This window comes from Pseudophryne corroboree, chromosome 7 (genome assembly GCF_028390025.1).
Source record: "Pseudophryne corroboree isolate aPseCor3 chromosome 7, aPseCor3.hap2, whole genome shotgun sequence".
NCBI classification, from domain to species: domain Eukaryota; kingdom Metazoa; phylum Chordata; class Amphibia; order Anura; family Myobatrachidae; genus Pseudophryne; species Pseudophryne corroboree.
This window is the reverse complement of record NC_086450.1, coordinates 449,822,548-450,265,047: the sequence shown is the minus strand read 5'-3', so window position 1 is coordinate 450,265,047 and position 442,500 is coordinate 449,822,548. Positions and strand designations below refer to the sequence as shown.

At 48.7% G+C, this 442,500-nt stretch overlaps 1 protein-coding gene across 5 annotated transcripts; it reads right to left on the bottom strand.

The window, feature by feature from the left end:
* Window positions 1–47,429: 47,429 nt before the first annotated feature.
* Window positions 47,430–378,532, bottom strand: SEPTIN12 (septin 12). 5 transcript variants are annotated; one of them, XR_010182135.1, is made up of 12 exons: window positions 342,952–343,402; window positions 237,728–239,362; window positions 110,881–111,081; window positions 90,242–90,358; window positions 89,795–89,876; window positions 89,247–89,384; window positions 87,895–88,012; window positions 86,678–86,773; window positions 83,954–84,050; window positions 72,835–72,886; window positions 52,728–53,184; window positions 47,430–52,577 (listed from the first exon to the last, which is right to left on the bottom strand). XR_010182135.1 is itself a non-coding variant. In XM_063935047.1 (12 exons), exons 3-12 carry the CDS (start codon window positions 239,340–239,342, stop codon window positions 53,061–53,063), a joined length of 2,640 nt encoding a protein of 879 aa, XP_063791117.1. In that variant the 5' UTR covers window positions 239,343–239,362; window positions 343,796–343,904; window positions 378,456–378,532; the 3' UTR covers window positions 47,430–53,060. The 5 variants fall into 5 exon arrangements, 4 of the variants coding, with proteins under 4 accessions (XP_063791117.1, XP_063791116.1, XP_063791118.1 ...); XM_063935047.1 differs by lacking the exon at window positions 342,952–343,402 and adding exons at window positions 343,796–343,904; window positions 378,456–378,532 and having other exon boundaries at window positions 47,430–53,184; XM_063935046.1 differs by having other exon boundaries at window positions 47,430–53,184.
* Between the last annotated feature and the right edge of the window lie 63,968 nt (window positions 378,533–442,500).

The window sequence follows — 442,500 nt, the reverse complement described above, 5'->3', positions numbered from 1 at the left end:
GTAAGTCGGCGCTAGGCCGCAGGTTGCTTAAGTCGGCGCTAGGCCACGGTTCGCATAAGTTGGCGCTACGCCGCATGTGTGATGAGTTCTCAGTTTTCCCCACAGCCAGGCCCCCATGAAAGGCAGGCTGTCGGAAGTACGCGTTGGTGAGTACCACAAGGTTGAAACAGTATTACGGTGTTGTGCTATAACCTCTGTATAAGTGTCTCTCCATCATAAAGCGTAAGCAGCGCCACGTCCCGTGGGCTGTGTTGTGTGTTCTCTTACAGGAGCAAAGAAGAAGGGCCAGTCGTCTGGCGGAACCCGAGTATATAGCTGGTGAGCGGAAACGTGTTTCGTGTGTGTTCGTGGTGTATGTTACCACTTCCCCCACCTCCCCTTTGGACGTTTTCGTTCAGGGTCGCGCCTGGTGCTCCGCACCACTACGGGGGCACCCAGTCTGAGGCCACAAGTGCCAATGATGACCCTTCACTGAGCCCAGTGTAGGCCACCCCTGCGTAGTGTGTCCCCCATTCTTTTCAGGTCACCCCAGGAACTTCTTCTCCGTGTCTGGACGTGTGCCAGTATCGTCTGAGCTACCTCGACGGACTGAAGGTGGAGGACGGGAGGCGTGAGGTACGTAGGCCTGGTAAGTGAGCGCTCCGTATTCTTTCCCCAGGGCCCTACCCCCGTGCCTCTTACATAAGGATAGAGAGAGGTGCAGGGACTGAGTGATGGAAGCAGGGAGTGAGAGGTAAGCAGGGCCTAAGAGGGTAGCAGGTGTGAGAGGACCAGGTGTTGAGCAAGGGATGTAGAGCATGAGAGGTGCAGAGGCTATGTGATGGAGGCAGGCAGTGAGAAATGCAGGGAGTGAGAGGTAAGCAGGCCATGAGAGGGTAGCAGGGAGTGAGAGGACCAGGGGTTGAGCAAGAGACAGAGAGTGTGAGAGATGCAGAGGCTTAGTGAGGGAAGCAGGGAATGAGAAAATCTTGGGGTGAGAGGTATGCAGGTCATGAAAGGGTAGCAGGGAATGAGGGGACTTGGGGTTGAGCAAAGGACAGAGGGGGTATTTCAGAGCTGATCGCAGCAGCAAATTTGTTAGCAGTTGGGCAAAACCATGTGCACTGCAGGGGGGGCAGATATAACATGTGCAGAGAGAGTTAGATGTGGGTGGGTTATTTTGTTTCTGTGCAGGGTAAATACTGGCTGCTTTATTTTTACACTGCAATTAAGATTGCAGATTGAACACACCACACCCAAATCTAACTCTCTCTGCACATGTTATATCTGCCCCCCTGCAGTGCACATGGGCCCTCATTCCGAGTTGATCGGTCGCAAGGCGAATTTAGCAGAGTTACACACGCTAAGCCGCCGCCTACTGGGAGTGAATCTTAGCTTCTTAAAATTGCGACCGATGTATTCGCAATATTGCGATTACTAACTACTTAGCAGTTTCAGAGTAGCTCCAGACTTACTCTGCCTGTGCGATCATTTCAGTGCTTGTCGTTCCTGGTTGACGTCACAAACACACCCAGCGTTCGCCCAGGCACTCCCACCGTTTCCCCGGCCACTCCTGCGTTTTTTCCGGAAACGGTAGCGTTTTCAGCCACACGCCTTTGAAACGCCGTGTTTCCGCCCAGTAACACCCATTTCCTGTCAATCACATTACGATCGCCGGAGCGAAGAAAAAGCCGTGAGTAAAAATACTTTCTTCATAGTAAAGTTACTTGGCGCAGTCGCAGTGCGAACATTGCGCATGCGTACTAAGCGGATTTTCACTGCGATGCGATGAAAAATACCGAGCGAACAACTCGGAATGAGGGCCATGGTTTTGTCCAACTGCTAAAAAAATTCCTGCTGCAATCAACTTGGAATTACCCCCTGAATTAGGCCCAGTGTGGGAACATTTGAGACATTTTGGAAAGAGGAAAACAGCAAAAAGCCTTACATCATAAAATAAATATATCACATACTGCTAAAAATCATCTAAAATGAATATCATATTTTTAAAACACCTACCCCCCCCCCCACCGTTTTATTAAAATTTCCATATCTATCTATCTATCTATCTATCTATCTATCTATCTATCTATCTATCTATCTATCTATCTATCTATCTATCTGTCTATCTAAAAACACTAAAATCTGTGTTATCCAAAAGCTAATTGGCCACAGTTGAGGCTGAGAATAATGAATATCAATTCTTGGGTACTACAAAATGATTTTTTAGCTGTGGCAACTGCAGAGTTTGTAACTGAGCAGAGAAGGGTGCTAAAACTTTTCAAGGGAGTAATATTAAGAAAGGGCCGTTACATATAAAATCATTTATTAATTGTAATACGACCTTTTGTATTTATGTTTTGTCTTGTCCCTGCGGATTAAGATATGTGGGGAAGACAAAGAGGGTCCTAAGAATCAGGATCCTAGAACATACCAGGAATATTTAGAACAGGGTGCTAAACCACAGTATTCCTCGCCACTTTGCCGAGTTCCATAATGCTGATGCAAGTGTATTAAAATTTGTAGGGATTGAGCATATTGCCTATAATAAGAATGGAGGAAATAGGGAGGAACAACTATTAAGAAGAGAAACCTTTTGGATTCTATCCATGGACACACTGATTCCTAGGGGATTGAATGAAAATTACGAGATCACTCCTTTCATTAGAGAAAGGTAATATATTTAGCTTGAGAGCCAGTATATTATTGATTTACAATCCATCTGCGTTTCTCTGTTCTATGTATACTTGTCCTGCTCTCCTCTCTAATCCTCCCATTCTTCTATTTATTCTTCTATTTGCCCAGTGTTGGATAGACTCTCTGATGTACTTATATGAGTTTTTTATTCTAAGTGGTGTAAACATTCTAAATATTGGATTTATGCCCTTTGACTTATACTGTTTGGGCCATGTGAATATAGCTTTCTATTAGTAGTTTCCCTCCGGTGCTGGCGTTTTTATTGGTAGAGACTGTATTATACCAGCCAGAGCCGGCCCTAACCAATATGATGCCCTAGGCAAGATTTTTGCTGGTGCCCCCTAGCACCGCCGCTAGTTCTGCAGGAGATGCCTGGCATAAGTCAGCTGTCAGCTCTGCTAACGTCGGGCGCCTTTTGTTTATGAAAATGCATCTTATTTGCATTACTATGTGTCTAGGAAGCACAAGCAGCTTCTGCTGATTAAAATAATATGCAGCATGCCTATATTCTGTGTGCGATTGCATCTGCATATGAAATGCTACATTACAGTGATTTCCAGAAATACACTGCAACGTAGCATTTTGTATGCAGATACAGCTGCAGTCACACACAGAATATAGGCATGCCGCATATCATTTTAATCAGCAGAAGCTGCTGGTGCCCCTAAGCATACCAAATACCCTAGGCATTTGCCGCGTTTGCCTATGTCTAAGGCCGGCTTTGATACCAGCGTCTAAAATTCCTGAGTTTTTGTATAGCTCTGATATATTTTAGGGAGCTGATCATCTGCCATGTGCCTAACGTTCATATGGAAAGAACGGACTGAACATTTAGAAATGATGAACTTGTTACAAGACTGATTGGCTCTGCTGAAAGAAGAAACATAGTGACGGCCGGAAAATAACTATGTAACATTTTCACTCCAAAAATCCTGACTAGTGTCTATGGGGTACATTTACTAAGCAGTGATAATAGCAGAGAAGTGAGCCAGTGGAGAAGTTGCCCATGGCAACCAATCAGCACTGAAGTAACATCTATAATTTGCATACTATAAAATGATACAGAGCTGCTGATTGGTTGATGGGGAAATTTCTCCACTGGCTCACTTCTCCGCTCTTATCACTGCTTAGTAAATGTACCCCTATATCGTTTGGGAGCTGACACAGCTTATATAAATATATGTGCGTTAATGATGTATCTGAATTGAGTTTTAAGTGATGTGTATCTATTTCTTTTATAATACCTGAGGTGCCGTTTTTACAGTATTATTACCTGTATTATCATGGTTGTTTTTATATGTGTTGTATGTGTATTACTATTATATTTTTTTTTATTCATTGTTAATACTACATGAAATTGTTGAGAGTCATGTGTCTGTTTATAATTTGTAAAACTGTGCTGTATTTGTTGTACACCAGAGAATGGTGTTTAATTATGTAAAGCTACTACAGCCGCGGCAGGCTGAACGACCGGCGGCTCTGATCATTGAAGTATGACGCTCTGATGGGAGAGGTCTTTCCCTATAAAATCCTCCTTTTCGTCTGACAGGCTAGCCTCCTGATGAAGTGATACACGAAACGCGTTGGGTCATGGCTTGTCAGACGATCTTTCCCTGCGAGTGCGCTGCTTGTTCTGCTCGATCCCCCTGCACGGTGGCTTTGACGGGTCTTGGTCAGTTCAACGGCCGGATACGGTGCTTTGTCCCGGACAGCGGTAGGCGATCACAGCTGTAGCCTTGTGGAATACTCACTCACCATGTGGTAACCAGCCCACAGTGTGGGTGCTAAGGGTAAGAGTTTTAACCATTTGTGCTTGATTGTTCATGCCAGTGTTTTATCTATTAAAGTACTGATTGTGCACTATGAGCGCACTATCTCCTTATTTTTATTTGTAGAATAAATATATATATATATATATATATATATAATATATTTATACTGTATATATGCTCTGTGAGGCAGAGGGTAGGCAGATTGAGTTGGTTGAAGGTAGATGGGTGGCTATGCAATCCATGGTGCTAGCCGTCCCTCGCGGCACATAACAAACACCACAGCACTGGTCACTCCCCCATATGAGTAATTACACCCCCGCCATGCTGGTCATGCCCCTTGCGGCGGCGCATGATACTGTAGGCCCATCATAAATTTCAGCTCCAGGCCCATGAGGACCTTAATCTGGCACTGTCCCCAGCACTCAGTGGAGTGGTACAATACACTCAGAGAGTGGGGTCAAAAGGAGCAGTGGGGATTTCACTTACCATACATAAAACATTTAATCAATAAACACTACAGTATGTCAACAGTGAACATGTTTGTAAGAGAATGTTGGTGGCATTATAGCTTTACACATGATGGTAAAGCAAAATAAGGGGTATGGCATCATGTGTATAGGAGGATTAATGAAACTCTGGACCTGTCTCAATGGTGGACGCGTCTGCAGCCGTGACTGTGTCTTTATGCTCATTTTATTTATTATTATTTTTTCCGATGAAGCCTGAGGTGTGTGGATTCAAAACTTGCAGTGCAAAAACCGTGCCGAGGGCATGGGACTTTGGCCCCTCTCCAAAAGGAGAAGGCCTCAGTTACTCCCCATCCCCTCAGAGCCAGAAGGGCCAATGAGGGGAAAATAGAATCTTCAGGTCCCCCCTTGCCAAAGCTTGGAGGGTCCCCTTCAATCCCTGACCCCCGAAGCCATAAGCTCCCTTAGGAGGGGAAGGGTCTACAGGCTTCCCTCTGCCTCATGGCTCAGGGTTGTCCCTTTCTCCCAAGGGTTGGCCAAAGCTTCCCCCTGGGGAATGGATTCTTTCGGCTTTCCCCAAAAGGAGAGAGCCTCAGGAGAATAGGGGAGAGGACAGCGCATAAGGCTCTTGCCCAAACCCCCACAACATGACACACTCACAAAAGACACAAAAAAAAAGTGAAGTAAAAAGTGGAAATAATGCAAACATACATGAATAAAGTGAAATAAATAAATAAATAAATAGGCCCCAGGGAAATAAAAACGTGATCCTTGTCACAGCCAGAAGACCAAGGCAATGGAAAAATGGTGCAGCCTGAAAAATAAAGTGCAGAGCAAAGTGCTGTACTAGTGCAAAGGTGGCTCCCAACCAGTGGTGGCACCTACTTACTATTAGTACGTGGGCTGCCGCTACCCCTGTGCCCGGCCAGTAGAGGACAGTCAGCCCCGGGTCCCAGCACTTGCACAATGGATCTGGCAGGTGCAGGGAGTGGCATATGCGCAGACACCACAGTGTGACTGCACATGTGCAAACCCCCGGCATCTATGGACTGCACCGCCTGCAGCCCATAGAAGCCGGATTCGGCTGCACTACAGGCAGGGAGTGGCTTCCTACAGAAAGCCAGCTCTCTGCTTATTGCAGCCCGGTCTGGCAGTCCTGGACGGAAGAAAATCCTCCCAATGGGACTGCCTGTAGTGTCTAGTATTCCAATAAGAAGTCGCTACCAGTCATAACGAAGCCAGCGCAGTCACAGACTACATCTGGCTCACTGACACAGAGTGGGGTGGTGGATTTTACCTGGGACGGCTGCAGTCCATAGGTAAAATCTGCCACTGCTCCCAACACCAGTGTATCTTCAGGCACATCTTGCTCGGGAGGCTCCAGGGAGCATATAGCACCTTGGTCTTCAAGCTGCAACTGACTTTAAGCCCATCAGTGTACATGGATATCTACACTTGATCTTAGCCAAAAAGCCAAGCTATCACTGACCTGGGTTGAGAGTGTTGTGAACTCGGGGGTTCTTCCGGTGACCGGGAAGGAGAACCACAGCTGGGCCGAAGTAGAGATGGCCGAATATAGGTTTTCTTCATGCAGGACTTTAGCGGCAGGCAGAGCTCGTGACGGATACTGGAATCCACCTGAAAGACAGGACTTGAGAACGGTGCTGGTGGTTACTGTGAGATATGCTAAAGAATCCCTGTAGCGATGCTGAAGCACACTGAGTGGTGAGAAATTTGTGAGCGATGCTGAAGCACACGGAGTGGTGAGAAACTTGTGAGCGATGCTGAAGCACACTAAGTGGGGAGAAACTTGTGAGCGATGCTGAAAGCACCAGCGACTGTGTGACAGAGGAACACGCTGAATGCTGGAAACACTGGAGACTGTGAGACGGAGAACACGCTGAATGCTGGGAACACTGGAGACTGTGAGACGGAGGACACGCTGAATGCTGGGAACACTGGAGACTGTGAGACGGAGGACACGCTGAATGCTGGAAACACTGGAGACTGTGAGACGGAGGACACGCTGAATGCTGGGAACACTGGAGACTGTGAGACGGAGGACACGCTGAATGCTGGAAACACTGGAGACTGTGAGACGGAGGACACGCTGAATGCTGGGAACACTGGAGACTGTGAGACGGAGGACACGCTGAATGCTGGAAACACTGGAGACTGTGAGACGGAGAACACGCTGAATGCTGGGAACACTGGAGACTGTGAGACGGAGAACACGCTGAATGCTGGGAACACTGGAGACTGTGAGACGGAGGACACGCTGAATGCTGGGAACACAGGAGACTGTGAGACGGAGAACACGCTGAATGCTGGGAACACTGGAGACTGAGACGGTGAACACGCTGAATGCTGGGAACACTGGAGACTGTGAGACGGAGAACACGCTGAATGCTGGGAACACTGGAGACTGTGAGACGGAGAACACGCTGAATGCTGGGAACACTGGAGACTGTGAGACGGTGAACACGCTGAATGCTGGGAACACTGGAGACTGTGAGACGGAGAACATGCTGAATGCTGGGAACACTGGAGACTGTGAGACGGAGGACACGCTGAATGCTGGGAACACTGGAGACTGTGAGCCGGAGGACACGCTGAAGGCTGGGAACACTGGAGACTGTGAGACGGAGAACACGCTGAATGCTGGGAACACTGGAGACTGTGAGACGGAGGACACGCTGAATGCTGGGTTCACTGGAGACTGTGAGACGGAGAACACACTGAAGGCTGGGAACACTGGAGACTGTGAAACAGGGAACACGCTGAAGGCTGGTAACACTGGAGACTGTGAGACGGAGAACACGCTGAATGCTGGGAACACTGGAGACTGTGAGACGGAGAACACGCTGAATGCTGGGAACACTGGAGACTGTGAGACGGAGAACACGCTGAATGCTGGGAACACTGGAGACTGTGAGACGGAGAACACGCTGAATGCTGGGAACACTGGAGACTGTGAGACGGTGAACACGCTGAATGCTGGGAACACTGGAGACTGTGAGACGGAGAACACGCTAAATGCTGGGAACACTGGAGACTGTGAGACGGAGGACACGCTGAATGCTGGGAACACAGGAGACTGTGAGACGGAGAACACGCTGAATGCTGGGAACACTGGAGACTGTGAGACGGAGAACACGCTGAATGCTGGGAACACTGGAGACTGTGAGACGGAGAACACACTGAATGCTGGGAACACTGGAGACTGTGAGACGGAGAACACGCTGAATGCTGGGAACACAGGAGACTGTGAGACGGAGAACACGCTGAATGCTGGGAACACTGGAGACTGTGAGACGGAGAACACACTGAATGCTGGGAACACTGGAGACTGTGAGACGGAGAACACGCTGAATGCTAGGAACACTGGAGACTGTGAGACGGAGAACACGCTGAATGCTGGGAACACAGGAGATTGTGAGACGGAGAACACGCTGAATGCTGGGAACACTGGAGACTGTGAGACGGAGAACACGCTGAATGCTGGGAACACTGGAGACTGTGAGACGGAGAACACGCTGAATGCTGGGAACACTGGAGACTGTGAGCCGGAGGACACGCTGAAGGCTGGGAACACTGGAGACTGTGAGACGGAGAACACGCTGAATGCTGGGAACACTGGAGACTGTGAGACGGAGAACACGCTGAATGCTGGGAACACTGGAGACTGTGAGACGGAGAACACGCTGAATGCTGGGAACACTGGAGACTGTGAGACGGTGAACACGCTGAATGCTGGGAACACTGGAGACTGTGAGACGGAGAACACACTGAATGCTGGGAACACTGGAGACTGTGAGCCGGAGGACACGCTGAAGGCTGGGAACACTGGAGACTGTGAGACGGAGAACACGCTGAATGCTGGGAACACTGGAGACTGTGAGACGGAGAACACGCTGAATGCTGGGAACACTGGAGACTGTGAGACGGAGAACACGCTGAATGCTGGGAACACTGGAGACTGTGAGACGGAGAACACGCTGAATGCTGGGAACACTGGAGACTGTGAGACGGAGAACACACTGAATGCTGGGAACACTGGAGACTGTGAGACGGAGAACACGCTGAATGCTGGGAACACTGGAGACTGTGAGACGGAGAACACGCTGAATGCTGGGAACACAGGAGATTGTGAGACGGAGAACACGCTGAATGCTGGGAACACTGGAGACTGTGAGACGGAGAACACGCTGAATGCTGGGAACACTGGAGACTGTGAGACGGAGAACACGCTGAATGCTGGGAACACTGGAGACTGTGAGCCGGAGGACACGCTGAAGGCTGGGAACACTGGAGACTGTGAGACGGAGAACACGCTGAATGCTGGGAACACTGGAGACTGTGAGACGGAGAACACGCTGAATGCTGGGAACACTGGAGACTGTGAGACGGAGAACACGCTGAATGCTGGGAACACTGGAGACTGTGAGACGGTGAACACGCTGAATGCTGGGAACACTGGAGACTGTGAGACGGAGAACACGCTGAATGCTGGGAACACTGGAGACTGTGAACCGGAGGACACGCTGAAGGCTGGGAACACTGGAGACTGTGAGACGGAGAACACGCTGAATGCTGGGAACACTGGAGACTGTGAGACGGAGGACACGCTGAATGCTGGGTTCACTGGAGACTGTGAGACGGAGAACACACTGAAGGCTGGGAACACTGGAGACTGTGAAACAGGGAACACGCTGAAGGCTGGTAACACTGGAGACTGTGAGACGGAGAACACGCTGAATGCTGGGAACACTGGAGACTGTGAGACGGAGAACACGCTGAATGCTGGGAACACTGGAGACTGTGAGACGGAGAACACGCTGAATGCTGGGAACACTGGAGACTGTGAGACGGAGAACACGCTGAATGCTGGGAACACTGGAGACTGTGAGACGGTGAACACGCTGAATGCTGGGAACACTGGAGACTGTGAGACGGAGAACACGCTGAATGCTGGGAACACTGGAGACTGTGAGACGGAGGACACGCTGAATGCTGGGAACACAGGAGACTGTGAGATGGAGAACACGCTGAATGCTGGGAACACTGGAGACTGTGAGACGGAGAACACGCTGAATGCTGGGAACACTGGAGACTGTGAGACGGAGGACACGCTGAATGCTGGGAACACAGGAGACTGTGAGACGGAGAACACGCTGAATGCTGGGAACACTGGAGACTGTGAGACGGAGAACACACTGAATGCTGGGAACACTGGAGACTGTGAGACGGAGAACACGCTGAATGCTGGGAACACTGGAGACTGTGAGACGGAGAACACACTGAATGCTGGGAACACTGGAGACTGTGAGACGGAGAACACGCTGAATGCTGGGAACACTGGAGACTGTGAGACGGAGAACACGCTGAATGCTGGGAACACTGGAGACTGTGAGACGGAGAACACACTGAATGCTGGGAACACTGGAGACTGTGAGACGGAGAACACGCTGAATGCTGGGAACACTGGAGACTGTGAGACGGAGAACACGCTGAATGCTGGGAACACTGGAGACTGTGAGACGGAGAACACGCTGAATGCTGGGAACACAGGAGACTGTGAGACGGAGAACACGCTGAATGCTGGGAACACTGGAGACTGTGAGACGGAGAACACGCTGAATGCTGGGAACACTGGAGACTGTGAGACGGAGAACACGCTGAATGCTGGGAACACTGGAGACTGTGAGCCGGAGGACACGCTGAAGGCTGGGAACACTGGAGACTGTGAGACGGAGAACACACTGAATGCTGGGAACACTGGAGACTGTGAGACGGTGAACACGCTGAATGCTGGGAACACTGGAGACTGTGAGACGGAGAACACGCTGAATGCTGGGAACACTGGAGACTGTGAGACGGAGAACACGCTGAATGCTGGGAACACTGGAGACTGTGAGACGGTGAACACGCTGAATGCTGGGAACACTGGAGACTGTGAGACGGAGAACACGCTGAATGCTGGGAACACTGGAGACTGTGAGCCGGAGGACACGCTGAAGGCTGGGAACACTGGAGACTGTGAGACGGAGAACACGCTGAATGCTGGGAACACTGGAGACTGTGAGACGGAGGACACGCTGAATGCTGGGTTCAATGGAGACTGTGAGACGGAGAACACACTGAAGGCTGGGAACACTGGAGACTGTGAAACAGGGAACACGCTGAAGGCTGGTAACACTGGAGACTGTGAGACGGTGAACACGCTGAATGCTGGGAACACTGGAGACTGTGAGACGGAGAACACGCTGAATGCTGGGAACACTGGAGACTGTGAGACGGAGAACACGCTGAATGCTGGGAACACTGGAGACTGTGAGACGGAGAACACGCTGAATGCTGGGAACACTGGAGACTGTGAGACGGTGAACACGCTGAATGCTGGGAACACTGGAGACTGTGAGACGGAGAACACGCTGAATGCTGGGAACACTGGAGACTGTGAACCGGAGGACACGCTGAAGGCTGGGAACACTGGAGACTGTGAGACGGAGAACACGCTGAATGCTGGGAACACTGGAGACTGTGAGACGGAGGACACGCTGAATGCTGGGTTCACTGGAGACTGTGAGACGGAGAACACACTGAAGGCTGGGAACACTGGAGACTGTGAAACAGGGAACACGCTGAAGGCTGGTAACACTGGAGACTGTGAGACGGAGAACACGCTGAATGCTGGGAACACTGGAGACTGTGAGACGGAGAACACGCTGAATGCTGGGAACACTGGAGACTGTGAGACGGAGAACACGCTGAATGCTGGGAACACTGGAGACTGTGAGACGGAGAACACGCTGAATGCTGGGAACACTGGAGACTGTGAGACGGTGAACACGCTGAATGCTGGGAACACTGGAGACTGTGAGACGGAGAACACGCTGAATGCTGGGAACACTGGAGACTGTGAGACGGAGGACACGCTGAATGCTGGGAACACAGGAGACTGTGAGACGGAGAACACGCTGAATGCTGGGAACACTGGAGACTGTGAGACGGAGAACACGCTGAATGCTGGGAACACTGGAGACTGTGAGACGGAGGACACGCTGAATGCTGGGAACACAGGAGACTGTGAGACGGAGAACACGCTGAATGCTGGGAACACTGGAGACTGTGAGACGGAGAACACACTGAATGCTGGGAACACTGGAGACTGTGAGACGGAGAACACGCTGAATGCTGGGAACACTGGAGACTGTGAGACGGAGAACACACTGAATGCTGGGAACACTGGAGACTGTGAGACGGAGAACACGCTGAATGCTGGGAACACTGGAGACTGTGAGACGGAGAACACGCTGAATGCTGGGAACACTGGAGACTGTGAGACGGAGAACACACTGAATGCTGGGAACACTGGAGACTGTGAGACGGAGAACACGCTGAATGCTGGGAACACTGGAGACTGTGAGACGGAGAACACGCTGAATGCTGGGAACACTGGAGACTGTGAGACGGAGAACACGCTGAATGCTGGGAACACAGGAGACTGTGAGACGGAGAACACGCTGAATGCTGGGAACACTGGAGACTGTGAGACGGAGAACACGCTGAATGCTGGGAACACTGGAGACTGTGAGACGGAGAACACGCTGAATGCTGGGAACACTGGAGACTGTGAGCCGGAGGACACGCTGAAGGCTGGGAACACTGGAGACTGTGAGACGGAGAACACACTGAATGCTGGGAACACTGGAGACTGTGAGACGGTGAACACGCTGAATGCTGGGAACACTGGAGACTGTGAGACGGAGAACACGCTGAATGCTGGGAACACTGGAGACTGTGAGACGGAGAACACACTGAATGCTGGGAACACTGGAGACTGTGAGACGGTGAACACGCTGAATGCTGGGAACACTGGAGACTGTGAGACGGAGAACACGCTGAATGCTGGGAACACTGGAGACTGTGAGCCGGAGGACACGCTGAAGGCTGGGAACACTGGAGACTGTGAGACGGAGAACACGCTGAATGCTGGGAACACTGGAGACTGTGAGACGGAGGACACGCTGAATGCTGGGTTCAATGGAGACTGTGAGACGGAGAACACACTGAAGGCTGGGAACACTGGAGACTGTGAAACAGGGAACACGCTGAAGGCTGGTAACACTGGAGACTGTGAGACGGAGAACACGCTGAATGCTGGGAACACTGGAGACTGTGAGACGGAGAACACGCTGAATGCTGGGAACACTGGAGACTGTGAGACGGAGAACACGCTGAATGCTGGGAACACTGGAGACTGTGAGACGGAGAACACGCTGAATGCTGGGAACACTGGAGACTGTGAGACGGTGAACACGCTGAATGCTGGGAACACTGGAGACTGTGAGACGGAGAACACGCTGAATGCTGGGAACACTGGAGACTGTGAGACGGAGGACACGCTGAATGCTGGGAACACAGGAGACTGTGAGACGGAGAACACGCTGAATGCTGGGAACACTGGAGACTGTGAGACGGAGAACACGCTGAATGCTGGGAACACTGGAGACTGTGAGACGGAGGACACGCTGAATGCTGGGAACACAGGAGACTGTGAGACGGAGAACACGCTGAATGCTGGGAACACTGGAGACTGTGAGACGGAGAACACGCTGAATGCTGGGAACACTGGAGACTGTGAGACGGAGGACACGCTGAATGCTGGGAACACTGGAGACTGTGAGACGGAGAACACGCTGAATGCTGGGAACACTGGAGACTGTGAGACGGAGAACACGCTGAATGCTGGGAACACTGGAGACTGTGAGACGGAGAACACGCTGAATGCTGGGAACACTGGAGACTGTGAGCCGGAGGACACGCTGAAGGCTGGGAACACTGGAGACTGTGAGACGGAGAACACGCTGAATGCTGGGAACACTGGAGACTGTGAGACGGAGGACACGCTGAAGGCTGGGAACACTGGAGACTGTGAGACGGAGAACACGCTGAATGCTGGGAACACAGGAGACTGTGAGACGGTGAACACGCTGAATGCTGGGAACACTGGAGACTGTGAGACGGAGAACACGCTGAATGCTGGGAACACTGGAGACTGTGAGACGGAGAACACGCTGAATGCTGGGAACACTGGAGACTGTGAGACGGAGAACACGCTGAATGCTGGGAACACTGGAGACTGTGAGACGGAGAACACGCTGAATGCTGGGAACACTGGAGACTGTGAGACGGAGAACACGCTGAATGCTGGGAACACTGGAGACTGTGAGACGGAGAACACGCTGAATGCTGGGAACACTGGAGACTGTGAGACGGAGGACACGCTGAATGCTGGGAACACTGGAGACTGTGAGACGGAGAACACGCTGAATGCTGGGAACACTGGAGACTGTGAGACGGAGGACACGCTGAATGCTGGGAACACTGGAGACTGTGAGACGGTGAACACGCTGAATGCTGGGAACACTGGAGACTGTGAGACGGAGAACACGCTGAATGCTGGGAACACTGGAGACTGTGAGACGGAGAACACGCTGAATGCTGGGAACACTGGAGACTGTGAGACGGAGAACACGCTGAATGCTGGGAACACTGGAGACTGTGAGACGGAGAACACGCTGAATGCTGGGAACACTGGAGACTGTGAGACGGAGAACACGCTGAATGCTGGGAACACTGGAGACTGTGAGACGGAGAACACGCTGAATGCTGGGAACACTGGAGACTGTGAGCCGGAGGACACGCTGAAGGCTGGGAACACTGGAGACTGTGAGATGGAGAACACGCTGAATGCTGGGAACACTGGAGACTGTGAGACGGAGAACACACTGAATGCTGGGAACACTGGAGACTGAGACGGAGAACACACTGAATGCTGGGAACACTGGAGACTGTGAGACGGAGAACACGCTGAATGCTGGGAACACTGGAGACTGTGAGACGGAGAACACGCTGAAGGCTGGGAACACTGGAGACTGTGAAACAGGGAACACGCTGAATGCTGGGAACACTGGAGACTGTGAGACGGAGAACACGCTGAATGCTGGGAACACTGGAGACTGTGAGACGGAGAACACACTGAAGGCTGGTAATACTGGAGACTGTGAGACGGAGAACACGCTTGCACACAGGGAGCTAACAAAGCTAAATATTTATCTTATTAAAAACACGTTAAAGGTTAAAGAACACAGTACGCAATTGGCGCAAAAAGTACCGCAAGGGTACTCCCTTAACTATACCTTAAGGAATGTACTTATACTGTAAACCTCTGTGTAGTGGTAGAGTGTAAATGCAACACAGTATAACCTTATTACCTCAAAAGCTGTTCGAGCGTCACCGACGCTCTGAGATTACTTAATACTATAAGAAATACACAGATACCGTGCTCAGGGTCCAACGCCTAAATATATATTATGAATGATATACTTGCAAAAGAATTTAACACAATACAAGCCATACACTACAATATAACATAGACTACCTAACCAGATAACTACACGGGAAATACAATACAATACAATTACGTGTAAGGGAAAATAAGAGGGGGGGAGGAGAAGAGAGAGAGAGAAAGAAATGGCTCACAATAACAAGAAGACAAATATGATTGCAGAGAAAGCTTACACATGTGAGGAACAATCGCTGCGCAGTCAGTCAATGCTGAGAATCTTTGTTTAGAAAGTACTTGAGCTTACCCATGCTGCCTGTCCCTATATACACGACACCCAGCAACACAATTGTCCCTACAATGCCGCATGGGGCAGAAGCTAGACTCCATTTTGGGAAAACTCCACTTGATTCCAAAGACTACACCACATGGCTGAAAGGGGGAGGGGAAAATACCCGGCAGCAGCCATTTTAGATTTGCCGGTCCAAACACATGGCACTCTCTACTACACCACAATCACATAGCAGAAAACACAAGACTCCATTTTATTCCAAAATGTCCAAGCCTCAAAACCATGCATATGTTCTGATTTTACAATTCCAAACAATCTAAATCACCTTTCACAATGTAATCCAACTTCCTAGAACCATCTTATAATTTCACATTCCAAACAACTTCAGTATCTCAATAACCAGAGCATATTCATCACAAGACCAGATCACAATGTAATTAACACAAACGTAACTGCATGGTGGTATTTATGATTAACAAGATATATAGTATAACTAACCAGCACAATCTATTTTAAATCTCCATTAGGCAAACAAATACCACAAATACTATGCTACAGATTGTATACTGTTCCAATTCATCACAGACTTCACAGAGTATCCACAAACACCCAACAATCACACAACTGCCCAAACCTCGTTAACCTTAAGCCATTTGTATTTCCAAACTAACTAATCTATGCCAACCATTCTACAACTACATTGCTACAAACACATATTTAAAACTATTCATACCAATCAGCCATGAGATATTGAGATGATACTTAGTCTTTTCTAAGGAGCCCGGTGATGATCCAGCCATGCTTGCTGTGTGCTTTGTTCTGAGTGTAGCTACATTACATCTGTTCTCTGAGGCCACACCTGACCACTACCTTCCTGTTTGACCAGTACCTGGGGGAGGGGTCTTTCTTTCTTTGTATATGCTGATCAGGTTCAGCCCTGAAAACTTAGTAAAAGGTTGTCTTGAGCATCCATTGTTCTAACAATGTGATCTTAGCTTTTATACATATAATCATATCTATCTGCTGCAATGTCCCACAACTTCACAACCAGCATCAAACTAACCCACACATCATTCTGCTTGCTTCAATACCAAACATGATGGGCACATCTGGTTCTGTTCAAATGATACGTATTCATGACATCAATTCATCAGCCAATTCTAAATCTCCATGATGTCTGGTGCTTGACATTATTATAACCATGTACTGTATGAAACAAGCGCCGAATCCATCTCCGTGCCATGTCCGAGCAAATGCGTGTGTTTCCATATATTGCTGTGCTCGCTGCGCATATTTGCAAGTATAGCGACTTAAATGTGTGTGTGGTTTGTATGTTCTCTCTATGTAATATTTTTGACTTTGACAGAGCACTGGAATCTTTCTCTAAGGAGAGACGATACTCAGGCGCCAGGCTCTGTCCGGCGTCCACCTTTGAATTCCCCGCCTTCCTCCGATTGGTGGAGGGGAGCCAGCGACGTCACCCGCCCACCACCCACGTGACAGCCGGGCGCAATGGCGGCACCCACGCTCCGGGGAACCGCCGGGAGCAGCGCCGCCAGACGCCGGGACCCAGCGACCACCGGAGGCGGGGACCGCCAGGAGGACCAGCGGACATGCAGGGGTAAGCGCAGCGGCCGCTGCCCCTGGCGTGTGACACAAGCATGTATGCTAATGCCCTAGCCATTGGTGTTCCTACTGAGACGCCCGATTACAACACTATTCACACAGCTGTGCGTGTAAAGACACCCCATCGGTTCACCATCGGAGATTGCACCTTCAATATTGAGGTGCAGAATCTCTGCCTGAATATAAATATTTGCATTCCTGTTAGTGCTGACAGAATCCCGGACAACTTGATTTAACACTAATTTCAGCAAAAGAAACTTTATACTGCAGTCATTATACAGTATGTGAACAATGTAAACGCAAACTACATCTTATTGTTAACATAATTCCATAAGCTCTTTAAAATGTGCTTAATTGGTTTCACTTTTCACAGTTGTCATGTAGTGCTAGAGGGACTCCTCCGAAGCCATTTAAAAGTGACATATAAAATGGCGGCCACCGTGATGTTTCCCTGTCATTAACACCCACACACCTATTTTCCTGTGTTCCCGTCAAGGAAAACAATAGCGGGATGGGGTGGATGAGATAACTGCACTCAAGGTTGATGGAGGAGAGAGCACTTTGTGTCTTGTGTACAGCCTGCCTATAATCACTAGCTGCAGTCACAGATAGCCAGCAGCGCCCTGGGCTGAGGAAATATTCATTATAAGCTGCAGGAAGTACATCATTTTTGTCAAACTATGCCTGTCAATCAGGGGTAAAACTTTGCATTAGACCAGCGATTGCTCTGTAGCCTATGGGCTCAAAATGGAGCCCTCTTCCGAGGCAGCGCATATGCTGACAAATATAAGGCGTCTATTCATTTATTGTGCTTGACATTAACTATACACTTTAAGCTAGCTTATCAACTAAAAATAACGACACGGACACAACTGCGTTGGATTAAATGGTCATTGAATTTATTAATTGGAATGACCTCACTCGTAGTGGGTGGCCAGGAAGACGCTACCACTAACCAGCTCTAGTCACGATCTTAAAAAATGGCGGCGACTAAACGCCCCAACTGTCATGGGTGCGACTGAAACGCCCCATCTATATATATCAGCATAACCTGTGTTGCGAAGGTCTCACCACCCCTTCCTATAGCAGAGTGAGGACGCTCCCCAAGGAAGCGCCCCTCGCCCCCCCACAAGGGCAGGACACACTCGCCGTCCTTCAAAAGGGGTAAGTGCCCCACAACACCACTTATGCTACAAGTGACCGCTGGCCAGTAGCGCCTTCCCGCCCACTAAGTCTGAAAGAAAGATAATAATAAGCCAAATTGAAGAGGGCCAAATTAGAGAGCCAAGAGGGTGGGTGGGTGGGTGGGCTTCCAGCCGACAAGAGGAAGCAACTCTGGAAGTTTCTACCCTTAATGCACTAAACACCTCCCCTACACTCACCGATAGGCTGGCCCTAACCAATTACCACTCACTCAAAACTCTGATCTGCCTAGCAACAATTGACCTCTTCAACCAATCACAAAATTGCAAGACTCTTATATAGATATCGTGCCCAGCCAGGCACTCTCCTTATCTAGTGACTGATGAATATTATAGCTGCATTCCCAGTGATGTCGCTGGTCCCTAGTGACTGGATAGGCTGCATCACAGTGATGTCACTGGCTCCTAGTGACTGAATAGGCTGCATTCTCTGATGTCACTGGCTCCTAGTGATTGGATAGGCTGCATTCTCTGATGTCACTGGCTCCTAGTGACTGGATAGGCTACATTCTCAGTGATGTCACTGGTCCCTAGTGACTGGATAGGCTGCATACCCAGTGATGTCACTGGCTCCTAGTGAATGTATAGGCGTCATCACAGTGATGTCACTGTCTCCTAGTGATTGGATAGGAATCGGATGCATTCTCAGTGATATCACTGGTTACTAGTGACTGGATAGGCTGCATACCCAGTGATGTCACTGGCTCCTAGTGAATGTATAGGAGTCATCACAGTGATGTCACTGTCTCCTAGTGATTGGATAGGAATCGGATGCATTCTCAGTGATATCACTGGTTACTAGTGAATGGATAGGCTGCATTCTCAGTGATGTCACTGGTTCCTAGTGACAGGATAGGCTGCATTCTTAGGGATGTCACTGGCCCTAGTGACTGGATAGGCTGCATTCTCAGTGATGTCACTGGTTCCTAGTGACAGGATAGGCTGCATTCTTAGGGATGTCACTGGCCCTAGTGACTGGATAGGCTGCATTCTCAGTGATGTCACTGGTTCCTAGTGACAGGATAGGCTGCATTCTCTGTGACATCACTGGTTCTTACTGAAGTCATAGGATTCCCTCTCATGAATATGGGTTCAGCGCATAAATTGTCTGGCCCCGCTATGTGCAGGAGGCATGAACACTTTCATTGTTGGTTGTCCAGATTTCGGAACTGGGACATGAAATTAACTATATGAAATTTATATGGCAAGGGATGTTTTATTCTTTTACATAACTGTCGACCAATGTAGACAAGTGTTTGGACCACCTGCTATAAATGAAAATACTGAACAGACAGATTAGAATAACAACAAATGCTGCACTAATAGGCCCTACACACTGGGCGATATCACTCAAAGATATGAATGATCTCGTTCATTAATGAACGAGATACCGTTCATATCTTTGAGCGTGGAGGCACCAGCGATGAACGATGTGCGGCCCCGTGCTCGTTCATCGCTGGTGCCCCGTCGGCTGTGCATGCAGGCCAATATGGACGATCTCGTCCATATTTGCCTGCACTTCTATGGAGCCGTGTGATGGGGGTGTGAAGTAACTTCACTCCCCCCGTCACTGCCCCCCCGCCGCCGGGTCGCCCGTCGGCCATATCTGCCGTCGGGCAGCTCGGAGGCAGATCTTTAAATGTGTAGGGCCCTTAAGACTTCAAGGAAACGTTATGTAGATGATGAATATACGGAGACAGCTGACATTGTGGTGACAAGTAAGAGGCGACCGGCTGTGACAGGGGCATCTGGTTGTAGAAGGGAACTTTACCTCAGGTAAGTAGGTTCATTAGTGTTTGCATGTTAAATGGGATCATTCCTACATCTTAGTAAGCTGTACATGATGTTGCTCTCTGACATAGGGCCTAATTCAGCATGAGTTGTAGTTGTGCGAAAAATCACACAACTACAAATCACACAACTACAACACTAGCATGCGGGGGGAAGCCCAGCACAGGGCAAGTCCGCTGCACATGCCGAGTCCTACCCCCACCCCCTCCCCGCGCTAACATGCAAACACGCCACTGATTAGGGAAGCCTCCCACATACACAGTCCAGCTACGAAGGGAGTCGGCTACCCGCCATGTTTAGGCTCGCATCGGCGGCGTGTGGCGTCACGCAGCTGCCCTGCGGCCAGCCCCTCAAACAGTCTGGACACGCCTCCATTATACGGACCATGCCCCCTAAACAGTGCAGACGCCCACAAAAGAGAACGCAGTTTAAAATTTTGCACATGCGTCCACCGCCATACGCTCATGCGCACATGTGCTGAAATTGCCAACTAGCGATTTCAGCACAATATGGGCCCGATCCGTGCTGTATCAGGCCCATATACAGGTGCTTGTGCCGTGTTACATTGTGCCTTGCGTACAATCTGTCTCACTGAGCATGTGTGGAGAGGCACTACCATATAAGCTCAGTACAGTAAGGACATGTGTGCCAGGGCCCACAGAGGTGCATCAAACTTTGGTTTAACCGTTTTCTTAAATCATACTTGCCGGTCGACACTGCGGGGGTCCTGGTGCGGCAAAAGTGGGAGCGGTGCTGGAGTTGTGGTGATGCAATTGCATCATCTTGGCAGTTTACATAGGCGTGGCGTAATTTTCCATCTTTATGGCGACATTTTAATGTTGAATCTGCGCACTAGATATAAAGTTACATGAGATATGTGTTACACAAAATACAGCCCACACAACTGTACAGACACATTTTTGCACCTGGACCCATGGGGTGTGGTATGGAAGGTAGATAGTAACTAGGTGTCTCGGTCGACCACTATTGGTCGACAGTAACTAGGTCGACAGGGTCTCTAGGTCGACAGGGTCTTTAGGTCGGAACAACTGCAACTTTTTGCGCAGTGCAGCTGTGAAATTATGCTGATACGAGTACAGAGATCTCCACCAGCTGCATCACTAATCCTCCGCTTTGTGCAAAAAATCACACCATCGGTCGCAAATCCGTTGCACCATCGGACTTTAGAGCAGCCCTATGGGTCGAAATCAATGCAACTGCGAAAAATGTCACTGACCGCCTGCACCTGTGTAGCCACACCCCTGTTACCACCCAGAAACACCCAATCAAATACCACTTCTCTGCGTCCAAAATATCACTGTGTCTCCTGATGTAATCATCAGGACACATGTGAAGTGAACTCAGACGCGTGCGTCGTACAAAAAACATCGGACAACTGCACAAACATCGGCTTGGCGTCCACTTCAGGCCCTTTATCAGCTCTGGAATAACACCCCAGTGCCTGCGCTGATACCGCTCCTTTATCCATTGTAAACGGTAAATACAGAATAGACTGGTGATTATACAAGGCATGGTAATGATAACCCGGGGCTGGAGGATTTGCACACATGGAAATAAATACATTGCTTAGTACATTATTTCCATATATCTGACTGGACGGCTGCCAATCAGCTCTGTTGGCTCCTTAGTACTATTCTCCGCAATCATCTATATTTCGATAGGGAAATCTCCGGAACTGCAGATGTGCGGAACATGAAGAAACGCAGGGAGAGTTATCAAAGCAGAGAGAGAGATAAAGTACCAATTAATCAGCTCCTAACTGTCATTTCTCAAACACAGCCTGTAACATGGCAGTTAGGAGATGATTGGCTGGTACTGTATCTCTCTCTCCCTACTTTACTTCTCTCCAAGTTTTGATAAACCTCCCCCTCAGTTCAATCACTTGGGTGTGATAACTGATTCCATTTCTGTAATTCCTTGCTTTGCCAGGGTGACACAAAGCATCCATTGTTGCTGACAGTCATAGAACAGCGCCACCTAGTAGGAAAATAATACATGGGGCTCTTGCTTTACTCATTGTGCACCACGGCTCCCCCGTCCAAAGCAGGTTTCTCCCGCCGCAGATTGTGCTGATGTCACCCTGTTACACACCTGTCACACACGGTGCTTTCACTCTTACAGCCAATGGTCAAGGTCTCTTTATCTTAGCAACCAAATGAGTGTAGAATGGGGATCTGACCTTTGCCCAAGGACTGCGGTGTTTCGGCTTTTATCACCAGCTCTCGCCAATGTCACATGACACAAGACAAGGATCATATGGAAAGTGTTACATTTTATATTGCGCTAAAGTAGAGGGAGGAACGTTGAGGCTCATTCAGGTGCAGGTGTTCTTGCTGCGGCTGTTGCTACCTTTTGCCGTATGCAATTACGATTATATGCTAATATGGGCAGAAGCTACCTGGCATAGGAACGCCCACTGCTATCTCCTAATTCCCATCCGACAGCGTATAATTGCTGATATATAGGTACCGTCGTGGCATAGCGGGTCATGACAGGTGCCCCTGAAGACGCACAGGCTGAGCTGTTCTCCCGGGACGATGAGGGCTCTCGAGTAGCAAGTAAGATCGCAACTGCTAATTTATGCACACCTAGAAAACGCCGTCCGAACGGCCACGACACTCCTGCGGTTACCCGGCCACTCCCCGTTACCACCCCCAAACTCTGTCTTCCTGTCACTCATTTTACGCCTAATTCCACTGTGCGACCACAATCGCAATTCACTCGCTGCGCGTGCGCACTGCGGCTCTGATGCGTGCACCGCGAAAAAGCAACAACATATGTACGTACAATAGCCGCTTTGCAGCCGCACCTGAATGAACCTCGTTGTGACGCTAGGGAAGAACTACAGGTCCCAGCCTGATTTGGTAGAAGAGGGACCCTTGTGATTGCGTTATATATAAATAAAGGGACACACCTCAGTAGAAGGTCAGATATATAATATAAATACATAGTGTACAGATGTGTAGACTTTCTATTCCCAGTCGCTGTGGTATATTGCACTGATAAAGTGATGACCCAGCCAGCGCAGACGGCCAGGGCCAAGCAGTGAAAGGCGCACAGTGCAGGTGGATGGGGCCACCGCCAGGCAGGAAGGGGAGTGGGCGGCTGGGAGTAATGTGATTATGTGAACAGTCTAGTTAATGATTATTGTGCTGAGTACACTCCTAAGCTATGAAGGTGTGTCCTGGACTGAGCGCTTTCACAATAGCTCTGTGTGGTGTAAATGTGCTCTTATAATCCTGTTAACTATTGCCCTGCCTGAGAGTCAGCTCCGCAGCCTGCACTCATAACATCCGCATCACTATTATTACTATTATTATTTATTAACAGTTTCTTATATCGCGCAGCAAATTCTGTTGCACTTTACAGCTGGACACAATGAGAAGACAAAACTGGGTAATAACAAACAGTCATAGAGGTAGGAGGGCCCTGCTCGCAGGCTTACAATCCGCATTCTTAGGGTCTGGCAGCTGGGCGGAGGCTACTGCGCACACCACCATGGGATGTGAACGCCAACAATGTACATATTCCGTCACCGTCCCTCTCCTTCCAACTAGTGGAAAGGTGGGTGCACGATGCCAGGGACCCCCCTCCCCAGCCGTTCAGGAGTAGTTGTCCCCCTGCTGGTGCTGACCTCCATTCTCTGCGTCGACAACCATCTGAAGAGTGAATATCACTGTTCATTTCCTACACAGGCGGTGTTCCCATTAGTAAATATCAAAGGACTGTTTGCACAATGCCTGTCACTGTTGTGAATGTAGGCGAGGGGATCTGGCACTGGGCAGGCTGGGGGCGAGTTCTCTAGAAGTGCAGGGTACCTGGCGTAAAGCCTCGGAGAGTGATAAACTGCACAGTGATAAAGCACCAACCAATCAGCTCCTAACTGTCATGTCACAGACTGTGTTTGAAAGATGACAGTTAGGAGCTGATTGGTTGGTACTTTATCACCGTGCTATTTATCACTCTCCAAGTCTTGATAAATCTGGGCTCCTCTCTCTTACTGGCAGTCGGGAGGAGGTGAGGTGGTGACCAGAAGTTTACATTTTGGGTGTACAGGTTTAAGTGGGTGCAGTGCGTGGCACACGGGCCCAAGAGAGGCCAACTCAATCGATCACCACTGTAGCTGCCCATGCGGCTCCACCCCTCCTTATACTTGTGTGGCAATGCCATTTTCTGGTGATATATATATGTATATATATATATATATATATATATATATGAGTGTATGTATATATATATATATATATATATATATATATATAGTCTGTAGAAGGCGGCACTCAGAGACTTTCACAAATTCTGAAACGTGCTTTTAATGTGCGTCAACGTTTCGGGAGACGTACTCCCTTCCTCAGGACACAGCAAACAAGTGTGGAGTCAGAGGGAGAGGGGGCATGCCAGCAGCTCACAGAGCGCTGGGCCTGCCCCCTCAGTGACGAAAACGGGGGTGTGGCTTTCAATTGTGGTCCTCCTGTGAAGCCACGCCCCTTTTCTTAGGCCACGCCCATTTTCGCCCCTAGGTTTGAACCCCTATAGTGTTAGGTACTGCAGCAGAGTCCCTTGCCGTGGTGCTGCGGCTAAATACCGTGATCAATACATTACTAAACTCCGCTATTTATTATATGCTAATGTATGATATCAGTAATGCTACAACACCCCCTTTTTTCCATAGAACTACAAGTCTCAGTGAGTAGCACCTCACATTACTGGCAGCTATAGGTGTGCAGTCTAATACCCAGTAGCGGATCTTGCCACGGGCAAGCAGGACTTTTGCCCGGGGCGCCGCCTTCCGGAGGGCGCCGGCGCCATCCGGAGGGCGCCGCACCAGGGCAAGATCCGCTGCTGCTGTGCCCCCCGCTGCCGCTGGCCGCTGTGAAGGGAAACTAGCGTTTCCCTTCGTAAAGAGGTCCTTTACTGTGCGGTGCGCGATGACGTCATTGCTTCACAGCGGCCAGCGGCAGCGGGGGGCACATTTCAGAGCGCTACAGTAGTCTGTACAGGGGGCGTAAATGACCACGCCCCCTGTATGAAGCCATGCCCCCCATTGCCGCCCGGGGCGCGCAAAGCCCCAGAACCGGCCCTGCTAATATAATACCCCTCCCCAGAAGGTGAGAAAACACAGAGTACAACACAAGCCAGTGTAATGGGGCACATTCCCTTCTGAAACGCCACATCATTTATACAAACAGTATGGAACACTGCTGCCAGGGCACTCCCTGTGGGATCCGGTCTGAAGATCGACAGTGTCTAGGTCGACAATGTTTAGGTCGACCACTATAGGTCGACAGTCACTAGGTCGACATGGATGGAAGGTCAACAGGGTTTCTAGGTCGACATGTGCTAGGTCGACAGGTCTAAAGGTCGACATGAGTTTTTCACATTTTTTATTTTTTTGGATTTTTTCATACTTAACGATCCACGTGGACTACGATTGGAACGGTAAAGTGTGCCGAGCGAAGCGAAGGCACCATGCCCGAAGCATGGCGAGCGAAGCGAGCCATGCGAGGGGACGCGGTGCACTAATTTGGGATCCCGGTCACTCTACGAAGAAAACAACACAAAAATAAATAAATCCTCATGTCGACCTTTAGACCTGTCGACCTAGCACATGTCGACCTAGAAACCCTGTCGACCTTCCATCCATGTCGACCTAGTGACTGTCGACCTATAGTGGTCGACCTAAACATTGTCGACCTAGACACTGTTGATTTGATGAACCACACCCCCTGTGGGATCCGTGGCAGCAGCTCAGGCAGATCTGCAGTCATATGGTGCACGGCAGAGACAATGCAAGTAGCATTACTTACTATTACTATAAGTTACTTGGATCTGTGCATATATATTGTTAGGGGGATCCGGTCTCCAGGTCGACAGTAACTAGTTTGACCACTATTGGTCGACAGTAACTAAGTCAACAGGGTTTCTAGGTTGACAGGGTCTCTAGGTCGACATGTTCTACGTCGACAGGTCAAAAGGTCGACATGAGTTTTTTATGTTTTTTTGGTGTCGTTTTCTTCATAGAGTGACCGTGAACCCCAATTAGTGCACCGTGTCCCCTCGCATAGCTCGCTTCTCTCGCCATGCTTCGGGCAAGGTGCCTCGCTCCACTACCACTTCGCTCAGCACAGATTACCGTTCCAATCGTAGTCCATGTGGAACGTTAAATATGAAAAAGTAAAAAAAAAAATGTGAAAAAACTCATGTCGACCTTTTGACCTGTCGACCTAGAACATGTCGACCTTCTGACCCTGTCGACCTAAACATTGTCGACCTAGACACTGTCGATCTTCAGACCGAATCCCAAGTGTCACAATGAAATCCTGAGGCAACGCTCTGTGGAGTTTGTAGAGTGGTGTGTGCTGCCATCTGGTGGCCAAAATGTGCAGTGATTTTCACTCTGAACAGGTTGGCCAAGAATTTTTGTTTGGTGGGAAACAATGCAGGATATTAATATAGTGGAAGTGTTGGTGTGTCAGGAATGCCAGGCCTGGACTCGTCCGGCTGAATAGACTGCCCTTTAGAAAGGACAGTCAATGAATGTATAGTTGAGCAGGGGGTAAACTTGCTAAAGGCTGGGTTTGATTCTAAGGCTGTGTACAGTACACATCAGAACGATGTACGCTCGATGCAACATCGTCTGTGATGGCATACCCTCTAACATTTTACACATAAAAATCTGTACAAATTAGAAAAGGGCGTGGCCACGGGTATTTTCCTATACTTTCAATGGAAGTTTGGAGAGCCAAAAATTGGTACAGACCATAAAAAAAAGGTACTGTACCTGCTAAAAAGGTACAGTTGGAGGGTATATGATTGGGCCCCCGACATCGGCAAGTGCATACACACTTGCGGATGTCGGCTGCAACGGGTGGGGCCCTCGTAAACAATATCGTGCGTTGGACCTGCATGCAGGTCCGACGCACGATGCAGGATACAAACTGAGGGAGCGTGCATCGTATCCTGTATCGAGCGTACACACTATACAATATCACAATTAACCAGACGAAATAAGCCGGATCGTATGCGATATTGCATAGTGTGTACGCAACATAAACCTAAACTGTCTAACATCACTGCTTTCAGGCTGCAAGGTGATCCTAGGAGGAGCATATAGCCCTGCGCCTGAACCACATCACATAACCATAATAAGCAGTTAGGCGCTTTTACGTGTAAAGCGCAAGTCACAAAATAAAAGCATGTTTCTGATTGGCTGTATCTCAGATACAATTGAACACATAACAGCAAGTAATTTATTTTCCTTATGACTTGCCAGTCCCACTCCCTGACTGCTGCACCCGAGTGTGGACATTACACCCGTGACAAGTGGTGGATCCAGATCAAAATGATGGGGAGCACCATGACAGGAGTGGGGGGCAGGGGGGGTTTGTATGCACCGAAGGCGCACGCTCCTGGGAAAGTGTGTGTTGGCCTTAAAACAAGGGGCGTGGCTTCAAAGGGAATGACCCAGCCAGTGGGTGACAGAAAAGGGTGATGGGGAGATGCAGTGAGTGACGTGGAGAGGATGACAGGAGAGGTGACGGAGAGAGATAGTGGGAGATTGGAAATGGTGACAGCAAGATGGTGACGAGGATGAGCTAGTGGGTGATGGGGAGAGGCAGTGGGTGATGGGGAGAGGCAGTGGGTGATGGGAAGAGGCAGTGGTTGACAGCGTGAAGGTGGCAGGTGGAGTCAATGGGTGATTGTCAGGTAAGGCTGGAATGTGGTATCTGACGAATGGGCCACTGACGGAAGAAGACATGGAGGCTAGATATAATTCCTCCTCATAGACTCCCAGGATAGAAGGATAGGAACACTGTGACAACTGGATAAGAAATAACTGTTGCTGTGAAGTTAGGGAGCGCGGTTACTGTAATAGAAAATAATAACTGCAAAGACTGGTACTTGATTACATCGGCTTGGGGATAACAGCTGTAAAGACTGAGAGTTAAGGGGGGTACACACGGAGCGATGTTCAGCTAATATCTAAGAAATCTCACTAGATTGCTTAGAGCATCGCTCCGTGTGTAGGGGTGCCGGCGGCAGCGATGCGCGGTCCCGCGCGTCGCTATCGCCGGTGCTAGATTGGCCTGCATGCAGACACAAATTAGTAGGTCGCTCATTTCAACGCCGGTTGATATGAGTACCCCCCCTCCCCGTGTCCGTCCCCCCTCGCTGTGCTGAGCGGGGGGAGAGATGTGTGCTGAGCGGTCTGTGCTAGACCACTCAGCACACATCTCTGGGGAAATCTCCCCGTCAGTACGGCCCTTTAGCAAATCGTGGCTTGGAGAGAACATCTGTGAAGACTGAGAGTTGGATAAGTGTGACTTGAGGACTATAACTGTAAAGACAGGTTACTTGATGACTGGGACTTGGAGAGAATAACTGTGAAGACTGGAGGCTGAGTTGCTATGGATCAAAGACAAGAATGAAGAGAACTGGATACTTGGAAAACATGACTGAAGAACTCAGACTTTGGAAACTGGGGAGAGATCCTGAGGAACCACCAACAGCTCCAGATTACCCACAGATTCCCCCTACCCTCTGATATACCACCCCTGTACCCCCATAATACAGTGGTGACTGTCCTCCCACATGCACTAAGGCTGCCCTGCCATGGGAACTGCTGTCTGGTACCGGTCCTGAGCTAGGTGGGCGGAAGTACCAGTGCCTGTCTACCATGTAAAAGCGCCTGTTTCAAGTTTCTCACAAACTGTATTGCATTACAACCACTAGGGGGAGCCATGCACCAATTAGCATGGGCTCTTTTACTAAAATCACACAGTAGTTGCAAAGTGTTCATGCAGCTATGGGGGTAATTCAGACATGGGGAGTAATTCTGAGTTGATCGCAGCAGGAACTTGGGCCCTCATTCCGAGTTGTTCGCTCGCAAGCTGTTTTTAGCAGCTTTGCACACGCTAAGCCGCCGCCTACTGGCAGTGAATCTTAGCTTATCAAAATTGCGAACGAAAGATTAGCAGAATTGCGAATAGACACTTCTTAGCAGTTTCTGAGTAGCTCCACACTTACTCGGCATCTGCGATCAGTTCAGTCAGTTTCGTTCCTGGTTTGACGTCACAAACACACCCAGCGTTCGCCCAGACACTCCTCCGTTTCTCCAGCCACTCCCGCGTTTTTCCCAGAAACGGTAGCGTTTTTTCGCACACACCCATAAAACGTCCAGTTTCCGCCCAGAAACACCCACTTCCTGTCAATCACATTACGATCACCAGAACGAAGAAAAAACCTCGTAATGCCGTGAGTAAAATACCTAACTGCATAGCAAATTTACTTGGCGCAGTCGCACTGCGGGCATTGCGCATGCGCATTAGCGACTAATCGCTCCGTTGCAAGAAAAAAATAACGAGCGAACAACTCGGAATGACCCCCTTTGTTAGCAGTTGGGCAAAACCATGTGCACTGCAGGGGGGGCAGATATAACATGTGCAGAGAGAGTTAGATTTGGGTGTGGTGTGTTCAATCTGCAATCTAAATTGCAGTGTAAAAATAAAGCAGCCAATATTTACCCTGCACAGAAACAAAAAATATCCCACCCAAATCAAACTCTTTCTGCACATGTTATATCTGCCCCCCCTGCAGTGCACATTGTTTTGCCCAACTGCTAAAAAATTTCCTGCTGCGATCAACTTGGAATTACCCCCATGATCGCTAGCAAGTGATTTTTGCACTGCTGCGATCAGATAGTGGCCGCCCACAGGGGGAGTGTATTTTCACTGTGCAAGTGTGCGAATGCATGTGTAGCAGAGCTGTACACAGATTTTGTGCAGGTTCTGAGTAGCTCAGGACTAACTCAGCCGCTACAAGCACTTCAGCCTGTCCGGAATTGATGTCAGACACCCGCCCTGCAAACGCTTGGACACGCCTGCGATTTTCCAACCACTCCCAGAAGTTGCCACCCATAAACGCCCTCTTCCTGTCAATCTCTTGTGATAGCCCGTGCGAATGGATCCTTTGCACAAACCCATAGCTGAGCGGCGATCCGCTTTGTACCTGTGCAATGCGCCTGCGCATTGCGGTGCATACGCATGCGCAGTTTAGACCTGATCACATGCTGTACGAAAACACAGCCTAGCGATCAGGTCTGAATTACCCCGTGTGCACTGCAGGGTGGGCAGATGTAACATGTGCAGAGAGAGTAAAGGGGGGTACATACGGAGCGATAATCTAAGCGATCTGACTAGATTGCTTAGATTTTCAGCAAGATCGCTCCGTGTGTAGCGCTAACAGCTATAGCCCCCCCCCCCCCCCCCCGCACGCTCAGCACACATCTCTCCTGTATCGGCCCGACCATATGGGCCTTTAGATTTGCATGGGGTGTTCAAACTGAAATCTAAATTGCAGTGTAAAAATAAAGCAGCCAGTATTTACCCTGCACAGAAACAATATAACCCACCCAAGTCTAACTCTCTCTGCACATATTACATCTGCCCCACCTGCAGTGCACATGGTTTTGTCCAACTGCTAACAGATTTGCTGCTACGATCAGGTCTGAATTACCCCTTCTGACTGGTTAAAATAGTTTTGTGTACATTTTGCAACTTTATTGTAGTAAATGAGCCTTCAGAGCTGGAAAGTTATAGGATATTAATGACTAGGTGATTCATCGCGCCCTACGGGCGCTCTTCACACCGTCGCGAGGGGCTACGCACCCTTAACCCTTGCACACCCTTGGGGCGTGCAACATTTTTATTACCTCCAATCATAATTTTGTGAGTGGTTAAATATTGCACGGACAAAATATTGCACGATGGTTAAGGGGCCGTAGCCCCCTGCAACGGCGTGAACAGCACACGCAGGGCACAATTAATCACCTAGTAGGTGCTGTGGTTGGGGGAGTGGCGGGTGCAGGGGAGATGTGGCTGGGGGAGGGGGTCCGGGGGTGCTGTGGATTGGGAAGGGCTGTTGTGGGTTTGCCGCGGGTGGGGGAGGGGCAAGTGCGGGGGTACCGCGGGTGGGGGAGGGGCTGGTGCGGGGGTGCCGCCGGATGGGGGAGGGTGTCCAAAGGTGCTATGGTTGGGGGAGGGGTGGATGGGGGAGGGGGCCCGGGAGGTGCTGCGGGTGGGATAGTGGCAGGGTGTGGGGGCCGAGAATGGGGGAGGGGGTCCGGAGGCGTCGCGGGTGGGGGAGGGGGAGAGGCAGGTGCGGGGGTGCCATGGATGAGGGAGGGGGTCTGGAGTCGCTGTGGGGGAGGGGTGGGTGTGCCGTGGGTGGGGTAGGGGGTCCGGAGGCACTGCGGGTGGGGGAGGGGGTCCGGGGGCGCTGCGGGTGGTGGAGGGGAGGGTGCGCGGGTGCCACAGGTGAGGGAGGGGCACTGTATATACAACATACCATTCACTCATGATACACTGTACACACACATACCCCATGCACACAATACACCACACACACAATCTGTTGGAGCAGCAGCGCTGTAGTGACCTGGATGCGCGCTCCCTCACACCTGCTGCTGCCGCTGCTCCTGCCGTCCGGGTAACGGCGGTGGCGGCTTGGAGTCGGGGTCGTGCCTGGGCAGCAGCAGGTGACAGGTGGGAGCGCGCCGGGTAGTGACACGCGCAGGGTGCACCCCCGGCGGCTAACAGAGACTCAGGAGAGGGGATTCGGGGAATCACCTGTTAAAAACTCAGAAACACAAGGAGACTACCTTTTGACAGGAAGGTTATTAAGGACCAGCCCCCTGCAGCTAGGCTTACCTTAATATCCCTTTAAACCAGAACATGAATTATACAGGTTCTGTGGCTGGCTGACTTTAAGCCTGCATTTCTCTTGGTTTTAATCAGCCACAGAACCTGTGTAATCCATGAGAGTTCCGGTGTAAAGGGATAATAAGAATTTACTTACCGATAATTCTATTTCTCGGAGTCCGTAGTGGATGCTGGGGTTCCTGAAAGGACCATGGGGAATAGCGGCTCCGCAGGAGACAGGGCACAAAAGTAAAGCTTTTACAGGTCAGGTGGTGTGTACTGGCTCCTCCCCCTATGACCCTCCTCCAGACTCCAGTTAGGTACTGTGCCCGGACGAGCGTACACAATAAGGGAGGATTTTGAATCCCGGGTAAGACTCATACCAACCACACCAATCACACCGTACAACTTGTGATCTAAACCCAGTTAACAGTATGATAACAGAGGAGCCTCTGAAAGATGGCTTCCTAAACAATAACCCGAATTAGTTAACAATAACTATGTACAAGTATTGCAGATAATCCGCACTTGGGATGGGCGCCCAGCATCCACTACGGACTCCGAGAAATAGAATTATCGGTAAGTAAATTCTTATTTTCTCTATCGTCCTAAGTGGATGCTGGGGTTCCTGAAAGGACCATGGGGATTATACCAAAGCTCCCAAACGGGCGGGAGAGTGCGGATGACTCTGCAGCACCGAATGAGAGAACTCCAGGTCCTCCTTTGCCAGGGTATCAAATTTGTAAAAATTTACAAACGTGTTCTCCCCTGACCACGTAGCTGCTCGGCAGAGTTGTAATGCCGAGACCCCTCGGGCAGCCGCCCAAGATGAGCCCACCTTCCTTGCGGAATGGGCCTTAACAGATTTAGGCTGTGGCAGGCCTGCCACAGAATGTACAAGTTGAATTTTGTTACAAAACCAACGAGCAATCGACTGCTTAGAAGCAGGTGCACCCAACTTGTTGGGTGCATACAGTATAAACAGCGAGTCAGATTTTCTGACTCCAGCCGTCCTTTAAATGTATATTTTTAAGGCTCTGACAACGTCCAACAACTTGGAGTCCTTCAAGTCGTCTGTAGCCGCAGGCACTACAATAGGCTGGTTCAGGTGAAACGCTGATACCACCTTAGGGAGAAAATGCGGACGCGTCCGCAGCTCTGCCCTATGTCGAATGGAAAATTAAATAAGGGCTTTTATAAGACAAAGCCGCCAGTTCAGATACTCTCCCGGCCGAAGCCAGGGCCAGTAACATAGTCACTTTCCATGTGAGATATTTCAAATCCACATTCTTTAGTGGTTCAAACCAATTGGATTTGAGGAAATCTAAAACTACATTTAGATCCCACGGTGCCACCTTAGGCACCACAGGAGGCTGTATATGCAGTACTCCTTTGATAAAAATCTGGACCTCAGGGACTGAGGCCAATTCTTTGTGGAAGAATATTGATAGGGCCGAAATTTGAACCTTAATAGATCCCAATTTGAGACCCATAGACAATCCTGATTGCAGGAAATGTAGGAAAACGACCCAGTTGAAATTCCTCCATCGGAGCACTCCGCTGCTCGCACCACGCAACATATTTTCGCCAAATACGGCGATAATGCTTCGCGGTGACTTCCTTCCTTGCCTTTATCAAGGTAGGAATGACTTCTTCTGGAATGCCTTTTCCTTTTAGGATCTGGCATTCAACGCCATGCCGTCAAACGCAGCCGCGGTAAGTCTTGAAAAAGACAAGGACCCTGCTGAAGCAGGTCCCTTCTCAGAAGTAGAGGCCACGGATCGTCCGTGACCATCTCTTGAAGTTCCGGGTACCAAGTCCTTCTTGGCCAATCCGGAGCCACTAGTCTTACTCCTCTTTGCCGTATAATCCTCAATACCTTTGGTATGAGAGGCAGAGGAGGAAACACATATACCGACTGGTACACCCAAGGTGTTACCAGCGCGTCCACAGCTATTGCCTGCGGATCTCTTGACCTGGCGCAATACCTGTCCAGTGTTTTGTTGAGGCGAGACGCCATCATGTCCACCATTGGTTTTACCCAACGGTTTAATAGCATGTGGAAAACTTCTGGATGAAGTCCCCACTCTCCCGGGTGAAGGTCGTGTCTGCTGAGGAAGTCTGCTTCCCAGTTGTCCACGCCCGGGATGAATACTGCTGACAGTGCTATCACGTGATTCTCCGCCCAGCGAAGGATCCTGGCAGCTTCTGCCATTGCCCTCCTGCTTCTTGTGCCGCCCTGTCTGTTTACATGGGCGACTGCCGTGATGTTGTCCGACTGGATCAACACCGGTCTTCCTTGAAGCAGAGGTTCCGCCTGGCTTAGAGCATTGTAGATTGCTCTTAGTTCCAGAATGCTTATGTGAAGAGACTTTTTCAGGCTCGACCACACTCCCTGGAAATTTCTTCCCTGTGTGACTGCTCCCCAGCCTCTCAGGCTGGCATCCGTGGTCACCAGGATCCAATCCTGTATGCCGAATCTGCGGCCCTCCAATAGATGAGCCTCCTGCAACCACCACAGAAGGGATACCCTTGTCCTCGGCGACAGGGTTATCCGCAGGTGCATCTGAAGATGCGACCCTGACCATTTGTCCAACAGATCCCTTTGCATGGAATCTGCCGAAAGGGATTGCTTCGTAAGAAGCTACCATTTTTTCCCAGGACTCTTGTGCATTGATGTACAGACACCTTTCCTGGTTTTAGGAGGTTCCTGACCAGGTCAGATAACTCCTTGGCTTTTTCTTCGGGAAGAAAAACCTTTTTCTGAACTGTGTCCAGAATCATCCCCAGGAACAGCAGACGAGTTGTCGGCATTAATTGGGATTTTGGAATATTCAGAATCCATCCGTGCTGCTTTAGCACCTCTTGAGATAGTGCTAAACCCATCTCTAGCTGTTCTCTGGACCTTGCCCTTATTAGGAGATCGTCCAAGTATGGGATAATTAATACGCCTTTTCTTCGAAGAAGAAATATTATCTCGGCCATTACCTTTGTAAAGACCCGAGGTGCCGTGGACAAACCAAACGGCAGCGTCTGAAACTGATAGTGACAGTTTTGTACAACGAACCTGAGGTACCCCTGGTGTGAGGGGTAATTGGAACGTGGAGATACGCATCCTTGATGTCCAAGGATACCATAAAGTCCCCTTCTTCCAGGTTCGCTATCACTGCTCTGAGTGACTCCATCTTGAACTTGAACTTCTTTATGTATAGGTTCAAGGATTTCAGATTTAGAATAGGCCTTACCGAGCCATCCGGCTTCGGTACCACAAATAGAGTGGAATAATACCCCTTCCCTTGTTGTAGAAGAGGTACCTTGACTATCACCTGCTGAGAATACAGCTTGTGAATGGCTTCCAAAACCGTCTCCCTTTCTGAGGGGGACGTTGGTAAAGCAGACTTCAGGAAACGGCGAGGTGGCTCTGTCTCTAATTTCAACCTGTACCCCTGAGATACTATCTGCAGGATCCAGGGATTTACCTGCGAGTGAGCCCACTGCGCGCTGTAATTTTTGAGACGACCGCCTACCGCCCCCGTGTCCGCTTGCGAAGCCCCAGCGTCATGCTGAGGCTTTTGTAGAAGCCGGGGAGGGCTTCTGTTCCTGGGAAGGAGCTGCCTGTTGCTGTCTCTTCCCTCGTCCTCTGCCTCGTGGCAGATATGAATAGCCCTTTGCTCTCTTATTTTTAAAGGAACGAAAGGGCTGCGGTTGAAAGGTCGGTGCCTTTTTCTGTTGGGGAGTGACTTGAGGTAGAAAGGTGGATTTCCCGGCCGTAGCCGTGGCCACCAAATCCGATAGACCGACCTCAAATAACTCCTCTACGCATCGCCTGTCCACTGTCGTGTCCATAAAGCTCTTCTGGCCGAAATGGACATAGCACTTACCCGTGATGCCAGTGTGCAGATATCTCTCTGTGCATCACGCATATAAAGAAATGCATCCTTTATTTGTTCTAACGACAGTAAAATATTGTCCCTGTCCAGGGTATCAATATTTTTGATCAGGGACTCTGACCAAACTACCCCAGCACTGCACATCCAGGCAGTCGCAATAGCTGGTCGTAGTATAACACCTGCATGTGTGTATATACCTTTTTGGATATTTTCCATCCTCCTATCTGATGGATCTTTAAGTGCGTCCGTCTCAGGAGAGGGTAACGCCACTTGTTTTGATAAACGTGTTAGCGCTTTGTCCACCCTAGGAGGTGTTTCCCAGCGCTCCCTAACCTCTGGCGGGAAAGGGTATAAAGCCAATAACTTCTTTGAAATTAGCAGTTTTTTATCGGGGCACCCCACGCTTCATCACACACGTCATTTAATTCTTCTGATTCGGTAAAAACTACTGGTAGTTTTTTCACACCCCACATAATACCCTGTTTAGTGGTACCTGTAGTATCAGCTAAATGTAACATCTCCTTTATTGCCAAAATCATATAACGTGTGGCCCTACTGGAAAATACGGTTGATTCGTCACCTTCACCACCGGAATCAGTGCCTGTGTCTGGGTCTGTGTCGACCGACTGAGGCAAGGGACGTTTTACAGCCCCTGACGGTGTTTGAGGCGCCTGGACAGACACTAATTGAGTGTCCGGCCGCCTCATGTCGGCAAACGACTGCTTAAGCGAGTTGACGCTATCCCGTAATTCCACAAATAAAGGCATCCATTCTGGTGTCGACCCCCTAGGAGGTGACATCCTCATATTTGGCAATTGCTCCGCCTCCACACCAATAACGTCCTCATACATGTCGACACACACGTACCGACACACAGCAGACACACAGGGAATGCTCTATACGAAGACAGGACCCACCAGCCCTTTGGGGAGACAGAGGGAGAGTCTGCCAGCACACACCAAAAAGCGCTATATATGACAGGGATAGCCTTATGATTAAGTGCTCCCTTATAGCTGCTTTTATATTAATATATTGCCATTTATTCTGCCCCCCCTCTCTGTTATACCCTGTTTCTGTAGTGCAGTGCAGGGGAGAGACCTGGGAGCCTTCCTGACCAGCGGAGCTGTGACAGAAAATGGCGCCGTGTGCTGAGGAGATAGGCCCCGCCCCTTTTTCGGCGGGCTCGTCTCCCGCTATTTAGTACATTTAGGCAGGGGTAAATATCTCCATATAGCCTCTGGGGCTATATGTGAGGTATTTTTAGCCTTTTTAAAGGTTTTCATTTGCCTCCCAGGGCGCCCCCCCCCAGCGCCCTGCACCCTCAGTGACTGCCGTGTGAAGTGTGCTGAGAGGAAAATGGCGCACAGCTGCAGTGCTGTGCGCTACCTTAAGAAGACTGCAGGAGTCTTCAGCCGCCGATTCTGGACCTCTTCTTGCTTCAGCATCTGTGAGGGGGCCGGCGGCGTGGCTCCGGTGACCATCCAGGCTGTACCTGTGATCGTCCCTCTGGAGCTTCATGTCCAGTAGCCAAGAAGCCAATCCATCCTGCACGCAGGTGAGTTCACTTCTTCTCCCCTCTGTCCCTCGTTGCAGTGATCCTGTTGCCAGCAGGAATCACTGTAAAATAAAAAACCTAAGCTAAACTCTCTAAGCAGCTCTTTATGAGAGCCACCTAGAATTGCACCCTTCTCGGCCGGGCACAAAAATCTAACTGGAGTCTGGAGGAGGGTCATAGGGGGAGGAGCCAGTACACACCACCTGACCTGTAAAAGCTTTACTTTTGTGCCCTGTCTCCTGCGGAGCCGCTATTCCCCATGGTCCTTTCAGGAACCCCAGCATCCACTTAGGACGATAGAGAAAGTATGGTAAGTCTACCTTTAGCAACTTCTGCAACCACGGAAACAGTCAGCACTATTCATGGGTTTGTGCCCGTGGTTACTTGGGATTGCTAAACCCCTGGCCAGTGCTTAACCCAGAGGTTCCTAAACGCAGTTCAAAAAGCACAGTTACAGTCCAGATTTTAAGTATATACATGCTTGGCCACAGGTGATTTAATTATCTGATATCTAAAAAACCTGGACCATTAGGGTGTCTTGACTCTAAGGACCATGTTGGGAACCTCTGGTTTAACCGCTTCTCAAAACACATCAACTGTATTAATGTGTTTTCAGAAGATTATTTCAGCCAGAAATCCTATTTTGTGTTTCAGGAATATTACCTGCAAGCTACAGTTCCTAGCCTAATGATTTTACAGGAGTTCTTGATTAAGTAATATTTTTAAACAGGTCTGGCCAGCCTGTGGCTCTCCAGCTGTTGTGAAACTACACACCCCTGCATGCCTTGCCACAGTGTTAACATTCCCTTATAGCAGGCATTCCCAACCACGGTCCTCAAGGCACACCAACAGTGCAGGTTTTAGTGATATCCAGGCTGCAGCACAGATGGTTAAATCAAAGTAATGCTGCTTTCACATCGCAAAACCTGCTTGTGAATCGGTTTTTTAAACGGTTCTTAAAACGGGTCTGAGCAGTTAAACCCCCTTCACATCGCATGTTGTAACCAGTGTATTACCATTTCATTACCGTTTTGGTACCTTTCACACTGAACCCGTTTCACCCATACAAAACAGTGGTTGTCATTTTAAATGTTTATTTCCTGCTTCTGCCTGGTGACATCACACATGGAGACAGCCTATCACCTTCTGGGGCTTGCAAATGCCGTTTCAGACCCTTTCACACTGCACAATTAAACGGGTCTGAAACGGGTAGGACCCTGCTTTTTTACCGTTTCAAAATACCGGTATTTTGTAAACGGTAAATTGAAGGTGACCCTTTCACATCGCAGCTCGAACCGTTTAGGAAGCCAGTAAAAACGGCAAATTACCGGGTACAAGCTGCGGTGTGAAAGGGGTATAACTGAGCTACTAATTAATACCCCTTTCACATCGCACAAATAACCCGGTACCGACACGGCATATTGCCGTGTCGAACCGGGTCAGTGTGCGATGTGAAAGCACACTGGGCGATTTAGCGGGTCGCCTGACCCGGTAAATCAACCCGGTAAAAAAGAAGGGTTTTACCCGGGTTGATTACCGGGTCAGGTGCGGTGTGAATGGGAGCCGTGTCGATGCGACACGGTTCCCATTCACAAGATAGGGAGAGGCGGCGCTGGAGATGAGCTCATCTCCCGACGCCGCCTCCACCCCCGCCCCTGCTGCTGCTGCGGCCTCCGTTGTCATGGCAACCGACCCGGTATATTGCCGGGTCGGGAAGCCTGCAACGGAGCGCAAATGCCGGATCCCACCCGGTAAGTACACGTTTGTCTTACCGGGTAGGACCCGGCATTTGCGGTGTGAATGCAGCATAAGTGACCTGTGCTGCAGCCTGGATATCACTAAAATGATCTGCACAGTTGTGCTGCTTTCACATCGCAAAACCTGCTTTTGAAATGGTATTTGAAACGGTTCTTAAAACGGGTCTGAGCAGTTAAACTCCTTTCACATCTCATGTTGTAACCAGTAAATTACCATTTCATTCCCGTTTTGGTACCTTTCACACTGAACCCGTTTCACCCATAGAAAACAGTGGTTGTCATTATAAATGGACTTTTCTGGCCCACACATTATTATTAATCACTAATTAATTCATTATTAATAATTTGGATAGTCGTACGATGGAACCCAGCAGCTTGAAGCATATCTATTTTTATTAGATGGGATTAGGTACTTGGTTTGTCTTTTTTGGAGGCACAAGTATTATTTATATATTTTTTTAAATTATTATTATTTTTTTTAGATGGAATGGTTAAATACAGGAAAAAAATGGCGTGGGGTCCCCCCTCCAAAGCATAACCAGCCTCGGGCTCTTCGAGCTGGTCCTGGTTCTAAAAATGCGGGGGGGAAATTGACAGGGGATCCCCCGTATTTTTAAAACCAGCACCGGGCTCTGCGCCTGGTGCAAAAAATACGGGGGACAAAACGAGTAGGGCCGTGGCATTAAATATCCAACTAGTCACCCCTGGCCGGGGTACCCTGGGGGAGTGGGGACCCCTTCAATCAAGGGGTCCCCCTGTTGAAATATGGACAACAGACTATGGTTTTGTTTACATGCATGTAGTTACCGTACAGGGGCAGCAGATGGCGCTGTATAGTTACAGAGATGTAGTGTTTGTCTGTTGCATATGTTATGTACTTGTTTGTTTTACCTCACATGTGTTCATTCTAGAAGAGTCTCTGAGGGAGAAGGAGATAAGCTGATGATACTGAAACCTGTTGTATTGATCCTGCTATTTCAGTACTATATAAAGGAGATATACATCTCAAGTCTCGTTCTGTCTGTATACAAGGTAACTCCTGAGGTAATACTTTATCTAAGGCTCCCCACTGCACACCTATGGTATCGATCCATCGCACTATACCAACAGGTTATGGGCCCAGACTGGAGTCTGTACAAGATAAAGTTTTCAGGAGTGCATCCTAAGCAGCATCCAGATCACGAGTCGCACTGCAAGTCCCAGCAGGCGCAGACAGCAGACTGTGTAACGCACAAGAAACAACCCAGGAGAACCTTGGAAAGAAAACTGTGAGTAAAACAAGTTTAATACCACAGAAGAATAGAGAGATCTATACAAGGAAGGGTTATGGCAAATTACACAGATCTCAGACTAGCTGCAAGCAAGCTTTCTAATGAGAACTATCAAACATGGAAGTTTAAAGTAGAAATGCTATTAACCAGAGATGATTTATGGGATGTTATAAATGCAGACAGACCTGAAGGAGAGGATCAGCAGTGGATTAAGAAGGACAGACAGGCAAGAGCCACTATAAGTTTACTAGTGGAAGATGAACAGCTTATACACATAAGACAAGAGAGTACAGCTAAAGGCATGTGGTGTGCTTTGCAGAGAGTGCATGAAGGAGCAAGTTTGAACAGCAAACTATTCCTATTAAGAAAATTATATCAAATGAGATTTAATAAAGGCAAGACAATGCAAGAACACATCAGTGCACTACTAGAGATAACCATACAGCTCAGGTCAATGGGAGAAGAAATCAAAAGCAACCACATAGCAGCCATCCTCCTTTGCAGTTTACCAGATACATACAGTGCACTAATAAACGCACTAGAAATGAGACCTGAAGCAGAAATCACACTAGACTTTGTGAAGAACAGGCTCATAGAGGAGTATCAACGCAGAAAGGAGCTTACAGAGTGCAATACTGAAAGTGACACAGAGAAAGCACTTAAAATGGCGGACACTAAGCCACACACCAGGGAAACAAGAGCATGTTTCAGATGCAAGAAAGTGGGTCACCTGAAAAGAAATTGCACCATATGGAAGACAGAGCAGCATAAACCACCAGAAAGACTACACAAACAAAGAGCCAAAGCCACACTTACAGATACAGGAGCACACAAGTGGAATGGAACATTTAAAGCGACAGTAAACCAATTATCAGAAAAGTGGTATGTAGACTCAGGAGCGACTAGTCACATGACAAATAACAAGGACTTCTTTACTGAACTTGATTTGAACCATAAAGAAACAATCTACCTAGCAGATGGAACAAATATCATTGCAGAAGGGAAAGGGAATGGTCAATTCCTATGCTCCAAGGGTAATGGCAGCTATGCAGAAATACCCGTAACAGATGTGCTATATGTTCCCAAGCTTGAGGGAGCACTGCTATCAGTAAAGAATCTAGTAGAAAAAGGACTTACTGTAAAGTTTCAGAATAATAAGTGTTTTATCCAAAACGGAAGAGAAACACTAGCTACAGCCAGAATAAAAGAACATTTATACTGTCTGGACATCGCAGCACAGCAGGCAAAGCTGAGTACACAGAAACACGCTGACTGTATTCATAAGTGGCATAGAAGATTAGGACACAGACACCCAGATTGCATAAAGGAAATGCAGAAGAGAGACCTAGCCAGGGATCTCAAAGTGTCAGACTGTTCAGAAATGATGAAGTGTCAATGTTGCATAAAAGCGAAAGCGACAAGAACAACAATTCCTAAGAAAAGTGAAAACAGAGCTTCCAGACCACTAGACCTGGTACATAGTGATGTATGCGGACCTATGAAAACGCGAACCGTAGGAGACAAAAGGTATATACTGACATTCATTGACGACTACTCCAGGTTCACAGTCACTTATCTAATAAAAAGTAAAGATGAAGTCTTTGAAAAGCTGCAAGACTATGTGAACATGACCAGAAACAGGTTCAAGAGGAATATGCTAACTCTACGCAGCGACAATGGAGGCGAGTTCACTGGACAGAAAATAGAACGGTACTTAAGAGGACTCGGTATTGAGCATCAGAAGACAGTACCATATACACCAGAGCAAAACAGTGTATCTGAGAGGAAAAACAGATCACTAACAGAAATGATAAGGTGCATGCTTACAGATTCAGGACTACCTGATAAATATTGGGGTGAAGCAGCAGCAACAGCCACCTATCTTCAAAACAGACTACTTTCCAAAGCAGTAAGGAAGACACCATATGAGCTGTGGCACGGTAAGAAACCCAGCTTAAAGCACATTAGAGTTTTTGGATGCAGAGCCTTCGTTTACATTCCTGCTGAAAAACGAAGCAAGTTGCAGAACCGAGCAGAAGAGGGAGTTCTAGTCGGTTATAGTGAACATTCAAAAGGCTACAGAATCTTAAATCCAAGAACTGGAAAAGTAGTTATAAGCAACAGTGTGACATTCATAGAAGAAACACGAGATGATGTCATAATTCCAGTAGACTCTACTGAAGAAGAAGAAAGCACCGAATTCAAAGAAACAGATGAAGTAGAGATCATTCAAGAAGTTGAAGTACAACACAAGACAAATACCAGCGACACTCATGAGAGTGCATCCGAGGGTGTGAGACGCTCTTCAAGAGAAAATAAGGGAAAAGCACCTACACGTTTATCTTACAAAGCAAAAGCCGTTAACATGCAAGAACCTGCATCACGAGAAGAAGTTGCTAAAGGATATTCACAGAAATTTGGAGAAGATTATGATGAAACGTTTGCTCCAGTTGTGAAGCACACTACCATTAGAACCTTACTCCTAACAGCAGCCATAAAGGGTATGCAAGTGAAACATTTCGATGTAAAGACGGCTTTCCTACATGGCGAACTAAAGGAAGATATATACATGGAACAACCACCAGGCTTCGTGAATTCTCAGAACCCAGATCACGTATGTAAACTGAACAAGAGTATATATGGTCTTAAACAAGCAGCAAGAGCATGGAATACAAAGATAAATGGAGTTCTGACAGAAAAGGGATTCATCAGAAGCAAAGCAGACCCATGTCTCTATACAAAGTTGATAGAGGAAAGATGGTTTTATGTATTAATTTACGTGGACGATTTGCTAGTTTGTTTCGAACAAGAAGGGGACGAAGTTGAATTGTTACAAGAACTAAACCGTCAGTTTGAAACAAAAGACCTCGGCCACATAACGCATTACTTGGGAATGCAAATCTCAAGAGAAGGTGATGGAACATTCACACTAAGTCAAGAAGTGGTATGGTTAATGCAACTACTATCAGACCTAGGAATGCCTCAAGAAGAACCTATCAAGATATATGAGGATAATCAAGGATGCATTGCATTAGCGCAAACAGAAAGAGTGAACCCAAGAACCAAGCACATTGATGTCAAGCATCACTTCCTGAGGGATCTACAGGAACAAGGTCTTATAGAGTTGAACTATTGCCCAACAGAAGATATGACAGCTGATATCATGACTAAGCCTCTTACCAGAGAGAGACATTGGAGACTTACGTCAAAGATGGGTCTAACTGAAGAAACCCAGTCTGTTGAGAAGGGGTGTTGAAATATGGACAACAGACTATGGTTTTGTTTACATGCATGTAGTTACCGTACAGGGGCAGCAGATGGCGCTGTATAGTTACAGAGATGTAGTGTTTGTCTGTTGCATATGTTATGTACTTGTTTGTTTTACCTCACATGTGTTCATTCTAGAAGAGTCTCTGAGGGAGAAGGAGATAAGCTGATGATACTGAAACCTGTTGTATTGATCCTGCTATTTCAGTACTATATAAAGGAGATATACATCTCAAGTCTCGTTCTGTCTGTATACAAGGTAACTCCTGAGGTAATACTTTATCTAAGGCTCCCCACTGCACACCTATGGTATCGATCCATCGCACTATACCAACACCCCCCCCCCCAGCCACCCAAGGGCCAGGGGTGAAGCCCGAGGCTGTCCCCCCCCATCCAATGGGCTGCGGATGGGGGGGCTGATAGCCTTTGTTGTAAATGAAAAGATATTGTTTTTTCCAGTAGTACTACAAGTCCCAGCAAGCCTCCCCCGCAAGCTGGTACTTGGAGAACCACAAGTACCAGCATGCGGGAGAAAAACGGGCCCGCTGGTACCTGTAGTTCTACTGGGAAAAAAATACCCAAATAAAAACAGTACACACACCTTGATAGTAAAACTTTATTTCATACGTCGACACACACATACTTACCTATGTTCACACGCCGACATCGGTCCTCTTCTCCATGTAGAATCCAGGGGTACCTGAAAATAAAAGATCAATATACTCACCTCAACCAGGCTCCAGAGATAAATCCACGTACTTGGAGAAAAAAACAAACCGGACAACCGACCACACGGACTGAAAGGGGTCCCATGCTGACACATCAGACCCCTTTCCACGAATGAGACCTGTCAGTGACAGCTGTCACAGAAAGGTCTCTTAAGCCAATCAGGAAGCGCTACTTCCGTGGCGCTCACCTGATTGGCTGTGCGCTGTCTGTGCTGTGACAGCGCATCGCACAGCTTCGTCCATTATATTCAATGGTGGGAACTTAGCGGCTAGCGGTGAGGTCACCCGCCGGTCAGCGGCTGACCGCGGGTGACCCCACCGCTAGCCGCAAAGTTCCCACCATTGAAAGTAATGGAGCGGCTTTGCGATGCGCTGTCTGACAGCTCAGACAGTGCACAGCCAATCAGGTGAGCGCCACGGAAGTAGCGCTTCCTGATTGGCTGAAGGGACTTCAGTGACAGGAGTCACGTGATGTCCCGGCATTCGGGGAGAGGGGTCTCATGTGTCAGCATGGGACCCCTTTCGGTCCGCAGGTCCGGGTGTTCGTTTTCTTTTTTTGCCAAGTCCGTGGATTTATCTCTGGACCATGGCTGAGGTGAGTATATTGAACTTTTATTTTCAGGTACCCCTGGATTCTACATGGAGAAGAGGACCGATGTCGGCGTGTGAACATAGGTAAGTATGTGTGTGTCGGCAGTGTGTAATAAAGTTTTACTGTCGACGGTGTCTGTGTCCTGTTTTTATTTGGGTATTTTTTTCCATTAGAACTACAGGTACCAGCGGGCCCGTTTTTCTCCCTCATGCTGGTACTTGTGGTTCTCCAAGTACCAGCTTGCGGGGGAGGCTTGCAGTACTACTGGAAAAAACAATATCTTTTCATTTACAACAAAGGCTATCAGCCCCCCCATCCGCAGCCCATTGGATGGGGGGGGACAGCCTCGGGCTTCACCCCTGGCCCTTGGGTGGCTGGGGGGGGGGACCCCTTGATTGAAGGGGTCCCCACTCCCCCAGGGTACCCCGGCCAGGGGTGACTAGTTGGATATTTAATGCCACGGCCGCAGGGCACGGCATAAAAGTGACCCCCGGCTGTGGCATTATCTGTCCAGCTAGTGGAGCCTGATGCTGGTGTGAAAAATACGGGGGACCCCTACTCGTTTTGTCCCCCGTATTTTTTGCACCAGCACCAGGCGCAGAGCCTGGTGCTGGTTTTAAAAATACGGGGGATCCCCTGTCAATTTTTCCCCCGCATTTTTAGAACCAGGACCAGCTCGAAGAGCCCGAGGCTGGTTATGCTTTGGAGGGGGGACCCCACGCCATTTTTTCCCGTGTTTTTCACATTTAAACGTGTATAAAGCCACTCTCTCATGTGTCTCCTATGTTTTCCAAGCTGTTTCCTGGTTGTGGCTGGTGACATCACACATGGAGACAGCCTATCATCTTCTGGGGCTTGCAAATACCGTTTCAGACCCTTTCACACTGCACAGTGAAATGGGACTGAAACGGGTAGGACCCTGCTTTTTTACCGTTTCAAAATACCGGTATTTTGAAAACGGTAAATTGAAGGGGACCCTTTCACATCGCAGCTTGACCCGTTTAGGAAGCCAGTTAAAACGGCAAAATACCGGGTATAAGCTGCGGTGTGAAAGGGGTATTGGTGTGCCTTGAGGACCGTGGTTGGGAATGCTTGCCTTATAGTAGTTATACCCCTTTCAGACATCCTACAAAATCCCGGGTTTTTGCTCATGAACGCGCATCAACCCGGGATTTTTGTATGTCTGCAAGGCAGCAACCCGGGAACACGTTCCCAGGTTGCCGACCATGCATTTAATCAGAGTTTTTCCCGGGACGTAGACAACCCGGCTTAGGTCTGAATGGTGCGACCCGGGAATTTACTCCCGGGTTGCATCTAGATGCCTCTGATTGGCATTTGCACTGCCTGGAAGGGGCGGGGCTGCCTGGAGGGTGCAGGGTGCGTGTAGCTGACATGTTACATGAGAGTACCCTGGTCTGGCCCGGCTTGCAGAATGCCAGGGCTGACCAGGCTTATGTCTGAATGGGGTCGACCCGGAAATACTGTGAAAGAGGGTTTCAAGCAAAAACCTGGGATTTTTCAGAGGTGAAAAACCCGGGTCTGAGCAGAAAAATTCCCGGGTCGTATGTCTGAAACAGCTGGAGAGCCGCAGGTTGCCAGCAGTGAAATCAGAAGCTGTTAGATGGCAGAATGCATTTAGGAGGCCATTACGGGTGGAGTCTTGTGGGGAAACCTGCTGTGTGGTCTCTGGTGTGACCAATTAAACCCACGCTACAAAATGAGAGACACAACGGTGCCAGGTCTGAATTTTAGTTTTATTCATGGAGCATCTCAGACTCTGGGACACAAAGAATAGTTATATAAAAAAAAAGCAGATAAAATATGGACCCAATACAGCTATACACAGAAAACAGACAGGATGGAAGGGTATCTTACTTTGTAAATACATTGTTAAAAAATATCTGGAAAAAAAAATCTGACATAACATTATATATAAATGCATTTCTCTCTCATTCATTTTAAACTCTTATATATCGATAAAAGAAACTCTCTGCACCACCCAAGCAGGTCTAGACATCTTCCCGCAGTCACACGTCAGCCACGGTCATTGTGGGCTATAGTTACATTCTTGGTCCATTGTGTAGAAACGTATAGAAAACGTCTTAGGAAAATATAGATGCCGTTATGTGACGCACCAGACACGCCGCTCTGACCAGGCAGAGAAAGGTTTTTGGTTACAGCCTCTTATTGCTGCTCAGCTAGATGGATGGACGGCTGATATATGTCTGTAGACCAAACAATGGGCACAGAATGATGTAATAACCTGGGTGGTTGGGAATAGTTTGTGATGTCCTACGGGCACATCAGATAGTGTTTCTGTGATATAAGGGCAGATGTGTTAAGCCTGGAGAAGGCATAAGTAAGTGATAAAGCGTTGATAAGTGCAAGGTGATAAATGCACCAGCCAATCAGCTCCTGTTAATTTACATATTGGAGCTGATTGGCTGGTGTATTTATCACCTTGCACTTATTACTGGTTTATCACTTCCTTATGCCTTCAGGTTAATACATCTGCCCCATAGTCCAGCAGGGAACCTGTGTCTGTCATACAGATCACGAACTGTCAGTGTGTATATCATACAGGGGGAGGTGGATCAAACCTTGGAGAGAGGTAAAGTGGAGAAGATTCCCAAAGCTTCCAGCTGTCATTTACAGTATTTGAAATGACAGAAGCTGATGCTTTGTGTAACTGCACCACTTTATCTCTCTCCATGGCTTGATACATCTGTCCTATAGACCACAGAAAGTCGGAGTGTCTGTCTTTTACAGATGTGTCCTGGTTTTGCCTTGTAAATGATTGCAGACTCGCCGGAATTCCCGAACAGCCTGCACCCCGCAGGCTATTACATATTGCTTCTGGTGCCTATACACCACACAGGGCGAGACGGCTGGTGCAAATGAACCGTTTTGAGAGGTGTAGTGTACTGTCTTATTCTTTCAATTTTGCCTCTTGGTCGCATTTCAGTCACAGTGTCCTGGAGATGACGGGATTCAACTGTAACCGCACAGGAATTGCTATAACACAGGTACAAAGTCACAGATGAAGAACAACGGAAGGGTCGCTGCACCGTAGCACTTCGTACACAGATACAGACTCGCTCCCACACAAGATCAGCGCAGGCTCGCAATGTAGTTTTGTTGCTTCCAGTTGTTTTATTTATGCGAATCAGACGCACATTTTGTGTGAGAAAGATATCCGGTGCAGCCGATTCGCCCAGCACCTGGTGCGCTGAGAGGGGCCGTTTGCCACAACTTCAGCAACAGTGTATAAGGACACATCTGTGATGTGAGACGTGGACACAACCTAGATGCGGAGCCACGGATATCCAATTTCATACTTTCACATGTTTTTCATTCTGCAGCCACGTACCAACATACTTATAGTGTACTGGGGATGTAGGACTTGCACTCTTCTTGCACTTGTGGCAGTGTAAATCCACACAGTGCTGCATGGCAGGATGCAAGGTGCACCTCAGTCATACCGGTCCCTGGCTTGTTCTCAGATTACCGTCTTTCTCGCACTGCTATTACAGACAGATCCACTATTGGTGTACAGGGTCCGCAGAACTTGTGCTCCTATCACATTAGCAGTGCAAAACAGACGCAAATTGATTCAAATATCGAAGGCCGTGAAACGGGCTATTTGGCGCATTTGAAGATACAGTAGGTGTACATTGCCACATGTGTAGACCACGAAGAGTCATATTGCCGGTTTATAGTCAGTGTCTTATCAGAGAGTCGGTGTGTCTGGTGTATAGATCGGCAGATAGTCGATGTGTCTGGTGTATAGATCAGCAGAGAGTCAGTGTGTCTGGTGTACAGATCAGCAGAGAGTCAGTGTGTCTGGTGTACAGATCAGCAGAGAGTCAGTGTGTCTGGTATATAGATCAGCAGAGAGTCGGTGTATCTGGTATATAGATCAGCAGAGAGTCGGTGTGTCTGGTAAACAGATCAGCAGAGAGTCGGCATGTCTGGTGTATAGATCAGCAGAGAGTCTGTGTGTCTGGTGTATAGATCAGCAGAGTCTGTGTGTCTGGTATATAGATCAGCAGAGAGTTGGTGTGTCTGGTACATAGATCAGCAGAGAGTCGGTATGTCTAGTGTATAGATCAGCAGAGAGTCGGTGTGTCTGGTGTATAGATAGGCAGAGAGTCGGTATGTCTGGTGTATAGATCAGCAGAGAGTCGGTGTGTCTGGTGTATAGATCGGTAGAGAGTCGGTGTGTCTACTGTATAGATCAGCAGAGAGTCTGTGTTTCTGGTGTATAGAAAGGCAGAGAGTCGTGTGTCTGGTGTATAGATCAGCAGAGAGTCGGTGTGTCTGGTGTACAGATCAGCAGAGAGTCTGTGTGTCTGGTGTATAGATCAGCAGAGAGTCGGTGTGTCTGGTATATAGATCAGCAGAGAGTCGGTATGTCTAGTGTGTAGATCGGCAGAGAGTCGGTATGTCTAGTGTATAGATCAGAAGAGAGTCGGTGTGTCTGGTACATAGATCAGCAGAGAGTTGGTATGTATAGTGTATAGATCAGGAGAGAGTCAGTGTTTCTGGTGTATAGATCAGCAGAGAGTCGGTGTGTCTAGTGCAGTGGTTCTCAAACTCGGTCCTCAGGACCCCACACAGTGCATGTTTTGCAGGTCACCCAGCAGGTGCACAGGTGTATTAATTACTCACTGACACATTTTAAAAGGCCCACAGGTGGAGCTAATTATTCACGTGTGATTCTGTGAAGAGACCTGTAAAACATGCACCGTGTGGGGTCCTGAGGACCGAGTTTGAGAACCTGTGGTCTAGTGTATAGATCAGCAGAGAGTCTGTGTTTCTGGTGTATAGATAGGCAGAGAGTCGGTGTGTCTGGTGTATAGATCAGCAGAGAGTCGGTGTGTCTGGTGTATAGATCAGCAGAGAGTCGGTGTGTCTGGTGTATAGATTGGCAGAGAGTCGGTGTGTCTGGTGTATGGATAGCTGAGAGTCTGTGTGTCTAGTGCAGTGTTTCCCAACCTCGGTCCTCAAGGCACACTAACAGTCCTGGTTTTAGTGATATCCAGGCTTGAACACAGGTGACTTAATTAGTACCACAGTTATTTTGATTTAACCATCTGTGCTGAAGCCTGGATATCACTAAAACCTGCACTGTTGGTGTGCCTTGAGGACCGCGGTTGGGAATGCCTGGTCTAGTGAATAGATCGGCAGAGAGTTGGTATGTCTGGTGTACAGATCAGCACAGAGTTGGTGTGTCTGGTGTATAGATCAGCAGAGAGGTATGTCTAGTGTATAGATCAGCAGAGAGTCGGTGTGTCTGGTGTATAGATCGGCAGAGAGTCGGTATGTCTAGTGCAGGCCTGGCCAACCTATGGCTCTCCAGATGTTGTGAAACTACACATCCCAACATGCCCTGCAACAGTTTTAGCATTCCCTAATAGCATAATTGTGGCAAGGCATGATGGGACTTGTAGTTTTACAACAGCTGGAGAGCCACAGGTGGCCAGGCCTGGTCTAGTGTATAGATCAGCAGAGAGTCGGTGTGTCTGGTGTATAGATCAGCAGAGTCTGTGTGTCTGGTATATAGATCAGCAGAGAGTTGGTGTGTCTGGTACATAGATCAGCAGAGAGTCGGTATGTCTAGTGTATAGATCAGCAGAGAGTCGGTGTGTCTGGTGTATAGATAGGCAGAGAGTCGGTATGTCTGGTGTATAGATCGGTAGAGAGTCGGTGTGTCTACTGTATAGATCAGCAGAGAGTCTGTGTTTCTGGTGTATAGAAAGGCAGAGAGTCGTGTGTCTGGTGTATAGATCAGCAGAGAGTCGGTGTGTCTGGTGTACAGATCAGCAGAGAGTCTGTGTGTCTGGTGTATAGATCAGCAGAGAGTCGGTGTGTCTGGTACATAGATCAGCAGAGAGTCGGTATGTATAGTGTATAGATCAGCAGAGAGTCAGTGTTTCTGGTGTATAGATCAGCAGAGAGTCGGTGTGTCTAGTATATAGATCAGCAGAGAGTCTGTGTTTCTGGTGTATAGATAGGCAGAGAGTCGGTGTATCTGGTGTATAGATCAGCAGAGAGTCGGTGTGTCTGGTGTATAGATTAGCAGAGAGTCTGTGTGTCTGGTGTATAGATCGGCAGAGAGTCGGTGTGTCTGGTGTTTGGACAGCAGAGAGTCTGTGTGTCTAGTGTATAGATCGGCAGAGAGTCGGTATGTCTGGTGTACAGATCAGCACAGAGTTGGTGTGTCTGGTGTATAGATCGACAGAGAGTCGGTGTGTCTGATGTATAGAACGGCAGAGAGTTGGTGAGTCTGGTGTATAGATCGTCAGAAAGTCGGTGTGTCTGGTGTATGGATAGCAGAGAGTCTGTGTGTCTGGGGTATAGATCGACAGAGAGTTGGTATGTCTGGTGTACAGATCAGCAGAGAGTCAGTGTGTCTGGTGTATAGATCGACAGAGAGTCGGTGTGTCTGGTGTATAGATCGTCAGAGAGTCGGTGTGTCTGATGTATAGATCAGCAGAGAGTCGGTGTGTCTGGTGTACAGATCGGCAGAGAGTCAGTGAGTCTGGTGTATAGATCGGCAGAGAGTCGGTGTGTCTGCTGTATAGATCGGCAGAGAGCCGTGGATCTGGTGTATAGATCAGCAGAGTCGGTGTGTCTGGCGTATGGATAGCAGAGAGTCGGTGTGTCTGGTGTATTGATAGCAGAGAGTCGGTGTGTCTGGTACATAGATCAGCAGAGAGTCGGTGTGTCTGGTACACAGATCAGCAGAGAGTCGGTATGTCTGGTGTATAGATCAGCAGAGAGTCTGTGTTTGGCGTATGGATAGCAGAGAGTCGGTGTGTCTGGTGTATAGATAGCAGAGAGTCGGTGTGTCTGGTACATAGATCAGCAGAGAGTCGGTGTGTCTGGTGCATAGATCGGCAGAGAGTCGGTGTGTCTGGTGTATAGATAGCAGAGAGTCGGTGTGTCTGGTGCATAGATCGGCAGAGAGTCGGTGTGTCTGGTGTATAGATAGCAGAGAGTCGGTGTGTCTGGCGTATGGATAGCAGAGAGTCGGTGTGTCTGGTGCATAGATCAGCAGAGAGTCGGTGTGTCTGGTGTATATATAGCAGAGAGTCGGTGTGTCTGGTACATAGATCAGCAGAGAGTCGGTGTGTCTGGTACACAGATCAGCAGAGAGTCGGTGTGTCTGGTGCATAGATCGGCAGAGAGTCGGTGTGTCTGGTATAGAGATCAGCAGTGAGTTGATGTCTGTGACATATATAGTGCCAGTGAGTTGGTAGAGGCAGTGAGTTGGTGTCTGACACGTACAGATGGAGCTTCGCTCATCTAGCCTTCTCTGCTGCACCTAGGTGCACCAAGGCTTATTAGCATAAACCTTTCATCTATTGTTCTCAGCTGCAATACAATACAGAGAGAACAATACAGCAGGGGATTAAGTCATTACAGCAGGGGATTAAATCCGACTGCCCTGGCTCAATTAATCCTATTAAAGGGATAGATGAGCAGGGCTCCATCTGTATAGTGGCAGTGAGTTGGTGTCGGTGACACATAGCGGCAGTGAGTTGGTGTCGGTGACACATAGCGGCAGTGAGTTGGTGTCGTGGCATATAGCGGCAGTGAGTTGGTGAGTGGGACCTATAGCGGCAGTGAGTTGGTGAGTGGGACCTATAGCGGCAGTGAGTTGGTGAGTGGGACCTATAGCAGCAGTGAGTTGCTGAGTGGGACCTATAGCGGCAGTGAGTTGGTGAGTGGGACCTATAGCGGCAGTGAGTTGGTAAGTGGGACCTATAGCGGCAGTGAGTTGGTATAAGTAGTGATTTGGTGTTTAATATAACAGCAGTGAGTTGGTATGACATATAGCGGCAGTGAGTTGGTGAGTGTGACCTATAACAGCAGTGAGTTGGTGTCGGTGGCATATAGCGGCAGTGAGTTGGTATGACATATAGCGGCAGTGAGTTGGTGAGTGTGACATATAGCGGCAGTGAGTTGGTGTGTCATATAGCAGCGGTGAGTTGGTGAGTGTGACATAACGGCAGTGAGTTGGTGTCGGTGACACATAGCGGCAGTGAGTTGCTTTGTCCATTAGACAGGCACGCCATTGGAAATATTGCAGACGACTCATACATTGGACTGATCTTTCATCTGTGGTGCAGTGCCATTCATTTTCTCATTCAGTCGGCTGACTCGATACGTCTCATAGTGGATGTTGTGGGTTATGTCTTTCAGATCCTGCAGGTTGGACCTATAGGGAGGAATAAATGAAACAAAAATGGATCAGAATTTAAATGAAGACAACCGATTCCCTAAATCATGACGTATTGATGATTTGCACCTGCTGATTACAGACTGGACTGTATAAATGCCCGCTTACCAGTATATTCTGATTTGTGTACAAGAAGCAGAGGTATGAAGATGATAATCAACACAAATGATGGGCACTAGGAATACCGAATCATGCTGTTGGACGTGTGTAATTCCCCAGCTGTTCCAAACATATTTGTATTCCCTCTTTAGAAATATCAGTCCTCCTCTGTTTGGATGATATTCTCATTTTCTCCAGCACACTTGAGGATCAGCAGGACCTGGATAATTAATTATGGAGACGTGTTCCTCCAACCAGTCCACAGGTAGCTTCCTGGGATACTTCATTTCAGTATTGGCCTTAAAAATGGAAATAGAAAACCTCTCTGGAGATCTCAATTGTCCGCTTCCCAGATGGACAAGGCAATGGAGAGGGACATATGGACTTTCTAGGCACAATCAGGTTTCAACAGCTTGTAATGTCTTTTCATCTCTGTATCCCAACCCAAGTCGAGCCTATATGCTCAAAGGTGATGCATCCAACAATAGAGTAGGAACCATGTTCTTCAACATAGAAGACATCCTTTACCTTTTATCCTTTCTTAACTATCTTAACTTATCAAACATTTTCCCTCTGTCAACATCAACTATGGATACTAGGAGTTGCTAGCCTTCATTGAGTGGAGGCACCTTCTGGATGCCAGATGACTTCTCTCTATACTCACTGAACACAAGAACCTGCAGGCTTTTCTGGAGCAAAGAGGTAGAACTCTTGACGGGCACTGTTCCTAGTCAGGTTTGACTTGATTATAACAGGTCGGCATGGATTCAGCAAAATCAAGATTGGTGTACTCTCCCGGCAATTATATCTTGAACATGATCCATCACTATATGAGCCACTAACCCACACAGCTAGATTCTGGGAGGTGATATCTCTTCGAAGTTACAGTATAGGTTCTAGGTAAAAAGGGCTACACTCATCAAGGTGTCCAATAAGATATAAGCAAAGAGACTTGTTCCTCCTGACTGATGGGGACACCTTTCACAGTTGGCAGGGCATCCTGACATTATGTAAGCAATTGATTTGGTCCTCCGTTAATTCTGGTTGAAGACTGTAAGAAAGGATGTCACCTCCTTCATTCTACCACCTGTAAACACATATGGGCCTGGGTCGGGCAACCATTGTCAAGTGACAGCGGCTGCCTGACCCAGGCCCACAGATAGATCCAGGCAGTGATCAGCAGGCAGTGGTTATATCTGTGCCCCCCTGACAGCTGGCACCCGGAGGCAAATGCTTCCATTGCCTCCGGGAGTCCCGGCACTGAGTTAAATCCAATTCACAGCCTTGAAAAAAATCTATTGTCAGCACTCAGATTGGTATGTGGTGCTACCCACTCATGCAGATCACTGCAGTGATGCAGGCACTGGCAGCGTTAAAAATAGGATTTTAATACCTACCGGTAAATCCTTTTCTCTTAGTCCGTAGAGGATGCTGGGGTCACATTAGAACCATGGGATATAGACGGGATCCGCAGGAGACATGGGCACTTTAAGACTTTCAAAGGGTGTGAACTGGCTCCTCCCTCTATGCCCCTCCTCCAGACTCCAGTTATAGGAACTGTGCCCAGGGAGACGGACATTTCGAGGAAAGGATTTATTGTTAAACCAAGGTGAGCACCTTACCAGCTCACACCTCCAGTATGCCGCAGACCGTGGCATTCAACAGAATACAAGCCAACGGCATGAACAATTGCAGCAACATGCTGATCAGAACCGTCACACAACAAGTGTGTAACCACAATTAATAACTGCAGATACCGTACGCACTAGGACGGGCGCCCAGCATCCTCTACGGACTAAGAGAAAAGGATTTACCTGTAGGTATCAAAATCCTATTTTCTCATACGTCCTAGAGGATGCTGGGGTCACATTAGAAACATGGGGTTATACCAAAACTCTAGAACGGGCGGGAAAGTGCGGGCGACTCTGCAGCACCGAATGACCAAACTTGATGTCACCATCGGCCAAGGTATCAACGTGCAAACTTAGCAAAAGTGTTTGCTAAATAGCTGCTCGGCAAAGTAGCAATGCCGAGATCCCCCTGGGCAGCCGCCCAGGATGAGCCCACCTTTCTAGTATAATGGGCCTTCATCTATTTCGGTAACGGCAATCCTGCCATGGAATGAGCGTGCTGAAACGTATCACAGATCCAGCGCACAATGATCTGCTTGGAAGCAGGACACCCAATCTTGTTGGGAGCATACAGGACAAACAGAGCCTCTGTTTTCCTAATCTGAGCCGTTCTGGCGACATAAATCCTCAAAGCTCTGACCACATCCAGAGACTTTGACTCAACGAAGGCGTCAGTGGCCACAAGCACCACAATAGGTTGGTTCATGTGGAAAGATGAAACCACCTGCGGCAGAAATTGTTGACGTGTCCTCAATTCTGCTCTACCTTCATGGAAGATCAAAAAGGGCTCTTGTGAAACAAGGCCGCTAACTCCGAAACCCGCCTTGCAGAGGCCAAGGCCAACAGGACGACCACTTTCCAAGTGAGGAATTTCAACTCCACCTTCTGTAAAGGTTAAACCAATGTGATTGAAGAAACTGAAACCCACATTAAGACCCTATGGTGCCACTGGAGGCACAAAAGGAGGTTGGATGTGCAACACACCTTTCACGAAAGACTGAACTTCCGGAAGGGATGCCAATTGTTTCTGGGGGAAAAAACGATAAGGCTGAAATATGTACCTTAATTGAGCCCAATTTTAGGCCCGCATTCACACCCGCTTGTAGAAAATGGAGAAATTGTCTTAGCTGAAACTCTTACGTAGGAGCCTTCTTGGATTCACACCAAGAAACATATTTTCTCCAAATATGGTGGTAATGTTACCCCTTTTCAAGCCTGAATAAGTGCGGTAATGACTTCACTGGGAATACCCTTATGGGCTAGGAGTTGGCGTCCAAACGCCATGCCGACAAACGCAGCCGCGGTAAGATATGATACACACACGGCCCCTGCTGTAACAGATCCTCGCGCAGAGGAAGAGGCCAGGGATCTCCTATGAGTAATCCCTGAAGATCTGGACACCAAGCCCTCCTTGGCCAGTCTGGAACAAGGAGGATTGCTCGAATCTTTGTTCTTCTTATGATCTTCAGAACTTTTGGAATGAGAGGAAGCGGATGAAATACATATACCGACTGAAACACCCACGGTGTCATCAGTGCATCCACTGCTATTGCTTGAGGGTCCCTCGACCTGGAATAATATCTCTGAAACTTCTTGTTGAGACAAGATGCCATCATCTCCACTTGAGGAACTCCCCAACGACCTGTCACCTCTGCGAAGACTTCTTAGTGGAGGTCCCACTCTCCTGGACGGAGATCGTGTCTGCTGAGGAAGTCTGCTTCCCAGTTGTCCACTCCTGGAATGCATATCACTGATAGAGCGCTTGTATGTTTTTCCGCCCAACGGAAAATCTTAGTGGCTTCTGCCATTGCCGCTCTGCTTTTCGGTCTGTCCTGACGGTTTATGTAAGCTACTGCTGATACATTTTCCGACTGGATCAGTACGGGTAGAACTCGAAGAAGATGTTCCGTGTAGAAATAGAAAGCCGTTGTAAATGGCCATTAACTGCCGAACGTTAATGTGGAGACAAGTTTCCTGACTTGACCATCTTCCTTGGAAGTTTTTCCCCCTGTGTGACTGCTCCCCAGCCTCGGAGGTTAGCATCCGTGGTCACTAGGATCCAGTCCTGGATCCTGAACCTGCGCCCCTCTAGGAGGTGAGAGCTGTATAGCTACCACAGGGGTGAGATTCTGGTCTTAGAAGACAGGATTATCCTCCGGTGCATGTGTAGGTGGGATCCGGACTACTTGTCCAACAGGTCCCACTGGAACACTCTGGCATGGAACCTGCCAAACTAAATGGCCACATAGGCCGCAATTATCTTCCCCAGCAACCGAATGCATTGATGGATTGACACTCTTGCTGGTCTCAGAATTTGTTCGACCAGACTCCGGATCTCCAGAGCCCTTTCCACTGTAAGAAAAACTCTCTGTAGTTCTGTGTCCAGTTACATTCCCAAAAATGACAACTGCGTTGTTGGGACCAACTGTGATTTTGGCAAGTTTAGGAGCTAACCATGCTATTGAAGAACTGACAGGGTGAGTGCAATGTTTTGCACCAACCGGTCCCTGGATCTCGCCTTAATCAGGAGATCGTCCAAGTACGGGATAACTGTGACTCCTTGCTTGCGAAGGAGAATCATAATTTCAGCCATCACCCTGGTGAAAATCCTCGGAGCCGTGGACAGACCAAACGGCAACATCTGAAATTGTTAATGACAATTCTGAATTGCAAAACTCAGGTAGGCCTGATGCGGAGGAACATGGAAAATTTAAGTAGGCATCCATTATGCCTACCAAACCCATGAAATCTCCTTTCTCCAGACTGGAGACCACTGCCCTGAGAGATTCCATCTTGAATTTGAATTTCTCTAGGTAGAAATTGAGGGATAGCAGAGCTAGGAATGGTCTGACCGAGCCGTCCGGCTTCGGGACCACAAAGAGGCTCGAATAAAAGGCTTCTCCCTGTTGTGACGGGGGAACCCGGACAATGATATGATTCTGACACAACGTTTGTATTGCGTCGCATACTACCTCCCTGTCCGGAGGAGAACTGGCAAGGCCGATTTGAAAAATCGGTGAGGGGAAACGTCTTGAAATTCCAGTTTGTACCCTTGGGTCACTATTTGTAAAACCCACGGGTCCAGTTCCGAATGAATCAAGAACTGACTGAAGAGTTTTTTTTAGACGTGCCCCCACCGGGGCGGGCTCCTGCAAGAGAGCCCCAGCGTCATGTGGAGAATTTGGCAGAAGCAGAGGATGATTTCTGCTCCTGGGATCTTGAAGTGGCTGCAGACCTCTTCCCTCTTCTCCTTCCTCTACCTGCAAAGAAAAGGGAATCTAATTGTGTATCTATTGGGCCGAAATGACTGCATCCGATAATGATGCGCCTTCATCCGTTGTGAGGGAACATAGGGCAAGATGGTTGACTTACCTGCGGCAGCTGGCGAGATTAAATTAACTAGGCCGTCACCAAACAAGGCTTCACCTTCATATGGAAGAGACTCCATTTCTTCTTGGAGTCAGCATCAGCATTCCATTGGTGAATTCACAACGCCCTCCTAGCCGAAACCGCCATGGAATTGGTCCGTGAACCCAAAAGCCCAATATCCCTTGCAGTCTTACATAAGTATGCTGCAGCGTCCCTGATATGACCCAACATAAGGAGTATCCCATCTCTCTCCAGGGTATCTATATCGGATGACAAGGCATCTTACCATTTGGTTTTTTTTTTGTTTGTTTTTTAACACTACTACTCACCCCTGCGCCTGTAATGGCAGGTCTAAGTAACGTACCCGTGGTTACATAACTAGAATACAACGTAGCCTCCTGCATACGATCCACTGGTTTTGTGACAGGGCCCCATGCAGAGCAGAGGGTGACTCCCACTTTATTCTGTCTGCGGCGGGAAATTAATAAACAACCGGAATCCTCTTATGGATTTGAAACCATCTTGTCAGGACTGACCCAGACTTTCTCAAACAGAGCGTTCAGCACATGAGGTGGAGGAACGTTATCTCATATATATATATATATATATATATATATATATATATATATGTTCTAGTAGTAAATCAGTCGCGCCTTCAGTGTTAAACAAATAAATATGGTGATGTTATCCTTGGATAATCAATCAAATGTGCGTACCGGAAAAAGGGGGGGGTCAATCGCTTTGTACAGGATATCTTTGTATCAGGAAACCTTGTACTCCTCCTCCTCTTTAGACTCGTCTCGGTATAGATGTAGAGTTTATATGTGCAAAATATGCAAAAAAAGTGTTTCAATTATTACTCTTTGAAAGTGAAATAGTGTTGGATACATGCAATGTCACAAAGTGACTATGTGCAACAAAAAAGTGCTAGAGTGCTTAAATAATTGATAAAAATTCTTAGGCTATTAAATAATGTGCTGACCCGGTTTAGGTAATGTGCTTATTTACCAATTCATAGGGGGTGCAACACCGACTTTAAGTGAGAAGTGAGTAAAATTAATATACTCATTATATATTGCACTCACATTTGCATTGCACAGGGTGCCCTTGTTCACTCAGCAATAGTAAAGTACCTTAAAGATCAAAACAGGGCTCCCAAATGGGAAGAAAAAATCTCTGATAGTGTAGTATCATTAATAACAAAGTTTTAATAACACAATGACAAGAAAAAACATATAGATGGACTCGTACAATTACTTAAAAAACATGATGCTTATCTGTAGTCTCTCATGGATAGAGGGGGGAGCCAGTAAGTGCCCAGTATGACCAACGCGTTTCGTCCCTTTGCTCAGTAGTGGGACTTCCTCAGGGGTCATTCATGGATTACCCTGCACCCAAACACCTTAAATACTGCCCCCGTATTGTGCCCACCACATGGGGAGTCGCGTCCACGGCGTGACGCGAAAACAGGGATGTGCGCATGCGCAAGATAGCAGTAAGGTACACTGAACTACAGCCCTGAATGCGGCTGCACGAAGGAACGTGTCAGTTCATGACGCGAGACAGAACAAGCCGCGCATGCCCGGGATTTTCGAAGTACCGCGAGATCTATTACGAAGGTCCACTGAACTACACGGCCGTGCTTACGGCTGCGCATGCGTGTCCTTCGTAAAATGAGTGCTAAGTTAGAACACACTCATCATTTACAGTATCAGGTGTCTTCAAGTGCAGGGATGCCACATAATAGGGATATACAGATAGGTAACAGAAACATTACAATATTGATAAATATGTCATTGGATTTGTGCTCCATCCAATGCATAATAATATAAAAATAAGAGTATAGAATTAAAAATCAGGACAATAGGTGGAGATTAATATATATTAATAAAAACAATAAGTAATATACTGTAATTAATAAATACATAATTAATGAATGGCAAATAAGGGTGTATCCATGTCCCAATATTTTATTCACACATGGCAGCTACATAATGCGGTATTGAGACACCGAACACACCCAGGGGAAGGGGGGAGCAGCACGCTCGAGGTTCATTATACAAGTATTAAAATATTAGTGAGTGCTTTGGAACCTGGGAAAGCTATATAGATACCCTGCCGTTTGACATACATGAATCCCTAAAACTCACACATTGGTACGCTAGTCGGGAACTATTTGGAGACCCGCCGATAAATGTGTTACCGTGAGCGCCCTAGCGAACCCACTATATCTTCGGGGTAAAGAGACGGATTGCGTCAAGAAATGTCGTAGGGAATTGTTTCCTAAACGCAGTCTTATGGGAAAGGACATTGAACTTTATTTTTGTATAATAGATATATCTCCTTCTTATTGAGCTATGCTGCTGATGCAAGATATCAGTTTGGTATGTTTAGATAACCTCATGAAGGATGTTATATAAGACACGCTGCACGGAATTTTTTTTTGTCTTTTTATATGTTTTTATTATCAAGAAAACTGTACACATTATGGTATTGTACGTGTTTCAATAAAAAATACAAAATATTAGTGAGTGGTCAAAGGCAATCAAAGGAAAGGGGCAAGCTTATAGTGTTCGTTAAGACCTTCAGGCATTAAAGTCCCCAAAGTTTGGATCCAGAAGTTTGGATCCTCTTTGTGCTAATTTTTTATCTCTATCTCCTCCTCTTATTCCCAAGACCACATGTTCAATGGCTTTAAACGTCATTTGGTCCGGATTTGAACTATGGACTTTGTTAAGTGTTTGGGAACCGAGTGGTTATCCATCTTATTCCTGATGGCTCTTACATGTTCCTGGATCCTGAGGCGGAGAATTCTCTTGGTCTTGCCTATATATTTCAATCCGCACGTGCATTCCAGACAGTAGATGACATAATTTGTGGAACAATTAATCAGGTCTTTGATGGTGAATGATTCTGACACATTGGAATTTGTGAACTTCTTTCCATCCTTGTGCGCAAATTTACAGATACAACAATGATTGCACTTATAGAAACCTTTTGACTTGATCCATGAGTCGGTAGGTTCCGATGGTATAGATACTAGGAGGCTAGGTGCTAAAATGTCCTTCAGGTTCCTTGCTTTTCTGTAAATAGTTCTGGGTCGTTCCGGTAGGATGGGGTTTAGAATCCTATCTATTTTCAGAATATGCCAATGCTTTTTTATTGCTCCCTCAATTCTTTTCTCTCCGGCGTTGAAAGTTGTAATGAAATTTAATTGATGATCCTCCTTCTCTCTACCTTTATATCTGAGCAGATCTTCTCTTTGTGTATGATTGTTTTTTTCTCTCGCACAATTGTTTGTGGATATCCTCTTTCTATAAATCTCTCGGAGTATGTGCTAAGTTGTATTTGGAAATCCTCATCCTTAGTGCAGTTTCTCTTTAATCTGCAGAACTGTGAAAACGGGATGTTTGTTTTCCACTTTTCCAAATGTCCACTGTTAAAATGAAGGTAACTGTTTTTGTCCACAGACTTGATAAAATTCTTGGTTATTACCCTTTTGTCTTCCGTCGTGAGAACCAAATCCAGATATTCTATTTCGACCTTGTGTATTTTAAACGTAAAGGTTAAATTGAAATCATTTGTAGAGATACATTTAAAAAAGTCCATAAAAGAGTCCTCACTCCCTTTCCAAATCAGTAAAATATCATCTATGTATCTCCGGTATGTGATGATATTTTGACGGTACATCTCACTTGTATAAATCTGCTCTTTCTCCCAGTTTCCCATATGTAGATTAGCGAAACTGGGAGCAAAAATCGTACCCATTGCGGTCCCCTGGACCTGAAGGTAAAACTCACTGAGGAATTTAAAATAATTATGAGTGAGGATAATATTCATTAAAAGACAAATAAAATCTTTATGTCCTTCTTCCAAGTTCGGGTCACATTTTCAAAACTCTCTACATGATTCGATTCCTTTAGCATGTTCTATAGATGTGTACAGGGACTGAACATCTATGGTCACCCATAGGAAATCGTCCTCCCAGATGATGTTCTTCAAATCATTCAATATTGCTGTTGTGTCTTTGACATATGATTGAAGTTCCACAACATATTTGTGAAGAAAGACCTCTATGTATTCAGAAATATTGGCTGTGACTGAATCAATGCCAGCAACAATTGGGCGGCCAGGTGGTTTAGAGAGGCTTTTATGTATTTTCGGAAGAAAATAAAATATGGGAATGATTGGGTTGTTTGTGATCATATATTGGAATTTATCTTTATTTATATGACCTGCCCTTAATCCTTCCACTAAGATGGTCCTGAGGTCAGACACAAAAGGTTCTGTAGGATCCTTATCTAGTTTCCTATAAGAATTCACATCACTCAGGAGCCTGTACGCCTCTTCCTCATAGTCCTTTCTTTTCATTATCACTAGGCCGCCCCCTTTGTCAGCAGGTTTTAATACAATTATTGAGTCATTCTTCAATTTCTTGAGTGCATTTTTTTCGAAACTAGTGAGATTCTCTTTCGTTTTCAGTAAGTAATTATCCTCGCATATATCCTTTTTGACGAGCTCATAAAAGAGATCTATTTGGCTACTCGCGACACCTAATTTTGGGAGTGTTTTTTATATATACTTAATTCACCTGTTGTATGCACTTTATATTGGGAAATTACTAAGTTTTCATATTAAGCAATTGGTTTATGGTGGTTAGCGCTGTTTGCACCCTTTATACAAACTACCTCATATATATATATATATATATATATATATAGTTCCAAATTAGGGGAGCACTCACCAGTCTTCAAGTAGAAACAAGTTTATTCAAGCCATCAGTAGCAAACAATTTATGTCGACGTTTCGGTCATAGTTCTGACCTTTGTCAAGATACCAGTGTAATGAACCAGTGTTACCTATATACCCATATAGATCCCTCCCTCCAATTAATCTCAGCAACTCCCCCACACCCCATAACATAAACAGTTACATATAATAAACATTTCAACAAACACATATTAAAATCAAGAGATCATCATATTGTATCATATCACCCTGTCAATGATATCTCACTCACCCCCTTATGCAGCCAAAATCTTGTTATTGCACAATGTGAACACTAAACACGGCGTGCGTTCCACCGCCGGCCGCACTTCCGGTCCGTGGAACGCACTCATACTACATCCTCAAGACGCATATCACATGTGGTACGTCAAAAGGTTACCTAGCAACAGTTTTATTAGAACCAGTTGCGTGCCGCCAGACCGGGTATCAGGGCCGTGGAGCGCAAGAAGGTCACATGGTAGAAGCTACAAAGCGCTACCTAGCAACAAGTTCCACAAAAACAAATGTGCTTCACTGCAAGCCGATCCACGGACCACAGGAAGCACAACATCACCACACAGTCAATATGTCACTCAATGACTGGCCCCGCACGATCCAACGCACAAATCAAACATCCCACTCCTGGGATGTAAAGCTTATACCACATATATAGGTGTATCTTAAGGTCGCATTCCATTTATAATATACAATTAGCGATATAATACCTATGGTAACTTAAATAGAACACATGTGTTTATGGATGATATCTAATTCTGGCTGCAGAGGGAGCAAGTTTCCATCAGAGGAAGATAGGAAATTCAGAGTATCATTATAACGATCATCACATAATAATTCAAATTCTGTTACTTGGTTCCATTTATACACATTTATAGATGATGTTTTCCTTGTATGGGTGGGTACCCAGGAAGCTTTAACGAACATGGTGGAGTATCTGAATGGCCTTGAATCAACAATTAGGTTCACTATGCATTCGAGTACTGAAACAGTAGACTTTTTAGATGTCAGTATTTACACCACCAATGAGGGCTATGGTTTCAGATTGTATAGAAAGCCGACTGACAGGAACACCTTACTGTCATTTGACAGTCACCACCCTGGGTCATTGAAGCAAAATCTACCTATATCTCAATTTCTAAGGGTTCTCAGAAACAATTCGGATGAAGGAGTGGCCGCCAAACAATTAGAGGAGATGAAAATGAGATTTGAGACAAGGGGGTATGATAAGAAGACCATCAGTAGATGCCTATATAAGGCCAAAAACATCCATAGGGGAGCCTCACATAGAAAACCCAAGGAGGACAACCCGTTTGTTATCTCCACTACATTCAATACAGCTGGTCCGGCCATTCGAAAAGCAGTTAGAAAATTATGGCCAGTGGTAAAAACTGATGCGGCACTCATGAAAAAACTACCTGATAAACCACTACTAAGCTTCAGACGTGCTCATAATCTGAAAGACATACTGATGCAGCCTGACAGAATAATGCCACATGCCTCGAACATGTGGCTGATACCTAAGAAATTAGGATGCTTCAGGTGTATAAATTGCACCACATGTAGAAGCATGACCACGGGTCAATTTTTCCATCACCCACACACGGGAGCGAAGATATCTATTCGCCATAGATTGACATGCACCTCTGATTATGTGGTATATACCCTGACATGTCCATGCTCCCTAGTATATGTGGGAAAGACTATTCGTCCATTCCGTGAAAGAATGGCTAACCATCGACTTTCCATCAGAAATGCCATAACAAATGGCACCTCGGATAAACCTGTGGCCAGACACTTTTGTGAAGCACGACATCCTCTGGCATCTCTGAGGAGTATGGTAATTGACAGAGTGGAGTCACCAAAAAGAGGTGGAGATCGAGCGAAACTCCTATTGAAACGGGAAGCTGCATGGATACATAGGTTGGACACAATACGACCTCGCGGCCTCAATGATGGAATACACTACAGTATTTTCCTATAAAGAATGTCCCATGATGGCTCCATCTTTATTATATTATTTTTTCTCTTTTTTCTACTAAATATTTTTTATTTGTTTGTATTTTTTCTATTTTTCTAATTTTTTGTTCCTGTCGTCGGTTTTTTAATTTTTAATTTGTTCTATACAATCTTTGAAACCAAATACTAATATGAGATATAGGGACCTATTATACACGTGTGGGGTCTCTGAGGAATCATATATTAATGATTATGACGGGATCTACCCTATGTGTATAAATGGAACCAAGTAACAGAATTTGAATTATTATGTGATGATCGTTATAATGATACTCTGAATTTCCTATCTTCCTCTGATGGAAACTTGCTCCCTCTGCAGCCAGAATTAGATATCATCCATATACACATGTGTTCTATTTAAATTACCATAGGTATTATATCGCTAATTGTATATTATAAATGGAATGCGACCTTAAGATACACCTATATATGTGGTATAAGCTTTACATCCCAAGAGTGGGATGTTTGATTTGTGCGTTGGATCGTGCGGAGCCAGTCATTGAGTGACATATTGACTGTGTGGTGATGTTGTGCTTCCTGTGGTCCGTGGATCGGCTTGCAGTGAAGCACATTTGTTTTTGTGGAACTTGTTGCTAGGTAGCGCTTTGTAGCTTCTACCATGTGACCTTCTTGCACTCCACGGCCCTGATACCCGGTCTGGCGGCACGCAACTGGTTCTAATAAAACTGTTGCTAGGTAACTTTTTGACGTACCACATGTGATTTGCGTCTTGAGGATGTAGTATGAGTGCGTTCCACGGACCGGAAGTGCGGCCGGCGGTGGAACGCACGCCGTGTTTAGTGTTCACATTGTGCAATAACAAGATTTTGGCTGCATGAGGGGGTGAGTGAGATATCATTGACAGGGTGATATGATACAATATGATGATCTCTTGATTTTAATATGTGTTTGTTGAAATGTTTATTATATGTAACTGTTTATGTTATGGGGTGTGGGGGAGTTGCTGAGATTAATTGGAGGGAGGGATCTATATGGGTATATAGGTAGCACTGGTTCATTACACTGGTATCTTGACAAAGGTCAGAACTATGACCGAAACGTCGACATAAATTGTTTGCTACTGATGGCTTGAATAAACTTGTTTCTACTTGAAGACTGGTGAGTGCTCCCCTAATTTGGAACTGTATTGGAGTGGAATTTTTCCTTCATTGGATGTCACCCCAGCATTGTGTATACCCAAACGTGAGTGTGGACCCTCTGCTTGTATATATATATATATATATATATATATAGACCCCTTTGTCAGGAACAGCAGGGTCCTCAGGGACGTTAATACGTCCTTAATATCCACAATCATGTACTGAATGCTCTTTGACAATATTGGATGTAATCAGGAAACATTATGGTCGACATAGGAATCCGTATCCGTGTCGGTATCAGAAGTAACTGGGCAAAATAACATTTGTGCGACCCCGAGGGGCCTGAGGGAAAAGAAGCATAGACTTTCTCCACATCTGTGTCCGGGACACATATTTATTCTGATATGAATCACATTATCAATCAAACTTACACCCATTCAGTTAACGGTGGTGCCGACAGGGTCACCACCACATGTCTGCGTCCCCAATATAGTTTCCTCTTGGGAAAACCATTCAGCCACCGACATGTTGACCCACATGTACCAATTACCCACAGACACACCGGCTTATGGAGGACAGACCGCTTTCATTATATATCTATACATATATATAGAAGTAATTCCAGTTTCCTGGGGGGCACTCTCCTTTAAACATCATCACATGAAGCTTCTTTAATCCATAAAGGCTTTATTTGGTCACATAATTGGCTTTATTCAGTCGACGTTTCGGCTCTACAAGTGGAGCCTTTCTCAAGACAAGCCTTATAAATAATTTTATGTTGAAAATAGTCACAACCTATACAAATAACAAATACATAGAAATGAATAAATACAATCAAATCTCACGGGCCCAATCAGATAATCACCATAGCTGTGCAATCCGTGTAATCAGTAAAATCAGTAAAAGGAGCAGAGAGTGTTGGATAGTGACAAGCCAAAGATATTTCAACAAGGATATCTATCTCTCTAATAGACATATCCAGTAAAGTACATAGCCAATCACCACACCACAGTGTGACGCCTACAAAGATAATAATAATGGCGTACTTACTAGAGTAAATATGACTCAAAAAAATAGCAACAATATAGCACTGAGGATGGATCCGTGGTTACTCCAATATAGTTAACCTGTGGAAAGAACAACAGGAGCTCTATAGCCATTTCAAAAACTAGTGGTTCAATCTCAAATGCCACCCATTTCATAGGGTAATTTCACTTACTTCACACAATAGACATATCCTGGATGACTATCCAAATAGTGGCACTTTGCACAGTGGAGCCTCTGCACAAGAGATATTAGAGATGCACCATAACCAATAAGTCCCTTCATATTTAAAGGATTGGTCTCAATCAATATACACAAGATGTAATGTAAGCCATATCGTTTCTTACCCCTAAGGATCACGAATCAACATCCAGTCAGTGTGGCTGCCTGATGTCTAATGTGCACAGCGTGCCTTATAAACTCATTAAACCGGAAGTGCCATCTCACCCACAATAATGTGTAAATCACCGTTTATCATAAACACATACTGCTCTTTGGATCTCTGGGCTTCCCCACTGTAGTCCTTATCGCCCTATTAACTAAACAAAGTCATACAGACTTATCCCGAATTCGAGTACTACACACTTCATGGCCCGTCACGGCCGCGTGCGTGTCATCCCCCGGAAGTCGCATACCCGATGCGTTCCAACTCCCGGAAGTGGTAAGTAAGAAAATTCTCACGATCTCCGGCGTGTATCGTAACCTTATTTTTGCATAAGGTTTCTAAAAACCGTAAGAATGTCGGTAGAATGATCTATACTACCAGATATGATAGCCATGCCACAGAAACTAATAAGATCCTACGCAAACATTGGCCAATTCTAGCGACAGACCCCCTATTGCCATTTACACACATGGGGCCACCTTTGATGGCCTATGGGCGTGGGGCTAATCTGAAGCAGTTGCTTATGCGGCCTACCTTGGTCCCTGATGAGCGAATGAACCCTACCCAAATGATGAGTATAAAGCCGGGTTGTTTCTCTTGCGGCAACTGTACCACCTGTAGGGCCATGAGGACTGGAAACAGCTTTACACACCCACACACAGGGAAAAATATCAAGATAAAATACCATTTGCATTGCAAATTAGATCATGTGATATATTTCTTAATTTGTCCGTGCGGTCTCTATTATGTGGGGCTTACATCTAGATGTTTTAGAGACCGGATGGCGAACCATAGGACCACAATACGAGCCGCCATCCAAACTGGGTTCTCTGACAAACCTGTAGCGAGACATTTCTTGGAAAATAAACACCAGGTGACGAACCTTAGATGTATGCTGATTGACTGGATCCCCCCTCCTTCTAATGGGGGAGACAGGACATTAGCACTAAAAAAGAAAGAGAGCTTTTGGATCAACAGACTTGATACCGTTGCTCTGAGGGGACTTAATGAATATAACACCATGAATATTTTTTTGTAACATGTCTATTAGTGTTTTCCTTCTTTTGATATATTTTGTGTGATGTTGAGACATGGATACATTATATTATTAGGATTGGTGTATCTCGATACTGAATATTTTTAATTAATTTTTTATAGTATATGTTTAGTATATCATTTATAACTGTTTCTCTGTAAGTCTATTCCCACTGGCCTGATTAGATACACCTTATATATATATATATATATATTGATCTAGGTATATGTTCTTTAAATTAATTAGATTGTAACTATGGGTTTTTTGACCCTGAATTATACAGGATTCTTTTGAGATCTATGGTTATGAATATTCTTAATTGAATATTACACCTTTAGTCTATTATGAGTGAGCTTATAATGAGAGTTGTTGGTGACAGAGCTGTTTTATAACGAGGATGACATAGTGGATTTTGGAGGATTAAAAATCACCCATGCTTGTTCCGGGAAGGCTTTAAATATATCACGTCTGAGTGGTGGTGTGCGCTGTGGTCTCACTTACCACACTGTTATATGTCTTGTCGTCAGGTTGCCAGGTTACGATACACGCCGGAGATCGTGAGAATTTTCTTACTTACCACTTCCGGGAGTTGGAACGCATCGGGTATGCGACTTCCGGGGGATGACACGCACGCGGCCGTGACGGGCCATGAAGTGTGTAGTACTCGAATTCGGGATAAGTCTGTATGACTTTGTTTAGTTAATAGGGCGATAAGGACTACAGTGGGGAAGCCCAGAGATCCAAAGAGCAGTATGTGTTTATGATAAACGGTGATTTACACATTATTGTGGGTGAGATGGCACTTCCGGTTTAATGAGTTTATAAGGCACGCTGTGCACATTAGACATCAGGCAGCCACACTGACTGGATGTTGATTCGTGATCCTTAGGGGTAAGAAACGATATGGCTTACATTACATCTTGTGTATATTGATTGAGACCAATCCTTTAAATATGAAGGGACTTATTGGTTATGGTGCATCTCTAATATCTCTTGTGCAGAGGCTCCACTGTGCAAAGTGCCACTATTTGGATAGTCATCCAGGATATGTCTATTGTGTGAAGTAAGTGAAATTACCCTATGAAATGGGTGGCATTTGAGATTGAACCACTAGTTTTTGAAATGGCTATAGAGCTCCTGTTGTTCTTTCCACAGGTTAACTATATTGGAGTAACCACGGATCCATCCTCAGTGCTATATTGTTGCTATTTTTTTGAGTCATATTTACTCTAGTAAGTACGCCATTATTATTATCTTTGTAGGCGTCACACTGTGGTGTGGTGATTGGCTATGTACTTTACTGGATATGTCTATTAGAGAGATAGATATCCTTGTTGAAATATCTTTGGCTTGTCACTATCCAACACTCTCTGCTCCTTTTACTGATTTTACTGATTACACGGATTGCACAGCTATGGTGATTATCTGATTGGGCCCGTGAGATTTGATTGTATTTATTCATTTCTATGTATTTGTTATTTGTATAGGTTGTGACTATTTTCAACATAAAATTATTTATAAGGCTTGTCTTGAGAAAGGCTCCACTTGTAGAGCCGAAACGTCGACTGAATAAAGCCAATTATGTGACCAAATAAAGCCTTTATGGATTAAAGAAGCTTCATGTGATGATGTTTAAAGGAGAGTGCCCCCCAGGAAACTGGAATTACTTCTATATACGTTGATCTACCAAGATTGTGTGGATTCTACTGGGTGCACCCCACAGCTGAGTATTTACGGACGCGAGTGCAGGACTTCCATGGATATACATATATATATATATATATATATATATATAGTAAATCTGTTAGAGGGACACAGAGGATTTTTCAGCTCACAACCCAGCGCCAAAAGTACACAGTCTGGGAAATAATAAATTCTATAGTGACAGACTTATAGCGCTTTTAGATTAATATCAAGCACCCAAATTGCTGCGCCCCCCCCCCCCCCCACCTGTTTTGCACCCTGATCTTGTCAGCAGTGAAGGAAGGACCAGCGTCTCTCTGAGGAGAAAATATGGCGCCGAGCAGTGTGCTGGTGAGGTGAGGAAGAAGCCCCGCCGCCGTAATGGCGCGCTTCTGTCCCACTCAGAAACAAATAATTAATCACGCTGGCGGGGTAAGGACAGTGCCTTGCCAGTAATGTCCGCTGTTGCCAGCCTTATTGTGAGGAATTTATGTTGCCTAGGGCGCCCCCCCCCCCGCGCCCTGCAGTGCCTTGTTTGTGTGGGAGCATGGCGCGCAGCGTTCCGCTCGCTGCGCGGTACCTCATAATGCCATCACCGGAGAAGAAGTCTTCTTTTCTTCTGCTACTCACCTGTCTTCTGACTTCTGGCTCTGTAAGGGGGTGACGGCAGGCTGCTGGAGTGAGCATCTAGGCGTACCCAGCGATCATCACCCTCAGGAGCAAATGGTGTCCTGTCAGCCAGAAGCAGCGCCATTGAACTCACTAGAAGTTGGTCATACTTCTCTCCCTTAAGTCCCACGAAGCAAGGAGACCGTTGCCAGCAGGTCTCCCTGAAAATAAAAAACCTAACATAAGTCTTTTCAGAGAAACTCAGTAGAGCTCCCCTGTAGTGCATCCAGTCTGCCTGGGCACAATTCTAAAACTGGAGTCTGGAGGAGGGGCATAGAGGGAGGAGCCAGTTCACACCTTTTGAAAGTCTTAAAGTGCCCATGTCTCCTGTGGATCCCGTCTATACCCCATGTTTCTAATGTGACCCCAGCATCCTCTAGGACGTATGAGAAACATGGGTAGGTACCTCATGTGCCTAATGGGAAATCGGCCACTGCTTCTAGGAGTGCATTGTCTCACATGCCCAGAACACTTGTGTGGCTAGAGTTCTCAGGAGACAGCCTCGTGCAAGACTCCATGGCAGCATAACCCTTTTATCTTAAACACCCCATCTTAGCATCCACCCACTGGTGTTCCTTCCACAATCAAGTATATACAAGATCTCCAGGGACTGTGGAACAGGCTGCAGATGACTGAAACTTAACAAAAGAGGTTCATGGGCCATGGTAGGTGGTGGGCGATAAAGTAAGGCTTTCCACGCACAAAATCGTCTTGAAGAGGCCACTTACTGAAACTGAGGCCTTAACATACAGGCCACGGCAACCACCTTTCTTCCGGATCAACCTGGTGATTCACATATCTTCACGAAGCTGATGGTGAAGGACCTGTTTTCAAGATGAAGATGGTTCCCCTTACCGTATGGGGTAATGGACCACCAGGAACACATCCACCAGTCATTCATTGACTCCCACAGACCAAGGAGAGGCATGGAGCACCTGGTGCCATGGAAGGGCTTCGTTCCTTGGATTAAGTTGACTGATGTCCACGCATCTGCTCTGCTCAACAAATTTCTTCAGGCTGAATATTAAAAGGCCCAGAGAGTTGCATCCGGAGTCTGAGAAGGCAGGTATTCCTAGCCCAGGATGCTTTAGGAAATGACTTTTAAAACATAACTAGACAATATGAGTAAAAGTCCACAAACATGCCTCATAATGCTGGTATGCACACAATGTGATATTGCATATAATCTCGGGCAAATTGGCTTGATATCACTGGCGGGTGTGTTCCCAACATTACCATGTTGTCTAATAATAATCTTATAAGAATGTTAGTAATGGTGACAGGAAGATGGCTGGTAAATTCTTATACTGTATGTACAATTGTTGTCATTTTCTGTTGACACTGGTAGTCATCTTACTGCTTGGCACCAAATGCTGCACTGTCAAATACCAACTAATTTAGCCACCCAGATATTGCAATGTGGGTGGGCAGATTAGGTCCATGACAAAACAAACAGACGGTTTATTTCCTCTGTGCTTAAAGGAGTCTTAATGAGGTTTACCCAGTAACGGCACACCAGTGAAATGCTCCAGAAATGTGTAGAATAGTCCAGAATATGCTGAGAGCATAGACAGTTCTAGGAGAAATGCTCAGGTCTGACTGCATTCTTTTTTTTCTGAATCATGACCTATCGAAGTCAGTGGGTGAGGGAAATCTGGCACTGTGCAGCAAGTAACTTCGGAATGATTCTCTGTTAAACCTCAATGTTGTCACATTTACAACAGGCAGGTTCACCCTCCCCAACCACACATACAAATATTTTTTCCACCATGGTTTCCAATTTAAGATTGCTAACTTTAAAACCAGTCTCACCTTATTAGTAAGTCTCTCAAATTGGAAAATTCACAATGTGATGTGTTCTCAACTGCAAAACATATAAGAAAGGGAGAAACATGAGACATCGTGCGTGTGAGGCTACCGACCATAGTCGTTTGCAAAGTATAATACAATACAGTAAGAAAACCTCACCACATTCTATAGAACACAGGTTCCCAAACTCGGTCCTCAGGACCCCACACAGTGCATGTTTTGCAGGTACCCCAGCAGGTGCACAGGTGTATTAGTTACTCACTGACCCATTTTACAAGGTCCACAGGTGGAGGTAATTATTTCACTAGTGATTCTGTGAGGACACCTGGAAAACATGCACTGTGTGGGGTCCTGAGAACCTGTGCTATAGAAGCATACCTCCCAACATGACCCTCTCCAGGAGGGACTCAATGCTCTGCTCCTGGAATTCCCTCTTAATGTATGATTGCCATCAGCTGTGCTGAAACACCTTTCTTATCCATTAACCTGTTCAACACAGGTGCTGGCAATCATACATTAAGAGAAAAGTCCAGAAGCAGAGCATTGTGTCCCTCCTGGAGAGGGTCATGTTGGGAGGTATGCAGAAGTATAGAGCTCCAGCTTAAAATGTGGTTCCAGCTTCATATAGCCTCTATTTATTGGATTATATATTTCCCTGTTACAGATCTTGTTGTATCCACAGCAGTAGCGGATCTTGCCACGGGCAAGCAGGACTTTTGCCCGGGGCGCCGCCTTACGGAGGGCGCCGGCGCCATCCGGAGGGCGCCGCAAAATGGCAAGATCCGCTGCTGCTGTGGTGCCCCCCGCTGCCGCGGCCCGCTGTCCGTTGTGAAGAGAAACTAGACGCTACGCGTCTAGTTTCCTTTCCTGGGCTGCCCGCTGTGAAGGGAAACTAGACGCTACGCGTCTAATTTCCCTTCCTGGAGAGGACCTTCACTGTAATGATGTGCGGTGCGCGTTGACGTCATCGCGCACCGCACAGTAAAGGTCCTCTCCACGAAGGGAACTAGACGCTTAGCGTCTAGTTTACCTTCGTGGAGGGGACCTTTGCTGTGCGGTGCGCGATGACGTCATCGCGCACCGCACATCCTACAACAGTACAGGGGGCGTAACTGACCACGCCCCCTGTATGAAGCCACGCCCCCTAATGCCGCCCGGGGCGCCAGAAGCCCCGGAACCGGCCCTGATCCACAGGGGCATATTCAATTGAAGGTGTTTTCGCCCATTTTGGAGTCACTTTTCGCTCATGCCTTTTCTGGGGTTTTTTGGGATGAAAACACCCGCAACTTCACCAAAACACGTGGATCGGTGGCAAATTCGCCAATCCACATGGTTTTTGTCCGTGACATTTTTTTCTCCAGTCGAAAAAACGTCACGGGCATTGAATAGGTCGAATGTAAATTCGACCTATAAACAGCCGAAAAGTGCTTTTTTTCGCCTGGACAAAAGAACCGGCACTAAATGAATACACCCTAAAAACAGCTAATATAAATAGCTGTGAGGCAGTAAATTTACCGGCTGTCGGGATCCTGGCTGTCAGGATACCGACGCCGGAATCTCGACACCCGGTGAAATACCGGCAGTCGGAATCCTGACCGTCGGCTGGAATCCCCATTGGCGAGGGGGAATATAACTCTATGGTGACCGCTGGTCGCCACCGGGCCCGAAGCGTGACAAGTGCAGCGAGTCCGCGAGTCTCCTGACCGCTGGGATCCCGACAGCCGGGATATCATACTGATCCCAAATAGCCTTTGCGGATTATATACATACATGACTGAAAAACACAGAGTGGAGCTAGAGAGAGAAAAACATCTCAAACAGGACATATACATGCAAATAAACTGGCATGATCTTTAAGTGGAATCCTCTTTAATGCAAGTGGAGTAAGAGGCAGTGCAACAGATGTACTCTGCATGTTACATCTGCCCCACCTGCCGTGCACATGGGCCCTCATTCCGAGTTGTTCGCTCATTGCTGAGTTTCAATATATTGCGATTAGTCGCTTACTGCGCATGCGCAAGGTTCGCAGATCGCATGCGCTTAGTTATTTTACACAAAAGTTTGGTATTTTACTCACGGCATAACGAGGATTTTTCATCGTTCTGGTGATCGTATTGTGATTGACAGGAAGTGGGTGTTTCTGGGCGGAAACTGGCCGTTTTATGGGTGTGTGCGGAAAAACGCTGCCGTTTCTGGGAAAAACGCGGGAGTGGCTGGAGAAACGGGGGAGTGTCTGGGCGAACGCTGGGTGTGTTTGTGACGTCAAACCAGGAACGAAACTGACTGAACTGATCGCAGTGGCAGAGTAAGTCTCGAGCTACTCAGAAACTGCAAAGAAATTTCTATTCGCAATTATGCGAATCTTTCGTTCGCAATTCTGCAAAGCTAAGATTCACTCCCAGTAGGCGGCGGCTTAGCGTGAGCAATGCTGCTAAAAGCAGCTAGCGAGCGAACAACTCGGAATGAGGGCCCTGGTTTCGCCCAACTGCTAACTTTTTTGGTTTGCTAATAACTCTGAATTACCCTCAAAATCTAAGCAGCCTAGAGTGCAAATAATAAGAATTTACTCACCGGTAATTCTATTTCTCGTAGTCCGTAGTGGATGCTGGGGACTCCATAAGGACCATGGGGAATAGACGGCTCCGCAGGAGACTGGGCACATCTAAGAAAGATTTAGGACTATCTGGTGTGCACTGGCTCCTCCCCCTATGACCCTCCTCCAAGCCTCAGATAGGAACTGTGCCCGGAAGAGCTGACACAATAAGGAAGGATTTTTGAATCCCGGGTAAGACTCATACCAGGCACACCAATCACACCATATAACACGTGATAGGAACCCCGGTTAACAGTATGATAACAAATGGAGCCTCTGAAGAGATGGCTCACAACAAAACCCGATTTTTGTAACAATAACTATGTACAGGTATTGCAGACAATCCGCACTTGGGATGGGCGCCCAGCATCCACTACGGACTACGAGAAATAGAATTACCGGTGAGTAAATTCTTATTTTCTCTGACGTCCTAGTGGATGCTGGGGACTCCGTAAGGACCATGGGGATTATACCAAAGCTCCCAAACGGGCGGGAGAGTGCGGATGACTCTGCAGCACCGAATGAGAGAATTCCAGGTCCTCCTCAGCCAGGGTATCAAATTTGTAGAATTTTGCAAACGTGTTTGCCCCCGACCAAGTAGCTGCTCGGCAAAGTTGTAAAGCCGAGACCCCTCGGGCAGCCGCCCAAGATGAGCCCACCTTCCGTGTGGAATGGGCTTTTACAGATTTAGGCTGCGGTAAGCCTACCGCAGAATGCGCCAGCTGAATAGTGCTACAAATCCAGCGCGCAATAGACTGCTTAGAAGCAGGAGCACCCAGCTTAGCGGGTGCATACAGGATAAACAGCGAGTCAGTCTTTCTGACTCCAGCCGTCCTGGAAATATAAATTTTTAGGGCCCTGACTACGTCCAGCAACTTGGAATCCTCCAAGTCCCTAGTAGCCGCAGGCACCACAATAGGTTGGTTCAAGTGAAAAGCTGAGACCACCTTTGGGAGAAACTGAGGACGAGTCCTCAATTCTGCCCTATCCATATGGAAAATCAGATAAGGGCTTTTACAAGACAAAGCCGCCAATTCTGAAACCCGCCTGGCCGACTCCAAGGCCAACAGCATGACCACTTTCCACGTGAGATATTTTAAATCCACAGTCTTAAGTGGTTCGAACCAATGTGATTTCAGGAATGCCAAAACCACATTGAGATCCCAAGGTGCCACTGGGGGCACAAAAGGAGGCTGAATATGCAGTACACCTTTGACAAAAGTCTGAACTTCGGGTAGTGAAGCCAGTTCTTTTTGGAAGAAAATCGACAGAGCCGAAATCTGGACCTTTATGGACCCCAATTTGAGGCCCAACGTCACCCCTGCTTGCAGGAAGTGCAGGAATCGACCCAATTGAAATTCCTCCGTCGGGGCCTTCATGGCCTCACACCAAGCAACATATTTTCGCCAAACGCGGTGATAATGTCTTGCGGTGACATCCTTCCTGGCTTTGATCAGGGTAGGGATGACTTCCTCCGGAATACCCTTTTCCTTCAGGATCCGGTGTTCAACCGCCATGCCGTCAAACGCAGCCGCGGTAAGTCTTGGAACAGACAGGGTCCCTGCTGCAGCAGGTCTTGTCTGAGCGGCAGAGGCCAAGGGTCCTCTGTAAGCATCTCTTGAAGTTCCGGGTACCAAGCTCTTCTTGGCCAATCCGGAACCACGAGTATGGTTTTCACTCCTCGCCTTCTTATTATTCTCAGTACCTTGGGTATGAGAGGTAGAGGAGGAAACACATAAACCGACTGGTACACCCATGGTGTCACTAGAGCGTCCACCGCTATCGCCTGAGGGTCTCTTGACCGGGCGCAATATCTTTTCAACTTCTTGTTGAGGCGGGACGCCATCATGTCTACCTGTGGTTTTTCCCACCGGTTGACCAGCATTTGGAAGACTTCTGGATGAAGTCCCCATTCTCCCGGGTGGAGGTCGTGCCTGCTGAGGAAGTCTGCTTCCCAGTTGTCCACTCCCGGAATGAACACTGCCGTCAGTGCTAACACATGATTCTCTGCCCATCTGAGAATCCTTGTGGCTTCTGCCATCGCCATCCTGCTTCTCGTGCCGCCCTGTCTGTTTACATGGGCGACCGCCGTGATGTTGTCTGACTGGATCAGTACCGGCTGGTTTTAAAGCAGGGGTCTTGCCTGGCTTAGGGCATTGTAAATGGCCCTTAGCTCCAGGATATTTATGTGAAGAGAAATCTCCTGATTTGACCACAGTCCTTGGAAATTTCTTCCCTTTGTGACTGCCCCCCAGCCCCGAAGGCTGGCATCCGTGGTCACCAGGACCCAGTCCTGTATTCCGAATCTGCGGCCCTCTAGTAGATGAGCCCTCTGCAGCCACCACAGCAGCGACACCCTGGTTCTGGCCGATAGGGTTATCCGCTGTTGCATCTGGAGATGGGACCCGGACCATTTGTCCAACAGGTCCCACTGGAACGTCCTTGCGTGGAACCTTCCGAATGGAATTGCTTCGTACGAAGCTACCATTTTTCCCAGGACTCGTGTGCATTGATGTACCGACACTTTTCCTGGTTTTAGGATGTCTCTGACCAGAGATGACAATTCCTCGGCTTTTTCCAGTGGAAGAAACACTCTTTTCTGGTCTGTGTCCAGAATCATTCCCAGGAACAGAAGACGTGTCGTCGGGACCAGCTGTGACTTTGGAATGTTTAGAATCCAGCCGTGCTGTTGTAGCACTTCCTGAGAAAGTGCCACCCCCACTATCAACTGTTCTTTGGACCTCGCCTTTATCAGGAGATCGTCCAAGTACGGGATAATCAAAACTCCCTTCTTGCGAAGGAGTATCATCATTTCGGCCATTAGCTTGGTAAAGACCCTCGGTGCCGTGGATAACCCGAACGGCAGCGTCTGGAACTGATAGTGACAGTCCTGTACCACAAATCTGAGGTACTCCTGGTGCGGAGGGTAAATGGGGACATGCAGGTACGCATCCTTGATGTCCAGGGATACCATGTAATCCCCCTCCTCCAGGCTCGCAATAACCGCCCTGAGCGATTCCATCTTGAACTTGAACCTTTTGATATAAGTGTTCAAGGTTTTTAAATTTAAGATGGGTCTCACCGAACCGTCCGGTTTCGGTACCACAAACATTGTGGAGTAGTAACCCTTTCCTTGCTGAAGGAGGGGTACTTTGACGATCACTTTCTGTGAATACAGTTTTTGAATAGCCACCAACACTGCCTCCCTGGCAGAGGGAGTTGCCGGCAAGGCAGATTTTAGGAAACGGCGGGGGGGAGACGTCTCGAATTCCAGCCTGTACCCCTGAGATACTACTTGAAGGACCCAGGGATCCACTTGTGAGAGAGCCCACTGTGCGCTGAAAAACCTGAGACGTGCCCCCACCGTTCCCGATTCCGCCTGAACAGCCCCAGCGTCATGCTGTGGACTTACCGGACGCAGGGGAGGACTTCTGCTCCTGGGAACTAGCTGTGTGCTGCAGCTTTTTCCCCCTTCCTCTGTCCCTCGGCAGAAAGGATGAGCCTCTAGCCCGCTTATTTTTCTGGGGCCGAAAGGACTGTACCTGATAATACGGTGCTTTCTTTTGCTGTGGGGTAGCCTGTGGCAAAAAAGTCGATTTCCCAGCAGTAGCTGTGGAAACGAGGTCTGAAAGACCTTCCCCAAAAAGTTCCACCCCTTTATAGGGTAAAACTTCCATGTGCCGCTTGGAGTCGGCATCACCTGATCATTGCCTAGTCCATAACCCCCGTCTGGCGGCAATGGACATAGCGCTTATTTTTGATGCCAGCCGGCAAATATCCCTCTGTGCATCACGCATGTATAAGACCGCGTCTTTTATATGGTCAATCGTAAGCAAAATATTGTCCCTATCCATGGTATCAATGTTTTCCGACAGGGAGTCTGACCACGCAGCAGCAGCACTGCACATCCAAGCTGATGCAATAGCGGGTCTCAATATAATGCCAGTGTGTGTGTATATAGCTTTTAGGGTACTTTCCAGCTTTCTATCAGCAGGTTCTTTTAGGGCGGCCGTATCCGGAGACGGTAGTGCCACCTTCTTTGATAAGCCTGTCAATGCTTTATCTACCCTAGGGGGTGTTTCCCAGCATGACCTATCCTCTGGCGGGAAAGGGTATGCAGCCATTAACCGTTTAGAAATGATCAATTTCTTATCTGGGGAAGTCCACGCTTCCTCACACACCTCATTTAATTCGTCAGATGCAGGAAAAACTACTGGTAGTTTTTTCTCACCAAACATAATACCCTTTTTTGTGGTACCTGGGGTATCATCAGAAATGTGTAAAACATTTTTCATAGCCTCAATCATATAACGGGTGGATCTATTGGAGGGTACACTCGTCTCATCATCGTCGACACTGGAGTCGGTATCCGTGTCGACATCTGTATCTGTCATCTGAGGTAGCGGGCGTTTTATAGCCCCTGATGACATTTGAGACGCTTGGACAGGCACAAGCTGAGTAGCCGGCTGTCCTATGTCGTCAAACCTTTTATGTAAGGAGCTGACACTGTCACGTAATTCCTTCCATAAGTCCATCCACACTGGTGTCGACCCCGCAGGGGGTGACATCACATTCACAGGCATTTGCTCCGCCTCCACATCATTATCCTCATCATACATGTCGACACAGCAGTACCGACACACAGCAGACACACAGGGAATGCTCTTACAGAAGACAGGACCCCACAAAGCCCTTTGGGGAGACAGAGGGAGAGTATGCCAGCACACACCAGGGCGCTATATAACACAGGGATACAGATATAACACAGAGTGTTTTCCCCTATAGCTGCCTATAATATATATATATATATATATACTGCGCCTAAATTGTGCCCCCCCTCTCTTTTTTACCCTTTCTGTAGTGCAGGACTGCAGGGGAGAGCCAGGGAGCTTCCTTCCAGCGAAGCTGTGAGGGAATAATGGCGCCAGTGTGCTGAGGGAGTTGGCTCCGCCCCTTTTTCGGCGGGCTTTCTCCCGCTATTTTATCGTTTCTGGCAGGGGTTAATATACACCTATATAGCCTCTGGGGCTATATATGGTGTTAGTTTTGCCAGCCAAGGTGTTATTATTGCTGCTCAGGGCGCCCCCCCCCCAGCGCCCTGCACCCATCAGTGACCGCAGTGTGTGGTGTGCATGAGGAGCAATGGCGCACAGCTGCAGTGCTGTGCGCTACCTTGGAGAAGACAGAAGTCTTCAGCCACCGATTTTCCGGACCACCTTCTTGTTTCTGGCTCTGTAAGGGGGACGGCGGCGCGGCTCCGGGAACGGACGACGAGGTCGGGTCCTGTGTGCGATCCCTCTGGAGCTAATGGTGTCCAGTAGCCTAAGAAGCCCAAGCTACCACCACTTAGGTAGGTTCGCTTCTTCTCCCCTTAGTCCCTCGCTGCAGTGAGCCTGTTGCCAGCAGGTCTCACTGAAAATAAAAAACCTAAACTATACTTTCTTCTAGGAGCTCAGGAGAGCCCCTAGTGTGCATCCAGCTCAGCCGGGCACAGAAATCTAACTGAGGCTTGGAGGAGGGTCATAGGGGGAGGAGCCAGTGCACACCAGATAGTCCTAAATCTTTCTTAGATGTGCCCAGTCTCCTGCGGAGCCGTCTATTCCCCATGGTCCTTACGGAGTCCCCAGCATCCACTAGGACGTCAGAGAAATAAAATATTGTTTTGCTTGTACTAAAGACTGACGTGACTTTGAACTACAGCAATCTCAGACAGCAGTAACGTGTGACTGTCATACTGTACAACAGCAATGTTTTCTCGGAAGCCAAGTACAGATGGAATCAGGGACATAACCATATGGTACAACAGTACGTGATGTCCCAGTGCAAGATAGTGATGTCACAATGTAAGGAAGTGATGTTATATGATATGAGCATTATGTCACAGGGTAAAGCAGTGATGATATATCACATGAGCATGATGTCACAGTGCGATGCAGATTTGTAATATGACACAAGCAAGATGTCACCATGCAAGGCAGTGATGATATCTGACATGACCATGATGTCACAGTGTGAAGCAGTGATGTTATATGACATGAGTGTGATGTCACAGGGTGAAGCAGTGATTATATATGACATGAGTATGATGTCACAGGATAAAGCAGTGATGTTATATGACATGAGTGTGATGTCACAGGGTGAAGCAGTGATGTTATATAACATGAGTATAATGTCACAGGGTGAAACAGTGATGTTATGTGACATGATCGTGATGTCACAGGGTAAAGCAGTGATGTTATATGGCATGAGTGTGATGTCACAGGATAAAGGAGTGATGTTATATGACATGAGTGTGATGTCACAGGGTGAATCAGTGATGCTATATGACATGAGCGTGATGTCACAGGGTGAAGCAGTGATGTTATGTGACATGAGCGTGATGTCATATGATAAAGCAGTGATGTTATGTGGCATGAGTATGATGTCACAGGGTAAAGCAGTGATATTACAGTATATGACATAAGTATGATGTCACAGGGTAAACAAGTGATGTTATATGACATAAGTATGATGTCGCAGGGTAAAGCAGTGATGTTATATGACATGAGTATGATGTCACAGGGTAAAGTAGTGATGTTATATGACATGAGTATGATGTCACAGGGTAAAGCAGTGATGTTATATGACATGAGTATGATGTCACAGGGTAAAGCAGTGACGTTATATGACATGAGTATGATGTCACAGGGTGAAGGAGTGATGTTATATGACATGAATATGATGTCGCAGGGTAAAGCAGTGATGTTATATGACATGAGTATGATGTAACAGGGTAAAGCAGTGATGTTATATGACATGAGTGTGATGTCACAGGGTAAAGCAGTGACGTTACATGACATGAGTGTGATGTCACAGGGTAAAGCAGTGACGTTATATTACATGAGTATGATGTCGCAGGGTAAAGCAGTGACGTTATATGACATGAGTATGATGTCGCAGGGTAAAGCAGTGATGTTATAGGACATGAGTATGATGTCACAGGGTAAAGCAGTGATGTCATGTGGCATGAGTGTGATGTCACAGGATAAAGGAGTGATGCTATGTGACATGAGCTTGATGTCACAGGGTGAATCAGTGACTCTGGGGCAGATGTACTAAGCCTTGGACAATCAGTTCCTAACTCATTTTTCAAACACAGGGCCTAATTCAGATCTGATTGTAAATTTAGCACATCTATGTTCATTTACTCTGACAAGTGGGGGGACGCGCAGCACAGGGCTAGTCCGCCTCACATGTCAGGCCCTACTTCCCCGCACGGGTGCAAAAGCATCGCACAGCCGCAATGCTTTTGCACCCGCTGAGTAGCGCCCTGCCAGCGCAGCTCCTGCACGCTGGTAGGAGGCTAACCACCGTGTCCCGGGGCACAGCGGCAGCGTGTGACATCACAAAGCCGCCGCGTCCCACCCATGCAACGGTCCGGACACGTCTGCGTTGTCCGGACCACGCCCCGCCAACGGTGTTCTAACGCCGTTGGCACGCCCCCTCCCGCCCGGCGACTGCCTCTGGCTGTCAATCAGGCAGAGGCGATCGCTGCCCAGAGATGCTTTTAGCATCTCACTGGGCCTCCCGGGGTGCGCGAGCGCACTTCACAAAGGAATTCAGACTGCGATCGCTGCCGCTGCACCGATCCAGTCTGAATTACCCCCACAGTCTGTAACATGGTAGGAGCTGGTTGGCTGGTACTTTATCTTCCTCCACTTTATCACTCTCCAAGGCTAAGTACATCTGACCCTAGGTGTGTCAAGAGCGGCTTCCACTGAAGTCAATATAAAGTTTCCATTGCATAAGAGTTTTAGGGGGACATGTACTAACCAGTGATAAAAGTGGAGAAGTGAGCCAGTGGAGAAGTTGCCCATGGCAACCAATCAGCTGCTCTGTATACTTTTAAAGTATGCAAATTAGAAATGTTACATCAATGCTGATTGGTTGCCTTGGGCAACTTCTCCACTGGCTCACTTCTCCACTTTTATCACTGCTTAGCACATGTACCCCTTAGTGTCAGGCAAAGTTGTGTCTTCCCCCTAGAAAGCTGTGACCCAGAATGCTCCAGCCTGTGCTGTAAGCGGCTGTTGTCCTGCTGGCACATTGCAGAGCAGGAGACATCTCTCTCCAGCACAGTACGATCCTGTCAGGAAGCAGCTGGAAGGCCTCTGTCATCACCCGCTCTCCCTGAGATCTGCATACAGGGATCTCTCAGTGATGGAGAACAGATGACAGGCTCCTCCCTACCTCAGTGTAAGCAGGAACCAGGGCTGGAGACTGGGATCCAGCTAATGGATGGCCTATACGAGGAGACATGTGGTATCCTCAACCATTAATCCACAGGTGTTAGGAGAAAAAGCAGCTTCCATACTGAATGCATGTGTCTACAGGGGTTCTGTTATACTAGCGGCCTAAGCCTGAATTCCAGGATAAAGCGGACTTCCAAATCCTGCAGATATCATTTAATGGATGGATTAACTGTGGAATTGCTGGGGAGCTGTAAACACTACAGAACACTTAGATGCATGCGAAGGGGAAACGTCTCACCTTCAATGATCCCCCACTTGGTTTTCCGGCCCAGAATCCTCCTGCCGTTGACATGATGCTCTTCGTCAGTCCCAACCACGGCAAAGGGAATCTTCTCCTGCAAGAGTGGAACACAGACTGTAACAAGGGCAAAGGTTGTTCTATTAAGTCTACATATTGGGCTGTGCCTCTCAGGCTAATGACGCGGCCTATGTATATTATATACCGCCTCACGTTTCTCCCATGAACTTCTAGCCATTTTGAAACATCGATCACATGGCATCCATATGCCGCTCTTCAGAAAATAAGAACATGTGACTTGTGAGTGCATGAATGGAAGTGCGGTGATTTGGTAACCAAGGACTGGTTGCTCCTTGGGGGTTATTCATAGATGGACGCAGATCTTGCTTCCCGCAACAAGATCTACGCCCATCTACTCATAGGGCAAGACCACCCAGAATGTGTGTGGCATCACCCTACGATGTGTCAGCAGTTTAATTGCAGACGCATAGATTTTAGGTCTACCTGAAAAATGCTCCCGATGCGACCCCCGTTTTACCCACAATGCTGTCAATCATGTGGCTGCAAGGAGAAGGGTCACACACGCGCACTGCGGCTGGTGCACATGCGCAGACCACCTGAATGCAGGCTACGTTCGGGCCCGAGTAGACCCCCTTATACCAGGGATATGAGCATAACCAAAAAAATATAAAAACAAAACAAAAACACACATTAAATACAAGTATGTGTCCTGTAAGAAGTCATTTTCCATAATATGAACTGGGGCTGTGTGTGGCATAATGTGAACTGGTGGGGCCTTGTTGCTTAATATGAACTGGGGGCACCTTGTGCCATAATGTGAACTGGAAGCAACGTGTGTTATCATGTGAACTGGAGGCACCGTGTGGTATAATGTGAACTGGGGGAACTGTGTGGCATAATATGAACTGGGGGCACCTTGTGTTATCATGTGAACTGGGGGCACCTTGTGTTATCATGTGAACTGGGGGCACTGTGTGGTATAATGTGAACTGGGGGAACTGTGTGGCATAATATGAACTGGGGGCACCTTGTGTTATCATGTGAACTGGGGGCACCTTGTGTCCTGTAAGAAGTAATTTTCCATAATATGAACTGGGGCTGTGTGTAGCATAATGTGAACTGGAGGCACCGTGTGGTATAATTTGAACTGGATGCACTTTGTGGCATAATGTGAACTGGAGGCACTGTGTTGTATAAGGTGAACTGGAGTCACTGTGTGGCATAATGTGAACTGGGGTAACTGTGTGGTATAAGGTGAACTGGAGGCACTGTGTGGCATAATGTGAACTGGGGGAACTGTGTGGTATATGAACTGGGGGCACGGTGTGGTATAATGTGAACTGGGGGCACCGTGTGGTATAATGTGAACTGGAGGCACCATGTGGTATAATGTGAACTGGAGGCACAGTGTGGCATAATGTGAACTGGGGGTACCATGTAGCATAATGTGATGCTCTGTATTGTATCATTTGAATTGGCGGTACTATATGGCATTATGTGAACTGGGGCACCGTGTGGTATAATGTGAACTGGGGGTACCTGGTGGCATAATGTGAACTGGGGGCACTGCAGAGTGTTCAACATATTTGTGGTGCTGGATGTATATTATTTTGGTAGTGGCCTACCACCATTTTGCTAGTTGCCCTGGGGCCCCCACAAACTGTAATCCAGACCTGCTGTGAAATGTTCAATTCCTAAACTTGTTTGCAATGATTTCTTTTGCTTTAGGATCCTTTATGTTGTCTAAATAAGTTACCCAGCTGAAATGCCAGATAGATGCAATGGAGGCTTTTTATGACACACAAAACTATTAAGGTATGGTGTGCAAATTTCCCTGGTGGGGGTTACGGTCGTTAGGTCGACACAACTTAGGTCGACACTCATTAGGTCGACCACTGAAGGTCGACAATGCCATTAGGTCGACATGCATTAGGCCGACATGGCCGTAGGGCGACATGAGTTTTTCACATTTTTTTTCATTTTTTTGATTATTTCATACTTAACGATCCACGTGGACTATGACTGAAATGGTAATCTGTGCTGAGCGAAGCGGTAGCGGAGCAAGGCACCTTGCCCGAAGTATGGCGAGCACTAATTGGGGTTCCCCGTCACTTAACGGAGAAAACAACATCAAAAACAGTCAAAAACCTCATGTTGACCTTTTGACCTGTCGACCTAGTACATGTCGACCTATTGTCCCTGTCGACCTTCCATTGTTGACCTAATGACTTTCGACCTAAATTGTGTCTATCCAACGACCCATACCCCTTGGTGGTATGACACACTGATTTTGTGCACACCTTTGTTTGTACTGAAGTACAAGGGATGCAGATTAACAAAGTAAAGTCCACCCATAACCCACACACAGCAGAGGCAGACATTTTGTGGACTGAGAAACCCCCCCCAAGAGGCTGAAAATGCAGTCAAACAATTCACTACGGACATTACTGAGGCACGAGGCACAACGTTCTGTGTGAACTGATGAGCTGATCATCGGCTCAGTGACTGACCTCTGGGTTCTTTTCTCCTGCTAGACAGTGTTTATAGTGTAGCTGTTGCAGGCACATAGTGGAGGCCGCCATATTGTGCCTCATGCTGGGTGATGTACTGTAGCAATGTCCTAGCGAACTGAATATGGGCGATCCCCATAAATGTCTGCCTCCAGCTGTGCACAATAGCAGCTAATGATTGACAGCTGCTTACCCGTATTTTGTCGTTGAGTAATGCCTCTGTGGGGTCTTCATCCAGCTCCGGCTGAGGGTACACGCTGATTCCGTGGGTCTGCAGGTCCTTCCTTATCTACAGAAGACAGGAGAAAGCATCATGGTTTATGTGGCAACTTTCACTTCATAGTTGGTTTTCAGGCGAGGCGGATGAGTAGGTGACAGGTAAAAACATGTTGAGAAAAAATCTTTCTAGTTTGACGATATGGGGGAAAATTTACTAAGGTGGGAGATTTTTAGAACTGGTGATGTTGCCCATAGCAACCAATCAGATTATATCTATTATCTGCTAGAAGCAGCTAATTAAATGTTAAGTAGAATCTGATTGGTTGCCATGGGCAACATCACCAGTTCTAAAAATCTCCCACCTTAGTAAATTTACCCCATGGAATCACTCCAATGAGATCTACAGTATCTATATATCCATAGGTCCCTAGCTGGAGACTACTAAGATCCGAGTTCCACTAGGCCTAGACTGTTTGAATGGATGGAGTGCAGCTCACTAGAGAGTTTCCCCTGATTGCATGGACCTAACACTTGATCACACTTGACCTTAGAAGGACGTTAGATGAGTAAATATACAGTATTTCTTAGTAGGACTTGACACCAGAAAGACTTAGGGCTTAAATATATAGACATTGATGGAAACTTATTGCACCAGAAACATTTCCATCTCTTCTCTCAGCAGGGGACTAATATGCTAATGAGATTGCATTATATGCTAATTGACTTCTGGGCAGAACTCTGTCTTCCCACTGCATACCTCCCAACATGACCCTCTCCAGGAGGGACACAATGCTCTACTCCTGGACTTTCCTCTTACTGTATGATTGCTTGCACCTGTGCTGAAACACTTTTCTTATCCATGAACCGGTTCAAAACAGGTACCGGCAATCATAAATTAAGAGAAAAGTCCAGAAGCAAAGCATTGTGTCCCTCCTGGAGAGGGTCATGTTGGGAGGTATGCACCAGCATGTGGGGCGCGCTGGTTGCCAGAAACTTTCCTAGGTAAACAGACAGGGGAGACCAATGTTTTGCATTAAGCAACCATCGGTGTATAGATAGCTGAAAGCCCACTATTTCCCTGATAACAGCTACTCCTGTAAGAGTACTTGTCAGGAAACATTGGAACTTATTAAAAAACAGTGATATGACAACGGCACATCCTCTTTATCACAGCCGGAGCGCTCCACTTACCCTCTTTTTGAACTCTTCTCTCTCTTCCAATGTGAGCGTGTCGGCTTTTGCGATGACGGGCACCACATTGACGATGCGGCCTAGGCGTTTCATGAACTCCAGGTCCAGCGGTCTCAGCCTGAGAGTGCAGATGATAAATAGGAGCAAGAGAGGTCACTGACAACTGTTGTCTGAGAGCTACTGATACAGATACAGTGGGGAGGGTCTGGCTGAGCCTGTAATCACCTCTATGTGACAGAGTACAGAGGACAGCCTGGTATTAGCTGGGATTAGTAGTTGCAGGGGCTGTCATAATGGAGAGTGTCCACTAGGGGGATATCACTACGTGTTGTCATTATAAATATAGGCCAGTGTTTCGCAAACCCGGTCCTCGTGGCCCGCTCCCACTTCAGATACTAGGGATATCCATGTATGAGCACAGGTGGCTTAATTAATACCTCAGTCAGTTTGATTTATCCACCTGTGCTGAAGTAGGGCTATCCCTGATGCCTGGACTGCAAGTTTGGGAAACACTGGTGTAGACTTTATCACACTGCTGTCGTCACTAGTAATTGTGGTGTCTGATAGACCAGAGATTCCCAAACTTGGCCCTCAGGGCATCCTAACGGTCCAGGTTTTAAGGATAATCAAATTTGAGCGCAGGTGACTTAATTAGTATCTTAATTGATTTGATTTAATCATCTGTGCTCAGCCATGGATATCCTTAAAACCTGGACTGTAAGGGTGCCTTGTGGACTGAGTTTGGGAACCTCTATGATAGACTATTTATTGTTTTTAAGTTGTATATATACTGAATAAATGCTCACCCCTTTCTTGCTGAGGCTCAAACTGTCAGTACAGTTGTGTCCTCATACACACATGCTCAAGTAGGAATAAGTAGCCCCTCTCTGTGCACCTATAATGTACTCACCAGTGGGCAGTAGGTGGTGCACCTATAATGTGCTCACCAGTGGCCAGTAGGTGGTGCACCTATAATGTACTCACCAGTGGCCAGTAGGTGGTGCACCTATAATGTACTCACCAGTGGCCAATAAGTCATGCTCATATAAAGTACTCACCAGTGGCCATTAGGTGGCACACAATTATAATGTACTCACCAGTGGCCAGTAGGTGGTGCACCTATAATGTACTCACTAGTGGTCAGAAGGTGGTGCCCCGCTAAAGTGCTCACAGTTGGCCAATAGGTGGTGCACTTATAACTCACCAGTGGCCAGTAGGTGGTGCACCTATAATGTACTCACCAGTGGCCAGTAGGTGGTGCACCTATAATGTACTCACCAGTGGCCAGTAGGTGGTGCACCTATAATGTGCTTACCAGTAGATAGTAGGTGGCATGTCTATAATATACTCACCAGTGACCAGTAGGTGGGATGAAGTAGATGCAGCTGTGTATGCGCGAGTCTGGGATCCTACGCTTCCGATTGACGAGAATCTCCTCTCTCAGGTACTTCTCGTATTGCTCATGAATGTACTTGATGATTGGTTCCCAGCTGCAGAAACAGAATGAAGCAGAATACAGAAGGGGGTTCGTTACCTTAACTTCGCTTTATAATCTCTTAGGCTGATCTAGAACCCGGGTTACAATGACGTCACTATGCACTGCTCTCTTGCATCACCTAGAATCCAGATCTATCAGGGATTCTCCTGGTGGCTGCGGAACAGGCTGCAGTGACATCTCTCTTGCTAGCTCTAGAACCCTGGATACATTTTATCTTCCATCTATCTAGGGCTGGTCACTTTGAAATCAATGTCTGTTTTCTGCTGTTGCATCTAGAACTTGGATATTCTATTTTTCTCTGGATCGGGCAACACATTATTATCCCTCCCACAGTAGGACCCATAAGGACATAAAAATACATTACTATAAAATTCAGGGTAACAACAGTTTTGTTTTTTTTACCAGTTTTGATTATTGATCTGGTCTCCGAATCCCGGTGTGTCGATGACAGTGAGCCTCATCTCCATTCCCTTCTCCTCGACCACTGCAGGAGGAGATAGTAAGGGCGGTAAGTATCCTATGTGGTCTCGACCTAAGATGTCCATGCATTGTGAGGTCCAGACGGAACAGATGTGACCAGGACAAATCAGATTGGACCACGACTGTACATATGCATGGTCAACATTTGTCCTGTACTATGGTTATCATCCGAGCAGATTTACCAGCTGTCCCAGTCAACATCTGTACGGCCCTGAACGGACGCTGATTGGGATAGGCAATCTATTTGGGCACATATGGCCTGTGATTTGTGGCCAAATAGGTCTGAAACAACGCAATTGTCAGCATGTATAGACACCAAAGTTACTCCACCTAGATGGGGGCTGTTAATGGATACAGCGGAACTCTCACCCTGGCTGACAGCTTTCAGTTCCAATGTTTTGGGGATCCCGGCATCAGGAGATTTGCGAATCACCTTTGACTTGAACAGAGTGTTCACAAGGGTGGACTTGCCCAAACCGCTCTGGCCTGTGTATAGACAGAAGAATAGACAGAAGTTAGGAAACACAATATACTTCATTTAATATTTTTTCGGAATTTCTCAGTAAGAAGCTTTTGGCCTAGGGGTAACATGAACAAAAATACTGATAATTTAGGGCGTTGTGATTCAAGAAAGTTTTGGAACCAATGGTTTCATTACACTGCTGAGAGTGAGCCTACATACAGTGGGGCAAAAAAAGTATTTGGACAGCCACCGATTGTGCAAGTTGACCCACTTAAAAAGATGAGAGAGGTCTGTAATTACCATCATAGGTACACTTCAATTGTGAGAGACAGAATCTGAAAAAAAAAACCTGAAAATCACATTGTATGATTTTTAAACAATTTATTTGTATATTCTTGCAGAAAATAAAATATTTGGACAATCAAAAAGTTTAACTTGATACTTTGTAATATAACCTCGGTTGGCAATTACAGAGGTCAAATGTTTCCTGTAGTTCTTGACCAGGTTTGCACACACTGTAGCAGGTATTTTGGCCCACTCTTCCATGCAGATCTTCTCTAGATCTGTCATGTTTTGGGGCTGTCGCCGGGCAACATGGACTTTCAACTCCCTCCACAGATTTTCTATTGGGTTGAGGTCTGAAGACTGACTAGGCCACTCCAGGACCTTGAAATGCTTCTTACAGAGCCACTCCTAAGTTGCCCGGGCGGTGTGTTTGAGGTCATTGTCATGCTGGAAGACCCAGCCACATTCCATCTTCAATGCTCTTACTGAGGGAAGGAGGTTTTTGCCCAAAATCTCACGATACATGGCCCCATTCATCCTCTCTTTAATACGGATCAGTCATCCTGTCCCCTTTGCAGAAAAGCAGCCCCAAAGCAAGAGGTTTCCACCCCCATGCTTCACAGTGGGTATGGTGTTCTTGGGATGCCATTTATCATTCTTCTCCCTCCAAACACGGCGAGTGGAGTTTATACCAAAAAGTTCGATTTTGCTCTCATCTGACCACATTACATTCTCCCAATCCTCCTCTGGATCATCCAGATGCTCACTGGTGGGCCTGGACATGTGCTGGCTTAAGCAGGGTGACCTTTCGGGCGCTGCAGGATTCCAATCCATGACGGCGTAGTGCGTTTCTAATGGTAACCTTTGTGACTGTGGTCCCAGCTCTCTTGAGGTCATTGACCAGGTCCCCCCCGTGTAGTTCTGGGCCGATTCCTCACCATTCTCAAGATCATTGATACCCCACGAGGTGAGATCTTGCATGGAGCCCTAGGTCAAGGGAGATTGTCAGTGATCTTGTATTTATTCCAATTTTTTATAATTGCGCCAACAGTTGATCTCTTCTCACCAAGCTGCTTGCCTATTGTCGAGTAGCTCATCCCAGCCTTGTGCAGCTCTACAATTTTGTCCCTGGTGTCCTTAGACAGCTCTCTGGTCTTGGCCATGGTGGAGAGGTAGCAGTCTGACAGTTTGAGGGTGTGGACAGGTGTCTTTTATACAGATAACCAGTTCAAACAGGTGCCATTAATACAGGTAACAAGTGGGGGATAGAAGAGCTTCTTAAAGAAGAAGTAACAGGTCTGTGAGAGCCAGAAATCTTGCTGCTTGGTAGGTGTCCAAATATTTATTTTCCACAAGAATATACAAGTAAATTATTTAAAAAATCATACAATGCGATTTCCTGGTTTTTTCTTTCTTTCAGATTCTGTCTCTCACAGTTGAAGTGTACCTATGATGGAAATCACAGACCTCTCTCATCTTTTTAAGTGGGTCAACTCGCACAATTGGTGGCTGTCCAAATACTTTTTTGCCTCACTGCATGAGACGGGGGGATGTATTAAGCCTTGAGAATGGATGAAGAAGTGATAAAGCAGTGATAAGTGGAAGGTGATAACGCACCAGCCAATCAGCTCCTGTCATTTTTCAAAACCGTGGTGCGTTATCACCTTGCGCTTGTCACTGCTTTATCCTTTCTCCAGGCTTAATACATCTGCCCCAGGGTCTCAGCCCTGTACATTTACTGGGACCTGCTCAGCAGAGAAGCACGTGTGCAGCTGTCCTCTAAGTAACGTATTACACTTCACACACAACGCATTACACTTCACACACACACACACACACACACACGTGCCCACTGGCTTGTAAAAGCCAGGATCATTTCCAAGGCTGGGACAAAGGCCGGCACGCGCCCTGCGGCCAAAAATGATTACAGCCGGGAGTGTGCAGGGTTCCCCTCCACTGCAGCCAATGACACGTGTGCTCTCACACTGGCTGATTGTGATTGTGTCGGGGACTCCCAGCTGTAACCAGTTTGCGTTGGCTGCCTGTCATATGTGGGCGGGCTGTTTGTTTACTGTATTTGGAACTTTCCCACCCCTGGGATACAACTTATCAAGATAATAAATAATATATATATTGTACTGTACTTTTATGTAGTGAAGCAGGGGACGAGGGGTTGAGGGAGTTTTCTATTCAGTTAAAGTTTATTTTAAAATGGTGTGTGTCTTTGTTTTCCTCTTTTGGTGTGATGAGCAGAGCAGGGCCGTCTTAATGTATGGGCTTAATGAGCAGCTGCCCAAGGGACCCACAATTCTGGGTGCCTTTGCGCAGGGGCAGGTTGGGCTGTGGGCCGCTCTGATTGTGAATTATACCCAACCAGAACGGCCAGCATTCTCTACCTGCCACACAGTGAATGGTTGTCAGCATGTTGATTGATGGATGCCTGAAGCTATGCACCAATCAGAGTGCAGCATTCTCTATATGTCTCCCAGCCTGCAGCCAGAGAGTGAATGGCTGTCAGCTTGCCGACTGGTGGATGGTTGGAGCTATGCACCAATCAGAGCGCTGATAGCCATTCACTGTATGAAAGCATGTGAAGAGATGATGCGGGACGGCATTTTTCCCCCTTTGAATGGGTGGGTAGGGGCCTCAGTACATTGCTTTTCCCAGGGCCTACAGTGCTATTAAGACGGCCCTGGAGCAGAGACCACAATTTCAACTTCACATGTCACACTTTTATTATTCACTGCAACCCTTAGAGCCCAGGAAGCCTCAGGGAAGGGGGCATACTAGTTTTGCACCACCCGTCCAAAAAGAGGCACCAGCTGACCTTCCTGGGGCTGTTTTCACTGTGGTTTCCTTGTTATACTGTATTAGAAAAAGGCCCCGGATGTCTAGCACTGGAGCTGGCTCAAAATTTGGGGAGGGGTACACAACCCCCTTGTGCAAATATTGATTTAGTTTAAACAATGCACTGTGCATGGGAACCGTTTTATTTTATTAAAAGTATCAGCCCGCTGCACACTTGGAGAAGGACCCTTAGTACCATGTGATAAGGATCAGCCTGCTGCACACTTGGGGAAGGACCCTTAGTACCATATGATAAGGATCAGCCCGCTGCACACTTGGGGAAGGACCCTTAGTACCATATGATAAGTATCAGCCCGCTGCACACTTGGGGAAGGACCCTTAGTACCATATGATAAGTATCAGCCCACTGCACACTTGGGGAAGGACCCTTAGTACCATGTGATAAGCATCAGCCCGCTGCACACTTGGGGAAGGACCCATAGTACCATATGATAAGTATCAGCCCACTGCACACTTGGGGAAGGACCCTTAGTACCATATGATAAGTATCAGCCCGCTGCACACTTGGGGAAGGACCCTTAGTACCATATGATAAGTATCAGCCCACTGCACACTTGGGGATGGACCCTTAGTACCATGTGATAAGCATCAACCTGCTGCACACTTGGGGAAGGACCCTTAGTACCATGTGATAAGTATCAGCCCACTGCACACTTGGGGAAGGACTCTTAGTATCATATGATAAGTATCAGCCCGCTGCACACTTGGGGAAGGACCCTTAGTACCATATGATAAGGATCAGCCCGCTGCACACTTGGGGAAGGACCCTTAGTACCATATGATAAGGATCAGCCCGCTGCACACTTGGGGAAGGACCCATAGTACCATATGATAAGCATCAGCCCGCTGCACACTTGGGGAAGGACCCATAGTACCATATGATAAGCATCAGCCCGCTGCACACTTGGGGAAGAACCCTTAGTACCATGTGATAAGCATCAGCCCGCTGCACACTTGGGGAAGGACCCTTAGTACCATATGATAAGGATCAGCCCGCTGCACACTTGGGGAAGGACCCTTAGTACCATATGATAAGGATCAGCCCGCTGCACACTAGGGGAAGGACCCTTAGTACCATATGATAAGGATCAGCCCGCTGCACACTTGGGGAAGGACCCTTAGTACCATATGATAAGGATCAGCCCGCTGCACACTTGGGGAAGGACCCTTAGTACCATATGATAAGGATCAGCCCGCTGCACACTTGGGGAAGGACCCATAGTACCATATGATAAGGATCAGCCCGCTGCACACTTGGGGAAGGACCCTTAGTACCATATGATAAGCATCAGCCCGCTGCACACTTGGGGAAGGACCCTTAGTACCATATGATAAGTATCAGCCCGCTGCACACTTGGGGAAGGACCCATAGTACTATATGATAGATGTTTAAAAGCGTGCACATAACTTTCAAGTGGAGCATCTTCCAGCAGCACAACAACATATCATTATAAATAATGTAATAATAGTTCCCTAGTAAGGGGCAGGAGGAAGAGACACAGCTGTATCCGAAGGAGAAGCACATTTAAATCTGATCAGAGGAACAGAAAAATAAGAATTTACTTACCGATAATTCTATTTCTCGGAGTCCGTAGTGGATGCTGGGGTTCCTGAAAGGACCATGGGGAATAGCGGCTCCGCAGGAGACAGGGCACAAAAAGTAAAGCTTTAGGATCAGGTGGTGTGCACTGGCTCCTCCCCCTATGACCCTCCTCCAAGCCTCAGTTAGATACTGTGCCCGGACGAGCGTACACAATAAGGAAGGATTTATGAATCCCGGGTAAGACTCATACCAGCCACACCAATCACACTGTACAACCTGTGATCTGAACCCAGTTAACAGTATGATAACAGCGGAGCCTCTGAAAAGATGGCTCACAACAATAATAACCCGATTTTTGTAACTATGTACAAGTAATGCAGATAATCCGCACTTGGGATGGGCGCCCAGCATCCACTACGGACTCCGAGAAATAGAATTATCGGTAAGTAAATTCTTATTTTCTCTATCGTCCTAGTGGATGCTGGGGTTCCTGAAAGGACCATGGGGATTATACCAAAGCTCCCAAACGGGCGGGAGAGTGCGGATGACTCTGCAGCACCGAATGAGAGAACTCCAGGTCCTCCTTAGCCAGGGTATCAAATTTGTAGGATTTTACAAACGTGTTTGCCCCTGACTAAATAGCCGCTCGGCAAAGTTGTAAAGCCGAGACCCCTCGGGCAGCCGCCCAAGATGAGCCCACCTTCCTTGTGGAATGGGCATTTACATATTTTGGCTGTGGCAGGCCAGCCACAGAATGTGCAAGCTGAATTGTATTACACATCCAACTAGCAAAAGTCTGCTTAAAAGCAAGAGCACCCAGTTTGTTGGGTGCATACAGGATAACAGCAAGTCAGTTTTCCTGACTCCAGCCGTCCTGGAACCTATATTTTCAGGGCCCTGACCACATCTAGCAACTTGGAGTCCTCCAAGTCCCTAGTAGGCGCAAGACACCACAATAAGCTGGTTCAGGTGAAACACTGACACCACCTTAGGGAGAGAACTGGGGACGAGTCCGCAGCTCTGCCCTGTCCGAATGGACAAACAGATATGGGCTTTTTTGAGAAAAAAACCACCAATTTGATACTCGCCTGGTCCAGGCCAGGTCCAAGAGCATGTTCACTTTTCATGTGAGATGCTTCAAATCCACAGATTTGACTGGTTTTAAACCAATGTGTTTTGAGGAATCCCAGAACTACGTTGAGATCCCACAGTGCCACTGGAGGCACAAAAGGGGGTTGTATATGCAATACTCCCTTGACAAACTTCTGGACTTCAGGAACTGAAGCCAATTCTTTCTGGAAGAAAAATCGACAGGGCCGAAATTTGAACCTTAATGGACCCCAATTTGAGGCCCATAGACACTCCTGTTTGCAAGAAATGCAGGAATCGACCGAGTTGAAATTTCTTCGTGGGGCCTTCCTGGCCTCACACCACGCAACATATTTTCGCCACATGTGGTGATAATGTTGTGCGGTCACCTCCTTTCTGGCTTTGACCAGGGTAGGAATGACCTCTTCCTGAATGCCTTTTCCCTTAGGATCCGGCGTTCCACCGCCATGCCGTCAAACGCAGCTGCGGTAAGTCTTGGAACAGACATGGTACTTGCTGAAACAAGTCCCTTCTTAGCGGCAGAGGCCATAAGTCCTCTGTGAGCATCTCTTGAAGTTCCGGGTACCAAGTCCTTCTTGGCCAATCCGGAGCCATGAGTATAGTTCTTACTCCTCTACGTCTTATAATTCTCAGTACCTTAGGTATGAAAAGCAGAGGATGGAACACATACACCGACTGGTACACCCACGGTGTTACCAGAACGTCCACAGCTATTGCCTGAGGGTCTCTTAACCTGGCGCAATACCTGTCCCGTTTTTTGTTCAGACGGGACGCCATCATGTCCACCTTTGGTAATTCCCAACGGTTTACAATTATGTGGAAAACTTCCCCATGAAGTTCCCACTCTGCCGGGTGGAGGTCGTGCCTACTGAGGAAGTCTGCTTCCCAGTTTCCATTCCCGGAATGAAACACTGCTGACAGTGCTATCACATGATTTTCCGCCCAGCGAAAAGTCCTTGCAGTGCCACTGCCCTCCTGCTTCTTGTGCCGCCCTGTCTATTTACGTGGGCGACTGCCGTGATGTTTTATCCCACTGGATCAATACCGGCTGACCTTGAAGCAGAGGTCTTGCTAAGCTTAGAGCATTATAAATTTACCCTTAGCTATATTTATGTGGAGAAAAATCTCCAGACTTGATCACACTCCCTGGAAATTTTTTTCTTGTGTGACTGCTCCCCAGCCTCTCGGGCTGGCCTCCGTGGTCACCAACATCCAAAACTGAATGCCGAATCTGCGGCCCTCTAGAAGATGAGCACTCTGTAACCACCACAGGAGGGACACCCTTGTCCTTGGATATAGGGTTATCCGCTGATGCATCTGAAGATGCGATCCGGACCATTTGTCCAGCAGATCCCACTGAAAAGTTCTTGCATGAAATCTGCCGACTGGAATTGCTTCGAAGGAAGTCACCATTTTTTTACCATGGCCCTTGTGCAATGATGCACTGATTTTAGGAGGTTCCTGACTAGCTCGGATAACTCCCTGGCTTTCTCTTCCGGGAGAAACACCTTTTTTTTTTGGACTGTGTCCAGAATCATCCCTAAGCACAGGAGACTTGTTGTCGGGATCAGCTGCGATTTTGGAATCTTTAGAATCCACCCCTGCTGTTGTAACAGTATCCGAGATAGTGCTACTCCGACCTCCAACTGTTCCCTGGACTTTGCCCTTATCAGGAGATCGTCCAAGTAAGGGATAATTAAGACGCCTTTTCTTCGAAGAAGAACCATCATTTCGGCCATTACCTTGGTAAAGACCCGGGGTGCCGTAGACAATCCAAACGGCAGCGTCTGAAACTGATAGTGACAGTTCTGTACCACGAACCTGAGGTACCCTTAGTGATAAGGGCAAATTTGGGACATGGAGGTAAGCATCCCTGATGTCTCGGGACACCAGATAGTCCCCTTCTTCCCGGTTCGTTATCACTGCTCTGAGTGACTCCATCTTGATTTGAACCTTTGTAAGTGTTCAAATTTTTTTAGATTTAGAATAGGTCTCACCTAGCCTTCTGGCTTCAGTACCACAATATAGTGTGGAATAATACCCCTTTTCTTGTTGTAGGAGGGGTAATTTAATTATCACCTGCTGGGAATACAGCTCGTGAATTTTTTCCCATACTGCCTCCTTGTCGGAGGGAGACCTTGGTAAAGCAGCCTTCAGGAGCCTGCGCAGGGGAACGTCTCGACATTCCAAACTGTACCCCTGGGATACTACTTGTAGGATCCAGGGGTCCTGTACGGTCTCAGCGTCATGCTGAGAGCTTGTCAGAAGCGGTGGAACGCTTCTGTTCCTGGGAATGGGCTGCCTGCTGCAGTCTTCTTCCCTTTCCTCTATCCCTGGGCAGATATGACTCTTATAGGGACGAAAGGACTGAAGCTGAAAAGACGGTGTCTTTTTCTGCAGAGATGTGACTTAGGGTAAAAACGGTGGATTTTCCAGCAGTTGCCGTGGCCACCAGGTCCGATGGACCGACCCCAAATAACTCCTCTTCCTTTATACGGCAATACACCTTTGTGCCGTTTGGAATCTGCATCACCTGACCACTGTCGTGTCCATAAACATCTTCTGGCAGATATGGACATCGCACTTACTCTTGATGCCAGAGTGCAAATATCCCTCTGTGCATCTCGCATATATAGAAATACATCCTTTAAATGCTCTATAGTCAATAAAATACTGTCCCTGTCAAGGGTATCAATATTTTTAGTCAGGGAATCCGACCAAGCCACCCCAGCTCTGCACATCCAGGCTGAGGCGATCGCTGGTCGCAGTATAACACCAGTATGTGTGTATATACTTTTTATGATATTTTTCCAGCCTCCTGTCAGCTGGCTCCTTGAGGACGGCCCTATCTATAGACGGTACCGCCACTTGTTCTGATAAGCGTGTGAGCGCCTTATCCACCCTAAGGGGTGTTTCCCAACGCGCCCTAACTTCTGGCGGGAAAGGGTATACCGCCCATATTTTCTATCGGGGGGAACCCACGCATCATCACACACTTCATTTAATTTATCTGATTCAGGAAAAACTACGGTAGTTTTTTCACATCCCACATAATACCCTCTTTTGTGGTACTTGTAGTATCAGAAATATGTAACACCTCCTTCATTGCCCTTAACGTGTGGCCCTAATAAGGAATACGTTTGTTTATTCACCGTCGACACTGGATTCAGTGTCCCTGTCTGTGTCGACCGACTAAAGTAAACGGGCGTTTTAAAACCCTTGACGGTGTTTTTGAGACGTCTGGACCGGTACTAATTGTTTGTCGGCCGTCTCATGTCGTCAACCGACCTTGGCGCGTGTTGACATTATCACGTAATTCCCTAAATAAGCCATCCATTCCGGTGTCGACTCCCTAGAGAGTGACATCACCATTACAGGCAATTGCTCCGCCTCCTCACCAACATCGTCCTCATACATGTCGACACACACGTACCGACACACAGCACACACACAGGGAATGCTCTGATAGAGGACAGGACCCACTAGCCCTTTGGAGAGACAGAGGGAGAGTTTGCCAGCACACACCAAAAACGCTATAATTATATAGGGACAACCTTATATAAGTGTTTTCCCTTATAGCATCTTTTTTATATATTTCTAACGCCAAATTAGTGCCCCCCCTCTCTGTTTTAACCCTGTTTCTGTAGTGCAGTGCAGGGGAGAGCCTGGGAGCCTTCCCTCCAGCCTTTCTGTGAGGGAAAATGGCGCTGTGTGCTGAGGAGATAGGCCCCGCCCCTTTTTCGGCGGCCTCGTCTCCCGCTCTTAACGGATTCTGGCAGGGGTTAAATATCTCCATATAGCCCCCGGAGGCTATATGTGAGGTATTTTTAGCCAAAAAAGGTTTTCATTTGCCTCCCAGGGCGCCCCCCTCCCAGCGCCCTGCACCCTCAGTGACTGCCGTGTGAAGTGTGCTGAGAGGAAAATGGCGCACAGCTGCAGTGCTGTGCGCTACCTTAAGAAGACTGAGGAGTCTTCTGCCGCCGATTCTGGACCTCTTCTCGTTTCAGCATCTGCAAGGGGGCCGGCGGCGAGGCTCCGGTGACCATCCAGGCTGTACCTGTGATCGTCCCTCTGGAGCTAATGTCCAGTAGCCAAGAAGCCAATCCATCCTGCACGCAGGTGAGTTCACTTCTTCTCCCCTAAGTCCCTCGTTGCAGTGATCCTGTTGCCAGCAGGACTCACTGTAAAATAAAAAACCTAAGCTAAACTTTTCTAAGCAGCTCTTTAGGAGAGCCACCTAGATTGCACCCTTCTCGGCCGGGCACAAAAATCTAACTGAGGCTTGGAGGAGGGTCATAGGGGGAGGAGCCAGTGCACACCACCTGATCCTAAAGCTTTACTTTTTGTGCCCTGTCTCCTGCGGAGCCGCTATTCCCCATGGTCCTTTCAGGAACCCCAGCATCCACTAGGACGATAGAGAAATAAGAATTTACTCACCGGTAATTCTATTTCTCGTAGTCCGTAGTGGATGCTGGGGACTCCGTAAGGATCATGGGGAATAGACGGGCTCCGCAGGAGACTGGGCACTCTAAAAGAAAGATTAGGTACTATCTGGTGTGCACTGGCTCCTCCCTCTATGCCCCTCCTCCAGACCTCAGTTAGGGAAACTGTGCCCGGAAGAGCTGACACTACAAGGAAAGGATTTGGAATCCAGGGTAAGACTCATACCAGCCACACCAATCACACCGTATAACTTGTGATAACCATACCCAGTTAACAGTATGAACAACAACTGAGCCTCAATCAACGGATGGCTCATAACAATAACCCTTTAGTAAGCAATAACTATATACACGTATTGCAGAAGAAGTCCGCACTTGGGACGGGCGCCCAGCATCCACTACGGACTACGAGAAATAGAATTACCGGTGAGTAAATTCTTATTTTCTCTGACGTCCTAGTGGATGCTGGGGACTCCGTAAGGACCATGGGGATTATACCAAAGCTCCCAACCGGGCGGGAGAGTGCGGACGACTCTGCAGCACCGAATGAGCAAACTCAAGGTCCTCCTCAGCCAGGGTATCAAACTTGTAGAACTTAGCAAATGTGTTTGAACCGGACCAAGTAGCAGCTCGGCAAAGCTGTAAAGCCGAGACCCCTCGGGCAGCCGCCCAAGAAGAGCCCACCTTCCTTGTGGAATGGGCTTTTACTGATTTTGGATGCGGCAATCCAGCCGCAGAGTGAGCCAGCTGAATCGTGCTACAGATCCAGCGAGCAATAGTCTGCTTCGAAGCAGGAGCGCCAATCTTGTTGGGTGCATACAGAATAAACAGCGAGTCAGACCTTCTGACACCCGCCGTTCTGGAAACATAAATTTTCAACGCCCGGACTACGTCCAGCAACTTGGAATCCTCCAAGTCCCTAGTAGCCGCAGGCACCACAATAGGTTGGTTCAAATGAAACGATGATACCACCTTAGGGAGAAATTGGGGACGAGTCCTCAATTCTGCCCTGTCCATATGGAAGATCAGATAGGGGCTTTTACATGACAAAGCCGCCAATTCTGACACACGCCTAGCCGAAGCTAAGGCCAATAGCATGACCACTTTCCACGTGAGATATTTTAGCTCCACGGTCTTAAGTGGCTCAAACCAGTGGGATTTCAGGAAATCCAACACAACGTTAAGATCCCAAGGTGCCACTGGTGGCACAAAAGGAGGCTGAATATGCAGCACTCCCTTTACAAACGTCTGAACCTCAGGCAGTGAAGCCAGTTCTTTTTGAAAGAAAATGGATAGGGCCGAGATCTGAACCTTTATGGACCCTAATTTGAGGCCCATAGTCACACCTGACTGTAGGAAATGCAGAAAACGACCCAACTGGAGGTCCTCTGTAGGGGCCTTCCTGGCCTCACACCAAGCAACATATTTCCGCCATATGCGGTGATAATGCTTTGCTGTCACATCCTTCCTAGCTCTTATCAGCGTAGGAATTACTTCATCCGGTATACTCTTTTCCGCTAGGATCCGGCGTTCAACCGCCATGCCGTAAAACGCAGCCGCGGTAAGTCTTGGAACAGACAGGGCCCCTGCTGCAACAGGTCCTGTCTGAGAGGCAGAGGCCATGGGTCCTCTGTGACCATCTCTTGAAGTTCTGGGTACCAAGTCCTTCTTGGCCAATCCGGAACAATGAGTATTGTTCTCACTCCTCTTTTTCTTACTATTCTCAGTACCTTGTGTATGAGAGGAAGAGGAGGAAACACATATACCGACTGGAACACCCACGGAGTTACCAGTGCGTCCACAGCTATCGCCTGAGGGTCCCTTGACCTGGCGCAATACTTTTTAACTTTTTGTTTAGGCGGGACGCCATCATGTCCACCTGTGGCCGTTCCCACCGATTTGCAATCTGCTCGAAGACTTCTTGATGAAGTCCCCACTCTCCCGGGTGGAGGTTGTGCCTGCTGAGGAAGTCTGCTTCCCGGTTGTCCACTCCCGGAATGAACACTGCTGACAGTGCTTGTACGTGATTCTCCGCCCAACGAAGAATCCTTGTGGCTTCCGCCATCGCCACCCTGCTTCTTGTGCCGCCCTGTCGGTTTACATGGGCGACTGCCGTGATGTTGTCTGACTGAATCAGCACTGGTTGGTCTCGAAGCAGGGGCTCCGCTTGACTCAGGGCGTTGTATATGGCCCTTAATTCCAGTATGTTTATGTGCAGACGAGTCTCCTGACTTGAGCACAGCCCCTGGAAGTTTCTTCCCTGAGTGACTGCCCCCCATCCGCGGAGGCTTGCATCCGTGGTCACCAGGACCCAGTCCTGTATGCCGAACCTGCGGCCCTCGAGAAGATGAGCACTCTGCAGCCACCACAGAAGAGACACCCTGGCCCTCGGGGACAGGGTGATCAGCCGATGCATCTGAAGATGCGATCCGGACCACTTGTCCAACAGATCCCACTGAAAGATCCTGGCATGGAACCTGCCGAAAAGGAATGGCTTCGTATGACGCTACCATCTTTCCCAGGACTCGCGTGCAGTGACGCGCCGACACCTGCTTTGGTTTCAGGAGATCCCTGACCATGGTCACTAACTCCTGAGCCTTCTCCTCCGGGAGAAATACCTTCTTCTGTTCTGTGTCCAGAATCATGCCCAGGAAGGGCAGACGCGTCGTAGGAATCAGCTGCGACTTTGGAATATTCAGAATCCAGCCGTGCCGTAGCAACACTTCCTGAGAGTGCGCTACGCTGACCAACAACTGCTCTCTGGACCTCGCCTTTATGAGGAGATCGTCCAAGTACGGGATAACTGTAACTCCTTGCTTCCGGAGAAGTACCATCATCTCCGCCATTACCTTGGTAAAGACTCTCGGTGCCGTGGATAGACCAAACGGCAACGTCTGGAATTGGTAATGACAGTCCTGTACCACAAACCTGAGGTACTCCTGGTGAGGCGGATAAATGGGGACATGCAAGTACGCAACCTTGATGTCCAGAGATACCATAAAATCCCCCTCTTCCAGGCTGGCAATGACCGCTCTGAGCGATTCCATTTTGAACCTGAACTTTTTCATGTAAATGTTCAAGGATTTTAAATTTAGAATGGGACTTACCGAACCGTCCGGTTTCGGTACCACAAACAGTGTGGAATAGTAACCCCTTCCCTGCTGAAGGGGGGGTACCATTATTATCACTTGCTGGAGGTACAGCTTGTGAATAGCCGTCAGGACTATCTCCCTCCCCGTGGGAGAAGCTGGCAAGGCGGATTTTAGGTAACGGTGAGGGGGCGTCAATTCGAATTCCAGCTTGTATCCCTGAGATACAATTTGTATAGCCCAAGGATCCACTTGTGAGCGAACCCACTGGTTGCAGAAATTTCGGAGACGTGCCCCCACCGCTCCTAGCTCCGCCTGTGGAGCCCCAGTGTCATGCGGTGGACTTAGTGGAAGCAGGGGAGGACTTTTGTTCCTGAGAACTGGCTGCATGGTGCAGCTTCTTTCCTCTTGCCTCTGGCAAGAAAGGATGCACCTCTGACTCTCTTGCTTTTTTGAGAACGAAAGGACTGCATTTGGTAATACGGTGCTTTCTTAGGCTGTGAGGAAACCTGTCGCAAGAAAGTCGACTTTCCAGCTGTCGCTGTGGATACGAGGTCCGAGAGACCGTCCCCAAACAATTCCTCACCCTTATAAGGCAAAACCTCCATGTGTTTTTTAGAGTCGGCATCCCCTGTCCATTGCCGAGTCCATAAGACGCTCCTGGCAGAAATGGACATTGCATTTATTCGAGAGCCCAGCAGGCAAATGTCCCTCTGGGCATCCCGCATATATAAGACGACGTCTTTAATATGGCTAAGTGTTAGCAATACGGTATCCCTGTCCAGGGTATCCAACCCCTCTGACAGAGTATCTTTCCATGCTGCAACAGCACTGCACATCCAAGCTGAAGCAATAGCCGGTCTCAGTAGAGTACCAGAGTGTGTATACACTGACTTCAAGATACCTTCCTGCTTCCTATCCGCAGGTTCCTTTAGGGCGGCCGTATCCTGAGACGGCAGGGCCACTCTTTTAGATAAGCGCGTCAGGGCCTTGTCAACCCTAGGGGAGGATTCCCAGCGTAACCTATCCGTTGGCGGGAAAGGGTACGCCATTAGTATTCTCTTGGGAATCACCACTTTCTTATCAGGGGAAGACCACGCTTCTTCACATAACTCATTTAATTCATGTGACGGGGGAAAAGTCACTGGCTGCTTTTTCTCCCCAAACATATTTACCCTCTTGTCAGGGACAGGGTCAGCCTCTGAAATGTGTAATACATTTTTCATTGCAATAATCATGTATCGGATGGCCTTAGTCATTTTGGGCTGTAATAGTGCCTCATCCTCGTCGACGCTGGAGTCGGACTCCGTGTCGACATCTGTGTCAACCAACTGAGATTAGTGGGCGTTTTTGAGACGCTGACGGCCTCTGAGGCGCCTGGGCAGGCCCGGGTTGAGAGCCCGGCTGTCCCCCGGCAGCAACATAATCAAATCTACATATCCATCCAATCAGGTGTCGGCACCGACGGGGGCGACACCACATTTATCTGCACTTGCTCCGCCTCCACGTAACCCTCCTCATCAAACATGTCGACACATCCGTACCGACACACAGCACACACACAGGGAATGCTCTGACTGAGGACAGGACCCCACAAGGTCTTTGGGGAGACAGAGAAAGAGTATGCCAGCACACACCACAGCGCTATATACACAGGGATACACACTACCAGAAGTGAATTTTTCCCAATAGCTGCTGTATCAATACACCTTTTGCCTAAATTTATGTGCCCCCCCTCTCTTTTTACCCTCTTAGTGCCAGGAGACTGCAGGGGAGAGCCTGGGGAGCGTCCTTCCAGCCGAGCTGTGAAGAGAAATGGCGCTGGTGTGCTGAGGAAGAAGGCCCCGCCCCCTCAGCGGCGGACTTCTGTCCCGCTGTTTCTGACTAAAAAATGGTGGGGGTTTCACACATATACAGTCACAGACTGTATTATGTGTCATTTTTATGCCAAAGGTATTCTTATTGCTGCCCAGGGCGCCCCCCCCCCCCCCCAGCGCCCTGCACCCTACTGTGACCGGAGTGTGTGGTGTGCAGTGGGAGCAATGGCGCACAGCTGCGGTGCTGTGCGCTACCTTAATGAAGACAGGAGTCTTCAGCCGCCGATTTCATCACCAACTTCTGATCTTCTGGCTCTGCGAGGGGGACGGCGGCGCGGCTCCGGGAACGGACGACCGAGGACCTTTGCCTGTGTTCGAACCCTCTGGAGCTAATGGTGTCCAGTAGCCTAAGAAGCACAACCTAGCTGTGAACAGGTACGTTTGCTTCTCTCCCCTCGGTCCCACGTAGCAGTGAGTCTGTTGCCAGCAGATCTCACTGAAAATAAAAAACCTAACATTACTTTCTTTACTAGCCGGCTCAGGAGAGCCCACTAGGTGCATCCAGCTCTGGCCGGGCACAGATTCTAACTGAGGTCTGGAGGAGGGGCATAGAGGGAGGAGCCAGTGCACACCAGATAGTACCTAATCTTTCTTTTAGAGTGCCCAGTCTCCTGCGGAGCCCGTCTATTCCCCATGGTCCTTACGGAGTCCCCAGCATCCACTAGGACGTCAGAGAAAGACAATGATTAACACAAGCGTGGGAGAGGTCTGTCACGCAGTGTAACAGCGTCTGGACTGTATATGCAGCAGACATCAAGGGCTTAAGGGCCCCATACACTACAACGATATGTCTGAGGCTGAAGTCGGAGGCGATTTCCCTTGAACTCTCCCGGGAGTGGTTCCATACGATTCCGTACAATTTGGTAAATTTTTCATGCAATATATCTTATGCAATCCCAGCCATGCCTGCGAGAACCGACATATCACGAGTGCAGCACTAACGATCTAGGGGAGCCGATCCGACCCTCACGGGAACGCGCATCGGATCAGATCAGAAACACATCCAAAATGCCCGATTTCACCCGATATATCGGCCCGAATGCCCGGAATTGGATGAAATCGGGCATTATCGTTCTAGTGTATGGGGCCCTTTAGACACAGAGAATGCAATAAATCTGTAATCTGACAGTGTAATATCGAATACAAAAAACACGTGGATCCAACAATCAATCGGTGGGGAGGGGGCAGATAGAGTGGGATGGGGCAGCAGGCAGTAAATTAGTAATACTGCAGATAGTAATACTGGGGATAGGATAGGTGAAAGCTGGAAGGGCATGCTGAGACTTGTGGTTCCACAAGGACTGCAGCAGCACCACAGGTTGCCATGCTCTGCTCTCAGAAGTGCTAAGACACGTTACCTCAGCTGAAGTCTGAAGTTTAAGGCCATGTCTGAGAATCCTGTGACGCGCAGTGCGGCCCCCTGGAGAGGTGTAATACTTCCACAGGTAATACATGTGACCATGCTGTGTGCCTGCACCTCACTCCCGAAAGACTCAGCACGTCGGTACCGAGTGTTATGTGCCAGTGCCGTATATAAATAGAACGCTCCGCACAGAACAGCTGACACTGTCAGAGCCAGAAATAACAATGAAAAACAGGAACGCAGCTCACACTGCCAGTTCTGGGATTAGGGTGTGCAAATATCACCGGATCTAGAAAGATTACGCTGACATAACTAAAATCATTCAGTGCACTCTCGGCCTGATTCGGATTTGTATGCAAATCCGGTGGTTTACGTACAAATCCGATGTTTGGGGAACTGCACCTGTGCAGAATGGGGCTTGTTATATCGCAGCCCACCCATAGACGCAGCATGATTGATATGTGTGTGGCCCTGGTTTTGTAAGCCCAGGGCCTGCATTGTCAGATGCAGAATTCCTGGACACGGTTGTCCGGATCCAACGGCCAGTCTAAGTTTCGGCTTACATAGACCGGCCGAGGTCTGATGCAGCAACCTTAGGCGCAGCACTCGGATCTCACAGATGCATGCAGGAGCCGTCCACATCCTACAGACGCCACCTGCTGCACTTGCAGTTTATTTGTACGGAATTGCACATCCGCTACCCAGCACCTGAGCAATACATTACAAATCAGAATCAGGCCAATGTCTTACTGCCATTACATTATGGTGAGCAATGGGTGGCCCTCAAAAGGCTCATTTGTGGCCCTCCTGACAGAAAGATTGCTGTGCAGTAAAACAGCTTGTATAGCCAGTTAGTGTGTGATTGGGTGGTGATGTCACAGTGGGCGCAGCGCAGTCACACAGTCTATGTAGCAGGTTAGTGTGTCACTGGATGGTGATGTCACAGAGTGAGTGCAGCGCCGTCACAGAGTCTATGTAGCAGGTTAGGGTGTAATTGGATGGTGCTGTCACAGTGAGCGTACTGCAGTCACACAATCGATGTAGCAGGTTAGTGTGTGATTGGATGGTGATGTCACAGTGCAATCACACCGTCTATGTAGCAGGATAGTGTGTGATTGGATGGTGGTGTCACAGTGAACGCAGTGTAGTCACACAGTCTAAGTAGCAGGTTAGTGTGTGATTGGATGGTGATGTCAAAGAGTGAGCGCGGTGCAGTCACACAGTATATGTAGCAAGTTAGTGTGTGACTGGATGGTGATGTCACAGTGGGCACAGGGCAGTCACACAGTCTAAGTAGCAGGTTAGTGTGTCACTGGATGGTGATATCAAAAGGTGAGTGCAGTGCAGTCACAGAATCTATGTAGCAGGTTAGTGTGTGATTGGATGGTGATGTCACAGTGCGCACAGTGTAGTCACACAGTCTATGTAGCAGGTTAGTGTGTGATTGGAGGGTGATGTCACAGAGTGAGCCCAGCGCAACCACACAGTCTAAGTAGCAGGTTATAGTGTGTGATTGGATGGTGATGTCACAGACTGAGCGCAGAGCAGTCACACAGTCTCTGTAGCAGGTTAGTGTGTCACTGGATGGTGATGTCACAAGGTGAGTGCAGCGCAGTCAGACAGTCTATGTAGCAGGTTATGGTGTGACTGGATGATGTCACGGTGAGTCCAGCGCAGTTACACAGTCTGTGTAGCAGGTTAGGGTGTGATTGGATGGTGGTGTCACAGTGAGCGTAGTGCAGTCACAGAATCTATGTAGCAGGTTAGTGTGTGATTGGATGGTGATGTCACAGTGGCACAGTGCAATCACACAGTCTATGTAGCAGGTTAGTGTGTGATTGGATGGTGATGTCTCAGTGAGCGCAGGGCAATCACACAGTCTAAGTAGCAGGTTAGTGTGTGATTGGATGGTGATGTCACGGTGAGTGCAGAGTGGTCACACAGTCTGTGTAGCAGGTTAGTGTGTGATTGGATGGTGATGTCACAGAGTGAGCGCAGCGCAATCACACAGTCTGTGTAGCAGGTTAGTGTGTGACTGGATGGTGATGTCACAGAGTGAGCGCAGTGCAGTCGGACAGTATATGTAGCAGGTTAGTGTGTGATTGGATGGTGGTGTCACAGTGAGCACAGCACTTTCACACAGTCTATGTAGCAGGTTAGTGTGTGACTGTATGGTGATGTCACAGTGGGCACAGCGCAGTCAGACAGTCTATGTAGCAGGTTAGTGTGTGATTGGATGGTGATGTCTCAGTGAGCGCAGCGCAATCACACAGTCTAAGTAGCAGGTTAGTGTGTGATTGGATGGTGATGTAACAGTGAGCCTAGAGGGGTCACACAGTCTGTGTAGTAGGTTAGTGTGTGATTGGATGATGTCACAGAGTGAGTGCAGTGCAGTCACACAGTCTATGTAGCAGGTTATTGTGTGATTGGATGGTGATGTCACAGAATGAGGGCAGCGCAGTCATACAGTCTATGTAGCAGGTTAGTGTGTGATTACATGGTGGTGTCATAGTGAGCGCTGTGTAGTCACACAGTTTAAGGGGCAGGTAAGAGTGTGATTGGATGGTGATGTCACAGAGTGAGTGCAGTGCAGTCACAGAGTCTATGTAGCCGGATAGTGTGTGATTGGGTGGTGGTGTCACAGACTGAGCGCAGAGCAGTCACACAGTCTGTGTAGCAGGTTAGTGTGTCACTGGATGGTGATGTCACAAGGTGAGTTCAGCGCACTCAGACAGTCTATATGTAGCAGGCTATGGTGTGGTTGGATGATGTCACAGAGTGAGTGCAGTGCAGTCACAGAGTCTATGTAGCTGGTTAGGGTGTGATTGGATTATGTCACGGTGAGTCCAGCGCAGTTACACAGTCTGTGTAGCATGTTAGTGTGTGATTGGATGGTGGTGTCACAGTGAGCGCAGTGTAGTCACACAGTCTAAGTGGCAGGTAAGAGTGTGATTGGATGGTGATGTCACAGAGTGAGTGCAGTGCAGTCACAGAGTCTATGTAGCTGGTTAGTGTGTGATTGGATGATGTCACGGTGATTCCAGTGCAGTTACACAGTCTGTGTAGCATGTTAGTGTGTGATTGGATGGTGGTGTCACAGTGAGCGCAGTGTAGTCACACAGTCTAAGTGGCAGGTAAGAGTGTGATTGGATGGTGATGTCACAGAGTGAGTGCAGTGCAGTCACAGAGTCTATGTAGCAGGTTAGTGTGTGATTGGATGGTGGTGTCACAGAGTGAGCGCAGAGCAGTCACACAGTCTGTGTTGCAGGTTAGTGTGTCACTTGATGGTGATGTCACAAGGTGAGTGCAGCGCAGTCAGACAGTCTATATGTAGCAGGCTATGGTGTGATTGGATGATGTCACAGAGTGAGTGCAGTGCAGTCACAGAGTCTATGCAGCCGGTTAGGGTGTGATTGGATGATGTCACGGTGAGTCCAGCGCAGTTACACAGTCTGTGTAGTAGGTTAGTGTGTGATTGGATGGTGGTGTCACTCTGTTGCCCATTATTTGCACCATTGTATAGACATGTACAGTATTAGTATGTAGCCCTGGGATTCAGGATACTAGCCAAAACCCAAGTGTGTACTCAGCTTAGCTGGTACCTGCACCGTGGCCTCAGCCTGTGCCTGATTACATTGCATTACATTCCTGACTGTGATCCCTACTTATGAGCCTCTAATCCCTACTTTCCAGCTTCTGACAGGCAGTTTATAACGAGAAGACATCAGAATAGACGCATGGTAATAGAGGCCCGTGTTATTAGCCGATGTTTAATTATACCAGTATAGCCAGTTAGAAATTGGTTTCATTATTCTAGGGCAAAATGTACAGATATCAGCAAATCTTGTATTGAGGGTTGCTAAATACGGTGAAGACGGGTATGTCCTCATACAACTAACCTCAATACGTCACTCAACGTGACTTTTACTTTCATTTTTACGTCTTGAGAGTCACTCAGTGATACGTACCCACTACCATGATGTTAAACTCAAATCCATATTTCATGGCCTTGCGCTTCATCTGGTCCAGCACGGAGTCAATCCCCACATAACCAAAGGGCTCCCGGCCTAGTTCCTCAAACATCTTTGTGTCCATGGACTCTTCTGCCGACCTGGCCAGGCTTAGCTCGTCCATCCTGCCTCCAGCGTTGGCTGGAGTGTGATCTGAGTCTGGAGGAAAGAGGAAGGCAGCGTGAGATTTAGAAGAATGAAACCCATCGGCAGAAACAGAAAAAGGAGAAATGTCAAAAACGTCTCTGTGATTTAACCCTTCTGCTCTGTAATGGTTCATAGTGACAACCACAATAAACTATGGTATAAAGCCTGTAACAAACCAGGCACTGAAGGGGTAAAAGGTCCTGTCCTATGGTGGAAGTAACCCATTCACTGCTATGGGAAAGCAGTTCACATTTGGAGATTACACCTTAAGACTGTGGATATGGGTCATAGTGACCTCTATGGGGTATATTTACTAAAATTTGTAATTTTCAGAATGAGGTTAAAGTTCAAACACGAATGACATCGAATGTGTGAAATTGCAACTTTTTGAATTTATTATGACTAATTTAATATGCTGTCGTATTCTGCATTTTCGTGTTTTCCGATGTCGATGTCATTCGAATAGTAAAACACTGCCAACATTAACACAATGAATCTCAGCCGGATCTGTGAGATCCGTGCAGGGCTTCATTGTGCACCTTTCGTAAAAAAAAATAAAGTGTTAAAAATAAAATAAAAAAATGCGTGGGGTCCCCCCTCCTAAGCAAAACCAGCCTCGGGCTCTTTGAGCCGGTCCTGGTTGTCAAAATATGGGTAAAAAAATGACAGGGGTTCCCCCTGTCAAAGTCAGAAAAATATCTCTATGCACACTGCCATATTTGCACCTCACACTGGTCTGCGCTGCGCATGCGTGCGCTCTCCCGTGAGTGCGCATACTCGCTGTTGCGGGCACCCGCGGGCGCGCGGTATGTGCATTTACGGTAGAGTTCATGTGTTCGTAGCGTGCGACTCAATCGTTACCTATTTCCACTATATAATGTATTTTGTAGATCATGGTCCCTTTGATAGATTCTGAAAGTTTGGTTAATATAGAATGTTCATGAACAGAGAAATCCCCCTTTGTTTGATACGAAGGGTCAGACAGGAGTAATACAGTGGTGTTTAGTACCCATCGGAAGAGTATTTAATTAGCAATATTCCGGTGTTGGTTTGAAGCGGATTAATCGCTTGTGCGAATAGTTATGGACATAAGAAGTTTATGTCCATTTACTATTATTTGCACTTACTTATCCATGCGGTGGGAAACCTAGTTGCCCACCCACCTGAGCAGTTGGAAATCGTCACAGCCCACCTGTATGAATCAACCTATGACCTTTTGTTATAATGCGAGGAGGAATTCCTGTGTCCAATGAACAATGAGATTGTAGGGACCATTGAATTGTATTGTGTGTGGGGCATAAATAGACAAGCCGATCACATCCAGCTCACTCTTCAACGGTTATCATTGCTGAAAATCGGGAGCTGGATGTCCAGAGGCGCATGCGATCGTTTCCTTTGTGCGTAAGTTTTCTCCGCAATCATATTGTCTTTCTTGTTGTTATGGGCCATATCTCTCTCTCTCTCTCTTCTCTTCTTTCTCTCGTACTCTCCTAAACGTAATAGTATTGTATTGTATTTCCTGTGTAGTTATCTGGTTAGGTAGTCTATGTTATATTGTAGTGTATGACTTGTATTGTATTAATTCTTTTGCAAGTATAACATTCATAATATATATTAGGCGTTGGACCCTAAGCACGGTATCTGTGTATTTCTTATAGTGTTAAGTATTCACAGAGCGTCGGTGACGCTCAAACAGCTTTTAAGTTAATAAGGTTACACTGTGTTGCATCTACACCCTATCTCTACACTAAGGTTTTACAGCATATTACATTGTTTATGGTTTAGATTTAAAGGTTTAACATTGTGAGCGTCAGCGCAGCTGGTGATCTCCTCGTGGTCCCGAGCGTCCGCTACGCTATAGCGAATCATTACGTTAGTCGGCAGCCAATAGCGTGCCTGCCTGTGATCTCTCGGCCGTGAGCGAACGTGACGCTTGAGCGTCTCGACCACGGCTAAGCGATCGTTACGCAACGAGCGTACCCTTACGGTACTCCATACGTAAATAGCGTACAGTGTTCTTAGACCTCATAAAGGGTTTTATATAAGATAAATATTTAGCTTTATCAATTGGCGGCTCGTCCTGTCCTTCACATATCTCTGCTAGGTAAATTCAGCAGACATTATCCAGCAGCAAAGGGCGGGAGGTCATATTCCTCGTAGTGCTGTTTGGATAAGCGTCTGCTTCGCTTAGTAAAGGGTGCTGAAGGAATCCGGAACCGGAGGTAAGAACAACACGCTAGTGTCTTTTAAAACTGTTTATTTCTGTCTCGCGTACACACGCACATATCTGCATTTCTTTTTCATTCGTGTATTTTCATATATCACTCTCCTGTTTGCCATTTTATAATTGATAAAACGTGCTAAGAGAGATTTGTCGCTATTTCATAGTTAAAGTGTAAAACCCACATGCAACTCTACCTAAGGTAAAAGGAGAGATTGGTGTGTTGCGCGGTAGACGATCGAGGATCATCTACATTGATAAAAGTGTTAGTTGTGTTGCGGTGGACATTGGTTTTGTGTACACGTGTCTCTAACAAAGGGCTGAGACTCGCGTACGCCAAGGCCGACGCACGCAGCGTAAATTACGCAACGGAGCGTCTGGGTACGCCCACGTAACTCAAGTCACACGACAGTGTTGATTTTTAAGTAGCGCAACAGGCGATAAGTAGCGCAACAGGCGATAAATAGCGCAACAGGCGATAAGTAGCGCATTAGGCGATAAATAGCGCAAATCTATTTTAAATCCGAAATTTAGATTAACAGATCCTTCTCCAAATTCACAACACACCTGGTCTAAAGAAAATTTCTGCGCAGAAATAGAAATAGAAGCAAAAGTGTACGTGTGGTGAGTGAGTGTTTTGTATATATAAGTTTATACAATTTTACAGGTTGAACCACAAGAAGTCGAGTTCTCGCAGAGGTACATACATGTAAGTGACATGCATGGTGGCTATGGAGGCATCTCTGGTTAAACATAAAATTTGAGCAGTAGAGAATAGTAGACCAGGAGGTCATACTACAGACCGGGAGGTCCAGGTACAGCAGACTAAGAAGTCTGCCATAAAAGAGAAAAGGGCACAACCCAGGGGGTTGGTGCAAAACCCATATAGGCCAATAAAGCTCTGGCTGAAGGAATTCGCAGCCGAAATTTTCGATTCCACTGGTCGCTCAGTACATAAGATTAGTTGCTTATGTGTTGAACGATTGTACCGCACGTAATTGTGTACATGAGTTAATCTGACCAGTACCATTTGTGTACGAACCCGGTCATAAAACTATTTGTACACTCTGATGTGATTTGTGTAATTTTTTATTTTCTGAAGGGAAGTTCGCTGGTCACTCAGGAATTGTCCAACAACCAATAGTTACTGGAAAGAGTAAGTGTTCTGCGGATATCCCTCGCATGTTCCAGTAAATAGAGGTTCATAGGGGCCCTGGGTCGAGTACGCCAGCACTAAGGCAGTGTGTGGGTCGTATTGGTCGGCGTGGGCGAGTGAGTGGGGTACTCGGTAAACCGCCACCGTCAGCCTATCGTGAACATTTTGATTTTTGTAAGGGTTCGCTGAAGACCCTGAAATAAGGTCAGAGGTGGTGAAAGCAACGCCTGCAAGTTATGGGGGCCAATTGTTCAGGAAGGGGGCGATCAACCTCGGTTCGGGTTGATTCAGTAAACCGACCAGTCGGGTCGGCAAGGTACGTAATGTGTGAAAAATATGGCTCACATACAGAGGTTTTATGTGATGAATGGGAGAGAATGACAGTGCATGACGGGGAGAAATTCCCAAGAGTAGGTAGCTTTAGATCAGAAGTGTTGCAAAATTTAAGGAGGAGGATATGTCTCATTAAATCAACAAAGAGACGAATCCAACATTATGATTATTTGCAGTTATGGCAACAGGAGGGTGAAATACAGAGAGGATTGGCTCTGGCGGCAGGATCTAATCCTATCAAGAAATTGATAGCGACAGCCCCGCCGCCACCATACATATCAGGAGAGAAATTGGTTGCGGAGAATGACGCACTAGGGTGTAACAAACAAACACTTAGCAACTGTGTAAATGTTAATAAGTTAACTAATGCAAGTATTAACCCGTGCAAGTTGTACCCTGTTTTGAACTTTCCCCAGGAGTGTGATCAAGAAGACGAATCGGCAACAATATCGGCGCTCTCTCTAGCAGCCACCATAGCAGAGACAACAGTAGGCACGGCTCCACCCACGAGATTAGTAACAAAAGCCCCTAGCGGAGGGATAGGTGAGGTCGTATCTACAGGTAAGTACGGCACCATACACTATGCTGAAACCATTTCACCACAGGCTGTAGAACCTACACAGAGTGATGTTAGTAAACTTAATCCTGTTAGGGTAATAGCAGTGCCAAATGGGAAAACTGACACGACAGGAATCACACCTGTTAGGAACATTGCCATGTACAGCCCATTTTCCCGAATGGAATTAAGAACCATAGTGTCTGAGTTCCCTGACCCTAGGAAAGACTTAGTTGCCAGCCAGAAATACATCAGAGACCTAGGGAACACTTTAGAGCCCAATAACAAAGACTGGCAGGTATTGCTGAAGGCATGTTTACCCTCAAATGTCGACGCAACTCAATTTTTGGCTGACTGTGGATTAGATCAGGATGTACCTCTTACAGATGTGTACAACAAAGATAACGTAAAAAGAATAAGTTTACAGTTAAAGGAGTATTTCCCAGCAGTAGTTAAGTGGAACAAGATTTTCTCCATTAGACAGAAAGAGTCAGAAACTGCTGCAGAATATTTTCACAGGGCATTACTAGAAATGGCAAAGTACACAGGTATAGAGGACATTAAAACAAACATAAACCATCGAGAAGTAGCAGTATCTGTACTAATGGATGGGTTAAAAGAGACATTAAAGACAAGAGTACAGACCACGCAACCATGTTGGCGAGGTCTGTCGGTGGCTACTTTGAGAGAGGCTGCTATTGATCACGACCGGAATATCACCCGACACAGGGAGTCACAAGGTGATAAGTTAATGGCCGTAAGTATACAGGCCCTGACCACAAGGCAGCCTTCGTATAAATCACCAAACCCTGTGGGTAAGTCAAATGTGGTAACTTGTTTTTCATGTCATAGACAGGGACACATGGCACGAGACTGTAGAGTGAAAAATTCACAAAACTCATATCAACCCCCTAGACAACGACACGACACACGACATTGGGAGCAAGGTCCGCAGAGACGGAGTTATGAGCCACATACAGGGGAAACAAAGAGATACCCCCAGAACAGAGACTGGCAAGCCACTGGTAGTTCCCATTTAACCCCTTCACAAGCAGTTGCTGCCAGCGGGATTCAGGGAGGTCACCATACCCAATAGGGGTGTGGCCATACCTGTAATCTGCAGCCAGTAAAATTGATTGCAAATCTTGGAAGTGAACCCGAAATTGCAATCAATGTAGCTGGTAAATCATTAAACTTTCTTGTAGACACAGGGGCGGCCAAATCAGTGATAAATTCGACAGTGGGCATGAGAACCACTGGTAAGACAATTCCAGCCATAGGAGTAACAGGAGTAGTCCAGCACTACCCTGTTAGCAAACCAGCCGAGATTACAGTAGGGCCGTTACATACCAAGCATTCCTTTTTGCTGGCTGCATCGGCACCGACTAATCTCCTGGGAAGAGACTTATTGTGCAAAATGGGGTGCGTCATTTATTGTACTCCTGAAGGTGTATTCTTGGACATACCTGAGAATCACGCTCAGGAAGTGCGAGACATGTTAGACTCCCCGTCAAAATTAATGTCACATACCATTATGACAAATAGGACTCCATCCCAAGTAGAGGAAATGACATCCCAGATACCAGAGTCACTTTGGACTAAAGATGGACAGGACACTGGATTAATGGCAAACGTAGCTCCGGTAGTTGTACAAGTAAAAGATTGTAGGATAGCTCCAAAAATCCCACAGTACCCTCTGAAGCCAGAGGTGGAGTTAGGAGTTTATCCCGTAATAGAGCGCTTGCTACAACAGGGCATTCTGGTAAGAACGTCCAGCACTGCCAATAGTCCCATCTTCCCTGTTAAAAAGAGTGGGGGGAGGGGTTACCGGCTAGTGCAGGATCTAAGGGGGATTAACAAAATAGTTGAGAGTCAGTTCCCCGTAGTGCCAAATCCAGCTGTCATCCTTATGCAAATCCCTCCCACTGCGAAATTTTTCACTGTTATTGACCTCTGCTCCGCTTTCTTTTCGGTACCTCTGCACCCTGACAGTCAATATTTGTTTGCATTCACATACAGAGGAGTCCAATACACATGGACTCGATTACCACAAGGTTTCATAGACAGTCCAAGTATCTTTTCCCAGGCTTTGCATGATTGTTTACAGTCTTTCCAACCAGAGAGTGGATCAGTATTAATACAGTACGCGGATGATCTACTACTGTGTTCTGATTCATTGGAAGCATCCCTGAAGGATACGAAACAGCTCCTGTTTCATCTTTCAGACACAGGACACAAGGTTTCCAAAGACAAGTTGCAATTATGCCAAACTAAGGTAAAATATTTGGGACACTGTCTAACACAAGGACTGAGACACCTGACCGCTGATAGAATTCAAGCAATTAGAGACATGACTCTGCCACAAACCCAGCAACAGATCAGAACATTTTTAGGAATGTGTGGGTATTGCCGTAACTGGATCCCAGGGTTTTCCATTCTAGCGTTACCTTTGCAGGAGATGGTCTCCTCAAACAATCCTGAGCGGATTTCGCATACAGACGAGTCCGAGATGGCATTTGAGAGACTTAAACAGTGCCTAACGCAGGCACCAGCATTAGGTATGCCAGACTATGGGAAACCCTTTGAGCTGTACGGAACAGAAAGTGCTGGTTGCGCGGCAGGCGTCTTAACCCAAAAGCACGGTGATGCCAGCAGGCCGGTAGCATACTACAGCGCTCAGCTAGACACGGTAGCGCGATCCCTCCCCACATGCTTGCGAAGCGTTGCTGCGATAGCATTGCTAGTAACGAAAAGCGAAGATGTAGTGCTAGGTCACAACCTCACAATTCATACACCACATGCAGTGTCAGCCTTGCTAAATTCTGCCCAAACCAGGCACGTCTCATCAGCGCGGTTTACAAGATGGGAATTGGCACTAATGGCCCCCGTAAACATCACCATAAGGAGATGCAGTGCATTAAATCCTGCAACATATCTCCCAGGTGTGCCTGGACAGGCACAAAGGGTGGAGGATGAGAGTGGTGGGGAAGGAGAATTTAACACAAAGGAAGACACACATGATTGTATGGAATATTTGACCCAAAATTTTACCGCAAGGCCTGACATCAGTGACAATCCACTGGAAGATGTAGATCTAACTTTCTACATGGACGGTAGTTGTCACAGACAGTCAGACTCGGGAGACTTGTGTACTGGATACGCAGTCGTAGATGACCAATGCACCATAGAAGCGGAACCGCTAGGCCCACCTCACTCAGCCCAGGTTGCTGAACTGGTCGCCCTAACCAGAGCATGTGAATTGGCTAAGGGCAAATCAGCCAATATCTACACCGACTCTAGATACGCATTCGGGGTAGTCCATGATTTCGGAGCCCTATGGCGCCTCAGAAATTTCATGACGGCAGCTGGTACACCGATAGCGCATGCAGCTCACATCAAAAGGCTTCTAACAGCGATACAGGAACCCGACAGAGTGGCTGTTATCAAGTGTAAAGCACACACATATAGCCAGGACCCAGTATCACTTGGTAACAGCCGAGCAGATGAAGCAGCTAAGTTAGCAGCTGGTACCCCCAGACAGACAGACACCACACAACTGATGGTATTTAATACCATCAACACACAGAAGTTGTGTGAAATGCAAAATTTGTGTTCCACACAGGAAAAGGCAGTCTGGAAGGCAAAAGGATATGGCCAGGAGTCCTCAGGACTCTGGACGGATGGACAAGCTAAACCGGTGGCCCCCAGAGCATATCTCCCATGTTTAGCTGAGGCAGCTCACGGGCTGACTCATCTGGGCAAGGAGGGAATGTGCAAGTTGGTAAGAGCATATTGGTGCGCCCCAGGATTTTCATCTCATGCAGGTAAGAGAGCAATGTCATGCCATACCTGTTTGAGAAAGAACATCGGAAAGGCAATACCAACAGAACCATCTCATATCCCACCTACAGGCGGTCCTTTCCAAGTAATACAGATTGACTTCATTCAATTACCCCCTTGTCGAAATTTGAAATATGTACTTGTTTGTATAGATGTTTTCTCAAATTGGGTCGAAGCATTTCCTGCGGCCACAAATACCGCTATGTTTACTGCTAAGAAAATTGTGCAGGAATTTGTATGTAGATATGGTATCCCTAGAATAATTGAAAGTGATAGGGGTACCCATTTTACAGGTGATGTCTTTCAAGGAATGTGTAAGTTGATGGGAATTGATAGCAAGCTGCACACTCCATACCGTCCACAGGCGAGTGCGAAGGTAGAAAGAGTGAACAGCACTATTAAAAATAAACTGAGCAAAGTTATGGCAGAGACAGGATTGACATGGCCAGAAGCTCTACCCATTGTACTATACAGCATCAGAACCACTCCCAGGTCCCCTCTTAATCTGTCTCCCTTTGAAATCTTGTTTGGTCGACAACCGCATGTTATGATTAACCCTCAGGATGATTTGAAGTGTAACAATGAAGTGACTGTAAAGTACTTGGTTAATATGAGTAAACAGCTAAGGAATCAAAATGATAATTTGAAGTTAGTGATTCCTGATTTACCAGATAGTAATTGTCATGACATTGAACCTGGGGATTATGTAATGATACGGAATTTTCTACGCTCAGGTTGCCTTATTGACAGATGGGAAGGACCATACCAAGTCTTATTGACTAGCACTACAGCATTGAAAGTTGCCGAGAGAGAGACTTGGGTTCATTCGTCCCATTGTAAGAAGGTTGCTGATCCAGAGAGGTTCCGTGATAAGGAACAGACGGTAGAGGACGTTGTATCACTGGAGTGTCTGTTCCAGGAGGACTGAGGCGGCACCTGAGCATCGAGAATCACAAGATCAAAAGCAGTTGTCGATCCCCCGTTTCCCTTTTATTGTTTTTCTCCACTTCCCATCCCCTCTCCCTCAAATTATTTTTCCCCCTCCTCATTCTTCTTCGTTTCCTCCTATAAGATGGACTTGCCCCAAGAGACTGTGATCTGGATTTTCCTGTTGACCATGATGTTGACCAGAGCAGTCTGTTCCGGCGAGAGTACCATGGAGTTCGAGAGAGGTTCTGGAATGGGTTCTGATGACAGAGATGGAGGCGTAGTTTTCCGAGAACAACATAATCAACAAGCAAAGGCGAGTATCAGAAAACGATCCGATAGCATTGACCATAGAAGGAATTGTGAAGGATTGTTAGCTGAAGAAAACTGTATCTGTAGGCTTTGTGACAATGTAGTTGAGGATGGGTGCATCAAGAAATGCCAATCCAGTTTTAATATCCACATGGACCGGCATCCCTTGAGTGACTATCACTCCTTAGTGGGTAGTGTGCTAAATCAAACAGATTGTTGGGTATGCTCTCAAGTACCTCAAGGTCATAGCAAATCAGGACTAGTACCATTTCCTTTAACGATAGGGGAGGTACTTGAGCTAAGTGGTGGGAGGCCGGTGGACAGGAGGTTTAATATCTCCAGTCCTCCTAGTTTGAAGCTCCACCAATATCATGTGGATAGATCCCTCATATGTTTTAACATTTCCAATCCCCGAAAGCCGGGAAATTGGGAAGTGTCATGGAGTAACCAAACCATGACCTTTTCATATAGAGCAGATAGAATGCCGACAGATACAGAGCTTGTACGCCACATAGCCAGTAGAGGAAAATCTTTCCGATATAGGTATACCCTAGGAAATAGGATTACGAGAGTTGGAGAGGTATCACCAGGATACTGTGCACATATCGTACAAGCTGATACGTGTACTAGACAAATGGGAGAATTAGGGTTAGGAGATTTCACATGGAAGATGTGTAATATGGTTATGTCCTACTCCGTCCCATATGTTCTCCCCGATGATGCATATTTCATATGCGGGAGGAAGGCGTATAAGTGGCTTGCCCCAAACTCTGAAGGATTGTGTTATATTGGAAAAGTACTGCCTGAAGTAATGACTGTATCACATGCCAAAATGAAGGATATACACCGTGTTGCCCAAGCTCCTTATACTCACACCCATTACGAGCACGTAGTTAAACGGCACCTGATAGAAAGAACAGAGCATCCGGCCTCTGACATGATCCATGAATCCACCGGGATTCAGGTTCTAATCGCGTTAGATTTCACTCGCACCGCCAGAGGAGTGTTGAATTATAAATACATATCTGCGCTCGCAAATTTGTTAGACAATATCACAGAAATGTATGATGACACGTTTAGGTATACTGGAAGAGAACTTCAAGCTTATAAAACAGAACTGGTTCAGCATAGAATGATTCTCAATTATCTCACGGCAGTAACAGGTGGATATTGTGTCACACTGGCAACGCAGTACGGCGTGAAATGTTGCACATATATTACAAATAGTACCGAGGACCCGGTCGAGGTCATAGACCAAAAGATGGACGATATTCTCCAACTGAAGTGGGAATTTCGCAGGAGACACAATCTCACCCTTGCTGCTGTGAGTAATGAGCTGACTGGTTGGGTGTCATGGTTGAACCCGCGAAATTGGTTCTCCGGTTTAGGAGAATGGGCTCAAGGAGTCATAATGGATGTAGGGAAGTTTCTCCTATGTATCTTAGGTGTTATCATAACGATTGGCTTGATATTTAGATGCGGTCAGGCTTTAACGAAGTGCAAACAAAGTACCAGGGTGATGAGTTTAAGGAGTGAGGAAATTGTAATTCCAATGGATTTGATTTATGACCCAAATGTAGAAACAATGATGTGATGAAAATGCGATTTCTACGGTCCGTTTCTTTCACCTGTTTTTCCGTTTTCTCCAAGGTAAAAAGACCCACTTGGACGAGGAATTTGATGAGCCGATATACAGACAACAGATGGATTAAAGAAGAAGTTTTGACAACCTGATACACAGATTTTTGATGAACTTTGCCATAGATCCCCAGTTTCCCTAGAAATTTTAAAATTACGCTAGCCCAACACTTTTGTAAATCTATGGACATTGACAAAGCTTTTGCTCGCACCTTATGGGCAAAAGCACAAAGAAGACTGCATTCAACAGACACCGAACAAGACTTCAACCGACAAATGTTCATTTACCTGACATAGAATACCACTGCATTTACCGTAATTATGTCTTATCTTCATCTCTACAACCTTCAGGTAATTACACACATAGTATAGGGAATACAGGCACAGATATCAGCAATCACATATTCCCCCATTCATGTATCATCAACTAAAATGTGCTCCCCATTTTGTTACAACCACAGCCGAAAAGAGCTCGGTAAAGTTTGAGAGCCCATCCACAGACCCGTACCGCGGGATAAGGAATTCAAATGTATACTTCGCAATGCCTCGAAGCTTGATTTAAAACACGTACGGCACGATGATACATCACCCCCAAGCACGGATTCATACACACATGCTTCTGCTATCACACTAGGTCATACCCTTTTCCTACCTTCTCCTCTCCTCCCCTACCCAACCATGTAAATGTATTAACCCCTGACATATATTTTTCTCTTTTTGAAATGTTTTAGGAAGTGGCAGTTATTGTTGACTGCCAAAGGGTGGACTGTCAAAGTCAGAAAAATATCTCTATGCACACTGCCATATTTGCACCTCACACTGGTCTGCGCTGCGCATGCGTGCGCTCTCCCGTGAGTGCGCATACTCGCTGTTGTGGGCACCCGCGGGCGCGCGGTATGTGCATTTACGGTAGAGTTCATGTGTTCGTAGCGTGCGACTCAATCGTTACATATTTCCACTATATAATGTATTTTGTAGATCATGGTCCCTTTGATAGATTCTGAAAGTTTGGTTAATATAGAATGTTCATGAACAGAGAAATCCCCCTTTGTTTGATACGAAGGGTCAGACAGGAGTAATACAGTGGTGTTTAGTACCCATCGGAAGAGTATTTAATTAGCAATATTCCGGTGTTGGTTTGAAGCGGATTAATCGCTCGTGCGAATAGTTATGGACATAAGAAGTTTATGTCCATTTACTATTATTTGCACTTACTTATCCATGCGGCGGGAAACCTAGTTGCCCACCCACCTGAGCAGTTGGAAATCGTCACAGCCCACCTGTATGAATCAACCTATGACCTTTTGTTATAATGCGAGGAGGAATTCCTGTGTCCAATGAACAATGAGATTGTAGGGACCATTGAATTGTATTGTGTGTGGGGCATAAATAGACAAGCCGATCACATCCAGCTCACTCTTCAACGGTTATCATTGCTGAAAATCGGGAGCTGGATGTCCAGAGGCGCATGCGATCGTTTCCTTTGTGCGTAAGTTTTCTCCGCAATCATATTGTCTTTCTTGTTGTTATGGGCCATATCTCTCTCTCTCTCTCTTCTCTTCCTTCTCTCGTACTCTCCTAAACGTAATAGTATTGTATTGTATTTCCTGTGTAGTTATCTGGTTAGGTAGTCTATGTTATATTGTAGTGTATGACTTGTATTGTATTAATTCTTTTGCAAGTATAACATTCATAATATATATTAGGCGTTGGACCCTAAGCACGGTATCTGTGTATTTCTTATAGTGTTAAGTATTCACAGAGCGTCGGTGACGCTCAAACAGCTTTTAAGTTAATAAGGTTACACTGTGTTGCATCTACACCCTATCTCTACACTAAGGTTTTACAGCATATTACATTGTTTATGGTTTAGATTTAAAGGTTTAACATTGTGAGCGTCAGCGCCGCTGGTGATCTCCTCGTGGTCCCGAGCGTCCGCTACGCTATAGCGAATCATTACGTTAGTCGGCAGCCAATAGCGTGCCTGCCTGTGATCTCTCAGCCGTGAGCGAACGTGACGCTTGAGCGTCTCGACCACGGCTAAGCGATCGTTACGCAACGAGCGTACCCTTACGGTACTCCATACGTAAATAGCGTACAGTGTTCTTAGACCTCATAAAGGGTTTTATATAAGATAAATATTTAGCTTTATCACCCCATATTTCATCAACCAGCACCGGGCTCTGCGCCTGGTCCTGGTGCAAAAAATACGGGGGACAAAATGCGTAGGGGTCCCCCGTATTTTTTGAACCAGCACCGGGCTCCACTAGCCAGGTACATAATGCCAGAGCCGGGGGACACTTTTATTGTGGTCCTGGCGGCCCTGGCATTACATCCCCAACTAGTCACCCCTGGCCGGGGTACCCTGGAGGAGTGGGAACCCCTTAAATCAAGGCCCCCCCCCCCCTCCAGCCACCCAAGGGCCAGGGGTGAAGCCCGAGGCTGTCCCCCCCATCCAAGGGCGGCGGATGGGGGGCTGATAGCCAAGTGTAAAAAATCAGAATATTGTTTTTAGTAGCACTCCCTGATTGGCTAAAAGGACTCTCAGTGGCGCTCCCTGATTGGCTAAAAGGACCCTCTTTGACAGGAGTCAGGGGGGGTCCTGGCAGTCGGGGAAAAGGGTCCCATGTGTAAACATGGGACCCCTTTCAGTGCGTGGTCGGGTTTCCGGTTTGTTTTTTTGCCAAGTACGTGGATTATACAAAGAACAGAATATACACTGGATTATGTGAGTATAATTTTTTCAACAGGTACCCCGAGGATTCTACATGGAGAAGAGGACCGAGCCTCGTGTGAACATAGGTAAGTATGTATGTATGTAGGTGTGCATGTATGTAATAAACTTTTACTGTCACGGTGTGTGTGTCCTGTTTTTTGTTGGGTATTTTTTTAGTAGTAGTACTACAGGTACCAGCGGGCCCGGTTTTCCACCGCATGCTGGTACTTGTGGTTCTCCAAGTACCATCTTGCGGGGGAGGCTTGCTAGGACTTGTAGTACTGCTACTAAAAACAATATTCAGATTTTTTACACTTGGCTATCAGCCCCCCATCCGCCGCCCTTGGATGGGGGGGACAGCCTCGGGCTTCACCCCTGGCCCTTGGGTGGCTGGAGGGGGGGGACCCCTTGATTTAAGGGGTTCCCACTCCTCCAGGGTTCCCCGGCCAGTGGTGACTAGTTGGGGATGTAATGCCAGGGCCGCCAGGACCACATTAAAAGTGTCCCCCGGCTCTGGCATTATGTACCTGGCTAGTGGAGCCCGGTGCTGGTTCAAAAAATACGGGGGACCCCTACGCTTTTTCTCCCCCGTATTTTTTGCACCAGGACCAGGCGCAGAGCCCGGTGCTGGTTGATGAAATATGGGGGAACCCCTGTCATTCCCCCCCCCATATTTTGACAACCAGGACCGGCTCAAAGAGCCCGAGGCTGGTTTTGCTTAGGAGGGGGGACCCCACGCATTTTTTTTTCTTACATTTAATATTTTCCCACCCCTTCCCACTGATAAACATGCATGGATCTCACGGATCCGTGCATGCCTATCAGAACACGGTAAAAAAAAGCAGGTCTATTTGAAAACTGTTTTTTTTTTACGATTTGTATTTATTCACGGCAGTGTTTGGCTATTGCCGGCAGTGTTTGTGAAATACAAATTTTAGTAAATTACCGAGTTCTACCAAATAACAGGCGTATTTGACCGATGGTGTAGTCATTCGTAATTTTTTTCTTTGACTTCAACAAAAATACGAATGCCCTCATCACTGCCGTGATTTGAGTTTAGTAAATTCCCGAGATGACACTTTGAAGAAAAAACACCATCTCGGTCAAAATAGGGAGCTTAGTAAATATATCCCTATGTCTCATCCAGGTATGGCACAGCCAAAATAAGATAACATATTTTACCGCAAGTTCTCACCAGCGACCAGGTCTGCACTCTGCAGTCGGGATGTGCAACTATATATATATATATATATATTAGATGTCTACTTTCCAGCATTCTGCAGGAGACTCCCTGAAATAGTAGCAATCTCCCGCACTCCCTGAATAGTCCAGCAATCTCCCTGATTGCACCTTATCCCCATTATTATTTATTTATTTATTACCAGTCATTTATATAGCGCACACATATTCCGCAGCGCTTTACAGAGAATATTCGGTCATTCACATCAGTCCCTGCCCCAGTGGAGCTTACAATCTATATTCCCTATCACATGTACACGCACACACATTCATGCTAGGGTTAATTTTGTTGGGAGCCAATTAACCTACCAGTATATTTTTGGATTGTGGGAGGAAACCGGAGTACCCGGAGGAAACCCACGCAAGTACGGGGAGAATATACAAACTCCCCACAGTTAGGGCCATGGTGGGAATTGAACCCATGACCTCAGTGCTGTGAGGCAGTAATGCTAACCATTACACCATCCGTTATGCAGCTGTTACATTCTTGGGGGAAAAAATAAATCAGAGACACATACATTTCCCTGCATTGGTTATAAGGCACAATGATCCCTATGGCTACATGCATTTTAAATAAGGTTTCTCATGGCCACTTACAGTATATTGAACCTCTTGTAAAACACAATACACAAACAAATCCTGCAAAATATCAGTGTATTTTCTTCAACAAGTAGATCTTACTAACTTTGGGGCTCATTTACATTTGGATGTAAGTATGGACAGTACGGATGGTATAATGGTTAGCATTACTGCCTCACAGCACTGAAGTCATAAGTTCGGTTCCCACCATGGCTCTACCTGTGCAGAGTTTGTATATTTTCCCCGTACTTGCGTGGGTTTACTCCGGGTGCTCCGGTTTCCTCCCACAATCCAAAAATATATTGGTAAGTTAATTGGATCCCAACACAAATTAACCCTAGTATAAATGTGTGTGTGTACATGTGGTAGGGAATATAGATTGTAAGCTCCACTGGGGCAGGGACCGATGTGAATGGGCAAATACTCTCTGTAAAGCGCTGCGGAATATGTGTGCGCTATATAAATAACTGGTAATAATAATAAGTAATTTTTATGATCAGCCTCTCAGATGTACTGTAAAAGTTCATGTTCAGTTTATGGTCATCAGCCAAAACACATTGACAGACGACATTTCAATAGTACATAGCACCAAGTAGCAGGCGACATAGTCATAGCATACAGAAACATACAAATAATACAATCATAAATTAACATCCGTACTGCAAATAGAATAAAACTGTTCCTAAAACGACTAGTCCGTGCCAGCAGAGTACGAAACCTCTTTGTGTACGGAAGTTCGACAAAGAACTCATTAAAAGTATGTCCACTTTCTGATAAAATACTTCTGACTTTACTTAAGGCTCTACGCCTATACAACTCATCAAAGATAGGCAGCGGCATACTAATGATTTTACTAGCGGTTCTTCTAAATCTCTCTAATGCACCCCGATCTTTTAAGGTGCAGCCACCATACCATGTCACTCATCCAAAACTAAGGATGCTCTCAGTCGAGCGCCTATAAAAGTTTAAGATGGTCTGCGCACCAACACCTGTTGCTCCTAAACGTCGCAGGAAAAAAAGTAGTTGCTGAGCTTTTTTTACTATCAACTGCAAGTGCGCCGACCATGTCAAACAAGACGAAATCTGAATGCCCAAAGAGCGAAACGAAGCAATCATTTCCACTGCTTGATCACCAACAGGCGATTTCTGCAACTGTCCCTTCCTAAAGTCCACGATCAGTTCTTTAGTCTTCCCACTATTTAAAAATAAGTGATTTTCATTACTCCAACCAACTTGTTTCACAACTTCCGTCCTATAAGCTGACTCATCATCACCGTTAATTAACCCTACTACAGCAATGTCATCTGCAAATTTAATCACTTTAACAAATGCATCTGCTGACACACAGTCGTGGGTAAACATCGAGTATGAAAAAGGGCTAAGGACACAGGACACCTGTATTGAGCAGCACCTCCCCGGACCTAACACTACCCATTTTAACCATCTGTGGGCGATTAGTCAAAAATTCTTAAATCCGATTACAAGTAAAACTATCAAAGCCCAACACAGATAATTTATTTGTCAAAGACGCAGGAATCACTGTGTAAAAGGTCGAACTAAAATCAATAAATAAAATCCTAACATAAGCATTCCTCTTTTCCAAATGGGACAGAGTAAAGTGCAACAGTGTAATAATCGTGTCGTCACTGTAACGGTTCCGTCTATAAGCAAATTGAAACGGGTCAAACTCAGCTGAAAAAAAAGATTTAATATGATGCAATACTAGTCTCTTAAAGCATTTCATTATGAGGGACGTTAATGCTATAGGCTGATAGTCATTAAAACACTTTCTTAGGGACTGGGACAATACTTGTCAACTTCAAACTCCTTGGCACTACACAGTGCATTAAGTTAAACAAGATCGTTAATATCCCCCTCAGTTGCTCCGCACATCCATGAAGGACCCTCCCCTGAATGCCATCAGGTCCCGTTGACTTGCCCGGATTTACCCGACGCCGACAATTTAGCACAGCGCCTTCTTCAAGCAACAAGGGAGATTCCCCCTCGCGAGGGTTCTGCGGCAACTGGGGTAATCTGTTATTTTCTTCAAATCTAGAATAAAACAGATTTAAATCATCCTCCAATGAGTTAGTAACCTCCACATGGTTGGCCTTTTTAACTTTGCACCCAGTCACTTCATATATCAGCTGCCACAAGCCCCTAGGATTCTTATTCAGACTACTAAGAACATCAATCTTTTTAGAGTAACGAATTTTTGCTCTTTTTATGCCCAAACGAAGTTGGGCCCTGGCTGTTCTCAAAGCGGCCTCATCGCCAGCCTTGAAAGCTCTATCCCTGGCTTTAAGTTGAGCTCGAACCTCCCCATTTAACCATGGTTTGTCATTAGAATAGGTTTTAATTTTTTTCCTCACCGTGACACTCTCCGTGCATGAACTTATATAGCAGGAGATCAAAGATGCAAGTACATCAATATCAATTGAATCATTGATCACACACTCTTCGATGAACAAATCCCAATTTGTAAATTCCAACATATATCCTGCACCTCATCATTGCTCCTTCTGGCCAAATTGTAACCGTTTTAATCACAGGCTTCACTCTTTTAACCTGGGGTTTATATAGAAGTATACGCTCGTGCTGATAGGTGCTACTTTCACAATCTCCCTGAAATGCTTTTTCAAAAGTAGGCAAGTATGATATATATCACCACCAGTATACACCACCAATGCCTTGGAAATCAGATGGATCTGCGTGCACACTGACCGCTGAATAGTATGCAATTCCTCCTGAATAGTCATGATACACACTCGGGAAACTCATCATGTGCGGGAAAACCCTGCACAGCCGCAGGTGGAGTAGCGGCTTAGACATGTGCAGCACTGAACCAACCATAGTTCCTAAAAGTTGTGCATGCTCTGCTGTGGATCATGTGCTCCACTAACAATTGCTATACTGACCACAAAACAGACTTGAATTGGCCATTATGGAGGCACAATGGCGGTATATTCCGCCGGTTAACTGAAGAAACTAGCGGTAGTATTTAAAGGCTTACTACATAAGGTTTATATATTACGACTCACAGACTACGTGTGTTACGTTTCTATTACTGCTCTCCATATGTTGGAGAGGTCAGCACCAGATTTGGCTGCAGTATTGGGTGTTGCTTAAGTTACCAATACAGTGAACTGCAACCACTGGGCCAGGGGTATTCAGCATCCAGCTGCTGTGTAACTACACATCACCAGTAGGTCCTGCCATAGTATTGCCATTAGGACATCCCAAAACTGCAGCAGGGCATGCTGGGATGTGTAGTCCCACAGCTGACGGTCTTTGTGTTGAATACCCCTGCTCTAGGCCTATGGTTTGACACCTCTATGGCTGCGGGCCTACATTAGGCAGCAGTCATGTCCTGGTATGGGACCTGCTCACCTGTTGCTGACAACCAAGATGAGACTGACTAAATGGTAACTATCATTGCTGTGTACAAGACTAGCAGCCGACATAGAGGCAGCTGGTGCGGACACATGGTCATTTGGGGCACAAGCCCATCACTAGATCTCCTGCTGCTGTGGGGCAGAGGAAACAGTGTCCTCAGGGTAACCCCTGTACCGTGATTGTGTCTCCCCATACAATGATCCAATGTGCTGTATACACCGTACAATAATATTATATATCTGGGGGCTTCTTAGTGCTTACGTTAGTAAATGAAGAGCTATGGAATGTAAAACATGCACTGTGATATGAATGCTCACAATAATTAATCGCAAGAACCATTTTTAAGCCCGGGCAAAGTCCATATATCGAGATGAAATGAGACCGGTTTCTTGAAAGGTAAGTGCTACAGAATGACCAGCGAGGAGATTCCGGCGCCGCTACTGGGCACCTTCCTCCACAGATGCGATACAGTGATGGAAAGTCATGAAACTGGATTGCGGCTTCAGGTAAGGCAGAATAGAAATCAATAGAAATATGCAGCAATCACCTAGCAAAAGATGCAATTTCCGCAATTTACCTTGACACATTTTCTTCCAACGGACAATCTGCCAGTTCTACCTGCTCTTCCTCAAAATCCCGAATCCAGTTCTTACTTTTCACCAGACACAAAGACACATATAACCTTCTGAGACAAGCTACCTCACCCCCCGGAACGTGCTCTCCATAACCTGGCAGGGATGGAATATCTAATCCTGGATGTGGTGCTACTGAATATTACACACCACACCTTGCCTAACCTCTACTACTAGGTGTCCACGCCGATAACCATTTATGCTGTGATGCAAGCACCTGATGGACAAATAATAGGTGATGAGTGTTGATGGAAGGATTTTTAGGTGACCTGGAGTTAAAATGACGATTACTGAGCTGGATCTGTTCGTCATGACTTAAATATTGTACCTGTCTTGTGTGTTTGGTACACAGAGCCTCCGGCACCGCTACCAAGGATAAAACACATTGCACGGATGTAGCAAATGACATCACACTGATGGAACACTGTAATAACTGGATATTCACTGTTACCAATTAACTCTTTCACTCCGAGAAAGGACGCTGATCAGAATGACAGATTGTGGAGAGAGCACTGCGTTACTGTAGGACCAGTCAGCGTGGCGGTAAAAACAATTTGTCTTTTCCCAGCCTGCCGCGCCAATGTGCTTTCTATACACAGACACACACAGACACACACGTACCTACTTCCTGATCACACTGATAGATGGGGGTGGGGGGGCAACGAATCTCCGCTCCAACTGCATAAAGCCCCCCGGAATCTTCCTCTGTTGTCTCCCAGGAATTGTGGAGGTCCTGGAAAGATCCAGCTTCTTTTTTTTTTCTCCCCCCCACCCCCCCTTCCCCTGCGGCGTACAGAAGGGGACACACAAAGTGTCTGCACCTTATGGCAGGCAAACTGGTCTCTCTCAACCCCTTTCTATAGAAACCCCCCCACTGGGATGAGACAACAAAGAAAGTCCCTGCGTTATAGGCACACGTGACCTGAATTGGAAATAATAACCCTTTAACAGCCAATGGGGTTTCTAGTGCCTGGCAGAAGATGCCCACCCCTCCAAGAAGTCCTGCTATCACAACTTTACAATGAAGTGATAGAAAAAGCCTCTGTAATGATATGAATTTCAGTCCTAGGAATGGGAACGCCACCGCGTTTAACTAGTCTTCCTCCCGTCTACTGCATTTACTAATTTTGCTGGTGGGACATGTGTCAGATTACAATAGAGAACACTCAGGCTCAATGAGGCTTATTACAAAGCTGATCCAAGTGGGCTACTCTCATTGCTGGAGAGATATGTACAAAGAACCGAAGCTTTGTTGGTCACCCGTTTGATTTCGGCGCGGTTTTATTTCGCAGGGAGGCAACAATCCTCCAGCAAGGAACCCTCCTGCCACGCGCACTTACCTACTAACCCTTCCACAGCAGAACTCGTGCTGTTAGATCACAGGAATAAGAGGCAAGTTTTGCAAACGTTGTACTTTCTCCGTGCAGGTCACGTGACAGCTGAGATATAAGCAACGCGCGTGTCATCGACGTATCTGTGCTGTAGTATAGCCAGCCTGCTCAGTTTATTATGACAATATCATTTAACCCTTAAAAATAAACCAGTGCTACTTGTGTCTCTGTCAGCGCTGGGGTGAGATAGGTCAGCCTGGCTGTGCATGTGTGAGCCCCACCAGCTGTGATTAAAGACGCATTTAAACACACACTAACGTCCTATCCCCGGCAACCTCCGCTCATTCAGAATACAGACTATTCAGGAGATGGAAGAACTTCTCTTGTCAAGACAAAGGAGTGAACGGGGTCTGGAGGCCGGGGGCCAGGCTTTGTATAAACTTCCAGTACAATGGTATAATCCTAACAGGAGGCGAATGGGAGAGAACACAGGAAACGGGGGGTGGGAATGGAAGCTGGTGATGAAAGTGTATAGCAAAGACCTGTGTCTTCCATATAGATGCTATATAAGTATTAATTCATTTTTATGATATTTAGTCCAAAGGTGGCAGTGTTCCACAACACCGCTCAGCAACCTATGAAACCCCAGCGGCTGTGGAACTAGATTACCAGACTAGGGCGTGTAGTGTCAGCCCGTCTGCAGGTGCATAACCACGCGTTAGATTATTATAAAACTACCGATGTAAAGAAAAGTACATATTCCAGATAACAGGTTCAGATTGTGTGCTAAGGAACATTTCTAGAGAATACAGGAATAAGGGACCTAATCATTATTACAAACTGACGGCCCCACTACGGCAACTTGCGGTGGCAGGCACCGGCGTATCGGAGCAATTCAGTACTGTTTCAGTGGCGGGTCCGCTGTGAAAAGCCGCTGTCCCACAATCCCTAGCACGTCTACTGTCAGCGCCAACAGTCGCAGGGATCCCTTCTACAGGCTCCGGAACTCCTGCCAATAGGAAGGTGCGGGGCTCCACTGGTCAACGCCATCTGAAGATGGCATCAGTTCCCACAGTCACGCCCCCCAAATTTTTAATCTGCAGAGCTTGATGAAATTAAGGCTGGGAAATAGGGGCGGTAATGGTGAATGGGTCCATTACAAGTAACATAAACTTACTTTCTGGCTGTATAACGGACCCGTCCACCCAGGCCCCTAAGAGTGGGGTCTGTGATGTATTTCTCTGCAGAGATCGGTTCTGCAGTGAGATGTCGGCACAATGTAGTGAGGACATATTCACATGTAAACCAAGAGGGGCCATTCACATGCAGATCCGCCGGCCCCTGCACCGCGCTCAGCACAGCAGTGACTTCTGTCTGCATTAGCATTTAGAGAGTGAATGGTTACCAGTCACTGTCATGTACTGTACCTGCTTCCCCTTCATAGGGTGCGCTCACAGAATCGCCAAAAGTTTTGGGGGAAGGAAACTTCTATCTGTTTCCATGCTACATTCCCACGGCTGACAGCAACACCTAGGACACCGCAGCCCAATCCCATTCTATATATGGTATAATGCACCCCCTACTGTAAGTCAGTGCTTTTTAATATCCGCTGGGACTCAGGGGTGCGCAGTACCGGCACCTATTTTTTTAACCTTATTTGCAAATCGTGCACGGTTGACTGACATTATTATGACCACCAGCTAATAGCCAGAGTAACCGCTTCAGAGCCACATACGCAGCAGGGTTCGTAGAACTGTCATTTTAGACCCACGTCTGGTAGTCCCCAGGTTCATGTTGACGGTGAGATGCTTCGCTGTAGCAAGTCGGTCGGTCCTCAAGCACCTTCGTAGCCGACGTTCACCTCTCACATCAGTGGCACGGGCCGCTCCGCAGTTTCCACGTCGGTTATTAGCAATGGTGCCATGTGTCCAGTCACGATACACCTTCACCGCAGCAGCACGCGTACAGTACACAGCTACACGCTGCCGACGTCAGATGCAGGAGGTGGTCATAATAGTGTGACTCGACCGCGTATAACTAGTTCCAGAAACAAAGTGAAATCAGTGACATAATTTCAGTCATGAATATAATAAGCATCGCCTCACTTACTGTAGCTCTAGCTTGGAAGCTGCTATAAATCTTGTATTAGCTTGTAACCTTAGGCAAGTTCCGCAAGTCTATAGAACGCTGGGTCGTGCAGGCTGCAGCGGGTTCTGTATCACGCTCAGGGTTACTGCGCTCTGCACGCCCCATCCCTGAGTTTATCATCTGCTTTATTCTCCCCTCTCAGGAAAGGTGTCAGGATTCAGGATGACATGGTATAGATGTGAATGTCGGCGTCGCTGATCTGTGCCAGTTGCTCCAGGGAACAGGAACAGCTTCTATTTTGGTTCGTCTCCGCTGCAGAGTATTCTGTGGTGTCCTGCAATCACCCACCCAATAGTTTATCTATAATGGGTGTAGAGAGTGCAGTGCACACAGGCCTTAGGTCACGGGCAGCCCTGCACCGCACACCCAGAACAGACCCCCATGGTGTGCCTGCAGCGGGTCCTCCTCTAGTCAATCTGTCTGTGCCGCCATTTCCTTTTGCTATATTTGGTGGCGGGGCAGGAGATAGTATTCGCCATTACTAGCTTCTGCGTTCAAACCATGTCCGACAAAATATCACACAGAAGATGGCGGCGCTGATGCACAGTGGCTGTATATGCGGACTCTGCGGCCTCCAGATATACCACCCAGCAAGTATCTTCTGTCTTCCTGCACAAGGCCGCAACACCCATTGTTTTCCCATCCGCAGCCGGCATTACTCCATCCATGTGTGTATACGCAGTCTGCAAATATCCGCAAGATGTGACCTGTTTTACACTTTCGTGCAGCTCAGAAACAGTCCCTTTATCATTATTACTATTGCTGTGTGGGGTTTATATGTGCTCTCTGTGGGTTTTCTCCAGGTGCTCCGGTTTCTTCCCACACTCTAAAAATATACTGGTTGGCTCACTGGCTCCTGATAAAAATGATCCCTAGTGGGTGGGTGTGTGTGTGTGTGCGTGCGTGCGTGCGTGTGTGTGTGTGTGTTAGGGAATATGGGGGGTCATTCCGAGTTGATCGCTCTCTAGCAACTTTTTGCAGCGCTGCGATCAGGTTAAATCTCTGCAAAACTGCGCATGCGTATGCACCGCAATGTGCAGGCGCGTCGTACGGGTACAAAGAGAATCAGTGCTCGGCGATGGATTCAACAAAGAATCCATTCGCACAGCCGATCGCAAGGTGATCGACAGAAAGGGGGCATTTGTGGGTGTCAAACTGACCATTTTCTGGGAGTGGTTGGAAAAACGCAGGCGTGTCCAAGCGTTTGCAGGGCGGGTGTCTGACGTTAATTCCAGAGCTACTCAGAAACTGCAAAAAACTTTTTTGTGCCTTCGGCTGCACATGCGATCGCACACTTGCAAAGCTAAAATACACTCCCCCATAGGCGGCGAATATCTGATCGCAGTGCTGCAAAAAGTTGCTAGCGAGCGATCAACTCGGAATGACCCCCATGGTGTGTAAACTATACTGGGGCAGGGGCGGATGTGAATGGGTTAATATTCACTGTAATGCGCTTTGTAATAAGGATGGCCATTAAAGGTTTAACCATCAATGGTCTCCTTTGACGGTGCCATCAGTGTTTAACATCGATGGCATGAAATCATCGGTTGTGAACCATTGATGGACCCAGTAGGACACAGCAGGCGTCGGGAGTGGTATGGTTGGTGGGCGGGGCTATCAGAGAAGGAGACAGGACTGAACAGGGTGGGTGGGTGTGTGTGTGTGTATGTGTGTGTGTCCCTGCATCAGGAGAAAACAAAATAGGAAAATCTCTGCCATCGATGGAAGAAAACCATCAGATCTCTGAAAGCGACAACAAAACCATTGCTCATTGGTAGTGGAACAATGGGGGTCATTCCGAGTTGATCGCACCAAGCTACTTTTTGCTGCTGGTACGATCAACTAATCTCCGCCTATAGGGGAGTGTATTTTAGCATAGCAGGGCTGCGATCGCTTGTTCAGCCCTGCAATGCTAAAAAAGTTTCACGTAAAACAAGACCAGCCCTGGACATACTTACCCTGTGCGACGATCTCAGCGATGCTGGAGCCGACTTTGACGTCAGACATCCGCCCTCTGTTCTCCTGGACACGCCTGTGTTTTCCTTACCACTCCCCGAAAACGTCCGCCAACGGACAGGTGACGCCCCGGAACGCCTTCCTTCTGTCAATCTTCTTGCGGTCGCCGCTGCGACTGCTTTCTTCGTAACCAGCATCGTTGCACGGCGACCCCTGTTGCCGGGCAACGACGCGCATGCGCATTCCAGACCTGTTCGCATCGCAGCGAAGAACCGCTGCGTGCGAACGGGTCGGAATGACCCCCATTGATCGTTGCTAACCAACGATGGCCATCCCTGCTTCGTAATATGTGTGCACTATATAAAATAAGAATTTACTTACCGATAATTCTATTTCTCATAGTCCGTAGTGGATGCTGGGGACTCCGTAAGGACCATGGGGAATAGCGGCTCCGCAGGAGACTGGGCACATCTAAAGAAAGCTTTAGGACTATCTGGTGTGCACTGGCTCCTCCCCCTATGACCCTCCTCCAAGCCTCAGTTAGGATACTGTGCCCGGACGAGCGTACACAATAAGGAAGGATTTTGAATCCCGGGTAAGACTCATACCAGCCACACCAATCACACCGTACAACTTGTGATCTGAACCCAGTTAACAGCATGATAACAGAGGAGCCTCTAGAAAAGATGGCTCACTACAGCAATAACCCGATTTTTTGGTAACAATAACTATGTACCAGTATTGCAGACAATCCGCACTTGGGATGGGCGCCCAGCATCCACTACGGACTATGAGAAATAGAATTATCGGTAAGTAAATTCTTATTTTCTCTAACGTCCTAAGTGGATGCTGGGGACTCCGTAAGGACCATGGGGATTATACCAAAGCTCCCAAACGGGCGGGAGAGTGCGGATGACTCTGCAGCACCGAATGAGAGAACTCCAGGTCCTCCTCAGCCAGGATATCAATTTTGTAGAATTTTACAAACGTATTTGCTCCTGACCAAGTAGCTGCTCGGCAAAGTTGTAAAGCCGAGACCCCTCGGGCAGCCGCCCAAGATGAGCCCACCTTCCTTGTGGAGTGGGCATTTACAGATTTTTGGCTGTGGCAGGCCTGCCACAGAATGTGCAAGCTGAATTGTACTACAAATCCAACGAGCAATAGTCTGCTTAGAAGCAGGAGCACCCAGCTTGTTGGGTGCATACAGGATAAACAGCGAGTCAGATTTCCTGACTCCAGCCGTCCTGGAAACATATATTTTCAGGGCCCTGACAACGTCTAGCAACTTGGAGTCCTCCAAGTCCCTAGTAGCCGCAGGCACCACAAATAGGTTGGTTCAGGTGAAACGCTGAAAACACCTTAGGGAGAAAATGAGGACGAGTCCTCAATTCCGCCCTGTCCGAATGGAAAATCAGATAAGGGCTTTTTCAGGATAAAGCCGCCAATACTGACACGTGCCTGGCCCAGGCCAGGGCCAACAGCATGACCACTTTCCATGTGAGATATTTTAACTCCACAGATTTAAGTGGTTCAAACCAATGTGACTTTTGGAACCCAAAACTACAGTGAGATCCCAAAGTGCCACTGGAGGCACAAAAGGAGGCTGTATATGCAGTACCCCTTTTACAAACGTCTGAACTTCAGGGACTGAAGCTAGTTCTTTTTGGAAGAAAATTGACAGGGCCGAAATTTGAACCTTAATGGACCCCAATTTCAGGCCCATAGACACTCCTGTTTGCAGGAAATGTAGGAATCGACCCAGTTGAATTTCCTCCGTCGGGCCTACTGGCCTCGCACCACGCAACATATTTTCGCCAAATGCGGTGATAATGTTTTTCGGTTACATCCTTCCTGGCTTTGATCAGGATAGGGATGACTTCATCCGGAATGCCGTTTTTCCTTCAGGATCCGGCGTTCAACCGCCATGCCGTCAAACGCAGCCGCGGTAAGTCTTGGAACAGACAGGGTCCTTGCTGGAGTAGGTCCCTTCTTAGAGGTAGAGGCCACGGATCCTCCGTGAGCATCTCTTGAAGTTCCGGTTACCAAGTCCTTCTTGGCCAATCCGGAGCCACGAATATAGTGCTTACTCCTCTCCATCTTATCAATCTCAGTACCTTGGGTATGAGAGGCAGAGGAGGGAACACATACACTGACTGGTACACCCACGGTGTTACCAGAGCGTCTACAGCTATTGCCTGAGGGTCCCTTGACCTGGCGCAATACCTGTCGAGTTTTTCCCAACGGTTTATAAACAAGTGGAAGACTTCTGGGTGAAGTCCCCACTCTCCCGGGTGGAGGTCGTGCTAAGGAAGTCTGCTTCCCAGTTGTCCACTCCCGGAATGAATACTGCTGACAGTGCTATCACATGATTTTCCGCCCAGCGAAGAATCCTTGCAGCTTCTGCCATTGCCACCCTGTCTGTTTACGTGGGTGACTGCCGTGATGTTGTCCGACTGGATCAACACCAGCTGACCTTGAAGCAGAGGTCTTGCTAAGCTTAGAGCATTGTAAATGTCCCTTAGCTTCAGGATATTTTTGTGAAGTGATGTCTCCAGGCTTGACCATAAGCACTGGATATTCCTTCCCTGTGTGACTGCTCCCCAGCCTCGCAGGCTGGCATCCGTGGACACCAGGACCCAGTCCTGAATGCCGAATCTGTGGCCCTCTAGAAGATGAGAACTCTGCAACCACCACAGGAGGGACACCCTTGTCCTTGGTGACAGGGTTATCCGCTGATGCATCTGAAGATGCGACCCGGACCATTTGTCCAGCAGGTCCCACTGGAAAGTTCTTGCGTGGAATCTGCCGAATGGGATTGCTTCGTAGGAAGCCACCATTTTACCCAGAACCCTTGTGCATTGATGCACTGAGACTTGGCTCGGTTTTAGGAGGTTCCTGACTAGCTCGGATAACTCCCTGGCTTTCTCCTCCGGGAGAAACACCTTTTTCTGGACTTTGTCCAGGATCATCCCTAGGAACAGAAGATAAGTCGTCGGAACCAGCTGCGATTTTGGAATATTGAGAATCCAATCGTGCTGCCGCAACACTACCTGAGATAGTGCTACACCGACCTCCAACTGTTCCCTGGATCTTACCCTTATCAGGGAATTGTCCAAGTAAGGGATAACTAAAATTCCCTTCCTTCGAAGGAATATCATTATTTCGGCCATTACCTTGGTAAAGACCCGGGGTGCCGTGGACCATCCATACGGCAGCGTCTGAACTGATAGTGACAGTTCTGTACCATAAACCTGAGGTACCCTTGGTGAGAAGGGTAAATTTTGACATGAAGGTAAGCATCCCTGATGTCCCGAGACATCATGTAGTCCCCTTCTTCCAGGTTCGCAATCACTGCTCTGAGTGACTCAATCTTGAATTTGAACCTCTGTATGTAAGTGTTCAAAGATTTTAGATTTAGAATCGGTCTCACCGAGCCGTCCGGCTTCGGTACCACAACAGTGTGGAATAATACCCCGTTCCCTGTTGCAGGAGGGGTATCTTGATTATCACCTGCTGGGAATACAGCTTGTGAATGGCTTCCAAAACTGTCTCCCTGTCAGAAGGAGACATCGGTAAAGCCGACTTTAGGAAACGGCAAGGGGGAGACGTCTCGAATTCTAATTTGTACCCCTGAGATATCACCTGAAGGATCCAGGGGTCTACTTGCGAGTGAGCCCACTGCGCGCTGAAATTCATTGAGACGGGCCCCCCACCGTGCCTGATTCTGCTTGTAAAGCCCCAGCGTATACTGAGGGCTTGGCAGAGGCGGGAGAGGGTTTCTGTTCCTGGGAACTGGCTGATTTCTGCAGCCTTTTTCCTCTCCCTCTGTCACGGGGCAGAAATGAGGAACCTTTTGCCCGCTTGTCCATGAAAAGACTGCGCCTGATAATACGGCGTCTTCTCATGTTGAGAGGCGACCTGGGGTACAAACGTGGATTACCCAGCTGTTGCCGTGGCCACCAGGTCTGAAAGAGCGACCCCAAATAACTCCTCCCCTTAATAAGGCAATACTTCCAAATGCCGTTTGGAATACGCATCACCTGACCACTGACGTGTCCATAACCCTCTACTGGTAGAAATGGACAACGCACTTAGACTTGATGCCAGTCGGCAAATATTCCGCTGTGCATCACGCATGTATAGAAATGCATCTTTTAAATGCTCTATAGGCAAAAATATACTGTCCCTATCTAGGGTATCAATATTTTCAGTCAGGGAATCCGACCACGCCAACCCAGCACTGCACATCCAGGCTGAGGCGATTGCTGGTCGCAGTATAACACCAGTATGTGTGTAAATACATTTTAGGATACCCTCCTGCTTTCTATCAGCAGGATCCTTAAGGGCGGCCATCTCAGGAGAGGGTAGAGCCCTTACAAGCGTGTGAGCGCTTTATCCACCCTAGGGGGTGTTTCCCAACGCACCCTAACCTCTGGCGGGAAAGGATATAATGCCAATAACATTATAGAAATTATCAGTTGTTATCGGGGGAAACCCACGCATCATCACACACCTCATTTAATTTCTCAGATTCAGGAAAACTACAGGTAGTTTTTCCTCACCAAACATAATACCCCTTTTTGGTGGTACTCGTATTATTAGAAATGTGTAAAACATTTTTCATTGCCTCAATCATGTAACGTGTGGCCCTACTGGAAGTCACATTTGTCTCTTCACCGTCGACACTGGAGTCAGTATCTGTGTCGGCGTCTATATCTGCCATCTGAGGTAACGGGCGCTTTAGAGCCCCTGACGGCCTATGAGACGTCTGGACAGGCACAAGCTGAGTAGCCGGCTGTCTCATGTCAACCACTGTCTTTTATACAGAGCTGACACTGTCACGTAATTCCTTCCAACAGTTCATCCACTCAGGTGTCGACCCCCTAGGGGGTGACATCACTATTACAGGCAATCTGCTCCGTCTCCACATCATTTTTCTCCTCATACATGTCGACACAAAAGTACCGACATACAGCACACACACAGGGAATGCTCTGATAGAGGACAGGACCCCACTAGCCCTTTGGGGAGACAGAGGGAGAGTTTGCCAGCACACACCAGAGCGCTATATATATACAGGGATAACCTTATATAAGTGTTTTTCCCCTTATAGCTGCTGTATAGTTAATACTGCGCCTAATTAGTGCCCCCTCTCTTTTTTAACCCTTTCTGTAGTGTAGTGACTGCAGGGGAGAGCCAGGGAGCTTCCCTCCAACGGAGCTGTGAGGGAAAATGGCGCCAGTGTGCTGTGGAGATAGGCTCCGCCCCTTTTTTGCGGACTTTTCTCCTGCTTTTTTATGGATTCTGGCAGGGGTTAAATGCATCCATATAGCCCAGGAGCTATATGTGATGCATTTTTTGCCATCCAAGGTGTTTTTATTGCGTCTCAGGGCGCCCCCCCCAGCGCCCTGCACCCTCAGTGACCGGAGTGTGAAGTGTGCTGAGAGCAATGGCGCACAGCTGCAGTGCTGTGCGCTACCTTGTTGAAGACAGGACGTCTTCTGCCGCCGATTTTCCGGACCTCTTCTGCCTTCTGGCTCTGTAAGGGGGCCGGCGGCGCGGCTCTGGGACCCATCCAAGCTGGGCCTGTGATCGTCCCTCTGGAGCTAATGTCCAGTAGCCTAAGAAGCCCAATCCACTATGCACGGAGGTGAGTTCGCTTCTTCTCCCCTTAGTCCCTCGATGCAGTGAGCCTGTTGCCAGCAGGTCTCACTGAAAATAAAAAACCTAAACTAAAACTTTCACTAAGAAGCTCAGGAGAGCCCCTAGTGTGCACCCTTCTCGTTCGGGCACAGAGATCTAACTGAGGCTTGGAGGAGGGTCATAGGGGGAGGAGCCAGTGCACACCAGATAGTCCTAAAGCTTTCTTTAGATGTGCCCAGTCTCCTGCGGAGCCGCTATTCCCCATGGTCCTTACGGAGTCCCCAGCATCCACTTAGGACGTTAGAGAAATAACTGCTAATAAATACTATCAAAAAAGGTATAAGCATTTGAAGATAGCGAATTATAATAGACAAGCCTATCGATTATTTTTTTATAAATAATCTCTGTAAAGCGCTGTGGAATATGTGAGCCATACTTGCCTACATTGAATTTCTCCTCTCAGGGAGAAGCCCGTAGAGGAGACGCTGCAGAAAACTTCGCGGGACGGGGCCGGGCTGTGACATCAACAAGCCCCACCCCCCATCCAGAAAACGCTGCGATTCGCGGGTCCGCGGGAAGGGGGCTGGGCTAAAATGACGCGATTCACATAATTTTAACCCCTTGCCCACTCCAGGGACCTGCGGACACGGGAGAGTATCTCTCCATCCTACCCGCATCGCTAGGATACGAGCAGGATGTGGGAGACCTGCCTACTCTTCCGGGGGTGCGGGGAGGGGATACCCCAAAAAACAGGAGCTTCCTGCAGTTTCCGGGAGAGTAGGCAAGTATGATGTGGGCGCTATATAAATAACTGGTAATAAATATAAATAAATAATAAATAAATAAATAAATAAATAAATATGCATTAAACATAGCACATTCCAATGCCTTAAAGGGGGTGTTCCGATAATCTAACTTTGATGTTAGGTTCCCCACTTGGCATTGTGGTGGTCATTCCGAGTTGTTCACTCGCTAGCTACTTTTAGCAGAAATGCAAACGCAAAGCCGCCGCCCTCTGGGAGTATATCTTAGTTTAGCAGAATTGCTAACGAAAGATTAGCAATTCTGCTATTAAGTATTTCCTTGCAGTTTCTGAGTAGCTCCAGACCTACTCCTAGATTGCGATCACCTCAGTCCGTTTAGTTCCTGGTTTGACGTCACAAACACGCCCTGCGTCCGGCTAGCCACTCCCCCGTTTCTCCAGCCACTCCTGCGTTTTCTGCTGGCACGCCTGCGTTTTTTAGCACACTCCCTGAAAACGCTCAGTTACCACCCAGAAACATCCACTTCCTGTCAATCATTCTCCGATCAGCAGAGCGACTGAAAAGCTTCGTTCGCCCGTGAGTAAAATAGCATAGTTTTGTGTAAAATTGCTTAGCGCGTGCGCCCTGCTGTGCATACACATGCGCAGAACTGCCGGATTTTAGCCTATTAGCAATCCTGCTAAAAATAGCAGCGCGCGAACAACTCGGAATGACCACCTGTATTGCTTCTTTCCCCTGGACCTTCACTGTGGCCACAGTGGAAGAGGGTTGAAGTACTTACTATCAGTGGGGACCTCTACTGGCCAGCTTCTGTAATTACCTATGCAATGTGCACAGGGAAGAATATGCTTCCAGTAAGAGCAGACTCCTGATTGGATGCCATGACCTCTTATATCATTACAGACACTGCCCTATAGAATGACCCACTATCAGTAGTGGTGACAGGAAATGGTGGGAAACCCCTTTACATCTGTTATTTTACACAGTGATGTGCTTTACTCTCCATTAGCAAAATCCTTACTACATCCTGTCTGCTGCCATTCAGTAATGAGGTTGTGGTTCTGAACCCTTTATCGCCATTGGGAGGGTTATCTAGTAAATTCTGTAGAATCTGATTGGTTGCTATGGCTCCACTTGACCTCTTTAGAAGGTTTGATAAATCTCCCCCATATTTGAGCATGATTCTGAGAAAACTAGACACGTTGCATCTCCTGTGTTGTGTTGCGTTGTATGCAGGGGGTATAACTCGGCCATAAAGTTATTCCAGGCTTCTTTATAGGAATATGACTTCTATATAACCTGCCTGCTTCCCTCCCTGACAGTGACACCAGGTGGTGTAATTGTCTGCCAGGGAGCAGTGGGTATCATGATTCTGTAGATCTAAAGCTGTAAGGGGTTGTGCATAAAGGTAGTGTAGCTTCAGCAGTCTATATAGGTGGCACAAGAAACAGCGCCATCTAGATGGTCATAACCATGAAAAATAAGAATTTACTTACCGATAATTCTATTTCTCGTAGTCCGTAGTGGATGCTGGGGACTCCGTAAGGACCATGGGGAATAGCGGCTCCGCAGGAGACTGGGCACAAAAGTAAAGCTTTAGGACTACCTGGTGTGCACTGGCTCCTCCCCCTATGACCCTCCTCCAAGCCTCAGTTAGGATACTGTGCCCGGACGAGCGTACACAATAAGGAAGGATTTTGAATCCCGGGTAAGACTCATACCAGCCACACCAATCACACCGTATAACTTGTGATCTAAACCCAGTTAACAGCATGATAACAGAGGAGCCTCTAGAAAAGATGGCTCACTACAGCAATAACCCGATTTTTGGTAACAATAACTATGTACAAGTATTGCAGACAATCCGCACTTGGGATGGGCGCCCAGCTGTTATGATTCCTGTACTCCAGACCGGAGGCGATCTTATGGCAGGGATCTGAGTACAGGAAAATAAGCTGGTTGTGGGAGCTGGAGAGCCTAGTAACCCCTGGCGCCCTAACTCCGTTGTCTCGCCCGTGTTATCAGAAATCCCCTGCGAGACTATGGTTGCTTGAGCCCATGGCAGCCGCGTTCGAAGGGCGGATTATGTCTGCCCAACCCCGATGCCCCCGCAGGTCTTAATGGGAGACAAGGGGAAGTCCGAGACAGGGTGATAACAAGGGGCCCTCTGACTAAGCAACCAGGCCAGGGGTTACAAGCTAACTAACTAAATCAAAAGGTATGTGCGGACTAGCCGCCAGGGAAAAGGACAACCAAAGATCCACTGATCCGACACTCCTATCCGGCACCGCTGGACACCAGAGTGGATCTGTGGAAGCGGAATCCTCCGCAAAGCTCCAGAACACAATTAAACAAAATAATAAACAGAAGCGGACAAGCCGCAACACACGGCTGCGCCGCGACTCACGAACACCACCAGATGTTAAAGGTGCTCGGTCAGACTCCAGGAACAGATGGTAACTTCCGAGTACAGGAACAACCGAATAGACCGGGACTGGGAACTCTCTGCAGCAGACACAGGCAAACAGGAAGCTATCACCGGCGTCTGTAAGAAGTCCTGAGGGTGCCTTTATTCAGGAACCCTCCAATCCAGATCCAGACAGGGCAATCAAATAGAAATGCCGTGCAGCTTGCATGCTGCACGGCCAGCACATAGTCAGGGTAATGAGAATAGACCCAGCAACGGGGAACGCGGCTGAACGTGGCATCCCCGTTGCTAAGGTCAGAGCGGCTCCGTGCGCCCGGCGTCTTAGCGTTGCCAGGGAGCCGGCGGCTGAACGCGCACGGCGTCCCTGGTTGCTAGGCGCCGGGCCGCACGGCCGAGCGGACCCCGGCGCCTAACAGTACCCCCCCCTTGAGGAGGGGTCAAGGAACCCCTAAAGCCAGGTTTCCGAGGAAATTCACGAAAAAATGCCCTTTTGAGCTTTGGGGCATGAAGGTCCTCATCCAGGACCCACGACCTTTCCTCTGGCCCATAACCTCTCCAATGCACCAAAAAATAAAGCCGACCCCGGGACAACTTGGAATCGAGAACCTTCTCAACCAAGAACTCCTGCTGACCCTGTACATTAACTGGTGATCTCCCCTGAGACTCTTTACGAGGAAATCTGCTGGACGAAACATATGGTTTAAGCAATGAGCAATGGAAGGTATTTCCGATCCGTAAAGTTTTTGGTAAACGTAACCGGAAAGCAACTGGATTGACTTTTTTGATAATGAGAAATGGTCCAATAAATCTAGGACCCAATCTGGCTGAGGTTTGTCGAAGTTTGATGTTGCGAGTCGACAACCACACCCTGTCTCCTACTTTAAAAGTGCACGGCCGCCGGAGCCTGTCAGAAATTTTTTTTTCCCGGAAAGCTGCTTTTCTGAGAGCCAGGTGCACTTTTTTCCAAATAAGTTTAAGATGAGAGGTCAGGGCCAGAGAGGAGACAGAGGAATGTTGAAAAAATGAATTAGCTCTGGGGTGGAAACCAAAAACTGCAAAAAATGGAGACACATTGGTGGAAGAATGACAGGCATTATTATAAGCAAACTCCGCCAATGGAAGAAACTCAGACCAGTCATTTTGGAGTTTGGCCGAGTACAAACGCAAATATTGTTTTAGAGATTGGTTAACTCGCTCAGTCTGTCCATTGGATTGTGGATGATAGCTGGAGGTTAATGATAATTTCATCTTTAACGAAGCACAAAAAGACTTCCAAAATTGTGCAATGAATTGTGGACCCCTGTCAGAAACAATATCAGTGGGTAACCCATGGAGTCTGAAAACATGACGGAGGAACAAGACTGCCAATCCCTGGGCAGATGGCAATCGGGGAAGAGCAATAAAATGGGCCATCTTGCTAAAACGGTCCACTACCACCCATATGACTCGGCATCCGGCTGACAGAGGGAGATCCACCACAAAATCCATGGAGATATGCGACCATGGCCTAAGAGGAACCTTCAAGGGCATAAGTTGACCAATAGGCAAAGAACGGGGAACTTTATGCTGTGCACAGACTTGACACGAAAAAACAAACTCTTTAATGTCTTTGGAAAGACCAGGCCACCATACTGAGCGGGATACTAATTCCAAAGTCTTAGCGATTCCCGGATGCCCTGCAACTTTGCTATCATGAAATTCCGCCAAAACAGTTGCTCTCAAAAACTCAGGAACAAAAAGACGACCAGCAGGAGTATTTTCAGGAGCTTGATGTTGAAGCAGCTTTAATTGGGAAAATACATCCTGTGTGAGACCTGCCTGAATGACTGAAGGCGGAAGTATGGGAGTAACAGGACTGTTGTCTTGAACCGGAAGGAAACTGCGTGACAGGGCATCTGCCTTGGTATTCTTGGAACCTGGTCTGAAGGTGATAATGAATTTGAAACGAGTAAAAAATAAAGCCCAACGAGCCTGTCGGGCATTCAGTCGTTTAGCCGATTCAATGTATTGAAGATTTTTGTGATCAGTCAAAACTGAAATGGTATGGGTCGCTCCTTCAAGCCAATGTCTCCACTCCTCGAAAGCCCATTTAATAGCCAGCAATTCCCGGTTACCAACATCGTAGTTGGATTCTGCAGATGAGAATTTTCTGGACATAAAGGCACAAGGATGTAACTCAAGGGAATCTGGATCCTTCTGAGAAAGGATAGCCCCTACTCCAACCTCCGAGGCATCCACCTCAACAATGAAAGGTAATTCTGGGTTGGGATGTCTAAGGACAGGGGCTGAGACAAAGGCTTGTTTTAAGGCCTGAAAAGATAACTCAGCTTCACATGACCAATTGGTAGGATCTGCTCCCTTCTTAGTAAGTGCCACAATGGGAGCAACTAGGTCAGAGAAAGAGTGAATAAATCTTCTATAGTAGTTTGCAAACCCTAAAAAGCGCTGAATTGCTTTTAAATTGGTGGGTTGCGCCCAACTAAGGATGGCTTGGAGCTTTTTTGGTTCCATTCGGAATCCCCGAGGGGAAATAATGTACCCTAAAAAGGATACCTCCGTGACATGAAATTCACACTTCTCCAGTTTGGCATATAGGTGATTTTGACGTAATTTCTTTAGCACCTGACGCACCTGGGTAACATGTTGTTCTACGGAGTCAGAATATATCAAAATATCGTCTAAATAGACCACGACGAATCTTCCCAGAAACTCACGGAGCACATCATTAATGAGATCCTGGAAAACTGCCGGAGCGTTAGATAGGCCGAATGGCATGACCAGATACTCATAGTGGCCTGACTGAGTACTAAATGCCGTTTTCCACTCATCCCCTGACCTGATTCTGATGAGGTTATATGCTCCTCTCAGATCAATCTTAGAAAAAATAACAGCCGAACGTAGCTGATCAAAGAGGACAGAGATCAGCGGCAGAGGGTAAGTATTCTTTACTGAGATTTTATTCAAAGCTCTAAAGTCAATGCAGGGTCTGAGTGAACCATCCTTCTTCTCTACGAAGAAAAAACCTGCACTTAAAGGGGATTTAGATGGCCTGATAAACCCTTTTCCAAGGCTTTCTTTCACATACTCATTCATGGCCACAGTTTCAGGACCAGACAATGCATATAACCTTCCTTTAGGCAACGTGGCACCAGGAATTAACTCAATGGCACAATCATAAGGCCTATGGGGAGGCAAAATATCCGCATTGCCCTTGGAAAACACATCAACAAAATCCTGGTATTCCCCAGGAATATGTGCGGAACTGGCGGCAGCTACTCGGATAGGAAGCGTAATACATTCTTTATCACAGATGGTACCCCATTGTAGGATCTCCCCAGACTGCCAATCTATGATGGGATTATGAAAGGCCAGCCAAGGGTGACCCAGAACCACAGGAACTGCTGGACAATGGGCAAGGAAAAACTCAATCTTTTCAGAATGCAGAGCTCCCACCGAGAGCAAAACAGGAGGTGTACAAAGAGAAATAACCCCATTGGATAAAGGACTCCCATCTAAACCATGCATGGTGATACACCTACCCAAGGTTAGCTGAGGAATACCTAAGGCCTTGGCCCATGTTAAATCCATAAAGTTTCCTGCAGCTCCACTGTCCACAAAAGCAGAGACCGAGGAACAGAGGCTGCCATAGGAAACTTTAGCAGGAACCAACAGTGAATTATTTGAGGAGATGAGCTGCAGACCAAAGTGAACCCCCTCACAACTCACTTGGTCAGGAAGTTTCCCGACTTGTTTGGACAACTACGGGCAAAATGTCCCTTACCTCCGCAGTATAAACATAGACCAGAATTTTGCCTCCTGGTTCTTTCTTCCGGAGACAATTTGGAGAGACCAATCTGCATAGGCTCCTCTATGTCTACCGGAATGGAAGGAACCCAGGGAGAAGACCCGACAGATGCCCCTTTTTCAGCCCTCCGCTCTCTGAGCCGACGATCTATTTTAATAGAGAGTTCCATGAGGTTATCGAGGGTCTCAGGAGCGGGATACTGGAGGAGACTGTCTTTTATAGATTCAGATAAGCCGAGGCGAAACTGACTGCGCAGGGCTGGGTCATTCCAGCCACAGTCGTTCGACCAACGGCGAAACTCCGTACAATAATTCTCTGCGGGATTCCTACCCTGTCTAAGAGCACGCAACTGACTTTCTGCGGACGCCTCTCTATCAGGGTCGTCATACAATAGCCCTAAAGATTTTAAAAAGGCGTCTACAGACGATAAGGCCGGATCGTCTGTCTTTAAACCAAAAGCCCAGGTCTGAGGATCCCCCTGAAGCAGAGAAATAATAATCCCAACCCGCTGAGCCTCTGTACCTGAGGTAACTGGTCTTAAACGAAAATACAGTTTGCAAGATTCTTTAAAATTAAAAAACTGTTTTCTATCCCCAGAAAAACGGTCAGGCAGATGCATTTTTGGTTCAGGGATGACCCTCGGGGAAGTCCGTAACAGATCTTCCTGTGACCTCACCCGGAGGGACAGATCCTGAACCATCTGAGTAAGTTCCTGAATCTGACTAACAAGAAGCTGGCCATGATTTGGCCCAACACCGACGGGATTCATAAGGCCGACAAATTCTCCCAACTAAAAAGTGAAAAAATTTACTGTAAGTTAAATCTTTTCTTTTGTGGCCGGTGATAATGTTATGATTCCTGTACTCCAGACCGGAGGCGATCTTATGGCAGGGATCTGAGTACAGGAAAATAAGCTGGTTGTGGGAGCTGGAGAGCCTAGTAACCCCTGGCGCCCTAACTCCGTTGTCTCGCCCGTGTTATCAGAAATCCCCTGCGAGACTATGGTTGCTTGAGCCCATGGCAGCCGCGTTCGAAGGGCGGATTATGTCTGCCCAACCCCGATGCCCCCGCAGGTCTTAATGGGAGACAAGGGGAAGTCCGAGACAGGGTGATAACAAGGGGCCCTCTGACTAAGCAACCAGGCCAGGGGTTACAAGCTAACTAACTAAATCAAAAGGTATGTGCGGACTAGCCGCCAGGGAAAAGGACAACCAAAGATCCACTGATCCGACACTCCTATCCGGCACCGCTGGACACCAGAGTGGATCTGTGGAAGCGGAATCCTCCGCAAAGCTCCAGAACACAATTAAACAAAATAATAAACAGAAGCGGACAAGCCGCAACACACGGCTGCGCCGCGACTCACGAACACCACCAGATGTTAAAGGTGCTCGGTCAGACTCCAGGAACAGATGGTAACTTCCGAGTACAGGATCTCTGAGGACAGGAACAACCGAATAGACCGGGACTGGGAACTCTCTGCAGCAGACACAGGCAAACAGGAAGCTATCACCGGCGTCTGTAAGAAGTCCTGAGGGTGCCTTTATTCAGGAACCCTCCAATCCAGATCCAGACAGGGCAATCAAATAGAAATGCCGTGCAGCTTGCATGCTGCACGGCCAGCACATAGTCAGGGTAATGAGAATAGACCCAGCAACGGGGAACGCGGCTGAACGTGGCGTCCCCGTTGCTAAGGTCAGAGCGGCTCCGTGCGCCCGGCGTCTTAGCGTTGCCAGGGAGCCGGCGGCTGAACGCGCACGGCGTCCCTGGTTGCTAGGCGCCGGGCCGCACGGCCGAGCGGACCCCGGCGCCTAACACCAGCATCCACTACGGACTACGAGAAATAGAATTATCGGTAAGTAAATTCTTATTTTCTCTGACGTCCTAGTGGATGCTGGGGACTCCGTAAGGACCATGGGGATTATACCAAAGCTCCCAAACGGGCGGGAGAGTGCGGATGACTCTGCAGCACCAAATGAGAGAACTCCAGGTCCTCCTCAGCCAGGGTATCAAATTTGTAGAATTTTACAAACGTATTTGCTCCTGACCAAGTAGCTGCTCGGCAAAGTTGTAAAGCCGAGACCCCTCGGGCAGCCGCCCAAGATGAGCCCACCTTCCTTGTGGAGTGGGCATTTACAGATTTTTGGCTGTGGCAGGCCTGCCACAGAATGTGCAAGCTGAATTGTACTACAAATCCAACGAGCAATAGTCTGCTTAGTAGCAGGAGCACCCAACTTGTTGGGTGCATACAGGATAAACAGCGAGTCAGATTTTCTGACTCCAGCCGTCCTGGAAACATATATTTTCAGGGCCCTGACAACGTCTAGCAACTTGGAGTCCTCCAAGTCCCTAGTAGCCGCAGGCACCACAATAGGTTGGTTCAGGTGAAACGCTGAAACCACCTTAGGGAGAAACTGAGGACGAGTCCTCAATTCCGCCCTGTCCGAATGGAAAATCAGATAAGGGCTTTTACAGGATAAAGCCGCCAATTCTGACACGCGCCTGGCCCAGGCCAGGGCCAACAGCATGACCACTTTCCATGTGAGATATTTTAACTCCACAGATTTAAGTGGTTCAAACCAATGTGACATTTGGAACCCAAAAACTACATTGAGATCCCAAGGTGCCACTGGAGGCACAAAAGGAGGCTGTATATGCAGTACCCCTTTTACAAACGTCTGAACTTCAGGGACTGAAGCTAGTTCTTTTTGGAAGAAAATTGACAGGGCCGAAATTTGAACCTTAATGGACCCCAATTTCAGGCCCATAGACACTCCTGTTTGCAGGAAATGTAGGAATCGACCCAGTTGAATTTCCTCCGTCGGGCCTTACTGGCCTCGCACCACGCAACATATTTTCGCCAAATGCGGTGATAATGTTTTGCGGTTACATCCTTCCTGGCTTTGATCAGGATAGGGATGACTTCATCCGGAATGCCTTTTTCCTTCAGGATCCGGCGTTCAACCGCCATGCCGTCAAACGCAGCCGCGGTAAGTCTTGGAACAGACAGGGTCCTTGCTGGAGCAGGTCCCTTCTTAGAGGTAGAGGCCACGGATCCTCCGTGAGCATCTCTTGAAGTTCCGGTTACCAAGTCCTTCTTGGCCAATCCGGAGCCACGAATATAGTGCTTACTCCTCTCCATCTTATAATTCTCAGTACCTTGGGTATGAGAGGCAGAGGAGGGAACACATACACTGACTGGTACACCCACGGTGTTACCAGAGCGTCTACAGCTATTGCCTGAGGGTCCCTTGACCTGGCGCAATACCTGTTGAGTTTTTCCCAACGGTTTATAATCATGTGGAAGACTTCTGGGTGAAGTCCCCACTCTCCCGGGTGGAGGTCGTGTCTGCTGAGGAAGTCTGCTTCCCAGTTGTCCACTCCCGGAATGAATACTGCTGACAGTGCTATCACATGATTTTCTGCCCAGCGAAGAATCCTTGCAGCTTCTGCCATTGCCCTCCTGCTTCTTGTGCCACCCTGTCTGTTTACGTGGGTGACTGCCGTGATGTTGTCCGACTGGATCAATACCGGCTGACCTTGAAGCAGAGGTCTTGCTAAGCTTAGAGCATTGTAAATGGCCCTAAGCTTCAGGATATTTATGTGAAGTGATGTCTCCAGGCTTGACCATAAGCCCTGGAAATTCCTTCCCTGTGTGACTGCTCCCCAGCCTCGCAGGCTGGCATCCGTGGTCACCAGGACCCAGTCCTGAATGCCGAATCTGCGGCCCTCTAGAAGATGAGCACTCTGCAACCACCACAGGAGGGACACCCTTGTCCTTGGTGACAGGGTTATCCGCTGATGCATCTGAAGATGCGACCCGGACCATTTGTCCAGCAGGTCCCACTGGAAAGTTCTTGCGTGGAATCTGCCGAATGGGATTGCTTCGTAGGAAGCCACCATTTTTCCCAGAACCCTTGTGCATTGATGCACTGAGACTTGGCTCGGTTTTAGGAGGTTCCTGACTAGCTCGGATAACTCCCTGGCTTTCTCCTCCGGGAGAAACACCTTTTTCTGGATTGTGTCCAGGATCATCCCTAGGAACAGAAGACGAGTCGTTGGAACCAGCTGCGATTTTGGAATATTGAGAATCCAACCGTGCTGCCGCAACACTACCTGAGATAGTGCTACACCGACCTCCAACTGTTCTCTGGATCTTACCCTTATCAGGAGATCGTCCAAGTAAGGGATAACTAAAACTCCCTTCCTTCGAAGGAGTATCATCATTTCGGCCATTACCTTGGTAAAGACCCGGGGTGCCGTGGACCATCCAAACGGCAGCGTCTGAAACGGATAGTGACAGTTCTGTACCACAAACCTGAGGTACCCTTGGTGAGAAGGGTAAATTGGGACATGAAGGTAAGCATCCTTGATGTCCAGAGACACCATGTAGTCCCCTTCTTCCAGGTTCGCAATCACTGCTCTGAGTGACTCCATCTTGAATTTGAACTTCTGTATGTAAGTGTTCAAAGATTTTAGATTTAAAATCGGTCTCACCGAGCCGTCCGGCTTCGGTACCACAACAGTGTGGAATAATACCCCTTTCCCTGTTGCAGGAGGGGTACCTTGATTATCACCTGCTGGGAATACAGCTTGTGAATGGCTACCAAAACTGCCTCCCTGTCGGAGGGAGACGTCGGTAAAGCCGACTTTAGGAAACGGCGAGGGGGAGACGTCTCGAATTCCAATTTGTACCCCTGAGATACCACCTGAAGGATCCAGGGGTCTACTTGCGAGTGAGCCCACTGCGCGCTGAAATTCTTGAGACGGGCCCCCACCGTGCCTGAGTCCGCTTGTAAAGCCCCAGCGTCATGCTGAGGGCTTGGCAGAGGCGGGAGAGGGCTTCTGTTCCTGGGAACTGGCTGATTTCTGCAGCCTTTTTCCTCTCCCTCTGTCACGGGGCAGAAATGAGGAACCTTTTGCCCGCTTGTCCTTATGGGAACGAAAGGACTGCGCCTGATAATACGGCGTCTTCTTATGTTGAGAGGCGACCTGGGGTAAAAACGTGGATTTCCCAGCTGTTGCCGTGGCCACCAGGTCTGAAAGACCGACCCCAAATAACTCCTCCCCTTTATAAGGCAATACTTCCATATGCCGTTTGGAATCCGCATCACCTGACCACTGTCGTGTCCATAACCCTCTTCTGGCAGAAATGGACAACGCACTTACTCTTGATGCCAGTCGGCAAATATTCCGCTGTGCATCACGCATATATAGAAATGCATCTTTTAAATGCTCTATAGGCAATAATATACTGTCCCTATCTAGGGTATCAATATTTTCAGTCAGGGAATCCGACCACGCCAACCCAGCACTGCACATCCAGGCTGAGGCGATTGCTGGTCGCAGTATAACACCAGTATGTGTGTAAATACATTTTAGGATACCCTCCTGCTTTCTATCAGCAGGATCCTTAAGGGCGGCCATCTCAGGAGAGGGTAGAGCCCTTGTTTTGACAAGCGTGTGAGCGCTTTATCCACCCTAGGGGGTGTTTCCCAATGCACCCTAACCTCTGGCGGGAAAGGATATAATGCCAATTCATCACACACCTCATTTAATTTCTCAGATTCAGGAAAACTACAGGTAGTTTTTCCTCACCGAACATAATACCCCTTTTGGTGGTACTCGTATTATCAGAAATGTGTAAAACATTTTTCATTGCCTCAATCATGTAACGTGTGGCCCTACTGGAAGTCACATTTGTCTCTTCACCGTCGACACTGGAGTCAGTATCCGTGTCGGCGTCTGTATCTGCCATCTGAGGTAACGGGCGCTTTAGAGCCCCTGACGGCCTATGAGACGTCTGGACAGGCACAAGCTGAGTAGCCGGCTGTCTCATGTCAACCACTGTCTTTTGTAAAGAGCTGACACTGTTAATTCCTTCCAACAGTTCACCCACTCAGGTGTCGACCCCCTAGGGGGTGACATCCCTATTACAGGCAATTTGCTCCGCCTCCACATCATTTTCCTCCTCATACATGTCGACACAAACGTACCGACACACAGCACACACACAGGGAATGCTCTGATAGAGGACAGGACCCCACTAGCCCTTTGGGGAGACAGAGGGAGAGTTTGCCAGCACACACCAGAGCGCTATATATATACAGGGATAACCTTATATAAGTGTTTTTCCCCTTATAGCTGCTGTATTGTTAATACTGCGCTTAATTAGTGCCCCCCTCTCTTTTTTAACCCTTTCTGTAGTGTAGTGACTGCAGGGGAGAGCCAGGGGAGCTTCCCTCCAACGGAGCTGTGAGGGAAAATGGCGCCAGTGTGCTGAGGAGATAGGCTCCGCCCCTTTTTCGCGGACTTTTCTCCTGCTTTTTTATGGATTCTGGCAGGGGTTAAAATTCATCCATATAGCCCTGGGGGCTATATGTGATGTATTTTCGCCAGCCAAGGTGTTTTTATTGCTGCTCAGGGCGCCCCCCCCAGCGCCCTGCACCCTCAGTGACCGAAGTGTGAAGTGTGCTGAGGAGCAATGGCGCACAGCTGCAGTGCTGTGCGCTACCTTGGTGAAGACAGGATGTCTTCTGCCGCCGATTTTCCGGACCTCTTCTTGCTTCTGGCTCTGTAAGGGGGCCGGCGGCGCGGCTCTGGGACCGGACTCCATGGCTGGGCCTGTGTTCGATCCCTCTGGAGCTAATGGTGTCCAGTAGCCTAAGAAGCCCAATCCACTCTGCACGCAGGTGAGTTCGCTTCTTCTCCCCTTAGTCCCTCGATGCAGTGAGCCTGTTGCCAGCAGGTCTCACTGAAAATAAAAAACCTAAAACTAAACTTTTTACTAAGCAGCTCAGGAGAGCCACCTAGTGTGCACCCTTCTCGTTCTGGCACAAAAATCTAACTGAGGCTTGGAGGAGGGTCATAGGGGGAGGAGCCAGTGCACACCAGGTAGTCCTAAAGCTTTACTTTTGTGCCCAGTCTCCTGCGGAGCCGCTATTCCCCATGGTCCTTACAGAGTCCCCAGCATCCACTAGGACGTCAGAGAAACAATGTTTATTTGCACCATGCATGGGCACTTATTGGTGAGGACAAGGGGCAGCATGTATGGTTTGTCCCTTGTTTGTCATATGAGGCGGCTCCTGGAGCCTCTCCAAGCTGCGCAGCCCACTATGGCCCTATTCAGAGTCCGTTTCCAGGAGTTGCGCCTGCGACTTTATACTAATGGGTGATTTTTAAGCAAGAGAAACGCCCCCCTTGTAGCGTCTTAAAACAGTGCATGTCTGTCACTGCGTATTTAGGGGGTGATTCAGACCTGATTGTAGATACGTTCAGCTTCCCTGACATGCGCGGGGACACCCAGCACAGGGCTAGTCCGCCCCGCATGTCAGGCCCTACTCCGCCGCACAAGTACAAAAGCATCGCACAGCGGCGAAGAGTACTTGAAGAGTACTAGTCAGCGCAGCTTCTGTGCGCTGGCAGGGAGCTACTCATCGCTACCCGGGTCGCAGCAGCCCGCCCAGCGACCGCTTCTGCCTGTCAGTCAGGCAGAGGCGATCGCACGGCTAAGACAGCCGTCGGCTGTCTGGCATGCGCCGGCGCACTGCGGCTCCGGCACATGTGCAGTTCAGACCTGATCGCTGCTGTGCGAAAATGCACAGCAGCGATCAGGTCTGAATTAGCCCCTTAGAAGCTTCATTGGCGCACCATCGAAACTTCAACCAGCCCTACGGCAGATGCAGCTTCCATCGTCCGAGTATGGCCTCCGATGTGAGCAACTGTGCGCCTTGGAACGCTGCCGCTTTCGGCAACACTCCTGCAACACACCCGACTCGACTGCGCTACCCCCATTACTTCATTAAGGAACGCCCTCATAGCCTACGTCCGCTTCTGTGCTGTGTCTCTGCGCGTAGATTGCATGCGCTGTGCAACGCGTGTGTAGGCTTAGAACTGTGGCCGTTTGCGTGCGTCACCGACACTGCGTCCCCGGCTGAATCCGGCCCTCTGTAGTGGTAATACTAGTGACCATACACTACTCTTCCAGTCTGCAACACAGAGAAAAATGACAGTACGCTGACACAGAGAGAACATACTCACGTAACAATTCCCGCTTCACCGCAGACTACAATGAGGAGTTATGTGTAAAGGTGAAGTGCAGAAAACATAATGACAGGCAATGCTGCACAGTGCTGACAGACCTCCTGCCTCCCACAGTCCTGCATAACTTATATGTCATGCCTGCTCTGCCTTCTCCTCACATCTCATTCATTCTCTTCCCAGTTGTTATCAACTCTGTTCCCAATAAAGGTTCCTTTCATGTCTCCCCGGTGCTGACATGAGTCACACCGCTCAGTCATGATGTGATGCCATGCATCATACCGTAACACCTCCCCCACCATTACTAGATAACTGAGAGAAGAGACACAAGTGGACTTTTGCACGCTCATTAAGGCAGCTGAACAATCCTTAGCGGTGACAAACACCACAAAGGACTAAATCGCACAATACTGCTGGTATACAGACTGGCATACTTGCCGACTCTCTCTGAATGTCAGGGAGACTTCATTGAGATGGTGGTTACCTCACTGGGCAATCTCCCTGTGGCCAGGGATGATGTCATGGGTGGACCTCACTAGTAATCTTCCTGTGGCCAGGGATCATGTCATGTGTGGTCCTCACTAGCAATCTTCCTGTGGCCAGGGATGATGTCATGGGTGGTCTTTATCGATGGTGATATCGGTGCTTAGCACATACTTGCCTACCTAACCCTCTCCATGAAGGAGAAAGCGCTCTGTTCCTGGACTTTCCTGGTAATGTATGATTGCCATCACCTGTGGTGAGCTAGTTAATTGATAAGAAAGGTGTTTCACCACAGGTGATGACAATCATACATTACCAGGAAAGTCCAGGAACAGAGCATTTTCTCCCTCATGGAGAGGGTCAGGTAGGCAAGTATGGCTTAGCATTGATGGTATGAAAAAAAATTATGGTTTCACCCATCAATGGACATCCATGCTCTGTGACAAGCCAGGTGGTAGGCCAATCATGTGAGGGAGCATGGCTTCCCCCATTGCGATGGGTGCAGAGCTATGTTCTGTGTCCACAACGCTGGGTGAGAAGGAAATGAACCATTTCTGGGCTCCCTGCCATTGATGGTAAAACTAAGGAGGAACATCAGTGGGCTGACCATTGGTGGTGCCACCAGGAATCACCAGGAATTAACATAGATGGCATGACACCACGATAAACCATCAATGGTTTGGATCCATCAATGGACATCCCTGCTGGGGAGCACAGTGGGCCAATCAGGTTTGGGGTGGGGCTTAATGGCATGGTGCAGGGTTGGGAATTACTGACATTGGCAGTAGGCTCCATGCCCTGGCTGGCAGGAAACCATGTATGCTGGAGAACTATAGGCTCTCCACCATCGGTGGAAAAGCCATTGACCATTGGTGGGAATCCATTGACGGTTATAAACCATCCCTATGATGTCATCACCCTGCCCACTCCGGAGGAAACATTGGGGATAGGAGAATAAACAGCATGCATACCTCCCAACATTGGTGTGTGATGAATTGCATGGACCTGTTTGAAGGGAGAAAGTTAGAGGTGATCATATATAATGCACTGCCATACCTATGGTAAAGCATCTCCGGTCAGTGGTGTCGTGGGCTACAGAGCGGACGTATTGGCCATCTGTGCTGGCTGCTTCTGTGATCATTGCAGGGTTTTCTTTACTGTAACAGCTGCACATGTGGGTTAATTCCAAGTTGATCGCAGCAGGAAATTTTTTAGCAAAACCATGTGCACTGCAGGGGGTGGGGGGGCAGATATAACATTTGCAGAGAGAGTTAGATTTGGGTGGGTTATTTTGTTTCTGTGCAGGGTAAATACTGGCTGCTTTATTTTTACACTGCAATTTAGATTGCAGATTGAACTCACCACACCCAAATCTAACTCTCTCTGCACATGTTATATCTGCCCCCCCTGCAGTGCACATGGGGGGTAATTCCAAGTTGATCGCAGCAGGATTTTTGATAGCAATTGGGCAAAACCATGTGCACTGCAGGGGGGACAGATATAACATGTGCAGAGAGAGATAGATTTGGGTGGGCTATTTTATTTCTGTGCAGGGTAAATACTGGCTGCTTTATTTTTACACTGCAAATTAGATTGCAGATTGAACACACCACACCCAAATCTAACTTTCTCTGCACATGTTATATCTGCCTCCCCTGCAGTGCACATGGTTTTGCCCAATTGCTATCAAAAATCCTGCTGCGATCAACTTGGAATTACCCCCATGGTTTTGCCCAACTGCTAAAAAATTTCCTGCTGCGATCAACTTGGAATTACCCCCATGGTCTGCAAATCCAAGCACAGGTTCCTATGAGATTTGCACCTTACCCGCATTATCTACTGCAGCTATTCTATACCCTGGGATACAAGGAAACATCTCAGCTGTCTTTATAGATATGCAGAACTATGACACTGCTTTGGGGCTCATTTACAGTAGGATGCAATTTTATGACACACCTCTCAGACACAGCAGTACACGCAGGGCCGCCTTAACAGCTGCAGGCCCTGGGCAAAACAATGCACTGGAAACCCTACTCACCTACTCAAGGGAATAAATTAAAAAAATAAAGAAACATAACTTCCCCCTCCTGCGGACCCGCACCATCTTTACACAGGCTTCCATCCAGTGAATGGCTGTCAGCACTCCGATTGGTGGACAGCTCCAGCCATCCACCCTGACAGCCATTCACTGGATGGTTGCAGGCTGGGATGCGGGTAGAGAATGCTGACTGATCCCCTGCCCAGCCCGCCCCTGCTCGAAGGCCCCTAGAATCGTGGGGCCCTGGGCAGCTGCCTGGTGTGCACATATGTTAAGATGACCCCAAGTACACACTATACTATATACTGAGGTGAATGTCTGGACAGTGCAGGTAATAAAGCCCCAAGTGGTTTGGAGCATCGGAATTGCTCCGCAGAAGCAGAAGCAAATACTATTATTATTATTATTATTTTTCATTTTTCAAAGGTGCAGACTTACTGTACCCTTCCCTAATTGGGCATGAATTATTCTTTAGTCTTTGCTCATGCTGTTTTCAAGTATTTGTATAAATGTGTGTGTTTTCCACATATGCGACCAATTGGATCAACTTTATACCTATACCAGGGTCAGATCTGATGCACTTGAGACTACTTGGCGGCCATGTTTGTCTTAGCTTGAGACTACATGCCCAGAACACTGCTCCTTACTGTACTTCGGTTGCGACTGCACGCCCTCTGCATTAGCAAACACGCCCGCTCCGGCCAAGGTCTCTGCCCCCTAGTCACAGATAGTCGAAAGTCAGGCTTGAGACTAAAAAGACGCGGAAGACGCACATGCGCACTTTAATAAACATACCCTTGTGACGGACCCTGTATAAGGCCCTATATGCCTGCAATATACATATTCCAAAATCTAATCTGCAAACATTTCCAATTGCAAAATCAGAATAATTTGGATACACAGTCTGAGACGCCCGATAAGTTGCTCCTTTGCCGGTATGTAACGCCCATTGGGGCTAGTGACGGGACCGTCCCCACAAAAACTGTGACTTCTGTCAGGTATTTGAAGGCATGAGACTGATATGAGACGGAATAGACGGAAACGTGAAGAGTGATTGATCTAGCAGACAAACCCACTTAAGGAGCCAGACTTTGTATACATAAAGTAAATGGACGGGAAGGGTCCGATTACAGAGGAAAGACAGATTTGTATCTGTGTCTCTGTATTCCTGTGACAGCTTCTTACTGTTACTGTCATGCCGTAATGTATTGTTCCGTACTGTGTTGCAGAACGCAGATATCACGACGGATACAATTAGTTATGAGGTTCGGTCAGATAGCGATGTGCACAATAAATATACAAGGTTTTCCCATTATACTGACTGGAAATGAGTGCGGCCCCACATCGCTGTTAGAACCCTGCGGAAAATGGAATCTGCACTGTTGTATGTTGTGGTACCCCCATTAATTACAGCAACAACCAGAGAGGGATGAGGCACAGTGTGCCTCATGCCACAGCGATGCCTCCAGTTTACTAAGTGTTCCTAGTGAATTCATGGGTTGAATATTTTATCCAGCTTAAGAAATGGCTGTTTACAGCGATAGTTACGTAAAATCCAGTGGCGTAACTACATGGTGGCTAGACTGGCAAATGTCCAGGTGCCCAAAAGGTGAAGAGGACCCACCGAGCTCCAGCGTCCAAGCTCCAGCAAAGCCGCGACCCGGATTTCCGGACTCCCAGATCATCATCTTGCCTGCTAGGCCCATCTGTCTGCCGCTTACCTGAGGAGGCTCCTCTGTCGTTGGGGTCCGTCTGTGGAGGTTGGTGTCCCGTGGCTTCCCGTTGGTGTGTCTGTCTCCTGGGAGTGCCTCTGACCAGCATTCTGTACAGCTCCCTCCTCGTCTGCCGGTTCCGTTCGGCTCCGTTGGTACCTACACAGCTGCAGCTGCACATGCAGCCCTAAGGGTTTAAGGAAATCAAATAGGAAGCCCACCTTGGAAGTTTGCCAGGGGACTCCAAGCCTCTAGTTACGCCACTGGTGACAACACTATTTTGTCACTGGAGAAAAGTTTTAAATAACTGTTTTTATTTATCTGCCGATGTTTCGCTCCCGTATAGATACAACCAGTCATGCCACCATCTCTTGTGATAATTCCTGTCCTTGGCGGTTTACCGGCTGAAATGCCGCTGGCTCTTATTTCTATGAAACATATTACACCGTATACTGTGTATGTGGAGTGAGAAGTGTAACACATTCCAAAAGAATGAGAATGATGCGGTAATTTGTGTTCCCGCTAATCCCTCTCACTTAGCAATATCAGTGCAGAGGAGAGATAAGGATGAGACATATTTGTGATAACACTCTCTATGTAAGGACGAGAGCTCGGGGGAGTAGAGACCAGGATGTAGGCTACACTGCATGCTTCCATTACTCCAGCGCAGACTCTTCCTACTGTTTCTATGGGTAAGTAGAATATGCCGACATTGAGAATGTCAAGAATCAATCCTAGGATGTCAACATGTTTTGAATGTCTACATTTAAAATGCCGACATAGACGGGAGGTCGACATGCAAAAAATTAATATCCACAATGTCAATACTGACATAATGACATTGTGAACGTCAACAGTCAGCATGTCACCCATGCAGATTTCTGTTGCTTAAACGTAATCCTACTCGCAGCCTAACCCTAACACTATAATCGCAAGAAAATGGCGTGGTGCCTGTTCCTGTGGTGACGAGTTATACGGCTCCTCATACAACTGTAGAACCAGACTTTCAAAGGGCCTATTTCAGACCGGATCGCTGTTCTGCGAAATCGCAAGGCGGACGATAATCGAATGACTGCGCATGTGTATGGATCGTAATGCGCAGGCGCGAGGCCAAACTGCAAAAAATAAGACTTTAAACCTACCGGTAAATCTTTTTCTCCTAGTCCGTAGAGGATGCTGGGGACTCTGTAAGGACCATGGGGTATAGACGGGCTCCGCAGGAGACATGGGCACTATAAAGAACTTTTAGTATGGGTGTGCACTGGCTCCTCCCTCTATGCCCCTCCTCCAGACCTCAGTTAAAGAACTGTGCCCAGAGGAGATGGACAATATGAGGAAAGGATTTTGTTAATCTAAGGGCAAGATTCATACCAGCCCACACCATCCACACCGTATAACCTGGAATATACGCAACCAGTCAACAGTATGAACAAAAACAGCATCAGTCAACGACCGATTCCTACTGTAACATAACCCTTATGTAAGCAACAACTATATACAAGCCTTGCAGATTTAGTCCGTACTGGGACGGGCGCCCAGCATCCTCTGCGGACTAGGAGAAAAAGATTTACCGGTAGGTTTAAAATCTTATTTTCTCTTACGTCCTAGAGGATGCTGGGGACTCCGTAAGGACCATGGGGTTTATACCAAAGCTCCAAACCGGGCGGGAGAGTGCGGATGACTCTGCAGCACCGATTGAGCAAACGCGAGGTCCTCCTCAGCCAGGGTATCAAACTTGTAGAATTTTGCAAAAGTGTTTGAACCCGACCAAGTAGCTGCTCGGCACAGCTGTACTGCCGAGACGCCTCGGGCAGCCGCCCAAGAAGAGCCCACCTTCCTAGTGGAATGGGCCTTTACCGAATTTGGTAACGGCAATCCAGCCGCGGAATGAGCCTGCTGAATCGTGTGACAGATCCAGCGAGCAATAGTCTGCTTAGAAGCAGGCGCGCCAACCTTGTTGGCTGCATACAGGACAAACAGAGCCTCTGTCTTCCTAACCCTAGCCGTCCTGGCTACATAGATTTTTAAGGCCCTGACTACATCCAGGGACTTGGAGTCCTCCAAGTCACTCGTAGCCACAGGTACCACAATAGGTTGGTTCATATGAAATGAAGAAACCACCTTAGGCACAAATTGAGGACGAGTCCTCAATTCCGATCTATCCACATGAAAAATCAAGTAGGGGCTCTTGCGAGACAAGGCCGCCAACTCTGACACCCGCCTTGCAGATGCCAAGGCTAATAACATGACCACCTTCCAGGTGAGAAATTTTAATTCAACCGTTTGAAGGGGTTCAAACCAGTGGGATTTAAGGAACTGTAACACCACGTTAAGGTCCCATGGTGCCACTGGTGGCACAAAAGGAGGCTGGATGTGCAGCACTCCCTTTACAAAAGTCTGGACTTCTGGGAGAGAAGCCAATTCCTTCTGAAAGAATATAGATAGGGCCGAAATCTGTACCTTAATGGAGCCTAACTTTAGGCCCATATCCACACCTGTCTGCAGGAAGTGGAGAAAACGGCCCAGATGGAAATCTTCCGTAGGAGCATTCTTGGTTTCACACCAAGATACATACTTCCTCCAGATACGGTGATAATGCTTCGCCGTTACCTCCTTCCTAGCCTTTATCAGAGTAGGGATAACTTCCTCTGGAATACCTTTCTCAGCTAGGATTCGGTGTTCAACCGCCATGCCGTCAAACGCAACCGCGGTAAGTCTTGGAACATGCAAGGCCCCTGCTGCAACAGGTCTTCCCTGAGAGGAAGAGGCCACGGATCTTCTGTGAGCATCTCCTGAAGATCCGAATACCAGGCCCTTCGAGGCCAATCTGGAACAATGAGTATTGTCTGTACTCTTTTTCGTCTTATGATTCTCAGCACTTTTGAGATGAGAGGCAGAGGAGGGAACACATAGACCGACTGAAACACCCATGGTGTCACTAGGGCGTCTACCGCTACTGCCTGAGGGTACCTTGACCTGGCACAATACCTCCGAAGCTTTTTGTTGAGGCGTGACGCCATCATGTCTATTTGAGAAAGTGCCCAAAGACTTGTTATCTCTGCAAAGACCTCTTGATGAAGTCCCCACTCTCCTTGATGGAGATCATGTCTGTTGAGGAAGTCTGCTTCCCAGTTGTCCACTCCCGGTATGAAGACTGCTGACAGAACGCTTACGTGATTTTCCGCCCAGCGCAGAATCCTGGTGGCTTCCGCCATTGCCACTCTGCTCATTGTCCTGCCTTGGCAGTTTACATGAGCCACGGCTGTGACGTTGTCTGATTGAATCAGAACTGGTAGGTCGCGAAGAAGATACTCCGCTTGTCGTAGGCCGTTGTATATGGCCCTCAATTCCAGCATGTTGATGTGTAGACAAGCCTCCTGGCTTGACCATAGACCCTGAAAATTTCTTCCTTTTGTGACTGCTCCCCATCCTCGGAGGCTCGCGTCCGTGGTCACCAGAACCCAGTCTTGAATGCTGAACCTGCGACCTTCTAGAAGGTGAGCACTCTGCAGCCACCACAGGAGAGACACCCTGGCCCTGGGGGACAGGCTTATCTTTTGATGTAGCTGCAGATGGGACCCTGACCACTTGTCCAGAAGGTCCCACTGAAACGTCCTCGCATGGAACCTGCCGAAGGGTATGGCCTCGTAGGCTGCCACCATTTTTCCCAGAACTCGAGTGCATTGATGAACAGACACTCTTTTTGGTTTTAGCAGGTCCCTGACCATGTTCTGGAGATCCTGGGCTTTTTCCATTGGTAGAAAAACCCTCTTCTGTTCCGTGTCCAGAATCATGCCTAGGAATGATAGTCGAGTCGTTGGAATCAACTGTGACTTTGGCAGATTGAGAATCCAACCGTGTTGTTGTAACACTCTCAGGGAGAGAGACACGCTTTTCAGCAATTGATCTCTCGATCTCGCCTTTATCAGGAGATCGTCCAAGTACAGGATAATTGTGACTCCCTGCCTGCGCAGGAGCACCCTCATTTCCGCCATCACTTTGGTGAAAATCCTCGGGGCCGTGGAAAGCCCAAACGGCAACGTCTGAAACTGGTAATGACAGTCCTGTACCGCGAACCTCAGGTACTCCTGATGAGGAAATATGGGGACATGAAGATAGGCATCCTTCACATCCAGCGACACCATAAAATCCCCTCCTTCCAGACTGGATATCACAGCCCGGAGTGATTCCATCTTGAATTTGAACTTTTTCAAGTACAGGTTTAGGGATTTTAGATTTAAAATGGGTCTGACCGAACCATCCGGCGTCGGGACCACGAACAGGGTTGAATAGTACCCTTTTCCCTGTTGGACCAGGGGAACCTTGACAATCACTTGCTGTTGACACAGCTTTTGAATTGCATCTAATACTACTTCCCTCTCCGGGGAAGAGGCTGGCAAGGCCGACTTGAAAAATCGGCGAGGGGGCGCCTCTTCGAACTCCAGTTTGTAACCTTGGGATACGATTTCCAACGCCCAAGGATCCACGTCTGACAGAACCCAGACCTGGCTGAAGAGTCGAAGACGTGCCCCCACCGGCGCGGACTCCCTCACTGGAGCCCCAGCGTCATGCGGTGGATTTAGCAGAAGCCGGGGAGGACTTCTGCTCCTGGGAACTAGCCAAAGCAGGTGCTCTCTTACAAGGAAAGAGGAGCCCCGACCTCTTCTGGACTTATGCGACCGAAAGGACTGCATCTGATATTGGGGGTAATTCCAAGTTGATCGCAGCAGGAAATTTTTTAGCAGTTGGGCAAAACCATGTGCACTGCAGGTGTGGCAGATATAACATTTGCAGAGAGAGTTAGATTTGGGTGGGTTATTTTGTTTCTGTGCAGGGTAAATACTGGCTGCTTTACTTTTACACTGCAATTTAGATTGCAGATTTAACTCACCACACCCAAATCTAACTCTCTCTGCACATGTTATATCTGCCTCCCCTGCAGTGCACATGGTTTTGCCCAACTGCTAAAAAATTTCCTGCTGCGATCAACTTGGAATTACCCCCATTGTGGAGTTTTCTTTTGCTGTGGGGGAACAAAAGGTAAAAATGTAGCTGTGGAAACCAGGTCCGCGAGACCATCCCCAAACAAAACTTCACCCTTATAAGGTAAAACCTCCATATGCTGCTTCCAGTCGGCATCACCTGACCATTGGCGGGTCCACAGAGCTCGTCTCGCCGAAACTGCCATGGCGTTGGCTCTGGAACCAAGCAGCCCCACGTCTCTTTGAGCGTCTCTCATATATAAGACTACGTCTTTAATGTGACCTAAAGTCAGCAAAATGGTATCCTTGTCCAGGGTATCAATGTCAGCTAATAAGGTATCTGTCCACGCTGCCACTGCGCTACAAACCCATGCCGATGCAATTGCCGGCCTGAGCAAAGCACCCATATGTGTATAAATATATTTTAATGTAGTTTCCTGTCTACGATCCTCAGGATCCTTGAGGGCTGCCGTGTCTGGAGACGGTAGCACCACCTTCTTGGACAGACGCGTTAAAGCCTTGTCCACCCTGGGCGAGGATTCCCACCGTACCCTGTCCTTTGCAGGGAAAGGATACGCCATAAGGATCCTCTTGGGAATGTGCAGTGTTTTGTCTGGAGTTTCCCAAGCTTTTTCAAATAATTCGTACAGTTCATGAGATGGAGAAAAGTTACCTCAGGTTTCTTTTCCTTATACATGCGCACCCTCGTGTCAGGGACAGAGGGTTCATCTGTGATATGCAAAACATCTTTTATTGCCATAATCATATAATGAATACTTTTGGCCACCTTTGGGTGTAACCTTGCCTCATCATAGTCGACACTGGAGTCAGAATCCGTGTCGGTATCAGTGTCTGCTATTTGGGATAGGGGACGCTTTTGAGACCCTGACGGGACCTGTGACCCAGTCAAATCCGTGGATTGACTCCCTGCTGTTTCCCTGGACTCAGCTTTGTCCATTCTCTTATGTAATAAGGTCACATTTGCATTTAAAATATTCCACATATCATACCAATCATGAGTCGGCGTTGCCGACGGAGACACCACAATCATCTGCTCCACCTCCTCCTTGGATGAGCCTTCCGCTTCAGACATGCTGACACACGCATACCGACACCCCCACACACACACAGGGATATATCTATAAGGGGACAGTTCCCTAACAAGGCCCTTTGGAGAGACAGAGAGAGAGTATGCCAGCACACACCCAGCGCCAACTGACACTGGAACCAATTCACAGTTAAAGCGCTTTTATATATATTAACTGTGATATACACTCACTGCGCCTACATGTGCCCCCCCCCCCCCCCCCCCCCCTTTTTCAGCCCTGTATCACCGTTCAGCAGGGGAGAGTCCGGGGAGCCAGCTTCTCTGCAGATCACTGTGGAGAAAATGGCGCTTGTTAGTGCTGTGAGACCAAGCTCCGCCCCTCAGTGGCGGGCTTCGGTCCCGCTCAAATGTACAAATAATGGCGGGGAATGTATATATCTACTGCCTCCGCAGCCCATATATTAAAAATGCCAGTCCATTGATGCCCGGACTCTGCTAACATTGCTAACACTGCTATCACTACTATTACCTCCAGCACTTCAACTGTCCCTCCCTCTGTTATCAATACAGAGGACTGTTCCCAACCTCTTACTTCCCTATAGGTAACTTTCTCTACGTTCCTCCTTTATTAACATTTGTTTTCTTGCTTCTTCTCTCCTTTCCTCCTCTTTCTCTCTCTTGCTTCCACTCTCCACAGGATTATACTCTGTTTTGATATATAGACTCGATCCGATAAATGAAAAAATAAAATGAGACTGATCAAGTACACATTCGGACTTACACAGGGCACATATTGCTAATACCAGTTAGCCTATATCACCATAGAACTGTCTTTATTGGTTTGGTATAGCATGTACACTGCATGTCTTCATGTTCAAAACCTTAACCTGTACAACTTTGTTATTGTTACTGTTTTGGCTATCGATCATTCTCAATAAAAAATTCTAACTTTAAAAATGCCAGTCCAGAGGTTTATATTGCTGCCCAGGGCGCCCCCCCTGCGCTTTGCACCCATCAGTGCCTGTCAGTGTGTGTAATGTGTGGGAGCAATGGCGCGCAGCGTTACCGCTGCGTGCTTACCTCAGGGAAGATTTGAAGTCTTCTGCCGCCTTTGAAGTCTTCTTTCTTCTTATACTCACCCGGCTTCTATCTTCCGGCTCCGCGACGAACGGCGCGGCTCTGGGACGAACGGCGGGGGGAGACCTGCTTTCCGATCCCTCTGGAGCTAATGGTGTCCAATAGCCTAAGAAGCAGAGCCTATCACTTAAGTAGGTCTGCTTCTCTCTCCTCAGTCCCACGATGCAGGGAGCCTGTTGCCAGCAGTGCTCCCTGAAAATAAAAAACCTAACAAAATTCTTTTATCAGAGAAACTCAGTAGAGCTCCTCTGTAGTGCACCCATTCTCCTCTGGGCACAGAATCTAACTGAGGTCTGGAGGAGGGGCATAGAGGGAGGAGCCAGTGCACACCCATACTAAAAGTTCTTTATAGTGCCCATGTCTCCTGCGGAGCCCGTCTATACCCCATGGTCCTTACGGAGTCCCCAACATCCTCTAGGACGTAAGAGAAATATCCTGCGGCTTTTTTTATCGCTAGGCGTGCGCAAGGTGATTGACAGGACGAGGACGTTTGGGGGTGGTAACTGGCCGTTTTGGGTGTGGTTCGTTTTATCAACAGTGTCTAGGTCGACAATGTTTAGGTCGACCACTATAGGTCGACAGTCACTAGGTCGACATGGATGGAAGGTCGACAGGGTTTCTAGGTCGACATGTGCTAGGTCGACAGGTCTAAAGGTCGACATGAGGATTTTTATTTTTTTTGGTGTCGTTTTCTTCGTAAAGTGACCGGGATCCCAAATTAGTGCACCGCGTCCCCTCGCATGGCTCGCCATGCTTCGGGCATGGTGCCTTCGCTCCGCTACCGCTTCGCTCGGCACACTTTACCGTGCCAATCGTAGTCCACATGGTTCGTTAAGTATGAAAAAATCCCCCCCCCAAAAAATGTGAAAAACTCATGTCGACCTTTAGACCTGTCGACCTAGCACATGTCGACCTAGAAACCCTGTCGACCTTCCAATAATGTCGACCTAGTGACTGTCGACCTATTTTGGTCGACCTAAACATTGTCGACCTAGACACTGTCGATCTTCAGACCGTATCCCGGCCGTTTTCTGGGAGTGTCAGGAAAAACGCAGGCCTTCCCATGCATCTTCAGGGCGGGTGTGTCAGCTCCAGAGATGAAAAGAAACACCCACCGGACTCATCACAAATTCTTTTGCAATCACGTACACAGTAGCGGACTATACGCAAATACAGGCAACATCGGACCTAAGGGTTGGTCTATTACTATGCAGACTGGACACAGCAGTGGAGATGCAGGCGCCATGTTTTTGCACATATGACCTCGCAGCCGCCAGCGGATAATCTCACTGAAATCAGCCATGCCTGCATTTCCCAATCACTCCCTAAAAACTCCGTGTTACCAACTCTAAACGGGCCCATTCCTGTCAATTTTCCATGAAATCCTCATTGCAAGTGAGATTGGAGCGGCCCCTTGGCGCATGCGCATTGCCATCGCAGCAAAAGTCTGCCAATAATCGCTCCGTTGCGTGATAATCGGCCATTGCGTACAAATCTGAATTAGGCCCGCTGTATACAAGTACATGCTAAACAATGCCAGCTAGCAATCGGTCACGTGGGTCAGCTTTTTAACTTGAGATGCATCTGCGATGAGCAATAGAATTATTTTATTCCATGGTAAAAGATGACTCATAGGCCGGCCATGTGGGCAGCCATCTTGCGCTTTGCTTTCTGTGCAGGGCCAGACTACAAGCCCCATTGTGGATGTATGTATATTTCTGCAGGTTGTAAGAGCTGTGATGAGACGCAGGGCTCTATATATTAAACACTACACTTACATAGCTTTATTGTTATTCCACTATCGGCTATGGTATTCCCAGGAAAAGCCAGATGACGGCCATGTTTAAAAGTGTCTGACAGGAAAATACACACATGCTGGCTGGGCAGGAGCGGTAACGAGACAAGGCTTCTTTATGTTAGACACTTCTCAGCCTCTGTTCCCACAGACGTGAGCTAACACAGCCTCCGTATAACAAAAGCACAGTCCTGTCTGCCTGTCTATTTATTTTGTCCAGACACGCCGAGCTGCCATCGCTGTATAACGCCACCTCCAATATGGTGCCGTTTGGTTCTGCCGCCGTTTCTAAACACTAGTGAGTGATGCACAAGAGTCATCTAGCTAAATAGCCATGCCCAAAGAGGAAACTACATTGGTTAAAGTCTACTAGGTCACAAAATAATCCATGTGGGTGGGTTATAAAGTCAAGTAAATGTCACTGGTCCACGTGGATAAATACTTATTACAATATAATTTCAAAGAGAAGACAACAAAAATGTAAATGATTTCTCCCTAATAGTTAGGGGTCGGACAAAATGAGCCTGTTATACACAAAGTTCCATAGAGCGGGAAAATGAAAAATGCTACCAATTGCTGCTGCTTCGTATTGTCATACAGGGTGTGGTATGAAATGTCGGCACTCCTATTTTAGCCTAACCCTAACTGCCGCCGTACCCTAACTTCATGTGTCAACATGATGACTACATGTGTCATACATACAGACATGATCATGTAGAGTTTTCTTTTACATGTACCCTGAAGAGCGCTACTATACAAGTTAATGAGAAGGGATGTCATACATGGGTGGTATTCATGTGACCGCCGGTCAGCTGACCGACAGTCACATGACCTCCTCCACCAGCCCGACGGGTCACTGTCCCGATGGTCGCCATGCCGACCAACAGGGACTATTTCCACTCGTGGGTGTCCACGACACCCATAGAGTGGGAATAGAACCCGTTGCCACCGAGCCCGCAAGGGGCTTGCTGCACTCGCCCCTCCCCGCTGGGATCCCGGCGTCGGTAAGCTGACCGGCGGTCAGGAGACCGCCGGTCAGCCGTACTACACCCGTCATACACACAGGGGGTGATTCAGAGCTGATCATAGATGTGCTACGATCAGTTTCTCTGACCTGCAGGGGGATGGCCCGCATGTCAAGCGCTGCCCCCCCCCCCCCCCGCACGGGAGCGAAAGCATCGCGCTGCGGCGATGCTTTCGCACCCGCCAAGTAGCTCCCTATGTGCGCAGGCTAGCAGTGCTGGCAGCATGGCTACCCACCACGTCCTGGGTTGCAGCAGCTGCGTGTGAGGTCATGCAGTTACCGCGGCCCACACCAATGGCGTTCTAACTCTGTTGGCATGCTCCCTCACGCCCCTCCTCTGCCTGGCGATCGCAGCCCTTAGATGCTTTCGCAGCTCACTGGGCCTCACGCGGTGAGCACGCGCAGTGTGCTCGCTGCGCATACGCACTCCCCAAAGGGCTTTAGACTGCGATCGCTGCCGTTGCAGTGATCGGGTGTGAATTAGGCCCATTGTCCTTTATTGGATTCACATACATCACTGTGAGGAGCGCTGCTACATGAGGTAACCAGGATGGGGTGCCCTACACAAAGATGGGATCATTGATGGTCTTCTACAGTTACTGTGAGGAGCGCTACCACATGAGGTAACCAGGATGGGGGGGCCCTACACAAAGATGGGATCATTGATGGTCTTCTACAGTTACTGTGAGGAGCGCTGCTACATGAGGTAACCAGGATGGGGTGCCCTACACAAAGATGGGATCATTGATGGTCTTCTACAGTTACTGTGAGGAGCGCTGCTACATGAGGTAACCAGGATGGGGTGCCCTACACAAAGATGGGATCATTGATGGTCTTCTACAGTTACTGTGAGGAGCGCTGCTACATGAGGTAACCAGGATGGGGTGCCCTACACAAAGATGGGATCATTGATGGTCTTCTACAAGCACTGTGAGGAGCACTGCTACATGAGGTAACCAGGATGGGGTGCCCTACACAAAGATGGGATCATTGATGGTCTTCTACAGTTACTGTGAGGAGCGCTGCTACATGAGGTAACCAGGATGGGGGTGTCCTACACAAAGATGGGATCATTGATGGTCTTCTACAGTCACTGTGAGGAGCGCTACCACATGAGGTAACCAGGATGGGGGGGCCATACACAAAGATGGGATCATTGATGGTCTTCTATAGTCACTGTGATGGGTGCTGCTACTTAATGTAATGTGGTAGGGGATGTCATACATACAGTGTCCTCCAGTGTCTTCTTTTACTATCACTATGAGGAGCACTGCTACACAAGGTAATGAGGTGAGGGGTGTCACACACACTGACATGGTTCTCTAGACTGGTGCCGTGTCTGTGAGGAGGTCATGTCACACACACAGATATGATTATCAAGTGACTTCAACAATCACTCTGGGGAGCACTGCTGCAGAGGTAATGAGGAGGGGGGTGTTATATACACTCTAGTGTCTTCTCCTACAGTCACTGGTAGCAATACTGCTATATAAGGTAATGGAGAGGAGTATGGGGAAGTTATGCACACAGATATGGTCATTAGTGTTTTATTTTACATCACTGTGAGGAGCACTGCTACACAATGTGATGAGGAGAGGGATGTCATTCATATAGACATGGTCATCTAATGTCTTCTCTTACAGTCACTGTGAGGAACACTGCTACACAATGTGATGAGGAGAGGGATGTCATTCATATAGACATGGTCATCTAATGTCTTCTCTTACAGTCACTGTGAGGAACACTGCTACACAATGTGATGAGGAGAGGGATGTCATTCATATAGACATGGTCATCTAATGTCTTCTCTTACAGACAATGTGATGATCGCTGCTACACAAGAAGGGGAATATTATACATGGCCATCGAGTGTCTTCTCCTTGAGCGGCCCAATTATCAAAATATATTTGCGGCTTATTCCCCGAAAACACCTCCACAAATATTTAGTATCACCTAAATGTATGAAGACGATATCACAGCACATATTGGAGATATATCTGCTGCGATCTCTCCATTCCAGACTGCAGCCGCAACCCACATAAGTTTCTCTGGAGAAATGTGAAGCTGGCAGATTTACCAAGCTCCAAAAATGCTAAGTATTATGGAGACTGGCCCCCGCAGCTATGGGCTACACTTCACAAGACTCATCGGGAGAGAGTTACTCCGGAACCCTCCCCAGCAATGGCCGCTGAGCGGTCAGAAGGCAGATGAGCAGGAGTCCCGACACTGAAACGATCTCATTGTAGGGACGGGTTCCTTTCGGAGCCCCTGTCCCTTTTGTTTGCGCTTCATACATCTGGCCGATGTAATCGCATCCTGCAATGCAACCTTGGGCTCAATGTGCAGAGCGGTGATACCGCCTGGTCAGTATTTATGTGCCTTGGGTCCTGTTGGAGAAAGAGCGCTATATAAATAAAATGATTATTATTATTATTATTATCCTGGCTGGTAAGCAGCCGCGACTTGCGCCTGAAAGGTAGTGCGCTACGCACAATGCGATTATAGCAGATGCTGGAAAAGACGTGGAAATACTTCTGCTCTAAGTTTCCAGCCCATGTGAAACAATTCTGATAATGCATTGCACAAACTCTGTACCTTCCACGGGGAACGGCTCCTCAGCAGCCAGGACACTTGGGCTATTTCCCTGATGTTACCCAGAACCGCACAGCTTACACTTCAAACACTTTACTCTTCTTGTGTGCTGAGTGAGCCCAAGACAGGGTCAAAGTTTTACAAACTTTTCGGTTAACCCCTTAGCTCCTGCACAGCGCAACCACTCAAAAGGACTGCGTCTCAGTCAGGAACTGTGTATAGTTTACAGTACACTTGCCTGATATATATACTGTATACTGTACATGTATATTGTATGTGTGCCTGCTGCTCCCTCCTCCCCCAGATCTCACCCTTCTGTCCAGATCTCCCCCAGTCCTGGTCTGTTTACTTCTCCACAGTTTGTCCTCATTATCCCCTTCACACCCCTTTTCTTGTTCCAGGAAGCGGATCCTCACACCCTGCTTAACCTCCGACCCCGTCCATTCATTCACACAGCACACCCTTTGATGTCTCACAGCCCTTGCTTCATACTGTACAAATGACAGGGACCAGATAAACACATCTGTCAGCATTTCCTGGGTCTGGAAATATTTAGAGCAAGATCCCCAATTCTATATATACTGGAAGAGTTTGCTGTCGATTCAATTAGCCGCAAGTGGGGTGATGGGCCAACAATGGTGCGGTAACATCAACCCGTCCCCACCTCACCTCAGCCTGACAGATTGTTGGGTGCAGCCCTGTGTAAGGGCCACATATGCACACTCTTATTCCAGAACCAACTGAACTGATTCACCTAGAGAGTGTTGCCATGGCGGCTTGAAGGACAGATCCTAAAGTCCAGATTTTGGGGTCTATTCATGAAGCAGTGAAAAGAGTGGAGAAGTGAGCCTGTGGAGAAGTTGCCCATGGTAACCAATCAGCAGTTCCGTACAATTGTATAGTATGCAAATTTTAAATGTTACTTTAATGCTGATTGGTTACCATGGGCAACTTCTCCACTGGCTCACTTTTCCACACTTTTCACTGCTTCATAAATAGGGATGTAGTATGTTATGCCGGCTGTCGGGATCCCAGCGCCGGGATCCCGACCGCCAGCATGCCGGCAGCGGGGGAGCGCAAAAGAGCCCCTTGCGGGCTCGCCACATTGCGGGCATGGTGGCGGGCTATGCACACCACGCTATTTATTCTCCCTCCAGGGGGGTCGTGGACCCCCAAGAGGGAGAATAGTTGTCTGTATGCCGGCTGTCGGTATTCCTGCGCCGGTATACTGAGCGCCGGGATCCCAACAGCCGGCATATCAAATGCCATCCCATGAATAGATCTCTTGGTCTTTCAGTTAAAAATATAAAGGGGGAAAGTGGTAAAAACTTGGAGGGGTCTATTCATGAAGCTGTGAAAAGAGTGGAGAAATGAGTCAGTGGAGAAGTTGTCAATGGCAACCAATCAGGTTTGAGGTAATATTTATAAGTGCATTCTATAAAATTATACATAGCAGCTGATTGGTTGTCAAAGGCATCTTCTCCACTTGCTCACTTCTGCACACTTTTCACTACTTCATGAATGCATCCCTTGGAGAGAGATAAAGTATCAGCCAACCAGCTCCTAACTGCCATGTTACAGGCTGTGTTTGAAAAATGTCAGGAGCTGGCTGGCCGGTACTTTACCTCTCTCTCATCTTTGATAAAGCATGGTGTTGGTGCGTACCTGGACTCTAGTGGCATGTGCAGTGTACCCCCTCAGTAAACCAGATTGTGCCTCCTTGATATACCAGCTTGCACCCATAAGTATACCGCCATTGTGCTCCCCATATACCAGCTTTTGACTGCTCAGCTGTTTACCACCTCTATAGGCAAGCCATGGGCCCTTCCTATACCAGATATAGAGCCCCATTCTCCCCTCCTCTCTTTGCCCATGTCCCTATGCTATTACCCGGGCATCACTCAGCCCTCAGCTCTTGCAGGCCCAGATAATGGTTCATGCCTCCCCTAAGCTTTTCTCCCCCTGTACCCCAAAAAGATAAGAGATTGTTGGGGTTCTAGATAATACAGTTCCTGGAGCTACAGCGACAATGATAGGTGGAGGGGGCAAGCAGAGCTGAACCCCAGTGACCGGACTCAGCGGAACCCTGCTCAGCCAATGGCAGACTGACATAATGTGGGGACACTTAGACAATTACTACAGACACTGACATAATAGGATGATGTAGAAGGGATCCGGTCTGAAGATCGACAGTGTCTAGGTCGACAATGTTTAGGTCGACCACTATAGGTCGACAGTCACTAGGTCGACATGGATGGAAGGTCGACAGGGTTTCTAGGTCGACATGTGCTAGGTCGACAGGTCTAAAGGTCGACATGAGTTTTTCACATTTTTTTTTCTTTTTTTGGATTTTTTCATACTTAACGATCCACGTGGACTACGATTGGAACGGTAAAGTGTGCCGAGCGAAGCGGTAGCGGAGCGAAGGCACCATGCCCGAAGCATGGCGAGCGAAGCGAGCCAGGCGAGGGGACGCGGTGCACTAATTTGGGATCCCGGTCACTTTACGAAGAAAACGACGCCATTTTTTTTAAAAATCCTCATGTCGACCTTTAGACCTGTCGACCTAGCACATGTCGACCTAGAAACCCTGTCGACCTTCCATCCATGTCGACCTAGTGACTGTCGACCTATAGTGGTCGACCTAAACATTGTCGACCTAGATACTGTCGATAAAACGAACCACACCCATGTAGAACAGGTCAGGTCCCCCGGATGCACATTTACCTGTCATTTCCCCGCTCCCACCTGATTACACAATTACCTGTGTCTGACAATCAGGGAAATAACTGGCTATTTGGCCACAGCAGCTTCCCATGCGCAATTATCAGACTCCAGCCATCTGTTTTACCTCTGACTGCTGTTTGTTTCCCTTGTGCGTTTCACCTGTATGACCCTGATCCTAATTCCCTAATATTCAGGTGGGCAACTCTGAAGTTTAAGGCCATGTTCACATCAAGTTCAGTACACACACAACACTGTATTTATAGACAGGCCCAATAAACTGTGGACATCTGTCATTGCCTCAGACGCTGTTGCATCACCTGTAATTCCTTGGACAATGCAAAAGGCACGTCTTTCTTCCAGTGTGATATCCTCTGTGTTGTTTATATACGGAGACTAACAGCATGTACATTGATGCCCAGTGACCTGGGGTAGAGGGTGACACAGAGGGGTGTGGCTCTTTGGGTCAACTGTGTCTGAAGGTCGTCGGTAAGTAGGTCAACACTGACTGAAGGTTGACACATCACTAGGACAACAGGTATGGAAGGTCGACATGGTACCTACTTACAGGCTTTGCTAAGTACCACTCACTGCTGGCAAAAACTGGATCCCCAACTGACGGGGATCACTCTTCCAGTGCAAAGGGGCGTTTCAGGGCAGTCGCAGACACTGATCCATCTCATGGGAGCGCCATGGGGATGCCGTGGGCGCTGATTTGGCACATGCGGTCAGCAATGGACCCCTCTAACTGATGGATCTTTTTCACCCACGTGGGTGTAAGTCCCAATAAATGGAATACACAATAACCCATGTATGAAAAAAATATCTCGCTCAACAGGAGGCACCCATCCTTAGGGGAAGATTTATCAAAGCTTGGAGATAGATAAAGTGGATGGAAATAAAGTACCAGCCAGTCAGCTCCTAACTGCCACGCAGGCCCGCCACCAGGCGGGTGCTGTGGGCCCAGCTGTCTCAGGCCTGGCCTCTCTAACAGAGAGGGGAGGGCCCGGGGCGCTCATGCCGGAGCTCGCCTGCCACCGTCGTCGGTCCTCATGCCGCCGCCACTGCCGTTGTTTGCCCGGCGCCCGCAGGCTATTGCAAATATCCCTCTCAAGATGCCGCCGCCTCATAGAAGACCGTTATTAAAGATACAGAGGAGTATCTTTAATAACTGTCTCCTCCAAGGCGGTGGCCAATTTGGAGGGACATTTTCAATCATTTTATTTGAAGCATGCTGCCGAACAGTCTGCAGCGGCGGCAGGGCAGGAGAGGACGAGCAGAACCCTGGGACCTGACAACAAGCAATACCCCTGACAATGAGCAGGTACTGGGGCATTACTGTGTTGGGAAGCATAATATGGTGCTTGGGGCAAAACTGTAGGGACATATGGTAGGAATGTTCTTTTTTTTAAATATATATATATATATAGTTGGGGGGGCGGGGGGGGGGGGGGGGGGCTGCCTATTTTTCCAGTCCTGGGCCCCATAATTTCTGATGGCAGCCCACCTGCCATGTTACAGGCTGTGTTTGAAAAATGACAGGAGATGATTGGCTGGTACTTTACCTCTCTTCACTTTATCTCTCTCCAAGCTTTGATGCATCCAGTAGCGGATCTTGCTACGGGCACGCAGGATTTTTGCCCAGGGCGCCGCATTGTGGTAGTGGCACATAGACACTAGGGGTCATAATTGACCTCTAGTGTCTATGCGTTGCTATGGGAGAGACGTCATGACGTCTCCCACATAGATCAGAGGAGCCGCGCCGGCGGCCGGAGACTAGCAGCGGTCGGGAATCAGCAGCGGTCGGGAATCAGGAGCGGGGATTGTAAGTATTAATTTTTTTTTTTTAAGCGGTGCAACTAGAGGGCACAACTCTACAGGGGGCACAGTACTGGGGGCACGGCGCAACTAGGGGGCACAACTCTAGAGGGGGCACAGTACTGGGGGCACAACTCTAGAGGGGGCACAGTACTGGGGGCACGGCGCAACTAGGGGGCACAACTCTTCTGGGGGCACAACTCTACGGGGGGCATAACTGACCACGCCCCTTCTCCGTGAAGCCACGCCCCTATTTTTTGCCCGGGGCGCCACAAAGTCTAGATCTGGCCCTGGATGCATCTCCCCCTTGGATTCTGAAATCCTCCAGTAAATCTCAAACCTCACCGCTTCTTAAACTGGGCATACACTATACAATTATCTGACAGATCTGGCTGGTTGGAATGAAAATCTGGTAATGGATGGTAATGTATGAGAGCACATGACAATCGACCATTTGCTCCCAAGCACTGGAAGACTGACAAAAATCTCTCGTTCAGACAAATTGGTTAAAAATAAGAATTTACTTACCGATAATTCTATTTCTCATAGTCCGTAGTGGATGCTGGGGACTCCGTAAGGACCATGGGGAATAGCGGCTCCGCAGGAGACTGGGCACATCTAAAGAAAGCTTCAGGACTATCTGGTGTGCACTGGCTCCTCCCCCCATGACCCCCCTCCAAGCCTCAGTTAGGATACTGTGCCCGGACGAGCGTACACAATAAGGAAGGATTTTGAATCCCGGGTAAGACTCATACCAGCCACACCAATCACACCGTATAACCTGTGATCTGAACCCAGTTAACAGCATGATAACAGAGGAGCCTCTGAAAGATAGCTCACAACAATAATAACCCGATTTTTGTAACAATAACTATGTACAAGTATTGCAGACAATCCGCACTTGGGATGGGCGCCCAGCATCCACTACGGACTATGAGAAATAGAATTATCGGTAAGTAAATTCTTATTTTCTCTAACGTCCTAAGTGGATGCTGGGGACTCCGCTAGGACCATGGGGATTATACCAAAGCTCCCAAACGGGCGGGAGAGTGCGGATGACTCTGCAGCACCAAATGAGAGAACTCCAGGTCCTCCTCAGCCAGGATATCAATTTTGTAGAATTTTACAAACGTATTTGCTCCTGACCAAGTAGCTGCTCGGCAAAGTTGTAAAGCCGAGACCCCTCGGGCAGCCGCCCAAGATGAGCCCACCTTCCTTGTGGAGTGGGCATTTACAGATTTTTGGCTGTGGCAGGCCTGCCACAGAATGTGCAAGCTGAATTGTACTACAAATCCAACGAGCAATAGTCTGCTTAGAAGCAGGAGCACCCAGCTTGTTGGGTGCATACAGGATAAACAGCGAGTCAGATTTCCTGACTCCAGCCGTCCTGGAAACATATATTTTCAGGGCACTGACAACGTCTAGCAACTTGGAGGCCTCCAAGTCCCTAGTAGCCGCAGGCACCACCAATAGGTTGGTTCAGGTGAAACGCTGAAACCACCTTGGGGAGAAACTGAGGACGAGTCCTCAATTCCGCCCTATCCGAATGGAAAATCAGATAAGGGCTTTTTCAGGATAAAGCCGCCAATTCTGACACGCGCCTGGCCCAGGCCAGGGCCAACAGCATGACCACTTTTCATGTGAGATATTTTAACTCCACAGATTTAAGTGGTTCAAACCAATGTGACTTTTGGAACCCAAAACTACATTGAGATCCCAAAGTGCCACTGGAGGCACAAAAGGAGGCTGTATATGCAGTACCCCTTTTACAAACGTCTGAACTTCAGGGACTGAAGCTAGTTCTTTTTGGAAGAAAATTGACAGGGCCGAAATTTGAACCTTAATGGACCCCAATTTCAGGCCCATAGACACTCCTGTTTGCAGGAAATGTAGGAATCGACCCAGTTGAATTTCCTCCGTCGGGCCTTACTGGCCTCGCACCACACAACATATTTTCACCAATTGCGGTGATAATGTTTTTGCGGTTACATCCTTCCTGGCTTTGATCAGGATAGGGATGACTTCATCCGGAATGCCTTTTTTCCTTCAGGATCCGGCGTTCAACCGCCATGCCGTCAAACGCAGCCGCGGTAAGTCTTGGAACAGACAGGGTCCTTGCTGGAGCAGGTCCCTTCTTAGAGGTAGAGGCCACGGATCCTCCGTGAGCATCTCTTGAAGTTCCGGTTACCAAGTCCTTCTTGGCCAATCCGGAACCACGAATATAGAGCTTACTCCTCTCCATCTTATCAATCTCAGTACCTTGGGTATGAGAGGCAGAGGAGGGAACACATACCCTGACTGGTACACCCACGGTGTTACCAGAGCGTCTACAGCTTATTGCCTGAGGGTCCCTGGACCTGGCGCAATACCTGTCGAGTTTTTAATCATGTGGAAGACTTCTGGGTGAAGTCCCCACTCTCCCGGGTGGAGGTCGTGCTGAGGAAGTCTGCTTCCCAGTTGTCCACTCCCGGAATGAATACTGCTGACAGTGCTATCACATGATTTTCCGCCCAGCGAAGAATCCTTGCAGCTTCTGCCATTGCCCTCCTGCTTCTTGTGCCACCCTGTCTGTTTACGTGGGTGACTGCCGTGATGTTGTCCGACTGGATCAACACCGGCTGACCTTGAAGCAGAGGTCTTGCTAAGCTTAGAGCATTGTAAATGTCCCTTAGCTTCAGGATATTTATGTGAAGTGATGTCTCCAGGCTTGACCATAAGCCCTGGATATTCCTTCCCTGTGTGACTGCTCCGCAGCCTCGCAGGCTGGCATCCGTGGTCACCAGGACCCAGTCCTGAATGCCTAATCTGCGGCCCTCTAGAAGATGAGCACTCTGCAACCACCACAGGAGGGACACCCTTGTCCTTGGTGACAGGGTTATCCGCTGATGCATCTGAAGATGCGACCCGGACCATTTGTCCAGCAGGTCCCACTGGAAAGTTCTTGCATGGAATCTGTCGAATGGGATTGCTTCGTAGGAAGCCACCATTTTACCCAGAACCCTTGTGCATTGATGCACTGAGACTTGGCTCGGTTTTAGGAGGTTCCTGACTAGCTCGGATAACTCCCTGGCTTTCTCCTCCGGGAGAAACACCTTTTTCTGGACTGTGTCCAGGATCATCCCTAGGAACAGAAGACACGTCGTCGGAACCAGGTGCGATTTTGGAATATTAAGAATCCAATCGTGCTGCCGCAACACTACCTGAGATAGTGCTACACCGACCTCCAACTGTTCCCTGGATCTTACCCTTATCAGGGAATTGTCCAAGTAAGGGATAACTAAAATTCACTTCCTTCGAAGGAATATCATAATTTCGGCCATTACCTTGGTAAAGACCCGGGGTGCCGTGGACCATCCATACGGCAGCGTCTGAACTGATAGTGACAGTTCTGTACCATAAACCTGAGGTACCCTTGGTGAGAAGGGTAAATTTTGACATGAAGGTAAGCATCCTTGATGTCCCGAGACATCATGTAATCCCCTTCTTCCAGGTTCGCAATCACTGCTCTGAGTGACTCAATCTTGAATTTGAACCTCTGTATGTAAGTGTTCAAAGATTTTAGATTTAGAATCGGTCTCACCGAGCCGTCCGGCTTCGGTACCACAACAGTGTGGAATAATACCCCGTTCCCTGTTGCAGGAGGGGTATCTTGATTATCACCTGCTGGGAATACAGCTTGTGAATGGCTTCCAAAACTGTCTCCCTGTCAGAAGGAGACATCGGTAAAGCCGACTTTAGGAAACGGCGAGGGGGAGACGTCTCGAATTCTAATTTGTACCCCTGAGATATCACCTGAAGGATCCAGGGGTCTACTTGCGAGTGAGCCCACTGCGCGCTGAAATTTATTGAGACGGCCCCCCCACCGTGCCTGATTCTGCTTGTAAAGCCCCAGCGTATACTGAGGGCTTGGCAGAGGCGGGAGAGGGTTTCTGTTCCTGGGAACTGGCTGATTTCTGCAGCCTTTTTCCTCTCCCTCTTTCATGGGGCAGAAATGAGGAACCTTTTGCCCGCTTGTCCACGAAAAGACTGCGCCTGATAATACGGCGTCTTCTCATGTTGAGAGGCGACCTGGGGTACAAACGTGGAATTCCCAGCTGTTGCCGTGGCCACCAGGTCTGAAAGACCGACCCCAAATAACTCCTCCCCTTAATAAAGCAATACTTCCAAATGCCGTTTGGAATACGCATCACCTGACCACTGACGTGTCCATAACCCTCTACTGGTAGAAATGGACAACGCGCTTAGACTTGATGCCAGTCGGCAAATATTCCGCTGTGCATCACGCATATATAGAAATGCATCTTTTAAATGCTCTATAGGCAAAAATATACTGTCCCTATCTAGGGTATCAATATTTTCAGTCAGGGAATCCGACCACGCCAACCCAGCACTGCACATCCAGGCTGAGGCGATTGCTGGTCGCAGTATAACACCAGTATGTGTGTAAATACCTTTTAGGATACCCTCCTGCTTTCTATCAGCAGGATCCTTAAGGGCGGCCATCTCAGGCGAAGGTAGAGCCCTTACAAGCGTGTGATCGCTTTATCCACCCTAGGGGGTGTTTCCCAACGCACCCTAACCTCTGGCGGGAAAGGATATAATGCCAATAACATTTTAGAAATTATCAGTTGTTATCGGGGGAAACCTACGCATCATCACACACCTCATTTAATTTCTCAGATTCAGGAAAACTACAGGTAGTTTTTCCTCACCGAACATAATACCCCTTTTTTGGTGGTACTCGTATTATCAGAAATGTGTAAAACATTTTTCATTGCCTCAATCATGTAACGTGTGGCCCTACTGGAAGTCACATTCGTCTCTTCACCGTCGACACTGGAGTCAGTATCCGTGTCGGCGTCTATATCTGCCATCTGAGGTAACGGGCGCTTTAGAGCCCCCGACGGCCTATGAGACGTCTGGACAGGCACAAGCTGAGTAGCCGGCTGTCTCATGTCAACCACTGTCTTTTATACAGAGCTGACACTGTCACGTAATTCCTTCCAACAGTTCATCCACTCAGGTGTCGACCCCCTAGGGGGTGACATCACTATTACAGGCAATCTGCTCTGTCTCCACATCATTTTTCTCCTCATACATGTCGACACAAAAGTACCGACATACAGCACACACACAGGGAATGCTCTGATAGAGGACAGGACCCCACTAGCCCTTTGGGGAGACAGAGGGAGAGTTTGCCAGCACACACCAGAGCGCTATATATATACAGGGATAACCTTATATAAGTGTTTTTCCCCTTATAGCTGCTGTATAGTTAATACTGCACCTAATTAGTGCCCCCCTCTCTTTTTTAACCCTTTCTGTAGTGTAGTGACTGCAGGGGAGAGCCAGGGAGCTTCCCTCCAACGGAGCTGTGAGGGAAAATGGCGCCAGTGTGCTGAGGAGATAGGCTCCGCCCCTTTATCGGCGGCCTTATCACCCGTTTTTCTATGTATTCTGGCAGGGGTTAAATGCATCCATATAGCCCAGGAGCTATATGTGATGCATTTTTTGCCATCCAAGGTGTTTTTATTGCGTCTCAGGGCGCCCCCCCCCCCCCAGCGCCCTGCACCCTCAGTGACCGAAGTGTGCTGAGAGCAATGGCGCACAACTGCAGTGCTGTGCGCTACCTTGTTGAAGACAGGACGTCTTCTGCCGCCGATTTTCTGGACCTCTTCTGCCTTCTGGCTCTGTAAGGGGGCCGGCGGCGCGGCTCTGGGACCCATCCAAGCTGGGCCTGTGATCGTCCCTCTGGAGCTAATGTCCAGTAGCCTAAGAAGCCCAATCCACTCTGCACGCATGTGAGTTCGCTTCTTCTCCCCTTAGTCCCTCGATGCAGTGAGCCTGTTGCCAGCAGGTCTCACTGAAAATAAAAAACCTAAACTAAAACTTTCACTAAGAAGCTCAGGAGAGCCCCTAGTGTGCACCCTTCTCGTTCGGGCACAGAGATCTAACTGAGGCTTGGAGGGGGGTCATGGGGGGAGGAGCCAGTGCACACCAGATAGTCCTGAAGCTTTCTTTAGATGTGCCCAGTCTCCTGCGGAGCCGCTATTCCCCATGGTCCTTACGGAGTCCCCAGCATCCACTTAGGACGTTAGAGAAAAAAGGCTTTAACCAATTTGCCAGTTTTTGTCAGTTTTTCAGTATTTGATAGCAAATGGGTGATTGTCATGTGCTCTCATCCATTACCAGATTTTCATTCCAACCAGCCAGATCTGCCAGATAATTCTATAGTGTACGCCCAGCTTTAGTGATGACCCTAACAACAAGGCTCTGCGACATCTTGGTGCGGATACTTTTTGGTGTATAAAACATACTGTATATTGGCAGAAGCTTTCGATAGGATTCAGAAGAGCCAGGAATCAGAATTGGATTGAGGTTGGAAAGGGTTAATGATTTGTGAGCGAGGATGTTCCATTCTCCAAAACAGGGGGAAGGGGGGAGGCTGATGTCATTGGAGCATTCCATGCGATGTCTATCATCTGATTTTTGATAGTTCTTGCGCCGAGTTCCAGATGTTCTCCAGCAGCTGTCTGACTCACTCTTGGCCTTCTTCCCGAAGAGGAGTTAAATCGCTGGTTTTTCTACTCAAGCTTCCAGCTAATCCCAAAATCAAGACCACGGAGTCCACGTAAATCCACAGAAGAAGATATCATCTGGAGCTAGACAGTTGCTTTGATAGATAAAAATCCGGCCTTCCTATGTTGGGGCGACAGACGGGACTTTTCTCACGCAACACAAGATGGCAGCATTTCATCTGGATGCGGTCTCACGGTCTAGTGCGATCGCCTCTGGGAGAGACGAAGAGATAACTTGGCACAACAGCTGGCAGATGGACAAACGGTGATGTAAGATCAGCCGCTCACTTTAGTCTACAGCTCCGATAGAATACAACCGACAGAGTTATAGTAAAGGTAGAAGTACGACAGCTTCTCATACGTGCAGTCCTTACAGGGGACAGAGATAAGCCACCATCTAACAATTCATGCAGCTATGCCTGACTGTAGCCAGCTGTATCTCTCATCAAACGCCCCAAGTGTATCGGATACACAGTTCCTCTAACAAACCCAAATGTCTTTGGTCTTTCTTTCCATCCTTCGTTGTCGTTCTCTTAGGTCTGAGGGGGTCATTCCGAGTTGTTCGCTCGGTAAAAATCTTCGCATCGCAGCGATTTTCCGCTTAATGCGCATGCGCAATGTCCGCACTGCGACTGTGCCAAGTAAATTTGCTATGCACTTAGGAATTTTACTCACGGCATTTTCATCGTTCTGGCGATCGTAATGTGATTGACAGGAAATGGGTGTTAGTGGGCGGAAACAGGCCGTTTTATGGGCGTGTGGGAAAAAACGCTACCGTTTCCGGAAAAAACGCAGGAGTGGCTGGAGAAACGGGGGAGTGTCTGGGCGAACGCAGGGTGTGTTTGTGACGTCAAACCAGGAACGACAAGCAGTGAAATGATCGCAGATGCCGAGTAAGTCTGGAGCTACTCAGAAACTGCTACGAGGTGTGTAATCGCAATATTGCGAATACATCGTTCGCAATTTTAAGATGCTAAGATTCACTCCCAGTAGGCGGCGGCTTAGCATGAGCAAATCTGCTAAAATCCACTTGCGAGCGAACAACTCGGAATGACCCCCAGAGTGTCAATCTAAATGGGCAAGCTTCTAGTTCCATTTCTTTCAGCTAATTAACAGCTGGTAACCAGGGGCGTAGCCAGAACGCTGAGGGCCCTATAGCAACATTTTGAAAGGGTCCCTATCCCAATGCTTCTAAAGAGACACGTCTCTGGAGCGTTTGTTAATTATATGCCCCATAAAAGTGTCCTAGTTCATTTTCTGAACCATAGTAGCGCCTTAGATAATGTTATGCCCCATAGTAGTGCCCTATTTTATGAACTATAGTAGTGCCCTAATTCATGTCATGTTGCACTGCAGTGCTGCCAGTACACATTATGCAACACGGTACCCCCAATTCACATCATGTCACACTGTAGTGCTGCCAGTACACATTATGCAACACGGTACCCCCAATTCACATCATGTCACACTGTAGTGCTGACAGTACACATTATGCAACACGGTACCCCCACTTCACATCATGTCACACTGTAGGGCTGCCAGTACACATTATGCAACACGGTACCCCCAATTCACATCATGTCACACTGTAGTGCTGCCAGTACACATTATGCAACACGGTACCCCCAATTCACATCATGTCACACTGTAGTGCTGACAGTACACATTATGCAACACGGTACCCCCAATTCACATCATGTCACACTGTAGGGCTGCCAGTACACATTATGCAACACAGTACCCCCAGTTCACATCATGTCACACTGTAGGGCTGCCAGTACACATTATGCAACACAGTACCCCCAATTCACATCATGTCACACTGTAGTGCTGACAGTACACATTATGCAACACGGTACCCCCAATTCACATCATGTCACACTGTAGGGCTGCCAGTACACATTATGCAACACGGTACCCCCAATTCACATCATGTCACACTGTAGGGCTGCCAGTACACATTATGCAACACGGTACCCCCAATTCACATCATGTCACACTGTAGTGCTGACAGTACACATTATGCAACACGGTACCCCCAATTCACATCATGTCACACTGTAGGGCTGCCAGTACACATTATGCAACACAGTACCCCCAGTTCACATCATGTCACACTGTAGGGCTGCCAGTACACATTATGCAACACAGTACCCCCAATTCACATCATGTCACACTGTAGGGCTGCCAGTACACATTATGAAACACGGTACCCCCAATTCACATTATGACAGAGTGCCCCCAGTTCATATTATACCATTCTATAGTGTCTCCATTTTATATTATACCATATTACAGAGCCCCCAGTTCATATTATGCAACATTATAATGCCCTCCAGTTCATTTTATACCACTTTACAATGAGCAGTTCCAGGGGTATATAGATTTATTCTAGACCCTAAGGCATAAGTTTGTAAGGTCTCCTAAGTATCACCCAATGGTAAATATGTATATAACACATGTAATTGTGACAGGGAAGGTGGCTCTTCTCAGCTTTGGGCCCCATAGCAGCTGCACTCCCTGCACCTATGGTAGCTACGCCCTTGCTGGTAACTCTCATCCGCTTACTCTAGGAGTAAAGATGGGTACGCGCTATAAGATATATTGGGTCAGATGTATTAAGCCTGGAGAAGTGATAAAGCAGTGATAAGTGGAAGGTGATAACGCACCAGCCAATCAGCTCCAAAATGTAAATTGAAAGTTAGGAGCTGATTGGCTGGGGCATTATCACCTTCCACTTATCACTGCTTTATCACTTCTCCAGGCTTAATACAACTGTCCCATTGGGGGGAATTTAGCATGTATCTCAATTGAGACTAAAATTGAAATTTTCTCAAAAATTGCATGTGAGGAGCCACCCTGAAATGGTAAAATACGCCAACTGATGCAATTGCAACTCTGCGTATGCATTTGAGTTGCGATCCAAGTACCATCGACCCATGCCCAATCAGAATAATGCTGATGCAGTCACAACGGGCGCTATGCTTTTAATCTCAAAGTGATCGCAGCTGACGCCAGATCTACGCCCCGAAACCAGCCACGACACGCCTGCGTTTTCCCAACCACTCTCCACAAACACCCCGTTGCCTCCCACACATGGTCACTTCCTGACAATCGATTTGCGATCACATCTCACTGAGACTGCCAACGCACGGCAATCGCAATGCAGCCGATTTGCGTTTTTGCAATTTAACAATCCATGCTGAATGAGAGCCATTGTATGAATGATCTTTTCAATGCGGATTGGAAAGATATACTGTACACATCGAGACGCGTTGTTCATTGAATCGTCTTATTGGCTGTGTTGCACGTCCAATCGGACTATTCCACGGCTGGTGCAGGTGTAGTTGCATGCAGCGTGTAATGATACATCACATCTTTGTACGTCGGATCGTGCAGTGTGTACGACAGATGCAGTGTATCGTTACATTGTGATGACGTGTCGCACTATAGTATGGTGTGTACACAGCTTAAGAGCTATGAAACATCGATTTCATTCAAGACATTTTAAACAGTCCCAGTTGGCCACACAACAGAGAACCTCAATGTACAGGTCCTGGCCATCAACTACTACTGGCAGGAGGACCGATGCTGTGCGTTGTGTTCCAGTGTATAGGATCGGCAGGGTCTACGTCAACAGTCATTAGGTTGACCCCATCTGGGGGTCATGTTTTTCCAACATTTGCTTGATTTGCTCTCCACGTGCACTACGACTGGGAAAAGTAACTTGTGGCAAGCGGCAGCGGAACGAGACCTCGCGGTAACACGTTTCCTCTAATTCTGCTTAGATATGGTCAAACATATATAAATGACACCCCAAAAAATAAATAAATAAACTGTGTTGACCTTTTTTTCTGTCGACCATTGTCACGACCTTTTGTGCCTAACAACCTTACTCACTATCTATCATTTGACCTGTCAACCTAGTGGTGCTTAATGCCACTTGTCCTCCAATCTTCTCCACTCTCCGCTGTGCACTCTACACAGAGCAATCGCTCTCAACCAACAGTTGGCGGACAGTCGGCAGAAATGAAGCTGAACGCAGATGACCAGCAGAATATAGAATGGAAGAAGACATAATGACTGATGAGAGAACAGCTGCGAGGGGCGGCCAGGACTGATACGCAATGATGTCACCACCTTGATCTACTAACCACTGTGCTCCTACTAGGGTCTCAGGTATTCGGAATGGACAAGAGAACTACACATGCTGCTATATGGCAGCGACTGCAGATGGGTAACAGTACAGCCTGGCTATTAATAACTGTCTGGTATTAAAATATCTGACCTGATGACCTTAGTTCCAAATCAATAACTCTATCCATATCATCTTGCTAGTGACATTCCCCACAGACCAGGTGACCGTCCTTCCATAGCTAAGCTGCTGTAGGTGACGAACAGTCAGGTGGCTATACAGCCACACCCTGGTTCTATAGATTACCTGTCAGTTATTAGTTAACAAGTAACTTCTAGGTACTTCCCACCCAGGTTTTCCCAAGCTAAAGGAATGAAAGGGACCAGTCTTTTACAAGACACTTGGGGGTCTACGTACTAAGCCTTAGGGCAGAGGTTCCCAAACTGTGTGCCGTGGCTCCCTGGGGTGCCTCGGGACACTTGCAGGGGTGCCCTGGGTTGGTGGTCCAGGACCAATTCAAATTATTCATGGTCAATATAATAGGCAAAACCAGTGCTGGTGGCTGCCAGTCATAAAATATGTGACCAAACAGAAGCAGATCTTTTATTATTATTATTATTATTATCCTTTATTTATATGGCGCCACAAGGGTTCCGCAGCGCCCAATTACAGAGTACATAAATAATCAAACAGGAACACAGCAACTTACAGTTGATGTCAGTATAGGACAAGTACAGGGTAACTAAACATAGCTACATCAGCAGATGACACTGGAATAAGTATCAGGGGGCAGAAGACTGATGGATTTGGTGCAGTTGAAGATTATTAAAGTAAGAAAGGATAAGCACATGAGGGAAGAGGGCCCTGCTCGTGAGAGCTTACATTCTAAAGGGGAGGGGTAGACAGACGGGGGTGACACAGATGGGGTACATAGAGAGCGTAGAACAGAGGGTTAGGATGAGATTTGGCTGGGTTTGGTGAAGAAGTGGGTCTTGAGAGCCCGTTTTAAGTTTTGTAGAGAGGTGGAGAGTCTGAGGGGGAGAGGTAGGGAATTCCAGAGAAGTGGTGCAGAATCTTGTCCCTCACCACACAACTGACCCTAAGGATGACATATAAACGCGATCTACTTAATGTAATATTTCTTTCTAAATTTCTCAATAAGAAATTTTTGGCCTAGGAGTGCCGTGAAAAAAATTCTGATATTCTAGGGTGCAGTGATTCCAAAAAGTTTGGAAACCACTGAGTTAGGGGTTTATTCATGAAGCAGTGAAAAGAGTAGAGAAGTGAGCCAGTGGAAAAGTTGCCCATGGCAACCAATCAGCTGCTCTGTACAATTTTAAAGTATGCAAATTATAAATGTTACCTCAATGCTGATTGGTTGCAATGGGCAACTTCTCCACTGGCTCACTTCTCCATCTTTATCACTGCTTCATGAATACAACCCTTAAAGAGAGATACAGTGGAGAGAGATACGGTACCTGCCAAGCAGCTCCTGCCATGTTACAGGCTGTTTTTGAAAAATGAGTTAGGAGCTGGTTAGTTGCTACTTTATCTCCATCCACTTTATCTCTCTCTAAGGTTTAGTACATAGACCCCACAGTCTATAACGTGGCATCTCTCTTCAAGTCTTAGGACATTAGATCTTATTCAGCTTTTTAGCAGAATATGCAATCCTTTCAATCGCACGCTGGGGGTCGCCCATCGCAGGGCAAGGACGCCCAGCATGCTACCCACCGCCCACCCACTGCGATCACACTCTAATTGCAATCGCAGAAACTATGGAAGCCTCCTGCCGCCACGACGATGCCCCGTGAAGGCCTCTGTCTGTCAATGAAGCAGAGGCGTTTGCAGTTAATGGCGGCCGACTGCATTAACTGCGCGCGCATAGGAAGGGACCTGCGTGTGCGCAGATCGGGCCTGGCGCTGAAATTGCAGTCGCATCGCGTTTGTAATGCGACCTGAATTAGACCACTAGAACCCTTAGACTATGGGTGTGAAAGGTTTAATAACCAACTAAAGCCTACCCTGACAGCAGGAGTAACTGGCTATTTTAATAGGGCTGTAATGGTGCTAAGTAACAAATACATTTATGTTGTTTGCAAGACCCGCCGCAATGCCCTTTTATCTAGGGCTGTTACTGACGGGTGTGTCTGCCTTAGACCAGCCCCGGAGTCTGTGAATAGGGGAGGAGGAGGAGGGCGCTATGGGTGTGCAAACATATAACACATTGGTGGTCATTCCGAGTTGTTGATTCACTCCGCCTACTGGGAGTGAATCTTAGCTTATCAAAATTGCGAACGAAAGATTAGCAGAATTGCGAATAGACACTTCTTAGCAGTTTCTGAGTAGCTTCAAACTTACTCGGCATCTGCGATCAGTTCAGTGCTTGTCGTTCCTAGTTTGACGTCATAAACACACCCAGCGTTCGCCCAGACACTCCTCCGTTTCTCCAGCCACTCCCGCGTTTTTCCCAGAAACGGTAGCGTTTTTTCACACACTCCCATAAAACGGCCTGTTTCCGCCCAGAAACACCCACTTCCTGTCAATCACACTACGATCACCAGAACGAAGAAAAAACCTTGTAATGCCGTGAGTAAAATACCTAACTACATAGCAAATTTACTTGGCGCAGTCGCAGTGCGAACATTGCGCATGCGCAGTTAGCGGAAAATCGCTGCGATGCGAAGAAAAATACAGAGCGAACAACTCGGAATGACCCCCATTATATGGTGACACATGGGCCCCTTACACAGTAGAGCACTAGTGCTTTGAGCCGCAAAGTGGAAGAAATGTGCCTGGTACTGTATTTCTGTCTCCATAGGACAGAGACCCCAATGCGAGAATTCCCAGCACCCTCTGTGTTTCTATGGCCCATCACCCTCTGTAAAGAGATGCGGTTAGGTTTGGGATTATGGAACACAGCGTAAGTATGGAGACTGTGGGCCTAATTCAGCATAGATTGCAATTTAGAGATTTTGCTATTTGGCCGATTATCGAAAGACTGCACATACGCTGCGTACGCGCTGCACATGCGTTGGATAGCGATGCGATCGCATGCCGACACACCTGCAGTATTCCCACAACCTGCACATAAGACAGACCCTGTAAATTTGGCCTTCGGTGTCCCTATGAACTGACCAGAGTTGCACCAGCTCCATCGGCAGCCTAGAAATACAGATCGGAACTTCACTCCTAGGAATGGTGCGGCCAAAGCCAAACCGGACGTTTGCCCCGCCGTAAACGTAGAACTCTGCTCGTCTGTTTGTTGTAACGTTGCCGGTCTGAACCCAATACTCTCCTTCTCCAAATGAAATCCAACGTATTTATCACAGCGGAAGAAGAAAGGTATACAGCGCTCATTGACACAGTGTAATCTAAAAAGGTAAGTATTTAATAATAAGTTTTCTTTAAAAAAGACTTAGACAATTAAAAAACATGCAATCTAGGATATAATGTGTCTCAATAATGACTTCAGGTGGACTTATAAATCTATTAATACTGACACCAACTGGTGAGTTTGGCACTCATCAACATATTTAAAAAACCAGCACAAATACAGTCATAATACCGGACCAAATGTATATTAATTCATCCAATTGGATGTGGTTACCAAGTCTGTGTTCCGTTTAGAGAGGCTCCCGTAAGATACAAGTCCGTGTGGCAACGGCGACAATTGTTGGGGTCCTGGTTCACAGTTCACTTGGAACTCCGTGTTCCATTGTGTGGGTTCTCCTGTGGATGTAATGGCAATAGCAATGCCGGTAGGAGTCCTGGTTCACGGAGATAAAGGAGATGCAAGGTTATCAGTCTCAATGTTACATCACCTTTGACAAAGCTGCCTGGAGCAGCGAAACACGTTAGGTTGAGACCCATGTGGACATCTGACAACTAGCACCATCACTACGCCACCATCTACAGTCAGGACCTTGCATCTCCTTTATCTCCGTGAACCAGGACTCCTACCGGCATTGCTATTGCCCATTACATCCACAGGAGAACCCACACAATGGAACACGGAGTTCCAAGTGAACTGTGAACCAGGACCCCAACAATTGTCGCCGTTGCCACACGGACTTGTATCTTACGGGAGCCTCTCTAAACAGAACACAGACTTGGTAACCACATCCAATTGGATGAATTAATATACATTTGGTCCGGTATTATGACTGTATTTGTGCTGGTTTTTTAAATATGTTGATGAGTGCCAAACTCACCAGTTGGTGTCAGTATTAATAGATTTATAAGTCCACCTGAAGTCATTATTGAGACACATTATATCCTAGATTGCATGTTTTTTAATTGTCTAAGTCTTTTTTAAAGAAAACTTATTATTAAATACTTACCTTTTTAGATTACACTGTGTCAATGAGCGCTGTATACCTTTCTTCTTCCTCTTGTTATTGAAAGGGTTTGACTACCCCTTATTTATTCAGCTGCTAGGAAAAGCACACTCATCACAGCGCCTGTATATATACTTGATATATATAACCTTTCATCTGTATTTATCACAGCGCTAAACTGAACTTCCAAACAGGCTGTCATTTTACTTTAAAACGTCAGGCCATCTGCGTACAATGTGATCCTCATTACCGTCCCAACATGGCGATAATGAATGTGCGTATAAACCACCGCCGTCGCTAGAAGATTTCATACAACACTTTTGCAGCTGTTGTCCATTTCTTTAGGAATATGAATCTCACTAAATCAGAGTGAAAACCCTCTCCCATCATGCCTCTCTGTCAGTTATACAGCCCCTGACAGGATCACGGACGTCTTGTTATCATTCCACAGATAGAAGCACAAGATGTTTCCCATTTATATAACATTCCTGCAGAAGAGCGTTCATCTCTGACCTCGCCTTGTCTTCTGATTACGCAACAACCCTCCATCATCTCTCATCACTCTGACCTGGCAGCTGTCTTTCCCCACTCTCACCTGTCCCTCTGTTTCCTAAGCTGTCTCTCATCTGTCTGACCTGCTTGTATCGCTGTCGTACCACAAATAGGCTCTTATCCCCAGGGTGTGCGGCTTAGTAGACAGGGGCCGCTGACATGCCAGAGTTTAAGGAATTCTCTAATTAACCTGTAAATGAACGGCATGACTCTGTCACTCAGTAAGACAGAGGAAAATGGTTGGAGGTGTAAAGTGCCTGGAATTTGGCCTATGATCAGCCTTCATGGTGTAGGTGTGACACATGCACCTGTTGCTACATGTACGGCAGATCTCACCTAGGGGTGCCAATCGGCATTCTTCTAGCAGCTCTACCAAAAATAGGAGAATTACTGTATTACTGATTTCACGGATGCTCAACAGTGGTAAAAGCTGTGATTCTCCCGTAGTACTGTCCAGTGGTGCAAGTAGACATATTTTCTTAGTGGTACTGAGTGCCGAAAAACAGTGGTGGTCATGTATTGTGAGGGGGCGTGGTCACATGGCACTAGTGGGAGTGGCTACATGACACTAGTGGCATGGCCACACGACACAGCCCCTTTTCCTTGCACTCTCGAGGTCTCGAGGTATGCCTCCAGTATAAGAGAAATATATATAGTAATGCCCCCAATTTAATAACAATATATAGTAATGCCTCAATTATAATGGGAAAATATACTGTAGTAGTACCCCTGGTATAATAGAAATATATAGTATTGCCCTCATAATAATAGAAATATATAGTATTACCCCCATAATAATATAAATATATAGTAATACCCCCATAATAATATAAATATATAGTAATACCGCCATAATAATAGAAATATATAGTATTGCCCTCATAATAATAGAAATATATAGTAGTGTCCACATTACAATAGAAATATATAGTAATACCCCATAATAATATAAATATATAGCATACCTCCCAACTGTCCCGATTTTCGCTGGACAGTCCCGTTTTTTGGGGACTGTCCCGCTGTCCCACCCGCGGGCCACAGTGTCCCGCGGTGGGGGGGGTCAGTTGGGAGGCTCTGTCAATCGCTGCTCTGCTTAGCAGAGCAGCGGTGAATAGACGCTGTGCGCATAGCGTCTATTCAGTGGAGTCAGAGGGAGAGGGAGCATGCCAGCTGCTCACAGAGCGCTGGGCATGCCCCCTCAGTGACGAAAACGGGGGCGTGGCTCGCGATCGCGGGTCCTCCCGCGAAGCCACACCCCCTTTTCCATAGGTCACACCCCCTTTTCGGGAGAGCGCGCGCCACAACAACAGAAAGTTGGGAGGTATGTATATAGTAATACCCCCATAATAATATAAATATATAGCAATACCCCCAAATAATAGAAATATATAGTATTGCCCTCATAATAATAGAAATATATAGTAGTGTCCACATTACAATAGAAACATATAGTAATACCCCATAATAATATAAATATATAGTAATACCCCCATAATAATATAAATATATAGTAGTGTCCACATTATATTAGAAATGAATGACCCCACACAGTGATGCCAGAGACATGCCCAGCAGCCCAGCCTGTGAAGAACAATAGCCGCTCAGTGCTGATGCGTCACACGAGCCGAGTGAATGGAAACAGCTGCACTGCCCAGTACGGGCCGCCGCCGGAAAGCGCAATCAGGTTCCTTTCTTCACGCCAGCCACAGCCACCAGAGGAAGAAGCGTGATGTGACGTCATGATGTCACCGTCGCGCTCCCAGTAACCCTGTCAAAGTGGGAGGCGGCGTCATGCTGTCAAGCACCATGGTCTTGTTGCTTTGTGGTGCGTTATAGTTGTGGTAATGGCGGTCAAGGGTGCAAAGTGTGTGGCAGGCGGTACTGCGTACCCGCTGCCAAATTCTTAAGGGTACTCTGTGCCCGAGCGTACCCGCATACTTGCACCACTGGTACTGTCCTGCGTCCCTCAAGTCCTGTCACTGATGTGTCCCTCGCTGTCCTGCGTCCCTCATGTCCTGTCACTGATCTGTCCCTCGCTGTCCTGCGTCCCTCATGTCCTGTCACTGATCTGTTCCTCGCTGTCCTGCGTCCCTCATGTCCATCACTGATCTGTCCCTCGCTGTCCTGCATTCCTCATGTCCTGTCACTGATCTGTCCCTCGCTGTCCTGCGTCCCTCATATTCATCACTGATCTGTCCCTCGCTGTCCAGCGTTCCTCATGTCCTGTCACTGATCTGTCCCTCGCTGTCCTGCGTCCCTCATGTCCATCACTGATCTGTCCCTCGCTGTCCTGCGTTCCTCATGTCCTGTCACTGATCTGTCCCTCGCTGTCCTGCGTCCCTCATGTCCATCACTGATCTGTCCCTCGCTGTCCTGCGTCCCTCATGTCCATCACTGATCTGTCCCTCGCTGTCCTGCGTCCCTCATGTCCTGTCACTGATCTGTCCCTCGCTGTCCTGCGTCCCTCATGTCCTGTCACTGATCTGTCCCTCGCTGTCCTGCGTCCCTCATGTCCATCACTGATCTGTCCCTCGCTGTCCTGCGTCCCTCATGTCCTGTCACTGATCTGTCCCTCGCTGTCCTGCGTCCCTCATATTCATCACTGATCTGTCCCTCGCTGTCCTGCGTTCCTCATGTCCTGTCACTGATCTGTCCCTCGCTGTCCTGCGTCCCTCATACCCATCACTGATCTGTCCCTCGCTGTCCTGCGTTCCTCATATTCATCACTGATCTGTCCCTCGCTGTCCTGCGTTCCTCATGTCTTGTCACTGATCTGTCCCTCGCTGTCCTGCATCCCTCAAGTCCTGTCACTGATCTGTCCCTCGCTGTCCTGCGTCCCTCATGTCCTGTCACTGATCTGTCCCTCGCTGTCCTGCGTCCCTCATACCCATCACTGATCTGTCCCTCGCTGTCCTGCGTTCCTCATATTCATCACTGATCTGTCCCTCGCTGTCCTGCGTTCCTCATGTCTTGTCACTGATCTGTCCCTCGCTGTCCTGCATCCCTCAAGTCCTGTCACTGATCTGTCCCTCGCTGTCCTGCGTCCCTCATATCCCATCACTGATCTGTCCCTCGCTGTCCTGCGTTCCTCATGTCCTGTCACTGATCTGTCCCTCGCTGTCCTGCGTCCCTCATATTCATCACTGATCTGTCCCTCGCTGTCCTGCGTTCCTCATGTCTTGTCACTGATCTGTCCCTCGCTGTCCTGCGTTCCTCATGTCCCATCACTGATCTGTCCCTCGCTGTCCTGCGTCCCTCATGTCCTGTCACTGATCTGTCCCTCGCTGTCCTGCATCCCTCATGTCCCATCACTGATCTGTCCCTCGCTGTCCTGCGTCCCTCATGTCCTGTCACTGATCTGTCCCTCGCTGTCCTGCGTCCCTCATATTCATCACTGATCTGTCCCTCACTGTCCTGCATCCCTCATGTCCTGTCACTGATCTGTCCCTCGCTGTCCTGCGTCCCTCATATTCATCACTGATCTGTCCCTCGCTGTCCTGCGTTCCTCATGTCTTGTCACTGATCTGTCCCTCGCTGTCCTGCATCCCTCATATCCCATCACTGATCTGTCCCTCGCTGTCCTGCGTTCCTCATGTCCTGTCACTGATCTGTCCCTCGCTGTCCTGCATCCCTCATATCCCATCACTGATCTGTCCCTCGCTGTCCTGCGTTCCTCATGTCCTGTCACTGATCTGTCCCTCGCTGTCCTGCATCCCTCATATCCCATTACTGATCTGTCCCTCGCTGTCCTGCGTCCCTCATATCCATCACTGATCTGTCCCTCGCTGTCCTGCATCCCTCATGTCCTGTCACTGATCTGTCCCTCGCTGTCCTGCATCCCTCATGTCCTGTCACTGATCTGTCCCTCGCTGTCCTGCGTCCCTCATATCCATCACTGATCTGTCCCTCGCTGTCCTGCGTCCCTCATGTCCTGTCACTGATGTGTCCCTCGCTGTCCTGCATCCCTCATGTCCTGTCACTGATCTGTCCCTCGCTGTCCTGCATCCCTCATATCCCATCACTGATCTGTCCCTCGCTGTCCTGCGTCCCTCATGTCCGGTCACTGATCTGTCCCTCGCTGTCCTGCGTCCCTCATGTCTTGTCACTGATCTGTCCCTCGCTGTCCTGCATCCCTCATGTCCTGTCACTGATCTGTCCCTCGCTGTCCTGCATCCCTCATATCCCATCACTGATCTGTCCCTCGCTGTCCTGCGTCCCTCATGTCCTGTCACTGATCTGTCCCTCGCTGTCCTGCATCCCTCATGTCCTGTCACTGATCTGTCCCTCGCTGTCCTGCGTTCCTCATGTCCTGTCACTGATCTGTCCCTCGCTGTCCTGCATCCCTCATGTCCTGTCACTGATCTGTCCCTCGCTGTCCTGCATCCCTCATATCCATCACTGATCTGTCCCTCGCTGTCCTGCGTCCCTCAAGTCCTGTCACTGATCTGTCCCTCGCTGTCCTGCATCCCTCATGTCCTGTCACTGATCTGTCCCTCGCTGTCCTGCATCCCTCATGTCCTGTCACTGATCTGTCCCTCGCTGTCCTGCGTCCCTCATGTCCTGTCACTGATCTGTCCCTCGCTGTCCTGCGTCCCTCATGTCCTGTCACTGATCTGTCCCTCGCTGTCCTGCGTCCCTCATATTCATCACTGATCTGTCCCTCGCTGTCCTGCGTTCCTCATGTCCTGTCACTGATCTGTCCCTCGCTGTCCTGCGTCCCTCATGTCCATCACTGATCTGTCCCTCGCTGTCCTGCGTCCCTCATGTCCTGTCACTGATCTGTCCCTCGCTGTCCTGCGTCCCTCATGTCCTGTCACAGATCTGTTCCTCGCTGTCCTGCGTCCCTCATGTCCTGTCACTGATCTGTCCCTCGCTGTCCTGCGTCCCTCATGTCCTGTCACTGATCTGTCCCTCGCTGTCCTGCGTCCCTCATATTCATCACTGATCTGTCCCTCGCTGTCCTGCGTCCCTCATGTCCTGTCACTGATCTGTCCCTCGCTGTCCTGCGTCCCTCATATTCATCACTGATCTGTCCCTCGCTGTCCTGCGTTCCTCATGTCCTGTCACTGATCTGTCCCTCGCTGTCCTGCGTCCCTCATACCCATCACTGATCTGTCCCTCGCTGTCCTGCGTTCCTCATATTCATCACTGATCTGTCCCTCGCTGTCCTGCGTTCCTCATGTCTTGTCACTGATCTGTCCCTCGCTGTCCTGCATCCCTCAAGTCCTGTCACTGATCTGTCCCTCGCTGTCCTGCGTCCCTCATGTCCTGTCACTGATCTGTCCCTCGCTGTCCTGCGTCCCTCATACCCATCACTGATCTGTCCCTCGCTGTCCTGCGTTCCTCATATTCATCACTGATCTGTCCCTCGCTGTCCTGCGTTCCTCATGTCTTGTCACTGATCTGTCCCTCGCTGTCCTGCATCCCTCAAGTCCTGTCACTGATCTGTCCCTCGCTGTCCTGCGTCCCTCATGTCCTGTCACTGATCTGTCCCTCGCTGTCCTGCGTCCCTCATATCCCATCACTGATCTGTCCCTCGCTGTCCTGCGTTCCTCATGTCCTGTCACTGATCTGTCCCTCGCTGTCCTGCATCCCTCATATCCCATCACTGATCTGTCCCTCGCTGTCCTGCGTTCCTCATGTCCTGTCACTGATCTGTCCCTCGCTGTCCTGCATCCCTCATATCCCATCACTGATCTGTCCCTCGCTGTCCTGCGTCCCTCATGTCCTGTCACTGATCTGTCCCTCGCTGTCCTGCGTCCCTCATATTCATCACTGATCTGTCCCTCGCTGTCCTGCGTTCCTCATGTCTTGTCACTGATCTGTCCCTCGCTGTCCTGCGTTCCTCATGTCCCATCACTGATCTGTCCCTCGCTGTCCTGCGTCCCTCATGTCCTGTCACTGATCTGTCCCTCGCTGTCCTGCATCCCTCATGTCCCATCACTGATCTGTCCCTCGCTGTCCTGCGTTCCTCATGTCCTGTCACTGATCTGTCCCTCGCTGTCCTGCGTCCCTCATGTCCTGTCACTGATCTGTCCCTCGCTGTCCTGCGTCCCTCATATTCATCACTGATCTGTCCCTCACTGTCCTGCATCCCTCATGTCCTGTCACTGATCTGTCCCTCGCTGTCCTGCGTCCCTCATATTCATCACTGATCTGTCCCTCACTGTCCTGCGTTCCTCATGTCTTGTCACTGATCTGTCCCTCGCTGTCCTGCATCCCTCATATCCCATCACTGATCTGTCCCTCGCTGTCCTGCGTTCCTCATGTCCTGTCACTGATCTGTCCCTCGCTGTCCTGCATCCCTCATATCCCATCACTGATCTGTCCCTCGCTGTCCTGCGTTCCTCATGTCCTGTCACTGATCTGTCCCTCGCTGTCCTGCATCCCTCATATCCCATTACTGATCTGTCCCTCGCTGTCCTGCGTCCCTCATATCCATCACTGATCTGTCCCTCGCTGTCCTGCATCCCTCATGTCCTGTCACTGATCTGTCCCTCGCTGTCCTGCATCCCTCATGTCCTGTCACTGATCTGTCCCTCGCTGTCCTGCGTCCCTCATATCCATCACTGATCTGTCCCTCGCTGTCCTGCGTCCCTCATGTCCTGTCACTGATGTGTCCCTCGCTGTCCTGCATCCCTCATGTCCTGTCACTGATCTGTCCCTCGCTGTCCTGCATCCCTCATATCCCATCACTGATCTGTCCCTCGCTGTCCTGCGTTCCTCATATCCTGTCACTGATGTGTCCCTCGCTGTCCTGCATCCCTCATGTCCTGTCACTGATCTGTCCCTCGCTGTCCTGCATCCCTCATATCCCATCACTGATCTGTCCCTCGCTGTCCTGCGTTCCTCATGTCCTGTCACTGATCTGTCCCTCGCTGTCCTGCATCCCTCATATCCATCACTGATCTGTCCCTCGCTGTCCTGCGTCCCTCATGTCCTGTCACTGATCTGTCCCTCGCTGTCCTGCATCCCTCATATCCCATCACTGATCTGTCCCTCGCTGTCCTGCGTCCCTCATGTCCTGTCACTGATCTGTCCCTCGCTGTCCTGCATCCCTCATGTCCTGTCACTGATCTGTCCCTCGCTGTCCTGCGTTCCTCATGTCCTGTCACTGATCTGTCCCTCGCTGTCCTGCATCCCTCATGTCCTGTCACTGATCTGTCCCTCGCTGTCCTGCATCCCTCATATCCATCACTGATCTGTCCCTCGCTGTCCTGCGTCCCTCAAGTCCTGTCACTGATCTGTCCCTCGCTGTCCTGCATCCCTCATGTCCTGTCACTGATCTGTCCCTCGCTGTCCTGCATCCCTCATGTCCTGTCACTGATCTGTCCCTCGCTGTCCTGCGTCCCTCATGTCCTGTCACTGATCTGTCCCTCGCTGTCCTGCGTCCCTCATGTCCTGTCACTGATCTGTCCCTCGCTGTCCTGCGTCCCTCATATTCATCACTGATCTGTCCCTCGCTGTCCTGCATCCCTCATGTCCATCACTGACCTGTCCCTCGCTGTCCTGCATCCCTCATGTCCATCACTGATCTGTCCCTCGCTGTCCTGCGTTCCTCATGTCCTGTCACTGATCTGTCCCTCGCTGTCCTGCGTCCCTCATGTCCTGTCACTGATCTGTCCCTCGCTGTCCTGCGTCCCTCATACCCATCACTGATCTGTCCCTCGCTGTCCTGCATCCCTCATATCCATCACTGATCTGTCCCTCGCTGTCCTGCATTCCTCATGTCCTGTCACTGATCTGTCCCTCGCTGTCCTGCATCCCTCATATCCCATCACTGATCTGTCCCTCGCTGTCCTGCGTTCCTCATGTCCTGTCACTGATCTGTCCCTCGCTGTCCTGCATCCCTCATATCCCATCACTTATCTGTCCCTCGCTGTCCTGCGTCCTTCATATCCATCACTGATCTGTCCCTCGCTGTCCTGCATCCCTCATGTCCTGTCACTGATCTGTCCCTCGCTGTCCTGCATCCCTCATGTCCTGTCACTGATCTGTCCCTCGCTGTCCTGCATCCCTCATGTCCTGTCACTGATCTGTCCCTCGCTGTCCTGCGTTCCTCATGTCTTGTCACTGATCTGTCCCTCGCTGTCCTGCATCCCTCAAGTCCTGTCACTGATCTGTCCCTCGCTGTCCTGCGTTCCTCATGTCCTGTCACTGATCTGTCCCTCGCTGTCCTGCGTCCCTCATGTCCTGTCACTGATCTGTCCCTCGCTGTCCTGCATCCCTCATGTCCCATCACTGATCTGTCCCTCGCTGTCCTGCGTTCCTCATGTCCTGTCACTGATCTGTCCCTCGCTGTCCTGCGTCCCTCATGTCCTGTCGCTGATCTGTCCCTCGCTGTCCTGCGTCCCTCATATTCATCACTGATCTGTCCCTCGCTGTCCTGCGTTCCTCATGTCCTGTCACTGATCTGTCCCTCGCTGTCCTGCGTCCCTCATGTCCTGTCACAGATCTGTCCCTCGCTGTCCTGCGTCCCTCATATTCATCACTGATCTGTCCCTCGCTGTCCTGCGTTCCTCATGTCTTGTCACTGATCTGTCCCTCGCTGTCCTGCGTCCCTCATATCCTGTCACTGATCTGTCCCTCGCTGTCCTGCGTTCCTCATGTCCTGTCACTGATCTGTCCCTCGCTGTCCTGCGTCCCTCATATCCCATCACTGATCTGTCCCTCGCTGTCCTGCGTCCCTCATATCCATCACTGATCTGTCCCTCGCTGTCCTGCATCCCTCATGTCCTGTCACTGATCTGTCCCTCGCTGTCCTGCATCCCTCATGTCCTGTCACTGATCTGTCCCTCGCTGTCCTGCGTCCCTCATATCCATCACTGATCTGTCCCTCGCTGTCCTGCGTCCCTCATGTCCTGTCACTGATGTGTCCCTCGCTGTCCTGCATCCCTCATATCCATCACTGATCTGTCCCTCGCTGTCCTGCGTCCCTCATGTCCTGTCACTGATCTGTCCCTCGCTGTCCTGCGTCCCTCATGTCCTGTCACTGATCTGTCCCACGCTGTCCTGCATCCCTCATATCCCATCACTGATCTGTCCCTCGCTGTCCTGCGTCCCTCATGTCCTGTCACTGATCTGTCCCTCGCTGTCCTGCATCCCTCATATCCCATCACTGATCTGTCCCTCGCTGTCCTGCGTCCCTCATGTCTTGTCACTGATCTGTCCCTCGCTGTCCTGCATCCCTCATATCCCATCACTGATCTGTCCCTCGCTGTCCTGCGTCCCTCATGTCCTGTCACTGATCTGTCCCTCGCTGTCCTGCGTCCCTCATGTCCTGTCACTGATCTGTCCCTCGCTGTCATGCATCCCTCATGTCCTGTCACTGATCTGTCCCTCGCTGTCCTGCGTTCCTCATGTCCTGTCACTGATCTGTCCCTCGCTGTCCTGCATCCCTCATGTCCATCACTGATCTGTCCCTCGCTGTCCTGCATCCCTCATATCCCATCACTGATCTGTCCCTCGCTGTCCTGCGTCCCTCATGTCCTGTCACTGATCTGTCCCTCGCTGTCATGCATCCCTCATGTCCTGTCACTGATCTGTCCCTCGCTGTCCTGCGTTCCTCATGTCCTGTCACTGATCTGTCCCTCGCTATCCTGCGTCCCTCATATCCATCACTGATCTGTCCCTCGCTGTCCTGCGTCCCTCAAGTCCTGTCACTGATCTGTCCCTCGCTGTCCTGCATCCCTCATGTCCTGTCACTGATCTGTCCCTCGCTGTCCTGCGTCCCTCATATTCATCACTGATCTGTCCCTCGCTGTCCTGCGTCCCTCATGTCCTGTCACTGATCTGTCCCTCGCTGTCCTGCATCCCTCATGTCCCATCACTGATCTGTCCCTCGCTGTCCTGCGTTCCTCATGTCCTGTCACTGATCTGTCCCTCGCTGTCCTGCGTCCCTCATGTCCTGTCACTGATCTGTCCCTCGCTGTCCTGCGTCCCTCAAATTCATCACTGATCTGTCCCTCGCTGTCCTGCATCCCTCAAATAATGTCACTGATCTTTCCCTCGCTGTCCTGCATCCCTCAAGTCCTGTCACTGATCTGTCCCTCGCTGTCCTGCGTTCCTCATGTCCTGTCACTGATCTGTCCCTCGCTGTCCTGCGTCCCTCATGTCCTGTCACTGATCTGTCCCTCGCTGTCCTGCGTCCCTCATATTCATCACTGATCTGTCCCTCGCTGTCCTGCGTTCCTCATGTCTTGTCACTGATCTGTCCCTCGCTGTCCTGCATCCCTCATGTCCTGTCACTGATCTGTCCCTCGCTGTCCTGCATCCCTCATGTCCTGTCACTGATCTGTCCCTCGCTGTCCTGCATCCCTCATGTCCTGTCACTGATCTGTCCCTCGCTGTCCTGCGTTCCTCATGTCCTGTCACTGATCTGTCCCTCGCTGTCCTGCATCCCTCATATCCCATCACTGATCTGTCCCTCGCTGTCCTGCGTCCCTCATGTCCTGTCACTGATCTGTCCCTCGCTGTCCTGCATCCCTCATATCCCATCACTGATCTGTCCCTCGCTGTCCTGCGTCCCTCATGTCCTGTCACTGATCTGTCCCTCGCTGTCCTGCGTCCCTCATATCCATCACTGATCTGTCCGTCGCTGTCCTGCGTCCCTCATATCCCATCACTGATCTGTCCCTCGCTGTCCTGCGTCCCTCATGTCCTATCACTGATCTGTCCCTCGCTGTCCTGCGTCCCTCATGTCCTGTCACTGATCTGTCCCTCGCTGTCCTGCGTCCCTCATGTCCTGTCACTGATCTGTCCCTCGCTGTCCTGCATCCCTCATGTCCTGTCACTGATCTGTCCCTCGCTGTCCTGCATCCCTCATATCCTGTCACTGATCTGTCCCTCGCTGTCCTGCATCCCTCATGTCCTGTCACTGATCTGTCCCTCGCTGTCCTGCATCCCTCATGTCCCATCACTGATCTGTCCCTCGCTGTCCTGCATCCCTCATATCCCAACACTGATCTGTCCCTCACTGTCCTGCATCCCTCATATCCCATCACTGATCTGTCCCTCGCTGTCCTGCATCCCTCATGTCCTGTCACTGATCTGTCCCTCGCTGTCCTGCTTCCCTCATATCCATCACTGATCTGTCCCTCGCTGTCCTGCATCCCTCATATCCATCACTGATCTGTCCCTCGCTGTCCTGCGTCCCTCATATCCCATCACTGCTCTGTCCCTCGCTGTCCTGCGTCCCTCATGTCCTATCACTGATCTGTCCCTCGCTGTCCTGCGTCCCTCATGTCCTGTCACTGATGTGTCCCTCGCTGTCCTGCGTCCCTCATGTCCTGTCACTGATCTGTCCCTCGCTGTCCTGCGTCCCTCATGTCCTGTCACTGATCTGTCCCTCGCTGTCCTGCATCCCTCATATCCTGTCACTGATCTGTCCCTCGCTGTCCTGCATCCCTCATATCCCAACACTGATCTGTCCCTCGCTGTCCTGCATCCCTCATATTCCATCACTGATCTGTCCCTCGCTGTCCTGCGTCCCTCATGTCCTGTCACTGATCTGTCCCTCGCTGTCCTGCATCCCTCATGTCCTGTCACTGATCTGTCCCTCACTGTCCTGCGTCCCTCATATCCATCACTGATCTGTCCCTCGCTGTCCGGCGTCCCTCATATCCATCACTGATCTGTCCCTCGCTGTCCTGCATCCCTCATGTCCCATCACTGATCTGTCCCTCGCTGTCCTGCGTCCCTCATGTCCTGTCACTGATCTGTCCCTCGCTGTCCTGCGTCCCTCATGTCCTGTCACTGATCTGTCCCTCGCTGTCCTGCGTCCCTCATGTCCTGTCACTGATCTGTCCCTCGCTGTCCTGCATCCCTCATGTCCTGTCACTGATCTGTCCCTCGCTGTCCTGCATCCCTCATGTCCTGTCATTGATGTGTCCCTCGGTGTCCTGCGTCCCTCATATCCCATCACTGATCTGTCCCTCGCTGTCCTGCATCCCTCGTGTCCTGTCATTGATGTGTCCCTCGCTGTCCTGCGTCCCTCATATCCCATCACTGATCTGTCCCTCGCTGTCCTGCATCCCTCATATCCATCACTGATCTGTCCCTCGCTGTCCTGCGTCCCTCATACCCATCACTGATCTGTCCCTCGCTGTCCTGCATCCCTCATGTCCTGTCACTGATCTGTCCCTCGCTGTCCTGCGTCCCTCATATCCATCACTGATCTGTCCCTCGCTGTCCTGCATCCCTCATGTCCTGTCACTGATCTGTCCCTCGCTGTCCTGCATCCCTCATATCCATCACTGATCTGTCCCTCGCTGTCCTGCGTCCCTCATGTCCTGTCACTGATCTGTCCCTCGCTGTCCTGCGTCCCTCATATCCATCACTGATCTGTACCTCGCTGTCCTGCATCCCTCATATCCTGTCACTGATCTGTTCCTCGCTATCCTGCATCCCTCATGTCCCATCACTGATCTGTCCCTCGCTGTCCTGCGTCCCTCATGTCCTGTCACTGATCTGTCCCTCGCTGTCCTGCATCCCTCATGTCCCATCACTGATCTGTCCCTCGCTGTCCTGCATCCCTCATGTCCCATCACTGATCTGTCCCTCGCTGTCCTGCGTCCCTCATGTCCTGTCACTGATCTGTCCCTCGCTGTCCTGCATCCCTCATATCCATCATTGATCTGTTCCTCGCTGTCCTGCGTCCCTCATGTCCTGTCACTGATCTGTCCCTCGCTGTCCTGCGTCCCTCATGTCCTGTCACTGAACTGTCCCTCGCTGTCCTGCGTCCCTCATGTCCTGTCACTGATCTGTCCCTCGCTGTCCTGCATCCCTCATGTCCTGTCACTGATCTGTCCCTCGCTGTCCTGCGTCCCTCATGTCCTGTCACTGATCTGTCCCTCGCTGTCCTGCATCCCTCATGTCCTGTCACTGATCTGTCCCTCGCTGTCCTGCGTCCCTCATATCCATCACTGATCTGTCCCTCGCTGTCCTGCATCCCTCATGTCCCATCACTGATCTGTCCCTCGCTGTCCTGCGTCCCTCATATCCATCACTGATCTGTCCCTCGCTGTCCTGCGTCCCTCATATCCATCACTGATCTGTCCCTCGCTGTCCTGCGTCCCTCATATCCATCACTGATCTGTCCCTCGCTGTCCTGCATCCCTCATACCCATCACTGATCTGTCCCTCGCTGTCCTGCGTCCCTCATAACCATCACTGATCTGTCCCTCGCTGTCCTGCGTCCCTCATACCCATCACTGATCTGTCCCTCGCTGTCCTGCATCCCTCATGTCCTGTCACTGATCTGTCCCTCGCTGTCCTGCGTCCCTCATGTCCTGTCACTGATCTGTCCCTCGCTGTCCTGCATCCCTCATGTCCTGTCACTGATCTGTCCCTCGCTGTCCTGCGTCCTTCATGTCCTGTCACTGATCTGTCCCTCGCTGTCCTGCATCCCTCATGTCCTGTCACTGATCTGTCCCTCGCTGTCCTGCATCCCTCATGTCCTGTCACTGATCTGTCCCTCGCTGTCCTGCATCCCTCATGTCCTGTCACTGATCTGTCCCTCGCTGTCCTGCGTCCCTCATGTCCTGTCACTGATGTGTCCCTCGCTGTTCTGCGTCCCTCATATCCATCACTGATCTGTTCCTCGCTGTCCTGCATCCCTCATGTCCTGTCACTGATGTGTCCCTCGCTGTCCTGCGTCCCTCATGTCCCATCACTGATCTGTCCCTCGCTGTCCTGCGTCCCTCAAGTCCTGTCACTGATCTGTCCCTCGCTGTCCTGCATCCCTCATATCTATCACTGATCTGTCCCTCGCTGTCCTGCATCCCTCATATTCATCACTGATCTGTCCCTCGCTGTCCTGCATCCCTCATGTCCTGTCACTGATCTGTCCCTCGCTGTCCTGCGTCCTTCATGTCCTGTCACTGATCTGTCCCTCGCTGTCCTGCATCCCTCATGTCCTGTCACTGATCTGTCCCTCGCTGTCCTGCGTCCCTCATGTCCTGTCACTGATCTGTCCCTCGCTGTCCTGCATCCCTCATGTCCTGTCACTGATCTGTCCCTCACTGTCCTGCATCCCTCATATCCCATCACTGATCTGTCCCTCGCTGTCCTGCATCCCTCATATCCATCACTGATCTGTCCCTCGCTGTCCTGCATCCCTCATGTCCATCACTGATCTGTCCCTCGCTGTCCTGCTTCCCTCATGTCCTGTCACTGATCTGTCCCTCGCTGTCCTGCGTCCCTCAAGTCCTGTCACTGATCTGTCCCTCGCTGTCCTGCGTCCCTCATATCCATCACTGATCTGTCCCTCGCTGTCCTGCGTCCCTCAAGTCCTGTCACTGATCTGCCCCTCGCTGTCCTGCATCCCTCATATCCTGTCACTGATCTGTCCCTCGCTGTCCTGCATCCCTCATATTCATCACTGATCTGTCCCTCGCTGTCCTGCGTCCCTCATGTCCTGTCACTGATCTGTCCCTCGCTGTCCTGCGTCCCTCATATCCTGTCACTGATCTGTCCCTCGCTGTCCTGCGTCCCTCATATCCTGTCACTGATCTGTCCCTCGCTGTCCTGCGTCCCTCATGTCCCATCACTGATCTGTCCCTCGCTGTCCTGCGTCCCTCATGTCCTGTCACTGATCTGTCCCTCGCTGTCCTGCATCCCTCATATCCCGTCATTGATCTGTCCCTCGCTGTCCTGCGTCCCTCATGTCCTGTCACTGATCTGTCCCTCGCTGTCCTGCGTCCCTCAAATCGATCACTGATCTGTCCCTCGCTGTCCTGCGTCCTTCATGTCCCATCACTGATCTGTCCCTCGCTGTCCTGCGTCTCTCATGTCCTGTCACTGATCTGTCCCTCGCTGTCCTGCATCCCTCATGTCCTGTCACTGATCTGTCCCTCGCTGTCCTGCATCCCTCATATCCTGTCACTGATCTGTCCCTTGCTGTCCTGCGTCCCTCATATCCTGTCACTGATCTGTCCCTCACTGTCCTGCATCCCTCATATCCTGTCACTGATCTGTCCCTTGCTGTCCTGCGTCCCTCAAGTCCTGTCACTGATGTGTCCCTCGCTGTCCTGCATCCCTCATGTCCTGTCACTGATCTGTCCCTCGCTGTCCTGCATCCCTCATATCCCATCACTGATCTGTCCCTCGCTGTCCTGCGTCCCTCATATCCTGTCACTGATCTGTCCCTTGCTGTCCTGCATCCCTCATATCCTGTCACTGATCTGTCCCTCACTGTCCTGCATCCCTCATATCCTGTCACTGATCTGTCCCTTGCTGTCCTGCGTCCCTCAAGTCCTGTCACTGATGTGTCCCTCGCTGTCCTGCATCCCTCATGTCCTGTCACTGATCTGTCCCTCGCTGTCCTGCGTCCTTCATATCCTGTCACTGATCTGTCCCTCGCTGTCCTGCGTCCCTCATGTCCTGTCACTGATCTGTCCCTCGCTGTCCTGCATCCCTCATGTCCTGTCACTGATCTGCCACTCGCTGTCCTGCATCCCTCATATCCATCACTGATCTGTCCCTCGCTGTCCTGCATCCCTCATATCCCGTCACTGATCTGTCCCTCGCTGTCCTGCGTCCCTCATGTCCTGTCACTGATCTGTCCCTCGCTGTCCTGCGTACCTCATGTCCTGTCACTGATCTGTCCCTCGGTGTCCTGCATCCCTCATGTCCCATCACTGATCTGTCCCTCGCTGTCCTGCATCCCTCATATCCTGTCACTGATCTGTCCCTCGCTGTCCTGCGTCCATCATATCCCATCACTGATCTGTCCCTCGCTGTCCTGCGTCCCTCATATCCTGTCACTGATCTGTCCCTCGCTGTCCTGCATCCCTCATATCCCAACACTGATCTGTCCCTCGCTGTCCTGCGTCCCTCAAGTCCTGTCACTGATCTGTCCCTCGCTGTCCTGCATCCCTCATGTCCCATCACTGATCTGTCCCTCGCTGTCCTGCGTCCCTCATGTCCTGTCACTGATCTGTCCCTCGCTGTCCTGCATCCCTCATGTCCCATCACTGATCTGTCCCTCGCTGTCCTGCATCCCTCATGTCCCATCACTGATCTGTCCCTCGCTGTCCTGCATCCCTCATGTCCCATCACTGATCTGTCCCTCGCTGTCCTGCGTCCCTCATACCCATCAATGATCTGTCCCTCGCTGTCCTGCATCCCTCATGTCCTGTCACTGATCTGTCCCTCGCTGTCCTGCATCCCTCATGTCCTGTCACTGATCTGTCCCTCGCTGTCCTGCGTCCCTCATGTCCTGTCACTGATGTGTCCCTCGCTGTCCTGCGTCCCTCATGTCCTGTCACTGATCTGTCCCTCGCTGTCCTGCGTCCCTCATATCCATCACTGATCTGTCCCTCGCTGTCCTGCATCCCTCATATCCTGTCACTGATCTGTCCCTCGCTGTCCTGCGTCCCTCATATCCTGTCACTGATCTGTCCCTCGCTGTCCTGCGTCCCTCATGTCCTGTCACTGATCTGTCCCTCGCTGTCCTGCATCCCTCATGTCCTGTCACTGATCTGTCCCTCGCTGTCCTGCGTCCCTCATATCCTGTCACTGATCTGTCCCTCGCTGTCCTGCGTCCCTCATGTCCTGTCACTGATCTGTCCCTCGCTGTCCTGCGTCCCTCATATCCATCACTGATCTGTCCCTCGCTGTCCTGCGTCCCTCATATCCTGTCACTGATCTGTCCCTCGCTGTCCTGCGTCCCTCATGTCCTGTCACTGATCTGTCCCTCGCTGTCCTGCGTCCCTCATGTCCTGTCACTGATCTGTCCCTCGCTGTCCTGTGTCCCTCATGTCCTGTCACTGATCTGTCCCTCGCTGTCCTGCGTCCCTCATGTCCTGTCACTGATCTGTCCCTCGCTGTCCTGTGTCCCTCATATCCTGTCACTGATCTGTCCCTCGCTGTCCTGCATCCCTCATATCCATCACTGATCTGTCCCTCGCTGTCCTGCGTCCCTCATGTCCTGTCACTGATCTGTCCCTCGCTGTCCTGCGTCCCTCATGTCCTGTCACTGATCTGTCCCTCGCTGTCCTGCGTCCCTCATGTCCTGTCACTGATCTGTCCCTCGCTGTCCTGCATCCTTCATATCCATCACTGATCTGTCCCTCGCTGTCCTGCATCCCTCATGTCCTGTCACTGATCTGTCCCTCGCTGTCCTGCGTCCCTCATGTCCTGTCACTGATCTGTCCCTCGCTGTCCTGCATCCCTCATGTCCTGTCACTGATGTGTCCCTCGCTGTCCTGCGTCCCTCATATCCATCACTGATCTGTCCCTCGCTGTCCTGCGTCCCTCATATCCGTCACTGATCTGTCCCTCGCTGTCCTGCATCCCTCAAATAATGTCACTGATCTGTCCCTCGCTGTCCTGCATCCCTCATATCCATCACTGATCTGTCCCTCGCTGTCCTGCGTCCCTCATGTCCATCACTGATCTGTCCCTCGCTGTCCTGCGTCCCTCATGTCCTGTCACTGATCTGTCCCTCGCTATCCTTCCTCCCTCATATCCCATCACTGATCTGTCCCTCGCTTTCCTGCGTCCCTCATGTCCTGTCACTGATCTGTCCCTCGCTGTCCTGCGTCCCTCATATCCATCACTGATCTGTCCCTCGCTGTCCTGCGTCCCTCATATCCATCACTGATCTGTCCCTCGCTGTCCTGCATCCCTCATATCCCATCACTGATCTGTCCCTCGCTGTCCTGCGTCCCTCATGTCCTGTCACTGATCTGTCTCTCGCTGTCCTGCGTCCCTCATGTCCTGTCACTGATCTGTCTCTCGCTGTCCTGCGTCCCTCATGTCCTGTCACTGATCTGTCCCTCGCTGTCCTGCGTCCCTCATGTCCTGTCACTGATCTGTCCCTCGCTGTCCTGCGTCCCTCATATCCATCACTGATCTGTCCCTCGCTGTCCTGCATCCCTCATATCCTGTCACTGATCTGTCCCTCGCTGTCCTGCATCCCTCATGTCCTGTCACTGATCTGTCCCTCGCTGTCCTGCATCCCTCATGTCCTGTCACTGATCTGTCCCTCGCTGTCCTGCGTTCCTCATGTCCTGTCACTGATCTGTCTCTCGCTGTCCTGCGTCCCTCATATCCTGTCACTGATCTGTCCCTCGCTGTCCTGCATCCCTCATGTCCTGTCACTGATCTGTCCCTCGCTGTCCTGCGTTCCTCATGTCCTGTCACTGATCTGTCTCTCGCTGTCCTGCGTCCCTCATATCCTGTCACTGATCTGTCTCTCGCTGTCCTGCGTCCCTCATATCCATCACTGATCTGTCCCTCGCTGTCCTGCGTCCCTCATATCCATCACTGATCTGTCCCTCGCTGTCCTGCATCCCTCAGGTCCTGTCACTGATCTGTCCCTCGCTGTCCTGCATCCCTCATGTCCTGTCACTGATCTGTCCCTCGCTGTCCTGCGTCCCTCATGTCCTGTCACTGATCTGTCCCTCGCTGTCCTGCGTCCCTCATGTCCTGTCACTGATCTGTCTCTCGCTGTCCTGCGTCCCTCATATCCTGTCACTGATCTGTCCCTCGCTGTCCTGCGTCCCTCATGTCCTGTCACTGATCTGTCCCTCGCTGTCCTGCATCCCTCATGTCCTGTCACTGATCTGTCCCTCGCTGTCCTGCATCCCTCATATCCATCACTGATCTGTCCCTCGCTGTCCTGCATCCCTCATGTCCTGTCACTGATCTGTCCCTCGCTGTCCTGCATCCCTCATGTCCTGTCACTGATCTGTCCCTCGCTGTCCTGCATCCCTCATGTTCCATCACTGATCTGTCCCTCGCTGTCCGGCATCCCTCATGTCCTGTCACTGATCTGTCCCTCGCTGTCCTGCATCCCTCATGTCTTGTCACTGATCTGTCCCTCGCTGTCCTGCGTCCCTCATGTCCCATCACTGATCTGTCCGTCGCTGTCCTGCGTCCCTCATGTCCTGTCACTGATCTGTCCCTCGCTGTCCTGCATCCCTCATGTCCTGTCACTGATCTGTCCCTCGCTGTCCTGCATCCCTCATATCCTGTCACTGATCTGTCCCTCGCTGTCCTGCATCCCTCATGTCCCATCACTGATCTGTCCCTCGCTGTCCTGCGTCCATCATGTCCTGTCACTGATCTGTCTCTCGCTGTCTTGCGTCCCTCATATCCTATCACTGATCTGTCCCTCGCTGTCCTGCATCCCTCATGTCCTGTCACTGATCTGTCCCTCGCTGTCCTGCGTCCCTCATATCCTGTCACTGATCTGTCCCTCGCTGTCCTGCGTCCCTCATGTCCTGTCACTGATCTGTCCCTCGCTGTCCTGCGTCCCTCATGTCCTGTCACTGATCTGTCCCTCACTGTCCTGCGTCCCTCATATCCATCACTGATCTGTCCCTCGCTGTCCTGCATCCCTCATATCCATCACTGATCTGTCCCTCGCTGTCCTGCGTCCCTCATGTCCATCACTGATCTGTCCCTCGCTGTCCTGCGTCCCTCATGTCCTGTCACTGATCTGTCCCTCGCTGTCCTGCGTCCCTCATGTCCATCACTGATCTGTCCCTCGCTGTCCTGCATCCCTCATGTCCTGTCACTGATCTGTCCCTCGCTGTCCTGCATCCCTCATATCCCATCACTGATCTGTCCCTCGCTGTCCTGCGTCCCTCATGTCCTGTCACTGATCTGTCCCTCGCTGTCCTGCGTCCCTCATGTCCTGTCACTGATCTGTCCCTCGCTGTCCTGCATCCCTCATGTCCTGTCACTGATCTGTCCCTCGCTGTCCTGCGTCCCTCATGTCCTGTCACTGATCTGTCCCTCGCTGTCCTGCATCCCTCATATCCCATCACTGATCTGTCCCTCGCTGTCCTGCGTCCCTCATGCCCTGTCACTGATCTGTCCCTCGCTGTCCTGCGTCCCCCCTATCCCATCACTGATCTGTCCCTCGCTGTCCTGCATCCCTCATGTCTTGTCACTGATGTGTCCCTCGCTGTCCTGCGTCCCTCCTATCCCATCACTGATCTGTCCCTCGCTGTCCTGCGTCCCTCATATCCATCATTGATCTGTCCCTCACTGTCCTGCATCCCTCATGTCCTGTCACTGATCTGTCCCTCGCTGTCCTGCATCCCTCAAATCCTGTCACTGATCTGTCCCTCGCTGTCCTGCACCCCTCATGTCCTGTCACTGATCTGTCCCTCGCTGTCCTACGTCCCTCGTGTCCTGTCATTGATGTGTCCCTCGCTGTCCTGCATCCCTCATATCCATCACTTATCTATCCCTCACTGTCCTGCATCCCTCATATCCCATCACTGATCTGTCCCTCGCTGTCCTGCATCCCTCATGTCCTGTCACTGATCTGTCCCTCGCTGTCCTGCGTCCCTCATATCCTGTCACTGATCTGTCCCTCGCTGTCCTGCGTCCCTCATGTCCTGTCACTGATCTGTCCCTCGCTGTCCTGCGTCCCTCATATCCTGTCACTGATCTGTCCCTCGCTGTCCTGCGTCCCTCATATCCCATCACTGATCTGTTCCTCGCTGTCCTGCATCCCTCATGTCCTGTCACTGATGTGTCCCTCGCTGTCCTGCTTCCCTCATGTCCCATCACTGATCTGTCCCTCGCTGTCCTGCATCCCTCATGTCCTGTCACTGATCTGTCCCTCGCTGTCCTGCATCCCTCATGTCTTGTCACTGATCTGTCCCTCGCTGTCCTGCGTCCCTCATGTCCTGTCACTGATCTGTCCCTCGCTGTCCTGCATCCTTCATGTCTTGTCACTGATGTGTCCCTCGCTGTCCTGCATCCCTCATGTCCTGTCACTGATCTGTCCCTCGCTGTCCTGCGTCCTTCATGTCTTGTCACTGATGTGTCCCTCGCTGTCCTGCATCCCTCATGTCCTGTCACTGATCTGTCCCTCGCTGTCCTGCGTCCCTCATGTCCTGTCACTGATCTGTCCCTCGCTGTCCTGCATCCCTCATGTCCTGTCACTGATCTGTCCCTCGCTGTCCTGCATCCCTCATGTTCATCACTGATCTGTCCCTCGCTGTCCTGCATCCCTCATATCCATCACTGATCTGTCCCTCGCTGTCCTGCATCCCTCATGTCCTGTCACTGATCTGTCCCTCGCTGTCCTGCATCCCTCATGTCCTGTCACTGATCTGTCCCTCGCTGTCCTGCATCCCTCATGTCCTGTCACTGATCTGTCCCTCGCTGTCCTGCATCCCTCATGTCCTGTCACTGATCTGTCCCTCGCTGTCCTGCATCCCTCATGTCCTGTCACTGATCTGTCCCTCGCTGTCCTGCGTCCCTCATGTCCTGTCACTGATCTGTCCCTCGCTGTCCTGCGTCCCTCATGTCCTGTCACTGATCTGTCCCTCGCTGTCCTGCATCCCTCATGTCCTGTCACTGATCTGTCCCTCGCTGTCCTGCATCCCTCATGTCCTGTCACTGATCTGTCCCTCGCTGTCCTGCATCCCTCATGTCCTGTCACTGATCTGTCCCTCGCTGTCCTGCGTCCCTCATGTCCTGTCACTGATCTGTCCCTCGCTGTCCTGCATCCCTCATGTCCTGTCACTGATCTGTCCCTCGCTGTCCTGCGTTCCTCATGTCCTGTCACTGATCTGTCCCTCGCTGTCCTGCATCCCTCATGTCCTGTCACTGATCTGTCCCTCGCTGTCCTGCATCCCTCATGTCCTGTCACTGATCTGTCCCTCGCTGTCCTGCATCCCTCATGTCCTGTCACTGATCTGTCCCTCACTGTCCTGCATCCCTCATGTCCTGTCACTGATCTGTCCTTCGCTGTCCTGCGTCCCTCATGTCCTGTCACTGATCTGTCCCTCGCTGTCCTGCGTCCTTCATGTCCTGTCACTGATCTGTCCCTCGCTGTCCTGCGTCCCTCATGTTCTGTCACTGATCTGTCCCTCGCTGTCCTGCGTTCCTCATGTCCATCACTGATCTGTCCCTCGCTGTCCTGCGTCCCTCATGTCCTGTCACTGATCTGTCCCTCTCTGTCCTGCGTCCCTCATGTCCTGTCACTGATCTGTCCCTCTCTGTCCTGCGTCCCTCATGTCCTGTCACTGATCTGTCCCTCTCTGTCCTGCATCCCTCAAGTCCTGTCACTGATCTGTCCCTCGCTGTCCTGCGTCCCTCATATCCTGTCACTGATGTGTCGCTCTCTGTCCTGCAACCCTCAAGTCCTGTCACTGATCTGTCCCTCGCTGTCCTGCGTCCCTCATATCCTGTCACTGATGTGTCCCTCGCTGTCCTGCGTCCCTCATACCCATCACTGATCTGTCCCTCGCTGTCCTGCGTCCCTCATGTCCATCACTGATCTGTCCCTCGCTGTCCTGCGTCCCTCATGTCCTGTCACTGATCTGTCCCTCGCTGTCCTGCGTCCCTCATATCCATCACTGATCTGTCCCTCGCTGTCCTGCGTCCCTCATACCCATCACTGATCTGTCCCTCGCTGTCCTGCGTCCCTCATGTCCTGTCACTGATCTGTCCCTCGCTGTCCTGCGTCCCTCATATCCATCACTGATCTGTCCCTCGCTGTCCTGCATCCCTCATGTCCTGTCACTGATCTGTCCCTCGCTGTCCTGCATCCCTCATGTCCTGTCACTGATCTGTCCCTCGCTGTCCTGCGTCCCTCATGTCCTGTCACTGATGTGTCCCTCGCTGTCCTGCGTCCATCATGTCCTGTCACTGATCTGTCCCTCTCTGTCCTGCATCCCTCAAGTCCTGTCACTGATCTGTCCCTCGCTGTCCTGCGTCCCTCGTATCCTGTCACTGATGTGTCCCTCGCTGTCCTGCGTCCCTCATACCCATCACTGATCTGTCCCTCGCTGTCCTGCGTCCCTCATGTCCATCACTGATCTATCCCTCGCTGTCCTGCGTCCCTCATGTCCTGTCACTGATCTGTCCCTCGCTGTCCTGCGTCCCTCATATCCATCACTGATCTGTCCCTCGCTGTCCTGCGTCCCTCATGTCCCATCACTGATCTGTCCCTCGCTGTCCTGCGTCCCTCATACCCATCACTGATCTGTCCCTCGCTGTCCTGCGTCCCTCATGTCCTGTCACTGATCTGTCCCTCGCTGTCCTGCGTCCCTCATATCCATCACTGATCTGTCCCTCGCTGTCCTGCATCCCTCATGTCCTGTCACTGATCTGTCCCTCGCTGTCCTGCATCCCTCATATCCATCACTGATCTGTCCCTCGCTGTCCTGTATCCCTCGTGTCCTGTCACTGATCTGTCCATCGCTGTCCTGCATCCCTCATGTCCTGTCACTGATCTGTCCCTCGCTGTCCTGCGTCCCTCATGTCCTGTCATTGATGTGTCCCTCGCTGTCCTGCGTCCCTCATGTCTTGTCACTGATCTGTCCTTCGCTGTCCTGCGTCCCTCATGTCATGTCACTGATGTGTCCCTCGCTGTCCTGCGTCCCTCGTGTCCTGTCACTGATGTGTCCCTTGCTGTCCTGCGTCCCTCATGTCCTGTCACTGATCTGTCCCTCGCTGTCCTGCGTCCCTCATGTCTTGTCACTGATATGTCCCTCGCTGTCCTGCATACCTCATATCCTGTCACTGATGTGTCCCTCGCTGTCCTGCGTCCCTCATGTCCTGTCACTGATCTGTCCCTCACTGTCCTGCGTCCCTCATGTCTTGTCACTGATCTGTCCCTCGCTGTCCTGCATACCTCATATCCTGTCACTGATGTGTCCCTCGCTGTCCTGCGTCCCTCATATCCATCACTGATCTGTCCCTCGCTGTCCTGCATCCCTCATGTCCTGTCACTGATCTGTCCCTCGCTGTCCTGCATCCCTCATGTCCATCACTGATCTGTCTCTCGCTGTCCTGCGTCCCTCATGTCCTGTCACTGATCTGTCCCTCGCTGTCCTGCGTCCCTCATGTCCCATCACTGATCTGTCCCTCGCTGTCCTGCATCCCTCATGTCCTGTCACTGATCTGTCCCTCGCTGTCCTGCGTCCCTCATGTCCTGTCACTGATCTGTCCCTCGCTGTCCTGCGTCCCTCATATCCATCACTGATCTGTCCCTCGCTGTCCTGCGTCCCTCATGTCCTGTCACTGATCTGTCCCTCGCTGTCCTGCGTCCCTCATGTCCTGTCACTGATCTGTCCCTCGCTGTCCTGCGTCCCTCATGTCCTGTCACTGATCTGTCCCTCGCTGTCCTGCGTCCCTCATATTCATCACTGATCTGTCCCTCGCTGTCCTGCATCCCTCATGTCCTGTCACTGATCTGTCCCTCGCTGTCCTGCGTCCCTCATGTCCCATCACTGATCTGTCCCTCGCTGTCCTGCGTCCCTCATGTTCCATCACTGATCTGTCCCTCGCTGTCCTGCATCCCTCATGTCCTGTCACTGATCTGTCCCTCGCTGTCCTGCATCCCTCATGTTCCATCACTGATCTGTCCCTCGCTGTCCTGCATCCCTCATGTCCTGTCACTGATCTGTCCCTCGCTGTCCTGCATCCCTCATGTCTTGTCACTGATGTGTCCCTCGCTGTCCTGCGTCCCTCATGTCCCATCACTGATCTGTCCCTCGCTGTCCTGCATCCCTCATGTTCCATCACTGATCTGTCCCTCGCTGTCCTGCATCCCTCATGTCCTGTCACTGATCTGTCCCTCGCTGTCCTGCATCCCTCATATCCTGTCACTGATCTGTCCCTCGCTGTCCTGCGTCCCTCATGTCCCATCACTGATCTGTCCCTCGCTGTCCTGCGTCCCTCATATCCTGTCACTGATCTGTCCCTCGCTGTCCTGCGTCCCTCATATCCCATCACTGATCTGTCCCTCGCTGTCCTGCGTCCCTCATATCCTGTCACTGATCTGTCCCTCGCTGTCCTGCGTCCCTCATATCCTGTCACTGATGTGTCCCTCGCTGTCCTGCGTCCCTCATATCCCATCACTGATCTGTCCCTCGCTGTCCTGCGTCCCTCATATCCTGTCACTGATGTGTCCCTCGCTGTCCTGCGTCCCTCATATCCCATCACTGATCTGTCCCTCGCTGTCCTGCGTCCCTCATGTCCTGTCACTGATCTGTCCCTCGCTGTCCTGCGTCCCTCATATCCCATCACTGATCTGTCCCTCGCTGTCCTGCGTCCCTCATGTCCCATCACTGATCTGTCCCTCGCTGTCCTGCATCCCTCATGTCCTGTCACTGATCTGTCCCTCGCTGTCCTGCGTCCCTCATATCCTGTCACTGATCTGTCCCTCGCTGTCCTGCGTCCCTCATATCCATCACTGATCTGTCCCTCGCTGTCCTGCATCCCTCATGTCCTGTCACTGATCTGTCCCTCACTGTCCTGCATCCCTCATGTCCCATCACTGATCTGTCCCTCGCTGTCCTGCATCCCTCATGTCCTGTCACTGATCTGTCGCTCGCTGTCCTGCGTCCCTCATATCCATCACTGATCTGTCCCTCGCTGTCCTGCGTCCCTCATATCCTGTCACTGATCTGTCCCTCGCTGTCCTGCGTCCCTCATATCCATCACTGATCTGTCCCTCGCTGTCCTGCATCCCTCATGTCCTGTCACTGATCTGTCCCTCACTGTCCTGCGTCCCTCATTTCCTGTCACTGATCTGTCCCTCGCTGTCCTGCATCCCTCATGTCCTGTCACTGATGTGTCCCTCGCTGTCCTGCGTCCCTCATGTCTTGTCACTGATCTGTCCCTCGCTGTCCTGCGTCCTTCATGTCCTGTCACTGATGTGTCCCTCGCTGTCCTGCGTCCCTCGTGTCCTGTCACTGATGTGTCCCTCGCTGTCCTGCGTCCCTCATGTCCTGTCACTGATCTGTCCCTCGCTGTCCTGCGTCCCTCATGTCTTGTCACTGATCTGTCCCTCGCTGTCCTGCATACCTCATATCCTGTCACTGATGTGTCCCTCGCTGTCCTGCGTCCCTCATGTCCTGTCACTGATCTGTCCCTCGCTGTCCTGCGTCCCTCATGTCTTGTCACTGATCTGTCCCTCGCTGTCCTGCATACCTCATATCCTGTCACTGATGTGTCCCTCGCTGTCCTGCATCCCTCATGTCCCATCACTGATCTGTCCCTCGCTGTCCTGCATCCCTCATGTCCATCACTGATCTGTCCCTCGCTGTCCTGCGTCCCTCATGTCCTGTCACTGATCTGTCCCTCGCTGTCCTGCGTCCCTCATGTCCCATCACTGATCTGTCCCTCGCTGTCCTGCATCCCTCATGTCCTGTCACTGATCTGTCCCTCGCTGTCCTGCGTCCCTCATGTCCTGTCACTGATCTGTCCCTCGCTGTCCTGCGTCCCTCATATCCATCACTGATCTGTCCCTCGCTGTCCTGCGTCCCTCATGTCCTGTCACTGATCTGTCCCTCGCTGTCCTGCGTCCCTCATGTCCTGTCACTGATCTGTCCCTCGCTGTCCTGCATCCCTCATGTCCTGTCACTGATCTGTCCCTCGCTGTCCTGCGTCCCTCATGTCCCATCACTGATCTGTCCCTCGCTGTCCTGCGTCCCTCATGTTCCATCACTGATCTGTCCCTCGCTGTCCTGCATCCCTCATGTCCTGTCACTGATCTGTCCCTCGCTGTCCTGCATCCCTCATGTTCCATCACTGATCTGTCCCTCGCTGTCCTGCATCCCTCATGTCCTGTCACTGATCTGTCCCTCGCTGTCCTGCATCCCTCATGTCCTGTCACTGATCTGTCCCTCGCTGTCCTGCGTCCCTCATATCCATAACTGATCTGTCCCTCGCTGTCCTGCGTCCCTCATATCCTGTCACTGATCTGTCCCTCGCTGTCCTGCGTTCCTCATGTCTTGTCACTGATCTGTCCCTCGCTGTCCTGCGTCCCTCATATCCTGTCACTGATGTGTCCCTCGCTGTCCTGCGTCCCTCATATCCAATCACTGATCTGTCCCTCGCTGTCCTGCGTCCCTCATATCCTGTCACTGATGTGTCCCTCGCTGTCCTGCGTCCCTCATATCCCATCACTGATCTGTCCCTCGCTGTCCTGCGTCCCTCATGTCCCGTCACTGATGTGTCCCTCGCTGTCCTGCGTCCCTCATATCCCATCACTGATCTGTCCCTCGCTGTCCTGCGTCCCTCATGTCCCATCACTGATCTGTCCCTCGCTGTCCTGCATCCCTCATGTCCCATCACTGATCTGTCCCTCGCTGTCCTGCATCCCTCATGTCCTGTCACTGATCTGTCCCTCACTGTCCTGCGTCCCTCATATCCATCACTGATCTGTCCCCCGCTGTCCTGCGTCCCTCATATCCTGTCACTGATCTGTCCCTCGCTGTCCTGCGTCCCTCATATCCATCACTGATCTGTCCCTCGCTGTCCTGCATCCCTCATGTCCTGTCACTGATCTGTCCCTCGCTGTCCTGCGTCCCTCATGTCCTGTCACTGATCTGTCCCTCGCTGTCCTGCATCCCTCATGTCCTGTCACTGATCTGTCCCTCGCTGTCCTGCGTTCCTCATGTCCTGTCACTGATCTGTCCCTCTCTGTCCTGCATCCCTCAAGTCCTGTCACTGATCTGTCCCTCGCTGTCCTGCATCCCTCATATCCTGTCACTGATGTGTCCCTCGCTGTCCTGCGTCCCTCATACCCTTCACTGATCTGTCCCTCGCTGTCCTGCGTCCCTCATACCCATCACTGATGTGTCCCTCGCTGTCCTGCGTCCCTCATGTCCATCACTGATCTGTCCCTCGCTGTCCTGCGTCCCTCATGTCCTGTCACTGATCTGTCCCTCGCTGTCCTGCATCCCTCATGTCCTGTCACTGATCTGTCCCTCGCTGTCCTGCGTCCCTCATGTCCTGTCACTGATCTGTCCCACGCTGTCCTGCATCCCTCATGTCCTGTCACTGATCTGTCCCTCGCTGTCCTGCGTCCGTCATATCCATCACTGATCTGTCCCTCGCTGTCCTGCGTCCCTCATATCCATCACTGATCTGTCCCTCACTGTCCTGCGTTCCTCATGTCTTGTCACTGATCTGTCCCTCGCTGTCCTGCGTCCCTCATGTCCTGTCACTGATCTGTCCCTCGCTGTCCTGCGTCCCTCATGTCCTGTCACTGATGTGTCCCTCGCTGTCCTGCGTCCCTCATGTCCTGTCACTGATCTGTCCCTCGCTGTCCTGCGTCCCTCATGTCCCATCACTGATGTGTCCCTCGCTGTCCTGCATCCCTCATATCCTGTCACTGATCTGTCCCTCGCTGTCCTGCGTCCCTCATGTCCTGTCACTGATCTGTCCCTCGCTGTCCTGCGTCCCTCATGTCCCATCACTGATCTGTCCCTCGCTGTCCTGCATCCCTCATGTCCCATCACTGATCTGTCCCTCGCTGTCCTGCATCCCTCATGTCCTGTCACTGATCTGTCCCTCACTGTCCTGCGTCCCTCATATCCATCACTGATCTGTCCCCCGCTGTCCTGCGTCCCTCATATCCTGTCACTGATCTGTCCCTCGCTGTCCTGCGTCCCTCATATCCATCACTGATCTGTCCCTCGCTGTCCTGCATCCCTCATGTCCTGTCACTGATCTGTCCCTCGCTGTCCTGCGTCCCTCATGTCCTGTCACTGATCTGTCCCTCGCTGTCCTGCATCCCTCATGTCCTGTCACTGATCTGTCCCTCGCTGTCCTGCGTTCCTCATGTCCTGTCACTGATCTGTCCCTCTCTGTCCTGCATCCCTCAAGTCCTGTCACTGATCTGTCCCTCGCTGTCCTGCATCCCTCATATCCTGTCACTGATGTGTCCCTCGCTGTCCTGCGTCCCTCATACCCTTCACTGATCTGTCCCTCGCTGTCCTGCGTCCCTCATACCCATCACTGATGTGTCCCTCGCTGTCCTGCGTCCCTCATGTCCATCACTGATCTGTCCCTCGCTGTCCTGCGTCCCTCATGTCCTGTCACTGATCTGTCCCTCGCTGTCCTGCATCCCTCATGTCCTGTCACTGATCTGTCCCTCGCTGTCCTGCGTCCCTCATGTCCTGTCACTGATCTGTCCCTCGCTGTCCTGCATCCCTCATGTCCTGTCACTGATCTGTCCCTCGCTGTCCTGCGTCCGTCATATCCATCACTGATCTGTCCCTCGCTGTCCTGCGTCCCTCATATCCATCACTGATCTGTCCCTCACTGTCCTGCGTTCCTCATGTCTTGTCACTGATCTGTCCCTCGCTGTCCTGCGTCCCTCATGTCCTGTCACTGATCTGTCCCTCGCTGTCCTGCGTCCCTCATGTCCTGTCACTGATGTGTCCCTCGCTGTCCTGCGTCCCTCATGTCCTGTCACTGATCTGTCCCTCGCTGTCCTGCGTCCCTCATGTCCTGTCACTGATGTGTCCCTCGCTGTCCTGCATCCCTCATATCCTGTCACTGATCTGTCCCTCGCTGTCCTGCGTCCCTCATGTCCTGTCACTGATCTGTCCCTCGCTGTCCTGCATCCCTCATGTCCTGTCACTGATCTGTCCCTCGCTGTCCTGCGTCCCTCATATCCATCACTGATCTGTCCCTCGCTGTCCTGCATCCCTCATGTCCTGTCACTGATCTGTCCCTCGCTGTCCTGCGTCCCTCATATCCATCACTGATCTGTCCCTCGCTGTCCTGCATCCCTCATATCCATCACTGATCTGTCCCTCGCTGTCCTGCGTCCCTCATGTCCTGTCACTGATCTGTCCCTCGCTGTCCTGCGTCCCTCATGTCTTGTCACTGATCTGTCCCTCGCTGTCCTGCATACCTCATATCCTGTCACTGATGTGTCCCTCGCTGTCCTGCGTCCCTCATGTCCTGTCACTGATCTGTCCCTCGCTGTCCTGCGTCCCTCATGTCTTGTCACTGATCTGTCCCTCGCTGTCCTGCATACCTCATATCCTGTCACTGATGTGTCCCTCGCTGTCCTGCATCCCTCATGTCCCATCACTGATCTGTCCCTCGCTGTCCTGCATCCCTCATGTCCATCACTGATCTGTCCCTCGCTGTCCTGCGTCCCTCATGTCCTGTCACTGATCTGTCCCTCGCTGTCCTGCGTCCCTCATGTCCCATCACTGATCTGTCCCTCGCTGTCCTGCATCCCTCATGTCCTGTCACTGATCTGTCCCTCGCTGTCCTGCGTCCCTCATGTCCTGTCACTGATCTGTCCCTCGCTGTCCTGCGTCCCTCATATCCATCACTGATCTGTCCCTCGCTGTCCTGCGTCCCTCATGTCCTGTCACTGATCTGTCCCTCGCTGTCCTGCGTCCCTCATGTCCTGTCACTGATCTGTCCCTCGCTGTCCTGCATCCCTCATGTCCTGTCACTGATCTGTCCCTCGCTGTCCTGCGTCCCTCATGTCCCATCACTGATCTGTCCCTCGCTGTCCTGCGTCCCTCATGTTCCATCACTGATCTGTCCCTCGCTGTCCTGCATCCCTCATGTCCTGTCACTGATCTGTCCCTCGCTGTCCTGCATCCCTCATGTTCCATCACTGATCTGTCCCTCGCTGTCCTGCATCCCTCATGTCCTGTCACTGATCTGTCCCTCGCTGTCCTGCATCCCTCATGTCCTGTCACTGATCTGTCCCTCGCTGTCCTGCGTCCCTCATATCCATAACTGATCTGTCCCTCGCTGTCCTGCGTCCCTCATATCCTGTCACTGATCTGTCCCTCGCTGTCCTGCGTTCCTCATGTCTTGTCACTGATCTGTCCCTCGCTGTCCTGCGTCCCTCATATCCTGTCACTGATGTGTCCCTCGCTGTCCTGCGTCCCTCATATCCAATCACTGATCTGTCCCTCGCTGTCCTGCGTCCCTCATATCCTGTCACTGATGTGTCCCTCGCTGTCCTGCGTCCCTCATATCCCATCACTGATCTGTCCCTCGCTGTCCTGCGTCCCTCATGTCCCGTCACTGATGTGTCCCTCGCTGTCCTGCGTCCCTCATATCCCATCACTGATCTGTCCCTCGCTGTCCTGCGTCCCTCATGTCCCATCACTGATCTGTCCCTCGCTGTCCTGCATCCCTCATGTCCCATCACTGATCTGTCCCTCGCTGTCCTGCATCCCTCATGTCCTGTCACTGATCTGTCCCTCACTGTCCTGCGTCCCTCATATCCATCACTGATCTGTCCCCCGCTGTCCTGCGTCCCTCATATCCTGTCACTGATCTGTCCCTCGCTGTCCTGCGTCCCTCATATCCATCACTGATCTGTCCCTCGCTGTCCTGCATCCCTCATGTCCTGTCACTGATCTGTCCCTCGCTGTCCTGCGTCCCTCATGTCCTGTCACTGATCTGTCCCTCGCTGTCCTGCATCCCTCATGTCCTGTCACTGATCTGTCCCTCGCTGTCCTGCGTTCCTCATGTCCTGTCACTGATCTGTCCCTCTCTGTCCTGCATCCCTCAAGTCCTGTCACTGATCTGTCCCTCGCTGTCCTGCATCCCTCATATCCTGTCACTGATGTGTCCCTCGCTGTCCTGCGTCCCTCATACCCTTCACTGATCTGTCCCTCGCTGTCCTGCGTCCCTCATACCCATCACTGATGTGTCCCTCGCTGTCCTGCGTCCCTCATGTCCATCACTGATCTGTCCCTCGCTGTCCTGCGTCCCTCATGTCCTGTCACTGATCTGTCCCTCGCTGTCCTGCATCCCTCATGTCCTGTCACTGATCTGTCCCTCGCTGTCCTGCGTCCCTCATGTCCTGTCACTGATCTGTCCCTCGCTGTCCTGCATCCCTCATGTCCTGTCACTGATCTGTCCCTCGCTGTCCTGCGTCCGTCATATCCATCACTGATCTGTCCCTCGCTGTCCTGCGTCCCTCATATCCATCACTGATCTGTCCCTCACTGTCCTGCGTTCCTCATGTCTTGTCACTGATCTGTCCCTCGCTGTCCTGCGTCCCTCATGTCCTGTCACTGATCTGTCCCTCGCTGTCCTGCGTCCCTCATGTCCTGTCACTGATGTGTCCCTCGCTGTCCTGCGTCCCTCATGTCCTGTCACTGATCTGTCCCTCGCTGTCCTGCGTCCCTCATGTCCCATCACTGATGTGTCCCTCGCTGTCCTGCATCCCTCATATCCTGTCACTGATCTGTCCCTCGCTGTCCTGCGTCCCTCATGTCCTGTCACTGATCTGTCCCTCGCTGTCCTGCGTCCCTCATGTCCCATCACTGATCTGTCCCTCGCTGTCCTGCATCCCTCATGTCCCATCACTGATCTGTCCCTCGCTGTCCTGCATCCCTCATGTCCTGTCACTGATCTGTCCCTCACTGTCCTGCGTCCCTCATATCCATCACTGATCTGTCCCCCGCTGTCCTGCGTCCCTCATATCCTGTCACTGATCTGTCCCTCGCTGTCCTGCGTCCCTCATATCCATCACTGATCTGTCCCTCGCTGTCCTGCATCCCTCATGTCCTGTCACTGATCTGTCCCTCGCTGTCCTGCGTCCCTCATGTCCTGTCACTGATCTGTCCCTCGCTGTCCTGCATCCCTCATGTCCTGTCACTGATCTGTCCCTCGCTGTCCTGCGTTCCTCATGTCCTGTCACTGATCTGTCCCTCTCTGTCCTGCATCCCTCAAGTCCTGTCACTGATCTGTCCCTCGCTGTCCTGCATCCCTCATATCCTGTCACTGATGTGTCCCTCGCTGTCCTGCGTCCCTCATACCCTTCACTGATCTGTCCCTCGCTGTCCTGCGTCCCTCATACCCATCACTGATGTGTCCCTCGCTGTCCTGCGTCCCTCATGTCCATCACTGATCTGTCCCTCGCTGTCCTGCGTCCCTCATGTCCTGTCACTGATCTGTCCCTCGCTGTCCTGCATCCCTCATGTCCTGTCACTGATCTGTCCCTCGCTGTCCTGCGTCCCTCATGTCCTGTCACTGATCTGTCCCTCGCTGTCCTGCATCCCTCATGTCCTGTCACTGATCTGTCCCTCGCTGTCCTGCGTCCGTCATATCCATCACTGATCTGTCCCTCGCTGTCCTGCGTCCCTCATATCCATCACTGATCTGTCCCTCACTGTCCTGCGTTCCTCATGTCTTGTCACTGATCTGTCCCTCGCTGTCCTGCGTCCCTCATGTCCTGTCACTGATCTGTCCCTCGCTGTCCTGCGTCCCTCATGTCCTGTCACTGATGTGTCCCTCGCTGTCCTGCGTCCCTCATGTCCTGTCACTGATCTGTCCCTCGCTGTCCTGCGTCCCTCATGTCCTGTCACTGATGTGTCCCTCGCTGTCCTGCATCCCTCATATCCTGTCACTGATCTGTCCCTCGCTGTCCTGCGTCCCTCATGTCCTGTCACTGATCTGTCCCTCGCTGTCCTGCATCCCTCATGTCCTGTCACTGATCTGTCCCTCGCTGTCCTGCGTCCCTCATATCCATCACTGATCTGTCCCTCGCTGTCCTGCATCCCTCATGTCCTGTCACTGATCTGTCCCTCGCTGTCCTGCGTCCCTCATATCCATCACTGATCTGTCCCTCGCTGTCCTGCATCCCTCATATCCATCACTGATCTGTCCCTCGCTGTCCTGCGTCCCTCATGTCCTGTCACTGATCTGTCCCTCGCTGTCCTGCGTCCCTCATATCCTGTCACTGATCTGTCCCTCGCTGTCCTGCGTCCCTCATGTCCTGTCACTGATCTGTCCCTCGCTGTCCTGCATCCCTCATGTCCTGTCACTGATCTGTCCCTCGCTGTCCTGCGTCCCTCATGTCCATCACTGATCTGTCCCTCGCTGTCCTGCGTCCCTCATGTCCTGTCACTGATCTGTCCCTCGCTGTCCTGCGTCCTCCACTGTATCAGGCGCAATGTGTCACACTAATAAGTAAAGAATACTCTGGAGGCAGTGCGGTCCTGATTCTGATGGTGAATAAGACAACGGCATGAGAAACTGGTCACAAGTCCATTCAGCCACAGGGGACTATTTTTACAAGCAATAAGCCCCAAATCCTGTGTAAATGGGAGGCTTCAACCTATGTATCCGGCCTCACAGCCAGCAATGGCCATCGCTAGCGCTCTCACGTGATACCTTTCTGAACCTTTGTACCACATATTTACAGATGGCGGCAGAGGTACACGTACCAACAGCTGTCCCCCTATGCTGCTTTCCCCTCAGGATGGCGGTCGCAGATGGGAAAACCAATAAAATAACGCAAGCTTATTACATGTACATTAAAACAATTATATTTATATATTTTTTTTTTTTTTTTTTAAACCTATCCTTTTTTATGTATAGTGTTTATGTTTTATTAACTCTGCACTGGAGGCCTGAGAGCGGCCTTATGGTACAGAACACACGTTACCTCACACTGCCAGGTCACGCATGAGCAATGAGCACACACTGCCAGGTCACGCATGAGCAATGAGCACACACAGTGGTCCGGTAACGGTAAGTTTTTGGTAAATAGGATAGAGGGGGTCATTCCGAGTTGTTCGCTCGCAAGCCGTTTTTAGCAGCTTTGCACACGCTAAGCCGCCGCCTACTGGGAGTGAATCTTAGCTTCTTAAAATTGCGAACGAAAGATTCGCAATATTGCGAAAAGACATCTCTGTGCAGTTTCTGAGTAGCTCCAGACTTACTCGGCATCTGAGATCAGTTCAGAGCTTGTCGTTCCTGGTTTGATGTCACAAACACACCCAGCGTTCGCCCAGACACTCCTCCGTTTCTCCAGCCACTCCCGCGTTTTTCCCAGAAACGGCAGCGTTTTTTCACACACACCCATAAAACGGCCTGTTTCCGCCCAGAAACACCCACTTCCTGTCAATCACATTACGATCGCCTGAACGAAGAAAAAGCCGTGAGTAAAATAACTAACTTCCTAGCAAATTTACTTGGCGCAGTCGCAGTGCGAACATTGCGCATGCGCACTAAGCGGAAAATCGCTGCGATGCGATGAAATTTACCGAGCGAACAACTCGGAATGACCCCCAGAATTTTTTTTTCGCAATCAGTTATTTGATAAATAGGACCCAGTAGTCTTTCATGTCCTATATTTGTACTTTTTAATCAAATTTGTTGAACACAGCGAATGCCAAAGACATTTCTCCTCCTACAGACGCTGACCCACATGAGCCATACACAAAGGGGCAGTGAGAACAGCTGACAGATGCAAGGTAAGAAGCTGGAATAATAGCTTTATCTGCAGAGAGTGAACCGGTTGTTCCTGTTCTAGGGAGAATCAGGAAATAAAGAGGAATAAATGGCTCTCTTACACAATCTGAGGCCCCAGTGCGGAGGGGCAGCAGCTGTAAGCGCTGTGCAGCGACGAGGATCAACAACCACACATAGCGCAGCCACTGTCTGAGATTCAGTTGTTCAGTACCTAGGTCACACAATTAGATAGCCATAGAAATTTGCCACACATTACACCTACAACTTCAGATCATGCATCCATCGGAAGGTACGCGCCCTGAAAACGACCTGCGTTTTCCCCGACAACTCCCTTAAAACTCCCCATTAACACCTCCAAACAGCCACTTCCTGGCAATCAGTCTGCGACAAAGTCCTCAGTGCGAGCGGGATCGCGGCAGCACCCTGATATCGCAGCACATGCACAGTTTGCCGATAATCGTTCCGTTTCGTGAACATCACCCATTGTGTTCAAGCATGACTTAGGTCCTTTGGCTCTCTGGCCAGCCTGGTTTGCTGCCAAAGCTGACCAGATCTGCACATACAGATGGAGCCCTGCTCATCTATCCCTCTAATAGCAGTAACTGAGCCAGTGCTGTCGGACTTAGGGGGTCATTCCGAGATGATCGTAACTGTGCTAAATTTAGCACAGCTACGATCATTCACACTGACATGCGGGGGGACGCCCAGCACAGGGCTATCCTGCCCCGCATGTCAGTGCCCCCCCCCCCCCCACACACACACACAGAAGTGCAAAGGCATCACACAGCGGTGATACCTTTGCACTTCAAGAGTAGCTCCCAACCAGTGCAGCTTTAGCGTGCTGGCCGGGAGCAAGTCATCGCTCCCCGGCTCGCAGCGGCTGCGTGTGACGTCACGCAGCCGCTGCGGCCTGCCCCCCATTCGGTCCGGACCGCGCCCACGAAACGGCGGGCAAATGCCACCGTTCCACTCCCCCCCCCCCCCGCCCAGCGACCGCCTCGGCCGTCTGGCACGCGCCGGCGCACTGTGGCGCCGGCGCATGCGCAGTCCTGACCCGATCGCACCGCTGCGATAAACTGCAGCGTGCGATCGGGTCAGAATGACCTCCTTAATCCCCTGCTGTATTATTCTCTCTGTATTGTATTGCAGCTGAGAACAATAGATGAAAGGTTTATGCTAATAAGCCTTGGTGCACCTAGGTGCAGCAGAGAAGCCTAGATGAGCGAGGCTCAATCTGTATTCCTGTCTCGGAGGACATCTACACAACCTAGAAGTACTGAGATTCATTTATGGTGAGGCCCAGGAACTGCCAGCTCAGAGATCTTGCTCCTTTAAACTATGGGGGTCATTCCGAGTTGATCGCTCGCAAGCAGTTTTTAGCAGCCGTGCAAACGCTAAGCCGCCGCCCTCTGGGAGTGTATTTTAGCTTAGCAGAAGTGCGAACGAAAGGATCGCAGCGTGGCTACAAAAAAAGATTGTGCAGTTTCTGAGTAGCTCCAGACCTACTCCTAGATTGCGATCACTTCAGACTGTTTAGTTCTGGATTTGACATCACGAACACGCCCTGCGTTCTCCCAGCCACGCCTGCGTTTTTCCTGGCATGTCTGAGTTTTTTCAATCACTCCCAGAAAGCGGTCAGTTGACACCCAGAAACACCCACTTCCTGTCAATCACTCTGCGGCTGCCAGTGCGACTGAAAAGCTTCGCTAGACCCTGTGTGAAACTACTTCGGCCGCTGTGAAAGTACGTCACGCGTGCGCATTGCGCTGCATACGCATGCGCAGAAGTGCCGCTTTTTAGCATCATCGCTGCGCAGCGAACATTTTCAGCTAGCGATCAGCTTGGAATGACCCCCTATACGCCTTGGAGGCACGCTGGGCACACATGCACCAGTCGACGGGCACAGTGGATCCAGCACTGCTATATGCATCAGAAATGGTCTCTGGTGCACTTGATCAAGGTATTCGGCCAGTGACTTGGGGGGTCATTCCGAGTTGATACCTCGCTGCCGTTTTTCGCAGCGCAGCGAACAGGTTACTACTGCGCATGCGTATGCACCGCAATGCGCAGGCGCGTCGTAGGGCTATAGCGTAGCGGATTATTGCTGGGCGATGGATTTAACAAAGAATCCATTCTCACAGCCGATCGCAAGGAGATTGACAGGAAGAGGGCGTTTGTGGGTGTCAACTGACCGTTTTCTGGGAGTGAAGATCCGAACGCAGGCGTGTCCAGGCGTTTGGAGGGCGGATGTCTGACGTAATTCCGGGACCTGCAACGCTGGATTGATCGCACAGGGTAAGTAACTCTTACCTTGGTCTTGTTCTACACAAAACTTTTTTTGCATAACAGGGCTGCACAAGCGATCGCAGCCCTGCTATGCAAAAATACACTCACCCCATAGGCGGTGTCTACTTGATCGCACGGGCTGCAAAAAGTTGCAGCGTGCGATCAACTCGGAATGACCCCCTAAGTCTACTCATAAGAAATACATGTAGCTTTGCAGCCGTTGCAATAGTTAGGTGTGCGCTACTACGTTTGTGTATGTTGCTTTGTCGCTTTTGTTAAATTATCCGTGTAATAGATATGTTCTGGCGTGTTTTTACTTACTTTGTTCTGTATGTTACAGTGAAAAATCCCAAGAAGCAACATTTGTGACTAGCACGTACCGACATAGGGATCGAATAAGGCAATCTTAATGACTGGTACTGCTTGCTACAGATATGGGGGATTATTCAGAGGGGGTCTGTTTAATTTGCCGACTGTGGGGATTCCGGCGGTCAGGATCCCAATGCCGGAATCCCGCTAGCCGGAATCCCGGCGCTACAGGACTTTTCCCACTTGTAGTTGTAAGTGTCCACGACACCCACAGAGTGGGAATAGATCCTGTGGGGAGTGCAGGGAGCCCACAAGCGTACGCTTTGTGTCCGCCTCGGGATGCTGCTGTTGGTATATTGACGGAATCCGGTCTGAAGATCGACAGTGTCTAGGTCGACAATGTTTAGGTCGACCACTATAGGTCGACAGTCACTAGGTCGACATGGATGGAAGGTCACAGGGTTTCTATGTCGACATGTGCTAGGTCGACAGGTCTACAGGTCGACATGAGTTTTTCACATTTTTTTTCTTTTTTTGAATTTTTTCATACTTAATGATCCACGTGGACTACGATTGGAACGGTAAAGTGTGCCGAGCGAAGCGGTAGCGGAGCGAAGGCACCATGCCCGAAGCATGGCGAGCGAAGCGAGCCATGCGAGGGGACGCGATGCACTAATTTGGGATCCCGGTCACTTTCCGAAGAAAACGACAAAAAAAATAATATATATCCTCATGTCGACCTTTAGACCTGTCGACCTAGCACATGTCGACCTAGAAACCCTGTCGACCTTCCATCCATGTCGACCTAGTGACTGTCGACCTATAGTGGTCGACCTAAACGTTGTCGACCTAGACACTGTCGATTTGATGAACCACACCCATATTGACAGCTGGCATCCTGGCCGCCGGTAAATCATACTGAATCCATTCAGAGCTGTTAGCAAAATAAAAAAGATAGCAATTGGGCAAAACCATGTGCAGTGCAGGTGGGGCAGATATAACATGTGCAGAGAGAGTTAGATTTGGGTGGGTTATATTGTTTCTGTGCAGGGTAAATACTGTCTGCTTTATTTTTACACTGCAATTTAGATTTCAGTTTGAACACACCCCACCCAACTCTAACTCTCTCTGCACATGTTACATCTGCCCCACCTGCAGTGCAGCATGGTTTTGCCCAATTGCTATGTTTTTGGTTTGCTAACAACTCTGAATAATAACCCCCAAAAAGGCTGCGCGGTGCGCTGAGAAGCAGAGTGCTAGCACCTTCCTTGTAAGTTGATCACTTCCACTTGACCCTGCTAATTGCTGTAATCAGATGTACTGTATATTATATATTCTCTGGAGAGGAGGTGGAATGACAGGAACGAGAGGGTCAGAGGTAGCGATTGCAGAGGTTTCATTTTCAAAGTGCATTAGGTATTTTCCCAGGATGCTTTGTGCTGTGGAAGACAATACCTGGGAGCTGTGTGACATACAGTAAGTGCAGGGACTGTTTATACAGCTGCCTAGGGTGTTGGGGCCTTTATTTAAATAAACTGGGCGCTAAATCCACTGCAATAATAAACAGTTGGATGTGTATAATACACGCAGCACTCCCTTTGACGGATGCTCCTGTCACTGGTATATATTGATAATCGTTTACCAGTATAACCACTTCAGAGAATGGAGGGGGGGTGGGGGGGGGGGGGTGGGCAGAGGACGACTGTCTGATATAGTCTGCAGCCGATCCTGCCGCAGGGCTGGGGGCGGAGTGGCCTGTTTATCATACTACCACGTACAGTATGTGGCCATATTGGGCTATTTTGTCCATGTCCCTGTTTAGTTCTGGCTCAGTTCTTCCCTCTGTGTGTTTATTAGCTACTTCAGCCTCCAATACCCCCTATATGCAGAGGACACTCAAATCACTGGCGTTTCTATAATGGGTGCAGTGTGTGCGGTGCGCACGGTCCCCTGAGTCCAGAGGGGGCCCCCATCGCACACCCTGCACTGGGAGTGTTTGTGACGTCAAACCAGGAACGAAACTGACTGAACTGATCGCAGTGTAGGAGTAAGTCTCGAGCTACTCCGAAACTGCAAAGAAATTTCTATTTGCAAATCTGCTAATCTTTCGTTCGCAATTCTGCAAAGCTAAGATACACTCCCAGAGGGCGGCGGCTTAGCGTGTGTACTGCTGCGAAAAAGCAGCTTGCGAGCGAACAACTCGGAATGAGGGCCATGGTTTTGCCTAACTGCTAAAAAATTTCCTGCTGCGATCAACTTGGAATTACCCCCCATATCCTGAATGTCCCAGTCCTTCACCTTCTTGCTCCTAGGACCCTTCTCCTTTCCTCCGTCTCTCTCTTGCCAATAACGCTCCATGCTCTCTCCCTCAAATTCGCTGTCTAGGTATTATCCCTGACTTTCACCTCTCCTACGCACCCCACATACAAGGGCAGATATATTAAGCCTGGAGAAATGATAAAGCAGTGATAAGTGGAAGGTGATAACGCACCAGCCAATCAGCTCCTAACTGACATTTTTCAAACCCGTAATGATTGGCTGGTGCATTATCACCTTCCACTTATCACTACTTTATCCCTTCTCCAGGCTTCATACATCTGCCCCTCAGTTTCCAATCATCCTGCTTCCCCCTCCGTAACACTTCCAGCATCTACTCTGCCATCTGCCAGCAGCTCCGCTGGCTTCCCGTCCTATACAGACTCCATTTCCAGCTCCTCTCACTCCACTACAAAGCCCTCACCGCTCATCTCCTCCCTACAACTCCTTACACATTTACAAACACAGGGCGGGATGTACTAAAGTGAAAATGCGGTAAAACCCCCGTTTTCGGGGGTTTTACAGCATTTTCATATGTACTAACCCCAGTCCGCAGCATTTTCGCCGCTGAGGGTATCACCATCAAAAGATGGCGATACCCTATAGAAGCCTATGGGCTTCTTACCGCCGCTGAGTCGTGGAGCAGGGGGGCTGTGACGGGAGCGTGGAGCGGATACCCGCATGGAGGGAAGCTGGATGTAATTGGAAGTGTCAGGGCAGCAGGGGGTGCGGGGCCGGGTGTCGCCGTCAGCAGGAAGTGTGGGGCGCGGGCACAGCTGCCAAGTCCTCCCCCTCTCCCGCCGGTATCTGTCATCTGCCGGTCCCGTCTCCCGCACAGTTCCATCATGCTTAACTCGTCTGCTGCTGCCCTCGTCTGTGCAGTCTCCTGCCTCTGCCGCCACCTGCCGGGCACCCTCTCCTCTCTGCTATGTTGTTATTAAAGCTGCCCGGCTGCAGGGAGGAGGAGGAGGCATCTGGGACAGCCGGAGACTCCAGAGAGGTGATGGAGACCCCCCGCCAGGTATCGCGGGGGGGCCTCCGTCACCGCATTGCGATGCTGCAGTAGGTGGCGAGGGGCAGCAATGTATTTTAATACATCCTGCCCACACTCCGTCCTGCTGTCCCCTCTCCACTAATGGCTGCTACCTCACCTCATCCCTGATCACCACTTACTACTTCAGAAGTCGGGCTTTTCATGTACTGCCACCAACCCCTGGAATTCCCTCCCATGCTCTATTAAGGCCCCCATCCACTAGTGCGATATGGCCTGTTTTTACGCAATTGAGACGAATTGCTGAGACGGATTGCATGAAAGGTGTCACATTGCAAGTCCTTTTCGTGCGCTTGCGATGCGAGGTGCGCTCCTGTGTGCTTCGCATCGCAATTGCAGATCACACGGACTGACCATGATATTTATCTCAATCGCACAGAAATAGGTTTAAAGGGCCCCATACACTACAACAACATGTCTGAGGCTGAAGTTGGATGCGATTTCCCTTAAAGTCCCTGGGATCTTCCCGGGACTGATTCCATATGATTTGTTACTTTTGTGCTATTTTTGCATAAGATATATCGCATGCGATTGATGAAGCCGCTATACATCGCATGTGATATATCGTATGACATACAATTTTACCATAAGATATATCTGATGGGCTGAATTAGAGGGCTACGGGGCTGGGAGTGTCCTGAGAATGCCAGTCAAACTTCCCTGTGATACATCGCATGCGATATATAACATGCACAAAAAACACACTTTTTTCCATCCGATTACATCCAATTCCGATATATCATTAAAGCAGCACCAACGACCTAGGGGTTCCAATCCAATGCTCACGGGACCGCGCATCAGATCGGATTGGATGTAAAACACATACAATTTGATACTTTTCATAAGATATATCGGCCCAAAAGGTCAAAATCGCATGAAATCGTGCAACATCGTTGTAGTGTATGGGGCCCTTAATAATGTTAGATCGCATGAGATAAATCACATGTAAAAAATACACTCAAGTAGCAAATCGCAATCGCAGGGCTCCTGGGAATCTCCCAGCCAGATTGCAGGAAAAATGGATCCTACTCATTGCTGAGATAAAACTCCCTAGTGGATGGGGACCTTTAGACTTTCATCCTTAAATCTCATCTTTTCATTGGAGCCTGCCACTAATACTCCTAATTTAAGAAGCATGGAAGATGAAAGCGACACATATGGATGAGAACAGCATATCATCAAGCGGATGGGATGAGAGCCACACATCCACAGGCGCAGAATGTGGGAGCCACACATCACCAAGCAGAGGGGATGAGAGCCACATATCACCGAGCGGAGGGGATGAGAGCCACATATCACCAAGCGGAGGGGATGAGAGCCACATATCACCAAGCAGAGGAGATGAGAGCCATATGACCATAGGTACAGAATGTAAGAGCCAAATATCACCAAACAGAGGGAATGAGAGCCATATATCCACAGGCGCAGAATGTGGGAGCCACATATCACCAAGCAGAGGGGGTGAGAGCCACATATAACCAAGCGGAGGGTCTGAGAGCTACATATAACCAAGCAGAGGAGATAGGAGCCACATAGCAACAAGCGCAGAATGGGGGAGCCACATATCACCAAGCAGAGAGAGTGAAAGCCACATAACCACTGGCACAGAATGTGGGAGCCACATATCACCAAGCAGAGGTGAGGAGAGCCACATATCACCTAGCGGAGGAGATGAGAGCCACATATCACCAAGCGGATGGGATGAGAGCAACATATAACCAAGCAGAGGAGATGAGAGCCACATAGCCACAAGTGCAGAATGCGGGAGCCACATATCACCAAGCGGATGGGATGAGAGCAACATATAACCAAGCAGAGGAGATGAGAGCCACATAGCCACAAGTGCAGAATGCGGGAGCCACATATCACCAAGCGGAGGTGATGAGAGCCACAAATCACCAAGTCGAGGGAACCAGAGCCACATATCATATAGCAGAGGGCATGAGAGCCACATATTCACAGGCGCAGAATGTGGGAGCCAAATATAACCAAGCAGAGGAGATGAGAGCCACATAACTACAGGTGCAGAATATGAGAGCCACACATCAGCAAGCACAGGAGGTGAGAGCCACACATCAACAAATGCAGGAGATGAGAGACACACATCAGCAAGCGCAGGAGGTGAGAGGCACACATCAGCAAGCGCAGGAGGTGAGAGCCACACATCAACAAATGCAGGAGGTGAGAGGCACACATCAGCAAGCGCAGGAGGGGAGAGCCACACATCAGCAAGCGCAGGAGGTGAGAGCCACACATCAGCAAGCGCAGGAGGTGAGAACCACACATCAGCAAGCACGGGAGGTGAGAGCCACACATCAGCAAGCACTTCTAGTACACGATACTCCCAGATCTGTACACTGTTATCCTAGAACACTATAGAATAAGTAAGCTGTATGCTATACATCTCCCCTCTGTCCTGCAACATCTGTTTGTCAGGTAGCTGAAGTCTGGAGCATGCAGCCTGCCCCCCTTCTCTCATACAATCTTCTACCCTCCCACTCAAAGGCCCATGAGACACTCCGAGGCAGGGGATGCCGTCCTGTGCCAAGCTAGGAGGAGGAGGGGGGGCGAGGTAGATGAGCAGAAGAAATACCTCACCCTCCCTCTGTGCTTCTTTTCCCAAAGACTGGGAGAATAGCCAGCAGTTGTTCTCCAAATAAGCAGGTCTGGGCTTGTCCACTCCCACTCATCGTGAACCCACCAAATCCCCCCCTTCCTTGTAGATTTTTAAAGGATTCTTCTATGTTGATTTTCAGAACATAACACAGATAGAACGGAGTTTATTTGTACATCCAGGATTTTTTGGGAGTGCATGGGACCTTCAGATGAGGACCCCCTGACTCACTTCTGCTATGAGTTAATAATCACGTGCAAACAGTATATACTAAACAAGCTACACACTATTCCTACACATGGAGAGAAGATGAAATCTGAAGCCATAACGGCTGATTTTTCTATAGTAGGGTCAGCATCGCTCCCCTAGACAACACATTAATGGATTCATCACAATCACTGAGTGTCTCTGTTCTCACTAGATAAATACTGTCTCACAAGTTTCATGTTGATGTGAAAGTGTTAGCCTCACTGCCAGTCCAATCACAAAGATATCTTACCTCCCAATCTGGAATCGGCAATCTGCAGTGTTTCTTCATCAGGGTTTTCTGAATGGTTCGGCGGGCTGTCAACTTCCTTGTTTGACAACAATGTAGGGGCCTCAAATGGTACTTTACTCTGAGGTTCATTTCGAAAGCATTTCTTTACAGGAAGTACCCCATTTCTGGACTCTTCAGAGATTCGCAGGTTTGGCAGTTTTTCACGATGATAGGACGGTATGGGTGCTGAATGTCCATTTCCTTCTCTTCTGGTTGAGAATGAAGACTTTTCGTAGGTGATGGTTTCTTTGACATTCTTTAGAGGGTCAGCTACCACACCATATAACTTTTCACTGACCTCTTGGTTACTCTGTAGAGGGACAGTATCGGCTTTACTGAAGGAGTTGGCCCTCTGCATCATGGACCTGAGTCTCTCAGTGGATGAATTAATCTCTGATGGCTTCACGCTGTGACCGAAATGGTTGAAGTTTGGTTCTCGAGATGAATCTTGTTGAAATGACTGTGTTAGCATGCAAGAACCAGAAACAGGTGACGTTTGCTTGGGGAAGTTTTTAGAGCTTGGTATCTTCCCTACAGATGTAGTCTGAGGTTGACCCTTGAAAGCCACCTCTGCTTTTTCCTTGCCTATGTGGGAAGATATAGCAGGTGTGGAATGGAAGTTAACTCTCAGCTGCGTGCGAGGCAATGGTCTGTTAAGCTGCTCAAGAGTGGAACCGTTAGGTTTTCCTGTAGAGCTCTGGATAGCCACTGGGAACTTTTGCAGAGTGGCTGGCTGCACTGGACCAAAGACAGGAGGTGGTGAAGGGGAGGAATTCAGGCCACAGTTAATTGGTGCGCAATCAGTGGGTGGTGAGGAAGAGGATGAAGAGGATGAAAATGAAGGTTCCCTGCTTATACTTGTGGCATTCCTTGACAGAGGTCGCTTGAAGTCTGGGGTTGGTGAACTCCATCCCTCTGATGGAGGGTACCCAGCATCTGGAGAAGGGACTAGATCTGGAATTTGATCCTCAGCAATGTGAAGGTCTAGCGATGGCAAAGAGCAGTGGTTTTTAGTAACAACAGGTACCAGACAGACTCCTGGCCGCTCAATTTCGGAGTGAAACACATTTCCATGTGAGGAGAACTTCTTCAGTACAGGGCTGGTTACATTAGAAATGGTGATACCGGAGCCATGCTGTCCAACTGATGTCGGTGTAGGACGGAGCGGTTGGAAAGGTGTCGTAGCTGGGGGACACTCTAAACTGGAAGTTGAACTATGGAGACTCTCACTATCACTACCATGTCCTGAGGAAGAAAAGCCGCTGGGATTGAGCCGCGTTTGAAACGAAGAAACGCGGGCTAGGCCTTGTCCTGCACTCCCATTGGTCTTTGCCATTTGCATGGTCCCCCGGTTGAAGGACAAGCTGCTGGTGATTCTGGTTTTGAGAACAGGACTCTGGGATGGACTACAGCTTGAGCTAATGCGGATCCGGGACTGATACACTGGCTGATGGGATCCAGTAGATATTCGACTGTCCCCGTTGCTCGTTCGAGTTACAGTAGCTTGACTTGGACTGAAGGGAGATGCGAGGGGAGAGATTGGTGTAAACACAGGAGTATCATCAATATCCTCCATGTCGAATGACCTTTTTAAAGCTGTGGATTAAAACAAAAATGTGTTTAAGTATAGAAATAATGTTAAATGTAACTAACTTCTAGAAACAATGACATTTCTTCATTAATAGTGATGCTATAACTATAGGCAATAGAACCGATTTTCTAGTGAAGGCTTGTCTATCTGGTGGCCAACGGGCTAGGTGCAGACCTCTAGTGGCATCCAATTCCTTTTTGACCATCCACAGCCTATGAGAGTATTGGCAACATGGCATTTTCATGGATATAACAAGTGCCCCTTGATCCCACAAGTACAGAATACCTTCAGATAATATCACATGAAGAAATCAGAGCAACGACTTACGTGTTCAAGCATATACCAAGCAGTTGCTAATGCCATGTCTGACTAGTCAACCTGATAGCGGTAAGAAGACGTAGTCATAGGTTCACTAATACAGATTTTGTTAATGCCCTGTGCTCATTATAATCAATAGCTTGAGGACTGGCAGGATCCTGCTCATGGGAGACATACTGTACATAGGGCCTAATTCAGACCTAATCGCAGCAGCAAAATCTTTCTCTAATTGGCAAAAAGATGTGCACTGCAGGTGGGGCAGATGTAACATGTGCAGAGAGAGTTTGATTTGGGTAGGTTGTTTTGTTTCTGTATAGAGATATATACTGGCGCCGGCTGTGAGACCAATAAGGGACGATAGTTTGTTAAGATAAAAAATCACAAATTTTTAATAAACATATAAAATGGTTAATTGAATAAATCAGATGTAGTCACACTGTCTTTATCTGTTCCTAAATCAGAAACAAAGGATGTTAAAAGATGTTGATTAGGACCAATTGGATCCCACTCATGGTGTATATTATATGTACACAGTCTCCGGTTAGGACTCCCTCCTCATTATTTTTTGGTTCACTTGAGATAATAGTAGTCACCCAGTCCTTATGGATGTTGTCCCCAGGATCTCAGTTTAGCAGGTGAGAATCCAATTAGCAGCAGGGGAATGATTCCAGGTTGCAGTGGGCTTGTAGTGTCCAATAGGGGCAAAGAGTCCAATTGTTACCGGAGATACCAGGAGTTATGCTCCTGAGGAAGCTGGCAGCCATTAGACCAGCGAAACGCGTTGAGCTAAGGACAATGACCATCAGCTTTGGATCCACCTGGTATCTCCGGTAACAATTGGACTCTTTGCCCCTATTGGACACTACAAGCCCACTGCAACCTGGAATCATTCACCTGCTGCTAATTGGATTCTCACCTGCTAAACTGAGATCCTGGGGACAACATCCATAAGGACTGGGTAACTACTATTATCTCAAGTGAACCAAAAAATAATGAGGAGGGAGTCCTAACCGGAGACTGTGTACATATAATATACACCATGAGTGGGATCCAATTGGTCCTAATCAACATCTTTTAACATCCTTTGTTTCTGATTTAGGAACAGATAAAGACAGTGTGACTACATCTGATTTATTCAATTAACCATTTTATATGTTTATTAAAAAATTTTGATTTTTTTTATCTTAACAAACTATCGTCCCTTATTGGTCTAACAGCCGGCGCCAGTATATATCTCTATATTGTTGCTTCACTTTACTTAGGGGCTGACCCCCCCTTTACTGGCTGCCGCTGACAGCGCACTCATATTCTTTCTCTCTGTTTTGTTTCTGTGCAGGGTAAATACTGGCTGCTTTATTTTTATACTGCAATTTAGACTTCAGTTTGAACACACCCCACCCAAATCTAACTCTCTCTGCACCTGTTACATCTGCTCCACCTGCAGTGGACATGGTTTTGCCCATTAGAGAAAAAGTTTGCTGCTGCAATCAGGTCTGAATTAGGCCCATTACCCATTGGAGAACCATGTTTCTCCCACCATGTCTATGATATAATTTTATTACAAAAATCCACTTAATACACACAGCCCTCTCTATGAAAAGCTTGGTAGCGTATCTTGTCAAATCTAAAACTCAATGGGGGTCATTCCGAGTTGTTTGCTCGGTATTTTTTTCTCGCAACGGAGCGATTAGTCGCGAATGCGCATGCGCAATGTCCGCAGTGCGACTGCGCCAAGTAAATTTGCTATGCAGTTAGGAATTTTACTCACGGCATTACGAGGTTTTTTCTTCGTTCTGGTGATCGTAATGTGATTGACAGGAAGTGGGTGTTTCTGGGCGGAAACTGCCCGTTTTATGGGAGTGTGTGAAAAAACGCTGCCGTTTCTGGGAAAAACGCGGCAGTGGCTGGAGAAACGAGGGAGTGTCTGGGCGAACGCTGGGTGTGTTTGTGACGTCAAACCAGGAACGACAAGCACTGAACTGATCGCACTGGCAGAGTAAGTCTCGAGCTACTCAGAAACTGCACAGAGAAGTCTTTTCGCAATATTGCGAATCTTTTGTTCACAATTTTGATAAGCTAAGATTCACTCCCAGTAGGCGGCGGCTTAGCGTGTGCAAAGCTGCTAAAAGCAGCTTGCGAGCGAACAACTCGGAATGACCCCCAATGCCTTAATAGATAATGGGACAAATTTAGCAAATTTAGTGAACAAGCCCTATCGGTGGTGAAATGTTGAGTTTTTGCTGTTATATTCTTTATACAGCAAAAAAAATAAAATGTTTTTTAATGAATAAAATCTTTAACTTTTCTTTATTTAAAAGAAATGTTTACTTTTAAATATTTTTTTTCTCACACTAGTAGAACGGATTACTGTCTCACGTATGCAAATACCTGCAAAAATGGGTTAACCTCTTAACGCCCCTGGCCTGTTTCGCTGTAACAGCGAAGTATCGTCCAGATGCAATCGTTTTCTGTTAAACTGATGCGCTTAAATGAAGCGGGAAGCGGTGACGGGAAAATAAATAAACCACCCCCATCATTGTCGCAGTTGGGTCTTGAAAAGCGCACAACTGAGTTCTAATTTGAAATCAAAATTTGAAACTCCATCTCCTTGTTAAATGCCCAAAGAGACAAAAAAAAGTTAAAGAATCATCATTTAAACAGAGTGAACCTTTCAAAGCACATCAATCTCCCAGCGGTCCTCAACAAATAAATCCATATAAGGTTTTATCATCAAGAGGAGAGTGAGCCAAAAACATTGAGCTAATAACATTGCAACTCCCAACTCATAGAAACCCACAATATCCTTTATCCATTAAAGGTAGGAACAATGGGGGTCTGTATATGAGGAATGCGGGCAGCCGCCGCACAGCTGTACTACACATTTGTCTGCAATTCTCTAGCTATGATCCCGTTTATAGAGATGTTGTGTCCTCTGTATCGACAGATCACACAGGCCGTACAGACGGAGCGTGGAGGTGTTGTGTTGCGTTGTTTGGCTGCTCAAAGAGCATCATGGGAGAATTTTTGTCTTTCAGTAAATCATGTCTCATTCCTCAGTGATGTCACTGGTCGTTAGCGAGTTAATTAACTGGACTCCTATTAATATTTGAACAGAGAGAAAAAAGGCTAACTCTCTCCTTACTGTGTAATGGGGATGGTTTCCCTTAAATGTTTACAGAATAAAGGCTCTTGTTTATTTTACAAAAATGCAATGCACGTTTCATGGGATCTTATACCGAAAATGTATTGTAGATCACTTTAGGGAGAATTATGACCAACGTTCTCCTATGTAGGACAGTTTTAACATAAAAACCTTGCAAATATGTTTCATGCCAATGTGGCCACAGGGTGGCACTGTTCTGTAGGGGTGCTATTGAGTTTTGCAATATAGCTCTGTATAAATGCAATGAGATTAGTATATGTATGCATTATAACTTCATTGTTTCTGTACTATATTATGATATGTATCTGTCAAGCGCCTTGAGTCGTATTGGAGAAAGAGCGCTATATAAATAAAAATAAGATTTTACTTACCGATAAATCTATTTCTCGTAGTCCGTAGTGGATGCTGGGGACTCCGTCAGGACCATGGGGAATAGCGGCTCCGCAGGAGACAGGGCACAAAAGTAAAAGCTTTAGGATCAGGTGGTGTGCACTGGCTCCTCCCCCCATGACCCTCCTCCAAGCCTCAGTTAGGATACTGTGCCCGGACGAGCGTACACAATAAGGAAGGATTTTGAATCCCGGGTAAGACTCATACCAGCCACACCAATCACACTGTACAACCTGTGATCTGAACCCAGTTAACAGCATGATAACAGCGGAGCCTCTGAAAAGATGGCTCACAACAATAATAACCCGATTTTTGTACCAATAACTATGTACAAGTATTGCAGACAATCCGCACTTGGGATGGGCGCCCAGCATCCACTACGGACTACGAGAAATAGATTTATCGGTAAGTAAAATCTTATTTTCTCTAACGTCCTAGTGGATGCTGGGGACTCCGTCAGGACCATGGGGATTATACCAAAGCTCCCAAACGGGCGGGAGAGTGCGGATGACTCTGCAGCACCGAATGAGAGAACTCCAGGTCCTCTTTAGCCAGGGTATCAAATTTGTAGAATTTTACAAACGTGTTCTCCCCCCGACCACGTAGCTGCTCGGCAGAGTTGTAATGCCGAGACCCCTCGGGCAGCCGCCCAGGATGAGCCCACCTTCCTTGTGGAATGGGCATTTACATATTTTGGCTGTGGCAGGCCTGCCACAGAATGTGCAAGCTGAATTGTACTACACATCCAACTAGCAATCGTCTGCTTAGAAGCAAGAGCACCCAGTTTGTTGGGTGCATACAGGATAACAGCAAGTCAGTATTCCTGACTCCAGCCGTCCTGGAAACCGATATTTTCAGGGCCCTGACAACATCTAGCAACTTGGAGTCCTCCAAGTCCCTAGTAGCCGCAGGTACCACAATAAGCTGGTTCAGGTGAAACGCTGACACCACCTTAGGGAGAAAATGGGGACGAGTCCGCAGCTCTGCCCCGTCCGAATGGACAATCAGATATGGGCTTTTGTGAGACAAAGCCGCCAATTCTGACACTCGCCTGGCCGAGGCCAGGGCCAACATCATGGTCACTTTCCATGTGAGATATTTCAAATCCACAGATTTGAGCGGTTTAAACCAATGTGATTTGAGGAATCCCAGAACTACGTTGAGATCCCACAGTGCCACTGGAGGCACAAAAGGGGGTTGTATATGCAGTACTCCCTTGACAAACTTCTGGACTTCAGGAACTGAAGCCAATTCTTTCTGGAAGAAAATTGACAGGGCCGAAATTTGAACCTTAATGGACCCCAATCTGAGGCCCATAGACACTCCTGTTTGCAGGAAATGCAGGAATCGACCGAGTTGAATTTTCTTCGTGGAGCCTTCCTGGCCTCACACCACGCAACATATTTTCGCCACATGTGGTGATAATGTTGTGCGGTCACGTCCTTCCTGGCTTTGACCAGGTTAGGAATGACCTCTTCCGGAATGCCTTTTTCCCTTAGGATCCGGCGTTCAACCGCCATGCCGTCAAACGCAGCCGCGGTAAGTCTTGGAACAGACATGGTACGTGCTGAAGCAAGTCCCTTCTTAGCGGCAGAGGTCATGAGTCCTCTGTGAGTATCTCTTGAAGTTCCGGGTACCAAGTCCTTCTTGGCCAATCCGGAGCCACGAGTATAGTTCTTACTCCTCTACGTCTTATAATTCTCAATACCTTGGGTATGAGAAGCAGAGGAGGGAACACATACACCGACTGGTACGCCCACGGTGTTACCAGAACGTCCACAGCTATTGCCTGAAAGTCTCTTGACCTGGCGCAATACCTGTCCAGTTTTTTGTTCAGGCGGGACGCCATCATGTACACCTTTGGTCTTTCCCAACGGTTCACAATCATGTGGAAAACTTCCCGATGAAGTCCCCACTCTCCCGGGTGGAGGTCGTGCCTGCTGAGGAAGTCTGCTTCCCAGTTGTCCACTCCCGGAATGAACACTGCTGACAGTGCTATCACATGATTTTCCGCCCAGCGAAGAATCCTTGCAGTTTTTGCCATTGCCCTCCTGCTTCTTGTGCCGCCCTGTCTGTTTACGTGGGCGACTGCCGTGATGTTGTCCCACTGGATCAATACCGGCTGACCTTGAAGCAGAGGTCTTGCTAAGCTTAGAGCATTATAAATTGCCCTTAGCTCCAGTATATTTATGTGGAGAAAAGTCTCCAGACTTAATCACACTCCCTGGAAATTTTTTCCCTGTGTGACTGCTCCCCAGCCTCTCAGGCTGGCCTCCGTGGTCACCAGCATCCAATCCTGAATGCCGAATCTGCGGCCCTCTAGAAGATGAGCACTCTGTAACCACCACAGGAGAGACACCCTTGTCCTTGGAGATAGGGTTATCCGCTGATGCATCTGAAGATGCGATCCGGACCATTTGTCCAGCAGATCCCACTGAAAAGTTCTTGCGTGGAATCTGCCGAATGGAATCGCTTCGTAATAAGCCACCATTTTTCCCAGGACTCTTGTGCAATGATGCACTGACACTTTTCCTGGTTTTAGGAGGTTCCTGACTAGCTCGGATAACTCCCTGGCTTTCTCCTCCGGGAGAAACACCTTTTTCTGGACTGTGTCCAGTCCCTAGGAACAGCAGACGTGTCGTCGGAAACAACTGCGGTTTTGGAATATTTAGAATCCACCCGTGCTGGCGTAGAACTACTTGAGATAGTGCTACTCCAACCTCCAACTGTTCTCTGGACCTTGCTCTTATCAGGAGGTCGTCCATTTTCTTCGAAGAAGAATCATCATTTCGGGCATTACCTTGGTAAAGACCCGGAGTGCCGTGGACAATCCAAACGGCAGCGTCTGAAACTGATAGTGACAGTTCTGTACCACGAACCTGAGATACCCTTGGTGAGAAGGGCAAATTGGGACATGGAGGTAAGCATCCCTGATGTCCCGGGACACCATATAGTCCCCTTCTTCCTGGTTCGCTATCACTGCTCTGAGTGACTCCATCTTGATTTGAACCTTTGTAAGTGTTCAAATATTTCAGATTTAGAATAGGTCTCACCGAGCCTTCTGGTTTCAGTACCACAATATAGTGTGGAATAATACCCCTTTCCTTGTTGTAGGAGGGGTACTTTGATTATCACCTGCTGGGAATACAGCTTGTGAATTGTTTCCAATACTGCCTCCCTGTCGGAGGGAGACGTTGGTAAAGCAGACTTCAGGAACCTGCGAGGGGAAACGTCTCGACTTTCCAATCTGTACCCCTGGGATACTACTTGTAGGATCCAGGGGTCCTGTACGGCCCCAGCGTCATGCTGAGAACTTGGCAGAAGCGGTGGAAGGCTTCTGTTCCTGGGAATGGGCTGCCTGCTGCAGTCTTCTTCCCTTTCCTCTATCCCTGGGCAGATATGCTTATGGGGACGAAAGGACTGAGGCTGAAAAGACGGTGTCTTTTTCTGCATAGATGTGACTTAGGGTAAAAACGGTGGATTTCCCAGCAGTTGCCGTGGCCACCAGGTCCGATGGACCGACCCCCAAATAACTCCTCCCCTTTATACTAGAGATGAGCGGGTTCGGTTTCTCTGAATCCGAACCCGCCAGAACTTCATGGTTTTTTTCACGGGTCCGAGCGACTCGGATCTTCCCGCCTTGCTCGGTTAACCCGAGCGCGCCCGAACGTCATCATGACGCTGTCGGATTCTCGCGAGGCTCGGATTCTATCGCGAGACTCGGATTCTATATAAGGAGCCGCGCGTCGCCGCCATTTTCACACGTGCATTGAGATTGATAGGGAGAGGACGTGGCTGGCGTCCTCTCCATTTAGATTATAAGAGACTGAGAGAGATTTACTGGAGCTGACTAGGAGGAGTACTGTTACTGTAGAAGTGTAGAGACTGAGTGGAGAGAGTTTACTAGTGAGGACAGTGCAGTTTACTTTATAATCCGTTCTCTGCCTGAAAAAAGCGATACACAGCACACAGTGACTCAGTCACATACCATATCTGTGTGCACTGCTCAGGCTCAGGCCAGTGTGCTGCATCATCTATTATCTATATATAATATTATATATATCTGTCTGACTGCTCAGCTCACACAGCTTATAATTGTGGGGGAGACTGGGGAGCACTACTGCAGTGCCAGTTATAGGTTATAGCAGGAGCCAGGAGTACATAATATATTATATAGTGAGTGACCACCAGACACACAGTGCAGTTTATTTAATATATCCGTTCTCTGCCTGAAAAAAGCGATACACACAGTGACTCAGTCAGTCACATACCATATCTGTGTGCACTGCTCAGGCTCAGGCCAGTGTGCTGCATCATCTATTATCTATATGTAATATTATATATATCTGTCTGACTGCTCAGCTCACACAGCTTATAATTGTGGGGGAGACTGGGGAGCACTACTGCAGTGCCAGTTATAGGTTATAGCAGGAGCCAGGAGTACATAATATATTATATAGTGAGTGACCACCAGACACACAGTGCAGTTTATTTAATATATCCGTTCTCTGCCTGAAAAAAGCGATACACACAGTGACTCAGTCAGTCACATACCATATCTGTGTGCACTGCTCAGGCTCAGGCCAGTGTGCTGCATCATCTATTATCTATATATAATATTATATATATCTGTCTGACTGCTCAGCTCACACAGCTTATAATTGTGGGGGAGACTGGGGAGCACTACTGCAGTGCCAGTTATAGGTTATAGCAGGAGCCAGGAGTACATAATATATTATATAGTGAGTGACCACCAGACACACAGTGCAGTTTATTTAATATATCCGTTCTCTGCCTGAAAAAAGCGATACACACAGTGACTCAGTCAGTCACATACCATATCTGTGTGCACTGCTCAGGCTCAGGCCAGTGTGCTGCATCATCTATATATATTATATATCTGTCTGACTGCTCAGCTCACACAGCTTATAATTGTGGGGGAGACTGGGGAGCACTACTGCAGTGCCAGTTATAGGTTATAGCAGGAGCCAGGAGTACATATTATATTAAAATTAAACAGTGCACACTTTTGCTGCAGGAGTGCCACTGCCAGTGTGACTGACCAGTGACCTGACCACACTGACCACCAGTATAGTTAGTAGTATACTTATATTGTGATTGCCTGAAAAAGTTAAACACTCGTCGTGTGACTTCACTTGTGTGTTTTTTTTTTTTTTATTCTATAAAAATAAAACTCATTCTGCTGACAGACAGTGTCCAGCAGGTCCGTCATTATATAATATATAATATATACCTGTCCGGCTGCAGTAGTGATATATATATATTTTTTATATCATTTATCATCCAGTCGCAGCAGACACAGTACGGTAGTTCACGGCTGTGGCTACCTCTGTGTCTCTGCACTCGGCAGGCAGTCCGTCCATAATTGTAATACCACCTAACCGTGGATTTTTTTCATTCTTCTTTTTACATACATAGTTACATAGACATCTTCTCTTTATCAACCAGTCTATATTAGCTGCAGACACAGTACAGTACGGTAGTTCACGGCTGTGGCTACCTCTGTGTCTGCACTCGGCAGGCAGTCCGTCCATAATTGTATACCACCTAACCGTGGTTTTTTTTCATTCTTCTTTATACATACATAGTTACATAGACATCTTCTCTTTATCAACCAGTCTATATTAGCTGCAGACACAGTACAGTACGGTAGTTCACGGCTGTGGCTACCTCTGTGTCTGCACTCGGCAGGCAGTCCGTCCATAATTGTATACCACCTAACCGTGGATTTTTTTCAGTCTTCTTTATACATACATAGTTACATAGACATCTTCTCTTTATCAACCAGTCTATATTAGCTGCAGACACAGTACAGTACGGTAGTTCACGGCTGTGGCTACCTCTGTGTCTGCAGTCGGCAGGCAGTCCATAATTGTATACTAGTATCCATCTCCATTGTTTACCTGAGGTGCCTTTTAGTTGTGCCTATTAAAATATGGAGAACAAAAATGTTGAGGTTCCAAAATTAGGGAAAGATCAAGATCCACTTCCACCTCGTGCTGAAGCTGCTGCCACTAGTCATGGCCGAGACGATGAAATGCCAGCAACGTCGTCTGCCAAGGCCGATGCCCAATGTCATAGTACAGAGCATGTCAAATCCAAAACACCAAATATCAGAAAAAAAAGGACTCCAAAACCTAAAATAAAATTGTCGGAGGAGAAGCGTAAACTTGCCAATATGCCATTTACCACACGGAGTGGCAAGGAACGGCTGAGGCCCTGGCCTATGTTCATGGCTAGTGGTTCAGCTTCACATGAGGATGGAAGCACTCAGCCTCTCGCTAGAAAAATGAAAAGACTCAAGCTGGCAAAAGCAGCACAGCAAAGAACTGTGCATTCTTCGAAATCCCAAATCCACAAGGAGAGTCCAATTGTGTCGGTTGCGATGCCTGACCTTCCCAACACTGGACGTGAAGAGCATGCGCCTTCCACCATTTGCACGCCCCCTGCAAGTGCTGGAAGGAGGGAGGAATATGGCCGTTGACATGCCTGGTGAAAATACCAAAAAAATCAGCTCTTCAGTGTGGAGGTATTTCACCAGAAATGCGGACAACAGGTGTCAAGCCGTGTGTTCCCTTTGTCAAGCTGTAATAAGTAGGGGTAAGGACGTTAACCACCTCGGAACATCCTCCCTTATACGTCACCTGCAGCGCATTCATAATAAGTCAGTGACAAGTTCAAAAACTTTGGGTGACAGCGGAAGCAGTCCACTGACCAGTAAATCCCTTCCTCTTGTAACCAAGCTCACGCAAACCACCCCACCAACTCCCTCAGTGTCAATTTCCTCCTTCCCCAGGAATGCCAATAGTCCTGCAGGCCATGTCACTGGCAATTCTGACGAGTCCTCTCCTGCCTGGGATTCCTCCGATGCATCCTTGCGTGTAACGCCTACTGCTGCTGGCGCTGCTGTTGTTGCCGCTGGGAGTCGATGGTCATCCCAGAGGGGAAGTCGTAAGCCCACTTGTACTACTTCCAGTAAGCAATTGACTGTTCAACAGTCCTTTGCGAGGAAGATGAAATATCACAGCAGTCATCCTACTGCAAAGCGGATAACTGAGGCCTTGGCATCCTGGGTGGTGAGAAACGTGGTTCCGGTATCCATCATTACTGCAGAGCCAACTAGAGACTTGTTGGAGGTACTGTGTCCCCGGTACCAAATACCATCTAGGTTCCATTTCTCTAGGCAGGCGATACTGAAAATGTACACAGACCTCAGAAAAAGAGTCACCAGTGTCCTAAAAAATGCAGCTGTACCCAATGTCCACTTAACCACGGACATGTGGACAAGTGGAGCAGGGCAGGGTCAGGACTATATGACTGTGACAGCCCACTGGGTAGATGTATGGACTCCCGCCGCAAGAACAGCAGCGGCGGCACCAGTAGCAGCATCTCGCAAACGCCAACTCTTTCCTAGGCAGGCTACGCTTTGTATCACCGGTTTCCAGAATACGCACACAGCTGAAAACCTCTTACGGCAACTGAGGAAGATCATCGCGGAATGGCTTACCCCAATTGGACTCTCCTGTGGATTTGTGGCATCGGACAACGCCAGCAATATTGTGTGTGCATTAAATATGGGCAAATTCCAGCACGTCCCATGTTTTGCACATACCTTGAATTTGGTGGTGCAGAATTTTTTAAAAAATGACAGGGGCGTGCAAGAGATGCTGTCGGTGGCCAGAAAAATTGCGGGACACTTTCGGCGTACAGGCACCACGTACAGAAGACTGGAGCACCACCAAAAACTACTGAACCTGCCCTGCCATCATCTGAAGCAAGAAGTGGTAACGAGGTGGAATTCAACCCTCTATATGCTTCAGAGGTTGGAGGAGCAGCAAAAGGCCATTCAAGCCTATACAATTGAGCACGATATAGGAGGTGGAATGCACCTGTCTCAAGTGCAGTGGAGAATGATTTCAACGTTGTGCAAGGTTCTGATGCCCTTTGAACTTGCCACACGTGAAGTCAGTTCAGACACTGCCAGCCTGAGTCAGGTCATTCCCCTCATCAGGCTTTTGCAGAAGAAGCTGGAGACATTGAAGGAGGAGCTAACACGGAGCGATTCCGCTAGGCATGTGGGACTTGTGGATGCAGCCCTTAATTCGCTTAACAAGGATTCACGGGTGGTCAATCTGTTGAAATCAGAGCACTACATTTTGGCCACCGTGCTCGATCCTAGATTTAAAGCCTACCTTGGATCTCTCTTTCCGGCAGACACAAGTCTGCTGGGGTTGAAAGACCTGCTGGTGACAAAATTGTCAAGTCAAGCGGAACGCGACCTGTCAACATCTCCTCCTTCACATTCTCCCGCAACTGGGGGTGCGAGGAAAAGGCTCAGAATTCCGAGCCCACCCGCTGGCGGTGATGCAGGGCAGTCTGGAGCGACTGCTGATGCTGACATCTGGTCCGGACTGAAGGACCTGACAACGATTACGGACATGTCGTCTACTGTCACTGCATATGATTCTCTCAACATTGATAGAATGGTGGAGGATTATATGAGTGACCGCATCCAAGTAGGCACGTCACACAGTCCGTACTTATACTGGCAGGAAAAAGAGGCAATTTGGAGGCCCTTGCACAAACTGGCTTTATTCTACCTAAGTTGCCCTCCCACAAGTGTGTACTCCGAAAGAGTGTTTAGTGCCGCCGCTCACCTTGTCAGCAATCGGCGTACGAGGTTACATCCAGAAAATGTGGAGAAGATGATGTTCATTAAAATGAATTATAATCAATTCCTCCGCGGAGACATTGACCAGCAGCAATTGCCTCCACAAAGTACACAGGGAGCTGAGATGGTGGATTCCAGTGGGGACGAATTGATAATCTGTGAGGAGGGGGATGTACACGGTGATATATCGGAGGGTGAAGATGAGGTGGACATCTTGCCTCTGTAGAGCCAGTTTGTGCAAGGAGAGATTAATTGCTTCTTTTTTGGGGGGGGGTCCAAACCAACCCGTCATATCAGTCACAGTCGTGTGGCAGACCCTGTCACTGAAATGATGGGTTGGTTAAAGTGTGCATGTCCTGTTTTGTTTATACAACATAAGGGTGGGTGGGAGGGCCCAAGGACAATTCCATCTTGCACCTCTTTTTTCTTTTCTTTTTCTTTGCATCATGTGCTGATTGGGGAGGGTTTTTTGGAAGGGACATCCTGCGTGACACTGCAGTGCCACTCCTAGATGGGCCCGGTGTTTGTGTCGGCCACTAGGGTCGCTAATCTTACTCACACAGTCAGCTACCTCATTGCGCCTCTTTTTTTCTTTGCGTCATGTGCTGTTTGGGGAGGGTTTTTTGGAAGGGACATCCTGCGTGACACTGCAGTGCCACTCCTAGATGGGCCCGGTGTTTGTGTCGGCCACTAGGGTCGCTAATCTTACTCACACAGCTACCTCATTGCGCCTCTTTTTTTCTTTGCGTCATGTGCTGTTTGGGGAGGGTTTTTTGGAAGGGCCATCCTGCGTGACACTGCAGTGCCACTCCTAGATGGGCCCGGTGTTTGTGTCGGCCACTAGGGTCGCTAATCTTACTCACACAGCTACCTCATTGCGCCTCTTTTTTTCTTTGCGTCATGTGCTGTTTGGGGAGGGTTTTTTGGAAGGGACATCCTGCGTGACACTGCAGTGCCACTCCTAGATGGGCCCGGTGTTTGTGTCGGCCACTAGGGTCGCTTATCTTACTCACACAGCGACCTCGGTGCAAATTTTAGGACTAAAAATAATATTGTGAGGTGTGAGGTATTCAGAATAGACTGAAAATGAGTGTAAATTATGGTTTTTGAGGTTAATAATACTTTGGGATCAAAATGACCCCCAAATTCTATGATTTAAGCTGTTTTTTAGTGTTTTTTGAAAAAAACACCCGAATCCAAAACACACCCGAATCCGACAAAAAAAATTCGGTGAGGTTTTGCCAAAACGCGTTCGAACCCAAAACACGGCCGCGGAACCGAACCCAAAACCAAAACACAAAACCCGAAAAATTTCAGGCGCTCATCTCTACTTTATACGGCAATACATCTTTGTGCCGTTTGGAATCTGCATCACCTGACCACTGTCATGTCCATAAACATCTTTTGGCAGATATGGACATCGCACTTACTCTTGATGCCAGAGTGCAAATATCCCTCTGTGCATCTCGCATATATAGAAATGCATTCTTTAAATGCTCTATAGTAAATAAAATACTGTCCCTGTCAAGGGTATCAATATTTTCAGTCAGGGAATCCGACCAAGCCACCCCCACGCTGCACATCCAGGCTGAGGCGATCGCTGGTCGCAGTATAACACCAGTATGTGTGTATATACTTTTTAGGATATTTTCCAGCCTCCTATCAGCTGGCTCCTTGAGGGCGGCCGTATCTGGAGACGGTACCGCCACTTGTTTTGATAAGCGTGTGAGCGCCTTATCCACCCTAAGGGGTGTTTCCCAACGCGCCCTAACTGCTGGCGGGAAAGGGTATACCGCCAATAATTTTCTATCGGGGGAACCCCGCGCCTCATCACACACTTCATTTAATTTATCTGATTCAGGAAAAACTATAGGTAGTTTTTCCACACCCCACATAATACCCTTTTTTGTGGTACTTGTAGTATCAGAAATATGTAACACCTCCTTCATTGCCCTTAACAAGTAACGTGTGGCCCTAAAGGAAAATACGTTTGTTTCTTCACCGTCGACACTTGAGTCAGTGTCCGTGTCTGTGTCGACCGACTGAGGTAAAATGGGCATTATAACGTCCCTGACGGTGTTTTAGACGCCTGGACAGATACTAATATGTTTGCCGGCCGTCTCATGTCGTCAACCGACTTGCAGCGTGTTGACATTATCACGTAATTCCTTAAATAAGCCATCTATTCCGGTGTCGACTTCCTAGAGAGTGACATCACCATTACAGGCAATTTGCTCCGCCTCCCAACATCGTCCTCATACATGTCGACACACACGTACCGACACACAGCACACACACAGGGAATGCTCTGATAGAGGACAGGACCTACTAGCCCTTTGGGGAGACAGAGGGAGAGTTTGCCAGCACACACCAAAAACGCTATAATTATACAGGGACAACCTTTATATAAGTGCTTTTCCCTTATAGCATTTTAATATATGTAGTCATATCGCCAAATCAGTGCCCCCCCTCTCTGTTTTAACCCTGTTTCTGTAGTGCAGTGCAGGGGAGAGCCTGGGAGCCTTCCCACCAGCATTTCTGTGAGGGAAAATGGCGCTGTGTGCTGAGGAGAATAGGCCCCGCCCCCTTTTCGGCGGGCTTCTTCTCCCGTTTTTCTGAGACCTGGCAGGGGTTAAATACATCCATATAGCCCCCAGGGGCTATATGTGATGTATTTTTAGCCAGAATAAGGTACTATCATTGCTGCCCAGGGCGCCCCCCCCAGCACCCTGCACCCTCAGTGACCGCTGTTATGAAGTGTGCTGACAACAATGGCGCACAGCTGCAGTGCTGTGCGCTACCTTATGAAGACTGAAAAGTCTTCTGCCGCCGGTTTCTGGACCTCTTCACTTTTCGGCATCTGCAAGGGGGTCGGCGGCGCGGCTCCGGGACGAACCCCAGGGTGAGACCTGTGTTCCGACTCCCTCTGGAGCTAATGGTGTCCAGTAGCCTAAGAAGCCAATCCATCCTGCACGCAGGTGAGTTCACTTCTCTGCCCTAAGTCCCTCGATGCAGTGAGCCTGTTGCCAGCAGGACTCACTGAAAATAAAAAACCTAACAAAACTTTTACTCTAAGCAGCTCTTTAGGAGAGCCACCTAGATTGCACCCTTCTCGGCCGGGCACAAAAATCTAACTGTGGCTTGGAGGAGGGTCATGGGGGGAGGAGCCAGTGCACACCACCTGATCCTAAAGCTTTTACTTTTGTGCCCTGTCTCCTGCGGAGCCGCTATTCCCCATGGTCCTGACGGAGTCCCCAGCATCCACTAGGACGTTAGAGAAATTATTATTATTAGTAATATGATTTTTTGGAAGTGTTGGACTAGGGTCAAGGCACCTATTGTGTCCCGCTTTCTGAATTGCGATGTGCAAGAGGGGACGAAGGCATGGTCGGAAAAACTGCTGTAGCCAATCAGAACATCAGAATGATAGACAGATGCATGGAGATGGTCCATTTTATGGCATACTTGCCTACTCTCCTGGAATGGCCAGGAGGCTCCCGAAAATCGGGTGACCCCCCCAGCCCCCCGGAAGAGCAGGCAAGTCTCCCGATTTCTGGGGTTCCCCCCTGCCGGCCGCCCACTTAGCGAGTAAAGTGGGCGGTGCGGGCAGTCGATGATGCGATTCAACAAGAATTGCGTCATCATAGCCACGCCCACTGCAGTATAATGCCGGTAATAGCGACATTACACAGAGGGGGCGTGACTTACATGGCATTATACATCAGCCACGTCCCCATTCCACCTCCACCATGCCCCCGTTCCGCCTCTGGCCCGGCCCCCTCTGCTCGTCACGTCACTGCCCCGCACCCTGCTGAGCCGACCTGGCTGCTCTCTCCCGGATAGAGCAGCCATAAAGTCGGCAAGTATGTCTTATGGACTTGTTATGGGGGTGTCGCGGGTGTGCAGCTGAAGTGTTTGTGTACTCAGTCGCACACGAGTGAACGCCAGCAGCTGCAGACACCTCTGAACTAGGCCCATTGCAGCACGTAATGATGTGAGCTTGAAACATTCGAAACGGGCGTGGTTTGTGGTGCCTAACATACCTCTATATGATACGTAGCTCATGCATCCAGTTTAAGACTATGGGGGAGATGTACTAAGCAGTGATAAAAGTGGAAAAGTGAGCCAGTGGAGAAGTTGCCCATGGCAACCAGTCAGCATTGACGTAACATTTATAATTTGCATACTATAAAAGTACACAGAGCAGCTGATTGGTTGCCATGGGCAACTTCTCCACTGGCTCAATTCTCCACATTTATCACTGTTTAGTACATGTCCCCCTATGGGCCTGAGTCATATTTCTACACAAACCCAATGGTTTAAGTACAAATCCGATGTTTGCAGGTCTGCGCATGCGCAGAATGAGTCTTCTGATGTCACGCGCAGCCCTCTGTCAGCCGCAGCATGATTGACTAGTGGCGTTTGGGGAGCTGAGCGGGGGCGGCGCCCGGCTCTGTTCTTCAAATACCCGTCATGGGTCCAGGGTCTGCATTATTGGACGCAGGCCCCAAGGGTCCAGATCCAGCGGACAGCCTGCGTAAGCTTACGCAAGCTGGCCAGTACTTACAAACATTGTGACTCAAGACTGAAGGTCGCCATGGTGATCCAAGGAGGACACAGTATTCAGATCCTCAGACATGCAGTAGGCGCCAATCTCTTACAGACGCCTCAATCATGTCCAAAAATATTAATAATAATTATAATAATAATAATAAACAACAACGCACAAAACAGATACCAAAAACAACTATATGCCATAACTGGCGGAGGCTGATGGGTCTCAGTGGTGCCACTTGTGTCATTATGCCCCGCCCAGTATGATGATACAAGTCACGTGGTCACTCCATGGCTGGGAGATGATTATGGCGCCTGGTCCCCCGGCCCCGCGCCTCTCTCACCAGTCCGGTAGATTAGCCACACTATGGGAGTCTCCCAGACATTCCAGGAGCGCGGGCAGGTATGCTGTATAATCCAGTACAGGAAGTGCGCACATAGCACAACTCATGTCGCTGCTGGAGGCTGGAGAGGGCGAGCTGACTGACAGCACATCCAACATCAAAAGCCAGACTTTCTTAACATCACGATTGACTTTTGAGCGGAGACAAGGCGACGGAGAACATCTACTTTGTGCTGCCTCCCCGGAGGTATGGCCCGGGTGCAGGTAAAAAGCAAATATCTCTACCTGATGGACTGACATCTACTTTACTAAATGCTCTTCTGCCCCCGGGCCGTGGAAAATGATGGAAGAGGTCATGTGCAAACATGCGGATGGGGCCCTTCGTTACAGATATAGAGCTATGGATTATATATACACACAGAACAGGCTGTACATTACATATGTCAGGGCCGTGTCAGAAGGCTGAGGTATTTTCCTCTCTCTATACTTGTGCAAACATATATTGGAAGTCATTTGTGGAAGTGCAAGACATACGCCCAGGCAGGACTTGTGCAAATGTGTCTAGGAAATAGGAATTACAGCTGGCGTGCAGACTTATAGAGACACAGAGAATGGGGGCACCCTGATCACTGCATCCACAATACAGGATTACAGAGGACGCTGTGCACAAAGAATTACAGTACATCCAACACTGAGTAAACGAGACGTGGTACTGTGGGGATATGGTCATTAGGTCAACACAACTTGTCGACCTTTTGACCTGTCGACCTAGTACATGTCGACCTAATGACCTCGTCGACCTAGTGACCCTGCCGACCTAATACATGCCGGCCAATAGTGGTCGACCTAATGATTGTCGACCTAACTTGTGTCAACCCCAACAACCCATACCCGTACTGTGCAGTTCTCTGTATGAGCAGAGTCAAAACATAAGGGTCTATTTATCATAGGGAGCAGATCCCTAAATCATTAAACAAGCCCCACGCCTGGCAATAGCTGTTGCCAAGTATCTCTGCTTGTAGTCATTGCTGGCTGCCTCCAATGAAAGCCTGATTACAGTAGTACATATATAGAAACATAGTACTGGGGTTGGGGTTATGGCTAAGCACTAGGGAGGGCAGTTAGGGTTATGCTGCAGGAGGGGGAGATTAGAGGTAGGCTGCAGGAGGGGGAGATTAGAGGTAGGCTGCAGGAGGGGGAGATTAGGGTTAGGCTGCAGGAGGGGGAGATTAGAGGTAGGTTGCAGGAGGGGGAGATTAGAGGTAGGCTGCAGGAGGGGGAGATTAGGGTTAGGCTGCAGGAGGGGGAGATTAGGGTTAGGCTGCAGGAGGGGGAGATTAGAGGTAGGTTGCAGGAGGTAGAGATTAGAGGTAGGCTGCAGGAGGGGGAGATTAGGGTTAGGCTGCAGGAGGGGGATATTAGAGGTAGGCTGCAGGAGGGGGAGATTAGGGTTAGGCTGCAGGAGGGGGAGATTAGAGGTAGGCTGCAGGAGGGGGAGATTAGGGTTAGGCTGCAGGAGGGGGAGATTAGGGTTAGGCTGCAGGAGGGGGAGATTAGAGGTAGGTTGCAGAAGGGGGAGATTAGAGGTAGGCTGCAGGAGGGGGAGATTAGGGTTAGGCTGCAGGAGGGGGAGATTAGGGTTAGGCTGCAGGAGGGGGAGATTAGAGGTAGGCTGCAGGAGGGGGAGATTAGGGTTAGGCTGCAGGAGGGGGAGATTAGAGGTAGGCTGCAGGAGGGGGAGATTAGGGTTAGGCTGCAGGAGGGGGAGATTAGAGGTAGGCTGCAGGAGGGGGAGATTAGGGTTAGGCTGCAGGAGGGGGAGATTAGAGGTAGGCTGCAGGAGGGGGAGATTAGGGTTAGGATGCAGGAGGGGGAGATTGGAGTTAGGCTGCGGGGGGAGCGGACGATTAGGGTTAGGCTGCAGGAGGGGGAGATTAGAGGTAGGCTGCAGGACGGGTGGGTTAGGGGTAGGGTAAACATACTTACCGCGATCCGTCTGGATTCTGACCATCAGGATCCCACTGTTGGTATTCTGACTGTTGGGATCCCCACCGCCAGGATTTCATACCCAACCCATGTGGAATTAAAGGAATGAAGCGCATTCATGGAAGCAATAACCCCTAAAGGACATAGCTATTGAAAATTGCACCCAATACACAGAACAAATCAAAAAGTTGTACTGTGCACTTCTGCCCACTCATGAAGAATAAAAGCATACTGATAAACGTATGCAGCATTAGAAGGGGCTACTATGCAGTTGTGGAAGCACTATAACCAGGGCCAGATAATATGTACTAAGAATTACATCCAATACAAAAGAAGTGGTGGTGCAGTTGTCCCTGAAATACAAAATGTGAAAAGCTTATGTATATCTCATCCTGTGTACGGAAACATAGGTAATGAGGCATATAGGCTGACTCTCTTGGAATGTTTGGGAGACCCACAAATTTCATATTGTTCTCCGCACTTCCCAGAAAGTGGACAAACCTCCTGTATCCCTACCATTTCCCCAGTGAAGTGAGCGGTCTGGGGGCTTGATTAAGCGATTTGTGGTGAAACACATCACCATCCTGCCTCTTCCAGCGGCACAATGGCGAAATGACCCCCTCACCTCCCACCTGGGTCTCCCCCTTCAAGATCTCCCAGACGGCACCCATACAAAGTTGTAAAGTGTGTAATACAGACCAGAGATGCTGCAAAATAAAGTAGTCTTCCCGCTAGGCTCTTTCAGCGGGGCGCCACACCCTGCCCAATTTAAAATTAACAAAATGCGCCGTGCCCTCTTGACGGCGCCCACTGAAGCAGTCTGCCCTGCCCACCTGCGGCCAGTAAGTGGTGAGAGTTGGTGAATACATGCGGAGGTCTCTCCTGTGGGTGCAACACCTGCTTGGGGGCAGCACAGCATCTCCGCAAGTGCAGAGCACGCCCCCAAGAAAGATGAAAAGGAGGCCACGCCTACTTCCAGACTGGTCAAACCCCTTTTTCAACGCATCTCAGAAGTGCCTGTTTTCCCTGCTGGCGTCCTGCCTGCTGTTCACTCTAGAGTGAATACTAACAATGTGCTGCATACATAACAAGAGGAGCGGTATGGTGCCATTGTAGAAGCATACAGAATATAAGAACAGATGCTGAAAAATAAAATCCAGTGTCACGCCTGAGGATTCATCTGTTCCTGGACAGGATTGGGTGCCAGGACCTCGGCTAAAGGCTACATGCAGGAAGCTAGGTGGATTTATTAGATTCCTTCACATGGAGTAGTAGGAGCTGGTACTGAATAGGAGTAGCTGAATGTACAGGGGAGCTACTGGATGCTGATGGCACTGGAGCAGCTAGTGAGTGTATAACTGTGCGGAGATGACGGCGCTTGGACCGGTTATGCTGACCGTGTTGAAACAGGAAATGCCGACTGGGCTAGGACCAACCGGATTGCTGAACTGGACTGGACTAGAACCGGATAACTGACTGCACTGTCTAGGCAGGGACAGCTACAAAGGTTGCAGACTGCTAGGGACAAAGTTGGTGTCTGAGGAATCAACGCTGCAGTGGCAACTGCTAGTGCTCCAGAAAGTTCTTTTGTAGGAGTTGCTGTCCCCTGGTTGGATGCTGCGGTCATCTGACCAGGATTGTCAATCTGACTGGCTGGAAGAGAACAGGTGGCTGAAATTCAACATGGCGGCACCCATGCGCTGTTTCTGGATGGAACTCTGGCGTGGAGACAGACTGGGCAACACATTGCAGATAGACCTGACACTGGCAGAGCCTGCGGACCTCTGAGACAGAAGGGACAGCAGAGAGGCAATAACAGGACCTGAGAGTCCGGTGAATGACAACAAGATTCTTTGGGATACAGTGACAACAGCTAATGAGAAGTGGGCCTGACATATGAAACAAGAGACATACAATAATGCTTTGCATGTTTTCACCAATACAAGCGATGTAAGTGAATTTTAGTTACTGTTCTATTGTAATGTTTACACTACTGTAAGTCACGTTTAGTATCACTTATCTGTAAGACGATCTGATTTCTATTAGACAAGAGACTACTGCGGTCAGATGCGCTGGTGTTCTGGAATTATAGAAATAAACTACTCCCACTTTGTATTGTAGAAAAGATGCCCAGAAAAAAAATAAACTTCCCTTTAGAAACTTCCATTTGCCTCCGGATGTAAAAGGATAAAAAAAACCCAGAGGAACTTAATCATTAAAGCAATTGTGCCCAAAAATGTGTCCCCCCGGGGCACTGAGACATATGGTTGCCAGGTCTCCCACCATCCCCATATACAGGCATCCATGTTTGGGATTTTAGAAACTATATGGAATTAACTCTTTCCTTGTCCATTGGGAGACAGGGGGAGGGGGGGGGGGGATACTATTTTTCTTTTATCGTTACTTCTACAACATAGGGGGACATTCCGAGTTGATCGCACGCTAGCAGTTTTTAGCAGCCGTGCAAACGCATAGTCGCCGCCCACGGGGGAGTGTATTTTTGCTTTGCAAGTGTGCGAACGCCTGTGCAGCCGAGCTCTACATAAACATTTTGTGCACTTTCAGAGTAGCTCTGGACTTACTCAGCCTTTGCGATCACTTCAGTTTTTTTGGTCCCGGAATTGACGTCACACACACGCCCTGCAAACGCTTGGACACGCCTGCGTTTTGCCAAACACTCCCAGAAAACAGTCAGTTGACACCCATAAAGGCCCTATTTCTGTCAATCTCCTTGCGATCGGCTGTGCATATGGATTCTTCATTAAATCCATAGCTCAGCGATGATCCGCATTGTACCCGTACGACGCGCGTGCGCATTGCGGTGCATACACATGCGCAGTAGAGACCTGATTGCAGCGCATTGAAAATCGGCAGCGTGCAATCAACTCTGAATAACTCCCATAATACGAGACACCACACACATGATGCACACTATAAATGTTTTTGTGAGTTCTCAAAAATAGGGCAATTGTGGATATTTACTAAACACATATCAATAAAAAATGTGGTTACCATCTTCACGTAATTTTACGTCATACACGTGGCATAGTCGCCCTTCCTAAAAAAAAAAAAAAAAACGTTTGGACTGAAGTCTGAACATGGTGTAGTCCAAGTTTTGGACTGAAGAGTGTTGGACTGAGTCATGAGCTTGCAGTCGGTCAGTTTACTTACCTGAAAGACTGGTAACATCTGTGCTCCAGTATGTACATTGGAATATTACAGAGCAGGATTGCAGGAGCAATCTCCTGAAGCTGCAGATCTCATTGTACTGGGAACCATTAGCTGAGTGTGTGGCCAGATGTACACACCCCCAGGCCAGGGGACATACGGCCACCCTAACCCCCTGTTTAATGACACAGCAAAAGGAGCAGCAGGCCTGGGATGACCCTCCTAGCCCCAATCAGGCCCTGTATAGAGGCGTTTCAGGTGACGCCTGTGCAGGATCACTTCTCCATAACCATCGGGTTAATGTCATTACTTGACAAACTTTCCACTCACTGTGAAATCAGTAGAGAAATCACGCAATTGAACTGTATAAAACACCACTTTTAAGCCTCTTATGACCACACTAACAGGCCCCAGGGAAGTGGACGCGAGCAAAACAACCCATCCTGTCTAACGTGGCCATCTGTTCATTAGTGGAACGGCAGGCTGCCTGTTCATCAGTATCATTGGGGAGCACACAATATGGCTCCCTCCACTGCTCTTCCAAATATCACTGGGAATATGGCGCAGCGGAGGAGTAGGGACCCACTTGCCGGCGCAAGATAAGATGCGGGGCTAGGGGGAAGGGGCTACTGTTCATAAGAGGGGGCCCGCTGCACACAGGGCCCCTTTGGCTTTTATATGTTCCTGTATTGGTGCCTTATGAATAAAAGATAATATCAATGTTAAAGGACCAAGGTGTTTTTCTGAGGTAAAGATGGGCTATGTGAAAGCAGGGGCTCTTTAAGCAGTCATTATCTAGGAAGACATCTCTTGGCAGCCCTGCAGTTTTCAGTCAGTACTGACTGACTGACTGACTGACTGACTGAAGGCATGTATTGGCCCCTATAAGTACACACTGTGGCCGTGGAGATGCTGTAGCCATGGCAACATATTTGGCCTGACGTTTGGTGGAATGAGAGGTAAAAGGCACGGGGGGCCCCCCGGAAATTGGCCTGTCCATTTGGTGTTTGTGACTTCATCCTCTTCACAGTGCAATCAGATTATTTCCCTTTTCGACATCTGTTCCCTGATTCTCCCCAGATCTTATCTGCCTGTTTCTGGGAAGGGGGTTTATTTCCCAGTTTATTGTTTATCTGGAAACTCCGAGCCCCCCTCCAAGTCCACAGCCTGTGTTCTGCTGCTGGAGATGAGAAACAAAAACATTGTTAAGTTGTTCCTGGGTCATGTTAACAGGGGCTTAAAGACAAACTCTAGCTCTCCAGCTGTTGTGGAACTACAAGTCCCAGCACTCAAATGTACATACTTCTCTACATGTTATCTTCCAGTCAATACAGGGAGCAAGTAGGGAGGGTTGGTCATCGATGATTATATATATAATTTTTTGTTTAAACCATCGATGTCTGTTCACCGATGTTGAAGATAGGCTGCGGCAGTCCAATGACAGCCAGCAGCCGTGGTCGGCGCATGCAAAAAGTGATCATCAATGGTTTTCCCTTGATGGTTCAATCGACCGTCCATGACCATCCCTAGGGGCAAGTGTGTGTGTGGTTGTGTGTGTCTGGGGGGAAGTGGGTCGTAAACAGGGGCACTGGGAGCAGAGGTGCCATGCAAAAGTGGCACAGCCAGGTCCCCTTCAAGCAGTGACAACCGGCACAGATGTGCAGTACACGCCATTGCTCATCCCTTTATATAAGGACTCAACATTTTGGAGAGTGGCCCTGGGCATGACAACACAGCTGACATCATCTTGGCCCCACCTGGGATGGTGTCCTACTTTGCTAGGAAGACCCCCTGACATTTTGGGGTTTATTCATGAAGCAGTGAAAAGAGAGAAGTGAGCCTGTGGAGAAGTTGCCTATGGCAACCAATCAGCATTGCAGTAACATTTATAATTGCATACTATAAAATGATACAGATCAGCTGATTGGTTGCCATAGGCAACTTCTCCACTGGCTCACTTCTCTACTCTTTTCACTGCTTCATGAATAGACCTCTCAATCTCCACCGCATTTTAGTCTTCTGCATATTCTGGGTGTTATGACAACTTTTGCAGATGTGGCGTCACCTTGCCTCTTTTTGCACCCATGCTCCTATTTCTTGTGTAATGCTTTCATCTGATTTTTTCACAAGTATGAAAGTGGTTAAAGTGGTTTCCCATAGCGAATGTACCTGGTTAGCATAAAACTAGTCACGGCAGGTCCCCAATTACTGACACATCAGAGGACCTGCTGAAATAAGGCGCAGTAGCGGAGTGAAGCGTGATCTGAAGGCGCCCGGCTAAACCGGCAATACCAGGAATGAGAATATCTCCTGGATATATCCTGCACCATAAAACAACTGCTGCTAATCTGCTGTAATGCAGGCATGCGCTGCGACTGACAAGAATCTATAAGAAAATACGTCTACAGGTCCTTTTACTTACATTATTTGTGGACTATCAGGGTTAAACAGCGTTCACCGAGCTCTAAGAATGCATGGTAAATGAGTAATATTACCGCCCATGTGTACAAGCCTTTAATGTGTGAGTGACATGAAGTATGTAACACTAGCTGTCCCTCAGAGGCACCGTCATGGTAACTTCATAAAACGCTACAAATTACAGCACAACGCTCATGAGAATGGTGTACGTTCTCCTGCTTACATCTGTAAGTGTTTAACACAAGGCCGCACAAATTAGTCCCAGAGGCCAGGCACCAAGCTTTGGGATGCCTCTAATTAGCAGATTGTTATTTAATTTAATTTTCTCCGTCGGTGATAGAAATTCCCTGGACTTCTGATATTTGTTGGACAGCAGGGGTAATTCAAACCTGATCGCTCGCTAGTATTTTCGCGCATCGGGCGATCAGGTCCAAACTGCGCATGCATATGCAGAACAATGTGCAGGCGCGTCGCATGGGTACAAAGCGGATCGCCGCTCAGCGATGGGTTTGTACGACGGATTCGATTGCACGGGTGATCGCAAGTTGATTGACAGGAAGAAGGCGTTTGTGGGTGTCAACTGACCGTTTTCAGTGAGTGTCTGGAAAAACGCAGGCGTGTCCAAGCGTTTGCAGGGCGGGTGTCTGACGTCAATTCCGGTCCCGGACAGGCTGATGTGATGGCAGTGGCTGAGTAAGTCCTGGGCTGCGCAGAGACTGCACGAGATCTGTTTATACAGCTCTGCTACACATGCGATCGCACAATTGCAAAGCGAAAATACACTCCCCCTGTGGGCGGCGACTATCTGGTCGCAACAGTGCAAAAATCGCCTGCTAGTGATCAGGTCTGAATTAGGCCCTATGTACAAAGCGGAATCAGCTGTAAAAGTGCCATACAACGGGCGTTATCAGGGCCGGATTAAAGGCCACATGGTCCCAGGTCTGAAAATGATAAAGGGCCTACTGTGAGAAGCAGACAAATTGCCTTAAAGCTTACATACATACTGTATACACATACGTACGTACATACACACATACATTTATTTATTACCAGTTATTTATATAGCGCACACATATTCCGCAGCACTGTACAGAGAATATTTGCCCATTCATATCAGTCCCTGCCTCAGTGGAGCTTACACTCTATGGCCCTCATTCCGAGTTGTTCGCTCGCTGCTAATTTTAGCAGAATTGCTAATAGGCTAAAATCCGGCAGTTCTGCGCATGCGTATGCACCGCAGGGCGCACGTGCTGAGCAATTTTACACAAAACTATGCTATTTTACTCACGGGCGACCAAAGCTTTTCAATCGCTCTGCTGATCGTAGTGTGATTGACAGGAAGTGGGTGTTTCTGGGCGGAAACTGGCCATTTTCAGGGAGTGTGCTAAAAAACGCAGGCGTGCCAGGTAAAAACGCAGGAGTGGCTGGAGAAACGGGGGAGTGGCTGGCCGAACGCAGGGCGTGTTTGTGACGTCAAACCAGGAACTAAACGGACTAAGTTGATCGCAATCTAGGAGTAGGTCTGGAGCTACTCAGAAACTGCAAGGAAATTGCTTTCGTTAGCAATTCTGCTAATAATAGCAGAATTGCTAATCTTTCGTTAGAAATTGCAAATTTTTCGTTAGCAATTCTGCTATGCTAAGATACACTCCCAGAGGGCGGCAGGTTTGTGTGTGCATTTCTGCTAAAAGTAGCTAGCGAGCGAACAACTCGGAATGAGGGCCTATATTCCCTATCACATGTACCCACACACATTCACACTAGGGTTAATTTTTGTTGGGAGCCAATTAACCTACCAGTGTATTTTTGGATTGTGGGAGGAAACCAGAGTACCCGTGCAAGTACGGGGAGAATATACAAACTCCACACAGTTAGGGCCATAGTGGTCTGTACTGGCCACACACACACACACACACACACACACACACACACACACACACACTACAACTACTAAATCAGGGTTGTAGACATTCTGGCTGCCCCCTCCGAGGGCAGCCAGCTTGGCGATGCAAGTGGCGGTGTGGGCGGGTGTGATGTGGCATAGGAGCATTACATAGTGAAAGAGGGAGTACAGGGGCGTGGCGTTCACGTTATCGTGGCCATGCCCCTGCTACAAAGCGATATGTAGTGTTCATCTCCTGCACTTCATAAGTGAGCCCTATTATTCAAAATGAAACAGCCCCCTTCTATCCAGGCTGGTATGAGCAACTGTAAAATGGCGTTACCCAGTAACTATTTCCGGTCAAGGTATCGGAATGGCATTACCCGACAGCTATCTCCAGACAAGGTATTGAAATGGCATTACCCACAACTATTTCCAGACAAGGTATCAGAATGGCATTACCTGATGATTATTTCACAACAAGGTATCAGAATGGCTTTCCCGAAAGCAATTTCCGGAAAAAGTTTCAGTTGGCTTTCTTGATAGCTATTTCCGGACAAAGTATCGAAAATGGCGTCACCAGCCAACTATTTCCAGCCAAGGTATTGGAATGGCATTACCCGACAACTATTTCCAAACAAGGTATCGGCCTGGCATTACCCAACAACTATTTCCGGATAATGTATCGGAAAGACGTTACCCAACAACTATTTCCGGATAAGGTATCAGAAAGACGTTACCCAACAACTATTTCCGGATAAGGTATCAGAATGGCATTACCCACAACTATTTCCGGACAAGGTATCGGAATGGCATTATCCAACAACTATTTCCAAACAAGGTATAGGAATGGCATTACCCAACAACTATTTCCGGATAAGGTATCAGAAAGACGTTACCCAACAACTATTTCCGGATAAGGTATCAGAAAGACGTTACCCAACAACTATTTCCGGATAAGGTATCAGAATGGCATTACCCACAACTATTTCCGGACAAGGTATCGGAATGGCATTATCCAACAACTATTTCCAAACAAGGTATTGGAATGGCATTACCCAACAACTATTTCCGGACAAGGTATCAGAATGGCATTACCCAACACCTATTTCCGGACAAAGTATCTGAATGGAGATACCCGACAACTATTTCCAAACAAGGTATTGGAAAGAAGTTACCCGACAACTATTTCTGGACAAGGTATTGGAATGGCATTACCCAACTATTTCCAGACTAGCTATAGGAAAGGCGTTATACGACAACTATTTCTAGACAAGGTATCGAAATGGTGTTACCCAACAACTGTTTCCGGACAAAGTATCTGTATGGCGATACCCAACAACTATTTCCGGACAAGGTATCAGAATGGCATTACCCACAAGTATTTCCGGACAAGGTATCGGAATGGCATTACCCACAACTATTTCCGGACAAGGTATCGGGATGGCGATACCCAACAACTATTTCCAAACAAGGTATTGGAATGGCATTACCCAACAACTATTTCCGGACAAGGTATTGGAATGGCATTACCCAACAACTATTTCTGGACTAGGTATCAGAATGGCATTACCCACAACTATTTCCGGACAAGGTATCAGAATGGCATTACCCACAACTATTTCCGGACAAGGTATCGGGATGGCGATACCCAACAACTATTTCCAAACAAGGTATTGGAATGGCATTACCCAACAACTATTTCCGGACAAGGTATTGGAATGGCATTACCCAACAACTATTTCTGGACTAGGTATCGGAATGGCATTCCCAAAATCTATTTACGGACAAGGTATCGGTATGGCGATACCCGACAACTATTTCCAAACAAGGTATTGGAATGGCATTACCCAACAACTATTTCCAGACTAGGTATCAGAATGGCATTACTCAATTATTTCCAGACAAGGTATCGGAATGGTGACACCCAACAACTATTTCTGGACAAGGTATCGGAATGGCGTTACCTGACAACTATTTCCGGACAAGGTATAAGAATGGCGTAATCAGACAACTATTTCTGGACAAGGTATAAGAATGTGTTACCCGACAACTATTTCAGAGCAATATATAAGAATGACGTTAATTGACTACTATTTCCGGACAAGGTACAGGAATAGCGTTACCCATCAACCATTTCCAGACAAGGTATTGAAATGGCGTTACCCGACAACTATTTCTAAACAAGGTATCGGAATGTTATTAACCGACAACTATTTTTGGACAAGGTATCGGAATGGCATTACCTGACAACTATGTCACGACAAGGTATCAGAATGGCTTTCCCGAAAGCTATTTTCGGACAAAGTTTCACATGGCTTTCCTGATAGCTATTTCTGGACAAGGTATCGTAATGGCGTTACCAGCCAACTATTTCCAGTCAAGGTATTGGAATGTCATTATCCGACAACTATCTGCGGACAAAGGGATCGGAATGGCATTACCCACAACTATTTCTGGACAAGGTATCAGAATGGCATTACCCAACAACTATTTCTGGACAAGGTATTGGAAAGACGTTACTCAACAACTATTTCCGGATAAGGTATCGGAAAGACGTTACCCAACAGCTATTTATAGACAAGGTATCAGAATAGCATTACCCATCAACTATTTACAGACAAAGTCGGAATGGTATTACCCAACAACTATTTCCGGACAAGATATCGGAAATGGCATTACCCAACAACTATTTCCGGACTAGGTATCGGAATGGCATTACCCGACAACTATTTCCAGACAAGGTATCGGAATGGCATTACCCAACTATTTCCGGACTAGGTATCGGAATGGCATTATCCGACAACTATTTCCAGACAAGGTATCAAAATGGTGTTACCCAACAACTGTTTCCGGACAAAGTATCTGTATAGCAATACCCAACAACTGTTTCCGGACAAGGTATCAGAATGGCATTACCCACAACTATTTCCGGACAAGGTACCAGAATGGCGATACCCGACAACTATTTCCAAACTAGATGTTGGAATGGCTTTACTCTGCAACTATTTCCGGACAAGGTATCAGAAGGACGTTACCCAACAACTATTTCCGGATAAGGTATCGGAAGGACGTTCCGCAACAACTATTTATGGACAAGGTATCAGAATGGCATTACCTACAACTATTTCCGGGCAAGGTATCGGAATGGCGATACCTGACAACTATTTCCAAACAAAGTATTGGAATGGCATTACCCAACAACTATTTCTGGACTAGGTATCAGAATGGCATTACCCAACTATTTCCAGACAAGGTATTATGTTGTTACCCAACAACTATTTCCGGACAAGGTATCAGAATGGCGATACCCGACAACTATTTCCGGACAAGGTATCGGAATGGTGTTACCCGACAACTATTTCAGAGCAATATATAAGAATGATGTTACCCGACAACTATTTCTGGACAAGGTATCGGAATGTTATTACCCGACAACTATTTCTGGACACAGTATCAGGATGGCATTACCCCGACACCTATTTTCGGACAAACTATCACAACATCATTACGCGACAACTATTTCTGAATAAGGCATCGGTCTATAAGCCACAGGAAGGGACGCATGTTATATAAACCATGTATAACTTTGTAGAATCAATGTTGTTTGTACGCTGCAAAGTTTCTGAGATCTCAGTCTCCTATTTTAAGTTTAATAAATCATTGCTCCCACTCTAGGTTTTCGCTCTGCTCTTTGGGTTTAATGCCTAAAAATAATGCTTTTATTATTCATAAAAGAAAGTGTTCCTAAAATAACAGTGTTAACAACGAGTTCCACACTTCAGAGGACATCTGTTCAGCTTTAAATATCCCCGCTGGCTGCTCCAGCAAGAGCTGGAAAACTGGACTGCACAAAACATGTCAGATTGGAGCTTTCCAGAGTCATAAAGCGATGGTGTAAATTCTCCAGCACAGATGAACAGGTCAGGAGCGAGGTTAAACGACTCATCTGGATATAATAAATGCGCTCTTCCCCTACCTCGCTCAGAATTCTGGCTTTTTTTGTAAAGACGTCTCCACACCTCTCAGACATCTGACATGCAACAGGCGTGTGACGGTGTTTCCACTGGGACACCCATTGTTATCTTCTAGTGTCTGTCATTATTGAGTGCATTATGCACAATTGCTGATGCAAGTCCAGAGGAATTTTATAGCTGGCTCGGTGCTGGGGTCTTGGGCTCAAATCCCACCGGGACATGATCTATGTTGAAGTCTAATGTTCCTCTCATGTTCTTTCGAGGTTTACTCTGTATGCAGTTAAAATACCGCCCGTCGGGATCCCGGCTGTCTCAATACCGACGCCGGGATCCCGACGGGGGTACTATACTGCCGCCGGAATACTGGCGAGGGAGGTGATTTCTCCCTCCCATAGAGGGAGAATAGAATCTGTGGCCAGAGCCCGCAAGGGGCTTCGTTGTGCTCATCCCCCTGCCGGGCATTCAAGCGGCCGAGATGCCGGTCAGTATACTGACATTCGTCATCCTGTGTGGCGGGATCACCTAGCCCAAAAAACATACTGTAATGTCTCTACAGCCACTTTGCATGAGCCTCAAAATCAGATCCTGTACTGTATGTGTGTTAGTGTGCTTGAGGTGGGGAAATTAGAGTGCAAGCTCCACTGGTGCAGCGATTGGTTTTCCCTGCTTGTGCTGCGTGATGTCTTGGCGCTATATAAATGAAGGCTAACAAGGAATGTGGATGTAATATGGACAGTTGTCACCTGGCAGCCTGAGCCGCAGCTGGCAAGTGACAATAACACATCATGGGCTAACCAGGTTAGTTTTACCTTGTAAATGATTGCTGCTTTATAAAAAGGGTCAGAATTGCAAAAAAAGGGTCTTACATACATTTAGCCCAACATCTCCTTTCCAGAGGACGCAGCACCTCCCTCTCTCAGGGCGGGATGTATTACATAGCCGCCCCTCGCCGCTTATCGCAGCAATGTTGATCGCATATGTACTAACATATGCGATCAATATCGCAATGCAGTGACGGAGGGAGCCACCGGAGCCTCCTCCTCCCTGCTGCAGCTGGAAGAACCTCCGTCTGCGTTGCTAGGGGGAGGATGAGACTACCTTCCGGTACCAGGGCTGCCTGGAGGAAGGTATGCCGGGGAGGAAGGGGGTCGGCGATAAGAAGCCCATAGGCTTCTATAGGGTATCGCCATCCAGAGATGGCGATACCCTGGACGGCGAAAAACTGGCGGTAGGGTCTTGGTACATTTGAAAATGCTGTAAAACCCCTGTTTTCGGGGGGGTTTTACAGCATTTGTCCTTTAGTACATCCCGCCCTCACACTCCTCCTGGACCCAAGAAAAATAGGACAACTTATGGCCAGGACTGAGAGACCCCCTAGCAGTTACTGTAAGGGGTGTTGTGGGAATGCATGAGCGGGCGACATCTCCTGTGTGTTCTGTGTGTCAGTCATGGAAACAAAATTCCAAAGACTGCCTGTGCCAACAAATCCCTTCCACACTCAGACCGTGTATTTTAACAAAAACATAACAAAAAAAGCAGGAAAAGAAAAACACTGCCCCCTCCTCTCGGATACCCTGCACATCGGAAATGTAGACTGTCCTATAAAAACCTGGACTGCTGGCAGGTCAGGCACTGGGTTATATCTATGATAATATACTGTCTGCAGTGTATTCTACTTCGGATGCAAGTGGAAATGTATACTACGCACGCAATCGGCGACTGCACATGCACCGGACCAGGCAAACACATGCGGACTGAGGGGTCTATTTACTAAACCTTGGATGGAGATAAAGTGGATAGAGGTAAAGGGGTCTATTCATGAAGCAGTGAACAGTGTGGAGAAGTGAGCCTGTGGAGGAGAACCAATCAGCATTGAAGTAACATTTATAATTTGCATACTATAAAATGATACAGAGCAGCTGATTGGTTGCCATGGGCAACTTCTCCACTGGCTCTCTTCTCCATACTTTTCACCGCTTCATGAATAGACCCCAAAGTCTCAATCAACCAGCTCCTAACTGTCATTTTTCAAACACGGGGGTCTATTTATTAACATTATTTTTATTAAAATAATGTGAAAAAGGGTGTTTTCTGTTTTCACACCCTTTTCACATTATTTTAGTATCACCTAAATGTATTAAAGGGCATTTGGAGCAGTTTTCATGAAAAAAAAAGCTGAAAACAGTGTAAAAAAAAAAAAGTAAAAAATCACCTGTCGGTGTCCGCTGCAATGTGACCCCGGTGCAGTAAAGTGACGCTGCAAAACGGCAGCGCACTTTACAGCACCAGGGGTCACAGCGCAGGAGAAGGACCCGGGGGAATCGACCAGGCGGCGGCGGGTAGCGGTGATGTCGGCGGGTGCAGTGCATGCGCAGCAGGACATCGGGGTATTTTTTATGAAAAATACCCCGATGATGCTGCGAAGAGGCATCGCAGGGACAGAGCCTGACCGCAAGCTCTGTTCCAGCATGCTATAATTGATACATCCCTGCGATGTAATCAATTATCGCAGTGCGAGTTTGGGCGATTTTATCACCTGTCATCCGCATCCTGGAGGCGGATGGTGATAGCTAGGCCCCACAGCCTGTAACATGACCGTTAGGAGCTGATTGGCTGGCACTTTATCTCCGTCCACTTTATCTCCATCCAAGGTTTAGTAAATAGACCCTTATGTTTGCAAGTGCGTACAGATTGATCCGTGTGTCAACGGTGCACTCTTGCAGCAAAACGGGCGGATTCTTCCATCAGCATAAGGTAGCCAGCAGACTGCCACCACCATACGGAAACCTGACTCGTAATCAGGCCCAATGAGAGCAGATCGTCACCTGCATGTCTACACCCACAATTCCTTGGGGCATAGTGTTGTACTGTCCATAGTAATATCTGCTCTATACTGCAAGTCCGCTCTGTGACTGGGTAGAGTCTCCATATAAGCTGTCAGAATAAAGGACACGGTGCTGCTGAATACAGAGCGAGCCTCCGTACATCCTAGGTCGCAATATAAGAAGGGGCCAGACCGGCTCCCTGACAGTGATGGATCAGCTAGGAGACACCGCGGATGACACATGTCCCCTGTAGGGCTATCGTGACACAGGAATCCTGACGTTTACAGCAATTAAGGCTGCAATTTACCTCCTGAAAGGCAACACCTTCTACCACAAATGTGACTCCTTACACCACAGTGTCTTCCCTCTCGATGAACTGGAATTAAGTCCCATTATTAATATTTATTACCAGTTATTTATATAGCGCACACATATTCTGCAGCGCTTTACAGAGAATATTTAGCTATTCACATCAGTCGCTGCCCCAGTGGAGCTTACAATCTAAATTCCTTACCACCTGTACATGCGCACACATTCATACTAGGGTTAATTTTTGTTGGGAGCCAATTAACCTACCAGTATATTTTTGGATTGTGGGAGGAAACCGGAGTACCCGGGGGAAACCCACGCAAGTATGGGGAGAATATACAAACTCCACACAGATAGAGCCATGGTGGGAATCGAACCCATGACCTCAGTGCTGTGAGGCAGTAATGCTAACCATTACACCATCCGTACTGCCCTAGTTAATTAATAATAGCATTGCCTGGCTCCACCAAATAACGGTTTACCGGGGCCTCTATGGAGTTATACTGTGTATTATACACAATATGTATGATAAGCTCCAAAAAGCCAGTTTGGCTTTAAGAATATGACATTTCTCAGGGGATGGGGATGATTTATCAGCAAGCTTCTATCATCACGAAGACAATCATAGTGCTGAAGGCCTTCAGTCAGAGAAACGCTTGTGGAGACCTTACAGAAACAAGGCCCTGATGCAGAAGTGAATGAAAATTGGGCGTATGGACTAACGCATTGCGTGCATGTTCATGAAGCAGTGAAAACTGTGGAGAAGTGAGCCAGTGGAGAAGAACCAATCAGCATTGAAGTAACAGTTATAATTTGCATACTATAAAATTATACAGAGCAGCTGATTGGTTGCCATGGGCAACTTCTCCACTGACTCACTTTTCCACACTTTTCACTGCTACGTGAATAGAACCCTAAATGTGTATGTCCGCCCACAGTCCCTCACTGAACTTGGCCGCCCAGATAACGCCCCATAGCAGCACAGTCTTCAGTCGGAGGTGTAGATGCAGTTGAAACGCGTATGTCAGATCTATCATCGGGGTCTTTGTGAGACCCTCATAAGCCTACATGGGCCACGCTATCACTATCCGTGGACAGATCTATTGGTGATGATTAATAGGGCAGCTGGGGATCCCTACTGTGCAGGAACAGAGAAGGCCTCCTCTGTGCAATAGTGGGAGGGGATCCTCCTCTGTGCACTAACGGGGGGAATGTCTGTGTAATAACGGGGAAACCTGCATAATAATGGGCCTGGGGAGATCTCCACAGTAATGGGAAATCTGTATAATAATGGAGGAACCTCTGTGCAATAGAGGGGGATCTCTGTGTAATGCAGCTGCGGCCTACAGTATGTTACAGCCTGAAACTGCATAAACTAGTGGACAATAGAGGAGGAACACAAGTGCTAGAAGGGGCTTCATTGTCCCCAATTTAGCTCAGGGTCTGTGTGTACTCCACTCGACAAGGGGGGGGGGGGGGGGGGGCACTGCATTGAGAAAGCACTGACACACGTGCCCTGTGCAATCAATGTTCACTTTTGCGTATGACCCGGAATCAGACCTGAGATGAGAGCTGCAATACAACGCATTAGGGCACAGGTAACGGCATTTAGGACAAGGTAAGCAAAACGCACACTCCTCCTTGGGCCTCGTCTGGCAATTCCAAACACAACTATTAGTTATACCTCACTGTCCACGATCAGGCACTCCGGGACAGACAGCGTATTCCTTCAGTAACTGGCCTTTGGTGTGACCGGCACAGGATAGCCAGCGGGTGCCTACAGTGTACTCACTGTGGTCAGAGCTGTGTGTTCCTTGTGTATGATCAATGAGGAAGCCTGGCCACACAAGCACCAGTAAGGATCAGTTGGCTAGATCTGCTCTTATTCAAACAGCCAACTAATCTGATGGCCCATTTATATTGCCAGTTTGGCCCTTTTGCTCAGGATGAGCAGCCGGACTCAGCTTCTCACCAGATGGCCCATAGTGGTGCTCCAGGGATTACCCCAGCGGCAAAGAGACAATAAAGTCACTACTACCCCAAATTGTTGTTGTTTGTCATGAACTATTCCCCCTTTTCTCACACCCGTAGTACTCAGGATGTGATCTTTGTGGCTAACAGCTGGGGGAAGTGTAAAGCGTCGGCTACGGAAGGGTCTCCCTGCAGACCACCGTCAGGGTAGCTTACACCTTGGCCGTTGTCTCCGTCACCTTCAAAATAGGTGAAGTGCAAATGCCAAGGAAGTCAGGGGGTCTTCTGCTCTGCCCCTGCAGTTTTGCGGGTTGTGAGGCGACGCATTTATGGGGGGGAAAAGAAACCCAATTATGAGCAGACACTTCCTTCAGTTTATAAGGATCTGATTCCAGGTATACGCCCATTATAGGACTTGATTACAACGTTTAATTTCATATATTGGTTTTACATTTATAATACTGAATAATGACTGATATTAATCAGCTGTTATTAGTTTTTCAACTGTAAATTGACAATGAAAGAAGAGAAGCAGCTCTCTGAGGCCCGAAAGGTTAAGGGTCCGGTGCGGGGGTGAGTTAGGGCCTGGGACAGGACGGAGGGCAGGCATGTGTACTTGTTGTTACAGGCACACTCACACTAGCTCTTAGGGAACTAAATGATTACCTGGAATTCCACAGAGCAGCTCTCTGCAATCACCTGGGAAGGAATGGGAGGGGGTGAAGGTCACAGGTAATTTGACCTCAGATGGAGCTAAAGGTCCCATGAAGATATGGGGTGGGAGGAACCCAAGGCAATTGGGTACAGTATGGTTCTTTCAAAATTGCTTTAAAGGGGCGGCCCACATTATCTAATAAATAATGACAGCAAATATCTAATGCCGTATGAGGGGGTTACAATCTGGATCCTACTGTCAGCCTAACATTTACACACCAACCATTGATTGCAAGCTCCACAGGTATAGAATATGACAGTATCGGCTGTATTGTATGTCCCGGAGAGGGGTAATATCCTGAGGGCTGGTTGAGTTCCCAGGTTAAATACCTCTGACCTGTTCAATCATCTTGCTTTGGGGACTAGGGGATGCATGATAACCTAACAACTGGAGTGAATTATGAGCGGTGAGGAGACACTTCTCTGCACTGGGAGACAGCTTATCCATGTATAACATTTATTGCAGGTCATTATGCTCATGTATATACATGGTCTGGAGGTTATTACATGGCAGGCTTACATAACTAATGGAGATATAGCTGGAGAGCCACAGGTTGCCTACCACTGCTCTGTGGGATGGCTGGCATTCCAGTGCTTCACCCAACTCTAGGGCATGCAGGAGCCAAAGGTGTTACCCCTTTACATCTAAGTGTATGGAGCCAGGGAGCCTGGTCAGCAGAATGCCAGGCCAGCGGGCGCACAGTAATATCAGCATAATTCCCCTGCCTAATGTTATGCCAGTACGCCAACGTGACCCGTTTCATGTGGCATTGATGATCAGGCGCTGGTTTTCTCACTATGGCAACAATTTATTAATGGGTGATATCTTTATTAATGACGGAAAGCGGGTGGTTTCGCCAGCAACTGGGCTTTTTCTCCCTTTTCCCTATACAGCAAAGGGTCACCCCTGACCATACATTCCCCATGTTCTTGCATACTACTTGTACATACACAATACTTGTCCTATTGCTATCTCAGAAGGAGGACAGCAGGTTAAAATCATTTAACCTTTTAATAAAGCCTTTCTACGATGTTTAAAAGGTTTTCACATTTTTCAAATTTGCGTGAGGAACCAAGCGCCCAAGAAGGTGGCCCACGCCTGCGTATGTTTGCAGAAGTTAAACCTTGCCGCTCCCGACCTGGTATCACCAGAGCTGCTGAGTACAGTATCTTTCAGAGATATCTTCAAGATAAGCTGCAGCATTACACGGTATGTCATTGTTTTGTTGTTTCCCCCTATAAGTGCCGATAACAGGGGGGGGGGGGGGGGGGGGGGGGATTCCTCTCTCATTAGATTTTTATAAATAGTGCCCTTTTGTCCATTTGAAGCAACCTGATAAAGATGAAAAAACACTCAGACATCAGCTGCTTTGAAATTATGATTATTATTTTTTCTCGTTTGATAAGAAAGAAAAGAAAAAAAAGATCAAGCATGAAAATCAAAGGGGATGCAGCTGTTTACTCTACCACTTCCTTTTAGAGATCACAGTCTTAGCAATCTACATGGGAAAACATAGACAGTATTTATTTTTTATACATATACTAATGCTGTAAGGGCTGTGTCTGTACATAGCAAATTTATTTTTTTAGAAATATACTTCTAGGGACGTAATGAACGTAGGGGTACATTTACTAATCAGTGATAAGAGCGGAGAAGTGAGCCAGTGGAGAAGTTGCCCATGGCAACCAATCAGCACTGAAGTAACATCTATAATTTGCATACTATAAAATGACACAGAGCTGCTGATTGGTTGATGGGGCAACTTCTCCACTGGCTCACTTCTCCGCTCTTATCACTGCTTAGCAAATGTTCCCCTAAGAAGGTGAAAAAGAAATTCAGAATTTTTGTCTATCTGTCTGTCTGTTCCTGCATCACGCAAAAACTACTTGATTCATTCGGATGACGTTTTCACTATTGTATAGCTAATACCCCTTTTCCACTAGCTCAAAAAACACGGGTAAATGCACGGGGGCGCGCATTTACCCGTGTTTTTGGCAAGTGGAAAAGGGTAAACCCGGATCAAGTGACCCGTGAATCCTACCCGGCTATTTACCTGGGTAGGACACGGGAATGATCCGGGTAGGGTGTAGTGTAAACGGGAGCCGTGTCGATGCGACACGGCTCCCGTTTACACTGTATGGATGGGCGGCGCTGGGAGATCATGTGATCTCCCTGCGCCGCCCCTGCCGTGTAGCTAGAAGCGTCACCAACCCGGCATATGCCGGGTTGTGACTGCTAATGGGAAAGGGACCGAGCACGGGTCGCAGCAGGGGGCAGCTCCCGTGTCAGGCTCCCGGCTGCGACCCGTGCTCGTAGGTGTAAAAGGGGTATTAGTGACCTAGAAAGAAACTGGGGTATGTGTGATCTCCATGTGACATCAGGGAGAAGAGCAATAAAGGATAAACCAGAGGCTTGACACTCAGCGAGTGCATTGTGCAGGCTCCTCAAGTCCAAAATGACTATACAGTATGTGTGGAATTTCTGAACTGCACTGACAGTTGGTTTTTCCGATCATGCTTCTGCGGAACTTGACTCTGCCCAAGTTATGCAACAGAATCGGACTCAAAGTGACTGCTCTGTAGAGAAACCTACTGTATTTGGGGCAGATATTATAACGGGATGTGGCGCAGGTGAGACTGCGTTTATAACATGTATATCCCTTATCCCCAACAATTTTCCTTTTCAATTCAAGCGCCTGCAGTTTCCTGTAAGTTTCTGCTTCTCTGTGGCTATCGACAAGTCGCAGGGGCAAACGCTCAGGGCTGTAGGCGTAGATCTCAGGACCAGCTTCTTCTCCCGTGGGCAGCTTTACGTAGCTTGCTCACGATTTATACCCCTTTTCCACTAGCTCAAAAAACACGGGTAAATGCACGGGGGCGCGCATTTACCCGTGTTTTTTGCAAGTGGAAAAGGGTAAACCCGGATCAAGTGACCCGTGAATCCTACCCGGCTATCTACCTGGGTAGGACACGGGAATAATCCGGGTAGGGTTGTAGTGTAAACGGGAGCCGTGTCGATGCGACACGGCTCTCGTTTACACTGTATGGAAGGGCGGTGCTGGGAGATCATGTGATCTCCCTGCGCCGCCCCTGCCGTGTCACTAGAAGCATCACCAACCCGGCATATGCCGGGTTGTGACTGCTGATGGAAAAGGGGCCGAACACGGGTCGCAGCAGGGGGCAGCTCCCGTGTCAGGCTCCCGGCTGCGACCCGTGCTCGTAGGTGGAAAAGGGGTATTAGTAGCCCCAAGCATCTGTTTGTGTTAATCCCTGAAGGTAAAAAACTGCAAATAACGTTTTCAAATAATTTTTTTCTGATCAATGTGGACAATATAAAATATACATTACAGTATTAGATGGCACTACTGTCTTTTTAAAATGAGTTCTGCTGAGCAATACCAGACATCCACGCGAGCGAAGCCGTAGGCAAACGCTAGTAAATGAATACATGCATTGCAATGGCCACCTCTGTGTCAGTAAGTGTAAAAATATCTCCACGTCAGAATGCTTATACTGTACTGTACCAGAACTTATATAATATTAAATATAAATCTCATCTCATATGCTGTGTAAAAGAAATAAAACAACAGTGTGCGAAGGGGGATCTGTGGGAGGGAGGTGGGGAGGTTGGAGGGGTCTACTGGATTCTAAAGGTCCATACACACTTAACGATAAAATGAGCGACGTCGCTCATTTTCCCCCTCTCTGAGCGACGTCGCTCATTTTATCGTCAAGTGTGTATGCCGCCAGCGACGACCGATGCGCAGCCCCGCGGGTCGGCACCGATCGTCGCTGTCGGTAGGGCATGCATACAGGATCTGGACTGTCTCCACGACCTGCATGCAGGGCTGGCGGAGGCGTGATATCACTGAGCAATATGAGCGGTCATATTGCTCAGTGTGTACAGTCGGCCGCCGACCGGCCGGCCCGGGAGGGGGAATCATTAGACGTGTCACTTACAGAGCGACATCGTCTAATTTGTATGGGCCTTAACTTGACTTACACCACCTCTCAGCCACTTCATAAATAACTTACAGCCAATTCTGACAAGCTGATGCAAATAAATTGAGAACGTTGGCTGTAAATTACTGATGGGAGAGAACAATGCTGGACTATGGTGTTTAATTATGTTTCTTCACAGGTAATTACTATCCAGCGCTCAAAGGTCATACGTGCAAATGGCCATTACTCACAGCTGAAGAAAGGGTAAGGAAACAGAGTAAATCAATGGGTTATAAAACCTCCACTAAATGATAGATTGGTAACTGGACAATTGGTTTATGACCTGGAAGATGGAGTAGACTTTTGCAAATGTATGTCAGCATGTGCTGAGCAACTTCTGAATTATTCCACAGTACACACAGTACATATTATTATTACTACCAGTTATTTATATAGCGCACACATATACCGCAGTGCCTTACAGAGAATATATGGCCATTCACACAAGTCACTGCCCCTATGGAGGTTACAATCTATGGCCCCCATTTATCAAGCGGTGATAAAGAACCAACCAATTGGTTGCTAACTGTCATTTATGAAACACAGCCTGTAACATGGCAGCTAGGAGCTGATTGGTTGGTACTTTATCACCATGCAATTTATCACTCTCCAAGGCTTGATAAATCTGGACCTTTATTCCTTACCACATGCACACAATAGTAGACAGTCACACAGGGGTTAATTTTTCCCGGCAGCCAATTAAATTACCAGTCTGTTTTTGGAAGGAGCCCGGAGTATGTGGAGGAAAGGCACGCAAGCATGAAGAGAACACACAAACTCCGCACAAGGCCACAAACTCAGTGCTGTGAGGCAGTAATGCTAACCATTACCCCAATCGTGCTGCCCCATACTAGTTTGATATATCCCTTTGCGCTGAGTGGGGACGTATGAAATTGCAGTTTTATATCAGTCATAGGGGTACATTTACTAAGATGGGAGTTCTATTTAAGATGGGATGTTGCCCATAGCAACCAATCAGATTCTGTTTCTCATTTATCTAGCACCTTCTAGAAGATAATACCTGGAATCTGATTGGTTGCTATGGGCAACATCCCATCTAAAATAGAACTCTCATCTCAGTAAATTTACCCCATAGTGGGAACTTGTGTAGCCAGAGATCTTCAGGGACTAAGTGGGAGATTTATCAAAGCTTGGAAAGAGATAAAGTAGAGATAAAGGGCCAACCAATCAGCTCCTGTCATGTTACAGGCTGTGTTAGAAGCTTAGTGGTTGGTACTTTGTCTCTCCAAGCTTTGATAAATCTCCCCGCGTGTTATATTATAACGAACATGCAAATTTCGACCCACATCTGTATGCGCCCAGTCAACGTTCGGTTTAAGGATGTGGGTGACGTTTCCTCCAGAGCATAGAAACAGAAGAGATCTCATTTCACAGGCCTCAGGTTGCAGCGAGAGGGTTAACTAGAGTAACCGCTCAGGATTTCCCAGGCTTTGTCTGATCTACATATATGCTTTGCCTATACTTGCACAGCTGCTACACCAGTCCATACCTGGGAGCACTTCCAGGCTGAATGTCCTCACGGCTCAGTGCTCTCATTGTATGGAGATAAGTCCCAGCACACTGTATGTGTGACAATGAAATTGTAATAAAAGTTTATATGTGATGGAAAAGGTAAACTGGCCTTTGATGAGGCTTTTGTGAGATGGGCAACCTGTGATAAGGGAAGGAGGAAGATTAGATAGGAGAGGTTAGGGGAAGGAGTCACTGGGACAATTACTGTACAGGGCCGGGTCAGGAGATGGAGAGATCGGAGAATACAGACGCACAAGCAGGCACAGAGGCTTTTCCATCTGGCGCTCTGCCCCGGTGAGTACAGAGCGCTGAGCCTTGGGTCAGCCATAGCGACAATGAGGGGACGTAATATATTGTATTTTGTCAATTTAAAAAAGGAAAAGTACATTTTTTTTTTTTTTTTACATCTGCAAGCACAGGGACTAGGAGCAATGACAAAAAAAGGGTAAAAAAGGATAAAAAAGGGGCAGACTAGATGGGCCACGTGGTTTTTATCTGCCGTCAAATTCCATGTTTCTATGTTAATGACTGCCAACATGTCTGACAGCAGGAAAGATTTTGGGCCCTATTTTAGCCGCGTCCGTGTTTTGTCAGTTGAACGTCTGCAACTTTATGCATATACCGCTACACAGCCATTCCCTGATGTACATCCGTGCGTCATACTGTGCTGGGACTGAGACACCCGCTGTGAGCGTCTGTAGATGCTGTAATACCACCTGGTGAGTCTATATACGCATGCACCATTGTGCGCACAGCCCTACGGCAAGTGCAGATGTAGTGTGGTCTCCAATGTGAGCGATTAAGCATATGCGTGCGTCTGATTAGCCACCGCCCAGTCACCACCCAGAGATGCCCAATACATTTCCAATGGACTCCTTGCGCGTCTGATATAGCAACGGCGACTGTGTATTAACACAATGCAGATATATGCGTGGTGCAAGTAAATACAAATGCAGTAAGAAAAAGCTCACCACCTCATCCGGCATCAACATAGCGTGCAGCTCACAATAAGGCGCTTTGCGTGTTGTACAGGCCCTTTATAACAGACCTGAATAAGCACTGTTACTACTGTTGCATTATGCACAGTTTATTATACTGTAACTTATTTAGGGCTTAATTCAGACCCTGTCGCAATTGTGCAAAAATCGATATGAAGCTAGTTTTGCACATCTGAGCATGCGCGAACACTAGTATGCGTATGTGAAAGGTCCTAAACTGCGTTATCTTCAGAACTTAGTTTAAGACCTGGAGGGGGGCTGGAATGGGACGTTTTGTGGGCGTGGACGCCATGTTTTGTGGGCGTCAGCACTCCGTTTAAGGGAGGTGTGTCCGGATCATTGCTGGGGTGGGTCGCGGCGGTTGCGTGATGTCACCCTTAACATGGCGGGTAGCCGTCTGCCTCCGCTGGATCCGGCATGCGGGGCGGACTTGCACTGTGCTGGGCGTCCCCCCGCATGTCTAAGAAGTTGACTGTAGATGTTCTTTCGCAGATCTATGATCAGAGTGAAAAGAGTGGAGAAAGGGACCAGTGTAGAAGTTGCCCATGGCAACCAATCAGCTTTTGAAGGAAGCCTTTATCAAGTACATTCTATGTACTTGATAAAGGGAGATGCTAATAATTGGTTGCCATAGGCAACTTCCCCACTGGTCTGTTTCTCCACTGTTTTCACTGCTTCATGAATAGACCCCTTGGTGACAAACTCTTGCACTGGGTTCAGTCGCTTACAACACAACGTGTTCTTTGTCAGTGGCCCTCCTGACCCGCTGTACCTCACAGAGGGCGTACATCCGCAGTCTGCACTTCCCCATCACTGAAAGCACTACACATGTGCCCCAATAATTGCTCGCCTGCTCTATAACGTACAAGCGAGCAGCCTGCAAGCTTACGGGTGTGCATACAAGGGTGTTCTTTTCCGCAGTCATTGCACTGTAGTGTGAAGGACATCTCACCGCACTAGTCTGCAAGGTACAGAGACATGTACCTGGTGGTACACACGGGTATTGCTAAATGCATCGTAAATGCCTTGTCCGTAATTCCTGGAACAGAGCATTCCACACAAACTGCCATCAATGCATATGTATCTTTATACTGAAGTCAATGGAACCGCCTCTCAGTGCTGGGCAGCATGTGGCATAAATTGGGCCTCACGCATTTGGCAGGTTTATAGCGTGAGCAATCCTGTTTCATGCAGATGCTGATTAAACACATCGGAAAAGCGCCACAAACAGATAGCGCCTGAACGCGCCTTAAATGCATGCACTCTAATGCACCGTATAACAAGGTGAAATGTCTCAGACAGCAAATTCATTTTTAAAATGCACATACTGTAACTGTACACATCTTATGCTACAATTTCCCTAATTAGTGGGTTCTTCCCTACTAATTGCCATAATATTAAATAAATGGACAATTTTTTGCACTGTAAAGAATCATCATGTCTCTGCTTCCTCTCCCCATGCGCAGGAAGTCTAGGTAACCCTGACTGCGCACACGCAAATGTAGGAGTGCGATGGCAAATGCGCTTACGTCAGACATCGCTATGATTAGAGACAGCGACTATGATCCCTGGGCGTTTCAGGGTGGAGATTGGGAAGTGACCAGAAGTGATTGCAAACAGAAGCAGTCTCATGGTGCATCGACGGTGGAGCGGATGGATCCACCAGAGGACCCCTGCAAAGTGGGCATCGCAGGGGTTGCACAGTCCGAGGACTGCTTAAACTGGTACCTGGTGCGAGACCAGCAGGATGAGGGGTGAAGAGGAACCAGAGGCACCAGAAGTAAGGGACACATTTCAGGGTTAATGTGACTTAAGAGAAAGGATAACGTGAGATCACAGGAAGCAAAGCAGCGTTGAGATCACAGAGCGCAGATTATAGGGCAGATGACAAACTATAAAGAAAACAATTATAGTTCCAGCAGAGATAGAGACTTCATCCTTTGACTGGTCAGAGACTGCTCCATGAAAGCCTGAGAGACATGCCTCCAGCCCCTGAGAGACAGCCAGGAGATGTTATCGGACAGTCATTTCAGTTTTGCAGCAGGCCAGAGAGAACAGCCAGGAGGAATACAATCACTCTTTTTAATATGGGAACCCAGCCATGGAGAAACTGCAGCTAAACATCTGATAACATCTTCTTCCCATTCTCTGTCCCAACAGTGGTTACCAGGGACACTGAGGGGAGAGAGGGGAGGTTCGGAGAGGGGCAATGAATAGACAGGTAGAGACAAAGGGGAAAGTGAGTCAATAAAAAGTGAAAGTTAGACAACAGGTTGTTCTCTTTTACATGAGAACATTTCCATGTGTGTCTACCCTGAGGGCCAGAGACCCACCATCAGAACAGAGCCTACAAGTGTACCAGTCTTCTCTACCATCCTGCAATAGGACTGGTCTGAGCTTTTACAATTACAGCTGTTTGGACCTCCAACGCTGTGTTTAAGTTGTCTTCGACGACCCTGGAAATGTTGCGTGCCATCTTTACTTTGCTATCTCACTTGTCCCAGCTCCTGACTTATCCTGTTAAACTTGCCCTGTGCATGTTGGGTCAAAGTGTTAGTATATGAATTATGCCCCCTGTGGACACGGACATTTTCGAGCCAGACTGTGGCAGTCTTAGCCGCGTTTACACCTGTATTTATGGAATGTAGGACTCACGTTGAAAACCCTACCGCCTGGACCAATTTACATAATTGGATTTACATATCTAGAGTCAACAAATGTACAGCAATTGATGATGTAAAGGTTACCCAAGGAGAATAGAGGGGTGTCTCGGAAAGACCATGTTCTCTAGATAAACTATCTCCACAAAAACAAACAAATCCAGTTTTCTGCTCACAAAGGTCTGAATTAGGGATGGCCCACATTATTCCTTCTTGAAAAAAATATGGCATTTCTTCCTGCCTGATCACTCTCAGAACTGACCTTGGTAGCATAATTACTTTCAGGAAACAAACAACGATATCACTTATGTCTTATTTTCTGTTATTAATGGACATAGCGAGCTTTATGACAGAAAGGCCCAGCTGTGGTCTGTCTGCCTGGAAGTCATTCGGATGGGCATGTTCTAGGCTTGGTATAAGCCTGGGGAGGCATTATAGGAATATATAGGGTAGCTTTACAGATTGACATTATTTTTTGGGGCACCACAACATAGGCAACATGCTGGTTCTGGATCCTTCCCCCTTCGGCTTGTCACAAAAGAACACGTAATAACTGGTTAGAATAATCTGGACCACTCAGTGCCCAGTTGGCCCTAGGCTGGTTGGTCCTGCTCTGGGCAGGATCCAGCTGTTAACATACCTACATGTCAAGCCAGGAACACTATCTCATACTATGAGCCGGTGCTGCCGGCTCATAGTATCTTTAATAACCAAACAAAAAAAGAAGATATTACCAAGAAAACAATATGGTATTCAGCAGCTTCATGGATCCAGGGTCTGAATCTCCCATTTATCCCATAACTGGAGACACTGAAGAGGAGGTGGGATCCAACCCCATCCACCCCAACCATGGCCCCACACAAGCCAGTCTGTAGGCAAGGTAAAGTGAAGGTGTGGAGCGATAAACTTCCTAATGGATTATCACACCGCCAATGTCCCAGTAAAGCTGATTTCCCTACTTCAGGCACCAATGTGCCCTATATCGCCTCAGATGTGGTCAGCACCCAATGGCAAGAACTATTTATCTACGTCTTTGTGAAATATGCAAAACACAAGAAGGTGATGAGATGTGACCACTGATCCCACCGCTGTCACCTAGACATTCTCCAAATCTGATGCTTCTAGAGCTTGAATGTCAACAGGTCAAGTCAATGGCACTAGCCAGAATCCTGTTTAATCCTGCCCCAGAGCATCGACTTTCACAAGTCAGTGACCGCTCAGGAGAGGAGTTCAGCCCCAGCCTCCAGCTCCCATCAGCCTCAGCTAAAGACACTGCCTTTCACCATTACTAAACATGCTGGTCCAGGCGGCCACACCCCTCATAGGCTAATGCACTTTAATGCCCACAATGCAGAATTTATGATGCCTAGCATCGCCAGGTAAGCCGTTATATACCCGTTAACCTGACCGCTTTTCGCACTCATTTTCTAATTGCAGTAACTTGGGGGTGGAATTGTTAAGCGGCGTTATAGGAATGCCTTCATCTCTAGACAAACAACAATTGAGATCAGATGTACAGCATTATCTCAGGAGACAGGCAGACATGCTTTACATTTACAGTACACCTTTTGCAAATGGACATTGAAGGCATCCAATGCTTCCGAATTTCCCATTTATTTGTCTCTTGCAGTTACCTCGCATGGTGTAATTAAGAAATGAGAGGCGTGCTTTATTTCGTTCAGATCAATTCAGTGGCTGCAAAAGGCCAATAAGTGGGGAGTAACGGTGGGGGGATGGTGTTGGAGAGCCTGCACCAATATTAAAGGGACTGCAGCCTGCCCCTTCACTAGGAAGCAGTAGCACTGCAGAGTAATGCAGTAGTCAATGCATCCATACACCAGGCCGAGAATTCCCTGTGTATACTGGTATGCCTATGGGCTGGCCGCTGGCGTTGCAGGGGTTACTGTGGAGATTATGAAGGGAACTGATTATTTTTACCTGCAAGGTTCCTCTATTCAGCATCAGATTACACCTGGATATTACCTGTGGGGCCCCTCGCAGAACCCCCCCTCCCCAGCCATAACTTCTCCATTGTAATATAGGACAGATTTGCAGTGCGCCAGAGCACGCTGGCACCTGGAGGCCAATAACAGAGCACATTTTACATGGACCTTATAACGAAAACCTTACTTAGTATTTTAGATAGAGTATACATGTTGTGCGGATCTCTGCTGGGTAACATCCGTATACCACATATCGTGCTGAGGCTTGACTTTTATAGTTTTGGAAATCTAGACACATATTACAGTAGATCCGTTTTGTTATGTTCTTTTACGCTGTTTAATTTCCACTCATGAAGGTGCAACTTTATCTAATTACGGGCCCGATTCAGACCTGTTCGCTGTTGTGCAAAAACGCACAATGGCCAATTATTGAATGACTGCGTATGGGTATGCACCGCAATGCGCAGGCGCGTCACCAAACAGCGACAGGATGGTGCGAAATTTTAGATCGCAAGGCGTTCGTGAGGTGATTGACCAGAGGTGGACGTTTGGGGGTGGTAACTGGCGGATTCTGGGAGTGTCAGGAAAAACGCAGGCGTTCCCAAGCGTTTCCAGGGAGGGTGTGTGACGTCAGCTCCGGCCCCGATCAGCCTGTTCTCATCGCACTGTAGGAGTAAGTCCTGGGCTACGTACAGACTGCACACACTGGAAAAATCATTTGATGGTGAGTGAGTCGCGAACGGATTTGCAGATGTCCTCTGTGTGGCGGAATTTTCGCACGCTGTACACATGCATTCACACACTTGCACGGGGCTGGTTTTCACTCTCTGTGGGTTGTGGCTATCTGATCGCAGACCGCTGCAAAAACGCACAGCAGCGATCAGGTCTGAGGGTGTTACTACCAGCGATAATACTCATTTTCACTTCACCCAATACAAGCAGACGGTTATCACAGCGCTTTAACCGCTCCACTATGAATTATTCAGCAAGTACTGCGACTGCGCTTGTACCACTACTATACCTAAATATACGGGGGGGGGGGGGGGGGGGGGGGAATTAACAAACAACAAAGATATTTGTTTTCAGATTAAAGGTTTTGTTTTAATCATGTATTGATGGTGTAAAAAGTATATATTGGATTATGACCACGTGTGAATAGAGATGAGATCAGCATGTGACTCCTGTACAGACTGAACGGGTCTGGGACTGAGGGTCGACAGCACAAAGGTCGACACACCTTAGGTCGACGCCAATTGGTCGACGCACCTTAGGTCGACATGGACAAAAGGTCGACAGGAACAAGGTCGACATGGAAAAAGGTCGACATGAGTTTTTTAATGTTTTTTTGGTGTCGTTTTCTTCGTAGAGTGACCGGGAACCCCAATTAGTGCACCGCGTCCCCTAGCATGGCTCGCTTCGCTCGCCATGCTTCGGGCATGGTGCCTTCGCTCCACTACCGCTTCGCTCGGCACACTTTACCGTTCCAATCGTAGTCCACGTGGATCGTTAAGTATGAAAAGGTTAAAAAAAAGAAAAAAATCGTGAAAAACTCATGTCGACCTTTTTCCATGTCGACCTTGTTCATGCCGACCTTTTGTCCATGTCGACATTTTGTCCATGTCGACCTAAGGTGTGTCGACCAATTGGCGTCGCCCTAAGGTGTGTCGACCTTTGTGCTGTCGACCTGGAGTCCGGATACCGACTGAACGTGGGTGCACCTATTTATGGAACGCGCACAATGCACATTCATGTTGTACAAAAGTGCGTACTTTCCACAGTGCGTCTTTCCCAATTGCTCGATTTTAGAGGTGGACGCAGCACAGATTCGGACGTGGGGTCTGTGAATTTTTAATGAATATGACCCAAGTTACTGCAGCAGGACATAAGCAGGATGCATGGTAGCAGGTCACTGTATAGCAGGTAATACAGGTCCCATAGCTGCCTGTACAGTACACGGTGGTCCTCAGACTGAAGAAGCTGATTTGTGGAATTGCCTTGACAAGGCAGATATTTATATAACGCCACTTAGATTTAATCACATTTACAATGCATCGCCATGGAGGTCATATGGGGACATTTATGAAAATCAGTGCACAGGGGAAAGCTGGTGCTGTCTCAACTGTTTTTCTTTTGTAAACTGCACAAAAAAAAAAATAATGGAATCAGACGGGTTGCCGGGGACAACCGCACTCTTTCCTGTACATGGGTTTACACAAATGTCATGCGATGTGTTTATGTTTCTACGGCTACGTCCAAACAGATGTTTCTCCGCTGCGTGTTGGCCGCCTCAGTGCGTTACCAAGTACCAAAGCTTTATCCAAATCCCCCCAGATGAGACGTGTAAAAGTCAAGTATTGTGGTTGAATTACAAGAGATTAGCAGCAGATCCAGTGCAGAACGCATACGGATGACACTAATTACAAAATAAATGGGGAGCTCAAAAGGTATCCGGATGATAGATTAACAGTTTATTGGTCGACAGTCAATATGTCGATGCCATATGGTCGATATGTATTAGGGCTACAGATATAAAAGGTCGACAGGTACAAAAAAACGTTGTGGCAATGGTCGTTGCACAAATTGTCGACACGTTTTGTTTTCCTCACCGTTTAGCGTCGACCTGTTGACCTTAACATTGTTGATTCATTGATCTACAGCCGAGCTCAAAAGCTGGCGAACGGGAAAGTAGAATAAGGAGACGCATGACCTGTCATTAGAATTCCCTTGAGAAACCTCTCTTGGGACAAGGGACAGTCAACATTATCCAGAAGATCACAGTATTAGATATATTAAGTAAAACTGTTTTTATCTGTGATGGCTGTAAAATATATATATTTTTTAGAATGCCCGCCATCCACCATATGTAGTCTGTGATAGCGGATTTATAGTTGGTTTAGGCCGCCATTGTAAGAGGGAGATGAGGCGTATTCCTGACCTCACTGAGGAGATCTTAGGGCTTTGTATTCTCCTTATTTTTAGACCTGGTTTGCTAATGGGTTTTATGGTCCCCAAAGTTTAATGAGACAGGAACGCTATCCTGCCCTTATTTGTGCAAATGCAAAACAAACCCATACATGACATCTCCCGGTGACTTCTCCTCATCCTTCTTGCCTTTGATATAGATTTAAAGGGGAGATGTATTAAATCTTAGACAGCGATAAAGTGGAGACGTTGCCCAAAGCAACTGGTTGTGATGGGCGACTTCCGTACTTTATCTCTGTCAAAGGTTTGATGCATCGCCCCCTTAGTAAGAAACTTTACCTCAGATATAGGACAAAAGCTGGTCACACATGCTGGAACCAATGTATCTAACATCATAGGGACTAGAATACCAAAGCAAGGCAATGAGGAGATATATCAGACATCCTCCCGTAGCTTCAGAAGCGACTGCTGACATCCTAATGCATTGTTTTGAGACTCAGGAGAATACTTCCTTACACTTATTTATAAAATGGCTTAGCAGGACACTAAATGGTCGTGCCAACAGTCTTTCATCTTCTTCTCTTCTTTCCTCAGGAAAAAAAATAACTTAAAAATGTAAATTCCACATGGCAATATCAGGGGTAGATTTACTAAAACCTCTACAAATCAGATTAATTTCACTATTGCATGCTAGAAAATGAAAGAAAGGTTGCCACGGGTAACGCCACCACTTTTCATTTAGAAGCTTTAGTAAATGGGTGGCGGATTTAGACCTCATGGGGCCCTAAGCGAAATACCGATTTGGGGCCCCCCTACCTCAAACAATCCATTACACTATATTTTTGTTCTGACTACATTACAGATGGAGTTCCGTCTGTGCCTGGGCCTATCACCGCATCTGGGGCGCGCACGTGTCCGTGACACGCACGCTCCCTATTCACTAGAATGAAAGCGTCTGTGTGCACTCCCGGCGGGGCTAAGCGGCGACCAATCAGACAGAGAGTGCCCCATAGAGGTACTGTGTGTGCGCGCGCGCCAAAAAAATGGGTGTGGCCAATTAAAATGGGACGTGATACACAGATATATGCCCCCAATAGTGCAGTGCCAGATCCACAATTGCCCCCACAGTGCCAGATCCACAATTGCCGCCACAGTGGCAGCTATACAAATGCCCCCACAGTGCCAGGTATACAAATGCCCCCACAGGGCCAGATCCACAAATACCCCCACAGTGCCAGATCCACAAATGCCCCCACAGTGCCAGATCCACAAATGCCCCCACAGTGCCAGGTCCACAAATGCCCCCACAGTGCCAGATCCACAAATGCCCCCACAGTGCCAGGTATACAAATGCCCCCACAGTGCCAGATCCACAAATGCCCCCACAGTACCAGATCCACAAATGCCCCCACAGTACCAGATCCACAAATGCCCCCACAGTACCAGATCCACAAATGCCCCCACAGTGCCAGATCCACTAATGCCCCCACAGTGCCAGATCCACAAATGCCCCCACAGTGCCAGATCCACAAATGCCCCCACAGTGCCAGGTATACAAATGCCCCCACAGTGCCAGATCCACAAATGCCCCCACAGTGCCAGGTATACAAATGCCCCCACAGTGCCAGATCCACAAATGCCCCCACAGTGCCAGGTATACAAATGCCCCCACAGTACCAGATCCACAATTGCCCCCACAGTGTCAGATCCACAATTGCCCCCACAGTGTCAAGTAATACCTGACACTGTAGGGGCACTTGTGGATCGGACACTGTGGGGGCAATTGTATACCAACAGGTATACAAATGCCCACACAGTGCCAGGTATACAAATGCCCCCACAGTGCTAGTTAAACAATTGCCCCCACAGTTCCAGGTAAACAATTGCCCCCACAGTGCCAGGTAAACAATTGCCCCCACAGTGCCAGCCAATTGACCCCACAGTGCCAGGTATACAATTGCCCCCACAGCAGTGCTGCAGCTGTTTACCGCTGCTGCTGCTCCTCCTCCGGCTGTGATGTGAGGGTGACGGTGTCAGGAGGAGAGCTCAGAGCACGGGCGCGTGGCTATGTCTGGCGCCGGCGTGTAGTAGGACTTCAAACTAGCCGCCGGTTCGTGAGCCAATCAGAGCTCGCGGACCGGCAGCGGTGGCTCCTGATTGGCTGCCGGTCCACGAGCTCTGATTGGCTCACGAACCGGCGGCTGGTTTGAAGTCCGCTACACGCCGCCAGACATAGCCGCCTTGGGACCTGCCGGGCCCTAGGCAACCGCTTAGGTTGCCTAGCGGCAAATCCGCCACTGGTCCTACAGAAGCTCTAGAGTAATTAGAGAGACAGTTATTATGTCGATCCCATATGATCGACAATTGTAAAGCACAACGGAATTTGCTGCGCTATATAAGAAACTGTTAATAAATAAATAAATAAAATAATATTAGTTCGATAGGGTCAAAGGGTTGACATGGAAAGGGTTGACAGAAAAAAAAGGTCAACAGAAGTTTTTTGGGTTTTTTTGGGTGTCATTTTGTATGTTTCATCATATGTGACCACAATCAGTGTAAACGTGTACCCTCGGGCGCTCGCTTCGGGCAAGGTGGCTCTCTCCACTTCTGCTGCGCTCGGCACAGGTTACTGTTCCCGATCGTTGTCCACATGGATAGTAAATCAAGCAAAAGTTTAAAAATATGTGAAAAATCCCCCAAAAACTTGTATCGACCATATGCGCGTCGATCATTGCCATGTTGACTTTTTGAATCTGTCGACCTTAAGCACTGTCTACCTTTCACCTGTCGACCTTTTGAACTTGTTGACCTTTTGACCATGTCAACCTAATGCATATCAGTCATATGGTGTTGACCTATCCACATTGTCTACCTGGATACTGTATATCTGGCGTCGCTGGAATCTCGACACCACTCGAAATTCCACCACAACAATGACCGCCAACATTGCAAAGGTTTAGTATTGGGAGCCCAGAGCCCAGCGGTGGTGGGGGGGGGGGGGGGTTTAGGGTTAGGCACTAGAGGGGGGGGTTAGCCCCACATCTCTCCCCCCGCTCAGCGCGATATATGCTGAGCAGAGGGGGGGGGGGGGGGCTGCTCACGTCACACAGCATTGGGGCACGCATCGGGGCCGGGCATCGCTATGGGCATACACACGGATCTAGTCAGATTGCTTAGAAATTAAGCACGGATCTCTCAGTGTGTACCCCCCTTTATCCCTAGCAGGCACCTCTAGTCGCCACCCCAGGCGGGTTAGGGTAGGGTACAGGGGAGGGGGTAAAATAATGACCCTGTCCTCTGTCGCCATTCTCATTGTCGGGATGCCGGGGTTGGTGATGTGGTTCACATATCTAACCCGTCTATCTATACATTGGAACTCTTAGTAAATCTACCCCTAAGACTCAATTTCACCAACAAATGCAGAAGGGCAGTAGGAACAGTGCATTTTTGGGTAAAGAAATGCACTAACAATTTGTAGCCGCTCATGTGGTCTTAAAAATAGTTAGTCCGGATTTACAGGATTAAATTGAAACCCAAATAACAACTGACGTAGCTGTCACTTTCCAAGCAGAAAGGATTCTCCACCACTAATGTAATATGGAGCCATGTAACAACAAGCTACGTGTTTTCTCGTTTTTTTAACCTAGATGCAAAGGGGAGGCCCACTGTAAATACAATTTACCGAGATCATTTCCCCCAAATGCTAAAACATTTTTTAAATACTAAAGACTGTAAATAGTATGAAAAATCCGACCGCATCACTCCATACTTGCCTAGTCTCCCGGAAAGGCCAGGAGGCTACCGAAATTAGGGTATGCCAGCAGCTCACAGACCGTTGGCCATGCCCCAAAAGTGCCAAAATAATAGGATTTTAAAAACCTACCGGTAAACCCTTTTCTCGTAGTCCATAAGGGATATTGGGGACACATTAGTACAATGGGGTATAGACGGGGTCCAAAGGAGCCGGTGCACTTTAAATTTCTTCCACTGGGTGTGCTGACTCCTCCCCTCTATGCCCCCTCCCACAGGCAGTTATAGGTAAAACTGTGTCCGAAGGAGAAAGGACATACTTGAGAGAAGGAACATAACAATAAGTAGTGTGGTGAGATTTAAAAACCGGCACACCAATACATAACTGGGCCAGCAACATCTGGCAACATAAACAGCAACAGCTGAACAGGTAACACATAACAGAGAACCTACAGAAAGTCACCGCACAGAGGCGAGCGCCCAATATCCCTTATGGACTACGAGAAAAGGATTTACCGGTAGGTATTTAAAATCCTATTTTCTCTAGCATCCATAAGGAATATTGGGGACACATTAGAGTGATGGGGATGTCCCATAGCCTCCAAAACGGGCGAGAACGTGCAGAGACATCTGCAGCACCGCCTGCCCAAAGTGGGTATCCTCTTTGGCCAGGGTATCAAACTTGTAGAACTTCACAAAAGTGTTCTTCCCCGACCAGGTAGCAGCACGGCATAGTTGCAAGGCCGAGACTCTTTGGGCAGCCACCCAGGAAGAACCCACTGATCTCGTAGAGTGGGCCTTCAGAGACTTAGGAAGTTCAGGAGGGAGATTTGGTTCCGCACTGGGTTATTTCAGACACACAGACCTCCAAGAGGATATATGTCTGGTACCGACTATGGGGTATATGCAATTGTGGTCGAATTCCCGAAATTGTCGAATTTCGGGTCATTTTCGACCAAAAAAAAAAATTCCCCTATGCAATCCAGTGCTTTCCGACCAAAAAACGGACTTTCAAAATTCGACTTTTTGAAATTCGAATTTTTGCAAATTCGACTTTTCTGCAATGATACAAGTGCTGCAATTCGACCAAAGCATATTCAATTCAAGTTTGGAAATTCGACAGCAGTGCTTTTAGACAGCAAATTCGTCATTTTCAATCCGCCACACTTTGGAGGGTGAAAACAAATAAAAAAATTTTAAACATGTTTTTTTTGGTGTTTTTTTTTTTGGGAATAGCAGATCTATTTATATTAGAAGGGATTAGGTACTTTTTTTTTTTTTTTGGGAGGCACAAATATTATTTATATATTTTTTAAAATATTATTATTATTTTTTTATGCTGGAAGGGTAAAATCATTAAAAAAAATGGCGTGGGGTCCCCCCTCCAAAGCATAACCAGCCTCGGGCTCATTGAGCTGGTCCTGGTTCTAAAAATGCGGGGAAAAAATTGACAGGGGATCCCCCGTATTTTTAAAACCAGCACCGGGCTCTGCGCCTGGTGCTGGTGCCAAAAATACGGGGGACAAAAAGAGTAGGGGTCCCCCGTATTTTTAACACCAGCATCGGGCTCCACTAGCTGGACAGATAATGCCACAGCCGGGGGTCACTTTTATGCCGTGCCCTGCGGCCGTGGCATCAAATATCCAACTAGTCACCCCTGGCCGGGGTACCCTGGGGGAGTGGGGACCCCTTCAATCAAGGGGTCCCCCCCCCCCCAGCCACCCAAGGGCCAGGGGTGAAGCCCGAGGCTGTCCCCCCCCATCCAATGGGCTGCGGATGGGGGGGCTGATAGCCTTTGTGATAATAAAAAGATATTGTTTTTTCCAATAGTACTACAAGTCCCAGCAAGCCTCCCCCGCAAGCTGGTACTTGGAGAACCACAAGTACCAGCATGCGGGAGAAAAACGGGCCCGCTGGTACCTGTAGTACTACTGGGGAAAAAATACCCAAATAAAAACAGGACACACACACCGTCGACAGTAAAACTTTATTTCATACGTCGACACACACATACTTACCTATGTTCACACGCCGACATCGGTCCTCTTCTCCATGTAGAATCCACGGATACCTGTAAAGAAAAGTTCAAAATACTCACCTCAACCATGGTCCAGAGATAAATCCACGGACTTGGCAAAATAAGAAAACGCAAATACCCGCACCAAAAACGGACTGAAAGGGGTCCCATGCTGACACATGGGACACCTTTCGACGAATGAGACCTGTCAGTGACAGCTGTCACTGACAGGTCTCTAAGCCAATCACCTGATTGGCTGAGCGCTGTCTGCACTGTGACAGCGCATCGCACAGCTCCCTCCATTATATTCAATGGTGGGAACTTAGCGGCTAGCGGTAAGGTCACCCGCCGGTCAGCGGCTGACCGGCGGGTGACCCCACCGCTACCCGCAAAGTTCCCACCATTGAAAGTAATGGAGCGGCTTTGCGATGCGCTGTCACAGTACAGACAGCGGACAGCCAATCAGGTGAGCGCCACGGAAGTAGCGCTTCCTGATTGGCTGAAGGGACGTCAGTGACAGGAGTCACGTGATGTCCCGGCATTCGGGAGAAAGGGGTCTGATGTGAAAACATTGGACCCCTTTCTAGTCCGGTATGGATCGGTGTTCGGTTTGTTTTTTTGCCAAGAACGTGGATTTACCTCTGGACGTGGATGTACCTCTGGACGCTGGAAGGTGAGTATAATTTTTTCACAGGTACCCTCGGATCGTCGGCGACCGTGGCAGTCGGCGTGTCAACATAGGTAAGTATGTGTGTGTCGGCAGTATGTAATAAAGTTGTACAAGTCACGGTGTCTGTGTCCTGTTTTTATTTGGGTATTTTTTTTCCAGTAGTACTACAGGTACCAGCGGGCCCGTTTTTCTCCCGCATGCTGGTACTTGTGGTTCTCCAAGTACCAGCTTGCGGGGGAGGCTTGCTGGGACTTGTAGTACTAATGGAAAAAACAATATCTTTTTATTATCACAAAGGCTATCAGCCCCCCCATCCGCAGCCCATTGGATGGGGGGGGACAGCCTCGGGCTTCACCCCTGGCCCTTGGGTGGCTGGGGGGGGGGGGACCCCTTGATTGAAGGGGTCCCCACTCCCCCAGGGTACCCCGGCCAGGGGTGACTAGTTGGATATTTGATGCCACGGCCGCAGGGCACGGCATAAAAGTGACCCCCGGCTGTGGCATTATCTGTCCAGCTAGTGGAGCCCGATGCTGGTGTTAAAAATACGGGGGACCCCTACTCTTTTTGTCCCCCGTATTTTTGGCACCAGCATCAGGCGCAGAGCCCGGTGCTGGTTTTAAAAATACGGGGGATCCCTGGCCAATTTTTCCCCTGCATTTTTAGAACCAGGACCAGCTCAAAGAGCCCGAGGCTGGTTATGCTTTGGAGGGGGGACCCCACGCCATTTTTTTTTCGGGTTTTTCACGTTTTTTTCCCGTTTTTTAAAATCGCGGCAAAATCCGCCAAATCGGCCGATTTTCGCCCGCGATTCTGGCGATTCCGTTTTTCATTGAATATGGTGAATCCCGGCAGGCACCTGCCGGGATTCACCTGGCGAATTTGGTCGAATTAAAAAACGGCGATAATTGCCGCGAATTCGACCGCAATTGCATATACCCCTATATATTAAGTATGCTGTGTTTCCACAGTGTATCTCTGGTGTTGGTGGTGCTCACAGGCTATCATTATAAGGACACATTTTAATGCAAAGTTTGTGTGCGATATTTATTCTTAATTTTTATTAATGTCTGTTTGTCTTTGGCACATTAATTTTACATAAATACAATTAAAAGTTAAATTTTATCCTTTATCAATTTTTCAGTTTTTCTTCACAAGAGTGCCCCAACGAAGAGTCTTTCTTTTTTCTCCTTCTGAGCAGACTTAGGAACAGGTAAGGTTGCCGACACATAGGCCTGTTGGATAGTAAGCCGAATCCAATGAGCAATGGATTGCTTCAAAGCAGGACAACCCTTCTTCTGCGCATCATAGAGCACGAACAAGTAATCCGTCTTTCTGATCTGAGCTGTACGCTTGACATAGATCTTCAAGGCACGCGCAGCATCTAATGGCTCCGGAGGAGCAGAAGCGTCAGAACAGGACAGAATCACAATAGGTTGATTCAGATGAAATGCGGAAACAACTTTTGGCAGGAACTGCTGTCTAGTCCTGAGCACCGCTCTGTCCTCATAAAAGACCAAATACGGACTTTTATACGATAAGGCCCCCAATTCGGAGACATGTCTAGCAGAAGTCAGGGCCAGTAACATCACTGTCTTCCACGTGAGGTACTTGTCTTCTACCGTCATCAGAGGTTCAAACCAGGAGGACTGTAGAAATCGCAATACCACCTCCAAATACCAAGGAGCCGTAGGTGGCACAGACGGAGGTTGGATATGAAGCACCCCTTGCAAGAAGGTCTGAACTTCAGGCAGTATAGCCACCTTCTTCTGGAAGAAGATGGAAAGACCTGAAATTTGAACCTTAAGGGATCCCAGACGTAAGCCTTGATCCACACCAGCCTGCAGGAAACGAAGGAACCTTCCCAAGTGAAAATCGGCAGATGGATATGTGCATTCCTCGCACCAGGAGACGTATCTCCGCCAGATATTATGATAGTGTTTTGACGTCACAGGTTTTCTGGCTTGCACCATAGTGGCAATGACCTTTTTGGAAAGTTCCTTGTGAGCTAGGATGTTCCGCTCAACTTCCATGCCGTCAAACGAAGCTGCCATAAGTCCGGGTAGATGAACGGTCCTTATTGAAGAAGACCTATTCTGAGTGGTAGAGGCCAAGGGTCTTCGACGTACATGTCCAGAAGATCTGCGTACCACGCTCTCTGGGGCCAATCCGGAGCAAGCAGAATTGATTGTACACCTTGATGCTGGATCCTCTTGAGCACCTTTGGGATCAACGGAATCGGAGGAAAGATGTAGACCAGCTGGTAAGGCCAAGGCGACGTCAGTGCATCCACTGCGCACGCCTGAGGGTCTCTGGTTCCCGAGCAATAGGAGCGAAGTTTCTTGCTGAGGCGAGACGCCATCATGTCAATCTGGGGGTAACCCCACTGTTTGATGATCTGTTGAAACACTTGAGGATGTAGGCCCCACTCCCCTGGGTGAAGATCTTGACGACTCAAGAAGTCCGCTTCCCAGTTGTCCACTCCTGGAATGAAGATTGCGTACAGTGCTAGTGCATTTCATTCCGCCCAGAGGAGTATTCTTGATACTTCTCGCATGCAGGCCCTGCTTTTTGTCCCTCCTTGTCGATTGATGTACGCCACAGCCGTGGCGTTGTCCGACTGTACCTGGATTGCTTGATCCCGGAATAGAAGGGAGGCCTGAATGAGGGCATTGTAGATAGCCTGAAGTTCCAGAATGTTGATCGGAAGTAGGGCCTCTTGGGCAGACCACCTGCCCTGGAACTGCACCCCTTGGGTGACAGCTCCCCATCCTCTCAGACTCGCATCAGTCGTGAGGAGAATCCAATCCTGAATTCCGAAGTGTCGACCTTCCTGGAGACTGGAAGACTGCAGCCACCACAGGAGTGAAATTCTGGACCGGGGTGACAGATGAATCATCCGGTGCATCTGAAGATGGGAACCGGAGCACTAGTGCAGGATGTCCAGTAGAAAAGATCTGGCATGGAACCGTCCATACTGGATGGCCTCATACGAGGCTACCATCTTTCCCAACAATCTTATGCAAAGATGAATGGAAAATCGAGTTGGACGGAGAACCATGCGCACCATTTCCTGGAGAGTTCTCACTTTGTCCTCTGGGAGGAACACTTTCTGCGCTACAGTATCCAGTAGCATTCCCAGAAACAGGAGCCGTTGAGATGGTTCCAGGTGGGACTTCTGTAGATTGAGGATCCACCTGTGGTGCGACAGAAGGTGTATAGTGCGATCTATATGGAGCAGTAGGAGCTCCCTGGAATTCGCTTTTATCAGGAGATTGTCCAGGTAAGGGACCACCTTGACCCCCTGGGCTCTGAGCTGGAACATAATTTTCGCCATCACCTTCGTGAACACCCTCAGAGCTGTAGACAGGCCGAAGGGCAACGCCTGGAACTGGTAGTAATCGTTCAGCAGGGCGAACCTCAGGTAGGCCTAATAAGGAGGCCAAATTGGGATGTGGATGTAGGCGTCCTTGATATCCAGGGACACTAGGAATTCCAGATGTTCCAGGCCTGCAAGCACTGCTCTCAAAGATTCCATCCTGAATTTGAAAACCTTTAGGTAAGGATTTAAGGACTTCAGATTCAAAATGGGCCTCACAGACCTGTCTGGTTTTGGCACAACGAACAGACTGGAGTAGTAACCTTGTCCTCGCTGTTGCAGGGGTACTGGAACAATGACTTGGGACTGGACCAACTTTGTGATGGCCTGTAGTAGCGTAACATGCATATTTTCCAAAGCTGGTAAGCTTGATTTGAAAAATCGCTGGGGAGGAGCACAGTCGAACTCCAGCTTGCAGTGACGTGCAGTGCGGTGAGGCAGGTGAGGCAGAGCCTTTCCTGTCATACTTACATTTTTACCAGAGTTTTGATTGTATGAAGTATATGAATAATACAAAAAATATGTTTGAAATATCTTCTTTGCATTATTCTAATCATTTTTATAGCCAAAACTCTGGAGTAAAAATTCCATGGCAGGTGAGGCAGTGCCTCACCTGTGTATCTTTTCCGCACATCTCTGATCAAAACTCACCAAATTTCCAGGAGTTTATACTGCTGCACCTGTGTATAGTGCCCACATGTATCCTTTGGGTCATATTTTGTGTGTAAATCTGGCTCTGGTGCTAGCTAGTGCCTCCTTAGCCTTTTAGCTCACCGCACGTCCCTGCCAGCTTGTAACCCTGAGAAATAAGGTCCCTTACCCAGGAGTCCTGGCGGGAACTTTTCCAGATGTGGCTGAAGTGACATAACCAGGCTTCCACCTCAAGATCCTCCCAGGGTGGGCGGGCACCGTCATGCTGAGGTTTTGTGGAAGCTGAACTGGTGCTCTGTTCCTGAGAGCCTGCAAAGGTTGGTTTCTTAGGTTTACCTCTGGTCCCTCTAGCTGCATTAGATGCACCTCTGGCCCTAGAACGAAATTTGGTGAACCGAAAGGACTGAGTAGACGGTCCGTGGTAGATGCGTCTAGCAGGCGGAGCTCCTGAGGGAAGAAACGCGGATTTCCCAGTAGTAGCTTTGGAGATCCATGCGTCCAGTTCGCCTCCGAAGAGCCATTCACATGTAAAGGGAAGAGATTCCACATTGCGTTTTGGAGTCGGCGTCTACAATCCACTGACGCAACCATATAGCTCTGCGTGCTGACACAGCCATAGCAGTGGTCCTAGTATTAATATTGCCAATCTCTTTTAGGGAGTCACAGAGGACTCTTGCCGTGTCCTGAATGCGTTTAAGGAAAGTCACCGTAGTAACTAAGGTCATATCACCCGAAAGACCCTCCTAAATTTGAGTAGCCCTGGAGTGAATTGCATGTGTCATCCAGCAACCTGCAATGACCAGTCTTTGAGATACTTCTGCAGCAATGTAGATAGATTTCAGTGTGGCCTCAATATGCCTATCCCCCGGGTCCTTTCCTGCAAAGGAGCCCAGAACCGGGAGTACCGCCTTCTTAGAGAGGCGAGAGACCGAGACGTCTACAGCCGGAGATTCTTTCCAGAACTTTCTACCCTCAGGGGCAAAGGGGAATGTACAGTATGCAAAAACCGTTTTAACACCTGATATTTTTTATCTGGATTCTTCCAGGCCAGTTTAAAGAAATCATCCAATTCAGGAAATGTGACAGTCAGTTTATCTTGAGGGAGGAAAAAAGACTGCTGATTTGCAGCGTCCTCTAGGGGGAGCTTTAGTACATCCCTTTTAGCTAAAATGAGGGGTTTAATACCCTGTGTAGGAGTGGAATCCCCACTTATGGGATCCACATCATCCCCATCATCTTGTATATCATCATCAGTATCAGATAGCAGTGCAGGCAAAGCAGGTTTATGTGGACCTGCAGCAAAGAGGGGGGGATGGGGAACATCAGCCCTGGCAGCTAGATCTGCAACTACTTTTTGCAGTTCTTGTGTTTTGTTGGCATTTGCAGTGAGCTGAGATGACATATCAGACATCATAGTTTTGATAGCCCCCAGCCAGGTGGGCTCGTGACTCTCCCTCTCATTGTCCTCAGCATTTTGCGATGACTGACTACACTGCTCACATGATATGGAATCAGATGAAAGAAGGGAGAATCTGGCATTACATACACTGTATAACTTTTGTTCCACCATAATGAAAACACAACATACATACAATACAGACTAATTACAATGCAAGCCTGCCCTATTGCATGTGAGAGGAGACGCAGAGGAAGAGAGAACCCAGCACACCCAACGCTGCAGAGCCCCAGTGAGGCTGTCAGCGTTTGTACATAACAGTGAGAACTGCTTATACAATGTAATTCCCTCTGAGGAATAATATCTGTGCACAATGGGGTCATTACGATCTACGATCATCTTCCCTGACATGCGTGGGGACGCCCAGCACAGGTCTATCCCGCCCTGCATGTCAGTGCCGGCCTCCCCCCACAGAAGTGCAAAGGCATCGCACAGCGGCGATGCCTTTGCTCTTCAAGAGTAGCTCCCGACCAGCGCAGCTGGCCAGGAGCCACTCATCGCTCACCGGCCTGCAGTGGCTGCGTGTGATGTCACGCAGCCACTGCGGCCCGCCCCCTGTTCGGTCCGGCCACGCCTGCGTTGGCCGGACCGCTCCCATGAAACGGCCATTGGCCGTTCCGCTCCCTCCTGCCCAGCGATCGCAGCCCTGCTACGGCCTTCGGCCACCTGACATGTGCCGGCGCACTATGGCGTCGGCGCATGCGCAGTAGGGACCCGTTCGCTCGGCTGCGACATAAATTAGTGAGCGAATGGGTCAGAATGACCCCTAATGAGCAGCTCTCCCCCTAATTAACACATACTTACTTTCTGCCAGCTCTCTCTGGGAGAGAGCTGCCAGGTCGGCTCAGTGGAGGGGCTGGGCAGGACAATGATGAGAGGAGGGGCGGGGAGGAGGCGGAACGGGGTGGGGTGAAGGCGGTACGAGGGCGGGGTTACATTGTCATGACATTTAAGCCACGCCCGCTCTGTAATGCCACTATAACCGGCATTTTACAGCAGGGGGCGTGACTATGATGATGCGATTCAACAGGAATCGCGTCATCGACTGTCCGGACCGCCCTACTCTCAAAGTGGGCAGCCGTGTAGGTGGGAACTGAAAAATCGGGAGACTTGTCTGCTTTTCCGGGGGCCGGGAGGGTCATCTGATTTTCGGGAGCCTCCCGGCCATTCCGGGAGAGTAGGCAAGTATGAATTAACACCCTGTACCAGTGATCCAGCGTGTGACAGTTTGGAGGAGCTGTGTGAGGCTGCTGCTGTTTATGCAAAGGAAGGCGACAAAATGCAGCTGAGCACGCTCTGATGTAGCTCCGCCCCCCGTAATGGCGCCGGAGCTACCTAGTTATATTTATACTGGCCCTGTCGCCTAACCATGCTGTAGCCTTACATAAATGTTTGGTACAGCCATCGCTAGCCAGTCTCATGCAGGGACTATAGCAGGTCCCCCCCCAGGAGGGACCCGTATGCCTCACCCGCACTTCTGCAGCACCATGAACCGGGGGACCCCCCTAGTGGGGCCCCAATGTGTATTCACCACCGACGATCACCTTCAGGCAGCGTTAGGGGTGTGCGGCGTGCTGCGGTTGCGACAGCCAAGGCGCAGTGCCCCACTGAACAAACAACCCCTCAGGATGGTGGTCCTGCAGCGGGGAAGTGGCTCTGCACCTCAGGAGGCCGATGACCCCCCCCCCCCCCCCAACTCCCACGGTGCAGGTATGCTGTTGCCCAAACAGCATACCGAAATAAACAAAAGTTTTAAAATAAAAAGAAGAAATACTCTTGAGCTTGCAGAGTGTGCATCCTCTCCTGAGGGCACTTTTTTTCTAAAACTGCCTGTGGGCGGGGGCATAGAGGGGAGGAGCCAGCACACCCAGTGGGAAAAAATTAAAGTGAACTGGCTCCTTTGGACCCTGTCTATACCCATCGTACTAATGTGTCCACAATATCCCTTATGGATGCTAGAGAAATGGGGCGCACTCTCACAAAGCCAAGTATCCTTTCTATAGGCCACCCCTCCTTTTTCGTCTGGGCTTAGCCGTGCCAGGGGGTCCCTCCTTCCCATCTCCTGATGTTGGGAGGTATGCAGTAAGAAGTGTTGGAGACAACTGCAAAATAGGTACGGTGGTCAAGGGACACCAGAGTGAAAGACATTGGGAGCAGAGAGAGTCGGTGATGCTGCAGAATTGGGAGCAGGAAGATATGGAGGAGGATGCAGAATTGGGAGCACAGAGAGATGGGTGATGCTACGGAATTGGAGCAGAGAGAGACGGGTGATGCTGCAGAATTGGGAGCAGGGAGAGACGGGTGATGCTGCAAAATTGGGAGCAGGGAGACGGGTGATTCTGCAAAATTGGGAGCAGGGAGAGATGGAGGAGGCTTCAGAATTGAACCAGAGAGAGACGGGTGATGCTGCAGAATTGGAGCAGAGACAGACAGGTGATGCTGCGGAATTGGGAGCAGAGAGACGGATGATGCTGCGGAATTGGGAGCAGAGAGACGGATGATGCTGCGGAATTGGAGCAGAGAGAGACAGGTGATGCTGCAGAATTGGAGCAGAGACAGACAGGTGATGCTGCGGAATTGGGAGCAGAGAGACGGATGATGCTGCAGAATTGGAGCAGAGAGAGACGGGTGATGCTGCAGAATTGGAGCAGAGAGAGACAGGTGATGCTGCAGAATTGGAGCAGAGAGAGACGGGTGATGCTGAAGAATTGGAGCAGAGACAGACAGGTGATGCTGCGGAATTGGGAGCAGAGAGATGGATGATGCTGCGGAATTGGGAGCAGAGAGACGGATGATGCTGCGGAATTGGGAGCAGAGAGACGGATGATGCTGCAGAATTGGAGCAGAGAGAGACGGGTGATGCTGCAGAATTGGAGCAGAGAGAGACAGGTGATGCTGCAGAATTGGAGCAGAGAGAGGCGGGTGATGCTGAAGAATTGGAGCAGAGAGAGACAGGTGATGCTGCGGAATTGGGAGCAGAGAGACGGATGATGCTGCGGAATTGGGAGCAGAGAGACGGATGATGCTGCGGAATTGGGTGCAGAGAGACGGATGATGCTGCGGAATTGGAGCAGAGAGAGACAGGTGATGCTGCAGAATTGGAGCAGAGACAGACAGGTGATGCTGCAGAATTGGGAGCAGAGAGACGGATGATGCTGCAGAATTGGAGCAGAGAGAGACGGGTGATGCTGCAGAATTGGAGCAGAGAGAGACGGGTGATGCTGCAGAATTGGAGCAGAGAGAGACAGGTGATGCTGCAGAATTGGAGCAGAGAGAGACGGGTGATGCTGAAGAATTGGAGCAGAGAGAGACGGGTGATGCTGCAGAATTGGAGGAGAGAGAAACGGGTGATGCAGCAGAATTGGGAGCAGATGGGTGATGCTGCAGAATTGGAGCAGAGAGAGACGGGTGATGCTGAAGAATTAGAGCAGAGAGAGACGGGTGATGCTGCAGAATTGGAGCAGAGAGACGGGTGATGCAGCAGAATTGGGAGCAGAGAGACAGGTGATGCAGCAGAATTGGAGCAGAGAGACGGGTGATGCTGCGGAATTGGGAGCAGAGAGACGGGTGATGCTGCGGAATTGGGAGCAGAGAGAAGGATGATGCTGCGGAAATGGGAGCAGAGAGAGACGGATGATGCTGCGAAAATGGGAGCAGAGAGAGACGGGTGATGCTGCAGAATTGGGGGCAGAGAGAGATGGGTGATGCTGCAGAATTGGGAGCAGAGAGACGGGTGATGCTGCGGAATTGGGAGCAGAGAGACGGGTGATGCTACAGAATTGGAGTAGAGAGAGGTGGGTGATGCTGCAGAATTGGGGGCAGAGAGATATGGGTGATGCTGCAGAATTGGAGCAGAGAGAGACGGGTGATGCTGCAGAATTGGAGCAGAGAGAGACGGGTGATGCTGAAGAATTGGAGCAGAGAGAGACGGGTGATGCTGCAGAATTGGAGCAGAGAGACGGGTGATGCAGCAGAATTGGGAGCAGAGAGACAGATGATGCAGCAGAATTGGAGCAGAGAGAGACGGGTGATGCAGCAGAATTGGAGCAGAGAGAGATGGGTGATGCAGCAGAATTGAAGCAGTAAGAGACGGGTGATGCTGCAGAATTGGAGCAGAGAGAGAGACGGGTGATGCTGCAGAATTGGGAGCAGAGAGAGGCAGATGATGCTGCAAAATTATGCGTGTCAGCTACTCACAGCCCAGAGAGCCAATGCGTTGGTTATGTCAATATTCATCCATCAGCTCCCGATAAAAGAGTGGCACCTATGAGGTACAAGTACAAACCAAAGTCTAGTAATGTCACTGAATAGCAAGAGACAGAGGTTTGCCCTTAAAGCGTGCAGTCTCTATGTGCTGGGAATCTCACAACAGCCACATCTGTCCTCAGTTAGAGGAACAGTGTGACTTGGAAATTGCAAATTAGTTCTGATGTCTTTTTAAACCTCCCATCAAGTCAAATGGCCAAAACGAAGACGTTTTATGAGACTAGTGCAAAGAGACACACTTGGCTGGAGGACCTCTGACATGATGTAACATGAAACACAACTAACACATCCACAGACCCCACAAAGCCATAATAGAGAGAGTGTGGAGTTAATGAGGCAACAGTGTATGTCAGACAGTCAATGCCTCACCCCACAGTGATCTACATAACTAACCCAAATCAGGTACACCCTGGGTGGCTGCCCCACTGCCGCCTACAGTACATCTTCCTGACATGGCGATTCCCCTAGCCAGTGCTCCAGCCAAGCTTTGACGGTGGAGGTGTGCTGTTGGAAACCATTATACGCATTGTAGATCCCCCTGCAGTCTAGAGAAGTGGTCTCTTGGACGTACATTGCAAAAATACAAACCATTTAAAATACCACTTCAGATGGAAAAATGCATATGACAACATCTGGTATGACGGAGAGGAAAGATACATTATCATGGCCAAAAGGCTCTGAGCCCCACAAATAAAATAAGCAGCTCAGAGTATTTATGTTGGCGAGAAAAGAAGGAGAGTGAGACACCCGTGTTATCTGTGCAGTTATTCACTGAACTCATCTGACATCTGATAAAACATCGTGAATGACATATATACGATACTGAGGTATATAATACAATCATTTTATGTCATACCCGGAATGCACCCGAATGATTGTAAATGTTTACAACCTTAGAGGTGGATTTAACGAGTGTTATTCTTGTTATCACTCGTTACGAATGATAATTGGTGCCCCAGCCAATCAGCTCCTAACTGTCATATGGCTGAAAAATGACAGGAGCTGATTGGCTGGAGCACCATTTATCTTTCGTAACAAGTGCTAACAAGAATATCACTTGCTGTTAAATTCTGCCGCTAACTTTATTTATTTGAACAGTACCCGCAATCAGAGCCGGCCATAGCTATAGGCAAACTAGGCAAATGCCTAGGGCATTTGATATGCCCAGGGGCATCAGCAGCTTCTGCTGATTAAAATGATATGCGGCATGCCTATATTCTGTAGCATTTCATATGCAGATACAGCCACAGTCTCACACAGTATAAAGGCATGCTGCATATCATTTTAATCATCAGAAGCTGCTTGTGCATCCTAGCCACATAGCAATGCAAATAAGATGCATTTTCATTTAAAAATTTGCCCGACGTTAGCACTGAGGCAATATTTATGAGAACACATCTGTATCAAAGCAGAGGCAGAGGTCACAGTGTTAGCGGCAGTGTGAGTGCTGTGTGCATGTGAGTGGGTTGGTTGTGCAGTAGTGTTCAGAATATGTGTAAGGAGCATTATGTGTGTCATGTAAAAATGCATTAATAATGTGCAACATATGTATAAGGGGCACTATGTGTGTCATTATGTGTTTAAGGGCATTAATAATGTGTGGCATACTGTATGTGTAACAGAGTACTACTGTATGTGTCATTATGTGTATAGGGGCACTAACAATGTGCAGCAAATGTGCAGGGGGCACTATGTGTGTCATTATGTGTATTAGGGCATTAATGTGTGGCATACTGTATGTGTAACAGGGTACTACTGTATGTGTGTCATTATGTGTATAGAGGCACTAATAATGTGCAGCAAATGTGTAGGGGGCACTATGTGTGTCATTATGTGTATTAGGGCATTAATAATGTGCGGCATATGTGTAAGGGACATTATGTGTAAAAGGGCATTAATAAAGGTTGTCATAATGTGTAAGCACATTATGTTTAGAAGGACATTAATAATGTGTCTCATATGTGTTAGGGGCATTACTGTGTGGAATTATGTGTTTAAGGTGCTCTTCTATGTGGTGTTGCGTATAGAAAGGGCACTACTGTGTCGTCTAATGTGAATAAAGAGCAATAGGGTGTATTGTAATGTGAATAAGGAGCAATTCAGTGTGATGTAATGTGAATAAGAGGCTCTACTGTGAGGAGTAACGTTTATAAGGTAAAGTGATACTACTGTGGGATGTAATATGAATTATGGAAACTATCGCATGATCAAATGTGAATAAAGTGCAGTACTGTGTGGCGTATTTGGAATTGTGGTTACTATTGTGTGGCCATGCCCCTTGCCAGCAAAAACACACCCCTTTTTGGGCTGTGCGCCAAATGTGCGAACTGTTCCTATTTAAAATATAGGGGGTACAAACACCAAAATAAGGACTTCTATGGGTGAGGGGTGATGGTGCTGGGAAAGTGCAAGGTCAGAGGCGGAACCAGTGGTGGTTCTAGGGGGCACCAGCCAAAATCTTGCCTAGGGCATCATATTGGTTAGGGCCGGCTCTGCCCGCAATTGTAAAGCGCAATGGAATATGCTGCGCTGTATAAGAAAAGAGATTACTGGGTGTTCCTAACATGTTGAGATTTGCACACCATATGTTCTGCACCTCTTCTGCCTATGAGTAAGAAAAGGTAAATGAGGAGTCAGGGAGGGAGATTAGAATCTGGATAGTAAAAGCCTAAAAAAGACAAAAGAGGGTAATGATGCACGATTAATTATACACTCTAACCCTAGTCACTTGCATTATAAAACTCATTGGAGTCTGCAGAAAACATTGTTCTCTCACTAGGGGGCGAGGTTTGGGAATCCTTTACAAGGCCTCACTCTTGCTGCCCTGTAAATCCTGGTCGGTGACAGGCCCTGGGGCTGTATTTCCTGACCTCTATTTTATCAATGACTTAGAAACATAGAATTTGATGGCAGATAAGAACCACTTGGCCCATCTAGTCTGCCCCTTTTTTATCCTTAGGTAATGTCAACCCTTTTTGAACCTTAATTCTTTGTAAGGATATTCCAAGCATGTTTAAATTGCTCTACAGTCTTAAGGGGGGTACACACGGAGAGATCCGTGCTTAAAATCTAAGCAATCTTGCTAGATTGCTTAGATTTTAAGCACGGATCTGCCGTGTGTATGCCCTCCAGCGATAGCGATCCGCGGCCCCGCGCATCGCTATCGCCGATGCTAGATTGAGCTGCATGCAGGCTTAATCTAGCGGGTTGCTCACTTCACCGTTGTGTGAAGTGAGCGGCCCCCCGTCGGCTTTCCCCCTCGCTCAGCACATCGCGCTGTGCTGAGCGGGGTGAGAGATGTGTGCTGAGCGGTCTGTGTTAAGATCGCTCAGCACACATCTCTCCCGTGAGTACCCCCCTTAAGCCTCTACCAGCTCTGATGGGGGGCTATTCCACTTGTCCACTACCCTTTCTGTGAAGTAAGTTTTCCTTAAATTTCCCCTGAACCTGCCTCCCTCCAGTTTTAGTGTATATCCTCGTGTTCTAATACTTCTCTTCCTTTGAAGAATGTTTTCCTCCTGAACTTTGTTAAAACCCTTGGTATATTTGAAAGTTTCTATCATGTCCCCCCTTACCCTTCTCTCCTCCAAGACTTGTACCAAAGATTACAGGCAGCACTGCTCCCATCAATGGAGGATGTTGTCCAGATTGCCAAATCTGACAAGACGTCCTCCTCTCTCTTAATAATAATAATAATAATTTTATTTATATAGCGCTCTTTCTCCAACAGGACTTAAGGCGCTTTACAGACATCAAAAACAATGCACATGATACAGAGGATTTGAGTAATACAACAATTGATAAGCAACAGACATAAAAGAAAACCTTAAGCCCACAGAAAGCATAACGCAGGATTGGTGCAGGCATTTTGGGTAATAACTTCCAAGGGTTGTGTATTCCACCCTCACAAGGTACCAGGTGCAGCAGCCATCTTAGGCGCTCGGCGTAGGATTACCCAGGGTGGGATAGTCCACCCCTAGAAGTGATGACACAAAATGGGGGTGATTTCAGAGTCCTACAGTTCAGAGTAGGGTTCCATCAAAACCATCAGGCCTATGTATTTTTCATCCCACCCACAAGTGTACCATATGGGGCAGCCATTTTGGGCGCACTTTGGAGGTTACACTGTGGGAGGTGAGCCATACAAGGGCCAAGGTCATATATGGGAAAACTGATGCTTATGTAGTAGTATGATGTACCCTGCATGTAGGGCACAATGGAAAGGTGTGCAATCAGTGGAGGTAAACATTACAGGAAAAACACATGGTGGGGTGGAAGCGAGCAATGGAGGGGAAAAAAAAAAAAATAGCAGGTAACTAGTGGCAGAGTAGGATTGGGCTAACATTTTGATCAGATCTTAGTACGGGTGGGTAGGAGAATGTGGGGGGCATACTCAATACTCCGAAGCAATGGGGATGTCCCTGCTGAACCTGGTCCTGTGCCCCACAGTTCCCTGTTCATCTTGGGGGTTAGGCCCGGGGGCAGGCTTGATGTTCTCAGCCAGAGAGGTGCTAAGCCTGGTCTTGGTGTTCTCATGTTTGCTGCGAGGAGAGGCCACATAAAGTTCCAGCGTTTTGTGGTTGAGGCTTGGTGACCATAGCCAGATTAAGGGGTGTGTAGGGCATATTGTACCCCGGGACCCCCTTTGTCAGGGGCCCCCTGGCCAAAGCACACTGATATCACTAGCTTTCCGTCTTAATGTGAGAGCCAGAATGAGAGCAGGACAGTATGCTGTGAAGGCAGAGACACAGGAATATCATGTTTCATAAGCTACCAACAGAGCTTTCTGATCAGTGGAGAGATTGGAGGTTGGAGAGAGCTGTAAGTAACACAGGGATCCCAGCTTCTCCCCCTCTCTACCTTGGTGTCTGAGTCTTGTGTAAACTTTTATGCAACTAAACCATTTGGTTCTAGATATAGAGACACACACAGAGAGTCCTCCTAAGTCCTGTCCCGGTGTGTAAGTAGTACAGAGGCTGCTGCTATTATTGCATGTGACAAGATAATTTATTTTATTTTTCTATTTGTATTTTAAGGTTGTTTAAGTTATCTTTGTATCACTACAAGAACATTTTATAAAATAGTTGTCTTTCAATTAGGTGGAGCTACTGTATAAACAGTACCCAGGCATTAAACTATTAGTTTAAAACTAATATACACCATTGGTTTAAATTTAATATACACAATCTATACCTCCCACCATGACCCATTCCCGGAGGGACAAAATGCTCTCTACCTGGACTTCCTTCTTAATTTATGATTGCAATCACCTGTGTTGAAACACCTTTCTTAGCAATTAAATAGTGCAACACAGGTGACATCAATCATATATTAAGAGGAAAGTCCAGGCAGAGAGCACCCTGTCCCTCCTGAAATGGGACATTTTGGGAGGTATGCACAATCTAATATACATCCCCCACTTTCCACCGGGGCCCCCCTGTCATAAGTGCCCCAGGCACCCCCAAGGCTTAATCCGGCCCTGTTGGTGACCAAAGACGTAAACTGCGATACTCTCATCCAATCTGGCCTGTGTACGATATGCCAAAGTGCCCTACACCCATGCCACGTGTGGGGCTGCACAGAGACCACCAAATTGTCAAAGAGGTTTAGATCTGCGAACATTTAAATAATACCAGTCTTAAATGCAATGGAGCCCCATTGTATTTGGCCTGGCTCCATCCAATTGTCCGATATGGTGAAGCAAACGTGGAATCAGATCTGGGGACTGTATTCCATTATAATTTACTGTAAACCTACAGAAATATAAAGCAGGATTCAATAGCATCTAGCTGGTGACATCAGGTGTGGGGATCCTTGGTAAAATGATGTTTGTGTGCAATTATTGCACAGATAGAAAACAGTTTTCTTACTGTCGCGATGGATGAGGGGTCGGGAGTGAACCGGTTAAATTGTGCAGTTTCTTTTTGTTTTTCCTAACATTCCTCTTATGAATTGAGCATGAAAAAGTGAGAAGGGAAAAGTCCCTGGCTCCACCCTAATCAATTCAGTGTTATCACAGCCATAAAACGCCCTATTAGGGATGAGGCAAGTAACATCTTGTGGTGGAGGGAACAAGTGCCCGCTGACTATACTCACTCAGCAACATGCAGCCAAGCGAACTCTAATATCATTTACCTGGAATTCACCTACTCCTACACCCCTTGTAGACAGGTTATCTTCTTACCTGGGTGGGAAATGTACTCCTTTCTCAGTTTAATTATACACCTTTAGGGTATATATTAATAGGCGAACACAGAGCCAACTTGTCACACTCTGCGTACACCAGCAGGTAAGTCAGGATTTGGTGAACCTCTGATGAGATAATTATCCTATTGAGTCAATGTCTTCCTCTTATTGCTTCATCCTTGTGATCGGTAGTGTTTTCCGCACCCATGATGCTAAGTTCAAACCCGAGGCAGGTCCAGGATGTAACTTGATGCTCTTCTGGTTTGTCCAGTGTCTGTAGCCCATAAAGTGAGTACTGACAGTGCACCCCTCACTGATCACTGTTATGGGATGTTATGGGGGCTGAGGGCTTGGACTGCATACCCTAATTTTAAATTACTATGCTGAGACTTGTAAACTATATCAATGGGCACTATTATAGGTAAGTCCTCGATACATTTATATACTGTGTCACTATTAGGGATGTGAGGGACCCATCTAATGAGGTTCACCTTGACGTGGTAGATGGGCATGCATGTTTGGTCAAACGTGCTAAGAACTTATATTTCATGTTAATTGTAGAGTTTATCATAATTATTTTGACTATCAGTATAGTTAGTGCTCTTTTTCCTGCATAGTACAGGGACAGTATAAACAAGGGGATCCTGAGCAGATATCAGAGCAGAGAGCATGGGGAGCCTGAGCAAGTATCAGAGGTGAGAGCACGGGGATCCTGCGCAGGTATCAGGTCAGAGAGCAAGGGGACCCTGCGCAGGTATCAGAGCAGAGAGAAAGGGGACCCTGCGCAGGTATCAGATCAGAGAGCATGGGGACCCCGCGCAGGTATCAGATCAGAGAGCAAGGACTCTGAGCAGGTATCAGAGCAGAGAGCACGAGACCCTGAGCAGCTATCAGAGCAGAGAGTACAGGGGCTCTGAGCAGGTATCAGAGGAGAGAGCACGGGATGCTGAGCAGCTATCAGAGCAGAGAGTACGAGACCCTGGGCAGGTATCAGAGCAGAGAGCATGGGGAGCCTGAGCAAGTATCAGGGGTGAGAGCACGGGGACCCTGCGCAGGTATCAGATCAGAGAGCAAGGGGACCCTGCGCAGGTATCAGATCAGAGAGCAAGGGGACCCTGCGCAGGTATCAGAGCAGAGAGAAAGGACTCTGAGCAGGTATCAGAGCAGAGAGCACGAGACCCTGAGCAGTTATCAGAGCAGAGAGTACAGGGGCTCTGAGCAGGTATCAGAGGAGAGAGCAGGGGATGCTGAGCAGCTATCAGAGCAGAGAGCACGGGACCCTGGGCAGGTATCAGAGCAGGGAGCACAGGGACCCTGAGCAGGTATCAGATCAGAGAGCACGGGGATCCTGCGCAGGTATCAGAGAACACGGAACCCTGATCAGGTATCATAGTAGAGAGCATGGGCACCCTGAGCAGGTATCAGAGTAGAGAGCATGGGGACCCTGAGCAGGTATCAAAGCAGAGAGCACGGGACCCTGTGCAGGTATCAGATCAGAGAGAAAGGACCCTGTGCAGGTATCAGATCAGAGAGAAAGGACTCTGAGCAGGTATCAGAGCACAGAGCACAGGAACCCTGCGCAGGTATCAGAGCAGAGAGCACGGGAACCCTGAGCAGGTATCAGAGCACAGAGCACAGGGACTCTGAGCAGGTATCAGAGGAGAGAGCATGGGATGCTGAGCAGGTATCAGAGGAGAGAACACAGGGACGCTGGGCAGGTATCAGAGCACAGGGACCCTGAGCAGGTATCAGAGCAGAGAGTACAGGGGCTCTGAGCAGGTATCAGAGGAGAGAGCATGGAGAGCCCAGGCAGGTATCAGAGCAGAGAGCATGGGGACCCTGAGCAGGTATCAGAGCAAAGAGAAAGGACTCTGAGCAGGTATCAGAGCACAGAGCACAGGAACCCTGAGCAGGTATCAGAGCAGAAAGTACAGGGGCTCTGAGCAGCTATCAGAGGAGAGAGCATGGAGAGCCCAGGCAGGTATCAAAGCAGAGAGCAAGGGGACCCTGCGCAGGTATCAGATCAGAGAGCAAGGGGACCCTGCGCAGGTATCAGAGCAGAGAGAAAGGACTCTGAGCAGGTATCAGAGCAGAGAGCACGAGACCCTGAGCAGTTATCAGAGCAGAGAGTACAGGGGCTCTGAGCAGGTATCAGAGCAGAGAGCACGAGACCCTGAGCAGTTATCAGAGCAGAGAGTACAGGGGCTCTGAGCAGGTATCAGAGGAGAGAGCACGGGATGCTGAGCAGCTATCAGAGCAGAGAGCACGGGACCCTGGGCAGGTATCAGAGCAGGGAGCACAGGGACCCTGAGCAGGTGTCAGATCAGAGAGCACGGGGATCCTGCGCAGGTATCAGAGAACACGGAACCCTGAGCAGGTATCATAGCAGAGAGCACGGGACCCTGTGCAGGTATCAGATCAGAGAGAAAGGACCCTGTGCAGGTATCAGATCAGAGAGAAAGGACCCTGTGCAGGTATCAGATCAGAGAGAAAGGACCCTGTGCAGGTATCAGATCAGAGAGAAAGGACCCTGTGCAGGTATCAGATCAGAGAGAAAGGACCCTGTGCAGGTATCAGATCAGAGAGAAAGGACCCTGTGCAGGTATCAGATCAGAGAGAAAGGACCCTGTGCAGGTATCAGATCAGAGAGAAAGGACTCTGAGCAGGTATCAGAGCACAGAGCACAGGAACCCTGCGCAGGTATCAGAGCAGAGAGCACGGGAACCCTGAGCAGGTATCAGAGCACAGGGACTCTGAGCAGGTATCAGAGGAGAGAGCATGGGATGCTGAGCAGGTATCAGAGCAGAGAGTACAGGGGCTCTGAGCAGGTATCAGAGGAGAGAGCATGGAGAGCCCAGGCAGGTATCAGAGCAGAGAGCATGGGGACCCTGAGCAGGTATCAGAGCAGAGAGAAAGGACTCTGAGCAGGTATCAGAGCACAGAGCACAGGAACCCTGAGCAGGTATCAGAGCAGAGAGCACAGGAACCCTGAGCAGGTATCAGAGCAGAGAGCACAGGAACCCTGAGCAGATATCACAGCAGAGAACATGGGGAGCCTGAGCAGGTATCAGAGCAGGGAGCACAGGGACCCTGAGCAGGTATCAGAGCACAGGGACCCTGAGCAGGTATCAGAGCAGAGAGCACAGGGGCTCTGAGCAGGTATCAGAGGAGAGAGCATGGGATGTTGAGCAGGTATCAGAGGAGAGAGCACAGGGACCCTGGGCAGGTATCAGAGCAGAGAGTACAGTACAGGGGCTCTGAGCAGGTATCAGAGGAGAGACCATGGAGAGCCCGGGCAGGAATCAGAGCAGAGAGCTCAGGGGCTCTGAGCAGGTATCAGAGCAGAGAGCACGGGACCCTGAGCAGGTATCAGAGGAGAGAGCACGGGATGCTGAGCAGGTATCAGAGCAGAGAGCACAGGGACCATGAGCAGGTATCAGAGCCTAGGGCACGGGACCCTGAGCAGGTATCAGAGCAGAGAGCACGGGACCCTGGGCAGGTATCAGAGCAGAGTGCATAAGGACCCTGGGCAGGTATCAGAGTAGAGAGCACGGGACCCTTGGCAGGTATCAGAGCAGAGAGCATGGGGACCCTGGGAAGGTATCAGAGCAGAGTGCATGGGGACCCTGGGCAGGTATCAGAGCAGAGAGCACGGGGAGGCCAGGCAGGTATCAGAGCAGAGAGCATGGGGCCCCCGGGCAGGTATCAGAGCAGAGAGCACAGAGACCCTTGGCAGGTATCAGAGCAGAGAGCACGGGGACCCTGGGCAGGTATCAGAGCAGAGAGCATGGGGCCCCTGGGCAGGTATCAGAGCAGAGAGCATGGGGCCCCCGGGCAGGTATCAGAACTGAGGGCACGGGACACTGGAGAGATCAGACTAATAAAGGCAGGGATCTGTCTGGGGAGTCAGTGGATTGCACAGGGACTCAGTACTAGATATAACCTGCACAGGTTTGAGTGACACTAAGCGAAGGTAACTAGTACTGGCCCAGAGAGCTCACATTACAGACAAGTCATATTTCATGTTGTAGCTCCCACCCTGGCACCCCGGCTCTGAGCACTGACAGGTTTAGCCTGCAGCGAAGAAGATACAGTACATGATAGGGGCTGCAACAACTGTAAAGGAAATCCAACTATGTAAAATATGACAATTTTAACTGTTCTCCTGACTGAGAAATACGCCACCTGAAAAGGAAAACAGTTTAGAGGATTTAACTGCTTTTATTTGTTTCATTCATAATGATTTCCTTTGACACTGACAGTTACATCATCCTCAGCGTCAATACTCCACACATATAGGGGGGAATTCAAATGTCTGAAAAGTCAGCTGGGTGTTTGTTTTTTCCTATCTAATAGACAGGAAAAAACAGACACCCAACTGACTTTTCAAACATTTGAATTTCCCCATAGTCTTACAGAAGGTACTCCCACCTCTGCGTGTACCACCGTTACAAAGTGCTGAACTTCAAACAACATTACCTGAAGGTTTCCAGGGGTATAAACAGAAGTGAATATTTTCCCACTTAGAGACTGAATGCATTTTTACTGACGCTTACTAATAATGATTTATACTTTTACTGACGGCTGCGCTACCTCCCTCAAGAACCGATCTGCCTACAGCAAACTTCTCAGACGGCTCTCATCCAGCTTTGATTCTGCCTCTTGTTGCACTACGGCACCTTGTGGGTTACACAGCCATGTCATGTACTGGCGGCGGACAGGTTTCTCTGCTTCCTGAGCAAATCCACCAGCAAAAGGATATCGGTGAAAGGGGTAAAAGATGACATCTGGCAAACAATTTGAACACGGAGAGAAAGAAAGGGATTTATTTGATGTACTAAAGTGCTGGGGGGACATTATATTTCTCGCCACATCAAACACAAGCCACATATTGTCCGGCCAGGATGAAAGAGCTCCCACGCTTTTGTCCGAACCACGCCCCAGTCAGAGATCACCCCCTTTCATCTTTGCCCTCTGTTAAAGTGAATGATTAAAAACCCTGTCCCTACAGGGAGAACGCATCAGATGGTTATCCACCACTGTACTCCCAGAGAACCGAGCATAAGCATCTCCTGACACCGGGCAGCACAGACCCGCGTGGGCGAGGAGATTAACCCATCATTGCCCAGAGGGTACCACAGTTCTCTGCCATAAGTAATGCAAGGGGTGCCGGAACGTTTATTATTTTTGCACGCAACTGCTTTTATAGGCAGCCCAGAAATACTGCAATTTGGATTTGATCTTGGACATGCCACTACCAGTAGTACAGGGGCCTAGACAGAACTTTGCGGGCCCCACTGCAATATTTTGAAGGGGCCCCTGTCCCAATGCTTGTAGAGACACCTCTCCGCAGCAGTTTTCAGTGTATGCCCCATAACAGTGCCCTAGTTAATTTGTACACGCGCAGTAGCACTGCAGGGGTAATGAAGAAGTGGAGTGACTGCAGACAGATGATCCGTCTCTCTATACAATATATGATTCAGCATGGCTGGGGTGACCCTGTCCTGCACACACAAGTAAGGGGTCGGATGTAGCAGCTGTCCTCTGACCACAATTTCCCTTAGCATCAGCCAGTGGTTGAGTGATGAGCCGCAGAAGTACAGATACACAGGCAATGATCCATACACTGCGCAGACAGAACCCCGGGTCACGGCTGTAACCATCACTCTGTCTGCGTAATGACTTACAGTGGCTGGTCGCTTCCAAGTGTGTATTTACAAATGGCATCTGAAGTGGGGAAACGCTTGGCAGTTGTTTTGCCACTAAAATCCACCTCTTGTGCTTATCCAGCAGACAATGCAGAGAGGGGGAAGGGGAGGATGTGTGCAAATGTTACACATACGGTGACAAGGGGCAGAACAAACACCCAAATACCCAGATTTCTCCGGTGTTTATACAGCAGGTCCATGTGACCGCCTGTAACACACCTGAGTTAAGGTGTAACCGGCCACTTACAGCTAAAGCGGATATCACATCACTGAACAAGACGCAAAGTCCAGCCTATCACAGAGGCGCACAGCACACTTACATACTCCCCAGGAATGGCCTGTCACCAGTACAGGACGCGTCTCAGTGACATCACAGGCCAGGGTCCTAGAGAAAACAACAACTGCGCAGTCACCAGTACAAGACACATCTCAGTGACATCACAGGGTCCCAGAGAAATAACAGCTGCGCTGTTACCAGTACAGGACGCGTCTCAGTGACATCACACAGGGCCCTAGAGAAATAACAGCTGCACTGTCACCAGTACGGGACGCGTCTCAGTGACATCACAGGGTCCCAGAGAAATAACAGCTGCGCTGTTACCAGTACGGGACGCGTCTCAGTGACATCACAGGGTCCCAGAGAAATAACAGCTGCGCTGTTACCAGTACGGGACGCGTCTCAGTGACATCACAGGGCCCTAGAGAAATAACAGCTGCACTGTCACCAGTACGGGACGCGTCTCAGTGACATCACAGGGTCCTAGAGAAATAACAGCTGCACTGTCACCAGTACAGGACGCGTCTCAGTGACATCACAGGGCCCTAGAGAAATAACAGCTGCACTGTCACCAGTACGGGACGCGTCTCAGTGACATCACAGGGTCCTAGAGAAATAGCAGCTGCGCTGTCACCAGTACAGGACGCGTCTCAGTGACATCACAGGGCCCTAGAGAAAAAACAGCTGCACAGTCACCAGTACAGGACGCGTCTCAGTGACATCACAGGGTCCTAGAGAAAAAACAGCTGCACAGTCACCAGTACAGGACGCGTCTCAGTGACATCACAGGGCCTTAGAGAAATAGCAGCTGCGCTGTCACCAGTACAGGATGCGTCTCAGTGACATCACAGGGCCTTAGAGAAATAGCAGCTGCGCTGTCACCAGTACAGGACGCGTCTCAGTGACATCACAGGGCCCTAGAGAAATAACAGCTGCGCTGTCACCAGTACGGGACGCATCTCAGTGACATCACAGGGCCCTAGAGAAATAACAGCTGCACTGTCACCAGTACGGGACGTGTCTCAGTTACATCACAGGGTCCCAGAGAAAAAACAGCTGCACAGTCACCAGTACAGGACGCGTCTCAGTTACATCACAGGGCCCTAGAGAAATAACAGCTGCACAGTCACCAGTACAGGATGCGTCTCAGTGACATCACAATGCCCTAGAGAAATAGCAGCTGCGCTGTCACCAGTACAGGATGCGTCTCAGTTACATCACAGGGCCCTAGAGAAATAACAGCTGCGCTGTCACCAGTACGGGACGCATCTCAGTGACATCACAGGGCCCTAGATAAATAACAGATGCACGGTCACCAGTACAGGATGCGTCTCAGTGACATCACAGGGTCCTAGAGAAATAACAGCTGCGCTGTCACCAGTACAGGATGCGTCTCAGTTACATCACAGGGCCCTAGAGAAATAACAGCTGCGCTGTCACCAGTACGGGACGCATCTCAGTGACATCACAGGGCCCTAGAGAAATAGAAGCTGCACTGTCACCAGTACAGGACGCGTCTCAGTGACATCACAGGGCCCTAGAGAAATAACAGCTGCACTGTCACCAGTACAGGACGCGTCTCAGTGACATAACAGGGTCCTAGAGAAATAGCAGCTGCGCTGTCACCAGTACCGGAATCCTCTAAGTGACATCACAGGGCCCTAGAGAAATAACAGCTGCGCTGTCACCAGTACAGGACGCATCTCAGTGACATCACAGGGCCCTAGAGAAATAGCAGCTGCACTGTCACCAGTACAGGACGCGTCTCAGTGACATCACAGGGCCCTAGAGAAATAGCAGCTGCGCTGTCACCAGTACAGGATGCGTCTTAGTGACATCACAGGGCCCTAGAGAAATAGCAGCTGCACTGTCACCAGTACAGGACGCGTCTCTGTGACATCACAGGGTCCTAGAGAAATAAAAGCTGCGCTGTCACCAGTACAGGACACGTCTCAGTGACATCACAGGGCCCTAGAGAAATAGCAGCTGCGCTGTCACCGGTACAGGACACATCTCAGTGACATCACAGGGTCCTAGAGAAATAGCAGCTGCACTGTCACCAGTACAGGACGCGTCTCAGTGACATAACAGGGTCCTAGAGAAATAGCAGCTGCGCTGCCACCAGTACGGGACGCGTCTCAGTGACATCACAGGGTCCTAGAGAAATAACCGCTGCACTGTCACCAGTACGGGACGCGTCTCAGTGATATCACAGGGCCCTAGTTAAATAACAGATGCACTGTCACCAGTACAGGACGCGTCTCAGTGACATAACAGGGTCCTAGAGAAATAGCAGCTGCGCTGCCACCAGTACCGGTATCCTCTAAGTGACATCACAGGGCCCTAGAGAAATAACAGCTGCGCTGTCACCAGTACAGGACGCTTCTCAGTGACATCACAGGGTATAATAGAAATAACAGCTGCGCAATCACCAGTACGGGACGCATCTCACTGACATCACAGGGTCCTAGAGAAATAACAGCTGCAGTGTCATTAGTACAGGATGCGTCTCAGTGACATCACAGGACCCTAGAAAAATAACAGCTGCACTGTCACCAATACAGGAAGTGTCTCAGTGACATCACAGGGCCCTAGAGACATAGCAGCTGCGCTGTTACCAGTACAGGACGCGTCTCAGCGACATCACAGGGTCCTAGAGAAATAACAGCTGCGTTCTCACCAGTACATGATGCGTCTCAGTGACATCACAGGGCCCTAGAGAAATAGCATCTGCACTGTCACCAGTACAGGACGCGTCTCAGTGACATCACAGGGCCCTAGAGAAATAGCATCTGCACTGTCACCAGTACAGGACGCGTCTCTGTGACATCACAGGGTCCTAGAGAAATAGCAGCTGCGCTGTCACCGGTACAGGACACATCTCAGTGACATCACAGGGTCCTAGAGAAATAGCAGCTGCTCTGTCATCAGTACGGGACGCGTCTCAGTGACACCACAGGTCCTAGCGAAATAACCGCTGCACTGTCACCAGTATGGGACGCGTCTCAGTGACATCACAGGGCCCTAGTTAAATAACAGATGCACTGTCACCAGTACAGGACGCGTCTCAGTGACATAACAGCGTCCTAGAGAAATAACAGCTGCACTGTCACCAGTACAGGACGCTTCTCAGTGACATCACAAGGTCCTAGAGAAATAGCAGCTGCGCTGTCGCCAGTTCAGGACGCGTCTCAGTGACATCACAGGGCCCTAGAGAAATAACAGCTGCACTGTCACCAGTACAGGACGCGTCTAGGTGACATCACAGGGTCCTAGAGAAAAAACAGCTGCACAGTCACCAGTACAGTACGTGTATCAGTGACATCACAGGGTCCCAGAGAAATAGAAGCTGCACTGTCACCAGTACAGGACGGGTCTCAGTGACATCACAGGGCCCTAGATAAATAACAGCTGCGCTGTCATCAGTATGGGACGCATCTCAGTGACATCACAGGGCACTAGAGAAATAACAGCTGCACTGTCATCAGTACAGGACGCGTCTCAGTGACATCACAGGGCCCAAGAGAAATAACAGCTGCACTGTCACCAGTACAGGACGCGTCTCAGCGACATCACAGGGCCTTAGATAAATAACAGCTGCGCTGTCACCAGTACAGGATGCGTCTCAGTGACATCACAGGGCCTTAGAGACATAGCAGCTGCGCTGTTGCCAATACAGGACGCGTCTCAGTGACATAACAGGGTCATAGATAAATAACAGCTGCACTTTCACCAGTACGGCACGCATCTTAGTGACATCACAGGAGCGTAGAGAAATAACAGCTGCACTGTCACCAGTACAGGACGCGTCTCAGTGACATCACAGGGTCCTAGCGAAATAACAGCTGCACTGTCATCAGTACAGGACGCGTCTCAGTGACATCATAGGGTCCTAGAGAAATAACAGCTGCGCAGTCACCAGTATGGGACGCATCTCAGTGACATCACAGGGCCCTAGAGAAATAACAGCTGCGCTGTCACCAGTACGGGACGCATCTCAGTGACATCACAGGGCCCTAGAGAAATAACAGCTGCACTGTCACCAGTACATGACGCATCTCAGTGACATCACAGGGTCCTATAGAAATAACAGCTGCACAGTCACCAGTACAGGACGTGTCTCCGTGACATCACAGGGTATAAGAGAAATAACAGCTGCGCTGTCACCAGTACAGGACGCATCTCAGTGACATCACAGGGCCCTAGAGAAATAACAGCTGCACTGTCACCAGTACAGGACGCGTCTAGGTGACATAACAGGGCCCTATAGAAATAACAGCTGCACTGTCACCAGTACAGGACGTGTCTCCGTGACATCACAGGGTATAAGAGAAATAACAGCTGCGCTGTCATCAGTACGGGACGCGTCTCAGTGACACCACAGGGTCCTAGCGAAATAACCGCTGCACTGTCACCAGTATGGGACGCGTCTCAGTGACATCACAGGGCCCTAGTTAAATAACAGATGCACTGTCACCAGTACAGGACGCGTCTCAGTGACATAACAGCGTCCTAGAGAAATAACAGCTGCACTGTCACCAGTACAGGACGCTTCTCAGTGACATCACAAGGTCCTAGAGAAATAGCAGCTGCGCTGTCGCCAGTTCAGGACGCGTCTCAGTGACATCACAGGGCCCTAGAGAAATAACAGCTGCACTGTCACCAGTACAGGACGCGTCTAGGTGACATCACAGGGTCCTAGAGAAAAAACAGCTGCACAGTCACCAGTACAGTACGTGTATCAGTGACATCACAGGGTCCTAGAGAAATAGAAGCTGCACTGTCACCAGTACAGGACGGGTCTCAGTGACATCACAGGGCCCTAGATAAATAACAGCTGCGCTGTCATCAGTATGGGACGCATCTCAGTGACATCACAGGGCACTAGAGAAATAACAGCTGCACTGTCATCAGTACAGGACGCGTCTCAGTGACATCACAGGGCCCAAGAGAAATAACAGCTGCACTGTCACCAGTACAGGACGCGTCTCAGCGACATCACAGGGCCTTAGAGAAATAACAGCTGCGCTGTCACCAGTACAGGATGCGTCTCAGTGACATCACAGGGCCTTAGAGACATAGCAGCTGCGCTGTTGCCAATACAGGACGCGTCTCAGTGACATAACAGGGTCATAGATAAATAACAGCTGCACTTTCACCAGTACGGCACGCATCTTAGTGACATCACAGGAGCGTAGAGAAATAACAGCTGCACTGTCACCAGTACAGGACGCGTCTCAGTGACATCACAGGGTCCTAGCGAAATAACAGCTGCACTGTCATCAGTACAGGACGCGTCTCAGTGACATCATAGGGTCCTAGAGAAATAACAGCTGCGCAGTCACCAGTATGGGACGCATCTCAGTGACATCACAGGGCCCTTGAGAAATAACAGCTGCGCTGTCACCAGTACGGGACGCATCTCAGTGACATCACAGGGCCCTAGAGAAATAACAGCTGCACTGTCACCAGTACATGACGCATCTCAGTGACATCACAGGGTCCTATAGAAATAACAGCTGCACAGTCACCAGTACAGGACGTGTCTCCGTGACATCACAGGGTATAAGAGAAATAACAGCTGCGCTGTCACCAGTACAGGACGCATCTCAGTGACATCACAGGGCCCTAGAGAAATAACAGCTGCACTGTCACCAGTACAGGACGCGTCTCAGTGACATCACAGGGCCCTAGAGAAATAACAGCTGCACTGTCACCAGTACAGTACGTGTATCAGTGACATCACAGGGTCCTAGAGAAATAGAAGCTGCACTGTCACCAGTACAGGACGGGTCTCAGTGACATCACAGGGCCCTAGATAAATAACAGCTGCGCTGTCATCAGAATGGGACGCATCTCAATGACATCACAGGGCACTAGAGAAATAACAGCTGCACTGTCATCAGTACAGGACGCGTCTCAGTGACATCACAGGGCCCAAGAGAAATAACAGCTGCACTGTCACCAGTACAGGACGCGTCTCAGCGACATCACAGGGCCTTAGAGAAATAACAGCTGCGCTGTCACCAGTACAGGATGCGTCTCAGTGACATCACAGGGCCTTAGAGACATAGCAGCTGCGCTGTTGCCAATACAGGACGCGTCTCAGTGACATAACAGGGTCATAGATAAATAACAGTTGCGCAGTCACCAGTACGGCACGCATCTTAGTGACATCACAGGAGCGTAGAGAAATAACAGCTGCACTGTCACCAGTACAGGACGCGTCTCAGTGACATAACAGGGTCCTAGCGAAATAACAGCTGCACTGTCATCAGTACAGGACGCGTCTCAGTGACATCATAGGGTCCTAGAGAAATAACAGCTGCGCAGTCACCAGTATGGGACGCATCTCAGTGACATCATAGGGCCCAAGAGAAATAACAGCTGCGCTGTCACCAGTACGGGACGCATCTCAGTGACATCACAGGGCCCTAGAGAAATAACAGCTGCGATGTTACCAGTACAGGACGCGTCTCAGTGACATCACAGGGTCATAGAGAAATAACCACTGCACTGTCACCAGTACAGGACGCATCTCAGTGACATCACAGGGCCCTAGAGAAATAACAGCTGCGCTCTCACCAGTACATGATGCGTTTCAGTGACATCACAGGGCTCTAGAGACATAGCATCTGCGATGTTACCAGTACAGGGCGCATCTCAGTGACATCTCAGGGGGAGATTTTGGAGATAATGGGGGAGATGTACTAAGTAGTGAAAAGACTGAAGAAGCAAGCGAGTGGAGAAGTTGCCCATGGCAACCAATAAGCATTGAAGTAGCATTTATAATTTGCATACTATAAAATTATACAAAGCAGCTGATTGGTTGCCATGGGCAACTTCTCAACAGGCTCACTTTCACTGTTTAGTACATCTCCTCCAAAGTGGAGAGAGATAGAGTACCCACTAATTTAGCTCATAGTTAAGAGCTAATTGGCAGGTACTTTATCTCTCTCCAAGCTATGATATCCCCCCTAAATGAGATAATAGGGAACATTCTCATGAATCTAGGACACTCCTCAGAGACACCATGGAACTCGAAAGACATTCTCAAAAAATATTGTCTACAAGATGAGGCCAGTGTACAGTATGTACTGTAGATGATCGTTACACTTCAAAGGGAAACAAATATCTCACAAAGGGGGAGATGTATCAAGCCTTGGGGGCCTATTTATCATATAATATTTTCGGGAATAAGAAAACATTTGTGTAAAAATATAAATTTATGCAAAATATATTTATCACATCCACATTAAAATGATTGTGATAAATATGCCTCTTGGAGAGAGGTAAAGTGGAGAAGTTGATCAAAGCAACAGCTCTACTTTATCTCTCCCCAGGCAGGTTAAGGTTAGGCAATGACGGGGGCGGGGGGGAGGGGGGGGGTTAGCCCTACAAGTAACTTCAAAACATGTATCTCTCTAATGTATACGCCGTGATCCTAGTGACAAGAAATACAAACATGTAGCTCACTAACGTCATACTTAAATAAATAACAAAAATAGAGTACAGGCAGGGTTGATTCTATTTCGGAGTGGGAGAAGGGACCTTCTGACGTATCGAGGGGAGGAGACACGTCACCAGGGGGAGGAGCTACGGGCGAACAGGGTACCCGAAAAGTACCCTCGCGGGCTCGCTTCGCTCGCCACGCTTCGGGCTCGCTCCGCTCCACTTCGCTCGCCACCTGATTACTAAAGGTAATAGTTGGTGGCGTGGATAGTAGAGGAACTATCCCGCTGGCCTTGCTCCTCCCCCTTGTGTTCTGACTCCTCCCCCAGACGGAAAAGGTCCCTTAGCCCACTTGATTCTAGCATCTACCGTACAGGCAGTGCCATAACTAGGCATTTTAGCGCTGTCTGCAAGAAACGGCATTGGCGCCCCCCCATGCAAGATAGGGGCAGTGCGCGGCGTAGGCGCGCAAAAAATATATAGGGGCGTGGCTTTATGGGGAAGGGGCGTGGCCACAAAATAATACCAATACATAATAATACATAATACATTACGGCAGACAGCGTCCCCTTTCTACACATTACGGCAGACAGCGTCCCTCTTTTTAAACATTACGGCAGACAGTCCCCCTTTTTACACATTACGGCAGACAGCGTCCCCTTTTTACACATTACGGCAGACAGCGTCCCCGTTTTACACATTACGGCAGACAGCTTCCCCCATTTTACACATTACGGCAGCCAGAGTCCCCTTTTTACACATTACGGCAGACAGCGTCCCCCTTTTTACACATTACGGCAGACAGCGTCCCCTTTTTACACATTACAACAGACAGCGTCCCACTTTTTACACATTACGGCAGCCAGTCCCCCTTTTTACACATTACGCAAGACAGCGTCCCCCTTTTTTACACAGACTGTCAACCCCCCCCCCCCCCACACACACACTGTTCCCCCTCCAGTCTTTATACACACACAGCCTGCCCCCACTAGCCCCTATATATATATACACACACACACACACACACACACACACACACACACACACACACAGGCGGATCCAGAAGAAAATGATAGGGGGGGTACCATGGAAGGGGCAAGTACATTTGCGCGCGGCTTCGGTGCATGCGAGGTGGCGCTTCTTATACAATGCCCACAGTTGTAGAGCTCATTATGTAATGTCCACTGTACTGGTAGTGCCCCTTATATAGACCCCACAGTAGTGATGCCCCTTATGCAATGCCCGTATTGCCCCCAGTAGTAATGTTGCCTGTAGTAATGCCCCCAGTCATTTAGCGCCCTAGTAGTTATGCCCCCAGTGGTAATGCCCCTGCAGTAATGCCCCTGCAGTTTACACCCCCCCCCCCCCCTTTAGTTTAGCCTCCCAGTAGTTTGCCTGCTTGTAGTTTAGCCACCAGTAGTAATGCCCCCCTGTAGTTTGCCCCATTGTAGTTTAGCCCCTGTAGTTATGCCCCCCTTGTAGTTTAGCCCCCAGTAGTAATGCCCCCAGTAGTTTGGCCCCTGTAGTTATCCCCCAGTAGTGTGGACCCTGTAGTTATGCCCCCCTGTAGTTTAGCCCCCAAGTAGTAATGTCCCTGTAGTTACGCCGCCAGTAGTAATGCCCCTGTAGTTACGCCGCCAGTAGTAATGCCCTCCTGTAGTTTGCCCCCAGTAGTTAGCCCCCAGTAATAATGTCTCCCAGTAGTGTGCCCCCAGTAGATGCCCCCCAGTAATGATGTCCCCCAGTTGTAATACACCCAGATGCCACTAGTAATAATGTCCCCCAGTAGTTTGCCCCCAGTAGTAATGCCCCATAGGAGTTTTCCCCCAATAGATGACCCCCCCAGTAGTAATGCCCCCAGTAGATGCCCCCCAGTAATAATGCCCCCTGTTGTAATACACCCAGATGCCACTAGTAATAATGTCCCCCAGTAGTTTGCCCCCAGTAGATTCCCCCCAGTAAAAATGTCCCCCAGTAGTAATGCCCCCAATAGATGACCCCCAGTAGTAATGCCCCCCAGTAGTAATGCCCCCAGTAGATGCCCCCCAGTAATAATGCCCCCAGTAGTAATGCCCCCCCAAGTAGTAATGCCCCTTGTTGATGCCCCCCAGTAGTAATGCCCCTTGTTGATGCCTCCCAGTAGTAATGCCCCCAGTAGTAATGCCCCCAGTAGATGCTCCCCCAGTAATAATGCCCCCAGTAGTAATGCCCCCCCAGTAGTAATGTCCCTTGTTGATGCCCCTCAGTAGTAATGTCCCCCCCGTAGTTTGCCCCCAGTAGATGCCCCCGCTGCACTGAGAAAGAGAAAACAGAACATACTTACCAAGCCCCGTTCCCGCTTCCAAACCGCTGCAGTCCTCCTCCTCCCTGGGCGTCCGCTCCTCAGTCAGCACTATGAGAGAGACGTCATGACTGATGTCTCTCACATAGCGCACAGTGACAGCGGCGGAAGCCGGAGCTCAGTACTGCACTATGACGTCTCTCCCATAGCGCACACCGCACAGTGACAGCGGCGGAAGCCGGAGCTCAGTACTGAGCTCCTGCCTCTGGCTGCCGCTGTGCAGGGAGACGGGCGCCCGCTGGTAACACAATCTCAGCGGGCGCCCATCATCTCCCTGTGCGGTGCCGGCGCTGGGAGGGACGGAGGCCACAAATGACAGGGGAGGCACGGGCCCGAGTGCCCCCCCCCCCCCCTGGATCCGCCACTGCCCCCAGTAGTAATGTCCCCAGTAGTAATGCCCCTTGTTGATGCCTCCCAGTAGTAATGCCCCCAGTTGTAATGCCCCCAGTAGATGCTCCCCCAGCAATAATGCCCCCAGTAGTAATGCCCCCCCAGTAGTAATGTCCCTTGTTGATGCCCCTCAATAGTAATGTCCCCCCAGTAGTTTGTCCCCAGTAGATGCCCCCGCTGCACTGAGAAAGAGAAAACAGAACATACTTACCAAGCCCCGTTCCCGCTTCCAGACCGCTGCAGTCATCCTCCTTCCTGGGCGTCCGCTCCTCAGTCAGCACTATGAGAGAGACGTCATGACTGATGTCTCTCACATAGCGCACAGTGACAGCGGCGGAAGCCGGAGCTCAGTACTGAGCTCCTGCCTCCGGCTGCCGCTGTGCAGGGAGACGGGTGCCCGCTGGTAACACAATCTCAGCGGGCACCCGTCATCTCCATGTGCGGCGCCGGCGCTGGGAGGGACGGAAGCCACAAATGACAGGGGAGGCAAGGGCCCGAGTGCCCCTTCCCTGGATCCGCCACCACACACACACCCTGTCACATCCCCCCCACACCCCACAGTCCCTATATACACACATACTGTCTGTCCCCTCCAGTCACTGCACACTTTACCTCCAGGGTGAATAGCAGCATGAATTGTCAAAAGGTGAGAGCACACCGAGCAGGTAGGGCTGCACACAATCTGCCCAGGCCCCAGGCCAAGTCAGGGGCGTGGCCTAATCGCGGTTCTCCGTGACCACGCCCCCCTTTTTGAAACCATTTCCGACCTATAGAGCAGGCACCTCCAGCTGATCTGGCTGCCTGGGAGAGGAGATCCGGTAACGCAAGCAAGCACCTGCAATGCCCAGCACTGCAGCATATAAGTTTAGGTCAGGTGCTCCTCTCAAGTTGGGCCGGCGTGGGGGCGTCACCAACAGGTGTTGCTGGGCGGAGTCTCTGCCTTGCTGTCTCGGGGGCTTCAGCAGCAGGCAATTGTGAGGGGCGTTGCTGGGACTCCAGAGTTCACTTCCCCCCTCCTCATCCCCTTTCTCTGGCGGCAGCAGCCACAGCACACATTACGGGCGGCTTGTAGTGAGTCAGGCTGACTCATTACAATGCCGCACTCTTGAATGGGGATGCGGGTTGTTGCGCCCTCAGGGCGACTGCGCTGTGTGCCAGGCACACCTGGCACACACGTAGTTACGGCCCTGAGTACAGGTAACAAGGAGCACCACACATTCTCAAGACATAGGGGGTGATTCCGAGTTGTTGGCTCCCTAGCTGCTTTTAGCAGCATTGCACACGTAAGCCGCCGCCTACTGGGAGTGTATCTTAGCATAGCAGAATTGCTAACGAAAGCTTCGCTAATTTTCTCGTAACGATTACCCCACAGTTTCTGAGTAGCTCCAGACTTACTCAGCCATTGCGACCAGCTCAGTCCTTTTCGTTCCTGGTTTGACGTCACAAACACACCCAGCGTTCGCCCAACCACTCCCCCGTTTCTCCAGCCACTCCTGCGTTTTGCAACTCGAACGCCTGCGTTTTTCCGCACACTCCCATAAAACGTCCAGTTTCTGCCCAGAAACACCCACTTCCTGTCAATCACACTACGATCAGCACAGCGATGAAAAAGCTTTGTTATGCCGTGAGTAAAATACCTAACTTTTGTGTAAAATAACTAAGCGCATGCGCTCTGCGAACCTTGCGCATGCGCAGTAAGCGACTAATCGCAGTATAGCGAAAATCGGCAACGAGCGAACAACAATTCGGAATGACCCCCATAATACAGCTAAGATGTAAGTAGCCTACGCTTCCTCATTCTGCAGGAGACTCCCTGAAATAGAAGCAATCTCCCTCACTCCCTGCATAGTCCAGCAATCTCCCTGATTGCACCTTACCCCCAGTATACAGCTGTTACATTCTTGTGGGGAAAAAATAAATCACAGATATATACATACAAATGGGAACATCAGTACCATTTCCCTGCATTGGTTACAAGACACAATGATCCCTATGGCTACATGCATTTAAATAAGGTTTCTTGTGGCCACTTACAGTATATGGAACCTCTTGTAAAGCACAATACACAAACAAATTCTGTAAAATATACGAGTCTTTTCTTCAACAAGTAGATCTAACTAACTTTGGGGCTCATTTACATTTGGATGTAAGTCATTTTAATGACACGTCTCTCAGATGTAGCAGTAAACGTCCACACTGATAGGTGTTACTTTCACATCTCCCTGAATTGCTTTTTCAAAAGTAAGCAAGTATGCTTAACGTGTACACAGTGATCCTAGTAACGAGTAACTACAAGCATGTAACTCACTAACGTGTACAGAGTGATCCTAGTAACAAGTAACTACAAACACGTAACTCACTAACGTGTACACAGTGATCCTAGTAACAAGTAACTACAAACATGTAACTCACTAACGTGTACACAGTGATCCTAGTAACAAGTAACTACAAACATGTAACTCACTAACGTGTACACAGTGATCCTAGTAACAAGTAACTACAAACATGTAACTCACTAACGTGTACACAGTGATCCTAGTAACAAGTAACTACAAACATGTAACTCACTAACGTGTACACAGTGATCCTAGTAACAAGTAACTACAAACATATAACTCACTAACGTGTACACAGTGATCCTATTAACAAGTAACTACAAACATGTAACTCACTAACGTGTACACAGTGATCCTAGTAATAAGGAACTACAAACATGTAACTCACTAACATGTACACAGTGATATTAGTAACAAGGAACTACAAACATGGAAATCGTTAACGTGTACACAGTGATATTAGTAACAAGGAACTACAAGCATGTAACTCACTAATGTGTACACAGTGATCCTAGTAACAAGTAACTACAAACATGTATCTCACTAACGTGTACACAGTGATATTAGTAACAAGTAACTACAAACATGTATCTCACTAACGTGTACAGAGTGATCCTAGTAACAAGTAACTACAAACATGTAACTCACTAACGTGTACACAGTGATCCTAGTAACAAGTAACTACAAACATGTAACTCACTAACGTGTACACAGTGATATTAGTAACAAGGAACTACAAGCATGTAACTCACTAACGTGTACACAGTGATCCTAGTAACAAGTAACTACAACATGTATCTCACTAACGTGTACACAGTGATATTAGTAACAAGTAACTACAAACATGTATCTCACGTGTACACAGTCATCCTAGTAACGAGGAACTACAAGCATGTAACTCACTAATGTGTACACAGTGATATTAGTAACAAGTAACTACAAACATATAACTCACTAATGTGTACACAGTGATCCTAGTAACAAGTAACTACAAACATGTATCTCACTAACGTGTACACAGTGATATTAGTAACAAGTAACTACAAACATGTAACTCACTAACGTGTACACAGTGATATTAATAACAAGTAACTACAAACATGTATCTCACTAATGTGTACAGAGTGATCCTAGTAACAAGTAACTACAAACATGTAACTCACTAACGTGTACACAGTGATCCTAGTAACAAGTAACTACAAACATGTAACTCACTAACGTGTACACAGTGATCCTAGTAACAAGTAACTACAAACATGTAACTCACTAACGTGTACACAGTGATCCTAGTAACAAGTAACTACAAACATGTAACTCACTAACATGTACACAGTGATATTAGTAACAAGGAACTACAAACATGGAAATCGTGAACGTGTACACAGTGATATTAGTAACAATGAACTACAAGCATGTAACTCACTAACGTGTACACAGTGATCCTAGTAACAAGTAACTACAAACATATATCTCACTAACGTGTACACAGTGATATTAGTAACAAGTAACTACAAACATGTATCTCACTAACGTGTACACAGTGATATTAGTAACAAGTAACTACAAACATATATCTCACTAACGTGTACACAGTGATATTAGTAACAAGTAACTACAAACATATATCTCACTAACGTGTACACAGTGATATTAGTAACAAGGAACTACAAACATGGAAATCGTTAACGTGTACACAGTGATATTAGTAACAAGGAACTACAAGCATGTAACTCACTAATGTGTACACAGTGATCCTAGTAACAAGTAACTACAAACATGTATCTCACTAACGTGTACACAGTGATATTAGTAACAAGTAACTACAAACATGTATCTCACTAACGTGTACACAGTGATCCTAGTAACAAGTAACTACAAACATGTAACTCACTAACGTGTACACAGTGATCCTAGTAACAAGTAACTTCAAACATATAACTCACTAACGTGTACACAGTGATCCTAGTAACAAGTAACTACAAACATGTAACTCACTAACGTGTACACAGTGATATTAGTAACAAGGAACTACAAGCATGTAACTCACTAACGTGTACACAGTGATATTAGTAACAAGTAACTACAAACATGTATCTCAGTAACGTGTACACAGTGATATTAGTAACAAGTAACTACAAACATGTAACTCACTAACGTGTGCACAGTGATATTAATAACAAGTAACTACAAACATGTATCTCACTAATGTATACAGAGTGATCCTAGTAACAAGTAACTACAAACATGTAACTCACTAACGTGTACACAGTGATCCTAGTAACAAGTAACTACAAACATGTAACTCACTAACGTGTACACAGTGATCCTAGTAACAAGTAACTACAAACATGTAACTCACTAACGTGTACACAGTGATCCTAGTAACAAGTAACTACAAACATGTAACTCACTAACATGTACACAGTGATATTAGTAACAAGGAACTACAAACATGGAAATCGTGAACGTGTACACAGTGATATTAGTAACAATGAACTACAAGCATGTATCTCACTAACGTGTACACAGTGATATTAGTAACAAGTAACTACAAACATGTATCTCACTAACGTGTACACAGTGATCCTAGTAACAAGTAACTACAAACATGTATCTCACTAACGTGTACACAGTGATCCTAGTAACAAGTAACTTCAAACATATAACTCACTAACGTGTACACAGTGATCCTAGTAACAAGTAACTACAAACATGTAACTCACTAACGTGTACACAGTGATATTAGTAACAAGGAACTACAAGCATGTAACTCACTAACGTGTACACAGTGATCCTAGTAACAAGTAACTACAAACATGTAACTCACTAACATGTACACAGTGATATTAGTAACAAGGAACTACAAACATGGAAATCGTGAACGTGTACACAGTGATATTAGTAACAATGAACTACAAGCATGTATCTCACTAACGTGTACACAGTGATATTAGTAACAAGTAACTACAAACATGTATCTCACTAACGTGTACACAGTGATCCTAGTAACAAGTAACTACAAACATGTATCTCACTAACGTGTACACAGTGATCCTAGTAACAAGTAACTTCAAACATATAACTCACTAACGTGTACACAGTGATCCTAGTAACAAGTAACTACAAACATGTAACTCACTAACGTGTACACAGTGATATTAGTAACAAGTAACTACAAACACATATCTCACTAACGTGTACACAGTGATCCTAGTAACAAGTAACTTCAAACATATAACTCACTAACGTGTACACAGTGATCCTAGTAACAAGTAACTACAAACATGTATCTCAGTAACGTGTACACAGTGATATTAGTAACAAGTAACTACAAACATGTAACTCACTAACGTGTGCACAGTGATATTAATAACAAGTAACTACAAACATGTATCTCACTAATGTATACAGAGTGATCCTAGTAACAAGTAACTACAAGCATGTATCTCACTAACGTGTACACAGTGATATTAGTAACAAGTAACTACAAACATGTATCTCACTAACGTGTACACAGTGATCCTAGTAACAAGTAACTACAAACATGTATCTCACTAACGTGTACACAGTGATCCTAGTAACAAGTAACTTCAAACATATAACTCACTAACGTGTACACAGTGATCCTAGTAACAAGTAACTACAAACATGTAACTCACTAACGTGTACACAGTGATATTAGTAACAAGGAACTACAAGCATGTAACTCACTAACGTGTACACAGTGATCCTAGTAACAAGTAACTACAAACATGTAACTCACTAACATGTACACAGTGATATTAGTAACAAGGAACTACAAACATGGAAATCGTGAACGTGTACACAGTGATATTAGTAACAATGAACTACAAGCATGTATCTCACTAACGTGTACACAGTGATATTAGTAACAAGTAACTACAAACATGTATCTCACTAACGTGTACACAGTGATCCTAGTAACAAGTAACTACAAACATGTATCTCACTAACGTGTACACAGTGATCCTAGTAACAAGTAACTTCAAACATATAACTCACTAACGTGTACACAGTGATCCTAGTAACAAGTAACTACAAACATGTAACTCACTAACGTGTACACAGTGATATTAGTAACAAGTAACTACAAACACATATCTCACTAACGTGTACACAGTGATCCTAGTAACAAGTAACTTCAAACATATAACTCACTAACGTGTACACAGTGATCCTAGTAACAAGTAACTACAAACATGTATCTCAGTAACGTGTACACAGTGATATTAGTAACAAGTAACTACAAACATGTAACTCACTAACGTGTACACAGTGATCCTAGTAACAAGTAACTACAAACATGTAACTCACTAACATGTACACAGTGATATTAGTAACAAGGAACTACAAACATGTAACTCACTAACGTGTACACAGTGATCCTAGTAACAAGTAACTACAAACATGTATCTCACTAACGTGTACACAGTGATCCTAGTAACAAGTAACTTCAAACATATAACTCACTAACGTGTACACAGTGATCCTAGTAACAAGTAACTACAAACATGTAACTCACTAACGTGTACACAGTGATATTAGTAACAAGGAACTACAAGCATGTAACTCACTAACGTGTACACAGTGATCCTAGTAACAAGTAACTACAAACATGTAACTCACTAACATGTACACAGTGATATTAGTAACAAGGAACTACAAACATGGAAATCGTGAACGTGTACACAGTGATATTAGTAACAATGAACTACAAGCATGTATCTCACTAACGTGTACACAGTGATATTAGTAACAAGTAACTACAAACATGTATCTCACTAACGTGTACACAGTGATCCTAGTAACAAGTAACTACAAACATGTATCTCACTAACGTGTACACAGTGATCCTAGTAACAAGTAACTTCAAACATATAACTCACTAACGTGTACACAGTGATCCTAGTAACAAGTAACTACAAACATGTAACTCACTAACGTGTACACAGTGATATTAGTAACAAGTAACTACAAACATGTAACTCACTAACGTGTACACAGTGATATTAGTAACAAGTAACTACAAACATGTAACTCACTAACGTGTACACAGTGATATTAGTAACAAGTAACTACAAACACATATCTCACTAACGTGTACACAGTGATCCTAGTAACAAGTAACTTCAAACATATAACTCACTAACGTGTACACAGTGATCCTAGTAACAAGTAACTACAAACATGTATCTCAGTAACGTGTACACAGTGATATTAGTAACAAGTAACTACAAACATGTAACTCACTAACGTGTACACAGTGATCCTAGTAACAAGTAACTACAAACATGTAACTCACTAACATGTACACAGTGATATTAGTAACAAGGAACTACAAACATGTAACTCACTAACGTGTACACAGTGATCCTAGTAACAAGTAACTACAAACATGTAACTCACTAACGTGTACACAGTGATCCTAGTAACAAGTAACTACAAACATGTAACTCACTAACATGTACACAGTGATATTAGTAACAAGGAACTACAAACATGGAAATCGTGAACGTGTACACAGTGATATTAGTAACAATGAACTACAAGCATGTAACTCACTAACGTGTACACAGTGATCCTAGTAACAAGTAACTACAAACATATATCTCACTAACGTGTACACAGTGATATTAGTAACAAGTAACTACAAACATGTATCTCACTAACGTGTACACAGTGATATTAGTAACAAGTAACTACAAACATATATCTCACTAACGTGTACACAGTGATATTAGTAACAAGTAACTACAAACATGTATCTCACTAACGTGTACACAGTGATACTAGTAACAAGTAACTACAAGCATGTATCTCACTAACGTATACACAGTGATCCTAGTAACAAGTAACTACAAACATATAACTCACTAACGTGTACACAGTGATCCTAGTAACAAGTAACTACAAACATGTAACTCACTAATGTGTACACAGTGATCCTAGTAACAAGTAACTACAAACATATAACTCACTAACGTGTACACAGTGATCCTAGTAACAAGTAACTACAAACATGTATCTCACTAACGTGTACACAGTGATCCTAGTAACAAGTAACTACAAACATATAACTCACTAACGTGTACACAGTGATCCTAGTAACAAGTAACTACAAACATGTATCTCACTAACGTGTACACAGTGATCCTAATAACAAGTAACTACAAACATATAACTCACTAACGTGTACACAGTGATCCTAGTAACAAGTAACTACAAACATGTAACTCACTAACGTGTACACAGTGATATTAGTAACAAGGAACTACAAGTATGTAACTCACTAACGTGTACACAGTGATCCTAGTAACAAGTAAATACAACATGTATCTCACTAACGTGTACACAGTGATATTAGTAACAAGTAACTACAAACATGTATCTCACATGTACACAGTGATCCCAGTAACGAGGAACTACAAGCATGTAACTCACTAACATGTACACAGTGATATTAGTAACAACTAACTACAAACATGGAAATCGTGAACGTGTACATAGTGATATTAGTAACAATGAACTACAAGCATGTAACTCACTAACGAGTACACAGTGATCCTAGTAACAAGTAACTACAAACATATATCTCACTAACGTGTACACATTGATATTAGTAACAAGTAACTACAAACATGTATCTCACTAACGTGTACACAGTGATATTAGTAACAAGTAACTACAAACATATATCTCACTAACGTGTACACAGTGCTATTAGTAACAAGTAACTACAAACATGTATCTCACTAACGTGTACACAGTGATATTAGTAACAAGTAACTACAAACATATATCTCACTAACGTGTACACAGTGCTATTAGTAACAAGTAACTACAAACATGTATCTCACTAACGTGTACACAGTGATACTAGTAACGAGGAACTACAAGCATGTATCTCACTAACGTGTACACAGTGCTATTAGTAACAAGTAACTACAAACATGTATCTCACTAACGTGTACACAGTGATACTAGTAACGAGGAACTACAAGCATGTATCTCACTAACGTGTACACAGTGCTATTAGTAACAAGTAACTACAAACATGTATCTCACTAACGTGTACACAGTGATCCTAGTAACAAGTAACTACAAACATATAACTCACTAACGTGTACACAGTGATCCTAGTAACAAGTAACTACAAACATATAACTCACTAACGTGTACACAGTGATCCTAGTAACAAGTAACTACAAACATGTAACTCACTAACGTGTACACAGTGATCCTAGTAACGAGGAACTACAAGCATGTAACTCACTAACGTGTACACAGTGATATTAGTAACAAGTAACTACAAACATATATCTCACTAACGTGTACACAGTGATATTAGTAACAAGTAACTACAAACATGTATCTCACTAACGTGTACACAGTGATATTAGTAACAAGTAACTACAAACATATATCTCACTAACGTGTACACAGTGCTATTAGTAACAAGTAACTACAAACATGTATCTCACTAACGTGTACACAGTGATACTAGTAACGAGGAACTACAAGCATGTATCTCACTAACGTGTACACAGTGCTATTAGTAACAAGTAACTACAAACATGTATCTCACTAACGTGTACACAGTGATCCTAGTAACAAGTAACTACAAACATATAACTCACTAACGTGTACACAGTGATCCTAGTAACAAGTAACTACAAACATGTAACTCACTAACGTGTACACAGTGATCCTAGTAACAAGGAACTACAAGCATGTAACTCACTAACGTGTACACAGTGATCCTAGTAACAAGTAACTACATGTATCTCACTAACGTGTACACAGTGATATTAGTAACAAGTAACTACAAACATGTATCTCACTAACATGTACACAGTGATATTAGTAACAAGTAACTACAAACATGTATCTCACTAACGTGTACACAGTGATACTAGTAGCGAGGAACTACAAGCATGTAACTCACTAACGTGTACACAGTGATATTAGTAACAAGTAACTACAAACATGTATCTCACTAACGTGTACACAGTGATACTAGTAACGAGGAACTACAAGCATGTAACTCACTAACGTGTACACAGTGATATTAGTAACAAGTAACTACAAACATGTATCTCACTAACATGTACACAGTGATCCTAGTAACGAGGAACTACAAGCATGTAACTCACTAACGTGTACACAGTGATATTAATAACAAGTAACTACAAACATGTATCTCACTAACATGTACACAGTGATATTAGTAACAAGTAACTACAAACATGTATCTCACTAACGTGTACACAGTGATCCTAGTAACAAGTAAATACAACATGTATCTCACTAACGTGTACACAGTGATATTAGTAACAAGTAACTACAAACATGTATCTCACATGTACACAGTGATCCTAGTAACGAGGAACTAAAACATGTAACTCACTAACATGTACACAGTGATATTAGTAACAACTAACTACAAACATGGAAATCGTGAACGTGTACACAGTGATATTAGTAACAATGAACTACAAGCATGTAACTCACTAACGTGTACACAGTGATCCTAGTAACAAGTAACTACAAACATATATCTCACTAACGTGTACACAGTGATATTAGTAACAAGTAACTACAAACATGTATCTCACTAACGTGTACACAGTGATATTAGTAACAAGTAACCACAAACATATATCTCACTAACGTGTACACAGTGCTATTAGTAACAAGTAACTACAAACATGTATCTCACTAACGTGTACACAGTGATACTAGTAACGAGGAACTACAAGCATGTATCTCACTAACGTGTACACAGTGCTATTAGTAACAAGTAACTACAAACATGTATCTCACTAACGTGTACACAGTGCTATTAGTAACAAGTAACTACAAACATGTATCTCACTAACGTGTACACAGTGATCCTAGTAACAAGTAACTACAAACATATAACTCACTAACGTGTACACAGTGATCCTAGTAACAAGTAACTACAAACATGTAACTCACTAACGTGTACACAGTGATCCTAGTAACGAGGAACTACAAGCATGTAACTCACTAACGTGTACACAGTGATATTAGTAACAAGTAACTACAAACACATATCTCACTAACGTGTACACAGAGATATTAGTAACAAGTAACTACAAACATGTATCTCACTAACGTGTACACAGTGATATTAGTAACAAGTAACTACAAACATATATCTCACTAACGTGTACACAGTGCTATTAGTAACAAGTAACTACAAACATGTATCTCACTAACGTGTACATAGTGATACTAGTAACGAGGAACTACAAGCATGTATCTCACTAACGTGTACACAGTGCTATTAGTAACAAGTAACTACAAACATGTATCTCACTAACGTGTACACAGTGATCCTAGTAACAAGTAACTACAAACATATAACTCACTAACGTGTACACAGTGATCCTAGTAACAAGTAACTACAAACATGTATCTCACTAACGTGTACACAGTGATCCTAGTAACAAGCAACTACAAACATGTATCTCACTAACGTGTACACAGTGATCCTAGTAACAAGCAACTACAAACATGTAACTCACTAACGTGTACACAGTGATCCTAGTAACAGGTAACTACAAACATGTATCTCACTAACGTGTACTCTGTGTCCCTAGTAACAAGTAACTACAAACATGTAACTCACTAACGTGTACACAGTGATCCTAGTAACAAGTAACTACAAACATGTAACTCACTAACGTGTACACAGTGATCCTAGTAACAAGTAACTACAAACATGTAACTCACTAACATGTACACAGTGATCCTAGCAACAAGCAACTACAAACATGTATCTCACTAACGTGTACTCTGTGTCCCTAGTAACAAGCAACTACAAACATGGAAACCAATAACGTGTACACAAGTCTTAACAAGTACCTAAGCATGTCATTCACTAAAAAGAGCAGGGTCAGGGACCCAGGACGGAGTCCCAGGTAGTTTGCTTTTTCACGGACCAAACTCTCGGGTTGATGCGCGTTCACCTGCAAAAACACGGGAATGCATCAGTCCCAGTAACAAGTAACTGTAAGTATATCACTCCCATATGTACAGTATCTGAGCTGTAAACATGTCACATACAGTATGTAAACATGCAAGTGACACGTGTATGGCCGACATGCTTCATACAGCATTAGTTCATATACAAATAAATTATCATCAATGTGGCTCCTAATTATAGCAGAAACATAATTGTACACTGAAGCTTCAGCTATAAGAGACGGCTCATTATATATGTCCCTGGTATCAGTAGGATTGACCCAGGAACGTGTCATTAGTCCATTACCCAGGAACGTGTCATTAGTCCATTACCCAGGAACGTGTCATTAGTCCATGACCCGTTACCATCTGACTACATAATTGCTTCATTAACTCTAAGGGATGAGCGAATTAGCGGCATAATTTTCCCATTTTATCTGGATGGCAATAAGTGATGCCATCTCCAGATGAGATTATTTCCTCAGATTAGGAGAAGCAGCGCCTGCCCTAACACGTTACCCTACAGACCCCCCTAAACCAGCCTGACTACTTTCACTAGACCATTAGACAAACATCCCTTCTAATCAGAATAAACTACAACTAATATCAATGATCTATTATCCTTCACCACATTTGCCCAATGGTCAGTCAGATCCATGCGCAATATGGCTGCTCATGGTCACACCACGCCACAAAGCTGGTCACATGCGTGTACCTACCACCTACTGATCAGCAACAGCTCCCAGATAAGTCACAGGTGCCCGAATGGGGCCACTAGCCCACCCCGTGTCCATGCTGACCGAGGAAAAGCCGATAGTATGTCCATTGTCCGGACAAATCGCTTGGAGCCGATAGTATGCCCATTGTCTCATGTAAGCCAGAGGAAGCGGTGTCCCTGTGTCTATAGGAAGCCGATACGTAAGGAGAAGATACGGAACGCTCCGGCATTAGGACAGGATAAATGAGGAAGACTGATAACAGGCGCAGACTCTCGCAGAACGGAAAGTCCTCCTCTGGGATAGATAAGTTACGGGACAGGAGAACATGAAATGCACTAAGAATATTTCCAAGCAGCATAAAAGTAATCCTCTGCCTCCCTGCACATGCTATTGCGGTAGGCCCTGCGGGGACATTACACGCTAGGACCTAGTACCCGTAATATAGTGATGATGGTGTGAGTAAAAACACAGCGGTATCTGGCTGGCTGTGCGCCATGGCCGAGAGACGCAGGGTTACGGTAACATTATACACTGGAGGAGGGTACGTAAGAATATGGAAAACAATATGAAGCATTTCTGAGCTGCTAAAGCCAACAAATAAATTATATAATATATATATAAAATGGTCACTGAGAGGGGGGTGAGGGGAAACCAGCGAGGCTAATTACAGACAGCAAGACACAGGATAAGAGAGTCAGAATTAACGTACCGTCCAGGGATAGAAATACCTCTTTATAAAAGGGACTGTAAAAACAGATTGCTGTTATTTAGGATGGGTATGTACTGTAGGAAGGGGTGCAGACAGAGGACACCAAATAATTAACATTTAACTCAGCCTATAGTCCTAGAATGCCAGCTCCCAGTATATACAGTTCTGAGGTAAAAAAAAAAAAAAAAAAAGGACTCGCCGGCTGCTGGGGAACTACAAGCTCCAGCATGCCCTGCAGAGAGAGGCAAAATTCAGACTACTTTTCACAGCAGTTTAACGAGTCACAAACTGCTCAAGCCCTATCCATATCAGCTACATTAGCAGCCACAGATATTTATAACGGTCTCTGGGCATTCGCCACCTAATAAGAAACATTTAAGAAGTCATTTTTCTTTTACAGTATATGAACTATAAAGACTGCACAACACTTGGATGTGCCAGGCGCCCAGTCCAGGGAACCATGAGGGCAGCTGGCATTTAACAAGTAGACCATATGCATCATAGATCTTACCTTCAAAGTCTGAGAGGATCCCCTCCAAGTGGTCGTTGACCGAAAAGTGAGACATTCTTGCCCACCTCCCCGAGCACTATGGGTAAGAAGAAAGCCCCCTTTTGCTGTCGGTTTTAAGCGATGGGGGCAATCGAGGCAAAGTCCCACATGTGCTGTGCCCAGATGTGGTAGGTGATTGACAGGTCGCGCTGGGGGGTGGGTGTTGGGTGGGGGGGGGGTTTATTGAACTTGTCACTAACCCCCCTTAGACAAGGACAGGGTATATAATAGGGCGCCCCTTGTCCTGAGCTCAGGGAGGACGAAACAGACTCCTCACTGCCTGGGTTTACAATCAAGTTGAAACTGAGGGAGTAGAAGGGAGGTGGAGACCCCTCCCATAGCAGACCAGGATCACTTACACATCCAGCCTCCCCTCCCCTCAAATACCTTTTAGGAATCCCCATTCTCTCTCTCTCTCTCTCTCTTGCTCTCTCTCTCTAGCACTTATTTGATCAGCACATCTGGAAGTTGGGAAGGGTAGAGAGAAAGGAGGGAAAGGGGAGGGGGGCATTTTTTAACCAGATCCTGGGTCTGTCCCGTTTAACCCTTTCCTTGCTGCAGCAAAAATGATCCAGCTGCGCCCAGATGCCCTGCACCCATGCCCTTTATTTATACGTCAATGGTAACAGAGTCATTTTGCACTTGTGCACACAATGAGGCATTTATTCCAGGGCAGCAGCAACGTGCTTCATATAATGAAGGGATTGATCTGGCTACACTGTAGCTCAGTAGAACGCTGTCATCTTTATGTTTCCTGTGTTTGTGTTATTTGTGACCATGTGTTGTAGACTGTTACTGTACTCACTGTTATCAGCTCTCGGGGAGAGTGGAATAACCAGGAGAGGTCATCCCGGCTTGGAGATACCCCACAGGACATATATAGCCCAGGGTTGCTGTGCAGGCAGCTGAGATCTCTGAAGGATAAGAACATAAATATCAACATTTTTAATTGTTAAGCAGTAATTATAAGTGTCAATTCCGTTATTCTGAACGGTCGTTTATCCATATATATGGATAAACCACCATAGCGTTAATTCTGCCAGAATCCAGTTAACCTACTACAGTATTTTTTTTTACAGAGAGAACATACAGACTCCACATTTATGAGTTATAACCAGGAATTTAACTAGTGACCTTAGTGCTGTGAGGCAGTGACGCTAACCACTACGTCACTGTGCAGAATCCAATAAATCTACCAGCAAGTTTTTTGAAGAGAAAACATCCAAACTACACACATATGGACCATAACTAGGAGTTTAACACACAACCTTAGTGCTGCGAAGTGGTATTACTAACTACTATGCCATCGTGTAGAATCCAATTAAACTACCAATATATTTTCGGAGTGTGGGAAGAAAAAGACACCCCCCAGGTAGGATGGGGGGGGGCGACGCAAACATGGGGAGAACATGCAAACTGCACACAGATGGTCACTAGCCAGAAACTGAACACATGACCTCAGTGATGTGAGGCAGTAATGCTAACCACTAAGCTGCATTTTAGAAAGATGATTACATGCTATGATTCGTATTTGTCTTGTTATAATCCCTTGCCATGCAATTATACTTGACAGGTCACCACGCACACATGAAATACAGATTCTGATTTGGAAACACCAGAATTTGGGCCCCAAATCTCCCATAATCCGTAAAACTACCCAATTACGCCAGCATTTTACCGCTGATTGCTCGCCCTCTATGATGTAATTGGTACCAAACAGCAGGTCAAAATTTTGTTTAAAAAAAGTAATAAATAGAGCGTTTTCTAAGCGGCGCTTGTCCCTGGTACACTCGCGTAAACAGCAGAAGGAGTCGTTTACAGTAACTGACCATACTGGTTACCCAATGGGGGACTTGTGGATAGAAGCTAAGTGATCATTACTGGAACACTTGAAGTCTGATTTCCCATGCCATGGTGCTGTAGGCTGCATACTAATGATACTGGTTTAGCATACAGAAAGATCACTGTACTGTACACATGACTTTAAGCCTTTATATACACTATTAGGGTCATTACTGAAAGTGCAAACAGGTGAGGGGTGCAACATTTCACATCTTCCGATAGTAGCGGGCAGGAGAGATAAATGATCCTATAATGCACCCACAATTGAGAATTCATTTATATGGGTGGTCTTCAGTATGTCGACTGTCGGGATCCCGGTGCACAGTATACCGGCGCCGGAATCTCGACAGCCGGCATACGACACTTTTTCTCACTCGTGGGGATCCACGACCCACCTGGAGGTAGAATAAAATAGCGCATAGCGCGCCACCGTGCCCGCAAGGGGCTCATTTGCACTTGTCACTCTGTCGGTATGCCGGCAGTCGGGATCCCGGCGCCGGTATGCTGGTCGCTGGGAGCCCAGCCGCCGGCATACCATACTACACCCATTTATATAACTGAGGACCAGATTCAGACCTGATCACACAGCGAACGATTATCGAATGACTGCGTGTGAGTATGCACCGCCAATCAGCGACAGGATGGTGCGAAAATTTCGATAGCACGAGCGTTCGCAAAGGTGATTGACAGGGAGAGGACGTTTGTGGGTGGTGACTGCCCATTTTCTTGGAGTGTCTGGAAAAATGCAGGCGTTCCCAAGCGTTTCCAGGGAGGGTGTGTGACGTCAGCTGCGGCCCCGATCAGCCTGTTCTCATCGCACTGTAGGAGTAAGTCCTGGGCTACGCACAGACTGCACACTCTGGAAAAATCATTCGATGGTGAGTGAGTTGCGAAAGGATTTGCAGCTGTCCTCTGTCTGGGGAAGTTTTCGCACAGTGTGCACATGCATTCGCACACTTGCACGGGGCAGGTTTTCACTCTCTATAGGTGGCGACTATCTGATCTCAGATCTCTGCAAAAACGCACAGCAGCGATCAGGTCTGTATCGGGTCCTGAGATTGGAGGAATGAAGGTGGTCATTCCGAGTTGATCGCTAGCTGCATTTGTTCACAGCGCAGTGATCAGGCTAAAAAACTGCAGTTCTGCGCATGCGTATGCAGCGCAATGTGCAATGCGCGACGTACAGGCACAGCGAACAATGCAGTTTTGCACAGGGTGTAGTGATGCATTTCAGTCGCACTGGTTGCCGCAGAGTGATTGACATGAAGTGGGCGTTTCTGGGTGGCAACTGACCGTTTTCAGGGAGTGTTCGGAAAAATGCAGGCGTGCCAGGGAAAACGCAGGCGTGGCTGGGCGAACGCTGGGCGGGTGTGTGACGTCAAATCTGGAATTGAATAGTCTGAAGTGATCGCAAGCGCTGAGTAGGTCTGGAGCTACTCTGAAACTACACAAAAAATTTTTTGCAGGCGCTCTGCTAAGCTAAGATACACTACCAGTGGGTGGCGGCCTAGCGTTTGCACGGCTGTTAAAAACTGCTAGTGAGCGATCAACTCGGAATGACCCCCGAAAAGACAACATATAGTGGCTGGTGCCTGCATTAAAAGGTGGGGCACGCAGGTTAGTAAATGTTGAATGATAGAGGGGGATGTTGTAAAGCGGAGGGGGGACAGAATACCAGGTATACCTGCAAAACACAGATGCGGCCCCCTGTCCAGATTAGGCGCCAGGAAGCCGCGCTCCGCCTGGAACCAGGACAAACAGACATTTGCACAAATAAACATCTTGCAGCTTTTATCGATTGGGAAATGGCAATTAGTGGCTACGTCACCAGAGGAGTTCCACCGCCACCTCCCCCTTACTATATGCATTCAGAGCAGCTATGAGCTGGCTGGCAGCATGGGCACAAGTCATGGTATCGTTCATCGTTACAACACATGATATGGGCACAGTTGCAGCGCTCAGTCAGTGTGGGGGCCTCTGACACACCCATCTGTGGACGGTAGATCCAGGACAGGTGGGAAGAGGGAGGGGGGTTTACACATTAGCACAGAGGTGTGAATGGGGCTTGGGAGGTCTGTGGAAGGGGAGAGGGCCCAGCCAGCATCTGCCTGAGTGTCTGTTCGCACCATTGTGCTAATGCACGGGGAAAGGAGGGGATCGGGGGGGGGGGGGGGGGGGGGGGTTTTCTATAGACCGACAGGCTATCTGGCCTGCATGCACACATACACATTCCCCAACAGTGGGTCAAATTCAGACCTGATCGCACGCTAGGGGTTGCCCGGGACCGGAATTGACGTCAGGAACCCTCCCTGCAAACGCTTGGACATGCCTGCGTTTTTCCAACCGCTCCCTTTAAACGGTCAGCTGCCACCCACAAACAAACGCCCTCTTCCTGTAAATCTCCTTGCGATCGCCCATGCGAATGGATCCTTCGCACAAACCCATCGCTGAGCAGCGATCCGTTTTGTACCTGTGCGACGCGCCTTCACATTGCGGTGCATACGCATGCGCAGTTCTGATCTGATTGCAGCGCTGCAAAAAATGCTAGCGAGCGATCAGGTCTGAATTACCCCCAATGATGTAATATATCCTCAGCTACATGCTCACAGTCACATACGTCACACATAGCAGCAGGACGCTCTCAGGGTCGGGGGGAGGGTCATTGTGACCTGATCGCTCGCTGCAGTTCATCGCAGCACAGCGATCAGGTCAGAACTGCGCATGCACCGGCGCCACAGTGCGCTGGTGCATGGCTGACAGCCGACGGCTGTCGTTGCCTAGCGATCGCCCCTGCCTGATTGACAGGCAGAGGCAGTCGCTGGGCGGGAGGGGGCAGCACGGCGGTGTTTGGCTGCCGTTTTGTGGGTGCGGTCCGGCCAATGCAGGCGTGGCCGTATCACACGGGGCGGCAGGCCGCGACGGCTGCGTGATGTCACACGCAGCCGCAGTGAGCCGGGCCGCGACGAATAACTCCCAGCCAGCCGCAGGAGCTGCGCTGTCCGGGAGTTACTCTTCAAGTACAAAAGCATCGCCGCTGTGCGATGCTTTTGTACTTGTGCGGTGGGGCCGGGCCTGACATGCGGGGCGGACTAGCCCTGTGCTGGGCGTCCCCCCGCATATCAGTGTAAGTGATCGTAGCTGTGCTAAATTTAGCACAGCTACGATCAGGTCGGAAATGACGCCCACAGTCTCTGAGCAAGGTTGGGGAAAAAAATAGGATTTTAATTACCTACCGGTAAATTCTTTTCGCGTAGGCCCTCATTCCGAGTTGTTCGCTCGGTAAAAATCTTCGCATCGCAGCGATTTTCCGCTTAATGCGCATGCGCAATGTCCGCACTGCGACTGCGCCAAGTAAATTTGCTATGCACTTAGTAATTTTACTCACGGCTTTTTCATCGTTCTGGCGATCGTAATGTGATTGACAGGAAATGGGTGTTACTGGGCGGAAATAGGCCGTTTTATGGGCGTGTGGGAAAAAACGCTACCGTTTCCGGAAAAAACGCAGGAGTGGCCGGAGAAACGGAGGAGTGTCTGGGCGAACGCTGGGTGTGTTTGTGACGTCAAACCAGGAACGACAGGCACTGAACTGATCGCAGATGCCGAGTAAGTCTGAAGCTACTCAGAAACTGCTACGAGGTGTGTAATCGCAATATTGCGATTACTTCGTTCGCAATTTTAAGATGCTAAGATTCACTCCCAGTAGGCGGCGGCTTAGCGTGAGCAACTCTGCTAAAATCGCCTTGCGAGCGAACAACTCGGAATGACCTCCGTAGTCCGTAGAGGATACTGGGGTCCATTTAGTACCATGGGGGTATAGACGGCTCCACTAGGAGCCTTGGGCACTTTAAGAAATCAATAGTGTGGGCTGGCTCCTCCCTCTATGCCCCTCCTACCAGACTCAGTCTAGAAACTGTGCCCGAGGAGACGGACATACCTTGAGAGAAGGATATAAAAGGACAGTGGTGAGATTCGAACCAGCACACACAAACAAGAGGAAAGCCATGCTAACCAAACATGATGACGGACAGCAACAGCTGAACCAACAACAATACTTAACCAAGTAACAGTGCAGGAACACACGAAGCACAGGGCGGGTGCCCAGTATCCTCTACGGACTACGAGAAAAGGATTTACCGGTAGGTAATTAAAATCATATTTTCTCTTACGTCCTAGAGGATACCCGTACCATAGGGACGTACCAAAGCTCCCAAACCGGGTGGGAGAGTGCTGAGGTTCCTGCAGAACTGATTGACCAAACTGAAGGTCCTCAGAGGCCAAAGTATCGAACTTGTAGATTTTAGCAAACGTGTTCGAACCTGACCAAGCAGCCACTCGGCAGTGCTGTAAAGCCGAGACACCCCGGGCAGCCACCCAAGAAGTACCTACCGAACTAGCAGAGAGGGCCTGTACAGATTTAGGAACCAGCAAACCTGCCGTAGAGTAAGCATGCTGGATAGTAAGTTTGATCCAGCAAGCAATAGAGTGCTTTGAAGCAGGACACCCAATTTTATTGGGATCATAGCGCACAAACAGCGAGTCCGATTTTCTGTGACGCGCTGTCCGCTTCACATAGATTTTCAAAGCCCTCACAACATCCAGGGACTTTGAAGTAGTAGAGGTATAGTAACCACCGGGACCACAATAGGTTGGTTGATATGAAATCCAGACACCACCTTTGGAAGAAATTGCTGACTAGACGTACATGTAACTAACTTGCGTCCCTACGGTATACCCATCTGTGTGACTTTACTTGCCCCCCCCCCCCCCCCACCCACCCATCTGCTTATCTGTTACCTACTTGGCTGTTATATAGCAAACTGAAGACAAATTCCTAGTATACGCAAGTATACCTGGCCAATAAAGCTGATTCTGATTCTGAGTTCTAAGTTCAGCTCTATCTTCATGAAAAATCAAATAGTGGCTCTTGTGAGACAGCGCCCCCAATTTCAACACACGTCTTGCATAAGCCAAGGCCAACAGTGTGACGGTCTTCACGTAAGAAACTTTACGTCAACCTCCTGTAAAGGCTCAAACCATTCAGATTGTAGAAACTGCAACACCACGTTGAGGTCCCAAGGTGCCGTGGGAGGCACAAAGGGCGGTTGGATGCGCAGAACGCCTTTCAAGAACGTCTGAACCCAGGCGTAGGCCCACATCCACACCTGACTGCAGAAAAAGCAGAAAACGTCCCAGTTGAAACTCCACCGCAGGAAATTTCCTGTTTTCACACCAAGAGACATATTTTCTCAAAATACGGTGGTAATGTTTAGACGTTACCCCATTTCTGGCATGGATCAAGGTAGGAATTACACTATCCAGAATGCCTTTCCGGGCTAGAATTTGACGCTCAAACCTCCATGCCGTCAAATGTAGCCGCGGTAAGTCTTGATAGATGAACGGCCCCTGTTGCAGAAGATCCTCGCGAAGAGGTAGAGGCCACGGATCCTCCAGGAGCATTTCCAGTAGATCCACGTACCAAGCCCTTTTTGGCCTGTCTGGAGCAATGAGAATTGCTTGAACCTTTTCCCTTTTTATTCTTTTGAGAATTCTTGGGATCAGTGGAAGTGGTGGAAACACATACACCATCTGATAGACCCATGGAGTCACCAAAGCGTCCACCGCCACTGCCTGTGGGTCTCTCGACCTGGAACAATACCGCCTGAGCTTCTTGTTGAGACGAGAGGCCATCATGTCGATCTGTGGAATTCCCCACCGACGTGTCAAGCACCCGAACACTTCCGGGTGAAGGACCCATTCTCCTGGGTGGAGGTTATGTCTGCTGAGGAGGTCTGCTTCCCAGTTGTCTACACCTACCCTGTCGGTTTATGTACGTTACCACCGTCACATTGTCTGACTGGACCTGGATGGCCTGATCTTGAAGAAGATGTGATGCCTGTAGAAGGGCATTGTATATGGCCCTTAGTTCCAGAATGTTGATTGGAAGAATGGTTTCTTGACTTGACCATTTTCCTTGGAAGTGTTCCCCCTGGGTGACTGCTCACCAACCTCTGAGGCTTGCATCTGTGGTTAGCAGAATCCAATTTGAATCCCGAACCTTCGGCCCTCTGTCAGGTGAGAAGTCTGAAGCCACCACAGAAGAGAAATCCTGGCTCTTGGCGACAGACGTATCCTCTGGTGCATGTGGAGATACGATACGGACCATTTGTCCAACAGATCCAGCTGGAAGGACCTTGAGTGAAACCTTCCATACTGCAGCGCCCCGTAAGCGGCTACCATCTTTCCCAGAAGGCGAATGCATAGATGAACCGATATCCGGGTTGGTTTTAGAACATCCTGCACCATCGACTGGATTACCAATGCCTTTTCCAATGGAAGGAATACCTTCTGTGTCTCCGTATCCAGTATTATCCCCAGGAACGGAAGCCTCCGTGTTGGTTCCAGGTGAGATTTTGGTAGGTTCAGAATCCACCCGTGATCCCGGAGTAGTCGAGTTGAGAGGGAAATGTTGTCCCAACAACTGCTCCCTGGATGGTGCTTTTATCAGCAGATCATCCAGGTACGGGATTATGTTCACTCCCTATTTCTGGAGTATAGACATCATCTCTGCCATTACCTTGGTGAACACCCTCGGTGCCGTGGAGAGGCCAAATGGCAGGGTGTGGAACTGGTAGTGACAGTCCTGTAATGCAAACCTTAGATAAGCCTTATGAGGCGGCCAGATTGGGATATGAAGGTACGCATCCTTGATATCCAGAGACACCAATAATTTCCCTTCCTCCAGACCTGAGATCACCGCTCTCAGAGACTCCATCTTGAATTTGAACAGTGACTTGAGGTTTAAAATGGGTCTTACCTAACCGTCCGGTTTCGGTACCACAAACAGGTTGGAATAATAACTTTTGTTCTGTAGCTGAGGTGGAATTGGAACAATGACCTGAGTCTGTACCAGTTTTTGAATTGCATCCTCTAAAATAATACTTGCCTCCTGAGAAGCTGGTAAGCCTGATTTGAAGAATTTGTGAGGTGGGAGTTCCTGAAACTCTAGTCTGTACCCCTGGGCGATGAGCTCTTTGACCCAGGGATCCTGGCATGATGTCGCCCATATGTGACTGAAATCGCTTAATTGGGCTCCCACCTGCCTGTCTTCCAGGCAGTGCGGTCCACCGTCATGCTTTGAGGCTTTGAGGAGACACAACCTGAGTTCTGTTCCTGTGAACCCGCAGTTGCTTGTTTTCTGGGTTTACCTGTATTGCCTTAGAAAGCTGTAGAAGAACCTTTGGTTTTATTCTTAAATTTTGCTGTCCGAAAGGACTGCAGAGTTGGAGCAGAGTAGGTCTTCCTAGCTGGGGGGGCTGCGGAAGGAAGGTATGTAGACTTATCCGCCGTAGCCTTGGATATCCACATATTCAGTTCATCTCCAAACAGGGCCTCACCTGTGAAAGGTAGGTTTTCCACGCCTTTCCTGGAATCCGCATCCGCAGTAGACTGACGTAGCCACAGGCCTCTGCGTGCTGACACTGCCAAGGCCGTGGTGTGTGCATGGAGCAAGCCTATATTTTTATGGCCTCCACCATTAAATTTGGAGAGTCCTGTATATACTGTAGGAGTAAATCTCCCCTCTGGGTAAGGAGTCTAACCCCTCAATTAGGTTACCTGACCATTTTGCAATGGCCCTAGTGATCCATGCACAATCTATAGTGGGGTAGTACGGATGGTGTAATGGTTAGCATTACTGCCTCACAGCAATGAGGTCATGGGTTCGACTTCCACCATGGCTCTAACTGTGTGTTTGTATATTCTCCCTGTACTTGCGTGGGTTTCCTCCGGGTACTCTGGTTTCCTCCCACAATCCAAAAATATACTGGTAGGTTAATTGGCTTCCAACAAATTAACCCTAGCGTGAATGTGTGTGCACATGTGGTAGGGAATATAGATTGTAAGCTCCACTGGGGCAGGGACTGATGTGAATGGCCAAATATTCTCTTTAAAGCGCTGCGGAATATGTGTGCGCTATATAAATAACTGGTAATAAATAAATAAATAGTGGGTCTTTGGGCGGGTGGTCTTCAGTATGCCGACTGTCGGGATCCTGGCGCACAGTATACCGGCGCCGGATTCCCGACAGCCGGCATACCGACACTTTTTCTCCCTCGTGGGGGTAGAATAAAATAGCGTGGCGCGCATAGCGCGCCACCGTGCCTGCAAGGGGCTCATTTGCGCTTGCCACGCTGTCGGTATGCCGGCAGTCGGGATCCCGGCGCCGGTATGCTGGTCGCTGGGAGCCCAGCCGCCGGCATACCATACTACACCCATTTATATAACTGAGGCCAGGGTACGCTTTTGTGGACAAATGGTAGGGGTCTGAGACGCTGGTATGAACACTGAATCTCTATTCATCAAGTCATCCACACTAGCGCACGCAGGGGGGGTTTCTGAGTACCTATAAACCCCCCCTGATAACCCTATCTACTGCTGCAGCGTGCCGATTCCCCCCTTCCCCCTCTGTGACAGGCGGAGTTGGCCAGGCACATGAGTGAGGATGCTTGGTTGGCTGGTGAGTGAGGAGCCGGCTGCGAGTCACCGAGCAACCCGTCAGAGCGGAGGAGTGTGGCGCTGAAAGAGCGGCTCCCCCCTCTCCTCAACATGCAGCTTATTAACATCAGCCGCCAAGCTCCTGGAGGAGAAGAGGAGGTGCAGGTTTGCAGGCCGAGTCTCCCTGGCAGCAGCTTCCGGCCCCGCTACAGCTTACTGTATATCATGCGCAGGAGTGAAGTATGAAGCGGTGGCATGGAAGGGGCTTCTGTATGACTCCGGATGATGTCCGGGGCGGCAGGTAATACTAACCTCTCCATTGCTACAGGTGCCTTCCTGGGTGTGGGAGGAGATAATCTGCAGTCAGTGTGTGTTCTGCAGTAGGAGTATGAGTGTGGGGGGTATGGGACAGTGTGAGTCTGTGTGTGTTAGTCTGTCTGCAGTCTACTGTAAGTGTGAAAGTGTGTGTGTGAGAGGGGGCAGTCTGTGTGTGTAATCTGCAGTCTGAGTGGGTGTGTGAGGGGGGGCTGATGGTGTGTGTAAATTTACAGTCTGACTGTGTGAGTGTGTTTCATATTGTGTGTGTGTGTATATGTAGTGCTGGGCTATTATTTCCAATATATATATATATATATATATATATATATATATAAAATAAGAATTTACTCACCGGTAATTCTATTTCTCGTAGTCCCTAGTGGATGCTGGGTACTCCGTAAGGACCATGGGGTATAGACGGGCTCCGCAGGAGACTGGGCACTCTTAAAAGAAAGATTAGCTACTATATCTGGTGTGCACTGGCTCCTCCCTCTATGCCCCTCCTCCAGACCTCAGTTAGGGAAACTGTGCCCGGAAGAGCTGACATTACTAGGAAAGGATTTGGAATCCAGGGTAAGACTCATACCAGCCACACCAATCACACCGTACAACTCGTGATAACTATACCCAGTTAACAGTATGAATAATAACTGAGCCTCTCTCAACAGATGGCTCATACAATAACCCTTTAGTTTTCTCTGACGTCCTAGTGGATGCTGGGTACTCCGTAAGGACCATGGGGATTATACCAAAGCTCCCAAACGGGCGGGAGAGTGCGGATGCCTCTGCAGCACCGAATGAGCAAACTCAAGGTCCTCCTCAGCCAGGGTATCAAACTTGTAGAATTTTGCAAAAGTGTTTGAACCCGACCAAGTAGCAGCTCGGCAAAGTTGTAAAGCCGAGACCCCTCGGGCAGCCGCCCAAGAAGAGCCCACCTTCCTCGTGGAATGGGCTTTTACTAATTTAGGATGCGGCAGTCCAGCCGCAGAATGTGCAAGCTGAATCGTGCTACAGATCCAGCGAGCAATAGTCTGCTTTGAAGCAGGAGCACCCAGCTTGTTGGGTGCATGCAGGATAAATAGCGAGTCAGTTTTTCTGACTCTAACCGTCCTGGAAACATAAAGTTTCAGGGCCCGGACTACGTCCAGCAACTTGGAATCCTCCAAGTCCCTAGTAGCCGCAGGCACCACAATAGGTTGGTTCAAATAAAACGATGATACCACCTTAGGGAGAAATTGGGGACGAGTCCTCCATTCTGCCCTTTCCATATGGAAGATCAGATATGGGCTTTTACACGACAAAGCCGCCAAAAGCATGACCACTTTCCACGTGAGATATTTTAGCTCCACGGTCTTAAGTGGCTCAAACCAGTGGGATTTTAGGAATCCAACACACGTTAAGATCCCAAGGTGCCACTGGAGGCACAAAAGGGGCTGAATATGCAGCACCCCTGTAACAACGTCCGAACTTCAGGCAGTGAAGCCAGTTCTTTTTGAGAGAAAAAGGGATAGGGCTGAAATCTTGGCCTTTATGGATCCTAATTTTAGGCCCATAGTCACTCCTGACTGTAGAAAGTGCAGGAATCGACCCCCCTGGAATTCCTCTGTAGGGCCTTCCCGGCCACACACCAAGCAACCTATTTTCGCCATATACAGTGAAAAAGTCTTGCTGTCACGTCTTTCCTAGCCTTTATCAGCGTAGGAATAACTACATCCGGAATGCCCTTTTCCGCTAGGATCCGGCGTTCAACCGCCATGCCGTCCAACGCAGCTGCGGTAAGTCTTGGATCAGACAGGGTCCCTGTTGCAACATGTCCTGACTGAGAGGTAGAGGCCATGGGTCCTCTGAGAGCATTTCTTGCAGTTCCGGGTACCGAGTCCTTCTTGGCCAATCCGGAGCAAAGAATATTGTTCACACTCCTCCGTTTATTACAATTCTCAGCCCTTGGGTCTGAGAGGAAGAGGAGGGAATATATAGACCGACTAGAACACCCACGGTGTTACTAGTGCGACTACAGCTATCGCCTGAGAGTCCCTTGACCCAGCGTAAAACCTTTTTTATCTTTTTATTGAGGTGGGACGCCATGTAGTCTACCTGAGGCAGTTTCCATCAATTTGCAAAACTGCGTGAAGACTTCCTGATGAAGTCACCACTTTCCCGGGTGGAGGTCGTGTCCACTCCCGGAATGAACACTGCTGACAGTGCGCTTACTTGATTCTCCGCCCAGCAAAGAATTCTGGTGGCTTCTACCCTCGCCACCCTGCTCCTTGTGCCGCCCTGGCGGTTTACATGAGCCCCTGCGGTCTGACTGGATCAGAACCGGTTGGTCGCGAAGCAGGAACTCCGCTTGACTTAGGGCGTTGTATATGGCCCTTAGTTCCAGGATATTGATGTGAAGGCAAGTCTGTTGGCTTGACCACAAACCTTGGAATTTACTTCCCTGTGCAACTGCCCCCCACCCTCGGAGGCTTGCATCCGTGGTCACCAGGACCCAGTCCTGAATGCCGAATCTGCGGCCCTCGAGAAGGTGAGCACTCCGCAGCCACCACAGGAGAGACACCCTGGCCCTGGGGGATAGGGGGATTAACCGATGCATCTGAAGATGTGATCCGGACCACTTGTCCAGTAAGTTCCATTGTCCTTGCATGGAACCAGCCGAAGGGGATGGCCTCGTATGATGCCATCATCCTTCCCAGGACTCGAGTGCAGTGATGCACTGACACCTGTTTTGGTTTTCAATGGATTCCTGACCAGTGTCATGAGCTCCTGAGCTCTCTCTATCGGGAGATAAACCCTCTTCTGGTCTGTGTCTAGGATCATGCCTAGGCGAGGCAGATGAGCTGTAGGAACCAACTGTGACTTCGGAATATATAGAATCCAGTCGTGTTGCCGTTTCACTTCCAGAGAAGGTGATACGCTGTCCAGCAACTGCTCTCTTGATCTCGCTTTTATGAGGAGATCATCCAAGTATGTGATAATAGTGACACCTTACTTCCGCAGGAGCACCATCATATCCGCCATTACCTTGGTGAAATTGGTAATGACAATCCTGTACCGCAATTCTGAGGTACGCCTGATGAGGTGGATAAATGGGGACACGAAGGTATGCATCCCTTATGTCCCGATTCATTTCAGGCTTGCAATGACCGCTCTTAGCGATTCCATCTTGAACCTGAACCTTTTCAGGTATATGTTCAGGGATTTTAATACAATATGGGTCTAACCGAACCGTCTGGTTTCGGGATTATAACATGGTCGAATAATAACACCCTCTTGTTGAAGGAGGGGACCCTTGACCACCACCTGTTGAAGATACAATTTACGAATTGCAGTTAACACTGGCTCTTTCTCTTGGGGGGAAGCCCGCCGGGTCCTCGGTGAGGGGGCATCTTCTCACAGTCCAGCCTGTATCCCTGCGATACAATTTCTATTGCCCAGGGATCTAACAGGGAGTGAACCCACTTGTGGCTGAACTTACGAAGGCGTGTCCCCACCGGGCCTAGCTCCGCCTGTAGAGCCCCAGCGACATGCGGTGGATTTTTGTAGAGGCCGGGGAGGACTTCTGTTCCTGGGGACTAGCTGTGTTGTACAGCTTCTTTCCTCTGCCCCCGGCTCTGACAAGAAAGGACGCACCTCAGACTTTCTTGTTTCTTTATTCGAAAAGCTGCATTTAATAATGTTGTGCTTTCCTAGGCTGTGCAGGAATATAAGGCAAAATATCAGAATCACCAGCTATAGCTGTGGAGACCAGGCCCGAGAACCTTTCTCCACACAATCCTCAGCCTTCCATATGCCTCTTAAGTCGGCATCATCTGTCCAATGTATATTCTACAGGACACAAGCAGACAAACAATTGGGCAGTTGCTCAATCATACCTGGAGATAATTATATATCAGGTGCTGGAAGGGGGAGGGGTCACAGACAAACAACAGACAGAGAGGAGGGGGGTGCAAATCCCAACCCCTAAATTCCCTTCCGCACACTGAAAATTACCTGTAACCATCCCTGAACCTATCTGGTAATAAAATTCAGAGAATTAGTCACAAATGTTTGCAAACACATGTTTAGCTGCTGGCCACGTCACGGCTTCTCCGATACAGCAGTCCTAACCTACATAATAGCAGTGCCCACATAGGGCCATGTAATTTGTCACAGTAGGCCTCATGATAAAGGCTATTACTAAAACACTTCCAGACAGAGAGCTAACTTACCCAGGAGCCACCCCCAGGATCTCCCATTGGCACTACAAGGAACAGCATGCCTTCCAAATGCTGCTCCCATTCAATGCCTCTTGCACACAAGCAGACAAACAATTGGGCAGTTGCTCAATCATACCTGGAGATAATTATATATCAGGTGCTGGAAGGGGGAGGGGTCACAGACAAACAACAGACAGAGAGGAGGGGGGTGCAAATCCCCACCCCTAAATTCCCTTCCGCACACTGAAAATTACCTGTAACCATCCCTGAACCTATCTGGTAATAAAATTCAGAGAATTAGTCACAAATGTTTGCAAACACATGTTTAGCTGCTGGCCACGTCACGGCTTCTCCGATACAGCAGTCCTAACCTACATAATAGCAGTGCCCACATAGGGCCATGTAATTTGTCACAGTAGGCCTCATGATAAAGGCTATTACTAAAACACTTCCAGACAGAGAGCTAACTTACCCAGGAGCCACCCCCAGGATCTCCCATTGGCATTACAAGGAACAGCATGCCTTCCAAATGCTGCTCCCATTCAATGCCTCTTGCACACAAGCAGACAAACAATTGGGCAGTTGCTCAATCATACCTGGAGATAATTATATATCAGGTGCTGGAAGGGGGAGGGGTCACAGACAAACAACAGACAGAGAGGAGGGGGGTGCAAATCCCCACCCCTAAATTCCCTTCCGCACACTGAAAATTACCTGTAACCATCCCTGAACCTATCTGGTAATAAAATTCAGAGAATTAGTCACAAATGTTTGCAAACACATGTTTAGCTGCTGGCCACGTCACGGCTTCTCCGATACAGCAGTCCTAACCTACATAATAGCAGTGCCCACATAGGGCCATGTAATTTGTCACAGTAGGCCTCATGATAAAGGCTATTACTAAAACACTTCCAGACAGAGAGCTAACTTACCCAGGAGCCACCCCCAGGATCTCCCATTGGCACTACAAGGAAGGCATGCTGTTCCTTGTAGTGCCAATGGGAGATCTTGGGGGTGGCTCCTGGGTAAGTTAGCTCTCTGTCTGGAAGTGTTTTAGTAATAGCCTTTATCATGAGGCCTACTGTGACAAGAAGTATCGGAGAAGCCGTGACGTGGCCAGCAGCTAAACATGTGTTTGCAAACATTTGTGACTAATTCTCTGAATTTTATTACCAGATAGGTTCAGGGATGGTTACAGGTAATTTTCAGTGTGCGGAAGGGAATTTAGGGGTGGGGATTTGCACCCCCCTCCTCTCTGTCTGTTGTTTGTCTGTGACCCCTCCCCCTTCCAGCACCTGATATATAATTATCTCCAGGTATGATTGAGCAACTGCCCAATTGTTTGTCTGCTTGTGTGCAAGAGGCATTGAATGGGAGCAGCATTTGGAAGGCATGCTGTTCCTTGTAGTGCCAATGGGAGATCCTGGGGGTGGCTCCTGGGTAAGTTAGCTCTCTGTCTGGAAGTGTTTTAGTAATAGCCTTTATCATGAGGCCTACTGTGACAAATTACATGGCCCTATGTGGGCACTGCTATTATGTAGGTTAGGACTGCTGTATCGGAGAAGCCGTGACGTGGCCAGCAGCTAAACATGTGTTTGCAAACATTTGTGACTAATTCTCTGAATTTTATTACCAGATAGGTTCAGGGATGGTTACAGGTAATTTTCAGTGTGCGGAAGGGAATTTAGGGGTGGGGATTTGCACCCCCCTCCTCTCTGTCTGTTGTTTGTCTGTGACCCCTCCCCCTTCCAGCACCTGATATATAATTATCTCCAGGTATGATTGAGCAACTGCCCAATTGTTTGTCTGCTTGTGTGCAAGAGGCATTGAATGGGAGCAGCATTTGGAAGGCATGCTGTTCCTTGTAGTGCCAATGGGAGATCCTGGGGGTGGCTCCTGGGTAAGTTAGCTCTCTGTCTGGAAGTGTTTTAGTAATAGCCTTTATCATAAGGCCTACTGTGACAAATTACATGGCCCTATGTGGGCACTGCTATTATGTAGGTTAGGACTGCTGTATCGGAGAAGCCGTGACGTGGCCAGCAGCTAAACATGTGTTTGCAAACATTTGTGACTAATTCTCTGAATTTTATTACCAGATAGGTTCAGGGATGGTTACAGGTAATTTTCAGTGTGCGGAAGGGAATTTAGGGGTGGGGATTTGCACCCCCCTCCTCTCTGTCTGTTGATATTCTACAGGACACGTCAAGCAGAAATCGACATAGCTTTTGTCTCTAGGACCCAGTATACTCATGTCCCTTTGGGCATGCTTTATAATTATATATCTATCACTTAAGACAGCATCTTAAAATATTTATATGCATACTAGGGTCTCAATCTCTGCTGATAAGGTACCTGTCCACGCTGCCACAGCGCTATAAACCCATGCCGACACAATCGCCGGTCTGGGTAGTATACTAGAATGTGCACACTATCTGCAGGATCCCTGAGAATAGCTAGTGCAAACAGGACACCCAAGGGGAAGATTCTCAACACATCCTGGCCCTAGTGGGGAAAGGATACAGCCTGAGAATTCTCTTGTGAGAAGCTGCCGTCTCTTGTCTGGAGATTCCCGCTCTTTTTCCTCATGAGAGGAGGGAAATTTACCTCAGCATTCTTCCCCTTAACATGTGTACTCTCGTGTCAGGGACAGATGAGTCATCAGTGATATGCAAATCATCTTTTATTCCAATAATCATATATTGAATATGTTTTAGCCCTCTTGGCTGTAACTTTGCATTATCGTAGTCGACAGTGGAGTTAAACTCCGTGTCGATACTTTGTTATTTTGGATAGTGAACATAGAGACTCTGAAGGACTCTGTGACATAGGGACAGACCAGGGTAGATTTCCTTTCTGTTCCCTAACCTTTTGTGCAATAATTTTACCTCAGCACTTACACATATCCAAACAGGTGTCGGCGTTGTCGACGGAGACACCCTCCCACACACATATCCGCTCTATCACCTCCTTAGAGGAGCCTTTTACCTCAGACATGTCGACACACCCGTACCGACACACCACACACACAGGGGAGGCTCTATTTGAAGACAGTTCCCCCACAAGGCCCTTTGGAGAGACAGAGAGAGAGTATGCCAGCACACACCACAGCGCTATATAATACAGGGATGTACACTATACTGAGTGATTTTTCCCCTATAGCAGTTTATATACACAGTTTTGCGCCTAAATTTATGTGCCCCCCCCCTCTCTTTTTTACCCTTTGTGTACCAGGATACTGCAGGGGAGAGCCTGGGGAGCTTCCTTCCAGCTGAGCTGTGAAGAGAAAATGGCGCCGGTGTGCTGAGGAAGAAGGCCCGGCCCCCTCAGCGGCGGGCTTCTGTCCTTTTATGTACTTTAATGGCGGGGGTTAATGCACATATACAGTTTATCAGACTGTATTATGTGCTTTTCGCCAAGTAAGGTAATCTAATTGCTGCCCAGGGCGCCCCCCCAGCGCCCTGCACCCATCAGTGACCGGAGTGTGTGGTGTGCTAAGGGAGCAATGGCGCACAGCTGCAGTGCTGTGTGCTACCTTAATGAAGACCGGAGTCTTCAGCCGCCGATTTTCAACTTCTCTTCGTTCTTCTGGCTCTGCAAGGGGGACGGCGGCGCGGCTCCAGGACCGGACGACCGAGGACTGGGCCTGTGTTCGATCCCTCTGGAGCTAATGGTGTCCAGTAGCCTTAGAAGCCCAAGCTAGCTGCAAGCAGGTAGGTTCGCTTCTCTCCCCTCAGTCCCACGTAGCAGTGAGTCTGTTGCCAGCAGATCTCACTGAAAATAAAAAACCTAACAAATACTTTATTTTCTAGGAAGCTCAGGAGAGCCCCTAGGGTGCATCCAGCTCTGGCCGGGCACAGATACCAACTGAGGTCTGGAGGAGGGGCATAGAGGGAGGAGCCAGTGCACACCAGATATAGTACCTAATCTTTCTTTTAAGAGTGCCTAGTCTCCTGCGGAGCCCGTCTATACCCCATGGTCCTTACGGAGTACCCAGCATCCACTAGGACGTCAGAGAAATATATATATACATATATATATATATATATATATATATATTGGAAAAAATAGCCCGGCACTTGTTGGGATACCTTATTTACTGTACTTGCTGCGGTGCCTTCCTATAGCATGCTTTGCCAAATACTATGTTGGATATAAGGCGGCACTCAGCAGGCTTGTTATTTTGCGGATCGCAATAAAGGACAACGTTTTATAAAGATAACAAGCCTGCTGATGAGTGCCGCCTTATTTCCAACATTGTATACACACACACACACACACACACACACACGTGCGTGGAAACCCCCCCTCACAAATCCTGCGTTTGCCCCTGATCCACAGACTGTCTTAAGTATTGCGTCTCTTTCTCTTTATGGTATAATTTGTGAAATATTTGAGATCATCCCTTTTAATGAATCCAACCATGGTGGTTCGGACCCACTAGCCTGAGAATGTGTACTATCCTGAGTACACTGTAGTGATCCCCCTGGGGAAGAAAAACACTCTGCCGTGCATGAGAAACACTCCTTTGACATTGTAAAATGTGAAAGAACACACCCACTCAGGAGAAAGGTTAAAAGCACAGTTAACCCACACAGAGCCCACTAGGGAGGCACAGAGTATGATGGAGCCAGCCACACCGCACCCTTATAGCTAATGCCGAGCTTAGCTGGGTTCACAAACTAAGTACCCTTAATAGGGCTTAGTATTCTAATATTGCTCCCCCTCCTTGCTATGACCCCATGGTACCGCTGAGGTAATCTGGAGTCCTTGTGGAGGAGCTGCGCTTCACTGCCAGTCTGTCTGTGTAAGTTGCAGAAGGAAAATGATGCTGGTGAGCTGCTGGATCCGCTCATAGTGAAGCCCCGCCCCCTCAATGGCGCACGTCTTTCCGTTTTTTTTTATAAACAGAAAATAAATGCAGAAAACTCTTCAGGAGCTTCCCTAGGCGTGACCTGCTCCTCCAGGCACATTTTCTAAACTGAGTCTGGTAGGAGGGGCATAGAGGGAGGAGCCAGCGCAGACTATTGATTTCTTAAAGTGCCCAAGGCTTCTAGTAGACCCGTCTATACCCCATGGTACTAAATGGAACCCAGTATCCTCTAGGACGTAAGAGAAAGACGGATTTCAAAAACGTGGGAATACACAGTGTGATCATAACACTATATTCACTGTACACTATATATAACACTACATCTACACGCTGCAGGTAAAGTTGTATGAGGGTGTGATTTTATTTATACCACAATATATTTTTTTTTCTGACGCAGCATGCACCCGTCTGCTCTTACAGTATATATGGGTTCTACAGGAATCAGGACCTGAAGATTATAGGACAATAGGACCTGATGTTTTCAATTCATATTTTAGGGGGTTTATATTGGTAATAGCCCTAACAGTGGACTGTAAATATCAGTCAGTGATGGTCAACAATACAGCCACCCATTACGATGATCTCCTTTACAGTAAACTCCTATTGCAATAATTTTACGCTGGTTATGCATTCTACAATTATTATAGCCGTGACTAAGAGATCCGGTCATGATCCCGACGCCAGTATCCCAAATGAGATCACACTGCCGACGCCGGCATCCCAGCAGCTGGGATCCCGATCGTGTGACTGCCGGGTCACCGGAGAGGTAAGTCTCTGGGAGGGGAGGGGGTGGGTGGGGTTTAGGCTGCTGGGAGGGGAAGGGTTAGGCTGCATTAGTTTTAGGCTGCAATAAGTGAGGGTTAGGGGGTGAGAGATTCGGGTTCACTACGGCTGGCCGGCGGTCGGGCTCCCGGCGCCCAGCATACCGGCGCCGGGAGCCCGACCGCCGGCTGACCGACAGTGTGGCGAGCGCAAATGAGCCCCTTGCGGGCTCGCTGCGCTCGCCACGCTACGCGCGCCACACTATTTTATTCTCCCTCTATGGGGGTCGTGGACCCCCACAAGGGAAAATAAGTGTCGGTATGCCGGCGGTCGGGCTCCCGGCGCCGGTATACTGAGCGCCGGGAGCCCGACCGCCGGTATACAGAAGACCACCCGAGAGATTCTAAATGGCAGGATGCCGCTGTCGGTATTCTGACTGCCGGCATTAAGCCCCAACCCGTGACTGTTAACTACTATGACTTAAACAGTGTGTACTAGTACCAGTGCTGTCATAGTGCACTATACAGCAGTGTTAGTGTTGTGTCACAGTGTATAATAGTGTCAGTGCTGTGTCACAGTGTCCTATAGTGTCCGTGCTGCGTCACAGTGTCCTATAGTGTCCGTGCTGCGTCACAGTGTCCTATAGTGTCAGTGCTGCGTCACAGTGTCCTATAGTGTCAGTGCTGCGTCACAGTGTCCTATAGTGCCAGTGCTGCTTCACAGCATCCTATATTGTCAATGCTGTGTCACATTGTCCTGTAGTGTCAGTGCTGCGTCACAGTGTCCTATAGTGTCAGTGCTGCGTCACAGTGTCCTATAGTGCCAGTGCTGCGTCACAGTGTCCTATAGTGCCAGTGCTGCTTCACAGTGTCCTATAGTGCCCGTGCTGCTTCACAGCATCCTATATTGTCAATGCTGTGTCACATTGTCCTGTAGTGTCCGTGCTGCGTCACAGTGTCCTATAGTGTCCGTGCTGCGTCACAGTGTCCTATAGTGTCAGTGCTGCGTCACAGTGTCCTATAGTGTCCGTGCTGCGTCACAGTGTCCTATAGTGTCCGTGCTGCGTCACAGTGTCCTATAGTGTCAGTGCTGCGTCACAGTGTCCTATAGTGCCAGTGCTGCTTCACAGTGTCCTATAGTGCCCGTGCTGCGTCACAGTGTCCTATAGTGTCCGTGCTGCGTCACAGTGTCCTATAGTGCCAGTGCTGCTTCACAGTGTCCTATAGTGCCCGTGCTGCTTCACAGCATCCTATATTGTCAATGCTGTGTCACATTGTCCTGTAGTGTCCGTGCTGCGTCACAGTGTCCTATAGTGTCCGTGCTGCGTCACAGTGTCCTATAGTGTCAGTGCTGCGTCACAGTGTCCTATAGTGTCCGTGCTGCGTCACAGTGTCCTATAGTGTCCGTGCTGCGTCACAGTGTCCTATAGTGTCCGTGCTGCGTCACAGTGTCCTATAGTGCCAGTGCTGCTTCACAGTGTCCTATAGTGCCCGTGCTGCTTCACAGCATCCTATATTGTCAATGCTGTGTCACATTGTCCTGTAGTGTCCGTGCTGCGTCACAGTGTCCTATAGTGTCCGTGCTGCGTCACAGTGTCCTATAGTGTCAGTGCTGCGTCACAGTGTCCTATAGTGCCCGTGCTGCTTCACAGCATCCTATATTGTCAATGCTGTGTCACATTGTCCTGTAGTGTCAGTGCTGCGTCACAGTGTCCTATAGTGCACATGCTTTGTCACAACATCCTATAGTGCTTGTGCTGTGTCACAGCGTCCTATAGTGTCAGTGCTGTGTCACAGCATCCTATAGTGTCAGTGCTGTGTCACAGTGTCCTATAGTGTCAGTGCTGTGTCACAGTGTCCTATAGTGTCCGTGCTGCGTCACAGTGTCCTATAGTGTCCGTGCTGCGTCACAGTGTCCTATAGTGTCAGTGCTGCGTCACAGTGTCCTATAGTGCCCGTGCTGCGTCACAGTGTCCTATAGTGCACATGCTTTGTCACAACATCCTATAGTGCTTGTGCTGTGTCACAGCGTCCTATAGTGTCAGTGCTGTGTCACAGCGTCCTATAGTGTTAGTGCTGTTTCACAGTGTCCTATACTGTCCGTTGTGCGTCACAGTGTCCTGTAGTGTCAGTACTGCGTCCTATTGTGTCAGTGCTGCATCGCAGTGTCCTGTAGTGCCAGTGCTGTGTCACAGTGTCCTATAGTGTCAGTACTGCGTCCTATAGTGTCAGTGCTGCGTCACAGTGTCCTATAGTGCCAGTGCTGCTTCACAGTGTCCTATAGTGCCCGTGCTGCTTCACAGCATCCTATATTGTCAATGCTGTGTCACATTGTCCTGTAGTGTCCGTGCTGCGTCACAGTGTCCTATAGTGTCCGTGCTGCGTCACAGTGTCCTATAGTGTCAGTGCTGCGTCACAGTGTCCTATAGTGTCCGTGCTGCGTCACAGTGTCCTATAGTGTCCGTGCTGCGTCACAGTGTCCTATAGTGTCAGTGCTGCGTCACAGTGTCCTATAGTGCCAGTGCTGCTTCACAGTGTCCTATAGTGCCCGTGCTGCGTCACAGTGTCCTATAGTGTCCGTGCTGCGTCACAGTGTCCTATAGTGCCAGTGCTGCTTCACAGTGTCCTATAGTGCCCGTGCTGCTTCACAGCATCCTATATTGTCAATGCTGTGTCACATTGTCCTGTAGTGTCCGTGCTGCGTCACAGTGTCCTATAGTGTCCGTGCTGCGTCACAGTGTCCTATAGTGTCAGTGCTGCGTCACAGTGTCCTATAGTGTCCGTGCTGCGTCACAGTGTCCTATAGTGTCCGTGCTGCGTCACAGTGTCCTATAGTGTCCGTGCTGCGTCACAGTGTCCTATAGTGCCAGTGCTGCTTCACAGTGTCCTATAGTGCCCGTGCTGCTTCACAGCATCCTATATTGTCAATGCTGTGTCACATTGTCCTGTAGTGTCCGTGCTGCGTCACAGTGTCCTATAGTGTCCGTGCTGCGTCACAGTGTCCTATAGTGTCAGTGCTGCGTCACAGTGTCCTATAGTGCCCGTGCTGCTTCACAGCATCCTATATTGTCAATGCTGTGTCACATTGTCCTGTAGTGTCAGTGCTGCGTCACAGTGTCCTATAGTGCACATGCTTTGTCACAACATCCTATAGTGCTTGTGCTGTGTCACAGCGTCCTATAGTGTCAGTGCTGTGTCACAGCATCCTATAGTGTCAGTGCTGTGTCACAGTGTCCTATAGTGTCAGTGCTGTGTCACAGTGTCCTATAGTGTCCGTGCTGCGTCACAGTGTCCTATAGTGTCCGTGCTGCGTCACAGTGTCCTATAGTGTCAGTGCTGCGTCACAGTGTCCTATAGTGCCCGTGCTGCGTCACAGTGTCCTATAGTGCACATGCTTTGTCACAACATCCTATAGTGCTTGTGCTGTGTCACAGCGTCCTATAGTGTCAGTGCTGTGTCACAGCGTCCTATAGTGTTAGTGCTGTTTCACAGTGTCCTATACTGTCCGTTGTGCGTCACAGTGTCCTGTAGTGTCAGTACTGCGTCCTATTGTGTCAGTGCTGCGTCACATTGTCCAGTAGTGCCAGTGCTGTGTCACAGTGTCCTATAGTGTCAGTACTGCGTCCTATAGTGTCAGTGCTGCGTCACATTGTCCAGTAGTGTCCATGCTGCGTCACAGTGTCCTATAATGTCAGTGCTGCGTCAGAGTGTCCTATAGTGTCCGTGCTGCGTCACAGAGTCCTATAGTGCATATTATTTATTAATTAACAGTTTCTAATATAGCGCAGCAAATTTTGTTGCGCTTTACAATTTGAAATAACAATAACAAACTGGGTGATAACAGTCATAGAGGTAGGAAGGCCCTGATCGTAAGCTTACAATCTATAGGGAAATAGCACCTTTCCTTGTGTACATATGCCTATCTATTGCATAGAATTAGAAGACGTGAGGATATGTGTGGACTGTACAGAGTGGATGCAATTTGATAGGAAGGTTTATGAAAGTTATGTGGGCGGTTCTGGAATTTGATATGCTTGCCTAAAGAGGTGAGTTTTCAGGGAACGCTTGAAGGTTTGGAGACTAGAGGAGAGTCTTATTGTGCATGGTAGGGCATTCCACAGAGTGGGTGCAGCCCGATGAAAGTCCTGCAGTCGTGAGTGGAAGTGAGTAATGAGTGTGGATGAGAGATGCAGGTCTTGTGAAGAGCGAAGAGGTCGGGTTGGGAGATATTTTGTGATAAGCAAAGTGATGTTCGTTGGTGTAGTTTGGTTAATGGCCTTGTGTGTGAGTAAAAGTATTTTATATTGAATGCGGTAGAGTACAGGTAACCAATGGAGGGACTGACAGAGTGGATCTGCAGACGATGAACGTCTAGCGAGGAAGATTAGCCTTGCCGCTGCATTCAGAATGGATTGTAGTGGTGAGAGTCTCGTTTTGGGAAGACCAGTTAGGAGACTATTGCAATAATCAATGCGGGAGATAATGAGAGCGTGGATTAGAGTTTTAGCAGTGTTTTGTGTAAGGTATGGTCGTATTTTGAATATGTTTTTTAGATGCATGTAACATGATCTTGAGACAGATTGAATGTGGGGAACAAAGGACAGTTCAGAGTCAAGGATGACACCTAGGCAGCGAGCTTGTGGGGTAGGGTAGATAGTCGAGTTTTCAACAGTGATAGAGATATCAGGTTGGTACCTACTATTGGCCGGTGGAAATATAATTAACTCTGTCTTTGAAATATTCAGTTTGAGGTGGCGAGATGTCATCCAGGATGAAATGGCAGAAAGGCATTCAGTGACACGGTCCAGTACAGATAGGGACAAGTCAGAGGAGGATAGGTAGATTTGAGTATCATCTGCATACAGATGATACTGAAAACCAAAAGAGATGATTAGTTTACCAAGAGATGAGGTATAGACAGTGGTGCAAGTAGAAAAAATGTCTTACTGGGTGTGGCCAAATGCCACATGGGGCATGGCCAATGAAAATGGGGGCGTGGTACACATATGGGGGGAGGGGCAGATACACGTATGACCCCAATAATGCCAGATACACGTTGCCCCACAGTGCCAGATATACATTGCCCCACAGTGCCAGATACACATTGCCCCACAGTGCCAGATACACATTGCCCCACAGTGCCAGATACACATTGCCCCACAGTGCCAGATACAGAAATGCCCCCAGAGTGCCAGATATACATTGCCTCACAGTGTCAGATACACATTGCCCCACAGTGCCAAATACACAAATGCCCCCACTGTGTCAGATATACATTGCCCCCCGTGCCAGATACAGAAATGCCCCTACAGTGCCAGATATGCCCCCAGTGCCAGATATCCCCCAGTGCCAGGTATACATGCCCCCCCTGTGCCAGATATCCCCCAGTGCCAGGTATATATGCCCCCCTGTGCCAGATATCCCCCAGTGCCAGGTATATATGCCCCCCTGTGCCAGATATCCCCCAGTGCCAGGTATACATGCCCCCCCAGTGCCAGATATCCCCCAGTGCCAGGTATATATGCCCCCCTGTGCCAGATATCCCCCAGTGCCAGGTATAAATGCCCCCCTGTGCCAGATATCCCCCAGTGCCAGGTATATATGCCCCCCTGTGCCAGATATGCCCCCAGTGCCAGAAATCCCCCAGTGCCAGGTATACATGCCCCCCCAGTGCCAGATAATCCCCAGTGCCAGGTATACATGCCCCCCCTGTGCCAGATATCCCCCAGTGCCAGGTATATATGCCCCCCTGTGCCAGATATGCCCCCAGTGCCAGATATCCCCCAGTGCCAGGTATACATGCCCCCCCAGTGCCAGATATCCCCCAGTGCCAGATAGAAATGCCCCCCCCCCCAGTGCCAGATATCCCCCAGTGCCAGGTATAACATGCCCCCCCTTCCCTGCTCACCGCTGCCCGCTGCCGTCCTGTCTGGCATGTGAGGGAAGCAGAGCGCAGCCTGCGCCTCTCCTTCCCCTCAGTCTCCGGCGGGTGTCTCACAGTTTAATTCAGCGCCGATCCGTGAGCCAATCAGAGCTCGCGGTGCGAGCTCTGATTGGCTCACGGATCGGCGCTGAATTAAACTATGACACCCGCCGGAGACTGAGGGGAAGGAGAGGCGCAGGCTGCGCTCTGCTTCCCTCACATCAGCGGCGGTGCGGCGGGGACGGCGGGTGCGGCGTGGAGCAGCAGAGGGAGGGAGGGAAGAGGAGCGGCGGCCCGTCGGTGTGGGTACGGCGTACCCACGGCTAAATTCTTACGGGTACGCCGTACCCACCCGTACCCGCCCACTTGCACCACTGGATAGAGAAAAGCAGAGGACCCAAGACTGAGCCTTGCGGTACTTCAACTGAAAGAGGTAGCGAAGAGGAGGTAGATTCAGAGAAGCGAACACTGAAGGAGCGATTAGATAGGTAGGATAGGAACCAAGAAAGGGCTGTGTCTTTAAGACCTAGGGATTGTAATGTCTGTATGAGAAGAGAGTGGTCTACAGTGTCAAATGCAGCAGATAGATCTAGAAGAATAAGTAGTGAGTAGTGGCCTTTAGACTTCGTAGTGACCAAATCATTAACCACTTTAGTCAGTGCTGTCTCTGTGGAATGTTGGGAACGGAAGCCTGACTGAAGTGGGTCCAACAAAGTGTATGAGTTAAGAAAGTGTGTGAGTCGAGAGTAGGCAAGTCTCTCAAGTAGCTTAGAGAGACAAGGGAGCTGAGAGATAGGGCGGTAGTTTGAGAGAGCATTAGGGTCAGAATTTAGTTTTTTTTAAAATGAGAGTAATCACTGCATGCTTGAAGAGTGAAGGAAAAATAAGAATTTACTTACCGATAATTCTATTTCTCGGAGTCCGTAGTGGATGCTGGGGTTCCTGAAAGGACCATGGGGAATAGCGGCTCCGCAGGAGACAGGGCACAAAAGTAAAGCTTTAGGATCAGGTGGTGTGCACTGGCTCCTCCCCCTATGACCCTCCTCCAAGCCTCAGTTAGGTACTGTGCCCGGACGAGCGTACACAATAAGGAAGGATTTTGAATCCCGGGTAAGACTCATACCAGCCACACCAATCACACTGTACAACCTGTGATCTGAACCCAGTTAACAGTATGATAACAGCGGAGCCTCTGAAAAGATGGCTCACAACAATAATAACCCGATTTTTGTAACTATGTACAAGTAATGCAGATAATCCGCACTTGGGATGGGCGCCCAGCATCCACTACGGACTCCGAGAAATAGAATTATCGGTAAGTAAATTCTTATTTTCTCTATCGTCCTAGTGGATGCTGGGGTTCCTGAAAGGACCATGGGGATTATACCAAAGCTCCCAAACGGGCGGGAGAGTGCGGATGACTCTGCAGCACCGAATGAGAGAACTCCAGGTCCTCCTTAACCAGGGTATCAAATTTGTAGGATTTTACAAACGTGTTTGCCCCTGACTAAATAGCCGCTCGGCAAAGTTGTAAAGCCGAGACCCCTCGGGCAGCCGCCCAAGATGAGCCCACCTTCCTTGTGGAATGGGCATTTACATATTTTGGCTGTGGCAGGCCTGCCACAGAATGTGCAAGCTGAATTGTATTACACATCCAACTAGCAATAGTCTGCTTAGAAGCAAGAGCACCCAGTTTGTTGGGTGCATACAGGATAACAGCAAATCAGTTTTCCTGACTCCAGCCGTCCTGGAACCTATACTTTCAGGGCCCTGACAACATCCAGCAACTTGGAGTCCTCCAAGTCCCTAGTAGGCGCAAGGCACCACAATAAGCTGGTTCAGGTGAAACACTGACACCACCTTAGGGAGAGAACTGGGGACGAGTCCGCAGCTCTGCCCTGTCCGAATGGACAAACAGATATGGGCTTTTTTGAGAAAAAACCCACCAATTTGACACTCGCCTGGCCCAGGCCAGGGCCAAGAGCATGGTCACTTTTCATGTGAGATGCTTCAAATCCACAGATTTGACTGGTTTTAAACCAATGTGATTTGAGGAATCCCAGAACTACGTTAAGATCCCACAGTGCCACTGGAGGCACAAAAGGGGGTTGTATATGCAATACTCCCTTGACAAACTTCTGGACTTCAGGAACTGAAGCCAATTCTTTCTGGAAGAAAATCGACAGGGCCGAAATTTGAACCTTAATGGGCCCCAATTTGAGGCCCATAGACACTCCTGTTTGCAGGAAATGCAGGAATCGACCGAGTTGAAATTTCTTCGTGGGGCCTTCCTGGCCTCACACCACGCAACATATTTTCGCCACATGTGGTGATAATGTTGTGCGGTCACCTCCTTCCTGGCTTTGACCAGGGTAGGAATGACCTCTTCCGGAATGCCTTTTTCCCTTAGGATCCGGCGTTCCACCGCCATGCCGTCAAACGCAGCTGCGGTAAGTCTTGGAACAGACATGGTACTTGCTGAAGCAAGTCCCTTCTTAGCGGCAGAGGCCATAAGTCCTCTGTGAGCATCTCTTGAAGTTCCGGGTACCAAGTCCTTCTTGGCCAATCCGGAGCCATGAGTATAGTTCTTACTCCTCTACGTCTTATAATTCTCAGTACCTTAGGTATGAGAAGCAGAGGAGGGAACACATACACCGACTGGTACACCCACGGTGTTACCAGAACGTCCACAGCTATTGCCTGAGGGTCTCTTGACCTGGCGCAATACCTGTCCCGTTTTTTGTTCAGACGGGACGCCATCATGTCCACCTTTGGTATTTCCCAACGGTTCACAATCATGTGGAAAAACTTCCCGATGAAGTTTCCACTCTCCCGGGTGGAGGTCGTGCCTGCTGAGGAAGTCTGCTTCCCAGTTTCCACTCCCGGAATGAAACACTGCTGACAGTGCTATCACATGATTTTCCGCCCAGCGAAAAGTCCTTGCAGTTTTTGCCATTGCCCTCCTGCTTCTTGTGCCGCCCTGTCTGTTTACGTGGGCGACTGCCGTGATGTTTTTCCCACTGGATCAATACCGGCTGACCTTGAAGCAGAGGTCTTGCTAAGCTTAGAGCATTATAAATTTACCCTTAGCTCCAGTATATTTATGTGGAGAAAAGTCTCCAGACTTGATCACACTCCCTGGAAATTTTTTCCTTGTGTGACTGCTCCCCAGCCTCTCGGGCTGGCCTCCGTGGTCACCAGCATCCAATCCTGAATGCCGAATCTGCGGCCCTCTAGAAGATGAGCACTCTGTAACCACCACAGGAGAGACACCCTTGTCCTTGGATATAGGGTTATCCGCTGATGCATCTGAAGATGCGATCCGGACCATTTGTCCAGCAGATCCCACTGAAAAGTTCTTGCGTGAAATCTGCCGAATGGAATTGCTTCGTAGGAAGCCACCATTTTTACCAGGACCCTTGTGCAATGATGCACTGACACTTTTCCTGGTTTTAGGAGGTTCTTGACTAGCTCGGATAACTCCCTGGCTTTCTCTTCCGGGAGAAACACCTTTTTCTGGACTGTGTCCAGAATCATCCCTAGGCACAGCAGACGTGTCGTCAGGATCAGCTGCGATTTTGGAATATTTAGAATCCATCCGTGCTGTTGTAGCAGTATCCGAGATAGTGCTACTCCGACCTCCAACTGTTCCCTGGACTTTGCCCTTATCAGGAGATCGTCCAAGTAAGGGGTAATTAAGACGCCTTTTCTTCGAAGAAGAATCATCATTTCGGCCATTACCTTGGTAAAGACCCGGGGTGCCGTGGACAATCCAAACGGCAGCGTCTGAAACTGACAGTGACAGTTCTATACCACGAACCTGAGGTACCCTTAGTGAGAAGGGCAAATTTGGGACATGGAGGTAAGCATCCCTGATGTCCCGGGACACTATATAGTCCCCTTCTTCCTGGTTCGTTATCACTGCTCTGAGTGACTCCATCTTGATTTGAACCTTTGTAAGTGTTCAAATTTTTTTAGATTTAGAATAGGTCTCACCTAGCCTTCTGGCTTCAGTACCACAATATAGTGTGGAATAATACCCCTTTCCTTGTTGTAGGAGGGGTAATTTGATTATCACCTGCTGGGAATACAGCTTGTGAATTTTTTTTTTTTTCCATACTGCCTCCTTGTCGGAGGGATACCTTGGTAAAGCAGACTTCAGGAGCCTGCGAGGGGGAAACGTTTCGACATTCCAATCTGTACCCCTGGGATACTACTTGTAGGATCCAGGGGTCCTGTACGGTCCCAGCGTCATGCTGAGAGCTTGGCAGAAGCGGTGGAAGGCTTCTGTTCCTGGGAATGGGCTGCCTGCTGCAGTCTTCTTCCCTTTCCTCTATCCCTGGGCAAATATGACTCTTATAGGGACGAAAGGACTGAGGCTGAAAAGACGGTGTCTTTTTCTGCAGAGATGTGACTTAGGGTAAAAACGGTGGATTTTCCAGCAGTTGCCGTGGCCACCAGGTCCGATCCCAAATAACTCCTCTTCCTTTATACGGCAATACACCTTTGTGCCGTTTGGAATCTGCATCACCTGACCACTGTCGTGTCCATAAACATCTTCTGGCAGATATGGACATCGCACTTACTCTTGATGCCAGAGTGCAAATATCCCTCTGTGCATCTCGCATATATAGAAATGCATCCTTTAAATGCTCTATAGTCAATAAAATACTGTCCCTGTCAAGGGTATCAATATTTTTAGTCAGGGAATCCGACCAAGCCACCCCAGCTCTGCACATCCAGGCTGAGGCGATCGCTGGTCGCAGTATAACACCAGTATGTGTGTATATACTTTTATATGATATTTTCCAGCCTCCTGTCAGCTGGCTCCTTGAGGACGGCCCTATCTATAGACGGTACCGCCACTTGTTTTGATAAGCGTGTGAGCGCCTTATCCACCCTAAGGGGTGTTTCCCAACGCGCCCTAACTTCTGGCGGGAAAGGGTATACCGCCAATAATTTTCTATCGGGGGGAACCCACGCATCATCACACACTTCATTTAATTTATCTGATTCAGGAAAAACTACAGGTAGTTTTTTCACATCCCACATAATACCCTCTTTTGTGGTACTTGTAGTATCAGAAATATGTAACACCTCCTTCATTGCCCTTAACGTGTGGCCCTAATAAGGAATACGTTTGTTTATTCACCGTCGACACTGGATTCAGTGTCCGTGTCTGTGTCGACCGACTAAGGTAAACGGGCGTTTTAAAACCCCTGACGGTGTTTTTGAGACGTCTGGACCGGTACTAATTGTTTGTCGGCCGTCTCATGTCGTCAACCGACCTTGCAGCGTGTTGACATTATCACGTAATTCCCTAAATAAGCCATCCATTCCGGTGTCGACTCCCTAGAGAGTGACATCACCATTACAGGCAATTGCTCCGCCTCCTCACCAACATCGTCCTCATACATGTCGACACACACGTACCGACACACAGCACACACACAGGGAATGCTCTGATAGAGGACAGGACCCACTAGCCCTTTGGAGAGACAGAGGGAGAGTTTGCCAGCACACACCAAAAAACGCTATAATTATATAGGGACAACCTTATATAAGTGTTTTCCCTTATAGCATCTTTTTATATATTTCTAACGCCAAATTAGTGCCCCCCCTCTCTGTTTTAACCCTGTTTCTGTAGTGCAGTGCAGGGGAGAGCCTGGGAGCCTTCCCTCCAGCCTTTCTGTGAGGGAAAATGGCGCTGTGTGCTGAGGAGATAGGCCCCGCCCCTTTTTCGGCGGGCTCGTCTCCCGCTCTTCAACGGATTCTGGCAGGGGTTAAATATCTCCATATAGCCCCCGGAGGCTATATGTGAGGTATTTTTTGCCAAAAAATAGGTTTGCATTGCCTCCCAGGGCGCCCCCCTCCCAGCGCCCTGCACCCTCAGTGACTGCCGTGTGAAGTGTGCTGAGAGCAATGGCGCACAGCTGCAGTGCTGTGCGCTACCTTAAGAAGACTGAGGAGTCTTCTGCCGCCGATTCTGGACCTTCTTCTCTTTTCAGCATCTGCAAGGGGGCCGGCGGCGAGGCTCCGGTGACCATCCAGGCTGTACCTGTGATCGTCCCTCTGGAGCTAATGTCCAGTAGCCAAAGAAGCCAATCCATCCTGCACGCAGGTGAGTTCACTTCTTCTCCCCTAAGTCCCTCGTTGCAGTGATCCTGTTGCCAGCAGGACTCACTGTAAAATAAAAAACCTAAGCTAAACTTTTCTAAGCAGCTCTTTAGGAGAGCCACCTAGATTGCACCCTTCTCGGCCGGGCACAAAAATCTAACTGAGGCTTGGAGGAGGGTCATAGGGGGAGGAGCCAGTGCACACCACCTGATCCTAAAGCTTTACTTTTTGTGCCCTGTCTCCTGCGGAGCCGCTGTTCCCCATGGTCCTTTCAGGAACCCCAGCATCCACTAGGACGATAGAGAAAATACCAGTAGAGAGAGAGAGAGATTACAGATGTTAGTTAAGGTAGGGATGAGCACCAGAGACAGAGCTTTACTTATTTGTGAGGGTAAAGGATCAAGAGGAGAGGTAGTAGAGAAGCAGGATGAGAAGAGTGATGATACTTCATTTTCATTTGTGGGATCAAATGAAGAAAGAGTGCCAGAGGGTTCAGGTAAAGAACGGAGCAGGTCACTGGCTGCCGAAGAGCATACCATTTCATCTCGGATCTTATCAATCTTCTCCTTGAAGTAGGAAGCAAGATCCTGTGCCTTGATAGTGGCGGGTGGGGTAGGTGCGGGAGGATTCAGAAGTGATTTAAATGTATTAAAAAGTCATTTGGGGTTAGAGGCTTGAGCAGAGATAAGAGTTTGGAAATATGTTTGTTTGGCAGTGTCCAGGGCATTTTTATAAGAATGGTAGACAGTCTTATATGTGAGGAAGTCACTTGAAATACGAGATTTACGCCACTGACGTTCAAGTTTTCGTGTGAGTTTTTGTAGTTGTCTTGTTAATATGGAGTGCCATGGTTGACATCTAGGCCTACGTGGAGTGTAATGGGTAGCTGGAGCCACTTCATCAAGGGCTAGTTCCAGAGTCTCATTCAGGTGTGATACAGCCATCTCAGGAGAAGTGAATGCAGATATAGATGAAAGCAGTTGTTGGAGTGAAGTGGAAAGTTCTTGAAGATTAAGGGGTATATGCAATTAGCGGCGAATCGCGGCAAATTATCGCCGTTTTTAAATTCGACACAATTCGACCGTCCAATTTCGGCAAGTGGTTGCCGAAATTCACCATATTCAATGGAAAACGGATTCGACAGTCCCGTGGGCGAAAAACGGCCGATTTGACGGATTTTGCCGCGATTTAAAAAAAACGGGGAAAAAATGGGAAAAACCCGGAAAAAAATGGCGTGGGGTCCCCCCTCCAAAGCATAACCAGCCTCGGGCTCTTCGAGCTGGTCCTGGTTCTAAAAATCCGGGGGAAAATTGGACAGGGGATCCCCCGTATTTTTAAAACCAGCACCGGGCTCTGCGCCTGGTGCTGGTGCAAAAAATACGGGGGACAAAAAGAGTAGGGGTCCCCCGTATTTTATACACCAGCATCGGGCTCCACTAGCTGGACAGATAATGCCACAGCCGGGGGTCACTTTTATACAGTGCCCTGCGGCCGTGGCATTAAATATCCAACTAGTCACCCCTGGCCGGGGTACCCTGGGGGAGTGGGGACCCCTTCAATCAAGGGGTCCCCCCCCCCAGCCACCCAAGGGCCAGGGGTGAAGCCCGAGGCTGTCCCCCCCATCCAAGGGCTGCGGATGGGAGGCTGATAGCCTTGAGGAAAATGACATGAATATTGTTTTTCTCCGGAGGTACTACAAGTCCCAGCAAGCCTCCCCCGCAAGCTGGTACTTGGAGAACCACAAGTACCAGCATGCGGGAGAAAAACGGGCCCGCTGGTACCTGTAGTACTACAGGAAAAAAAATACCCAAATAAAAACAGGAGACACACACCGTGACAAGTACAACTTTATTACACACTGCCGACACACACATACTTACCTATGTTGACACGCCGACTGCCACGTCTCGACTCCGACGGTCCGGGGTACCTGTGAAAAAAAAAAACACTCACCTGATCCAGTGTCCAGAGATAAATCCACGTCCAGAGATAAAATCCTCGTACTTGGCAAAAAAAGAACACGAACACCCGACCACCGGACTGAAAGGGGTCCCATGTGCCCTTTCCCCGAATGCCGGGACACCACGTGACTCCTGTCACCGAGGTCCCTTCAGCCAATCAGGAAGTGCCACGTCGTAGCGCTCACCTGATTGGCAGACAGCGCATCGCACAGCTTCCTCCATTACTTTCAATGGTGGGAACTTTGCCGTCAGCGGCGGGGTTACCCGCGGTCAGCCGCTGACCGCGGGTGACCCCACCACTAACCGCAAAGTTCCCACGATTGAATATAATGGAGAGGCTTTGCGATGCGCTGTATATAGTCAAAATGTCAAGAAAATATCTCACCTTGTGTACACACCCTAAGGTTTCACTTGTTCAAGTTAAAAGTTCAGGTGCCTATTTATTGGTGTTGTTATGCTGTATGTTAGCTGTGCATGATAGAGCAAAGTGACAAACAGGTATGTACAATCACATGTAAATCACAATGTAAATGGTTTTATACAAAATTGGTTGCATTTTGTTCTTAGAGGTCATGAGGATTGTAGTTGTTAAAATATATACATACGCTGAAATGCATAGATGATTGGGAATGAAAGGAAGGGAGGATGTTTTTTTGTAATGTAGGTGGGATGTTTCCGTCTGTTTTCATCCTGGTAAGTCCTGGATAAGTCTATATTGTAATATTTTCTTAACCCTTTTAAACAACCCTTATAATACAACCCTGTTCAGCCAAGCATCTTTCCTTATGAATGTTAAGTATCCATGTGTGTCTAGTAATTGCAATCAAGGCCTAACATCCCACCCCCGTTTACAGAGCATGCCATAAAACTCAACTAAAACAAACACTAAGATAGCAGTTACCAACTATTTCAAAGCTGCAATAAAGTTTCATCCTCGAATACAATATAGCTTATAATATACAAATTGACAGTGTAGATTACCTAGTATAACAACAATATCACTGCTGCATATATATTCTGAGCAGATCCAAAATGCAAATGAGCGTAGATTACCTGCAGAGAAAGGAGAGCAATTGTCATATTGGTCCAGCACAGCCCTTCAGTATATGGCAAACATACAGCCACTATGTAGAAGTCCTAGGTAAGTCTATATTGTAATATTTTCTTAACCCTTTTAGACAACCCTTATAATAAAACCCTGTTCAGCCGGCTGTTGTTCAGCAAAGCATCTTTACGCCGCCCTGACACTATAGGACACTGTGACGCAGCACAGGCACTACAGGATGTTGTGACAAAGCATATGCATATGCTTCGTCACAACATCCTATAGTGCCTGTGCTGCGTCACAGTGTCCTATAGTGTCAGTGCCGCGTCCATTACTGTCAGTGCTGCGTCACATTGTCCTGTAGTGTCAGTGCTGTGTCACTTTGTCCTGAAGTGTCTGTGCTGTTTCACAGTGTCCTATAGTGTCAGTGCTGTTTCACAGTGTCCTATAGCGCCCGTGCTTTGTCACAACATCCTATAGTGCCAGTGCTGCGCCACAGGGTCCTATAGTGTCACAGTGTCCTATAGTGTCAGTGCTGCGTTACATTGTCCTGTAATGTCAGTGCTGCGTCACAGTGTCCTATAGTGCCCGTGCTTTGTCACAACGTCCTTTAATGCACATGGTTTGTCACAACATCCTATAGTGCACTGCTGCGTCACAGTGTCCTATAGTGTCCGTGCTGTGTCACAGAGTCCTATAGTGTCAGTGTCGCGTCCTATAGTGCACTGCTGCATCACTGTGTCCTATAGTATCTGTGCCAAATCCTATAGTGTCAGTGCTGTGTCACATTGTCCTGTAGTGTCCGTGCTACGTCATAGTGTCCTATAGTGTCAGTGCCGCATCCTATGGTGCACTGCTGCGTCACAGTGTCCTATAGTGTCCGTGCCGCAACCTATAGTGTCAGTGCTGCGTCACAGTAGCCTATAGTGTCAGTGTCGCATCCCATAGTGTCAGTACTGTGTCACATTGTCCTGTAGTCTCCATGCTGCATCACAGTGTCCTATAGTGTCCGTGCTACATCCTATAGTGCCCATGCTGCGTCAGAGTCCTATAGTGTCAGTGCTGTGTCACAGTGTCCTAGTGTCCTTGCTGCGTCACAGAGTCCTATAGTGTCAGTGCTTTGTCAGTGTCCTATAGTGCCCGTGCTGCGTCCTATAGTGCACCTCTGCGTCACAGTGTCCTGTAGTGTCAGTGCCGCATCCTATTATGTCAGTGCTGCGTCACATAGTCCTATAGTGTCAGTGCTCCGTCGCAGTGTCCTGTAGTGTCAGTGCTACGTCACAGTACCCTATAGTGTCAGTGCTGTGTCACAATGTCCTATAGTGTCCGTGCTGCGTCACATTGTCCTGTAGTGTCAGTGCTTCGTCACATTGTCCTGTAGTGTCGGTGTTGCGTCACAGTGTCCTATACTGTCCGTTGTGCGTCACAGTGTCCTATAGTTTCAGTGCCGCATCCTATGGTGTCAGTGCTGCATCACATTGTCCTGTAGTGTCAGTGCTGCATCACATTGTCCTGTAGTGTCAGTGCTGCGTCACATTGTCCTGTAGTGTCAGTGCTGCGTCACAGCGTCCTACTGTGCCTGTGTGGTATCACAGTGTTCTGTAGTGCCTGTTCTGCGTCACAGTGTCCTATACTGTCCATTGTGCGTCACAGTGTCCTATAGTGTCAGTGCTGCGTCACTGTGTCCTATAGTGCCCGTGCTGCATCCTATAGTGCACATCTGCGTCACAGTGTCCTATAGTGTCAGTGCCATGTTCATTAGTGTCAGTGCTGCATCACATTGTCCTGTAGTGTCAGTACTGCATCACATTGTCCTGAAGTGTCAGTGCTGCGTCCTATAGTGTCAGTGCTGTATCACATTGTCCTGTAGTGTCCATGCTGCGTCAGTGTCCTATAGTGTCAGTGCTACATCAGTGTCCTATAGTGTCCGTGCTGCATTACAGAGTCCTATAGTGTCAGTGCTGCATCACAGTGTCCTATAGTGTCAGTGCCGCGTCCATTACTGTAAGTGCTGCGTCACGTTGTCCTGTAGTGTCAGTTCTGCGTCACATTGTCCTGAAGTGTCAGTGCTGCGTCACAGTGTCCTATAGTGCCCATGCTTTGTCACAACGTCCTATAGTGCCCGTGCTACATCACAGCGTCTTAAAGTGTCAGTGCTGTGTCACAGCATTTTACAGTGTCAGTGCTGCGTCACATAGTCCTATAGTGTCAGTGCTGCATCACAGTATCCTATAGTGTCAGTGCTGTGTCACAATGTCCTATAGTGTCCGTGCTGCGTCACATTGTCCTGTAGTGTCCGTGCTGCGTCACAGTGTCCTATACTGTCCGTTATGCGTCACAGTGTCCTATAGTTTCAGTGCCGCGTCCTATGGTGTCAGTACTGCGTCACATTGTCCTGTAGTGTCAGTGCTGTGTCACAGCGTCCTACAGTGCCCGTGCTGCATCACAGTGTTCTGTAGTGCCCATTCTGCGTCACAGTGTTCTATACTGTCCGTTGTGCGTCACAGTGTCCTATAGTGTCAGTACTGTGTCAGTGTCCTGTAGTGTCAGTGCTGCGTCACATTGTCCTGTAGTGTCAGTGCTGCATCACATTGTCCTGAAGTGTCAGTGCTGCGTCCTATAGTGTCAGTGCTGTGTCACATTGTCCTGTAGTGTCCATTCTGCGTCACAGTGTCCTATAGTGCCTGTGCTGCATCACAGAGTCCTATAGTGTCAGTGCTGCATCACATTATCCTGTAGTGTCAGTGCTGCGTCACAGTGTCCTATAGTACCTGTGCATTGTCACAACGTCCTATAATGCCCATGCTGCGTCACATTGTCCTATAGTTTCAGTGCCGCGTCCTATGGTGTCAGTGATGCGTCACATTGTCCTGTTGTGTCAGTGCTGCGTCACATTGGGGGTCATTCCGACCCGTTCGCACGCAGCGGTTCTTCGCTGTGGTGCGAACGGGTCAGAAATGCGCATGGGCGGCGTCCGCAATGCGCACGGCAATGACCAGAAGAAAGAAGAAAGTGATCGCTGGCGCAATCGCAAGAACATTGACAGTGGGGAGGCGTTCCGGGGCGTCTACTCACCGTTTTCCGGGCGTGGAGATCCGAACGCAGGTGTGTCCAGGCGTTTGGAGGGCGGATGTCTGACGTCAGTCACGGGACTTTCGTCGCTGGATCCGTTGCACAGGGTAAGTAGGTCTGACCCTGGTCTTGTTTTACAGGAATCTTGTTTAGCATAGCAGGGCTGCACAAGCGATCACAGCCCTGCTATGCTAAAATACACTCTCCCATAGGCGGCGTCAAGTTGATCGCACGAGCAGCAAACAGTTGCTACGTGCGATCAACTCGGAATGACCCCCATTGTCCTGTAGTATCAGTGCTGCATCACAGTGTCCTATAGTGCCTGTACTTTGTCACAACATCCTATAGTGCCCATGCTGTGTCACAGCGTCCTATAGTGTCCATTGTGCGTCACAGTGTCCTATAGTGCCAGTACTGCATAAGTGTCCTATAGTGTCAGTGCTGCGTCACAGTGCCCTATAGTGCAAGTGCTGCATCACAGTGTCCTATAGTGTCAGTGTCGTGTCCATTAGTGTCAGTGCTGCATCACATTGTCCTCAAGTGTCAGTGCTGCATCACATTGTCCTGAATTGTCAGTGCTGCGTCACAGTGCCCTATAGTGCAAGTGCTGCATCTCAGTGTCCTATAGTGTCAGTGTCGTGTCCATTAGTGTCAGTGCTGCATCACATTGTCCTCAAGTGTCAGTGCTGCATCACATTGTCCTGAATTGTCAGTGCTGCGTCACAGTGACGTATAGTGCCCATGCTTTGTCACAACGTCCTATAGTGCCCATGCTGCGTCACAGCGTTCTATAGTGTCCGTTGTGTCACAGTGTCCTATAGTGTCAATACTGCGTAAGTGTCCTATAATGCCAGTTCTGCGTCACAGTGTCCTATAGTGTCAGTGCCGTGTCCATTAGTGTCAGTGCTGTGTCACATTGTCCTGTAGTGTCAGTGCTGCGTCACAGTGTCCTATAGTGCCCGTGCTTTGTCACAATGTCCTACAGTGCCCGTTCTGCGTCACAGTATCCTATAGTGTCGGTACTGCGTGTGTCCTGTATTGTCAGTGCTGTGTCATAGTGCCCTGTAGTGCCAGTGCTGCACCACAGTGTCCTATAGTGCCCGTGCTGCGTCACAACGTCCTATAGTGTCAGTGCTGTGTCACAGCGTCCTATACTGCCATTGTCATATATGAGCCAAAGGGTGCATGTGGGCATTATACACAGGTGCAGCAGTATATACATGTGGGCATTGGGTCTAATTCAGACCTGATCGTAGCAGCAACTTTGTTAGCAGATGGGCAAAATCATGGGGGTCATTCAGTCCTGCGTTCGCATAGTCGCTGCCCACCGGGGAGTGTATTTTAGATGTGCAAATGTGCGATTGTATGTGCACCCGAGTGATACAAAATCAGGATTTTGGTACTTACCGATAAATCCCTTTCTCCGATTCCACAGGGGCCACTGGAGCGTAGTTACAATGGGGAAATAGTAGGCAGTAATTGGGAGCTGGCACTTTAAAAACTCTAACCCTGTGGCTAGCTCCTCCCCTACTATCTCCCCTCCAAGCCAGTCTACGTAAAACTGTGCCCAAGGAGAGCTGTAATAAATAAAACCTTAAGGTAGAGGAGGTTAACGACGTCCAGTAAACCAGGACAACCCAAACTAAACCTGGAACAGAACCTAACAAAAAACAGGCTAACCTGAACTCAACAAGCGGTCATTTATTGAACCGCAAACCGTTAAGCAAAAAACAAGGAGGAAACAGCGCTGGGTGGGCGTCCAGTGGCCCCTGTGGAATCGGAGAAAGGGATTTATCGGTAAGTACCAAAATCCTGATTTCTCCTTCATCCACTAGGGGCCACTGGAGCCTAGTTACAATTGGGGACGTCCCAGAGCTCCCAGAACGGGTGGGAGAGCGCTGAGAGTCCTGTAAAACCACTCGGCCAAACTGAGATGCAGAGGCCGCAAAAGTGTCAAACTTGTAGAATTTGACAAACGTATGACGGCCGGACCAAGTAGCCGCCCGACATAAAGTAGTTATAGAGACCCCCCCGGCAGCCGCCCACGAAGGTCCCACAGAGCGCGTGGAGTGTGCTGAAATGGAAGATGGAGGTTCCCGAGAAGCTGCCAAATAAGCTTGTCTGATGGTCAGTCGAATCCATCGAGACAAGGTTTGCTTAGAGGCCGGCCAACCACGGCGAGCAGCATCATAGAGAACAAATAAGGAATCTGACTTCCGAATAGCTGAAGTCCTATCCACATAGATCTTGAGCGCCCTTACAACGTCCAATGATCTCGCATCCGGAGAGTCCCCCGAGAGGGCCGGGACCACAAGCGGCTGATTGATGTGAAAATCAGACACCACCTTAGGTAGAAAGGACATACGAGTACGAAGCTCGGCCCTATCCGCATGAAACACCAGGTAAGGAGACCTACAAGAGAGAGCCCCCAGTTCCGACACCCGTCTAGCTGAAGCCAGCGCCAGGAGAAGAACCACCTTCCAGGTTAGATATTTTATCTCTACTGATTCCAGGGGCTCAAACAATGAAGACTGCAGAAAAGACAGGACCAGACTGAGGTCCCATGGCGCTGTCGGAGGACGGAAGGGAGGCTGTATTCGAAGAACCCCTTGAAAGAAGGTCTGAACCTCCGGCAGCAAGGCTAACTTTTTCTGGAAGAAAACCGAAAGAGCAGAGACCTGCACCTTTAGCGAACCCAGTCTTAGGCCTGCTGAAAAACCCGCCTGCAAAAAACGGAGAAGAAGGGCTAAGCTATACACGGAAGGAGAAAATTCTCGACGTTCACACCATGCTACATAAGCCTTCCAAATGCGGTAGTAGTGAGAAGATGTAACTGACTTTCTAGCCCGAAGCATAGTAGGTATAACTGTACGAGGAATCCCCTTGCTTGTCAAGATGGCTTTCTCAACAGCCACGCCGTCAAACGTAGCCTGCGTAAGTCTGGATAAAGAAAAGGACCCTGTTGTAGAAGGTCATCTCGTAGTGGCAGGGGCCAAGGCTCGGCCACCGACAACAGATGCAGGGTGGAGTACCAAACCCTGCGTGGCCAATCCGGAGCCACTAGGAGGACCAGAGCGTCTTCCCTCTTGATGCGTTGCAGAACCTTCGGCAACAGCGGGAAAGGAGGAAAGAGGTAAACGAACCGGAAATTCCAAGGAGCCGTGAGGGCATCCACGCCCGCCGCCGCCGGGTCCCTTGTCCGAGAGTAATAAAGAGGCAACTGATGGTTCTGGCGGGACGCCATGAGGTCGATCTGTGGTTTTCCCCACCGACGTACCAGTTGCCAAAACACCTGGGGATGTAGCGACCACTCTCCCGGGTGCATGTCCTGTCGGCTTAGATAGTCGGCTTCCCAATTGTCTACTCCCGGAATGAATATCGCCGAGAAGGACAGAGCATACTTCTCCGCCCAGAGAAGGATGTTGGTGGCCTCCCTCATCGCCGCGCGGCTGCGAGTGCCGCCCTGACGGTTGATGTACGCTACCGTCGTGGCGTTGTCGGACTGAACTCTGACCACTCGACCGCGCACGAGGTGATGTGCCTGAAGCAGGGCGTTGTACACCGCCCTTAGTTCGAGAATGTTTATGGGGAGAGCGGATTCGTGGATTGACCAGCGCCCCTGAAACCGATGTCCCAGGGTCACTGCCCCCCAGCCTCGCAGACTGGCGTCAGTGGTGAGGAGAGTCCAATCCCATATGCCGAACCGTCTTCCTTCCAACAGATGGGTCGACTGGAGCCACCAGAGCAGCGACGACTGTGCCTTTGGAGATAACGTCACCCGCTGATGAAGGAACAGATGAGATCCTGACCACTGATTTAGAAGACACAGCTGAAACGGTCGAGAGTGGAAGCGACCGTACGGAAGAGCTTCGAACGCTGCTACCATCTTTCCCAGCAGGCGAATGCACAGATACACTGACACCCGACGGTGTTGAAGGACCAATCTTACCAGTGTCTGCAGAGACAGTATCTTGTCCTGCGGAAGGAAAACCCTCTGATGGACTGTGTCGAGAATTATTCCCAGAAACAACAGCCGTTGTGAGGGGCATAAGTGAGACTTCGGGAAATTCAGGATCCACCCGTGTCGAATCAGAAGGTCCTGTGTCATCCGGATATTCTGAAGTAACCGTTCTGCTGAGCTTGCTTTTATTAGCAGATCGTCCAGATAGGGAACAATTGTCACACCCTGCTTCCGAAGTAGGGCCATCATTACCGCCATGACCTTTGTGAACACTCTGGGAGCAGAAGAGAGACCGAAAGGAAGGGCCTGGAACTGTAAATGAGCGTCCTGTATTGTGAACCGGAGAAAAGCATGATGAGGAGGCCAAATGGGAACATGTAAGTATGCGTCCTTGATGTCTAAGGATGCCAGAAACTCGTCTTTTTCCAACCCCGCAATAACAGACTGGAGGGACTCCATCTTGAACTTGAATACCTTCAAATACGGATTGAGATCTTTCAAGTTCAGGATTGGTCTGACCGAGCCGTACGGCTTCGGTACTAGAAACAGGCTTGAGTAATAGCCCTGTTTCCGATGATGCGAGGGAACAGAGATCACTACCCTTGCGGATAGAAGCTTCTGGACTGCGGCTTGTAAGGCAACTCCCCGGTTGTCGGAAACTGGCAAACCCGTGGTAAAGAACCGCTGGGGCGGTTGCTCCTGAAAAACGAGCTTGTAACCGCAAGTGATTAGATCCCGGCCCAAGCATCTGGGCAGGACTGTATCCAGACCTCCTTGAAATCCCACAAACGAGCTCCCACCCTGTGATCTCCCAGGTGGGAGGGAGGCCCGTCATGCGGTGGCAGTGGTAGAGGACTTAACGTCTGACTGGGCTGAGGCTGCGGAACCTCTACCCCTGCCGCCGCCTCTACCTCTATGGCCACGGAAGGTAGAAGCTCCACCCCTGGCCTGTCCTCGAAACCTGGAAGGGGCACGAAAGGATCGAAAAGAGGGACCCCTATATGGCCTGCGAGCGGCTGGAGCAGCAGAAGGAAGATAAGCCGACCTACCCCCGGTGGCCGTAGAGATCCAGGCATCCAGATCCTTACCAAACAGAAACTCACCCGTAAAGGGCAACGCCTCTGCCGCCCTTTTGGATTCCGTATCTGCATGCCAATGCCGGAGCCATAGAGCTCTGCGGGCCGCAATTGCTAAAGCGGAAATTCTAGCTCCGAGAACACCTATGTCCTTGGACGCTTCGCAAAGATAAAGGGCTGATTCACGGATGTGTTCCGCCAACTCTATCAATTGATCCGCCGGTAATTCGTCACGAATTCCAGAGGACAAATGTTCCGCCCAAGCTTCGATCGCCTTGTTGACCCAACAACCTACCTGCGCCGGGCGATGTAATACCCCTGCCGCAGAGTAAATATTCTTTAAGGTAGATTCCAACTTCCTATCTGACGCCTCCTTAAGTGAAGTTGCCCCCGGAACAGGCAGGACTGTCTTTTTGGACAAATGAGACACCGAAGGATCCACAATCGGAGAGGTCTCATAACGCGTTCTGCTATCTGCGGGAAAAGGATAGGAAGACAACAGTTTTCTTGATACCTGAAATTTTGCGTCTGGATGCTTCCAGGCTGTCGTTATGAGCGCATCCAGCTCCTCCGAAACTGGAAAGGTCACCGGCAGGTATTGGTCGGTGCCAAACCTTGAAGGGCGTAAGGTGTCTTCCATCTCCTCCACCTGTAACAATGAGCGAATAGCAGTAATAAGAGCCTCTATACCCTGAGCTACTGGTTCAGAGTCCCCATATACCTGATCGTCCTCAGTATCCTGGATATCCACATCCTGTCTATCCTGTACATCTAACCCCGCCTCATCTAATTGAGGCATATCATCGTCAAAGTCCTGCAACACAGAGGCTAGCAATCTCTTTTTTGAAGCCTTTTGAGGGGGGCTAAAGGACGGGGCTTGGGAAGAGATTACAGCCCTGGAAAGCCCCTCCACTGACTTTGCCAATGAGACTGCCCATGCAGGTTCTGGCGCTGGTACTGGGACAAGCTGTCGGAACCGGGCCGCCTCCCTATCTTCCCGAGAGGCTTTAAGTTCCCCAGTCAGCAGGGACATCACGTCTGTGAGTTGTGTCGTCCATGTCGGGGCGCTCTGGGGTTCTGAGGAGGGCTGAGCCGATGGCTGTGACTCCTCACCTAAAACCTGACCCTGCTTTTGTGTTGCCTTGGAGCCTTTGCTGGCCATGGCAGCACCTAAACTTGAGACCCTTCCCCCACAGGTAAAACAGCAATAGGCAGAATGGGAGGTAGAGGGGGGGGGGGGGGGGAGCAGGGAAAAAACGCAGCCACAGCAGCCCGATCTGTCCTGCACGATCTCTGTGCAGTGACAGGCTGAAGCAAGTTAAATATTGTGCCTGCAGTGCCCCCGAGTGCCCCCCTTCCCCACTGTAACCGCTCACTGTGCTCAGCGTGGCCTCCGTCCCGCGCTGCTGCTGAAGGGAAATGGTCCCCAGCGCGCGCTACTTCCGGGCGCGCAGAGCGGGACTAAGCCCCGCCCCCCTCCTCGACGGCGCCAAATTCAAAGATGCTATGCGCCCTTATGCCGGATCCCCGTAGCGGCTCTGTGAGCCGCGCTGGTGGGGATCCGAGCAGGGAGGGGGGCGGCGGGCGGGCGGGAGCGCTGCACTTTTTTTTTTTAAATAAATAAATAATAAATAATAAAATAAAAATCCGACGGGGGGGGGTGGGGGGTGGGGGCGCGGTACTGGAGGGGTGCGTTCTGTCACTGTCCCCCTGTCAGTCAGTCACCATTAAGTTAATAAAATTAATTCTATTCAAACCCCCCTGCCACCCCGTCATCCCAACACTCTGGGGGGAAGAGGGGGGAATGCACACACTCACATTTCAGTGGTGGAGGGTGGCCCCGACACACGCCGCACGCAGCGGTGTCCGGCCGCTGATACTCACCACTGTCGTGCTGCCGGAATCTTCTGCTGGATGGAGTGGCCCCGACACGCGCCGCACGCAGCGGTGTCCGGCCAGCTCAGGAGAGCTCAATGTCTCCCTCAGCCGGGGCCCATCCCGAGCCGCACGCAGCTGCGATGGGACCCCGCCGGCAGCTCTCGCGGTGCAGACTGGCAGTGGCAGAGCTGCCAGTCTGTGCGTGTGTGAAAGAAAAATAAAATAATAAAGAAAAAAATTCTTCAGCTAAACCTAAGTGAACCAGCTCCCTTGGGCACTAAACTAAGACTGGCTTGGAGGGGAGATAGTAGGGGAGGAGCTAGCCACAGGGTTAGAGTTTTTAAAGTGCCAGCTCCCAATTACTGCCTACTATTCCCCATTGTAACTACGCTCCAGTGGCCCCTAGTGGATGAAGGAGAAAAAACTTTGTGCAGTTTCTGAGTTGCCCAGGACTTACTCAGCCGCTGCGATCACTTCAGCCTGTCTGGGGCCGGAATTGACGTCAGACATCCGCCCTGCAAACGCTTGGACACGCCTGCGTTTTTCCAACCACTCCCAGAAAACGGTCAGTTGCCACCCACAAACGCCTTCTTCCTGTCAATCTCCTTGCGATCGGCTGTGTGAATGGATTCTTTGTAAATCCCATCGCACAGCAAACATCCGCTTTGTAACCAAGCGACGCGCCTGCGCATTGCGGTTCATATGCATGCGCAGTTCTGACCCGATCGCAGTGCTGAAAAAATTACCCCCCATGTGCAGTATAGGGGGGGGGGGGGGGGGGGGGGCAGATATAACATGTGCGGAGAGAGTTAGATTTGGGTGTGGTGTGTTCAATCTGAAATCTAAAAAGCCCCCACTCACTCACTCACTCACTCACTCACTCACTCACTCACTCACTCACTCACTCATCACTGATTCTCTTACTTCCCGATATGTTAGGAAGATGAAATGTAACATAGGTATTCTGCAGGTGAGAAACAGGAAAACAACGTAACTAGAATGTTAATAAACCTCCCCTAAGGGGATGGAAAGGGAGTTGACATAATGACATAATTACCGATGCGTGGCTTGCGTTGCGTGAACAATAACGCCCAAACCGACAATCGGATCAAAATTTGGATTACACTTCCAGTGTGCAGAATATCATAAACTACAACAATGGTCCTGTCACTTTTACCGTATCTGCTACGGGTGCTCCTCGGGTAACGCCAAGAACCAAGGATTAATATTTACTTACATTAAGACGTCTCAAATTTACATCTCTATAGATTTACCAAATTTTTAACACTTATTTATATTTACAACCGTGACAATCAGAAACTCCTGTGCGAAGAACGGGTACAACAGCTAGTACTTTATATAGTCAAAGTCTGTTGTATACGTTAGTATGACAGGAAAGGCGCTGTGTCACCTCACAGCACGTCACTGCTATAGTGTCAGTGCTGCAGCAGTGTCCTATAGTGTCAGTGCTGCATCAGTGTCCTATAGTGTCAGTGCTGCAGCAGTGTCCTATAGTGTCAGTGCTGCATCAGTGTCCTATAGTGTCAGTGCTGCATCAGTGTCCTATAGTCTCAGTGCTGCATCAGTGTCCTATAGTCTCAGTGCTGCATCAGTGTCCTATAGTGTCAGTGCTGCATCAGTGTCCTATAGTGTCAGTGCTGCATCAGCGTCCTATAGTGTCAGTGCTGCATCAGTGTCCTATAGTGTCAGTGCTGCATCAGTGTCCTATAGTGTCAGTGCTGCATCAGCGTCCTATAGTGTCAGTGCTGCATCAGTGTCCTATAGTGTCAGTGCTGCATCAGTGTCCTATAGTGTCAGTGCTGCGTTTGGCAACGCAGTTTTCTGATCATTGGAAAACTGCGCATGCACAGGAAGTGTACTGCCCACGTGCACTATGGGTGCTGCATCCTCGCAGGAAGTGAGGCTGCAGTCGTCAGGTGATTGACAGTGGCGGGGAGGGGGCAGTGATGGGTCTGTTTCCCAAAACAGAGGCGTGTCACCTCCATTTTGTGGGAGCTCCAAGGTCAGGGTCTCCTTCTTCCGATGGAGCTTTCCTGGCTTCGGCGACGGAGCTGCGGCTGCCGGTCTGCGTAACCTGGGGACCGTCTGAAGGTGTGGCAGAGTGATGCGATGCTGCGTACTTGGATGCAGCACAGGATCACACATGCATGCAGGGGACATCTACTTGTACCAGATGCCTCCTGCTGTATTACTATCCCTGTGCATCGCTGCTGCTTCCATGTAAGCAGTACTGATGCCAACTCCGACCGCACCTGAGCCTGTATCAGGACTGAGGCCCTCATTCCGAGTTGTTCGCTCGCTCGATGCTTTTAGCAGCCGTGCAAACGCTATGCCGCCGCCCACTGGGAGTCTATTTTAGCTTAGCAGAAGTGCGAACGAAAGGATCGCAGAGCGGCTACAAAGTTTTTTTGTGCAGTTTCCGAGTAGCTCAAAACCTACTCAGCGCTTGCGATCACTTCAGACTGTTCAGTTCCTGATTTGACGTCACGAACACGCCCTGAGTTCTCCCAGCCACGCCTGCGTTTTTCCTGGCACACCTGCGTTTTTCCGAACACTCCCTGAAAACGGTCAGTTGACACCCAGAAACACCCACTTCATGTCAAAGTATCGCTAGACTCTGTGTGAAACTACATCGTTCGTTGTAATAGTACGACGCACGTGCGCTGCATGCGCAGAAATGCCATTTTTTTGCCTGATCGCTGCACTGCGAACGAAAGCAGCTAGCGAACAACTCGGAATGACCACCTGAGTCCCCACACAGGGCGCTGGTTGTAGCCGCACCCTTTCTGTACAGCCTCATGTTTATATACTATTCATTATACTCACAGTAAGGAAAAGCAGATGATCTTCCATGACCAGCAGTGCAAACATCTGAAGTTATCCGGTATAATGTCAGCATAGTAATCATATGATATTATACTAGCTGAATACCTGTGCTGCGCTACGGAATTTCAAGTACGTCCGTGCGTATAGCTCTCATTGAAGGACTTCCTGGTAAAGTAATTAGACTTACAACAGGACATGCTCCGCCCACCACTGCCATGCTGGGACATACATACATACATACATACCTTTTTTTAATGGTCTGTACCAATTTTTAGCTCTACAAACTTCCATTGAAAGTATAGGAAAAGGGGTGTAGCCACGGCCCCTTTACACCGTGGTCACGCCCCCTTCCCTAATTGTACCGATATTTATGTGTAAAATGTTGGAGGGTATGACACACATATATAGATAAAATGGAGACTAGCCCTACAGACACAATGCTGCATGTAATACTGGTAATAGGATTTAAATACCTACCGGTAAATCCTTTTCTCTTAGTCCGTAGAGGATGCTGGGGATGCTTCAAGAACCATGGGGTATAGACGGGATCCGCAGGAGACATGGGCACACTATAAGACTTTGAATGGGTGTGAACTGGCTCCTCCCTCTATGCCCCTCCTCCAGACTCGTTATAGGAACTGTGCCCAGGGAGACGGACATTTAGAGGAAAAGGATTTATTTAATTATTTTAAACTAAGGTGAGATACATACCAGCTCACACCACTAACACGCCGTACAACATGGCATTCAACAACAACGCATGCAACGGCATGACCAACAACAGTCACAGATCGACTGAACTCAACGCAACATGAGCGTAACTATAAGCAAACTGCAGCTACAGCCCGCACTGGGACGGGCGCCCAGCATCCTCTACGGCCTAAGAAAAGGATTTACCGGTAAGTATTAAAATCCTATTTTCTCATACGTCTTAGAGGATGCTGGGGATGCTTCAAGAACCATGGGGTTTATACCAAAGCTCTAGAACGGGCGGGAGAGTGCGGATGACTCTGCAGCACCGATTGACCAAACAAGAGGTCCTCCCCAGCCAGGGTATCAAACTTGTAAAACTTTGCAAAGGTGTTTGAACCCGACCAAGTAGCAGCTCGGCAAAGTTGTAACGCCAAGACTCCCCGGGCAGCCGCCCAGGATGAGCCCACCTTTCTGGTAGAATGGGCTTTCACCGATTTCGGTAACAGCAATCCTGCCATAGAATGAGCCTGCTGAATCGTATAACAAATCCAGCGCGCAATAGTCTGCTTAGAAGCAGGAGCCCCAATCTTGTTGGGAGCCCATAGGACAAACAGAGCCTCTATTTTCCCAATCTGCGCCGTTCTGGCGACATAGATCTTCAAAGCTCTGACCACATCGAGAGACTTTGACTCCGCCAAGGCGTCAGTAGCCACTGGCACCACAATTGGCTGAATCTTATTGACTCACTGATGTCACGTGTTTTGGATAGCCAATAAGATTCTGTTTTGAGAGCCGAGTAAAACCGAGTAAAACCGAATCCGCTCATCACTAGTTAACATGAAATGATGAAACCACTTTTGGCAGAAATTGCTGACGAGTTCTCAACTCCGCTCTATCAGCATGGAAAATCAAATAGGGGCTTTTGTGAGACAACTCAGACACTCGCCTTGCAGACGCCAAGGCCAACAACATGACCACTTTCCAAGTAAGGAATTTTAACTCAACCTTGCGCAAAGGTTCAAACCAATGTGATTGCAAAAATTGCAACACCACATTAAGGTCCCATGGTGCCACTGGGGGCACAAAGGGAGGTTGGATGTGCAGCACGCCTTTTACGAAGGTCTGAACTTCTGGAAGGGAGGCCAATTCTTTTTGAAAAAAGATCGACAAGGCCGAAATCTGTACTTTAATAGAGCCTAACTTTAGGCCCGCATTCACACCTGCTTGTAGGAAATGGAGCAAACGCCCCAGGTGAAATTCTTCCATGGAGCCTTCTTGGATTCACACCAAGACACATATTTTCTCCAAATACGGTGGTAATGCTTTGCCGTTACTTCTTTTCTAGCCTGAAGAAGTGTAGGAATGACTTCACTGGGAATACTCTTTCGGGCTAGGATTTGGCGTTCAACCGCCACGCCGTCAAACGCAGCCGCGGTAAGTCCTGATAAACGCACGGCCCCTGTTGTAACAGGTCCTCCCGAAGAGGAAGAGGCCAGGAATCTTCTATGAGCAATTCCTGAAGATCTGGATACCAGGCCCTTTTTGGCCAATCTGGAACAATGAGGATCGCCTGAACCCTTGTTCTTCTTATAATTTTTATCACCTTTGGAATGAGTGGAAGTGGAGGGAACACATAGACCGACTGAAACACCCACGGTGTCACTAGGGCGTCCACCACTATCGCCTGAGGGTCCCTAGACCTGGAACAATATCTCTGAAGTTTCTTGTTGAGGCGGGACGCCATCATGTCCACTTGAGGAACTCCCCAATGACTTGTCACTTCTGCAAAGACCTCTTGATGAAGACCCCACTCTCCTGGATGGAGATCGTGTCTGCTGAGGAAGTCTGCTTCCCAGTTGTCCACTCCTGGAATGAAGACCGCTGCCAGAGCGCTGGCATGTCTTTGCGCCCAGCGAAGAATCTTCGTGGCCTCGGCCATCGCCGCTCTGCTTCTTGTTCCGCCTTGTCGGTTTATGTACGCCACTGCTGTCACGTTGTCTGACTGAATCAAGACCGGCAGACCTCGAAGAAGATGTTCTGCTTGCAGTATGCCAGTGTGGATGGCTCTTAATTCCAGAATGTTTATGTGTAGACAAGCTTCCTGGCTTGACCACTTTCCCTGAAAGTTTCTTCCCTGTGTGACTGCTCCCCAGCCTCGGAGGCTTGCATCCGTGGTCACCAGGATAGAATTATTTTCCGGTGCATGTCCAGGTGAGACCCGGACCACTGGTCCAGCAGGTTCCACTGAAACACCCTGAATGACAGCCGTCGTAGTTTCAAACTGTGATTTTGGCAAATTTAGGAGCCAACCGTGTTGTTGCAAAATCGTCAGTGAAAGAGCAACATTCTTCAACAATTGCTCCTTGGACCTCGCCTTTATGAGGAGATCGTCCAAGCACGGGATAATTGTGATTCCCTCCTTGCGCAGGAGAACCATCATTTCCGCCATTACTTTGGTGAAAATCCTCGGAGCCGTGGACAGACCAAATGGCAACGTCTGAAATTGGTAATGACAATCCTGCACAGCAAATCTCAGGTAAGCCTAATGTGGAGGATACATTTACGTAGGCATCTTTTATGTCGACCGACACCATAAAATCCCCCTCCTCCAGACTGGAGATCACTGCTCGTAGAGACTCCATCTTCAACTTGAATTTTTTCAGAAAGAAATTGAGGGATTTTAGGTTTAGAATCGGTCTGACTGAGCCATCCGGCTTCGGGACCATGAACAGGCTCGAATAAAAACCTTCCCCCTGTTGAGACGGGGGTACCGTGATAATCACTTGATTTTGACACAACTTTAGTATCGCAGCGCTTACTATCTCCCTTTCTGGAAGAGAAGCTGGCAAGGCCGATTTGAAAAATCGGTGAGGGGGCACATCTTGAAACTCTAACTTGTACCCTTGGGTTACTATGTCTACTATCCAAGGATCCAGGTCCGAGTGCACCCAGACCTGACTGAAAAGTTTGAGACGTGCCCCCACTGGAGCGGACTCCTGCATTGGAGCCCCAGCGTCATGCGGTGGATTTGGTAGAAGCCGGAGAGGACTTCTGCTCCTGGGAACTTGCCACAGCCTGTGACCTTTTTCCCCGTCCTCTCCCCCTCGCAGCAAGGAAGGAGGACCCACGTCCTTTTTTGAATTTATTGGGCCGAAAGGACTGCATCTGATAGTGAGGCGATTTCTTCTGCTGTGCAGGGACATAAGGTAAAAATGAAGACTTACCCGCGGTAGCCGTAGACACCAGGTCAGTGAGGCCGTCGCCAAACAAGACCATACCGTTAAACGGAAGAGACTCCATCGCCTTCTTAGAGTCAGCATCAGCATTCCATTGATGTATCCACAATGCTCTCCTTGCTGAGACCGCCATGGCATTGGCCCTTGAACCCAAAAGGCCAATATCCCTTACAGCTTCTTTTAAATATGCTGCAGCGTCCCTGATGTGACCCAGAGTCAAAAGCACACTATCCCTGTCTAGGGAATCTACCTCAGATGACAAGTTATCTGCCCACCTTTCAATAGCGCTACTCACCCATGCCGCAGCCACGGCAGGTCTGAGTAGCGACCCTGTAGTGACATAAATGGATTTTAGTGTATTTTCCTGCTTACGATCTGCAGGATCCTTTAGGGCTGCCGTGTCAGGCGACGGAAGCGCCACCTTTTTGGATAGACGCGATAAATCTTTGTCTACCGTGGGGATTGACTCCCACCTTTCCCTGTCCCCAGAGGGGAACGGATATGCCACTGGAATTCTTTTGGGAACGTGTATCTTTTTGTCAGGATTTTCCCAAGCCTTTTCAAAAAGAGCGTTCAGTTCATGAGAGGAAGGAAACGTTACCTCAGGTTTCTTTCCTTTAAACATACAGACCCTTGTATCAGGGACAGCAGGGTCCTCAGTAATATGTAGTACGTCCTTTATCGCCACAATCATGTACGGAATACTCTTAGCCAGCTTTGGATGTAATCTGGCATCACTATAGTCGACACTGGAATCAGAGTCTGTGTCGGTATCTGTATCTACTATCTGGGCAAATGCACGTTTCTGTGACCCGGAAGGGGTCTGGGTCTGTGACAAAGCATCTTCCATGGGTTTCCTCCATGTTTGGTTCTAAAGGTGGGTACACACTAATAGATATATCTGCAGATCAATTGATCTGCAGATATATCTATGGACGGATCGGGCAGTGTGTTGTGCATACACACTGCCCGATCCGTCGGGGACTGACGTCATGAACTGGGCGGGCGTGTACACACGCCAGCCCAGTTCAGCTGTCAATCACCGCCGGCCGCCGCAGCATGTGTACGGGCGGTCGGCCGACCGCCCTGTACACACACAGCGACGCGCCAATATATCGGTAGATATATTGGCCGTCGGCTGTGCTGCGCGGCCGACGCGATACGTCTGTGAACGACGGAGTTCACAGACGTATCGGCCGTACACACTGGCCGACGGTCCCGCGATATATCGGCCGTTCAAGAGAACGGCCGATATATCGACCAGTGTGTACGGGCCTTTAGACTCAGATTTATCAAATCTCTTAGTCAACTTAGTCACGTTTGCGTTTAAAACACTCACCATATTCACCCAATCATCCGTCGGCGGTGCCGACATGGTCACTCTCAGTGTTTTCTGTCCCCACCCCAGCCTCCTCCTGAGAAGAGCATTCAGCCTAAGACATATCGACACACACCTACCGACACCCACAACCACACTGGGGCTGCAGGAGACAGACCCACAATAAAGCCTGCAAGAGGGACACAGAGAGAGTTCTGCCAGCTCACACCCTGCGCCTATCCCGGTACTGAGGCCAGTAAAATGACTGTCCAGACCTGTTAGCGCTTTATATATAAACAAATCAGCACCAAATTATTTGTGCCCCGCCCCTTTTTCACCCTGTTACTTGTACAGCAGTGCGGAGGACAGGGCCAGCGTCTCTGCAGCTTCTGAGGAAAAAATGGCGCTGGTCAGAGCTGTGTGGGCTAAGCCCCGCCCACTACATGGCGCGCTTCAGTCCCGCTTAAATCTATGTTTATACTGGCGGGGGTCCCTTAACTAGTGCCCGGGGCACTGTTATAACTCATGCCAGTCTGATTTGAGGTCTCATGCTGCCCAGGGCGCCCCCCCCCTGTGTTATGATTCCAGCACTCTGGTCTGAGGAGATCTTTTTGCGAGGACCGGAACACTGGAACGATATGCTGGGGAAGGGAGCGGGAATGGAAAATAGCCCCTGGCGCCCTAACTCCGTTGTCTCACCCGTGCTGTCGTAAAATCCCCTGCGAGACTATGGTTGCTTGAGCCCATGGCAGCCGCGTTTGAAGGGCGGATTATGTCTGCCCAACTCCGATGCCCCCCCAGGTCTTAATGAGAGACAAAGGGAAATCCGAGACAGGGTGATAACAAGGGGCCCTCTGACTAAACAACCAGGCCAGGGGCTACAAGCTAACTTAAAACTAGAATATGTGCGGAAACACTGCCAGGGAAAAGGACAACCAAAATATCCACTTGTCCACTTCTCCTACCCAGCACCGCCGAGTTCCAGAGAGGACTTGTGGAAGCGGAACCCTCCGCAAATGCTCCAAAAACAGAATATATAAAGATAAAGCGGCTGAGCCGCAACACACGGCAGAGCCGCAACTCACGGAACACCACTCGATATACAAAGGTGATCAGTCAGGACAACTGGGGACCAAACGACTTCCTGGGATGAGATGACAACTCCCGAATACAGGACTTCTGAGGACAGGAATGACCGGATACAGCAGGACTGGAACAGACTCTCAGCAAACCAAAGCAGCATGCAGGAAGCTATTACCGGCGTCTGTGAGAAGTACTGGGAAGGTATTTAACAGGGAGTCCTCCAATCAGCTGCTTAGAGCCTGATTGGGAATAAATGCCGTGCAGCTGCCTTGCTGCACGGCCAGAGGACAAGTGTGTGTGCTTGTTAATTAGGCCCTGCAACGGGGAACGCGGTCCGCCCGTGGCGTCCCCGTTGCTAGGGTCCGTGCGGCTCAGCGCGCCCGGCGTCTAGCGTTGCTAGGGAGCCGGCGGCTGAACGCGCACGGCGTCCCTAGTTGCTAGGCGTCGGGCCGCGCGGACATGCGGACCCCGGCGCCTAACAGTACCCCCCCCCCCCTTGAGGAGGGGTCAAGGAACCCCTAAAGCCAGGCTTCTGAGGAAATTCCCGAAAAAACGCCCTCTTGAGCCTAGGGGCATGAAGATCCTTATCTAGGACCCAAGACCTTTCCTCCGGACCATAGCCTTTCCAGTAAACTAAAAAATAAAACCGACCCCGGGACAATTTGGAATCAAGAACTCCTGTTGTCCCTGTACATCCACTGGAGATCTACCCTGAGAGATCCTCCGAGGAAATCTACTGGAAGAAACGTATTGTTTGAACAGGGAACAATGAAACGTATTTCCAATCTTGAGAGATCTTGGTAAACGTAGCCGAAAGGCAACTGGGTTGACTCTTTTAATAATAAGAAATGGTCCAATAAATTTGGGTCCCAGTCTAGCCGAGGATTGTCGAAGCCTGATATTGCGAGTTGACAACCACACCTTGTCTCCCACCTTAAAAGTGCAAGGACGTCGGAGCCTGTCAGAAAATTTCTTTTCTCGAAAGGCCGCTTTTCTGAGAGCAAGGTGCACTTTTTTCCAAATTGCTCTGAGATGGGAGGTCAATGCCAGCGAGGAGACTGGAGAATGATGAAAAAAAGAATTAGCTCTGGGGTGAAAACCAAAAACTGAAAAGAATGGAGACTCTTTAGTGGAGGAATGACAGGAATTATTGTAAGCAAATTCAGCCAAAGGAAGAAACTCGGACCAATCATTCTGGAGTTTGGCTGAATACAAGCGCAGATATTGTTTTAATGACTGGTTAACTCGTTCGGTTTGCCCGTTGGATTGTGGGTGATAACCGGATGTTAATGACAGTTTCATCTTTAATGAAGCACAAAAACATCTCCAGAATTGTGCGATGAATTGTGGACCCCGATCAGAAATAATATCAGTGGGTAACCCATGAAGCCTAAACACATGGCGGAGGAACAAAACTGCCAACCCTTGAGCAGAAGGCAATCGGGGAAGAGCAATAAAATGAGCCATTTTACTAAAACGGTCCACTACCACCCATATGACTCGGAATCCGGCTGAAAGGGGAAGGTCAACCACAAAATCCATGGAAATATGAGATCATGGCCTGAGAGGGACACTTAAGGGCATAAGTTGCCCGATAGGCAAGGAACGGGGAACCTTATGCTGTGCACAAACCTGACATGAAAAAACAAATTCCCTAACGTCTTTAGACATACTAGGCCACCATACTGAGCGAGAGACTAACTCCAATGTCTTAGTGATTCCCGTATGCCCTGAAACCTTGTTGTCATGGAATTTAGTTAAAACGGTAGCTCTCAAAAATTCAGGAACGTAAAGACGACCAGCAGGAGTAATTCTAGGAGCTTGGTGTTGAAGCTGGTTTAACTGGGTAAATAAATCCTGTGTGAGGCCTGCCCGGATGACCGAAGATGGAAGTATTGGGGTAACAACAGGATTGTTATTGTGAACCGGAAGAAAACTATGTGACAGGGCATCAGCTTTAGTATTCTTGGAACCAGGCCTGAAAGTGATTATAAATTTGAAACGAGTAAAAAATAATGCCCAACGTGCCTGCCGGGCATTAAGCCGTTTAGCTGATTCAATGTATTGCAGGTTCTTATGGTCAGTCAATACCGAAATAGTATGTTTTGCTCCTTCCAGACAATGCCTCCACTCCTCAAAAGCCCACTTTACCGCCAGTAACTCCCGATTACCAATGTCATAATTGGATTCAGCGGAGGAGAACTTCCTGGACATAAAGGCACAAGGATGTAAGTCCAAAGACACCGGATCCTTTTGAGAAAGGACAGCCCCCACTCCAACCTCTGAGGCATCAACCTCCACAACAAAGGGCAATTCCGGATTAGGATGTCTGAGGACTGGAGCTGAGACAAAGGCTTGTTTCAGGGCCCGGAAGGACAACTCAGCTTCATGCGACCAGTTGGTAGGATCCGCTCCTTTCTTTGTCAGAGCCACAATGGGAGCAACCAGGTCAGAAAAAGAATGAATGAACCTCCTATAATAATTCGCAAACCCTAAAAAGCGCTGAATTGCTTTTAAATTGGTGGGTTGCGCCCAATTAAGGATGGCCTGAAGCTTCTTAGGTTCCATGGAAAATCCCTGAGGGGAAATTATGTACCCTAAAAAAGATACTTTCGTGACGTGAAATTCACACTTCTCCAGCTTGGCATATAAATGATTCTCACGTAACTTTTGAAGAACCAGACGCACCTGGGTGATATGTTGTTCCATCGATTCAGAAAAAATCAAGATGTCGTCTAAATAAACGACCACAAATTTCCCTAGGAAGTCACGGAGCACATCGTTAATGAGGTCTTGAAAAACTGCTGGAGCATTAGACAGGCCGAACGGCATCACCAGGTATTCGTAGTGACCCGACTGAGTACTGAAAGCCGTCTTCCACTCATCTCCAGATTTAATTCGGATGAGGTTGTAAGCTCCTCTCAGGTCAATTTTAGAAAAAATCACAGCAGAACGTAACTGATCAAAGAGTACAGAAATCAACGGCAAAGGATAGGTGTTTTTGACTGAGATTTTATTCAAGGCTCTAAAATCTATGCATGGTCTAAGCGAGCCATCCTTTTTCTCCACAAAGAAAAAACCAGCACTTAAAGGGGATTTTGATGGTCTAATAAAACCTTTCTGTAAGCTCTCCTGAACATAGTCATTCATAGCCGAAGTTTCTGGCCCGGACAATGCATATAATCTCCCCTTTGGCAATGCGGCACCAGGGATTAGCTCAATAGCACAATCATAAGGCCGATGGGGAGGCAGAATGTCCGCATTGCCTTTGGAGAATACATCGGCAAACTCCTGGTATTCCACAGGAATGAGTTCTGGAATGATAGCTGCTACTCTAACTGGAAACGAAATACATTCCTTAGCACAAAAAGTACCCCATTGTGAAATCTCCCCGGACCGCCAATCAATGGTGGGATTATGAAAGGCCAGCCAAGGGTGACCCAGAACAACTGGAACTGCTGGGCAATGTATTAGATAGAACTCGATCTTTTCGGAATGTAAAGCTCCTACTGTAAGTACTACGGGAGGTGTACGGTGAGTAATAACCCCGTTGGAAAGCGGACTCCCATCTAAACCATGCATGGTGACACACCTACCCAATGGTAACTGAGGAACGCCTAAGGCCTTAGCCCAAGTTAAATCCATAAAGTTTCCTGCAGCTCCACTGTCAACAAAAGCCGACACCAAAGAACTGAGGCTGCCAAAGGAAACCTTAACTGGGACTAAAAGAGAGTTATTCGAGGAGATAAGCTGCAGACCTAGGTAAACCCCCTCACAATTCACCTGGTCAAAGCGTTTCCCGACTTGTTCGGACAGTTACGAGCAAAATGTCCCTTACCACCACAGTACAAAGACCGGAATTTTGCCTTCTGGCCCTTTCCTCAGGAGACAGCCGGGAGAGACCCATCTGCATGGGCTCCTCTACGTCTTCTGGAATGGAATAAACACAAGGACTTGACCTTACAGGTGTTCCTCTTTCAGCCCTCCGCTCTCTGAGACGACGATCAATCTTAATAGAAAGCTCCATGAGTTTATCGAGAGTCTCAGGAGCGGGGTACTGGAGGAGACTGTCTTTAATAGACTCTGATAAGCCGAGGCGAAACTGACTGCGCAGGGCTGGGTCATTCCAGCCACAGTCGTTCGACCAACGGCGAAACTCAGTACAATAAACCTCTGCAGGATTTCTTCCTTGTTTGAGAGCGCGCAGCTGACTTTCAGCGGACGCCTCTCTATCTGGGTCATCATACAAAAGCCCTAAAGACTTAAAGAAAGCGTCTACTGACAACAATGCAGGATCCTCTGCCCTTAAACCGAACGCCCAGGTCTGAGGATCCACCTGGAGTAAAGAAATAATAATCCCAACCCGCTGAGATTCAGAACCAGAGGAAGTAGGTCTTAAATGGAAAATAAGATTTTACTTACCGATAAATCTATTTCTCGTAGTCCGTAGTGGATGCTGGGACTCCGTAAGGACCATGGGGAATAGCGGCTCCGCAGGAGACAGGGCACAAAATAAAAGCTTGAGATATCAGGTGGTGTGCACTGGCTCCTCCCCCTATGACCCTCCTCCAAGCCAGTTAGGATACTGTGCCCGGACGAGCGTACATAATAAGGAAGGATATTGAATCCCGGGTAAGACTCATACCAGCCACACCAATCACACCGTACAACTCGTGATCTGAACCCAGTTAACAGTATGATAAATTTAAAGGAGCCTCTGAAAGGATGGCTCAACAATAATAACCCGAATTTTTTGTAACAATAACTATATACAAGTATTGCAGACAATCCGCACTAGGGATGGGCGCCCAGCATCCACTACGGACTACGAGAAATAGATTTATCGGTAAGTAAAATCTTATTTTCTCTAACGTCCTAAGTGGATGCTGGGACTCCGTAAGGACCATGGGGATTATACCAAAGCTCCCAAACGGGCGGGAGAGTGCGGATGACTCTGCAGCACCGAATGAGAGAACTCCAGGTCCTCCTCAGCCAGGGTATCAAATTTGTAGAATTTAGCAAACGTGTTTGCCCCTGACCAAGTAGCTGCTCGGCAAAGTTGTAAAGCCGAGACCCCTCGGGCAGCCGCCCAAGATGAGCCCACTTTCCTTGTGGAATGGGCTTTTACTGATTTTGGCTGTGGCAATCCTGCCACGGAATGTGCAAGCTGAATTGTACTACAAATCCAACGAGCAATCGTCTGCTTTGAAGCAGGAGCACCCAGCTTGTTGGGTGCATACAGGATAAACAGCGAGTCAGTTTTCCTGACTCCAGCCGTCCTGGAAACATATATTTTCAAGGCCCTGACAACGTCCAGCAACTTAGCGTCCTCTAAGTCCCTAGTAGCCGCAGGTACCACAATAGGTTGGTTCATGTGAAATGCAGAAACCACCTTAGGTAGAAATTGAGGACGAGTCCTCAATTCCGCCCTGTCAGAATGAAAATTTAGGTAAGGGCTTTTACATGATAAAGCCGCCAATTCTGACACACGCCTAGCTGAAGCCAAGGCCAACAGCATCGACACCTTCCACGTGAGATATTTTAAATCTACCGTAGACAATGGTTCAAACCAGTGTGATTTTAGAAATCTCAACACAACATTGAGATCCCAAGGTGCCACTGGAGGCACAAAAGGAGGCTGTATGTGCAGCACCCCTTTCACAATGTCTGAACTTCAGGTACTGAAGCCAGTTCTTTCTGGAAGAATATCGACAGGGCCGAAATTTGAACCTTAATGGACCCTAATTTTAGGCCCATAGACAGTCCTGTTTGCAGGAAATGCAAGAAACGACCCAGTTGAAATTCCTGTGTAGGGGCCTTCTTGGCCTCACACCACGCAACATATTTACGCCAAATGCGGTGATAATGTTTTGCGGTTACTTCCTTTCTGGCTTTTACCAGAGTAGGGATGACTTCTTCTGGAAAGCCCTTGTCCTTCAGGATCCGGCGTTCAACCGCCATGCCGTCAAACGCAGCCGCGGTAAGTCTTGGAACAGACAAGGCCCCTGCAGTAGCAGGTCCTGTCTTAGAGGTAGAGGCCACGGTTCGTCCGTGAGCATCTCTTGAAGTTCCGGGTACCAAGACCTTCTTGGCCAATCCGGAGCCACGAGTATAGTTCTTACTCCTCTCCTTCTTATGATTCTCAATACTTTCGGTATGAGGGGCAGAGGAGGGAATACATACACTGACTGGTACACCCACGGCGTTACCAGAGCGTCCACTGCTATTGCCTGAGGGTCCCTTGACCTGGCGCAATATCTGTCCAGTTTTTTGTTTAGACGTGACGCCATCATGTCCACCTTTGGTCTTTCCCAACGGTTTACAATTTGGTGGAAGACTTCTGGGTGAAGTCCCCACTCTCCCGGGTGAAGGTCGTGTCTGCTGAGGAAGTCTGCTTCCCAGTTGTCCACTCCCGGAATGAACACTGCTGACAGTGCTATCACATGATTTTCCGCCCAGCGAAGAATCCTTGCAGTTTCTGCCATTGCCCTCCTGCTTCTCGTGCCGCCCTGTCTGTTTATGTGGGCGACTGACGTGATGTTGTCCGACTGGATCAACACCGCCTGACCCTGAAGCAGAGGTTTTGCTTGAATTAAGGCATTGTAAATGGCCCTTAGTTCTAGAATGTTTATATGAAGAGATGTTTCCATGCTTGACCACAAGCCCTGGAAATTCCTTCCCTGTGTGACTGCTCCCCAGCCTCTCAGGCTGGCATCCGTGGCTACCAGGATCCAATCCTGAATGCCAAATCTGCGGCCCTCTAGTAGATGAGCCCTCTGAAGCCACCACAGGAGAGACACCCTTGTCCTTGGCGACAGGGTTATCCGTTGATGCATCTGAAGATGCGATCCGGACCATTTTCCCAGTAGATCCCACTGAAAAGTTCTTGCATGGAATCTGCCGAATGGAATCGCTTCGTAAGAAGCCACCATTTTTCCCAGGACCCTTGTGCACTGATGCACTGAGACCTGTCCTGGTTTTAGGAGGTTCCTGACTAGCTCGGATAACTCCCTGGCCTTCTCCTCCGGGAGAAACACCTTCTTCTGGACTGTGTCCAGAATCATTCCTAAGAACAGTAGACGTGTCGTTGGAATCAGCTGCGATTTTGGAATATTTAGAATCCATCCGTGCTGACTTAGCACTACCTGAGATAGTGCCACTCCGACTTCTAACTGTTCCTTGGTTCTTGCCCTTATCAGGAGATCGTCCAAGTAAGGGATAATTAAGATGCCTTTTCTTCGTAGAAGAATCATAATTTCGGCCATTACCTTGGTAAAGACCCGAGGCGCCGTGGACAATCCAAACGGCAGCGTCTGAAACTGATAATGACAGTTTTGTACTACAAACCTGAGGTACCCTTGGTGAGAAGGATATATTGGGACGTGGAGATAAGCATCCTTGATGTCCAGCGACACCATATAGTCCCCCTCTTCCAGGTTCGCTATCACCGCTCTGAGTGACTCCATCTTGAATTTGAACCTTTTTATGTAAGTGTTCAAAGATTTTAGATTTAATATTGGTCTCACCGAGCCGTCCGGCTTCGGTACCACAAATAGTGTGGAATAATACCCCTTCCCCTGTTGTAAGAGGGGTACCTTGATTATCACCTGCTGGGAGTACAGCTTGTGAATGGCTTCCAGAACTGCCTCCCTGTCGGAGGGAGACTTTGGTAAAGCAGACTTCAGGAACCGATGAGGAGGAAACGCCTCGAATTCCAGTTTGTACCCCTGTGATACTACCTGTAGAATCCAGGGATCCACTTGCGAGTGAGCCCACTGCGCGTTGAAATACTTGAGACGGGCCCCCACCGTGTCTGAGTCTGCTTGTAAAGCCCCAGCGTCATGCTGAAGACTTGGCAGAAGCAGGGGAGGGCTTCTGCTCCTGGGAAGCGGCTGCATGGTGCTGCCTTTTTCCTCTTCCTCTGCCCTTGGGCAGAAAAGAGTGACCTTTTGCTCGCTTGTACTTATGGGAACGAAAGGACTGAGTTTGAAAAGACTGTGTCTTTTTCTGTTGATGTGAAGTAACCTGGGGTAAAAAGGTGGATTTTCCAGCCGTTGCCGTGGCCACCAGGTCTGTTAGACCAGCCCCAAATAACTCCTCCCCCTTATACGGCAATACTTCCATGTGCCGTTTGGAATCTGCGTCCCCTGACCACTGTCTGGTCCATAATGCTCTTCTGGCAGAGATGGACATTGCGCTTACTCTTGATGCCAGGGTACAAATATCCCTCTGCGCATCACGCATATATAGCAATGCATCCTTTAAATGTTCTATAGTTAACAGAATATTGTCCCTATCCAGGGTATCAATATTCTCAGTCAGGGAATCCGCCCATGCGACTCCAGCACTGCACATCCAGGCTGATGCGATTGCTGGTCGCAGTATAACACCAGTATGTGTGTATATACTTTTCAGGATATTTTCCAGCCTCCTATCAGCTGGTTCTTTGAGGGTGGCCGTATCAGGGGACGGTAACGCTACTTGTTTAGATAAACGTGTGAGCGCCTTATCTACCCTAGGGGTGTTTCCCACCGTGCCCTAACCTCTGGCGGGAAAGGGTATAGTGCTAATAACTTATTAGAAATTAGCTGTTTTTTATCGGGGGAAACCCACGCTTTATCACACACCTCATTTATTTCCTCAGACTCAGGAAAAACTATTGGCAGTTTTTTCACACCCCACATAATACCCGCCTTTGAGGTATTTGTAGTGTCAGAAAGGTTCAATGCCTCTTTCATTGCCGTGATCATGTAACGTGTGGCCCTACTGGACATTACGTTTGTCTCGTCACCGTCGACACTAGATTCAGTATCTGTATCTGGATCCGTGTCGACCCACTGAGGTAGCGGCCGTTTTAGCCGGCTTTCTCATGTCGTCAACAGTTTTTTGTAAATTGCTGACATTATCACTTAATTGCTTAAACACAATCATCCAGTCAGGTGTCGACTCCCTAGGGGGTGACATCACTAACACAGGCAACTGCTCCGCCTCCACCTCATTTTCCTCCTCATACATGTCGACACACGCGTACCGACACACAGCACACACACCGGGAATGCTCTGATAGAGGACAGGACCCCACTTAGCCCTTTGGAGAGACAGAGGGAGAGTCTGCCAGCACACACCCAGCGCTATATATATACAGGGATAACCTTATATAAGTGTTAATCCCTTATAGCTGCTGTTAATCTAGTTATTTGCTGCCAAAATGCCCCCCCTTCTCTTTTTTACCCTGAATCAGATGCAGTACTGCAGGGGAGAATCAGGGAGCCGTCCTTCCAGCGGAGCTGTGAGGGAATAATGGCGCCAGTGTGCTGAGGAGATAGGCCCCGCCCCTTCACGACGTCCTTAACTCCCGCTTTTTTGTGTAAAATGGCAGGGGAAAAAATACATCCATATAGCCCTGGAGCTATATGTGATGTATTCCTTTTGCCAGCTAAGGTATATGTGTGTTATATTGCGTCTCAGGGCGCTCCCCCCCAGCGCCCTGCACCCTCAGTGACCGGAGTGTGAAGTGTGCTGAGAGCAATGGCGCACAGCTGCGGTGCTGTGCGCTACCTTAGTCTTGAAGACAGGATGTCTTCTGCCGCCGCTTTCACCGGACCTTCGTCTCTTCTGGCTCTGTAAGGGGGACGGCGGCGCGGCTCCGGTGACCCATCCAGGCTGAACCTGTGATCGTCCCTCTGGAGCTAACGTCCAGTAGCCTAAGAAGCCCAATCCACTCTGCACTCAGGTGAGTTCGCTTCTTCTCCCCTTAGTCCCACGATGCAGTGAGCCTGTTGCCAGCAGGACTCACTGAAAATAAAAAAACCTAACTAAACTTTTATTCTAAGCAGCTCTGGAGAGCTACCTAGTTTGCACCCTTCTCGGCCGGGCACAAAAATCTAACTGGCTTGGAGGAGGGTCATAGGGGGAGGAGCCAGTGCACACCACCTGATATCTCAAGCTTTTATTTTGTGCCCTGTCTCCTGCGGAGCCGCTATTCCCCATGGTCCTTACGGAGTCCCAGCATCCACTTAGGACGTTAGAGAAATAAAGTTTACAGGATTCTTTAAAACTAAAAAATTCTTTTCTATCGCCAGAAAAACGGTCAGGCAAATGCATCTTTGGTTCAGGGACTACCTTTGGGGAGGCTCGCAAAAGATCTTCCTGCGACCTCACCCGAAGATAAAGATCCTGAACCATCTGAGTAAGTTCTTGAATCTGATTGACTAAGAGCTGGCCAGGGTTTGGCCCTAAACCTGTCGGATTCATGAGGCCAAAAAATTTTAACAAAAACTGAATGAGAGGAAAAAATTAAAGCCCTGTTTAATTTTAATTTTTTGGTATGGCGGGTAATAATGTTATGATTCCAGCACTCTGGTCTGAGGAGATCTTTTTGCGAGGACCGGAGCACTGGAACGATATGCTGGGGAAGGGAGCGGGAATGGAAAATAGCCCCTGGCTCCCTAACTCCGTTGTCTCACCTGTGCTGTCGGAAATCCCCTGCGAGACTATGGTTGCTTGAGCCCATGGCAGCCGCGTTTGAAAGGCGGATTATGTCTGCCCAACTCCGATGCCCCCCCAGGTCTTAATGAGAGACAAAGGGAAATCCGAGACAGGGTGATAACAAGGGGCCCTCTGACTAAACAACCAGGCCAGGGGCTACAAGCTAACTTAAAACTAGAATATGTGCGGAAACACCGCCAGGGAAAAGGACAACCAAAATATCCACTTGTCCACTTCTCCTACCCAGCACCGCCGAGTTCCAGAGAGGACTTGTGGAAGCGGAACCCTCCGCAAATGCTCCAAAAACAGAATATATAAAGATAAAGCGGCTGAGCCGCAACACACGGCAGAGCCGCAACTCACGGAACACCACTCGATATACAAAGGTGATCAGTCAGGACAACTGGGGACCAAACGACTTCCTGGGATGAGATGACAACTCCCGAATACAGGACTTCTGAGGACAGGAATGACCGGATACAGCAGGACTGGAACAGACTCTCAGCAAACCAAAGCAGCATGCAGGAAGCTATTACCGGCGTCTGTGAGAAGTACTGGGAAGGTATTTAACAGGGAGTCCTCCAATCAGCTGCTTAGAGCCTGATTGGGAATAAATGCCGTGCAGCTGCCTTGCTGCACGGCCAGAGGACAAGTGTGTGTGCACAAAAGGGGGGCTGAATATGTAGCACTCCCTTTACAAATGTCTGAACTTCAGGCATTGAAGCCATTTCTTTCTGGAAGAAAATCGACAGAGCCGAAATCTGGACCTTAATGGAACCCAATTTTAGGCCCATAGTCACTCCCGACTGTAGGAAGTGTAGAAAACGACCCAGCTGAAATTCCTCTGTAGGGGCCTTCCTGGCCTCACACCACGCAACATATTTTCGCCAAATACGGTGATAATGGTTTGCGGTTACTTCTTTCCTGGCTTTTATCAGCGTAGGAATGACTTCCTCCGGAATGCCCTTTTCCTTTAGGATCCGGAATTCAACCGCCATGCCGTCAAACGCAGCCGCGGTAAGTCTTGGAACAGACAGGGCCCCTGCTGTAGCAGATCCTGTCTGAGCGGTAGAGGCCATGGGTTCTCTGATATAATTTCTTGAAGTTCTGGGTACCAAGCTCTTCTTGGCCAATCCGGAACCACGAGTATCGTTCTTACTCCTCGCCTTCTTATTATTCTCAGTACCTTTGGTATGAGAGGCAGAGGAGGGAACACATAAACCGACTGGTACACCCACGGTGTCACCAGAGCGTCCACAGCTATCGCCTGAGGGTCCCTTGACCTGGCGCAATATCTTTTTAGTTTTTTGTTGAGGCGGGACGCCATCATGTCCACCTGTGGCCTTTCCCAACGGTGTACCAACAGTTGGAAGACTTCTGGATGAAGTCCCCACTCTCCCGGGTGTAGGTCGTGTCTGCTGAGGAAGTCTGCTTCCCAGTTGTCCACTCCCGGAATGAACACTGCTGACAGTGCTAAGACGTGATTTTCCGCCCATCGGAGAATCCTTGTGGCTTCTGCCATCGCCATCCTGCTTCTTGTGCTGCCCTGTCGGTTTACATGGGCGACTGCCGTGATGTTGTCTGATTGGATCAGTACCGGCTGGTTTTGAAGCAGAGGCCATGCCAGACTTAGGGCATTGTAAATGGCCCTCAGTTCCAGAATATTTATGTGTAGGGACGACTCCTGACTTGACCAAAGTCCTTGGAAATTTCTTCCCTGTGTGACTGCCCCCTCAACTCGAAGGCTGGCAACCGTGGTTACCAGGACCCAGTCCTGTATGCCGAATCTGCGGCCCTCTTGAAGATGAGCACTCTGCAGCCACCACAGTAGAGATACCCTGGTCCTTGGAGACAGGGTTATCAGCCGATGCATCTGAAGATGCGATCCCGACCACTTGTCCAAGAGGTCCCACTGAAAGGTTCTTGCATGGAACCTGCCGAATGGAATTGCTTCGTAAGAAGCTACCATTTTTCCCAGGACTCGTGTGCAGTGATGCACCGATACCTGCTTTGGTTTCAGGAGGTCTCTGACTAGAGATGACAGCTCCTTGGCTTTCTCCTGCGGGAGAAACACTTTTTTCTGTTCTGTGTCCAGAACCATCCCCAGGAACAGTAGGCGTGTGGTAGGAACCAGCTGTGACTTTGGAATGTTTAGAATCCATCTGTGCTTTTGTAGCACTTCCCGAGATAGTGCTACTCCGACCAACAACTGCTCCTTGGACCTCGCCTTTATAAGGAGATCGTCCAAGTACGGGATAATTAAAACTCCCTTTTTTCGAAGGAGTATCATCATTTCTGCCATTACCTTGGTATAGACCCTCGGTGCCGTGGACAGTCCAAACGGCAGTGTTTGGAATTGGTAATGGCAATCCTGTACCACAAATCTGAGGTACTCCTGGTGAGGATGGTAATTGGGGACATGTAGGTAAGCATCCTTGATGTCCAGGGATACCATGTAATCCCCCTCCTCCAGGCTTGCAATAACCGCCCTGAGCGATTCCATCTTGAACTTGAATTTTTTTATGTATGTGTTCAAGGATTTCAAATTTAAAATGGGTCTCACCGAACCGTCCGGTTTCGGTACCACAAACAGTGTGGAATAGTAACCCCGTCCTTGTTGAAGTAGGGGCACCTTGACTATCACCTGCTGGGAATACAGCTTGTGAATTGCCTCTAGCACAGCCTCCCTGCCTGAGGGAGTTGTCGGCAAGGCAGATTTGAGGAAACGACGGGGGGGAGACGCCTCGAATTCTAGCTTGTACCCCTGAGATACTACTTGAAGGATCCAGGGATCCACCTGTGAGCGAGCCCACTGACCGCTGAAATTTTTGAGGCGGCCCCCCACCGTACCTGGCTACGCCTGTGGAGCCCCCGCGTCATGCGGTGGACTCAGAGGAAGCGGGGGAAGAATTTTGATTCTGGGAACTGGCTGACGGGTGCAGCTTTTTCCCTCTTCCCTCATCTCTGTGCAGAAAGGAAGCGCCTTTGACCCGCTTGCTTTTCTGAAGCCGAAAGGACTGTACATGATAATACAGTGCTTTCTTAGGCTGTGAGGAAACCTGAGGTAAAAAATTTTCTTCCCAGCTGTTGCTGTGGATACGAGGTCCCAGAGACCATCAACAAACAATTCCTCACCCTTATAAGGCAGAATCTCTATGTGCCTTTTAAAGTCAGCATCACCTGTCCAGTGTCGGGTCTCTAATACCCTCCTGACAGAATGGACATTGCATTAATTCTGGATGCCAGCCGGCAAAATATCCCTCTGTGCATCCCTCATATATAAGACGACGTCTTTAATATGCTCTTATGTTCGCAAAATAGTATCCCTGTTTGACAGGGTCACAGACCACGCTGCAGCAGCACTATCTGCAGGTCTCAGTCTAGTACCTGAGTGTGTAAATACAGACTTCAGGATAGCCTCCTGCTTTTTATCAGCAGGTACCTTCAAAGTGGCCATATCCTAAGACGGCAGTGCCACCTTTTTTGACAAACGTGTGAGCGCCTTATCCACCCTAGGGGATATCTCCCAGCGTAACTTATCCTCTGGCGGGAAAGGGTACGCCATCAGTAACTTTTTAGAAATTACCAGTTTCTTATCGGGGGAACCCACGCTTTTTCACACACTTCATTCACTCATTTGATGGGGGAACAAAACACTGCCTGCTTTTTCTCCCCAAACATAAAACCCTTTTTTAGTGGTACTTGGGTTAATGTCAGAAATGTGTAACACATTTTTTATTGCCGGGATCATGTAACGGATGTTCCTAGTGGATTTTGTATATGTCTTAACCTCGTCGACACTGGAGTCAGACTCCGTGTCGACATCTGAGAGCGGGCGTTTTTGAGCCCCTGATGGCCTTTGAGACGCCTGGGCAGGCGCGGGCTGAGAAGCCGGCTGTCCCACAGCTGTTACGTCATCCAGCCTTCTATGTAAGGAGTTGACACTGTCGGTTTATACCTTCCACCTATCCATCCACTCTGGTGTCGGCCCCACAGAGGGCGACATCACATTTATCGGCATCTGCTCTGCCACCACATAAGCCTCCTCATCAAACGTGTCGACACAGCCGTACCGACACACCGCACACACACAGGGAATGCTCTGACCGAGGACAGGACCCCACAAAGCCCTTTGGGGAGACAGAGAGAGAGTATGCCAGCACACACCAGAGAGCTATATAATGTAGGGATTAACACTATATTGAGTGAATTTTTCCCAATAGCTGCTTGTATATACAATATTGCGCCTAAATTTAGTGCCCCCCCTCTCTTTTTAACCCTTTGAGCCTGAAAACTACAGGGGAGAGCCTGGGGAGCTGTCTTCCAGCTGCACTGTGAAGAGAAAATGGCGCCAGTGTGCTGAGGGAGATAGCTCCGCCCCTTTTTCGCAGACTTTTCTCCCGCTTTTTTATGGATTCTGGCAGGGGTATTTATCACATATATAGCCTCTGGTGCTATATATTGTGATTATTTTGCCAGCCAAGGTGTTTTTATTGCTGCTCAGGGCGCCCCCCTCCCCCCCCCAGCGCCCTGCACCCATCAGTGACCGGAGTGTGAGGTGTACATGAGGAGCAATGGCGCACAGCTGCAGTGCTGTGCGCTACCTTGGTGAAGACTGAAGTCTTCTGCCGCCGATTTTCCGGACCATCTTCGTGCTTCTGGCTCTGTAAGGGGGACGGCGGCGCGGCTCCGGGAACGAACACCAAGGACGGGTCCTGCGGTCGATCCCTCTGGAGCTAATGGTGTCCAGTAGCCTAAGAAGCCCAAGCTAGCTGCAAGCAGGTAGGTTCGCTTCTTCTCCCCTTAGTCCCTCGATGCAGTGAGCCTGTTGCCAGCAGGTCTCACTGTAAAATAAAAAACCTAAAATAAACTTTCTTTCTAGGAGCTGCCTCAGGAGAGCCCCTAGTGTGCATCCAGCTCGGCCGGGCACAGAAATCTAACAGAAATCTAACTGAGGTCTGGAGGAGGGGCATAGAGGGAGGAGCCAGTGCACACCACATAGTACCTAATCTTTCTTTTAGAGTGCCCAGTCTCCTGCGGAGCCCGTCTATTCCCCATGGTCCTTACGGAGTTCCCAGCATCGACTAGGACGTCAGAGAAATACAGAATATTAGGGTAGAATGGCACTCTGGCTGGCCAGGGACCCTCCCACTACACCGAGGCTACCACCACGGCCGCAGTCCAGGGGAGAGAAAATAAGAATTTACTCACCGGTAATTCTATTTCTCGTAGTCCGTAGTGGATGCTGGGGACTCCGTAAGGACAATGGGGAATAGACGGCTCCGCAGGAGACTGGGCACATCTAAAAAAAGATTTAGGTCTATCTGGTGTGCACTGGCTCCTCCCGCTATGACCCTCCTCCAAGCCTCAGTTAGGACACTGTGCCCAGAAGAGCTGACACAATAAGGAAAGATTTTGAATCCCGGGTAAGACTCATACCAGCCACACCAATCACACCGTATAACTCGTGATAGGAACCCCGGTTAACAGTATGATAACAACGGAGCCTCTGAACAGATGGCTCGCAATAACAACCCGATTTGTGTAACAATAACTATTTACAAGTATTGCAGACAATCCGCACTTGGGATGGGCGCCCAGCATCCACTACGGACTACGAGAAATAGAATTACCGGTGAGTAAATTCTTATTTTCTCTGACGTCCTAGTGGATGCTGGGGACTCCGTAAAGACCATGGGGATTATACCAAAGCTCCCAAACGGGCGGGAGAGTGCGGACGACTCTGCAACACCGAATGAGAGAACTCCAGGTCCTCCTCAGCCAGGGTATCAAATTTGTAGAATTTTGCAAACGTGTTTGCCCCTGACCAAGTAGCAGCTCGGCAAAGTTGTAAAGCCGAGACCCCTCGGGCAGCCGCCCAAGATGAGCCCACCTTCCTTGTGGAATGAGCTTTTACAGATTCAGGCTGCGGTAGTCCCACCGCAGAATGCGCCAGCTGAATAGTGCTACAAATCCAGCGCGCGATAGTCTGCTTAGAAGCAGGAGCACCCAGTTTGTTGGGTGCATACAGGATAAACAGCGAGTCAGTTTTCCTGACTCCAGCCGTCCTGGAAACATAAATTTTCAGGGCCCTGACTACGTCCAGCAACTTGGAATCCTCCAAGTTCCTAGTAGCCGCAGGCACCACAATAGGCTGGTTCAAGTGAAACGCTGATAACACCTTCGGGAGAAACTGAGGACGAGTCCTCAACTCTGCCCTATCCATATGGAAAATCAGATAAGGGCTTTTATAGGACAAAGCCGCCAATTCTGACACACGCCTGGCCGAAGCCAGAGCCAACAGCATGACCACTTTCCACGTGAGATATTTCAAATCCACAGTCTTAAGTGGTTCAAACCAATGTGATTTCAGGAACTCCAAAACCACATTGAGATCCCAAGGTGCCACTGGGGGTACAAAAGGAGGCTGAATACGCAGAACTCCTTTGACAAAAGTCTGAACTTCAGGCAGTGAAGCCAGTTCTTTCTGGAAGAAAATCGACAGGGCCGAAATCTGGACCTTAATGGACCCCAATTTGAGGCCCAACGTCACCCCTGCTTGCAGGAAATGCAGGAATCGACCCAGTTGAAATTCCTCCGTTGGGGCCTTCCTGGCCTCACACCAAGCAACATATTTCCGCCAAATGCGGTGATAATGGTTTGCGGTGACATCCTTCCTGGCTTTGATCAGGGTAGGGATGACTTCCTCCGGAATGCCCTTTTCCTTCTGGATCCGGCGTTCAACCGCCATGCCGTCAAACGCAGCCGCGGTAAGTCTTGGAACAGACAGGGCCCCTGCTGCAGCAGGTCCTGTCTGAGCGGCAGAGGCCAAGGGTCCTCTGAAAGCATCTCTTGAAGTTCCGGGTGCCAAGCTCTTCTTGGCCAATCCGGAACCACGAGTATAGTTTTCACTCCTCGCCTTCGTATTATTCTCAGTACCTTGGGAATGAGAGGCAGAGGAGGAAACACATAAACCGACTGGTACACCCACGGTGTTACTAGAGCGTCCACAGCGATTGCCTGAGGGTCCCTTGACCTGGCGCAATATCTTTTTAGCTTTTTGTTGAGGCGGGACGCCATCATGTCCACCCGTGGTCTTTCCCACCTGTTTACCAGCATTTGGAAGACTTCTGGATGAAGTCCCCATTCTCCCGGGTGGAGGTCGTGCCTGCTGAGGAAGTCTGCTTCCCAGTTATCCACTCCCGGAATGAACACTGCTGTCAGTGCTAACACATGATTTTCCGCCCATCGGAGAATCCTTGTGACTTCTGCCATTGCCCTCCTGCTTCTTGTGCCGCCCTGTCTGTTTACATGGGCGACCGCCGTGATGCTGTCTGATTGGATCAGTACCGGCTGGTTCTGAAGCAGGGGCCTTGCTTGGCTTAGGGCATTGTGCCGACAGGGTTATCCGCTGTTGCATCTGGAGATGGGACCCGGACCATTTGTCCAACAGGTCCCACTGGAAAGTCCTTGCGTGGAACCTTCCGAATGGAATCGCTTCGTATGAAGCTACCATTTTTCCCAGGACTCGTGTGCATTGATGTACCGACACCTGTCCCGGTTTTAGGAGGTCTCTGACTAGAGATGACAACTCCTCGGCTTTTTCCACTGGAAGAAACACTTTTTTCTGGTCTGTGTCCAGAATCATTCCCAGGAACAGAAGACGTGTCGTCGGGACCAGCTGTGACTTTGGAATATTGAGAATCCAGCCGTGCTGTTGTAGTACTTCCCGAGAAAGTGCTACCCCCACTACCGACTGTTCCTTGGACCTCGCCTTTATCAGGAGATCGTCCAAGTACGGGATAATTAAAACTCCCTTCTTGCAAAGGAGTATCATCATTTCAGCCATTACCTTGGTAAAGACCCTCGGTGCCGTGGATAACCCAAACGGCAGCGTCTGGAACTGATAGTGACAGTCCTGTACCACAAATCTGAGGTACTCCTGGTGAGGAGGGTAAATGGGGACATGCAGATACGCATCCTTGATGTCCAGGGAGACCATGTAATCCCCCTCGTCCAGGCTCGCAATAACCGCCCTGAGCGATTCCATCTTGAACTTGAACCTTTTGATATAAGTGTTCAAGGATTTTAAATTTAAGATGGGTCTCACCGAACCGTCCGGTTTCGGTACCACAAACATTGTGGAATTGTAACCTTTCCCTTGCTGAAGGAGGGGTACCTTGACAATCACTTGCTGTGAATACAGTTTTTGGATAGCCACCAACACTGCCTCCCTGGCAGAGGGAGTTGCTGGTAAGGCAGATTTTAGAAACCGGCGGGGGGGGGGGGGGGGGGGGGACGTCTCGAATTCCAGCCTGTACCCCTGAGATACTACTTGAAGGGCTCAGGGATCCACCTGTGAGAGAGCCCACTGTGTGCTGAAATTTCTGAGACGGACCCCCACCGTACCCGGATCCGCCTGTGAAGCCCCAGCGTCATGCTGTGGACTTACCGGACGTGGGGGAGGACTTTTGCTCTTGGGAACTGGCTGTATGCTGCAGCTTTTTCCCTCTACCTTTGCCTCTCGGCAGAAAGGATGCGCCTCGAGCCCTCTTGTGTTTATGGGGCCGAAAGGACTGTACTTGATAATACGGTGCCTTCTTTTGCTGTGGGGTAGCCTGTGGCAAAAATGTCGATTTCCCAGCCGTAGCTGTGGAAACGAGGTCTGAAAGACCATCCCCAAACAGTTCCACCCCCTTATAAGGCAAAACTTCCATGTGCCTTTTCGAATCGGCATCACCTGACCACTGCCGAGTCCACAACCCCCTTCTGGCGGCAATGGACAATGCGCTTATTTTTGATGCCAGCCGGCAAATATCCCTCTGTGCATCACGCATGTATAAGACAGCGTCCTTTATATGCTCTACTGTCAGCAAAATAGTGTCCCTATCCAGGGTATCAATATTATCCGACAGGGAATCTGACCACGCAGCAGCAGCACTGCACATCCATGCTGATGCAATCGCTGGTCGCAATATAATGCCCGTGTGTGTATATATAGCTTTTAGGGTAGCCTCCTGCTTTCTATCAGCAGGATCCTTTAGGGCGGCCGTATCCGGAGACGGTAGTGCCACCTGTTTTGATAAACGTGTAAGCGCTTTATCTACCCTAGGGGACGTTTCCCAACGTGACCTATCCTCTGGCGGTAAAGGGTACGCTGCCAATAACCGTTTAGAAATTATCAATTTCTTATCGGGGGAAGTCCAGGCTTCCTCACACACCTCATTTAACTCCTCAGATGCAGGAAAAACTACTGGTAGTTTTTTCTCACCGAACATAATACCCTTTTTTGTGGTACCTGGGGTACTATCAGAAATGTGTAATACATTTTTCATTGCCTCAATCATGTAACGGGTGGACCTATTGGAGGGTACACTAGTCTCATCATAGTCGACACTGGAGTCGGTATCCGTGTCGACATCTGTGTCTGCCATCTGAGGTAGCGGGCGTTTTAAAGTCCCTGATGACATTTGAGACGCTGGAACAGTCACAAGCTGAGTAGCCGGCTGTCCTATGTCGTCAAACCTTTTATGTAAGGAGCTGACACTGTCACGTAATTCCTTCCATAAGTCCATCCACACAGGTGTCGACCCCTCAGGGGGTGACAACACATTTACAGGCATTTGCTCTGCCTCCACATCATTTTCCTCATCATACATGTCGACACAGCGGTACCGACACACAGCACACACACAGGGAATGCTCTGACAGAGGACAGGACCCCACAAAGCCCTTTGGGGAGACAGAGGGAGAGTATGCCAGCACACACCAGAGCGCTATATACCACAGGGATATCACCTATAAAGAGTGTTTTCCCTTATAGCTGCATATATATATATATATATATATATATATATATTATACTGCGCCTAAATTTGTGCCCCCCCTCTCTTTTTTACCCTTCTGTAGTGCAGGACTGCAGGGGAGAGCAAGGGAGCGATCCTTCCAGCGGAGCTGTGAGGGAAAATGGCGCCAGTGTGCTGAGGGAGATGGCTCCGCCCCTTTTTCGGCGGGCTTTCTCCCGCTTTTTGTGTTATTCTGGCAGGGGTAATTTACACCTATATAGCCTCTGGGGCTATATATGGTGTCAGTTTTGCCAGCCAATGTGTTAATATTGTTGCTCAGGGCGCCCCCCCCCCCCCCCCCCCCCAGCGCCCTGCACCCATCAGTGACCGAAGTGTGTGGTGTGCATGAGGAGCAATGGCGCACAGCTGCAGTGCTGTGCGCTACCTTGGAGAAGACAGAAGTCTTCAGCCGCCGATTTTCCGGACCTTCTTGCTTCTGGCTCTGTAAGGGGGACGGCGGTGCGGCTCCGGGAACTGACGACGAGGTCGGGTCCTGTGTGCGATCCCTCTGGAGCTAATGGTGTCCAGTAGCCTAAGAAGCCCAAGCTACCACCACTTAGGTAGGTTCGCTTCTTCTCCCCTTAGTCCCTCGCTGCAGTGAGCCTGTTGCCAGCAGGTCTCACTGTAAAATAAAAAACCTAAACTATACTTTCTTTCTAGGAGCTCAGGAGAGCCCCTAGTGTGCATCCAGCTCGGCCGGGCACAGAAATCTAACTGAGGCTTGGAGGAGGGTCATAGGGGGAGGAGCCAGTGCACACCAGATAGATGTGCCCAATCTCCTGCGGAGCCGTCTATTCCCCATGGTCCTTACGGAGTCCCCAGCATCCACTAGGACGTCAGAGAAATACAATGGGGTATGTACCGGGCTCAAACTCGGGGATTCGGGCCTAGCTGCCTGCTCCCACCCAGGGTCGGCCCGACCATTACGCCGACTGCGCAGCTGAGTAAGGCGCCATAGTGAGGGGGGCACCAGCAGCCTGGCCACCCACCAGCCTAAACGGAAGCTATGTAACGCTTCCTGTTTAGGGGGATGGTTGGTTCTATCGGATGCCTTTGTGCTGCTCCTTGCAGCACTGAGCAGCTGTTGCAGCACTGAGCAGCTGTCATTGAGGAGCTGGGCCAGTTGGAGGAACAAGTGCGGTGAGGTCACCGCTGGGACTCTGATGGCGGTGCTGGCAGAAAGTGCAGCACAAGCTGCTCTGTCATTTTATTAGGGCCAAATTTGCTGCTAGGCAACTTGTACTGTCCCCCCCACCCCTGCGTAGAGGGTGCGTCTGCAGGCCAGTGAGGAGGAATGGCTGGAACATGCTCTCTCTGATGTTTACTGTTACCTGGGCACAAGAGGATGGATGGATGCAGTGCTTATTACACTTAAGACCTCCTCAGACACTGCGCACCACTGATTCACTCTGAGCTGCTGAGCCTGTTAGCGTCACAGTTGTGGCACACACAGGCAGTGTGGTAGCCACCTCTGTGCTCTCCTGGGGGCCTTACCTTGGCTTGGAGTGCCAGCCTGTCAATCATTACAAACTCCACCCCCTATGGATGACACATCCTGACTGAGGAGCTGCTGCTGAATGTCTTCTCTTGGTAAGACTAGATTTGTGCTTGTTTGTGTACTAAATGGCGGTGTAGTTGTTACAAGTGCTGCATGGGAGTGTACAGTAGTTTCTACACAGGTGGGGACAACTCTGTTTTGCCTCTGGGTGCCTGCTAGGAACTTACCCCCTTGGTGCTGCTGGGTCAGAATAATGAGTATAGGACTGTGACATTACGGTGTTCCTGTCACCCCTGCCTCTCCAGTCACATACTATCTCCATCATCTCTGTCTCCCCAGTCACCCATTTCTCTAACGTCCTAGTGGATGCTGGGGACTCCGAAAGGACCATGGGGAATAGCGGCTCCGCAGGAGACTGGGCACAAAGTAAAAGCTTTAGGACTAGCTGGTGTGCACTGGCTCCTCCCCCTATGACCCTCCTCCAAGCCTCAGTTAAGATTTTGTGCCCGAACGAGAAGGGTGCAATCTAGGTGGCTCTCCTGAGCTGCTTAGAGTAAAAGTTTAAATAGGTTTTTTATTTTCAGTGAGACCTGCTGGCAACAGGCTCACTGCATCGAGGGACTAAGGGGAGAAGAAGCGAACTCACCTGCGTGCAGAGTGGATTGGGCTTCTTAGGCTACTGGACATTAGCTCCAGAGGGACGATCACAGGCCCAGCCATGGATGGGTCCCGAAGCCGCGCCGCCGGCCCCCTTACAGATGCTGAAGCAAGAAGAGGTCCATAAATCGGCGGCAGAAGACTTTCCTGTCTTCATAAGGTAGCGCACAGCACTGCAGCTGTGCGCCATTGCTCTCAGCACACTTCACACTTCGGTCACTGAGGGTGCAGGGCGCTGGGGGGGGTGCCCTGGGAAGCAATGAATTTACCTTATTTGGCAAAAAATACATCACATATAGCTCCTGGGCTATATGGATGTATTTAACCCCTGCCAGTTTTCCAGAAAAAAGCGGGAGAAGAGCCCGCCGTGAAGGGGGCGGGGCCTATCTCCTCAGCACACAGCGCCATTTTTCCCACACAGCTCCGCTGGTAGGAAGGCTCCCAGAATCTCCCCTGCATCCTGCAAACTACAGAAACAGGGTAAAAAAGAGAGGGGGCACTTATTTGGCAAAATAACAGATATAAGCAGCTATAAGGGATAGACACTTATTGTAAGGTTGTCCCTATACATATATAGCGCTCTGGTGTGTGCTGGCAAACTCTCCCTCTGTCTCCCCAAGGGGCTAAGTGGGTCCTGTCCTCTATCAGAGCATTCCCTGTGTGTGTGCTGGGTGTCGGTACGTGTGTGTCGACATGTATGAGGAGGAAAATGATGTGGAGGCGGAGCAATTGCCTATAATGGTGATGTCACCCCCTAGGGAGTCGACACCTGAATGGATGGCCGTAATTAAGGAATTACGTGACAGTGTCGGCACGTTACAGAAAACTGTTGACGACATGAGACAGCCGGCAGCTCAGTTAGTGCCTGTCCAGGCGTCTCAAACACCGTCAGGGGCTATTAAACGCCCGTTACCTCAGTGGGTCGACACGGACCCAGACACAGACACTGACTCCAGTGTCGACGGTGAAGAAACAAACGTATTTTCCAGTAGGGCCACACGTTACATGATCACGGCAATGAAGGAGGTTTTGCACATCTCTGATACTGCAAGTACCACAAAAAGGGGTATTATGTGGGGTGTGAAAAAACTACCCGTAGTTTTTCCTGAATCAGATGAATTGAATGAAGTGTGTGATGAAGCGTGGGTTACCCCCGACAAAAAACTGCTAATTTCTAAAAAATTATTGGCACTATATCCCTTCCCACCAGAGGTTAGGGCTCGTTGGGAAACACCCCCTAGGGTGGATAAGGCGCTCACACGCTTATCAAAACAAGTGGCGTTACCGTCTCCAGAAACGGCCGCCCTTAAGGAGCCAGCAGATAGGAGGCTGGAAAATATCCTTACTGGTGTTATACTGCGACCAGCAATCGCCTCAGCCTGGATGTGCAGTGCTGGGGTGGCTTGGTCGGATTCCCTGACTGAAAATATTGATACCCTGGACAGGGACAATATATTATTGACTATAGAGCATTTAAAGGATGCATTCCTATATATGCGAGATGCACAGAGAGACATTTGCACTCTGGCATCAAGAGTAAGTGCGATGTCCATTTCTGCCAGAAGAGGATTATGGACGCGACAGTGGTCAGGGGATGCGGATTCCAAACGGCATATGGAAGTATTGCCGTATAAAGGGGAGGAGTTATTTGGGGGCGGTCTATCGGACCTGGTGGCCACGGCAACGGCTGGGAAATCCACCTTTTTACCCCAAGTCACCTCGCAGCAGAAAAAGATACCGTCTTTTCAGGCTCAGTCCTTTCGTCCCCATAAGGGCAAGCGGGCAAAAGGCCACTCATATCTGCCCCGGGGCAGAGGAAGGGGAAAAAGACTGCAACAGACAGCTTCTTCCCACGAACAGAAGCCCTCCCCCGCTTCTGCCAAGTCCTCAGCATGACGCTGGGGCCTTACAAGCGGACTCAGGCACGGTGGGGGCCCGTCTCAAGAATTTCAGCGCGCAGTGGGCTCACTCGCAAGTGGACCCCTGGATCCTGCAGGTAGTATCTCAGGGGTACAAATTGGAATTCGAGACGTCTCCCCCTCGCCGGTTCCTGAAGTCTGCTTTACCAACGTCTCCCCCCCGACAGGGAGGCGGTATTGGAAGCCATTCACAAGCTGTATTCCCAGCTAGTGATAATCAAGGTACCCCTCCTACAACAGGGAAAGGGGTATTACTCCACGCTGTTTGTGGTACCGAAGCCGGACGGCTCGGTGAGACCCATTTTAAATCTGAAAGCCTTGAACACTTACATAAAAAGGTTCAAGTTCAAGATGGAGTCACTCAGAGCAGTGATAGCGAACCTGGAAGAAGGGGACTACATGGTGTCTCTGGACATCAAGGATGCTTACCTCCATGTCCCAATTTGCCCTTCTCACCAAGGGTACCTCAGGTTTGTGGTACAGAACTGTCACTATCAGTTTCAGACGCTGCCGTTTGGATTGTCCACGGCACCCGGGTCTTTACCAAGGTAATGGCCGAAATGATGATTCTTCTTCGAAGAAAAGGCGTCTTAATTATCCCTTACTTGGACGATCTCCTGATAAGGGCACGGTCCAGAGAACAGTTAGAGGTCGGAGTAGCACTATCTCAAATAGTACTACGACAGCACGGATGGATTCTAAATATTCCAAAATCGCAGCTGATTCCGACGACACGTCTGCTGTTCCTAGGGATGATTCTGGACACAGTACAGAAAAAGGTGTTTCTCCCGGAAGAGAAAGCCAGGGAGTTATCCGACCTAGTCAGGAAACTCCTAAGACCAGGCCAGGTGTCAGTGCATCAGTGCACAAGGGTCCTGGGAAAGATGGTGGCTTCTTACGAAGCGATTCCATTCGGCAGATTCCACGCAAGAACTTTTCAGTTGGATCTGCTAGACAAATGGTCCGGATCGCATCTTCAAATGCATCAGCGGATAACCCTGTCTCCAAGGACAAGGGTGTCTCTCCTGTGGTGGTTACAGAGTGCTCATCTCCTAGAGGGCCGCAGATTCGGCATTCAGGATTGGGTCCTGGTGACCACGGATGCCAGCCTGAGAGGCTGGGGAGCAGTCACACAGGGAAAAAGTTTCCAGGGCTTGTGGTCAAGCATAGAAACGTCACTTCACATAAATATCCTGGAACTAAGGGCCATTTACAATGCCCTAAGTCAGGCAAGGCCTCTGCTTCAGGGTCAGCCAGTATTGATCCAGTCGGACAACATCACGGCAGTCGCCCACGTAAACAGACAGGGCGGCACAAGAAGCAGGAGGGCAATGACGGAAGTGGCAAGGATTCTTCGCTGGGCGGAAAATCATGTGATAGCACTGTCAGCAGTGTTCATTCCGGGAGTGGACAACTGGGAAGCAGACTTCCTCAGCAGACACGATCTTCACCCGGGGGAGTGGGGACTTCACCCAGAAGTCTTCCACATGATTGTAAACCGTTGGGAAAAACCAAAGGTGGACATGATGGCATCTCGCCTCAACAAAAAACTGGACAGATATTGCTCCAGGTCAAGGGACCCTCAGGCAATAGCTGTGGACGCTCGGGTAACACCGTGGGTGTACCGGTCAGTGTATGTGTTTCCCTCCTCTTCCTCTCATACCAAAAGTACTGAGAATCATAAGAAGGAGAGGAGTAAAGACTATACTCGTGGCTCCGGATTGGCCAAGAAGGACTTGGTACCCGGAAATTCAAGAGATGCTCACGGAAGACCCGTGGCCTCTACCTCTAAGACAGGACCTGCTCCAGCAGGGACCATGTCTGTTCCAAGACTTACCGCGGCTGCGTTTGACGGCATGGCGGTTGAACGCCGGATCCTGAAGGAAAAAGGCATTCCGGATGAAGTCATCCCTACCCTGATCAAAGCCAGGAAGGATGTAACCGTACAACATTATCACCGTATTTGGCGTAAATATGTTGCGTGGTGCGAGGCCAGGAAGGCCCCTACGGAGGAATTTCAACTGGGTCGATTCCTGCATTTCCTGCAAACAGGACTGTCTATGGGCCTCAAATTAGGGTCCATTAAGGTTCAAATTTCGGCCCTGTCGATATTCTTCCAAAAAGAACTAGCTTCTGTTCCTGGAGTTCAGACGTTTGTCAAGGGAGTACTGCATATACAGCCTCATTTTGTGCCTCCAGTGGCACCTTGGGATCTCAATGTAGTGTTGGGATTCCTAAAATCACATTGGTTTGAACCACTCACCACTGTGGACTTGAAATATCTCACATGGAAAGTGGTAATGCTGTTAGCCCTGGCTTCAGCCAGGCGTGTATCAGAATTGGCGGCTTTATCCTATAAAAGCCCTTACCTAATTTTTCATACGGACAGGGCAGAATTGAGGACTCGTCCTCAATTTCTCCCTAAGGTGGTTTCAGCATTTCACTTAAACCAACCTATTGTGGTGCCTGCGGCTACTAGGGACTTGGAGGATTCCAAGTTGCTGGACGTAGTCAGGGCCCTGAAAATATATGTTTCCAGGACGGCTGGAGTCAGAAAATCTGACTCGCTGTTTATCCTGTATGCACCCAACAAGCTGGGTGCTCCTGCTTCTAAGCAGACGGTTGCTCGTTGGATTTGTAGTACAATTCAGCTTGCACATTCTGTGACAGGCCTGCCACAGCCAAAATCTGTAAAAGCCCATTCCACACGGAAAGTGGGCTCATCTTGGGCGGCTGCCCGAGGGGTCTCGGCTTTACAACTTTGCCGAGCAGCTACTTGGTCAGGGGCAAACACGTTTGCTAAATTCTACAAATTTGATACCCTGGCTGAGGAGGACCTGGAGTTCTCTCATTCGGTGCTGCAGAGTCATCCGCACTCTCCCGCCCATTTGGGAGCTTTGGTATAATCCCCATGGTCCTTTCGGAGTCCCCAGCATCCACTAGGACGTTAGAGAAAATAAGAATTTACTTACCGATAATTCTATTTCTCATAGTCCGTAGTGGATGCTGGGCGCCCATCCCAAGTGCGGATTGTCTGCATTACTTGTACATAGTTATTGTTACAAAAATCGGGTTATTGTTGTTGTGAGCCATCTTTTCAGAGGCTCCTTCTGTTATCATGCTGTTAACTGGGTTCAGATCACAAGTTGTACGGTGTGATTGGTGTGGCTGGTATGAGTCTTACCCGGGATTCAAAATCCTTCCTTATTGTGTACGCTCGTCCGGGCACAGTATCCTAACTGAGGCTTGGAGGAGGGTCATAGGGGGAGGAGCCAGTGCACACCAGCTAGTCCTAAAGCTTTTACTTTGTGCCCAGTCTCCTGCGGAGCCGCTATTCCCCATGGTCCTTTCGGAGTCCCCAGCATCCACTACGGACTATGAGAAATAGAATTATCGGTAAGTAAATTCTTATTTTCGCTGTCACCCCTGCCTCCCCAGTTACCCACTATCTCCCTTTCACCCCTGCCTCCCCAGTCTACCAATATCTCCCTGTCACCCACTATCTCAATGTACCAGTGCTGCAAGTATGGCGGTACGGCGTACCGGTAAGAAATTCCCAGCCGGTACGCCGTACCGACGGGCCGCCACCTTGCAGACACTGGGTGTTGGAGATAGGAGAGCACAGCATGCACCTCTCCTCTCCTGCCTGAGTCCCCTGAGTCCGGCGGCGGCAACGTGCACTGAAATGCCGGTTCGTGAGCCAATCAGAGCTTGCGGACCGTCAGCCAATCAGGAGCCGCCGCCAGATCTAATATACAGGATACCGCCGCAGCAGGACGTGGAAAGGAGAGAGGGGTAGGAGGGGCGCGTATTGCGCTCTCCTCTCCACAGCATCAGAAGATAGTGCCAGCCCCAGGCAGCAGCAATAACGGTGAGTTGCACTGCTGGGGCATATCTGGCACTCTGGGGGCATGTGTTTCTGGCAAAGTGGGGGCGTATCTGGAGTGTTTGGGCATATCTGGCACTGTGGGGACATATGTGTATCTGTCACTGTGGGGGCATATCTGGCATATGTGTATCTGACACAGTGGGGGCATTTGTACATCTGGCACCGTGGGGCATTTGTGCATCTGGCACTGTAGGAGCATATCTGGCATGGTGGAGGTGTATCTGGCACTGTGGGGGAATATGTGTATCTGGCCTCCCCATGTGTATAACACCCCCAATTTCATTGGCCACACCCCATGTGGCATTTGGCCATACCTATTTTCACTGACGTCCTAGTGGATGCTGGGGACTCCGAAAGGACCATGGGGAATAGCGGCTCCGCAGGAGACTGGGCACAAAAGTAAAAGCTTTAAGACTACCTGGTGTGCACTGGCTCCTCCCCCTATGACCCTCCTCCAAGCCTCAGTTAGATTTTTGTGCCCGAACGAGAAGGTTGCACACTAGGTGGCTCTCCTGAGCTGCTTAGAAAAAAGTTTAGTTTTAGGTTTTTTATTTTCAGTGAGACCTGCTGGCAACAGGCTCACTGCACAGAGGGACTAAGGGGAGAAGAAGCGAATTCACCTGCGTTCAGAGTGGATTGGGCTTCTTAGGCTACTGGACATTAGCTCCAGAGGGACGATCACAGGCCCAGCCATGGATGGGTCCCAGAGCCGCGCCGCCGGCCCCCTTACAGAGCCAGAAGAGCAGAAGAGGTCCGGAAAAATCGGCGGCAGAAGACGTCCTGTCTTCAATCTTCAATAAGGTAGCGCACAGCACCGCAGCTGTGCGCCATTGCTCTCAGCACACTTCACTCTCCGGTCACTGAGGGTGCAGGGCGCTGGGGGGGGGGGGGGGGGGGCGCCCTGAGACGCAATAAAAACACCTTAGATGGCGAAAAATACATCACATATAGCTCCTGGGCTATATGGATGCATTTAACTCATGCCTGTTTTTCCATAAAAAAGCGGGAGAACGGCCGCCGAGAAGGGGGCGGAGCCTATCTCCTCAGCACACTGGCGCCATTTTTCCTCACAGCTCCGTTGGAGGGAAGCTCCCTGACTCTCCCCTGCAGTCCTGCACTACAGAAACAGGGTAAAACAAGAGGGGGGGGGCACTAATTTGGCAGATAAATCTATACAGCAGCTATATAAGGGAAAAACACTTATATAAGGTTATCCCTGTATATATATATAGCGCTCTGGTGTGTGCTGGCAAACTCTCCCTCTGTCTCCCCAAAGGGCTAGTGGGGTCCTGTCCTCTATCAGAGCATTCCCTGTGTGTGTGCTGTGTGTCGGTACGTTGTGTCGACATGTATGAGGAGGAAAATGGTATGGAGGCGGAGCAATTGCCTGTATTAGTGATGTCACCCCCTAGGGAGTCGACACCTGACTGGATGGTCTTATGGAAGGAATTACGTGATAGTGTCAGCACTTTACAAAAGACTGTTGACGACATGAGACAGCCGGCAAATCAGTTAATACCTGTACAGGCGTCTCAAACACCGTCAGGGGCTCTAAAGCGCCCGTTACCTCAGGTGGTCGACACAGACCCAGACACGGACACTGACTCCAGTGTCGACGGTGAGGAAACAAACGTATTTTCCAGTAGGGCCACACATTACATGATCACGGTAATGAAGGAGGTTTTGAACATTTCTGATACTACAAGTACCACAAAAAAGGGTATTATGTGGGGTGTGAAAAAACTACCCGTAGTTTTTCCTGAATCAGATGAATTAAATGAGGTGTGTGATGAAGCGTGGGTTTCCCCCGATAAAAAACTGCTAATTTCTAAAAAATTATTGGCATTATACTAGAGATGTGCACTTGAAATTTTTCGGGTTTTGTGTTTTGGTTTTGGGTTCGGTTCCGCGGCCGTGTTTTGGGTTCGACCGCGTTTTGGCAAAACCTCACCGAATTTTTTTTTGTCGGATTCGGGTGTGTTTTGGATTCGGGTGTTTTTTTCAAAAAACACTAAAAAACAGCTTAAATCATAGAATTTGGGGGTCATTTTGATCCCAAAGTATTATTAACCTCAAAAACCATAATTTCCACTCATTTTCAGTCTATTCTGAATACCTCACACCTCACAATATTATTTTTAGTCCTAAAATTTGCACCGAGGTAGCTGTGTGAGTAAGATAAGCGACCCTAGTGGCCGACACAAACACCTGGCCCATCTAGGAGTGGCACTGCAGTGTCACGCAGGATGGCCCTTCCAAAAAACACTCCCCAAACAGCACATGACGCAAAGAAAAAAAGAGGCGCAATGAGGTAGCTGTGTGAGTAAGATAAGCGACCCTAGTGGCCGACACAAACACCGGGCCCATCTAGGAGTGGCACTGCAGTGTCACGCAGGATGGCCCTTCCAAAAAACACTCCCCAAACAGCACATGACGCAAAGAAAAAAAGAGGCGCAATGAGGTAGCTGTGTGAGTAAGATAAGCGACCCTAGTGGCCGACACAAACACCTGGCCCATCTAGGAGTGGCACTGCAGTGTCACGCAGGATGGCCCTTCCAAAAAACACTCCCCAAACAGCACATGACGCAAAGAAAAAAAGAGGCGCAATGAGGTAGCTGTGTGAGTAAGATAAGCGACCCTAGTGGCCGACACAAACACCGGGCCCATCTAGGAGTGGCACTGCAGTGTCACGCAGGATGGCCCTTCCAAAAAACACTCCCAAAACAGCACATGACGCAAACAAAAAAAGAGGCGCAATGAGGTAGCTGTGTGAGTAAGATAAGCGACCGTAGTGGCCGACACAAACACCTGGCCCATCTAGGAGTGGCACTGCAGTGTCACGCAGGATGGCCCTTCCAAAAAACACTCCCCAAACAGCACATGACGCAAAGAAAAAAAGAGGCGCAATGAGGTAGCTGTGTGAGTAAGATAAGCGACCCTAGTGGCCGACACAAACACCGGGCCCATCTAGGAGTGGCACTGCAGTGTCACGCAGGATGGCCCTTCCAAAAAACACTCCCCAAACAGCACATGACGCAAAGAAAAAAAGAGGCGCAATGAGGTAGCTGTGTGAGTAAGATAAGCGACCCTAGTGGCCGACACAAACACCTGGCCCATCTAGGAGTGGCACTGCAGTGTCACGCAGGATGGCCCTTCCAAAAAACACTCCCCAAACAGCACATGACGCAAAGAAAAAAAGAGGCGCAATGAGGTAGCTGTGTGAGTAAGATAAGCGACCCTAGTGGCCGACACAAACACCGGGCCCATCTAGGAGTGGCACTGCAGTGTCACGCAGGATGGCCCTTCCAAAAAACACTCCCAAAACAGCACATGACGCAAAGAAAAATTAAAGAAAAAAGAGGTGCAAGATGGAATTGTCCTTGGGCCCTCCCACCCACCCTTATGTTGTATAAATAGGACATGCACACTTTAACCAACCCATCATTTCAGTGACAGGGTCTGCCACACGACTGTGACTGAAATGACGGGTTGGTTTGGACCCCCACCAAAAAAGAAGCAATTAATCTCTCCTTGCACAAACTGGCTCTACAGAGGCAAGATGTCCACCTCATCATCATCCTCCGATATATCACCGTGTACATCCCCCTCCTCACAGATTATCAATTCGTCCCCACTGGAATCCACCATCTCAGCTCCCTGTGTACTTTGTGGAGGCAATTGCTGCTGGTCTATGTCTCCACGGAGGAATTGATTATAATTCATTTTAATGAACATCATCTTCTCCACATTTTCTGGAAGTAACCTCGTACGCCGATTGCTGACAAGGTGAGCGGCGGCACTAAACACTCTTTCGGAGTACACACTTGTGGGAGGGCAACTTAGGTAGAATAAAGCCAGTTTGTGCAAGGGCCTCCAAATTGCCTCTTTTTCCTGCCAGTATAAGTACGGACTGTGTGACGTGCCTACTTGGATGCGGTCACTCATATAATCCTCCACCATTCTTTCAATGGGGAGAGAATCATATGCAGTGACAGTAGACGACATGTCCGTAATCGTTGACAGGTCCTTCAGTCCGGACCAGATGTCAGCATCAGCAGTCGCTCCAGACTGCCCTGCATCACCGCCAGCGGGTGGGCTCGGAATTCTGAGCCTTTTCCTCGCACCCCCAGTTGCGGGAGAATGTGAAGGAGGAGATGTTGACAGGTCGCGTTCCGCTTGACTTGACAATTTTCTCACCAGCAGGTCTTTGAACCCCAGCAGACTTGTGTCTGCCGGAAAGAGAGATCCAAGGTAGGTTTTAAATCTAGGATCGAGCACGGTGGCCAAAATGTAGTGCTCTGATTTCAACAGATTGACCACCCGTGAATCCTTGTTAAGCGAATTAAGGGCTCCATCCACAAGTCCCACATGCCTAGCGGAATCGCTCCGTGTTAGCTCCTCCTTCAATGTCTCCAGCTTCTTCTGCAAAAGCCTGATGAGGGGAATGACCTGACTCAGGCTGGCAGTGTCTGAACTGACTTCACGTGTGGCAAGTTCAAAGGGCAGCAGAACCTTGCACAACGTTGAAATCATTCTCCACTGCGCTTGAGACAGGTGCATTCCACCTCCTATATCGTGCTGAATTGTATAGGCTTGAATGGCCTTTTGCTGCTCCTCCAACCTCTGAAGCATATATAGGGTTGAATTCCACCTCGTTACCACTTCTTGCTTCAGATGATGGCAGGGCAGGTTCAGGCGTTTTTGGTGTTGCTCCAGTCTTCTGTACGTGGTGCCTGTACGCTGAAAGTGTCCCGCAATTCTTCTGGCCACCGACAGCATCTCTTGCACGCCCCTGTCGTTTTTTAAAAAATTCTGCACCACCAAATTCAAGGTATGTGCAAAACATGGGACGTGCTGGAATTTGCCCAGATTTAATGCACACACAATAATGCTGGCGTTGTCCGATGCCACAAATCCACAGGAGAGTCCAATTGGGGTAAGCCATTCCGCGATGATCTTCCTCAGTTGCCGTAAGAGGTTTTCAGCTGTGTGCGTATTCTGGAAACCGGTGATACAAAGCGTAGCCTGCCTAGGAAAGAGTTGGCGTTTGCGAGATGCTGCTACTGGTGCCGCCGCTGCTGTTCTTGCGGCGGGAGTCCATACATCTACCCAGTGGGCTGTCACAGTCATATAGTCCTGACCCTGCCCTGCTCCACTTGTCCACATGTCCGTGGTTAAGTGGACATTGGGTACAGCTGCATTTTTTAGGACACTGGTGACTCTTTTTCTGAGGTCTGTGTACATTTTCGGTATCGCCTGCCTAGAGAAATGGAACCTAGATGGTATTTGGTACCGGGGACACAGTACCTCCAACAAGTCTCTAGTTGGCTCTGCAGTAATGATGGATACCGGAACCACGTTTCTCACCACCCAGGATGCCAAGGCCTCAGTTATCCGCTTTGCAGCAGGATGACTGCTGTGATATTTCATCTTCCTCGCAAAGGACTGTTGGACAGTCAATTGCTTGGTGGAAGTAGTAAAAGTGGTCTTACGATTTCCCCTCTGGGATGACCATCGACTCCCAGCAGCAACAACAGCAGCGCCAGCAGCAGTAGGCGTTTCACGCAAGGATGCATCGGAGGAATCCCAGGCAGGAGAGGAATCGTCAGAATTGCCAGTGACATGGCCTGCAGGACTATTGGCATTCCTGGGGAAGGAGGAAATTGACACTGAGGGAGTTGGTGGGGTGGTTTGCGTGAGCTTGGTTACAAGAGGAAGGGATTTACTGGTCAGTGGACTGCTTCCGCTGTCGCCCAAAGTTTTTGAACTTGTCACTGACTTATTATGAATGCGCTGCAGGTGACGTATAAGGGAGGATGTTCCGAGGTGGTTAACGTCCTTACCCCTACTTATTACAGCTTGACAAAGGCAACACACGGCTTGACAAATGTTGTCCGCATTTCTGGTGAAATACTTCCACACCGAAGAGCTGATTTTTTTGGTATTTTCACCAGGCATGTCAACGGCCCTATTCCTCCCACGGACAACAGGTGTCTCCCCGGGTGCCTGACTTAAACAAACCACCTCACCATCAGAATCCTCCTTGTCAATTTCCTCCCCAGCGCCAGCAACACCCATATCCTCCTCATCCTGGTGTACTTCAACACTGACATCTTCAATCTGACTATCAGGAACTGGACTGCGGGTGCTCCTTCCAGCACTTGCAGGGGGCGTGCAAATGGTGGAAGGCGCATGCTCTTCACGTCCAGTGTTGGGAAGGTCAGGCATCGCAACCGACACAATTGGACTCTCCTTGTGGATTTAGGATTTCGAAGAACGCACAGTTCTTTGCGGTGCTTTTGCCAGCTTGAGTCTTTTCAGTTTTCTAGCGAGAGGCTGAGTGCTTCCATCCTCATGTGAAGCTGAACCACTAGCCATGAACATAGGCCAGGGCCTCAGCCGTTCCTTGCCACTCCGTGTGGTAAATGGCATATTGGCAAGTTTACGCTTCTCCTCCGACAATTTTATTTTAGATTTTGGAGTCCTTTTTTTACTGATATTTGGTGTTTTGGATTTTACATGCTCTGTACTATGACATTGGGCATCGGCCTTGGCAGACGACGTTGCTGGCATTTCATCGTCTCGGCCATGACTAGTGGCAGCAGCTTCAGCACGAGGTGGAAGTGGATCTTGATCTTTCCCTAATTTTGGAACCTCAACATTTTTGTTCTCCATATTTTAATAGGCACAACTAAAAGGCACCTCAGGTAAACAATGGAGATGGATGGATACTAGTATACTTATGGATGGACGAGCGACTGCCGACACAGAGGTAGCTACAGCTGTGGACTACCGTACTGTGTCTGCTGCTAATATAGACTGGATGATAATGAGATGAAATCAATATATATATATATATATATATAATATCACACTAGTACTGCAGCCGGACAGGTAGATATATTTATTATGTAATGACTGATGACGGACCTGCTGGACACTGTCAGCTCAGCAGCACCGCAGACTGCTACAGTAAGCTACTATAGTAGTATGTATAAAGAAGAAAGAAAAAAAAAAAACCACGGGTAGGTGGTATACAATTATGGATGGACGAGCGACTGCCGACACAGAGGTAGCTACAGCCGTGGACTACCGTACTGTGTCTGCTGCTAATATAGACTGGATGATAATGAGATGAAATCAATATATATATATATATAATATCACACTAGTACTGCAGCCGGACAGGTAGATATATTTATTATGTAATGACTGATGACGGACCTGCTGGACACTGTCAGCTCAGCAGCACCGCAGACTGCTACAGTAAGCTACTATAGTAGTATGTATAAAGAAGAAAGAAAAGAAAAAACCACGGGTAGGTGGTATACAATATTATATATATATTATATACAATTATATATATATATTATATATATTAAACTGGTGGTGATTATTAAACTGGTGGTCAGGTCACTGGTCACACTATCAGCAACTTGCAAGTAGTACTCCTAAGCAGACAATCACAATATATATTATACTGGTGGTCAGTGTGGTCACAATGGCAGTGTGGCACTCTGGCAGCAAAAGTGTGCACTGTACGTTATATGTACTCCTGAGTCCTGCTCTCAGACTCTAACTGCTCCCCACTGTCAGTGTCTCCCCCACAAGTCAGATATACATTATACAGTCACACTATCTATCTATCACTTCAGCAAGTAGTAGTACTCCTCCTAATGCTCCCCAAAATTACTACTGTGTCTCTCTCTACTCTAGTCTCACTCTCTTCTCTATAAACGGAGAGGACGCCAGCCACGTCCTCTCCCTATGAATCTCAATGCACGTGTGAAAATGGCGGCGACGCGCGGCTCCTTATATAGAATCCGAGTCTCGCGATAGAATCCGAGCCTCGCGAGAATCCGACAGCGGGATGATGACGTTCGGGCGCGCTCGGGTTAACCGAGCAAGGCGGGAAGATCCGAGTCGCTCGGCCCCGTGTAAAAAAAAATGAAGTTCGGGCGGGTTCGGATTCCGAGGAACCGAACCCGCTCATCTCTACATTATACCCTTTCCCGCCAGAGGTTAGGGCGCGTTGGGAAACACCCCCTAGGGTAGATAAGGCGCTCACACGCTTATCAAAACAAGTGGCGTTACCGTCTCCTGATACGGCCGCCCTCAAGGAACCAGCTGATAGGAAGCTGGAAAATATCCTAAAAAGTATATACACACATACTGGTATTATACTGCGACCAGCAATCGCCTCAGCCTGGATGTGCAGTGCTGGGGTGGCTTGGTCGGATTCCCTGACTGAAAATATTGATACCCTGGACAGGGACAATATATTATTGACTATAGAGCATTTAAAGGATGCATTTCTATATATGAGAGATGCACAGAGGGATATTTGCACTCTGGCATCAAGAGTAAGTGCGCTGTCCATTTCTGCCAGAAGAGGGTTATGGACGCGACAGTGGTCAGGTGATGCGGATTCCAAACGGCATATGGAAGTATTGCCGTATAAAGGGGAGGAGTTATTTGGGGTCGGTCTATCGGACCTGGTGGCCACGGCAACGGCTGGGAAATCCACCTTTTTACCCCAGGTCACCTCTCAGCAGAAAAAGACACCGTCTTTTCAGGCTCATTCCTTTCGTCCCCATAAGGGCAAGCGGGCAAAAGGCCACTCGTATCTGCCCCGGGGCAGAGGAAGGGGAAAAAGACTGCAGCAGACAGCCTCTTCCCAGGAACAGAAGCCCTCCCCCGCTTCTGCCAAGTCCTCAGCATGACGCTGGGGCCTTACAAGCGGACTCAGGCACGGTGGGGGCCCGTCTCAAGAATTTCAGCGCGCAGTGGGCTCACTCGCAAGTGGACCCCTGGATCCTGCAGGTAGTATCTCAGGGGTACAAATTGGAATTCGAGACGTCTCCCCCTCGCCGGTTCCTGAAGTCTGCTTTACCAACGTCTCCCCCCGACAGGGAGGCGGTATTGGAAGCCATTCACAAGCTGTATTCCCAGCAGGTGATAATCAAGGTACCCCTCCTACAACAGGGAAAGGGGTATTATTCCACGCTGTTTGTGGTACCGAAGCCGGACGGCTTGGTGAGACCTATTTTAAATCTGAAATCCTTGAACACTTACATACAAAGGTTCAAATTCAAGATGGAATCACTCAGAGCAGTGATAGCGAACCTGGAAGAAGGGGACTATATGGTGTCTCTGGACATCAAGGATGCTTACCTCCATGTCCCAATTTACCCTTCTCACCAAGGGTACCTCAGGTTTGTGGTACAGAACTGTCACTATCAGTTTCAGACGCTGCCGTTTGGATTGTCCACGGCACCCCGGGTCTTTACCAAGGTAATGGCCGAAATGATGATTCTTCTTCGAAGAAAAGGCGTCTTAATTATCCCTTACTTGGACGATCTCCTGATAAGGGCAAGGTCCAGAGAACAGTTAGAGGTCGGAGTAGCACTATCTCAAGTAGTACTACGACAGCACGGATGGATTCTAAATATTCCAAAATCGCAGCTGATTCCGACGACACGTCTGCTGTTCCTAGGGATGATTCTGGACACAGTACAGAAAAAGGTGTTTCTCCCGGAGGAGAAAGCCAGGGAGTTATCCGACCTAGTCAGGAACCTCCTAAAACCAGGCCAAGTGTCAGTACATCAATGCACAAGGGTCCTGGGAAAAATGGTGGCTTCTTACGAAGCGATTCCATTCGGCAGATTCCACGCAAGATCTTTTCAGTGGGATCTGCTGGACAAATGGTCCGGATCGCATCTTCAAATGCATCAGCGGATAACCCTGTCTCCAAGGACAAGGGTGTCTCTCCTGTGGTGGTTACAGAGTGCTCATCTTCTAGAGGGCCGCAGATTCGGCATTCAGGACTGGGTCCTGGTGACCACGGATGCCAGCCTGAGAGGCTGGGGAGCAGTCACACAGGGAAGAAATTTCCAGGGCTTGTGGTCAAGCATGGAAACGTCACTTCACATAAATATCCTGGAACTAAGGGCCATTTACAATGCCCTAAGTCAGGCAAGGCCTCTGCTTCAGGGTCAGCCGGTGCTGATCCAGTCGGACAACATCACGGCAGTCGCCCACGTAAACAGACAGGGCGGCACAAGAAGCAGGAGGGCAATGACGGAAGTTGCAAGGATTCTTCGCTGGGCGGAAAATCATGTGATAGCACTGTCAGCAGTGTTCATTCCGGGAGTGGACAACTGGGAAGCAGACTTCCTCAGCAGACACGATCTCCACCCAGGGGAGTGGGGACTTCACCCAGAAGTCTTCCACATGATTGTGAACCGTTGGGAAAAACCAAAGGTGGACATGATGGCGTCCCGCCTCAACAAAAAACTGGACAGATATTGCGCCAGGTCAAGGGACCCTCAGGCAATAGCTGTGGACGCTCTGGTAACACCGTGGGTGTACCAGTCAGTGTATGTGTTCCCTCCTCTGCCTCTCATACCCAAGGTACTGAGAATCATAAGAAGGAGAGGAGTAAGGACTATACTCGTGGCTCCGGATTGGCCAAGAAGGACTTGGTACCCGGAACTTCAAGAGATGCTCACGGAAGACCCGTGGCCTCTACCTCTAAGAAAGGACCTGCTCCAGCAGGGACCATGTCTGTTCCAAGACTTACCGCGGCTGCGTTTGACGGCATGGCGGTTGAACGCCGGATCCTGAAGGAAAAAGGCATTCCGGATGAAGTCATCCCTACCCTGATCAAAGCCAGGATGGATGTAACTGTGCAACATTATCACCGTATTTGGCGTAAATATGTTGCGTGGTGTGAGGCCAGGAAGGCCCCTACAGAGGAATTTCAACTGGGTCGTTTCCTGCATTTCCTGCAAACAGGACTGTCTATGGGCCTAAAATTAGGGTCCATTAAGGTTCAAATTTCGGCCCTGTCAATATTCTTCCAAAAAGAACTAGCTTCAGTTCCTGAAGTTCAGACGTTTGTCAAGGGGGTACTGCATATACAGCCTCCTTTTGTGCCTCCAGTGGCACCTTGGGATCTCAATGTAGTTTTGGGGTTCCTAAAATCACATTGGTTTGAACCACTCACCACTGTGGACTTAAAATATCTCACATGGAAAGTGGTAATGCTGTTAGCCCTGGCCTCAGCCAGGCGTGTCTCAGAATTGGCGGCTTTATCCTATAAAAGCCCTTACCTAATTTTTCATACGGACAGGGCAGAATTGAGGACTCGTCCTCAATTTCTCCCTAAGGTGGTTTCAGCATTTCACTTAAACCAGCCTATTGTGGTGCCTGCGGCTACTAGGGACTTGGAGGATTCCAAGTTGCTGGACGTAGTCAGGGCCCTGAAAATATATGTTTCCAGGACGGCTGGAGTCAGAAAATCTGACTCGCTGTTTATCCTGTATGCACCCAACAAGCTGGGTGCTCCTGCTTCTAAGCAGACTATTGCTCGTTGGATTTGTAGTACAATTCAGCTTGCACATACTGTGGCAGGCCTGCCACAGCCAAAATCTGTAAAAGCCCATTCCACACGGAAAGTGGGCTCATCTTGGGCGGCTGCCCGAGGGTTCTCGGCTTTACAACTTTGCCGAGCAGCTACTTGGTCAGGGGCAAACACGTTTGCTAAATTCTACAAATTTGATACCCTGGCTGAGGAGGACCTGGAGTTCTCTCATTCGGTGCTGCAGAGTCATCCGCACTCTCTCGCCCGTTTGGGAGCTTTGGTATAATCCCCATGGTCCTTTCGGAGTCCCCAGCATCCACTAGGACGTCAGAGAAAATAAGAATTTACTTACCGATAATTCTATTTCTCATAGTCCGTAGTGGATGCTGGGCGCCCATCCCAAGTGCGGATTGTCTGCAATACTTGTACATAGTTATTGTTACAAAAAATCGGGTTATTATTGTATCCGCAGGAGACATGGGCACTTTAAGAAAGAATTTAGATTCTGGTGTGCTCTGGCTCCACCCTCTATGTCCTTCCTCCAGACCTCAGTTTGAATCTGTGCCCGGACGAGCTGCCTGCTTTTCAGTGAGCTCTCCTGAGCTTGCTGTGAGAAAGTATTTTGTTAGTTTTTTTATTTTCAGGGAGCTCTGCTGGCAACAGACTCCCTGCATCGTGGGACAGAGGGGAGAGAAGCAGCCCTATCCTCTGAAGATAGGTCCTGCTTCTTAGGCTACTGGACACCATTAGCTCCAGAGGGATCGTACACAGGATCTCACCCTCGTCGTCCGATCCCAGAGCCGCGCCGCCGTCCCCCTCGCAGAGCCGGAAGACAGAAGCCGGGTGAGCATGAGAAGCAAGAAGACTTCGAAATCGGCGGCAGAAGACTCCGGTCTTCACTGAGGTAACGCACAGCACTGCAGCTGTGCGCCATTGCTCCAAACACACCTCACATACTCCGGTCACTGTAAGGGTGCAGGGCGCAGGGGGGGGGGCGCCCTGGGCAGCATTTGGACCTCTTTTTGGCAAAAGTTTTGCATATATACAGTTGGGCACTGTATATATGTATGAGCCCCCGCCAAGAAAATGTATATTTAAGCAGGACAGAAGCCCGCCGTCGAGGGGGCGGGGCTTCTTCCTCAGCACTCACCAGCGCCATGTTTTTTCTCCACAGCACCGCTGAAAGGAAGCTCCCCAGCCTCTCCCCTGCAGATACACGGTAGAAGAGGGTAAAAAGAGAGGGGGGGGGGGGGGGGGGGGCACATAATTCGGCGCAAAAATCAATATAAACAGCAGCTACTGGGTTAACATTAAGTTACTGTGTTATTCCTGGGTTTATAGCGCTGGGGTGTGTGCTGGCATACTCTCTCTCTGTCTCTCCAAAGGGCCTTGTGGGGGAATTGTCTTCAGATGAGCATTCCCTGAATGTGTGGTGTGTCGGTACGTGTGTGTCGACATGTCTGAGGTAAAAGGCTCCCCTAAGGAGGAGATGGAGCAAATGTGTGTGTGAGGGGTGTCTCCGTCGACAACGCCGACACCTGTTTGGATATGTGTAATTAAGTGCTAAGGTGAATTTATTGCACAAAAGATTAGGGAACAGACAGGGAATCTACCCATGTCTGTCCCTATGTCGCAGAGACCTTCAGAGTCTCTCAATGCTCACTATCCAAAATAATAGACACTGATATCGACACGGAGTCTGACTCCAGTGTCGACTACGATAATGCAAAGTTACAGCCAAAATGGCAGGAAAGTATTCAATATATGATTATTGTAATAAAAGATGATTTGCATATCACTGATGACTCATCTGTCCCTGACACAAGGGTACACATGTTTAAGGGGAAGAAAGCTGAGGTAAATTTCCCTCCTCTCATGAAGAAAAAGAGCGGGAATCTCCAGACAAGAGACTGCAGTTTCCCACAAAGAATTCTCAGGGGGTATCCTTTCCCTACTAGGGTCTGGATACGATGGGAATCTTCCCCTAGGGTGTCACGTTTGCCCAAAAGGTGGCGCTGACAGCTATCCTCGGGGATCCTGCAGATAGCGTGCACATTCTGGTACACTACTCAGACCGGCGATTGTGTCGGCATGGGTTTATAGCGCTGTAGCAGCGTGGACAGGTACCTTATCAGCAGGGATTGAGACCCTAGTATGTATATATATATATATATATATATATATATATATATATATATGTATATATATAGATGTATATATTAAAGATGCTGTCTTAGATATATATATATAAAAAACATGCCCAAAGAGACATTAGTCTACTGGGTTCTAGAGTCAACGCTATGTCGATTTCTGCATGACGTGTCCTGTAGAATATGCAATGGACAGGTGATGCCGACTTAAGAGGCATATAGAAGGCTGAGGATTGTGTGGAGAAGGGATCTCGGACCTGGTCTCCACAGCTATAGCTGGTAATTCTGATATTTTGGCTTATATTCCTGCACAGCCTAGGAAAGCACGACAAATGCAGCCTTTCGATCACAAAGAAACAAGAAAGTCCGAGGTGCGTCCTTTCTTGCCTGAGGCAGGGGCAGAGGAAAGAAGCTGCACAACACAGCTAGTTCCCAGGAACAGAAGTCCTCCCCGGCCTCTACAAAATCCTCCGCATGTCGCTGGGGCTCCACAGGCGGAGCTAGGCCCGGTGGGGGCACGTCTTCGAAATTTCAGCCACAAGTGGGTTCACTCCCTGTTGGATCCCTGGGCAATAGATATTGTGTCTCAGGGATACAAGCTGGACTTCGAGGAGATGCCCCCCCACCGACGGCCCTGCCGGCTTCCCCCCACGAGAGGGAAATAGTGTTAACTGCAATTCACAAATTGTATCTTCAGCAGGTGGTGGTCAAGGTTCCCCTCCTTCAACAAGGAAGGGGTTATTATTCGACCATGTTTGTAGTACCGAAACCGGACGGTTCGGTCAGACCCATATTGAATTTAATATCCCTGAATATGTACCTGAAAAGGTTCCGGTTCAAGATGGAATCGCTGAGAGCGGTCATCGCAAGCCTGGAAGGGGGGGTTTTATGGTGTCTCTGGACATAAAGGATGCATACCTTCATGTCCCCATTTATCCACCTCATCAGGCGTACCTCAGATTTGTGGTACAGGATTGTCATTACCAATGTCAGAAGTTGCCGTTTGGTCTCTCCACGGCTCTGAGAATATTTACCAAGGTAATGGCGGAAATGATGGTACTCCTGCGGAAGCAAGGGGTCACAATTATCCGATACTGGGACGATCTCCTCATAAAAGCGAGGTCAAGAGAGCAGTTGCTGATCAGCGTAGCACGTTCTCTGAAAGGGTTACGGCAACACGGCTGGATTCTAAATATTCCAAAGTCGCAGTTGATTCCTACGACTCGTCTGCCTTTCCTGGGCATGATTCTGGACACAGACCAGAAAAGGGTTTATCTCCCGATAGAGAAAGCTCAGGAACTCATGACACATCTTCAGATGCATCGGTTAATCACCCTATCCCCCAGGGCCAGGGTGTCTCTCCTCTGGTGGCTGCAGAGTGCTCACCTTCTCGAGGGCCGCAGATTCGGCATTCAGGACTGGGTCCTGGTGACCACGGATGCAAGCCTCCGAGGGTGGGGGGCAGTCACACAGGGAAGAAATTTCCAAGGTCTGTGGTCAAGTCAGGAGACTTGCCTTCACATCAACATTCTGGAACTAAGGGCCATATACAACGCCCTACGTCAAGCGGAGACCCTGCTTCGCGACCTACCGGTTCTGATTCAGTCAGACAACATCACCGCTGTGGCTCATGTAAACCGACAAGGCGGCACAAGGAGCAGGGTGGCGATGGCGGAAGCCACCAGAATTCTTCGCTGGGCGGAGAATCACGTAAGCACACTGTCAGCAGTGTTCATCCCGGGAGTGGACAACTGGGAAGCAGACTTCCTCAGCAGGCACGACCTCCACTCTGGAAAGTGGGGACTTCATCAAGAAGTCTTCACACAGATTGCAAGTCGGTGGGAACTGCCACAGGTGGACATGATGGCATCCCGCCTCAACAAAAAGCTACAGAGGTATTGCGCCAGGTCAAGAGACCCTCAGGCGATAGCTGTGGACGCACTGGTGGCACCGTGGGTGTTCCAGGCGGTCTATGTTTTCCCCCCTCTTCCTCTCATACCCAAGGTGCTGAGAATCATAAGAAGAAGAGGAGTGAGAACAATACTCATTGTTCCGGATTGGCCAAGAAGGACTTGGTATCCAGATCTGCAAGAAATGCTCACAGAGTACCCGTGGCCTCTGCCTCTAAGACAGGGCTTGTTGCAACAGGGGCCCTGTCTGTTCCAAGACTTACCGCGGCTGCGTTTGACGGCATGGCGGTTGAACGCCGGATCCTAGCAGAGAAAAAGGCATTCCGGATGAGGTTATTCCTACGCTGATAATGGCTAGGAAGGACGTGACAGCTCAACATTATCACCGTATATGGCGAAAATATGTTGCTTGGTGTGAGGCCAGGAATGCTCCTACGGAGGAATTCCAGCTGGGCCGTTTCCTTCACTTCCTACAGTCAGGAGTGACTTTGGGCCTAAAATTGGGTTCCATTAAGGTCCAGATTTCGGCCCTATCCATTTTCTTTCAAAAAGAGCTGGCATATCTACTTGAAGTTCAGACGTTTGTAAAGGGAGTGCTGCATATTCAGCCCCCTTTTGTGCCTCCAGTGGCACCTTGGGATCATAACGTGGTGTTGAGTTTCCTGAAATCCCACTGTTTGAACCACTCAAAACGGTGGAATTGAAATATCTCACGTGGAAGGTGGTCATACTACTAGCCTTGGCTTCGGCTAGGCGTGTGTCAGAATTGGCGGCTTTGTCACATAAAAGCCCCTATCTGGTTTTCCTTGCGGATTGAGCAGAATTGAGGACCCGTCCACAATTCCTGCCGAAAGTAGTTTAATCTTTTCATATAAACCAACCTATTGTGGTGCCTGTGGCTACTACTGACTTGGAGGATTCCGAGTTGCTTGATGTGGTCAGGGCTTTGAAGGTTTATGTAGCCAGAACGGCTAGGGTCAGGAAAACAGAGTCTTTGTTTATCCTGTATGCTTCCAACAAGCTTGGTCCTCCTGCTTCAAAGCAAACTATTGCTCGCTGGATCTGTAACACGATTCAGCAGGCTCATTCTGCGGCT

Coding starts and splice junctions, on each gene's coding strand:
- SEPTIN12 (XM_063935046.1), bottom strand. CDS start 343,006: ATGTCTCACTTTTCGGTCAACGACCACTTGGAGGGGATCCTCTCAGAC. Junction 90,359..110,880: donor GTTTAACATCATGGTAGTGG/GTACGTATCACT, acceptor GTCTATACACAG/GCCAGAGCGGTTTGGGCAAG. Junction 72,887..83,953: donor CAAGTGGGGGATCATTGAAG/GTGAGACGTTTC, acceptor TATGTTTTGCAG/TTGAGAACACATCACATTGT.